The 475,423-nt window shown below is 40.4% G+C and overlaps 2 protein-coding genes across 2 annotated transcripts; one reads left to right on the forward strand and one right to left on the reverse strand.

The window, feature by feature from the left end:
* Positions 1 to 21,236: 21,236 nt before the first annotated feature.
* On the forward strand, positions 21,237 to 23,774 carry LOC126176676 (uncharacterized). The gene is made up of 2 exons (XM_049923836.1): positions 21,237 to 22,670; positions 22,769 to 23,774. The coding sequence occupies exons 1-2, from the start codon at positions 21,476 to 21,478 to the stop codon at positions 22,963 to 22,965; spliced, it is 1,392 nt and encodes a 463-aa protein (XP_049779793.1). The 5' UTR covers positions 21,237 to 21,475; the 3' UTR covers positions 22,966 to 23,774.
* A 101,946-nt stretch (positions 23,775 to 125,720) lies between these two features.
* LOC126174805 (death-associated protein kinase dapk-1-like) lies at positions 125,721 to 412,611 on the reverse strand. The gene is made up of 24 exons (XM_049921178.1): positions 412,246 to 412,611; positions 404,076 to 404,218; positions 398,209 to 398,424; positions 385,014 to 385,152; positions 359,247 to 359,443; positions 347,603 to 347,801; positions 347,285 to 347,371; positions 338,833 to 338,904; positions 314,660 to 314,773; positions 297,713 to 297,910; positions 285,895 to 286,095; positions 278,694 to 278,848; positions 246,682 to 246,802; positions 246,205 to 246,385; positions 224,792 to 224,907; positions 212,649 to 212,862; positions 205,821 to 206,059; positions 187,706 to 187,891; positions 179,382 to 179,540; positions 171,214 to 171,528; positions 165,376 to 165,651; positions 160,541 to 160,750; positions 139,589 to 139,820; positions 125,721 to 133,066 (listed from the first exon to the last, which is right to left on the reverse strand). The coding sequence occupies exons 2-24, from the start codon at positions 404,132 to 404,134 to the stop codon at positions 132,927 to 132,929; spliced, it is 4,026 nt and encodes a 1,341-aa protein (XP_049777135.1). The 5' UTR covers positions 404,135 to 404,218; positions 412,246 to 412,611; the 3' UTR covers positions 125,721 to 132,926.
* Positions 412,612 to 475,423: the final 62,812 nt, after the last annotated feature.

Genomic DNA, 475,423 nt, shown 5'->3' on the forward strand with positions numbered 1-475,423 from the left:
GCCACCACCTGCAGTTGGCTGCACCCAGTACTCTTCATGGCATCCGGAAGCAGCCTTTCCACATCCGGAATGACTCCCCCAGTATGCACACAGAGCGCATGCTGGCTTCCTTCCCCTCCATGGCAGCCATGTTCCTAAGGGGCCCCATTACATGCCTAACGTTGGAGCTCCCGACTACCAGCAAACTCACCCTCTGTGAACGCCCAGTCCTTACGGGCTGAGAAGGTTCCTCTGTAACAGGGTGGATGACTGCATCCGGCTCAGAGACATCGTCAGCCACAGATAACGCCCCAAAACCTGTTCATCGAATGAACCGTAGGGGCCCTACGATCGGCCCCTCAATACGTTTTTCGCTGTCTTCCAGACTTTGGAATGGTCTCCCACTTGACCACAGGTGAGGGTTCAATCGCAGTGCAGTCAGTATGTAACCTCCCCCTCACTTATCGACCTTAATGACAGTGAAAAATTAAACCGCGTGTACCTAATGGAAATTTGGGAAAAGCAATCGTCACCGAGGTTAATTTGTCGGTAAAGAGGGAGGAAAGGGTTACATCTAAATGAAAGGAAAAATGCTAATGAAACTGGTGGAAATTAATTTTGAAATAGGGGTAAATTTAATAAAGAAAGTAAATGTGCGGCCGTTACGTTAACAATCAACTAGCGGTAATTAGATATTTGAGATTTGGGGGAAATTACGGTCGCCAGTCCTAAGGACAATTACTATAGTAACTGAAAAAGAAAGATATTATACATATAATTAGCACTAGAAGCGTGGCAACTGAAGGTTGACAAGTGTAGTGTGAAAACTGAAAGTTTGTCAGAAGTAATAAATTTCGCTGCGCTCTGACTTAATTTAGCAAAAGAATTAATAAAACCGGAAAATCGAAAGTTAATTTAGTGACTGAAGTTAATAGTGAGCTTTCTTTCTGAAGCACATCGAAATTCAGTAAAATACGGTTAGTCTTGGACTACCTCAACAATCATTTCAAAAGCTACTTGAATCTACGCAATTTAGAAATAAGAGATTTAACTTTGAACTTGAATTAAATGATTCTGAACAATTAACTATAGTAAAATTTAGTACGTACCAAGCTGAGCTGCAGTCACAGGTAAGCTAAAATATGGTAACAAAACTAGCACTCTTAATTTGTGCTTGTGTAATCTAAGTATTGTAGCCAGCTATGAATACTTTAACTGAACTTTGAAATTAAAGTAGTGAAATGGAATGATTGTATTTTAATGCTGGCGTCTGAATTTGAACGACACTCGGGTTCATTCCGGAAAAGGAAGGGACCCTGCTTGGTAATGCAATTGGGACAATGAGCAACAAAGGTTCATGCAAAGTTGCTGTAATTATAGTTACGAAAATGGTACAGTTTGAAAAGCTGAGGTCTGCCATACAGTTCTAAAACTTTACGTGCTTCCAGTCTTCCTTGTTGGTTGATTGAAGGTTTGAAGCCGTCGATCGAGGAGGTGGCGACAGTCACTCATTGTCGGCCGTCGCTGTTGCAGAAGCTGGATGTTGGCGCGCCTTCTTCTCGACACGGTCACCAGACGAAACGGGCTCTTGATGTGCGCCAGCTAATGCTTCCCGTCCGCGACACCATGTCAGAAACTATCATCGCAAGTCGAGCGCAATTACATGCTGCCAAACCCCGAAAGCGCGGCAACTCGCGGGAGCTTCACACAACACACCTGCTCCACTCGCTACTCCAGCCAGACTCTCTCTCTCTCTCTCTCTCTCTCTCTCTATATATATATATATATATATATATATATATATATATATATATATATATATATATATATATAGTAAAACAATTACAATATGTAAAGACACAGAAATGTCATATATTCAGGTAACAAAAATAAGGAAAAGAAATTATAGTGCAATAGATGGAAATAGGAGGATATGCATTTCCGGCGTTACAAGTACCCGGGGCGGCCACAGCAGTGGACCAAACGGGGGACACATGGGATGTGCTCGACGACTCTCGCATCCCTCCATCCAACCCTCCCCCCCCCCCCCCTCACAGTGATGCCCCTTGGCAGCAGCCTCAAGGTGTGTGATGGAAGCCAATGCAGCTGTGAGAGAAGGGTCGCCCACTCAGCTCGCATCTGTGCACAGCAGTCACAGTTCCTATCCATTACTGCAGTCGCTCCCGTTTGAAGCTCGTAAAAATTTCCAACAAACGAACTGTATACTCGCCTTCTTAGCAGCAGGAACGAGAGGTGCTCTGTCACTGACGGTCTATCCGACACTGGCGTGAGCTACACTAACCCAAACAAACAAAAGCCTGTACGATCCGAGCAACGGCGGTACGACAAGCTACACTGTTATTAAAATAAAAGTTTGTGTGTAGTAAGCACTCGAACACGCAGGAAACTACAAAAATCGGACGTTTTGTACCCGCTCCAGACGCCTAAAAGTTACATGTATACGTCACATGTGTACCACTCGCTGTTCACGTGATCAACTGCATAATTGGTTTTGTTTGTATCAATTTGGAATTCAGTTTTCTAAAGCTTCTTTTCGTCCTACTTCTGGTGACCCATTACTTGCTCTCCAGTATGCGTCACCTGTCCGGTCACCAACTCCCGCTGCAGGACGCCCCCTAAGAGGTTTTCGTGGTGCCACCTGTGGTGCGGCCTCTGCTTCTGCCCGCGCCTGTTTCCACACAAAACGTTTCCTTGTTTCACCTTCTGCTCATTGACATGCATTATATAGGAGTGGAGTGTTAATACCACCAATTGAGAGTCATCCCTTACATAATTATAGGCGAATCTGCTTATTACCACCAAAGTAAGTTAGGGGTCGTATTCACCTTCCCGTTAAGATGTATAAAACTGTTATGTAAGGTGCGAAATTGACCTTCATTTATTCTGCTACCTTACAAACTGAGTACAAATGATAGCTGTGCCAATGCACTCCCCTTCTGTAACTTGTGTACGTGATGATTTTGCCATCTGTATATGAGTGTATCGCTATCCTATGAATTTGGTCACCTCAGGTAGTGGGAATATTACAAGTGCAACGAGTAAATGAAGATCAAGCATAAAAAAAAATTAGGATAATTTTAGAGGGACACAGAGTGGGGAGTATATTCAGGTGCACACATTATTACATGAATAAAATTGAGAACAATATTCCAGTTGTTGAAAGAATCTCATTGAGAATAGCGGAAGTTATTATAAAAATTAATCCTTTTGAAATCATTCTAGTCTTATGCACCAACGAAACCATTAAAAATCTAAGGCGTGCTCCATGAGTAACGGATAGGGATGCATATTGAAAATCACCTGGAGAGATAGGTAAACACGCAAATGGCCTAGGATGTAGACTGGAATGGAACACGTAATTTACAACTGTAACGAAAAATGGATTAGAAGTTATGGTAACTGTAGCGAGGTGAATGGATGGTAGATGGACCAAGAAAATAATCTGCTGGATTGAAAGACAGAAGGAAAGACCGAGGCGAAGTTCTAATGGGAGCTTAGTGCGTGAAATTAGGAGACATGGATTCGTATAACGGAAACCGCAATACAAAGGACAATTTGAAGGAGGCTTTCATCCAGCAATGGATATAAACATGAATCCCTTTTGTACCCGCGAAATCACTGGCTATAATGTTCCCAGAAAATGAAATAGACTCCTGTTCCTTTTTTATGTAGGGCCTCTAGTTATCAGCGATTAGTTTTATTGGTGTTTCGATTCTGGCGTGATGTGACCGACACATGTCTCACCCATAATAAAAATTCGGAACACAAAAGCACTTCAGACTGCCAGTTATCCAGTGCTCTCACGTGACACTGTACGCTAGTGTCACTGTATAAGCAATTGGGAGAAGTCTGCTGGAAGGGCAACAAGAGGGTGTAGCCGGAAGGCTTGCTGAAGACTGCTGGGCACTGTGGGAGTCGAAAGGTAGTGTGATTCAACTAAAAGCATGCACGTGGATGAACGAAGATGTAAAACGAGCGCTTTTCGTGCTAATCGTTTTACTTCATGCTTACTATGTGAGTCAAGGACTTTTTGCCCAATTGGTTTTACTTCGTGATTGATACATGCCATTCTAGATTGCATCTGTCTAATGATTTATGAATGGGAGCCAAATAACGAGAGTGTGACTTTGGAGACGCGTTGCATTATGTATTCATTGTTTTATTGTTGTCGTATGCTAAATAAATATAATATTTGCTTTTGGTCGGAATTTGCGAAAATTCAGCACTCGTCTTGCCAAGACTTCCTAGTGACCTATCGCTCATGTAAAATGAGCCGTACTCTTTCTTCTGACATCTCTAGGGTCTCAGACTTTTCAAACACTTTGCGAGGATATATGGCGTGTGCATTACTGTTTTTTGAAATACTGTTATTCTACTGTGCTTGCGTATGCGGATTTCGTAACCTGTGGAAACAAGTGGATTTAAATCTGCTATTGACTCTCACCTGTATCTTCGTCACTGTGTCCAGTCGCACAACGGATACCCACACTGTGCTTACAGCATGTGCAACATCAGCAGGATCTGATCAGAACAGTAAGGTCGTCACCGGGTTCCCAACCGGACCAACGGAGCTATGTCAGGATAAGACTTTTTTAGTACTATTATCGCATCCCACCTGTAAAATGTTTTTATTAACTTTGCTGAAACACTCTTTATATCTTATACTACCAATATTTGCACTAGAAAGGCTAGGCAACGAAATGTTCCTGTACCGGGAAAGCAATCGTCAATGGTTCAAGGTAACTGATACGTAACACCTCATCAAAGTAATGCCGACTTGCACAATTCTGCGAATCGACTGGGGTTGTACTACCGATTAGTGTCTAGCGTCATTTTTCTTAGGGAAGGAGCCGCGAGGCGACTTGGCAGATGGAGAAGCAGGCGCTGAGTGACAACAACAGAAAACGTGTTTGCCGCGCTCTCGCGAGTAACGGCAAAATGAGGCAACACGTTCATTTCGCGATGTGAAATAGTGATGATGTGCTGCCGTAAGCCGTTAAGCATCACCGCATGTTCATAGGCTGCAGAATCGAAATTTTATGAAATCACATGATACGTGAATTTTAGAAAAATATTACGAACCTGAATTGGCACTAGCATGGATGTTGTTGGTTCTGGCCAGCGGTATACACGAGTTGTGTCTGACGAGCGTCCTCCTGTCACTTGGTTTTTATAACGTTGTCCAGTGTAGTGGTGCCGAGCAGTCTCTCGGTTTCTGAAGCTCTGCTACACTTTTATCATCTCGGGAATAAACCTGACGCTACGGTCGCAGGTTCGAATCCTGCCTCGGGCATGGATGTTTGTGATGTCCTTAGGTTAGTTAGGTTTAACTAGTTCTAAGTTCTAGGGGACTAATGACCTCAGCAGTTGAGTCCCATAGTGCTCAGAGCCTTTTGAACCAATAAACCTGATGTAAGCAATCACAAACGTGATGATTGGTCGACAGCCGTAACACACGTACACTTGTGTTGTTACGCTCCTGGAAGAATGTCCTACTCATATATTCCATACCTTATTGCTATGTTATGGTAAGCGAAATTTTAAGATATCCTAAAATTCTGAATAGGTATTAAAATCCACGGAGAAGAAATAAAAACTTTGAAGTTCGCCGATGACATTGTAATTCTGTCAGAGACAGAAAAGGACTTGGAAGAGCAGATGAACGGAATGGACAGTGTCTCGAAAGGAGGATATAAGATGAACATCAACAAAAGCAAAACGAGGATAATGGAATGTAGTCGAATTAAGTCGAGTGATGCTGAGGGAATTAGATTACGAAATGAGACGCTTAAAGTAGTAAAGGAGTTTTGTTATTTTGGGAGCAAAATAACTGATGATGGTCGAAGTAGAGAGGATATAAAATGTAGACTGGCAATGGCAAGGAAAGCGTTTCTGAAGAAGAGAAATTTGTTAACATCGAGTACAGATTTAAGTGTCAGGAAGTCGTTTCTGAAAGTATTTGTATGGAGTGTAGCCATGTATGGAAGTGAAACATGGACGATAAATAGTTTGGACAAGAAGAGAATAGAAGCTTCCGAAATGTGGTGCTACAGAAGAATGCTGAAGATTAGATGGGTAGATCACATAACTAATGAGGAGGTATTGAATAGAATTGGGGAGAAGAGGAGTTTGTGGCACAACTTGCCAAGAAGAAGGGACCGGTTGGTAGGACATGTTCTGAGGCATCAAGGGATCACCAATTTAGCATTGGAGGGCAGCGTGGAGGGTAAAAATCGTAGAGGGAAACCAAGAGATGAATACACTAAGCAGATTCAGAAGGGTGCAGGTTGCAGTAAGTACTGGGAGATGAAGAAGCTTGCACAGGATAGAGTAGCATGGAGAGCTGCATCAAACCAGTCTCAGGACTGAAGACCGCAACAGCAACAACACAATGTATAACAGTCATCAACGTCTTTATTGATCATATTTCAGCTATGTAGTTTTTATTTCAAAAATTGTGCACGGTCGCAGTCGCTGTACTGCTGTCCTCTGATCGTCGCGCTGTTAATAGGTAGTGTCAAAATATTTGACGCTGCTGCCTGCTCCCGTAGTGAAACACGCGCGTAAAACACCGTTAGAAAGTGGTAAAAAAACTCGTTGTTATTGTTTTTGACAATAAATCAGCTTTGAATTTTTCCGAGGAACTTTATTTACTAAAGTTGAGGACTTTTTTGTTATAAAGCTTTTTAAATTAAGAAAACACAGCAAATTAATTTTTTGGACAAAAATGAAAATCAAATACTTTTTATGCGGACTAGCGGTACTTCCAGCGTTTTATGTCACAGATATGGTCTCACATAAGTCAGAGTAATAAGGGTCGTGGAAACATTGACAACAATTTTCACAGCATTGAGCGCACCATTCAAATGCTGCAGTTTTTACAGTTGGCACAGAACTAACCTACAGCCAAGTTAATTGATTTGTCGAGAGAAAAAATAAGACATTTAAACTATCAGACGTACTGGAACTAACGTACGAAGGCCTGTCACCCATCACTGGCGGGATACATAACGTTAGGCTACATCAAAGGAAAGAGAAGAAAATGTGGCGCTTGGCTGGCGATGTGGATTCTGTTGTTGATCTACTACTATGTAGCAGATGACAGTTCCAGTACTGAAATATATTTCTCGGATTCGATATGGAAGGAATTGAGAGAATACCAGACGAATGACCATAAGTAATACCTTCAGTGGCTTCAATATTTAACTATACGGTGGAATCCCTGCAATACGCTTTTGCGTCACACGTATCTCGCGCAGTAGAATTACCCTGTGTTTAAGTTAAGAATTTTCATCACTGTTATTTTTAACTGTACTATATTATCTAAGAACGATGCTATGTCATGCTTCCCGTCCCGGAAGCGTGATGTATTGCTGGATTTCGCAGAATATTTTTCTCTTTAAAAATTAAATGGCGTTCGAAGCTGTATTGTTTCTTTGTTCGTCTCTTTAGTTCGAAACTTCAACTTCTCACATCAGTTCAGGATAGTAGCAACAGATTGCCAGCCAATGCTGTCCAAGTTAAATGCACTGGTAAAACTATTGTATTGTCGCTCAGTCGATGTACGCGTAACGCACAGCATAAAATGTATCCTTATTGTCGTACCTGACTGTACTCAGATCAGCCTGCCTTCCGCTCCCCGTGAAATTAAATCCAATGAGACTCCAGCAAACGTGGAAGAATACGTGTTGTAATGGTTATATCAGGTTTGGCTCTGAGCACTATGCGGCTAAACTTCTGAGGTCATCAGTCGTCTAGAACTTAGAACTAATTAAACCTAACTAACCTAAGGACATCACACACATCCATGCCCGAGGCAGGATTCGAATCTGCGACCGTAGCGGTCGGTCGGCTCCAGACTATAGCGCCTAGAACCGCACGGCCACTCCGGCCGGCTATATCAGGTTTATTCTTATGATGAACACAGTATAACAACATTCCAAGAGAGGTGCCATAGTTGACTGCTATATTGAGCACGTGCCGTATGAGTTCTTGTGTACGAATCTTCGATCTACCTTGTTCCAACAGAAAGACGACAGGACAAACATCTCAGCATTACGAGTGAAGGCCCACTGGTTTTTGATCAATTGGATGCATGGCATGTTTGGAAATGTTCTCACTCAGAGACACGGTTGTGGAACTGGTTATGGAATTCTACCGAAAGCACCGTCTCATCAGTAACAGATACGTTGAGTAATTCATGGTCTGTTTTATTGGTTTCTTAAGTATATAGTTGTTACGATTTGTTAACAGATGTTTTAGTAATAGGAAATAAGGTCATTGTTTGTTATTTTACGGCAGAGTCACTTCTGCCAGTTTATTAGTTTTAAGTCGGGGGGGGGGGGGGGTGGGCTTCGGAATTTATAGTATGGAGAAGTTTATATGTTTTTAGTTTTGATGTATTCGATGAGCTGTTCTCAGAAATGCTTGTGTAACATTATTTTGTCCCTTTATGGGCTGTTGAATACTGTGGAAGAACAGACTACATAAAGAGTCAGTATTTGCATGTTATGGTTTCAATTTCAGGGTTCAATGAATTGAATGACTGTCACTATGAACTTTCTTCGTGATCAGTTCAAGAGTACCTTAAATTACCATGGCCTGAAGTTGGGCAATACGAGTACTGAAGCCAAATTATAGCCAAATGTATCCGCCAGCTGATGAGTACTGAGGAAGAAGCCGTGCGCGTCTGCCACTCTTGAGTGCCCAGGGCGAAGTGCTTTTGCATTCAGTATTGTCTTCTGACGAGATCGAACTACTAATTCTGTGTCAGATAATCACTGGTCGGTACCTCCTTTCGTGTTAATTTATCTTTTAATGCTATTTTATATTAACTGTGGATATGAAGAAGTAGTTAATCTTTCCAAGCGACCTCAGGCCAACTGACTTTCTCTACATGTTTTGAATTTAGGCTGCAGTTTTTATATTAAACAGAATACCCGCAATTTAAGTGCTGGGTTGCGATATGTTGTCTTACTTTGTGGTGGACTTGTATTTTTTAGACGCGCAAGGTCGGGTGGAACGTTGTCTCCAACCTCAGCTGGGTGAACAGATTTGCCTGACGCCGGCCTTCCTCTGGCCGAAATTCCACCGAGACACGTAAAAATAGAGGTATTCTTGCTCTCCAAGTGTTTTGTCACTATGGCCTGCCTACTCGCTGCTTTTAACTTCTGCACCAGCACTCACACCATTTTTTTTAGCGTAGCCACAGCAACTAACATTAAACTTGTTTTCTTAGATATGCGTTGCATTCCATTACAATCTTCAATCGCCGGTTGTCCAATACCAGTTGAGCACTGTCTTCAATTTTCCTAAGTCGTCCCAGTTCTGGTGCGTCCTTCGCAGGTATCAATTTCAAGAGAAAATTTGAATTTTGCCAATCATTTAATAATTTCACAAATAAATTAGAAGACTCTAAAATTCTATTGGTGATAAATCGTCCGAAACAAAGAATTATATAACTGCGTGATATTCCATTTTATAAACTTGAGTCAAACAGCTGAGTTACATTAATGTTCAACATGTCCTATCACAGGAAGCAAAATCTCAGTATGCCAGTGGTATCTCCGTGCCACGTGACTGAAATTCTTCTGCATGTAAGACTGAACATTTTGAGCAATTATGGGCTAACAGATTCTTTGTGAGAGAACTGAATTGTTGCACGACACCTTTGAACACTTTTCAACTTTCTTGTTCCATTCTTAAATGATGGCATTCACCTTGGGTTTCCTGCATGCATTCTTTTCTTAAATTAGAAAACTAACTCTGGTAAAGTAAGATTTTTCGAAATGTGAAAACATGTTCTAACAACGTGGCTAGTATTCTATTTAAAACTGTTGCGATTTAGAGAACCTTGTCAGTAGCCTGTGTAATAGTCTATGTGCTACATTGTTACTCTACTACACACCAATAATCACTAAATAAGTGAAACCAAAATGCATAGCAGTATCATCACAACCCAATTACTAGTTAAATACATTTTGAATTACAAGCTACTGGTAATTAACACAAATTTCCATTTAAGGACAGGTAAACTTGTGTAAACATTAAAGAAATTCCGTTCATTACAAATATCACATGTTCCATTGTAGAAAACCTACCGTTTCAAGGTACAAGATGGTACGCAACCGTCCATATGTGATTTGATTAGTTTTAAAAGTATACAGAATTTTGCTCGCGTAATTTTTTTATAATTAGTAACTAAACACTATTATTTCTTTCTTTTGATTAAAATTATGTCCGTGACCTTGAGACTATGTAGAATACTGACACAAATATATAGTCCGTGTATCTATAATGAGGTCACCTCAGAGAAGTTAGCGGAGGAAGGGTAGGACAACTTCCAGGTGAGGATTGACAGTGGGTGCAGGGGACAGCATCTCGTACAGTACTGACAACTCAAATTTTGTGCTGATTGTTTGCTGTGAGAGAAATATCTCACGGAACTAGAATACTTGTGTAAGCGCAATTGAAGTTTAAATGTGGTACAATATGGCAGCAATAGTTCATCGTACCACAGTTACTGGAATGCAGTCACAAAGAGATGGGGCCCCTCCACGCCCGCACCAACGTGGTGACCAAACCAAAAGTTCTACTGTCACCTCCGTAAACATGTTAGTTATCTAGTAGGTGGATCACAGGATGCTGGGCTGTGATGTTGTCCGTGCGTCTGGGTAAGGCTACGCATTAACACGGTCCATCAGGTGATAGATAGTGGACGAAACGCGAGTGAGGGTAGCGATTTGAAGAGCAGAGGGAAAAAAGTGCCATGGCTCTTGCCGTGGGAAAAAAACCTCTGCGACAGTGGGATGGGTAGTAAGAGCAGTAGTGGCTTACTAGCTGCGATAGCTCATGCATGGTTGGATTTGTTAGTATAGGTATCATGCATCATTACCGTGACAGGCGATGGCGATGTGTCCCAGTTGCTGCGGCTGCTACTTTCCTGGAACAATCAAGATCGTTATACAGTAGTGGGAGATCGGCCATAGATCATCTCACTGTGTGGGGAATGTGTGGAGCTTGTTTGCATGCAGTGTACGGTACGGCTTCCCTGTGTGGTGCCAGTTATTCGGCAGTGTATTTCAGCTGGATATCCAGTAAATGCGTCTGATTAACAGGGGCTCGCCTGTGCCGTTATGTTTGCGTAAGCTTGGCCATAGATGTTATGTCCTTGCAAGTATGTCTTTTGGTCTTTTATGTTTCCATCTATGGTTGTGGTCGTAGTTCCCCAGATTCAGAATAAACGGGTTCTGCGAATGTCTGGAGTTTCTGTACAGTCTTGTGGTGAGTTTGTGGATTACCCCCGTGAGAGTCTCAAGTCGGTATTCCCGGTGTAGGTCCGCGATGCGTGTGTATCGTGGAGCATTGCTTATGATTTTGAGTACCTTGTTTTGTATGAGCTGCAGACGGCGCAGGCGTGTAGGCGCAGCGTATCCCCAGACGGGAGCTGCGTACGTCATCAGGGGTCGGTTAAGTGTCATGTACATGGACCTCGACACCCTTCTGTTCAGTGTGCTACGCCTGTTGAGCATAGGATAGAGCTGTTTGAGCCTCGCGCTAGCTCGGTTGGTCATGTGTTGTATGTGGTCCCCCCAGAGTAATTTCCGGTCCAGCCAGACACCGAGGTATTTGACTTTCTCGCGGAAACGTATTGGACGTGCGTGTAGAGTTATTGGTCTGCAGTAGCGGTGTTTGCGCAGTTGCTTCGGTCTTCTCGTGAACAGAACGGCTTCGCACTTGTCGACGTTTACTCTAACACGCCATTTCTCCAACCAAGGCTCGGCCACTCTTGAGTGCAGTCTGTAGGCGTGACGTAATGTTTGATGGTTTCCAATCTTGCGCAAGGATGGCTGTGTCATCCGCGTAGATTGCCATCATTGTGTTGTGTGTGGTTGGGAGATCGTTTTTGTAGAGGTTAAACAGTAGGGGCCCTAGGATACTTCCCTGGGGTACTCCCGCGTGTATACCGTGTCGTGTTGACTGTTTTCCCTGCACGTCAGTGTTGAAATTCCTGTCTGTGAGGTATGAGTGTATTAGACGCAGCAGCCCGTCGGGGAATCCCACGTCGCTGAGTTTGCGGATGAGGCCGTTGTGCCATAGACGGTCGAAAGCCTTTTCGATGTCCAGGAACACTGCCCCTGTAGCTTTGTTTATGTTGAAGCCATGTGTTATGTGTTCAACGACCCGTAGGAGTTGTTGTGTTGTGGAGTGGTGATTTCTGAAGCCGAATTGCTCCGGTCTCAGGATGTCATTTGTTATGCAGTGCCTAGTGATGCGTTTGAGAATCACCTTCTCAACAATCTTACTGAGCGAGCTCAGAAGGCTGATGGGTCGGTAATTTTGTGGGAGGCTGTGGTCTTTCCCCGGCTTCCTGAACATCAGGACCTTGGCCGTCTTCCAAAAGGCGGGGAAGTGTTGGTGTTTTAGTATGGCATTCGTTATGTGTGTTAGGTACTCAGTTGCTTTATCCGTGAACTCCTGGAGGACACGGTTTTGAATGCCATCATGACCAGGGGCTTTCCTAGCAGCGGAATGCATTATAGCCCAGGAGACTTCGGCTGTGCTAGCATGTCGAATGTCGTCGCGCGATGGTTGGGCTAGAATGCGTGTAACCTCTTGGTCAGTAGCAAGTGTGAACGCTGGATCTGATGGTACCAGGTTCGGTGTGAATGACGCTGCGAGTGTTCGGGCCATTAGTTCTGCTTTCTCTTCCGCTGAGTATGCAGGTCCATCGGGCCCTTGAAGCGTTGGGGTGTATATTTTCTCCCTGGTGAAATGTCGGGCTAGTTGCCACACGCCAGGTCGTGTGGTGTCCAGCCTTTCGAGTTTGTGGTTCCACTGTTGTGTTCTGTGTGTTTGTATTTTATCGTGTATGATGCCCTGTAGTCTGTTAATGTGCCGTTTGAAGTACGGACGCCAGGTGCGCTGCCATTGTCTCCTGAGCCAGTCGATGAAGTGGCAATGTGTGGGGTTGTTGCAGTGTTGCACAACTCCCAATAATTTTACACTTCGTATGTACCCTTTTCTTATACATGAGATCTGTTCGAAAAATTACGTAATTTTGTCCCGAAAAATTTTTCTGCTCTTGCCTTTTACTTATTATGCATTTACTTATTATGCATGGTCATGGAAATACTCTCCTCCAGAATTGATACACCGCTCCCAACACCGTTTCCTCTTCCGGAAGCTGTCTTAGTACGCCTCTTGCTGTATCGCGTGAAAGGCCGTCTGCGAATTTTCTTTTATCTGTCTGTCGTTGCAAATTTTCGTTCTTTCAATGGTGTTTTCACTTTAGAAAAAAAAAATCCGAAAGGAGCCAGGTCTGGATAGTGCGTAGGATGAGGCAACACAGTGATTTCGTGTTTTGTGCAATAATCACTCACCAACAGGGATGAATGTGCGGGTGCTTTGTCGTGATGCAAGAGCCATGAATTGTCTCGCCACATTTCAGGGCGTTCCTCCTCACATTTTCTCGCATGCGTCGCAACACGTCGTTATAGTAACATTGATTAACAATTTGTCCCTGTGTCACGAATTCACGATGAACTAATCCTTCAAAGTCAAAAGAAACTATCAACATGGCTTTGACATTTGACCTGACCTGCCAAGGTTTTTTGGTCCTGAAGAACCCTTCCCAACCCACTGTGAAGATTGAATCTTAGTCTCAAATCATCACCGTAGACCAAATGTCAGGGCCCCAGACTACTTAACTATCACAAAGATATAATAAAGCATATTGTAGAGGTTCAGCCAGCAATTCTCAGGCAGCGCCTCGCGTCCGAGCGAGCGCACGGCAAGAGGAAGAGCAGCCAACGAGAAATTGCACGAACGGGTAAACACTAAGGCAGCCACTAGCAGTGAAGCTTCCGGACCTTGGAGGGCGAGTAGGAATATTCCACCGTGGATCTTTATATGAGAGAGGAAACCAGTGTAGATCTAAAGCAAAGAAATATTCTGGAAGAAGGAAAAACAAGCTAGGGGAAAGCGGATGCTAGGTACAGTGTCCGAGAAGGGCATGCCATCAGAGTGTGTATACTGAAACGTGTTCGTAGCTACTTTTAAATAACGTGCGGAAATGTGTTAAGTTCCAACTCTGGCTGTAATAGAATTCTGCCAAACGAAAAAAAAATTAACAGAAAATTAATTCTCGTTCCCCTAATTATAAAGAAGTCAATTCTCAACCACCTGACTGGGAGTTCTAAAATATCGTCTAACGTCTCCTAACAATTTTTCTACAATGCTCCTGTACGCAACAGACAACTTACCTCGTCTTTCCACTGCAACTGCGAGAGCAGCAACATGCTAAAATATTTCAAAAAGCGATACTGCAGTGCATGGACCAGTTGCAATAATTACTGCCATACTTTTACACATAGAAATTATATGATCAGGAGGCGTTTGGTCAACTAACCTTAAACGATGTAAAGAAAAATAAAAGAAACCAATAAAAACTTTTAATTTACTATATTCAGAAAATTTATGATATGAAGGGCTTATTTCAATAGTGGTACAAGTCCATTTTTGTTCATTCTGAGATATAGAGTCCTAAAGTTAAATGAGCGCTGAAAAATCTGCAGTTGAGATACCAGAAATATTCAAGTATATACAGGGTTATTACAAATGATTGAAGCGATTTCACAGCTCTACAATAACTTTATTAGTTGAGATATTTTCACAATGCTTTGCACACACATACAAAAACTCAAAAAGTTTTTTTAGGCGTTCACAAATGTTCGATATGTGCCCCTTTAGTGATTCGGCAGACATCAAGCCGATAATCAAGTTCCTCCCACGCTTGGCGCATCTTGTCCCCATCAATGAGTTCGAAAGCATCGTAGATGCGAGCTCGCAGTTCTGGCACGTTTCTTGGTAGAGGAGGTTTAAACACTGAATCTTTCACATTACCCCACAGAAAGAAATCGCATGGGGTTAAGTCGGGAGAGCGTGGAGGCCATGACATGAATTGCTGATCATGATCTCCACCACGACCGATCCATCGGTTTTCCTATCTCCTGTTTAAGAAATGCCGAACATCATGATGGAAGAGCGGTGGAGCACCATCCTGTTGAAAGATGAAGTCGGCGCTGTCGGTCTCCAGTTGTGGCATGAGCCAATTTTCCAGCATGTCCAGATACACGTGTCCTGTAACGTTTTTTTTCGCAGAAGAAAAAGGGGCTGTAAACTTTAAACCGTGAGATTGCACAAAACACATTAACTTTTGGTGAATTGCGAATTTGCTGCACGAATGCGTGAGGATTCTCTACCACCCAGATTCGCACATTGTGTCTGTTCACTTCACCATTAAGAAAAAATGTTGCTTCATCACTGAAAACAAGTTTCGCACTGAACGCATCCTCTTCCATGAGCTGTTGTAACCGCGCCGAAAATTCAAAGCGTTTGACTTTGTCATCGGGTGTCAGGGCTTGTGCAATTGTAAACGGTAAGGCTTCTGCTTTAGCCTTTTCCGTAAGATTTTCCAAACCGTCGGCTGTGGTACGTTTAGCTCTCTGCTTGCTTTATTCATCGACTTCCGCGGGCTACGCGTGAAACTTGCCCACACGCGTCCAACCGTTTCTTCGCTCACAGCAGGCCGCCCCGTTGATTTCCCCTTACAGAGGCATCCAGAAGCTTTAAACTGCGCATACCATCGCCGAATGGAGTTAGCATTTGGTGGATCTTTGTTGAACTTCGTCCTGAAGTGTCGTTGCACTGTTATGACTGACTGATGTGAGTGCATTTCAAGCACGAATACGCTTTCTCGGCTCCTGTCGCCAATTTGTCTCACTGCGCTCTCGAGCGCTCTGGCGGCAGAAACCTGAAGTGCGGCTTCAGCCGAACAAAACTTTGAGTTTTTCTACGTATCTGTAGTGTGTCGTGACCATATGTCAATGAATGGAGCTACAGTGAATTTATGAAATCGCTTCAATCATTTGTAATTGCCCTGTATTTAACTTTAGGACTCTTTATCTCAGAATGAACAAAAATAGACTTGTACCACTATTGAAATAAGCCCTTCATTTAAATGCTGACAAACATTATAAAGACTTTTAGTTATTCCACAATGTCTATATTCAACAAATACGTTTCTGGCTACAACAAAGATACGAATATTGCTCTGATTGTATCCATGCACCAATTTGACAAAATCCCTCCAGTGCACAAGCAACCAACAACTATGTGGAGCGAAAAGGAAAATTACAAAAAATCCTCAATTAATACCAAAGTCTTCTCTGGCGCTAGTAGCAAGATCATGGCAGGCTCCGAACTCTCATGCCACGCGGCTTCTCTCCACATCCCCCTGCGCCCGACCACTTCCGACTCCCCTTGACAACTGCTCTCTCGCTGCTACTGACGATAATAATATCTCAGACTTAGAGTTTGTATATGCACACAGCAGAATCATAGACGTCCAACTTTCATAACCCCCACCCTAACTTTTAAGAATTTTGTGGGGTGATTCTTGCCCAACATGTTGGCAAGGAGCAAACGCAAAATTCTTACATAACAAAATTGAGGAGAATAGAATCAGATGAAACTTCCTGGCAGATTAAAACTATGTGCCGGACCGAGACTCGAACTCGGGACCTTTGCCTCTCGCGGGCAAGTGCTCTACCAACTGAGCTACCCAAGCACGACTCACGCCCCCTCCTCACAGCTTTACATCTGCCAGTACCTCGTCTCCAACCTTCCAAACTTTACAGAAGCTCTCCTGCGAACCTTGCAGAACTAGCACTCCTGACAGAAAGGATAAGTTTCATATCAGCGTACATTCCGCTGCAGAGTGAAAATCTCATTCTGGAATACAATCAGATGTTTTACAAAAGCTGTAGATTACATAAGCATAATATTACGTAAGTCATGTACATAACAGTAAAGTAATAAGCTGTACAATATAGTCAAGAAAAAATAATATACAACTATCATCTTGTGCATGTTAGCACTCTAACCGCCTGACATTGACAGCACTTTATTTGACAGGATAACAAAACGTTATCTATAGTTCTCCAAGAGTGTGGAAAAAAAGTCTTTCAGTTGCAATATTATGAAAAGGATAGTTGCTACTCACCAATAGCGGAGATGCTGAGTCGCAGATAGGCACAACAAAAAGATTTTCACACTTAAAGCTTTCGGCCAATGGCCTTTGTCAACAATAGACACACATACGCCCACAGACACACACTCACGCAAACGCAACTCACACACACGACTGCAGTCTCAGGCAACTGAAACCACACTTCTTTCAGTTGAGTAGATACACGTCTTTCAGTTAAGTAGATACAAATATTACATAGAATTGCAAACAGTGTAGAGAGGAGAAAATAAATATACAAATATCATTGTGCTGGTGAGCTCTCAAATCTACCTAACATTGGCGGTAGTTCATTTGGCAAGACAGCAAAATGTTATATAAAGTACTTCAACTGAATAAAAATCATCTGGCAACTCAAAGCCAGGTAAAGAAACACGTTATAGGTGCAGCAGACTCAGGGAGTCTATGTCCACTGACAACCACACCAAAAATGATAATATTTTCGTTTGACGACACACAAGTTTGAGGTGTAAGCAGACTCAGGGAAGCGTTATACACATTATGTCCACTGACAACCACACCAAAAATATTTTAGTGTGTCACTCCTTTTCTTATTCATTTAGAGATGTAGTACAGAATCAGTAGTAATAGCATAAGGCACAAGTATACCTTGTTGAGTACCAAAGAATTCATGATGATCATAAAAGTATAGACGTCGTATCGCTTTGAGGAAACAGGTTCTCATAATTGACATAGGAGATCAAAATTCTCATATATGACACAATAACAGAAACAAATCATTTTGAATAAATCAATGTTGTTGTTGTTGTGGTCTTCAGTCCTGAGACTGGTTTGATGCAGCCCTCCATGCTACTCTATCCTGTGCTAGCTTCTTCATCTCCCAGTACCTACTGCAACCTACATCCTTCTGAATCTGCTTAGTGTATTCATCTCTTGGTCTCCCCCTACGATTTTTACCCTCCGCGCTGCCCTCCAATATTAAATTGGTGATCCCTTGATGCCTCAGAACATGTCCTACCAACCGATCCCTTCTTCTGGTCAAGTTGTGCCACAAACTTCTCTTCTCCCCAATCCTATTCAATACTTCCTCATTAGTTATCTGATCTACCCATCTAATCTTCAGCATTCTTCTGTAGCACCACATTTCGAAAGCTTCTATTCTCTTCTTGTCCAAACTATTTACCGTCCATGTTTCACTTCCATACATGGCTACACTCCACACAAATACTTTCAGAAATGACTTCCTGACACTTAAATCTATACTCGATGTTAACAAATTTCTCTTCTTCAGAAACGCTTTCCTTGCCATTGCCAGTCTACATTTTATATCCTCTCTACTTCGACCATCATCAGTTATTTTGCTCCCCAAATAGCAAAACTCCTTTACTACTTTAAGTGTCTCATTTCCTAATCTAATTCCCTCAGCATCACCCGACTTAATTCGACTACATTCCATTATCCTCGTTTTGCTTTTGTTGATGTTCATCTTATATCCTCCTTTCAAGACACTGTCCATTCCGTTCAACTGCTCTTCCAGGTCCTTTGCTGTCTCTGACAGAATTACAATGTCATCGGCGAACCTCAACGTTTTTATTTCTTCTCCATGGATTTTAATACCTACTCCGAATTTTTCTTTTGTTTCCTTTACTGCTTGCTCAATATACAGATTGAATAACATCGGGGAGAGGCTACAACCCTGTCTCACTCCCTTCCCAACCACTGCTTCCCTTTCATGTCCCTCGACTCTTATAACTGCCACCTGGTTTCTGTACAAATTATAAATAGCCTTTCGCTCCCTGTATTTTACCCCTGCCACCTTTAGAATTTGAAAGAGAGTATTCCAGTTATCTATGTCAAAAGCTTTCTCTAAGTCTACAAATGCTAGAAACGTAGGTTTGCCTTTCCTTAATCTTTCTTCTAAGATAAGTCGTAAGGTCAGTATTGCCTCACGTGTTCCAGTATTTCTACGGAATCCAAACTGATCTTCCCCGAGGTCGGCTTCTACTAGTTTTTCCATTCGTCTGTAAAGAATTCGTGTTAGTATTTTGCAGCTGTGGCTTATTAAACTGATTGTTCGGTAATTTTCACATCTGTCAACACCTGCTTTCTTTGGGATTGGAATTATTATACTCTTCTTGAAGTCTGAGGGTATTTCGCCTGTTTCATACATCTTGCTCACCAGATGGTAGAGTTTTGTCAGAACTGGCTCTCCCAATGCCGTCAGTAGTTCCAATGGAATGTTGTCTACTCCGGGGGCCTTGTTTCGACTCAGGTCTTTCAGTGCTCTGTCAAACTCTTCACGCAGTATCGTATCTCCCATTTCATCTTCATCTACATCCTCTTCCATTTCCATAATATTATCCTCAAGTACATCGCCCTTGTATAGACCCTCTATATACTCCTTCCACCTTTCTGCTTTCCCTTCTTTGCTTAGAACTGGGTTTCCATCTGAGCTCTTGATGTTCATACAAGTGGTTCTCTTATCTCCAAAGGTCTCTTTAATTTTCCTGTAGGCAGTATCTATCTTACCCCTAGTGAGATAAGCCTCTACATCCTTACATTTGTCCTCTAGCCATCCCTGCTTAGCCATTTTGCACTTCCTGTCGATCTCATTTTTGAGACGTTTGTATTCCTTTTTGCCTGCTTCATTAACTGCATTTTTATATTTTCTCCTTTCATCAATTAAATTCAATATTTCTTCTGTTACCCAAGGATTTCTACTAGGCCTCGTCTTTTTACCTACTTGATCCTCTGCTGCCTTCACTACTTCATCCCTCAAAGCTACCCATTCTTCTTCTACTGTATTTCTTTCCCCCATTCCTGTCAATTGTTCCCTTATTTTCTCGCTGAAACTCTGTACAACTTCTGGTTTAGTCGGTTTATCCAGGTCCCATCTCCTTAAATTCCCACCTTTTTGCATTTTCTTCAGTTTTAATCTACAGTTCATAACCCATAGATTGTGGTCAGAGTCCACATCTGCCCCTGGAAATGTCTTACAATTTAAAACCTGGTTCCTAAATCTCTGTCTTACCATTATATAATCTATCTGATACCTTTTAGTACCTCCAGGGTTCTTCCATGTATACAACCTTCTATCATGATTCTTAAACCAAGTGTTAGCTATAATTAAGTTGTGCTCTGTGCAAAATTCTACCAGACGGCTTCCTCTTTCATTTCTTAGCCCCAATCCATATTCACCTACTACGTTTCCTTCTCTCCCTTTTCCTACACTCGAATTCCAGTCACCCATGACTATTAAATTTTCGTCTCCCTTCACTATCTGAATAATTTGTTTTATTTCATCATACATTTCTTCAATTTCTTCGTCATCTGCAGAGCTAGTTGGCATATAAACTTGTATTACTGTAGTAGGCGTGGGCTTCGTGTCTATCTTGGCCACAATAATGCGTTCACTATGCTGTTTGTAGTAGCTTACCAGCATTCCTATTTTCCTATTCATTATTAAACCTACTCCTGCATTACCCCTATTTGACTTTGTGTTTATAACCCTGTAGTCAACTGACCAGAAGTCTTGTTCCTCCTGCCACCGAACTTCACTAATTCCCACTATATCTAACTTTAACCTATCCATTTCCCTTTTTAAATTTTCTAACCTACCTTCCCGATTAAGGGATCTGACATTCCACGCACCGATCCGTAGGACGCCAGTTTTCTTTCTTCTGATAACGACATCCTCTTGAGTAGTCCCCGCCCGGAGATCCGAATGGGGGACTATTTTACCTCCGGAATATTTTACCCAAGAGGACGCCATCATCATTTAATCATACAGTAAAGCTGCATGCCCTCGGGAAAAATTACGGCCGTAGTTTCCCCTTGCTTTCAGCCGTTCGCAGTACCAGCACAGCAATGCCGTTTTGGTTATTGTTACAAGGCCAGATCAGTCAATCCTCCAGACTGTTGCCCTTGCAACTACTGAAAAGGCTGCTGCCCCTCTTCAGGAACCACACGTTTGTCTGGCCTCTCAACAGATACCCCTCCGTTGTGGTTGTACCTACGGTACGGCCATCTGTATCGCTGAGGCACGCAAGCCTCCCCACCAACGGCAAGGTCCATGGTTCATGGGGGGGGGGGGGGGGACGATTTATGCAGTTATGCAGTTATTCAGTGATGTTATGAGTCATGTATTTTGTATATTCTGGATCAAAACATATACTTTGTGGTATAGTCTGTCTGTAAACTGAAGAGCGAGCAGCGCCTTTGGTGGGGGAAGTGGCCTTTCCCGGAAGAACGCTGCCACTGGCCTACAGGGCCACCCAAAATCAGTTGCCCTGTTACCCGTCTAGCGGTGTAGTTCAGCGTGCAGTGATATACTGATATACGTCGTTTCTGTTTGTGGAATCTTTGTTGCCAGCGTCAGTCAGTTGACTTTGTGTACTCACTGATATACTTCAGTATCCCGAAGTGATGGATAATCGCCCTGCATTGCAAGAAAATGTGCGGAATACGAAGAAGAGGAGGTATTTGCGGAGTAACGAGCGTTCGATCGTCTCTAACGTTATTACAGCGTGTGTTAAGGAGGCAACACAAAAAGAACTGTTGGTTAACATTAACAGCCCCAATCAAAGGGCTGCAGTTTATGCAAACGTCAGCCTCGCCACTATAGGACGCATAAGGAAGGAACGTGAAAACAAGCCGCATGGTTTACTGGAATCGCCGCGAAGGAAAACTGATAATTTAGGGAGGAAACCCATCGTCATAGACAGTTTCACAAAATCAGTCATTCGACAAACGATGGAGGACTTTTACATAAACCAAAAAATAGTGCCGACATTACGGAAATTGCTTAATGCCGTGAAACAAAAAATACATTTTCCTTGGCAGAAAGATGTTTTACACAAGACATTGCGTGAAATGGGATTTACCTGGAAAAGATCTGTAAGTAAACGAAAGATTCTCGTAGAAAGAACGGATATAATTGACTGGCGATGTAAGTATCTGATCCAAGTGAGGAAATTAAGGGAGCTAGGCAGAAAATTCTTTTATATCGATGAAACTTGGGTGGACAATAACATTACTTACAGAAAATGTTGGCAGGGCCCTGGCGTTGAGGGCATTATGGACAATGTTAGCGGAAGCAATAGGATTATAGTGGTGAATATTGGATCAAAAGATGGGTTCTTACCCAACGCACAGTTGGTTTATAAAGCGGGTTGTGCAACAGGAGACTACCATGGGCAAATGAACTACGAAAATTTTTCTAATTGGATATCGAATAAAGTGATTCCGAATCTGCCACCGAACTGTGTTATTGTTATGGACAACGCTTCATATCACAACAAGGAACACAACAAAGCTCCAACTAGGTCCTCGAATAAAAGCGAAATGATTGAATGGTTATTAAAAAATAAGGTGGAAGCTGAGTTGACAATGAGAAAAACAAAATTATTTGATTTAATTAAACAACATAAGCCGGAAGACAAAGTATTTGAAATTAATAAAATACTTGAAGCCCATGGACACACTGTGCTGCGACTTCCACCATACAACTGTGACTTAAATCCAATTGAAATGGCGTGGGCAAAGCTCAAGAATTTCGTCAGAGGAAGAAATATTCTTGGAGATATTTGCATGACGAAGTTGCTGCAGTTGGTGAAAGAAGGTATGTAGACATTTTCTGAGCTTCCATGTTTTATTCCGAACTAAATTTTGCCGTAACCGAAAGAGAGCGTATACAAAAACTTGTCCCAATTGTTACAGGTTTTGAAACGATAAGTCAAGATGACTGGAGTGCATACTGCCTCCATGTGGAGAAACTTGAAAGAGAATATTGGGTTAAGGATGGGGTTATGGAAGACATAATAGACGCTATAGTTATTAATTTAGAAAGTGATGACGACGAGGACGACGACGACGACGACAGTAATGATAGTGACAATGTTGATGATGACCTCTAAAATACGATGTATGTAAACAGGCAATGAATATTTTTTTGAAAAATATGTTGTGTGTTCTTTCAAGCCTGACTCTGCTCATACACTATGAAATTTCTTTTGGTAGAAATGTAGTACATGGTAGTAAAAGATTTTCCAAGATAAATACAGTCAAATGTTGTCCAAAGCAATAAATACCATTATCACTTGTTGTACAAAACCAGGAATAACTTGAGAGCTTCATGGTAAAATCAATTAACGTTTCGCTAGCAGAACGTGATTCAATCACGTAATACATTTAATGCCTAGAGAACAGCAGCATTTGAATATACTCTGTCACTAAAACTCTATCTCGGTTACTATTCACATGATTCTAAGGAATATTGCTTAAAACATGTGTGCAATAGCTAATCTAAACACTACTGAAATTTCTTTCGAGACACGTATACCGATTCTGGACTTCTATGTAAAAAGCTTGACATACAAGGTGCGTTCACATATTAATTTTTATTTTTTGGTAAGAACTTTACTTGTTAATCTACAACAATGTTATCCTATTCAAAATATTCCCCAGTACATGCTATACACTTATGCCAGTGCTTTTTCCAATTCCCAAAACACTTTAGGAATTATTTCCTCGGGATAGTTCATAGGCCTTTTGACTGCATTTTTAATCTCACCCATTCTTGTAAAACTGCTGTCCTTTAAGGCCTGCTTTGAAATGTTTATACCACTTGTGTGTTCTGGGTTTACTCATAAGAGACTCACCAAAAGCAATATTTAACATTCCTAAAAATTTGATACACTTTATTCCATTCTTATAACAAAATTTAGTACAGATTCTCTAATCTATTTTTATACAAAACAAACAATAGTTGATGCTACCAAAACACATATAACTTTTTTGACAACTGAGAGCCGGCCGCGGTGGTCTAGCGGTTCTGGCGCTGCAGTTCGGAACCGCGGGACTGCTACGGTCGCAGGTTCGAATCCTGCCTCGGGCATGGGTGTGTGTGATGTCCTTAGGTTGGTTAGGTTTAAGTGGTTCTAAGTTCTAGGGGACTTATGACCTAAGATGCTGAGTCCCATAGTGCTCAGAGCCATTTGAACCATTTGACAACTGAGAACTGGGTAAATACCCAATATGCAAAACATTGCACAGATACTTTTCAGACATGTTTACGAAGAGAGTGGCAAAAAAAGCAGTGCAAACCGAACTAATACAAAACACGGAATTATAAATTTCTGCTTACTTTTTAAACACTCTTCGTGTTGCAAGAATTGTTAAGTTCCAATGCAGACCCTTTAAAGAAAACTTCTACATTTTAGTAGAAACACAAAGTAAGAACAAGCCTTAAATTCTACAGATTGATTGCACTATATCTGGTTCGTCTTACGAATAGAGGAACATACATTCACATGAAGAGGCATTCGGTTCTATGTTTGTAGTAGAATACTGACTTCCGTTCTTATGTTAATATTATTTACTCTATAATGTTTTGTTTCGAAGAAGCTATCGTCTTTTGTTTTCCTTATACTCTTAATGCATTTGTCTAAAAATAAACACAGCCGGGACGTATCTGTACGCGGCGTCGCCACAGATATGAAGCGCGCACCGCCGCAGGGCCGGTACTACGTTGTGAAACAGCCTGTAGAAGCGCCCTGTGACGTAGCAGGGTAGGCAGAGTGGGGACTCGCTTGCTCGCTCTTCAGTTTACAGACAGACTATAGGCTGAGTACTGTGTCATTAGAAAATGAATTTGTATAGAACTAGTTTGCCACTATGTGATTGGCCTAAAATTCATACCTGCAACTGTATTTCAAGGATTGCCACACTTGTGGTCATGCACGTTTGAGTCACTTACTGAGCACTGAGCCTATGTGCCTATTTATGTAATGTTGATTTTTATATTCAAGTACGATCATCGAACAGACAAGAGCGGGTTGCAACACAATGTCAATATCGTCATGTTTCAAATGCAACTTGTCTGTGTGTGAAGTCAGAATTGTACAGCTATATGCACTTAGTCACAACAGCAAAATAAATACGACATTCAAAATACATATTTTATAAAGTAACTAATTATGACATAACTTACTCTAAGGTGAAACACAAAAAAGATTTATCCTCGAACTGTTCAATAGTAGCTGAAAGACATGGTTTATTAACTGAAAATGAAGTAAATTCTCTCTCTTGAGCTTCAGTATTGCTTAATGACAAGAGAAAAAAGTCATCATCTTACAATCATTAACATAGCGTGACAGAATCGGCACTGCATCACTGCTGTAACAGAGTCATAAGAGAAAGCCTGGAATAAAATTGTTTAAATAGAAAGACACTAATGTAATGGAGTAACTTATTTTACGCAATTATTTACAACATGAATAAAAATGTGGCTGATCAACTTTCATCACGGCGTAAAAATGCTACACGCTGAAAAGAAAAGGGTGTCAAAATGCATAACATATTTACATACACGTCACGAACCAATGTTTTTAGCACGACTGGGTACTTCTGGAATGTCTAGTTCTCTGTAACAGACCACTGCAACATTCGTATTGTTAGAATGTAACTCGCACGCTACGTACTTTATACTCTGAACTGAAAAATATTTTTAGTTCCTACAAATACATAGAGCTCTGTGTTCTTTCTACTACTTAATTAATAAAGAATAATTCATTATAGTCATGCCACACACAAAAAAATACAATGAGTGTAAACAGTAATGACTATAAAAACAAATTTTTCTTACCGAGACAATTTCATTCCAAAACTTCGCAAAGCTAGAAAATTCATTTCACGCATACCTCACATAATTCAGCAGTAGATAAAAAATCTATGTAAAAGTATCGATGCTCATTACTCGACGGACACAGCCACACATGCACTATTATCTCCAAATAGGTCCATATAGGTGAAAAGTAATCTGTCATCTGCAAGCGCTGGCGTTTTATACAGGTAAACGTTTCGTGTTTCCTAGAGTTTACAGTGTTTATAGGCGGTATGATTGGTATCTGTAATTCGTTTTCTTTCTATAATCGGTAACTCTTAACGCCATAATACATCTCGTTAGAAGCAACAAAACTTTAATAGTAATGTCCTCTCAGAAATCCTTTCATGACAAAATAAATCTCATGTGAAGATATCGCTCTGACTCTATCTTCGAATAATATAAAGTGTGCACAAACAGAACCTCCATGTACCTAAAACAGCTGTGGGCTGCTTCGTTTAAAGAGTGTAGGCCTACTTTCCTTTCGTTGTCTTGTTCCGCAAATAGCTGCAAAAATTGCTTCCTCACTAAGTCACATATAATGTCTCGCTTGTCTTCCTGTGAACAACATATTTAATTAACCTTCAGCATAATATCCTACGATTCATAGTCCACTTTACGTAATATACCATAACTCCACCAAAAATATGCAATACTTGCACCATAATAACCCATATTAACATCATAAGCCTCACATGGCAATCCTAAAGCAAAATTCCTCATCATATTCCATGTCTATATCGCACAATATTCCCTAGATTCATCATGTGTTTGCATACAACTCTGAAATTATCATTCTTCAAAAATACTTCATAAATAGTAGAACATCATCAGTCAGAAATGTTCGTATTTAAACTACTGCCCATCAGAAACACCTTCCTCAATTCAGAAACAATGATACACAGTTTCTCGTTCAAAATAAAGTCAGCAGTTATAACTCTACAATTCATGGCCTATTTCACAAAATATGTACCTACAGAAAAAGTCATCTCATGCACTTTCCTCAAAGATAACACATTATTCTGTCTGGTAAAGGTTATGGAAAAATGTACACCACAAGTTACCACAAGACAGAAAAAACTTCATTATATGTGCAAACTATCTTCCTGAAGAAAAAAATGAATATCTCAGAACAACACAACGAAGTCTACTCTACTATACCAAGATCTCAAAAGAAAAATTCCAAACGCAAGAAATATGACAGTAAGAGATACATTTACAAATACGCAGCTTAGTTGAAGAGTACGAAACAGTGCTGAAAGCTGAAGTACGAAAATGCACTGTAATAGCTGGGGCACGTATGCTCGCCACTGTATGTTTACCGAAGTGCAGTATACCACCTAGCGTACTATTCTTTGTACACTTTGCTATTCGCTACATGATAAAGACATCTTGATTTATGTCTGCTTATCGTTTCAAGTTCCACAGTATTGTATGTGCTTTTCAGATGCGGAAAAGACCTTCATACAGCAAGAAAAACTTGCTACTTAAAGACTTTCCTTTGTGAGATAAACGATGCTATTTGAGCAACACTTTCTGACCTATCTGTAAACTCTTGATGTTCACTCGTGGATTCTGTAGCTTCTTCCTTTTCTCTGGCTTTGTTGATGTTTTTCAATGTTAAATTAATTATTTCATGGTATCTTAAACGTCGTTGTTTCGTGAAGGCTACTGCTTTATACGATCTGGTGGTGGTGTATTCTGTAGTATAAGGAATGGAGGTTACTCTTGTAGAATCATTCTGTAGTTCGTTAATGATATTTTGAAAATCGACTGCATGTGAATCCCTACTTCTGTGTTGACAATAGCAATGCAATCTGCAAAGTTTACCTAATTCTTTCATAACGCATTCTGAAGACTTACAAGATAGCATAAAACGTGATATAAACATTGATCTAATTCTCCTACGTCTCAAAGATTTTAGCCATATGTTAGAACGAAACTGTGGGCCACTATCAGAAATTGCTTTGTCAACATGCCCCACTTCTTTCAGAAAATTCTTTACGAATGCTGTAGAAACAGATTTTGCAGTGGCTTTCTGGAAATGGAAATTCTGTGATCAGCTCAACAGCCACAATAAAAAAATGAATGACCACATTTAGCTCTCGTAAGATGACCGAGAACATCAACAGCAGATAATTCTCTTAGTTTCACAGAAGTCGTTGAAAATAGTGGTGTTCTACGCGTAATTATAGATGGGTTCGCCTTTAAGTACGGTTTGAATTTCGCTGAGATAGTACTAATTCGCTTTTCTATATTGTTTAGCTGCGAGAAAATGTTTGTGATTAAAACCATCATTTTTCTGAATGGATGAGTTTTCTCTCATACCGTACTCTCCAGTCACTGCGTGCTGCAAACATATCACGTTCACGAGAGAAGTGATTAGCATTTTCAAAATGAGAATGATTGAATCAATCTACTGGTATCGTTATCGCAACTGATCTTTTCTTCGATACTGGCACGCTGTTCCTGTATCTGATTACTAGTCATGTGCCCTTCCATAAAACGTTGCACAGACTGACATGCTTCGGCATCAGAGAATGAAACCGGCTGAGTGTCGTTTCACCTTTTTACCTGAATTATTGTTCATTTGCGTCACTCTCTCTGCTCATTCTTCGACTCGTTTTGCGAACCGGGACCAATTGATTTTACGTGTTTGAAATTTAGCAGTTACTTTGTAACCATAATGACTCTAACTTTTGTGCTAATTTCTCTATTTGCAATTCCTGTTATGACGTCTTTTGTCTTGTCTCAACAATACCAACAGACTGTACATAATCAAGTCTAGACTTAAGATATTAATACCTGACTTGAGTTCCTCACGTACCTGAATTTTCAACCGTTCTGACATTTCCTCGAATCACAATTTAAACTGTCACTAATCTCATCCCGAAACAATTTGAAGTTATCTTCCTATTACTTGAAATTTTGTTCATGTTTGCTACTAGATTCGTTGATTTTGTCATTTATCTCGTCACTGGATTTTTTTTAATCTCACCAAGCTAGTATTAATTGCATAACATTACTACTGAAAGAAGGGAAGAAAAAATTATTTTGCTAAGTAGCAGCAATACCTCAGTCTCTCATAACAAAATCGGACTGTGTTACGATATTCTGACCACCTGAATTGCATGTAGTTCGCTGCAGTTCATCACGCATGATCGGCATATTATAGCCTATACTCAGATTATTCACATCACTGTTTTAATTCCCCTGACTTCATTATCCTGAGAAGAATTTTCTACACCATATCTCAAATTTTCCAAATCTTCATTTGAAGCTACTGTACTTCTACTATCTTAGCCATTCCTGTCTGTGTTCTAGGTTTAATTGTCGTTGTAGCAATACAGAAAATGGCACAAAATTGCAAAACAACTAACTTAACACAAAACTGTTAACTTCACTGTTACAAAATAAATACTGAACTACAGAATTTCTGAAATAAAAGTTTTGAATTAATGCAAAGCAGCGCGCAAGCAACAGAAAATGCTATGCTACGACTACTGCCTAAATACTATTGCATAAAATTTTTCAAATGCAGTAGCAAGTCGAAGCATCTCTAAATGCGAAATCGTCCAACGAAACGAAATCCTGGTAGGCAGGTCGACAGGTGAAACACGTTCGGAAATGTGGAAACGAGGAGAGAGAGAAATTTGAACAGAAAATTAATATTCGTTTCCCAAATCATAAAGAAGCCAAGAGGATTCAATAGTGGCGGAGCTACTGAAGGTGGCAAATAATGGAACTCTAGATGCACTAGTCCAACTTTTTGAGTAGATCTGGGATCATACCAACCGAATGGCAGTCAACTTTAATACATCCTCTGCACAAAAAAGCCGATAAAAGGAATGTTAATAGCTATAGGAGCATTTCATTAGTATCTGTTCCATACAAGATTATCTCCAAACCAATACAAAGCAGAACAGAAGGTCATCTTGACCAACTGACTGGGGAGTATCAAGCTGGTTTCCGAAAGGGCCGTTCTTGCCCAGAATGGATCTTTAACCAGAAGAACATCATCAGGTACAAAAAAGCTGGAGGAAATAACTATGTGGCAGTGTTTGTTAACTTTCAGAAGGCGTATAAGTCCATCGACCGAAAAGCGTTAATGAATATGTTAGAAGAGTTTGGATGATGCATCAAGAACGGTGATCAAACAAACTCTCACTAACGCAGTGTCAAAAATAAATTTTATGGGTGAGATCTCAGAACATGAACAAGACTTAGACACTAAAATGAAATTGATTTCTACCACGCGGTCCATAGAGGCTGAACTCGATATTTCTTTTTAGAAAAAATCAATTCTGAACCATCTGACTGCGAGTTTTAAAATATCGCATAAACGTCTCCTAACAACTGTTCTGCAATGCTCCTGTACGCAAGAGACAACTTACCTTGTCTTGCCGCTGCAACTGTGTGAGCAGCAACATGCTGAAATATTTCAAAAAGCAATACTGCGATACATGCAGAGTTCAATGCAAGGTCCAATTACAATAATTACTGCCATACTTTTATACATAGAAATTAAATGATCAGGAGGCGTTTGGTCAATAAACCCTAAACGATGTAATGAAAAATAAAAGAAACCAATAAAAACTTTTAATTTGCTATATTCAGAAAACTGATGATGTAAATACTGATGAGTTTTATACAGACTTTTAATTATTCCACAATGTCTATACTCAATAAACACGTTTCTGGCCACAATAATGATACGAATATTGTTCTGAATGTATCCATACAAAAATCTGACAAAATCTCTCCAGTGCACAACCAACAACTACGTGCGAAAAGGCAAATTACCAAAAATCCTCAATTAATACCAAAGTCTCCTGTGGCGCTACTAGCACGATCATGGCAGGCTGCGACCTCTCACGTCGCGCGGCTTCTCTCCACCGCACCCTGCGTTCGACTCCCCTCGACAACTGCTCGCTCGCCACTACTCGCGATAATAATATCTCACAGCTTTTGTATGCACACAGCAGAATCACAGACGTCCAACTTTCAATACGAAGGGCATCCAGGAGCAGCGAAAAGAGAGTCGGCGCAGAAGTTAAAAAAAGCACGAGTGGGTGCAACACCGAGCAGCCTCGAGAGGGTAGCAGCCGCTACGGATGAGACGATAAAGACTTCGGCCACGAGAAGACGGTGGTACTCAGGTAGACACAATTGCAACTGTTAGATAAGCAGCAACTTCTCCTTTTCATTTGAATAGTACTGAACAGTGACAGCCAAAGGACCAGTGATTGATTATTTAGGTCAAGGAGACAGTGACTGAATAGTTAGGCCAAAGGACCAGTCATTAATTATTTAGGCCAGGTGGCCAATGATCCAGTAGTTCACAGAAAAGTGATAGCAAAGACACTTTTCTCTGTCGATATTGTGTGTGCTCAAATGTGTGTGAAATCTTAAGGGACTTAACTGCTAAGGTCATCAGTCCCTAAGCTTACACACTACTTAACCTAAATTATCCTAAGGACAAACACACACCCATGCCCGAGGGAGGATTCGAACCTCCACCGGGACCAGCCGCACAGTCCATGACTGCAGCGCCTGAGACCGCTCGGCTAATCTCGCGCGGCTGTCGATAGTGATAAAGCACAAGAAGCACCCTGAGGAAACAGCTGGCTGATCCTGAAGGGACTTGTGAGAAACTGTATATACAAGAAAGGGAAAGGGCCTGACATCTCACATATTTTTTTATGTTAATCGTCAAATTAACTGGTTTAAGGGAAAAGTTGTAACTCACTACTTTGGTAGACCAGCACTGCCTGTATCCTATCTTATGCCCCTTCTGACAAGAAATTCTCAATTGCACCTAGACTGCCTATACCGCTTTAAGTAGCCAAGGAGATTCTATTCCCCCTCATCTCCGTTATAAAGATTCATTGAGGCAATCACGGACTCACAGTGTCGTTAACGTCCTGATTACGCCACGCAGGCCGTACCAACACTATATTGGCAACCTGGATCTGTGCCGGGACGCGACACCACATCTCATCGTCAGTATGGTTCTTGAGAGAACATTTCGTTCTCATTTGCGCGATCCAAAACCTCTTCACAGACTGCAAGGCGAAGGTCTTCCCGGTCTTGACTCATGAGCCGTGGGACAAAGTTAGCGGCAACACGATGCGTTCCAAGATGCTGTGTGAAGATTTCATGACGTGATCCAACTGAAATTTTACATTCTTCTGCATTCTCTCGGACAGTCATTCTACAATTGGCACGCACAATTTCGCTGACGTTCCTGAAATTAGCGTCGTCGGTAGACGTTGAAGGTCGTCTGGAACGAGGGTCACATTTAACTTTCGTCCGGCCATTTTTAAATCGTGTGAACCGTTTGTAACACCGAGTACTGCTTAAGCACTCATCACCGTAGGGTTCCTGCATCACCTGGTGTGTCTTTTAAAGGTTTTCTTGACTTTCACGCAAAATGTAATGCATACGCGTTGCTCCTCTAACTCTGCCATCTCGAAATTCGCAAACTGTGCGACACAACGTTCTACAGCAGCACTCAACAATAGCCAACAAACATCTAACAATGAAATTTCCGGTAGTTACACATTAAACACAGGTGTGTGCAGGGATACCAACCGCATTTCGCTCCAACACACCATTGGCACGAAATTACGAATGTTCTGGAATTGTTTGAACAAACATATACAGAGTGATTCGCGTAAGACGTAACACCCCCTTTATTCCAGGGGCGATTGGCGATTGCACGTATCGACTAACGGTCTTCGGCGAATCATAAGCCGCTATGGGGCACATACTTTGGTACATGCACAATAACCACAAAGTTTATATTGACCGAGATAATTAGGCAAGACTATTTTTACCATCATTCGAACGCTCTGGAAAAGACGCTTTTAGTGACGTAACTCATGTTGCTATTGTGATTCAAACTTTGCTTAAAAGACGCTGGGAAATATTGTACGATTGAAGGTCGAGGCGGTCGGAAGCGGCTGCAGACTGTAAACACGCCTCGCGCGACCCGCAGGCCGAGTTGCCGTGCTCTGTGCAGCATGCACGGGCCTACGCTGCGTAGGTAAATCCTCATCCGACCTCTTCACGATACACCATAGGTACAAGGGTGGCACATGCTAGCTAATTGCATATCAAAAGGGGATCATGACAACTATGACAAATGCATGGACATTCCCAGGCTGAAATGAATAGTTATTGTGTGAACATAGCAACCGCTTTGTCACGCAGTTTCTTATTTAAGCTTTGCCCCATTCCTGCTTACGTGTTACACCTGACGCACAGTAAACCGCTGATAATAGTATTGATGGATGCTTCGTGGGAAACTCTTCACAGGGTGACGTCTGAGTGTGTCCGTGGGGTAACAAAGTGTCTGCTGTGAAACTACTGTTTCCACAGATAGTATTGGACATTATAATTAGAGAGAATACATATTTGATGGGATAATCATTTTATTCACATTCATATGCTGACCACCTCCCACCAAACAATACTACAGAAGGACAACCTACGTGGTATACACAATGTCCACTCACGTTACATTTATACTTCAAGGATGTTACTGGTCGTTGACACATATCGTTCGATAATACATTAGTACCTACTGATAACCTTCACAATTCATAGTGTTCTTAACAAAACATGACGTTGTACTTTACGTAAGCATGTACTCAAACGGTTTAACCTCGACTGCAAGACGCATCTGTAATCGACGTTCAAGAGAATGGGTAACAGATGAAAAGTCAGTGAATGATACGGTGGAGCAAGCAGTGACGATTCGGCTGTGCATGTCAACTGGCGTTGTTGGGGCTTCGCGGTAGACCGCATATTTCAGTGTTCCCCACAAAAAGAAATCAAGTTGAATCAAATCGGGGGACCTGGCAGGCCATTGTTGTGCAGCATTCCGTCCAATCCAGCGGTCAGGAAATGTCTCGTTCAATATTTGACTTGCAACACGCGGGGAGTGAGCTGGGCAGCCGTCGTGTTGGAACCACATACACAGGCGCTCATTGAGTGGTATCTCCTCTAGCAGAACAGGTAGAATGTTCCTAAGAAAGTCTCCACAGTTATTTCCATACTCCTGCAGCGAAATAAGGTCCTACTATGTAACTTCCTACAATGCCGCACCACACGTTGACGCGCCATGGCCTTTGGTGCTGTACCTGATGCAGCCAGTTCTCAGCTGCCTAGTAGTGCATGATACGTAAATTTACATTCCCGTGATTAGTGAATGTTGCTTCGTCGGTGAAGAGCACACGTTTGAAGAATGTATTATCATCTAGCAGGCGTCGCAAAGCAAACCGAGAATATTCCATACGACGTTCGAAATTGCCTCCTTCGAGTGCCTGATGGAGTGAAAGGTGATATGGGTGGAACTTATGCCGGTGTAGAATGCGCATGACACTCGTCTGACAAACCGCGGCAATACGTCTCGTGCCATAATGAGGATCGATAAACGTCATGGCCAGAACAGCCTCTTTAAGTCTCTGTGTCTTCTTCCTCCTCCTTTGTTTGCTGTTGAAGCTGCCTGTTCACACTAGCGTACTAATCATTCTTGAAATGGCCTGGCGAGTAGGACACCGACGATCAGGATACATATCCCTGTGCCGCCGTACGGTTTCAACAGCATTCCTACGACATTCGCCATACAGAAGTAACATGTCTAACTTCTCCTGATTTGTGTACATATCTGGACGTAATATTCCAGCAGCAACTACGTCTGGATAGGAGACCCACGTCCTACTGGTTCAACGTCGCACGACCTGCTAGTTGCACGACGCGGCCTGGTTTCCGGGTCGCGCGAGGCGTGTTTACAGTCTGCAGCGCTTCCGACCGCCTCGACCTTCAATTTCCCAGCGTCTTTTAAGCAAAGTTTGAATCACAATAGCAACATGCGTTACATCACTATACACGTCTTTTCCAGAGTTTTCCAATGATGGTAAAAATAGTACAGCGTCCCATTTATAAAACATGTACTTGCCTCTTTATCTCGGTCAGTATAAAAAAATGGCTCTGAGCACTATGGGACTTAACATCTATGGTCATCAGTCCTCTAGAACTTAGAACTACTTAAACCTAACTAACCTAAGGACATCACACAACACCCAGTCATCACGAGGTCGGTCAGTATAAACGTTGTGATTATTGTGCCTGTACCAACGTATGTGCCCCATAGTCCGCTATGATTCGCCGAAAACCGCATGCCGATACTTTCAATAGGCCCCCGAATACCGGGGTTGTTACGTCTTAGTAAGAAGCTGTGGTCTAAGGGTAGCGTCTTTGATAAATAAACCCGCCACAGCTTACATTTTGATTAATAATCAGCATTGGCGAACACTTCCGGCGTAAGAGGTTACCCTCATTCTGCCAACGGCCTTGTCAAAGATGACGGAGGAGCGGACAGAGGTTCAGGGCACTGCCTTTTCTTTAAGGTGGGAAAGTGCCCCTAAAGGCAGAAGAATCAGCAATGGTCAACGGCTTGAGGATGCAGAAGGGAACGGAAACAACTGCATTAAAGACACATAACGTGCATCAGCAGGACATGTGGCCTGTAATTGAAAAATTGTTATGATGGTCTCTCCATTGGCAAAAGATTCCGTAATAGTCCCCCATTCGGAACTCCAGGTGCCAAGGGGAAGGTGACCATGAGAAAAAGGTTGAATAACTAACGAAAGGATAACATTCTATGAGTCGGGGCGTGAAATATCAGAAACTTAAACGTCGTAGGAAAGCTAGAAAATCTGAAAAGGGAAATGCAAAGGCTAAATCTAGATATAGTAGGTCAGTGAAGCCAAATGCAAAGAAGGCAAGGATTCCGAGTCAGAAGAGTATAGGGTAATATCAACAGCAGCAGAAAATGGTATAACGGAGTAGCATTCGTTATGAGTAGGATGGTAGGACAGAGAGTATGTTACTGTAAATAGTTCAGTGATAGGGTTATTCTAATCAGGACCGACAGCAATTCAACACAGATAACGATAGTTCAAATATACATGGGCGATGTCGCATGCTGAAGAGGAAGAGAGAGACAAAGTATACGAGGATATTGAAAGGATAAGGATAATACAGTATGTAAGGGGAGAAGAAAATCTAATAGTCGTGGGGGACTGGAATGCAGTTGTAATGGAAGGATTAGAAGAAGCAGTTACAAGAGAATGTGAGCTTGGGACAAGGAATGAGACGGGAGAAAGACTATTTGAGTTCTGTAATCAATTTCAATTAGTAATACCGAATACACTGTTCAAGAATCACAAGAGGAGGAGGTATACTTGAAAAAGGCCGGGTGATAAGGGAAGATTTCAGTCAGGTTACATCATGGTCAGGCAGAGATTAAGAAATCAGATACTGGACTGTAAGGCGTATCCAGAAGCAGACCACATTTTAGTAGTTATGAAAAGTAGGGTGAAGTTTAAGAGATTAGTCAGGAAGAATCGATAAACAAAGAAGTGGGATACGGAAGTATCAAGGAATAACGAGATACGTCAGGAGATCTCTAAGGTTATAGATACAGCAACAAGGAATAGTTCAACAGCCAATACAATCGAAGAGGAATGGTCATCTCTAACAAGGCTATCACAGAAGTTGAAGGGAAAACATAGGTACAAAGAAGGTAACAGTGAAGAAATCATGGGTAACAGAAGAAATACTTCAGTCGATGGATGAAAGAAGGACGCACAAAAATATTAAGGGAAATTCAAGAATACAGAAATACAAGTCGCTGACGAATGAAACAATAACAGAGAGAGCAGGGAAGCTAAGACGAAATTGCTACATGAAAAATGTGATTAAATTGAAAAAGAAGTGATTATTGGAAGGAAATACTCAGAATACAGAAAAGTTAAAACAACCTTCGGTGAAAATAAAATTGAGGATGGTAACTTTAAGAGCGCAACGGGAATTCCACTGCTAAATGCAGAGGAGAGAGCGGATAGTTGAAAAGAGAACACTGAAGGCCCATATGAGGGGGAAGATTTATCTGATGTGACAGAAGAAGAAACAGGAGTTGATTTGGAGGAGATATTAGAATTTAAGAGAGCTTTGGGGGACTGAAGAACAAATAAGACAAAAGGGCTCGATAACATGCCATCAGAATTTCTAAAATATTTGGGGGAAGTGGCAACAAAACAGCTATTCACGTTGGTGTGTCGAATATATGAATCTTGCGAGATACCATCTGACTTCGGAAAAATATCATTCACTCAATTCCGAAGACTGCAAGAGCTAACAAGTGCGAGAATTATCTCACAATCAGCTTAACAGCTCATGCATCCAAGTTGCTGACAAGAATGATGTACTGAAGAATGGAAAAAGGAAATTGAGGATGTGTTAGATGGCTATCAGTTTGGATTTAGGAAAGGTAAAGGCACCAGAGAGGCGTCCGCCTGCTTAGCTTAGTAACGTGCTCGCCACCCATGCAAGCAGGCCCGGGTTCAATGGAGATTTTCTCCGCTCGTGGACTGGGTGTTGTGTTGTCCTCATCATCATTTCATCCTCATCACTGGCACTCAAGTCGCCCAATGTGGCGTCGACTAAAATAAGACTTGCACTTGGCAGCCGAACTTCCCCGGATGGGGCCTCCCGGCCAGCAATGCCACACGCTCATTTCCATTTCTAACAAAGAGGCAATTCTGACTTTGCAGTTGATAGTGGAAACAATACTAAAGAAAACTCAAGATACGTTCACAGGACTTGTCGACGAGTAACAAGGGTTCGACAATGTAAAATGCTGCAAGACGTTCGAAGTTCCGAGAAAAATAGGGGTAAGCTATGGGGAGGGACGGGTAATATACAGATGAAGTTAAGGATTTCTACCTCGCAGGCAGCTAAATAACCGACGATGGACGGAACAAGGAGGACATCAAAAGCAGACCAGCACCGGCGGAAAAGGCATTCCTGGCCAAGAGCAGTCTACTAGCATCAAATATCTACATCTCTACATCTACATCCATACTCCGCAAGCCACCTGACGGCGTGTGGCGGAGGGTACTTTGAGTACCTCTATCGGTTCTCCCTTCTATTCCAGTCTCGTATTGTTCGTGGAAAGAAAGATTGTCCGTATGCCTCTGTGTGGGCTCCAATCTCTCTGATTTTATCCTCATGGTCTCTTCGCGAGATATATGTAGGAGGGGCAATATACCGCTTGACTCCTCGGTGAAAGTATGTTCTCGAAACTTCAACAAAAGCCCATACCGAGACCTTCATTTGAGGAAGTGAGAATGTTCGTTTGGAGCACAGCATTGTATGGTAGTGAAACATGCACTGTGGGGAAACCGAACAGAAGAGAAGGCATATGAGATGTAATGCTACAGAGAATGTTGAAAATTGGGTGGACTGATGAGGTAAGGAATGAGGAAGTTCTGCGCAGAATCGGAGAGGAAAGTAATATGCGGAAAACACTGACAAGAAGAAGGGACAGGATATTAGGAGATCTGTTAAGACATGAGGGCATGACTTCCATGATACTAAACGAAGCTGTAGAGGGGAAAAACGGTAGAGGAAGACAGATATTGGAATACATCCAGCAAGTAATTGAGGACGTAGGTTGCAAGTGCTACTTTGAGATGAAAAGGTTGGCACAGGAGACGAATTCCTTGGGGGCCGCATCATCAAACCAGTCAGAAGACTGGTGATTCAAAAAAAAAAAAAAAAAAAAAAGAAGGAAAGAAGCCTAAAACGTACCGTGAAATATATCATCTTCGGTCGCCCAATGCTCTATTGCCTCGTAACGGACTCAAAAACGCAGCTGGTCTTGAAGCAAATTCAAGGGGCCTGCCGTTCCACGGTGTCTCTCTGGCAGACTGCGCGGTCCATTTAACTGGAATAGGATCGAATACAGGCCTGTTTGCAGCACCTGGTAGCTCTGAGGCGAATCTACTGGGTGTTGTAGTAGACTAGAAACAGTTCGAAATGCTCCGCGCAGCAGCTTTCTCTCCTCCCGCAACGTTAATATGTTATACTAGCCGCTAAGGTATGCCACCCAGAGTACGACCGATATTGATATCTCAGCAACAATCACAAATCTTTTGCTTCATTTGCATATTTATTTTTACTGTAAAAATTCGGAGTAAATATATTCTCATCAGCATAAGTGCATTTTATATTTTTCTCGGTCGTGAATAAAGAAAGTCGGGACCCAGGTGCCGAGATAGGGAATTTTCTCCGTTGATACTTAATTGCAACACCTAACATTAAATGCCATCGGACGCCACTGTTGGAATAGATTACAGTAACCGAGCATCCTACCAAACAGTAAATCGTTAGGATTGGTAGTTGTGTCAGAAGGCATGAAATACAGCGACTTCTACGAAGTTCAGCTTCAGCGTTTCAGCTACTATGGACTGGACAGACTGTTTTAGACCCGTCTTCTGTCGTTTGTATTCTCATAGCTCGCCGTTGCTTGTCGGCTGTGTCATTTCTCGTTTATTTCGTGTTGTGAACTCTGATTGGCGTGAAGTGAATCTTCCTTATTTCTAAAGTGTGTTATAAAAGTGCTGACAAGGTATCTTGTGAAAAAACTAAAATCAAAATAAATGGAAATAGCATAGTTTAATAACTTGTAACAACGTATATCACTATTGTGGAGATGATTGCCATCACCACAGGAACTGTGATAGGAACTGTGATATAATTCAGGCTGAAAAATACAGCCACCAGTTGTGTTTCGAAGGGAATTTATTTTTGGTTGCTTTCGGTTAGCATAAGTCATCATTGCATCAGAAATATTTCTGACATGCTTGAGTGCGGGCAGCATGTCACATACACAAATCGTAACAGAAGTGGTAATAATCACTTGCCAATTAATCATAGTGCTGTCAGTTCGTTCCCGCAGGCAGTACCAGTTCTGTTAAGATTTATATAAGCGGTTTATGTAAGCGACTTACGCTATCCAAGCGCAAACATGTCATAAATCATCCCATGTAACTTTAGAAAATGGACAGCTTATGCTAACCGAAACTGGTTGTAACATTGCTGTACCGCAAGTCTCTAGAGGAGTGGAAGGTTCCAAATGATTGGAAAAGAGCACAAGTAGTCCCAGTCTTCAAGAAGGGTCGTCGAGCAGATGCGCAAAACTATAGACCTATATCTCTGACATCGATCTGTTGTAGAATTTTAGAACATGTTTTTTGCTCGAGTATCATGTCGTTTTTGGAAACCCAGAATCTACTCTGTAGGAATCAACATGGATTCCGGAAACAGCGATCGTGTGAGACCCAACTCGCTTTATTTGTTCATGAGACCCAGAAAATATTAGATACAGGCTCCCAGGTAGATACTATTTTCCTTGACTTCCGGAAGGCGTTCGATACAGTTCCGCACTGTCGCCTGATAAACAAAGTAAGAGTCTACGGAATATCAGACCAACTGTGTGGCTGGATTGAAGAATTTTTAGGAAACAGAAAACAGCATGTTGTTATCAATGGAGAGACGTCTACAGACGTTAAAGTAACCTCTGGCGGGCAACAGGGGAGTATTATTGGACCATTACTTTTCACAATATATATAAATGACCTAGTAGATAGTGTTAGAAGTTCCATGCGGCTTTTCGCGGATGATGCAGTAGTATACAGAGAAGTTGCAGCATTAGAAAATTGTAGCGAAATGCAGGAAGATCTGCAGCGGATAGGCACTTGGTGCAGGGAGTGGCAACTGACCCTTAGCATAGACAAATGTAATGTATTGCGAATACATAGAAATAAGGATCCTTTACTGTATGATTACATGATAGCGGAACAAACACTGGTAGCAGTTACTTCTGTAAAATATCTGGGAGTATGCGTGCGGAACGATTTGAAGTGGAATGATCATGTAAAATTAATTGTTGGTAAGGTGGGTACCAGGTTGAGATTCATGGGAGAGTCCTTAGAAAATGTAGTCCATCAACAAAGGCGGTGGCTTACAAAACACTCGTTCGACCTATACTTGAGTATTGATCATCAGTGTGGGATCCGTACCAGATCGGGTTGACGGAAGAGATAGAGAAGATCCAAAGAAGAGCGGCGCGTTTCGTCACAGGGTTATTTGGTAAGCGTGATAGCGTTACGGAGATGTTTAGCAAACTCAAGTGGCAGACTCTATAAGAGAGGCGCTCTGCATCGCAGTGTAGCCAGCTGTCCAGGTTTCGAGAGGGTGCGTTTCTGGCTGAGGTATCGAATATATTGCTTTCCCCTACTTATACCTCCCGAGGAGATCACGAATGTAAAATTAGAGAGATTCGAGCGCGCACGGAGACTTTCAGACAGTCGTTCTTCCCGCGAACCATACGCGACTGGAACAGAAAAGGGAGGTAATGACAGTGGCACGTAAAGTGCCCTCCGCCACACACCGTTGGGTGGCTTGCGGAGTATAAATGTAGATGAAGATGTAGATGTACTATTTTTAGTAAATAATATTAAGCTTTGCAAACATGCGTAGCAAGGAATATTTCATTGCTGGACTAACTACAGAAGGGCGTCGATTATCCGAGCCAATTAGGCGAAATCGGTGTTCGAAAACTAGTTTATGCGGACAGTTTAACTGTATACGGTAGAACCTCGTTTATGCATGTTTGAAGGTGGAGGAAAAAATAAACGTACAAGTGAGGTTAACGTTAAAATGAAACTACTTAATACATTCGTATTAACTTAAAATGCATACAAACCCAAGATACATAGACTTTGCAATAGTAGATACACTATGCGATCAAAAGTATCCGAACACACACAAAAATATACGTTTTTTTTATATTAGGTGCATTGTGCTGCCACCTACTCCCAGGTACTCCATATCAGCGACCTCAGTGTTCATTAGACATCGTGAGAGAGCAGTACGGGGCGCTCCGCGGAACTCACGGACTTAGAACGTGGTCAGGTGATTGGGTGTCGCTTGTGTCATACGTCTGTACGCGAGATTTCCACACTCCTAAAACTCCCTAGATCCACTATTTCCGATGTGATAGTGAAGTGGAAATGTGAAGGGAGATGTACAGCGCAAAAGACTACAGGCCGACCTCGTCTGTTGACTGACAGAGACCGTCGACAGTTGAAGAGGGTCGTAATGTATAATAGGCAGACATCTCTCCAGACCATCACACAGGAATTCCAAACTGCATCCGGATCCACTGCAAGTACTATTAAGGTTAGGCGGGAGTTGAGAAAACGGATTTCATGGTCGAGTGGCTGCTAATAAGCCACACATCACGCCAGAAAATGCCAAACGACGCCTCGCTTGTGGTAAGGAGCGTAAACACTGGACGATTGAACAGTGGAAAAACATTGTGTGGGGTGACGAATCACGGTACGCAATGTGGAGATCCGATGGTAGGGTGTGGGTCTGGCGAATGTCCGCTGAACGACATCTTCCAGCGTGTGTAGTGCCAACAGTAAAATTCGGAGGCGGTGGTGTTATGGTGTGGTCGTGTTTTTCATGCAGAGGATTTGCACCCCTTGTTGTTTTGCGTGGCAATATCACAGCACAGGCATACAGTGATGTTTTAAGCACCTTCTTGCTTCCCACTGTTGAAGAGCAATTCGCAGATGGCGACTGCATCTTTCAACACGATCGAGCACCTGTTCATAATGCACGGCCTGTGGCCGAATCCTATAGAAAACGTTTGGGATGTTTTGGAACGCCGACATCGTGCCAGGCCTCATCGACCGACATCGATACGTCTCCTCAGTGCAGCACTCCGTGAAGAACTGGCTGCCACTCCCCAAGAAACCTTCCAGCGCCTGACTGAACGTATGTCTGCGAGAGTAGAAGCTGTCATCAAGGCTAAAGGTGGACCAACACAGTACTGAATTCCAGCGTTACTGATGGAGGGCGCCACGAACTTGTAAGGCATTTTCAGCCAGATGTCCGGATACTTTTGATCATATAGTGTAGGTAGTTCTCAGGAGAGGTCATAGTCCAGCAGTTAGGAAACTTTGATCATGCACCACGCAAATAATTTTCTTGAAACTAAATAACATTAAATAGTATCTGTCTGTCACTGCCTTTAAGCACTTTTTTTCACAAAATAACATAAACATGAGGTCGGCTATACTAAATGACAATACTTTTTTATGTACCTGTACCAAAGAGCTAACAAAAAATAAATATGCCTCGAGGAGTTCATACATCTAAAAGAAAATGTGAATTTCAGCAAAAAAAAAAGAAAAAAACATACAGGCTAAAACTGACGCACCTCAGAGCATGTTTGGCACCATATTCAGGTATGTTACAAATACTGATGATAGCCAAATTTCACCAAAAGAAACTGATTCTCACGTTGACATAATATGAGCTCATAGTCAAAAGGTAACTGCGACAATACAGATATAATGATAACCCGAGAATCAGAAAAAATATTGAAAATGACTGTGATAGTACTGATAATGTTATTAGTATGAAAGACTGTAATAACATAAATGAATCACTGTAGGACTTGAGAGATATCTCCCATTGGAGCATACCTGATGCTGATAATGTTCGCATTGCGATCATAAAAAAATAATTAAACATTTCCAACACAGAGAAGGGCCATTTGGCACAGTATCTAGGCATGGATCAAAAACAAAAGGTGATATGCGGTATCTTTCAAAGGAATGGTTTTATAAGGCGATGCCTACTGGTGAAAAACTTCTGCGGTTTTGGATGGTTTACTCTCCATGAACTTCTAGTGTTTCTGCTGTCGTTTGTTTACTATTACCAGTAGTACAAATGCAAGATATACATTTGTGACTGCATTTCAGAAAACTGAATCCTAAAGTGGGCGACAGTGAAAGTACAAACAAACATCTGGAAGATCATTGTAAATGAGACTAAAACTGCATAAAACACTACAATATGCAGCCTTGGAATTAATGGATACTGAAAAACTGAAATGGAAGTATCTTTTATTAAGGCTGTTGAATAGAACTTCGTTTCTGGCTAAACAAAACCTAGCATTTCGTGGGCACTATGAAGGACAAGGCTGTTGCGGGTGTCGCGAAGCTCGAATCCGTGACTCCAGATGGCCGAGCTGAAGTCGGGACCCACCGCGCCGCTTTTCGTCAGGAGGCCGAGCAAGTTCAATAGCGTCAAGAGGCAGTGCAGAGTGATACAGCGGTATTTGGAGGCATTACTTTATTTTCATAATTTACAATGTTTCGGAGAGTGCAGCGGAGCGTCGGTGTGTTGCCCGCCCGCGAGTCCAGACATCTCAGCAGCTCCTGGTGTGCCGACACCGCTGCTGCCGTCAGCAAGGCCGCTCAGCTCGAACTCAGCCGCGCTCGCCCGGTCGTCGCGTCGCCTGCCGAGGTGTAGCGGCTGGCGCCGTGTAGCTGCCGCATTTCCGGAGACTGCTACAGTCCCTGGTCCTCGCCGCCCTCCACCCCGTTTGGCCTACTCTATCCGACCATGGGACGAATGTGGATGTACTGGTCACCCGTGGCCCTCGGCTGCTGCTGCTCCCAGGACAGGACCGGACTCGAATCCGTGCCCTCCTGGACGCTGTGCCGCAGCTTGCCGCTAGTGGTGGTTGCCGGATTGCAACACCTGCTGCCGTCTCTGATGCTGCTCCAGCGCCGTTGCGCCTCCTGCAGCGTACGCCTCGCCCGGACCACGGTATGCCAGGTGGGAAGCGAACGTGGCCCGTCCTGGACCCGCTGCAGATCGCTGTCACTGCCGTCCTTCAGGCAGACCGTGCAATCTCCAAGTACCCGGCTGCCGTTCCGTCCCGCCTCGGTGTTGTGTCCCTGGAGACAGAATACAGCTCGAACAACTACATGGAAACAAAGTACAGATTTACACAGAATATTTACAACATCGCTACCAGACTGGCCCCTATAAGCGTAGACCAGCACAGTCCCGACTCTCGACTGACCTGTCACACACTCTCCCAAGGTAAAAGTAGCTCACTATTTAAACTGCCTTTCCCCTCGCCTCCGACGTAGTGTCAGAGAGAGACAGAAACTATGCTGTGATAAATTCCCAAACGTGAGCCATCTACAAGTTCGACTTGGCTCTGGCCTAGTTCCTCGCCTCATATCGCAATAACTTCGAGCAACGCTGCGGTTTGCTACCTCGTTGTTGCTTCACACAAATCAATTGGTGCGCGCCATAGCGCCATCGCAGCACAGCGTTCGTGAGTGCCATGTTTGCATTTCCTGGCCTACTAGCTGTCGACTGTTTCAACACTCTGCCAGCGGCCCCAGATTCCATCGTCGAACCGCGCGTTCATTGACTTGTAATAAAATTTCCTCTTTCCTACGACTAAGACTAATACTAGCGCGGCAAGGCTCTACAAAGGAAGATAGTTTCTTCCAACCAGTGAAACTGCAGTCAGAGTATGATGTGGTGTTAAAGAACGCATGTTGAACTTGGAACATGGTAAATCTCAAAAAATGGTAAGCTTGTCAATAAAATTAAATGACCTAAATGTTTTGGTATTATGTTTGATAGCATATCTGATATTTCGCATATTGATCAGGTGCCTGAAGTGATTTGTTCCGTGAAAACCGATAACAGATAGTGGAAGTAAATGAAGTAGTCTTCTGGAAGGAAAAAAAGCCTCTGATCTAAGTGACGAAATTATTAAGAAGCTTGTAACCTCCCCACAAAATTTTACAAGGAAATACTTAATAAAATATGGAGCCAAGTGTAACCTCCCGTAATGAAATTTACTGACAATGACAATTAAACAAAAATTAGCAATCTGACTCACAAATAAAAAATGAAAAACAATTCAGTGCTAATGAAATCAGTGGCAGTGAAAATTCAATTAAACCGAAATATCGGTCTTTGGCCCTGTGCATAAATCAGAATTAAACTCTTACCTCATTGTAACTGCTAATCACATTTCTGCTGTTATTGTTCCGCACTGCTTGGAGGAACTGCATTGCAAATAATAATATTCCTTTTTTTTTTTGTAATTTAACTGAAATTTGTCTTTAAGGGAAGTGGAATGAATTTTTTTTGTAAAATGCTTTGAAATCAAAATTATTATTGCGGCGCTTGTTGGAAATTAATTACAATAAATAAACTTTACATTATCTGATGATTACCTTAATTAGCAATGTACCTCATTCAGCATCTTGACCAGTGTTGCCGACAGACCACATCACACAACCGCACTGGGCTGCTACTACTGACCGACCGCTCTGCATGACGACTACTCCATAACTCCTCTCAACGACAACTAACTGAGTACTGCTCTCAACTAGACAGAGCTGCAGACTCGCAACGACTTACTGACAGACTGAGAACCGCTCGCAACACTCGCGCGGTCAAGCGCATACTCTCTGGTCACAGATGCTACAATGCCTCGCCATCGCTGCTATGTTACATACGTGTTTCATAACCCTCCACTGGGGGGGGAAAAATTTGGCAGCGATGGTGAGTCATTTGGACTTGCCATCGCAAGAAATTTTTTTACAATTTACAGAATATTCAAATGTAGTACATAAATTAAATTTTGTGCACATGCACTGAGTACAAGATATATCAGAGAAAGACAAAATGTGAATACAAAACATAGTAGCAAATCAGAAAACTGTATATACAAATTATTTAACAGAAACAAAGTGCACACGCACTGAAAAAATTCTTTAGCATATTCAGAACAAATAAACAGACTGGCAAAAAATATTATGTTGACAAGTGGCATGAGTGCACATGCACTGCAGTTGAGAACATATCAGTAACAAATGACATAAGTGCATACGCACTGAAGTATTGAATATACAGAATGAGTACAAATCATATTGAAAAATGGGAAAAGTGCACAGGCACTGAAGTTCAGTAGAAAACATATCAACACACAACATAAGTGCACATGCACTGTAATTCAGAACATATCATTAAAATAAAATACTAAAAAAAATGTATATACAATATAAAAGACAAAAGTGCACATACTGTACTTGAGAACAAATCGAAAAAATGTCTTAGGTATTTTTGCAATAAATAAACATAATGGCAAAAATCATATCGACAAGTGACATAACTGTACTCGCACTGGAGTTCAGCGAATCAAAAATATGTATAGTCATGAACATAAATAATGTTAGCAAAAAATTATTTTCACAATGTGACAAGAATTAGGATAGGAAAGGGAAGGATTGCATCATGGTTGTAGCACTTTAGATTGCACACAGCTGTTCTGAAAGTCCATATCTTTCCACAGAAGTACAACACCAAGTGACACAATTTGCAGTTCTTTTCCCATCAGAATTCATCAGTGTACCCAAGACACTGAACTCTCGTAGTAATATTTCATGTTCTCATTTTGGCAGTACATTAGGTACACCAAACAGTGGGACCATAATAACGTCTTCATCGCTCATGGTGGTGGACAGCATGTCGTGTCAACACCACGCTTTACAAGGCACACCAACGTAGAAGTAGTGCAAACCCAAAGGTAGTGCTCCATGATCACTAGGATGGACAGGACAAATGGACATTGCAGTAATTCAGGGTAGTTGGCTCATGAGGTGAAGGACATTAAGTCACATAATATTGATAATTACAGTTTGCATTTGGGGCATGCATAGCCCCGTGTTGAACATTTCTGTACCATGAATGTAGTATTACAGAAAAATGTTCACAAAATTAAATTATTGGCATCATGGGTAATCGTATTACAATAAACAGTGGCAGTCCTTGGCCGGTTACAAAGCATATTTAGTATGACAGAATAATGTTAATTATTGGCACTCAGTGGCCAGCAAGTATTGAATAGTACACAACATTACACTAATTCTTGGCACTCAGTGGCCAGCAAGTACTGAGTAGTACAAAACATTACACTCATCATTGGCACTCAGTGGCCAGCTATTAAAACATGAAAAGTCATAATTGAAAACAGAAGCTAATTAATGGCATAATTAATAACCTAATTCATTGAGTGACATTAATTATTGGCACTCAGTGGCCATCAAGTATCGAATAGTATAAAACATTGTTCCTCATTCAGTGTTATTCAGATCATTAAGAAGTAATAACAATTCATTGAGTGACATTCAGATCATTATGAAGTCATTATTAAAAATCAGCTAATTACAGTCATAGCATTAATAATCATACACATTATAAGTAGTCTCATTACAATAAACAGTGGCAGTTATTAGCCAGTTACAAAGCATTATTTTATACATATATTTTTTTTTATCTTTACGAAGTCATTACTGAAGTGACATACTATTCAGAGTTGATCAGTATTATTCAGAACTTTCTCAAACTGGTATCACTATTTGGGACTGGTAATACATTTTTTTTTTTTTTTAGTAATGCATTGCGTTTGGTAATTATAAGAGAAAGCAAGAAGAGAAAAAGAGAGAAAAAAAAATAATTGGTAGTGGGTTGTTCCTGTAAATGAAAAATGTGTAACGTCATTCGTCATGAGTCAGCTGTAGCAAGATTGTGAAACAAGGCAGTAATGTGATCACATGTATAAATGATAGACACAAATGGGTAAAAAAATAAATGCAAGTACTAGAACAGGTATAATAAGTAATAGGTTTAGTATGTATCATGAAAAACTTCTCCTGGAAAAAATACAAAATGGATTATTGACCTGAAAGAAGAAACGCACACTATGCTGAAAAGTAGTGAACTTCGAATTAACAAGTAGTGAAATGTGTATAAAATGTGCTCCATAGCTGTCCTTTCCAAAACTTTCCGTCATCCTACTATGCAATATAACACCTGCTGTCAAAACAAACTGCAACAAATACTTAAATAACTACGTAGCATAAATACATAACTTCAACATTATCCTCATCTGTAAAGAAAAAAACTTCATTATCCATCACTTCATTAATCATAACTCCATCATTATCATCACCTGTAAAGAAAAACTTCATTATCCATAGTAGCATATTCTTCATCATTATTCATCAGTATTCATTATCATCTGCAAAAATATCACTTCATTACTCATTATACAACTATTCCTTATCTCTAGCATATTTCATCACTAAAACTAAGACGTGTAGTTCAGTCTGACAGCCTGCATCAATCACCTTGTATTCTGAAAGAAAAAATTAGTTAAGACTGCTATTCTACGATGAGTATAGTATATTCTTGTTAATGCTTGTTAATCCTGATCCATTTACTCTTCCTCATAAAGTTATTGCATCTTCTATCGTTTATTCCGTAGGTGAAATTCCCATTTCTGTTTAATTTATTTTCTTTACACGTTATTTCTTTCTGAAAATGATGAACAAAGATTAATCATATACCCACTAAATAATTACTGATTAACGATAACAGAATCAAGCATACAGCATAACATAACAGAAAACGTAATATGTCAAAAGCATAGACAGTGTTCAAAGACAAAATGTACACGGAATATCACAATGCAGCAGCAAAAAAAAAAAAAGGAAAAGAAAAACGTAAAATAGTCACGATGTTGAGACATCATAGGGCAAAAATGTCAAAGTCAACTGGTGTTTGCTATATCTTAACTAATTCATAGTGCATACAAACAAAACAGGAAAACAATCATACACACAAAAAAATGGAAAATGTGCACGGTCTGACGTGTAACGACAAGAAAAGCGACCTGCTAACCTTACCTTGCCGGGCACTTGCCAAGAAAAAATACGATAATCATCAGTAAGTATTCATGAGAGTATAATTGCATACGTGATCATAAAATTAGCAAATGGCATTATAGCTTGTTAAATCATAAAGTGATTTCATTCAATAAACGGTTTAATGTTTGAGATATGGTGGTTGCCTTTCGATTTTCTGGTTCTCAAAGTTTCGACGTGTACAACATTGGGGTGAGGGATGCTGCGAATCCGATATGGACCTGCGTATAGAAGTTCAAATTTACTGCACTTACCTTTTAATTTGCTGGATAAATAGTGTGTACGTACTAATATTTTCTGTCCAACGTGAAAGTCTCGGCGTGTACAAACCTGTTTTTGCTGTCTTCTCCGGCGCTCTGCGGCACGTTTGATGTTGTTCAGTGCAATGTCAATTATTTCGTGGTGTCGTAAGCGACGAGATGTAGGGAAATTTATTAATTCTTTAATTTTGTTTGGTGGTTCAACGTTTTTCAGTATAACAGACGGAGATAGCATAGTGGATTCATTTGGAATGGAATTAATTACATCTTGGAATGAGAGTATGTGTGTATCCCAATCAATATGTCTTTTGTGGCAGTATATTCGGCACAGCTTACCAATTTCTTTCATTAACCGTTCACAGGGGTTCGAAGAAGCGTGGTACTTGGATATATAGATCGGAGAAATGTTTCTGGCTCGTAACATGCGTGTCCATATGCTACTACGAAATTGAGATCCATTGTCAGAAATTACTTTCATCACATGCCCTACATGAAATAGAAAATGTTTTACAAATGCTTTCGAAACAGTTTTAGCAGTAGCTTTGCGTAACGGAGTGAAAGTAACAAATTTTGAAGTGAGCTCAACAGCGACAAAGATGTAGCAAAAACCTCTGTTAGTTCTGGGAATCGGACCAAAAATATCTACTGCGGCCATGTGTCTTAATTTAACAGGTACAATGGGATATAAAGGAGGAATATGTGAAGTGGTGTCTGATTTAGCTTTCTGGCAAATTTTACAAGACGCTAAAACTCGTCGTATACGTTTCTCCATGTTGTTAAAATAACAGTTCTGTCTCAGTATAAGAAAACATTTTCGTGCTCCGTAATGTGCGTAACTTAAATGAGTGTACCAGATTAATTTGTTAACAAGTTCGTCAGGGATGCATAATAACCAATTGTTGCTGTCAGGATGAGAGCGGCGAAACAGAATGTCATTGCGTACAGTGTAGTGATTCCTAATCGTAACATTATTCCTATCTTGCCAAAGCTGTTTAATTTCTTTCCACACATTGTCTTTATTTTGTTCTTGTGCTATGTCCTGTAATGACGATGAAATAAAATTTTCAAATGCAACTTGCTGAATGTACATGACACTGAAATTTGTTTTGCAGAAGTTGGTTGCTACGTCTTGCTGATTGTTGCCGAGAGAACGCGATAGTGCGTCTGCTATAACATTTTGCGTACCGGTAATGTGAACTATTGTAAAATTAAATTCCTGTAAATATAGTTTCCATCTACTTAATCTGTCGTGCGTGAATTTAGCTGAAAGTAAAAATTGTATCGCTCTGTGGTCTGTGTACACGGTGGTATGTCTGCCATAAAGAAAGTGCCGAAATCTCGTAAAAGCCCATACAACACATAATGTTTCCAATTCTGTAACGGAATAATTTCGTTCAGCAGGTGACAAAATGCGGCTTGCAAATGCGATGTTTTTAATTACTGTAGAACCATCTTCTTCAATTTCCTGAAAAATATGTACGCCTAAAGCTGTGTTGGAACTGTCGGTGGCAATGGAAAAATTTTTGGTAAGATCTGGGTGCGATAAAAGTGGAGCATTCAACAAGGCTTCTCTCAGTTTCACAAATTCAGAATGTGCTTGCTTATCCCAAGACCAAATAGAGTTTTTACCTGTCAGTTGACATAATCTAGGTGTGTCTAAAGCGGAGTGATGAATAAATTTACGAAAAAAGTTAATTAAACCCAAAAAGCTGCGTAATTGTTTCTTCGTCGTAGGAACAGTAATGTCACGTAAAGCTTGAAGTTTTTCCGGATCAGGCGCAATGCCTTCTGCTGAAATTACGTGTCCAAGAAATTTTATAGAAGTTTTGCCAAAGTGCGATTTACTTAGGTTAACTGTGAGTCCTTGCGCATGAAAAGTTTGCAACAGTCGTTCTAAAATCAGATTGTGTTCAGACCAGTTAGCTTCTGCGATAAGAATGTCGTCTACATACGTCGTAATTCTGTCCTTAAGTTCTGTCGGAAGTATAGTGTTCAAACCGCGAATAAAAGCTGCAGAAGAAATAGTTAAGCCGAATGGTAATTTACAAAATTGATAACAGTCGCCGAAACAGAGAAAAGCTGTATATTTTCTGCAATTTGGATGAAGTTGAATTTGCCAAAATCCCGATTTCAAATCTAATGTAGAATAAATTGCAGTACCGTGAAATTTCTGTAAAAGTTCCTCTAGTGTCTGTGGTCGATCTGTTTCATTAATAATAATGTCATTAATGTGACGTGAATCAAGTACGAGGCGAAGTGAGCCATCTTTTTTCTTAACAATATGTAGCGGGTTTATGTACGGACTAACTGCTGGTTCTATAATTCCTTGGTCGAGCATATCCTGCAATTCTTTTTTAACTTGTTCTCTGTGGAGCCAGGGACAGAGACTCTTGTGACATTATCCTGACTGCCTTGTCCGAGAATTACTTCGAGCAGATAGTTAGAGAACCAACTCGTGAAGCTAACGTTTTAGACCTCATAGCAACAAATAGACCGGAACTTTTCGACTCCGTGAATGTAGAAGAGGGTATCAGTGATCATAAGTCAGTGGTTGCATCAATGACTACAAGTGTAATAAGAAATGCCAAGAAAGGAAGGAAAATATATTTGCTTAACAAGAGTGATAGGGCACAAATCGCAGAATATCTGAGTGACCACCATCAAACGTTCATTTCTGAGGAAGAGGATGTGGAACAAAAATGGAAAAAATTCAGAAACATCGTCCAGTACGCCTTAGATAAGTTCGTACCGACTAAGGTCCAAAGCGAGGGGAAAGATCCATCGTGGTATAACAATCATGTACGAAAGGTACTACGGAAACAAAGAAAGCTTCATCATAGGTTTAAGAGTAGTCGAATCATAGCTGATAAGGAAAAGCTGAACGAAGCGAAAAAGAGCGTAAAGAGAGCAATGAGAGAAGCATTCAACGAATTCGAACATAAAACATTGGCAAACAATCTAAACAAGAACCCTAAAAAGTTTTGGTCATATGTAAAATCGGTAAGCGGATCTAAATCCCCTATTCAGTCACTCGTTGACCACGATGGCACCGAAACAGAAGACGACCGAAGAAAGGCAGAAATACTGAATTCAGTGTTCCGAAACTGTTTCACTGCGGAAAATCGTAACACGGTCCCTGACTTCAGCCGTCGCACGGACGCCAAAATGGAAAATATTGAAATAAACGATATCGGAATTGAAAAACAACTGCTATCACTTAGTAGCGGAAAAGCATCCGGACCAGACGAGATACCCTTAAGATTCTACAGTGATTATGCTAAAGAACTTGCCCCCTTTCTATCAGCAATTTATCGTAGATCGCTGGAAGAACGTAAAGTACCTAGCGACTGGAAGAAAGCGCAGGTCGTTCCCATTTTCAAGAAGGGTCATAAATCAGATGCGAATAATTATAGGCCTATTTCGCTTACGTCAATCTGTTGTAGAATAATGGAACATGTTTTGTGTTCTCGTATTATGACGTTCTTAGATAATACAAATCTCCTTCATCATAACCAACATGGATTCCGCAAACAGAGATCATGTGAAACTCAGCTCGCCCTATTTGCCCAAGAAATTCACAGTGCCGTAGACACTGGCGAGCAGATTGATGCCGTATTCCTGGACTTCAGGAAGGCATTTGATACGGTTCCGCACTTACGTTTAGTGAAAAAAAATACGAGCTTACGGAATATCGGACTAGGTTTGTGATTGGATTCAGGATTTCCTAGAAGAAAGAACACAACATGTCATTCTTAACGGTTCAAAATCTGCAGATGTAGAGGTAATTTCGGGAGTACCGCAAGGAAGCGTGATAGGACCTTTATTGTTTACAATATACATAAATGACTTAGTTGACAACATCGGTAGCTCCGTGAGGCTATTTGCAGATGACACGGTTGTCTACAAGAAAGTAGCAACATCAGAAGACTCGTACGTACTCCAGGAAGACCTGCAGAGGATTAATGCATGGTGCGACAGCTGGCAGCTTTCCCTAAACGTAGATAAATGTAATATAATGCGCATACATAGGGGCAGAAATCCATTCCAGTACGATTATGCCATAGGTGGTAAATCATTGGAAGCGGTAACGACCGTAAAATACTTAGGAGTTACTATCCGGAGCGATCTGAAGTGGAATGATCACATAAAACAAATAGTGGGAAAAGCAGGCGCCAGGTTGAGATTCATAGGAAGAATTCTAAGAAAATGTGACTCATCGACGAAAGAAGTAGCTTACAAAACGCTTGTTCGTCCGATTCTTGAGTATTGCTCATCAGTATGGGACCCTTACCAGGTTGGATTAATAGAAGAGATAGACATGATCCAGCGAAAAGCAGCGCGATTCGTCATGGGGACATTTAGTCAGCGCGAGAGCGTTACGGAGATGCTGAACAAGCTCCAGTGGCGGACACTTCAAGAAAGGCGTTACGCAATACGGAGAGGTTTATTATCGAAATTACGAGAGAGCACGTTCCGGGAAGAGATGGGCAACATATTACTACCGCCCACATATATCTCGCGTAATGATCACAACGAAAAGATCCGAGAAATTAGAGCAAATACGGAGACTTACAAGCAGTCGTTCTTCCCACGCACAATTCGTGAATGGAACAGGGAAGGGGGGATCAGATAGTGGTACAATAAGTACCCTCCGCCACACACCGTAAGGTGGCTCGCGGAGTATAGATGTAGATGTAGATGAATATATGGAATGGGATAATGCTTTGCTTTAAATGTGTCGTGCTGTTTCACTTGAAATTCATACATAAATCCGGACATAGTACCAGGAATGTTGTCAAAAACTGGAGCTTGCTGTAAAAGAATTTTGTGTAATTGCGTACGTTCGTCGTCTGTAGTTGCACTGCTTTGTCTAACTTTATCGGAAATCATTTGCATTACGTCGTAGTCAGCTTCGTCTGGAGTATTATCGTTGTGTACGTACGTATTCGTGAACAATGTGGGATTACAGTCTATGTTACGTGTTGCGGAAATGACCTCTGTGCGGTTAATTGTTTGTTCTTCCGCAGATAAAGAGTGCTGAAATTCTAAAGCAAGTTGTACATTTTCATCCTTTAGCATTAAATAAGAATTTTGAAAATCGATAACTGCGTCGTGTTGTACCAGAAAATTCGTACCTAAAATTACGTCTGTTGTCAATAAAGGAACAATCCAAAAATTAGAGTGGAAAGTATGACCTCCAATACAAAATGATAAATGCGTCTGTAATTTAACGTCTACTCCTTTACTCGAGACTGCTCCTTTCACTTTTGTTTTGCCTAAAGGTAATGTCGGATAAGTATTCTCTTTGTTGCACACGTTAAAAGTCTCCTCATTTATTACTGATATAGGTGATCCAGAATCAATTACTGCTGAGAATTTCGATGAACCAATTTTAATTTCGATGACAGGATGTGAAATAGTTTTCTGAACAAATGGTCTTTCCTGCAAGAGAGTGTCTCTGATGTCGTCAAAAGTAATTACATTTTCGTGGACAACATTTTGCGTGTCTGAAGTAGTGCTTGTATTATTGGAAGATGCGATCTGTACAGTATCTAGTCAGATTCTATCTGACGTGTTATTATTATTAGGAGGATTCTGTGGCATTTCTACTATTTGAACTGTTCTACTACTTCTTCCAGACGTGTTACGCTCTGGATGGTACCTACTGTCGGGTTCATTCATGAGAATAGGTTCTTGTGTAAAACTTTGCTGTTGGTATGTCCGACTGTTATTATATGTACGCTGATAATTGTGCTCATCGTTTTTACGTTTGTCGTGATAGTCATTCCTATACGGTGCATTGCGATAGGAATTGAAATATTGTCTTCTTTGTACATAGTTGTTTCCTTGCTGTCGTGCGTTACTATTTGTTGGATCTGTGACTATATGTGTACGCGGCGGAACATTAAAGCCTGGTTGACCTTGTGCATTACATTGTTGGTTACGTATACTAACCGGTTGACTTTCATGCTGTTGCGGTGGAAAACTTCTATTGTTACCAAAATGTCGTTCCTGTTGCTGATAATTTTGACGATATTGATAATCAGAATTCTGTCTGTGATTTAAGTTCTGGTGATTGCCGTTCCTAAAGCGTCTGTTACTTTTCCTATTGAAATTACGTCCCTGATCATAATTACTGTAAGTTTGTTGACCTTGGTTATTATACGAAAAGTTTTTATTCACAAATGAATAATCAGATTGCTGTACTTCTAAAAGCTGCAAAAGATCCCTAAATGCTGAAATGTTTTCTTTTTGCTGACCAGTTAAAAGTGACACTCGTAATGACCTTGGTAATTTAGAGATGCATAATTGAATAAGTGCTGATTCACTGTACGGTTCACTTAGGTACTGGTTTTGTTGCACCATGTGTTCAAAAAATTGCGTGACACTGGGAAAATTTGTGTTCTCATAATTTGGTAAGCTAATTAACTGATCTTTAATTCCACGCTGTGTCGTCTTCGACCAGTACGCTGACAGAAAAGCATTCTGGAATTCTTCTACCGAGTAACATTGCCTCGCGATCGGTCTCATACGAGTTGCCGGCTCGCCTTCCAAAAAACTACAAATAAATTCAAGTTTGTGCGTAACAGGCCAACTCGGTGGAAGAGCAAAGCTAAATTGTTGAATCCAATCCAGTGGGTGAATCTGCGTTCTATCGTTTTTAAATACTTTAAACTTTCTCACTGACAGAAAATGTTTGTAATCGAAATTATCATCTCTGTGTGATGGAACATGTTCAGGATCGTAAGAGAATCTGTTGAACTGTGGTTGTTCGGAATCTAAGTCCCGTACTCTCTGTAGATTACCCAAATTAAACGCGTTGCGTGAGTCTGGCAAATGTTCGAAAAGTGGCGCCTGCTGTGATGTGTTATTAACTGAAATATTTTTAATCTCTGTTACTTCTTGCTGTAAACTCGACAGTTTTCTACGCAACGTGTTGTTAGACGAGTCGATCTCATTAATTGTCTGCTGCAAATTTTGAAATTCAGGTGTTTGGTTAAATGAAATCGGTGAAGTATCGTCTGATTTATTGTCATTAGCACTTTCGATAGCATCAATACGACTGGCCAATTCATCATATTTTTCAGTCAGTATTTTTGCCTGATCATCGGTTTTAGAATCGGATGCATTAATCTGTTTTTGCAACTTACGCGTAGTTTCGCTCAGTTTTTTAACATCAGCTTTGATGACATCGCAATCCTGTGTCAGTTCTAATTGTTCGAATCTGTCTGTTACTGTTTGAATATCTACTGTGTGTGTATCTGTTTTTGATTTAAGATCAGAGATTTCATCCCGTAATTCCGCGTTCAACTGTTCTAAGGTATTAATTTTGTCGGACACTGTAGTAATATTATTGTCTACATACGTCTTCGCTTTCGCGAACATTTTACGTTTGTCTTCTTGTCTTTGTGCAGTGATTGTTTCCATGACCTGACGTTTGACTTTATTTTGATCCTGAATAAATTTGCGGAAACGCGTATTATTGTTTTCTATGTGCTGATTAAAGCGCTCGTTAATCTGAGTGTTCTGCTGTTCGAATTTCGCGTCTATCTTTTCATCCATTGTGCGCGAAAGTTCTGCTGTCATTGCTTTAAACTCGTCGCGTAATTGTGTAGCCTTATCAGAGCATTGTTTAGCGACTCCGCTAATTTCGTTTCTGAGTGTTTCTGTTGCGGCTGTTTGCATTTCCCTTAATTCTTGCGCAACAGACTTAATTTCTTCGCTATTTTTACGTGAACAAGCCTCAATTTCCACGCGCAACTGTTCCTTAGTGTCATGGCACTGCGCGGCAACGGCTCTAATTTGTTCACTAAGCTGTCTGGAATTGTCGTCTAATTTTTCATTTAACTGTCTGGAATTGTCCTCTAATTTTTTATTTAACTGTCTGGAATTGTCGTCTAATTTTTCATTTAACTGTCTGGAATTGTCGTCTAATTTTTCATTCTGTTGTCTGACCTGTTCACTAAGTTGTTTGAGATTTTCGTCATTATTGTCAAGTTTTTCATTTAAGTGTTTGTTATCTTCCCTCTGTTGTTTAAAATTTTCATTAAACTGTTTGAAATTTTGCTGCAAAAATGCCATAATTGGATCCGATTCAAAATTAGCATTTCTATTCTCTGTGCTATTCAATGGTCGATCTGGAATTGTCTCGTTTTGCGTGACCATTTGGTCATTCTGTATTTTACAAAAAGGTTTGCCAGTTAAACATACACTGTCAGTCCCTATTTCGGAATTAAATAAATCCGTCGTACTTTCAGTATCCTGTTCATTTTCATTAGACAAATTTGTCTGTACGTTACTTGAATTTTCCAAATCGGGTATGTTAGGCTGGGCATCGCTCATTACAATAGAGCGTTCCGCATCATCGATTGTCGTCAAATCAACAGAAGACACAATCGAGTTCGTTCGTTCATCATTAAGACAAAAGTCATCATTACTGTTTGGAATGCACTCATTGTTAGTGAACGCAGGACTGTCATCATTACACTGCGTGTCACAATTTCTATCGGTTAAGTTGTTTGAGTCAGTAATTTCGTTCACAATACCTCGCGATACACTATTCACAGTCTTTCGCGGCATTTTTGCAATAGTCACAATTATTCACAAAACAATAAACAAATGCAAAAACAACACACAAATACAACAGAGCAACGAATTGCCGTTGACCTGTAGAAAGAAAGTCACAAGATTAGTAAAAGCGTAGCGCCAAATCCTAATTATATCTAAGCAAATAAGAGCAGATATCTGACTGTTTTTCGGAAGACTCCCACGAAATACGATCCTGGACTGGGTGTCGCCAAGTGTAACCTCCCCACAAAATTTTACAAGGAAATACTTAATAAAATATGGAGCCAAGTGTAACCTCCCGTAATGAAATTTACTGACAATGACAATTAAACAAAAATTAGCAATCTGACTCACAAATAAAAAATGAAAAACAATTCAGTGCTAATGAAATCAGTGGCAGTGAAAATTCAATTAAACCGAAATATCGGTCTTTGGCCCTGTGCATAAATCAGAATTAAACTCTTACCTCATTGTAACTGCTAATCACATTTCTGCTGTTATTGTTCCGCACTGCTTGGAGGAACTGCATTGCAAATAATAATATTCCTTTTTTTTTTGTAATTTAACTGAAATTTGTCTTTAAGGGAAGTGGAATGAATTTTTTTTGTAAAATGCTTTGAAATCAAAATTATTATTGCGGCGCTTGTTGGAAATTAATTACAATAAATAAACTTTACATTATCTGATGATTACCTTAATTAGCAATGTACCTCATTCAGCATCTTGACCAGTGTTGCCGACAGACCACATCACACAACCGCACTGGGCTGCTACTACTGACCGACCGCTCTGCATGACGACTACTCCATAACTCCTCTCAACGACAACTAACTGAGTACTGCTCTCAACTAGACAGAGCTGCAGACTCGCAACGACTTACTGACAGACTGAGAACCGCTCGCAACACTCGCGCGGTCAAGCGCATACTCTCTGGTCACAGATGCTACAATGCCTCGCCATCGCTGCTATGTTACATACGTGTTTCAAGCTTTAAAATGACGGTTTAGACGTTTTAATGTGTCATTCCCAAGGTTATAAGAAAGCAGCTATTATGAGCGGCGTATATGGAGTACAAGCTATTACTAAAGCAAAAGACAGTAAAGTTGTTTTTGTTGGATGTATTGATCATTCAATTAACTTATGTGGCCAACATTCCTTTGTACAAAATGTATCGTGCTTCGACTAGATGCTGGGATGTTCTACATCTACATCTACATCTACATTTACACTCCGCAAGCCACCCAACGGTGTGTGCGGAGGGCACTTTACGTGCCACTGTCATTACCTCCCTTTCCTGTTCCAGTCGCGTATGGTTCGCGGGAAGAACGACTGCCGGAAAGCCTCCGTGCGCGCTCGAATCTCTCGAATTTTACATTCGTGATCTCCTCGGGAGGTATAAGTAGGGGAAAGCAATATATTCGATACCTCATCCAGAAACTCACTCTCTCGAAACCTGGACAGCTGGCTACACCGCGATGCAGAGCGCCTCTCTTGCAGAGTCTGCCACTTGAGTTTGCTAAACATCTCCGTAACGCTATCACGCTTACCAAATAACCCTGTGACGAAACGCGCCGCTCTTCTTTGGATCTTCTCTATCTCTTCCGTCAACCCGATCTGGTACGGATCCCACACTGGTGATCAATACTCAAGTATAGGTCGAACGAGTGTTTTGTAAGCCACCTCCTTTGTTGATGGACTACATTTTCTAAGGACTCTCCCAATTAATCTCAACCTGGCACCCGCCTTACCAACAATTAATTTTATATGATCATTCCACTTCAAATCGTTCCGTACGCATATTCCCAGATATTTTACAGAAGTAACTGCTACCAGTGTTTGTTCCGCCATCATATAATCATACAATAAAGGATCCTTCTTTCTATGTATTCGCAATACATTACATTTGTCTATGTTAAGGGTCAGTTGCCACTCCCTGCACCAAGTGCCTATCCGCTGCGGATCTTCCTGCATTTCGCTGCAATTTTCTAATGCTGCAACTTCTCAGTATACTACAGTATAATCCGCGAAAAGTAGCATGGAACTTCCGTCACTATCTACTAGGTCATTTAGACACTACTGACTGTTAAAATTGCCACACCTCTAAGATGACGTGCTACAGACGCGAAACTTAACCGACAGGAAGAAAATGCTGTGATATGCAAATGATTAGCTTTTCAGAGCATTCCCACAAAGTTGGCGCCGGTGGCGACACCTACAACGTGCTGACATGAGGAAAGTTTCCAACCGATTTCTCATACACAAACAGCAGGTGACCGGCGTTGCCTGGTGAAACGTTGTTGTGATGCCTCGTGTAAGGAGGAGAAATGCGTACCATCACGTTTCCGACTTTGATAAAGGTCGGATTGTAGCCTATCGCGACTGCGGTTTATCGTGGCGCAGCATCGCTGCTTGCGTTGGTCGAGATCCAATGACTGTTAGCTGAATATGGAATCGGTGGGTTCAGGAGGGTAATACGTAACGCCGTGCTCGATCCCAACGGCCTCGTATCACTAGCAGTCGAGATGACAGGCATCTTATCCACATGGCTGTAACGGATGGTGCAGCCACGACTCGATCCCTGAGTCAACAGATGGGGACGTTTGCTAGACAACAACCATCTGCACGAACAGTTCGACGACCTTTGCAGCAGCATGGACTATCAGCTCGGAGACCGTGGCTGCGGTTATCCTTGGCGCTGCATCACAGAAAGGAGCGCCTGTGATGGTGTACTCAACGACGAACCTGGGTGAACGAATGGTAAAACGTCATTTATTCGGATGAATCCAGGTTCTGTTTACAGCATCATGTTTTCTCAGGATCTATGCACCCAAATTGTGTGAAAATGTAATCACATGTCAGTTCTAGTATAATATATTTTTCCATTGAATACCCGTTTATCATCTGCATTTCTTCTTGGTGTAGCAATTTTAATGGCCAGTAGTGTATATATTGTGAAAAGCAATGGTCCCATAACACTCCCCTGTGGCTCGCCGGAGGTTACTTTAACGTCTGTAGACGTCTCACCGTTGAGAACAACATGCTGTGTTCTGTTTGCTAAAAACTCTTCAATCCAGCCATATAGCTGGCCTGATATTCCGTAGGCTCTTACTTTGTTTATCAGGCGACTGTGCGGAACTGTATCGAACGCCTTCCGGAAGTCAAGGAAAATGGCATCTACCTGGGAGCCTGTATCTAATATTTTCTGGGTCCCATCAACAAATGAAGCGAGTTGGGTCTCACACGATCGCTGTTTCCGGAATCCATGTTGATTCCTACAGAGTAGATTCTGTGTTTCCAGAAATGACATGATGCGCGAGCAAAAAACATGTCCTAAAATTCTACAACAGATCGACGTCAGAGATATAGGCCTATAGTTTTGCGCATATGCTTGACGACCCTTCTTGGAAACAGGAACCACCTGTGCTCTTTTCCAATCATTTGGAACCTTCCGTTCCTCTAGAGACTTGCGGTACACGGCTGTTCGAAGGGGGGCAAGTTCTTTCGCGTACTCTGTGTAGAATCTAATTGATATCCCGTCAGGTCCAGTGGACTTTCCTCTGTTGAGTGATTTCAGTTGCTTTTCTATTCCTTTGACACTTATTTCGATGTCAGCCATTTTTTCGTTCGTGCGAGTATTTAGAAAAGGAACTGCAGTGCGGTCTTCCTCTGTGAAACAGCTTGGGAAAAAGGTGTTTAGTATTTCAGCTTTACGCGTGTCATCCTCTGTTTCAATGCCATTATCATCCCAGAGTGTCTGGATATGCTGTTTCGATTCACTTACTGATTTAACGTAAGACCAGAACTTCCTAGGATTTTCTGTCAAGTCGGTACATAGAATTTTACTTTATAATTCACTGAACGCTTCACGCATAACCCTCCTTACGCTAACTTTGACATCGTTTAGCTTCTGTTTGTCTGAGAGGTTTTGGCTGCGTTTAAATTTGCAGTGAAGCTCTCTTTGCTTTCGCAGTAGTTTCCTAACTTTGTTGTTGAACCACGGTGGGTTTTTCCCGTCCCTCACAGTTTTACTCGACACGTACCTGTCTAAAACGCATTTTACGATTGCCTTGAACTTTTTCCATAAACCCTCAACATTGTCAGTGTGAGAACAGAAATTTTCGTTTTGATCTGTTAGGTAGTCTGAAATCTGCCTCCTATTACTCTTGCTAAACAGATAAACCTTCCTCCCTTTTTTATATTCCTATTTACTTCCATATTCAGGGATGCTGCAACGGCCTTATGATCACTGATTCCCTGTTCTGCGCTTACAGAGTCGAAAAGTTGGGGTCTGTTTGTTATCAGTATTTTCCACATGTTATCTCCACGAGTCGGTTTTCTGTTTAATTGCTCGAGAGAATTTTCGTGTGCATTCAGTATAATGTCACTCGATGCTCTGCCCCTACCATCCGTCCTAAACATCTGAGTGTCCCAGTCTATATCTATAAATTTATGTGAAATGTATTTCAGATTTTCTCTCAGTTGTTCCGCCACTAATGCAGCTGAGTCGGGAGGTCGATAGAAGGAGCCAATTATTAACCTAGCTCGTTTGTTGAGTATGACCTCCACCCATAATAATTGACAGGAACTATCCACTTCTATTTCACTACAGGATAAACTACTACTAACAGCGACAAACACGCCACCACCGGTTGCATGCAATCTATCCTTTCTAAACACCGCCTGTGCCTTTGTAAAAATTTCTGCAGAATTTATCTCTGGGTTCAGCCATCTTTCCGTACCTATAACGATTTCAGCTAATTACTGTTGCACTTCAGAATGATATTTGACCTCAAGGTAAAACGTATCCTATAAATGCAGCTGCTATAACTAAGAATAGAATTACTGTACCAATTATTCAGGTGTGCATATGCATATAAGATCCATAGTAAATTCCTCGTCCTACATGCAAATAAATGCAAATAAAAAATATAGATGCTTATCCATCACAGCAAAGCATCTGTTAAATGACTCTCAACAACGCGTTTCAGTGTTTATTATGCTGCAGTAGAAGTACTGGCAGAAATTGTTAGGTTTGTCGCTGCAAATGTCGAATTATGTGATGACGAATAAAATTTGACATCAGAGGTGCTATACAAAATCTTATGCCTGCTCCTTGTAATTCCACATTTCTGTGCTTTCTTCACTTGTGGAATGATGTACTGAGACAAGTAAATTGTACTCAGGTTGCATTGCAAAGTAGAACCTTGAGTCTGTTAGTATAAAAATAGAGCCACTTCGTTTTCATACCGAACAAAAACGAGGTCATATTGTAGAAGAGGCAATGCGCTTTGCTGTGATGAAATCGGAGGAATAAGACCTTCCAATAGAAAAAAGAATTGGTTGTGAAAAACGAATAACTGGTGAACTGACCACCGATACAGGGCTCACACTGAGAGCTGAGCATCAAAAGGATGTATCGAAATGTCTTTAGCGATCCAGTACTGAACTCCGAACCAGATCAAAGTCCATTCAAGATGTTGCCTTACTGTTTGAGGTTGTGCAGCCAAATTCCTTGCTTTTGGCAAACAATGAGGAGTTGAAATTGGCTGTTTCAAAATTCACTGGTTTTTATGACGAAGTATCAGAAGGAGAACTCCTCTACGAGATTCCAAGGCTGAGTAGACATTTAAAAGCGGCAAATGTTACAGTTTCTGACGGGGCATGTCATAATTTTTTGAAATTCATCCTGAAACGGGATTTTTGAAACGTCCCCTTTGAACATTTATACATGACTGTACTTAAACTGACACACAATATTTTTTAGCGCAACGCAATCTGACTTTCAAAAATCCCTACAAAAGAATGGCCCTGAGTAACATTAACCTATACCTTTCACAAATCACTTACCTCACCAAAATCTTCGTTACTCGAACTACTGCAATACAGCGAGCGCCACTACTGCCAGCTAAATAAAAGATTCAAACTACGGAAGGCACTAACTACTAGTAGGCATAGTTAGCAAATGAAAGATTTTAATAGAGAACAAACAATGTATTTACCTTAACAGTCATAATGTATACAGCAGTTCATGACATCCATTTTTACAAATATCAAACCTCCGCCATTTCTCTCCCCACATCCACCACTGCTGGCGGCTCACCTCCAACTGCGCAACGCTACGCGCTGTTCACATCCAGCTGCCGCTGCCCAACACTACAATGGCAGACAACAATGCAAACTAGCCACAGACTGCACACAGCACAGCCAGTGATTTTCATACAGAGCGCTACGTGGCATTACCAATATAAAAATCTAAACAGCCTACTTACATAGCCCCCATGCTCCCCACAAAAAATTTTACAAATTGTTTTGGCCAGTGGCCAATAATGATTTGATAAAATTTTTCATAATTACAATAACAAAGAAATCAAATGCACACACTTATTGATACAATGTTGGTCAAAAGCTAAAATTTTCTCACAGTCCATAAAGACAGTCCTGATCATTCATCACAGTAAAACTGCCGTTTCTTTTATCAAAGTATGAGCAGTAAAAGACAATGCACATGGAAGTAGTGGATTTCCATGCAGTCTTGAAGAAGTAGTGTTGTCCTTCCAACTGAAAGACAGTCTGACTTTCAAAAATCCCTACAAAAGAATGGCCCTGACTAACATTAACCTATACCTTTCACAAATCACTTACCTCACCAAAATCTTCGTTACTCGAACTACTGCAATACAGCGAGCGCCACTACTGCCAGCTAAATAAAAGATTCAAACTACGGAAGGCACTAACTACTAGTAGGCATAGTTAGCAAATGAAAGATTTTAATAGAGAACAAACAATGTATTTACCTTAACAGTCATAATGTATACAGCAGTTCATGACATCCATTTTTACAAATATCAAACTTCCGCCATTTCTCTCCCCACATCCACCACTGCTGGCGGCTCACCTCCAACTGCGCAACGCTACGCGCTGTTCACATCCAGCTGCCGCTGCCCAACACTACAATGGCAGACAACAATGCAAACTAGCCACAGACTGCACACAGCACAGCCAGTGGTTTTCATACAGAGCGCTACGTGGCATTACCAATATAAAAATCTAAACAGCCTACTTACATTTTGAAGACTTCTCCAAACCTTATGCTCTCTCTAAAGTTATTTATGACGATTCGCGTGTGCTTCATGTGAGAGGAGCTTTAGTAAATTAAAATTAATTAAAAATTACGTACGATCAACAATGAGAAACACAAGGCTAAATGACTAACTATCGAACGTGAGGCAACATAAAATATTAATTTTGAAGATGTGATATTGGAGTTTGCGGCTGTTGGAGCTAGAAAGGAACTTCAAGGGTTTGTATCAGTGTCTGTATCTCGCTTTAGGCCGCCACCGTAGCTGAGTGGACACTCGCTGGCTTGTCATGCGGGGAGGGGGGGGGGGTTAGATTCCCCGGCTGGGTTGGCGGTTTTCTCCCCTCAGGGACTGGCTGGATGTCTGTGTCGTTTTCATCATAATCATTTCATCCTCATCGACGCGAAAGTCGTCGAAGTGGCGTTGCATCAAAAGACTTGCACCAGACGACCAGGTATACCCGCCGGGAGGCATTCTCCACGTGACATTTCATTTCATTTCGTTTTAGCAAATAGTTTTATGAAAAATGTATGTTAATATACAAGTATAATACTATCTACTAATGTATAGTGTATAATGACATGTACTAATGTACAATGCGTAATAAAAGAATACTCTTATGTATTGCACTTTCATGATATGTGTTTTTTAAATTAAGAACTGACACGTATCCAGTTTTATTGATTTCAAGAGTTTTTATTAGTGGGGTGACACCACCGATATCCACCCCGGCTGCCACCCTAGCTAGCTACGCCACTGCGTCGACACATTCCCAGTTGTGAGCCCTCATTCGCCACTCCCATCCTTCTGAGATATTTGGCGAAAAGATCAAGATTCTACAACAGCCCCAGCCCTCCCCCCCCCCCCCCCCAAAAAAAAAAAAAAATTTGTGAGTAGACTCTCAAGTATGTTAAAAAATAAGTAAAGTAACTATCTGAAATAACTACTAGGACTTATTACCTTCATCCACGCCTAAATCACTGAAGTTTCAACCAACTTTAAATCTGATTACAACGTTACTATTTAAGGACAGCAGTCACAAATTGATCTAACACAAGGTTTTTTAGGTCTTAAGAGTGTGATTTGCCTGTGTTGTTGACTCCTTTGGTTACTGCTTAATACACAAGAAAACCTTATGATTGGATACGTATTGTCTTCCGAAGTACTTGAGTTATTTTGTGATGCTTTACTCCAATGCTGAATGGAAGACTTTGCCGATGGTTCTTTTCTACGCCCTATTTTAAAAGGACGCTACACCACAGAAACAGAAATCTGTTTTTGTAAATTAAACCAACAGAAGGCTCTTTTCATCTGGTCAGTAACAGTCATGCTCCATTTCCAATAATGGTACTGACGTAAACCTGACATCACGAAGACAAGTATTTTTTTTTTCTGTATAACAATGCAAATATTTCCCGATGTACCAAAACGTATAGTTTGAAAAGTGTTTTAAATTCATGTTTGTAGTCAGCTGACTTTTTATTTGAGCCCATTCTTATACAAAGTGGCAAGCCCTGTTGTTTGCAACACTTTGAAGGACATCATTGACATAAGGGATGAATACGTCAACGGGTCAGTGATTTTACTCATCTTTCGCATCATTGTAGCACATAAACAGATCAAACAAACGTTGTCCTAGTACGTAGCGCGTCTCAAGGGTTTTCAAAGCACTGGACTACACAAAGTTTTATAAACATATCCAATACCAGAGGTCCAGGCGTCGGTCTGCGGCATTAGTGCAACTGGTTAAGTTGGGAGAGTGGATGCGTTTTGTTGGTGCTTTCGAGTCACACCACTTTTTTTCTTCCTTCTCGGTTTGCCCCTTCTGCAGTCATACTCCGAACACTTCTTCTAGCCATAATGAATCATTATCAAGAATAATAACAACAATAATAATAATAATAATAACTATAATCACTATGGTACATTCGTGGTGAGGTATAATCGAGATATAAAAACGAAATGTACGTTAATTAATCGATGTATTTATGCGCGTATCGCAATGAAGTCATTTCGAGCTATACCAGATTTGAATAATGTACGCATACCAACAATGTATATTGATTATCATCACTGTCATTAATGCTATGCCTCTTTCCGAAGAAAAATGAGTTGTAGCGATACGAGAGTTTGGTGGAAGATTAGAAAAAATACGATAGTGATGTGACAAATGCAGCACAGAACGACGTCTAGTCTGCCGTCCTCAGGTGTTGCGCCTAAATCCGATACTGGACGGCTGGCGCTATCGTGCGGTATTCAACAAGCTCATAAATCTTTTGAGTCACAACATTCTGAAAAATATAATAATTTTAAATTTTTTTCACGAAATTGACCTTTATTGTCATCGTAAGCTACGAATACAATTAGAAATTTTCAGAACTTAAACAACCAACTGATTTATGGAAGTGGTTTCAGTTTAGAACCACTGGAGCGTACAGTTATCAACCTTTCATAATTTCCTGTAGAAAAAGCTCAGAAATACCTCCGCGGGTGATTGACGGCTTACATCAACGTTTGTTCCGACCTCTTCAGAGATGTTATGCACAGCAGCTAACTTTTACGACGTGAGCAATGTTACTTTTGAGTTTATCGTGGCCGGACGGTCTGAGGCGCCACGCATGGATTGAGCGGCCCCTCCCGTCGGAGGTTCGAGTCCTCCCTCGGGCATGGGTGTGTGAGTTGTTCTTAGCGTAAGTTAGTTTAAGTAGTGTGTAAGTCTAGGAACCGATGACCTCAGCAGTTTGGTACCTTAGGGATTCATACACATTTGGACATTTGAGTTTGTCGTGGCAGGCTCATCTTCATTGTCGTCATCAACAGCGTCATGAACAGCATTTCCAATGAGTAGGTCAGGACCTGGCAAAGGAGTTGAAGTTCTTGACGCACTTACCTGATGGAGAATATCCACAGAAGCATCCTCAGGGTCACTTTCTACCTCAGATGTCTCTGTGTCCAAATCACTCTGTATATCTTCTTCTAAGAGACGGACGTTTAGATGACGGGTGACGTCTCGACACTTCGATGAACACATAAAGCCTACACCAAATTATAGTCCTAAATAACAAAGAGTAAACGTGTCTGAAATTTAATAAATTTACATTAAATTAAAAAATTAGTTACGAAAGTACATGCAACAGTGGTGGTTTCCAAACGAAACCACTCGTAAAAACTGTATTACAAACTCAAATTTATGTTACATTGAATTTAGATATGCTTGGTTTATGATCTCCTAAATGTGATCACTATGCAAAAACCACACGACAGCTCAATTATGTAACGAAAATGTACAGACACAAATCTCCTACAACCACGCAGCAAAACCTACGCGCCGACTGCTGCTTTTGAACGCTGTAAACGACTTCTACAATTTACTACATTGTTAGGGGTACGCTAACGACATAAACTGCGACATGGTAGCGGATTAAAACAGTGATCCTGGAGGTGTAGAATAAATTTCTTTTTCGGTCAGTGATCACAGAACTTTTGATCGTTAGATTACAGCTTTCGGTCAGCTTCTGCAGCGAACCGTAGGAAATGAAATTCAAGTAAGGGACAGATTACATCTTAAAAGAATAAAGTACGCCTTACCGAAAAATTATTACGTTCATGGATGGGGAAACATGCGCTTAGAATACGACGAAGCGTAGCTGTTTTATAACGTGTCCTAATATAACGAAGCCATATTGTAATTGTTACAAAACATTCACAAAATCAGCTTAAAATCGTCCAAAACAAAATGGTTCAAATGGCTCTGAGCGCTATGGGACTCAACTGCTGAGGTCATAAGTCCCCTAGAACTTGAGAACTACTTAAACCTAACTAACCTAAGGACATCACACACATCCATGCCCGAGGCAGGATTCGAACCTGGGACCGTAGCGGTCGCGCGGATAGCTGGCCACGGTGGCCGAGCGGTTCTAGGCGCTCAGTCCGGAACCGCGCGACTGCTGCGGTCGCAGGTTCGAATCCTGCCTTGGGCATGGATGTGTGTGATGTCCTTAGGTTAGTTCGGTTTAAGTAGTTCTAAGTTCTAGGGGACTGATGACCACAAATGTTAGGTCCCATAGTGCTCAGAGCCATTTGAACCATTTTTTCGGTCGCGCGGTTCCAGGCTGTAGCGTCTAGAACCGCTCAGCCAACCCGTCCGGCAAATCGTCCCACATATTTAAAATATGGTGTAAATAAGAGCACAGTGCCGTCGGAGTCAAACTGTCAATAGTGCTACTGTTAATACGAACCTGCAGTACAGTAGCCACATCGTATGCGTGTACCGTTAATATTCGTCTCTTATAAAACTGTACGCCCCGTGAAAAGGGGGCGGGGGGGGCGGGGGTTCCGGTCGCCCGCTGCCGCCACCGAAACCGCCACCTACCACCGCGAACGACTCTTGGAAACTCATCTGCTGGTAGTTCAGCTACGCGCGCGCTTTCCCTAAGTTAAGCATAAACAACGTTGCCATCTGATTAACTTAATCTTACCTTTATTTACAGTAGGTGCCCAAAATGATGTCGCTCTGTGTAAGAGCAGCCTGACATCTCCTGAATAGATTAGCAAACACTCTACGAATTTCGGCTGCCGAAATCTGGGAAATGACTAGCCGAACCCTGTCTTCCAACTCTTCGAGCGAGTGGGGACTGGTTGGCTACACATTGTCTTTAAACGGTCCCAAAAGAAAAAAATTCACATGGATTTAGATCTGGAGAACAAGGAGGCCAGTGAAATATCCCGTCACCAAAAACACTTCGTATTACTGTCAGAGAAGCATTGGTGATGTGTGGTTTGTTCTGCATGAAATAATCGTACATCTTTTCGTTAGGTTTTAGTTCTCGAAACAAGGATGCAGTGTATCGTTCACATACTTGTCAGAACGTATTGTTTTGTGGAAAAAGATTGGTCAAATAATTCGTCTTGCACTAACTGCACACCACACTCCTGTTTTCACATCATGCAGATGTTGTTGATGTAATTCATGAAGATTTTCGGAGATCCAACGTCGATTGCTCTGATAATTTACCTACGCTGGCAAATGCAGCCATGCTTCATCAGAAAAAAATCTCAGGATCTACTTCCCCGCCGTGCACAAACTGTAAAGGCCAGTCGCAATAACGAGGCGAGCAACAGTATCTAATTTCCTCAGCTGATGCACCATCGTTATATTGTATGGTTTCCATTTCAGTTAGTGCACAGCTCTGTGAGCAGATGCTCTTGACACACCTGTCTGAAGTGCCAAGCGGCGCAGAGATTTTCTCGGATTCCTTTCCAAGGCCTCCCCCATCTCCACTAGTTTATTTTCGGTTAAAACACTAGGTTCTCTAGGCTTTCCTTTGTGTAACATAGTTACAGTTTCTTGAAATTTCTCCACTAATTTGCGTATCGTGGAATCATTTGGAACATGCACAATAGGAAAATTTCGTATGAATTCATGCCGACAACTATATACACTTCTATTTTTGCATAGTTCAACACATGAAACACCTTGTTATCCTTCGTGTATACCATGCCGAATAGAAACTCAGCAGGAAACTAAAAACAAAACAAAAAAACAAAAAAAACAAAAAACAAAAAAAAACACTTTAACAGCCAGTCGCACAGTACTGAAGACACACGGACTGTTGTTTCCGTCTGAGGACCAGGCCCAGCGACATACGGGCAGAGAAAGCAATAATGACGTCCAGCAACAATATCTGAAGTGATTTAACTTGACGAACTGAAAAGAAAACGCCAGTACGCTCAGTAGTACAGTGTAGGGGACACGCGCGAAATATTGGTGTCCAAGAACTACGCATAGCAACAAGTGGCAGACGCAGTGGTAACAGCCAGCAAACGCGCCGCTCGACCCGCGGACCCATCCCGGGCGTCTTTCGAGACTCGCCCTGCTTTCTAATTCCAGATTCTGCTGTGTATCAGAAAATGGTCAAGTGCAGGGACCAGAGGTTATGTGACTATTCACGGAAGTAGAAGAAATTTATTACGTACCTCAGTTTACCGCTTTGAATCTCTCGGTGTTTTCACGCTAAAGTCACTGGTACTTCAAAAACACATTATTAAAATGGTGGTTAGACGTAAAAAGCTCTGGGACTCAAAGGTTTAAAGCTAGCACCTCGATTTCTGGGAAAAGATAAAGAAACGCGTCGTACCTGGTCGAGCAAATAAAACTGCGTGTAATCATACACCCTGACAGGCCCATCACGTGTACGCCCGGCACGTGATCCACACCAGCTCAGAGCGTAGTGCGGGCTGTGTCAGTGTGAGGGCATGATGGAGCTCATAGAGGAGCAACGGGTGTGTTCTGGAAAGTTACGTGACAGCAAAGTCGTGGAAACGGTGTGGTCACTTGTTTGCTGAGAAGTTTAATGGGGTCAAAGTGCCAACAAAGACTGCCATGCAACGCTTAGTTCGAAAATGGCGTCAGACACGCTCTGTTTTGAACAAATCAAAAGAAAAAAAAAACATTCCGAACGTGCCCACTCACCAGTAAACGTGGCTGCAGTTCACCAGAAAATGCTTCAGAGTCCTACCAAATCAACCCGATGCCTGTCGCAAGAGACTGCCATCTCACTTCGATCATATGAATGGACACTCCACCTGGACCTGTACAGGCATCCCTACCAAGTGTCCGTTGTTCATGCTTTCAATTCAACAAATGCTCCTTACCGCCTCCAGTTTTCTGAGTGGCTGTTCTCTGAGATGACAATGAATGGCTTGCACATGGATCCGTTCTTTAAGTTTGACGAAGCATGGTTCACCTGAGTAGTTATGTCAACTCAAAGAATCACTGGATCCCGGCAGTGGGGAATCCGCATAACTTCACGAGACACCATTGGATGATGAAAAGGTTGCTGTTTGGCGTGCAGTGTCTGCACGCCGCGTTATTGGTCCGATCTTCTTTCGTCACACACTGAGTTCGGCGAGTTACATTGCCAACATTTTGAAATCATTTCTGGCAGCATTGACGGCGAAGGAAAAGACCAGCTACTTCCAGTGGGATGGAGCATTTGCCCATAAAGACAGCCGAACCTTGCAGCAATTTACGCTATCTTCACGCCCGACAGAGTTGTTAACAGAGGCCAGTCTGGTTGCGGCCATAGCTGGCCACCCAAAAAAAAATGGCTCTGAGCGCTATGGGACTTAACATCTTAGGTCATCAGTCCCCTAGAACTTAGAACTACTTAAACCTAAGGACATCACACAACACCCAGCCATCACGAGGCAGAGAAAATCCCTGACCCCGCCGGGAATCGAACCCGGGGACCCGGGCGTGGGAAGCGAGAACGCTACCGCACGACCACGAGATGCGTGCCTGGCCACCCAGGTCACCTGATCTGTCAGTGTGCGATAACCTCGTGTGGGGAGCGCTCAAGTCTAAGGTGTATCGCAAAAACCCTCTTAGCCTTCAAGAACTGCAGCAGAACATTTCGGACGAGACTGCGGCTATTCCAGCAGTCCAGCTTCGATCCGCCTTCAGCAACTTGCTGACCAGGACCCAAAACTGTACCAAGAGATGAATGGTGGTCATTTTCAACACCTGCTACTTTCAGGTTAGTACTGTATTTCCTTTCCTCCGCTGCGTTTCTGTGTAGCCTGGGACTCTGTTCTCTGTGCCACTTTTATTTGTCCCACTCTGTACTAGAGGGTCATTAGCTACATCTAAGTGAGTACTACAATCGCGCGAAAGGTGAGCAGATCGATGACCTTCTGGCTGCAAACTTCCCTGGTCACAGCTCCCCCCTACAGTAGCGGCGCCCCTGCGGCGGCGGTGGCGGCCGCGCCCACTGAGCGCGCCGTAGGTAAGCCGACAGGGGGCCGGTGTCGCCGGCCGCATGTCAACAAACACTGACGCGCCCGCCGTGCCGGGGACCAAACAGAGGCCGGACGGCTGCACCCGCGGCGGTCGCAGCGACGCCCGCGGCCCGCAACGTTAACGTCAGCGCAGCGCGGCGTCCAAACCCCTGCGGGCGTCCACTCTGCTGACGCCAAACACGGCACGGCGCCGTCTCGCCTACAAAGCCCCAAATTAAACTCGGAGCACAAACAAGCGTGATCCCCACCTCGGATCAAGGACCGTTCGTAGCCTCTGGCTAACCGCACTTCACCCAACAGAGTACGAAATGAGCACAAATAGCTCTAATTTCTTGCAAATAACAGAAGTCGCCAAAACGAAGGGCTTATGACATTGGCTTGTGTCTGCTGCGGAAACCTCAGGCGCATCCTACCGTGGAAATTCGGAAATATTATTTAGAAGAAAAAAGTCTGTCTAAACACCAGCACGACTTAAAATATAAAGAAATTTGCGCCGATGTTTCAAGAAAGCTGTCGCTATTGTAAAGCGTGGCATGTCATGTGAGTGATAAAGTGGATTCTGGTGTGCGTACTGTAAGACTTTCGGTACACACACCATCAGATTATTTGACTAGTCGCTCTAGCGAAGTAGGCTAGTGTCAGCAATATGTCTCGTGGTCTTATCGTGGCGTGTTTATATTCTGCCGTTAGGTCAGACGATAGAAATGCCACTTGCATGCTTAGAGTAGCAGATTGACAGTGATCAACATTAAACAGAACTTGATTAATTTGTCACACACATTTATTAAAATAATAACAATTATAAACCTTACTTAACTTGATTCTCTATGCTATTTACAATTGACAATCTGCAGTTCCTTTGGTCTTGGTACGTTAATCTTATTCTCACATATCTCTGATACTTGACAAAGTGTCTATACATTTATCTTCATGGATATGTACAGGAACATGATAATCTTATTAGGCGCAGTCTGAAACTTGACTACAGACTGATGCACACTAATGCAGACTAATGCAGACTGACTAATCGGAGGTCTGTACACTCGTTATAATACATCGAGCGTTCAGGTATCACTGCGCGAGTGTGATCCGCGAGGAGAAAAGGTTCTACGTTAGCAGCAATCTCATTGGCTGCGTTACATATTAATATGCGGATCGGCGGAAGCAGAATTTGGGCCGTCTCTAAGACAGCGCCATCTCATAGTGCGGAGACAGATGAGTGCTGCGCCTGCGCTGTTGTGCTTAGCGGGGCGCGCTCTAGTTGGAAAGTTGTGTACGCGCTGACTACGCGGAACTATGTACACAACATGGATTAAATTTAATTTTAAGATTTTTTCATATCTACGATGTCAATTTATTTGTTTATTTATTACTCTCCTGCTTCATCGAACCATGGAATATTCATAGACTTCTTATCTATATAAAAATCCAGATAGGCGCGAGTAGTACTCATGCACCGTCGGTTCCATAAAACTTAAATTATGCATGTAGATAGTTCATCCATGCAAAGCCTATAGAATCTCGACGATTTTTGCCTATTATCAATATCGATACATGCGAGATATGTATGCCCATTCCTGAGAAAAGGGGATTTTAACAGAAGGACAATAGACATCACAAAAAAATTATTTTTTGGTGTGATATACTCTTAATCACAGATTAAGAATTTTCGGATTTTTTCCTTTACATGTATTGTGAAACCTCGTTTCTTGTCAAATTTTGTGATTCTAGGTCAATGGAAAGTACTCTACTGGTTTTGATGAGTCAGTTTCTGAGTATCAAATTATATGAGATAAACTGCCGTACTTTTGATTGCATTGACTTAGAAGCTCACATTTATTACATCGCCAAGAACTTTAGACTTCAGGATTCGACACAAGTTTAAACTTGACACGTCAACCCGTTCGTGAGAGCAAGTGGTTTTAACAGGCACAAGGACAGACAGATAGATAACAAATCACTAAAAGATATTTTTCGTGTGTCATAATTACATATTAACGATGTTCGGATTTGTTTTCCTTTTGTTGTGCTGTGAAACCTTGGTTCTTGCCGGATTTCATGATCTAGGTTAATGGGAAGTGCCCTATAGATTTTGACAAGTGAACTTGCAAGTATTAAAAGATGTGCCTTAAATGGCCCTATCTTTCGAGTACATTAATTTAGAAGCTTCAAACTTTTTAGCCTGCCAAAGACCATACACCTTAATATGCGACATAAATTTCAAGTTGATGTGTTAAGCTTTTCCTGAGAAAAAAGGTTTTTAACAGACGGAGGAACAGCGAGGTGATCTTCCACTCTTAGATATTTTTAGCGTTTTTACCGACTGAAATATGGAACCCTAAAAAGACTTGTTTTTCTCCAGAATGAGGGAGGGGCGTGAGTCGTGCTTGGGTAGCTCAGTTGGTAGAGCACTTGCCCGCGAAAGGCAAAGGTCCCGAGTTCGAGTCTCGGTCCGTCACACAGTTTTAATCTACCAGGAAGTTTTACTGGTTTTTCTGTTTTACAGAATGATCGTCATTGTCTGGAGAAGGTTTATAGCCATGTAGTTTTCCAGCAACAGTGCACTCGTTTACCGTTAAAACCGACTGCGAGAAAGACAATGCTGCAATTCTTTTATACGTTGCGATTTCACTAAGCTCTCGCTTGTTAGTAGTCCTGGATAACAGTTTGTGCAGCAGAAATGAGCAGCCTATTCTGAATGGCAAATCAGACTGAGAAGATGTGCTCCTGCCGAGTATTCCTAACATTCCCACTGACACGGTATTTCCTGTCAAAGGACTACAGTTCACCATTCGCCTATCGTTCTCAACGGCCATCAGCAAGCGCAATGACAATCGCTTCAAGTGTATCGATTAAATCTGTAAAATCTATGCTTTTCAGTTGGCCATTTATATCGGGTATTTTACAGATCCCTGTTAAAGGCTTCTAGTGGTTGTAGAGTAGACATAGCAAACAAAGTTTTGGTAAGCGATTCAGGTACGACAATATACCGTTTGGAAGTAAAATAAATCTGAACATGAAATCCCTTGCAAATCTCATGTTTATGCACGCAGCAGAGACAATGAACTGGAATTGATAGTAGTTTGCCTATACATGCACTATGTACAGAGCGATTTCACTATTTGAAGTTGATAGATCGAGGAAAATGACGTGATGATATTACGTTGAAGCAGGGCCTTTGATATGTTCATAGGAGAAGAATTGTGATGATCATGCTGTTGAGGTTGGTGATGGTGCAGAGATGAAGTTAGGACAAGGTAACTTTATTTTGTATAGTAGTGATGTCTTTGACTAGGGCGAAGAGTATATCTTGAAAGCTCATTAAATGATTCCTATGGTTCTCATAGCTGAAAGAAACGCATGAAAATAACATAGAGTAATTATCACGATAAATCTTGGGACAATAGAAAGGATGGAAGTGATAGAAGAACTGAGTGTGGGAAATATTTGTACTATCATGATGCTGCTGACCATTTGATAATACAAAAATATTGAAACAACTCTGACATAAGAATACTATTATCAATATTATTTGAAAGAGAGTTAGGTTTCATTTTGAAAAAGTAATGTTTTGTAATGTGTCAACCTACAGGATGATTTTATTTTATATGACGACGACAGGGTTAATTTTTCAGTCTGAGATTTTAATAATATGTGTGAGTTTCGATCTACATCTACATGGATACTCCGCAAATCACATATAAGTGCCTGGCAGAGGGTTCATCGAACCACCTTCACAATTCTCTATTATTCCAATCTCGTATAGCGCACGGAAGGAACGAACACCTCTATCTTTCCGTACGAGCACTGATTTCCCTCATTTTATCGTGGTGATCGTTGGTAGGACGGTGTCAATTTTCGCATTAGGAGGAGAAAGTTGGTGATTGGAATTTCGTGAAAAGATTCCGTCGCAACGAAAAACGCCTTTCTTTTAATGATGTCTAGCCCAAATCCTGTATCATTTCTGTGACATCCTCTCCCATATTTCGCGATAATACAAAACGTGCTGCCCTTCTTTGAACTTTTTCGATGTACTCCATCAGTCCTATCTGGTAAGGATCCCACGCGGCGCAGCAGTATTCTAAGAGAGGACGGACAAGGGTAGTGTAGGCAATCTCCTTAGTATATCTGTTACATTTTCTAAGCGTCCTGCCAATAAAACGCAGTCTTTGGTTAGCCTTCCCCACAACATTTTATGTGTGTTCCTTCCAATTTAACTTGTTTGTAATTGTAATACCTAGGTATTTAGTTGAATTTACGGCTTTTAGGTTAGACTGATTTATCGCGTAACCGAAGTTTAACGCGTTCCTTTTAGCACTCATGTGGATGACCTCACACTTTTCGTTATTTAGTGTAAACTGACAATTTTCGCACCATTCAGATAGCTTTTCTAAATCGTTTTGATCTTCTGATGACTTTATTAGGCGATAAACGACAGCGTCATCTGCAAACAACCTAAGACGGCTGCTCAGATTGTCTCCCAAATCGTTTATATAGATAAGGAACAGCAAAAGAAACGCCAGAAATCACTTCTGTTTTACTCTATGACATCCGTCAGTTACCACGAACTGTGACCTCTCTGACAGGAAATCACAAATCCAGTCACATATCTGAGACGATATTCCATAAGCACTCAATTTCACTACAAGCTGCTTGTGTGGTACAGGTTCGATAATCGCATACTGCTTACATTTTTGGATTCGTATGTTGCGAGATTAAGGATTCTGTGTAAATATTTATGTTTACTGCAATTTTATCTTTGATTTATTCTTTCTGGCTGCATATTCACTCAGAAAACGTTCACATTAATCTATTCTCTCAAATAATAAGGCAACCCCTGGAATTTAAACATGATAGCCATTTACTTCTGTATGTCTTTTAATGTAACGAAAAACTAATTCGAGGGCGTATTTTGTAGATCATGTCCAGTTGATGTAAAAGAAGTATACAAGGAAAATGTAAATTCAGCATGGAAAATGTGAAAGAAAATTTTATTTATCCTACACGGAAAGTAATAATTGACCAAGTGAAGACACTATTAAATTTGAAAGTGGTCAACAACTGGTACTGAACATTGAAGTGCAAGTGAAAAAAGAATCTTTTGTGAAAAGTTCAAAGCGAGTTGTATTTTTAATGAACACTAAAGCATTGTATGTCAAATACAAGTACAGTTATCATAAAAATTCCTTTTGTGAAAGATTCTGTTGTATATATTTTTGTATTTAGTAGATTATTCAACCAGTTCGTCTTTTCTTGTGAACAAGTAATATGTGTAAGTTTTGACACGAGTCAGCTGTAGCAGAGTTGATCTCCTAAGTTGTAAGTTAGATGTAGTATGGATTTGGAAGGACTGTGCTGTAATGAAATATGCAATAAACGTGTTTTGTAAAAAATGTACAATCCCGCAACGACTCATTGTTAAATTGATGTATGGAATTAGAAAAACCTGGAGATCTTTTTTGTAGCCATTGCAGAAAGGAATCGTTAGCTAAGACTACTGTGGCACAAACAAGAATAAAAAATACATATTTTTCAAACTTTCATACAGTAAAATCCAGATATTATTATGGGTAAAACTATTAACATATAGCTGAATGAAAGTTCGTTGATCCACTGTAACTGTATTTATTGAAATCCTCACAGACTCTCACTACATGTTTTGCAACATTTTAGTAGCATCTTCTGCTGCACCTCTGTATAAAAATTAGCAATACCATTGTAACAGCGAATAAATAATTACATAGTCGAGATAAATACAGCTATAGCGGTTTAATGAGCTTGAATTCAGCTCCATGATCATCAGTTTTACTCATTTCAACCTCTGGGTTTTACTGTTTGAAAGTTTCATAAACTAGGTAAAAGTATTTTAGCTGTGGTTGCCGTTGGTTTACAATTATCTGCGAGAATTAAAAAAAATCTACAATTATCGTCAATAAATAAGCTGAGTTGTCCAAATTTTTACTAAAATTGCTTAAGACAATTAACTGTCCTGCTCACTCCTGCGCATGTCATGCTCGTCATAGATGATCATCTTCTGATTACAGCCTAAACGCAACTTGTAGGTTAGAAGAACTGCCACTAATAATAATTATCTAACATTATTTGTAATAGTTCAATGAGAGTGAGTGGTCAAAACATGCAGCAATCGCCATCCAGCAGTTACAAGTTGTGCTGTTGGAGGAACCGAGCACCCTAGCACAAGTAATGCTTATCAACCTCGTGGTCGGCATGGGAGCACGTCGCAGAGCATGCTTTGCCACCTGTGATGTTGACATACCCTATTAAAAACCATGCTCCACTTTTTGTAATGCCCCAGCGGCCATCACATATCGCGGTGGCTTTAGTGTAATTATTGTCTTTGAATAAAAGTGTCATTTCTGTTGGACTAATTGCATACTTGTGTCATTTCTGCTGGACTCATTGCATATTTCTTTCAGTTACCTTCTGTACTCTACTGCAGCAGTTCTTTCTGTGTACAGTCCAAGTTTGAGTGACCTTTACTACTTGTCAGTAACAAGTCGTAAAGTTTCTTTCGTCTTCTAAGTTTCCCGCACCATTGTATTAGTAGATAGGTGTAACACCACTGCATTTCAAGTATGATCAAGTGAAAAGACACTTTTATAAAACTGAAATTGACCGTATATCTTTGTTACAATCTCATGACAATGTTCAAAACCCATTAAGAAATTTCATCCACAGAAGGCTAAAGAACAGAAAACGTTTAAAAAGAAAGTTTTAATACATCACGTTTTAAATAGAAGTAAAGAGTAGAAAATAATTGAGGTACTGAGAACTATAAGGACCCAAAACACAGACACGAAGTTTCTAGAAAAATAGATATTTCTGAAAATTTAGTTTGTAGGCAAACCAGTCTCAAAGGTTTGACTTGTTTTTTAACCAAACCTCAATATCCTAGATTTCCCATATCAAAATAATATACCCACTTCACGTCATGAAATTTTAATTAATGTTTATAATTATTATTACTGTTAATTCACACAGTTTTCAAATGTAGGCTAGTGAGAACAGTGACTTTTTGACAGCTGTAAAGATTGTCAATAAAGTGAAACTGGAATAAGAACGTAAAGAATAGACCAAATGTACAACACACAATAATGACCTATTCCAACACATCATGGTCATTATTACCATAATGTCCATTATGCACATTCTGTGGCTTAAGTTTCAGACAAAACTATCTGTCCACTTCAGGCATGAAGACTAGCAGTTTTGTTAAGTCTTTATGTTTAAGATTGGTATTTGCCTTCCACCTACGTATATGGGCACTAGATTTTGCAAGGCATCTGCAGACTGTTGGGAAATGACAAATTGTGGTCTCCCTCGATGTAACTGGCAACTCCCGGACGTTTGTCGGATTTTCTTCGATAAAAAGTCCAGGGAACCTGTATCTTTACAGCTAGTGCTTGAGTAGTAGACATATACTATATACGTGATGTACACACTAAATTATGTAGGCAACTGTAGATAACAACGAAGCAGCGCAGAGCAACAAAATTATGCTTTGTAATTTGGGCCAATATGGAAGAGAATACCAAAGAAATCGCTGAGACAGCTTTACGTGAATGTTCATGTATACAATATGGGCCTGTAGCGATAAAACAGGTCCACAATAAGATAAACAAATGTCAGGAACACGCCTTTCAAAATCGATGACGATGTGTTTTATGTCGTTATGGTTCTCAGTATCTCAATTTCTCCTAGCCTCACACAGATTACTAATCCTATACTAACAGTTCTGAAAATCAGTGAATTTTTAATAACTATGAAAATACTTGTAAGATTTATAATGAAAATCGTGAGGTGCAAGCAGTATACGGTTGATTCATATATAGTTTACCTCCTCACTACTATCTGCTGCATGCATCCCATGCTTTACGTTATAAATCTTACAAATATTTTCATAGCTATTAAATTTCACCGTCACCACTTTCCAGAGCTATATGTATGGGGTTAGGAAGCTGTATGAAGCTGGAGAAATTATTCTGTACGTTTTAGTCCGATTTAAAAACATATTATATTAAAAATTTATTTTTATTTAAAAAATTGTTTCGTGTTTCTCTTTAGAAGTGAATAGTAACTGTAAATTTGTGTGTGTTGAGTAGTTTCTGTTAACTTGTTTTTAATTTTTTGCATACTTGGTGAGCGTTAGTGTGCATGAGCAGACTGTGAAGTATAGTTTCAGGTCGCCAAAAGAGGTGCGCTTACACGTGTGCGCTTTGCACCTAGTCGCCATATGCCTGTGTTTACCCTATGCAAGTGGAAGCGTGCATGTAGGTGTGACCTCATTCATACCAGAATGTTCACACCAGACGCCTGGAGGGCGAGGGGGGGGGGGGGGGTTGTGCGACCGCTTGAAGAAGTGGAAAACACCGTTTTTCGAATTTTCAAGCCGAAAAACATTTAAAGTTGTGTAAGACTACGTCACACCGTTTTTTGGAATTATTTTTCCATCGAAAGCTCTATTTTTCTCATGAAAAAGAAAGGAACTACTTTTTTTTCAGGGGTTATTTTGGTTGTGTGATGTTTCTCAATCGAGTTTGAAGAAAGTATTCGGTTTAAAAATCAGATTTTTTCACATGTGGTAGTGTGAGGTTTTCGGTTCTTAACATGTCATTTACCTTTCCTTAACGTGTAACAATCATTGTGAAATGACCCTGTTTGTCAAGCAAGTATACTTGATTTAAAAATGTTGTATTGAAAAGATTTGGTTGTGTGTAGCTTCCCATTTGCTACATTTTAGACCATACACTGTTTCGAGTGAAATGTAGCTAAAAGAACAAAAAAGTTTTTGAAATGGTGGTGATACTGGTGTCTATCTTTTTTGACAAGTAAATGCCAGTTGTTGAATGGCGTCAATGTTGCGAATGAAAGGCGATGGAGTTCACGTGAGATAGAATGACTAGCGTCAATTCAAGCCTAGTGTCGGAGGCTCATATGATTTTAATTATCTATATTCAGAAAACTCCGAATGGATAACAATTTTTCTCTTGGCGATGAGCGACTACACAAGACAGCCATCTAGCCCATACATTGCATTGCAATTAAGTCCTGTACATATCTTATCATTAACTAGAATGTATATCTCGTATATAAAATTAGAAGAGGAAAAGAAATTAATATAAGGTGAGACTTTGCTATGGATTCACTATAGTAAAAGCTTTTGACATTCTATTTAATTGCGTTGCAGTGGGAAATGAAAAACGGCGGATGGATAAATAGTAGATTTATATATGTTTCTACGTCTAAAGTGATTAATACACAAAATGTTCCTATCTGAAATTTTAGCTTTCGTATCTCTGGTAGAATGCAGTACTACAAACTGTAAATAATTATCTTATTTCTACTTCAAAGAACTGCGAACAGCTCTTAGCAATATCATTTCTTTCGGGAAATTCGTGTGATGGAACCAGTGCCAAATGGAACTTCGTTTCAATGGATTCTTCCTTGGATAACCTGATTTACACCTGGCCATTTTTTTTAGTTTTGCTCTCTGTCTCTAAGTTGGAGGATGGTCTGCTACTACATATTGGGTGCTACCAGCTGCAAATAGTGAATAATGTTAGCTCAATTATGCCTGTCGCCTGCTTTCAGAGGTCACCGAAGCTTTTTCAGTGGCTGGATGAAGGGATTGGCTCAATGGGTGAAATCACAGAGTACAATGTGCAGCATCGCCTCCAGTATCGATTCTAGTCCTGTGATTCGAAACCATGTTGCGGGATTAAACCAGAGGCTCCATCGATTTTGCAGTGATCTAAAGTGCAGATTCCTTGACCTGCACTATGGGCCGGAGTACTGCAGGGTCCCCTTTAACACGTCAGGGAAGCGCTACACTCCAGAGGCAGCTACTTGGACAGCAGAGTTAAGTGTGGCGTGCGTATTTAATCACGTTACAAAGCACCAGACGGGTAGTTAGCTTCAGAATAAAGAGGAACCATGCGAAAGACACATGAAGTTGTTATTAAAGAGAATAAACACGATTGTGGATCAAGACAGAAAAATGTAAACCTAATATTAAGTAACCACAGATGCATTCAGAATAAGGTCCACGTGTACTGTTGTTCATAACGGTAATAACACACCTATAATACCTGTTACTGAAAGTTTGTTGTCTACAGAAGTGAATAATAATTAAATATTAAATTCATGATGGAATGTACGCCGAAATAATAGAAAGAAAGCCAATGATAATGGTGTATTTATTGCGATAAAGAACTCCGTAATCTGTAGCGAGACAAAAAAAGACGAGTAAGCATGTAAGATAATGTGGATGAAAATAATCGCCAAAGGTGCCATGGATTGACTGGATGTTACTGTCGAACACTGCATCATGTATCAAAGAGGTGAAATGTTTCAGCGAAAGCTCGCTAACTACAGCGCTTAAATACCCCGACTATGCCACAGTAATAGGAGCCATTTATAGACATATAGAACAGTTGGTGAGACAGCCCATCCACGAGGAAAACATTGTGGGTCATCCGTCAACGGAGATGTCAGAACTTTTCGTCTAAGTGAACAAAAATACAGCGTAAGAAGGATGAAATTTACTTGGTACTAAAAAAAAAATTAAGTCTAGATTGGCATGCCATATAGCAGAGGCTGTACTGAAAAGCTTATATTCATTTTCTTGGACCAAAATCGACAATTCTTTCTTTCACGTAGCAGTAATTTTCTGTCCATGTCATATTCATCGTCTAACACGCCTGTATCATTCCAAAAAAATTTGTAGAATTGAATATGGCTAATAAAACGGTAATGATGTGGGTTACAGGTAAGTTCAGTGGATTAAGATGAGCAAGTAGTGGATGGCAACGTGGTATATATTTAAGCTTTGAGTCCGCTTTAATCAAATATTTTCGTTTCCTCCGTCAGAATACACTGATTTAAGTTTTCGTCGATGATTTGGGGCTACCGTATGAAACTGGATTGGAAACATGTGGTATAAAAGAAAAAGAAAGGTTTCATTAGGATAAAGATTGGTAGTTTATTTGATAAAGATTTGGAATTGCCACAGATATTTACAAACAAGGATACTAACTTTTTACAACGTATTCATACAATTCGTAAGGTACAGGAATTCAATTTGAAATCCTCTCACATAAAATCATCTAAATAGAGGGATGTATATTACACTTAAAAAAACAAGAAACAATTAATTCAATGGTATCATAAGCAGCGCTAGACTCATGTGTTGGATATGGGAGTAGATGGGCATGGTAGGATTAAGATGAAGCGGTTTCCACGCACGTATTTACGACATCAAACAAACACGGATGCTACGAATGGTATTTATCTCATAAACCACTCCAAACAAAGCCATCAAAGACCAAGCAGGGGCGATGAGGGTAAGTATCACACCTAGATACGTGATAGCAAAACAAGTTGAATTCTATAAACAGAAACCGAACATAAATTCATGACACACATAAGTAGTCATTCCACAGGTAGTTATGCGTTTTACAAGATGAGTTGCAGTATTAGCGGATTGGTCTCGAACGAGGAAGAAGTGTCGGGATCTGTAACTCAGGACTAAGTTTAAATCTATCAAAATATCGCAATTCGCCTGTAGAAATATGAATCGGGCTTAAGTAATCAGTAAAGACGGATCGCTGAAGGTTTTTGTCCTACACATTCAATTAGGTTGGAGTGAATTTAATTTTACTTAGAAACCACGTTGAGGTCTAACAAACAAAAGATCAAACACTCGATACACCGGCTACTGGGAAAATCCAGCAGACTAATCACCTTTAAATTTCGCGAGAAAATACGTGATTGAATTACTAATTAAACTGTCCATGAAAACTGAAGCTCGAAAAGTTGACGGCCCTCGTGGCTGCACTTCTGAATCAGCAGAACCCTAAATGCCAAGTCACTCTCTGTAAATGAAAATAAATAGCAAAAACTAGAAATCTGACAGTGAATCGTTTTCTACAACATAACACTGTTGAAACATGTGTATTAAGAGGCATTATGGGTTAAGATTATTCATTCAAATACCAGACTCCAACACGTATTAGGTAAGCTCAACGCTCTCGAAGACAAGAGCTGCCCGATTTCGCACGTAGAGTCCTAACAGGGAAGGAGAAGAGAAACTATACTCGTCATCTGCAGAGTTCACCAAACCTACCCAAAGGCGTCCGGTTGAAACGGTACATCCCTAACACTGACCTCACTCTCTACTATCCTCGTCCATATGATAAACTGTTAAGTAGGCAAAACTTAGTCCGTATACTGTTAACTCTAGTTCCCCGTGGAACATTGAGAACAGCTCACTCACGTAATCATCCATTCAAAATCGTTCATAGGAAACAATAGGAAACAAATGGAGGTACATAAACACAATAAATATATATGAAGGGCTTATTTCAATAGTGGTATAAGTCCATTACCTCAACTTTTCTGTTTATTTTGCTTCTGAAATTAATGAGCCAAACAGACAGAAAGAAAGGTTCGTCTCTAGCAAGAAGCCATATGCTTGAATATTTCTGGAATCTCAACTGCAGATTTTTCAGCGCTCATTAAACTTTAGGACTCTGTATCTCAATATGAACAAAAATGGACTCGTACCACTATTGTAATAAGCCCTTCATATATTCCTAGACATATTTCCTCCTCAGGAATGTTACTAACGTACGGCATGAATTGTGTCGTGAACACACTCGGAAATTTTATGAAACGGAACTTATTAACCTGTTTCAACTGCAATCAGTACCGTGGATCATTGGCATTGAACAAAAAATTAAGAAAGATAGAAAGATATTGCTGCTTCACAAGTGTGATACAAAAATCAAAAATTACTAGAAATCACCAGACCAGTAAACAGGCAACATTATCTCTGGAGAAGAGATTGTGGAGTATCTCTAGCAGAAATTCTGACTTATTGTAGGCCATTTGCTGAGTAAATAAATGCTACTGAAGAAAGTAATGCACGGGAACAACTCATCATAGTTCAGTAATGCCTTTAGGAATCTGCTACGAACGCTGTGGGAACTGAAGAACAGATATGTAGGAGAACCGTTGCTGACAAATCAAAGGTAAAAGAAAGTAGAAAAAGTACAAAGACAGCTATGCAAGAAGCATTTAATTAATTCTAAACTAAGAACTTGCCTGCTGAAGCGTCAAGAAACACTACAAAGTTTTGGGCCTATTTAAAATTTCTCAGTGGAACAAAATCGTACGCCCATGTGTCCGTTGACCTTAACGTCAACGAAACGAAATATTATGATGAAAGCCGAAATACTAAATTTTGCCTTCTGAAACTAGTCCACTGAAGAAGACCACAGCACGTATCCTACTTTCGACGGTCACACGGATGCAAGAATACTGACGTAGAAAAGCGGGAAATCGAGAAACATCTCAGAATTTTGGATAGAATAGAGGCCACAGGACCAGACAGCACGCCCGTTAGACTCTATTTTGAATATGCGGAGGAACTGGCCCTCTACTAGTAAGTACCACACCTGCGTCACGTGATCAATGCAGCTTACCACGTGACTGAAAAAAAAAAAAGGCGCAGATGGTTCCAACGCATAAGAATGGTTATAAGACCGACGCACAGAAATATAGGCCTACATTAATGACGTCATTTTCATGCAAAGGTACAGGTAGGGTGCGAATAAACTACCGACTCAAAATTGTAGACTGTGTAGAGAACATAAAAAATACTTTTTATGCTACAAAAATGTCACAGGTAAACTGCTTCAACTCTAGGGGACAAGAAAGTTTTGTCCATAGTGATTTTCAGCGACGGTGTTAAAACTGCAGTGTGATGAATATTGTACGAGAAAAGTTGCTGTAACTGTCGCTCGCTTACATTATTTTACAACTAGCATTTGCGTGCTAACTGCTAAAAATTGTATAAAACACTCAAAAAATCAGTTTTTTCACTAATAATGGCTGCAGCATCAGCCAAATGAGCAACCAGCTTTTCTGGAGTGTGTCTCAGCGTCTCATACAGCAACTGAAATTCCTCGTGAGCTCCCGAGGCCGACCGCACGGCGTCCATGGAGACGAGGCGCACGCCAGAGCTTAAGTCTTGGTGTTGATGTAGTACCTATGTACCGCATTTTTAAAATGTGAATACGCCTATTCAGGCGCCTATTTCAGACGCCTATTTCTAGACCATGCCCACTTAGACAAATTATAGATTCAGGTATATCTTCTGAAGAAGGCTCAATTATTTGGGCTGAAACCTAGGTAAAGGTTGGTTACACTACCGCAATCGAGGCTGATAATTTCTTGTATATTAGATTATCACGATTGCTGACTGTGCTGCAATGCTGAAAGTACAGTGTGATGAAGTTTTGTATGCTGCGTGGGTGCGCAGATTTCTGTGAGGCCTCGCGCTTTCATGGTGAAGGAGAACCTCGTCTGCATTTTTGTGACAATAATCTCGAATGGGAGCGTCCTTCTTTCTAACACTGCAGGGATCTCAAGCGTGTGCGGTCGGCCGGCACGCGGAAAATAGGACAGGTCTGTGCGATCCTGTTGCAGAGATCGCAGACACCTCACCCAAAGACTCGCCATGCTTTTGTTCACTGCCAGGCCTCCGTAGACATTCTGCAAACGCCTATGAATATCTGCGATGTTCCGGTTTACGTCTCTCTGTTTGGAATGCACCCCCTTTGCAGATGCCATTTTGAGCGCCGCCTCCTATCGGAACATTATGAAACCATAGGGGCTGAAGCGCGAGTATTCTCTGATGCCCCACACCAAATTCCGCATTTTTCGACACAAAGTGGTCGAACAAAAAGAGTGTTACATTACTTATTGAACATCCCTCGTGGTCATCGGTCTCATCGGATTAGGGAAGGATTGGGAAGGAAGTCGGCCGTGCCCTTTCAGATGAACCATCCCGGCATTTGCCTGGAGTGATTTAGGGAACTCACGGAAAACCTAAATCAGGATGGCCGGACGCGGGATTGAACCGTCGTCCTCCCGAATGCGAGTCCAGTGTCTAACCACTGCGCCACCCCGCTCGGTCTTTCTACTAAGGAGAATGATATTTGGGGATCCTGGAAATAGTGTACTGCTTTGAGACAATGTAAGAAACCGAGTAAATAAAGTTATTCTTGTTCCTACGTTCATTCGATGCTGTGTCTGAAGAGACTCTTTTTGATTTTACGTTAGATGTCTTTTAAAAAAATGTAATTCCTTTCATTCTAGCAGTCAGTATAATATTTGTACTTGGCATCAAAGCAAAGAGTATGACTTCTCTTTTCATTCACTGCACGAAAATGTGCTGGTGGCGTCGAATGTCCGATCAGATTATTAGGCATGTACACTGAAAGGAAGCAACATCATTCAATAGGTAAATACTCTGTATAAGAGAACTGGAGGACATCTTTTCTCTTAACAGTTCTTGGATTTGATGGGAGACACGGAAATACGGTGGACAGAGTGGCATCTTCTTTTTATTTGCTGCTGCTTCTCCACGCTACTGCGAGCCACTTGTTTTCTGTCAGGCATCCGCAACGGGACGACGCCACAGCCACTGATATGACTGGCCCTTCGTTTGAAGCGCAAGACGTCCACCCTATCTAGCGCAGCCAGATCGCACGCTGCTGTACTGCGAATATGGTCGATGGACCACAGCACGACTCGGATAAGACGTGAGAAGTATGGTGGCTATTTTCTACGGAAGACATATGGGGAAGCTCAGCGGCGTGCTGATAAGGAGATACCTTTTATTCCGTCCCATTGGTACTCTCTCAGCACCAGTATTTCAGCCATAGCTGCCTTAGAGTTCACATTTGATGCAACGAGCAGTGTCTTTGTGGTCTTGTTGGCAAGGGGAGGTGTGCAACATCCCAGCATTTATGGCTTAGCGGTCTGAAGTGGAATGCGTCCAACATTTTCAAATGCAGTGAGCAAGAAATTAATCGAAAATATGTACTGCATAGATCAGGAAACGGAAATAAATCAGACAGCTTTCAGCATTTTGCCACAATGATCTCTCTTGTGCTCTTGTGAAAGCACAGCTACCTGTGGCTGTTACTTCGTCAATAATATGCGGCAGGTAGCTGGAAAGTTTTATAAAGAAGAGTAAATAACATATTTTGCGAAAGAAACACAAAAATATTTCTCGAAATACTCTTCCAGTAAAACTCCGAGGAGATTTCTTCGCTCCAGTCTGTTTCTTGGGGGGGGGGGGGGGGGGGAATAGGAAACAGAAAAAGTTTTCTTTGGAAAATATCTGGCGAATATTGTGAAAATCTGATTGTTTTGAAATGAAATTCGTGCGCATTTAACATCGCAACGCCCAGCAGGGATACTTTTTGACGCAAGACTTTGTTTTTGCACGTTAATGTTAGTTCCTTGTGCTTTAACTCACTAGGCAAACGGCCCAGTAAATATGAGTCGGTCGCTGTATTATCTTTTTCCAGATATCGAATCACGGTGATACCATGGCAGCCCTAAATATCAGTCGCCAACACTTTCTTCGCCGACGTAACGCTGTTTGCTTTTTAGGTGAAACTGCTGCTTCAGCAACTCACTTTTGTGACTTTACTTTTCTTTCCGATGTATAATGGTGGAGACACGTTTCGTCTCAAGCCATGTAACGACGCCGGAAGTACACGTTATATTCCTACACAGCAATTAGACCCGCTTTGCTGTTTTCCCAAGCATGATTTTAAAATATGCTTGCTCGACCCATTTTCGCCTGTAGTGAAAACTCGTTAGGCCCTTCGCGAATTCTGCTTCGTATGCAGAACCTCATTTGCGACATTATAAATCCGTTGAAATGTGAGAGCTACGACTTAAAAGAAATCATATGATCTTGACACGACGGTTGTCTATTAAAGTAAATGAAAAATTATTTTTTATAAGAATTCTCAGGCGAGCGGACGGTAAATATTATTTCACCGACTGTTAACGTAAGTGATTGTCCCGGAGAATATGATATGATACCGTTACCAGTGAATAACCCCTGGTTAATGGCAGAATGCGTCCTGCAATAACTGAAAGTGACAACTAATAACAATGCTACCTCTTCACAGTCTGTAATAAATATATGATCAAAACATAACGCGCTGTTGCAGATGTTTGATACATATGTACTCTGCAATGCTACAGTTGAACTGTTTGAACTGGACCTTATCTCAAAATGATGCTTCCATAATCTGCCTCAGTCTCACCGAAACATAAATAAGAATGGCTAGAGTATTTGCAACTACCTAGAAGTTCCACTGTTTTCTCTCGAGAGTGTTGTTGCGGGTAAGCGTTTTTATTATGCCTTAAGTGGTGTGAAGCTAAGAGAATGTAAACACGTGAGAACTGTTGACTTATCCTGAGTGATCAGTCAATTGTTAGACATTCTGAATTCAGTAAATAATAAGCATTGTCTCTTAAAATACTGATTGCACACAGATGTGCACAACTGTTGAAAAGCTAAGCTACCGAAGAATACATTGACACCTCCTCATCGGTCAGTATATTGTGAGACATTCTAAATTAAGTAAATAACAAGCATTGGCTCTTTCAATGCTGGTTGCTTACACGGTACGTTGCTTAACATTCTAAATTGTCTCTAAAAAGTCTGATTTTACTACAGTCGTGTCTAAATTTAGGAGAACTAAACCATCGAAGGGTATGTAGCAACTGCTACACACTGAAACCGCAGTAAGCGCTTTCGATAGTCACTCGGTCGAAGTTGGCACGCGAGTGCGAAATGAAGGCAGTAGAACGCCGTCCTTACGCTGACACAGCAGTCGGCGCGTTCGATAATCACTCGTGTCGAAGTTCGCGCGCGCGTGCGGAATGAGGGCAGTAGAGTGCCGTCCTTACGCCGAGCGATTTCGCCGCTAGGGGCGCGGTGATTCGCCTGCAGCTACGTGCCGTAGAGATTCTGTGACCCTTGTTATACACTCCTGGAAATGGAAAAAAGAATACGTTGACACCGGTGTGTCAGACCCACCATACTTGCTCCGGACACTGCGAGAGGGCTGTACAAGCAATGATCACACGCACGGCACAGCGGACACACCAGGAACCGCGCTGTTGGCCGTCGAATGGCGCTAGCTGCGCAGCATTTGTGCACCGCCGCCGTCAGTGTCAGCCAGTTTGCCGTGGCATACGGAGCTCCATCGCAGTCTTTAACACTGGTAGCATGCCGCGACAGCGTGGACGTGAACCGTATGTGCAGTTGACGGACTTTGAGCGAGGGCGTATAGTGGGCATGCGGAAGGCCGGGTGGACGTACCGCCGAATTGCTCAACACGTGGGGCGTGAGGTCTCCACAGTACATCGATGTTGTCGCCAGTGGTCGGCGGAAGGTGCACGTGCCCGTCGACCTGGGACCGGACCGCAGCGACGCACGGATGCACGCCAAGACCGTAGGATCCTACGCAGTGCCGTAGGGGACCGCACCGCCACTTCCCAGCAAATTAGGGACACTGTTGCTCCTGGGGTATCGGCGAGGATCATTCGCAACCGTCTCCATGAAGCTGGGCTACGGTCCCGCACACCGTTAGGCCGTCTTCCGCTCACGCCCCAACATCGTGCAGCCCGCCTCCAGTGGTGTCGCGACAGGCGTGAATGGAGGGACGAATGGAGACGTGTCGTCTTCAGCGATGAGAGTCGCTTCTGCCTTGGTGCCAATGATGGTCGTATGCGTGTTTGGCGCCGTGCAGGTGAGCGCCACAATCAGGACTGCATACGACCGAGGCACACAGGGCCAACACCCGGCATCATGGTGTGGGGAGCGATCTCCTACACTGGCCGTACACCACTGGTGATCGTCGAGGGGACACTGAATAGTGCACGGTACATCCAAACCGTCATCGAACCCATCGTTCTACCATTCCTAGACCGGCAAGGGAACTTGCTGTTCCAACAGGACAATGCACGTCCGTATGTATCCCGTGCCACCCAACGTGCTCTAGAAGGTGTAAGTCAACTACCCTGGCCAGCAATATCTCCGGATCTGTCCCCCATTGAGCATGTTTGGGACTGGATGAAGCGTCGTCTCACGCGGTCTGCACGTCCAGCACGAACGCTGGTCCAACTGAGGCGCCAGGTGGAAATGGCATGGCAAGCCGTTCCACAGGACTACATCCAGCATCTCTACGATCGTCTCCATGGGAGAATAGCAGCCTGCATTGCTGCGAAAGGTGGATATACACTGTACTAGTGCCGACATTGTGCATGCTCTGTTGCCTGTGTCTATGTGCCTGTGGTTCTGTCAGTGTGATCATGTGATGTATCTGACCCCAGGAATGTGTCAATAAAGTTTCCCCTTCGTGGGACAATGAATTAACGGTGTTCTTATTTCAATTTCCAGGAGTGTAGTAACACTTGTGCGTAGCTGTGAATATGGAGAGTTAATAAGCCTGTTTGAAATCCCATTTCGTCTTTGATGTTCTGGAAGTTCAAGTTCCCGTCAGACAGATAGACACCAGCCCTCTCAACTGGTACAATAGAAGTTTCTAGCTGCGAAATGGTTTTGAGGTGATAGTAAAATAAGGTGTAATAGAACCCCGAGCATTTATTTACTTAATAAATTAGAATTTGCTGTTCTCGGGAGTTTATAAATATCTACATGATAGCCGCGCTGGATTAGCCGAGCGGTCTGAGACGCTGCAGTCATGGACTGTGCGGCCGGTCCCGGCGGAGGTTCGAGTCCTCCCTCGGGCATGGGTGTGCGTGTTTGTCCATAGGATAATTTAGGTTAAGTAGTGTGTAAGCTTAGGGACTGATGACCTTAGCAGTAAGTCCCATTAGATTTGACACACATTTGAACATTTTTATCTACATGACAGTCTTTGATGATGTGTTCACTTGATGCAAAACAATGCTTGGTGTTGTGAACAAATCGCTGGAGAATTCTCACTGGGTCGGATAATCTGTGGTGCCGATGTGCCGCAGATATCTGACGATCGCTGTACCACGACAATATGGGAGGTGCTGTCTGTCGATGACAGAATTAATTTTCAAAAGATACAAAATAAATTCCTGGCACTGTTCTGCTACTCCGTTCCGTTGTGTTGCTCACTGTTACAAGCCTTAGGTAGAATGAGCGACTGGCCTGATCTGAGATGATATGCACATACAGTCCTCTGAGCGTTCAGGGATCGACGACTGTTGAGTGATGTCTAAGTAGCGTATCATCATTTTAGTAACGTGTCACTTATAAATCAAGTCCACTTTTCTCCTCACACTAATCAGATTAACTTTTGTAAACCTCCTCACAGTTCAGTACACGAAAATACTTGATAACAGTCTTTGTAATACAATCTTTAATGCTGGCATAATTCAAACTCTCTTTTATCAAAGTAAGGCAGAAAAACTGATCAGTACACTGACAAAGTGAGACCACAATCTACTAGCATTTAGTTGATGAAACGGCTTCTGGTTCTACGCTTCTTCACATGTGATTAGTTCTGATTTCCCATTGTAGTGGTAAAACTTCTCTCTTAAAAATCATATATCTTTCTTTTCTTCTCTCTTCTAAATCTTTGCATCTTGTGATTCCTCTTCTTCATCGAATTTCAGAATTATGACTCTTCTCGAAAATTTAGCGTTTTACTGAAACAGTATCAGTGTAGTAGTTTTCTGGAAACTTCTGTCTGCCCATCTTCACACATGAATTCCTTCGTCTCAATACAGTGCTTGTCTTTTCTTCTTGAACTCATCCAGCTTCCACCACAACGAAAACCTATTCTCCTTCGGTGAATTTATTACTTTTCGATTAATCAAAGCACTTCTGAGTCCCAGCTTAGACTTTCTTCTCTCATTTGCCGTTCCACATTAACAAAATTTATCACATATGAGGATCTTCCCTACCGGAACAAAATGTGTTTACATATAGATGGCACAAAAACTACATACATTTACATACTACTTACATTTACAAATAAGAAAACAAATTCATACAATGTATTACTTTTCACCCATACTAAAACTTCAAACAAGTAAAAGGAATTGAAATGAATGACTAGCACAATTTTGTTACACATTTTAGCTAAACATTTAAGTGTTGTTACGTTGCCCTACGATAAAAGAAGAACCGAAAATATGCCCGTTACACCCGTCGCCAAGATTCTAAAAATATGTAATCATCATTGTCAGAATACCCTCTACTTATAGCGATATACAAGGTGTTCCCGTAAGAACGTGTAAAAATTTAACAGCAAATAGAGGATGGTCCACTGAACAATTTGAGGGACGAAATATGGGGTCGGAGAAGCCAGATGAAGGATATAAAAGGAATAAAAACACGTTACTGTGTACTTTTTTTATTTACGTTAGTTACAGATAACTGCAAATACCCTCAGTGACGCAATGAACGTGTCCTACCAAACGTGCTGAAACTGATGGCCATCAGCCTCAATGCAAGCATGACATCGGCGAATACGACTCTGACGCATCCTGACAAATATCCGTGATGTGTTTCGAATCACATCACAGGCAGTACAATTCTGACAACTAATTCCATCTCTGTATCCACTGGGGTCTCGTACGCAAGTGACTTTAGGGATCCCCATAGGACAGGTCAGGTGACCATGCAAGCCATGGAACAGGACGCTTCCTTCCAATACAGCGACCCGGAAATACAGCATTGAGATAGTTGCGAACATCCACAGTGAAGCGGGGCGGCGCACCGTCATGTTATATCTACATCCTCTCACGAACAGCCAAGGGAGCGTTCTCAAATAATTCAGGTAGAACTCTTTTGCGCGAACCTCATGTGGCCATTCAGACGGCCTACTACATCATGACTTCCTGGTAATCAGGCTCGTCTTCCCTGTTTCCTTATAGGAAATAAGGAATGTATATGTAAATAAACAGCACAGTAAACTTGTACGAATGGTAGTGGTAAATAAGCTGGAAAACAGTAATGCTGGACAAAGCGGTAGACAAGTTTACTTCCATATCTCCTTAAGCTAGCTTCTCCGACACCAGGTTCCCTATCTCAAATTGTTCAGTGGAGCATTCCCTCTGTCCTGTTACATTTTTGCACGCTCTTAAGGGAGCACCCTGTATAGCTGTCAGATTTGTTTGTTCTATAGATGTAAAGAGTTAAATTAAGTTACACAAATTCGCAGAATCACTCTTCCATTCATTCACATCGCAGTGAAGGCCAGAACGCCATGCCAATTCACTCGTCTGCTGCCTTGTTCAGTGTTTATAAACACCATGTTACGAACTACCTTCTGTTATCCTTGTCAAGCAGTAGCACGTGCTTCACAGTCCGCATCTCTGTGCTTATCAACATTCCCCAGTAGCTGATTTTGGCATTTCAGCACACCGATAAACCGCTCTGTCAATTTCGACACTTGCATTTGGCACTTCCAACAATTACTGATATTCGTCGTCGGGCTGACTGTTTTAACTGCAATACTAGCCCTAAGCTCACTAGATTTCATTCACTCTCTCGCTAAAATGTTGATCTGATAAAATAACATTGTAAAGCTCTTTCTCTTAGACAGATTCTTTTAATAAAAAGTTTTTCTTCGTAAATTGCCCTTCTTAATTGAACTTTCATGCTTGCTATTTATCTGGTGGTTTCTTGATTGTTGGTTTCGGTACACCCATCGGCATCTTGCCTTGTCTGTGTGCTGTTTTTTGCTCTTTTATCTCCTACTTCTTCCCGATTATTTAACAAAATAATTCCGGAACCTGCAGCTGGTACACAAATCCTGAAAACGCACAAGTTTTATTAGAAAACTCTGATTTACTCGTAAGGCTGTACTTCTATGATGTCCAGTCTTCTCTTTCGCTGTATGTTGTTAGATCTTCTATTAGTGTTAATCTCTTCACTAGAACCTTTGCTTCACTCCACCTGCCGGCGAGCCTTGTTCTTCAGACGTCCATGCTCACTGATCAAATCACCTACTGCATCCGGATCTTCACTACAACGTCTCTTTCTTCACCCTGCCTCCCAGTGTTCAGCATTTCTATCAGATCTTGTTTCTTCATGTGTGTAGGTTCAATAAATAAACATTCCGCTGATTCTAGTTTCCTCACTGCAGCGTCTCTTGCTTCGTCTTCGTTCTCCCAGCCATCCTTATCTGCCTCCTCTTCTGCTCTTCCTTTTCTTCCCTCTTCCTCCGTTTCCTCTTCTTACAAGTCACCAAAGTTTTCTACTGTTCAGTTGTTAGCATCTTCTTCCTTCTCATCCACATCATCTTCCATCCTTTCTTCCTGACCTATTGCGTCTGTCTCTTCTCCCTGTATTTCTTTCTCATTTTACCTTTCTTCATTAGTAACTTTTTCTCATACACTTTCTTCATGTCTTATGAACGTTGGAATTAACACCTTGCTGACCTCTTCTATCGCTTATATCCAGGTGCTGAACCTCCACTCTCTTTGAGACACCTCTGTACGCATCTACTAAGAAGGACAAGTAAGGCCTGGGAAAACGGGGAGTGATCAGCAATCGCTAACGCACATTTGAACTACAATTTATAAAAATTTACAGAAAGTCAAATACATCACCAAATCAGAAAACTTAGAAGGATAGGCCCCAAAACCAAAGGGTATTTCCAAACTGAAAGCAGTGCAACGCAAAGATTTAGGTGTAATGAAATTTACGAAACATTTTTACACCAAGGAGCGTTTGAGAGTAAAATTACATAAGCTTGACGGTGTAGGCCTTTAAACAAAATCAAACAATAATTAAAAGCTTTAGTAGTGCGTGAAATAATTTACATAAATTCACACGAACACCCAGCTGAACCTTAACTGTACACATCCTGTAACATTTAAATCAATCTAAAGAACGTTTTAAGAAAACTGTAATAAGAAATCTGAAGTTGAAACTTTTACAAAATACTCTGAGCAATCTTCTTATTTTGTAAGCGGTTCGCACAGGGCGGTAGAACGCGTGACACTCCACAAAAAACACGGCTTAGTAACCTATATTAACTGGTTCCAAGACATACACAATACTATTATTACAAACACAATAAAATTAATATACGCAACATAGCGTGGCAACAAATATCTGAATGTCGCACTCTGGGGATTAGATTTAGGGATTAGCTGCTCCCCTTCCTTCAGTACTACTCTGTTTTACAGTATAAGAACGGACAAGTAAAAATTCTTGGTACCAGGAATGGCTTACGGGGGGCCCAGGCTGGGCCAACCCCATAAGGAGCACCCGCAAGTAAATCAAGTGGAGCGTTAAAAGTCACAACAAAACGTTACACTGTTTCCAGTGGGAAAATTTAATGAATATAAGGCCGTATGTCCTTATCCACTCCTTTCACCAAAGAACCAGCACAATAGGCAATAAGCAAGTAATTAGGAGACAGCTTCACAACGAGAGGCTGAAACTTGTCGAACAGATCAAGTGATTTAAATGGTTAGATGATAATTAATGGTTATCAGATTCTCTCAGAGGTCCGCTCAGTTAACGAGTATTAGCGAAGTTAGCGCATATTACAAGACACTCGGTAGTTAGATCATCGCTGCTGCACTGCTAAATGTAAGCAACAACTTCAGAAGCTTCTCACCGAGTGTTAATGGAGAGACGTAAACATGCAGCTTGCGGCCCCATTGCGACACGTATAGTAGAACTCAGGCACAGACCGCAATTTCCCTACATCTGGATCAGAACGACAAAGAGCTGGACGTATATCTGTTTAAAAGGCTGTTACCACAGCAACAGCCAATCAGAGAATGCCCTTGGCCACGCCTCCTGTTCGCTTCATCATTGTCAAATCTCTTGTGTTACTGCAGGTAACGGCGACTGTGGTCAGTTGTAGACGACGCTCGCGGCCGGTAACATAAACTATCGTGGTACGTTTTGTTGTATGCTTTGTTTCTCTGTGCGACAAGTTTATTTTGCGCTACGGAATGTCTGAAGCTTGAAGTGGAAGTACGCAAAAGTGTGGCAGCTAAACGGAAAGTCCAGCGATCCACTCATATTTTGCGTGGTCTGCAGTCTGTGGCTAGTTTGCATTGTTGTCTGCCATTGTAGTGGTGGGCGGCGACAGCTGGATGTGAACAGCGCGTAGCGTTGCGCAGTTAAGAGGTGAGCCGCCAGCAGTGGTGGATGTGAGGAGAGAGATGGCGGAGTTTTGAAATTACATATATTATGACTTGTGATGATATTAAGGTAAATACATTGTTTTTTCTCCACTAAAATCTTTCATTTGCTATCCCTATCAGTAGTTAGTGCCTTCCGTAGTTTGAATCTTTTATTTAGCTGGCAGTAGTGGCGCTCGCTGTATTGCAGTAGTTCGAGTAAGGAAGATTTTTGGTGAGGTAAGTGATTTGTGAAACGTATAGGTTAATGTTAGTCAGGGCCATTCTTTTGTAGGGATTTTTGAAAGTCAGATTGCGTTGCGCTAAAAAATATTGTGTCAGTTTAAGCACAGTTTCGTATACAATTCTTCTAAGGGGACGTTTCATATGGCAACATGAGTTTGTGTGCTCAGTGCGAGAATATTTATAGAAAGAAAGAGGCATTGGTGCGTGCAACGCTATTGTCTCTAACGAAGGTAATCGAAGGAACTGCAGACGCCTTGAATATATACAAAAGTACCGTCGTCAAAATTTGTAAGGAGAAATATTGTGCAGAACTGGAAGAGCCTGGTTCATACAAACTGCGTGTACCCGGATAGAACGACAGAACCACGTGTAACAAGTTTGGACTCTTTTTTTTTACAACATGCTGCTTGTCGCCATACATATGGATATTACGAGAGGAAAGAACATCCAACTATTGAGGGAAGTCTTCGCGAGGGAGAGCTATTCAGTAGCAGCAAAACGTCTTTGTTGCTGGTTATCAGAGGCCTCGGTTTTCGGTGTAAAAAAATTAATGGACGGAAAATTATAAAGGAGGGAGGCTACAACGTAGCGTGGCGTTGTCGATTTTTAAGAACTGTTGTAAAAGTGTTGTTTGAAGATATAGTGTGGCTCGACGAAACCCAGATAAACGCCGGTCATTTTGTCAGGAAAGACTAGGCAGATGACACCATATGTGGAACTTTTGCTGTTCTGGTGGGAAAGGATTCAAAAATTATAATATTGCATGCTGGAACTGCAAGTGGTTACTTGCCTAACTGTCTCCTCGTTTACAGATCGAGCAAAACAATTACCATGAGGAGACGAACCATGATAGTTTTGTGAAGTGGTTCAAGAGACAACTACTGGAAAACTTAAAATCAGCCGTTAGTCATTGTAATGGTTAATACCGCATACCATTCCGTTATTAAAGCTCCAACGGTGGCAACGAAAAAAGCCGACATTGTTGAACGGTTTGAATGCCACAACGTGAAAATTCAGGACGATCTATGTAAGGCAGTCCGCCTGATTAGCTGAGTGGTAACGTGCTCGCCTCCCATGCAAACGGGCCCGGGTTTTATTCCCTGCTGGGTTGGAGATTTTCTCCGCTCGGGGACTGGATGTTGTGTTACCCTCGTTATCATTTCATCCTCATCACCGGCACGCAACTCGCTCGATGTGGCGTCGAGTGAAATATGCCTTGTGTAAGGCAGGGCTCATGGAAATAGTAAAGAAAAAATAGGCCACACTTTCAGCAGTGCGTTGTGGACAAGGTAGCTAAAGAACATGGCCAGGGTTCGCGGGCTTCCTCCATACCACAGCAACATAATGCCATCGAAATGATTTGGGCACAAATTAAAAATTATGAGGCAACAAATAACAAACGTTTCACTGTGGCAGAAATTTAAAGACTGTTAGAGGAAACAGTGGCACAAATACCGCCAGAGAAGTAGAGAAATTTGTACGCCACAAGGAAACGACTGTTAAAGGAGCGGGGGAAAGTGAAGTGAGTGTCGAGGGTAATATAGAAAACATAATTATATCCTTGGAAAATTCCAGAGGCTCTTCCTCGGATCAGAGTTCAGATAACGACTGTATCGAGGAAGAAAGTCATTCTGAACTAAGTGGCATTTACGCTTTGCCTTAATTCATCTTTATTTTTGTGTTTATATTTCGTATTTTTGACTGAATGGTGTGTACTGCAGTTGGGCAATAAATTTCATGCCATTGTTAAGGAATATTCCTCTGCACAAGAACGACACTGCGTGCACACTACAGTGATTGGTAAGTACGCAAGCAGTTTATGTTATTTTACTGTTGTTGGTTGTTATATTTGCACGAACGATGCAGATCCATTTTAACACACCGTACGTATCGAATAGAAAAACTGAACGTAATTCATTCCGATTTTTGTAAAAACAGTGCTCTTCCTGTTGCTTTTGTTGAGATACACAAATGATAGGAACACGGTATCATTTTATACACGGGAATGCGTTTGCTAAGCCACAAGGATATAACGAGAAGGTAGTCCAGTAAGGAACCGCACAGATGTTGCTGCTACAGCCATAATGCGCGCGCACGCACCGGCAAACAGACATCGCCCCTTTCCGCGTTCAACTATGCTTCGCTGTCAATCACTTTGTTATTCTGATCCGGTTACAGTCCGCGGTGGAAAAGGCGCCTCTCCCCGCTATAACATCAGTTACGGCGGAGTGCGGCCTGCTTGCCCGTCGTCAAAAGCACAGACGACAGTCCGGGGCTTCCAGGTGCCCCGCACATCCCACGAGCTTTCCTACTAGCCCACTGCCGCCACCTCGGCGGCTGTCTGCAAGAGAGCGAGCTCGCCAGAGACCTCTTAAAAGCTGCCTCTGGACACCTTACATCCACATCTACATCTACATACATACTCCGCAATCCACCATACGGTGCGTGGCGGAGGGTACCTCGTACTACAACTAGCATCTTCTCTCCCTGTTCCGCTCCCAAACAGAACGAGGGAAAAATGACTGCCTAATACCTCTGTACGAGCCCTAATCTCTCTTATCTTATCTTTGTGGTCTTTCCGTGAAATGTAAGTTGGCGGCAGTAAAACTGAACTGCAGTCAGCCTCAAATGCTGGTTCTCTAAATTTTCTCAGTAGCGATTCACGAAAAGAACGTCTCCTTTCCTCCGGAGACTCCCATCCGAGTTTCTGAAGCATTTCCATAACACTCGCGTGATGATCAAACCTACCAGTAACAAATCTAGCAGCCCGCCTCTGAATTGCTTCTATGTCCTCCCTCAATCCGACCTGATAGGGATCCCAAACGCTCGAGCAGTACTCAAGAATAGGTCGTATTAGTGTTTTATAAGCGGTCTCCTTTACAGATGAACCACATATTTCCCAAAATTCTACCAGTGAACAGAAGACGACTACCCGCCTTCCCCACAACTGCCATTACATGCTTCTCCCACTTCATATCGCTCTGTAATGTTACGCCCAAATATTTAATCGACGTGACTGTGTCAAGCGCTACACTACTAATGGAGTATTCAGACATTACAGGATTCTTTTTCCTATTCATCTGCATTAATTTACATTTATCTATATTTAGAGTTAGCTGTCATTCTTTGCACCAATCACAAATCCTGTCCAAGTCATCTTGTATCCTCCTTCAGTCACTCAACGACGACACCTTCCCGTACACCATAGCATCATCAGCAAACAACCGCACATTGCTATCCACCCTATCCAAAAGATCATTTATGTAGATAGAAAACAACAGCGGACCTACCACACTTCCCTGGGGCACTCCAGATGATACCCTCACCATCACTCACCATCGAGGACAACGTACTGGGTTCTATTACTTAAGAAGTCTTCGAGTCACTCACATATTTGGGAACCAATCCCATATGCTCGTACCTTAGTTAGGAGTCTGCAGTGGGGCACCGAGTCAAACGCTTTCCGGAAGTCAAGGAATATGGCATCCGTCTGATACCCTTTATCCATGGTTCGCAAGATATCATGGCGAGTTGCGTTTCGCAGGAGCAATGCTTTCTAAAGCCGTGCTGATGCATGGACAGCAACTTCTCTGTCTCAAGGAAATTCATTATATTCGAACTGAGAATATGTTCGAGAATTCTGCAACAAACCGATGTTAAGGATATTGGTCTGTAATTTTGAGGATCCGTCCTTCTACCCTTCTTATATACAGGCGTCACCTGCGCTTTTTTCCAGTCGCTCGGGACTTTACGTTGGGCAAGAGATTCGCGATGAATGCAAGCTAAGTAAGGAGCCAATGCAGTAGAGTACTCTCTGTAAAACCGAATTGGAATCCCATCAGGACCTGGCGATTTATTTAATTTCAACCCATTCAGCTGCTTCACAACCCCAGGGATGTCTATCACTATGTCCTCCATATGGGAATCTGTTCGAGACTCAAACGGCGGTATGTTTGTACGATCCTCCTGCGTGAAAGATTTCTCAAATGCTAAATTTAAAATTTCAGCTTTCGTTTTGCTGTATTCCGTTACCACGCCAGACTGATCAGTGACTGACTGGATGGAAGCCTTCGACCCACTTACCGATTTTACGTAAGACCAGAATTTCCTTGGGTTTTCAGCAAGATCTTTTGCTAAGGTATGACGGTGGTCGTGGTTGAATGCCTCGCGCATCGCTCTTTTTACAGCAGCACGAATCTCTACTAACTTTTGCCTGTCCTTATTCTCCCGATCTTTCTTGTACCACGAGTGCAACTGCCTTTGTTTCCTGAGCATTCTCCGAATTGCGCTGTTAAACCACGGTGGGTCGTTTCCGTCCGTAACCCACTTTTTCGGCACATACTTTTCCAATGCGTGATTTACAATGTGTTTAAAATTTGCCCATAATTCTTCCACGTCCATCGTCGGTAAGTAAATGAAGTCGATTCATTTGCTAAGTTGGATGCTGACAACTGCTTATCTGCTCTTTCTAGTAAGAATACTCTCCTCGCCTTCTTGACCGACTTTTTAACTTTCATAACCATATGTAATGGCAACATCATGATAACTAATCCCTGTCTCAACACTGACACCGTCGATGAGGTCTGGTCTGTTCGTGGCTACCAGATCTAAAATATTTCCATTACACGTTGGCTGTCGATTTAGCTGCTCAAGACAGTTTTCGGATAATGTGTTCAAAAGTAATTCACACGACGGCTTGTCTGTACCACCTGTAATGAATCCATAAACATCGCAATCTATACTAGGTAGGTTGAAGTCGCCTCCGACTAATATAGCATGATCCGGGTACTTCTGCGATACATAATATATACTCCCTTTGAATGATTCTAGAACTGTCGCGGTGGAACCTGGTGGCCGGTAATAACACCCCACAATTAACTTTATTTCCCATAGCCCTGGTAAACGTGTCCAGATAACTTCACAATCACACTCTACTTCGACCTCAGTAGACACAATATTTTTGTCAACTGCAATGAAGACACCACCTCCTACGGTGTCTAATCTGTCTTTCCGATACACGTTCCAACCCTCACTAAATATTTCAAAACTTCCTATCTCAGGGTTCAGCCAGGTCTCAGCCCCGAGAATAATTTGCGCACCACACGCTTCCTGGAGGACAGTAATTTCAGGAACTTTATTCCGAACACTCTGAAAATTTGACCCTGGGTGGGCTGATGAAGGGCGGAGGCCTCTGCCTTGTGCTGCTGGGCCGGCACCTCTCACTGCTGAGGCCAGCAACGTCTGTGGCCACAGGTGTTGACGTCAGTGGTGCGTCGTGTTGCGCTGCGATGGCCTCCCACTCGGAAGACGGCCCCTCGCCCCATTCGTGTCACCGCGACGGAACGGGAAGACGGCTAACACGCTGGCGCTGAGGCGTCGAGTCCCACTAGGAACCCAGCGTCGGAGTCGGCAGGCGCAGACAGCAGATCGGCAGAGTTGAGACACCCAATCTGGTGACCGTCTTAATGAAGACGGCAGGCGCAGTTCGGTCTCGAACCCACGGCTGCAGCTGCCGGAGCCCAGTCGTCTCACTGTCCGGCGTCCCTCTGGCGTCATGGCGGTACTGCTGGCTAGTGGCGATGACAAGTGATCCCTGCTTTAAAATTCAGATGTAATTATATGCCTCCAGTACAAATTTGTTTCCCTAAATTCCGGCACCTAGTCACGTTGCCAAAACAAGTGTTTGCCTTGGTGTGGTGACACTGTTCCATATGCTGCGTAGTTACGGCTGTGCAGCACCGGTTACCACTGAGCTCGGTTATTCTCGGTGCGCAGTCCACTGGCGTGTCAGTTATTGTGTTGCACATGCCGTAACACTGCGGCTGTTAACGCAGCGCTCTACAGCGCTTCCGTGCTACTTTTCCTTACTTTTGTTGAAGAATAATAGTTTTCCTGTAAGACTAGTTCGCAGCATTACATAAGCCTTGATTTACAATGAATTTGCGCTCCACAGATGGCACCGTTTCTCCGCATCTGTCCAGTTCCATGCGTTACGTGTTCATACATTGCCAAGTGTCAGCTTTGGTTTCTTCACTGGCTGTTTCATCTGGCACATGCACGTGACGTCAGCACTTGTGAGCCTCGCGCCAGTGGTTCCATCTCCTCTGTTTGTCACTCCTCGATCTACTTTGCTGCCATGAAATCGTCCCGTCTGTTTACATCGTTGCTGTACTCCTTACTCCTGCTATCGCTATGTGTTGTCATGAATGTTTTTTAACGATTACCCCTGCTTGCTTTCCACCTGTAACGTTTGTGTCTTCCTTTGGTTCCATTGTATTCTTTACGTTGTCCTTGCTGTATGTACCAAATGGTTGACTTTGGCTCTCACTTGACGTGGGTGCGGCCCTTCACATATGTGTTTTCGTATCTCTTGCTCTTCTTTCCTTCTGCTGTTCTCCTGTTGCTCCCCTAGCGATTAGGTCTCCCTTGGCCACTTCGGCCTCATCCTCCTTGTGAACTTTCATCATTGTTCCGAGTTGAGAATTCCATTTAGTTTACCTGCAGCGTTCGTATGTGGCCCATTCAGGGGTGTAGGCAGATATCTGCGAACGGTCCATATTCCGTATGTTGTTGTCAAGCTACAGCTGTAACGAGATCGTATACATAAAAATGTGGTCTTTTAAGGATGGCTTTGCACACCTAATGTTTTACGTACATGGTATATGCCACTGATTTATTCTGTTCCGTCTCTTGTATGAGATATTATTATGATGCAGACTTTATGCCTTTGTCTTACGCTGAGATGACAAAAGTCACGGGATAGCAATATGCACATATAAAGATGGCGATAGTATCGCGTTCATAAGGTTGGTTGGTTGGTTTGGGGAAGGAGACCAGACAGCGTGGTCATCGGTCTCATCGGATTAGGGAAGGATGGGGTAGGAAGCCGGCCGTGCCCTTTCAGAGGAACCATCCCGGCATTTGCCTGGAGAGATTTAGGGAAATCACGGAAAACCTAAATCAGGATGGTCGGACGCGGGATTGAACCGTCGTCCTTCCGAATGCCGTTCACAAGGCATGAAAGGGTAGTGCATTGGCAGAGCTGACATTTGTTCTCAGATGATATATATGAAAAGATTTCCGACTTCATTATGCCGGACGACGGGAATTAACAGACTTTGAACGCGGAATGGTAGTTTCCATTTCGGAAACCGTAGCGACTTCAATATTCCGAGATCTACAGTATCTAAAGTATGTCGGGAATACCAAATTTCAGGCATTACCTCTTACCACGGACAACGCAGTGGCCGACGGCCTTCATTTAACGACCGGGAGCAGAGGTGTTTGCTTAGAGTTGTCAGTGTTAACAGACAAGCAACACTGCTTGAAGTAACCGCAGAAATCAATGTGGGTCTTACGACGAACGTATCAGGTAGGACAGTGCTGCGACATTTGGCGTTAATGGGGTATGGCAGCATATGATCGACGCCAGTGCCTTTGCTAACAGCACCACATAACCTGTAGCGCCTCTCCTGGCCTCGTGACCATATCAGTTGGACCCTAGAAGACTTGGAAACCGTGGCCTGGTCACATGAGCCCCGATTTCAGTTGGTAAGAGCTTATGGTCGGGCTCCAGTATGACTCAGATGCCACGAACCTATGGACGCAAGTGTCAATAAGGCACTATGGACTTAACATCTGAGGTCATCAGTACCCTAGAATTTAGAAGTATTTAAATCTAACTAACCTAAGGACATCACACCATGACACACATCCATGCCCGAGGCAGGATTCGAACCTGCGACAGTAGCGCTCGCGCAGTTCCAGACTGAAGCGCCTAGAACCACTCGGCCACGACGGTCGGCCCAAGCAGCTTGAGTGTAGTAAAAGAGATAACAGTATTAATTAGAACTGGAGTTGATCTGCTTAAAGGATTCGATGAGGTTCTTACCTTCGCTAAAATGAGTATCATTAGTGAATAACTTACATATGACGTAGTAATACTTCAGGTGATGATGGGCTTTTCCTTATTTGCAACAGGGAAGCAAATTTTATATTACAACTTTGACGTCACGGTGACTAGTGAGTTCTTAAGAGGTTTAATAAAAGGAAAGGAAGGAGCTGGACTACACAATGTAGCTTTTGCTTGCAACTAAGAAATCAATCATTTGAGAATATGGAAGGAACTTGTGTTAGCCACAAATAAAACGAATTTCTCAGACCCTGCGTGTCGTGACAGGATAGTAGGGATACTCTATAATCTACTTGTTGATGGAACTGTTAAGAAACCATTTATGAAACTAGGGACTCGTTTTGCCAGCAGTCATGACCGTGACAAAGAAATCAATACAAGATCTGAGGTACATCATAAGGCAGGTCCTTCAATTACGTTTCATATTTCAGAGAACTATCTGAATGTTACTGGAAGAGCACACCGAAGTGTGAGAATAGCTGCACAACCATAGTTACTTTTACATCGCACTGCGCAAGCTGTGAAATATGTGCTGAAGAAAATTAAGTCATTTTGATTGAAATACTAAACAACAAGTCTTAAAGTCAAGATATAAAAAAGATAAGAATACTCCTCTGAGAAGTGCATAATATTTTAGTTTAAAAAACTGGAATGATATCTGAATAATATTTTTCTAAGTTTCTTTGACTGAGTTTTTAACAATAGGAGCAACTCTTCTAGCAGTTTAAAAAGATAATTTGACGTGCGATTGCAATTTGGAGACTTTTGCTAGAAAATGATTAATTCTCGAAACTGGAGTTCCAATAAATAAATATTTCAGACAACCATTAGCGGTATTTACCATTTTTAACGAATGAAGAGGTCAGAGTGATTCAAGCCTAAGTCACAAGGCGTAAATTTTACAGGAGAGTAAAATAAAGATATGGAACTATCTATACACCAACTTAATAAGTTTTAGCGATTTAAAATGTGCTTACATTATTGCACCAGCTGTTGAAAAATCAACAAACCTCTTCACCAGTAGAAGCACTCAGTCGATACATAGTCAAATCTCATTTTTCGAGACAGTGAGGCATAGGCTTGAATCATTCGACCCCTTCAAATGTAAACTGGTTAAGGTATTTTTTTCTTACAGATCTCAGATCCAAGTGATGCTCACTTTCTCTGATGCCCTACAAGTAAAACACATCTGACGACAAAAAAAGAGAAATTTAACCTAGGAAAGTGTGTGTTAACGCCAATTTAACTTATGTAAGAAATTAAGTGTAGGTTGAATTTAAGGGAATAATCAATGTGGAAAGAAGTGGGATATTGAACTACTGTGCAATGGTGACGTGCTTTCCGAGTTGCCGGCCGAAGTGGCCGAGCGGTTCTGGGCGCTACAGTCTGGGACCGCGCGACCGCTACGGTCGCAGGTTCGAATCCTGCCTCGGGCATGGCTGTGTGTGATGTCCTTAGGTTAGTTAGGTTTAAGTAGTTCTAAGTTATAGGGGACTGACGACCTCAGAAGTTGAGTCCCATAGTGCTCAGAGCCATTTGAACCATTTGAACCTTTCCGAGTTATCTAAGGCTGTAGACATTTAAGTAGTGAATACCACAATAGGTGGTTAACCTGATGAGGAATGGACATCGGCAGAAAGGGCACTCACATAAGCTGGCCATAAAAATATATGTACGAGGAAGGTAACTACTAACAAGGCAACCTCCCCATCGCACCCCCCTCAGATTTAGTTATAAGATGGTACAGTGGATAGGGCTTGAAAAACTGAACACAGATCAATCGAGAAAACAGGAAGAAGTTGTGTGGAACTGTGAAAAAAATTAGAAAAATATACAAACTGAGTAGTCCATGCGAAGATAGGCAACATTAAGGACGCGGGGAGTCCAGGAGCGCCGTGGTCCCGTGGTTAGCGAGGGCAGCTACGGAGCAAGAGGTCCTAGGTTCAAGTCTTCACTCGAGTGAAAAGTTTAAATTTTTATTTTCAGTTTATGTGACAAACTCTTATGTGTTCATCACTTTTTTGGGAGTGATTATCACATCCACAAGAAAACCTAAATCGGGCAAGCTAGAAGAATCTTTTTACCCATTCGCTAAGTGTACGAGTTAGGTGGGTCGACAACATATTCCTGTCATGTGACGCACATGCAGTCACCAGTGTCGTACAGAATATAGCAGACGTGTTTTCCTGTGGAGGAATCGGTTGACCTATGACCTTCCGATCAAACGTTTTCGGTTCCCATTGGAGAGGCACGTCCTTTCGTCTACTAATCGCACGGTTTTGCGGTGCGGTCGCAAAACACAGACACTGAACTTATTACAGTGAACAGAGACGTCAATGAACGAACTGACGGATCATAACTTTGCGAAAATAAAGAAAGTAAAATTCTCACTCGTGGGAAGACTTGAACCAAGGACCTTTCGTTCCGGAGCTACTCACGCTAACCACGAGACCACGGCGCTCCTGAGCACGGAGTCTCCTTGATGTTGCCTATCTTGCGCATGGAATACTCAGTTTGCATATTTTAGTAATTTTTTTCATAGTTCCACACAACTTCTTCCTGTTTTCTCGATTGATCTGTGTTCAGTTTTTCAAGGCCTATCCGCTGTGCCAACTTATAACTAAATCTGAGGGGGGTGCGTTGGGAAGGTTCCCTTGTAAGTATGACTTCGCCTGAGCAATGAAAGAAAGAAGCACAGTTCAGGAAATGTTGAAATTCAGCAATATAAGTAACTTAGGAAATAGGAAGTGCAATGAAGCCTAGGTAAAATAGCTGTAGGAAGCAGGTGAAGATCTCGAGAAAGAAATGATTGTCAGAAGAACTGACTGACCATATAGAAACATCAAACCTTCGGTTTAATTAAAAGCAAAGACGTCAACATTATGAGTGCAAGACAATGGTGTCGAATTGCAACCTCATATATCAGTTTGTTCATACAGTAACATCGTATATCAGTCTGCTCATACAGCAACGTCGCAATTGGTATTTAATGTATGGCTTGAAAATTATTTTCCAGTGTTTTTTATCTAATAGTCTATTAATGAAATGTATTATGATTATACTAATTGTACATTTCTTTGACATCGAGATAACAATAACTCTTTTTCCACTCTCCTGCAAAACTGAATTTTTGGCCAGACAAGGTTGCTTTTCAACACCATCGAGCGGCGTTCCACTGATAAACGCAAAGGAAAGAGCACATAAGCGGAAAGAGTACAGTGAAAGTCTGTATGAGATGAAGGAACTGCCTGATGACGTGATAGAAGGAGAAATGAAAGGCCATATAAATCATATAGAGGTTTCAGTACTGGAGTCAGACTTTAACAGAGTTACGGAGGACTTGAGGTAAGATAAGGCTGAAGGCATAAATAACGTTCCTTCGGATTCCTTGAATAATTGGCGGAAGTGGAAACCGAAATGCTTTCTGAGACTGATTTTGCAATCTATGGGACAGGAAAAATATCACCCACATCATCGCGAAGAAAGCAAGGGCAGATAAGTTCGAAAACTGTCGTACAATCAGCTTAACAGTTCGTGCACCAAAGTTGCGGGCATGGAAGAAGAATGGAAAAGAAAGTTGAGGATCTGTTATATGATGTACAGTTTGGTTTTGGGAACGGAAAGGGCACGACAGAGGCGATGCTGATGTTGTGCTTGATACTGGAAGCAAGACGAGAAAAATAAGACACCTTCAAAGAATTTGTTGAACTAGAAAAAGCATTGTAAAGTGATGCAAGATATTCAAAATTCTCAGAAAAATATAAGGAAAGGAGGATAATATGCAGTATGTACAAGAACCAAATGGGGCAATAAGAGTGGAAGGCCAAGACCGAAGTGCTCGGATTAAAAAGGTTGTAAGAGATGAATGCAATCTTTCGCCCTTACTGTTTAGTCTATACATAGAAGAAGCAATGACGGAAATAAAAGTGACGTTCAAGAGTGGGATTAAAATTTAGGATGAAGTGATACTAATGATAAAATTCGCTGATGACATTGCAATACTTAGTGAAATTGAAAAAGAATCACACGGCCCGTTGAATGGAACAGTCTAGTGTGTACAGAAAATGGATTGAGAGTAAATCGGAGAAAGACGAAATTAATGAGGAGCAGCACATATGAGATTTGCGATAAACATCAAAATTGTTGAACACGAAATAGGCGAATTTAAGGAATCCTGCTACCTTGAAAACAAAATAACGCATGACGGACAAAGCAGGAAAACATAAAAAGCAGATTGGCACAGGCAAGAGGGCATACCTAGCCAAGAGGAGTCTATTGGTAGCCAACATCGTCCTTAACGTACGTTTGGGGCAGAGTATTGTGTGGTAGTGAATTATGGACTGTGCTAAACCGTAAAAGAAGAGAGTTTAAGCATTTGAAGTGTAGTTCTATAGAAGACTGTTGAAACTTAGGTGGGCTTGCGAGGGGCCGGGGCTAGCAGTGTATTTAACACTAAATTCTTCTAGAATCTACATATTGTAAATGATGCTCTAAGCCTCCCCCCCCCCCCCCTATTCTAACTCCGACTTTTCCTGTTGCACATGGATTAAAAAGATACGCGAACTGACTGTAATCAACCCTGCAAGTGGAGTAGAAAAGAGTTTGGCACCTGCAATAATTTAATTTGATAAATAAGTTAAATAAAGAAAGGTTTCATTAACGTAGTGAGAAATGATAGGGTTGCTCTACCGATTAACAGAATGAAAGTTCTGTCCAAAATAACAATATGATTTATTAAGACTAAACACAAAATAATAAACAAAAACACATGAAACATTTACAATACATCAAATTGGCTCAAATTGGATACTCAAATAAACACTGTGAAGGTGAAGTTGTCCCTAAACTAGATTGTGACGTTTATGACGAAGTGGTATGTGGAGCCAATTCCTTGCAACTCAAATCTTAAGAGAGACACACAGCTAACCCAACATTCATTGCTGCTACATTAGTGAGAACTCAGACAATGAACACCCAAGATAGAACAAAGTTAGAAAAGACGAACAGGGGCGCTCTGCTGAGCTCTGATTATCGCCTAGCAAAAATGCCTGCTTTTCTGGTGCTGCGGACATACATTACCAAGCTGTCTTCTTAGCTGCAAGGACACGATCTGGCGTACTGGAAGCGATGGCGCCCGCATCTCGTGGTCGTGCGGAAGCGTTCTCGCTTCCCACGCCTGGGTTCCCGGGTTCGATTCCTGGCAGGGTCAGGGATTTTCTCTGCCTCGTGATGGCTGGGTGTTGTATGCTGTCCTTAGGTTAGTTAGGTTTAAGTAGTTCTAAGTTCTAGGGGACTGATGACCATAGCTGTTAAGTCCCATAGTGCTCAGAGCCATTTGAACCATTTTTGAAGCGATGGCTGGTTGCTTCGACGTCCCATCGTGGTGATGATAATGTTACGAGTATAGCCCAAAACAAATTGTCCTGGTCTGGTTGTTCCAGACTAAAGACTTCCTATCAATACAAATGCGCCTCTGAGGGAGACGAAGAAGGCTCGCCACACCATCACTGACGGTACAGCGATTGATTTTCATAAGCGAAGTCACACAGTAACTCCGATACAGTCAACTTTAGCCAAAACTACCCAAGACAGACAACATAGGCCGCTTGTATGCAGAACGCTCAATTGCCAACTGTACTCGGAAAGTTATGTTGAAGTCGAAACTTCAGCAACTTCGTTAAACAGTTACAATCAAATAAAAGTACACTCCTGGAAATTGAAATAAGAACACCGTGAATTCATTGTCCCACGAAGGGGAAACTTTATTGACACATTCCTGGGGTCAGATACATCACATGATCACACTGACAGAACCACAGGCACATAGACACAGGCAACAGAGCATGCACAATGTCGGCACTAGTACAGTGTATATCCACCTTTCGCAGCAATGCAGGCTGCTATTCTCCCATGGAGACGATCGTAGAGACGCTGGATGTAGTCCTGTGGAACGGCTTGCCATGTCATTTCCACCTGGCGCCTCAGTTGGACCAGCGTTCGTGCTGGACGTGCAGACCGCGTGAGACGACGCTTCATCCAGTCCCAAACATGCTCAATGGGGGACAGATCCGGAGATCTTGCTGGCCAGGGTAGTTGACTTACACCTTCTAGAGCACGTTGGGTGGCATGGGATACATGCGGACGTGCATTGTCCAGTTGGAACAGCAAGTTCCCTTGCCGGTCTAGGAATGGTAGAGCGATGGGTTCGATGACGGTTTGGATGTACCGTGCACTATTCAGTGTCCCCTCGACGATCACCAGTGGTGTACGGCCAGTGTAGGAGATCGCTCCCCACACCATGATGCCGGGTGTTGGCCCTGTGTGCCTCGGTCGTATGCAGTCCTGATTGTGGCGCTCACCTGCACGGCGCCAAACACGCATACGACCATCATTGGCACCAAGGCAGAAGCGACTCTCATCGCTGAAGACGACACGTCTCCATTCGTCCCTCCATTCACGCCTGTCGCGACACCACTGGAGGCGGGCTGCACGATGTTGGGGCGTGAGCGGAAGACGGCCTAACGGTGTGCGGGACCGTAGCCCAGCTTCATGGAGACGGTTGCGAATGGTCCTCGCCGATACCCCAGGAGCAACAGTGTCCCTAATTTGCTGGGAAGTGGCGGTGCGGTCCCCTACGGCACTGCGTAGGATCCTACGGTCTTGGCGTGCATCCGTGCGTCGCTGCGGTCCGGTCCCAGGTCGATGGGCACGTGCACCTCCCGCCGACCACTGGCGACAACATCGATGTACTGTGGAGACCTCATGCCCCACGTGTTGAGCAATTCGGCGTTATGTCCACCCGGCCTCCCGCATGCCCACTATACGCCCTCGCTCAAAGTCCGTCAACTGCACATACGGTTCACGTCCACGCTGTCACGGCATGCTACCAGTGTTAAAGACTGCGATGGAGCTCCGTATGCCACGGCAAACTGGCTGACACAGACGGCGGCGGTGCACAAATGCTGCGCAGCTAGCGCCATTCGACGGCCAACACCGCGGTTCCTGGTGTGTCCGCTGTGCCGTGCGTGTGATCATTGCTTGTACAGCCCTCTCGCAGTGTCCGGAGCAAGTATGGTGGGTCTGACACACCGGTGTCAATGTGTTCTTTTTTCCATTTCCAGGAGTGTATATTAGACAGCCAATGGAAGGCAGGCTGTCCAGAGCAGCGAGAGCTCAGTGTTGTAACCTACTCCGACTGAAAGGCGAGAGCCGACTACTCCACAAGAGCACCCGTACAAACCGAACACAGAACATTCCCGCCCCCACGACAGTGGCCGTGGTTAACTGTTCCAATCAGCAACTCGAAAACCGGCGGAAAATTCCACTCTATTGCCGAAGCACTATCATTCCACCAATGGAGATTCTTGGCGCCAATTTCTGCGCCGATTTTGCTACGTCACGGAGCTATGGCCTGAGCAAACCAATCACAGTTACGATTTTTCAGAAAACGCGGGAACTGCCTGGGAACACAAGTCATTCCCACGCCTCGCTGGTAGCCCGCCATAAAGTGTTTTTGCTAAGTTTCTGCAAAGTAACGGAATCTCTAGCCCAGCCGCTCCTTTAGGCCCCTGCGGGCGTGTCTTTTGACAATGTCGGCGTCTGGAAAGCATTCACTCGACTCCCTCACACCTGTCAGCTTAACCCTTTCAAGATCAGCAGAGCCCGCCTGTCACCGGACCACCCGGGTGATGAGAGATGCTGTGTGGGAAGTCCGCGTGTGAAGGAATAGCGACTTTTCACCACATGCAATTAGAGAGGAAAATCGTAAGACAGAAATATGAGAGGGGGCTCATGCCACCTCTCAGGCTGATAAGATAAGAAATGAGATGTTCTCCACAGAATTGGCGAAGAAAGGTATATGTTGAGAGAACACTGACATGAAGAAGCAGTAGGATGATATGACATGTGTTCAGATTTTAGGGAATAACTTCCAGGGTACTAGAGGGAAGGTCAAAACTAAGGCGGAAAATACAGATTGGAATATATCCAACAAAAAATTGAGAGCGCTGGATATAAGTGCTATTCTGGGATGAAGATGATGGTATAGAAGGGTAAGTCACGGCAGGGCGCATCAAACCAGTCAGTCTGATGACTCAAAGAAAAAAGCTTGTTACAGATATGGAAGTTTTATTTATAACGGAAATGATTTCTGAACCCAGTTATGACCGATTCTAATTTCCTTCATTTCATGTTGCCGATCGTTTCCTTCTACAGGTTGTTCTGTTGACACCCATTAAGATGATTGATAATGTTCTGAGTCATTTCCGTCATTACCTTCTCTTCTGCTCCACATACCCAAAAGTACTTCATAATTTCTTAGATCATGACCAGTTCAGTTTTCTTTTTCCTCTCTCATTCTTCTAGTTCCTTTATATCCTGCACTGCTACAGTATTTACAGCATTCTGAGTGTTATCTTCCAATTACATATTTTCTGCGAAAGCGTAGTTCTCAGTTTGTCTTACTTAGAGGCAGACCTAAGACCTCATTTTTCTGATTCAGCACATAATCCCCAGAGACGTAATGTTCTGAGCATATCCTTGCATTACGAACTTCCACTTTACCCACTCGTTTGCTGCAAGATACTCACGTGCGCTGAATGAAAACGTTTTTCGGTAAACGAAGATACGTAATATGTCGGATTTTACAGGACTGTCGTTATAATGACTGCGTCTCCTCTTATCTATCCCACTGGCAATTCGGTACTTACTACAAAGATAATAATTGATCGCAACACAAATCATAGCACTACCTCGACACGAAGTCAATACTATTATTTCTATCTCACTGGCAGTTCTTTACTTATTACAAAGGTAATAAATGACAGCAACACAAAATCATAGCACTATGGACACACGAAGTCAATACTTCTTCGAGGATACAGCAAGTGAGGGCCAACCACTGTGGCCGAGCCGTTCTAGGCGCTTCAGTCCGGAACCACGCGGCTGCTACGGCGCAGGTTCGAATCCTGCCTCGGGCATGGATGTGTGTGATGTCCTTAGGTTAGTTAGGTTTACGTAATTCTAAGTCTAGGGGACTCATGACATCAGATGTTAAGTTCCATAGTGCTTAGAGCCATTTGAACTATTTTTTACAGCAAGCTACAGTGGCCGGTTTGCCGCCGTGTCTCCCTATAGACGTCGCAGCAAGTAGCCCTGGCTGACAGATTTAGCGCGGGAAGTCGCAGTACATCCACTGTTAGCAGCCAGTGAGACTGAACACGCTGTTTCTCTTGTATCACAAACAGCGGCGGCTCCTCGGTGGGCGAAATTGGTGCGCCCCCTGAGGACCATCTCGTAGGGTGGGACACAACTACTGATTTCGCACTAATTCAGACGTAAGGGTCGCTTTAAATTTTTCATTGTGGTGAGATATGTGGTAAGTTTGGAAAACAGGAAGCAAGAAAAGTATGACGTTTGTATCTTCATATTAGTATTTCTGTAAAACTTTAACGTTTTAGTTCAGATGCATTATTTGACTCGCACCCAATTTTCATGAAAAACAAATTAATGTTTTGAAAAGTGCTGGGAAAGCAGAATATAGTTATGCATGCTTTCCTGTACGTTTCAGGGATATTCTTTCACTATCTGGAAGGTTCTCTCGTATCTTTTTTGTCTATTTGGAACTACTGCTTCTTTCCCACGTACTGTTTTATACTACCTCAATCTGTTATAGTACCACCAAAATGTGGACGTAAATAATGGTCCCAGAATAATCGGGACCGTCTATCCCTTTCCTTTTTACAGATTTAACCTGTAGCGTGTAATGCAGGTTACTCCCTGTGTCACTGTCATTTCCTCCTGCTCCTATTTCAGCTGATCTCGCATTGCAACACTAACCAAAACGGCCTTGCTGTGCTGCTACGACGAACGGCTGAAAGCAAGGGGAAACTACAGCCGTAATTTTTCCCGAGGGCATGCAGCTTTACTGTATGGTTGATTGATTATGGCGTCCTCTTCGGTAAAATATTCAGGAGGTAAAATAGTCCCCCATTCGGATCTTCGGGCGGGGACTACTCAAGAGGACGTCGTTAAGGGGAGAAAGAAAACTGGCGTTCTACGGATCGGAGCGTGGAATGTCAGATCCCTTAATCGGGCAGGTAGGTTAGAAAATTTAAAAAACGAAATGGATAGGTTGAAGTTAGATATAGTGGACATTAGTGAAGTTCGGTGGTAGGAGGAACAAGACTTTTGGTCAGGTGAATACAGGGTTATAAATACAAAATCAAATAGGGGTAATGCAGGAGTCGATTTAATAATGAATTAAAAAAATAGGAGTGCCAGTAGGCTACTACAAACGGCATAGTGAACGCATTATTGTGGCCAAGATAGACACGAAGCCCACGCCTACTACAGTAGTACAAGTTTATATGCCAACTAGCTCTGCAGATAACGAAGAAATTGAAGAAATGTATGAGGAAATAAAAGAAATTATTCAGATAGTGAAGGGAGACGAAAATTTAATAGTGATGGGTGACTGGAAATTCGAGTGTAGGAAAAGGGAGAGAAGGAAACATAGTGGGTGAATATGGATTGGGGGAGAGAAATGAAAGAGAAAGCCGTCTGGTAGAATTTTGCACAGAACATAACTTAATCATAGCTAACACGTGGTTCAAGAATCATAAAAGAAGGTTGTATACATGGAAGAATCCTGGAGATACTAGAAGGTATCAGATAGATTATATAATGGTAATACAGAGATTTAGGAACCAGGTTTTAAATTGTAAGACATTTCCATGGGCAGATATGGACTCTGACCATGATGTATTGATTATGAACTGTAGATTAAAACTGAAGAAACAGCAAAAAGGTGGGAATTTAAGAAGATGGGACCTGGATAAACTGACTAAACCAGAGTTTGTACAGAGTTTCAGGGAGAGCATAAGGCAACAATTGACAGGAATGGGGGAAAGAAATACAGTAGAAGAAGAATGGGTAGCTCTGAGGGTTGAAGTAGTGAAGGCAGCAGAGGATCAAGTAGGTAAAAAGACGAGGGCTAGTAGAAATCCTTGGGTAACAGAAGAAGTATTTAATTTAATTGATGAAAGGAGAAAATATAAAAACGCAGTAAATGAAGCAGGCAAAAAGGAATACCAACGTCTCAAAAACGAGATCGACAGGAAGTGTAAAATGGCTAAGCAGGGATGGCTAGAGGACAAATGTAGGGATGTAGAGGCTTATCTCACTAGGGGTAAGATAGATATTGCCTACAGGAAAATTAAAGAGACCTTTGGAGAAAAGAGAGCCACTTGTATGAATATCAAGAGCTCAGATGGAAATCCAGTTCTAAGCAAAGAAGGGAAAGCAGAAAGGTGGAAGGAGTATATAGAAGGTCTATACAAGGGCGATGTACTTGAGGACAATATTATGGATATGGAAGAGGATGTGGATGAAGATCAAATGGGAGATGCGACACTGCGTGAAGAGTTTGACAGAGCAATGAAAGATCTAAGTCGAAACAAGGCCCCGGGAGTAGACAACATTCCATTAGAACTACTGACGGCCTTGGGAGAGCCAGTCCTGACAAAACCCTACCATCTGGTGAGCAAGATGTATGAGCCAGGCGAAATACCCTCAGACTTCAAGAAGAATATAATAATTCCAATCCCACAGAAAGCAGGTGTTGACAGATGTGAAAATTACCGAACTATCAGTTTAATAAGTCACAGCTGCAAAATACTACCGCGAATTCTTTACAGACGAATGGAAAAACTGGTAGAAGCCGACCTCGGCGAAGATCAGCTTGGATTCCGCAGAAATGTTGGAACACGTGAGGCAATACTGACACTACGACTTATCTTAGAAAATAGATTAAGGAAAGGCAAACCTACATTTCTAGCATTTGTCGACTTAGAGAAAGCTTTTGACAATGTTGACTGGAATACTCTCTTTCAAGTTCTAAAGGTGGCAGGGGTAAAATACAGGGAGCGAAACGCTATTTACAATTTGTATAGAAACAAGATGGCAGTTATAAGAGTCGAGGGACATGAAAGGGAAGCAGCGGTTGGGAAGGGAGTGAGACAGGGTTGTGGCCTGTCCCCGATGTTATTCAATCTGTATATTGAGCAAGCAGTAAGGGAAACAAAAGAAAAATTCGGAGTAGGTATTAAAATCCATGGAGACGAAATAAAAACGTTGAGGTTCGCCGATGACATTATAATTCTGTCAGCGACAGAAAAGGACTTGGAAGAGTTATTGAACGGAAAGGACGGTGTCTTCAAAGAAGGGTACAAGATGAACATCAACCAAAGCAAAACGAGGATAATGGAATGTAGTCGAATTAAGTCGGGTAATGCTGAGGGAATTAGATTAGGAAACGAGACACTTAAAGTAGTAAAGGAGTTCTGCTATTTGGGGAGAAAAATAACTGATGATGGTCGAAGTAGAGAGGATATAAAATGTAGACTGGCTATGGCGAAGAAAGCGTTTCTGAAAAAGAGAAATTTGTTAACATCGAGTATAGATTTCAGTGTCAGGAAGTCGTTTCTGAAAGTATTTGTATGGTGTGCAGCCATGTATGGAAGTGAAACATCGACGATAAATAGTTTGGACAAGAAGAGAATAGAAGCTTTCGAAATGTGGTGCTACAGAAGAATGCTGAAGATTAGATGGTTAGATCACATAACTAATGAGGAGGTATTGAATAGAATTGGGGAGAAGAGGAGTTTGTGGCACAACTTGACAAGAAGAAGGGACCGGTTGGTAGGACATGTTCTGAGGCATCAAGCGATTACAAATTTAGCATTGGAGGGCAGCGTGGAGGCTAAAAATAGTAGAGGGAGACCAAGAGATGTATACACTAAGCAGATTCAGAAGGATGTAGGTTGCAGTAAGTACTGGGAGATGAAGAAGCTTGCACAGGATCGAGTAGCATGGAGAGCTGCATCAAACCAGTCTCAGGACTGAAGACGACAACAACAACAACAACATATTAAATTACAGGCCGAAATGTGCATTCCACACACAAAAACATGAATTTTCACCTAAATAAGAATTAAACATTGAAAGCAGAGACAGCATTACGAGGTAAATATAGATAGGGACGTATGAATATACTTGATTTTAATTACTAGCAATAAAACAGCGTAAAGCAGTCTTTACCTTGACAAAATCTTCAATTTCCTACAAACCATTTAACTTATGAAAAATAACGAGAACAACAATGGAAATCTGCGGATATTTACATGCAAACTATGTATGAGACGTATGTATAACATTAAACTATAATTTTAAGTATATTTCGGAAGTCGTAAATGTGTGCACTTGACTCACGAGAAAGCTAGAGCTTAAAACAGTTGGCAACAATCTTCTGTAGGGCATTCACCATTTCGTTCAGTATTCGTGGAGCGGTTGGCGAGTGCTTAATTTCTAAAATTTTTGGTGCAGAACGCACTTCTTCAAACATGCAATCCCTCCCCCACCTCTCCCCTTCAGCCTTATAAATCACAATTTCCGATTTTTGAAATCACGTGATTAAACTTAATGAGGATTCCTGTTTTATAAAATATTGTGAAGTTCAAGTTTTAATTCATGATTTCTTATAATCAAAATGACAAAACCACGAGATTTGACATAAGAAACAGGAGATACCACCTGCCCCCACAACAGTGCGTCTCTGCTTGTTACGTACGTGCGCTTCTTCAAATCTTTAGTGTCGACTTGTTCGTGATAGGTGCCGCAAAAAGTGATTAAACGCCGTTTTGTTAGATCTTAAAAACACATTTTTTCACCACAAAGTTTTGTTTGTATATATTTTAAACTAGTTCACTAGATTTTTAGGGTAAATGTGACAAATACATTGGTTGATCATGAGCCTTAAGCGTAGCCAATTCTTAGAAATTCAAACTCGCCTTCGGAGGCCCCGTGAACAGTGACTTGCAGCTTAATTTCAGTTTGTTACTCGTGCAGGTGCACATGGGGCTCACGTGCTAAAATTTCCAGAACAAAAATTTCTTGGCAATAAAAATTTGTGCCCAGGCAACAAATTAGCAGCATTTGTTGCAAATACACATTCATTACAGTCGGACATGTTGCTCTCGTCCGATATCAGTAAGCTGCTACCCTTATTTTGCCAAACAAACATTCCATGAAGTCGCAGTGTCATCGAGATGGTGAAGAAACTGAACTAGCAGATACTTGAAGATAGACGCAAACTGTCCCGAGAAAGCCCACTTATAAACGTTCATAAAAGTATGTTTTCACGGCCGGTACTGACTTCACTTTAAACTTCTGGGCTAATAGGCCGTGGTCAATGTGTAAAACTTTCTCCTAACATTTCAGCTTCGACAGCAGGAGACATCTTCAGAGATAACGCGGTGAACTGCAACTAGAACTCGAGGGAGCACCGGATATACAGGGTGGTCCATGGGTCGTGACCGGGCCAAATATCTCACGAAATAAGCGTCAAACGAAAAAACTACAAAGAACGAAACTTGTCTAGCTTGAAGGGGGAAACCAGATGGCGCTATGGTCGGCCCGCTATATGGCGCTGCCGTAGGTCAAACGGATATCAACTGCGTTTTTTTTTTTTTAAATAGGAACCCCCATTTTTATTACATATTCGTGTAGTACGTAAAGAAATACGAATGTTTTAGTTGGACCAGTTTTTTCTCTTTGTGATAGATGGCGCTGTAATAGTCACAAACGTATAGGTACGTGGTATCACGTAACATTCCGCCAGTGCGGACGGGATTTGGTTGGTGATACACAACCCGTGTTACAATGGACCGTTTTCCAATTGCGGAAAAGGTCAATATCGTGTTGATGTATGGCTATTGTGTTCAAAATGCCCAACGGACGTGTGCTACGTATGCTGCTCGGCATCCTGGGAGACATCATCCAAGTGTCCGGACCGTTCGCGGGTAGTTATGTTATTTAAGGAAACAGAAGTGTTCAGCCACATGCGGAACGTCAACCACGACCTGCTACAAATGATGCCCAAGTAGGTGTTTTAGCTGCTGTCGCGGCTAATCCGCACATCAGTAGCAGATAAATTGCGCGAGGATCGAGAATCTCAAAAACGTCGGTGTTGAGAATGCTACATCAACATCGATTGCACTCGTACCATATTTCTATGCACCAGGAATTGCATGGCGACGACTTTGAACGTCGTGTACAGTTCTGCCACTGGGACGGTGACAGATTTTTTGCACGTGTTCTATTTAGCGACGAAGCGTCATTCACCAACAGCGGTAACGTAAACCAGCATAATATGCACTACTGGGCAACGGAAAATCCACAATGGCTGCGGCAAGTAAACATCAACGACCTTGGCGGGTTAATGTATGGTGCGGCATTATGGGAGGAAGGATAATTGGCCCCCATTTTATCTATGGCAATCTATATGGTACAATGTATGCTGATTTCCTACGTAATGTTCTACCGATGTTACTACAAGATGTTTCACTGCATGACAGAATGACTAGGTACTTCCAACATGATGGATGTCCGGCACATAGCTCGCGTGCGGTTGAAGCGGTATTGAATAGCAGATAGGCCTCATTAGTTAGGACACTGTATATTATTTTACGTACTAAATAAGTGTGCAGCTGTTGCCGAAGAGTAAACAGAAACACATGCCTGAAGAAAGGTCAAAATCGGTAAAATAGTTTGTCACAGAGGAGACCAATTTCCACGACTGTTGCTTCACAAGAGCCAGAAACAGAGCTACGACGTCAGCACTCTCAACACGCAAGTCTTCTGAATATGAAACAATTAGCTTAAATAAAAATATCCGTGTGTTGGAAAATCGAGCAAAGTGTAAGAATGTGCAAATCATTAGACTCCGAGCAGAATTATTGCCTTAGAAGGGAAGTGTGTATCATAATAAGAATACACAACAGAACCGTCAAAGAAACCAAGAAAAGAAAGACAAGCACGTAAAAAAATAAACACAGGGCCCGGAACTTACAAAAAGATGAATCAGGCTCATTTTTGCTGCTGAATAATTAGTCGAATCTCTAATTTATTTCTGTTACTACATTCTTTCATGCTTAACAGATGAGTCTCGGCTAGTTTTTGCTGGTCGTTATGCAATGGCTGCGAATCATGGTATAGTTATCAGTGTCGCATCTGGAGTGCTGCTAATTCAAACCCGACCTCCAGAAAATATTCATTTTTTAATTAGTTATCAGTTCTTGAAATAGGTTTTGTCTGCAATGTTATTATATTCTGGTATATTCGAAGTGTTTATAAATACCAGCATTACGGATATTCGAAGTTTGTATACACTGATACGCCAAGAAGTTATGACCACTGCCCACCGCGAGATTGGATGCTGCCTAGTGGCGTTGTGGGCACGTATGTAAGCGGAACAAACGTGGACGGGAGATCACCCTAGCGATGATATGGGCTGAAAATGGGGAAGTTCAAAATGGCTCTGAGCACTATGAGACTTAACATCTACGGTCATCAGTCCCCTAGAACTTAGAACTACTTAAACCTAACTAACCAACACCCAGTCATCACGAGGCAAAATGGGGAAGTGCATTGAGATCAGAGACTCTGACAAAGAGCAGATTATTATTACGCACGGCCTGTAAACGAGTATCTCGAAAATGGCGAAGCTGGTCAAATGTTCACGTGCTTCTGTCACGAGCATCTATGGAATGACGTAGAAGGGCAGTGAAACTACCACTAGTCGCTAAATGTTTCGACGTCCACGACTCTTCACAGAACGCGGGGTTCCCTCTCTGCCGAAAGAGCACAATGCTGGTGCACACACGTGTTTCGGAGCACACTGTTCATTGCACATTGTTGAACATGGAGCTCCACTGCAGATCAACCCTACGTGTTCACATACTGACCTAATGACATCGTCAATTATGACTGCAGTGGGCATGGGACCATCAGGATTCGACTGTCGATCAATGGAAACGTGCCAGCTCTTAGGGTGAATCACTTTTTCACTACACTAGGTCGATGATCGTCTCCACAAACACCGTCATCGAGATGGATGGCAGCTTGAAAAGAAATCGCTCTTTTATCAGGTACTATTCTTCCAATTCCATGCAAGCCTATGTACAACCAAAATAGATCATGTGAGGCACACATTCACCAACAAACAGCTCGTGATGGAAATCAGAGATTTCTTGTCCCATTTGGTAAATTGTGACAAGCCACTCAAAGACTGGAACATCGGACATTTAATAGGGAACCTGCTTTGTGCCTGTCCTAAACCCTCTATCTTTGAGATTGCCGCGAACAGGGCAAACAGTTGGCAACTTGTATAAGAGTTGCATCAGCTCTTTTGGAAGAAATTGTCCACAGAGTACCTGCAGCAACAAAGTAAATGGACATCGGAAGGAGCATGGTAGCCCCAGATCGGTGACAATGTGCTTATCAAGGAGGGCAACTTGCCTCCTTTAGTGTGGAGGGTGCATGTCATCGAGTGGGTGGGTGGGTGGGTGGGTAGGCGGGTGCGTGCATGCACACCTGTAGTGATGCTAAAAACTGCCACTGGTACAATAAAAAGATCTATTAATGAAATTGAACCCCCTGCCTGAGCAGTGAACCAGTGATGTGTTCCATCTCATTTATGGTATATGATAAAACGTCTTAGCTAAATTTCTATTTACAGCAACAAAATCTTAATTCATAATCTCATTTTGAGAAGCTGTATGTGTTTCCTTGTGGACTGACTGCTATCAGCATTGATTTCCTAGGGTTCACATGCAGTGTAACCGTAATATGTTTATTGCTTCTTTGCCTTGAACGTTATTACATTTCATGTCTCTTATGCAGTGTGACATTAATATTTCTTGTTTTAAAAACGTCTCGCATATTAGTTCACTTCATGTTTCATGGGCAGTGTGACAGTAACATTTTGTTGGTTTTGTGTTTCTAAATGTTAGTGTATTTCAATTTTATATGCACTAATATTGTGTCTAGGTATACTTTTATTATTTTCCTTGTTTGGAATTCACATTTTCATTGTATCGCTTGTTAGCTTTATGTTTACCTTTAAAATGTGAAGACTCATATTAGAGGAGAAGTAGGCTGACCTTGGTAACTCCTTTGCCACTCTGTCATCTAGTGGCATTCAGCAAATTGGACAAGTCTGTCCCATATAATTGACTCCCTGTCAGCAAATATTGTAACTTTGTGTGTGCAGAACTGAACTTTTTGGGTCCTTTGTGCAAGCAGTACTGCTGAGTGCCATTGAGGGCAGATGCCTCACGCAGACATTGCAACAAGCAGACGTATGTCTTGACCAGCCAAGGGCTGCAGTTTGCGGGCACCTTGTAAAGTAATATGAAATAAAGTGTTTTTATGCAGTACAACAAACTGTGTTCCATCTGATTGTAGAGTGGAAATGAGGGGAGGGCAGTGAGTCCTCTTGTACTACACACACCAAATTTACATGTACCAATACAGGACCAGAGGCCTACAAGTGAACTGTGTACAACATTTAAATGCATTTTCGATAGCTGTGACAGGAGTACCACCAAAAATGCAATGTTAGCTTTTTGCAAATGATTTGGTCATTTTCTGTATCTTTCCAGCATAATAACAATGACTTATCAGCTTTCGCTGGTGATTAACAAGTTGAAGGAACAGTCGTCCAAGTATCATTAGAAAAACTGCTTGTGTTAGCCTTAATCATTCTTGTGACATTTTCAAGTCATGTGAACAGTTCTCAAATTTAAAAAGTTCAGCCAGGTATCTGGGCCTAGTTGTAAATAAAAAATTGATGTTTTCCACACCTGAGACATCTGAAAGCAAAAGTATAACAATGCACTAAACATATTTGTGAGTGTGTCTGACACATACCAGATGGGAGAAAAGTGGCTGTCTGAGTGTGTTTAATGTTTCACTTCAAGGCTGATGAACCACCTCACTTGGATTACAGAAGCTCAGTATGTGTGTGAGATGAACAATCATGCCTAAAATTTGTCAGTACTATTCACCACGAGGGGATCATGATGGAAACAGCCTATTACCAGTGTTGAATCTGAAGACCTGCTACTTGCAATCAGGCAACCTCACCTCATGTGTGCTAAGAACGGAGTAATCTGTAATTTCCCAGTCATGAGCCTTCCACATTTTGCTCACCTTCCAATGCAGCATCTTTTTGTGAGTCACTCACAAGCAAAAAGGCTAATAAAAATACGTGGAATCGATGAATTGGTGGCATTGTGGTTTGGATAAACTATTTGTACTAAGCAAGGGTGGAACCATTCACCACTTTGGATGTTGAGGATGCTCACACTTGTGTTGAAGTTTACGAGCACATGAAGAAGAATACTCTTGAATATGTTTTTAGGTCTCTGTTCATCTAAATTTTAAGAACTGAAATCCTGTTATTGCATACACTGAGGAACTAAACTGCCTGATGCCATTAGCTATTCAGATGTATTACCTAAGGCTGAAACACTGAGATACAAAATTTCTCATGTTTTAAATTCCATGGAGCCTTACATCTACATCTACCACCACCACTACCACCACCACCACCACCACCACCACCACCAACAACAACAACAACAACAAATCATAAGTTGATTGTTCTAATCTATTGGTTGTACAAATTAAAAAATTAGTGGTGATTCATTTTCTTCTCAAGAGTAATAATTTAAAATTTTGTCTCAACTACTCCGTAATGGTTTATTATAAAACTTGACTAAGAATGTCGTGAATCAAGAATGTTGTTTATATTCAATAACTTTAACAAGCAATGTAAAAACATACATATTTATATGATCATTGTAAGTACAAAAAAAAATCTCAAAGACAGACAACATATTTTTGTATGTACAATGTGCGAGGTACAGAACTCTGTCTTTTAAGATGCAGCGAAAATACTTGTTAATATGTAACATGAGAAAAGGCAGAAGCACTTACAAAACAAATGAATAAATATAATCATATCACAGAGTGCATTTAAGCATGAGAGCTCAATTAAAATAGTATCATACTGTTTATCTCCTTACAAGTTTACATAAGTAATCAGTGGTCCAACTCACGTTCACTCAACATTTGAATGTTCACCCAGTCATTTACATGCTTCATCACATTTCTATAAATATATAATAAGGACATCAACAAACACTCTTCATATTTTTAGTCATCTTGTAGGTGACATATTCATGTTTGTATTACTCAAATGCAATAGCACATTCACACATCACATTAATGACAGTCATCATTTTCAACAAGTCATTTTGGTAACTTTCACATTTCTCAATACAAGAAAACTTAAGTAAAAACTGTAATCAGTGCTACACAATGTAAACAGTAAACTTTATGATATGTTTATCGCAAGAGAATGATTTTTAAATGTTTCCTCAATTTATTAGACCAAACGTCCAACAAGAATTACTACAATAAATAACAGACTTTGTCACATCAAAATGTTTGAGCATCAACAATTAGAATTTTGTGACAGTTTATGCCCCACAGAGGTGAAACACACAGGAAACTGGAATTTTTCGATGTGTGCGAGGAATATTGAACACAGAACTCACTGCCTACAGAATTCCATATACAGTCTTTGAGGAAAAAAAGATCTGCACTGCCAGTTTCAGTGACTAAGTCCATAATGACATTAAATGTGAACTGTCTTCCCAATTCAGGAGTTAAAACAGCTAGCAGAACTGCAGTTTTCTGTATACACACACAGTGAAGTGGACAGTTGGGCAGAATAGAAACATGATGGCTAGCATATGAGGTCATTCATGGTATAATTTTTTTATACTACATAATAAAGATGTATGTTTAAAGTAAGTTCAGCCACAGTGAAATGTTATTTCATTTTATAACAGGTCAGTAAGAGCAGATTTATCCAGAAATATTTTCACAATGGAGCTGTGTCTGGTCATTCACGTATGAACATCTCATGCTCGGGAGATTACCTCTTACACAGTGCCTTGACAATCACCCATGTATTCTCCTCATAAAGCAGCAACTTCCATGGCCTACATGGCATGCTACTGCTTTCACTTAGGAAATCATAATGTTAGTTATTGTTCATATGCGAGTTTTCACAGAAAATGTCTGTGATATACGTAGCAAACTTCATGCAGTTTACATTTTATGGAAAAACACAGGCCATCTCATTTCATTTTTCTTAATGCAGTCGTGAAGATATTAAGATGACCATATGTGATTTAATAGATGTATGACTAGTGTCACCATTATCTTCACAAAGAAAAATAAAAAACTTACAAAATCATCTTGGTGTTTTCAAGCATTTGTAACCCGCACATTAAGTTTCTATTCCCATGGGTAGCTTCTGCACAAAATCATGGAACATATTAGAGGTAGTGCTATATGTATGTACTGTTTAATTTTTACCTTACGAAAATTACTACAATTATATTTTTAGGCATTTATCATGATGGGTTATATTGATCTATGTATCTATGTATGTCCTTATTCTTCTGTTTTGCTTTTTAGTTTTCCGATTTATTACTGTGTAATAAGCTGCTAGCTTCATGCTAAATGCCAACAAAAATATAAAATCTGTGTTTTGTCAAAACCTGCTTGTTTTGGGAGGAGAGGAAACTTTGTGGTCAGAAAATTTCAACACAGGGATGAAAATGTAATTAGTGTACCATGAATTTTTATTTTAATGATAGAAAAAGTTACTGCTAAATGAGCTTGCTTAAAGTGTTACAGAGCAGAAACATGTAGGAACTTTTTATTCTGAAATAGATAATGTATATGTGCAGTCTTCCATCACATATGAGTAGAATTTCACGAACACTATGAAAATGTTGAAATATTGCAGTGATGGTAGGCAGAAGTAAACCCAAGTTACAAATAATTTGATGGTGCACAGTAATGAATAAAACTGAGTATATGGAGGCTGATACAAAAACAAAAATACAGATAAGAAAACATCTATAATTATACTCTCTTGTACATTTTAGATCTCCAGATTTATCACAGAGGCATAAAAATAAACAGTTTGTTTCTCTTTTTACATTTTCCCCAAGGTGACTGCTCCTCTATAATGACAAAAATCACAATCAATGTAATTATCAGTATCGTATAATCTTTAGAGGGACTTTTCCTTTTGAAACTCATAAAGCAGGCATCTGTAAAGGTACTAAATAAATGTTACAAGAAGATCAGCAGCAGAGAGGTTTTCTTAAATGCAGTAATTTAAAGTTTGATTAAAGATTTTTTTATGGGGGAAGGGGGCAAATAACAGTCAAGGCCACCATTCCTTTCACAACATGGTGCCAGGCCCAGCTTCCAGTTTTTGGAGTTACACTTTCTTTCACTACATCCATTGTAGATGGTGAAATGCAACTGTGATTTAATCCGGCAATTTATTTGGATATCATGTAACTAGACACTTTTTGAATTTTTGATACTATTTATTTTGTGTACCATTAATAGTTTTCAAGCCACTGCAAGTTCATCATCAGGTGGAGGTGTTATCGGAACATTACCTGGACCATGTGGTGGGGGTGGGGGTGGGGGTGGTTGTGGTGGTGGTGGACATAATGGAATTTTAGCTACAGGTAACAAAAAGTTTATGAAACAAAACTTTCATAAACTTTTTGTTATTGGTAACTAAATGTCTATTAATTCCAACAGCAGTATTATCACAGTGTCTAAATGCACATGGTCCACATGATGTTCCTGTAAAATGTCCATCTAATGGTGAGCCTGCAGTGACTTGAAAACTAGTTGCTGGAACACAAAATAAATAGTATCAAAAATTCAAAAAAACTATTGGTTGCGTATTATACCCAAATAAATCACCAACACTTTCTTTATATCTTTCAAATAAACCTTCGATATAGGCTCATCATGGTAAGTATGTAATTAATTTTTATTTGTGGGTAAATTTTACTACGGACAGCATTCCTTGTGTCGTTCTCTACATGGGTGGTCGCCACTGTACTAATTTTGCCATTTGTATGTCAAAAGACGTTAAACCTGCTTTAGCAGCCACTGACTCGCACCCAACTGCACCATGAAGCTTTTTTTAAGGCAGTTTTAAAACACTTATTACATTATTTTTAATCAGATTAATATCTCCAGAATTCCATCAATCAGAATCAGACAGTGTATATGCTTTTCTGTCCAGCTGGTGTATAGTAAACATTTTACAGTGAGACTCACAGCACTGAATAACTTTATGTTTGCCAGCAGCAGCTGCAGCCATTGACCGTCAGCTGGCACCCATTGTGTTGTGGGTGAACACAGGCACACAATGTTTCAGGATTGACAACTAGCCAAGAACTTTGTTATGAAAATGTTTTTGGATATATCTGCAACAGCTGAAATTTCAGAAAGTGAGATAAATAGTCAGTGAGCTTAAATGGGATATTTAATTTCAGTATAAACACAAAATGCAGAATCAAAATAATACACCATAAGTGGACTCTGTATTCCACTTCACTGGGATTTACCATAGACCATGTTCACTTACAGCAAAGGGCAACTCAAGTGGAAAATAACAGAAAAAGGTTGAGTACAGTGTAGCATGGGGCACTCTTCAATTTGAGTCTAAGTCATCACACCAGTTGCCACTTTCGGCAATTTTAAAGATTCTACATATTAACTTCATCTGGCATTCAATTGTAGCTTGTACTCTGAAGCAGCTGAATCATATAACTAATGCCAACATGAATCTAGTTTTTCATACTTGTTAAACTGTGCCACCAATACGTGTTACACTGCCCTGCAGTGGGATACACAGAAAAAAGTTTTCACTCATACTTAATAGTCTCAATAAATATGCCAATTTCAAAGGCATAATGAGTCTGTGAGCCTTAAATGATTGTTGAATATTCCTTAAAGAAAAATAGATAAAAAGAACAATATCTTCACAAACTTGATTTTCAAAATTTAAGATAGCAAATTTTCAGTTACACTGTGCTCCACCTTCCCTATTTGTTCCACAAACTGCAGCATCTCACAGTTGCTAGCTGGACTTTGAATTCTGAAAGCAGTCAAATTTATCTCACATTAAACAGTCGACTTTGACTTGGTCACTTTGGTTATTGCCCAGCAGACAGTTTTCTATCACAGACTCTACCTACACAAATATTACAAAGCAAAAAGTAAAAATTCTATATTACAAACCTAAAAATAAAAATTCTATATCACAAATCTGAAAATAAAAATTAAATTCATCATATACAATATGGACATGAAAAATATAAATCTGAAAGAATTAAGACTTATCCCCTCGCAGAAAGAAAATAAGATGGTAATAATCTGCAGAAATACTGCTACTGCTGAAGAGATTTGTCTACAGTTACACTGCTTGCTATCTACTGCTATGTTTACATACATAGTTTTGTTGAAATTTTGATCAGCAACTGTCGGAACTGCTACTATCAACCGATTGAAATTTACAGTATATTTATAACTTACGCTTTGTGACTCATGTTTACAGGTTTGTAACATACCTATCAACAATAGACCAAAAAAATTTACTTGTTATGAATTATGGACCAAAACATAAATTAATGATTTAATAATGAAGAGTTAATTTATTATTCATATCACCCCAAAACATCATTAAATATAGAAGAACTATCAAAAAACTGTGTAAATTCCAATGGATCTAACTGCAAACCACCAGTAACAAAATTTTAGTAGATACATGAGATTAGCGAAAGTGTCTAAGTTTGGCACTATTTACAGGACTAAAATGTTGATTTCCCAAGTATGTTAGCATCTGCAAACAAGGATTGGAATATTTTAACAGCAGAAAATTTTGTCTCTATGAAACCATTGTTAATAAAAGAATTATTTAAGATCCATAAAATGGAAAGCATATCATCAGTCATGGAGTCATCCAATATGGTGACTATGTCTCAGACATCAGACTTGCCCCTTAATGTCCACTGGAGATCTTAAGTAGTGGTTGATCATGTAATTGCTTATGTTGCTGCATATTACTAGAAATTCTTACTTGCATGTCAGTATTTTTAATGATAAAACTACATGCTGACTAAAATAGAATTAATCAAGTAACCTGTGCTATCCAAATTTGTTTTCATGCTGATAGTAGCACCCATACAAAGAAATGCTGGTCCAACCTTTGCAAGAGATATAATATTTTATATCAAATACATTGTACTTTGACTTAATAGCAAAAAAACAAAAATACTTTTTTATAGAATGACTGAATTGATAAGGCAACCTTACAGTACATGTTTCATAAATGTAAATTTAACAAATACTCACAATATACATACATTTAACATAATACAATTTAACAGTGTCATATACACAGATATCACTGCAACAGTCAAAATTAAGTATTTCCCTGAGTTCCATAAACTTAGTTTTCTCCCATGGGATGAGTATGAAAAGATGAGAGACAGTAAAGGGCTGAAGAGTCAGAGAGAGTGGTAGGTCAAAGTTAGCGGACAGTGTGTCAGTAAGATGAAGAAAGTATTGCACTAGGTGCAACGGAACCATTCTACTGAGAGTAAAGTATGCAGTATCGTTTGAATGGAACAGGAGAAAATGAAATCAAGTTAAAAAAATATAATGTAGTAAATGGAAAGAGTACTGTGTGTAATTTAACAAAGGTATTTAAGACATGAGATGATGTTATAGAATAAAGTACTGCACAAAATCAGTGCCAGAATGAAGTATGTGTAAGTTTTCATCCTCTCTTTACTACCTTTCACCTATTGCTCATCTTAGTTCCATTCTTCTACATCATCCATGGTATTCCATGTTTCCATCCAAAAAATTACACCAATTGTCTGATACAAAGCTGTAGCTTCTAAAACTAATATTGCAAAAACTCTTGCTGACCAAAAAACAATTTGTGACTTTTAGTCAGTCCTACAGGTAGCCAATGCCTCACTGGAGGAACTTTATAATTTGTATTGACTGTTTAAGTGGTTTTGTTGAAAAATCTAGAAACTTATTCACTTAGTACATTTATAGAAACAGAGAATAGTTTCAATACTTGCACAAGATTATTTTAAATACCACAGTCGACAAAATTAGTCACTAAAAATAAAGCACTGAAATAAGAGTTTATACAACAAAAATAGGTAATATATTGGCAGATGACATTTCTTACAATGTGTACACCTATTTTATAAAATACAGATGCTATCCTCATTATGCAACCATATCAGCATACAAGAATAATGATGCAAATAAAAATGATTACTTATAAAGGAAAAAATACTGTTTCCACATAGATCATTGAGCAGATAGCAGCACACAACAATACTGACAGTAAATGAACACTAAAACAAAGAGAACAGGGGAGAAGAGAACAGGGAGCATGCCAGAAAAGGCAAGAAAATGTATTATTAACTCAGACAGAAAGCTATCTCTTACAGCAAAAAGGTTTACTTGTCTATAAATGCACATGCAGGAATGCTTGTATGTAAATGAAATCGTAATGAGTCCTACAAGCATAAATATGCAATATGTCAAAGATCACAGCAACACAAATTATAATATAAATGATGCTGTTTCATTATCATTCAGCTTCATGATCTGCTGGTCTTTGTCCTATATTCTACCTTGGTCTGTTTCTCAATCTCAGTAGACTAACAAAAGTCTAATAACTTAAGTTGACTGACTTCTAAATTCTCATTTTCTTCTTCTAGAAAAATTTATGTTGTTCGGTATAACAGTCAAGGACTGTGATCTATGCATTTTCCAAATACCAATACTTATATTTCCAGAAGAAAGAAAAACAAAGTGACTTCAATGAACAGCACTGTACAACATCACACAATTTATCCACAACAGAGTGTGTACATCTCCAAACCCTGCCTCACTGAGTGCAGTGCAGTAAATCAACAATACTTCTTACAAGCCCTTACAATTCCTTAGGGCTGATGCAACATTACTGTTGTGATATCATATATAACTGATTTAGGTAGCAGCTGTGGTCAGCGAGACAGTCGTGAACTAGAGTCAGAAGATGCTGGTGACTGACATGACAAAGTAATGCGGTACAAAGGCGCATTCTTTAGCAATACTGCAACTGCATCTTGACGTCCGAGTTCTTCCAGTGTAGTTATCAACTGGCCTACAACAGATGGAAATTCAAAATGCACAACATTAAAACACAAATAACCTCTTCTATATAATGTGTAAAATAAAATGTGTAGTATTTATTTGGTGATATAAGGTCAGTGGGGAATTAATTGTATTTGAAACTCTTAACTACAAAAGTATTAAAAAGTGCTACTCATCATATACAGGAGATGCTGAGTCAGAGACAGGCACAATGAAAAGACTGCTATACAATTGAGGTTTTGGGCAAAAGACCTTCTTCTGAACTAGAAAACACACTCATATTAACATATGCACAACTCACATACACAAGACCATGGTCTCTGGCCACTGAGGCTGAATTATGAGCAACTGCACCTGATGGGGGAAGCACTCTGTGGGTGGTGGTGGTAAGGAGGAGGCTGGGGCAGGGAGGCAGAGGGATACCAGTTTAGCGGTGGGGTAGGGTGTAGTGCTGCTTGTGGTGATATAGTGAGGACAGTGTAAGGCTCCAGGTTTGAGTGTTTTGGGGGGGGGGGGGGGGGGGGGAAATTGGGAAGGAGAGCGGAAAAGGAGAGAGGTAGAGGAGGGGGAAAATGACTAATGGGTATGTTGGTGGAATAGAAAGCTGCGTAGTGCTGGAGTGGAAGAAGTGAACGGGGCAGGTGGGTGGAGGTGAGGCCTGGAATGTTATGGGAATGTAGGATATATTGCTGAAAGTGTTCCAACCTGCACAGTTCAGAAACACAGTGTTGGCATGAAGGGTCCAGATGGCACAGGCCATGAAGCAGTTACTGATATGAAGGGCATGTTGTGTTTGGCAGCATGTTCAGCAACTGGATGGTCCAACTGTGTTTTGGCCACAGTGTCAGTAGCAATTCATGCGAACAGACAGCTTGTTTGTTATCATGCCCACAAAGAAAGCAGCATAGTGGTTGCTGCTTGGTCTGTAGATCACATGACTGCTTTTTCAGGTATCCCTGCTCTTGATGGGGTAGGTGATAATTTTGACCAGACTGGAGTAGGTGGTGGTGGAAGAACTATTGCAGGAATATGAGTCATGAGGCAAGGGGTTGGGAGAAGGGGTGGAGTAGGGATGGACAAGGATATTGCTTGGGTTCAGTGGGCAGTGGAATACCACTGTGGGAGGGGTATGGAGGACAGTGGGTAGGATATTCCTCATTTCAAGGCACAACATGAGGTAATCGAAACCCAGGTGGAGAATGTTATTCAGCGGCTCCAGTCCTGGATCATGAGTCACAAGAGGAGTGCTCCTTTGTGGCTAGAGTTGTGCTTGCTCGAGTGTGGTGCATTTTATACTTTGGAAGAAGGCCATTCAGCTGAAAGCTCAAATGTATTGCACTCTTTTCACTGTGACTCAACATCTTTTCTATATAGTGAGTCTCATTATTCCGTCCTTGATGATTCATTGCTTGAAAATCTTAACTATCATGGTCATATTTTTAATTTTGTGTTTTTGAAGGGATGTCACACAGCAGCAAAGAGAAGAGTGTCTACCCCCCCCCCCCCCCCCCCCCCCCCCCTCCAATTCTACAGAGAATCTAAATATGATGTGACTTCTGAAATTTTCCCGGCGTATTTCTTCTTCTAATAATTTCCGGGTATGCAGCCGGATCCCGTCGACATTCTGCCACGATATTTCGGCCCAGAGACGTCCGGCCATCATCAGGTGAGTACTCACCTGATGATGGCCGGACGTCTCTGGGCCGAAATATCGTGGCAGAATGTTGACGGGATCCGGCTACATACCCGGAAATTATTAGAAGAATCTAAATATGGATGACTGGATAGTGATTCGAAACATTGTACTCTAAAATATGAGTCCATTGTCTTCTCACTGTGCCACCTTGCTTGACTCAGGGCTTGGAAGCTAAGGGGTAAAGGAAAGTTATATGCTTACTACAAACTTCAGAAAACTTAAGTGGTCAGCTACACAAAATTATTAGTTACATAGACTAAAAGTCTTCTACACTGCTTCAGCTTACGATATTTATCCTGAAGTTTCTCCAGTTTAAAAAATAATGGGTGGCAGCTGACATCTAAATTCTTGATGAAACAAGAGAAAAGCCTGACAGAGGCATCCCAGTGGCTGGCACCTACCCAGAGTAGGTGCCCAATAGGAAACATGCTGTGAAAATTGTACAGAAGGAAGATGAAGGATTTTGAGTTACAGAATAAGATCAGGAAAGGAAGATCAAGGTGTGTTAAGGTGGAACAGAATAGTAGAAGTTCAAGAAGAAAATTTTGTTGGCCTGGCAGAAACATGTTTGTTATGCAGGATGAACATTAATAAAATTGACAAACTGCAGGGATGGATTCCTGACTGGAAATGGAGGAAAAAAGATCCTGTGAACATGTGTCTGGAAATGCATATTTGTGACAGTAGATGGCATTCACGAATGACAGTTCATCTTACCATGTGCTGTGTGTTCCTTGTGTGTTGCAGGCTCTGCAACTGATGCAGTGTACTGTAAGCAGCAGAATGGTTCAGTATTCATGTTCAGAACAAGCCAAGATGGTTTTTGTGTATGGCCAAGCAGATGGGAACAGTCAAGAGGCAGCACCACTATACCAAAACAAGTACCCTCACAGGCACCAACCACATCACACAACAATTCTAGCCCTTTGGGTGTTTGTGTAATCATGGGTCATTTCAGATAGACAAATGTGCAGGGAGGTGGCAGACTGTGTGTACACCATATTTCGAGGACCAGGTTCTACAGGATATTGGGACGAACCATGATACAAGCTCCTGGCAAGTGGTCCACCAACATGATGTAAGCCAAAGTACAATTATGTGTATCCTGCATGACAACTGCTTCTATCCCTATCACTTGCAATCCCATTTGGGTCACTTTGAACATCTATTGTGACGTGGATGCGATACAGCTCTGTCCTGTGTTCCAGGATGATTTGTTGTCATTGTAGACCAGGCATTCACTTCCAGACACATTTTCAGAGGACCCTTTTTCTCTCCATTTCCAATCAGGAATCTGTCCCTGCAGCTTGTCAGTTTTATGAACATTCACTCTGTACAAGAAAAATTGTTTTTCTGTTGACGTGGGACACGTATCATTTTATCAATTTGATCAGAGGAATAATTCTGTTTGTACAGCTTTTTAAATTATTGTCATGTTTCATCAAATGGAGAAACTGGAATAATGTCTGTAATGGATTATCCACAGCAGAAAGCAATTCAATCTTCATGAACGATTATAAGAAGTCGGCTGCTTTATTTTTACTGTTAACAAATGGGCATCTGAACTCAAATCCAGCCATACTTCTCTTGAATATACATGAAGGACTTATTCAGAAAAGTGCAACTGTAAAACAAAACATTGAAAAATTGCACAATATAGGATTGGATGAATAGAAATTAAAGATGTATGAAATAGCTGCTAGCCAGGGAAAACTGGAAAAAAGTTTTGCATGTATTACTGATTTTTTACTGTGGTTGAGACATGGGTGTAAGAAAGGCCATAGAGTTGGATACAAGAAATCCATGACCAGAAACTGAGAAATTTAAAGTATGAATTACTGAAAGATCAATCCTGTTCATCAGATATGGCATCCTCTGGCTCCCACTTGTTCTTCAAATCAAAATAAATTTGCACATAGCAGAATTTTTAGGCTGATTAAATTATGATGTATTTTGCAGGTCTTCCAGAATTACAGCTCAGAAATGGAATATACTCTCTGGAAAGTCGTTGGGCAAAGCCCATTAAGCTAAAAGTGGGCTATGTAAAAAAAATAAGGGCATTTTTTCACTGTCAAGCCATACATTTTTGTTTCCTAGATCACTTAATACGTCAGCAAGATGATGTGGGATTGGCGATAAAAAATTCCTTCCCTGCATTCCTCCCAAGTGACAATATTCTCACAACCACAGAAACTGGCACTATCCACTGCCTCAAAACAGGCTCTTATCAGATAATTCTCATCTTATAAGACACTACTCCTAAGGCTATGAACTATAGTGATTACTTGGAAGAGGTCCTCTGACAATTTTCAGATTCAGCACCTAGAAGCTCTGCTGCTGTTTTCTTATCCCAGAAGTTTCCAGTCATCTCCAATCCCTTTGCAAGTCCCTTGTCACTTCCCACAATTTCTTTCCACAGTTCACACCCTTCCTCACACCAACCATTCCCAGACCCCAATTTTTAGAGGCTTCCCAAGATCCATATAATCAACCAAATAGGACACCTCACTATCACTAAAAGGATCTCTCCCCTTATGGACCAAAACCTTCAACCTATCGACAACAACCTACATTCCTATATCCAGGACATAAAACATTTATTCCATGATTTCTGCACAGTTTCTGTCCCTTTGTCACATGACTTTCCTTGCCACTGTCTGTTCCCCCACCCTCTACCCTTCTATTTTTAAGTCATCAGTTTTACAACTGATTTGAAACTCTCTTGTTTTTCATCTCCAAATAATTTTTACATCAAACATCATCACAATTTGTTTTGCATATGCTAGTCCTTGTCTGCTCCTTCCAGTGCAAAATTAACTGCTCTTGGATGCAGTAGTACATGTCCCACAAATGTGTCATTTATTTTGGTAAGGGTCTTCCATAGACTTCTTTCCTATTCAATTTAGAGTTTTTTTTCATTTTGCACTTTACACACCTATTTAATTTTTAACATTCTTTAATAGCATCACATTTTTAGTACTTCCTGTTTGTTCTTCAAATTTTTGATGGTCCACATTTCACTTTCATTCAATGCTGTCTCAGACATATATTCCAAGGAAGTTCTTCCTCAGTTCTGTATCACTATCTGATGTTATTTGTTTGCACCTCCTCTGCAACTCTGTGTAATGCATAAGCAACACAAGTGATATACACCATACTTCAATAAAGAATCGGGAGCCCCTTGGCTGCTTTAGCCATGTATGAAGTACTATCTGTTACTAGCAGCAAAATGTTATCTCTGCTCACACCATCCAGCCACAGTAGCTTCATAGAGTTGTCAAAGTGGCAGTTGTCATGTTGTTTACTTTCCTGAGAGCTTCACACATTAGGAGGAACATTTCTCCAGGCCTGTCAACTTTAAGAACACCAGCAACAACATTTGCAACATGACGCCCACGTACATTGGTTTCATCTATGGATATCCAAGACCTTTTGATCAGTAATACTAATTCATAAGTTGTTGAGTACCTCACCATAGCACATGGATAAATAGTTCTTTCTTAACAAAGTTTCATCTGGAAATGGATGTATTGCATACTTCTGCAAGAACTGTCTGAAATGTGGATTCTTCAGCTTCTCCAATGGGATGTTGCACAATGCCATCATTTCACACAAGTCCTGAAAGAATGATGATGGACCTGACTGTTCAAATAACATTGTTTGTCTGCTGTCGTTTTCACCACTTCTCTTCACATAGCTGCTGTGTTTCGAGATATTACGATGTCATTGCACATTAAAGTGCTTTTCTGCATTAACTTTAACTTTATATAGCCTACAAAATAATAATTTCCCAACAGTCCTGAAGAACTTCTCTCCCAAATCAAGAACAAAACCTCACAACAACATGCTGTTGGAGCATTTTAGTTGAATCAGACTAAGTTTGTACTCAAACATGTGCAATGTTTATTACATCAGAAGCCAGCTTTGTTGGCTTCAAGAGAGTTTTGTTGACCCCATGCAACAATGTCTTACGTCAGCGAACCAACTAGTATGTTATGCCTCTTGTGTACTATACTTATAATAAATAAAGCTTTGTAGTAACTGTCGAGTTTATTTGTGACATCACACCTGAAATATTGTCCTCTGAGTAACATCTTCATGTTTTTATTAAAGTTGGCTGAAATATCACTTATTATGGCAAAATTTGGCCAAAATATATTATTAAAAAACGGTGTAAATATGACATTATATGCACAATAAAAATACATTTTTTTACACTACAATATCAGGATTCATGCATAAATTGTTGTAAAATTCACTGTAAAGTTCACATGACTTGTCATTACGATCTGGGCCCTACATATCACTATTATAAAATAACAATGAATAAACTGAACAGCAACAGCAACCTAAAATACTAATTTTGGTTATGGTCTTTTGTCGTTGCCATTCTAACATTCACTTATAATGTTTTGGGAAGAAACAAATCAGGAAGGCTAAATCTGGAAACAATCCCTAGACATCATTTACAAAAACTAGACTAAAAATATTTTTGAGAAACTAAATGTCTTGTGTTCTGTTGAAATGAAGAGTTAGCTTATTACTTTCAACAAGGAACTAATTTTAGGGTACTTTATTTGAATTATAATCGAGTTTCCTATTGTAATCTGTAGCAATTATGCTATATAATGTTTCCATAGACCTCAAATGTAACCGTTCTAAAAAAGAAGAAGAAGAAGAAGAAGAAGAAGAAGAAGATACCATATAAATATATTTACTTCATGGGAATGCAACTGGTTACTTATCCTCACAAAATGATTCTTCTTGTTTCAATATTTATTTTGTATCAATGGTTTCACAAAGTTAGTGCAAGAGTAAAATAAAACTAAATAATACCTATTGTTCCTCCCCATGCATCAAGAAGAGCCGCTGTGCGTGACACAGAGGCAGCGGAGGCAGATCCATCAATATGAGCAAGTTCATCAAGTAGACCTAAACGGACAGCCAGGAGACACCAGTCACGTCCAAGAGGATCAGGTGGATCTAACAGAAGACACAGACGCTGGCGACACAATGTTGAAAGTGCTGATACTGATAATCTGTCTGCTGTCACAAGCAGCTGCAAGACCTAGAAAAAAATGTTCAAGTATTGGTGATACATTGGTTTTATGTTTAGTCGACTGGATACTCATAAAATTATTGGAAAGAGAAACATAACATGCATTTGAATGTGTTAGTTACATTCAAAAGTCACACAAAAAATTATCTCTATAGAACATTTTAAGTGCAATCACAAACCCTTTCAGTTACGTACACATGAAAGGAAGAACTCCCTGTGGGAGACAATGTTCAGTACAGATATTCAGATAAGTCTCTCTCTCTCTCTCTCTCTCTCTCTCTCTCTCTCTCTCACACACACACACACACACACACACACTATCCAAACACTTCAGCTCAACTCAGAAGCTATTGATCAATATGGTTCCAGAACGAAAGCTGTACCAGGTGATATTGTATGAGCTGTATAAATATTGATACTGAAATGTACAACGTGGTATAGACATTGGCTTAATACCAATGAGTATAAATTTTCAAAAAAATAATTGTTCCTATGTGGTGTCCAAGTGGTGCTTTGGTGCTTGAAGAGCAGGGTACTTCCTCTGGAACCTAAACATAAACTTTTCTTCCATTGCAGAATTCTCTCACATACGTAGATATAGTTGCCTGAGATTTTACAACACTGCAAGTAAGTTGTTTTCCGATGTTACACTACTTAATGCGATCAGGAATACTTCAGTCTTCACAATATCCATAATATCTATACAATTTCTTTTTTTTGTTAATATGGTATGTGAGGTACATTATGCCATTCCTTTTGTCTCGGTGGTCATAGCATCATCCTATAATGAAGATAGATGCAAACTATCACAGTAAGTAAGTGAAGTCCTGACACTTTCTTCTGTCACATCCTTGTATACACACTCATAGAATTCCAGAAATGGACCAATCCAAGACACCGGAACATGCAGTCATTCTCTGCTTCCATACAACACCAAACAAACATGCCTGTAGTATACTTGGCAGACACCTGTCACAATTCCCAGTAGAACACTCCTACCCCTGATCCCTGCAGAATTTAGCAGCCCAGCAGTACACATGTTGTCTATGCACAACCTTCATCTGGGGTGGCTTTTTGAGACTATATTGAGTTTTATGTACCAGAGCAATTGTAGTAAAAGCTGAAGGACAATGCCATTTTATACAGTAGGTTTGCTTTCTACGTTCCATCTACTAATCCAAATGCATCAGCTGCAAATAGATGAGCCATTTTCTATGCTAGAAGTGAAAAACAAAACTGCTTGAAACTTTCATCACTAGGTATTCCTTAGCAACAGACCTTCTTCCAGCAGTGCTAGTCCTGGAAGAATGTGGAAGAACTTCTGTGAAATTTGGAAGGTAGGAGATGAAGTACTGGCAGAAGTAAAGCTTTGAGATGTTTTCTTTGAGTAAAGTTTCGAAGTCTTGAACATGCCCAGATAGCTCAGTCAGTAGTCCAATTGCCCAAAAAATGCAAAAGTCTCAGGTTCGAGTCCCAGTTAGGCACACAGTTTTAATCAGAAGGAAGTTTCAAGTCACAGTGTACACTCCACTGCAGAGTGGAAATTCATTCTAGATACACGTATACACTTGATGGACCATGGATTTCCATAAACTTTCCAACATTCCTGGATTGTGACAAATGTTTTTACAAGTTCCCAAGACACTTTGATGAAGGGTCTCTGCATTAGAAATTAATTCCGCATATACTAATTGCCCTAAATAGCTTAACAGATAATAATCCAAACAACTGAAGTCAGGAAGACCTGCAGGTCATGAAACTGTCCTCCCCTACGTATCCCTGTGTCATCAGAGATATCATCCAGTGCATTTCCATCATCTTGTTTGCTGGAGCACACACTGTCACAAACTGGGAAGTGATGGCAAGCATTTCTTCAAATAACTGTCTCTCGTTTCCTCATGGCTATTCCTTGTTATCAATATTAGTGTTTTGTACAATTTTGTCAGTAGTCTTCTGTCCTTCAAGTCTACACCAATGTTTTTCAAGGTGAAACTGCCTGGCAGATTAAAACTGTGTGCCGGACCGAGACTCGAACTCGGGACCTTTGCCTTTCGCAGGCAAGTGCTCTAAACTGCCAGGAAGTTTCATATCAGCCCACACTCCGCTGCACAGTGAAAATCTCATTCTGGTCTTTCAAGGTCTTCAGGAGGATAGTCCACTGAACTGTGCCGAACACCTTTTCCCACTTAACAAAACAGCTGTACATATACCTGTATTCTTTGTAGCATCATTCTCAAAACTTTCAATAATATCTCCTGGTCTTTTTCCTTTCCTGAATACAAATTGATCCTCTCCTATGCGGTACTTTCCTTGATTTTTCTTTTAAACTTTCTGAGAACATGGATATACATGCCTTTTATTATGTGGCATATGAAACTAATTGTACTACAAATATTTTAGTGGAAGTCCTGGCAGAAAGAAAATAATTTAAGAGTAAAGGTAACAATTCACCAAACAGAAGAGGCACTCATATACACAAAAACATGTCTGAAAATTTTGCTAGTTTTCAGGTGAATCATTTTTTAGCAGGACGACACACACACACACACACACACACACACACACACACACACACACACACACATGTATGGATACATACTGCAGCTGAATACACTATGCCAGGGCTGTAATTCTGTACTTTATGTGGCTGGGAGAATGCGTGGGTGTAGGGTGACTTGACTAAGGGCGCTGGACATGGTGAAGGTAGGTGTGGGACGGGGATAGTGGCTGTTGAGGGCAGGAGGATTACAGTGACAAAGGTTCCGATGCAAGGACCATACATCCATCCACAACATCCAATTCCAGTTGGGTCATAGGCTTGCCCTATCTCATCAAAAGAAGGGCCACCTGTGGAAGCTGTCATATCATAAACCATCTTGTTATGTGTGCATGATTACAACCAGCTGTCACCTCAATAAATGGCCACTGTGGCCAAGAACAAAGTTGACTACCCAGTTGCGGAACATGCTGCTGACACACAACATGCTTGATTTCAATGGATGCCTCACAGTCCATATCATCTAGACACTCCCCTCGAACACCAGTTTCCAGTTTCTCTGGACCATGTAGATGAGCATACATCCTTCGTTTCTGAACAGCTACTGCTTTCCTCCCCACCATCAGCTATACTTCTCCAGCCTCCCTATTTCTCCCTGCTTCCTTTCTCCCCTCGCCCGCTCCACCTGACATAAGCCCTGACCCCAGTTAAGCTGCAGAACTGCAATCGCAGGACAGTATATTCAGCAGGCACAATGTTGTACACATACAGATGTGTGTGTGTGTGTGTGTGTGTGTGTGTGTGTGTGTGTGTGTGCACATGAGTGCATCTGTGTGTGCACACACACTCTAACTCAAAAACGATTTTGTTCAAAGGCTAGAAACATTTTCAGTCTCGTTTACATGTTTGTCAACAACTCAACATCTACACTATTTGTAAAATTGTTATCTTTACTCCTACACAATTTAACTGTCCTACAGTTGTGCATTCTTTTGTATTGTGTTTCATAAAAAAAGTGTCTAGAAGGGTGCAGACCAAATGCCACCACCATAATATATTTTATTGGTAAAGTTCGTTAATCTAAAGATGGCTTCATTTATGAAGGTTTCATTGCCTCATTATGAAGGTTTTATTGCCTCAGCAGACATTTTTTCACAATCAACTTAATTCCTCTTCTTGAAAACCTGAATAGTTTTCTCCATGTTCCATCTCGATATCTTTGTTCCATGGTCCATTTTTTCACATTCCTATTGATGCCCCAATCTTAGTAAATCATGTATATTACCGTTGAGCTTCAAATAAAACTTCAACATATTCCCTCCCTAACTGTCTGTCCTCTTCCATGCATGCTGTCATCTTTCCATTTTTATTGGGTATGCCTTGGTTGTTTATATTTGTTGTATGTTTATTTTTAACTGTTCTACACATTTCTTCTAAATTATTTTGCTTTTCCAGATCTTCAGAAACTCAAGTGGAGTTTTCATTTATTCCTTTCTAACCTGATGAGTTAATCTTCTTAATTTATTATTCAGCTTTATGTACGTTAAGTGGAAGGTAATCAACCAGCATAAGAAATAGGAATGGGATAAAATTTGATCCTTGTGGGACTACATCTACATTTAAGCTCTGCACGCCACATTCCAATGTGTGGCCAAGGGTACTTTTTGTACCACTATCACTTCTCCCTCTTTCTTGTTCCAGTTGTGAATGGTTTGCAGGAAGAATAGTGATTAGTAGCCCTACATGCAAGCTCAAATATCTTTAATTTAACTTTAATGATTTTTTTTTCTTGAGGCAGTCATACAAGGAAGCAATATATAGGCTAACTCTTCCACAAATTTATGCTCCTGGAACTTTAACAGTAAACCTCATCTTGATGCAAAACTCCTCTCTTTCGGGGTCTGCCACTGGAATTGAACATGCCTCTCCATGACACATGAATATGCACAACTCTTCTTTGGATCTTCTTTATTTCTTCTAACTATCCTACCTGGTGTGGATCGCACACTGACAAGTAATGCCATATATACCCGAATAATCCGCGCATGTTTTTTCTCAAATTTAAGGACAAAAAACTGGGGTACGTGGATATTCGAAACGAGATTGGTACTGCTCCACCTCCAACAACAGATCCCATTATACTATTTCATTGATGTGGCCTCAATATGTGACGCATCAGTAGCACGTTAGAGGTGAAGTATTAACATCATCTTCATCTTCAGAGTTGTTAATTACGAGTATCACCATCTAAAGAAAAACTGAAAATTATTGAAGAAGCTGAGAGCATTGGAAACCATGCAGCAGGAAGAAAGTATGATGCGAGTGAGAAGTGTACTCATGACTGGTGAAAAGAAAAACACGGCTTCAAGAAAATAGCAGTAATAGTCGGGCATTTCGCAGCCAAAAAGTGAAGCATCCGCGCCTCGAAAAAAAAATCTCTACGATAATGTAGATGAGAAATGACAAAAGATGCATGGTCATGAGTGAAATGTGCCAATTTAAAGCACTGGCTTTAGCCAAAGAACTACGAATTACCAGTTTCAAAACTAGCAGGAGCTCGCTATCAAGATTTCTCAACCAAAATGGACTAGAATTCCAGAGGAAAAGTACCATCGCTCAGTGGCTTCCAGGTGATTAGGAGGAAAAAAACAGTGTATTTTCATCGTTACTTGATAAATCTGCAACGTGAACAGTCTTATATATTATCGCAAATTGGTAACGTGGATCAAACATCAGTCTATTTTGAGATGCTGCGTGCCAACACCTTGAGCAGGAAAGGAGTATCCAGTATCATGATACGAACTGGCGGCAATGAGAAACAAAGTTGTACAGTGATGATGTGTGTAACCAGCAATGGGTAAAAGCTACCACTTTACGTGATATTTAAAAGGAAAACTTTCCAAAAATATCAGTGAAAGGCATATTAGTAAGAGCAAATCTGAAAGGGTGGTTGGACAATGACCTCATGATTGACTGGGTGACACATGTTTTGCAATATCATCCTGGTGTGTTACTGAATTTATGTAACGTGTTGGTCCTGGATAGTTTCTGCAGACATACAACTAAGGAACTGCAAGACAAATTACAAAAAGGGAAAACTGACTTGGTCATTATCTCTAGAGGCCTAACATATGTCCTACAACCACTAGATGTGTGTATAAATCCGCCATTAAAAGCTGCACTTACACAGTGATATATGCAATATGCAATGGAGCACTTACACAGTGATATATGCAATGGATGGCTGATGAAAACCACAAGTTCACACTGAGTGGAAAAATCAAACAGCCGGATTTGTCCCAGAGTGCAGTGAAAGGTGCATGGGACTCCAATGTGGTATCACAAATTCACTGGATGGAACAGAGGACAACACTTGATGGAAAGATGGTTATGACAACAATTATACTCCCGCTAGTGGTGATGATGAAAGTGACGATGAATAGAGAGATTAGGGAGCTTATGTACTGACTAAAATATTTTACTGCATATATTAACATTAAATTCTTAAATATGGTAATTCGCAATTCTTTTTTTTTGCTATTGTAGATAGGCCTAGAGTCCCAGCTGGCGAGGATAATGTTCCCCGGCTGGCCACCTGACTAAAATTACATATAATATCAGTTGGTTTGAGGAAACATGTCACAATCTTCACATGCTGTTGTACAGGTTGATAAATAAATCATTAAAATGCAACCGATTCAGTGGCGTGCAGCTGGCAGGCCGGCAGGCCTGTTGGCTGGCCACCTGACTAATGGGCCTTTGCTCTGTTGAGTGATTTCAAATGCTTTTCTATTCTGTGATCACTAATTTTGATATATGGTCATTTTGACATTTGTGATGATCTAAAGCAGGAACCACTATAAAAACTTCTGCAGTGAACCAGTTTCTGAAAAATGGCATTTAGTATTTAAGTCTTTTCTCTGTCATCCTCCGTTGTAATGCCATTGTGTCTGGACAAAAGGTTTCGATCCCTTTACTCATTTAATAATAATACCAAAACTTTTTAGGACTATCTGTCTAGATAGAATTATACTTTTGAACCTGCTGAACACTTCACACATGGTCCTCCTTACCCTAAGTTTGGTTTCATTCAGTTTGTCCATGAGGCTTTGGCTACATTTAAATTTACAGTAAAGCTCTCTTTGCTTTTGTAGCAGCTTTCTAACATGGTTGTAGAACCACAGTGGGTCTTTCCCATATCTCACAACTTTGCTCAACACGTAATTGTTCAAGGCATACTATACAATACTCTTCAACCTTGTCTAATGATGATGCTCAAGATTTTCCATCCTGGACATAAATTTTTAATGTTGACTACCCAGATAATTTGATTTTTTGTTGCTGATCTTGCTCGCCTGTTGTTCTTGCTCACCAGAAATATCTATCTCCCTTTCTTTAGGTTTCTATTTACAGTTGTATTCAGTGATGCTCTAATGGCCTCATCATCACTAATTTCTTGTTCCGCATTAACTGAGTTGAAAAGTTTGGGCCTGTTGGTAACCAGCAGATCTAATATGTCACCTTCAGAAGTTGGTTTTCTGATTAGCTGCTCAAGGTAATTTTTGGGTAAGTCATTTAGAACAATGTAAAATGATTTCCCTTCTCTACTATCCACCCTAATCACTTGAGTCTCTGAAGTTACAGTTGCTGAGCTGAAATCTTCACCCAATACAATATCACAACTTATAAATTTATAAGGACTAACAAAAAAAAAAAATGAAGGAACCACAACCATTCACCCACAGCTGGCTGATGTGTGGCACATAGAAACATGCAACAGGTAACAGTATTTACAGTAGCTTTGAAGCTCTTGCTGTTCCTCACATTCACTCACAAACACATAGACATCAAAATGCACATAACTGCGGCAAGAGTGGAAGTTACCTTGGCTGATGGATGTGGGGAGGGGGTAGGGAAAGATGACTGAGGCAAGGAGAAGAAAATGGGATAGTGTGAGGCAGGTCTTTTGACATGGCTCCACAAGATGAAGAGAGTTCAGAGAGCATAGAAAATATAAGAGGTAGAGAGAGGGAGAGGTGGGAATGGGGAGGGAAGAAAGGAATGAAAGGTGAACATGAAGGAGGAGACAGGAAGGGAAGAAAGAAAGGCAGAGGGGTGGAAAAGGGAGGGAGAGAAGGAGGTATAGAGATAGATGAACCCTTTGTCTGCAGGAAAGATGATAAGTTCTGGACTGATTTTCAGCTTGTGGATAGCTATGTGTTCCACTGACATGTTGCTAGACTCATTGGGGAGAGATTTAGGAAAGGAATGTAAGGCCAGGTTAGCAGAAAGAGAAATTCCTAAAGGGTTACCAAGAGATTACTGGGTGGAAGAGGAAGAAGATCACTATTGGAGGGAGATTGGCACTATTTTAAACCAGGTTATATGTGGAGGTTTTGGTTGGCTGTTGTCAGGGAGGTATGTGGTGAAATCTTCTCCAAGCTTCCCCTCAAATATTCTGCCACTACTGGTCTTGAGGGCACAGGTCTACAAAGCATCTGTTGGCCATGTTCACTAGATAGCACTAGATAGCATATCCAGCTTCAACTAGCTTTGCTACTATGTGGGCATTTAGTTCTGGAACCTTTCCACAAATGCTCCAGCAGTTAACTAATACCACATCAAAGTTTTCTTCCTTCTATCTGCAATGACAAATGCTACTTTCTTTAATTAATGGGGTTAATATTCTTCCCTATCCAAAATCAGAATGCATTTATTGGGGCTGTGGAGGGATTTGTTTATCATAAAGGAACCAAAATGTGCATGCTGCACCTACTCTGGTACCCTAGTACCCCTTCCTGCATTTAATACATGCCCAACCTATTAAGGGGGGTGGATCCAACAATCTTCCATCCGACAGTGGAGGCTGAGAAATCCACATCCAAGATCATCACAGTATCATCTCAGCCACTGGTTTAAGCCTCCCAATTGGCTTCAAACCAGAGGGCTGCAATCAGTTCTGACAACAATGCTGCAAAACACTAGCTCCACTTCCACTCCATGCATGAGGCTAGCTGTCTTTAGCAAAGCAGTCAGTTGCCTGTAGGAACTGATGATGTTCTCTGAATTCAGGCAGGAGGCTTTATTTGTGATTCCACGCCAGTCACTAATTTTTTTTTCCTTTTGCAGCATAATTTGAATTATTCACCATCGCTTTTGGATTTAGTTTGTTAAGTATAATCCAAAACAGTTGTTTGTAACTTCACTCATTCCAGAGACTGTTTTAAGCACCTAAATTCTGAATGTATCCTTACCATAAGGTAAGCTGGTGCTAAATTTCAGTTGCAGTTATAGGTAATGTTGTCAAAAAAAAACTTCTTTTAAAGAATAAAAAGGACTTGCGGTGACCAAACAGTGGTGTCTGTTTTAAGATTTTTTCTTTTATGTAGCCCTTTCATTGCTACAGATGTGATTTCTGCATTCTGTGCTGAGAGTGGCTTTGTTGTGGCTGTACTGCTCACAAAATGCTGAAACCAGTGCTGAGAGATGGCGTTCCAGCTGTTATGAAATACTTACCATCTGATTTTAATAAAACTATTTGCTGAAAAAATTGACTTTTGCACAACTTATGGTTTGATAACTTCACTCGATTTCTGAATTTCTTTTCATTATACATCATAGTTATTGTGCTGCATCAAAAGTAGTAAAACATTGCATGAAATTTTGAAGACTGCAGACGAAAAAAATGCAATGCATAAAATTTGCATACGGTTGAGTTCAGCTCATACGTTGCAGTACATAAATGTAGGTAAGATATTGAAATTTTATTTAAAATTGAGAGTAGAATGACATATCATTCTCAAATTATTGGTTTTTATACCCAATGGGCAGTCCCATGCAACTCGCTCATTCCTATTCCTGCACATCAGTAATTATATGGTCATAACAACCGTCATATTTCATAAATCATTCATTCAAGATATCAAAATGAGGCTTTTTGAAAAGAGGCACATGTGTTATGTTATAAATACCAGAAACCTTTTTATTCACCTAGATATGGAAGTAGCTTGTCTGCAGCAGTGAGAGGTCAGTGGCTCAGGAAGCATACAAAAGTCAATATCACTGTAGGAAAACCCAAGCAGCGTGCATATACATGTCCACAGCACCTGGGGAACAGCAGAACAGCGCATAGGGCATGTATACATGTCCACAGCAGCAAAAGGGTTAAGATCAAAGAAATCCAATGAACACCATGTTGTTTGCAGACAACAGCATGGTGATATGGGATGAGCACAAAATGAATTGCAAAAGCAAGTAGAAATATGAAACCAAGAGGGAGAAACAATTTGGAGGAGAATAGGCACAGAAAAGATAAAAACAACAGTGATGGCAATTGGAAGGAAGGAAGTGGAGATGGAGAAAGTCAAAAATCAATAGAAAATTTTTGTAAGAGATCAAAAGTTTCAAGTAATTAGGAAGTCAAGTCACCTGTTATGAACCTGCAGAGCAGCAAGTTACGTATTGAGCTCTATCTGTGTTTTCTTAGTAGTTTAATTCTTCAATTCCATGAGCGTTTTGTAACTTGTGTTTTGTAACTGTGAAGTGTAAATTCAGGCAGTCTCTAGCATAGTTGTCATTTATTTCCAAGAAATAGCTACACCTCAATAAGGCAGCCTCAAACAACGACATGCCAGGAGAGTATTAAGTTGGTAATTTAGGTATCTTTGTATGCTTTTATAGTTTACTCCTGAAGTCAGTTATGCTGGATCCTGTGTGCAGACACAGGAGGAGGTGACAGCAGTTCACAATCAACTGAAACTTTTGGCTACAGTCAATTGTCTGTAGGCTGCTGCCTTGGGAAGTAGTGGTGGTGGAGAATCTGGCATGTCACATGGGACATTGATTTTGTTGCTTGTTTCACCAACGGGCTCTGCTACTGGGGCAGCTTCCAAGGTACCCAATGTGATGGATCCAATCTCACTGCAGGGTGAGTGATAACTTGTTTGTGTCTTTTGACGTGGAAGGCCAATGTGGAGGCTGGCCTTATGGCTTCACCCACTAACATTTTCAGTGACAGGTGGATGTTTCTTCTGCAGGGTCTGAGCAGGCATACGGAGGAGGGGTTTGCTACTTATCAGGAGCTCCAATGTTAGGAACAAGAGCATGGGCTGGAAAGAAAGCCAATGTGCACTTGATATGTCTGCCGGCAGGCCTTACCTGCCTTGCGCTGCCTGCATCTACTGAGCATGCGGGGTGCAGTTGTCTGCAAGCTGTGGCACACATCAGCACAAATAATGCCTGTCACTTGGGTTCTGAATGCCTCTACTTGGGTTCTGAGGCAATCCTCAATTCATATGATTGGCTCGTGGAAGAAATGGCTAGACAGTAGTTTGAGGTACTCTAATGAACACTCACCAGTCGACACGCATAGAGTGAAATCAGACCATCTTCACTCAGAGTCATAATTTTATCAGTAAACTGTAGAAGTATTCATAACAAAGTTCCAAAATTTACTGCCCTCCAGGTAATTTGCCATGTTCAAATTATTATGGGGACCAAAAGCTGGCAGAAACCTGAAGTAGAAAGCTCTGAAATATTTAGTGAGCCAAGGAATGTACATCAGAAAGACAGATTAGACACCATAGGAGGGGGGAGTGTTTGTTGCACTTGCAAAAATATTATCTACTGAGATTGAATTTGAGTGTGACTGCAAAGTTATCTGTATACATGTAACTGATCTGGTTGAAATCAAGTTAACTGTTCAATTTTTACCAGCCACTCCATTCTGCTGCGACAGTTTTAGAGGCATTCAAAGAAAGTCTACACTCAGTGGTGTGGAAATATGCAGATCATATTCAATATTGTAGAACAAAAGCAAACTGGTGCTTTTCATTTATTTTAACCCATCAGGTATAGACTGGGACATCTATGGATACATTGCATGAGGTATAGATAGGCAGTCTGTGAAATACTTCTAAATACGAAACTTCCTGGCAGATTAAAACTGTGTGCTGGACCGAGACTCGAACTCGGGACCTTTACCTTTCACAGGCAAGTGCTCTACCAACTGAGCTACCCAAGCATGACTCACGCCCCGTCCTCACAGCTTTACTTCTGCCAGTACCTTGTCTCCTACCTTCCAAAATTTACAGAAGCTTTCCTGAGAACCTGGTTCGCAGGAGAGCTTCTGTAAAGTACATGAGCAGGGGCTGCATCATTATCATCGATGGAATATTCTACATCTGCATACAGGAGATGATGCCATATGAAAGGAATTCTGTCAATGGGCCATTGCCAATGAATGCTGTATTCTACATATTCAGTTCACTGATGAGTTAATGATTACCCACAGCGATACAATTCTCACATGTGGGAGATGAAAATCTGCACACTGTTTTGGAAACAAATTTTCAGTGAATGTGTGATGTGATGATGATGATGACTAACTCATCAGTGCAGTTGTCTTACATAACTGTCTTAATGGAGCATGATATCTTGATTTCCTTCAAAATGTGTTAACAGAGTAATTAGAGAGTATTCCTTGGTTGTCGTATGCACTTTCACCACAATGGAGCTACTGGACATTCCATATGGCCAGGGACACAGTACCTCACTGATATGTATCCTGTGCATTGGATTGGTCACTGTGGAGTCATTTTTTGGCCACTGAAGTCACCTAATCTCACTCCATTATATTACTGTTTGTGGGTTTGGCTTAAGAGCAAAGTCTATAAGCACAGTGTGGATACAAAGGAGGAACTTCTCACTTGTATTTTACATGTGTGTGCTCAAGTATAGGACCATACAAATAAGCTCAGATCAGTAACTTAGCAGCAGTCTACAAGAGCTGGGAAATGCACTGCAGTTGACGGTGGACTTTTTGAACATCTTTTGTAAGGATACATTCACAATTAAACTAAACATTAGATCACAACGTTTCATTTACTATCACCTGCATTTCTCCAGTTCCCCACTGTCTTCATCCGTTTCCTTGTAAACAGTAAAGAACCGGACATATGTTCACATACATTTTTTTGTTACAATCAAAGCATGTACCTTTCCTCCCGACTCACACAGCACAGATGATAATAATAATAAATAATAATAATAATAATAATAATAATCCCCGTGGAGGCCCCGGGAAAAGAATAGGCCTCCGGTATGTTCTGCCAGTAGTAAAAGGCGATGAAAAGAACAAACCACTAACAGGGCTAACCCCCCTTTTAGTGTGATTACTTGGTTCAGGACAGAACTAAAGAAGCCTTGGACAAGCGCCATCATGGTCAGGGACGACGCTTGAACCCTATGCCCGCCCACAATGGTAACAACACTGCTAGCCAACTGGAAAATGATTTAAATCCAAATAGAGGTGTTTTGCAGGATATGCTTCCTGCAACCACCCTAGAAGGAAAACAAAGACAGAGGATGAGATGGTCAGATGAAGTTAATCGACACCTCATGTTCTGTTATTACCAAGCAACAAACCTAGGAACCAACACAACTGGATACAGATCACAAGTATGCACAACATTTATTACCAGATACCCAGAATTAAAATTTTTAACAGAACAATGACTAGCTGATCAGATCCGTGTAATAATCAAAAATAACAGGATACCCCAGTCAGAATTAGAAAACATCAAACAACAAGTACAACAAATACTGGAACAAAATAATGTGCAATCAGAAGAAGAAGAAAATACAGTAATGGGCTCAAACATCCCAGAGCAAACAAGCAAAGAACAACACGCATCAATTAAACAATCAGAGGAAAACGAAATCTTAAGACAGCCACCAGAACAAGCACAAATAGAACACGAAGTGACACACATGTTAGATATAAAAGAAAAATTTCAGCTGACATATATAGAATACAAAGACACAAATACAGACATTAGACCATTCCTGCATAGACTGCCAAATAACCCACAAGTCGAAACAACAATAAAAACTATCAGCACAATCATACACAACAAAACAAAATGAAAACACAACTATGGAAGAGTTACAACTACTGGTTTATATAGGAGTGCTCACTACACTAAATATACATACTAGGCAGAGATCAGAACCAACCAACACACAGAAGAAACCCACAAAACCAGAATGGCAACACAGGCTACAGATCAGAATAGAAAAACTGAGAAAAGACATTGGACAGCTAACACAATTTATAAGAAATGAAATGCCAGAAAAAAAAAAAAAAAAGAAAAAGATTAGGTAAAATCTCACAACAAAAAGCGATAGTGCAATTAGGTGAAAAGAAGCAGAAATTACAAGCATTGGCCAAACGACTTAGAAGATACAAAAAAAGTGAAAATAGAAGGAAACAAAACCAAACATTCAACACAAACCAAAAGAAATTTTACCAGACAATAGATAACACACACATTAAAGTAGACAATCCACCAAGCATAACAGACATGGAACACTTCTGGAGCAACATATGGTCAAACCCGGTACAACATAACAGGCATGCATGGTGGATACAAGCAGAAACAGACACATACAAGATGATACCGCGGATGCCTGAAGTGATAATTTTGCAACATGAAGTCACGCAAGCAATTAATTCTACTCACAAGTGGAAAGCCCCTGGAAAAGATAAAATACCAAATTTCTGGCTAAAGAAGTTCACCTCAACACATTCACATCTAACTAAATTATTTAACAGTTACATTGCAGACCCATACACATTCCCTGATACACTTACACATGGAATAATTTATCTGAAACCTAAAGATCAAGCAGACACAGCAAACCCAGCTAAATATCGCCCCATAACATGCCTACCAACAATATACAAAATATTAACTTCAGTCATTACACAGAAATTAACACCACATATACCACAGAACAAAATTATAAATGAAGAACAAAAAGACTGTTGCAAAGGAGCACGAGGATGTAAAGAGCAACTGATAATAGATGCAGAGGTGACATATCAAGCTAAAACTAAACAAAGGTCACTACACTACGCATACATTGATTACCAAAAAGCTTTTGATAGTGTACCCCACTCGTGGTTACTACAAATATTGGAAATATACAAAGTAGATCCTAAATTGATACAGTTCCTAAACATAGTAATGAAAAATTGGAAAACCACACTTAATATACAAACCAATTCAAATAATATCACATCACAGCCAATACAGATTAAGCATGGAATATACCAAGGAGACTCATTAAGTCCTTTCTGGTTCTGCCTTGCTCTGAACCCACTATCCGACATACTAAATAATACAAATTATGGATACAATATTACTGGAACATACCAACACAAAATCACACATTTGCTATACATGGATGATTTAAAACTACTGGCAGCAACAAATCAACAACTCAACCAATTACTAAAGATAACAGAAGTATTCAGCAATGATATAAATATGGCTTTTGGAACAGACAAATATAAGAAAAATAGCATAGTGAAGGGAAAAAACACTAAATAAGAAGATTAAATATTTGGATGACCACAGCGACTGCATAGAAGCGATGGAAAAAACAGATGCCTATAAATATCTAGGATACAGACAAAAAATAGGAATAGATAATACAAATATTAAAGAAGAACTAAAAGAAAAATATAGACAAAGACTAACAAAAATACTGAAAATAGAATTGACAGCAAGAAACAAGACAAAAGCTATAAATACTTATGTTATACCAATATTGACCTACTCATTTGGAGTAGTGAAATGGAGTAACACAGACCTAGAAGAACTCAATACACTTACACGTCACAATGCCACAAATATAGAATACATCACATACATTCAGCAACAGAAAGATTCACATTAAGCAGAAAGGAAGGAGGAAGGGGATTTATCGACATAAAAAACCTACATTTTGGACAGGTAGACAATTTAAGAAAATTCTTTCTAGAACGAGCAGAAACTAGCAAAATACACAAAGCAATCACTCATATAAATATATCGGCTACACCACTGCAATTTCATAACCACTTCTACAACCCTCTAGATCACATAACATCAACAGATACGAAGAAAGTAAATTGGAAAAAGAAAACACTACATGGCAAGCACCCGTATCATCTAACACAGCCACACATCGATCAAGACGCATCCAACACACGGCTAAGAAAAGGCAATATATACAGTGAGACGGAAGGATTCATGATTGCAATACAGGATCAAACAATAAACACCAGATATTACAGCAAGCATATTATTAGAGATCCCAATACCACAACAAATAAATGTAGACTTTGCAAACAACAAATAGAAACAGTAGATCACATCACAAGCGGATGTACAATACTAGCAAATACAGAATAACCCAGAAGACATGACAATGTAGCAAAAATAATACATCAACAGCTTGCCTTACAACATAAACTTATAAAACAACATGTTCCCACATACAAGTATGCACCACAAAATGTACTGGAGAATGATGAATACAAATTATACTGGAACAGAACCATTATAACAGATAAAACAACACCACATAACAAACCTGATATCATACTCACCAATAAAAAGTAGAAATTAACACAACTAATCGAAATATCCATACCCAATACGACAAATATACAAAAGAAAACAGGAGAAAAAATTGAAAAATACATCCGACTGGCTGAGGAAGTGATGTGGCATCACGATAAAGTTGACATTATACCAATTATACTATCAACTACAGGAGTCATACCACACAATATCCACCAGTACATCAATGCAATACAGCTACATCCAAACTTATATATACAACTACAGAAATCTGTAATTATTGATACATGTTCAATCACCCAAAAGTTCCTAAATGCAGTATAACATATACCGTACAGTTAAAAGGAAGTCACGCTTGATCAAGGTCCGCGTCACTTTCCATTTTTGACCAGACGTAACGTCTGAGAAATGAAAGAAATAATAATAATAATAATAATATTGTTATTATTATTATTTGTGTGGTTGAATGATCTGGTGCAAACCTTTTCATTGGATGCCAGCCTGACAAGTAATGTGTCCCTAACTGAGGTGGTAGGGAGCTGGTTGGAGAGTGGTAGGGTGCTGGGCCAGCTAAACTGTATATTTTAAAGGTAGCATACTATTGAAAAGAAGTGAACACTTTACAATTAGCAAAACACATAACTTAATAGCGGGAGCACTGATGAGTAGTAAATAACGCAGTTCAACCCAAGGCTTACCACGTCACTAAATACAATTCTTAAAATGCACGGGTGCAAGATGTAACTAACAAAAATCAAAATAATTTAAACTAAGCAGTTGCAGCCAGAATTATTAGTTGCCATACATCATTTCTCATTAAGAGGCAATTACAGGTCAAGAACTTCAACTGACCAAACAAATAGCAACACTTAGCAACTCAACTAACAGCTTAAGGCTCAATGCTAAATGCCTACCACAGTGAACCCCTTTCCAGTAACTAAATGTGACACACAAATTTCTCTGAGGGACAAGATGCCTCACCCCTAAGGACCAGGTTACAGCAACACTGAACAATCTTAAGTGAACAGAATTTCACCACACAAATACTTCAATAGCATCTAAGACAGATACAAGATAATAGAATCAATTGCCAATGGCCATGCAAATTAGCTTTATTCTGGATGAAGGTGCTTTAGAGTGCACACAGAATATAGTTAAGAATATGAGATGCCAACAAGTAATTATTTTGACGGACCTTAAGTGTACATCCAAACATGTATCCACAATGGGACAGGCAGGCTATCAGACTTGTAAACACTGTGAGCCTTATGGCAGAAAGTGTGATCCAAAAAACAGCTGGACAGCAAACTTCCTAGAGCACACAGGCTGTTGCAAATGGCTGAACCATGCTTACACTACAAGGCACCTCTAGACTGTGTTGCTTACATTTACTTAAAAGGGATTTAGGAGTCAGCTGTAGTAAATCATAAGCACACCTAATTGTAAATATAAAGGCTACCTGGCCAGTATCATATAAAACTGAAATACAGAAAGTCAAAGTTAGGCAAAATGGCCTTGCCACAGTGGTAACACACCAGTTCCCATCAGATCACCAAAGTTACGTATTGTCAGGCTTAGTTAGCACTTGGGTGTGTGACCACATGGGTCTGTTGAAAGCTGTCCGCAAGTGGGCTGCACTCAGCCCTTGCCAGGCCAATTGAGGAGCTACTTTATTGAGAAGTAGCAGCTCCCATAATGAAAATTGACTATGGCTGGGAGAGCAATGTGTATGCCCTTTCACATCAGCAACCAGATAGCCTATCAGATGAAGAAGATATGGCAGTTGGTCAGTATCGTTTAGCCATCTGAGGCCTGTTTGAATGGAGAAAGTTAAGCAAACACTTAATCTCACAGGATTACGGGCCAGTGGATAACAGCTGCAGCTGATCAAATACACAGAAAGAAGTAGCTAAGCCAAGCAAACAGAAATGGCAAACAAACAAATTACAGTATAATTATTACATGGCACACTAACCTACACATTATCCAAAAGGGGAAAAGAGGCCTATAGTTTAACACGGAATATACACCATATGATCTTTCTGGCAACTTCCCACATCACTGAGAGGTAAAGGATAGGTTGAAAAGAAAACTAAAAGTCCGTGGTCTGACCAAAATTCAATTCTCCGACCTCTTGGTTTCCTGGTATGCACTTTACCACTAGATCAACTTCACATATATTTTTTGGCTTCTTTATCTGATCACTTTCATCATTCTTTTATCAACAGTGGTTCTGTGTGGCTGTCGCAGGACACCTTTCGACTATGGTCACAGGTTCGAATCCTGCCTCGGGCAGGGATGTGGGTGATGTCCTTAGGTTAGTTAGGTTTAAGTAGTTCTAAGTTTTAGGGGACTGATGACCTCAGAAGTTAAGTCTCATAGTGCTCAGAACCATTTGAACATCTTTCAAATTCCATTGATGAGAATTTCTCTCAGCTTTTTATTACCAGGCTCGATATGTGTATAGATAGTTCATCTACATGTTTTGGTGAGCGAGTTAATGAGTATCAAAATAAGTGACATAAATGGCCATATTGGACAGAATCTGGCACAATATCCCTCAGCAGGACATGCAACATCTCTCTCAATAAATATCAAGCCGAATAATTGCTTGTGTAACGACCAGAGGTGGACCAACACATTATTGTGAAGCTCTTTCTTGAATAAATCATCAGTTTTTTGATGAAATTGTAATCATTTGCTGTTTGTATATCACATCTCTGGATTTCACTCCCATTTAGAAAATTGCTTTGTGATGAATTTTCTTTGTCTTAGACTGTATAAAGTAGTGCTTCATCTGATTGAAGATGTGATCATATTGCTACGGGAATTTCCTTTAAATATTTGTCTGCCATTGTCACACCATATGAGGACTGATATCTCTGGTTGTCATCAAGTCTTTTTCATTACTGTCTGTTGCTCCATGCAGTCATTTTTGTTTACTGATTGCTATAGCATATTTGATGGTACAGACTGCATTATTTGAATATTGATGGCATCAATGTCTCACCAAGAGCTATTTGGTTTGGAAACAGAATTATTTCATCACATTTGCCTCATACCTATGATGGCGAATTTCTTTGATGAACCACCACAATGTAACATTAAATACAATAAGGGCTGCTGACACTTCTGACACAGCTTGAAAACATCCTCCATTTCAAGACAGTACCTGAACAAAGAAGAATTTTCAGCTGTTTGTTGAATAAATGAGAGAGACAATATTTCTTGTTTTCCTTGCACTAGAAGTAACGATTCTCAAAAGAGCTACCTTTATAACTGCTTTTCACAAAGTAAGGTGCAGGACAAGATAATGCTGTACTGAACACTGTCACGAACATGTCAGAGAACTCAAGAGTTTCTAAGTAAATGTTTCTTGAGATGCATGGACTGCAAAAAAAGCACAGAAAGAGTGAAAATTTTGGGAAGGCAGATAGCATAACATACTAGCTCATGATATGTAAATAAAATGGATTCTTGGAGAATGTGAGAAAGGTGGTAACTGATCAGCAAGAGTTTTTTCTTCAACATCTCAGTAAAATATAAAAATTTCAGAACATTACAGTCCATATTATGATACAAAAAAGGTGTACCTTCACCAAATACATAATATGAGGAACATCAATGAGAATTATAAGAATAATTTCTGCACCTGAAAATCATGAAGCACAGATAATAGCTGAATATTACTGAAATAAGCAAAGTGCTGAGTTCTTATGACATTTAGATAACTGTCTGAGGATGAAGATGATGCAGAAGAAGAAGAAGAAGAAGAAGAAGAAGAATTTCCTCAGTCCTGTCCTGACTTATCCAGTGAGTTTCATGAGGAATTCAAACCATAATAGAGTCTGTCATTTTAACGTACATACAACATAGTTGATAGTGGAAAGAATTAAGAAGATCAGAAAAAGTTCTATAACTAAACAAAAATACCAATGTATGTTTCTGGGAGAAGTGCAAAAGCAGACCAGAAAAGACAGTAAAATTGGTGGTGTTCAGCGACAATCATTAATGGCCAAGAGTTTACCAAATCCACCATGGATAAAATAAGACAGTACAATGCCTCAAGAAACATTTTTAGCCACTAGTTTTGACTTATATAAGACAAATAATGACACCTGTTATCTACTGATGGGAAAGCAAAAATTGATCTGTTGTTTATTTTTTGATTTATCTGTAAAAGGGCTGTCAGTTTCTAGTGATGTCAGACAAGGAGCCTATGTATGAAAGATCTCTGTCTCAAACACATATTTCTCTCCATTATTCATTAATCTTAAATCATCAACAACTAAACAGTCCTTGTCTGCACCTTACTCATCTTCCTTTGCATGCTTATCTATTTCCCATTTCTTTATGGCTCTCGTTTCTTTCTCTGTATCTCTTTTTCATTTATCAGCACATTTTCTCTCTCTTCTATGTACCATCTTGACCAACCTCGTAGCCCTGGTACATGTGTTTCACATCTTCCATTTTACTACATCAAGAACATATCCCTCTTTTGCTTCATTCTATCTTGTCACAGCCTCCATTAAACTGCAAATGCTTCCTCCTTGTTCCCAACCACCACTTTATATGACTACAGCTAAACTTTTCTTGTGAACACGCACTCAGATACAGAGTCAATTATTTTTATATTTTGTTTGAGAAAATGTATCCACAAAGCAGTGAGCATGGAAGTGTCATGAACAGATGACACGAAATCTATACCGAACAAAGTTCATTTCCATTGCTGCCATAGACTTCATGCATGATGTAAATAAAATTTATTAATTTATGGTAGCACAAGAATCAACTTTTGGACTTAAATAATGTGTACTTACTTCTGGTTCTCCAAAACCAATAATGTCAAGCAATGATTCACTTCCCCCAGTTCGTGGATTGCGCAATGAAGCACTGAGACCAGATTTCAGTATAGCCTTCATGAGCTGTTCTGGGGCCCAGCAATAGGGGTCACTGGTATGACAACGGAGTTGGGCAGGGCTTAATGCATGCTTCTCCAGTGCCATTCCAGGGCTAACTTCACTCACAACCTAGCACAAAATAATTACTAATATGGCATAATATCATGCAAAGCTCCACACACATTTGTTAACACATATATTTGATGCTTACAAAGGTTTGTACTTTAAAATATCTGCAGGAAAATGAGCAAGAATCTTCAACACCAATGAAGTTTTATACTAGCAGATGTGAAAATTGTCAAATGCCGGATAGCTTCATTAAAGCCTTACAGTATGGCAGAAGGGTGCAAGTTTACACCTCCGGTAAAAATTTTATTTGTCACTGTTATTTTACGTCTAGTGGAGAAGGGGTTGCATAGACTTGGCAAACTGCTGTCAAGCTGTTGTGAGCCGATGTAGACTATGCATGTGGAAAAGGAAGGGGTGTAGGAGGAGATGGACAGAGAGATGGGGAGGAGGAGATGGATGGACAGACAGACAGACAGCAGGAGGATGAGGCAGACAGAGAGATGGGGAAGAAGAGGTGGACAGAGAGACAGGGATAGGAACACATGGACACAGAGAGGAAGTAGGAGGAGATGTGTGGAATATGTGTGCTGAACATGCAGATGAGCGAAGCAGCGGGTAAAATGCTAGAGAGAGAGAGAGAGAGAGAGAGAGAGAGAGAGAGAGAGTGTGTGTGTGTGTGTGTGTGTGTGTGTGTGTGTGTGTGTGTGTGTGTGTGTGCTCCTGTGTATATATATATTGGGGATCTCCATCCAAACAACTGGATCGATGTAAACCACATCTGGCACACAACCAGAGAACTTCACCAGTATCAGCACTGTGGGTTTTATGACCTCCTAGCTCCAATAGTAGGGGAGGTATGGGCAAGAATGTGCTTTTTCAGGCCCTGCCATTTAGGCTGTCCTGCATGACAGGTGTGTTGTGTGGAAATTGTAGTGGCCTGCCTTATCAACCTCCTCTGCAGGGCAACCTCCATGTGCAAGAAATGGTTTTCCAGCTCCCAGAGTATAAGCTGTACTGCACTACCAAAATGTTTGAGAAGTATCAGCTTGGACAGAGAGAGTGTGGAGGAGGATTTGTATGTCAGGATGGTGTGAAGAAGACGTACAGAATGGTTGGGAGAAATAGACACAGAGAGGGTTGAGGATGGGGTGGACATACGGAAAGACAGGTTGTACAGAGAGGGGGAAGCAGAAGATGGGCATACATAAAGAAGCAAGTTTGCGTGTCTAGGATTTCCTCCCAAACAACTGGATTGATTTCATCCAAATATGGCACACACACAACAAACTTCACAGGATGGGCAGAGAGAGGAGTGAAGGAGGTAATGGAAAAATATACTGGGGTGGAACAGATGGAGAAGGGATGGGATATATGAAAACAGAGAGTGGGAGAAGGACAGAGAGTGGGAGAAGGAGATGAACACAAATATGATGGAAGAGGAGTAGATGGGCAAAGAGGGGAGAGGAGAAGAGGTGGGGAGGGAAGAGCACATGGGCAGAAATGGACAGAGAGAGGGAAAGGAGGAAATGGCCACAGAGAGTGGGAGGAGAAGTGAGGTAGAGAGAAAGAAGGAGATGGGCAGAAAGGGGGTGAGGAGATGATGTGCAGACAGGGGGGAGAAGAATTTGGACAGAGAGAGGGGGAGGTGGAGATGGACCAAGAGAGGGGGAAGGATGAGTTGTGTGCAATATATCTGTCAAATGCCTACATGAGTGAAGCTGTGGGAAGGGGCTAGTCTATTTATATACAAAGCAACATGTATGTATATATGTACATTCGTCCGTGATCTTCTCTCAAACCCCTTGATCGATTTAAACCAATTTTGGCACACAAAGAGCAAACTTATGAGTATCAGCACTATGGGTTTTATAGCCTCCTAGCTCCAATTGGAGTGGAGATATGGGCAGGAACCCATTTTTCTGCCTCTGCCATACAGGCTGCCCTACACAATAGGCATGTAGTATGTGAATATCATCAGCATGCCTTCATGAACTCCTTTGCACAGCAGTCTGCGTGTCAATGGCAATAAACTTTTTTCCAGACCCTGACATGTAGGCTGACCTTCAAGACAAGTTTATCGTGCTGGGGTAGTATTGGCCTGTGTTATTGACCTACTTGGTAGTGCAACCTACACATCAGAAGCTCTTATGTGTAGGTTGCCTTCCATGACAAATGTTTTGTGTGGTAGTAGTATCAGCTTGACGTATCAGCCTCCTTCACAGGGCAGCCTAAGCATCAGGGGTAAGAAACAGTTTTTCAGTCACTGACATGTAGGCTGTCCTGCACAATAGGCATGTTGTCTTGGAGCAGTATCAGCCTGCTTTATTATCAAGCTTCAGATGGCAGCCTGTATGTCAGGGGCAAAAAAGGTTTTCAAACTGATGACACATAGCTGCCATAGATGACAAGCTTTTGTGGTAGTAGTAATGGCCTGTTTTATCAACCTGAGCTACAAATGTGGATGGGCATGGCTGGGGAAGGTAGGGAGGGACGGAGGAGGAGATGAACTGAGAGGGGGGGGGGGGCAAGAGAGAGAGGATAGGAGCTAGGAGCTAGAGAAGATGGGCGTAGGGAGAGGTGGCAGAAGGAGAGAGGACTAGTGGGGAGGATGTGTTGGACAGATAGAGGTGGGAGGATGAGGTGGACAGAGAGATGGGGGAGAAAGAGGTGGTCACAAAGAGGATGATGGAGGAGATATGTGGAATATATATGTCGAACCACACATGGGCAAAGCTGCACAGGAAATGCCAGTATATACAGCATACACAAAACAGAATGGTGTAGGGTTGTATGTATGTATGTATGTATGTATGTATGTATGCAGGTAACTGTGTCCAGGATATCCTCCAAAACATCTAGATTTATTTCACACAAATGTGACACATAAACAGCAAATTTCACGATTAAACTCCTAAATTTATAAACTCCTAGCTCCAATAGGAGCAGAGACACAGGTAAAAGCATGTTTTTTCAGCCCCTGCAAGACTGGTGTGTTGGCCACCCTCTACTGTTTTTGTATAGTAGCCTATATGCCAGGGGCAAAACAAGCTTTTTAATCCCCTGCCCTGTACAGCAGGCGTGTTGTAGAATTAGTACTGGCCTGCTTTATCGAACTGCTTTGCAGGGGCTACATGTGGCAATGGGCATGGCTGGGTGATGTAAAGATGTATAGAGGGGGAAACAGACAGAGAGCAAGGGCAAGAGTGGATGGATAGAGAAAGACTGGTGAAGAAGAGAATGGACAGAGAGAGGGGAGAAGGAGTGGAGAGACAGAGAGGAGGAGTAGGGAATGAGCAGAGAGAGAGAGAGAGTGGGGGGGGTGAGGGGAGAAGAGGAGGAGATGGACAGAGAGAGGGGGAGGGATATGAACAGAAGGGGGTAGGAGATGAACGTAGAGAGAGAAGGGGCAGAGAAGGAGATGGACAGAGACAGGGTGAAGAGGGGTAGGGTGTATAGAGGGGAGACGAGAAGGTGGAAAGACAGAGGGAGGAAGAGGAGGTGGACAGATGCAAGGGATAGCTGGCTGGAGAGAGTGGGGAAAGGAGGAGGAGAAGGAGGCATTTGTGCAATGTGTGCGACTTACAGGTATGCTAGCAGACTCCGAGGAAAAGACATTTAGTTAGATAAAGAACTGGAAGGCAGTAAATAAAATTCACAATGGTTCATTTCAACAAATATTAACACTGTTGAACAATGGGCTTTCACATACTATAAGCTTCTTGCACCATCTTAGTACTGACTATAGCCCAAAATTCACTAGTTGAGGTATGTAAGTTAAAGTACAAGTTGTGTCATTCAAAGCAACAGTGAGAGACTGCACTTGAGCTGTGAATCGACTGATCATCAGTCAGTCTCTAAGTTCTGCCCCACTGAAAATATTCTATTAACATAGCAGTAATTTAATTACCCAAACCAGACAGGGAGTGAGCAAGTGGACAGACCAGACAGGGAGTGGGCAAGTGGACAGACAAGACAGGGGGCGGGCGGGCAGTGGCGGGCGAGCGGACAAGTGGGGCAGGTGGGCGAACGGACAGGGAGCGGGCATGCGGACAGGGAGGGGGCATGCGGAGAGTGAGTGGGCAAGTGGATAGGGACTGGTCAAAAGGTGGGTATGCATTGTAAAATTTGGGTGGTGTGGAGGAGGAAGTGTGTGGGGTGCAGGAAATCGGGTGGTGATGGGGCAAGCAAGTGAGGAGGGGACAAAGCAGGTTGGCGGAGTTTTAAGAGTGAGAAGAGTGCTAGAGAAGTGCCTTCAAATACGGTGACTAATGGAGGTGGAGACTAGGATGGCAAAAACGCAACAGGACCTAAATATTCCTCCAGAACACCTTATATTTGTCCCTGCACTTTCTAAACCTCTGATTGTTCCATCTCTGAAACTATCTTATGTCCCTCATCATCTCCTTTTCCTGTCATTTTCCTCCTAACTGCTGTATGTACATGTACCACTCTATAGTCTTGTAACAGATATCCCTTTCAACATACATTTCATCACTGCTGTTGAACAACATCTTTCTATCTCTTTCCTTCCTCACATTCTCCAATTACCAAATATGTCCTCCTGCTCCCCCTTTTTGCTGTCTCACTAGTATCCCATCCTCTCCCTCTAACTTAATAATGCTAATCAGTGTTACATGTACATCTGTGTGTTCAAAATTTGATATACTTCAACACTTGACAGTTACCTGATCAATAACTGCCAGCAGCTCTTCTAGCAAACAGAAACAAGCCAGAGCTGACCCTGGAGGTCCCCGCACCTTCAGTTCAAGCCATTCATCTTGACCCAAGCCACTCTTGCTGTCACTATCATCATCTTCATCACTGTCATCATCAATTTCCATCTCATCAATTAGGACTGCTTGAGACTCTACTGCTCCTGTGCATAGTTTTGAGCCATTCATCCACTGGTAGAGGTCTGTGTCTGGATCACTTAACTGCTGTGTGCAGCGCCTCAGTTGAACCTATAAATACAATGAAAAAACATGGCCTTTTTTTATACAACAGAATGAGGGAAGTTAACAGTGTTTTTACATGTGAATAACAGTTCTGGTGAATGCAGTTGAAATGCACAGAACATTTTTAGTTCAAAAAAGTGCCATTTGAACCAGATGCAGTGTTATATCATGAATCACTGTTGAAGATCTTTAAATTGAATGCATAGTAAAATCTACCACCATATAGTATCTGCCATTGACAAAATTCTGTTGTTCAAAAGGAACAGTGCATCAATTTAATGAGCACATGAATATGTGGCAAACAAGTTCTATTCAATTCTAAAACCCATGTGGTTGTGCTTAAGTGTACATTTTCAATAGGTTTTAGATTGAATGCAATGAGTTTTGAAGTGCATATCTGCAAAGGCAAGCTGAAGTTTTTCTCTCCATGAATTACTTCTCTTTCCCCACAAGAATATGTAATATTGACTTAAATGTGATTTTCGTAGTCTTACTAAAGTGAATGGAACTTAAGAAATTCAGCCACAATAGTACAATTAGGACTGCTACTAACTGAATCATCCTGATTTGGGTTTCCCATGGCTTTCCCTATTATTTCAGGAAAATGCCTTTATCATTCCTGGGTTTCTCAAATTATTTCAGACAAATACCATGATCATTCCTAGCAACATGCCTTGGTCATTATACTTACCGTTTCATACCCATTATTAGAAATAAAAACTTACACAAAATCATTATCATCACCATTAATGTTATTCAATCCATTTAATTCTTGGTTCATGTAATGCAGAGAAACTTTACATATTTGTCTTTGATACTGTGGATCAATGGCACAAAGAATAAAATAAATGTACCTGTCAATATTTCTGCTTTAAAGAATAGTGGGGGTGGGGGTGGGGGTGGAAGGGACAGGCAAAGAGAGGAATTCAGGTGTTGGTAGTGTAGATGTAAGACACAATGAAGATAATTTGAATAGAAACCACTAAACAATACATCAGATGTGATCCACAAACACACAAATCCTGTGACTTCCTGTCTATAGTTTTCAATATACTTTTAACAGTTATTATCAGAAAAATACTACATATACACTATTTCCACTTTCACTGACTTGTAAGGGTTGGACGATTTTAGGAAGATATAGGTAGAGTTGAGCAATTTAGCTCTATTCTAAATTTGTTGACTATGGGAATTTAGTTAGTTTGTTTGTCTCATGTTCCATGGATTATTTGCACAATAAACCGTATTATTTTGTACATACGCTGATCTATTACATTTTTTTAGACATACAGATGCAAGTCAGCAGTTCCTGCCCACCACCTTTTACACATTACAACAACAAAAATTCTTCTATGGAATACAAGGAGTTGTTTTGAAGAAACCTTTGTAATTTATTTTCAACTTCACTTTACTCTCATTGCACAATTCATATCACTGGGCAAGAGATCAAAAATTTTGTTTGCAGCATTTAAGTGTTTGGTCCACTTCCACTAGTAATGACAATGTAAGTAATGTTTTATAAATTGTAAATGGCATTCAGAGCTAACGAACAGTTAAGTCTAACATCATTTACTTTTGTACACAATACTTCTACACAACAGCTGACCACAGCATGCCAGACTTCACGTGTGTCTGGTGTGCAGGCCACATCTTGGACTATCTCAGCTTTGCTCATAATTTGCCAGAAGTCACATTTCATTTAGTACTGTGGTGTGGCATTTTTCGATTGGCACAACTCTCTTTACTTCAGCAGAATTGTGGCGTCAGTGCCGTTTACCCTTCACTATTTGTTTGTAGCATGAAGGATGTTCACAGGTTCAGTGGATGTTTGCACAAAAGGAGGCAGTTTAGCACTCTGTTGCCATGAATATTTAAAAATGAATGGGAATAACAGAAGAAAGGATTAGAATTATCAATATCTATTATGCAATCACATAGGCGGTGGGTATTGCAAATTTGTTGTGAAACGATATTAAAAGACCACACAGAAAGAATTTAAAGATTTAGACAATGAAAGAGCAAAAAATTACAATCAACAGATGAGATTTATGGCTCATTATGTCAAGAAGCACTTTATGCTAAATTTGCAGCTTTGCAGTAAGTGAGGAAAATGGTGGTATGAATAATAAAACTTATGAAGTCACACACACTATTCCATCATCAGCTGCGACCGTCTTCAGTGGAATTAAACAAAGAGTATGGAGAGTTTATACACTCCTGGAAATGGAAAAAAGAACACATTGACACCGGTGTGTCAGACCCACCATACTTGCTCCGGACACTGCGAGAGGGCTGTACAAGCAATGATCACACGCACGGCACAGCGGACACATCAGGAACCGCGGTGTTGGCCGTCGAATGGCGCTAGCTGCGCAGCATTTGTGCACCGCCGCCGTCAGTGTCAGCCAGTTTGCCATGGCATACGGACCTCCATCGCAGTCTTTAACACTGGTAGCATGCCGCGACAGCGTGGACGTGAACCGTATGTGCAGTTGACGGACTTTGAGCGAGGGTGTATAGTGGGCATGCGGGAGGCCGGGTGGACGTACCGCCGAATTGCTCAACACGTGGGGCGTGAGGTCTCCACAGTACATCAATGTTGTCGTCAGTGGTCGGCGGAAGGTGCACGTGCCCGTCGACCTGGGACCGGACCGCAGCGACGCACGGATGCACACCAAGTCCGTAGGATCCTACGCAGTGCCGTAGGGGACCGCACCGCCACTTCCCAGCAAATTAGGGACACTGTTGCTCCTGGGGTATCGGCGAGGACCATTCGCAACCGTCTCCATGAAGCTGGGCTACGGTCCCGCACACCGTTAGGCCGTCTTCCGCTCACGCCCCAACATCGTGCAGCCCGCCTCCAGTGGTGTCGCGACAGGCGTGAATGGAGGGACGAATGGAGACGTGTCGTCTTCAGCGATGAGAGTCGCTTCTGCCTTGGTGCCAATGATGGTCGTATGCGTGTTTGGCGCCGTGCAGGTGAGCGCCACAATCAGGACTGCATACGACCGAGGCACACAGGGCCAACACCCGGCATCATGGTGTGGGGAGCGATCTCCTACACTGGCCGTACACCACTGGTGATCGTCGAGGGGACACTGAATAGTGCACGGTACATCCAAACCGTCATCGAACCCATCGTTCTACCATTCCTAGACCGGCAAGGGAACTTGCTGTTCCAACAGGACAATGCACGTCCGCATGTATCCCGTGCCACCCAACGTGCTCTAGAAGGTGTAAGTCAACTACCCTGGCCAGCAACTGAGGCGCCAGGTGGAAATGGCATGGCAAGCCGTTCCACAGGACTACATCCAGCATCTCTACGATCGTCTCCATGGGAGAATAGCAGCCTGCATTGCTGCGAAAGGTGGATATACACTGTACTAGTGCCGACATTGTGCATGCTCTGTTGCCTGTGTCTATGTGCCTGTGGTTCTGTCAGTGTGATCATGTGATGTATCTGACCCCAGGAATGTGTCAATAAAGTTTCCCCTTCCTGGGACAATGAATTCACGGTGTTCTTATTTCAATTTCCAGGAGTGTATATTACTGTGAAGTATGTTGGTTAAGTAAAAGTGCATTCCCACAATGATTTTTCAATTTAAAACTCACTATTGTTGAATGTATGAAGGAAAAAGGAGAGAAGGAATGAAAATTAAAACATCTAGAATGGACTGCCAACCTCGCATTTTAAGTGAACTTCAATGCACAGTGCGCATAGTAAGACACTACGTTTGAAAAGAAAATAGTGTTATGAGAGAGAATGCCTTCTAATAAACACAGTCCAGTTCCCTAAGATCACTGCCTTTAAAGAAAATGTGAGGTTTGAAGAATTCATTGTGGCCTTGAAAGAATTACAAAGCACAGTCTCCTTAACGTTTTAACAACACTGTCAGTCTTACACATGTTTTCAATACAATTTCCCATTTCAGTTGGAAGCACCCCTGTGCATGTGTAGATGTAATTGACTGACCTGCAACATAATTATCCATTTTAATAACAAATCCTTTTTGCATTAAAACTGTCCAGGATGTCTATACTGCTTACCTCAGGTATAGTCTCCACATCTCCATAATGATTGAGATATTTGTGAGAAAGACCTTTTTCTGATAATGAAAGTAAATAAGTCATGATTATATAGCAACTTGAGCATGAAAATCTATTACATTTTCTGTGTATGTCTATATGTCAACAATATGTACTAGATAAAAGTATACTATGTCTGCAGCATGCCAAAAATAATTAAATAATACTGAAAATCTCCTTCTCATCTCGTCTGGTAAGTTTTCACTGGCCCGGGGTTCTGGGTGGCTTTTCTGAACTGTACTCATTTCCCTAAACCTCTCTAGTCCTTTTCCTTTATCCCTCTTCCTTTTGCTTCAACTCTTCACCAGAAGGAGGAGCCACTGGCTCCAAAAGCTTGTAAACATTAAATCCTCTCGCGCGCGTGTGTGTGTTCCCCTGCCACCGCATGGTGAGATTTTTTTATCTATTCATTTACATCATATTAGCAATAATTGATTATGTTCATTGAAAATTTGTTTTGTTTCTGATCTATGTTGGTGATAAATGTGAAATATAAAACAAAGTAAGGTGCAGGGTGTCTGCAATGCCAAACAAATGTGGCATGTTCGCAGATTACCCTCATCTCCCTCCTCACTCTCATAGAGTGTAGAGTGAGGGAAATGCATAGCAAACGCTGAGCACTATGGTAGTCGTGCCCGGGCATGGCCTGTGAGCTGAAATCTTGGCTGCTCCTGTTACACACGAAAGCAAAACAAGCAATGACCTTCGATGGGCTTGCAGTAGTCTTTGATTTCAAATTTGGCAAGAGCCAAAGAAAATTTTTTTCTGCAAAAATTTTTCTCATTTCTGTTAAGTCACAACCCTGCAATTAAGGGAAAAAGTGAAATGGGTGGCCAGTAAATATCTGTCACTGGAATTAACTGCTCGCAGCATGGCTTCAGCTGCCAGAGACTGCAATCATGTGTGTGTGAGTTGCGTTTGTGTGAGCGTCCACGCGTGTGTGCGCGTGTCAGTGCATGTGTGATTGTGTGCATGCGTATGTCGTCTGTTTTCAACACTGGCCTCAATGGCTGAAAGCTTATTTGTAACAGACTTTTTGTTGTGCCTACCTACGAGTCAGCATCTCCGCTATATGGTTAATAGCAACTTTCTTTTCATAAAATTGTTACTGAAAGTAAGATACATGACCAAAAGTGGTCAAACATCATAGAAAATAAACTGAATAAAGCTCTGTATGAAGAAATATGTTAAATTTTTGAGATATAAAGAATGGAATAAGGGTGACAACTGCAACAGGAGGAAGGGGGAAGTGTATGGTTGTAGACTGAACAGAGCTGTTCACAGGGAGGAGGGGGGGGGGGGGGGGGGGGTAGCTTAGGCAACCAGCCATTCAAATGCAGATTGACAACCACTATAAGAAATATTTTATACCTGGTTAACTTTACAGTCATTATACAATAATGAGAAAGTTACTGACAATGCAACACAAAGATACTTCAATATAACATTAAAATTATTGAAACTAATTAGGATGTAACTAACCTGGAAACGGGGAAACAGACAGCGTAGCAGACATGATGAAGGAGCAGGTGCACGAAGGCGTAAGCCTCCATAGCAAGTGGCATGGTAGCGAGCATCCCACAAACCATCTAAAGTCTCAACAAAATTGAAACATGGAAATTCAAATTCTGGTTCTGGTTCTATGTAAGTGGCACAGCTGGACTTCACAGTAGGATCTTCACATTCACTTCCACTACAATCACAATCTTCAAATTCACCAGCAATGTCTTCATCTTCGTAACACCGAGCGCAAAGCCCTAGGGCCTCCAGTACTGGCAGTACATCTGACGCAGGTAGCTAGGAACAGCATTATTTCTGTTCAGAAAGCACACTTGTAGCTGAAGATATAAACATAAGTTGACCCAAAAGATAGCCTAGATATAACAGCTTACTACTAAAAACTGAGAGATAACAGGAAATTGGGGATACAGTTTTCAATGCTAACTTACACAGATTGCATTATTGTACTGACTACGTGCAGTAGTCACCAATAACTCAAACATACATGGATAATAATGTATACATCAATGCAGTAAAAGGAGTTAGCTATCAATAAATTCCTTAGTTGCTTCTTAAACTGTGCATTATTGATAGCTAAACACTTTTAAGGTTGACATGAAAATTTGTGTTCAATATTAAGAAGACATCTTTCTGGACCATAGTGACTGATTTCGGATCTTTCCCCATGCCAAAGAAATTTAAAAACAAATGATCAGAGGCTAGAAAATAGGGATTTTCATCATTGCAGATGATATGCACAACACTACCGTATTTACTCGAATCTAAGCCGCACTTTTTTTCCGGTTTTTGTAATCCAAAAAACCGCCTGCGGCTTAGAATCGAGTGCAAAGCAAGCGGAAGTTCTGAAAAATGTTGGTAGGTGCCGCCACAACTAACTTCTGCCGTCGAATATATGTAGCGCTACAAGGGCATGCTTTGTAGGCACAGAGATAAATACTGGCGCCAAAATCTCTGCGTCAGTAAATAAATTAAAAAAAAAAAGGTGGAAGATGAGCTTTTTTCTCCGCCCCGAGTTTCGACCACTGCATTTTCGTACATTATCCAACGAAGTAAATACAAATTCCGTATTGTTCATCTTCGAATGTAGCAGAATTTCAATGTACTACGAAAATCCGACTGGCAAGACTGTTTGGGATGTTTGTCAATATGGCCAACTCTACGTGTTGAATTTTTTACTACCTGTGAGAAGAGGTGGTTGCTAATAGGAACCTGACGAAATGTGAATCACATGCAGTATTCTCTTCACCATAAGAATAATATGAATGTAAACATTATGCCACGTATTCTTTCGTGTTTGCTGCTATTTCATTTAAATCCTATCTGCCTAATAAACTACGAAACTAGAGTGAGACAACAGCAAACGCGGAAGAATATACATATCGTGTCATGTTTACATTCGTATTTTTCTTATGCCTAATAGTGATACAGTCAGAAATTAAGCACGGCAACTGATTAGATTTTTAAATCTAAGATGACTAATTCCTGTGCAGAATTTGTCGTACTAGAGAAGCGGCCGCAAAGATTTTCAAACGGAGAAAAATTTTCGCCTAACTCTCGTTCAGAACATATTCTATCATATGCAGTCTATTATTTGTTTCTTGTTGATCATTATCAAAGAAAGCAGTGTAAGTAAAAACAAATAGCAGTCTCTTGCCATTGTTTCGCTAGTGAGACGATTCCTCTCTTTTCTTTTTTTTAAATTGTAAGCGGCGGTAGCGCGCACAAAAGCAAGCCATGCCGCGCACGGCGACAGGCCGTAAACACGCACTATCAGAATGAGACAAACAATGCATGATAATGCATCTTCAGCTCAGAGTGACGTTAACACCTATAACAAAGAAAACGGCACTTATCAGATCAAAGCAAAATAAGCAATCGATTCAAACCAGACGAAGCACGTGAAAAGGAAGGGTACCCGTATAAATACGGACGGAGCGCCTGACGTATAGCAATGGCTACCTGGTAAAACTTAACTGTTAAGCTTACGACTCGAACCAAACTCCTGTAGCTGTATCGTCATTCATTCGACCTAAATTGTGTCTCGTATTACAATGGACCAACTTTGTTTTGATTTGGAGGTGCGGCCTAAAACTTTTCTCTCCCCTTGAATTTCGAGTCTCAAATTTCAGGTGCGGCTTAGATTCGGGAAAATTTTTTTCCTCGATTTCGAGTCTCATTTTTCGGGTGCGGCTTAGATTCGAGTGCGTCTTAGATTCAAGTAAATACGGTATTCATGGAAAATTTAAAACGAAAAAGCACACATTGTATTTCATGGAAAGTTTGGTATGGCCCACACCCTGTTATTTCTCTGTAACGCAACTGATGTATGTGAGACAGAAAGTGAAAAGGGATATCTTGTCGGAGATGTAAAATATCTACTTTCTTTATATTTATTTTTATTTTTATTTTTTTTGTGATAGTTTACTTCATTCTGTGCATGCTTGTATCAATTTAATTTTTTTTTTAATCCAGCAGGACTCAATAATATTATTAAAAGCAATCAATGTCAGTCTTATCAATTATCAGCAAATGGTCTGACAAGAGGCCCCTTTTCTAAATCTCACAAATGTCTATGCAATGTTTCACAAAATAGTACCTTCTAAATTTTATACACATTTTAAGTATCTCAGAATAGCTTAGCATAAAAGAAGAACGTTTTGCAATGACAAACAGAAGTGCTCCCTTTTATATGAGAGTTACAAATACTGACAGCTGACAGCTAATGCTACTGTAGCAACAAAAATCTACACCTACAACATATGTTAACTCTGCTACTGCTGCCAGAAATGAAATGGGTTGTGCTCAGAAGCAGAACACAGCAGAAAGGAGTTAATGTTGAAACAGTTTCATGGAGATCACGAAATTATAGTTAGTGAGCAGCCCTCACAAGCATGGGAGGCAAGCTGTGGGCCCTCTGAAGACAAGGTGATGGATTAACTTTGGAGAAGTGATCCTCAGTAAACAACAAAGTTGTTCTGCCAGTATGAAAAGCTCTCAAAGAGTCTGCAAGTGTGTGCTTCTGCACGGGCATTAAATTCTGCTTAGTCTGCCTGTTTTTTAGGCATGCGTCACAGTTCAATGAATATGGAGGTTGAGAAGGTACCACCTATGGGGGTGTGGAGTCATTAGCTACCTGAAGGTGGTATTTAATCAACCAGGTATATTTTATGAGGTCCAATTGAAAGTAATAAATGTCATTTGTTGCCATGGAAACTCGAAGTTTGGTTTTCTGGTGTATCTTTAACTCCCTTTTACTTTGAACTTCACCCAGTTTTGTTTTTAGGAAGTTATAGGTGGAAGTCATTTGAAATCAGACGGATGCAGTGTATTGACCAGTTGAGGTGTACATTTGCCAATCTGTTGGTCAGATCTGAGAGTCTTTCTGAAAGATTGCTACTGAGAATTTATTAAAGATATAGGGGTAGTGACAATTTTAATCATGTCTCGTAGGTCAAAGTGAAGCTGTTGACTTTTATTTACACTGTGTGAATAGTGCAGCGGTGCCGATAAAAATTCAGGTCTGCCGACAAATGTTTCGGAATAAATTTGCAGAGTTAATCGTCACATCATTTGTCTCACATGCTGAATTTCACTGAAAGATTGTGTGGATGTCTCAAGTGGAATTTCGCACAATGCCATGGGACCTCCAAGGATGAAGCAACAGGAACATTTTGAATGGACAGTTTTAATTATACAAAGAAAGTGCTACTTGCAAACTTTCTTTCCTCATGTAGAAATGCTCACTTTCTTAGTGATCTTCCTGACACTGGGATCCACATGTGCAACATCTTTATATTACCTTAAAATCATTCCCAAAGAAAATATGGAAAGAATGCACAAGACAATAATTGAAAGTTTATGTAGAGCAGAACTGTTGTATGACTACATGGTAGTTCTTGTGGGGTGACCAATAGCACAAAACCTAGTATGGAAGCAATCAAAGAAAATAATGGTTACCTGATAGTTTCTGACAGGCATCACAAAATAAAGTCCTCACATTGTAGGTTTAAAAATATACAACATACATCTCCATTCCCCCCTTCCCAAGAACCATGGACCTTGCCACTGGTGGGGAGGCTTGCGTGCCTCAGTGATACAGATAGCTGTACCATAGGTGCAACCACAACAGAGGGGAATCTGTTGAGAGGCCAGACAAATGTGTGGTTCCTGAAGAGGGGCAGCATCCTTTTCAGTAGTTGCAGGGGCAACAGTCTGGATGATTGACTGAACTGGCCTTGTAACACTAACCAAAACGGCCTTGCTGTCCTGGTACAGCGAACGGCTGAAAGCAAGGGGAAACTACAGCCGTAATTTTTCCGAGGGCATGCAGCTTTACTGTATGGTTAAATGATGACGGCGTCCTCGTGGGTAAAATATTCTGGAGGTAAAATAGTCCCCCATTTGGATCTCCGGGCGGGGACTACTCAGGAGGACGTCATTATCAGGAGAAAGAAAACTGGCGTTCTATGGATCGGAGTGTGGAATGTCAGATCCCTTAATCGAGCAGGTAGGTTAGAAAATTTAAAAAGGGAAATGGATAGGTTAAAGTTAGATATAGTCGGAATTAGTGAAGTTCAGTGGCAGGAGGAACAAGACTTCTGGACAGGTGAATACAGGGTTATAAATACAAAATCAAATAGGGGTAATGCAGGAGTCAGTTTAATAATGAATAAAAAAATAGGAGTGCGGGTAAGCGACTACAAACAGCATAGTGAACGCCTTATTGTGGCCAAGATAGACATGAAGCCCACGCCTATGACAGTAGTACGAGTTTATATGCCAACTAGCTCTGCAGATGATGAAGAACATGGAAGAAATGTATGAGGGAATAAAAGAAATTATTCAGATAGTGAAGGGAGATGAAAATTTAATAGTCATGGGTGACTGGAATTCAAGAGTAGGAAAAGGGAGAGAAGGAAACATAGTAGGTGAATATGGATTGGGGCTAAGAAATGAAAGAGGAAGCCGCCTGGTAGAATTTTGCACAGAGCATAACTTAATCATAGCTAACACTTGGTTCAAGAATCATGAAGGAAGGTTGTATACATGGAAGAAGGCTGGGGATAGTGACAGGTTTCAGATAGATTATATAATGGTAAGACAGAGATTTAGGAACCAGGTTTTAAATTGTAAGACATTTCCAGGGGCAGATGTGGACTCTGACCACAATCTATGGGTTATGAACTGTAGATTAAAACTGAAGAAAATGCAAAAAGGTGGGAATTTAAGGAGATGGGACCTGGATAAACCAACTAAGCCAGAAGTTGTACAGAGTTTCAGCGAGAAAATAAGGGAACAATTGACAGGAATGGGGGAAAGAAATACAGTAGAAGAAGAATGGGTAGCTATGAGAGATGAAGTAGTGAAGGCAGCAGAGGATCATGTAAGTAAAAAGACGAGGATTAGTAGAAATCCTTGGGTAGCAGAAGAAATACTGAATTTAATTGATGAAAGGAGCAAAAATAAAAATGCAGTAAATGAAGCAGGCAAAAAGGAATACAAACGTCTCAAAAACAAGATCGACAGGAAGTGCAAAATGGCTAAGCAGGGATGGCTAGAGGACAAATCTAAGGACGTAGAGGCTTTTCTCACTAGGGGTAAGATGGATACTGCCTACAGGAAAATTAAAGAGACCTTTGGAGAAAAGAGAACCACTTATATGAATATCAAGAGCTCAGATGGAAACCCAGTTCTAAGCAAAGAAGGGAAAGCAGAAAGGTGGAAGGAGTATACAGAGGGTCTATACAAGGGCGATGCTCTTTAGGACAATATTATGGAAATGGAAGAGGATGTAGATCAAGATGAAATGGGAGATACGATACTGCCTGAAGAGTTTGACAGAGCACTGAAAGACCTGAGTCAAAACAAGGCTCCGGGAGTAGACAACATTCCATTAGAACTACTGACCGCCTTGGGAGAGCCAGTCCTGACAAAACTCTTCCATCCGGTGAGCAAGATGTATGAGACAGGCGAAATACCCTCAGACTTCAAGAAGAATATAATAATTCCAATCCCAAAGAAAGCAGGTGCCGACAGATGTGAAAATTACCGAACTATCAGTTTAATAAGTCACAGCTGCAAAATACTAACGCGAATTCTTTACAGACGAATGGAAAAACTGGTAGAAGCCGACCTCGGGGAAGATCAATTTGGATTCCGTAGAAATATTGGAACACATGAGGCAATACTGAACCTACGGCTTATCTTAGAAGTGTTAGGAAGTCGTTTGTGAAAGTATTTGTATGGAGTGTAGCCATGTATGAAAGTGAAACGTGGACAATAAATAGTTTAGACAAGAAGAGATTAGAAGCTTTCGAAATGTGGTGCTACAGAAGAATGCTGGAGATTAGATGGGTAGATCATATAACTAATGAGGAGGTATTGAATAGGATTGGGGAGAAGAGAAGTTTGTGGCAAAACTTGACTAGAAGAAGGGATCGGTTGGTAGGACATGTTCTGAGGCATCAAGGGATCACCAATTTAGTATTGAATAAGCTTGCACACGATAGAGTAGCATGGAGAGCTGCATCAAACCAGTCTCAGGACTGAAGACCACAACAACAACAACACATCTCCATTTATCACTGAAGTGAAAATGTATATGATGTGTGAACAATGAAGTTGCACTAATAATAATGAATAATTAACATATTTGTAAATTTTATAGAATTGTAAATACAGGGGTGGTACATCATGTAATTACACATGACAATTCCCTAACATTTAATCTGAAACAACCAGCACATTATCCAACTTGTGCTGTGTCACAGCCTTCCACAATTTAAACATGTGAGCAGAAGCTGATCTTTATCTTTTACCATTTTTACATGGCTTTGCCACTTTGAATTATTATATAATGTTACTTCCTTAATGCAACCCTTTACATAAACAATTACAATCACTGTGTTTATTTGAGCATATAAAGTGCTGGTCTCAATGGAGCCTACCTCTTATTAGCCAAAATCAAAAACCTGTGACAAAGAAAGGTGGGATATTTTTTTCCCCTCTAGTTTTGCCATCTGCCTCCTTAAAATTCATTTTTTTCATGTCTGCCTAATTACCATTAACATACATGTGTATAATCTGCATTTTCGTAAAAGAAAAAGGTTGGCCCCCAGTTTTAAAGAATATAACACCAGATCTAATTTTGTGCTTAGTTTTACGTACGTAATTGATTTTCTAATTTATTTTGACTATTCCTAGTTAGTATATTTTGTTATAGCGTGAAATCAGTAATTGTTTCATAACTTAAATTCTGTTGTTGACTTATAAACAAATATAAATATGGTACTAATTGTAAACATTTGGAGGAACAACTAATAGTATTCTTAAAGGATCTATTTGGCTCTATTCGAAAATATGTTAGGAAAGCCAGCTCTTAATTCCAAAGTAATTTCCAGTTTCGTCAAAAGTATTGTTCGTGTAACTATATTTGTTAATTTCATAATTTAAACAAATAACGGCTTAACCCTTGTAGTAGAAGAAACTGTTAAAAAGAACCAATTTTTTGATTTATGCAGTTAATTGAAGGAGTTAAGTTTCACTTGTAATTTCTGTAAATTAAACATTGAACAATGTGTGATTACATATAAGGGCATGATGTTTGATCCTGAGACAGTCAGTCCATAGTCGAGTTTCAGACAAGAAACCTGTGTTGGTCAGAACAGCAGCAATGCATCAACTTAACTGTGAAATAAGTGTAACACAATTAAGTCATGTGTTAAAACAATGACAGTGTCTGTTCAATTTATTTGAAAGACTGTGAAATCTGTGGTTAGGCTTTTACTGCTCATGGATGTTCAACAGTATACTATTGTAGCAGTATGTGGATGTTTACCTGCAACCTATTTATGAGGCTTATCGAAAGTTGGACAATAGCGTGCTGGTCATATAACTGTGTATTATTGGGGGGTGGGGGGAGAGGGTGAAAACACTGAAAGTAAAGAACTGTGAAATGAAAATGTGCACCTGTTGGCTACATCCTTTAAAGTAGTCAGTGTTGAATTCCCCCCCCCCCCCTTCCCATTTTTCAGTAAGCATAGCAACACAGTACGTCGACATCGAGGACAATCAACGATGAAATAAAGCAGGAGAACATCACAAACCTAAGTACAAAAGTTACATCTTACCTGTGGAACAGCTGCTTGGAAGTCATGAGAGGAATAGCACCCTGTTGTACGAGCTTTCACAAGGAAGTCTGGCGAAAGTAACTGGCCTATTAACTGACCCAGCCAGCGAGGGCTCAAAACCACCAATTCGTCTTGAGCAGGAGTACGGAGCTGGACAATCTGCAAGAAATGAAACCGGTTTTCTTTGTAGTCAGTCTCTCTCTCTCTCTCTCTCTCTCTCTCTCTCTCTCTCTCTCTCTCTCTCTCTCTCTCTCTCCCGCCCCCTCCCTCTCAGCCTTTATATCAACCTCTCTCTTCATTTTCATCATTTTCATAAATTTTCTTTAAATTTTATGTTCTCTCTCCCCGCTCTCCTTTTCCCTCCAGAGCCCATGCATGCTTCATGCAACTTCTCCTATCCTCCACCACCAAAGTGAGCTATTTGTCAAAAATCACTGTTTCCATTTCCACGCGTCATAAAATTTCGAATCTCCAAACTTCAGAAACTAGTACTCACTTGAACTCTTTTTTTTCTCATCAGTCATTTGTGACTCACATATTTAGAATATAAAGTTTTGGAAAAAGAAATTAGCATTTACAATTACACCCTACAGTTAGAACTTTAGAGCAAAACATAATATGTCTGTGATTACACAAAGAAAGCAGCAACTATAGCTGCAAAGCTTGATAAAACGTATAGACTGAAATAAGGTTTTTTTAGATGTTTATGTTTAATTGCGTGTTAAACACAGAACTCGAAGTTTTGACAAAAACTGAGGAAAAGTGAACCTAGCTAAGGAACTGTTTGAATATTTCCCTTAAAAACTTCAAGGAAACAGTGCCACAGCTATTTTTTAATCCTTTTGCAGGTGAGATTTTTGTAGCAACTCAGTGAAGTTAATTTTCTTGGTATCATATTAGAATTGTGGTCTTAACATTTCCAGTGCCTCTCCCCTGTGTGCTGCGATCAGTATTCTGCTGACAGATACAGGCTGCACAGCTCACAATGATTCTTACAACTGATGAACGAGCTTTTGTAGTTGGGGACTTTTTTGGATAAGCCAATAGAAACAGCAGTCTATCAGCTCTCTCAGAATTTCCCAATATATCTCCTGCTCAGCCCACAGCAAATCTTTAATATTTCTATTAAATATACATTTATAAATAAGTTATTTTATCATGAACCTTTCAATATTATCACTTGTATTATATGGTAGACCATTGCAATTTAAGGAATGTTAGTTGTACCACATGCTCAGGAGGGAATGGAGAGGGGATTATTGGTGTACAGTCATGGACAGAATTCATGAGACCCCTCACCTTTTTGCTAAATTGAACTGAAAATAGGCAACGAGCTATGGGAAAGGTGGAAGTGACCCAGATGTTTTCCTAATAGCAATCTTGCAGCAGAGCTCTGATTATGAGTTTTCAAATTGGTAACATAATTTGTATTATTGGGGTTCTGACAATTTGTTACAGCAGTATAATTTAATTATACTTTTTCACTTCTTCATTTCATAGAAAATATAACATACTTCACAATAAAGTATGAATGGATTTTACTGAACATAAAAAGCCACCATTAACTGGAGACATTTGTTCATTCTTCTTGCAAAGAAGGCAAAGAAAAAGCACTCAGTGTTATTGTATAAAAGTTGCTCTAAATGTAGACACCAATATTAAACAGGAAATTTGCATCATGGACTATGGACAGGTACAGATTTAATGCACTAAATAGTACTAAGAGATTGTTCTGGGAGTGTGATACATATTTAGCATTGTACAATGGTCTATATTTGCGCTGATATTCCTTGCAGATAGTTGTTGGAGCATGAAATGGGCAATTACATTTCTGTTGCCCTAACTAACTGCAGACAAAGATAGTCAGCCACAAAGGGACTCTAGCTTTGGATGGGAGACAGTGAACATGAACATCATATGGGCTGTGGAAGGTTAGAAACATAAAAATGGAGAAATTATAATTGCTGGTAGTTATGTAGTAACAGATAAGGCATTAAGACAAACACAGTGTACTCATGATGAAGAACAATGGAGCTGCAAGAAACACACAGATCAGCAATGTTAACATGACATGGACGAGAAGCATTGAAAATCCAAGATTTGATACATAAAGTTAGTATGTGAATTGAAAAAAGTAAACTATTGCATTATCAGTAACTGGCACTTAGTTGCCCATCCAAGACAGTATGCAAGGTTTCTTCTTCACTTGGTAGCAGATCTCAAGCCTTAGCATCTTTCTCCCTTCTTCCTTCACTCCTGTGTAGGAGTTGTCGACCACAGCCTTCATAATTTGTCAGTAAAAATAATCAATTTTAAAAAAATACACTCACAGAAAAAAATTAGGACCCCATTTTAGAGATTTCAAACTCTCTCAAGGTTTATTGTTGCGACGGTGCATATGGCATACATGAAATGATAACATTTACACATCACCAGACTCACATGAACCCATATTAGTACATTGTGTAGCATCCACTGGTGACAATGCAGGTGCTGACTCTGGCAATTAATCGATTGAACAGATGACAAATACTATCCTAGGATACAATATGACATGCCTGCTTGACCTGTTCATGTAGCTCTGTAAGAGTTGTTGGTTGAAAGGTTCCCTGAGTTACTTGTTGTCTCACAATATCCCACATGTGCTCGACTGGGGACAGGTCCATAGATCATGCAGGCCAGGGAATTTGCTACATGCTTACAGAACACATTGAGGTTCATGGGCAATGTGTGAGTGACCATTATCGTGTTGGAACAACACATCACCCTCCTGTTGCACGAATGGCAAGGGAAAGGTCTAACAACATTCTGCATCTACTGAGCACTGGTTAGCATTCCTCCAGAAACACCAGATGTGTAGCTTATCATACCTCAGACCATAAGGCCTGGGATAGGGCCAGTGTGTCACGGACAAACGTACTCTGTGAGACAACACTCACCAGGTCTACACCCGTACACACAATCAATTATCCCTTGCAAGCATGCAGAATCTGCTTTCTTTGCTGACGACAGTGCGCCATTCTATCTTCCATGTGATCCTCTGTCAAGCCATGCACGCCAATGCTGTGGCACGAGAGATAGCTGTACAAGTTGCCACTAATGCCCTTACAATACGGGTATCCTGGTGGGCATCTGTGATGTGTGGACATCCAGAACCTCATCTACAGGCATTAGAATGTTCATGTGATCACCAATACCAGCAGCATTGTGTGACTGACACAGCACATCCAACTTGTGTGGCAGTTGCTCAAAAGGACCATCCTGCCACTTGGAAAGTCGCAATTCCACCGCTCTCAAACTCGCTTATATGGCTGTAGCAAGTGTGGATGTGTCTCCACGGCATGGTTGACTGCTTGCTTCATACATCTGTACCACACTGAGCCTTCTGGCTGTGAGCATTCCCTAATAAAGGGTAAACACAGTCTGGTAGCTATGACATGATGCTGTCTGTTGGTGGACGATGTTGAAACCATTATCAGTACATCTACTATCCTGCAGGTGGCACATGCCATCATCAGATCAAAACTGACATCATCTTTCCAGGTGTATTATTTTTTCCAGCAGTCTTACAGTGAGGATGATCACAGGAGTAGGAGACATAGGGGAGGGAAATGGGTGCACAAGGAGCACAGGGCCTGGCCTCTGCAATATTGTGATGGTTGGGAGGGGGCGGGGGAGGAGGGGGGAGGGGGGATGAAAAGCTATTCTAGGTATGATGGGAAAAATGTCAGACAGAATGGAGCTCATTTCAGGGCATGATTTAATGAAATTACAGCCTACTCAAAGTAGCTAAATAATACATTGAAGACCAGAATAATACTTAGTGACAAGAGGTGGTACTCCTAAGCTAGTTTTTGGAGGCATCAACAGTACCAGGATTGGATTGATGGACTGGGAAATATGGTTTTCAATGAGGCTGGTAGGATAATTATGCCCAGTGAATGCTGAGGTGGTGTATTGATGTAGAGTCCAGCACACGGGGGTCCCGGGTTCGATTCCCGGCGGGGGCAGGGATTTTCTCTGCCTCGAGATGACTGGGTGTTGTGTGTCCGTCATCATCATTTCATCATCATTGACTCGCAAGTTGCTGAAGTGGCGTCAACTAAAAAGAACTTGCAATACAGCAGCCGAACTCCCCTGCATGGGGCCTCCCAGCCAACAATGCCATTTGATCATTTCATTTTTTCTGTATCTGAACAAATACATTTATGTTGAATGCTAAGGCCGTATGACAAGGAACATTTAACATGGAAAGGATGGAAACTGTCAAAATGAAGCCACATATACAATGGATATTCAGCAGCATCAAAATAGTGACATCATGATCATGTCTACAAATCACTTTACATCCATAGGCACACCGTAACAGTGTCTTTATGGACATAACTTTGCATCATAGTAGAGAGGGTTCTTGACAGTTGACTAAGTTCAGCAGAAAGGACAACATAGCTTTGTAATCGGGTGGCCATTAGTCAAGTTAATATTCAGCAGCAGATAGACCATATACAGAAGGGAGTTGGCGTAGAGGGAGGTGACATCAATAGAGATAAATAAGGTATGTGATGGGAGCAGAAAAGGCTCAGATTTCAGATGATCTAGGAAGTGGTTGGTGTCTTTAATATAGGATGGATCAACTAAGGCAGATATACATTCGATGGGTTCTTTGAAGCCAGCAACTATGGGGCAGGTGATTGGATTTTGTGGACCTTAGGAAGAAGTTCTATGGGTTGAGGTGTTAGTGCCTATGAGCAGACTGAGGTTTTAAGGAGTGAATGTAGTTCATTTTGCATCACAGGGATGGGGTCGTCATGGCAGATGCTGTATATAGAGGTGTCAGACAGTTGGTGTGGATCGTCATTTACATACATCCATCTGTCAAGTATCAGAGTGGTGGATCCCTTGTCTTCTGGGAGAATAATAACGGAGTCATCACCTTTTTGGGAATGAAGATCCTGGAGTTCTGCAGAGGACAGGTTAGGGTTATGTTGCAGGGACCGGAGAAAGGGTTGTGAAGCAATGCTAGATGTTAGGAGTTCTTGAAAGGCCTGTAAGACGTGATTTTGAGGTAGAGGGATAGTGGTTGTAACTGTTCAAGGCATGACTAAATGATGGTTTAGAACTGAAAGTGAAACCCTTGGTTAATACAGATAATTCAGGAGGGGAGAGTGCTTTGGATGAAAAGTTGAGAGCACAGTACTTTTGTGACTGGTTCTTGTAATTATGAGTTATTACTGGTCTGGGAAGCAGGTTGGTGAAGGCTATGCGATGTTAAGGAAGTTGGCCAAGCTCGATTTGTGGGAGAGGGGTGGTGGTTGATGACATGACTCTTTGGGGTGCTGCAGAGGGACAGGAAGGGAGTTTTGGAGAAGGTGGGATAGCTTTTTGAGGTGAAGTCTGGCATGTTATATTGCAGTCTGAAGTTGGCCTGGTGGATGATACTATCCAAGGAACATATCCTATTACATTGTCCTATATAATTTGATTGATGAACTTCAGTCATAGTCTTCCTGTAGTTCTATTTTCATTGAAATATCCATTTCTAATTGTTTTTAGGAGCCTTAATGTCTCAACAGATAAACAAGCAAATATTCCTTATCTCAGACATTTGATTATTCAATCCCCCCCGAAACCAAGCTGATAAGCTGATTTTCTGAGCATGAGCATTCACTTCTTCCATGAGGTGAAGTTGTTATTTCTGATGCATGGACAACTAGGGTAAGTGTTTGGTAATTTTCCTACTTTAATCCTTTCTTCTTTTTACGAGTGGAAATTAAAATGTTTGTGCGAAGATCTGTGAACAATTTCCTCTGTTCATATATGAATGTGTAAAAGTATAACTGGTATGGCACAACCATTCACCCAACTTTTTTTTCCCCGAGACATCAGCAGAAGCCAGAATTAATATACAGGGGCAGAATACATTCAGTACCATCAGTGTGTGTTTCCCAGAATACACATATGATCTACTTTCGCCAATCACATAGGTTGTGCTTTTCTCTCAGTTATAAAGGGTACTGGGCAGTCTTTGTCTGTTAAGGATGAGAAACCGTCTATCAATTGTTTTGCAAGATGTAATTGACACTTCAACTGATTTTGGTATCCTTCTTGTCCTTTATTTATTTTTTACAATATAAAGGTATTTACAGTTGCCACATCTAGTAGAAAGTAAAGAACCCAAAGTCACCTCTTACGAAAATATCAAAAAAATGTGTTATGTTCTCTTAACTGATTGATGTGATTACACCTCCAATTATGTTACTGTATGTTGCTACAACAGTTCGACAACTATTACTGCTGATAGTACCATCCCTAGTCTTCCTTGAGATACGTGTGGTATCACTAGTATTCTCTGCAGTTGTCAAAATAGTTATAGGTTTGTTGTCCATCCATTTTATAGCAGCACTATCACTTCTGCATTGGAGCTGAAATTCTCCTCATTTAAAGGTAGATTACTTTGTCACTACTGAAGGCAGTACTTTCACATTTGCTCTCATAGTGCCTACAGAACAGATACCATTGCTCAACAACATTTGCATCAGATTCACAGTGGGAGGAAGTTGCCAAATGCTACAACACTGCCACTATGTTTCAGGTCTTGGGCCAGACTCTGCCAGAGAATTTTCTGATTTTCCAGTGTACATATAAATTTTGTGACATAACATGTCTGAGTCAGCTAAACACCACACTATGTATCCTCATTTGACTGTTTCATGGGTATATACCAGTTGAGTGATGTCCATCTCTTGAAAGGAATAATGCTTTCATCAACAGCCAACACCTTACTAGCAGTATATGGCTTACAAAGTGTGTTGTTCAGAAAGATTATATGAGGTGTGACCTTATGAAATTCATCATGATTTGGATGCCCTCTGGGATGATTCATCCTATGGCCATTCATGAGAATAGTTTGATATGTGTTTTTGAAACTATTTCATGTCATATGCTTCAATATATGAGGCTGACAGAGAGCAGGTACTGTACTACAGTAGTGCGCTCCTTGTGGTAATGCAATGATATCAATCAACACATTTATACCAATCCAGGTATAAGTTGGATACAGATAATTTTTCCAGTTGTTTGTCATCTCACTGACAGTCTGACAATTTTTTGTCTCAATTGCTCTGCATAAGAATTTGTCCCCAGAACCACACGTTCTAGCATCTCAGTGGTAAATAAAGAAAGGAAGTAGTGTTTTTCTCCATTGTATTCTGTCAATGAGCAACTGACAACTGTTTCTCCTACTGAATCAAACAAGTTGAAAACATATGCCTCATTCCTTTTTTGTCAACCTCCCTTCTTTACTTAAAGTACAATCACTAGAAATCTCAAGATCCACAGCACAGACACTGTTTCGACTGTTACTGTTACTAGGCTGTGGAACCAAGCATCAATTGGGGTCCTGTATAATGTCTGAAACGGATTCATCATTTTTTCATCAATTTCTGTTTCAGAATCCTCAGAACTGGCAGGAAGTGAAAATATGAACTCTGATGACTTTACTGGCATGTATTTCTTTGTACAGACTTGCTTCTTTGAAGTAAGGGTTTAATAGCAAGTCAGATTTGTAACTATTGTGATGCATCAACTATAGGGTACCCTAAACCTTTAGGGTCAAAATTATACAAGTGGAAGAGGGTGCTAAACTGAGTACTTTGAGATAAGACACTATGGTCAGAAATTAATATTTAGTTTTTTAAATGAAATAAACAACCCACACCTTACAGGAACCATTAACAGTCGTGACTACCAGTTTCAATACACACACTGCAACAGTGCACACACTTCTGCCATCCTCTCATAAATATCATCGATGACCGTCGTACAACGTATGAGGCAGCTAGGATCCTAGTAACCAGCTCATTTCCACTTTAATGCAACATAACTGGAAAAAGTCAAACAGGGACATATCACTGTCTCCAGATAGTGTCAATGACTATCAATGCAGAAAGACAAGCAGTTAACAAACTCATGTGTCACACACATTGCTCTTTTAACCTCACAGTGCCTGAAATATTCATTTTTTACCATGGCTTCCTGGTTCCAAAACCTTTACTGTCACGTAAGTCTGATGCTTGTGGTTTGGGATACCAAGTATATAATAATTTTCCTCAGAGCAACATAATGAAATAAATTAAGAAGTGTTTCTATTATTACACTGCAGCAGAAGAAAGGCAATTTTTCATAAAAAATGAATCATTTCAATAGTTTATGGAATATTTACACTACAATAACACTGAAAGAGTGAAGTTACACAAGGAAGTAGATTTGAATTATGAAGAGAATGTAAAGAGCAAATGTTTTTACAATAATTGGTGATGGCAAACCTCTCCAGTAACTTCTAGTTGGTGTGCTAGCTCACGCAAATGTTCTTCTCCAGCCAAGGGATTGACACGATCACGGACAGCAGCAACAAACTGAGACCAAGTCATCACTGGAAAGGGCAGCAGGCGACGAGCTTGTGATAACCATGACAGGGATGCCTCGAGGAATCCTGTCCAGCGTGGAACCTCCTGTAAGTTACCAAATTTAAACATGTTTATTTGACTGCAACTACATATTCTTCATGCACATGTTTTCTCTTCTGTTTGCCTGGTTTCCCAATATTGTAGCTGATCTGAACCTGATGCAAGATATCTGGGATGCTATGGGGAACCAGCTCCATGCCTATAAACAACTGATCCATAATCTGTAGGTTTTGCGTGACCTGTGCATTGACATCTGGTGCCATATACCTGCAGAAAACTCCCAAGGGTTTATCAAATCCACGGCATGCAGAATCACTGCATTATGTTCCTAAGGTGAATCGACAACAAAGAACAATATTCACAATAGGGCTGGGCCATGGCTGCTGCAATGTTTTTCTTAACAATAAACAAATCACTTTAAATTAACCTCACTGTTTCTCTTTTAATTTCAGGATTTGTTATGCTATAATGAAGAACTGAAGCTAGAATGTCCAGTAAAGTGATTTATCTTACAACAAGGGAAAAATCTGGGAATAATATTACAAATTCTCTTAAGATAACTGTGTCTTCAACTTCTTCTTTGTGTTTTGCTCACGAAGAGATATGGGTAAGAAACTGAAAAACATTGTAATTTTTGACAAACATGGGTAATATACAGAATTTTTGATGAGAAAAACTAAATGGAACAAGTCAAGGCAGTTCTAATATGTGCAAAACATAATCTTAGGCCACAGCAATTGACCTTGCTAGAGTTATGTTTATACTATGAATATAATTAAACATACAGTGAATTATCGCAAACAGGTCAATGAGAGGAAAAAAGGGTAACAGTTTTATCAATGACGAATCACTCAACCTGGTTAAATAAGAAGACTATTTGCTTCAATGGCCAAAAGCTGAATTTGGACATACATCAACTTTTTACCACACTTTCATTAATAAGCGTATCCAGTCCAGCTTTTTCTGAATTGTATCCTAATTCCACCTACAGTCAACATTAAATTTATTTCACTGAATATTTTCATTCACTTTGGAAGACTCATTTAGTGTCACTATGGACAGCTATTACTTAAATCTGTTTTATGACACCACATCAAAATATCATTTTACAGCAGTTTTATATGTTACAAGAATCCGATATAGTTTCATTTATTAACACAGACAAAACTTTATTCTATGCAGTATCACGTTTGTTTTCACACTGTAATTATTATTGAGCCGTTTTACTGAGATAACACTGTTAAAACTTAAAACTTGTTCAACTATGAGCAGCCTTGTTAAAGAAAAAGCACTTAGCGTATATGCCTGGGGGCATCATTCAACATGTTGAAGAGGCTATTCCAGTAGCCATTTAGCGAACAGGGTGCAACCAAATGCAGACTGTGGCACAAATTGGAACAAACGATGCCTGTTGTCTGAGCTCTGATGTGGTACTTGGATGATTGCAGTGAATGGTAGAAAAGGCTGAGAAGACCAGCTTTGCACATAAAGTTTCAACAAAGCTAACAATTTGTAGTACTGTCCCAGAACTGATCATGAACCCCTAGTTCTGAGTGGAGTGGAAGGACTGAATCAGAGACTTCAAAGGTTCTGTGAGAATCTAGGCAGCCACTTCCTGGACTTGCACCATGAGCTGATAACTGTAGGGACCCCTTAAAGGAATCACTTGTGTACTACACATGAGAGACTATTACCCAGGTAGCTGACTGCTGTGTGTAGGGAGACATGGGAGTATTAGTATATGATCCTAAGGAGGGATCGCACCCCCCTCCCCCCCCCCCAAACCCCCACCCCCACCCCCGGCAAGGATCTTAAATTCCTAGTAGTTAACTGCTGAAGCATTTGCAACAAAGCACCAGATTTTGAAGCACTCCTGAAAAGTGGTTAAGCTCACATAATACTTGATAAAGAAAGTTGGTTGAAACCTGAAGCTGACAGTCATAAGATCTTTAGAGTAAAATTTAAGAGTATGTCGAACGGATAGGCTACTGGGCAATGCAGGTGACCTATTTGTCACAATAGACAAGGCACTCAAATCCATCAAGAGAGAAATTAAAGCTGCACACGAGATCGATTGGGCTAAGACTCAGTATCAGAGGTGGGCATAAAATTTTAATTGGATCCTTCTATTGAACACAAGATTCATCTTCTGATGCAACAGAAAACTTTTTTCAGTTCACTTGTACTTAAGTTCCCCAAACGCACTGTAACCACCAGTGGAGATTTTAATCACTCAACAAAAACTGGGGAAATTAAAGTTTTGTTAGTGGTGGGCATGCAAGACTTCCTGTGAACATTACTAAACATTCGGAACCCCACTAATGATAGAAATGTATGAGATCTAATGGCGACAAATACACCTGACCTCTTTGAGGATGTCTATCAAATTTTGTATCGAAGACCGTGGGGTGGTAGTGGGAATAATGATTACCAAAGCACAAAGGTAAACCAAAAAAGTAGAAGAATGTATATGTTCATTAAACTGGATAAAAACACAATATATCATATATAAATGAGGAACTTGAAATTTTAGTGCAGGAAAGGAGCATGTAGAGGAGTTATGGCTGAAGTTCAAAAGAATAGTCGACCATGCAATGGATACATATGTATCCAGTAGAACAGTTCATAAAGTGAAGGGAACTCTCCATCATACACAGTCACTGCAAAGTAACTTCTTAAGAAACACACACGACTGCTAATAGGTGTAACAAAAAAGTGACAGGACTATAAACAGAGAAACACTGAATGAAACGTGTTTGGCTGTCAAGAAAGCAATGCGTGAAGCCTTTGATGATTGCCATAGCAGAATTTTGTCAAATGATTTTTATGGAACCCAAAGTAATTCTTATCATATGTAAATGCCGTCCGCAACATGTAAGTAAATCACGCGCAAATGAGACAGAAACTGAAATTGATGGTAGCAAAGGAAAGCAGAAACGGCTTAACTCCATTTTCAAATTTTCCTTTCCAAACAAAATCCCAGGAGAGTTGCCCCTATTTAACCCTCATACCACTGAAATCATTAAAACTGAACATAGCTCCAGGGACTGATGGCGTTTCTATCAGATTGTATACTGAATTTGTGGATGATTTAGCCCTTCTTTCAGTTATATCGTGCCTCCTGATCTGACTCTGAGGACAGCCGCCAGAGACAGCAGGTGAAGCCAACTGCAGAGTACACTGAAACTGGAGAAAATACTGTATATCACACAGCAGTCATGTGAAAACAAGATCACTTGAAGCAACCACTGGACCCACACTGCCACAATAAAAATGCACTTCAAGAACAATCATCTCACTTGTTCACACACTTCTGATTTGTGTAAGTATTGTAGAGACTACTACAACCTATTTCTATTGTGTTTAGTACAAATGTCTGGATGTTTTTGGACTCTTGAATACTCTTGTTGCTGGCAGTATACACTGATCAGCCAAAACATTATGAGGGTGGGTGGGTGGTTTTGGGGGAGGAGACCAGACAGCAAGGTCATCGTTCTCATCGGATTAGGGAAGGAAGGCAGCCGTGCCCTTTGAAAGGAGCATCCCGGCATTTGCCTGGAGCAATTTAGGGAAATCACGGAAAACCTAAATCAGGATGGCAAAACATTATGAGCACAACCTACTATCGATATAAGCCTGTCCACGTGATAGCAGCATCATCTGGCAAGGAACGACTGCTAGTCAGACACATGCATGGTGCACGTAGTATCACTGAGTGTGCTATCCATGTGTAGACTGGGGGAGCTGCATGATCTGTCTGAGTTTGACTGAGGGCAGATTATGATGGCCCAGAGGCTTGGCAAGAGCATCTCAGAAACTGCATGACTTGTTGGGTGTTCCAGGAGTGCTGTGTTGAGTGTCTTCAGCACATGGCAAAAGCAAGGTGAAACCATATCCAGACATCATGGGGTTGTGTGGCCACCCCTAATTACAGAAGTCACACATAGCTGGGCAGACTGGTAAAAAACACCAGGCAGCAAACTGTGGCAGAACTAACATCAGATGTTAATGCTGGGCAGAGTACAAGTGTATCTGAAAACACAGTGTGCCAAATTGGCATTGGACACTGGCACAGTGATGGAGCGATACATGGTCTGGAGAATCCCGATGCCTTCCTCATCATGCCAATGGGAGGGCACAAATCCATTGTCTAATGGGGGAACGGCTCCTTGACATCTGTACTGAGAGGTGGAGACAAGCTGGCGGTGGCTCCATTATGCTCTAGGGAACATTCATGTGAGCATTCAAGGGACCAGTGGAGCTCATGCAAGGCACGACGACAGCTGAGCAGAATTGTACCCTATCTGCAGACCACGTATACCCTTCACAACAATCATGTTTCCCGACAGCAGTGGCTTTTTCAGCAAGATAATGCACCATCTCACAATGCCAGGAGTGTGATGGAGTGATTCAAGAAGCACTGTAGTGAGTTCCAATTGACATGCTGGCCCCCAACTCATCAAATCAGAACCCAATCAAACACATCTGGGATATCATCATTGTTTCCATGCCACAATGTGGCACTGCTGTTACCTGAGCCAAATGTGGGCAACTAGCTATTAGGTAGGTGGTTATAATATTCTGGCTGATCAGTGTATGGTTATGGGCTGGGATTCGACCTGGTTGATTCTACTGGCCTCTTGTGTGCACTTTTTCATAAGAATTGTCTCTCAGTTTTAACCATTTACAATATGCAGTGTGTCTGTAAACTGAAGTGTGAACAGAACTTGTGGTGGGGTAAGCTGTCTTTCACAGAAGAAACTCTTACCTGCTGCATAGGATGACTAATAATCAGTTTCTCATATAGCAATGCCATGTGATGCACAGTGATCAGATTCTGTGTATTTTGTGCGAGTTATATTACTACTAATTTCTGTATTCTGTATATCATTAACACATTTATAGGAAAATACCCACTCCTATGGTTGTCTGAACATTGCATTACCACTCATTTAAAAGGCTTGCTGCAGAAGAGATTATATAACATTGGGAAACAGCCTATAGTTGCTCCTTGTAACATAGTAGAGAAGGTAGAATGGCGATCTGCTTAATCGCTCTTCAGTTAACAGATGGACTATATCATGTTCAGGCCTTGTCTCAACACAATCTGACTTGAAATACTTCTGCCAAGAATGGACAGCTTTTACTCTGATACAGGAATTAAACAACATAAGCACATTGGCAAAATGGAACTGCTATATTTGAGTACGCACTCTCCACAAAGGATGATCTAGGCAAAAAATGGAGAGAACTTGAGATCTAAGTAGATCTGACAAAGGTATCCGACATCATACGACATCAGAGACATCCCTCTAAACTGGTTCAGCTCATATCTCATGAACAGGGAAAAAAGTAACAATAAAACACAATGATCAAGGACATATTGATATGTATTGTTCCCATTATGGTGATTTTGCATAAGGTGTGCACGAAGGTTCAGTGCTTCGATCAATTCAGTTTCTTCTTTACATAAACGACTTACTGTTCAAAATCAGTGGCACTACAAGCACATTCTCTGCAGATGATGCAGTATCCCTCTTACTGGCAGAAATGGTTATGAGACCATAACTGGAAGTACAGCTGTATTGTGTGGTTGGTTTGACAGAAGTAACCTGACAGTCAAGGTGGGGAAAAAAAGAAACCTTCCTGAACTTTCTCTGAGAGCCAAGAAATTTACACTGTCATGAAATTACATGGCCCCAAAATATCTCCCTCATCACAAACAAGATCTATGACAGTTTAAAATGGCAAACACACATCAGTAAAACTAACAGTAAGGTGAACAAAGTGTGAGATGCTTTACACATCCTCACATACCACACAGAGAATTCCCTGCTTACTATGCACAATAGAGCTCAGATATTTTCCTCACACAGAAGAGAACTGTGAGAGTAAGGAACAGGGCACAGCCAACTGATTGCAGAATGCTCTTCCAAAAATCACTCATTCTACCTTTAGGCAGTCTTCACATATCAGAAATGTACAACTTTGTTAAAAATAATATTGCAAAATTCAGCAAACATGTGAATGTCCATGGTCACGGTAAAAGACAGAAAGTGAAACTGCATGTTCAAAAAACGTGTACCTCTGCCTTTACAAATTCAGCATTTAACCAAGACATTCAACTTTACAACAGTCAACGCCATCCGATATATAAAACAGGAATTCTCTGATATTGTTTCACAAGAATCTGAAAATGTTCCTTCTTGATCATTGGTTTTACACTGTATCAAAAGTTTTGGTCCATATTTGTGCGAATAATGTGAAATCGATTGTTGTAATCCGTAACTATGCCAACCAGATAGTTGTTTTGAACCTGTGTGACAGCAACATGAAAATAAAATAAAACTCTAACAATAATAATGAAAATCATATTTTGAAAATTCTAATCACATCACCTCATATCATCAAACCCTCACTCCATACTATAAGTTGTCCAATACCAAAGGTATGTTTTGGGCATTACCATGTGCATGTCTTGTACACAACATGATTCAAAGGATTATGTAAACAAATTTTATTGCGTACTAAGCCAAATCCCCTACATTCTTACCATTATGTGGTTTACTGAGTGCTTGGAGTCTAACCATAGTATACTGACTGTAGCAGGATACATTAAGTAGTTAATCTTTTTCTTCTGTTGATCGAACACATAATAGCTGTTTTATATTTTAACTATGTTGCACTTCATATGTATTTCAGATCATTTCTCAAAAATGGTATCACAGCCAAAAAGTGCAGTAATGGAAGCAAAACAGAGTTATTTAAATCCACATGTGCCGCCAGTGTGACAGAATGTTATTCTGACATTCATCATACCAACAACTGAAATAACAGGATAATAATATTCAGTATCAAAACAACAACAACACACTGTAAGCTTTGAATCAAATAAAATGAAAATTTTAAAATGAGGAATAATGCAATAGAGGTGCAGCAGCTGTGCAAAAGTGAGCATAATTTTCTGAATACATACCATAGGCGAAAAGTGTAAAATATTTTTAAAACTGAACAGTGGACAGCCTATGCTCGCGGAAGGCTATTTTTTTAGAGTGATATTGTACATTTTTGTGTAGTAGTACGACAACAGTGACAACAGAAAAACAATTTTTCAAAACTACAAATAGTAAGGTGTTGTCAACAAGGATACACATCTAATGTTGGTGAAATGATAACAACAACAAAATTTTACGGTCTTGCTATTTTGCTTGGTGATTCCCACATAAAGCAGTACCATGATTGATTTATATGGTAACGCCATCTGCATTGCCAACCTGTCAGTCATGGCAGCATGTCAGATGGCTGAAACCAATGCATCCATTTAAATATTTAAATAAAAATGATGAGTAAAAAAGTGTGACCATCGAAATTTCATTCACAGCATGTTCTTTGTTGTGCAACAAGATACTACTTAACTGCAGCACCCTGCGTTCAGCAGCAGGAGACTCTATAAGCAGCGCATAACGCCCACAACTTCGTGGACGTAGGTGTGATACTGATGTCCCTTTGCCCTGCAAAATTATGCTAGTACTACCTGACACATTCAATAACTTTCTGTTTTTCTTAATGTCTATCCCCTTTAGGAACAAAATTCTAAATACATTTATGATTCAAGGGTAAACATATAATATTTCATAGAACTGTGGCTAACAGATGTGAAAATATAACAACAGCTTCATGTAAAAATCATCATTATTTGACAATAGTACGCACAATCAGATTCCACAATAATGAATGAAAAACAAATGAGAGAGATTCAAAATCTCAGGTTGTACAAATTTACTAAACAAGAAACATTTACAATAAATTTACATTTACATTGCACAGACTATACATATAAAGACGTTCATTCTGAGCACTTCATTATACAGTGTGAACAGAACTCCTTGACAAACATTCACAGGTGGTAGTTTGGGCCAAAGCAAGACAGAAGTGGCTAATAACATAGGCCCTGAGCACTTGTTCATCTTTGGTACTGTGAAACACACCTCTTCTACTGCATGCTCTTTGCTTTCCATATTTTGAGAGAAGGTAGTATAGACCAAAACATGAAAAAAATGTCCAGTAAACATGGTCTTTAAAATAACCTTAAGAATTATGAGTAATTATTCAGTAGAAGAGATGTGTTTCACAACAGCAAAGATGAACAAGTGCTCACAGCTCGTAAGTTACGGTATGCATTTTAGAGCCCACGTTACTAGATATCCTTTTACTGTTTTGATCAATACTGGCACCTCTGAAAGTTTGTTGGTGGAGTTATGGTTCACTACACAGCAGAATACTGAATACGGTAGTTTGATGTTTCTGCTCCATTAAAATACAAGCCACATGATTAGATTTCCTCCCACACCCCTCATAAAAAATGTAATTATAGTTACCTGTGATTATCAGACGACACTTTTTTTTGACAGAGAAATAAAGACCATCCCACAGGATAATCAACAATAGCAGTAAAATGCTTGGTGTAAAGTGAAATTAAAAAAAAATAATTACTTTTAAGTCGCTAAACAAGAGTAACTTGGGCGCAATGCACATTCAAAATAATGTGTTGTTGTGTAAGACAATTAGAACAATAATCATAAATGAGAAACAGCAGTTTTTAATTCATTCTACATGAGGAGGTGGAAAGAATGCGAAAAAGGAGAGGAGATGCAAGGTTGGGAAAAACTGGGAAAAGGAAGAATATATCAATCAGAACTTAGTTGGAGAGGGCTAAACAGCTGCTAAGTGGACTGACTGTAAACAACTGATTGCAGCTGGCAATATTTTACATCCTAAAAATCTCATTAAGACTTTGCTCGAGAGAATACATGATAAGCTAGAGAAAATACTTGAAGGAATTGCAGGTTGTATTGAGAAAAGAAACTGAAGTGTGTTAATAAGTAATTTATCAAAGAAAAGAAGTAGAGTACAAACAGTGGTATAAGTAAACATAAAGTCATAATGTAATGGAGAAAAAAATGATAAGACAGGAGAGAAGAATCAAAGAAAAGAGAAAGGGACAATAAAGTCTTATCTAGCAAAAATTCTTTCCTATGCAATCCTTTGGTATTTTGCATCTACAATGATGAGCAATCTCAACCAATATGTTCAAGTAGGAATGGGAAGATGACACACAACAGCATGTCAAGAATTTCACCTTTCTGACTGGGCTGAAGGAACTTTGATTTGCCATAGAGGATTGCATTTGTTATCAGTACTTAATGTTATGGCTCTGAACAGTTTTCTCACAAAAGTTTTGGCTGAAGTACAAGTTAATAGTCAGCAGAATGGTACATTAGTAGAGAGTACAGATAATGAAAAAAGTGATCAATTGTTCTTACATGGTTATAAGAAAATGATAGAACAATATAACTGATTTAAATATTGAGATTTATATCAATTTGTTCTCTATGTATATATTTTTTTGAGTGTGTAGTTCTGCAAACTGGTGCAATCCAGATATCACATGACAGAGAGATTTCCAGATTATTAGAGGAAATAATTAAAAGTAACATACCATTACCTCCATTCTGACTTTTCATTTCGTTATGGCACTGAATATAAAAGTGTTTTGACAACATTTCAATTCAGTGATCCTAATCATACAAAGGTCACATGGAAATGAAATAAACAGAACTGGCAATACTTTGCAGATGATGCAGATAATGTCACACAACATGTTTAGAATTACTATTAAAAACAAAAGAGGTGTGATTACACAATGTACTAAGTAATCAAACGTCATCATACATAGATATAGGAACACACTCCTCCAGTGATGCATATCCGGCAAACTTTCGAAATATATATTTTTTGAACAAGGAATACCTTGCAAGATGAAATTCTGACTAAATTTTGTTTCTCCTCACACACACACACACACACACACACACACACACACACACACACACACACAAAGGTCTTAGGTCTCGCTTTCAAAAACTCAGATGCTACAATTATCAACAGTTGAGAATAAGTATATTTTTTTCATCACTGTGATGAGGGCATTAAAACTATGATTTATGTGTGTATGGAGTCAGATAATAATGTACATACATGATAAGCTAGAGAAAATACTTGAAGGAATTGCAGGTTGTATTGAGAAAAGAAACTGAAGTGTGTTAATAAGTAATTTATCAAAGAAAAGAAGTAGAGTACAAACAGTGGTATAAGTAAACATAAAGTCATAATGTAATGGAGAAAAAAATGATAAGACAGGAGAGAAGAATCAAAGAAAAGAGAAAGGGACAATAAAGTCTTATCTAGCAAAAATTCTTTCCTATGCAATCCTTTGGTATTTTGCATCTACAATGATGAGCAATCTCAACCAATATGTTCAAGTAGGAATGGGAAGATGACACACAACAGCATGTCAAGAATTTCACCTTTCTGACTGGGCTGAAGGAACTTTGATTTGCCATAGAGGATTGCATTTGTTATCAGTACTTAATGTTATGGCTCTGAACAGTTTTCTCACAAAAGTTTTGGCTGAAGTACAAGTTAATAGTCAGCAGAATGGTACATTAGTAGAGAGTACAGATAATGAAAAAAGTGATCAATTGTTCTTACATGGTTATAAGAAAATGATAGAACAATATAACTGATTTAAATATTGAGATTTATATCAATTTGTTCTCTATGTATATATTTTTTTGAGTGTGTAGTTCTGCAAACTGGTGCAATCCAGATATCACATGACAGAGAGATTTCCAGATTATTAGAGGAAATAATTAAAAGTAACATACCATTACCTCCATTCTGACTTTTCATTTCGTTATGGCACTGAATATAAAAGTGTTTTGACAACATTTCAATTCAGTGATCCTAATCATACAAAGGTCACATGGAAATGAAATAAACAGAACTGGCAATACTTTGCAGATGATGCAGATAATGTCACACAACATGTTTAGAATTACTATTAAAAACAAAAGAGGTGTGATTACACAATGTACTAAGTAATCAAACGTCATCATACATAGATATAGGAACACACTCCTCCAGTGATGCATATCCGGCAAACTTTCGAAATATATATTTTTTGAACAAGGAATACCTTGCAAGATGAAATTCTGACTAAATTTTGTTTCTCCTCACACACACACACACACACACACACACACACACACACACACACACACAAAGGTCTTAGGTCTCGCTTTCAAAAACTCAGATGCTACAATTATCAACAGTTGAGAATAAGTATATTTTTTTCATCACTGTGATGAGGGCATTAAAACTATGATTTATGTGTGTATGGAGTCAGATAATAAACATCTAATTCTGGGTGGCAAAAAGAACAAACTTTGTGTCTATCACTGGATAGCACATTAAGTCACAAAAATATTACTAAATTGTGTGCATATTGCCAGAAGTCTCCAAAAACTTCCATTCAAAGCATAGCCTTTAAGTAGTGCTTAAAGGGATATTACTGATCCCCGATGATATAACGGGAGTAAGATTCATTAGGATTAGGGAGATAGGGCAGAGAGTGTGTTACTGTGAACAATTCAGCTATAGGGTTGTTCTCTTCAGGATTCACAGCAAACCAACACAGACAACAATAGTTCAGTATACACGCTGACATTGCAAGCTGACGATGAAGAGAGAGAGAAAGTATATGAGGATACTGAAATGGCAATACAGTATGTAAAGGGAGAGATGAAAATCTAATAGTCATGGGGGACTAGAATGCAACTGTAGGGGAAAAAGTAAAAGAAGAGGTTACAGGAGAATATGGGCTTGGGACAAGGAATGAGAGAGGAGAAAGATTAATTGAGTTCTGTAATAAATTTGAGATAGTAATAGCAAATACTCTGTTCAAGAACCAGAAGAGGAGGAGATATACTTAGAGATGGCCGGTTGATATGGGAAGATTTCAGTTAGATTACATCACAGTCGGACAGAGATTTCGAAATCATATATTAGATTGTAAGGCATGCCCAGGAGCAGATATAGACTCAGATCACAATATAGTTGTGATGAAGAGTAGGCTGAAGTTTAAGAGATTAGTTAGGAAGAATCAATATGCACAGAAGTGGGATACGGAAGTACTAAGGAATGACGAGATATGCTCGAAGTTCTCTAAGGCTGTAGATACAGCAATAAGGAATAGCTCAGTAGGCAGTACAGTTGAAGAGGAATGGACGTCCCTAAAAAGGGCATTCACAGAATTTGGAAAGAAACACATGGGTACAAAGAAGGTAACTGCGAAGAAACTATAGGTAACAGAAGAAATACTTCAGTTGATCGATGAAAGAAGGAAGTACAAAAACACAGAAATGCAAGTCACTGAGAAATGAAATAAATGGGGAGTGCAGGGAAGCTAAGATGAAAAGGCTGCATGGAAAATGTGAAGAAATCGAACAAGAAATGGTTGTTGGAAGGACTGACTCAGCATATAGGAAAGTCAAAACAACCTTCGGTGAAACTAAAAGCAAGGGTGGTAGGGGTATTTGACTGTTAAATGCAGAGGAGATAATGGATAGGTGGAAAGAGTACACTGAAGGCCTCTGCGGGGTGGGGGGGGGGGGGGGGAGATTTGTCAGATGTGACAGAAGAAGAAACAGGAGTTGCTTTAGAGGAGAAAGGGGATCCAGTATTAGAATCAAAAGTTAAGAGAGCTTTGGAGGACTTAAGAACAAATAAGACAGAAGGGATAGATAACATTCCATCAGAATTGCTGAAGTCATTAGGGGAAGTGGCAACAAAACAACTATTCACATTGGTGTGTAGAATGTATGAGTGTGGCGACATACCAACTGACTTTCGGAAAAATATCATCAACACAATTCCGAAGATTGCAAGAACTTATAAGTGCGAGAATTATCGCACAATCAGATTAACAGCTCATGCATCCAAGTTGCTGACAAGAATAATATACATGTGAATGGAAAAGAAAATTGAGGGCGTGTTAGATGACGAACAGTTTGGATTTAGGAAAGGTAAAGCCACCAGAGGGGCATTTTTAATGTTACAGTTGATAATGGAAGCAAAATTAAAGAAAAATCAAGACATGTTCATAGGATTTGTTGGCCTGGAAAAAGTATTTGTAAAAGGGTGCAAAATGTTTGAAATTCTGAGAAAAATAGGGGTAAGCTATAGGGAGAAATGGGTAATATACAATATTTGTAAGAGCCAGGAGGGAATAATAAGAGTGGCCAACCAAGAATAAAGTTCTCGGATTAAAAAGAGTATAAGACAAGGATGTAGTCTTTCACCCCTACGGTTCAATCTGTACACTGAAGAGGCAATGATGGAAATAAAAGAAAGGTTCACAGTGGAATTAAAATTCAAGGTGAAGGGATATCCATGATATGATTTGCTGATGACACTGCTATCCTTAGTGAAACTGAAGAAGAATTGCATGACCCGCTGAACAGAATGAACAGTCTAATGAGTACAGAATATGGACTGATAGAAAACCAAAGAAAGACAAAAGTATTGAGCAGTATCAGAAATGAGAACAGCGAGAAACTTAATATCAGGATTGATTGTCATGAAGCATGTAAAGTTAAGGAATCTGCTACCTAGGCAGCAAAATAATCTGTGACAGATGCAGCAAGGACGACTCAGAATCAGACAAGCACTGCCAGAAATGTATTCCTGGCCAAGAGAAGTCTACTAGTATCAAACATAGGTCTTAATTTGAGGAAGAAATTCCTGAGAATGTATGTTGGAGCACAGCACTGTACGGTAGTAAAATGTGCACTGTGGGAAAACTGGAACAGAATAGAATCGAAGCATCTGAGATGTGGTGCTACAGATGAATGTTGAAAATTAGGTGGACTGATAGGGTAAGGAATGAAGAGGTTCTGCACAGAATCGGAGAGGAAAAGAATATCTGGAAAAAACGACAAGGAAAAGCAACAGGATGATAGGACGTCTGTTACGACATAAGGGAATGACTTCTGTGGTACTAGAGGGAGCTGTAGAGGGCAAAAACGGTAGAGGAAGACAGAGATTGGAATACATACAGCAAATAGTTGAGGATGTAGGTTGCAAGTGGTACTCTGAGATGAAGAGGTTGGCACAAGAGAGGAATTTGTGGCAGGCCACATCAAAAGTCAGAAGACTGATTGGGGGAGGAACAAAATTCCTCTTCAAGATGCTCTCAATCGTAAACTTGAAAGAATTGCCATTCACAGACATTAAAGTGTGTTTCTTTTGCTTATGAGTCACCAGTCTTCTGGCTGGTCGGATGCAGCCCATTACAAATTACTCTCCTGTGCTAACCTTTTGAACACAGAGCAGCACTTGCAACCAATCCTCAATTACCTATTGGATGTATTTCAACCTCTGTCTGCCTCTACAATTTTTACCATCTATAGCTCTCTCTAGTACTATGGAAATTATTCCCAGATATTGTAACAGATGGCCTATCATTCTGTTCGTTCTTCTAGTCAGTGTTTTGCATATATTCCCTTCCCCAGCAAATCTGCAAGGAACCCTCTCATTCCTTACTTTGTCAGTCCACCCACTTTTCAACACTTTTCTGTAGCATCACATCTCAGATGCTTTGATTCACTTCTGTTCTGGTTTTCCCATGGTCCATGCCCCAGTACTATACAATGCTGTGCTGCAAATGTATATTGTCAGAAATTTCTTCCTCAAATTACAACATATGTCTGATACTAGCAGACGTTTCTTGGCCAGGAATTCCCTTGTTTCCACTGCTAGTCTGCTTTTTATGCTATCTTTTCTCTGTCTGTCATGGATTATTTTGCTGCCTAGGTAGCAGAATTCCTTAATGTCAGCTATTTCATGGTCACCAATTGTGATGTTAAGTTTTTCACTATTTCACTACTTCATTGCTGCTACATCTCATTAATTTCATCTTTCTTCAATTTACTCTCAATCCATATTCTGTATTCATTAGACTGTTCATTCCATTCAACAGATCCTCACTTTCACTGAGAGTAGCAATGTTGTCAGCAAATCGTATCACTGACATACCTTGAGTTTTAATCCCACTCTTAAACCTGTCTTTTATTTCAGTCATTGCTTCTTCGATGTATAGATTGAACATTAGCAGTGAAATACTACATCCTCATCTTCCACACTTTTTAATCCATGCGCTTCGTTGTTGGTTACCCACTCTTCTTGTTTCCTCTTGGTTCTTGTACACATTGTATATTACCTGTCTTTCCCAACAGGTTACCCCTATTTTTCTCAGACTTTAAAACATCCTGCACCATTTTACATTGTCAAACACATATTCCACGTTGACAAATTTTTTGAGTGTGTCTTGATTTTTCTTCAGCTTGCTTCCATAATCAGCTGCGATGTCAGAACTGCCTCTCTGGTGCCTTTATATTTCCTAAAGCTAAACTGATGGTCATTTAAAAGATCCTCAATTTCTTTTCCATTCTTCTGTATACTATTCTAGTCAGCAACTTGGATGCATGAGCTATTACGCAAATTGTGCGATAATTCTTGCATTTTCCAGTTCTTGTAATCTTTCGAATTGTGTGGATGACATCCTTCCCGGAAGTCTGGCGCTACATTGCTAGTCTCATATATTCTACACACCAATGTGAATACTTGTTTTATTGCAACTGATTGCACTGTTAACGAGTTGTAAATGATTGCACTGCAATATGCTCTGCTGTGTAGTTCTCTAATGCAAATGTTTAAACAGGTTATCAATGTCAATGTTTGGTAGAGAATTTTTAGAAAACAATTCACATCTTTTGAATAAATCCTGTCCCTATTCTGAAAGTCTCACCAAGGTCTTAACGGACGTGCACCTCTGCAAGCCAGGATCACAAACATATCAGAGCCTCTCTAGTGAGGAACAAGACATTAACCGCCTGTATTTCCTTTCTTCAAACAGAAATATCGACTGGTACACCACACAATTTACTTCAGCTGACCTGTACTATGAGCACAACAATGATAACGCTGTGATTGACATTTTCGATACGATTTAGAGCAAAGTTGACAATTGTGAAGCCACCTCTGATTTTCATTAACAGCAACTACAGGAAATCTTACAAACTCATGCTCACATTTTTGATAATGTACCTGGCTGGCACTATTCATGGTTTTCATTATGAATTTCAAGTTAAGCCACACAATACTTTTGTTAGACGACACTACACCATTCCTTTTGTTTATCATCAGAAAGTTAAAAAAGAAATTAATTACATGCTTCAGCAAGGTATTGGTGAGGCGGCAGTCCACTTCATACTGTGAAGAAGAAATATGGTTTACTGAGGCTTGTTCTTGATTCGAGACAGATTAACAACATAATTATTCCGGAAACCGATAGACCTCAAATCTTGGAAGAGATTCTTCAGAAATTTCCTGGCGTCACAGTTTTCACCTTTCTTGTTTTAAAATCTTGTGCATTACATTATCTACTGGTCCCAACAGTCCACACACATCCATTAACCAGTTGCAAAGGAGAACCTCATTTATTACACAATATCACTGCCGATTGGAACCACATCCTCTGCCAAGACTTTGAGTATATGTAATGGTACTCTAGAATGAAGAATTTTCCCTCCAAAATCATTTAGACGTTTCACAAAGTAGTATTCTGCTATTCAACCTATTCACTGTGCTCATCTGTCCTTACCTATAACCCTACTGCCACATGTGTCATGCATGACTGAGTAAAAGACCCATCTAACACATTGTGTTCCAAATTGATCAAGAATATGGCAGGAACACTTATGCAAGAACCCACATCATGCATCAATTTCATTGTGACTACTGCACAAGTCTGTCATGTAGATGTGACTACTAATACACTATCAACTTAGATAACTGGCTAAGGTCAAATTCGGAGTAGGTATTAAAATCCATGGAGAAGAAATAAAAACTTTGAGGTTTGCCGATGACATTGTAATTCTGTCAGAGACGGCAAAGGACTTGGAAGATCAGTTGAACGGAATGGACAGTGTCTTGAAAGGAGGATATAAGATGAACATCAACAAAAGCAAAACGAGGGTAATGGAATGTAGTCGAATTAAGTCGGGTGTCAGGAAGTCATTTCTGAAAGTATTTGTATGGACTGTAGCCATGTATGGAAGTGAAACATGGATGATAAATAGTTTGGACAAGAAGAGAATAGAAGCTTTTGAAATGTGGTGCTACAGAAGAATGCTGAAGATTAGATGGGTAGATCACATAACTAATGAGGAAGTATTGAATAGGATTGGGGAGAAGAGAAGTTTGTGGCACAACTTGACTAGAAGAAGGGATCGGTTGGTAGGACATGTTCTGAGGCATCAAGGGATCACCAATTTAGTATTGGAGGGCAGCGTGGAGGGTAAAAATTGTAGAGGGAGACCAAGAGATGAATACACTAAGCAGATTCAGAAGGATGTAGGTTGCGGTAGGTACTGGGAGATGAAGAGGCTTGCACAGGATAGAGTAGCATGGAGAGCTGCATCAAACCAATCTCAGGACTGAAGACCACAACAACAACAAGGTCAAACTGCACCCAAAGGGAAAGTTGACCATCAACTGGGCAGAAATGACTCTGAGCAACAATGGTCAATTTCAATGGCTGCTTCACAACTAGGATCATTTGGGTCCTTGTTCCATCCCAACATAAACTTTGCTGAAAGGAAGGAACATAAGCAACAAAAGGTTATTAGAGACAGGGCCCAGGATGAAATTAGGGAAAGAAATTGGCTGAAACCTTTTCAACATAGCCATCCTGCCATTTGTTTCAACTGATTAAGAGAAAGCAAGAAAATCCTAAAACTGGATGGATGGATGGATGGATGGATGGATGGATGGATGAAGGATGATCTGTCTACAGTTAAATGCCTCTACTTCACGACACAGTTATCGTTATGCATTCTACTGCTTATCTGCATTTCTCATCTCTCTATTCATCTATGTGATGGGAAGACCATCTTCTTCATACTGTCTGTTAATTATGAAAGAATAACGGATAGTCCTTGTGCTGGGTAAAATGATCCCATTTTCAAACAATACTTGTGCCACAAAAATAACAAAATGTAGTCCCACTCACCAGTAACAGTCGCTGTCTCACTCCTGCTATGGCTGCCTCTAGTTGACGTATTCCTGGGCTACCAGGAATGCGAGCATCTAACACAATTGTCTGAGGCAGCAAGTCTAGCTGCAGTCGGAACCTTGTGCGAAGCTGCGTAATTAAACGTCTTGCAGCTGAATCCGCATATCGCCCAGCCATGTCTGCATGTGTGCCAACAAGAAGTACTAGGGGAAGTCTTCCAGCTACACCCCCTTCACCTGTACAGAGTATAACTGAAATAAATATGCTGGAGGAAGAGTACTGTAGTAGTATCTTGAGTACAATGTTTAAATATGCAATATTCAAGCCAGACAGATTCATTATTTCACACACACACACACACACACACACACACACACAGCTGAATGCATCGATCATGAAAAATGTTCACCAGCTTATCTATATACACAAAAATTAATTGCTGCATGTATGAAAGATCATCACCTGAGAACAGTGTGAGTGAATTTGTTATAAAAGTCAGAAATGAACATCAATTGCTGCTTGTATGAAACATCATAAATTAAGACTGGCTTGGCAGATTTGGTTGATTTTGTCTTTGTTGTGTTCATAATTGTCAGGGCACGGTTTGTATGAAAGAAAATCTTTGAAAAATGCACTGAAAAAGTTAGAAATTTAAATCAGCTGTGAAAGATTAACACTTGAGAATGGCTCTACTGATTTGATCAGTTATTTCTTTTGTGTTCAGTTTGACAATTCTGCTCACACGTTTTCATAAGGACAAATCAGTTTAACATTAATATACATAATATATAAATGCTATGTACTATAAAAATTAAATATGTTGTTACCGAAAATCTCAAAAAGTTCTCTAGTGAGTTACTTCTAATTTTTACACAACACTCTAATGAACTTTCAGATGGACACACAATATATATTTTTGTAATATATTACATATATAAATACATATGTAACATATAAAGGGAAAACACTGTTGCCAAAAATCTCTGGTAGATCTTGATGGATTTACTTCAAATTTTTATGTGATACTCTAATGAACATTCAGATGAAAATGGACATAAGGAGGGTGAGAGGGAGATGCCCACAGAGATGGGAGGAGCAGGAGACGTGTGAAGCTACTGAATATTCAGATGAAACATAGAGTGGAGGAGGAGACAGTTAGAGAGAGGGGGGAGGAGGAGATGTACAGAGAGAGAGAGAGAGAGAGAGAGAGAGAGAGAGAGAGAGGGGAGGGGGGGATGAAAAGATAGGCAGAGTGAGGTAGGGATAAGGAACGTAGGATGTATATGCAATTTCCATACATGTTTAGCAATTGTGAAGTATTTGCGGATTTACTGTTTTAAAAATAAAATTATTTAAGCTCAGAAATATACTATTACATAACAACATTGAAATCTCTTGGACAAATATTTAGTAGAGAGTAAACTATATACTATGGAATACAGTAAACTACTGAAGTTTCAGACCAATACATCCTATACATTGACAATATTATGAAAAGGATAGTCGCTACTCACCATATAATGGAGATGCGGAGTCCCAGATAGGCACAACAAGAGACTGGCAGCAAGCAAACCTTTAGCCAAAAAGGCCTTCATCAGAATTAGACCACAGTCTCTAGCTGCCGAAGCCACGTGTGTGTGTGTGTGTGTGTGTGTGTGTGTGTGTGTGTGTGTGTGGGTGGTCACCTGTGGCCAAAAGCTTACCGTACTTGCTGACAGTCTTTTTGTTGTTCCTATCTGCGACTCAACATTTCCACTATATGGTGAGTAGCAACAACACTTTTCATAATATTGTCATTATTTCATCCTGGTTTTTCCATGTTTGACATCCTATACATTGGTCAAAACACAATGTTTTGTGAAGACAGCATATGCAGAAATGAGGTTTTACTCATCAGATCAGATTACTGTTGCTTTTGATGTACTTTACAGCTATTATTGCTAGTCTGCTTTAACCCCAAACCACATTTCACTAGTACTTATTGCTGATGCAGGTAGTCACCAAGTGATTATATAAGTCATTTCTCTTCAGTGGCCAGTATGTCTGGCAAAAACACAGGTTGAAAAGGAAACACGTGTTACTGAATTGCAGATATTATTGGTATTATATGGATGAAAATAATCTTGTTGGTATTTATTTTTGAAACACTGCTGAACAGAGGTTATGATTCCAAATTTTACAACCTTCTGAGAGGATTCTTTCTGTTGAGAGTAACCTAAGTTTGTAGCAGTTGTGATTAGCAGTGACAACCCATGGCAACCAGTAGAGTAACATTTCCTCATTTTCATTTATAACACTAAATGTGTGTGCTGCAACATAAAGTTGTAAGATAGGTTCTTCATATCTCCTTAGAGACAAGAATACAATCAATAATCTTCTTGTAAAAATAGTAAACAGCCAATCAGTTGCAAACTGGAAGCTTTATTAAAACCCCTTTACCATAGTTGCAACGCTTATAAAAACATCTTCTTCAGGAGGAAATATAGACAATGTAAGCAAGTTAACAGTGCAAATACATTAAGAGGTAAATAAACACACAGGTACAATCACATTTTGTTAACCAATATAAATCATATCTTGTTAACAAATATAAAAATGAAAACGTAAATTTAAAACAAAAACTTATTCAGACTTACTAGATTACATTCTGTGGCAGAGGTATGTTAAAATACAGCCAAAGGACATCAGCCAAATACAAAATTTCTTTAGCACGATGAGATTTCTTTCACTGTTATGCATCCTTCTTGTATATACTATTAATGCCCACTCTTGCTAGAGGCTTTCCTTAGTGCAAGCATTGGGTATGTGATGTTAGTGCACTAGTTGAACACTGGAGTGGAAATACAAAATGCCAACAACCATGTTGTGCATGTTTTAATTTATTATGGAGTTAAAATTTTATATTTCACTGATACCTTTCAACTATATTTTAATGTGCCTCTGCCAGAACATGTAATCTTATAAGTCTGAATAAGTTTTTGTTTTTGTATTCGTTAATGAGACATGACTGAAACACGCACAAATATCTTAACAGATTTTCACTGTTAACTTGCTTAGGTTGTCTATATTTCCTTCTGCAGAAGACTTTTTATGAACGTTGAAACCGTGGTAAACGGGTTTTAATAAACATTCCAATTTGCAACTGATTGGCTGTTTACAATTTCTACAAGAAGATTTCATTCTACGGTTGTTGCTCCAGCTGTGTACAAAATTTTCAAATAAATAATGCAAGTTTTAGCAATGAATCACAATGTCAAAATATTTTCAAGATAGGATAAAAATAAAATCTGTCTATACATTTGGTGTATGCTACAGTTCTACTCTTGAGAATAACATTGGGTGAATTATATGCATGATGGTGCAGGTACATCACAAGTCACTGTCACTCTACATTATTAAAAATTGAAAATTGCGGAGGACAAAGGTACGCCATTTCTTCAGTGCTTCTTGGCCCTATATTTATACCAGATAATCCCATACTATACTACTACTATAATAAGACAGAGGAAGCATTCTTAAGGAGAAGAAGGTAGAGAAGGCATGGAATGATGGATGCCCTGGGAATGAACCGATGGTAATTGACAATTTTACCCAAGAAAGCCTGCAATTTGTGCAATGAAAAGGGACACAGCAGGTTGTAACAGCCTTGTCCAGACTCGCCAGAGGTTGGTCACACTGATGCTGTGATGGTGTGGTACAGTTACTAAAGAGAGGGTTGGAAAAATTTAGACTCCTGTAGGCTGCAACACAAACCCACGATCTAAAATTTTTCGGAAAGGGACTAGATATTGTGCAGGTGGTTATTCGTCGGATGTCCGGTAATGAAAATGTTGTCCAGGTAGTTGAAACATCACAGAACAGTGGACATAACCAGCTTCACATAGAACTGAAAAATTGCAGAGGCACTTGTTACGCCAAACGTTAACTACTGGTATTGATATAGGCCAAGAGGCATATTAAGAACCATGATATGCTTGGTCTCCTCACCCAAGGGTAACTTGTGATATGTTTCAAAATGATCAAGTTTGGAGAAGAATTTACCCCCACTAAGTGTGTAAACATCTCTTCCAGACATGGCAATGGGTATGTGTTGACCACGGACTGTGAATTTACAGTGACCTTAAAATCATCTCAAAGTCACAGTTTATCAGGGAATTTAATCACTACAAAAAGAAGTGCGCCCCATTCACTAGACAAAATGGGAACTATACCCTCAAGAGATGCAAGCTGGTCCAACTCTGCCCTGACTGGGGAACTGAGGTCTATCACAACCTGCCAAGCATGAAAAAAGCTAGGATGAGCTGACTGCTTCAATGTTATGTGGGCTTTAAAGTCTGTGCTGGTCCCTACGACTTCCACAAATAAATCCTGGAATTTGGAACACAGAGATTCCAATGATTGATAGGGGATAGCAGCAGGTAGCAATTGCATGGAGCCTGTTACTGAAAAGTCAAAGGTCTGAAAGGCACCAAACCTGAAAAGGTTTGCTGAACTAGGATTGCGAACAACAATAAAAGTAATAGGCTGAGTTTGATCTGTAGGTGACCAAGCAAAGGGATTTGCCGCTTACCATATACTCGTAGGTGTAGCAGAGGAGAGCCGAGATCTTAATATGTTTGGGCATTAAGAGGAAAACTGTCGCACCATTGTCCACCTGGAGGTGCAGCTGTTGAGAGAGAACCAAATAATCAATGAAACGCTTGTTGGACACCTGATTGGGTACCGAACTGGATGATGACACTTCCGTGTATCCATATCCATGTACTCTCATACAGTGTTTTGTGCCGTTGACTGGCAGACTACTGCAATGTGGCCTTTTTTCTGACACTTATGACAGACAGCTCTATCATGTTGGGAGTAACAAGACTCACATGAGAGCAAGAGGGAGCAGCATCCACCATGCATCACCTGAAGAGCTCAACTGGATCAACAGATTGGACTTAGAAATCTAAGAACTTGTGTAATGGGTACATAATTAAGTATAATACTTGGGACATTTGATTCTGTACCTCTATTTTGCTTGTCATTTCTTACATTGTATACTCTTAAAATTATGTATTTGATACAAGCTCTATATCATCTTAGAATAAATAAATAAAACCGCTGCTACGTCATCCACCCCAGTTGCAGTGGACATAGCCAGGCCATCTTGCACCAGCACAATGTCGCACCATGCTTCCAGCTGCTGAGCAGCGGTATGTGAGACCTCATATAACTGGGCAATGGACAACATTTCACCAAGGAAAGGGTTTTTTAATTGGAGGAGCCATTGCCAGGCTTCCTTATCCGGGGTGAAGCAGATTATAACATCGCAAACCAAGACATCCACACATGTCTCTTTTTAACTTGGAAATGACAAAATGGCACTTGTAACTAAGGCTGTGAACAGTTACGGCCCAGACGCAATAAGACTGATGGGTCTGTTTCTTGTACAGGTAGAATTCAACCCTAGCAGCCACAACGTGTGTGTGTGACAGTGATAAAAGGAAAACAACACTGAGCATATATTGTCAAAAGACAACAAAAGAGGTTACTGTAATGGGGTCAATATTTGCAATACCTGATACAAGGTGACAAGATGACAAAAACAGTGCACAGCATAAGAGGTATGCTGTGCACTGTCATATGGAAGGCATGGGAACATTGCCATAAGCAGTGTTCATATGCATCCCAATTTTCCACTGCCTTGTCAAACGATAAATGGAGGAGGAAACATAGCCGGAGACAAGATGGAGACAGCAATGCCATCACAGCCTGTTGTACGACTATAAGAGGTTCCGGCTGCTGTTGCACCAACATTTGAAACAGAGCTTCCATGTCACAACAAGAGAAATGTCACAACACAATGCGAAAATCAAACACACAATGTAAGACATGAAAAATGACCATACTCATCACCAATGTGTCCTGTCTACAAGAACACACAGGTAATAACAAACACAACACTTTATTACTTCACAAATATATATACAGAAAAAAGACCTGCTATGGAGTGGCTGCCCTGCTAGTCCTAATCATCCTGTGGCTGAAGTAAACATCTGACTGAGAGTGAGGCTGGCCAGCTCCAACTCTATAAGCTGTCGGCCAGCCAGTAGAGTGCACTACAGATAGGATGCATGTGCATCCAAGATTGGGGGGGCTCTGCCAGTGCTCGTGTCTTGTGACTTCTGTGGCATGCTGTACAGCTGTGAGCTCGGGTTGCGGGTTTGGAATCTCATGTGGGTCACTACACCAATTCAGTATTATCCTTAATTAACACTAAAAAATCTATAAATGTGTACACCTAAACAAAGCCCTACTACCACTCCAACAACCAGTTAGAGAAAAAACATGACAAGGATCTCCTGAACTACTCAATATATCATCAGTTCTAATATAATATAATATAATAAAAGCAGGATTATGTCACGAAGTATGAAATAATTAGAAACTCTCAGTTTAAAAAAGGGATAGGTTTGGGAAAGTTTAAAACTAATGGCAGGTCACCCACACCCAAGGTTGAGAGGAATCTACCTGTTGTGAGAACAAGGGTACTTCATTACACACACAGCTGGAACGATCTGAGTCTTTGTCTTTGGTCTGAACGAAATGCCCCTAGTTTTCAATCTTCCCCCATACATCCCTCATTCTTTGCTAAGGAAGGAATTAACTGTATCAAAAGCTAGGACAGCTGGATGTTCCTTTTGAGGGAAAAAAAAGAAATGAAAAAAACATTAAGAAAATGTCTAAAAATGTGAAATTAAAGAATAAATCTAAAATGCTCTGTTGCTTGGAGAACTGTTGATGGGATATACAAGATTAAGACATACTGACCAAACATCTTACCAAGTGGTTCAAGTGGTGGTACTGTGCGTGCCTGGAGAAAGGTAAGCCAGAAGAGACACTGCTCAAGCTGAGCGCTTGGTGGGTCAGCCAGACTATAAACTACAACATGAAGACAAGCTGTTGACCCTAGAAAATGATGGTATATCAGAAAATAGGTCTCTTGTCCAGAAAGTTCCCATAACGTCAAATCACCACCACAACCAGAGACTGAGACCTTAAACAGAAATAAAACATAAAATACAACATACTTTTATATTTACTCAAATCTTACTCTACACATAAGATTAGACACAAAAATTTACAAAATGTGAATATGTAATGTCATATTGTCAAATGAATCGAGTTGAATGGGTCAAATGATAATTATCACCTTACTATTCAAATTTAATAAGGAGTAAAAAGAGGAGTTACCAAGAATCAAAAGAAACCCAATTAATAACTACATGAAACACACACACACACACACACACACACACACACACACACACACACACACAAAGGATAGTTTCAGCGCAACCGCACCCACAAAATGAAAGAATAACATAATTACAAGAAAAAAACACACTGGACAAGTGCAAGTAGAAGGTCGCAGTTCATACTAATTGACGGAAAGGCATCGAGTAAAATGGAAGGAATTTCTGGTGATCCCTGAGGTACTGTTACAGGCCCTTTGCTGTTCCTTATCTATATAAACAATTTGGGAGTCAATCCGAGCAGCCGTCTTAGGTTGGTTGCAGATGACGCTGTCGTTTATCGACTAATAAAGTCATCAGATGATCAAAACAAACTGCAAAACGATTTAGAAAAGATATCTGAATGGTGCAAAAATTGGCTGTTGACACTTAATAACGAAAAGTGTGAGGTCATCCACATGAGACATTAGTGCTAAAAGGAATTTGTTAAACTTCGATTACACAATAAATCAATCTAATTTAAAAACCATAAATTCAACTAAATACCTTGGTATTACAATTATGAACAACTTAAATTGGAAGGAACACATAGAAAACGTTGTGGGGAAGGCTAACCAAAGACTGCATTTTATTGGCAGGACACTTAGAAAATGTAACAGATCTACTAAGGAGACTGCCTACACTATGCTTGTCCGTCCTCTTTTAGAATACTGCTGTGCAGTGTGGGATCCTTACCAGATAGGACTGATGGAGTACATCGAAAAAGTTCAAAGAAGGGCAGCACGTTTTGTATTATCGCGAAATATGGGAGAAAGTGTCACAGAAATGATACAGGATTTGGGTTGGACATCATTAAAGAAAGGCATTTCTCGTTGCGATGGAATCTTCTCACGAAATTCCAATCACCAACTTTCTCCTCCGAATGCGAAAATATTTTGTTGACACCAACCTACGTAGGGAGAAATGATCACCATGATAAAATAAGGGAAATCAGAGCTTGTACGGAAACATATAGGTGTTTGTTCTTTCCATGCACTATACGAGATTGGAATAAAAGAGAATTGTGAAGGTGGTTCGATGAACCCTCTGCCAGGCACTTAAATGTGATTTGCAGAGTATCCATGTAGATGTAGATGTAGATGAAATGTAGACTCCTGTAACTTATGTGCATATATAACAATAAGCATTTCGTGTGGCTCAAGGACCTAGTGTAAGTCTTTAAATCGGATGCCACTTCAGTGACTTATGTATCCGTAATTTCTGGTGACTACTCACATAGGTCAGAGGTGAATGCTAGGCTTGCAACTTCTTCATTTCCAGGCGTGCACTTTACCACTTGATTGCCAGGCCTGACATGATTATACGCAACTCATCCATACGTTTTGATAAGTGAATTTGTGACTATCAAAATATGTGTCATGAATGGGCATATCTTTTGACTGCATCCACTTTGAAGCTTAAATTTATTACACCACAAAGGGAGCCTAGACATTAGCATTTGACATAAATTTCAACTTGATACATCTCCCCATTGCTGACAAAAAGGGGACAGTCAGACAGTCGGGCAGACAAACAAAGTAATCCTATAAAGGATACCTTTTTACTCACTGGGGTTTGGATCCCTAAAAATGAGAATATAAACCAAGTAAAGAATTACTTATTTAGAAAAGAGCTCAGGTGTCACATATCTATACAATTCACTCTAAATTTTCTCATCTCACTCGTAAAACAAACTTCTCAACAAACAAAGGAGTCCTATTTAAATTTTAGTACACCGAAACACACTTATGTCAAGTAATACACACCAATTCATCTTATTAATGAGGGAAGCAATATTCCAGTGGACATTATTTTTCTGAGTGAGTGAAACAAGATTATCATGTGGGTTTAAAAGGTCAAACAACTTGCAACTTAGTGTGTTCAGTTGTAACCAACAGCTCATTGCCAAAGAATATTATTTTTGAGATCAATAAGAAAACAGCCAGCACAGACATCAAACAGTGAATCGTAGTGTACAATTACTGACCTCACTGATAAGTAATTTCCTTTAATTCCAATGTCTCCTGGTACTATTTGTGTTACAGACTAGTCTTCTTCCTTTGCAGACGAGGGTATCCTCACTGTAGATGTACCGGATTATCAAAAAGTGAATATAAATTTGAAAACTGAATAAATCATGGAATAATGTAGATAGAGAGGTACAAATTGATACATGTTTGGAATGACATGGGGTTTTATTAGAACCAAAAAAATACAGTTTCAAAAAATGTCTGACAGATGGCGCTTCATCTGATCAGAATAGCAATAATTAGCATAACAAAGTAAGACAAAGCAAAGATGATGTTCTTTACAGGAAATGCTCAATACGTCCACCATCATTCCTCAACAATAGCTGTAGTCGAGGAATAATGTTGTGAACAGCACTGTAAAGCATGTCCGGAGTTATGGTGAGGCATTGGCGTCGGATGTTGTCTTTCAGCATCCCTAGAGATGTCGGTTGATCATGATACACTTGCAACTTAAGGTAAACCCAAAGCCAATAATTGCACGGACTGAGGTCTGGGGACCTGGGAGGCCAAGCATGACGAAAGTGTGGCTGAGCACACAATCACCACCAAACAACACACACAAGAGATCTTTCACACGTCTAGCAATATGGGGTGGAGCACCACCCTGCATAAACATCGTACGATCCAGCAGGTGTTTATCAGCCAGGCTGGGGATGATGCGATTCTGTAACATATCGGCGTACCTCTCACCCATCACGGTAGCAGTTACAAAACCAGAATCATGCATTTCCTCGAAGCAAAAAGGCCTGATAACATTAGATGTGGTAAATCCAACCCATACCATGACTTTCTCATCATGCAATGGAGTTTCCACGACAGTTCTAGGATTTTCGGTAGCCCCTATTCTGCAGCTCCTTTTATTTGTTCTAATAAAACCCCATCTCATTCCAAGCATGTGTGTCAATTTTTACCTCTCTATCTACATTATTCCATGGTTTATTAAGTTTTCAAATTTATACTGACTTCTTGATCACCCAGTACTTTCATCTGACAGGTATTTAGGGCTAAACAACAATATATCAAAATACTGTGCACTATTATAACCATTTAGAATGAGATTCATCTCAATAAACAACATGCGTGAGAAGGGTGCCTGGAAAGTTGATACTTCAGGGGTCTTATTAATAAAATTTAATTGATTTCTTCATGTAGTTTGTGTTATTGTAAAGCGTAAAATTTAGAGAGTAGGAGAAATAAGGTGGTAAGGTACCAATACATGTTGAAACTTTATGATTTTGGCTGTGGCAACTGCAGATTTAAGATAGGTTACAATTCTAGTAAGAGATACTATTTGTTTTCACCAAATATGACTTTCTTTGTCAACTCCGTGCACGATGCAACCCTTATCAAGGCACAATATGACCTTGTCAACATTCTCATTCCATTGTGGTCAATAAATAATGTCCAAAATGTGAATATTCATGTTTTCACAACTCATTGACTGATTAATTAGACTTCAGCCATGCAGCCAAAGAAACTCCATTTCTTCCACTGATATTTCTTCAACTTGAGCTTCAGCTGAAGCAACAGCACATGTAAGAGTCATTTAAACCTAAGGTCCATACCACGGTAAATGATGCTAGAGGTACTGATGATCCAGATACATCTGCTGCACATCAACGAAGGTAATACAGAATTCTTGTAACTGGGCAAGGCATGGAATCCAGAATTAGATGCTAGATATTGATCATAATTTTTAGTGGTACTCTAAAATCATCTTGGTGAACTTGTGATGTGTTAAGAACTTGGGACTCTTTTGTGAAGGAAGTAATTGCAATTTACAAGGTGAAGGATTTAACTAACCATGATAGTGGTTTGAGCATGAACAAATCATGGAATTCTACTCTTGCTTGGATTGGCTGGTTATGATAACTATCTTCAGCTTCATCACATGCAAACACTTAGGCAGAGTACTAAAAAGCTCTTCACTTGAGATTTTTCTAATATGATACCTGAAAGATTTTCATTCGATATTCATCCTACACTATATCATGAATTTTGCTGATCATCTAACAGTTACAACCTTCTCTGAAGGCCAAAGCCATTATGAACCACCCACAGTTGTATCATCATAATTATAGATTAGCGAACTGTTTGTAGATTAAGAAACTTCCTGGCAGATTAAAACTGTGTGCCCGACTGAGATTCGAACTCGGGACCTTTGCCTTTCGCGGGCAAGTGCTCTACCAACTGAGCTACCGAAGCACGACTCACGCCCGGTACTCACAGCTTTACTTCTGCCAGTACCTCGTCTCCTACCTTCCAAACTTAATCTGCCAGGAAGTTTCATATCAGTGCACACTCCGCTGCAGAGTGAAAATCTCATTCTGGAAACATCCCCCACGCTGTGGCTAAGCCATGTCTCCGCAATATCCTTTCTTTCAGGAGTGCTAGTTCTGCAAGGTTCGCAGGAGAGCTTCTGTAAAGTTTGGAAGGTAGGAGACGAGGTACTGGCAGAAGTAAAGCTGTCAGTACCGGGCGGTCGTGCTTCGGTAGCTCAGTGGTAGAGCACTTGCCCGCGAAAGGCAAAGGTCTCGAGTTCGAGTCTCAGTCAGGCACACAGTTTTAATCTGCCAGGAAGTTTCATATCAGCGCACACTCCGCTGCAGAGTGAAAATCTCATTCTGTTTGTAGATTACATCACTCAAGAGAATGGTCTCTGTTCATCTTTATGGACTTTCTTCGGTTTTCTAGATTACTGTAGTATTTAAATCAACACTCAAAATGAATCTCTCTTCATTACACCAAAGTAATACACACACCTGCTTTCAAATATTTAAAAACCAGATTAAGCAAAATTTATCCAAATATATGCAAAGACAATGTCCAGCATTGGGGATAATCACATGAAATATGTTATCTTTAATACTCATACTGAAGCCAGTGACTTAGCCATCTTCTTTCGTTATCAGACATCTGAACCATCAGCATGATGATCTTTCAGACAACATTCTCCACACACTTCCTCAGTCAGATAAAGGCAGTCCTATGAATTTTTGTTACCATTTCAGATATGGAGCTAAAAGCACTGGTGAAATGCCATATCATAGTGAATGCACATCAACCCATTCTAAGTTTTGTAAAATTGTTTTTTGGCCACAAAGACAACAGTAATGTCAAAAACAAGCACTGTCAACTTTTTTTTTTCATTCAGTATACAGAAAACCATTAAGATATTAGTGGAAAATGGGTTGTATGAGAGTTAAGATTATGCTAGTCTTTCTGTACTTCATCAACATACAAATTCTGCAAGCTACTGTATAGTGTCACACATTACTTTTGAATATGCAAGATATGAGATGGAAGCAGCAGAATTGCTGCACAACATGATTTCATGAGAACCATGCCAGAGTTCTTACAATGATTCTCTGAACAGCTCTGTTATTATTTCTTGTGACTATACAAATTTGTTAAGACCCTACCAGAGTATCCCAAAATTCCTTTCACATTTAGTGACAGATTTACTTCATAAAGACCCAACATTCTGGAGAAGAGCTCTTGGACAGTTTTCACTAGCATATTGTATGCTTCCTCCACAACAGATGCACTAAACTTTCCTATAATCCTCCCAACATTTAAACACAACAGTTACTCAGTTCAAACAATGGAAAGTCCAAGCTGGAATACCAACAATATTGTGAAAAGGATCATTGATGATATTTTCATGATCTGGTCTCAGGGCCAAGACATCCTAACTTCACTGCTTCGCAACCTCAACATCTCCTATCCCATCCACTTCACCTTGTCCTCCTCAACCACAGTGTCACATTCTTGGGATGTTGACCTCCTCCTCTCTGATGGCTTCATCCACACCACTGTACAAGCATTTTGACAGTTGCTGTACCTTCCACACCAAAAAACCCTTCCCATACAGCATGGCCAGCCGGGGATGGTATGTCTACAATGACAAGGACTTCCTTGCCCAGTATGTTGAAGGTCTCTCAAAGGCCTTCACAGACAGGCATTATCTCCTCCCATGTGATTTCCACATGCACCCCACAATCCTCCCACCACCTTAAAGAACTAGCTACAAAGAAGTGTCCCCTTCATCACCCAATAGCTCCCCGGACTGGAACAAGTGATGTACATCCTTTGTCAGGGCTTTGGTTACCTATAATCATAATGCTCTGAAATATGGGACATCATGCCCAAGATCTTTCCCAAACCACCTAAAGCTGGGTTCCAACCTCCACAACATCCCTGTCCACCCCTATGCCACCTCCAATTCCAGCCCCTTGTCACAAGGCTCCTAGCACAGTGGAGCATCGAGGGCAAGACATGCTCAATCCACCCACCCAGCACTTCCTATTCCAGTTCTGTCAGGGCTTATCCTATGCCATCAGAGGCCAGATCACTTGTTACAGCAGCAATGCCATGTACGAGCTCTACTGCAATTACTGCTCAGCTTTTTATATTGGTATGAATACCAACCAGCAGTCCACCAGATGAATGGCAACCACCATATTATGACCAAGAGCCAAGTAGACAACCCTATAGTACAACATGCAGCTAATATAACATTCTTCGCTTCAATGGCTACTTCACAGTCCAGGCCACCTAGATCCTCCTCTCCACCATCTGCTTTTCTGAACTGCACAGATGTGAGTTATCCTTACAACATATTTTCATTTCCAAAATCATTCCAGCCTCAACATATGGTAACATATTGTCCCCCACCCTCTAACTAACAGTTTCTGCCCCTTTGTTCTATCACCTCCTCCCAGTTCATGTCCACTCACCCCAACTGTGCGCCACTCTCTTTCAAGATACCCACCAGTCTTTTCCCTTTCCCTGCCTCTCTCCTTTTCTGCTTCACGCCCCCTCCCTTTGCTCCCCCCCACAGCCCCCAAAGCTGTACCTGGCAGCCTTGTCCTGCCACCATCAAGCCCATGCATACTCCATCAGGTAGCGTTCACTTCTCCCCCCTCCCCTCCCCGCCAGTATCACGCCACCCCTATCCCTTCCCTGCCCCACTCCGCATTGCTGCTTTTTCCCAACACAGCATTCTGGCTGGAGTAGTTGGAGATAGTGCTGACGATACTATCAGACAAATTCATTTATGTATACTGAGAACACAAATGGCCCTATTGCACTTTCTTGCACCACACATGATGTGACTTATGTTTCTGATGGATATTTGATAGTCGGTGTAACACACAGGGGTCTATCTGAAAAATTAAATATTCCAGAAAATACTCTGTGTGATTATATCCCAGTTACTAGCTGACTATGTGGAAAAGTGTTTAATGGATTTGAACTCCACAAAATGGCTTCTAAATGTTCATACGCTTTTGCTACTTGCAAGAAACTGTGTGACAAAAGCAAGCTATGACTCCTGACAGCGTTATCCTGAACTAGTGCTGGCTTTCAATATCTGTATTGTTTAAGAAGTAGATTGCCATACATAATGACCATTATAAAAAAAAGCACACAAAACATTTATATAAATTAATGAACACGTACGTGACTCTATAATAACTGTTAAAATATTATGTGTCATAACCTGTACACAGAATTAATTATTTAAATAAAAATAAATTTTAATGCAACACATTTTTATATTGGATTAAAAGGTATGACATAATTTCTAACACCATACACATTGTTCTGAAAATTTGTGACTGTGAATTATTAATAGCTATGAAAATACTCTAATAAGATTTATAATCAAAAACATTGGGGTACATGCAATTGATAATATTTTGGAGGTGAACTATTCATGCACCAATTACGTATAGTATGTATTTTCATAGCTATTAAAAATTTACAATAACAAATTTTCAAAACAATCTGAGTTTAGGAATGTATATGGGACTAGGACAAATTATTTTATACTTTCAAGTCCGATTTGAAAACGCACTATATTTTAAAAAACACTTTTATTTAAACAATTATTTTCTGCTTTCTAATCTTGTGTGTGTGTGTGTGTGAAATTTTTCAGTCGATTTTAAACATCTTGATGAGGTTACAACAGATACATATGACACAATGTCAGGTTTACTACAGTTCTTTTTACCTGAGTGACCTAAAATATTACTTCCTCCTATTTATAACTCGTAAAAAGTCTGATAAGGTAAAAATGAGAGAGATTCTAGTATACACAGAGATTTACTATTTACCAGCATCCATTCTTCCTGCGAACCATTCATGACTGGAACATGAGAAGGGGGAAATGGCAGTGTTACACAAAGTACCATCCACCACACACCAGACAAAATGATTGTTAACATTGTGTTGTCATACAGTTCTGAGTTATGTTGAAAGTTTCAAGTCTCTAGCTCATCGGGAAGTTAGTTCAAAATCAACTACAAACTTGTACCGAACAGACAGAGAGACAAGGCTCTGAGCACTATGGGACTTAACTGCTGTAGTCATCAGTCCCCTAGAACTTAGAACTACTCAAAACTAACTAACCTAAGGACACCACACACATCCATGCCCGAGGCAGGATTCGAACCTGCAACTGTAGCGGTCGCGCGGTTCCCGAGTGTAGCGTCTAGAACTGCCTGGCCACTCCGGCCAGCAGAGAGACAAGAGAACAAGTTAATAAAAAAACAATAAAATCAGTCATGTATACATAAATTTGCAACCACATGTGCTGTATGGGTGGTGGTGGTGGTGGTTAAAGCCACAGTTTTTTTTTCCTAGGTTGCAAGTGATTTGTGTGCTCAGTTTAGCAGAAATTACTTCAGGCATCACAAATGGTCGACCATAAACCGAATGAGGCGTTGCTCACTGTCTGCATCTAGTACCAGTAATTTACATACATAGTGCCCTCTGTAGTGACTGTGATGGAATTTTTTAAGCACAACCACTGTGCAGGAACTCCAACTGGACAAGTGAGACTCTGTGTTATGCTCCTTTATTACCCAATTTCAACTTCTCCCCTATTAAAGGTGGGTGGTTCTTATTCCCACACTACTGCACTATCATCTAGTTCTGAGCCATGTTTAAAATTTAAAGTCTCTAGCTCACTGGTAAGTTAGTTTAAAATTAATTGCAAAATTTTTACCATACTGGAGGAGAGACAGACATGAAAGCATACTAATTAGAATGTGTTTGAAAAAATTAGGCTTCATCATGTATCTGTCAATAATGTCACAGTAACTGTTAGAGGTTTTGCATTTATCATAGCCTCTCTAAATGAAATACGCAATATGTAGAAAGCAATATAAGATAAATTTGTAATGCAACCCAATATCACAGACATAATACTACATAAAAAAGAACGAAATTACATGAAACAAAATTTTCTGGAAAATTAAAATTGTGTGCTGGACCAGGACTCAATCATGGAACTTTTGCCTTTCACCTGCAAGTGCTCTACTGAGTGAGCTTTCGAGGCATAGTTCATGGCCTGATCTCATAGCTTTACTTCCAACACTACTAGTACCTCTCTCCTACCTTCTAAATTTCACGTAACTTGCAGGATTAGCACTCTTGGATGAAAGTACATTGCAGAGAAGTGACTTAGCCATAGCTTAGGGTATTGTTTCCTCTATGAATTTCCACTCTGCAGTGGCGTGTTTCCTCTCAGATGTGTGTTATCATGCTGTAACCACATGAATAAAAGACAAGCAAACTGTGTTTATGATGTATTGTGCTCATATTATATAGTTACAATTAAGAAATGTGAGGAAAAAATGTGATTGTTAAGCACAAAATCAAGAGATGCTATTTGTTTTATGTAATAAGCTAAAAATGACCTCCTGTGAAAACACCCAAAACTGATAAAATATAATAAAGTTGATGGCATAAACACAGACTGGTTGCTACAATTCCTTTTACAGTAATATACAAGACAGGGTGTTCTTTCACCCATTGTGGAAAAAAATCATCTCAACATCTGCAGAGAGACATTAAATGCTTAAAAAAACTGCATACCAAAAGCCAAGTATATAAGAAGTGATACAACAGTATATCTAACAAGAACCAATGATGTTAACAACTTGGAAACAGAAAATAATTACACACCTCTAAACAAATATACTGTAACAGAGTACATACTGCAATATCGCATTTTAATAACCAGAATCCATATAACTGGAAGTATGAATAAAAGCTTTAGTCAGTGAAAACACTGATTTCAGACCTGCTGATTAGTGGCAGAAAGAAACAATACTCGGCAATGATTTGTCTTCTCAAAATTTTTGTACAAAAAAAAAAGAAGAAAGAAGAGGAAGAAGGAGAAGGAGAAAGAGGAAAAGAAGAAATTATATAATGCTGATTTTCATACTTTTACATGATGTTGTATAAGTAAAATTTAAATCAATGTCTGTGTACAACGCCTACTTTATTAACTACAAGGCATTTTCAAAAAGTAAGGGTCATTTAATCATTAAAAAAATAGAATAAGCTTTTACTAGTGGTTTTAATTTATAACTTCACTTTTCTACTTCTAAGCAATTTTCATGATATTACATGGGCTTCTTTAGCCCCTCTGCAAAGAAGCTCTCAGGAAGGGAATTGAACCAGTAGATGACAGCAGTCTTGAATCCCTTGTCATCTTCAAACAGATGTTCACCAAACCATTATTTCAAGTGCACTCTTGGGTAACTCCCAATCTAAATGAAGATGATGTATATGTAGATGTACATAAATTATGAATCTTATTCTTGGTGTGGCCTGCAGTGTAAGGAAGCACATTATTGTAGTGAAGGCTACTCCAGTCTACCAGTTTCTGCACTGCTAATTTTTGATGGCACATCTGTTCGATGAACATCTGATAGTACACATCAAATGTAACTGTTCATCCAAATTCCATGAATTCAGCCAGAAAATGGTAGTTTATCTTCCTTCACAACTAGCATGACCAATAATTTTCAAATTCATTATTGTCTGCTTTCACTGACAGAGAAATGACTGCTGAATCAAAACCTTGACTTCAGTGGCTTCATAAACAATTAACAGATGGAGCTTCATCTGTGCAACTTTGTTCCAAAATGTTAAAATATAAATACAAGCTAACTTTAGTAATCCCTACAGACGTACTGATGGTGTTGCCCATGTTTGGCGAGGGAACCTGTAGTAGGAGCACAGTCCAATATCACTGGCTGGTCTCTCAAAATTTCATTAGCAGACAGATATAAGGCTGGCTGGTGGCCGTCTCTCCTCAGTTGTCTTATCCACCTTGTTTCTACCAGTGATCTCCAACTACTGCAACTGTTTACCAGAACCATTATAAATCTGCATGCCTAGTTGTATGACTTAGGGACATGCGGTTTCTACCACCGAAAGGGTTAATGGAGCTTTGTTTAATATCAACCTTACTGAATGCATGTGTAACAGCTAAGTAGTGGTTGGATTTTATTGAAACATAATCAGCGACTCTCTCTCATATTAACTTTTACTATGGTTTACACAAATTTCCAACAAGGACTATTCCTGTTTGGTTTCATTATGAGTCTTGCCACGTAACTGTCTGCTAAATATACAACACATGCACATCTCAAAATAAAAACAATCTTAATCCATCACATGATGGCATCATGAAGTTGTGTTCACAATAAAAACAACTGGAGGAGAAAACTGATTATCTTTTTCTCAATTACATAATTAGCTGTAGCCCTTCATTAATAGTGTGTGAGTCCATTATGGACAAAGTACTTACAAGAAGCCCATGAGAACAATTTTTCTACAAAGAGAACAGAGCGTTACAAACCTCTTGTACATCAATTCCTCTTGTATAATGTTCATTGTAGACATCGAAGACAGGCTGACCACGGCAGGAAGTTACATCCATTTCTATTTGCATTTTGCTTCCTGGTGATGTCGAACCTGCCATAAGATTGCACGAAATATAATATGTTGTATTACACATATCTTTAAGTCAATTACATTGTCAGATAAAATATTATGGAAACAATGATACTTTCACAAGAAATAATTTTCATATAGAAGTCAGTACAAAACACAGTTTGTTCAGAAACAAAACATAGTTTGTTGAGAAACAGGTTTCTTTTTTTTTTTTCACACGCAGACTTGAATATAAAAATACGATAATGAAATACAGAAAATATGTTTGAGGATAAATGGGTTAAATAAGTTACTCAGACTGCGTTAAACACACACACACACACACACACACACACACACACACACATACACACACACACACAGAGAGAGAGAGAGAGAGAGAGAGAGAGAGAGAGGTGGGGGGGGGGGGGGGGGAAGAGAGAACTGGAATGAAAAGAATATACTATATGCTACTATGCTATATGTGACATAAGCTGCATTTGCACAATTCAGAGTTCAAAGAACAAATATTACACAATAATTATAAGACTAAGTGTATGGAAAGTGGATATTCATCTCTTACCAACTTATGTAGATCTAGAGCTTATTTTGTTATGCAGAATTGCAGAATTATGTGTAACTGCAAGTTTCTTTAAGTATTCTATTCTCGTGCTTGAATGTAAACATTTACTTTGCTTTGTAAGACAAATGGAGATGCCATAAAACAGTAAGTTCCATGTATTAATTTGCACAATATATAATAATGATGTGAAACAAACCATTTTGCAAAACATTTATTTAATTGGTATTTAAAAACAGATCCACACTGACAGTTTACAGATGTGTTCACACAAAAAAACAATTAAAACTCCTGGCTGGAAATCAACAATATTAGGAAAATAGTAGATTGCCACTCACCGTAAAGATGATATATTGAGTGGTACACATTTAGCTTTCGGTCACAGCCTTCTTAAAAAAAGAGAACACACACACATTCACACAAGCAAGCACACCTCAAGCACATATGACTGCCATCTTTGGCAGGTTGGACCAGAATGCAACTGTCACGTTGAACAAAAGTATCAATCTTGATTGGGGCAGGGAAGGGGGAGGGATACCAGGGTATAGGTAGGGAGGGAGAAGAAAGCTGTCTGACAGAGCATGCACAGACTAGATGAAGACATGACAAGACTGCTGCCCATTGATAACCTTCCAGGAATTCCTTATCTCCAACTTGACCTCACCATCATTCCCCAGGTCCCTTCCTAGAAAGACTAGCCTTTCATCAGAAGAAAGGACAGCCATATACAACCTCAAAACAAATCCTGACCTGATCACCCTGGCTCCAGACAAAGGTTGCACCACTGTCTTTATGAAACACAGTGACTACCTGGTGAAAGGCGTCTGCCAATTACCTAACTCCTACACCCATAAACTCTGCCAGAGTGATCCCATTCCAGAGATCAAACATAGCCCCCAATCCCTGTTTAAGGCCTTAGTCCCTCTCCAGAACCTCTCCCCTAAATTCATTCCCTTCCTCACCCTATGACACCTCACAAACACGTACCTTTTACGTGCTCTCCAAAATCCACAAACACAACAATCTTGTAAGCCCCATTCTAGCTGCTTATTGAACCCTCACTGAAAGAATTTTGGCCCCCATTGACCAGTACCTCCAACCAATTGCCTAAAATCTAGCCTCCCACATCAAGAATACCTACCATTTCCTTCACTGACTCTCCACCATCCCCACCCCTTTACTCCTGGATCCCCACTTCTCACTGTTGATGCCATTTCCCTATACACCAACATCCCTAATTCCCGTTGTCTTGCCACTTTTGAGCAGTCCCTTCCCCCAACATACCTCGGACGCCAAACTCACTACCTCATTTCTCATACTCCTTACCAACTTTATCCTAACACAAAACTACTACTCCTTTGAAGGGAAGGTTGTTGTTGTTGTCGTCTTCAGTCCTGAGACTGGTTTGATGCAGCTCTCCATGCTACTCTATCCTGTGCAAGCTTCTTCATCTCCCAGTATCTACTGCAACCTACATCCTTCTGAATCTGCTTAGTGTATTCATCTCTTGGTCTCCCCCTACGATTTTTACCCTCCACACAGCCCTCCAATGCTAGATTTGTGATCCCTTGATGCCTCAGAACATGTCCTACCAACCGATCCCTTCTTCTAGTCAAGTTGTGCCACAAACTTCTCTTCTCCCCAATCCTATTCAATACCTCCTCATTAGTTATGTGATCTACCCACCTAAAGGGAAGGTATATGAACAAATCTGTGGCCCCATCAGAGGCCAGGCTACCTGCAAAAGCAGCCAGATCATACCAGCTCTGCCGCAATCATTGCACAGCTTTTTATATTGGTATAGCTACCAACCAGCTGTCCTCCGGGATGAACAGCTACTGCCAAACTGTGGCCAAGAGCACGGTAGACCACACACACTACCCTCAGACCTGGTGTGCAGACAGATATGCAGTGTCATTCCCCCCCAAACCTCCCACTGTCTTGGGCACCTGCATGGCATCCTCACATGACAACCTGTTTATGGACCATCCAGAAGAAACAATCCTAGCCTACCAAAACACTAAAACCCTTGTCTGGTTCAGGTTCACTGATGGTATCTTCTTGATCTGCACCTCAACATCTCTCCCATCTGCTTTCCTGATCCTCCCCAACCTGGCATGCCCCCTTCCCTGAAGTTGACCTCCTCCTCTTTGATGGCTCCAACTGCACCTCCATCTACATTAAACCCACCAACCACTACCAGTACCAGCATTTCGACAGCTACCTTCTACAGAGCCTGGCCACCCAGGGCTGGAGAATCTGCAGTGACGAGAACTCCCTTGCCCTTTATGCTGAAGGCCTTCAAAGATGTTTGTTAATGTTGTTTATTTGTGGGGCGCTCAACTGTGCAGTCATCAGCACCCCAATTTTTACACATTCCAATTCTTTACACAGTCCAATCGAGCCACTGCCACGAATGATGATGATGATGATGATGATGATGATGATGAAGAAATGATGGGGACAACACAAACAGCCAGTCAGTCCCTAGGCAGAGAAAATACCTAACCCATCCGGGAATCGAACCAAGGACCCCATGAGCCTTGGAAGACACACACTACCCCAGACTAGTCTGCAAACAGATCTCCCATACCATTCCTCCACACACCCACAAGTCACCCACCACTCCCATGAACCAGCTACAAAAGAGTGTCCCCTTCGTCACCCAATACCAACCCAGACTGGAACAACTGAAACCACATCCTTAGTGAAGACTTTGATAACCTATAATCTTGCCCTGAAATGAGGGACATCTGATATCAGATCCTTCTACACCCTTCTAAAATGGTGTTCTCATTGTCCATTAACCCCAACAACATCCTAGTCCAGCCCTATGCCACTCCCAGTCCTAATCCCTTGCCACAGGGACCATGTCCTTATGGAAGAGGAGGAGGAGGAGATTAGTGTTTAACGTCCCGTCGACAACGAGGTGATTAGAGACAGAGCGCAAGCTCGGGTAAGGGAAGGATGGGGAAGGAAATCGGCCGTGCCCTTTCAAAGGAACCATCCCGGCATTTGCCTGAAGCGATTTAGGGAAATCACGGAAAACCTAAATCAGGATGGCCGGAGACGGGATTGAACCGTCGTCCTCACGAATGCGAGTCCAGTGTGCTAACCACTCCTTATGGAAGATCCAGGTGCAAGACCTGCCCAATCCACACACCCAGCACTACCTATTGCAGTACTGTCACAAGCTTATCCTGCCCCATCAGAGGCTGGGCCACCTGTGAAAGCAACCATGTCATACTAGCTCTGCTGCAATCATTGCACAGCTTCTTATATTTGTATGACATCCAACCAGCTGTCCGCTAGGATGGCCAAGAGCATGGTAGACCACCCTATAGCATGACATGCAGCTGAACATAACATGCTTGATTTAAATGACTGCTTCTCCTCCACCAACAGCTTTTTCAAAATGCAAAATGTGTAGTTGGGAATTATCCTTACAACACATTCTCTGCCCTCAAAATTATGCCTGCTTCAACCTATGGTATCTTATTGTCCCTATCACCGCCTCCCTATTCACATCCGCTCAACATCATTGTGTGCCTTCTGTGCCAATGCATCTGCCTGTTTTTCCCCTTCCTTGCTCTGCCCTCCCTCCCCTCCCCCCTCTTCCCAGTGCCTCAAAGCATCGCGACACTGCACCTGGCAGTCTTGTAATGCCTCCACTAGTCCCTAAATGATCCACCAGATAGTGTTCTCTCTCCTCTCACCTGAATCCAGCTATCCCTCCCCCTTCCCCACCCCACTCCACATTACTGCCTTCATTCGATGTGACAGCTGCATTCTACTCTGAGCTGCCACAAATGGTGGTCATTGTCTGTGAGGTGTGCTTGCTTGTATGAATATACAGGGTGTGATTCAAAAGTTTCAGGACTTAACTCAGAACTAGAAATTTATTAGAGATTTAAGTACAGCAGACTAAAATTCTTCAAAATATGCTCCTTCGGCATCAACACAGTGCTGCCAGCACATCTTCCACTGTTCATAGCCCATCTGGAAGGCCTTGGGCGTCATGCTGTCAAGGGCTCTCGTCGAAGCCTACTAGATGGCGTCGATGGAGTAGATTTGATTTGTTTTAGGCCTGTCTCGAGTCGGGGGAAGAGGAAAAAGTCACTTGGAGCCAAGTTGGGGCTGTAGGGTGGCTGTGGCAGAGTTGTCACATTGAAATTGATGTGTGAGGGTCACATTGTCGTGGTGGAGAATCCAATCGCCCTTGATTGCCAGGTGGACACAGCAAACTCGATCCCTCAAGCGACAGAGCAATCCAGCATAAAAGTCACATGTGACAGTCTGTCCACGAGCTACAAACTCCTTGTGAATCATTCCTTTACCATAAAAAAAAAAAATCAATCAGCATGCACTTCACACATGACTTCCTCATGCGAGCTTTCTTGGGCTTCGGCGAGGAAGCTTTGACACTTCGACTCAGGATCATACTTATAGACCCAGGTCTTATCACTATTAACCACTTTCTCCAGAAGGTTTGGATCAACATTCAACCGTTGGAGCATTTCCTGGAAAACAGTCATGCGCTGTTTCTTCTGATCCACCGACAAAACAAATGATCATTGTAAAAGAGGAAAGTGGTGCTAAATCCGAGCAGGATTGTGGAAATTTGTTAGTCTTTGGGGACGTAGACATGCCAATAAAAACAGAAGATGAGTCACTCAAAGAACTGGATCTAAGTCTTCATTCATGAGAATGTGAGATGTTGGACAATGAATCACTGTTACAAATGATGGAAGAATCGTTAGCTTTAAATCAAACAGCTGCAGCATGCTTACAAGCTAATGAAGAACAATTACAAAACATGATTCAGACAGTTGCGGACAGTTTTCGGGTCATAAACAGAAAATACCACATCTAGAGGGAATGATGAACAAAAAAATTGATAATGTCTTACTTTGGGGTAATAAAACTTTGCAACAATATAACCAAGACAGACAAAAAACTTAGCAGGGCAGAAACAAAGATTTTGGCAATAGAATCTAAAGTGGGAGAAGTAAATCTAGTCTGAGTAACAAAATTCAGTCTGTAAAAAATGAACTGGTCACAGATAGAGAGAAAAATGCTAAGTGTTTTGTTAATGTTAATAGTCAAATAGATACAGTATGTGTGAATGTAAAAGCTATGGTGACAGATCTTGAAAGTAGAGTAGATTCAAAACTAACTGTTGTGAATGATAAAGTGGAAACCATCAGTAACACACTAAAACTGAAACTAAGACAAATGTTAGTGAACTAAAGAGTACAGTATTAGAGTTGAACCAGAAGTTTGAAATATTTAGAAATGATGTAGCTAGCAAAAATTTTTCTATGAACAGATGTACCTTATTATCCAATATCCCAGTTAAAAACTTTTCTAATGAGTGTAGTTTGCACACTGTCGACTTTCTGCAGAGTTGTCTCTACAACTTTTTGCCCAATATGAGTGAAAGTTTCAAAATTAAGTTTGTAAAAAAAAATTTTGGAGGGGGAATCTTTGTCATGGGCCAATCAAAATTTTTCCATGGACATGTCTTATGCAGAATTTGAAATGGAGTTCTTAAAACGATTCTGGCCTAAAACTGAACAAGCCAAGATAAAGACCAAGTTCTTGACTGGACAAAATTATAGGGAAACACAGGGGACTATGAAACAGTTTTGTAAATATCAATTGAAGAAACTTGTACATTTGAGTAAACCCTTTGATGAGCTCACACAGATAGATGTTTTAAAGAGAAGGTTGCCAACAGATGTGCAATGGGACCTAGTTTATGGACCAGATGACAACATTGAACAGTTTCTAAACTACGTGGACAAACTAGACATGATTATAGACAAAGTGGGGAAACCAAAAAAACTATTTCAATTACACACAGAGAATTGGGGATCATAGTTGGGGAAACACTAATTTTAACAGAAGGGAAAACAGTAGGTCTAACAACCATGGTTTTCATCATTGGGAACAAAATAGTCACAATAATAATATTAATTTCCATTCAAGGGAAAACTATAATTTCCATTCAAGAGGACAATCTGGGAACAATTGGAACAGAATTAATCACCGGGAGTCTGAAAACAGGAATTGGTGTGAACATAGTGACACCAGGAGTCAAAATGCCATGGGAAGTCATGAAGTAAAAAACTAGCATGCGCTCCATTGTCGGTCCACAAGGTATGGGCAAAAAGCATAGATAATAGATGGACCAATAACAGTGACTACACTGTACCAAAAGATACATCTGAAGTAATGAGTAGTTATCTTATGAATGTGTACTACCCCCTAAACACAGTACCTGTTTGTAATAAAGAGCCAGAGGAAGTAATTGACTTAGCTGAATTTTATGTATAGGCAGAAACTTGTAGTTTGTCAGAGGACCTGCAGGTTAACGATTTACATGATTTAGGAATTGAAGCACTGTTGAGGGAACCAGGTGAGCAAATTGTTGACATTGATTTAACAAGCAAAGAATTAAATACACTTGGGTGTGAAAGCAACATTTTAAGTTTTCAGGAGAGAGAGGTAGTATTTGGGAAAATGAAGATTTAATAATATATGATAATGGTGAGGTATATATTGTTTGCTAGAAAGAAGAAATGGAAGCATTAGGCGTGGGAAAAAATGATATGCATGTTGTAGATGTACCCAAGGATGTTGTTAACAATTTAAGTGCTGTTAATATCAGTGTCACAACCAACAGGTTCTGTAATCCAACATCTTATGAAGGAACCTGGGTAGATGATAAAGATTCCCTGAACAGTAAAATTGACTGTGAACGTAGTCTACCATTTGCAATGAACAAAGGTGAATTATTTCTTTATAATATGTGGCTAAATAGTGATGCAATTAGAAATGATAGCAATTTTAGAAAAATGATTCTTAGTATGTCTCAAATTTTATATCCTGATTGGTGGCAAAATACTAAACATATTATTGTTGAACAACTGTGCCTTAGTGATGAACAATGTTATACAGATGAAAATGTTTGGATTATTGAAATTATCAATGAAAGTGACAGTGCTAATGATGTGTATGTTAATGTAATGACCATAAGTAATAAAGGTGACAGTAATATAGGTAATTGTAAGTCAGGAAGTTATTGTTTTAGTGAAATTGAAAATGATTTGTTGTATGAATATGTTCAACCTGAAAAAGGTGATTACATATTTAGTCCATTCATTAGAGTAAAAGTTGGTACCTGGGAAGGCAAGTGCCTTATAGACATGGAGTCAAGTGTCGAGAATATCTGAAATACTAAGCAAAAAGCTGAAGTGCGAGAAAGATTACTTTGAAATGCCAGTCATTGGGGTGAAAATAAGAGGTGCTACAGAAAAACATAGAAAAACTGTGAAAAGTCAAACTTCGTTATCTTTTACAATTGAGGGAGTCACATTTACACTTGGATGCCTAATTATACCAGGACTCAGTGAGGACTGTATTCTTGGGATGTCATGGATTCGGAGTGTAGATGCAAGATTTGACTGGGGAGAACAAAAACTTGTCATAACAACACCAAATGGGGGTTTTATCTCCACCAAGTTTGTCATATCAAATACAGTTTTGTGTAATGATAAATGTAATACTCTTGTAAAAGAGAAAAGATATGTTGACAAACACATAACATGGTTAGACTTAAGTGAAGTAGATTTCAAAACACTTGTAAACACCAAGATTTCAGAAACTAGTGGTCTAAACGATGGGCAAAAAAAGGAACTAGAGTCTTTGTTATGGGAATACAGTGATGTCTTTAGCACCATTCCAAGGAAAGTTGGCGGTTACCAATGTACTTTGCTAGTAAGACGCCATGACCCATTTTTCATAAAACTGTATGGTCTTCCCACAGCAAAATGTACATCAGTTGAGAAAGAATTACATAAGATGGAAGTGTGTGGCAATTTTAAAGGAGTATCAGCTCTTATAATAACCGACTGGTAGTTGTGACAAAGAGAGACCCGCCAGGGTAGCCGAGAGCGCTAACGCGCTGCTTCCTGGACTCGGGTAGACGCGCCAACCCCTGGATCGAATCTGCCCAGTGGATTACCGAGGAGATCCAGTGTGTTGGTCAGCCTGGATGTGGTTTTTAGGTGGTTTTCCACATCCCGCTAGGTGAATACCAGGCTGGTCCCCACATTCTGCCTCAGTTACACAGCTCATTGACATCTGAACACATTCACATTATTTACGGATTCCACTAGACACAGACAGTTGGGGTACACTATTTCCGTCTTGGGGGGTACGGGGTGGCAGCAGGAAGGGCATCCAGCCACCCCTTAAAATTAACATGCCAAATCCGATTAACCTTAGCCAACCCTGCGTAACCGTGGGACATGGGGCACGCGACAGAATAGTTGTGTCAAATGGAGATGGGGGAGTGAGAATAATTCCTGACTCCAGGCCTTTAAACAAGATCTTATACGGGGAAACAGACCACCCTGAAAATATCAATGAGCTGTTGCACAAGTTCAAGGATATAAAATTAATATATAGTCTAGACTTAACCTCAGGCTTTCACCAAGTACCCCTGGCACCCAACTCTAGGAAATACACCGCCTTTCTATACAATGACCGTTGCTATCAGTATTCTGTAGTCCCTTTTGGCCTGAACTCATCGGTAACAGAATTCATTAGAGCTTTAGACCATGTGCTTGGGCAGGAACTAGTATCCAAATTAGTGATTTATGTAGATGACATTTTAGTAACTGGACAAGATTGGAATGAGCATGTTAGGCTTTTAAGACAGGTGTGTGAGAAACTTAGAAGAGAGGGCACGACACTAAAACTAGAAAATCAAATTTGCAGTACTTGAGTTAAAATTTTTGTGACATGTCATAACAGAAAAAGAAATTTTGGCAGATCCAGATAAAATTAAAGCTATTGTAGAGTTTCTTATACCCCATAACAGAAAACAACTGAAATCATTTTATGGGCTATGTGGCTTCTACAGAAAATTTGTATGCAAACAAAGCAAACAAAGCTTAAACACACCCTGCCTAAGTAACTTGTTAAAGAAGGACACTGTTTGGATATGGAGTAAAGATTGTCAAGAGGCTTTTGACAGAATAAAAAGGAACTGAATAACCAGAACCTGTTACAGAGACCAGATTTCAATTTACCTTTCTGTTTACATACTCACAGTAGTGATTATGGGCTAGGTGCTGAATTATTTCAAGTAAAAGAAGTCAATGGGGAGACACTTCATTCTACAATTGCATTTGCAAGCAGAATGTTATTGAAGCATGAAAAGAACTGTACAGTCACAGAAAGAGAGTTATCAGCCATACAGTGGTCATTTTCAAGTAGTTACTTGGACACAAGGTAATAGTGTACTCCCATCATAAAGCCTTAAGCTATTTAGAGGAATGCAAGCTCTATAATGATAGGCTTACAAGATGGGCATTGTATTTACAACAATTCAACTTTGAAATTAAGTACATTAAAGGCACTGTCAACATAGTTGCAGATGCTCTATCAAGGCTACCAGTAGGAGGGAAAACAGAAATTTTTGATCAGAATGAAGAAAAACAGTTTAAAATGAGGTATATTAAAGGGGTCACAGATGAAAAAGTTGTTAGATCATTGTTTGATAAAATCATGAGGAGACAGAACTGGGATACAAATTGGAAATTAATAAAGAGCTGTTTAGGGAAAAAGAACTATGAAAAATTAGACAATTACTATAAGGTGTTTAAAGGTACTCTATTTAGGAGAACTGATGAAGACTCTGACAATTGTAAACTATGCTGGCCTGAGGATGAAGCTGAGAGGTTAATTAGGTGTACTCATGAGAGCTATGGTCATTGTGTCGTTCAGAAGTGTATGCAGAAATTAAAAGAAAACATATACTTCTACAATATGGCCAAGAAAGTTAGAAAAGAATTGACAACTTGTGATAAGTGCCATCGAGTTAAAGTAAGTAACAGAAAATGTCAAGGTGAAATGCAAAACATTACCCCTGCACAACCTCTAGACTTAGTTGCTGTTGATTTCTATGGGCCTCTTCCAGAGAGTAGGAGTGGCCACTGCTACATTTTTGTCATGGTGGATGTATTTTCTAAGCTAATCAAGTTGTATCCTATCAGAAAAGCCACATGTAAAGAGATAGTTACAAAAGTTGAGAAAGACTATTTCTTAAATGTGGGGAAACCAAAAGCAATCTTGTCGGATAACGGTTCTCAGTTTTTGTCAAAAGTTTGGAAAGCCTTTGTTGATAAATTGGGAATCAAATGTGTTCAAATATCTGTATATAATCCGTCATCGAACCCAGCTGAGAGGTATATGCACGTGATTGGTCATTTATGTTGTGCATATTGCAGTCATAAACATCCTACATGGTACAACCATGTATGAGACTTTGAAGATGTCATGAACAGTTTGCAACACACTTCCACACGATTTTCACCTTATGAAATTATGTTTCATCTAAAACCAGACAACATTAGCACTGATCTTGTAGAATTTCCACCATGCACAATGATGACTATGCATGAACGTGAAGCCATAGTCAAAGAAACCATTATAAAACAGGGGGAAATTAGAAAGAGATGACATGATGGCAAGATCAAAGCAACCAAGTTTAAAGTTGGAATTATGTTTTAGTAAAATCACATGAGAAATCAAAAATTCTAACTTCTGAAATAAAGAAATTCTTTGATATATACATTGGTCCATTTGAGATTGTAGAACATCCATATCCTAACGCATACCGGTTGGCGTATCAGGAAAGTTCTCGGGCTAAGGAATATTGTTTCATTCAATTTGTATAAACAAAAGGGGTAAAACTATTCTGAGAAAGTTAAAAGGTGACTCAACAAAAGCTTTTCACTGGAAATTATGAAATGTTATGAAAAATTGTCTGATTTTGATACAGTTTTGTGTCCTTGAAAATGTTTATTACTTGTTTAAAATGTATTCACTGTCTGAAGTGTTTGCAATGAATTTTCTCTGTGTAATATGCTTAATGTGTTAGTTCTTGATATTTCAATATGTTTATGCAATTTGAATGATAGTTTGTGTAACCTTCTCACACCACACTCATTGAGACATCATTTAAAATGCAAACCACTAATCAGCATGAAATCTGTATCGCAACAATTAAGTTTTCTTTTCATTTTTTTTAATCTTAAGGGCAGAGTCCTAATTACTACACACCTAAGTATTTGAAATGTCCAACTACACTAGGAGAGAATCGTTTTTAATAAACCACATGAACTACTGTATACTTGTTTCTCAACCACTGCAAAGCATAGGCAGTAATATTTTTTCTGATTTTTATATATACATAATATACATACCATTCTAAAACTTTCATCCAGGATTCTACCCTTGCACTTTTACTGTGAATATGAACCCTTGTAACAGACTGACTGTAACTTTACTTTTGAAAACAATTTAATTTTTTATTTATCCTTGGAGTATGTGTTATAGTTTGTGATAAGACATTTTACACCCCAATATGTTAATGTGTTTGTATTACATGTTTATTGAATTTATTATTATTTAAAGGATCCTCTTTGGACCAGTCCATACCTGTGTAGTATCACTCTGACAGATTGCATAAACTTCTCCTACTAGACAAACATTACCAGAAGGATAAATATGTAACCCAGCCATGTACTTCCATATAAACATTATGTAACCAAAAGGTGATCTCTGTATGTGATTTTTAGATAACATGGCATTATAATCAATGAAGCAATACAAAGAGCTAAGCTGTGGAAATGGACATACTGTAGGACGAGCACAAATCGGACCTATTAATGGAAGTCACCTAAGTGCAGATGAACGCTGTGGGACATTACTGTGAGTAGTGAGAAAAGTGGTCAACAAAAGAAAATAAAACAAACCAGTAGTTAAAAGTTACAATTTTTAAATGGTTTAATGTGAAGTGCTACAGCATTAGGGACTCTTCTAAGTGAGCATTGTAAATCTTCTTTTGTATTTCATTTACCTTAAGATTAACTGTATTTTTTCCTTTACTTTGTATAACAATTTCAGTGTTAAACCAAATGTCATGCCAATCGCTATCCGTGGAAAGTTAGCGTAATTCAAAGAAAATAGACCTATTAAGAATTTTAATTTATTTAAAATAATATTCTTGGCAGTTCCATTATTCTGGTGTCATGTTCATACTTACAAAATTCTTGGGGGGCTATTGTAATGAAACTGACAAATAGACCTCATTTTGTTATATTATACACTATAGTAGCATTAAAAAGCAATTTTTAATATAATACTAGGTTAGGTGTTGTGATCAATAATTGATGCTGAAACTGTACATTCTTTGTAGCTTATGACCGTGACCTTTGGTCTACAACGGGTTTTCAGCCACTTGAGTTTTGGCCACGGTTGAGTGTAGTCGTTTTCGAGTTTTGGCAATAAATATGTGTTTTTGTTACAAATAAACCATGGAATACTGCGTCATGATTTCGTGAGTCCAGTGATAATTAAAAAACCCACACCTTTTCTTGCACCCAGAGCAGCAAAGGAATCATTGCCTAGACAACAAGAAGTCACATGGACAATGCAGACTCCAAGTGCTATACAGCCATTATCCACACCGTAACAGTGTCCTTATGGAGATAACTTTTCCAGCATAGTAGAGTGGGGTCATGACAATGGGGAAAAAGCAGCAACTGCTCATACTAGTGCTGGATTTGGGAGGTCTTGCACCACCACAAACACATCTGAATAAACTGTAAGGTAAATTGATTAACATTAAATTTTGAGAGGCCTCAGTGCTTGTCATAGATCTCCAGACACTGTCACCATTTTCTCCACAAACAATTAAAGACAAGTGGATTCTGGGACTACAGATACCTCACAGTCTGCAATTGGAAACTCCCACTTTAATATCAATATAGTTCCTTTGTTCAGGAACATTTGTAGCATGCATGATTACAGGAATAGGCGATTTAAGAATGACAAAATCAGCTTATTCTGCACATTTTAATTCACTAGTAAGTTTTGGAATTATTTTTTGGGGAAACTCTTGAACTTTCACAGCCTACAGAAGTGTGTTACAATAATTAGTTGAAGAACACTCTGCCGAATCACCCCCCCCCCCCCCCCACACACCCAAAAAAAATGTACTATTTTCACAAACTTTCCTGAGTTGAATCTCACTCTCACCACATTTTCTGAAATTAAAGAAATGACACACACTCTCAAAAATTAAAGCTCCCCTGGAGCTGATTTTTCAAATAAAGTACTAACGAGCTGTTCTCACCTAATATGCACCACCCTTTCAATTTCCCACATAGGCTGGAAAAAGAGAGAGACAGAGAGAGGGATGCCGTTGTTAGATTGCTCTATAAGAAAAGTGAAGTGAGAGATGCCAGTTTGACTGCTGACAAAATTCTGGAGAAGATAATGTGCTATTGGAGAAAATAATACTTTATTCTTAGAAACGTAAGTAGTAATTGTGCTAATGCTATTTTTACTACAGAAACTGAGTTCAGTCACTATTTCACTTTGTAAAAATACAAGAGGCAAATCAGTAACTTAACTTAGTTTGCTTATTTTCCACAGTAGGACACTGTTCCAATAATAAGTAAGACAGTACCCTGCTTGATATTTTATTTTTGCATGTAAGCTAGCTTTGGCTTTATTGCCTTCATCAGTACATCTGCAAACAATCATATTTATTTAAATTTTACATACTATGTAATTTATAAAGGCTTTTTACATTGGATATTGTACTCACATCCTGACATGTAGAGGGGCATATACGAAATTTGAGTAAACTATTACTGCTGTCTGTAGTTATTGGATGTATAATTTTTTCAGTAGCATTTTAAAGTTGTTCAATGATTTGATGTTGCATGTATATTATAAAATACTTTTTATTTTTTTGACAGTCATAGAAATTCAAGTTTGGCAGCTAGTTGTTTACTCAAAGTTATTTGTGTGTTGTGGGCCGTTTATCTACGGAAATGTTATTGGGGGAAGACAAAAAAAAGAAAGAGAGAGAGAGAGAGAGAGAGAGAGAGAGAGAGAGAGTGCACCACAGAGAAAAAAAAGAAAGAGAGAGAGAGAGAGAGAGAGAGAGAGAGAGAGAGAGAGAGAGAGAGTGCACCACATGAAGAAAGGAGAAATTAAAGGTAACTTATGATTAATGTGAAAGACAATAATATGAATGGTCAGTATGTTCTCATATGTCTTACTGATAAACTGTGCTATACTTTTAAACTAACTGACTTCTTCCATTTTATATTGAGAAATCACAATTACGATCCATGGAAGATTCAAATAATGCAATGAAACTAAACTCAGCATTATATATTATGGGAAAGGTAAGTGACTCATAGTACACACAACTTGCTAACCAATTAAATAACTGAGCAGTCAGTAGGGACAGAGATAATTTGTTTTATATCATGGCCAACTGCAGTGCTTTTTTCCCATTTTTGGTGTTATTTTCTGCCTATTTTGGTATTATTTTCACCAAATTTAACTTTGTTTTTGCCAATTTTGGTATTATGAGGATTGTTCAATAAATAGTGCCCAAATAGGTTTTTCTTTTGTTAACAATTCCAATAGATGGCGGAGCCATAGTGTACCATCAAAATGATGTCTATGCAAGACACTCATTACAAGCAATGTGCTGTTCTTAGTTGTGGAAAAAGAAACCATCGTGAACATCCATAAACATTAGTGCACAGTGTAGATAGTAAATGTTTGTGTGAATTGTATGGTAATGACGCAGTTGACAGGAATGCTCTTGGGCAATGGGTACAGACATTCAAGCACCAGGAAGTGCAGAAACTGAGCTCTGTGACTGGCCATGTTCAGGACATCCGGTCACAGCCACTGCTCTCAATACATGCATCACAATTAGACACCTGGTTCTACAGCAATCGGTGAGCATTGGAAGTGTGTGTACAAATGACAAACTCTTGGATATGCAAGCTCAAGGTGGGTTCCAAGAATGTTCACAACAGACCACCAGATTCAAAGAAGAGCTATTTCTGCTGAACTGTTGGAGCGGATTGAGGCCAATGGAGAGGCTTTCCTGCCATAGGTCACTACAGATGATGAAGCCTGGGTACATACTTTATGCTGGAAACAAAAGGGCAATCTCTTGAGTGACACCACCTGCAATCACCCGAAAAGAAGTAATTCAAGCCAGTTCCCTCTGCTGACAAAATCATGACGACAGTCTTTTAGGATAGTGATAGTATCGTTCTCATGGATTTATTGCCAAAAGAGTCCACTATTAATTCAGAGTCTGTGTGAAGACTCTGAACAAACTCAAGAACCATTTCAAATGTATTCGGTCTAACAAGAATCCAAGAGAAATCTTGCCCGAACATGACAATGCACACTCACACACAAGTGTCAAGACTTAGGTGCACAACACATAATTGGGTTTGACATCAATGCCTCATTCACCCTATAGCCCAGACATGGTGCCATCAGACTTCCACATGTTTGGAACACTTACAGTTTCTCTAAGTCAGACACACTTTGTGATGATGAGAACATAATTCAAGTAGTGAAAACATGATTATGAGTGCAGAACAAGAGCTTTTACCAACAGGCAATACAACTCTTACAAAATTAAGGCACAATGCCATAGAACATGCTGGAAACTGCGCAGGAAAATAATACATGTGAAACAAATGTTGGCTGACATTGTCATCAAATTCTAACACCGAAGAATAAATATATTCCGAGAAAAAAATTGTGGGGCACTACGTATTGAGCTACTCTCACAGTTATTAATGGCTTATTTTTGAAGTACTGTATGTTCCTTATTTTTTTTTATTTCAATGTTTTTCTGTGTTATGTTGAGAATGAAAATATACCTAAAATTACATTATATTTATTGACATCACAGACACAATTTGTACATTATTAAGAATAATTTATTTACTGTGTATTAAACCCATCAAATCTAACCAACTAAAGAAAGAAAAAGTGATTTTGGAACCATACACCATTGAGTTTTTTTTTAATTTTCTTTTTAAGCATTGTTATAACTACAAAGTTTTCTTCTGATTGTGAAACATTATGTTGCTGATCCATCAACACTTCACTATAGTGTCAGAACAGCTACCCAGAGTGTAAAGTTGATCACAAAAAACAGTCCCTCCATCACAACAACTGACATTTGGCAATGTCCTCATATTCTGCTGAGATGGAAAGTTACTTTTCCATTAAATTGTGAACTGAAACAAATCCCTTCAGAATATCTTACAAGGCTGAGACCTGCCATTCTACTTGCATGTAACAGACTCTTTGCTATTTCAGTGTTAACAGAGTTCATTATCATTCCATGGTAGAAGCAAGAACCTAGAGATTTTTAACACAAACTTACATGGATTGGTGGCCATAAATGTTGATAGCCCAATTTAAAGGTACAGGCCAGTGCATTTCAGTGTTTCCTTCACTTCTGCCTGAAGTAATCATTACTGTACATATTTCAAAATCTTGATGGTTTAATTGTCAAACATTAATTTTCCAACAACTATGAAGCAATATCCACTTTTAACTTGGAATACAGGTTATGGTCTTATCTGGAGGCATTAGATTTTCTGATATTTTTGCAAAACAAATGTTACCAAATACATTGAGGTCTGGGGAGATCATTAACACAATATATAAACTAAACTGCATATTTTTCTAGCTCACAAGTACTACAAATCACCAAAAATGGGACTTTAGCTACAGTAATATGTTAATCAACTTGGCACCTGTTTGACACATGACATCATGACAATGTATCTATGACATTAAAACGGAACACTGAGCTTGTTTATTTCAATATTTGTTCAATATTATTTTTACTGTTTTGTGAATGATATGTGTGGTGACAATGTAACCTGTTGCATAGCCCATGGTCTAGGTTAAGTAGAAAGCTGATTAGATTGATTTACGTGTGTGCAAAACTAACTTGCTGTATTTGGCGTTCTTCACATTTATAACTGAATGGAAATTGATGCACCACATCAAAGGTCTCTCACAAGAATTATCATTTTTTGTACAACAATAAAATTCAATTTGATCATAAAAAACAAAGTGAATGCATGAGTTTCTACATCTGCATTCATACTTCACAAATCACTGTAAAGTGCATCGCAGAGGGCACATCCTGTTGTACCACGTATCAGTGTTTCTTCTATGGTGCAACATGTCAATCCTACAGAATAAGATGTGCTGCTACTAAGCACTTGTGCCAATGAAAGATTTTGTGGAAACCCAACACATTGTTTAGGTAGTCTTTAAGTACAGAACATCCAACTGTGTACACTTTGTTTTAATATATGGGCAGATGAGATGTGAAAGCTGTCAGCTCAGGACACTGACAAGGAGCAACGGCGAATGTGCATCTCCACCTGCTGCGGAGGACCACATATGCTTTGGCACATATCACACAACATGATCTACATCTGAATGTATCTGGTAAGAGGCCACTTGCATTACTAATTTCCAAAAATGTGCAACAAAGCTAGGCAGGCCACTGTTTGTTCAATCCCTGTGATTTCCAATATTTTCACTAGGCCTGTTTTGCAGAAAGTATTTCTGAAAGACAGAGCTGGCAAATAACTTGAGACACCATTACAAAAACCAGTGGAGAAACTGATCAAAATATAAGAAATTAGTTAAATAAGGAAGAACTTTTTGTATCATTGTAAGAAATTGGAAACCACCAGGGGACGGCATATCTGTAGTGACAAGAACTCCCTAGGCCTTTATGCTGAAGGTATACCAAGGCTTTCAAAGACACACACTACCCCCAGACTAGTCCACAAACAGATCTCCCATACCATTCCTCCATATGCCCCTAAGCCTCCAACCACTCCCAAGAACAAGATACAAAAGAGTGCCCCCTTCGTTACCCAATACCACCCCAGACTGGAACAACTGAAGCCACATCCTTCATGTGGACTTTGATTACTTATCATCATGCCCTGAAATGTGAGACAGGATAATGTCCCTGTGGAAGACCTAGGTGCAAAACCTGCCCAATCCACCCATACAGCACTTCCTATTCCGGTCTTGTCACAGGTTTATCCTTCCCCTTCAGGGGCTGGGCCATATGTGAAAGCAGCCTTGCTATTTACCAGCTCTGCTGCAATCATTGCACAGCTTTTTATATTGGTATGACTACCAACCAGCTGTTCACCAGGATTGACGGCTGCCGCCAAACTGGCAAAAGCAAAGTAGACCACCCTGTGGCACAACATGCAGCTTAACATAACACACTTGATGTCAATGACTGCTCCACTACCCAAGCCATCTGGATCCTTCTCTCCACCACCAGATTTTCAGAACTGCACAGACAAGAGTTATCCTTACAACACATTCTCCACTCCCGTTATTATCCTGGACTCAACCTATGGCAATATATTGTACCTACGCTCTCCACAGAATAGTTTCCACCCCCTCTGTCCTATCATCTCCTCCATATTACAATCTCCCACTCTGTTTATTTGCAGCCCCCTGTCAAACCACCTGCCCATCTTTCCCTACTCCTCTCCTTTTTTGCTCCTTCTTTCCCCACCTACCTGCCCCACAGACTCTTGACACTGCACCTGTTGGCAGTCTAGTCCCTGCTTGCTCCACCAGACAGTGTTCATCTCTCTCCCCATACATGCACTTCTATCCTTTCCCCTTCCCTGCTCCCTCCAGACTGCTACTTGCATCACATGTTATAGCTGCATTCCGGTCCGAGATGCTGGAGTTGGTGATCGTGTGTGTGAGGTGTACTTATGTGTGTGTGTGTGTGTGTGTGTGTGTGTGTGTGTGTGTGTGTCTTTTATTGACAGATTCTGTGGCCAAAAGCTTTGTGTAAGTGTCTTATAATTGTGCCTGTCTGTAACTTGACATGTCTTCTTTACAGTAAGCAGCAATCTGTCTTTTCCTACATTGTTGATATTCCTACCTGGAGTTTTCATTGTTTGATTTTCCACACTATTAAAACTCTCACTTAAGAACACCATGGATCTTCACCGCTGAACATGTACATTTTAAGTTTAAACATTTGTCTACCTAGAAATTTGTTATTTAAATATGCTCCTTTGAGACCCTTAAATAAACTTAATATTAGTAATAAAAATATTTCAGTTAAAATTATAACTTTTGGCTGTGTACTTTTATTATTTTAAGAAAACATGAGACATGTACTACAGCTTCACAGTCTACATAATATGCTTTAAAAGCCCTTCTGAACAATGTTACAGATACTTTAACATATAAATGAAAATTCTATATCTGTCAGACAACAGTGTTTCTTGTTTTTAATCACATCTTATTTCAGTTCCAATTAAAAAAACTGCCCTGGTTAACAGCTCCGTCTAAAATTATTTTGAATGTTTCAGAAATCATTGTTCGAGCCATAACAACTTAAGCTGATTTTCTATACTGTTACAAGTCAAGCAGTTATTAAATATTTTCCCCCATAAAGATACAGTCTCTTTCTAGTATCTCAAAAATTGTTGAAAATTAACTAATTTTTTTTCTCCTCCCCCTCTCCCCCAAATGTAATGCAATCCAAATGGGAAGCTTCAGACAAAGCGTAAGCTTTTTGAAAACTTATGCAACTCGGCAACCAGCAACTCTTACAGAACTACGTGAACACGTCAACCATATGTAGTATAATGTATCCCAGGACAGTATTAGCCACCTATACGTTCAATGGCATGTATGAGTCAGTGTCTGCATTGCCACCTGTGGCTGCCACACCACATACTAATATGGGTATTTCTGCATGTGTCGATACCTCGTACCCAGAACTGCTTTTGCTACTGATCTGTAGATGTAACCATTTCATGTACTCCATATGCCATGTTGCAACAATAAATCTTGAGTGAATTGGAAATCTCTAATATGGTGTACTAATTTTTTTCTGGCAGTGTATAATGATCTGTCTCTGAATGAATTAATCTTTGTTGGAAACTGATGGCAAGGTATCAAACCATTTTGCATGATATGGAACATTAAGTAAATGGCCAAAAGTTGGAAAATATTTTGATGGGGACAATATTTCTGCCTCCAAACATTTTATTTAGAAAATAAAACAATTTGACCAATTATATTAGGCAAGGGAGATTATTAATCATGACCAATAAGCAAGTGTTAAAAGTCAGATCACTAACAGGGTGGAATTCCAGTGTCAAATATTCTCTATGAGAATTTAAATCGTGCAATTCACACTCTCAAGTCAATGTGTCATTGGAATGGGACATCAATTTCAGCCATGCCAATATCCTCAGACAGAATATTATGATGTTAATAGTCATGTGACCCTTTCCACTCAACTTGTTGCCATTTATTTTTATCACTGCTCTGTCACAACACCTACATCTGTTGTTGGATTTTGATATTTGTTTCTCATTATTCTTTCTTGACGCTTCCTTTCCTTATTAGATAAAGAACTTTAGTCATCTGAGCATTTTCTGATGAAAAACACAAAACTAAAGCAATGCATACATCTGCACTGTCTAGGAAGCATTCCACATTCAATATCTTTTATGTTAACACACACAAAAAATGGTAATGGATGAAGAAAAGTCAGCTGCATCAGTATCAAGTCCCAGTGTTTACAGATACTTGTTTGCAAGGACTTGCTATAAAGAAATCTGACACACATAATGCAAATGATAAGTAAATAGTTTCTTCAGATGCTGAAAATCAATAAAGTAAGACAAAAATCAAAGAACAAAGAGGAGAAAAAAATAACACTAAAATCTGCAAAAAATAACAGCAGTTAGTAACAAAATACAATGAGTTTTACCTCGTCAGTAACAATGACAAAGACAAATGTTCACCTGTACGAGATGGTGCTGAAGAAGGAGACAGTCTGGCTTTTCGAAGAAGGCCTGTGATGAGACCAGCTGTCAGAGAACTGATGATTGTTGTCTTGCCTGAGCCGGTGCGTCCTAGAAACTTTACACTAAGTCGAGATGGCGGCTTTGATGTTGGAATCAACTGCCGTATCAGTTCATCCCTCTAAATATTGAAATAAACAAGAAAAAAGGCATTCAATACCAATAAAATGGATGCTCTGACAATCATTACATACTGTAGTTACAACTTAGTTTTGTCATATCATAAAATCTTATGAAAAGATGTGTTTTAAAACAAAATTCGTTCTGAAAATAGTTATATGTTGCTAAAGGTCACTGATGCAGTTACAACACACTAAAAAAGAAACTCCCATGATTGATTACGTTTAATTTATATTAGGAGACAAAACTTTGGTACTGCAAAGTTTTTTACTTAATGAATTAATATTTGTAACTTACATTTTTAAGTTTAGCAAGAAGGTTAGCAACATCATTGAAACCATGTTTTAAAGCTGTTATTTCAGCTCGTATTCCATCAGTATTCTTCTGATCAGTATTACATCCAGCAAGGCACAAACATCTGAAAAAGGAAAGAATGAAAGAAAGTTAAAGCAAGGTATACGGAAAAGGCACCAAAGAAAATTTAGATGGGGCTAGAGTGAACCATTTTGGACAACTTTATGAAACAAATGAGAAAATGTAAATGCGCTGCATTCAGTTATATTAAGATCTGTATACAATACTATTTTCATTGAAATGGTCTACTTTCCTTATTTCCAAAATGAATATAATTTACAGAAATGCTTCTAAAAATATATAGCATAATTGTTGATACTTGATTTTTGTGTATGGCTTGCATGCTATCTCTTTATTATTCTGTGTTTTATTCCCCTGCAGTTCTCAAAGATTTTGGCTTTGTCATTCTATTGATCTTAAAAATCTTAAGCGTTCCTATTCTTGTCAAGAAGTTTGCATCTGTGGCGTCCTCTCCCTGACTCTGCTTTACCTTAGCAGTGTTAGTGCACAAAATCTTTAAATATTTATTTCACAATAAATCATACTTCCCTTTACAGAAGCAGTCTGTAAATCTATGACAGTCACCAAGAAATAATTAATAACTATTACAGTTACAAAAGTGTATTACATTTACATGTATTTGTCAAACATTACTTTTTCACGTGTGTCTACGATTTTCAGATAATTGCTCTAGTGTACAGTCGAAATGGCATAAGAAGATTCCTGACAGCCTGCAGTGCTGTTGCCTGCTTCCTATGTGAAGCATTAATGGCTGCAGGCAAAAACAGTAGCCAGCTACAAAGATACTTCTACATATATACTCTGCAAACCACTGTGAGGGTATGCCCCACTATAGCAGTTATTATGGTTTCTTCCCATTCTATTCACTTACTGAGTGTGGGAAGAATGATTGTCTGAATTCTGCTGAGCGTGCAGTAATTATTCTAATCTTACCCTCACAATCTCTCTATGAGCGACACACAGGGGGTTATGTATATCCCTAGAGTAATCATTTAAAGTTAGTTCTTAAAACGTTTTTAATAGACTTTCTTGGGATAGTTTATGCCTGTCTTCAAGAGTCTGCCATTTCAGTTCACTGTACCTTTGGGACATTCTCCCATACATTAAATAAACATGTGACAATTCATGCTGCCATTCTTTGTATGCATTCAGTATCCCCTGTTAGTCCTACCTGGTAAGAATGGGTTGCACGAATGATCTGTAAGTAATCTCCTTAATAGACCGATTGCATTTCCCCAGTATTCTACTAATAAATTGAAGTCTACCACCTACTTTAACCCGACTGAACCTATGTGATCATTCCATTTCATATCCCCACAAATCATTACACACAGGTATTTGTATGAGCTGGCTGATTCCAACAGTGACTCAATGATATTATAGTCATAGGATACTACATTTTGTGAAGTGCACAGTTTTACATTTCTGAACATTTAGAGCAAGTTACCAATCTCTGCACCATGCTGAAATCTTATCAAGATCTGACTAAATATTTACACAGCTTATCTCAGATAGTACTTCATTGCAGATAACTGCATCATCTGCAAAAAGCCTCATTTTTCTATTGTCTGCAAGGTCATTAATATACAACATGAAAAGCAAGGGTCTCAACATACTTCCCTGGGGCTCATCTGAAGTTACTTCTACACCTGACGGTGACTCTCCATCCAAGATAACAAGCTGTGTCCTCCCTACCTAAAAGTCCTCAATCCAGTCAAAAATTTAACTTGATACCACATATGATTGTACTTTGGACAATAAGTGTAGGTGTGGTGCTCAGTCAAATGCTTTTCAGAAATCAAGAAACACTGTATCTAGCTGGTTGCTTGATCCAAAGCTTTCAGTATGTCATGTGAGAAAAATGTGAGTAGGGTTTCACATGATTGATGTTTCCAAAAACCATGCTGGTTGGCTTTGAGGAGGTCATTCTGTTCAAGATACCTCATTATGTTTGAGCTCAAAATATGTTGTAACTTTCTACAACAAATCAATGTCAAGGATATTCGGCAGTAATTTTGTGGATCACTTCTACTACTCTTCTTGTAAATGGGTATGACCTGTGCCTGTGACAACACTGAGGCATTGTCATAGAGACATTTACATAATTGTGTTATGTTATTTGTTGAGGTAAATCTGTGAATCTGCTGTGCCCAACACACTGAAACTGTCAGGGATTAACTTGTGCCAACTCAACTATAGGATCAGTTTTGTAAGCCCTTTTCATAGAAATTTGCCACTGCTGAAAATAATAAGCAGACACTAGTTGCTTACACTTCCAACATTATCGTTGAGGCTTGAGGATCATTATCACGGAACACTAGTTCTAACTGTTACATCAGTTGAATTAATGCCTCTCCCGTCTTGACTATCTCCAACTTTACTCTTCATCACATGAACCACTAATTCATTCACTGTCTAAATCGGTGAGATTTGATTGTAAATACCTGGTGTTCTTACATTTCCTAAATATATATTTTATAGTGGTTCCTTAAAACCCCAACATATGTATTCTGCTGCAGATGAAAAAGGGTGGTCATATTTATAAACATATGTAATGATTATTAGACAGCTTACAATTATGTGCAGATGTTGCATATCACTAGCCAAAACAACCTCTGCATGGTACACACAATGCAGAGTTACAAGGAGTCCTCAACAGAACTTAAAGTAAATTCTGCAATCTGAATGCTTCTGAATTCCCAGACAACATCAGTGAGCTTCACCTCAGCAATGGTTGTTAAACATCATTATAATTAATAACTTCAAATGCCATATATTAAGAAAAAATAGGATCTGCTTTTAACAGCTATTTCATCTTTGTTATCAGTTCTCATCAAGGACATGCTTGTTTATGCTCATCATTCATGAAATCCTAAAAATTTGCCTGTATTTTCCATTTTTTAAGATTATTAATAAATTCTCATTTCTTTATTTATTTCTTCACAAGACTTTGCTCCTGCATGTTTACACAGCTAACATACAGAAAAACTTCATTCATTGAAAAGTGGAATATATACTGGAACTCTCCAATGAAAAACGAATAGTATTATATGGTTTGATTATAAATGTTATTTCAATACAGACATGTAAATATACAGGGTGTCACAGAAAAACAGGAATGTTTGAAATGAGTAGTGGCAGCCATGGGCAGGTGGCAGCACTGCGGCTTCGTAGAAGTTACCGAGTAAACAGTCCACCATTTCAGTAATTGTGGATCAGTGAAACAGACAACAGTGTGCGTTAGTCACAAAAATGTTTTATAAAAACAATTATAGTTTGGTAGCAGCGCAGAGGGAGTTTCGATGTTTTTACAATTTAGGACTGGATCTGCCCTCAAGAAGAAACCAACAGGATGACCAAGAAGTGTGCATTCTCCAGCAAAAATTGATGTTTTGCATGAATCTGTCTTACTGAGCCCACAGCATTCAATTCGTAAGCAAGCAGCAGTGGTTGGAATGTTCCGGGAGAGTGTTTCCAGGATTCTTCATCTTGATTTAAAATTTCACCCGTACAGACTACAGATTGTGCAACAATTGAAGGACGATTACCGGTTATGATTAGATTCTGTCATCAAATGATAACAAAAATAAACAATGATGACAAATTTCTAAATAAGTTGTGGATGTCAGATGAGGCACATTTTCATCTCCCAGGTTATGTGAATAAACAGAACTACTGTTACTGGACAAACACAAATCCTAATGACATTCATGAGCTCCCTATAAACATTAGTAAAGTGACAGTATGGTGTGGTGTTTCATCACAGGAGATTAACGTACTTTTTTTTTTCACAAATGAACCAGAAAACACAATAACTGTCAATGCCGATCATTACATGGAGATGTTATGAACATTCATTACACTTGCATTGGACAATGTTCCAAACAGTCAAGAAGCTTGGTATCAACAGGGTGGAGCGACATCACACACTGCTTGGCAGTCAATGGCATATGTGTGAGAATTGTTTGACAACTGTTTCATCTCAGGATTTGGTAATATTTCCTCACCCCCCTAGATCGCCAGATTTATCCGTTTGTGATTTTTTCTTGTGGGGCTACTTCAAGAACAAAGGCTACACGACTCGACAAAGAACCCTGGATGAGTTAAGACTGAGAATTCAGGATGCAATTCACAGTACCCCAACTGAGATGTTGCAGCGGTCAATGAGGAATCTCAACACAAATTTCACATATGTATTCATGCAGGAGGAAGCCATCTACAGAACGTGATTTTTTAAAAATGATAAATGCCATCAATGTTTCATAAATGGCAAAGTTGTAAGGTCTCAATTACTATGAATGCAATTTCTTTCTTTCATCACTTCTAGTTTTATTGAATTGTGGAAATGTTTTCGTTTTTCTGTGTCACTTTGTACATCATTCTGATGCAGGAGGGAACATGAGGAGTTGGCTGTGTGAGGAGCATCTTGCACTGAGATCTACAATCATGATGCACTGTATCTGTCCAGCACTTTTATAAAGCAGCATGGTAAAATCGGTCCTTAGTGGTTATGACTTAAGCTTCCAAAACTGGAAGTTTTGTGATCTAAGGATACAATCAGTCTAAGACACCCCATCTGAAACTTCTATCTCCATTCACTCTATTGTAGAACAATAAGTTGGATGTTTTAACATAGTGTTGATGGGCTTGCAGAAAAACAACTATCATGCCAAGCTAACAGTTAATTATGTGTGGTGGTAGGCCTTCAGCATCCGTCTATGACAAATTCATTGGATACAGTGTAAAAGTTTGGACTTAAGAAGGATTGAGGAGAAAATTGGTCATGCTACTTCATATGAACCACCCTGGAATCACTAACATCTTAAATTTGGATAGCTAAATGGAGATTTGAACCTTACTTCTACTAAATTTAGTCCACTGCCTTTAGCACTACGTCACCTTGCCTAATAGTTGAGAAAAAATAACTGAAGGGCAGTTACTAGAATAAACATTAGTACCAACTTGCCCCACAATCAAACTATAAAAACTGTACTGTAATCCTTTGGAGAGGTATTTGCTGTCACTGAAGGGGATATGAATGCAAAAGCAGGATAAAAACTAAAGACCAATTAACTAGGGAAAATTTAGGGTACCATACCAGAGTTGATAAAGGCTATATTTGACTACATTATGAGACAGAATTGCTAGCCATTATTTACCATCAGGGGCAAAACTTTTAACAATGTCAATAGATCGACATAAAATAAAGCTGATTATTTTATGCTACCTTCAGGAATTATTAGTTGCTTCCTTGGTGAGGATAGAGGGGCAAGTTGGGGACGGTCATAAATGAATGGCAGGTCACTCAAATCACAGGAGGAGCAGAACCCATCAGTAGTGAGGACAATGGTTGATTGCTGAGAACAACAGGTGATCCAGCTACGGCAAGACCACTCATCAGTTCACAGAAGTCAAACTGTTCATCAATGAAACATCCTGGCAGATTAAAACTGTGTGCCCGACCGAGACTCGAACTCGGGACCTTTGCCTTTCGCGGGCAAGTGCTCTACCAACTGAGCTACCGAAGCACGACTCACGCCCGGTACTCACAGCTTTACTTCTGCCAGTATCTCATCTCCTACCTTCCAAACTTTACAGAAGCTCTCCTGCGAACCTTGCAGAACTAGCACTCCTGAAAGAAAGGATATTGCGGAGACATGGCTTAGCCACAGCCTGGGGGAGGTTCGCAGGAGAGCTTCTGTAAAGTTTGGAAGGTAGGAGACGAGATACTGGCAGAAGTAAAGCTGTGAGTACTGGGCGTGAGTCGTGCTTCAGTAGCTCAGTTGGTAGAGCACTTGCCCGCGAAAGGCAAAGGTCCCGAGTTCGAGTCTCGGTCGGGCACACAGTTTTAATCTGCCAGGAAGTTTCATATCAGCGCACACTCCGCTGCAGAGTGAAAATCTCATTCTGGAAACCTCCCCCAGGCTGTGGCTAAGCCATGTCTCCGCAATATCCTTTCTTTCAGGAGTGCTAGTTCTGCAAGGTTCGCAGGAGAGCTTCTGTAAAGTTTGGAAGGTAGGAGACGAGATACTGGCAGAAGTAAAGCTGTGAGTACCGGGCGTGAGTCGTGCTTCGGTAGCTCAGTTGGTAGAGCACTTGCCCGCGAAAGGCAAAGGTCCCGAGTTCGAGTCTCGGTCGGGCACACAGTTTTAATCTGCCAGGAAGTTTCATATCAGCGCACACTCCGCTGCAGAGTGAAAATCTCATTCTGTTCATCAATGGTTTCTTCAACAGGCTGACATCAACCTGATCAACTGGCCTATTCAAGCTCAGGACTTGGCCTATTCAAGCTCCGGACTTTAATTCCACTCCAAATTTGTGGGCCAAAAATGAAGTGTCACATGAACTTACACTGGCCGAAACCTGCCCCTCAGACATGAATACATGGGCAAGTCTCATGAATGATGAGACATATTTCCAGAGGCTGACTGCCTCTGTGCCTCCTTGGATGAGGCAGGTAACTGATTCCAACTATGGGTGAACCTCATACTACCTTCATTGCTGATATGAAACTTCCTTCGTCTCACACCACTTCACATTACAACATTTGATACAACTTCATCTTTCTTAATTAGAAATTTAAGTGAAATTACTGTACTTTAAATTTTATTTATTGAATTCATCCTACTTAATACAAGGAAATTTGCAAAATGCTCGAACAAACATTGTGGTGCATGTTATTTAATATGTCTCACTTCTTCCTGCTATACTGCTATGCTGGACTGAGATTTGAACTCAGGACTGTAATCTTTCATGGCCAAATGCTCTGCAGACTGAGCTACCCAAGCATGACTCATGAACCAGGCGAAGAGATCACCTTACTTCATGCGGAAAGAAATCTTGTATAGCAGAAGGACAAGTGTGGATAATCAATTAACATTTATAGTAGGTCTGGATACGTTAAATGGAGAAAGTGGAGATTTTAATCAGGGAAAACTTTCTATGCAGAAAACACACACACAGAAAACAGTAAAGGTAATCATTATCTGCCAAAATTTACAAGTAGAAAAGAAAGTAATTTCTGTTGCACAGATAGGAGGCACAACACTGGAACTAACAGAATGAGAAATAATAAAGTAAATATTAACTCACAAGTATTCACAGCTAGTAACACAGGCACTGTTGACAATAGAGTAAAGCATAATGTATTGTGCTCTTACAGCCCTTGACCTGCTGCAGTTCGAAATGAAATACCATGTTATCATTAGTGGTATGGCATAGCAGGACTACTGCATCGAGAATCAGCGAACTGTACCACTTCACAAGTCAATCTGACTAGAAATAGAAATGGTGTCCTAATATGAGACAGTCAGAGAAAACATTAGTATCAACCAATATACGAAAAGGTAAACACTAAAATAATTCTATTGTCTTCCTTATTGCCTCTTCAACATTTTCTGCATTTATTGTGCAACAGAAGTGTAGTCAGGTAATACGAAAGCTTTTTTCATACACTGTGCCCATTTCTCTTGTTAGTGTCTTCACAGAATATACATTCAGTGTCTCCATCTTCTACAGATTGCACGTTTGATATATTTTCCTCAACTGAATTTGTGTGACACAAGGATGACTGCAAGATTGTTTCCTGTGTTTTTCTCTTTTTAAAAAACAAAAATTTTGTTTCTGTCTCCTTTGATTCCACTACAGCTTTCATCTCTTTGTATTGTTTCAAATGTTCCCAGTATGGTGACAATGTTAGCTACTTAACAGCTTCAGAAAGCATTGATTTTACTAGATCAGGTGGCTCTTGATGTGGCTAGATGATTTTGGGAGCTCGATGGATACCAATTGGACTAAACATTAACTCCATTGTATGCATCTTGTATGCCAAACTCCTAGTGTACAGCATTGTCATTATTTCTATGTATATGCCTGTTTCATGGGAAAAGTCTCGATTTCCAAAGGCCATTTGTAGCATTTTCCATTGTTACTGCTCACAAGCAAGCCTCTCCAAATAGCCTCCTGATCGAAAATGAGGTCGCTACTTGAGCTGGGTTACTTGCTGTTGTGACTCGCCGACTATTCAAAGTGCCGCCGCGCAATTACGCACGTCCTCTACGTGCGGCGCTGTCTGCCAGTCATGCAGCAGCTGTGCCACCTAAGCGGCCAGCCGAGCAGCGGCCACTAGACTGAGACTCAGTGTTTAATCAAATGCCGACTTGTACACAGGTCCACTTACTCAGTGACTTATATGTGTTGTTGTGTTGTCCGAAATATATGTGTTAAATTTGAAGATTTAACAATTGGCGACGAGGTAGTGGATTTTTCCTTTTCACCATTGACTCACAGGGTTCCATGGCTACTGTCGAGCAGCTCTTGCAAAATCTCCTTGAACAGCAAACGCTTCTAACAGCGGCGATTCGCGATTTCGTCGCGGCGTCAAATGCGGGGCGTTTCTCGTCGTTGGCTGTACCTCCTTTTCCACCTTACGACGAGACGGCAGAAGACTGGTCTGATTATGAAAAACGTCTTCGACAGCATTTCTAGGCATTTCATGTCACGGACAAACGACCATGTAAGTCTCTGTTCCTTTCCTGGATTTCACCTCAAATGTATCAGTTGTTGTCGCAATTGGCTCCTTTGAAGGATCCTGCATCTTTGTCCTTTGCTGAAATGTGCTCCCTTCTGTCTGTCTATTTTCAAAAGCAAACGCATGTGGTAGCCTCTCTTGTTGCCTTTTACTGTTGTCAAAAACAACCAAATCAGTCCTATCGCACTTGGGCTGCTGAACTTCACGGCCTCAGTCGAAAGTGTCAAAGGATGCTATTATCCGGTCGGCGCCCGACAAAGAAGTTTGGCAACGTGCCTTTCAGTTGGCGAATCTGACTCTAGATGAAGTTCTCTCCATTGTGCAGTCTTTTGAAATTTCTCGCGCCGCTGGGGCGCAAATAGAAGCGTGGGGTGACGGCGGGGAAATACAACCTCTGTGCGCTGTTGACGACGCGTGCGGCGCGTCCCCGCCGGCCGACGTGGCCGCAGTACGCTCCCACGCGCAGCCTCGGCCTAGCCGTAAACAACCCACTAAGAAACTGCAGCAAAATCCCCGGCAACTTCCTTCATGTCCGGGGTGTTTTACGAAACATTCACGCGAGGATTGTCCCCAACGTTGGGCTGTGTGTCACAATTGCAAAAAGAAAGGTCATGTGTCTTCCGTTTGTAAATCCGACCGCATACACGATGTTCATGAACATGACGCTGATTCTGATTCTGTGTTGTCTGTCAATTGCACTTCTTCCCTTTCAGGGAAGTTATTCCTCACTGTCCAAATCCTTGGTCGAGATGTTCGCATGCAAGTGGATACCGGTTCTGCTGCCACTATAATTAATTCTCAGACGTATCTTCAGCTGGGTTCTCCACTCCTGTTCCCTGTCACTCGGCAATTACGGATGTACAATAAACAGAAGATTTCTCTCTTGGGGCAGTTTAATGCTGAGGTATCTTACAAATCCGTCGTTCACACTGTTCCCATATTTGTGGTCAACCAGAGCAACGCAGAAAATCTTTTTGGTTTCCATGCCTTTCGCGTTTTTGGGTTCTCCATAGATGACTCTGTCAATACTGTCTCTGACGCTATTCCTTAGGCTCAACTGGATTCCTTGTCGACGACATTTTCGTCCCTTTTTTCTCCTGGGTTAGGCCGTGCAAACGACTTTGAAGCTCATATCACGCTCAAACCTACTGCTCGGCCTAAGTTTTTTCGGGCTCGGCCCATTCCTGTGGCCCTTCATGATCGGGTAAAATGGGAGTTGGATCGTCTCACTGCTTCAGGGTTCTTGCTTCCTGTCACTTCCAGTGAGTGGTCCTCTCCTGTCGTTGTAGTTGCTAAGCCCAATGGTGATATTCGTCTCTGTGGCGATTTCAAAGCCACTGTAAATGCTCAATGCCTCATCGACACTTACCCTATGCCCCGTCCTGAAGAACTGTTCACTAAATTCGCTGGAGGACAGTATTTTTCTAAAATTGACCTGTCGGAAGCTTATCATCAACTTCCTCTCGACGCTGCTTCCCAGCAGTTTCTGGTCCTTAACACGCCTTTCAGCCTCTATCAATACCAACGCTTGCCATTCGGGGTTGCTAGCGCCCCTGCTCTTTTTCAGCGATTCTTGGAACAATTATTGCTCCCTGTCCCGGGGTATATCAATTCCACGGACGACATAGTTGTCACTGGCTCCACCACTGAAGAACATCTTCAAAATCTCCGCACACTTTTTAATGTCTTACAGACTGCCGGTCTTAAGTGTAATCTTCAGAAATCACAATTTTTTCAGGCATCTATCACGTACTTGGGGTTTCAACTCTCTCGGGATGGTATTCGTCCGCTTCAACACATTGTTGCTGCGATCGATGCCCTTCCTAGCCCTACATCTGTTAAGGAACTGCGGGCCTTCTTGGGGAAAATAGCATACTATCACAAGTTTTACAGTCTGCGGCGTCAGTGGCTCAGCTGTTGCATCGCCTGTTGCATAAAAACGTGCCTTTTCACTGGTCCGCGTCATGTGACGCGGCTTTCCGGAAATTAAAGACAATGGTGAAACAGGCCCCGTGCCTGGCTACTTATCGACCTGGCCAACATCTTGTTCTTGCCACAGACGCCTCTCAATACGGGGTCGGTGCTGTCCTTGCGCACTGTTTTTCTGATGGTTCGGAACAACCCATCGCTTATGCCTCCAAAACGCTCATGGATGCCCAACAAAAGTATTCTCAAATTGAGAAAAAAGCTTTGGCCATCATTTATGCTCTTCATAAGTTTGGTGTTTTTCTCTATGGCTCAAAATTTCATCTTGTTACAGATCACAAACCACTTGTTTCCTTGTTTCATCCATCAACGTCACTTCCCGACAAGGCTGCACACCGCCTCCAGTGTTGGGCTCTTTACTTGTCCCGTTTCAATTATGAGATTCATTTCCGGCCAACGGCTCAACATGCGAATGCTGATGCTTTGTCTCGCCTTCCCATGGGTCCTGATCAGGCATTCGATAGGGACGAACTTTTGTGTTTCTACCTAGATGTTGCCGAGCAGCGGGTTGTGGACGGGTTCCCCATCACTGGGGACAGGCTGGCGGCTGCTACGGGTTCTGACCCTACCCTCTCCCGGGTTTTATGCTGTATTCATAAGGGTTGGCCAGATCGCCCGTCCGCTAAGACTTCTGGTCTGTTGCGGAACTACTACACTTTGCGCTACCACCTCTCGGCTCGGGATGGTGTTATCCTCCTCTCCAGTGACAATGCTTCGCCGCGTGTTGTGGTACCTGCGTCTTTGCGTGCTTCGGTCTTGCGCCTCCTTCACCAGGGGCACTGGGGTGTGTCTCGCACAAAATCTCTGGCGCGCCGTCATGTGTACTGGCTTGGCATCGACTCTGAAATCGCACACATGGTCGCTGCCTGCGGCCCTTGTGTGTCACAGGCCGCTGCCCCGAAGTCATCTTTGTCACCGTGGCCTTCGCCTGAGAAGCCCTGGGAGCGCATTAATACTGACTTTGCGGGACCCTTTTTAGGTACTTATTGGCTCCTCGTAATTGACGCCTACTCTAACTTTCCTTTCATTGTCCGTTGCACGTCACCTACCACCGCGGCAACCACCAGTGCTCTCGCCCGCATTTTCTCTTTGGAAGGCCTCCCCTCTACTCTTGTTACTGATAATGGTCCGCAATTTGCCTCTTCCGACTTTGCGGATTTTTGTGCTCGTCACGGCGTTATGCATGTCACGGCCCCGCCGTTCCATCCACAATCCAACGGTGAGGCTGAACATCGGGTCCGCACATTTAAGGCTCAGATGCGGAAACTTCTGACTTCTTCTGCTGCTGATGATGATGCACTTCTCCAGTTCCTGGCGTCTTACCGTTTCACCCCCATGGGCGATCACAGCCTGACTGAACTCTTACATGGCTGACAGCCCCGCACGCTACTTCATCTTCTGCGGCCTCCCACCTCACGGCCGCGGGTGCCTTCACTTGGCCGGTTCACCGCCGACGACCTCGTCTGGGTACGGGGATATGGCAGGGGGCCAAAATGGAGCCCGGGCCGCATCTTACGACACCGTGGCAGACGCCTGTATGAAATCCAGACGGACACGGGTGTTGCAGTGCATCATTCGGACCAGCTTCGGCCTCGGGTGCCAGCAACGCCTGTTCCAAATGCCGCCACACCACCTTTGGCTCTACCTGATGCTCGGGATCTTGGCATCTCTCAATACTCACAACGCAGCCCTCTCACCGTCATCGCGATGCCAGCACCAGAACGGACGCCACCAGGAGACGTGCCCATGCAGGAACCGGAGGACCATCCTCTGTCAGAGTACATCTACTCGCCTCCTCCTCCAACAGACACCGTCACATCGCCCATGTCTCCTGTCATATCAACTGGACTTGCGCCAACGGGCGGATTGGTGCATGGGGCCCCAGCAGATTCGACCCCTACGTCTCCTGTCATCTCGACCCGTTATCATCGGGGACACTTCCGTCCATACAGGAAGCCTCCTCCTCGAGACTTTACGGTGAGTCAAACAACGCTTATGGATGTTAGCCATCTCCAGGACACCTCCATCAAGACCAGTGCAACAATTTCAAAGGGGGGAAAAGTGTTGTGACTCGCCAACTATTCAAAGTGCTGCCGCACAATTACGCACGTCCTCTACGTGCAGCGCTGTCTGCCAGCCATGCAGCAGCTGCGCCACCTGAGCGGCCAGCCGAGCAGCGGCCGCTAGACTGAGACTCAGTGTTTAATCGAATGCCGACTTGTACACAGGTCCACTTACTCAGTGACTTATATGTGTTGTTGTGTTGTCCGAAATATATGTGTTAAATTTGAAGATTTAACACTTGCCCTTCAGGTGTCTGTTTTTTTGCGGATCAACATCATCAGTTTTCTGCTATATTAGCAGGTCCTGTGCATTTCTATTTTCTTTGATCCATTGCTTCCTTCATAGTATTGCTATATGTACTGCCATCCAACACTTGCAGATAATGCATTTTAAAAGGTCTCATGAATTCTACAAAGGAGGCTGTATTTTATGTGTAGAATGAGGTGATAAACAGATGCCCTTGACACATTTATCTCTTGCTTTGTATATCAAACAAATTTTATATGATGTCCATCAAGTATTGGCACAACAGGGTCATCACCTGATGTCTTCACAAAGTTCACAAAATTGTCAAAACACTTATTAAAAATATGAGTCTTAATTCAGTTACAAAGTTGCCATAGTACTGGATACTGTCACATATCAGTACATAGTCTATCCCATGTTAGTAATAAGTCATCTTATACTAGAAACCTAGCCTCCTAGTTATGCTGCTCAGTTTGAAGAACAATTCGTTATAGCAAATGAAAGATTACTTTGTGAAGAGTAGCATCAAATGAATATTGTTGCAACAGCTACTCAACTTCAGATATTAAGGCAGTGACAGTACATTTTAGGTACATTAAAAACTGTGTCAAATCAGAACATGAATAGGTATTTTCTCAAATTAAAGTGTAATTGCAGTAAGGCAGAGAGCAGCGCATTTCATCATTCTGTCATCTGAAGTTTCATACCCACAGACTACCAACATTATTACACTCAATTTTTCTCACAAACTATGGAGAAATAAACCACACTTTATGTTGGAAAACCATATTCTATGCTTGTCCTGTCAATTGGAAGGTTGTGCTATTTCTTACCTGATTACCTCTTTTGGATCATTATACATGTTCCATTGGATTTTAATAAATACTGCCTGACAGAATGTAAGCATCTCATTCAGACCCATTACGTTGAATAGTTGAACTTATTTTTCCCAGATCATTTGTAATTTTAATTTGAGATGAAATTTCATGAGCTCATCGTCAAACAAGTATTCTATCTTACTTGATTTAATTTAATGATTTTTTCTGTTGCACCTGCTTTTTCATTCTGCTTGCTACTTCTATAAATAGTTTTACGCAGACAGACACAACTTTATCTTTGGCAACTTAATTTGAACCTGATTGTTTTTGATATCGAGAGTGCTAGTAAGCTTTAGTGTTACCGGATAAAAGGGTATAAGGTTTGCTGTTGAGCTTGGTGCTTACATTTGAGTGTTTAATTTAATAAAAAATATATCACCACCTGTTTCATTTGTTCAAAGAACTGAATAATAATTCAATTATAAATTTGAAATATGAGCCTCGTAGAAAGACAAAAATTTGCTAGAAGTCTGACTAATCTAAAATAACTTACTCCTCTCCACACAATAGTATTTTCTCTCACTCCTGTAAAATGAATGCCCTTAAAATAACTTGGATGAACTTTGTTTAAAATTTTGGGAGGTTTTTTTTTTATATACTGCTTTCAGCTCATACTATAAAAGTTCTCTTAAGGCTACATATAATATACACCAGTTTTGTACTTTTTAAAGCAAGAGAAACTACCACAGAAAGGCATTGGCACCTACCGTGATGGGGCGCATAGTAGTATTGAGCAGATGGTGGAACCTAACTCTCATTCTACGGGTGATGATCAGACACTCTAATCATGAGCTAATTGCACAGTAATGCTAACACCACCTTTAGATCACACCTAGCTCTGTCGTTCAAACAACTACATATTTTGCAATCACTGTCAGTATCCTACACTTCCAGTATTGTGTACAGTGTGTTTCACTGACACAGTAATATGTTGCCGCTATAATCTAACATGCGCATCAATGGGGCACAAATGTTTACACAAATTGTGTTGTGGCTGTATAAGCAAACAATTTCCCGTGTGGGACTTAGTGATACTTCATGGGAACAGTTTTGTTTTGTCGACTGTACTGTACTCGAAAGAAACCAACTAATCAGGCATGAAGTCAAGAGATGCAAATGCTGAGAATTCAATTAACCCTATCCAACCCAATTTTTCTACTCACTGCATTCTCTGCAAACCTTATTTACTTTATGCGGTTAACAATGGCAGGGCTTATGGATTATTACGCTACTATTTTAAGAAAATAAAATACAATACGAGGTCACCTCACAACTATATTTTCTTTTATGTTAGTTTTTGCAACTACATATTGTGTTTTTATTTATGGTTGTTTATAGCTTTTCTGTGTGGTACATCTTGAAACATTCTTGTGCGTGAGTCCACACTTGCTCTTTCGTGTTTCGCACTAGAAAATTGTTTCTCTTCTTCCTCTTTCTCCTTGTGTTTGCTGCAAACTATGCAGTCCATCATTGATTTTTTTTCTTTTCATTTTGCATTATAAGTCTCTCCTTGATGTCAGGCAATGATGGTCTTCCTCTCTTCTTTGAAACTGTATTTCTCGCTTTAGACGACTAGCTAGCTGACTGTATTTATCCTTTAGGAAAAGTGAATCTGCAGTTGTTCTCCACATTTGTTTTTGTCTTTTGAGTAAAGAATATAACTGTTCACTACATCAACTTCAATCAGACAGAAGAATAATTTTCCCCCCACTTGTATGATCATCTTGTAAAACCATATTAACTACAGTACTGATCAGCCCTCTCCACTGCTCCAATAAATTTAGTGTATTCCAAAATAACAGTGGGTTTCAGCAACCACACAAGCTCTTTCTTTCTATAACCAGGGATCAGTTGGGTCTGAGAACCAAAGAATGTACTCAACATTAATCTCTGTGATGGAATGAAGGACATCACTCCAGTTCAGAAGAAAAAAAAAAGCAAAACACCTTGAACAATTAGAGATAGGACCATCATACTCACAGGACATGTACATTAATATGTTCTGCAGACATGATTAACATTTGAATCATGTCGGCCCGCGGGTTCAAGGTCAACGTCGATACCATGGCCCAACACCACCTACCTATAAAATGTGCCTGTGGCTCTCGTTGTCACTACAAACTACAGGTAATGGGTCAGTGTGATTTGAGCAGAGGTACAGGATGCCTATCAGATGTATAAATGAAACAAACTGTACCATCAAATCAGTGGGTTTGAAAGAGGGTGCATTACTGGCATGTGAGAATGCGATGCATCCATCCAGAAAATTGTTGGTCATGGGGATAAAGTGTTTCAGCAGTGCAACAGATGTGTGGATAATGGCTCATGAAAGGCTGTAGAACATGATGACAGGTTAGGTTACACCACCCAGACCACCCCCCACCCCCACCAAGAAGATCAATACCTCATCCGAGTGGCATTGCAGTACAGATCTGCATCCTTCTCAGCTCTGGCACAACAATGGAACAGTTTAACACATCATACACTATCGGGGATGACAGTCCATCAGTGTTTATTAAGGCACAGATTATGTGCACGTCATCCACTTCCCCACCTACCTTTCACGAATGTGCAGGAACATGGCAGATGATAATGGTGTATGGAACAATGCCACTGTGGACAGGAATGGCATCAGATAGTGTTTTCAGATGAATCCAGGTTTGTTTGAAAATGATGGCCACATTATGCTTCACCTCAGACAGGGAGAGCAGCATCACAGAGACTGAATTTGCACAAGACATCAGCACCAACTCAATATGATGAGGGGTCCCATTGAGTACAACCACAAATCACAGTTGGTGTGTGTCCAGTGCACTGTGATTAGTGTGGTCAACGTGAATGACATCATGTGACCCATAGCTATAGCCTTTCTGTACAACACCCCATACGCATTTTTTCACCACGACAATGCATGACCAAATATTGCTGCATGAACACGTCTTCTTGGGGTCATGGGATGTCAGTCTTTTGTCCTGGCCCACCTGATATTCAGACTTATCGCCAACTGAAGACGTGTGGGATATGGTGAAACAATGGGTGCAGTGCTGTGACCCAATCTCAACCACCACAGATGAAATTTGGAACCAGGTGAATGCATCGTGGATGGCTGTACCACAAGACACCATTCACTCCCAGAAGTCAATTTGAAAAACCGGTAACATTAAATAATTTACACCAACACAGAGTTTGCATTCTGTGTTAATGTTTATATTGTCCCAGGATGTTCATACAGTGCAAAGCTCACAGAAACTGACAACTGACTTTACAAGATCATGTACTCAAACTAACTGAAAACTACTGCTACCCCCACCCCGAGCTCTTACGCTCACTGATTGTATAGTTTCTTAACAATACAAGTTCTTTGAAACTATTGTTCAACAAAGTCACATTAATTATGTATGGTTTCAGTTGCCTGGGACTGCAGTCATTTGCAGTCATTTGTGTGTGTGTGTGTGTGAGCACGTATGTGTGTCTATTGTTCACAAAGGCCATTGGTCGAAAGCTTTAAGTGTGAATATCTTTTTGTTGTGCCTATCTGTGACTCAGCATCTCCGCTATATGGTGAGTAGTAACTTTCCTTCTCATAATATTGTCACATTAATTGAGTTACAATTAAAATCAGTTGTTTCACACAAAATTACAGTTACAATTTTGAAGATAATAAATGACTGATAATAACAAATTTGATCTCTCAAATCGCTTTTCAGATTTATTGTCAACATTCTGCTTGAGATATTTGACTAAAAATAATTGATACAAAATAATTAATACCTCATTAATTACAGTAGGGATTCTGATGCTAACATATTTTGGAATACTTTACATAATGTAGAAATAGATTTTGAGGTTCAAATTTTACATAATAATTTTGTTTTGATCAAATGTTGAAAATTAAAGTTCTAGAACTCATAATTATAAAATTAATTACAAAGAATCTGATTTGAGATTTTATAGATACATAATCTCATGAGAGTGTGTAACTTTCAGTGCATCAGTTAGCCAGAAATCTACCCAAAACATTAATTTTCACATTTCATTAAATAACTGAATTTTCCATTTAATGAGTGAACTGATTTTAACACTAACATTTCTATGTGATTATTGTCTGATAGTTACACAAATGAAATAATTAGTTTCTCTGTAAATTTTGTATAATTGATGATTACAATAACATACTTTTCCATTAATTAAAGATTTCTGGTAATTGTATTTCAATGAGCTGTAATTGAATAAAGCCTATGTTAAATTTTATATATCTCATGTGCAATGCTACCTGGGCTGTAGTTGAATAAATGCCTGTGTTAAATTTTATATATCTCGTGTGCAATGCTACCTGAAACAATACACAGCACCAAAGTTGTATGTTAACATTTGCTATACTGTGTAATGCGTATTGCATAATAAGTAAAACGTGAAAGTGTGGTAAGAAATACTTCATATAAGGGTCCCCACAGTATGTCCTATCACAAGTTGATTCTAGCCAGTCTTTCGTAGAACAGTCAACTAATTCTGCCTTCAAATTTAAGACCATGTTCAATACTACACCAAGAGAAGCCTTCAGTTGTTCTAATGAAACATCCCTCCATGACTGCCACATTGAAAGTTTTGTAAGTGGAGTGACTTTCTGTATCTTTTCTGTAGCATACATATTTGTAGCATTCACAGTTTTGCTAATAACATCACCAGTGAAGAAGAGTTTGCAATATTCAAGTTTGGATTTTGATCAAACACCACGAGGATTGGTGAAACATTCTTGCTTGACAGAAAAATGAAACTTCAGAAGATCACCCTCGCCATCGTGATTAACTTTCCAGGTATATGCTACAGGGTGTCTCTCTTCATCACTTTCCACTCCATTGATAGATTGTCTTCGAGAAGCCACCTGACAATATCATCAGCACTTACATGTTTTCTACCAGTAATTATCCTATTAGAATTCTGTGAATACAATATGCTTTGTGTTTTCACCTTTTCGTACTGTGTGCTGCCACGTGTCTAGCGAATCCCAACACTGGATCAGATGGAGAGCACAATAATGGAAATGATTCAGGCATCATCTGACATCGGAGCCGTAGCGGAAAATTGTAATGTCGGATGTAGTCTGACAGCGGATCAGAAACAGCTAAGAATATGAAGGTACACAACAGTAAATCAAGCAGCAATTTCTGCGTCTTAGAAACTAAAGACTTTACAGATATAGACAAAAGAAGTAACTATGTAACAACATTACTTATGCAAATAGCAAAGGTATTTGCAGACACAAAGAAAGCAAAAGAAAAGAATCTCCAACTGAATAAAGCAACTGTCAAACAGGAGGAGAGAGATTCAAGCAAATGATAACATTAATTACAAAATACTATTTGGAAATGTCTTACAGAGGCTGTAATGAAATACAATGAAAATCTGGTAGAAGAAACAACTGAAAACAGCAAGGGCATCAGAAAAACAAAGTAAAATTCAATATTGGGTAAACACCGCATTTCATCAGTTCAAAAGCCAGATAGCACACTAACCAACAAAAGAGAGAAAATTGTTCTAGCATTTTTTTAAATATTTATATAACTGACGAGATGAATCAGAAACATGGATGGTTAACCAAAATAACAACATTCTGTAAGTAAATGAAGATGAGCTGTATACAGTCATTAGAGCTATAGAGAAAGGAAAAGAATGTGGAAATAATGTGTTTCAACAGAAACAGATGAAGTTGGAGGTAAAGTAATATGAACGGAATTTGCAAAATTGTTTAAAGAATGTCTGCAGAGGAAGTGTCCTCAGAAACTGAAATAATGCTCTAATTATTCAACTTCGCTAGGGTATATTGAGAGATTATTTTTCCTTTGCTATAGCTATTTTATTTGGCCATGAGTAGAAACTGTGAGAGTTGCCATAGGAAAATAAATAATGGGATGCATTGTGGGAACTGTACCAAATAGCATCATTCGAGGAGAGTGGAAGGAGGGAGGATGTAGTGGGGAGAACTCTGGGGAGGTCACTGAAGCCCTCTCTTGAAACTGCAAAATATGCAGCAGTTACAGGTTAATAGAGGAGCTGCAAAGGCAGATCTCGGCTCTTCGGGTACGTCTCGATGATACTGGGAGAGAGCTAATGAAGGCGAAAAAGGCATTAGTGGGGCGGGGGGGGGGGGGGGGCTGGGAACTGGCAGTTGCAGTTGGCATAAGTCTAGGAGATGGCAGTTACTATGATAGTTCTGTTGAGTCTACCAGTAACAGGTTCCAGTTGTCAGAGATGAAAGAAGAGGAGATTCAGTATTGTGTAACAGTAGATGTGCAGTAGACTCTGCCTATGAGTAAGAAGGTTAGGAATAACATTAACATTAGGGAAAAGAGCATATTTCTGCTAGGTAGCAACCCTCAGTTGCCGGAGGTGTTAGGAGACGAGTATCAGATCACCAGCATTTTCAGTCTAAGTGCTGTGTTGTATCAGATGGTGGGTTTAGGGTCTTTGCAGAAGAATTTCATGAAAGATGATTTGATAGTGACAAACGGGTGGGGCTGGGAACAGCTTGGATAGAGATTGAAAATACTTCATAGATTGTGAGCCAACTAAACAGTAGCAGAAACGTGAGCACGGTTGGGCTGTCCTAGCATCATGACTTGGCAGTGCTTTATGGTGAATAAATGTGTTGCTGGAGATGGCACTGATGACTGTTGACTGGGCACTCACTGCAATGTGCCAGTAAGGACTATCTAGAGATGGGCCTACACTAGGTACAGTCTGCACGTCAACAGGACTGGGAAAGGGAGGTTGGTGGCATTAATTAGTGAGAGTATAGCAGGTAAGTGTGGGGCCACACGTGGACAGATAACTGTTGTCATGGGCTGGATTACAGTCCCCCCCCCCCCCCCACCTCCCCCCCCACCCCCAGGGATAAATCATGATAACAGGAACTCATTCCTTGAAAATATCTGAACCAGTTTAGACATTTCTTTCACAGGTACACGAAAGGTAGAATGTACCACACTGGTGAGCACAAGATCAACTAACAAAGCTGGGCATCCACAAGAAGTTACTAATTCTGTAACTGTTTGTCTGGCAGTAATGTGGACACTTTCTTCAACAAATTAACTGGAGTCCTTGAAAAAGTTGACATGAATATTAGCATAGGTTTAATGAGAAATTAGTAATAACTTCTTACACATTTTGATCATTTTTGGCATGACAATAATGGCAAACAATACTGCAACTAGAGTATCAATAAGTTCAGCATCAATCTTAAACTATGTACTTACAGATATCAACACAGATAATTGTAAAGTATGTGTAAGGGGTCTTGGTCTTCACAATCCTTATTATCAGATAATAAAGCTAAAGACAGTCTTGGTAAAACCCACAGAACTTCTCAGAAAAGAAAATACATACTGTTTCTATGGTATTGGCAAATCAAACCTGGGATGTAGTGTATATGGAAAACAAGGTGCATGCAAAGTCTGCACAATGTTCAAATTAATTTTTGAGAGACATTTTAAAATGTAGCTACTTCAACAACAGCAACTAAGGAAACTAGAGGGACAACTGTCAGTGTTATAAAGTACTCTCAGACACTTAAATTTCTCAGTCTTTACAAAAGCATTACTATTCTACAGCTCCTAGATTACTATCAAAGGTAAAGAAATGGAAAAAAATTACCGGAGGGTACTGCTTGCTGCGAAAAATAGTTCAATGATAAAGTAATATAAAGCATATCATAAAACATACTTTGGAATACTCTCTTTCAAATTCTAAAGGTGGCAGGGGTAAAATACAGGGAGCGAAAGGCTATTTACAATTTGTACAGAAACCAGATGGCAGTTATAAGAGTCGAGGGACATGAAAGGGAAGCAGTGGTTGGGAAGGGAGTAAGACAGGGTTGTAGCCTCTCCCCGATGTTATTCAATCTGTATATTGAGCAAGCAGTAAAGGAAACAAAAGAAAAATTCGGAGTAGGTATTAAAATCCATGGAGAAGAAATAAAAACTTTGAGGTTCGCCGATGACATTGTAATTCTGTCAGAGACAGCAAAGGACTTGGAAGAGCAGTTGAACGGAATGGATGGTGTCTTGAAGGGAGGATATAAGATGAACATCAACAAAAGCAAAACAAGGATAATGGAATGTAGTCGAATTAAGTCGGGCGATGTTGAGGGTATTAGATTAGGAAATGAGACACTTAAAGTAGTAAAGGAGTTTTGCTATTTGGGGAGCAAAATAACTGGGGATGGTTGAAGTAGAGAGGATATAAAACATAGACTGGTGATGGCAAGGAAAGCATTTCTGAAGAAGAGAAATTTGTTAACATCGATTATAGATCTAAGTGTCAGGAAGTCTTGTCTAAAAGTATTTCTATGGATTGTAGCCATATATGGATGTGAAACATGGAGGATAAACAGTTTAGAGAAAAAGAGAATAGAAGCTTTTGAAATGTCCTGCTACTGAAGAATGCTGAAGATTAGATGGATAGATCACATAACTAATGAGGAGGTATTGAACACAATTGGGGAGAAGAGGAGTTTGTGGCACAACTTGACTAGAAGAAGGGATCGGTTGGTAGGACATGTTCTGAGGCATCAAGGGATCACCAATTTAGTATTAGAGGGAAGCATGGAGGGTAAAAACTGTAGAGGGACCAAGAGATAAATTCACTAAGCAGATTCAGAAGTATGTAGTTGCAGTAGTTACTCGGAGATGAAGAGGCTTACACAGGATAGAGCAACATGTCTGCTTGTGTCTGTGTATATGCGGATGGATATGTGTGTGTGTGCGAGTGTATACCTGTCCTTTTTTCCCCCTAAGGTAAGTCTTTCCGCTCCTGGGATTGGAATGACTCCTTACCCTCTCCCTTAAAACCCATATCCTTTTGTCTTTCCCTCTCCTTCCCTCTTTCCTGATGAGGCAACCGTTGGTTGCGAAAGCTAGAATTTTGTGTGTATGTTTGTGTTTGTTTGTGTGTCTATCGACCTGCCAGCGCTTTTGTTTGATACATAATAGTTGATACATAATGGTCCTGCAGTCAGTTTCCCAACAAACTGGAATTAGTGCAAAGGGCAGAGCAGCATGATTAAGTGCCAGAAGTAACCAGAGGTTGTCTTTAGGGTGTGCAGCAATGAAGTGCAAAACTATGTCGCATATTTGAAGTTATCTTGACCAAATTGTGTAACAGGGACCAATCAATTGAGTCACTGAAGTTGTTAAAACACTTATATTGATAAGCATGTTTGCTCTGTCTGGCAATCCCAATTTAGTTTTTCCATTATTTTTCAGGCAAATACTGGGATGGTTCCTTCATCAAGACCACAGCCGACAACTTATACTATCCTCATAAAACCATACTAATATATTCTGTATGTGTTATTTATTTTCATTTCATTATGGTTTAATGGTTCAAATGGTTCTGAGCACTATGGGACTTAACATCTGAGGTCATCAGTCCCCTAGAATTTAGAACTACTTGAACCTAACTAACCTAAGGACATCACACACACCCATGCCAGAGGCAGGATTCGAACCTGTGACCATAGCGGCCGTGCAGATCCAGACTGAAACGCCTAGAACCGCTCGGCCACACCGGCCGGCATTTCATTATGATGGCGAATCTTATATCATTGTGAGATAATTCCCGTATGAATAATCAAATTGATCAGTAAATAAATAAACAATAAATGAAAAACTACAGTCAAGTAATTCTCCTTTCCATAATTTACAAGTTATTAACTAAGCTTGGTACCTGCTGCAGAGGAAAATTTATTTTGTTTTAAGCAAGCAAGCGAACAAACAAAAAATATGTAACAATGAAAATAATCAATTATTGATAATATAATGTAAATGGACAGATAACTTTTACAAGCTTTCGGAGCCAGTGGCTCCCTCTGGCGGAAGAACTGAAGGTGAAGAAAGAGGGGTGAAGGAAACTGAATGGAGAAGTTTAGGGAAAGGGGTACAGTTTAGATGGATGGACGAGAAGGAATGACTGATTTTAAGGAAAGGAAGGAAAGACTGGTTTTAAGCAAGCACAAAAAAACAACAAAAAAATGTGTTTTTAAAGGAACATACAGCACAATGGAACATCTGCAAGTAATGAATGAAAATATAGAATTGAACGATGAGTATGAATAAGCACACTGTTTGGGACTCGCAGATCATGAGAAATATTTTTACTCAGTTTTGGCAGAATATATACTTTCGGCCCTTGAGAAACAAGGCACAGATTTATCTTATGTTACATCTAATGAAAAAGATACATCTCAATGCTACAATTTCCATTAGTTTTTATCAGGTTAGTGATAAATTAAGCACTTAAAATGGAGTCAGGCAGATATATTCTAGTTTCAGAAAAATATTCTAAACAGTCCTAGAAAAAGGTTTCAGATTTTTAACCTTGGAAAACAAAGAAATATGTTATATTATAACTACATTCATTTTGTTCCTGACAATGTACTTTTCGGTTCTAATGGAGACAAACTTCAACAATGTATGAAAGAAATTAATGGAGCAAGTTGTAAGTAGGCTGAAAATGAATTATAACAAAACTAATGTAATGTATAAGGAACACATCAAAACAGAAAAGCTAGAACAAACCAAACGAATGATGTGAGTGAATCAGGTGATTAGCTTTTGTGTTTACGGCAATGAAGGACAACGATGGGAAAAACAAGAAAATAAATAAACAGGAGAATACAAACGACCAAGTACTCTTGATAAACTAAATATGTTTTTCAAAATTAACCTTTTCATATGTCAAAAAACAACTTCACAATCAGTATATATTCCCAGGTTTGATTTGCAGCAATGAAACATAGACTTTTAATGTGAACAAGTCTTGCCATGGCCACGGGAGTATACATTTGAATATCTGTGTGGTTGTGCATGTGTATGTGTGCACATTTGCTACAAAAAGAGCTAGTGTGAATTCTATTTTCTATGGTGTGTTTCTGTGTTCCAGGCATCAATCCACTATAGATGAGTGGCTGCCTTTTCCTTGTTTTACACATTGCTCCATCAGGAATTTCCATTATTGCTATACACGTCAACAAGAGTTGGGCAACATAGTACTTCTTCCCGCAAATGCCTCACAAAATGACTATGATGAAAAAAACACAGAAATTAAAGCTCATACGGATATAAATTGACAGTTGTTCTCCCATCTTCCCATTTGTGAATGGAACAAAAAAGTTCAAAATGTGTGTGAAATCTTATGGGACTTAACTGCTAAGGTCACCAGTGCCTAAGCTTACACACTACTTAACCTAAATTATCCTAAGGACAAAAACACACACCCATGCCCGAGGGAGGACTCAAACCTCTGCCAGGACTGAACGGAACAGGAAAAAGAGGAAATGATAGTCCTAGCAAAACTATTTCAGCCACACACCTTAAGGAGACCTGCCAAGTATGAATCAAGACATAGATATACGTCAAACAAAGAACAAATCACTCTAAAAACTCCACGATCAGCAAAAAAATAATCTGCAGCTGCTGCACCAGCACCGCCACCACTACATCTATATATATAAAACAAAGTCGGGTTTGTTACAACACTTATAACTCGAGATCTGCGGGACCAATTTTCATGGTTTTTGATTTGTTGGATTTGTCTCCGCTCCGAATAGCAGAATACATCTTAAAAATAATGAAAAATTGACAAATAAAAATTTTCATGGTTTTTGATTTGTTGGATTTGTCTCCGTCCCGAATAGCAGAATGCATCTTAAAAATAATGACAAATTGACAAATACTTGAAAAATGCGTTATTTTCCCTAAAAGTTCTTTAGTTTCAGAGCTGTCAAATTTTTTTGTCAAAATCTGTAAGTAATGATTGACATTTATGCATGAGTTCATAAACTATTTAAAATGGATGAATAAACTATTATGTGTATTTTTTTTTAAGAAAAGATTGAAAAATATTATGCGTGCGTTCAGAAATGTGTAATGAATACTTAATCATTTCAATAAATGCTCATTTGTTTATTACAGGTCAAACATTTGTTGTCCAATCCTGTCAAATACTGTAACAACTATTTATGTGTGCGTTCAGAAATTTATTTTGTGTAAAATGTCTCGAAAGTTCAGGTAGGTACTGTTATATTTGTTTGTTTTAGACATTAATTTGTGTAAACTATTTATTAAATTAATTAAAGATTTATTCTACAGGTTAACAAAAGTGTAAATGTCTTTTCATAGGTTGTCTATGATTTTTCTCGATAAGCTATTGTCTATGTCTCGATTGTCTTATGTGGTTTTGTGCAAGTGCATATTCAGTATTACTATTAATAAAAATGCCGCGTCCTAGAAGATCTAGTCTTTCCCAGCGGAGCCGTAATGCAATTAGGCAACGGAATATAGCGAGTCAATTATCTGACGAAGAACGAGAAATTGCCCGAGAAGAGCGCCGCGTTAGGATGGAGCAAAGAAGGGCCTTAATTCGTGCTTCTCAAACACAAGAGCAAAGAGAGGCAGCCCGTGAAACGGCTAGATTAGAAACGAGAAATCGTCGAGCTTATCGTACAGATGAACAGAGGAATAATCTTCGAAGTGCAAGAAGAAATGGTTCAAGTATTGATTTGAATCGAGCAGCGTTTCGATATGATTGCACCATCGACTACAGCTTGCATCGTTTAGTTTGCATTGGTCCAATGGACGGTGTTTGTCAGCATTGTGGCGCATTGAAGTTTGCTGGTGAAATGCCTGGTTTGTGCTGCCTTAGTGGTAAAGTGACATTGCCATTAGTGGTCCCGCCACCAGAGCCATTGCGTTCCCTGCTTTATGGCGAAACACTAGAATCACGAAATTTTCTAGCGAACACTCAAAAATACAATGTCTGTTTCCAAATGACTTCATTTGGGGCGGAAATTATCAAAGAAAGAGATAGAGGGGCTGGCCAGTACTTACCTCAGCTCAGTACAGCCGATAGATACACATAAAACAGAACCGAAAATTACATTCCTAGCTTTCGGAACAGATGTTCCTTCATCAGGGAGGAGAGAGGGGAAAGAAAGGGAAGAAGGGAAAGGAGATTCAGTTACTCACAACCCAGGCTATGAAGCAACAGGGAAAGGAAAATAGGGATGGTAGCAAGGATGGAGGCATGGTTGTCAGAGGGAAGCCAAAGATATTCTACTGTAAGTACTGTGCCAGCTTCAAGCTGGCACAGTACTTACAGTAGAATATCTTTGGCTTCCCTCTGACAACCATGCCTCCATCCTTGCTACCATCCCTATTTTCCTTTCCCTGTTGCTTCATAGCCTGGGTTGTGAGTAACTGAATCTCCTTTCCCTTCTTCCCTTTCTTTCCCCTCTCTCCTCCCTGATGAAGGAACATCTGTTCCGAAAGCTAGGAATGTAATTTTCGGTTCTGTTTTATGTGTATCTATCGGCTGTACTGAGCTGAGGTAAGTACTGGCCAGCCCCTCTATCTCTTTGTTAGTATTTGTTTCACATCTTTATATGAGATTTTCCATTAATTATTTAAATTATCAAAGAACACGGATATAATCCGACATTTAAGGTAATTTACGTTAAAAACTTTATTTTCTATGATTGTAAAAAAAAATTGGAATGTAGTTTGTTAGATTTCTGTATTTGTCTCTAAAATAAAAATGGTATGTTATTATTTGAAAAAAAAAGTGTTTGTAAATCTAACTATAACTATGGCTTTGAATTTACAGATTCAAGGCCAGATTTGCCATCGCATTGGATCATTGCAACCTATTGAAGGTGCACAGCACAAATTCTTACAAATATACTTCATGGGCAATATGGAAGAACAACTTGACTGGCGTCAATGGATCAACACAGCTACGAAAAGAGCAATTCTCCAAGATTTGCAGCAAATGCTTCATGAACATCATGCATTGGTCAGGCTGTTCAAGACTGCTTTAGAGCGCATGCCAAGTGATGACTATAAAGTTGTAATCAGAGCAGATAAAAGACCAGCTGGAACACATGAACGCACATTTAATGCTCCAACAATCGATGAAGTGGCAATCCTGATTGTTGGTGAAAACTTGGAAACACGTGAATTTGTGCTTACACGACGCAATACTGGGCAACTACAAAGAATATATGAAACACACCATTCATATGACGCGTTACAATACCCGCTGATGTTTTGGCAAGGAGACGATGGATATCACTTTAATATCAAAATGATTAATCCATTGAATGGTAAGATCAATATCATTGTTTTCATTTTAACTTGATATACATTTTATTCTGTTTGCTTTTGGTACACAAAAAATGTTGTCACTCCTAATTTAGTAGAGAGTAGCTGTAAGAGTCGTTAACCTATTAGGGGATCTAAAATACAATTTTTACTGTATTTGTTTCAGGTGAGGAAACTACCAAGAAGGTTAGTTCGATGAATTATTACGCATATCGTTTGATGATTCGTGAAAATTCTGACAATTATTTGTTGCGATTTCGTCGACTGCTTCAACAATACTGCGTTGACATGTACGTTAAAATCGAAACGGAGCGCCTGACTTTCATCCGGTTGAATCAAGCTAAATTGCGTTCGGAAGAGTATATTCATTTACGCGATGCAATAAGCACAGAAGGAGATTCAGAAAATGTTGGTCGACTGACTATTTTACCAGCGACGTACACAGGTAGCCCGCGTCATATGCATGAATATGCGCAAGATGCAATGACATATGTTCGTCATTATGGTCGGCCAGATCTATTCATTACATTTACATGTAATTCGAAATGGATGGAAATTATTCAATTGCTGCTTCCCGGACAAACATCAAGTGATCGACACGACATCACCGCACGGGTTTTCAAGCAAAAAATTCGGTCACTAATAAATTACATTGTTAAGCAACACGTCTTTGGAATTACTCGATGCTGGATGTATTCAGTCGAATGGCAAAATCGAGGCCTACCGCATGCTCACATTCTAATTTGGTTAGTAGACAGAATTCGGCCAGATCAAATAGATGACATCATATGTGGGGAGATTCCTGCTCCTGAAACCGATCCAAACCTACATGATGTTGTAATCACGAATATGATTCATGGACCATGTGGCACTATCAACCGCCAATCACCGTGCATGGTCGACGGCAAGTGTTCCAAACGGTATCCGCGAAAATTCACGGCAGAGACCATTACAGGCAACGATGGTTATCCACTGTATCGGTGTCGATCGCCCGATGATAATGGTAGAACTATCACAACTAAAGTGAAAGGAAACGATTTCATAGTTAACAACAGTTGGATTGTTCCATATTCGCCACTTCTTTCCAAAACATTCAAGGCACATTGTAATGTTGAGTATTGCAATTTGGTCAAATCTATTAAATACATTTGCAAATATGTCATGAAAGGGAGCGACATGGCGGTTTTTGGTATCCAAACATCCAATATCAACGATGAAATCACGCGCTATCAAGTTGGTAGATATGTGAACTGGAGTGAAGCAATTTGGCGTATATTCTCATTCCCTATTCACGAACGTTATCCCACTGTTGTACATTTGGTGGTGCATCTAGAGAACGGTCAGAGAGTATATTTCACAGCGTCGAATGCTGCTCAATGTGCCGAAAAACCTCCAGCGACAACACTGACCAGTTTCTTTGCGATTTGTCAAAACGATCCGTCCGCACGAACGTTGCTTTACTCGGAAATGCCACGTTATTACACTTGGAACGCTACATCGAAGAAATTTCAACGTCGGAAGCAAGGCGATGCAGTTCCTGGTCATCCAGATATGCGTTCTGCTGATGCTCTTGGTCATATTTACACAGTTCATCCGAAGAATGATGAATGTTTCTATTTGTGGTTGTTGCTGGTACATGTTCGAGGGCCAACATCATTTGAATCACTACGAACTGTTAATGGTATAGTGTGCCCCACATTTCGTGCAGCATGTCAAGAGCTGAATTTGCTTGAAAACGATACTCATTGGGACACGAAAATCGCTGAAGCAATTATTTCTGCATCTCCAAGTCAGATATGCACATTATTTGCTATCATCATTTCGACATGCTTCCCATCGAACCCATGTGACCTGTGGAACAAATACAAAGATAACATGTCAGAAGACATTTTATATTGAATTCGTGTCAGCTCAAGAAATCCCGATCTTGAGGCGAATGAGGAGATGCATAACCAAGCTTTGCTCTTGATCAAAGATATGTGTTACCTCATGTGCGGCAGTTTGTTAGTTAGGTTAGGAATGCCAGTGCCAGATCGCGGAATGAATGACACATTTAATAGAGAATTGGAACGTGAACGTGAATATGATCCACATGAACTAATCCAATCAGTTCAAACGAATGTACCACTGTTGAATCCTAAGCAGAAGGAAGTCTATGATACACTGATTAATTTCTATTGATGATGGAAATGGTGGCTTATTTTTTTTGGATGCCCCCGGTGGAACTGGGAAGACATTCCTCATGTCATTGATTTTGGCCACTGTACGTGCGAGATCCGAAATTGCAGTAGCAATTGCTTCTTCTGGAATAGCTGCCACATTGTTAGACGGATGCTGTACGGCTCACTCAGCGTTAAAATTGCCATTAAACCTTCAAACTACTGAACAACCAACATGTAACATTTCGAAACACTCCGCAATGGCCAAAGTTTTAGTAGCATCAAAAATCATCATATGGGATGAATGCACAATGGCGCACAAACGCGCATTGGAAGCACTAGACCGAACATTAAAAGATCTGCGCAATGACTCGAGATGTTTTGGTGGTTCAATGATTTTATTATCTGGCGATTTCCGACAAACACTGCCAGTAATTCCAAGATCTACTGCTGCCGACGAAATAAACGCTTGCCTCAAAGCATCAAATCTGTGGCGATATGTAAACAAACTTCAACTGTCTGTAAATATGAGAGTTGCATTCGTGAACGATCTACCTGCTGATGATTTCTCGAAGCAATTGCTGACTATCGGTAATGGCCGTGTTCCTGTTGACGAATCGAGCGGTTTGATTTCATTTCCTCCAAATTTTTGCAATTTCGTCTCATCAAAAGACGAGCTTATCAACAAAGTATTTCCGAATATCATTGCTAACCACAAAAATACTAAATGGTTAAGTGAGCGAGCAATTTTGGCGGCTAAAAATAAAGATGTAGATGACCTCAATTTTATAATTCAAAATCAAATCGTAGGTACTCTCTATTCATTCAAATCTATCGACTGTGTAACAAACAAAGAAGAAGCCACTAATTATCCAACTGAATTTTTGAACTCCTTGGATGTGCCTGGTTTACCACCGCACAATTTACAACTGAAGGTTGGCTCGGTAGTCATCATGCTTAGAAATTTAAACCAACCAAAACTGTGCAATGGAACGCGTTTGGTGATAAGAAAACTGATGAGCAAAGTGATTCACGCGTTGATACTTAAAGGAAAATTTAAAGATGAGGAAGTTCTTATTCCAAGGATTCCGATGATCCCAACAGATATGCCCTTTGAGTTTAAACGAATTCAATTCCCGATTCGTCTTGCCTTCGCCATGACGATCAACAAATCACAGGGCCAATCCTTGACTATTTGTGGCCTCAATATAGAAAATGCGTGTTTTTCTCATGGTCAATTGTACGTGGCATGCTCACGTGTAGGCAAACCATCCGCATTATTTGTTCTTGCGCCTGACCAAAAAACAAAGAATGTCGTTTACCACAAGGTGCTTGAATGAAAATCCGATTAATGAATTAATCAGAGTGTATCCCAACCTGCATAACATAGTTTTCAATGATTTTTTTCTGACATGTGTTTGAAATACTTAATTATTATTATTTTTTTAATTTTTATTCTCATTCTGTATGTATTCACCATCATTCATGAAAATAAAATACTTTTATATTCCTATCTATATTAATATTATTTTGTATCATTGTATTACGTTCATCAAAGCCTAAATTAGTTCAGCTAAAAGGTAACACGACATTCATTGGCTGTTAGGCGGTACGAAGTTCGCCGGGTCAGCTAGTTATAATAATAAATGAAAAGCACCAGTTTGCTTTTGTTCTACAATATTACTTTTATTGCTAACCGGTTTTCGGCTTATCGGGCCTGGTAAGCTGAAAACCGGTTAGCAATAAAAGTAATATTGTAGAACAAAAGCAAACTGGTGCTTTTCATTTATTATTATAATGTTGTTCTACCAAGAACCGATGGAAGATTCTGTTAATACCACTACATTATCATAACCTTAATTATTACAATGAATTTTAAATTCTTATTAATTCTTGTACTAAAATATGCTCTTACCTAACGACTTCTCCATGGCCATAGCGTGCAGCTAAATGAATAGGATACAGGCCATCTGCATCTGCAATGTCAACCGTACAACCAAAAGCACACAGAGTTTGAGCAGCAGTCAGCAGGCCAGTCCGTGAAGCGAGATGAATAGGTGCATCACCCTCCTATAAACACAGTGTTTCGAATGTAATTAGAAGGGTCATTATCAATTTCTGCAGTCCCTATACCAAAGGTCAGAAATTACTGAACAACAGTACATGTTTATGCAAGATTTCTCCAGGGTAATTTGCAATATTCTTGGAGAAGATAATATTGCTCTTAATAAATAAAACACTTAATACAAGTGAGAGTCTACTTTCACCATGATTCTATTTTTCACTGTTTTATAGTTAACTGTACCATGATTCTGATCAGTTCATTCATATTTGAGATTCAGTGAATTTATATTGTGTCCACATCTGAAAACCAGGAAACCAAGAATCCATACAATAGTCACCCATTTCTGTCATTTATCATTATTTTTGCTATCAAAGATTTCATCATATGTGAACACAATCATTCAGTGACTTTCGAGCATATACTAAGGGAATTTGTCACTTGTAGTGAATAATATGTGTGTTACACAGTGGTGCTATTCCATAGTACATGTGGAACTACATGAATCTGTAAACAGCTACCATGGATATATATTATGTTCTTAGGTAGGTGTATCAAATATTATCCATTATGTCATTAAACTATTCCAGTAGTTCACTATAGCATTCCCAGTCACAATCCACATCACTGATCTCTGTAAAATACATTTCAATAGCGAAACACTCGTGTTAACATGCTTCCACGGCCATACATCACTACCAATGTAATGATAATGAAATCTGCTGATGTAAAACAAAAATATTTTGTTTTGAAGCAGATCTCTTTCACCTCAGAGAGAAACAGAAAACAGTTCAGTTACTTTACATTCAAACAGTTATGGTTCAACAAATGCACAGAACACATGCTGATATTAGGTTTCCGTCGCCCTAGTAAAATCGTCTCATAAAACGCTGTACATTCCTCATACAGCATCCTTTACAATTAGCGAACATTCAACTTCTTTTACTGACCCAGTTTACAAATATTTACAATGTTACATAAAGTAACTCTTCGGCCATAAAGATTATCCTACTGACAATGTTCGAAAAGATAGATTGCTACTTACTATAAAGAATACACGTTAAGTTGCTGGCAGGCACTATTAAAAGACATCTGCATAAAGCTTTCAGCCACAGCCTTCATCAGTAAAAGAGAAACACACACCACTCATACACACAAGCCAGCACACCTCACGCATACACAACTGCTAACTACGGCAGGTCGCACCTTCTGGCACTGTGGCCAGAGTTGCTGGAGGTGGCAGTCATGTGTGTGGAGGAGGAGATTAGTGTTTAAAATCCCATCAACAATGAGGTCATTAGAGACGGAGCGCAAGCTCTGATTAGTGAAGGATGGGGGAGGAAATCAGCTGTGCCCTTTCAAAGGAACCATCCCGGCATTTGCGTGAAGCAATTTAGGGAAATCATGGAAAACCTAAATCAGGATGGCCGGACGTGTGTTTGAACTATTGTACTTCTGAATGCGAGTCCAGTGTGCTAACCACTAGACCACCTCGCTCAAATGTGTGTATGTGAGATGTGCTAGCATGTGTGTATGAATGGTGTGTGTTTCTCTTTTGCTGATGAAGGCTGTGAGCCAAAGGATTGGTAAGTGTCTTAATCGTGCCTGTCTGCAACTTAACATATATTCTTCACCACAAGTAGCAATCTATCTTTTCCTACATGGTTGATATTCCTGCCTGGAGTTTTCATTGTTAGGTTATCATATTGGCATGAAAATAAATATATTTTAAATACAACAGGACTAGTCAAGTTATCTCTATTGCAATGAATACTTTACCTAAAATTTTTCCCTTTGATTACATTTTATGTTGCACACACCTGCTGTTCAGTATGAGTCCTTCAGCACCAAATACTAAACAGGAACACTGTTTCAATGTAGTATTAGAAGTACAGGAACTAGAATATGATGACTGTCAGATAAGGTACACAGTCATGATGAACTGTATGCGAGACAGCTGCTGTGTTTGACAGTTTGCGCTACTGTGAAGATGGCAACAGAGTAGGTTGGTATGTTATGTGAATGGGGTGTCATATCTTGCACTGGTCAGCATTGGGACAGTCAACTGCAAGATGGGAAAGACCCACAATATCAGTACATTTGATTATGATCACATTATGAGTGCCAGACACGTGGAGAACTCTATCCCTATTGTTTGGCAGCCACTGGGTTTTTCAGATGCCATTGCCGTTACACATGTAATGTAAACATCTCTATTTTGGGGAAACCGCTGTAGACAAAGTCAACTGCTGGTGACAGAGATTGTTGTTATTGTTATGGTCTTCAGTCCTGAGACTGGTTTGATGCAGCTCTCCATGCTACTCTACCCTGTGCAAGCTTCTTCATCTCCCAGTACCTACTGCAACCTACATCCTTCTGAATCTGCTTAGTGTATTCATCTCTTGGTCTCCCCCTACAATTTTTACCCTCCACGCTGCCCTCCAATACTAAATTGGTGATCCCTTGATGCCTCAGAACATGTCCTACCAACCGATCCCTTCTTCTGGTCAAGTTGTGCCACAAACTTCTCTTCTCCCCAATCCTATTCAATACTTAGTTATGTGATCTACCCATCTAATCTTCAGCATTCTTCTGTAGCACCACATTTCGAAAGCTTCTATTCTCTTCTTGTCCAAACTATTTACCGTCCATGTTTCACTTCCATACATGGCTACACTCCATACAAATACTTTCAGAAATGACTTCCTGACACTTAAATCTATACTCGATGTTAACAAATTTCTCTTCTTCAGAAACGCTTTCCTTGCCATTGCCAGTCTACATTTTATATCCTCTCTACTTCCACCATCATCAGTTATTTTGCTCCCCAAATAGCAAAACTCCTTTACTACTTTAAGTGTCTCATTTCCTAATCTAATACCCTCAACATCACCCGACTTAATTCGACTACATTCAATTATCCTCGTTTTGCTTTTGTTGATGTTCATCTTATATCCTCCCTTCAAGACACCATCCATTCCATTCAACTGCTCTTCCAAGTCCTTTGCTGTCTCTGACAGAATTACAATGTCATCGGCGAACCTCAAAGTTTTTATTTCTTCTCCATGGATTTTAATACCTACTCCGAATTTTTCTTTTGTTTCCTTTACTGCTTGCTCAATATACAGATTGAATAACATCGGGGAGAGCTACAACCCTGTCTTACTCCCTTCTTAACAACTGCTTCCCTTTCATGTCCCTCGACTCTTATAACTGCCATCTGGTTTCAGTACAAATTGTAAATAGCCTTTCGCTCCCTGTATTTTACCCCTGCCACTTTTAGAATTTGAAAGAGAGTATTCCAGTCAACATTGTCAAAAGCTTTCTCTAAGTCTACTAATGCTAGAAACGTAGGTTTGCCTTTCCTTAATCTTTCTTCTAAGATAAGTCGTAAGGTCAGTATTGCCTCACGTGTTCCAACATTTCCACGGAATCCAAACTGATCTTCCCCGAGGTTGGCTTCTACCAGTTTTTCCATTCGTGTTAGTATTTTGCAGCTGTGGCTTATTAAACTGATTGTTCGGTAATTTTCACATCTGTCAACACCTGCTTTCTTTGGGATTGGAATTATTATATTCTTCTTGAAGTCTGAGGGTATTTCGCCTGTTTCATACATCTTGCTCACCAGATGGTAGAGTTTTGTCAGGACTGGCTCTCCCAAGGCCGTCAGTAGTTCCAATGGAATGTTGTCTACTCCGGGGGCCTTGTTTCGACTCAGGTCTTTCAGTGCTCTGTCAAACTCTTCACGCAGTATCGTATCTCCCATTTCGTCTTCATCTACATCCTCTTCCATTTCCATAATATTGTCCTCAAGTTCATCGCCCTTGTATAGACCCTCTATATACTCCTTCCACCTTTCTGCTTTCCCTTCTTTGCTTAGAACTGGGTTTCCATCTGAGCTCTTGATGTTCATACAAGTGGTTCTCTTTTCTCCAAAGGTCTCTTTAATTTTCCTGTAGGCATTATCTATCTTACCCCTAGTGAGATAAGCCTCTACATCCTTACATTCGTCCTCTAGCCATCCCTGCTTAGCCATTTTGCACTTCCTGTCGATCTCATTTTTGAGACGTTTGTATTCCTTTTTGCCTGCTTCACTTACTGCATTTTTATATTTTCTCCTTTCATCAATTAAATTCAATATTTCTTCTGTCACCCAAGGATTTCTACTAGCCCTCATCTTTTTACCTACTTGATCCTCCGCTGCCTTCATTACTTCATCCCTCAAAGCTACCCATTCTTCTTTTACTGTATTTCTCTCCCCCATTCCTGTCAATTGTTCCCTTATGCTCTCCCTGAAACTCTGTACAACCTCTGGTTCTTTCAGTTTATCCAGGTCCCATCTCCTTAAATTCCCACCTTTTTGCAGTTTCTTCAGTTTTAATCTGCAGGTCATAACCAATAGATTGTGGTCAGAGTCCACATCTGCCCCTGGAAATGTCTTACAATTTAAAACCTGGTTCCTAAATCTCTGTCTTACCATTATGTAATCTATCTGATACCTTTCAGTATCTCCAGGGTTCTTCCATGTATACAACCTTCTATCATGATTCTTAAACCAAGTGTTAGCTATGATTAAGTTGTGCTCTGTGCAAAATTCTACCAGGCGGCTCCCTCTTTCATTTCTTAGCCCCAATCCATATTCACCTACTACGTTTCCTTCTCTCCCTTTTCATCATCAACTATTACAGAGTAACAGCAGATAAACAGGCCACAATACAGTGTAACCCCTGCCCTCCCCCAAATTCAATGCTTAACAGTAATAACAAGTGAGCAGCGACACCATCCAGAATCATATTCTCACTAGTGGGTGCTGAAGCCACTGCACCACATGTACTCTTCTCACAATGCTCACTGCATGTCGCAGAAATAAGTATGGATGCAGGAACATTTCCATTAGCTGCTTGAACACTGGAAAAGGTCATCTGGACCGATGAGTTCCAGTAGAAGTTGATGCACACCATTGGCAGGAGAAACATTTGTCACATGAGACAATGAATCCAGCTTGTCAACAGAACATTCCTAAGGCAACAGTGATACATGTTCTTATACAAAGGACTTCTGTACGAGACGAGAGGAATGGTGCATGATACACCTGACATCAGCTCTCTATGGTAAATGATACATAAATGATACAGCAAGCTACAGTCTGACTATGTGCACCTGTTTGCTGTTTGCTTGCATACAAAAGAACCACAGGTGAGTTGCGGCTCCAACAAGAATTGTAACACTCTGATGTTATTACGATGTGTCAGCACAATTTGAAGAACATTCCACAAACATTAGGATTCTTATGTAGTCTCCCACCAGCACAAGATCTAAATCCTAACTGGGATGCCATCATGCCATGGAAACAATTTATACTGTTTTTAATGAGTTATGAGTTGAACTAGCAGAACTTGGCCATCATTTTCCTGTTTCATAAGAAGAGGGACAAAGCAATATGTGAAAATTATCACTGCATCACTTTACTCGTTGTTGTATACAAAGTCTTGGACAAAGTCACTGCTATGGGATCGCTCCACTTGCTGAAAAGGTGATAGTTTTCTACAGGGTAATCAACAACTGATCGTATCTTCACTGTAAAGCTAATAATGAAAAATTTCTATGGATATAATGTGGATGTGCATCAGCTCTTTGTAGATTGTACACAGGCTCACGACAGCATCAAAAGGAAAGGTCTGTATCAGACCCAAATGGACATGGAATTTCCATGTAAACTAATCAGATTGGTGCAAATGACACGCACTGGCATGAAATGAACGAAAACCTAGCATACACCAATGATGATTCTAAGCTGTATTGAAGACTTAAAGAGCTGGAAGAAGGATTTTGCAATTGTGAAAAAGGGCAGACGTCTTGGGACTCCAATTAAACAACACTAAAGCTCAATTTCTTTTCGCTCCCAGAAGTAACACTGCTGTTACAGACAAATGCCAGTTGAATGGATTCAACTTTGAGAGATGTGAGAATTTCCAGAATTTTGGAGTGCTGCTAAGTGATGATAACAGCACGTGTGAAGAAATGAAAGCAAGGATTGCCATAGGAATCAAGCTTACTGGACCCCAACTAAGATCATTCAGTCACATAGCCTGAGTAGAAAATCGGAGGTGACTATATATCAAACACTTATAAGGCTGATGGTAATGAATGGCTCGAAATGTGGATGACTGTGGCAAAAGAGAAGTTCCTGACAAACTGGAGAGGAAAGCAACAAGAATGATTTTTGAAGCAATGGGTGAGGCAGGGCAATGGACAATATGCAAAAACAAGGAATTAGAAGAACTATATGGCTATAATGACCTAGTTTCGGAAATCAAGAGCAACAGATTAAGATGGTTCGACCATGTAGATTGAATGTCAGAGGAGAAATCTGTCATGAAGGTCTACAGAGGAAATACAGGTGGCAGATGGAAGGTGCAAAGGAAGACCATGGAAACAATGGCTGGATGATGTACAGAATGATCTGAGAAAGACATGGCAAGCAGAAGATCCTTAAGACTGAGTTGCGACTGTTGGAGAGGCTAAGGCTCTACATGGGCTGAAGCACAAATGAGTAAGTAATCAATCATGTTTCACTGAAGAATCAACAATGAAGAGTATATGACTATTAGAAAATCAATTCCTTTAATGGTCTGATGTATCTGATGATGATTTATTATTTTTTATAGGTAAGGAAGTTGGAAAATCCACGCCATTTTGTGCTAAAAGGACTCTTAAGTTTGATGCCATTGTACATAAAAACAACCACAGCACCATTCGATTTAAAATATATTTGATTCATTTAGGAATAGTAATAAAGAACAATACTAAAATTATGTTATCAAGAGATTTGTTACATAAAAGAAGTACTTTCATTAAAGTCAGCTTAAGCCAATTATACTGTTTATCCACTGCAATTTTAATCAATCGACATACTCTTTATCTATCTTTGGTAATAAGTGTTACAGTAATGATATTTCCACAAAATGGCTTACTGTTTCTTTATAATTTATGTAATATCTGCTCAAAATTACATGCAATTAAAAAAATATTACCTTAGTAGCAGATGTCTTACCATATCACACATATCAACGTCAGCTCCAGCATGCAAGAGCAGTAATGCACAGTCCTCACGAACAGTGGCCAAAGCCACATGAAGAGGTGTTCGGCCATTACAGTCTGGAATATCAAGTGAAATGTCAGGGCACGCAATCAGTCGACGTACACACGTTGTACGACCATGTAATGCTGCTTCATGTAATGCTGTTCCGCCATCCTGTGGATGAGAGAATACACACATAATAAAACTCATGTCATGCTGTAGATTGTTCCAGTTCCCAATACAGATATAAGGAAATCTGAGAGTAAACATTTATCACTCTGTCTGGCAAATGACAGACACAAAAGGACAAGTGGCATGACAAGAACTGTCATACAGAAAGTAAGTTTAAATAAGGAGAATACAATGGTTTGCATTACATCCTAAATGACAGAAAATGTTTCTTTGAGTTTAATAAGTAAATAATAATTCAAATTTATTTTGTATTGTAAATAATCATAATCTTTCTTATATTTCCCCCTTCTGTGTGCAACAATACAGGATGAAACTTCCTGGCAGATTAAAACTGTGTGGCAGACCGAGACTCGAACTCGGGACCTTTGCCTTTCATGGGCAAGTGCTCTACGAACTGAGCTACCCAAGCACGACTCGCGCCCCGTCCTCACAGTTTTACTTCTGCACACAGTTTTAATCTGCCAGGAAGTTTTATATCAGCGCACACTCCGCTGCAGAGTGAAAATCTCATTCTGGAATACAGGATGAGACAGAGCAGTACCTCCCATTTCCTAAACCTTGCCAGTCGTTCTCCTTCATCCCTCTTCCTTCGCCTTCAATCCTTCTCAAAGAAGCAGCAGCCCACTGGCTCCAAAAGCTTGCATATTTCTTTAACCTTTACATATATTTTCTCCTGCCACTGCTTGATGAGGATATTTCCTTATCTATCTAGTCATTTAGCAATTTTTCTGATTTACCTATGGTGTCAGCTATCCATACACTTTTAATAACTGATTCTCCTACATCTACATCTATGTGATTACTCTGCTATTCACAATAAAGTGCCTGGTAGAGGGCTCAGTGAAACATCTTCAAGCTGTCTCTCTACTGTTCCACTCTCAAACAGCGCATGGGAAAAACGAACACTTAAATTTTTCTGTGCGAGCCCTGTTTTCTCTTATTTTATCGTGATCACCATTTCTCCCTATGTAGGTGGGTGCCATCAGAATTTTTTTGCAATTGGAGGAGAAAACTGGTGATTGAAATTTCATAATAAGATCTCGTCACAATGAAAAATGCCTTTGTTTTAATGATTGCCACTCCAATTCACATATCATGTCTGTGGCACTATCTCCTCTACTTTGTGATAATACAAAATGATCTATCCTTCTTTGTACTTTTTTGACATCATCCATCAGTCCCATCTGATGTGGATCCCACACCACACAGCAATACTCCAGAACAGGGCAGACAAGCGTGGTATCCGTTGCACCTTCTAAATGTTCTGCCAATAAATCACAGTCTTTGGTTTGCTCTACTCACATTATCTATGTGATCATTTCAATTTAGGGTATTTGTAACTGTAACCCCCAAGTATTTAGTTGAACTTACAGCCTTAAGATTAGTGTGACTTATCGCGTAAATGAAATTCAGTGAATTTCTTTTAGTACTCATGTGAATAACTTCAAACTTTTCTTTATTCAGGGGCAACTGCCACTTTTTGCAGCATGCAGGTATCTTATCTAAATCATTTTGCAATTAATTTTGGTCATCTGATGACTTTACAAGATGGTAAATAACAGCATCATCTGCAAACAATCCAAGACGGCTACTGAGGTCTTCTCCCACATCGTTAATATAGATCAGGAACAATAGAGGGTCTATAACACTTCATTGAAGCCTGATATTACTTCTGTTTTACTTGATGGCTTTTTTACTTGATGGCTTTCCGTCCATTACTACGAACTGTGACCTTTCTGACAGGAAATCACGAATCCAGTCGCACAACTGAGGTAAAACGATCCAATTAATAGTTTAGTCCAATTGTCAAGTATAACTTCTACTCACACTATTTCAGAGGAACTATCTACTTCAATTTCACTACAAGGCAAACTACTTCTGACAGCAATAAATACTCCATCACTAATTGTACTGAATCTATCCTTTCTGAACACTGTTAGATCATTTGAAAAAAATTCGCTGAACTTATTTCTGGCTTTAGTCAGCTTTCTGTACCTCTAACTATTTGAGCTTCAGTACATTCTATTAGGGTTTGGAGCTCTGGTTCTTTTCCAACAAAGCTACGACAATTTACAACAACAATACCGATCATTTCTAAAAGTAACTTACTGTGTTTTACCTGCCCTCTTTCAGGCGGACACCGTTTCTGTGTGAGGCCCTCTAACATAAAAAATCGCCCAGTCTCTTCCACATTGCCCCACTACCCGTGTAACTGCTTCCTGTGTGTAGTGGACTCCTGGCCTATTAAGTAGAACCTAGAAACCCACCACCCAATGGCGCAAGTAAAGGAATCTGCAGCCTATATGGTCACGGAACCGCCTGAGCCTCCGATTCAGACCCTCCACTCGGCTCTGCACCAAAGGAACACAGTTGCTTCTATTGATGATGGGGCAGATGGTGAGCTCAACCTCAATCTCGCAAGCAAGACTGACAGTCTTTACCATTTCTGCTAGCCACCCAAAACCAGAGAGAATATCCTCCGATCCAAAGTGATGTATGTCATTGGTACCAACATGAGCCACCACCTGCAGTTGGCTACACCCTGTACTCTTCACGGCATCCGGAAGCAGCCTTTCCACATCCGGAATGACTCCCCCCCTGGTAGGCACACGGAGTGTACAATGGCTTCCTTCCCCTCCTTGGCAGCCATGTTCCTAAGGGGTTCCATTACACGCCTAACGTTGCAGCTCCCAACTACCAGCAAACCCACCCTCTGTGAATGCCCAGACCTGGCAGGCCGAGAAGCTTCCTCTGGAACAGGGTGGACGACTGCATCCAGCTCAGACACATCGTCAGCCACAGATAATGCCCAAAACCTGTTCATCAAAGGAACTGGGAAGGCCCTACTATCAGCCCCTCAGGAAGCTTTTCACTGCCTGCTAGACTTTGGAATGATCTCGCACTCGACCAGGCCAGCCAGTCCCCGGGGCAGCCACAGTTGTGGACCGACCAGGGAACACATGGGACGTGCTCGACATCCCTTGCATACCCGCATCCGACTCCCCACAGTGATGCCCTAGGCAGCAGCCTCAAGCTGTGTGGTGGAAGCCAATGCAGCCTGGAGCTGTGAGTGAAGGGTCGACAACTCAGCTACAATACTTTACTGCACGTTTTTCCAAGTGTTTACATCCGTGGCTGAAGTTTTGCAGTGTACTTCTGAACTGTTAACAATAAAAAAGCACATTTCACCACATCTGGTAAGATGTGGAACACATACTGTATTATGAAATGGTAACTCAAAGTTAATTGTTCGTGTAAAATGTATTGCACTCCCTCTATTCATAAGCTTATTATGTGAGCTACTAAATATCCCTTCAAGTGGTTACTATCTTAGTAATGTGATGTGCACTTTCGTGATGTTTACAACTGTGATGGCAGTTTAGTGAATTATTTAACACACATGATCTTCAGTACTAGTACAGGCCTGTTGAAATCAGTTGCTCATCCCGTAACGTCGAACTTTGAGAAGACGACTACTTGGAAACCTTAATCAACACAGTAACTCAAATATACACAACAAAAACACACAAAGCAATTGCTTTAAAAATCTATCTGAACAACATATAACTACATGAGGTGTGACCAAAAAGTAATGGGAATTTTTTAATTCAATGGGCTTTTTACATCCGATTTTCAGATTTTTTTATCTTGTTAGTACACATGTTCTTGATTTCTGTTTGCATTTTCAGCTTTTTTGAATATTTAGTTTCTTTATGTGAGACTGCGTGCTTCTTCCATGTCAATTGTCACTGAAGCTAAAATCTTCTGAATTGTTTGGCTTCATCATATTTCTTCACACAATCGATGTTTCAACATCTCTGCTGGAATTTTCTTCAGGATCTTGTGGTGGCCACTGTAGAATGGGCCTAATCTACAGTGGATCATCCTGTGGTGTCCACTGTAGATTGGGCCCTATCTACTGTGTGTCGACACCACAAGACCCTGAAGAAGGTCCCAGAAGAAGGCTCAAAACTATTTCAAGAAATATGATGCAGCTTAACAACCAAGAAGATTTTTAACTTTATTTAGTTTATTGCTGACAGTAGAAAAGGATACAAGTGTTTTCGACGATCAGAAAAATTTTACTTTCAAAGAAAGCGGGTCGAAGAATTGGCATTAAATTTTGCATAAACAATGGAATAATGTGCACCACTGCATTCAAAATGATGACTGTGGCTTTTGATTAATCTACTATGAGTAAGACAAGAGTTTACAAGTGACAAACATTTAAAAGATGGTTGAGAAGATGTTGAAAATGACGACCAGGCTGGGTGACCTAGCACATCAATTACTGACAACAATGTGGAAGAAGTAAAGAATAACCATCAGAGAGGTTCCATGTCCTTTGGCTCATGCCAAGCAATTTTTTCAGATGTTTTGGGATTAAAACATGTAGCAGCAAATTCCGTTCCAAAATTGTTGAATTTCAACCAAAAACGACATCATATATATGTTGCTCAGGAATTGCTGAATGAGCTGACAACTATGCACAAATTCTAAAGAAAGTTACAACAGGAGACGAAACATGGGTATATTAGTATGATACTGAAACCAAGTCCCAATAATCCCAATGGAAAACGCATGAAGAGCCAAGACCAAAAAAAATTCAACAAGTTTAATTACATGTGAAGGTCCTTCTCACTGTTTTCTTCAATAGTGATGGGACAATGCATCATGAATTCCTATCTTATGGTTGTATGGTCAATAAGGAATACTACCTGTAAGTTATGCACCATTTGCATGAAGCAATCCAAAGAAAACTACTACAATTGTGGCAAAATCACTCACGAAAACTGCATCACGATAATGCTCCCGTTCAAATCTCAATGCTCGTTTGCGATTTTTGGGCAAAAAATAAAACTGTTATCTTGCCTTGGCCACTGTATTCACTGGACATGGCCCACTGTGACTTCTGTCTATTCTTGAGGCTTCAAGAGAACAATGAAAGGACACCATTTTGCCACCATCGATGAGATAAAAACCAAATCTCTGAAGAATATGAACACCGTAACGAAAAAGGAGTTAAAGAAGTGCTTCCCAGACCAAAAAAAGGGCTGGCAAAAGTGTTTTACATCGGAGGGGGATTGCTTTGAATGGAAAAAGGTTGATGCTGACAAATAAATAAATATTCTTTACAAAAAAAAAAAAAAAAATTCCTATTAGTTCTTGATCGCACCTCACGTTGTTGTTGTTGCTGTTGTTGCTGTTGTTATGGTCTTCAGTCGAAAGACTGGTTTGGTGCAGCTGTCCATGTTGCTCTATCCTGTGTAAGCCTCTTCATCTCCGAGTAACTACTGCAACTACATACTTCTGAATCTGCTTAGTGAATTTATCTCTTGGTCCCTCTACAGTTTTTACCCTCCATGCTTCCCTCTAATACTAAATTGGTGATCCCTTGATGCCTCAGAACATGTCCTACCAACCGATCCCTTCTTCTAGTCAAGTTGTGCCACAAACTCCTCTTCTCCCCAATTCTGTTCAATACCGCCTCATTAGTTATGTGATCTATCCATCTAATCTTCAGCATTCTTCAGTAGCAGGACATTTCAAAAGCTTCTATTCTCTTTTTCTCTAAACTGTTTATCCTCCATGTTTCACATCCATATATGGCTACAATCCATAGAAATACTTTTAGACAAGACTTCCTGACACTTAGATCTATAATCGATGTTAACAAATTTCTCTTCTTCAGAAATGCTTTCCTTGCCATCACCAGTCTATGTTTTATATCCTCTCTACTTCAACCATCCCCAGTTATTTTGCTGCCCAAATAGCAAAACTCATCTACTACTTTAAGCGTCTCATTTCATAATCTAATTCCCCCACATCACCTGATTTAATTTGAATACATTCCTTATTCTTGTTTTGCTTTTGTTGTTGTTCATCTTATACCCTCCTTTTAAGACACTGTCCATTCTGTTGAATTGCTCTTCCATGTCCTTTACTGTCTCTAACAGAATTACAATGTCATTGGCAAAACTCAAAGTTTTCATTTCTTCTACATGGATATTAATTCCTACTCCTAATTTTTCTTTTGTTTCCTTTACTGCTTGCTCAATATACAGATTAAATAACATCGGGGATAGGCTACAACCCTGTCTCACTGCCTTCCCGACCACTTCTTCCCTTTTATGCCCCTCAACTTTTGTAACTGCCATCTAGTACGTGTACAGATTGTAAATAGCCTTTCGTTCCCTGTATTTGATGCCTGCCACCTTCAGAATTTGAAATAGATTATTTCAGTCAACACTGTCAAAAGCTTTCTCTAAGTCTACAAACGCTACAAACATAGATTTGCCTTTCCTTAATCTATCTTCCAAGATAAGTCGTAGGGCCGGTATTGCCTCACGTGTTCCAACATTTCTATGGAATCCAAAAGGATCTTTCCTGAGGCTGGCTTCTACCAGTTTTTCCACTTGTCTGTAAAGAATTCGTGTTAGTGTTTTGCAGCTGTGACTTATTAAACTGATAGTTCAGTAATTTTCACACCTGTCGCCACCTTTCTTTGGGATTGAAATTATATTCTTCTTGAAGTCTGAGGGTATTTCGCCTGTCTCATACATCTTGCTCACCAGGTGGTAGAGTTTTGTCAGGGCTGGCTCTCCCAAGGCTATCAGTAGTTCTAACAGAATGTTGTCTACTCCTGGGACCTTGTTTCGACTCATGCCTTTCAGTGCAATGTCAAACTTTTCACACAGTATCATATTTCCCATTTCATCTTCACCTTTTGTCCTCTTCCATTTCCATAATATTTTCCTCAAGTACATCGCTCTTGTATAGACCCTCTATATACTCCTTCCACCTTTATGCTTTCCCTTCCTTGCTTAGAACTGGATTTACATCTGAGCTCTTGATATTCATAGAAGTGGTTCTTGTTTCTCCAAAGGTTTCTTTAATTTTCCTGTAGACAGTATCTATCTTACCCCCAGCAATTCATGCCTCTACATCCTTACATTTGTCCTCTAGCCATCCCTACTCAGCCATTTTGCACTTCCTGACAATCTCATTTTTGAGACATTTGTATTTCTTTTTGCCTGCTTCATTTACTGCATTTTTATATTTTCTCCTTTCATCAATTAAATTCAATAACTCTCCTGTTACCCAAGGATTTCTACTAGCCTTCATCCTCTTACCTACTTGATCCTCTATTGCCTTCACTACTTCATCTCTCATAGCTACCCATTCTTCTCCTACCAAATTTCTTTCCCCCATTCATGTCAGTTGTTCCCTAACGATCTCTCTGAAACTCTCTACAACTTCAGGTTCTTTCAGATTATCCAGGTCCCATATCTATTAATTCTTACCTTTTTGCAGTTTCTTCAGTTTTAATCTACAGTTCATAACTAATAGACTGTGGTCAGAGTTCACATCTGCCCCTGGAAATTTCTTACAATTTAAAACCTGGTTCCTAAATCTCTGTCTTACCATTACACAATCTATCTGAAACCTTCCAGTGTCTGCAGGCCTCTTCCACATATACAACCTTCTTTCATGATTCTTAAACCAAGTGTTAACTATGATTAAGTTATGCATGATGAAAATTATACCATGCGGCTTCCTCTTTCATTCCTTACCCCCATTCCATATTCACCTGCTACTTTTCCTTTTCCTACAATTGAATTCCAGTCCCCAATTACTATTAAATTTTTGTCTCCCTTCACAATCTGAATGATTTCTTTAATCTCATCACATTTATTCACTCTCTTTGTCATCTGCAGAGCTAGTTGGCATATAAACTTGTACTACTGTAGTAGGCGTGGGCTTTGTATTTATCTTGGCTACAATAATGCATTCACTATGCTGTTCACAGTAGCTTACCCATGCTCCTATATATATATATTTTTTTTCATTATTAAACCTACTCCTGCATTACCCCTATCTGAGTTTGTATTTATATCCCTGTATTCACCTGACCAGAAGTCGTCTTCCCCCTGCCACCTAACCTCACTAATTCCCACTATACCTAAGTTTAACCTATCCATTTCCCTTTTTAAATTTTCTAACCTATTTGCCCAATTAAGGGATCTGACAATCCACGCTCCAATCCATAGAATGCCAGTTTTGTTTCTCCTGATAACGATGTCCTCCTGAGTAGTCCACACCCAGAGATCTGAATGGGGGACTATTTTACCTCCGCAATATTTTACCCAAGAGGACACCATCATCATTTAACAATACAGTAAAGCTGCATGCCCTTGGGAAAAATGATGGCCGTACTTTCCCCTTGCTTTCAGTGTTTTGCAGTACCAGCACAACAAGGCCATTTTGGTTAATGTTACAAGTCCAGATCAGTCAATCATCCAGACTATTGCCCCTGCAACTACTGAAAATGCTGCTGCCTCTCTTCAGGAACTACACATTTGTCTGGCTTCTCAACAGATACCCTCCATTATGGTTGCACCTACGGCTACCTGTATCGCTGAGGCATGCAAGCCTCCCCACCAATGGCAGGGTCCATGGTTCATGGGGGGGGGGGGGGGGGGGGGGGGGGGGGGGGGGGGTGGATTATTTAATTATAGATAAAAAAAATCTACTCACCAAGTGTCAGTGGAACACACACATAAAAGACTGTTGTGATTGGTAAGCTTTTGGAACCAGTGGCTCCTTCTTCAGGCAGAAGGGTTGAAGGGGAAGGAAGAAGGGTGAAGGAAAAGTAGTGGTGAGGTCTAGGAAAAGGGGTAGATATCAGGAAGTCACCCAGAACCTCAGGTCAGGGGAGACTTATTGTAAAGGATAAGAAGGAAAGACTGATTGTTGGGGACTGCATCGGTGAGATTTGACAACACACATCCAGCATTGCTTCATAACCCTTCCTCAAGTCCCTATAACATGACCCTAACCTGTCCTCTCCAGAACTTCAGGCCCTACGTTCCCTAAAAGCTGTCAGCAGATAATCCCATCATTATCCTCCCAGCAGACGAAGGACCTACCACTGTGGTACTTGACTGAAATGAATATGGTAGTGAAGGTCTACGCCAGCTGTCTAACACCACTACATTCATCGTCTGCCATCAAGATCCCATCCCTGTGATTCATACTGACCTGCAGTCGTTCCTTAAAACCTCAGGCCCCTCAAAAGAACTAACCACTCAATTCATAGAACTTCTCATCCCACCCAAACCATGCGCCCCCCCCCCCCCCCCCTTTTACCTTCTCCCTAAGATACAAAAACCCAATCATTGTGGCTGTCCTATAGTTAATCACTTCAAATACAATGGTTGGTATCTTTGATAGCAACCACTTACTACATTGTCTGTAATTTGTGCCCATCCTTCTCCCATTCCAACCACAAACCTTGCTTGTCGCCATTGATGCCACCCCTCTATGCCAACAACCCCCACATCCATGGTCTGTCAGCTCCTGAACATTTCCTCAGTCAGTGCCCACTTTATTCCAAACCTATGACATACTTCCTAATCACCTTAATCAACTTTATACTTGCCAACAACTACTTCACCTTTGAGGGGCAGACAGGGGGATGGCCATGGGAATCAGGGTGGCTCCTTCCTATGCCAACCTTTCCATGGTACAATTGGAGGGGGCTTTCCTGGGATCCATAAGTCTTCAGCCCCTGGTTTGGTTTAGATACATTGATGACATCTTTACCACATGGCTCATGGTGAGGCTGACCTGTTAAAATTCCTGGAATCTCTGAGTACCTTCTCCTAATTAAATTCCAAATCCCATGCCACTTTCCATGATGTTGATCTCGTCCTCCTCCAGCTACACACTTCTATTCACATAAAACCTACTAACAAATAACAGTACTTACATTTTGACAGCTGCCATCCTTTCCATGTCAAACATTCCCTCCCATACAGCCTTGTAATTCAAGGCAAAGTTGTTTCAGAAACTTTGCACTGTTGTTTTTGTTGACACACAGTTGCGTATAGGCCAAATTTGTGGAACCATATTTTTGTGTTTATCTGTAATTTAACTAACTTATTCTTAATAAACTATCACATTTATCATGAGTGAAAAGTGCTTGACTTGCCGTAGTTAGGTCGAGGCTTTGGTGTGATGGGTGCTGTAGTTTTTTCCATGTGGGTGACTGTAGTGGTGTGGGAATAGGGGAAGTAAATGAGACTCATCAGTGGTTTTGTAGGATTTGTAGTAGAGATAGGAAGATACTAGAACAGGAGGGGAAAATTGCTGCCCTTCAGGCTGAGTTACACAAGGCCGAGGGAGATCTTGACAGGTTAAGGAGGGAGGAGGGTAAAGAGAGGTAGAAAGTGGCAACAGGCAACAAGAGGAACAGGCCTAGAACTTTGTCTGACAGTTTTGCGGTGAATGTGGAAAATAGATTTGACCTGTTGCTTCAGTTAGAAGCTGGTGGGCCTCAAGCAGTTGCAAGTGTAGACAGGGCACAACACACTTTCAGCAGGAAATTGAAAAGTAAGAATTTAGGGAAATCAGTAAAGAAAAAGAAAGTGTTGCTGTTAGGTAGTTCCCATGGCAGAGGTGTTGGCCAACTTTTGCAGGATGACTAGGATCAGAATACCAGGTCACCAATTTTTTTAAACCTAGTGCTGGTCTGGAGCAGGTGACAGAGGATTTAGGAACACTTTGCAAAGATTTCACTAAGGAAGACACCGTGGTTATAGTGGGTGGGGCAGGTAATAGTATTGACAGAGATCCTGGGTACAGTATAGTGTGTGACCTGGCAAAGGTTGCATCGGCATCGAAGCATACTAGTGTTGAGTTTGTATCTGTTCTTGGGCCCCATGAGCGACATCATTTTCTTCTGTCAAGAGAGTTAATTTGGAGTTGGAATGGTTGCTTATGTTGGGTGCAGGGTCACACATTGGTGTGGTTCCTGTTGATTCTCTCAACAGGTGGGATTATACTAGGCATGGCCTTCACCTCAACAGGAAGAGGAAGGGAAAACTGGCTGGGAAAATAGCAGGAAAGTTAAAGGGGGGAGGCACTGTCCAGTTGCCTTATATTAAAAGGATATATTGATACTCGCCACACAGATCACAGTTTTCAAGAGACTGGTGATAAAACAATTCATTTATGATGCCGAGTTAATATAAGGGGATACACAGAAAAGTTCTAGGCCTGGGACAAGGCCTTAGCACCTGGAGATAAAATTGGCCATGTGTGTGTCAGTTCTGCTCTTGTAATTGTGTAATGGTTTTGCTTTCTATGTGTGACAAAGAATTTGGTCTATAGCTGAATAATATCTAATAGTCTTTTTCACTGTGACTGCCTGTCACTCAATGCCTCCTCCAGACAATTGTACAATATTACTGACATCAATACCATCTCTGCCCCAGGCCAAGAACTCTTCACAGTATCCTCCCATATTACGTGTACACAAAGTAACTCAACTCAGCTTCTTACATGAGTTATTACATCACCAATCTCTTGAGAACTGTTATCTAAGTACAGAGTATATATTCACAGAAGAAATCATTTTTGTCTGACAATGTTTCCAGTTAATGTAACTGGATAGCAGTGGCTTGGCGAGTAGATTTTCTATCTATCCAATTACATTATAGTTTCAAAAATTGACTACTTTCGTTGATATAATGTCTCCAGGTACCAAGTAACATGCTTGCTTAATATGCACAGTAATATTCCAACATTAACTCACTAAGTTTTGTGTTGAGACATTGACTCCAGCATTGACAAGAAAGCTGAGAGCATCTTCTTGTCCATGACGAGCTGCCCAAATCAGTGGTGTGTCACCTGAGTCATCTTTGGCCTGTAGATTTGCTCCAGATGTGTTTAGTAACTCCAGAACATTTACTTGTCCACAGCCTGCTGCCACATGTGCAGGACTGACTCTCTCCTGTAACACAAAAGATGTAAGACTGCGGCAATCTTTTGTGTAGGTTTCACACATTATTGCGTGCTATGTACAGAGTGTTTATGTTGAATGCTTTGAGTTGTGGTAGTACTTATCGAAACACAAAAAATAAGTCCAATAAACATGGGTACAGAAACGGATACTTTCCGAGATAACCATGTGTTTATAGGAAGGGTTGCATGATGCTGGGTTGCGCGTGTTAACACAATCATTGGACTGGCACACTGTCAAATTTGTCGGCAGGATGTTATGATGTCTTACTCGCAGTACTCTACCTACCATTAGGTGGGCTGCAGTCAGTTGTGTGGTTTGAGTCCTGTTGTAGGCTACATTAGTTTTCGTCATATCAGTCTGCATTATTGTACAGAACTGTCAATCCTGGATATGTATTATGATATTTTACCTTCTTCCAAATCTGGATTCTCAAATTCACTTATGTGTTTACTGTTATTGCGCTATTTATATACACAAAGGGTATAGTACACTTACATTGTCTCTCTTTGACCACTTATTAGCAATGGAAGCTTACTACTCAAAAAGTGAAACGGTGGACATGATATTCTGCTATGGTTTAGCAAATGTATGTAGCCTATGAGCCTGTGCCCTCTATGCTGCAAAATATCCACAGTGCAGAGTGCCCTCTGATAAACTGTTCAGGAAACTTTTCCAGCATCTGAGGGACACAGGTACCCTTGCAACTTGGAAGACTGAAAATGGAAGGCTCCAAACAAGCCACACATCCAACATAGTCATCTGGAACAAAGTGTGCAACTAGTGTGTGACAATTAGCAGCAGCAGCAGCTGCTGCTGCTGCTGCTGCTGCAGAAGGCATGTCTCACTCAATTATCAGGGCAGGGGGTTCTTCATGAACAACTGCTGTACTCATATAATCTGCAAAGTGTTCCAGCCCCAAGGCCACAGGATCATCATGGCAGATGGCAGTTCTGTCAATGGCTGTTGCAGATGTATAGAGCAGATCCACTGTTCACGTCCAAGATTTTATTTACTGATGTGATGGGAATCACAAGAGATGGTGTTACGAATTTCCACAACCAGCTTGTGTGAGCAGATGTAAAGCCCGAAGCATTTCAGGAAAGAGGACATCAACATTGATTCTCAATCAACGTATGGGCAAGTGTACTTGCAGATAGAGTAATAGGACTGTACAAGATATCACAAAGGTTAACCGGGGCACCTTATCTGGACTTCAAGCATGTAGTTCAAGCATGATGGTGCACCACCACACTTTCGTCACAATGTGCTTGAACATCTGATGCAGACATTTCAGGACCACTGGAGTAGTTGAGGAGGCCACACATCTTGGCCTGCTCATAGCCCACACCTCAATTCCCTAGACATTTGGTTATGGGGGCACTTGAAGGAATTGGTCTATGCAATGCCTATCAAAGATGTGTGGACACTTACAGGGTTGCATCTTCAATGCATGCCAGCAGGTACAATAACAACCAAGTGTACTCCAAATACTCCAAAGGGTGTGTCATTCCTTATGCCGGAGGGCAGAGGGATGCACTGTCATGAACAGTTGCCACATTTAATACCTCCTGTAAACATGTGTTTATTGCAGAAATTATGCATTTCTGGACTCATAATTACTGGACTCATTTTTCTTGTTTCAATCAGTACTACCACCTCTCAAAGTATACGACACTATTTTTAACAGACTGTACACTCATTTTGTTCTCTTGGTAGAGGAGTCTATCAGGAATCACAGAGTTATGCATCATACCTACAGTAGCTGGCTTATGATCACCACCTTCTATTATGGGATAGAAAGGGAGTTTATCTTTGTCACTTAAATGAACACTGTATTAGACACAGCTTCCTCCTCACTTATAGCCATTCATCATGTGATGACGGATTTTTTTCTTCGGTGAAAAATTCAAAGGAAAATTGCTTTGTGCCCAGAGTGGTTACTTACCTTGCATAACTTACACTAGTTTGTTATTAAAAATTATAGTGTTTTGGACCATTAACTGTGTGGGACACATCAGATGAAATACTTGAAGATCACTAAATGCATCTGAGTCCATGAGAGCTGCTCTTCAAAGGAGGGGCATATTAATCATCAGTAGCACAGACAATCATGATGATAGGTTTTCTGATCAGATTACATAAAGGTCTTTGTTGTCTCTTTTTCTAAACTGGTGTGGTATGAGATGAATATGGTTAAAACTGGATGAGCCAACCAATCCACATGACAACAAATTATCCAGCCTAAATGCTTACACTGGAAACAAAAGATGGATAAAGAAGGAAGAAAGATAGCATTTTAACATCCCATCAATGCAGAGGTCATTAGAGACAGAGCACAAGCTTGGAATATTTCAAGTGTGGGAAGTAAATTGGCTGTGCCCTTTCAAAGGGACCATCCTCGTATTTGCCTGGAATGCTTTAGGAAAATCATGGAAAACCTTAATTTGGAGGACCAGACAGATTTGAACCGTCATCATCCTGAACATGAATCATTTGTTACATAGTTTAATTCTTAATTTCTTTGCTTGTTTTTGGTACTTGCATTGTTTAATTCATAAATTTCGGGCGTATTATAGTATTTGAGAGTTGTAGCATCGCGTTTTAGTACCTGAATAGTGTAAAATCGCGTAGTCTCCTTCCGCCGCCGCCGAGCAGTGTGTCAGCAGTGCACAAGTGGCAGCATTACTGCATTTACTAGGCAATCTTGTATTGTAATAACCGTTTAAATTTTGTGTCGATTTGTTTGCGCTCTCTGTAGATTAGTTCAGACGTTCTTTGCACAACAGTTTTTAGCATGGATAGGGACTGCAACTGCTGTGTTCGGATGCAGGCTGAGTTGGCGTCCCTTCGCTCCCAGCTTCGGGCAGTGTTGGCTTCGGTCACACAGCTTGAGGCTGTTGCCAATGGGTATCACTGTGGGGGTCCGGATGGGGGTTTGTCGGGGACGGCCAGCTCGTCCCACGCATCCCCTGATCGGACTACGACTGTAGTTGCCCGGGATACTGCCCGCATTGAGGCTGATCCCTCACCTGTGGTAGTGTGGGAGGTCGTCTCAAGGTCTGGCAGGGGGCGAAAGACATTCCGGAGGGCTGAACGGAAGGCTTCTCCAGTTTGTCTGACGAACCGGTTTCAGGCTCTATCTCAGGCTGATACTGATCTTCGGCCTGACATGGCTGCTTGTCCTGTTCCAGAGGTTGCCCCTCAGTCTGCAAGATCCGGGCGGTCGCAGAGGGTGGGCTTACTGGTAGTTGGGAGCTACAACGTCAGGCGCGTAATGGGGCCCCTTAGGGATATGGCAGCAAGGGAGGGGAAGAAAACCAAAGTGCACTCCGTGTGCATACCGGGGGGAGTCATTCCAGATGTGGAAAGGGTCCTTCTGGATGCCATGAAGGGTACAGGGTGCACCCATCTGCAGGTGGTCGCTCATGTTGGCACCAATGATGTGTGTCGCTATGGATCGGAGGAAATCCTCTCTGGCTTCCGGCGGCTATCTGATTTGGTGAAGACTGCCAGTCTCGCTAGCGGGATGAAAGCAGAGCTCACCATCTGCAGCATCGTCGACAGGACTGACTGCGGACCTTTGGTACAGAGCCGAGTGGAGGGTCTGAATCAAAGGCTGAGACGGTTCTGCGACCGTGTGGGCTGCAGATTCCTCGACTTGCGCCATAGGGTGGTGGGGTTTCGGGTTCCGCTGGATAGGTCAGGAGTCCACTACACGCAACAAGCAGCTACACGGGTAGCAGGGGTTGTGTGGCGTGGGCTGGGTGGTTTTTTAGGTTAGATGGCCTCGGGCAAGTACAGAAAGGGCAACAGCCTCAACGGGTGCGGGCCAAAGTCAGGACATGCGGGGACCAAGCAGCAATCAGTATTGTAATTGTAAACTGTCGAAGCTGCGTTGGTAAAGTACCAGAACTTCAAGCGCTGATAGAAAGCACCGAAGCTGAAATCATTATAGGTACAGAAAGCTGGCTGAAGCCAGAGATAAATTCTGCCAAAATTTTTACAATGGTACAGACAGTGTTTAGAAAGGATAGATTGCATGCAACCGGTGGTGGAGTGTTCGTCGCTGTTAGCAGTAGTTTATCCTGTAGTGAAGTAGAAGTGGATAGTTCCTGTGAATTATTATGGGTGGAGGTTACACTCAAGTAGAAGTGGATAGTTCCTGTGAATTATTATGGGTGGAGGTTACACTCAACAACCAACCTAGGTTAATAATTGGCTCCTTTTACTGACCCCCCGACTCAGCAGCATTAGTGGCAGAACAACTGAGAGAAAATTTGGAATACATTTCACATAAATTTTTTCAGCATGTTATAGTCTTAGGTGGAGATTTCAATTTACCAGATATAGACTGGGACACTCAGATGTTTAGGACGGGTGGTAGGGACAGAGCATTGAGTGACATTATACTGAGTGCACTATCCGAAAATTACCTCGAACAATTAAACAGACAACCGACTTGTGGACATATCATCTTGGACCTACTGATAACAAACAGATCCGAACTTTTCGACTCTGTAAGTGCAGAACAGGCAATCAGTGATCATAAGACCATTGCAGCATCCCTGAATATGGAAGTTAATAGGAATATAAAAAAAGGGAGGAAGGTTTATCTGTTTAGCAAGAGTAATGGAAGGCAGATTTCAGACTACCTAACAGATCAAAACGAAAATTTCTGTTCCGACACTGACAATGTTGAGTGTTTATGGAAAAAGTTCAAGGCAATCGTAAAATGCGTTTTAGACAGGTACGTGCCGAGTAAAACTGTGAGGGACGGGAAAAACCCACCGTGGTACAACAACAAAGTTAGGAAACTACTGCGAAAGCAAAGAGAGCTTCACTCCAAGTTTAAACGCAGCCAAAACCTCTCAGACAAACAGAAGCTAAACGATGTCAAAGTTAGCGTAAGGAGGGCTGTGCGTGAAGCGTTCAGTGAATTCGAAAGTAAAATACTAGGTACCGCCTTGACAGAAAATCCTAGGAAGTTCTGGTCTTACGTTAAATCAGTAAGTGGCTCGAAACAGCATGTCCAGACACTCCGGGATGATGATGGCATTGAAACATAGGATGACAAGCGTAAAGCTGAAATACTAAACACCTTTTTCCAAAGCTGTTTCACGGAGGAAGACCGCACTGCAGTTCCTTCTCTAAATCCTCGCACAAACGAAAAAATGGCTGACATCGAAATAAGTGTCCAAGGAATAGAAAAGCAACTGAAATCACTCAACAGAGGAAAATACACTGGACCTGACGGGATAACAATTCGATTATACACAGAGTACGCGAAAGAACTTGCCCCCCTTCTAACAGCCGTGTACCGCAAGTCTCTAGAGAAACGGAAGGTTCCAAATGATTGGAAAAGAGCACAGGTAGTCCCAGTCTTCAAGAAGGGTCGTCAAGCAGATGCGCAAAACTATAGACCTATATCTCTGACGTCGATCTGTTGTAGAATTTTAGAACATGTTTTTTGCTCGAGTATCATGTCGTTTTTGGAAACTCAGAATCTACTATGAAGGAATCAACATGGATTCCGGAAACAGCGCTCGTGTGAGACCCAACTCGCTTTATTTGTTCATGAGACCCAGAAAATATTAGATACAGACTCCCGGGTAGATGCTATTTTTCTTGACTTCCGGAAGGCGTTCGATACAGTTCCGCACTGTCGCCTGATAAACAAAGTAAGAGCCTACGGAATATCAGACCAGCTGTGTGGCTGGATTGAAGAGTTTTTAGCAAACAGAACACAGCATGTTGTTATCAACGGAGAGACGTCTACAGACGTTAAAGTAGCCTCTGGCGTGCCACAGGGGAGTGTTATGGGACCATTGCTTTTCACAATATACATAAATGACCTAGTAGATAGTGTCGGAAGTTCCATGCGGCTTTTCACGGATGATGCTGTAGTATACAGAGAAGTTGCAGCATTAGAAAATTGTAGCGAAATGCAGGAAGGTCTGCAGTGAATAGGCACTTGGTGCAGCGAGTGGCAACTGACCCTTAACATAGACAAATGTAATGTATTGCGAATACATAGAAAGTAGGATCCTTTATTGTATGATTATATGATAGCGGAACAAACACTGGTAGCAGTTACTTCTGTAAAATATCTGGGAGTATGCGTGCGGAACGATTTGAAGTGGAATGATCATATAAAATTAATTGTTGGTAAGGCGGGTACCAGGTTGAGATTCATTTTGAGAGTCCTTAGAAAATGTAGTCCATCAACAAAGGAGGTGGCTTACAAAACACTTGTTCGACCTATACTTGAGTATTGCGCATCAGTGTGGGATCCGTACCAGATCGGGTCGACGGAGGAGATAGAGAAGATCCAAAGAAGAGCGGCGCGTTTCGTCACAGGGTTATTTGGTAACCGTGATAGCGTTACGGAGATGTTTAACAAACTCAAGTGGCAGACTCTGCAAGAGAGGCGCTCTGCATCGCGGTGTAGCTTGCTCGCCAGGTTTCGAGAGGGTGCGTTTCTGGATGAGGTATCGAATATATTGCTTCCCCCTACTTATACCTCTCGAGGAGATCACGAATGTAAAATTAGAGAGATTAGAGCGCGCACAGAGGCTTTCAGACAGTCGTTCTTCCCGCGAACCATACGCGACTGGAACAGGAAAGGGAGGTAATGACAGTGGCACGTAAAGTGCCCTCCGCCACACACCGTTGGGTGGCTTGCGAAGTATAAATGAAGATGTAGATGTAGAATCCAGTGTGCTAACCATTGCACCACCTCACTCGGGAGGAAGAACCAAGCTTAGGGTGTAACATCCAGTTGCCAACAAAGTCATAACAAATGGAGTTCAAGCTTGAATCGGGGAAGGATGGGGAAAGAAATTGACAATCATTTTAAATGAATAATACCAGCATTTGCCTTAAGCAATTTAGGTATAATAATAATAATAGTATTATTATTATTATTATTATTATTATTATTATTATTATTATACCTAAATTGCTCAAGGCAAATGCTGGTATTATAATATAAGTAGTAGTCCCGTGTGGGGTTGTTGGTACCGCCATCGGGCGCCTCCCCGGGTGGCGGATAGGGGAAAACTTCCTAGATATAGGTGGTACTGGGGAAATGAAATACCCAGGGTGGACCAAAAACCAATAAACCCAGTGGTGTCTGTTCAGCATCTGGCGGCCAGTGGTCAGCGTCTGTTCCTCTAGTTGAGGCGGCTGCACAAAATCTTCTCGAACTCAAAAATCGAGTCGTATACCTGTGGTCTCAAGAGAGATCACCACAAAAACTAAAATTCAACTTGAACGCATGATGGAAAAGATGACCACAGAGTAACTACCCCAGGCACCAGTCGATAGACTGGATTCACCTGATCATTGGATTCTGGGGGATCTGGGACACCATGCGGAGAAGAATCGGAGCTTCTCAAAAACACCTCATACTCTCAAAACGAAACATAAAAATTTTACTGGTGCAATTAATGTGAACACCCTCACTAAAACAGGCAAATTAAAGCAACTTACCAACGCAATGGGAAAATTTAACCTGAAAATCACTGCACTGCAAGAGACAAGATTCACAGATGAAGGATACTTTAACACAGAGAATTACAGGATCTACAAGGGCAAACCTGCCATAAAAGTAAGAGACAAACTACCACTTTTCAGAACAGGATTCGCCGTACACACTTCCGTACACAACTCAGTTATTGACTTCATGTCTCCCAATGAAAGAGTCTCCCTGTTATCAGTAAAATCAGCTAATAAAGCATACACTCTGATCAATGTGCACACCCCCACAATCACCACAATAAAATCTACCCTGAAACAGTGGACAATTTCTGGGAAACACTAGAAAAAACAACAAATAAAGTACCGAGGCACCATGTGAAAATCTTAGTAGGCGATTTTAATGCACAATTAGGGAAGGAAAAAAAATTCAGAGATACCACTGGACCCCACACCAAACACAAACGTACCAACAAGAATGGTGAAAAACTAATCGACTTCTGCAGAAACTTTGGACTTAAAATAATGAGTACCCAGTTTCAAAAACCTGCACATAAATTAACCACATGGAGATCACCCAGTCTTAGATAGGGTGAATACCAAACAGACCATGTCACAATTTCCAAAGAAAACATAAAAGAAATTCAAAACATCAGAACCCGCAAAGGTGTCTTTGAATCAAATCATCATCTTCTCCAAATAAAAACAAAATTCCAACCCAACAGAATGCTAAAAAGGCTACCCAAAAGTACCAAACCAGATCCGGAATATCTGCAACTCAACAAAGAAAAAATCATCATGCAAATTAATCAGGAAAAACCAACAGACTGGAAGAAACTAACAGAGAAAATTCAGGAAGCCCTCAAATTAAGACAACCCCCTCGCAACAGGAAACATCGCTGGTGGAATGCAACCTGTGATGAGGCAGTCGACAACCGAATAACTGCATGGAAAAAATTTAGCAGTCGCAAAACTGAAGAAAACTGGGAGAACTTTCTTAAAACCCAAAAACAGACCTCAAAAATAATTAGAAAAGAAAAACGGGGATATGACAACAATAGACTCTCTGAAATCCAGCAGGATTTCATCAAAAATAATACAAGAAATTTTTATAAGACTTTCAGAGAAAACTTACAGGGATACCAAGCGCCTAGCTTGTGCTTCAAGAAACCCGATGGCTCTTTAGAAACCAACACGAAAAATAACTGCAAAATCTTAGCCCAATATTTCAGTTCCCTCCTCAACTGCGAACCACCCCAAGAAAAACTTGTCTTCTCTTCTCCAGTATTCACACACCCAGACTCACATGCCCCGGATCTTGAAGAAATTATGGAGATAGTCAAGCAGTTGAAAAATAACAAAGCACTAGGAGAAAATGGGTTCATTGCTGAGTTCTGGAAACTAAACGATCCTATACTTATGCAGAAATTACATCATATAATGTCAGACATATGGATAATGGAGCAGACACCAGAGGACCGGAAATGCGCTCTAATTCACCCGCTACACAAAAAGGGTGACAAGACAGACATGAACAATTACAGAGGAATTTCCCTGCTCCCAGTCGCTCACAAAATCCTTTCCAAAGCACTTTTAAACAGGATAGAATCCCAAGCAGATACACTAATTGGTGAATACCAGGCCGGATTCAGAAAAGGACGCTCATGTGCAGAACAGATCTGGTGCTTAAAGACAATATTACAAATGAGGAAATGCAGAAACACAGTAGTTACATTCATCGACTTCAGGAAAGCATATGATTCAGTGGACCGTGGAACCCTGTCTAAAATCATGGAAGAATGTGGGATCGACCAAAAGACACGAAAAATCACAGAACAGACACTTACAGGAGCAACGGCCAAAGTGAAATTCATGGGCGAAGTATCAGAACCCTTCGAAATCAAATCTCGAGTCTGACAGGGGGACGGACTATCCCCAATCCTTTTCAATATTGTTCTAGAAAAGATAATCAGGGAATGGGAACCTCACGTAAAGGGTATCCAAATTGGTATCAAGAAAGAGAACCGAATTAAAGTCAAATGCCTTGCTTTCGCTGACGATATTGCAATTATCACCAATAACAGAACAGAAGTGATTCAGGCAATGGAAAAACTACATGAAATTTCGCAAAAAACCATACTACAGATATCTTATGAAAAAACCCAATATATGGAAAGGCAGCCAGAAAATAAATCCCCTTTAATAACAAAATATGGTAAAATTGCACAAGTCTGCCATTTTAAATACCTAGGTGAAACTATACAGTCCTCAGGATTAAACCGAATTGCCAATGAACAAAGAATCACCAAGCTCCAGAAGGCCTACAAGCTAACATGGATGCATTACAACAAGAAGTGCATTTCGACAGACGCAAAATTAAGGCACTATACAACAGTGATTCTTCCAGAAGCAATCTATGCAGCTGAAACAATGGTGATTGATGGTCATTCAAAAATTAAGGAAATACAAAAGCGGGAAAGAAAAATTCTCAGGAAGATTTATGGTCCAATCAACAAAAATGGCATTTGGATGAAGAGACCACAAAACGAACTCTATAGAAAGATCAACATAGTAACAGATGAAATCAGAAAGCGCCGAGCCAAATTTTATACACACATCTACAGGACGGAAGACTCCAGAACAGCAAAGAAATTATTCAATATTATAACAAGGAGTAAATGTGGCACAGAATGGCTGAAAGAGGTCCAGAGGGATCTACAGCAGATCAACATAAAAAATCTCGAAGATCGCACCGAGTGCCGGCATAAGATCACAAGTGTGAAGTTTGGGGAAAGAACATCGCGTCAGCCTGGTAAAAAATGGACAGAGGAACGGAGGAAGGAGCATTCTGAGAGGATGAGGAGGTTTTGGGAAGCAAAGAAGAAAAACATCCGAAGATGAAATTATGAATTCAAGTTCAATCACTCTCCTAAAGGGGAACAATCGTTATAATAATAATAGTAGTAGTAGTAGTAGTAGTAGCAGTAGTAGTAATCTGCAGAAAGTAAATCAATTTTGGGATGTTTTACAACATGAAATCTCCAACTTGTCTAAAAACAATGTTAAGATACTTCTTGGTGACCAGTGCACAAGCTAGGAAAAAAAAAAATTGTACATGCTTAAGAATGAACAAAATGGTGAAAGAGCATTCAATATGTGTAAAATGTTCCCATTAAAACTTATGTCCACACACTTTCACAAACTACCAAGAAAAGCCGAAACTGGATATCTACAAATCCAAATCTTGGGGAATTCAGCTGGATCACATAGCCATATCTAAAAAGAGTGTTACAGAAATTATGAATGTTAAAGCGATCAGAAATGGGGAATCTAATTCAGATCATTATCTCTGTATGATTAAATATGATTTCCCCACCTAAAACAAAAAATACAACCGAGAAAGTAATGAGATACAACTCCACTACAGTTAATATTAAGGCAGAAAATGCAGAAAAAATCAGAGAAGAAATTGAGACAACAAAAAATGGGTTTGGCATGAACTCCATGTACAAATTGGTAAAGCAGTAGAGAAAACTTTAGGATTGGTCAGGAATTAAAAAGAAGACATGGTGGGACAAAGAGAATGAATAATTACTGGAAAAAAGTTCTCAAAAATTGAGAAGATAGAATTGTCCAAAAAAAAAAAGAACATTTAGAAGATCTGAGACAACAAAGAAAAGAAACATCAAAAAATCCAGAAAAATCTCATCTTTTTTATCAAAAATAATATTAGAAATTTTTAACAAATTTTTAAACATATAATAATAATAATAATAATAATAATAAAGATTTTATTGTCTTTAGGCCATTACAGCAATTGACAACGTCAAATGAAGTTACAATTTATAATACAGTGTGATAAGGTATTGACTACTGAAATATTTTATCTTATATTACAATAAATGTACAGTGGGTCATCTGTTGGATTACTGTTTTTTACAGTTGAAGAATTCATTGATATCATAGAATGGGTGGGCAATAAACCATTCATGCAGTCTTTCTTTGAATGTATGTTCAGGAAGATCCTGTATGGCATGTGGCAGCTTATTAAATAGTTTGTGCCCTGTGACTTCATAGCTATTCATTGATTTTGATAGCCTGTGGTAAGGCATGTATATGTGTTTGATGCTTCTTGTGTTGTAACAATGTACATTTTCTCTATGTTTCACATCTTGTAGGTTCTTCTTCGTAAAGATTAAGACATTGTATGCATAGAGGTTTATTACAGTCATAATTTTTTGTTTGGTAAATAAGGGTTTGCAGTGAGCCTTATGTGAAGAATTTGTAATTATCCTAATGGCTTTCTTCTGCAATAATAGGATGACATGTATATGACTACAGTTACCCCACAAGATAATGCCATAGGATATTATACTTTGGAAAAATGCAAAATAAGATGATCTGATCTATGTTTCAGGTACACAATTTCTGAGTTGTCTTAATAAATAAATTACTCTAGATAGCATACTACTAATATAGTTTACATGTTGGCCCCAGGATAACTTTTCGTCTAAATAAACTCCCAGGAATTTAACAGAACTAGGGTCATCAGATAGTGGCTTGTCTCTTAGAGTGAAGATTATCTGCTGAGTTTTATTTTCATTTAGCAGGAAACCATTTGCTCTGAACCAATATGCTGCATTATTGAGTGTATTTTCAGCACAGGTTTTAAGATCATCAAGATTGTTACTGCCATGAAGAAAAGTCGTATCATCTGCATACAATACAGTGGTGGATCTAATAAACGAGGGGAGGTCATTGATCATTATCAGAAACAGGAAGGGCCCCAGTACAGATCCCTGAGGCACACCTACTTTAACATTTTCTATGTTTGACATTTCCTTACCAACACAAACTACCTGTTTATGGTTGTTGAGGTAAGCTTTTAATAGTCTGAGACTGTTTCCTTTGATGCCGTAGAATTCTAGTTTCTCTAGTAGTGGCGTGTGCTCAACACAGTCGAAGGCCTTGCTTAGGTCACAGAATGAGACCTGAGCAAAGCCTTTGTTCTCAAAAACTTTGAGGATGTAACTGACTACCGTGTTGATTGCATCAATGGTTGACAGATTCTTCCTAAACCTGTATTGTGTAGCATTAATTATCCCTAGATTCTCAAAGGTAAGTGTGTGTGAGTGTGTGTGTGTGTGTGTGTGTGTGTGTTTCTGTTGCCTATTGTTGACAAAGGCCTTAATGGCCAAAGGCTTTAATTGAGAGTCTTTTTGTTGTGCCTATCTGTGACTCAGCATCTCTGCTATATGGTGAGTAGCAACTTTCCTTTTCATAATATTATTACATTCCATCCTGGATTTTCCATTGTTTGATAATGATTTAAAAGTTTAACACATTCATCTCATCATCACATAAAATACATGTCAACTCCCCACTTAAATTTACAGGTGTCTTTTATCTGACCACCAAACACACTCAATTATACCTGGGAATATGATTACCCATAAGCCGGATCACCGTAATCTGGGGCATCCTCCATCCAGATTATGAAGGCATTTGTCAATACAGATATAAGAGATAATTTATGATTTTTCCCATCCCTCAAAGCGTTGCTTGACACATTCCTGTCTAAGGCATATTATACAATACTCTTGAACACTGTCCTATGTTGCTCTACACTTTCAGTCCTGGAGAGGAATTTTTTATGTTGGCCACTCAGGTAATCTGAAATCTGTTTTTGTCTCTCTTGCTTAGCAGAAATATCCTCCTACTTTTCTTTACATCCTAAGTTACAACTGTACTCAGTGATGCTGTAATGGCCTTATGAGCACTGATTCCCTGTTCCACATTGAGTCATAAACTTCAGGCCCATCAGTGACGAGGAGAGCTAATATGTGGCCTTCACAAGTTGTTTCTCTGATTAGCAGCTCAAACTTTTGTGTCAGAGGGGAGAACAATTTAACATGATTCCCTGTCTGTACTACTTACCTTAATCACTTTAGTCTCAATCTATATAAGGTACATTGAAATCTTCACTTAATATAATGACATAACAAGGAAATTTACACAAAATATTCTCCAAGTTTCCCCTCAAACGTTCCACCACAACTCCTTCTGAGGCAGGGGGTCTATCAAACCTCACTAAATACGATAATACTTTTTACAGCTAAAATCATCCTCCAACACTGGTGTTCAACCTATCTTTGAGATACACGTTCCAGTCAGAATTTAAAATTTCATTGATATTAACATCAGGCTTCAAGCATATTTCTGCATCTAGTACTACATGGGCATTGTTACTGTTTATAAGCAAGATTAGTACTGGGACTTTTCCAGAGACATTCCTGCCATTAACTGATACTATATTGATGTTTCCTACCCTTGATATGCCATGACAAATGCTATTCTCTTTAATTAATGAGCATACTATTCTTCCCTGTCTCAAACCAGAATGTGTCTTATCAGGCCTGTGGAGTGATTTCTGTACTATCAAAAAAATTATGTGTGCATAATGTAGCACACACCTGATCTATTTTCTCCCAGACAGCAGAGGTCAGGGCCTGCATCCAAGATTGCAACAAAATTGTCTGAGCCTCTGGTTTAAACCTTGCATTTGTCTCCAAATCAGAGTACCTTGGATGATTGTGCATGATTTAATTACACAAGGGGCTAACAGAAGTTAAATTGGTATAACTGAATACACTGTTATAAAACACTGTTAAGAATTTTTATTAAGGCCTATCTTTCAGCAGAAGTCTTATAGCCTTAAAACAGATATTCATAGAGATATTGATATTCCTGTGATCATAGCTGTGGCTAATCTTTAGCTGGTCATGTCACACTTAACTCTTGAATTCTGGTAGACTTAATCTTCTTATAGATATTTTTATCTTATTCTCTAAAACTCTGACTTTTTAACAATTCCAAAGGCCAAGAAATTGCTGCTGTCTGCTGCTGCTATCCCATCGGGGATTATCTATTCCACTATATGGCGCATCCCAGGTGACTGATTTTTTTTGGGGGGGGGGGGGGGCAGAGGCTGAGTGGATTTTTTCAGAGGATTTGAGGGAAATAGGGAAATAAAATACCTCTCAAGGACCAAAAACAGGTTCCTTGCCAGGGTTATGGTGATGTCCTTAATGGCAACTTTGGCAGAAAACAGTACCTTTGGTAAGGCATAGTTGGTGGAGAAGGTACGCTCTCCTTTATGAGGGCTAATGAGGAGAGGAACCACGACCTGGGGGCAAAAAGGGTCTTCAAAGGCTACAGGAGTTAGCCCAGAAAGAAAATCCTCAGCTGTGTTAGGCTTAGTAGGCCAGCACAGGACTAAAACATGTTATTGCTTTCAATGTCTTCACATCATATGGTGCACAAAGTCCCTACCTGACTCGCTGGAAGGAAATCCTGATGGTGATACTATTGCTATATGTGAATTGGTGGCTGAGAACGTAAGTGTCAGACATTGAATCCAAAAATTTGTGGTTCAATCCTCAATGGTCCCAGTTTTTTTCTTCATCTGTGAGACTGATTTGTGTCAGTGAATGATGCCAAGTTACAGCATGGTTCTTTGCCCACATTAAAATGGAAGTCCCCTTATAACTGGCTGTCTGTATCATTTCAGAGCTATGAGGAGCATAAGGGCATACCCCCTTCAATAGGATGAAGCTTAGTGAGGCAGTAGGATGCTCAGCTTTACATTATGCAAGACACTTTTTTTTTAAACAAAAAAAAGAAAGAAAGAAACCTAACTTCACTGGTTTGTGTATACATCAATTTTTGTGAAAATTGTAAGAGTCAGGGAGAATGAGACAATGAAGTCAAACTCAGATGATGTGTTGAGCTGTGTATCGTAAGTAAGTGATTAAGGGTGCAAAAGAACTGGTGTACACATAGAAATAGCAAAGACCTCCACAGATTTTTTTCAGAAATGTCAATGTTACACTAAGTTTGTTCATTTATTAGCTTTCAAACACAGTGAAAAGGGGGAAGGGGAAGCAAGTGTCACCATGCCTAAAGTTCAAACAGAAGCACTATCAGTATGAGGCCAAGTTTGAATGGGACAGAATGATTGACCTCCAGGAAATGGCTATGTCATCCTGTGACATTTGTGTTTATACATGGCACACTTCTACAACAGTGATACAAGTACAGTGGCAGCAGAAGGAATAAGCTTATATACATCAATGAGTGAAAGCCTAACCATGACTAATCATCATGAGAGATCTTCACCTATTATCTGCAACACAGTAACTCCATCTATAGTATTGGTTTCATTCTAAAACACTGTAAAAAGTGTATGCTGTCTGCACTGACTGTTTTGTATAATCTGTTGTGAGCTGGATATATACCAACATCAACTGCCAATGTCTAGAAATAACACATGCCCTGGACTGTAACAGACAGGGGAATATGATTGCTGTGAAATTAAGTGACAAAATGTCTGCTTTTTGTATGTGTTACTTTAATCTGTATGATGATGATGACCACAAATGTGTACGAAGCTACTGTGATGAACTACATTCTGGTGGCTTTCACTTTTTTGTGGGCTTTGAGCATATGCTGAGAGCAACAGTTTGTGGCACTATTGTCTTCACTTCTACACATTGTATGTAATCTCATCAGCAACTAACTCTATATGAAATGCTTCAGAGCCGAAAGAAATCCAGTTTCTTCAACCACATCCACAAACTGTACTTCAGAACAACAATGCTCCTCTTCCACAGAATGACAGCTAGCCTACCACTTTCTCCTTGAGCTATATGTTTGCCAGACATTTTGCCCATCAGTCATATCTTGTATATGATTGGATGGAAATTTATTTATCACAATTCTCCAGCACCCAATGGTGATTACAAACATCATGGAGTGATATTTTCCAAGAACACCAGTGATTTTCTTTGATTCCATACCATGATGTTCAGAGACTCACATTCCAATAAACACGGACTAAACAAAGTATTCATTTCTCAAAGTAAGAGATCGGTTGCAGTTCTATAATCTTGATCACATGTTCATCACCTGCACATGTTGCAGCTTTCACAAATGTTTTTGTACACATGGACAAGTCAATAGTTGCGCTATCCTGAAAATATAAATTGCATTAACCTATCTGAATAACTGATCTACAATTGGTAAAAAAACAGTTAACTGTGAACATACACTTTACACTGTGATTTTGTGTGTGTGTGTGTGTTTGTTTGTTGGAGGGACAGGGACAGGGACAGGGAGAGGGAGAGCACAATTTACTTGACAAAATTAAAATTAAAATACAGTAGAGAACAACACAATGTAAAGGTTTATCAGAGTTCATACCTTATTGGAGACATTTAAACTGATTTTTGTAAGACTCATTAATTTCTGAAGACCTTCCACATTACCAGAGGCTGCAGCACTGTTCAGTGCAGACACAACAAAATTATCGCCATCCTGTTTGGAAAGAAAATAATTACATAAATATTTTTTTATACTTGGTATTAAACTTTTTTTGATGGATTAAGAAATTTACTTTACATGCTGGGAACAGCTTCTTGTCAGATAAATGTAACAGCATGAGGCCAGTTTTAAAGGAGACTGAGGCCAGTAATTGTGAGTCATGGATTTGGAAGAAAGTCTAAATGTATTTCCGTCACTGGAAGGGGTTTGGGAGGAATAAAGGGATGACAACTGTTTCACACACTATAGATGTCAAGAAAATGAAGTTTACTGAGTCACTCAAACCCTAATAATTGCAACTGATTGGCAAGTGGATTTGGTAGGTGTGTGCTGAAGTCTCCATACTAAAAATCTGCAGAATCAGACTGAAGCTTATACAAATTTTCACAAAACTTTTCTTTGTTCATTTAATGTGGAAAAATCATGCATATTAACAAAATTCACATATTTATTTCACTAGCAGTTAATATTTATTTCATTCTGTACGGTACTATATTTTATAATAAATTTACACTGGCATATTGTAAAAATCCAAACTGTTTAAAATTTTAAAAAAGGAGAATATTTCTGACTTATAAAAGATACAATTCATTTCTTTTTCTTTTATCCACATGCATATTCCTGCCTTTATGTGCTTAAGTGTTACTGATAGTGTTATTATAAACATATAGGCTGCTAGAGGATCACACAAAGTGCTAACTTGACATGAAATTTTCTCAGGTGCCACACTTCTTTCATCTTTTCACCATGCACTATCTTTCTTTCTCCTGACCAAGTTCTTCCAATCTGGAATTTCTCGACCTCTTGCCTCACATTCTACTTCAGTACTTTGTGGCTGAATGTGTGGCTATCCTGTATATCTGAGTCTGTTATGCTGGCATCCTTCAGGTCTTCCCTGGCTTCTGTGACCCACTTCATTTTCTTAACGCATTTTGTGTAATCCAAGATTTGTTTAATACGTTTGGTGTCCTGGCATTCTCTCGATATACCCATAAAATTTCAGTTAATGTTTTTTTCAAGTCATGTACTATTTTAGATATCTGTCCATCTCTCATCTACTCCACAATCTGTAGCCGCCTCCTGTCTTCTTGAGCTCTAGGATTTGTCTGATGATTCTTCTCTCTAGTTTCTTGTATTTTCTAGTGTACCTTTCCAATCCATGACATTTCTGATGCATATGAGGTTACTGGTTTGACGGTAGTGTTGTAATGTCTCACTTTACATTATACAATAGCCATGATTTATTTTAGATGTTTCCAATCTTCCAGAATGCTTTATTTATCTTTCAATTTATCTGTCCTTGAGATTCTTTCCCTATCCCATCTGCCTGCATCATCTCCCACTGATACTTGAATTTGTGAACTCTTTTAATCTCAGCATATTTTGTCTTATTCTTTTGTTGTGCATCATTTTGGTTTGGTATGCATCCTGTTTTCTTGAAAGATACCTGTAGTATCATCTTTTGACATTCTCTTTAAGGACCTTGATTTGCTTTACTGCAGTTTCTGTGAGCATAGCAAGATTATCAACAAATGCCAGACGCCCAATATCTTTATTGATTTTCCTTCTGTGACGAAGCAAGCTGGGATATTTTTACTTCACCTCTTGTTTTGCCATCTGCCTCCTTAAAATTCATTTTCTCATTTTTGAATTAATTGCCATTAACATAGGTGAGTATAATCTGCATTTTCATAAAAGAGAAAGAGTGACCCTCAGATTTAAAGAATATAACACCAGATCTAATTTTGTGCTTAGATTTATGAACGTAATTGATTTTCTAATTTATTTTGACTATTCCTAGTTAGTATCTTATATTACAGGGAGAAATCAGTAATTGTTTCGTGATTTAAATTCTACTGTTGACTTATAAACAAATATAAATTATATAATAATTATAAACATTTGGAAGATGAAACACTAGCAATCTTTAAGTATTTATTTGGCTCTATTCAAAACCATGTTAGCAGAGCCAGCCCTTAATTAATTCGAAAGTAATTAACATATCTAAAAAGAAAGATGATGAGACTTACCAAACAAAAGTGCTGGCAGGTCGATAGACACACAAACACACACAAACATACACACAAAATTCTAGCTTTTGCAACCAACGGTTGCCTCGTCAGGAAAGAGGGAAGGAGAGGGAAAGACAAAAGGATTTGGGTTTTAAGGGAGAGGGTAAGGAGTCATTCCAATCCCGGGAGCGGAAAGACTTACCTTAGGGGGAAAAAAGGACAGGTATACACTCGCACACACACACACACACATATCCATCCGCATATACCCAGACACAAGCAGACATTTGTAAAGGCAAAGAGTTTGGGCAGAGATGTCAGTCAGGGCGGAAGTACAGAGGCAAAGATGATGTTGAAAGACAGGTGAGGTATGAGCGGCGGCAAATTGAAATTAGAAATTAGCGGAGATTGAGGCCTGGCGGATAGCGAGAAGAGAGGATATGCTGAAGGGCAAGTTCCCATCTCCGGAGTTCTGACAGGTTGGTGTTAGTGGGAAGTATCCAGATAACCCGGACGGTGTAACACTGTGCCAAGATGTGCTGGCCGTGCACCAAGGCATGTTTAGCCACAGGGTGATCCTCATTACCAACAAACACTGTCTGCCTGTGTCCATTCATGCGAATGGACAGTTTGTTGCTGGTCATTCCCACATAGAACGCTTCACAGTGTAGGCAGGTCAGTTGGTAAATCACGTGGGTGCTTTCACACGTGGCTCTGCCTTTGATCGTGTACACCTTCCGGGTTACAGGACTGGAATAGGTGGTGGTGAGAGGGTGCATGGGACAGGTTTTACACCGGGAGCGGTTACAGGGGTAGGAGCCAGATTGGTGTTTTAGGGCGCACAACAGCGAGGTTATCAGCGCTAGGAGCCAGAGGGTAGGGAAGGTGGTTTGGGGATTTCATAGGGATGAACGAAGAGGTTACGAAGGTTAGGTGGACGGCGGAAAGACACTCTTGGTGGAGTGGGGAGGATTTCATGAAGGATGGATCTCATTTCAGGGCAGGATTTGAGGAAGTCGTATCCCTGCTGGAGAGCCACATTCAGAATCTGATCCAGTCCCGGAAAGTATCCTGTCACAAGTGGGGCACTTTTGGGGTTCTTCTGTGGAAGGTTCCGGGTTTGAGGAGACGAGGAAGTGGCTCTGGTTATTTGCTTCTGTACCAGGTCGGGAGGGTAGTTACGGGATGCAAAAGCTGTTTTCAGGTTGTTGGTGTAATGGTTCAAGGATTCCGGACTGGAGCAGATTCGTTTGCCACGAAGACCTAGGCTGTAGGGAAGGGACCGTTTGATGTGGAATGGGTGGCAGCTGTCATAATGGAGGTACTGTTGCTTGTTGGTGGGTTTGATGTGGACGGACGTGTGAAGCTGGCCATTGGACAGGTGGAGGTCAACGTCAAGGAAAGTGGCATGGGATTTAGAGTAGGACCAGGTGAATCTGATGGAACCAAAGGAGTTGAGGTTGGAGAGGAAATTCCGGAGTTCTTCTTCACTGTGAGTCCAGATCATGAAAATGTCATCAATAAATCTGTACCAAACTTTGGTTTGGCAGGCCTGGGTAACCAAGAAGGCTTCCTCTAAGCGACCCATGAATAGGTTGGCGTACAAGGGGTCCATCCTGGTACCCATGGCTGTTCCCTTTAATTGTTGGTATGTCTGGCCTTCAAAAGTGAAGAAGTTGTGGGTCAGGATGAAGCTGGCTAAGGTAATGAGGAAAGAGGTTTTAGGTAGGGCAGCAGGTGATCGGCGTGAAAGGAAGTGCTCCATCGCAGCGAGGCCCCGGACATGCGGAATATTTGTGTATAATGAAGTGGCATCAATGGTTACAAGGATGGTTTCCGGGGGTAACAGACTGGGTAGGGATTCCAGGCGTTCGAGAAAGTGGTTGGTGTCTTTGATGAAGGATGGGAGACTGCATGTAATGGGTTGAAGGTGTTGATCTACGTAGGCAGAGATGCGTTCTGTGGGGGCTTGGTAACCAGCTACAATGGGACGGCCGGGATGATTGGGTTTGTGAATTTTGGGAAGAAGGTAGAAGGTAGGGGTGCGGGGTGTTGGTGGGGTCAGGAGGTTGATGGAGTCAGGTGAAAGGTTTTGTAGGGGGCCTAAGGTTCTGAGGATTCCTTGAAGCTCTGCCTGGACATCAGGAATGGGATTACCTTGGCAAACTTTGTAAGTAGTGTTGTCTGAAAGTTGACGCAGTCCCTCAGCCACATACTCCCAACGATCAAGTACCACAGTCGTGGAACCCTTGTCCGCCGGAAGAATGACGATGGATTGGTCAGCCTTCAGATCACGGATAGCCTGGGCTTCAGCAGTGGTGATGTTGGGAGTAGGATTAAGGTTTTTTAAGAAGGATTGAGAGGCAAGGCTGGAAGTCAGAAATTCCTGGAAGGTTTGGAGAGGGTGATTTTGAGGAAGAGGAGGTGGGTCCCGCTGTGACGGAGGACAGAACTGTTCCAGGCATGGTTCAATTTGGATAGTGTCTTGGGGAGTTGGATCATTAGGAGTAGGATTAGGATCATTTTTCTTCGTGGCAAAGTGATATTTCCAGCAGAGAGTACGGGTAGGACAGTAAATCTTTGACGAGGGCTGTTTGGTTAAATCTGGGAGTGGGGCTGAAGGTGAGGCCTTTGGATAGGACAGAGGTTTCGGATTGGGAGAGAGGTTTGGAGGAAAGGTTAACTACTGAATTGGGGTGTTGTGGTTCCAGATTGTGTTGATTGGAATTTTGAGGTTTTGGAGGGAGTGGAGCTGGAAGTGGGAGATTGAGTAGATGGGAGAGACTGGGTTTGTGTGCAATGAGAGGAGGTTGAGGTTTGCTGGAAAGGTTGTGAAGGGTGAGTGAGTTGCCTTTCCGGAGGTGGGAAACCAGGAGATTGGATAGTTTTTTTAAGGTGGAGTGTGGCATGCTGTTCTAATTTGCGGTTGGCCTGTAGGAGGATGCTCTGAACAACCGGTGTGGATGTGGGAGAGGAAAGATTGAGGACTTTTATTAAGGATAGGAGTTGATGGGTGTGTTGATTGGCTGAGTGGATGTGTAGGTGAAGGATTAGGTGGGTTAGGGCAATGGATTGTTCGGTTTGGAACTGGTATAGGGACTGATGGAAAGAAGGGTTGCAGCCAGAGATGGGAACTTTAAGTGTGAGGCCTTTGGGGGTGACGCCAAATGTCAGACAAGCCTGAGAAAATAAAATATGGGAGTGTAATCTGGCTAGGGCGAAGGCATGTTTGCGGAGGGAATGTAAATAAAACTTAATGGGGTCATTGTGGAGGTGTTGTGAGGGTGACATGGTACTAGAAGGTGGAAAGTGGAACACGAGGCTGAAATGAAAATGAAAATAAATATAAAAATATATGGGGAGAGATAAAGGTAAAACTAGAAAGCAAATGGAGATCTGGTGTGAAAAAAGGCGAAAAAGGGTTGGTTAGAGCTGGGCTATGTTGATCCTGTGGTGAACTTGTGTAGGTAGATAATGATGTGCATAAAGGTTAGGTGGTTGTGTTGCCGCCAAAACACGTTAAAGGGTGGAGAAATATGGGAAAAATTTCGAAAAAACTACGTGAGGATGTATTAAAAGGAGTGGTTTGGTGGTGGCAGATTATGGAAATGAAGCTAACAATTGTCTGATGAAGAAACAATGACGTTAAAACCTGTGGGAAGCGGCTAAAAATGATCGGTGATGTGAGAAAAACGGAAATGGAAATAAAGCAAAAGTTATTAAAACTAGCCGAAAAGGTTGTTTAATAGCTGAAAGGAACTGTTTGTGAATTGGAAACGGTGGATTTTATAGCAGTAATTAACAGTTTTGTTAAAAGTATTGTTTGCATAACTATATATGTTAACTTCATGATTTAAGCAAATAATTCGGCTTAACCCCTGTAGTAGAAGAAACTGTTAAAAAGAACCAATTTTTCTATTTATTCAGTTAATTTATTGAGTTAAGTTTTAATTGTAATTTCTGTAAATTTAACTTCGAACAATGTGTAGTTTCAGCATCTATTATTGTGAGGATAAAGAAGGACACAATTTTTAGTCCCGAGACAGTCAGTCCATGCCCGACTTTCAGACAAGAACCTGTGTTGGTTAGAACAACAACAATGCATCAAATTAACTGTGAAATACGCGTAACACAACTAGGCTGTGTGTTATAACAATGACGGTGTCTGTTCAATACATACCGCAATATTCTGCAAGACTTGTGAACTGTGTGGTTTGGTTTTTACTGCTCGTAAATGTACAACAGTAAACTATTGAAGCAGAATGTGGATCTTCACTTGCAATCTATTAATGAGACTTAACGAAAACTAAAAAATAGTGCACTGGCCATATAACTGTGTATTATTGGGGGGTTGTGAACAGTGAAAGTAAACATCTGTGAAATGCAAATGTGCACCTGTCGGCTACATCATTTAAAGTAGTCCGTGTTTGACTTCCACTTCCACCCCCCTCCCCTTCCACCCCCCACCCCCCCCCAGCCCAATTTTTCAGCCAGTATAGCAATGCAGTACATTGACACCGATGTATGCACAATACTGATGAATTACCATTGCCGTGTTACACCATTTTCTTATCTCAAAGGACTCTGATAACTCTCCCACAAATTTAATTTAGGATTTGGTGTTCATTAGTTTCTTTCTCATAAAGTTCACTGTCTTCTTGCTGAGGTCTGTCTGTTCCAATCCTTGGATTAATGATGGTCTATCTATATAGTTATATGCCTTCTTGAATTCTACAAAGGTACATACGGTCTCTCTGCTTATAATGCTTGGTGTCTCAGGAATATTTCAGCACAGAATCCTTCCACACTGAATACTACAAGATACTCTCCTACTTTGTTTTACAGTTGGAGCTGTGTCCTACTGGGCAGGCACTGTGATGGAATTTTGTATCTGATGGGCAGTAAAGATATCTCTCTGTAACTGTTAACAACAGTCCTACCCCTTTATTATGTAGAGACATTTCCAGTCTTCTGGTATTACATCAGTCTCCCATATGTCTTCTATGATATTTGTTATTTCTCTGGTGGCGTTTAGCCCAGCTTTGAAAGTACTTCAGCTATGATGTCATCTTCTTCTGCTGTTCTACCATTTTTCTTGACTTGTCATCTGATCTCCAATTCATCTGAACGTTTTGACATACCATTTCTCTTTTTCTCTCAGCTTCTTGGGAATCTCTCTACCTGTTCAACTCAATTCAATAGTCCACCAACGTACTTCACCACTGTCTCAAATTTCTCTTTGTCATTCAGTGCCAGTTCTCCACCCTTTAATCTGAAACACAGATTTTGTGGTTGGTGTCCTGTGATCTTGGTTTCAAATGTTGTTATTGTTCTTTCATTATTCCAGCCAACTATAGGAACATGTCAATTCAACTGTCTCTTTTCCCAAACTTTGACAATGTGCAATGCTCCTCCATTCATTTCCGATGTAGTTCTTTTCTCTCCTGGGTCCACACTTTAACTGTCTCCACCTTGGGCTTTTCAGGTAACATTCATGTGTTCACAATTTTTCAATCTGGCATACCCCTGTACATGGTACTATTATGCTTAGGTCACCACTTCCAAAGGCAAAGCTACTGCCAATACACCCCCACCCCCTCCCTCCCCCCTCCTCCGCTCTACCCAGGAAGAAGGATCTGTGTACCCTTTCTTTCTTTTTGTGTCTAATTTAATCGCACAATCAAATGTCACATCATTTTTGAAAGTGTTTGGGCATTGTGTATTGAGACAGGACATGTAACCAACTGGGCATGGAACACTGTGTAAAACCACATCCTGACTAGTTGGCATGCCAGCCCCCTTTGTGTTAGACTCAATACAGGGTCAGCGGTTCCCCCTTCCCCGGAGGTGGGCACTTCAATGCACTCGGCTATCCAGGCAAATCTAAAACAGACCTGCCAGACAGCACTCCTCCCCCCCCCCCCCCCACCCAAACACTGCTCTCTCTTCCTCTTCCCCACCCACTGCTACCATCCCATGTGATAATTGCATTCTGGCCCAAGCTGCAGAGTTGGTGGTCATGTGTGTGTGAGATGTGCTTTCTTGTGCATGCGATTGGTGTGTGTTTCTCTTTTTCTGATGAAGGCTGTGGCTGTAATTTTTCTGTAAGTGTCTTATAATTGTAACTGTCTTCAACTTAATGTGTCATCTTTATGGTAAGTGGCAAGCTATCTTCCCTAACTTTTATATAAATATGACAAAAACTCTACAGATCTGAAATAAAAAATGCTAAGTGGAGTGCAGATGATGAGTAAATTTTACGTTGCAAAAGTAAAAGTAAAGCAGCCTACAATGTAATCAAAATGAAAATTGATAATATCCGTAAAGATAACAGTATCCCCATTGACTGTGATACACTCAATAAATATTTTCTAAATATTATCAGCACGACCACTCAATATCTCTCCATTAGGTTCAGAAGCCCTGCCAGCTCATGCAAAACAAACAAGTGAGAAATTTATGTGGACCCTAATCATTTTAAATGACATTGATAAATCGATACACAAACTAAGCAATTCCACAACAGAAGACCATTTTGTTCAAATGGCTCTGAGCACTATGGGACTTAACATCTGAGGTCATCAGTCCCCTAGAACTTAGAACTACTTAAACCTAACTAACCTAAGGACATCACACACATCCATGCCCGAGGGAGGATTCAAACCTACGACCATAGCAGTCACGCGGTTCCAGACTGAAGTGCCTAGAATCGCTCAGCCACAACGGCCAGCAGACCATTTTGGACTCAGTAATTTTGTCATAAAGTGTATAGCAAAGGAAATTAAAATAATGCTTCTTTTCTTTCACAGCCCAACAGTACTAGGTGAAGGAACTTTCCCAGAATGTCTTAAGCTCATAGTTACATTACCTATGTATAAAAAAGATGAGAAAAACCTTGCCAATAACTACAGGCCCTTTTAAATAGTACCAATCATATCCTAGATGATAGAAAAATTTATGCATAAACAGATATATAGCTATTTGCAAAGCAACAAAATATTAAATTTGCAACAATTCGGATTCAGGTCTCATCTGTCAGCTGTAAAAGCAGTTGAAGCTTTGGTGAATAACGTTTATGAAGAGCACAGAAAAAGGCTATCTATTTCTGGGACACTTACTGATTTAAGCAAAGCATTTGAATCAGTGTTACATGAAATAATCTGCAAAAAGTCAGAATATTATGGCATAGGAGGTAAATCATTCAATTTATTCAAATCTTATTTAAGCAATAGGTTACAGCTTTTGTATGAAAATAAGCAGATATCAGCAATACTCCCAATAGAAAGAGAAATACCACAAGGCTCTGTTCTTAGGTGTTTCCTGTTTATTGCCTACATTAATGACTTTTAAAATTATATACAAAGTAGGAATATAGTATATGATGATTACATGACATTAATAACCACATGTGAGAATTTACAAAGTGTACTAGCTAACAACAGAGAAATTATGCAAATTACTGATCACTGGTGATATGCCAATTAGCTGTGTATAAAAAAACACAAAAAATAAAGGTAACCAAAAATAAAACAGTAAAACTTCTTGGACTGTTTATAGACGAAAAACACTCTTGGGAAGAGCACCCAAATTGTCTGTACAGCAAAGGCAATTTCCCAGGAGCTAAATATATTTTCAGATGGCAGAGGAAGACAATTAGATGTCTAGTAGGATTACCAGTCAGAGTCCTGCAGAACTTCCTGCTAACCCTTGTATTTATACCTACTTGATACACAGCTGTGTTCACTATTTCATCTCTGAAAGCTACCCATTCTTCTTCTACTGCATTCCTTTCCCCTATTCTTGTCAATCATTGCCTAATGCTCCCTCTGAAACTCAACAATTTTTGGCCATTTCAGTCTCTCCAGGTCCCATCTCCTTAATTGCCTACCTTTTTGGAATTTCTTCAGTTTTAATCTACAGTTCATAACTGATAAATTGTGGTAAGAGTCCACATCTGCCCCTGAAAATGTCTTACAGTTTAAAATCTGGTTCTGAAATCTCTGTCTAGCCATTATATAATCAATCTGAAATTTTCCGTGGTCTTCATATCTCTTCCATGTACACAAACTTCTTTCATCATTTTTAAACCAAGTGTCAACGGTGATTAAATTATGCTCCGTGCAGAATTCTACCAGGCAGCTTCCTCTTTCATTCCTTCCTCCCAGTCCATATTCACCTACTATTTTTCCTTCTCTTCCCTTTCCTACTATCAAATTCCAGTCCCTCATGACTATTAAATTTTTGTCTCATTTAACAATCTGAATAATTTCCTTTTCCTCATCATAAATATCTTTGATCTCCTCATCATCTGTGGAGCTAGTTGGTGTATAAACTTGTACTACTGTGGTGGGTGAGGGCTTTGTGTCTATCGTGGCTACAATAATGTGTTCACCATAGTAGCTTATCTGTCTCTCTATTTCCTTATTCATTATTGAACCTATTCCTGGATTACCCATACACTGTATTTCCTACCTGTGAGGACAAGCTTACTCTGAGAATAATGCGACTGAAGTATCTTCGATTTTGGCAGGCAATTCACCACTATTCCAAAGGGAGGGGGGGAGGGAGGGGGGGGGGAAGGTTCCTCCAACCTAAAAACCTCCCATGTAGCGTGCCACCCACCCACCACATGTACTCCACTATCCCAGCAGCTGTGTGCTGCATGTAGTGCTTGCCTGACCCATTAACGGAAACCCTATGATTCTCCGTCTGGTAGCAGAGATTGAGAAATTTGCATCTGATGTAGACACAGAATCATCCGAGCCCCTGGTTCAGACCTTCCACTCTGTTCTGAACTTGAGGACTGCAATTGATTATGAGTATAATGTTACAGACAGTGAGTTTAGAGTGTATCCCATGTGCAGGGCTGACTATCTTGCAAACAGTTGTACCCAGTGTGCTTGATAGATGCTGACAGAGCCTCCTACACATCTCGAACGAGACCTTCTGGCAAACTTACTGAGCTGACATTTGACATTGGCATTTTTTCTCAACCTGTCTCCTAATATCCTTTGGGGGAGGGGGGGGGGGGGTCCATAACCTGCCTAACAATGGAGCTCCCAAAGATAAGAATATGTGCCTTCTGCACTTGTCCAGACTGGGCAGGAAAATCAGTCACTGGCCTGACATGTGAGCATACCATGCCGGCTTAGAAGTTTTACCAACACTGGATAGCACATCGTACCTCTTGCTAAGTTTTCAGGAGTTAGCTGTGTGGCCTGTTCCTGCTTTCGTCTTCTGCCCAGAGACATGCAAACTCACCACTGTTCACCACTCCCTCTCAATTGAAGACAGACCAGTCAGATGTTGCTTATCGGAAGTCAGAGCAACAACATGGTTACCGTAGGTTTCCAACCTCACCAAAAGTATCACAGAGCTTGTCACTAGTGCCCTGATGTCGCTGTGACTTTGGGCAGAAGTGTGAAGCCTGTTGGCCATGGTCAACATGGTCTACACAGCTTCCAGCTGTTTATGGACAGCAGCCAGTTCTCCTTGTTTATGCACACAAGAAGCACTGTCCCTATCCATTTCATACTGTTATTGTTGTTGCTCTTTTTTTAACACTTCATAAAACATCAAAAATACAACAATGAAGTCATGACTAAATCAGAGGAGGAGAGAAAGTTACTCAACTATGGCACCACTGAGTGAGATGTACACAAACATAAACGAACATAAAAATCTGCTCTGCAGTGGTCTCCTAAACACTAAGTTTGCAGATAGAATTCAGACTTTTATCTTTTATCGCCATCAGGTAAAAAAAACTGGCATTCTAAGGATCAGAACGTGGAATGTTAGATCCCTTAATCTGGCAGGTAGGTTAGAAAATTTAAAAAAGGAAATGGATAGGTTAAAGTTAGATGTAGTGGGAATTAGTGAAGTTGAGTGGCAGGAAGAACTGGACTTCTGGTCAGGTGAATACAGTGTTATAAATATAAAATCAGATTGGAGTACTTGTGGTAGGTGGCACGCAACATGGGAGGTTTTTGTTGGAGGAACCCCCTAGGGTTCAAGATAAATTGCTTGACAAAATCAAAGATGCATCAGTCACATTATAATCAAAGCAAGCTTGTCCTCACAGGGAGGAAATACAATATCGGTAAACTGCAGGAGCACCATTGGTAAGGCCCCAGAATTAACATTGTTTATTAAAGGTAATAGCACCCCAATAGTATTAGGAACAGAGAGTTGGTTGAAAGCTTAAGTGAACAGCAACAACATCCTAAATTCAAATTGGAATATGATTAAGGAGAGGTGGATGCCAAAGGTGGTGGCATATTTAAGGCAGTAAAGAACTCAATAAAACAAGTATTAAAAAAAAAGTTTTGTTACAGCACAATGAACATTTTATTTATGGTCATAACTTTTATAGGAAATTAAAACATGAACTTTAGTTTATTTTTCTATGTAATCACCATTAATGTCTAAAACACTTGTTCAGTCAGGGCACCAAGTTATGGATACTGTTATCATACACTCTGCTGCCTGTTACAGTTCCTTTTGACATGTCACCATTCTCTGACCACTGTCCACCACAAAATACCTTAAGTTTTTGAAAAACATGAAAGTTTGAGAGTGCCAGATCAGGACTGTAGAGCAGGAGATCCGGTAATTCCCACTGAAACTTGTCCAGTTGCACCCTTGTCCTTGCTGCAATGTGAAGCTGAGCATTGTTGTGAAGCAGAACGATGCCCTTTGAGAATAGTTCCCACTGGCAGTTTTAAATGCTGTACCAAAGTTAATAAGATTATACAAAACCTCTCAGCACTTAATGTCAGTCCTCTTGGCAGGAAGTCTTTCAACACAATACCATTTCAGTCCCAGAAAACTGGCTGTGTCAGACAATTTGAATGATGCCACTGACTGGCTTGTTGTTTAGTCTCTGGAGTCTAGTAAGGAAACCATGTTTCATCACCAGTTGCAAAGTGACTCAAAAACTGATCACCATCCTTGCCTTAGCACTCCAAAAATGACAAAGAACACACCAAAAGCTTTTTTTGGTGTTCATCTGTCAGTATTCTTGGGACCCATCTCGCACATTATTTACTTTTTTATTTTGTTTGTATTAAAGCTTGTCAGTAACAATCGCATATATTACTTTACAAGCTTGGGTAGCTCAGTTGGTAGAGCACTTGCCCGCTAAAGGCAAAGGTCCTGAGTTCGAGTCTCAGTCTGGCACACAGTTTTAATCTGCCAGGAAGTTTCATATCAGCGCACACTCCGCTACAGAGTGAAAATCTCATTCTGGATGCAATGTGTATTTTTCATGAGCAATAAAAAGGGTGGTAATGATGTTTATGTTGATCTCTAAACCAATTTTCTGTACAGGTTACAGAACAATAAATGTAAACTGTTACAATGCCTGTTGTGGTGTGTAATTTGTAGTATTTTGTACACAGTATTTTCAAAAAATGGAAGAAAGGGGTACAAAGTTTCACAGGTTGGCTGTATAGTTATTTATTGACATCCTACGAAAATTTGTTGACATTATGTTAATTTGAACTTGCATAATTCCTATACGTGAAGCATTTACATTGCCCTTAAAGAACATATAAACCAACAAAGTAATAGTGTCCCACATTGGTGAGACATAGAAATGTATGACAAAGTTTGGTTGAAAAATAATTAAGAGCCACAATATATGACAATGAAACCAGGTATCACAGAAATCTTGTATGTATAAAAATTGTTTAATATTTTAATAAAACATAACATAGAAACAGATCACTAATTAACAATTGTCAAGGTAATATATATCCTTAACAGTAGTAGTAAATGCCATACCTACATGTCACTTAAATTCAAACAATGGAAAATCCAGGATGGAATGTAACAATATTGTGAAAAGGAATGTTGCTACTCATCATATAGCGGAGATGCTGAGTCGCAGATAGGCACAACAAAAATACTGTCACAAATTTAGTTTTCGGCCAATGAGGCCTTCGTCAAAATTAGAAGACAAACACACACATACGCACTAATGCAAATGCAACTCTCACACACACACACACACACACACACACACACACGGCAGCAGTCCTGTGTGTGTGTGTGTGTGTGTGTGTGTGTGTGTGTGTGTGTGTGTGTGTGAGAGAGTTGCATTTGCGTGAACGTGTGTGTGTGTGTGTGTGTGTGTGTGTGTGTGTGTGTGTGTGTGTGTGTGTGTGTCGCCTACTTTTCACGAAGGTCTTATTGGCCAAAAGCTATATTTGTGACAGTCTTACTGTTGTGCCTATCTTACACTCAGCATCTCTGCTTATAGTGAGTAGCAACTTTCCTTTTCACAATATTGTTATTTAAATTCAATATGATGAACTTGAAAGAGAAGAGCATCGGATATCAAGAATAAATCAATACTAAAACTTCCAACAGGTTTCAGGTGAAACATACATTGATAGAAGCTTATAAGGACAAAGCAACACTCACAATGAATTGCAAACACTCGTGGTAAGATGATAATAGTGAACAAGCAACTACACATAATAGGCTGCAAGCACAAAAAATGGTGCCCTAAAAAAACTGGAGGATCACTGCTGTTTTGGGAATAGAGCAAAAACAATTTCAAAGGTCATAACAGAAAAAAGGCTCAATACAAAAAGCACACAACAAAACTTGGATTTCACACCACCAGATTAATGCAAAATCAACAGAGCAATGACGAAGTTCAAGAATGATGAAGCATCCAGTGAGGATTCAATATCAACCCAACTATGAAAACATGCAATTCTGCAAGTAGTCAAAAATCTACAACAGTGATACAACATACTGCATTTCCCCAAGTATAAGATGACCCTGAAAATAAGGTCATCCCTTTTTTTAAGAGGTTCCTAGAGGAAAATTTATTTTTTAACATATTCTGACTTACCAAATCACAAATTTTTATCCCTCTTTTTGTTTGCTGTCATCTGTGGTGAATTACCATCACCATCACCATCCTAACAGGACAGCTGTGACACATCTTCATTGTCACACATATTTGGCTATTTCTTCAAAATAAGTTGCTCTTTCTGACGTTATGGTTACGGTGGGGCCTGCAAACACTGCTGTCTTTTTTTCTGAGCACATGGAGCATTTCGCTTCTATACTGACGTGAATGTTAAAATATCCCTTGCTTTCAAACATATCTTCTCCATGCTGCTCTCTCATTGCCTGTGTTGAACCAGCATCTTACACAACCCCCAACTGTTCCCGTCACACCTAATGGTGTGCATCGACAACATTGCAGTATTATATACAGAAGTACACCACTGGACCCAATCTACACTTTTTGCATCATCTGCAGACATGTATGCTACTGTTGACTGTTTGTCCAATTTTAAAGTCAGTTCAATTCCCTGTACAAATGGATTCAGGCAAATTGAAGTTAAACATGGTAGATGTTCATAAAAAGCCAAAATATGCAGTATATAAAGTACTCATTCCTATGGTTGGCAGCACAACAAAATTTGCTGCCCACTCACCACTCCCCTCCTTCCCACACAACGTTGCCAATTTAGCGAGTTTCTCACTAGATTAAGGAACATTTTGACATCAAAAGTGACATTTTACAACTGTTTAGTGACTAAATTTATTCAGCGACTTTTTAAAGTATGTTTCTTCAACTACCACATGCAACTTCTCTAGAATATATACGCCGTAACTCTTAATTCTACAGGGAAACACTAACCAAACTTGAAAAGAACAGCTGTTTGATACTTCAAAAATCCAGAGCAAGGCACTCTCAAGTCAGCATTAATCTCATGCCATGCCACTTCGAAACTCTTCAGGTAGCTTGGAATCTGTAATTGTCTCATGTCATTTCGGAAGTGTTGTATTTTACAACAATGGGATGTAAAATTATAAAAAATTGTTCCACAGTGAAACTACTCCATTCTATGATCAAAAATACAAACAATTTGCTGTACTTAACTTATTTACAAAGTGTTTTAGGTGAAGTTCGAACAGCCATGAAAGCATTTGAGGGTGGAAACTCTGATCCCACATAATTGCTGGACATTTACTTTTCTTTTGCAATCACTTTGTAAAAGAGTGATTTATGAGACTGCTATTACCATGAAAGTCTTAACTACATCTGATCAAGGAAGTCATCCTAATCCTATATTTCACTCAGCTATGCTTTTGAAACCTATGCTAGGAAGTTCAACTTAACTGAGGACAGTGTCAAATTGGTAACAAAACAATGCATTGACTTTAGAGTGAAGCTTATAAAAGAATTATAAAACAAAAATTTTAATCAAGACGAACAAAATTATCTGTAACAAGTACTAATGATGTCATCCATCTATCAAAAGAAATGGGATATGATGATATCAATGCATTGGGAAATATCTACTACTATGGGGTACACAAAACTTGATAAGTATGGCATTAATGGCAGTGCCCTTCAGTAGCTTAAATCCTACCTATCAAACAGAAATCGAAGAGTTAGCATCTCTTTAAATGGCACAAATAATTTCTCTGACTGGAAAAAAAATTTATCTCAGGGTCTTCCACAAGGCTCCACATTAGGCCCTGTCCTATTTCTCTTCTATGTTAATGACGTACCACTAAATATCAGCTCCCCATCAGTTCTGTTCACAGATAATACTTCTGCCTTAGTTGAAGATCTGGATTCGGAAAAAATTCCCAGATCTGTGATCAGTGCCCTTGCTACCTTAGAAACTTGGTTTCAGATAAAAGGGTTGAATCTAAACATATCTAAGACTCACACGATCCAATTCAAAACCAAACAGTCAAAATATGAGCAGATTCAAATTGTTCACAACAACCAAGATATAAATGTAGATAAAAATTTGAGCTGGCAGCCACACGTTAAATACCTAACAAATAATCTGAGCATCTTTGCATTTGCAATGCAAATATTATCAACTGCAACTGACATGGACATACGAAAAGTAGCATATACAAGCTACTTTGAATCCATTATTAGGTATGGCATTGTTTTTTGGGGTAACTCGAGGAACATGGTGTGGATACTAAAAACACAGGAAAAAACATTCAAAATATGTGCACTGCAAATCATAAAGAACCACGTTGCCCATTATTTAGAAAACTTAAAATATTAACTCTGCCATCCCTATTCATATTTGAGATTTATTAAATTTTTGTACATCAGGTATGAATTATTTGAGGAAAACCATTTTGTCCATCCACATGATACTAAAAACAAAGAAATATTTATGCTCCCCACCCTCCACCTCAGACTGTATGCCCAGGGACCTCAATACACAGGAATGAAAATTTGTAATAAATTAACAGGGAACAAGTTGATGCAGATGTATTTACCTCCACTTAAAAGAAAGCTATATGAGGTACTGACACTGAAATGTTATTACTCAGTGGATGAATTCATGCAGGAAAAACTGGAAATTTGAGCTGGTACAATGTGTTACATATTTCAAGAAATATCAAAGATGATAGTGATGCACAGCCATCAACTTAAACTTTGGGGCAACTTCAACACCCTCTAATCTGTCGATTGACAATTCCAAAGATGATGATGAATAAATTGTTTTTATACTCTTTTCTTAATTTCCTTTAAAAGACATTCCTAACTGTTATACATACAAACAAATAATTCCAAAATAATAAAAATATACATAAATATTTTTGTGTTTCAATTCATCAATATTTGGGTTCAGAAACAAGTAAGGGTTTTTGAAGAACAACATTTTCACCTTTGAATGTTAACTGTACTTAAAAACAGCATAAAATGTATGTATATGATATTCATGCATGAATGAAAACTTTTAATGTAAACCTGTTAAATACAAAAAAAAATGTTTGTAAGTTGATAGAATTTGACGCTATTTCCTCCTGTGTTTCACGAAATTGTCAATGTTTTAAGCAGATCATTAGATGGTTGTTGTGGCTGATTCATTCTCATCTATCCCTTGTACTAGTGCTGCAAGTCAAATATCCTGTGACTCTTTGAGCAAGGTTGACACTGTATCAAGTATTTCGGCATATCAGAACGTCTCGAGCCTATTACAATGAAAGTCCTACCCATCAAAATTCTTCAAAATAAATTTGTATGAAACCTCAGAAGCCAAAGCTTCATTTGTAAATCTAAGCAGATCTATTAAACAATGTGTAAAATCATTGATCTCAGCAGCAATAGTTTAATTTGCAAATATAAGACAACCTCGTACTTTTTGAATGAAGAATTTCGGGGAAAAAGCTTCATCTTATAGTTGGATAAATACAGTATACGATACATCCAAGATTCACAATGACTGTAAAATGCACTGATATATATTTGCTACAGTAAGCAGACACTGGCAGCCCAGTTCTACCCAAGAAACACCAGATCTTATTGATGGCACTGCTCCTGTGATTAAAGAAGAACGTGGAGCACATGATTGGTGAATATGAGACTGTTTCTTGAATAGCATAATGTTGTGTGGAATAAATGTGAAATCTCAAAACACTACCAAAGTACATAATTGCCAGAAGCAAGAAATATTTATCAGTATATGTGGACTTTAAGAAAACTTATGATTCAATTAATAAGCAGCAAATTTTATGACATTCTCAAAGAAATTAGGGTGAACAAAAACGTGTTACTCTTAATCATCTAAACAGTTCGAAAGTTAAGTTCATGGGTGAGATTTCAGAACCATTTAAAGCAAAATCCCACATAAGACAAAAGATTGACCTATTTATATTATACCTTTCACCTGTGTCAAGGACAAAGCTGTCAAATACTTGGAAATAACACTTGAATAAGATGGTATTAAAGAATAAATTGTAATAGATCATAAAAAAGGAAACATTCACTCAACTACGTAACATTTGATTATGATCTTTTAGTGTTATCATGGCACACTGGTTCAACCATTAGACAAATTAACACTCCCGAGGAGGTAACAGCAAAACTTATCACATAAATTTCTTTGGAAAGACAAAGTACATGTCCAGCACTAAATAAATGCCTGAAATACATCTCCACAAGGAATGGTAGAATCAATAGGATTGGCCAGATCAAATAAATCAGTCAGATTATATAACAACACAGTTTAGACATGAATGCAAACTATGAAAGAGTCAAGAAAATGGATAAGGAATTCTTTTTCACAAAGAACACCCACATTTCAAAAAGCGATCTCGATGAATGTCAAGCTAACAAATTACCAGTGGCAACAGGAGGATATAGTGAAGAGTGAGCGAGAGAGAGTGAGTGTGAGTGAGGGAGTGAGTGAGTGAGGGAGAGGGAGAGGGAGAGAAAGAGAGAGAGAGAGAGAGAGAGAGAGAGAGAGAGAATTAGGAGCAGAACATATTAAGAGAAAATATTGCACCAAGAAATATCTGTCATAATGAGCGACTCTGCAGCAACCAAGGGATGTAACAGAGCTTCACAGGTGATGCAGAAATGAAAGATGAAATTCTCTGAACACATTTCATGCATGGTTGACACTAGACTCACTAAGATAATCTTTAATCACTTAAAGAACTCACGTAGAAAAGGCAAGTCATATGGACTGAGACAAGAAAAAGCAGAAGTCATAGAAATTAAGTTGTGTTGGCACCAAAGAAAACTGAAATCAATAAAAACAATATGGGAAGGATATATTGTAACTCACCACAAAGAGGTGTTGAGTCACAGACAGGTATAGTGAAAAAGAATGTTAGAAATATTTCATCTTTTGGAGAAAGTCCTTCAAAAGCAGAAGAAGTAGAAACTGTAAAACACACACACACACACACACACACACACACACACACACACACACACACAAAGCACAACCCACACACGCATATGGCTGGCCACTGTCTTCAAGCACTACGAGGCTGGTCCTGTAAGTACCTGGCCTGACTGAGAGATGGCAGTTGTTGTTGAAAAACGTCTCTGGATTAGAAAGTATATGATCTATGAAGCATATGTTTCAAGTTTCAAAAAGAACAGATATCATCTTCATACAGTTAAGGCTAACCAGCCATTGACCTTCTTCTGTGCGGATGCATATGCATTGCCAAAACTCTTATGGGTCTCGGTAAGATTGTCTGCCACGAGTAATGAGTGTAATGGGCAGGGGCACTACGAACATAGTGTGTGGACATTAAGTTGGGAATGTGAGTCTCACGGGGAGCGTGCAAGGGATAAATCCCAGCAGCCGCAGTATCCTCTGTGCCCTTGGTGGCTCAGATGGATAGAGCGTCTGCCATGTAAGCAGGAGATTCCATGTTCGTGTCCCAGTCAGGGCACACATTTTCAACTATCCCTGTTGATGTATACCAATACCTGTCAGCAGCTTTGGGTCTTCATTTAATTATCATTTCACTGTTTAGTATTTGTTTGACAGCCATCAACAGTGAATGTTGTGAGTGAAAATAGAGAAAATTGGTCATCATTATGTGATACAATATTTTTTTTGAAAGGCCTCAGTGCAACCAATATTAAAGATGTGCTAGATTCTACTTTGGGAGAGTCTGCTCCTTCGTTGAGAGCAGTAAAATATTGGGCAGCTGATTTTAAATGAGGCCATTTGATCTGCCAAGACAAGCATCACAGTGGTCGACCAAATGAGTTTACGACTCCAGAAATGCTGAAGAAAATCCACAGAGCGGTACTGAATGATCGTTAACTGAAAGTGCGTGAGCTAGCAGACATAGTAGGCATTTCAAAAAGTGTGGTACATCGCATATTAACTGAAACTTTGGACATGAGAAAACTGTGTGCAAGGTTTGTGCCGCATTTGCTCACACTCTAGCAAAAACAGTGTCGTGAAGATGTTTCAAATGAGTGTTTCGCAAAGTTTCGCAGCAACAGAGCTGATTTTTTGCACCATTCCATAACCATGGATGAAACATGGGTCCACCACTTCACTCCTGAGACAAAAGAACAATCAAAACAATAGACATAAATTGGAGAATCAACTCCAAAGAAGACAAAGACTGTTTCATCTGCCGGCAAGGTCATGGCGTCAGTTTTTTGGGATGCGCGTGGGATAATTTTCATTGACTACCTTGAAAAAGGAAAAACTACGAATGATGAGTATTATGTGAACTTATAGCAATGTTTGGGTGAAGAAATCAAGCAAAAATGACAGTATTTGGCCAAGAAGAAAAAGTTATTTCTTCAGGACAATACACCAGCTCACAAGTCCATTACTGCAATGGCCAAAATTAATGAATTAAAGTTTGAATTGCTACCTCATATGCCCTATTCACCAGATTTAGCCCCCTTGGATTATTTTCTGTTGCCAAACTTGAAAAAATGGCGTAGTGGTCAAAGATCTTCAACAAATGAAGATGTGATGTCAGCAGTTAATGGCTATTTTGAGGAGTTAGACAGTTCTCATTATAAGAAGGGTATTGAACTTATTGAACATCACTGGTAAAATTGTACAGAGATGAAAGGAGATAATATTGAAAAATAAATACATTTTTTCCAAAATTTTTGTGTTTTCTTTGTTGGGTCAGGTACTTATGGGACCATCCTTGTACTGCTTGTAGCTACGGGCTGTAGCATCCGGGAAGATGGTGGCTGTGTGTGTGTTTGTGTGTGTGTGTGTGTGTGTGTGTGTGTGTGTGTGTGTGTGTGTTTGAGTATCAACCTATCCTTTACACACTATGGAATCTCTATTGTTTGACATCATTAAGTGTTAGTTGGGGTGCTCCATAGTATGTTAAAGTCAATTCAAGAAGAAGGAAACTGAAATAAAGGCCCTACTCAAAGAATGAATCAGTTCATATTGGATAAAATGAATAAGTGATATTTATCTCCTGAAGTGAGGAGGTAACATATCAAAAGTAGTCAGCAGGTAGAAATGCAAGTTTTGTTAAGCAGTCAATAGGTAATATGCTCATAAGAAACCTATGAAAAAACAAGCTGATTTTAGCAACCATCTGTCAGTAAGTAAATGAACTAATTATGTTATTTTTCTCATTGTAGCAGCACAGAGTAGCCTATTTACTGAATGGAATAAATGTGCAATGATGAAGAGTATGTGACAGTTTTCACTTATCCATGATTCCCTTGGGAAATATACAGTACAGCGTGTTTCAGAACTTGTTTTACAACCTATGAGAAGGAGGGGGAAGAGATTTGAACAATAAAATGAGAAAAAAGCCTCTGTATAAACACATATCCAAAAATACCTCATCTCTAAGTTATTTTCGCAAGGACAATTTACTAAGATCTAAAGTCAGAAATCTGCAACAAATATTAAAGAATGCCGTCTACTTGTTTCTGCACATACATACATTAATGAGAGTATGAACTGACACACACACTTTATTAACCCCAAACAGTGCCCCTTGGTTTGACAGGGCTCCATGACACACCAATAAAACACCTCTGCTGATGAAACATGACTGCTACATAAAACAACTGTGTTAAGTAGCCCCATAAATAATAACTGAAAGAATAAAAGTAGCCCCATAAATAATAATTGAAAGAGCTAAGTTATGGGGAACAAGCAGGCATGGAATTGGTTCTCCCTGCATGTTTCATGTGTCAAGGTAGATATTACCCTACTACACATAAAAAATTGTCACTGAGAAGTATTCAAGCCTCATCATACAGAATGTTCTGAATAAAATCCTTGTAAATAAACAATATAGTACATTCTGGGAGCTCATATGGGCCTACCACACAGTCAGCCTTCCACACAGTCACCTAGAATTCTGGCCCATATATCAACTGTTAGTGGTGTCTAACTTGAACTGTGCCATGAGGTTCCTCATCTACCCATACATTTTGTGAGGGTGGAAGTGGAAAATTTGCTACTAGTTTCTTAACTGAGAACATTGTAAAATAATGTTCCATTAACAACTAAAAAAATGAAGCTTTTTCAAATATTCGTTTATATTAATTTTTTTTATTTTGTAGTGAGAAGTTATCTCCATGACATTGTAATTCTGTCAGAGACAGCAAAGGACTTGGAAGAGCAGTTGAACGGAATGGATGGCGTCTTGAAGGGAGGATATAAGATGAACATCAACAAATACAAAACGAGAATAATGGAATGTAGTCGAATTAAGTCGGGTGATGTTGAGGGTATTAGATTAGAAAATGAGACACTTAAAGTAGTAAAGGAGTTTTGCTATTTGGGGAGCAAAATAACTGATGATGGTCGAAGTAGAGAGGATATAAAATTTAGACTGGCAATGGCAAGGAAAGCGTTTCTGAAGAAGAGAAATTTGTTAACATCGAGTATAGATTTAAGTGTCAGGAAGTCGTTTCTGAAAGAATTTGTATGGAGTGTAGCCATGTATGGAAGTTAAACATGGACGATAAATAGTTTGGACAAGAAGAGAATAGAAGCTTTCGAAATGTGGTGCTACGAAGGAATGCTGAAGATTAGATGAGTAGATCACATAACTAATGAAGAGGTATTTAATAGAATTGGAGAGAAGAGGAGTTTGTGGCACAACTTGACCAGAAGAAGGGATCGGTTGGTAGGACATGTTCTGAGGCATCAAGGGATCACCAATTTAGTATTGGAGGGCAGCGTGGAGGGTAAAAATCATAGGGGGAGACCAAGAGATGAATACACTAAGCAGATTCAGAAGGATGTAGGTTGCAGTAGGTACTGGGAGATGAAGAAGCTTGCACAGGATAGAGTAGCATGGAGAGCTGCATCAAACCAGTCTCAGGACTGAAGACCACAACAACAACAGTTATCTCCAGCATCCCTAAATTTGTAAAATTATTTCTGGTGTACCCTGTACAGTAGTTTCACAGCAATATGAAGATGACTGTTCATATCATCATTTACCAGTAATATGTAACAATAGTAGCAATTTTAAATGCTGGTTTTTGCAACATTACTGCCTTCTAAAATCTTCTAGACAGCTTTTTGGTGAAACAGTTAACTACTCCTTTAAACAAGAAATTAAAACCATAAAAAATAAGATTAAAATATAAGATTTCATCCAAACTGATTCGTTTTCAGAATATTTGTTTGTAAATTAACAAGTGTTTTCGCATGCACACTTAAAGCAAGTGAAACAATGAAACAATTACCCTCTGAAAGCCATGCTGGAACATATGAATCTACTACTGCAACCAGCAGCACACAAGCACGAGCAACTTACATCAGTATATACACTGCAGTCACCGCCAGTTGCCTGCAGCTGCAGGCAGAGTTGTACAGCACGAAGTGATTGCTGCAACAGATTTTTTATTTACACTTTATAACAATAAAATAGAATAAAATTCTAACTAAACAATAACAAATTGTAAAGTCATTCACACTGGAGCTAAAATGAGATGTTTGTTAACAAAGCATGTGATATTTTAAAGGTCATCTCCAACATAAAGAGATGCTGCTACCACTCTGAGAACAATTTTTAGAATACAATCTAGTTGGCAAATGGAATTCAAGGGTGTATCAATGTGCACAGCATTCAAAATTCCACTACTTTCTTTAAAAGAGTAATATTACCACATGGTTGATTTTGCTGTCATTATTCAACGATAAAGTTACTGAATATTACTTAAATAGAGAATATACTAAGGGACAAGATGCTACTTTTCGATGTTTAAGCTGTATTATGAGAGCCTTATTCATTATATTAAATTTAACATCATTCAAAACATTCCAAGTAATAGCAGAAATCAAAGGACCAACAAATGATTCTACTCTTGTAGTGAACTTTAATGTTTGCATAAAAACAGACAGTATTTTCCAAATTTGTGAGGTAACTGGAGAGTGGATCTACTGGCTAAGATACAATGAGACATGACATTCAATAACAGTCTGATTAAGAATACACAATTCAAAAAAAGGGTTTTGAGTGTGGGGACATCTAGAAAAATCTTACATATGAATTATTAATTCAGGTAGTTAAAGGAGATAAAGAAAGAAAAAAAAGTGGCACATGGACAGGGAAAAAGCAATGAAAGAGGAAGCTACCTGGCAGAAGTTTGCTCATTGCATAATTTAATCAGCACTAACATTTGAAAGTAAGCTGTATAGCCTGCCGAAATGGCCGAGCGGTTCAAGGTGCTACAGTCTGGAAGCGCGCGACCGCTACAGTCGCAGGTTCGAATCCTGCCTTGGGCATGGATGTGCGTGATGTCCTTAGGTTAGTTAGGTTTAAGTAGTTCTAAGTTCTAGGGGACTGATGACCTCAGAAGTTAAGTCCCATAGCGCTCAGAGCCATTTGAACCATTTTTTTAAAGCTGTATATGTGGAAGAGACCTGGGGTAACGGTTGGTTTCAGATTGATTATATAATGGGAAGATGAAAATTTTGAAACCAGATGTAAAAATTAAATGAAATAAAATTCCCTTTGGTAAGTAGGATATATGAGACTCAGAAATACCCTCAGACTACAAGAAGAATGTAATAATTCCAATTCCAAATAAAGCTTGTGCTCTCAAGTGTGAAAAATTACCAGAGCATCAGTTTAATAAGCCAAGGTTGAAAATAATTACAAAAATTATTTCCAGAAGAATGAAAAAGTTGGGAGAGGCTGACCTTGGGAAAGAGCAGTTTGGGCTCCAGAGAAATGTAGGATACATGAGGCAATACTGACCCTACAATTTATCATAAATGATGAGCTGAAGAAAGGCAAACCCACATTCAGATCATTTGTAGACTTAGCAAAAGCTTTTGATAAAGCTGACAGGACAACACTCTTTGAAGTTTTGATGGTATAAGGGATAAAATACAGGGACAGAAAAATTATATAGAACAAACCCGACTCGAGTTGTAAGAGTTGAAGGACATGCAAGTGTAGCACTGACTGAGAAAGGAGTGAGACAGGGTTGTTGGCTATCCCTGATGTTATTCAACCTGTACATTCATTCATTGAGCAAGCAGTAAATGAAACAAAGAAGAAATATGGAAAGAAAATTAAAGTTCTGAGAGAAGAAATAAAAATTTTGAGGTTTTGCCAATGGCACTGTGGAATGTAATCAAATTACATCAGTTGGCTTTGAAGGAATTAGGTTACGAAATCTATATGAGTTTTGCTGTTTCGGTAGAAAATAAACTGATAATGGCTATACTAGAGAGGATATAAAATGCAGATTGGCAACAGCAAGAAAAGCCTTGCTGAAAATGAGGAACTTGTTAATGTCTGATACTAATTTAAGTGTTAGTAAGTCTTTTCTGGAGGTATATGCAGCCTTTTATAGAAGTGAAATGCACACAATAAGCAGTTCAGACAAGAAGGGAATAGAAGCTTTTGAAAAGTGGTACTACAGAAGAATTTTGATGATTAGATGAGTAGATGAAATACCCAATGAGGAAGCACAGCTTAACCAGAAGATGGAGTGTGTGTGTGTGTGTGTGTGTGTGTGTGTGTGTAAATGGTTGTAGGTAGCAGCAGTTATTCAGAGATGAATAGGCCTGCACAGGATAGACTGGAGTGGAGAGGTGCAACAAACCAGTCTATGAACTGAAGCTAAGAAGAAGAAGAAGAAGAAGAAGAAGAAGAAGACGAAAAACAACAACAACAGCCAATTAGTAATGAAAGCAGCTGTCGACATGTAAAGGGAAAAAATATTCAAACTTGCAGTTGATGATTTGAAAATTCAAAAAATAAATCCCTGGTGGTGCACAGCTAGCCTGTATTTAACAGGGAAGTGCAAACAGGATGCAATGCTATGCACATCACTTACAGTTCAAAGGTTGTCATTTCCATCATTTCTGATAGATGTCATCACTGTATGCACAGTTTCCCCTTATCTTTGAGAATAGTGATTTTTACCCTTATTTTTCTCTCAAACCCTTACACAATGTTACCACACTAATATGAAGTGTCACATGACAAAAATATGCATCCACATCCACATTCATAGCTAATAATAAAAAAGGTGAAAGAAAAAGAAAAAATACACTGACAATATGTAGGATCGCACGAGTTAAATTTTCCACAGTTTACACTGTCTTTCTTACACACAAAGGTCTTTCTCCTGAGAAACGTATTTAACAACTAGTTTGGCAACCCACATGCAATGGCAATATTTTAAATCTTGTAGGTACAAACATGCTTGATCTTACTGACAGTGGCAGTATAGAGAGAAGGGTTAGTTGTCGGGACATCATCACGGCGACAGTGGTTACTAAAGTTAATAAATCCCTTAAGAAGGCTAGGAGAGTTTAACTGTTGGAAAGAGCAGATAAGCTGCTGTTAGTATCATACTTAGACAATGAATGGACTTAATTTAGTTCCAATATGATGGAATTAGATGAATTATGGGCAAAGCTGAAACTAATTACAAATAACACTGTGGAGGAATATGTGGTCTAGTAAGTGGATTAAGGACTCAAAAAACCACCATGGTTTATTGACAAAATTTGAAAAATGCTGCAGAAACAGACGTTGTTGCACTCTAGGTTAAAAAAAGAATGCACAAATGTCGACAGACAAAAGTTAGTACAAACTCATGCGTCTATAAAAATGATGATGCATGATACCTACAATAACTTTCACCATCACACATTAGTGAGAGATCTTGTTTAAAACCCATGAAAATTCTGGTCCTATTTAAAATCACTGGGCAGGTCAAAGGCTTCTGTTCAGTTACCTGTCAATCATCTGATGTGCCAATAGACGACAGCAAAAGGAAAGCTGAAGTTTCAAATTTTGCATTTAAAAAAATAATTCATGCAGGAGGATAGGAGGATTGTACAGACATACCATCATTTCATAGTCACATAAATTCCCATATCGAGTACATGACATAGGCATCCCTGGCACTGAGAAGCAACACAAAGGAGTTTAAAACAAACAAGCCGCCAGGTCTGAATTCGGTTTTACGGAGAGTACTCTTTGGCAAAAGCCCCTTACTTAGCTCAAATTTCCCAAGTGACTAGAAAAACACGCAGGTGATCTTGTACATAAAAAGGGTAAAATAACACACCTGCAAAATTACAGACCAATATTGTTAACACTGGTTCAATGCAGTGTCCTTGAGCATATTTTAAGTTCCAATACAATAAATTTATTTGAGGGAGAAAAGCATCGGTCTACAAATCACTACAGATTTAGAAAGCATCAGTCATGTGATACACAGCTTGCCATTTTCTCACACAGTATCTTGCAAACCATGGGTGAAGGGCCACAGGCAGAGTCCGTATTCCTAGATTTCTGAAAAGTGTTTGACACAGTGTCCAGCTGCAGATGTCAATGAAGGTCTGAGCACACGAAATATGTTCTCTAGCATGTGAGTGGCTCAAAAACCTCCTAAGTAATAGGGTAACATCAGGTAATATCCCCCCCCCCCCCCAATGCACATCTTCACTCACTCTCTCTCTCTCTCTTTCACACACACACACACACACACACACACACACACACACACACAGGAAGTGTGATAGTACCACTGTTATTCTCTACATATGTTAACGATCTGATGGGGAGGGTGAGCAACAATCTGCAACTGTTTGCTGATGACACTGCTCTATACCTGAAAATATAAACACTGAGTGGCTATAGGAGGATATAGGATGACTTAGGCTTTCTATCTGGTTTGGTGAATAGCAGCTTGCTTTATATCTGGAAAAATAAAAGTTAAAGCAGATGAGTAGGAACAACAATTACTCTGATGCTCAGTAAAGTATTAGGGGTGTGCTACTAGACAGAATAATGTCAATTAAACATCTAGGCACAATGTTGCAAAGTAATATTATACGGGACAAGCAAGTAGGGTAATTAGTGGGAAAGGTGAATGAATGATTTCATTTATTGGAAGAATTTTAGGAATGCCTAACTCATTTATAAAGCAGACCTTAAATAGAACACTGGTGCATCCCATTTTACAGTATTGCTCTCCAGTGTTTGAGATCCCTCCAGGATGGATTAAAGAAAGACACTAAAGCAATTCAGAGGCATACTGCTAGATTTGTTATCAGCTGGTTTGATCAACATTGGAGTGTTACAGAAATATTTTGTGAAGTCAGGTGAGAATCCCTGGAGGGGAGACAACATTCTTTTCGTGAAATACTACTAAGAAAATTTTGAGAACTGACATCTGTGTGGACTGCAGAATGGCTTTACTGCCATCACAGCACACTTTGCCCAAAAACCATGAACATGTGAGTAATTAAGACTAATATGGAAGCATTAGAGTGTTATTTTTCCCTTGCTGGGATTTGCAAGTGTACAGGAAAGGAAATGACTGGTAGTGGTACAAGGTAACCTCTGCCATTCACCATGTGGTGGCTCGCAGAGTAAATATGTGAATGTAGGCATAAATCTTCTTCTTCTTTATCATCTCAGTCCAGTTTAGATATCAGTTACTGACATGATGTTGTCTGTCATTAATACATCTCGTTCATCTGCCACCAGAGAACCACAACTTCTCATGTGAATAGGGAATGCAGAAAAATTCCTAACTTCTTGCAATACAAAAACTTGCTCTAAACTGCTCAGCCATCTAATGGTGCATTTACACCTCTATGCCTTGTACCTAGTCACTGTGCACCTGTGTAGCCTCACTTGCAAGGAGAGGCATGTGTAAACTGCAGACACTATTACAGTGATCAAGATGTCCGGTTTGTTAGCAGCAACTGACACTCCACTCAGTATATTTTGAGACAAAATCACTATCATAAAAAGAAGTTCAAGTAATGGGATACTTAATACCTTTCATATAATGCAAGCATGAGCATAGTGGAAGAGGTACAAGTGGCAAGAAGTATTCTATTTAATATCTGTTCTTGTGATTTCATCATAATGAGCCATTGATGGTAAAGGTAAAAACAAAATACAGAGATATTGTACCAGTGGTGACGAGGTTTGCTCTGACAGGGACAGTTATCCCTGTTTGAAGTTCCAGTTCAAGGTATCTACCACAACAAAATCTATCAACAACCCAAAACTTGTCCAGGCTCTGGTAATATCCCTGGAGGACTACATTAAGCTATGTTGTTAGCATATAAAGTTTCTTTCTCTGGAACACAAAACAGTTATTTGATGCTTAACATTTACAGTCAGCATTCCAAGAATAAACAAATATTTGTTTATTTCTGACCTTGCAACACTGTAGAGGTATATAGAAAGGTAGAAAGGATAACACATTTTTGTTTAAATGTCCAGCAGTCAAATCTCATCAGCACTGGTGTGTGTGTGTGTGTGTGTGTGTGTGTGTGTGTGTGTGTGTGTGTGTGTGTGTGTCTAGTAACCAAGTAATACACGAAACCGATCCAAGTAACACAATACGGCTTTATTCATAACCCTCTGAACAATAACAGAAATAAGCCTCTCGTGACTCCACACGTAACAAGACAAAAGAATCATACAGGAAGTGCAACATAAGTGACACACAGAACAACTGACGTGAGTGGTACAAACTAGAATAACATAGTGAGGGCTAGTCAAAGCTGCTACATGCATATATAAGCGCAAGTCACTGGTAGACAGCAAGGCGGAGACCGTGCCATGTGCACGCTTCCTACAGGTGGCCTCTCATGGCTGGCCCACGCTGATACAGTTGGTGGTTGATTTAAGTACATACACGCGGCAACTCTACACTGAGCACACTCATGCTAACACACACTAGTAGCAAGATACAGCATACCTCTTTCTCATGCAAAGAGAGTGCTCAGGGGACAGAGGAGATGTCGGAGATCCGACAAGAGACACATCCACTAGATCTCGAGTGGAAGCAGCTGGTGCCGATGGCAGGGGAGGGACTACGTGCCAATCAGACACTGGACTATAGGGATGGAATGCATGGAGATGCAGACATGCCCGAGGTGGTTGGCTCACACGGCGCCCGATGACAGCACTGGGAAGATTGTAGTTTGGTGGACACGGGACTGAACCCACTGGCACTGATGGCTGAGGCAAAGGTGATAACGGGGCCAAAGGAGGTGGCCTGACCAGAACAGCAGGCTGTGGCAATGGACCCCAGGCAGGAGACAGACCGGCACATGGTGCCAGGGAGCTGAAGCCTCAGGGCACCACATGTAGAGAAGGCAGCCAATATGATGGAGCACCTCCACAGCAGTCAATAATGGGCCCGAGGTGGAGAGCAGTGATGTGGGCTGCGGCGATCAGTGACACCCACAATAAGTGGGGGCATCAGCCATTTAGACATCACAAAGATGGCGATTTGCCTTTACAAATGTCTGCTTGTGTCTGTGTATGTGCGGATGGATATGTGTGTGTGTGCGAGTGTATACCTGTCCTTTTTTCCCCCTTTACCCTCTCCCTTAAAACCCACATCCTTTCGTCTTTCCTCTTTCCTGACGAAGCAACTGTTTGTTGCGAAAGCTTGAATTTTGTGTGTATGTTTGTGTTTGTTTGTGTGTCTATCGACCTGCCAGCGCTTTTGTTTGGTAAGTCTCATCATCTGAGAGAGAGAGAGAGAGAGAGAGAGAGAGAGAGAGAGAGAGAGAGAGAGAGAGGGTGCGCACCTCCAAACTCAAGAGACGAGTGGTTGGATGTTGTGCCATATTTTGAATTGCAGTGGAATTTGCTGGACTGTTTGGTGACCTCTGATGAGAAATATATTATTCTCTGCAGTTCACATACAATGGTGGACACAGCTACTTCACTTATAAGCATGATTTTGTAGTTATTTTATTTGCTTTCATTGACATAAATTATTTTTTGATCAAAGTGGCTCATAAAGGACCCAGGATGGCTTCGGCACATCAAAGGCCTCAGAATGTATTCAAAAGGCCTTTTACTTGGTTCAGGCTTGCCTTTGTTTGTTCCAGGTTATTCTTATTTGTGAGGAACCATAGACTGTCATTTTGTATCATTCTGTTTTTGGAAAGGTGTATGTAATTTAATGAACCACAAACAAGGAAACACACAGTAATACTCTTCAAATTCAATGCATTTTTGTTAGACACTGAACCAAAGTGTTAAAGCAAAGGAAAATTTGAATGCATGCAAACAACTGAACTCTTAGCAGTGAGATGTATTATTGCAAAGCACCAAATAGAATTGCAGACAGATGCACAACCATTAGAAGTGTCTCATGATTTGGGATAGAGAGATTCCTGCACCTATGCATGGTGACTCGTGCACAAATCAGTGGCTTGAATAACTTTGCACCAATGCATGCACCCCTTTGCTTCTTTGTGCAATGGCTGCATGTGTTCCACAGCAGTGGCTGGTTGGTTGATTTGGGGGGAGGAGATGAAACAATGAGGTCATCGGTCTCATCGGATTAGGAAAGGATGAGGAAGGAAGTCGACTGTAACCTTTCACAGGCACCATTCTGGGAATTGCTTGAAGTGATTTAGGGAATCAAAGAAATCCTAAATCAGGATGGTTGGATGCAAGTTTAACCATTGTCCTCCTGGATGTAAGTCCAGTATGCTAACAATTCTGACACCACTCAGTCATAGCCCCATCTTCTCACATATCAGGTCTAGGCAATTGTGTGTTATAATATACTAATGATACAACTTAAGTCTGTGTATAATGTAACCGCATCATGCCTCTCATCAGATAACAATTTCATGTTCCACACTAAACATCTAAATAAGGCCAACTTTTTTATCAGTTTGTGTGTCTTCTGGCAAAACATAAAACAATATAATAAAATTATGGCCAAATCATAAGGATGTCTTACCTTCCAATGTTTTTTAGTTTTCAATGTCACTTTCCTTATATTATCTTCTATTTTAGGCTTTACAATTGACAAGCTTAAGCTGCATGCCTGAAAGCACATGAAGGGATGTGAGTATGTCTTTTCCTTTGTACCAAACACACTCATCAATATCAAACACAACATACATCTAGGGCTTTCATCATTTTATTTTGTAGAAACTGGTTGCTGTAAAGAACTCCAGAGCCTACACAGGACTCAGATATAAAAGAAACAAAAACATGTAAGCAAAATGTGATTCAATGAACAAGAATTTACTTTTTTTATTGTTTAATTACATACCTGAATCCAACTATGATCTATACATTGTGTAACAGTTGCTCTTTTCGAAGAATCTTTCAAAAGGAGTTTGGTGATAAAATCTTTGGCAGCTGCCGAGACACGAGAAAAAGCATTTTCCTCAAACGTATATGACACAGCAGCTATATTAGAGTAAGTCTCCTGCTTGTCTTCTCCCAAAAATGGAGATATTCCACTCAGCCTGTTGCAAAATTGAAATAAAAGTAAATTACAACAAAAATCTAAAACAATAATAAAGATATAATTTTCATCTACCCTTTCCTCTGTCCATTGTTAGAAAAAGTAGGAGTTTATTAAGGATATTAATGATTTGCCACATACTTCGTCAAACAGAAACACATGATTTCAATACAGAAAAAAAAATTATGACACACATTACCTGCAACTGTAATTGTTTCTTACAATTTGAAATTAGTATTAGTATGAGCAACAGCAAGAACCTCTAATTGATGTCACTGATGAAGTTTATAATGAGAAGATAAATGATAAGCATGCAGTTAATGCACTGTCTGATCGTGATTCTGAAATGTATTTCATTTGCAACTGATCATATACCCCCACTTAGACTTCCCTTTGACGCCAATGAACCAGCTACACACATAGTGCCATAACTTCCAGTGATTCGTGTGAGTTTGTTTACATCCACACAGGTCTTAAGCATGTATTAAAATTTAGTGGTAAACCTTGCATTGAACTATTGCTATTTCCAATAAAATAATTTTTACTATAATTTTGGTGCTTCTTATATTCTTTCCTCCACTGAAATATTCATGAATCATTCATATATCAATGTAGTCTACATTTGTTTTACAAACAGCACATTAATTGTGAAGTTGAGTCCTTTCCAAACTAATGACTATACAACTTCTCTAATATTTTGGTACTATTAATTCTTTGTGTTTATTTATCCTTTGTAATATATAGGTTATACTGTTTGATGATGCTGAAATAAAATAAATATTTTGCCTGTTTTTTCCCCACAAGTCTTCACAACTAACATTAAATATACTAGATTTATATTAAGCATATTATCATTTTAGCAAGTGGAGTCCACATTGAAAAATCTAAATGGCACTGCAAGTTATAAATCTAACATGAAATCACTGCTCTTCGACAACTACTTCTATTTCAAGGATGAGTTTTTTAATTAGAATACTGGTAGCCTGAAGAAAAGAGAGTTGCTTTCTTGTGTAGCTGCATTTATAAGTCTAGAAAATATTGTTTTTATTAATGTTACTGTAAACTGACTTGTTCTTGTCATTTCAATACAAAAATTGTTCAAATGACCTATGGAACATACACAGTTCTATGTGGCTAAATTATATTGTCACTGACCTATATACCTCACACAACAACCTCCAAACAAGTTCCTCAGTTTCATGTTGTTTTTTCTTTTTTTTTTCAGATAATTATCTACAATACATAGGAATAAGCGACGAGTAATCAACAGCCACACACAAAAAAAAGAAAAAATGATTGGTCTCCTTCACTTGTAAATTATTTACATTCCACTAGAACTTTCCTAGTTTACAGGTTGATTTTATGAACATTTAAAACCTCTGAAGCAACATAGATGGCACTGAGACAAGTAATTTATTACACGATACACGGGGCCGCAAATGTCGGGAAATATTCCAAAAGTGTATGACAAATCTCAAACATGTGACATTGGCAGATGACGCATGATACCGCCCGTGCAGCAGCTGAGCCTATCAGCGTGCTGCACCTGGTCACCTCAACCCACGTTAAGGATGCACATTGGTGAGGCTCCAGGTCTATGCGCACGACTTTACTGTTTGGGGCTCAGGGTTTCAGTTTTGCATCTGGCAGGCAGTATTTTCTTGCATTGCATTTGAAAATCATGTGTTTATGCTGCAGTAAGAGTTATTATTTTGTTTACCGATCTCGCTGTCTCCGCAAGTTTATTGCAAAGTACAGTACCGAAAACCTACCCTATCGCGTCACGTGTAAATGAGTATAAGTTTCCAAATTTCACCATTACCAGTAACTGATCTATGTTTTATTTACTAAATAACGTCTGTACACAAAAAAAGAAAGGACAATAGGACGGAAACACAAAATAAGAATAGCTTTTACTTGGTTACAGCAAGGGCAATAATTTTGTAACATCTATGCTTACTACAGATAACGTTTACAAAAGGTGTTTGAAATTTGCACCGTCTTGCAGTGATATCTAGCAACCCCCCTGCTCTCGGCAAGTGTAGGATCAATAAGCCCAACAGACACACGTATGGTGAGGTTTGTCATCTGTTGATGTCACATGTTCAACATTTGTCATCCACTTTTGGGGTATTTCCTGACATTTGTGACGCCCTTGTGTCTCATGTTACATTACTTCCCACAGTGGCATCTACATCACTTCGGGTGCTTTTAAACATTAATAAGAATCACCACGTATATATGTAAGGTGGAATTTGCAGGAATGTTTGTACACAAAGTAAAAATATCTTACAATGCTACCAATTTGATTAGGAACATCAGTGTATACACCTGCCACTGCAAGAAAACGCTATTCTTGACGTTAACACCAATGGCAAGGTGAAAACTACATTGCCTGACAAGGAGAGGAGGAAATGAAATAAAACTTTTTAAGATGAGAGGAGATGTGATGTTATTTCAGGGACGTTATTTCAGTGATTACAAAATCAAGTAAAATTTGCACAGAACTTGGCAGTGTGAGCCCACCTATCAGTATTATGAAGTACCCCTGTGACATGGATGAATGCACTGATTCATATGGGTATTAAGGGTGTCAAAGCTGTTCTATCCTTTCTGAGGCAGGCCGGCCCACAAGTGTTGTAACAGGTCCTTGATATACTGGTTACTGGCACTGGGATAGAATTCCAAACATGTTCTATCATGTATAGATATCAGGATCTTACAGGCCACAGGAGTACCTCAACATTACACAGACAGTTCATAGAGACACATGTCATGTGTTGACAAGCACGGTCATGAGAGGTAACAAATGAGGCACAGGATCTTTCTGTCGTACTGTTGTGCCACCACAGTTTATCAGTCACTACCAATTGCGACGTGATATCATAACCGATGCCTCGCCATACTGTGACACCAGGAGTAATACTGCTGTACACCTCCAAAACTGTGGAAGAACTAGCCTTTCCATAAGCTTGCCACCATACTTGCCAATGATGGTCTTCCAGCTTAATGTAGAATTGTAATTCATCAATGAAGACAATGTGATGCCTTGCATCAGCAGTCCATGCTTCACAGTCACAGCACTGCTCCAAACACAGTCCCATGGCTTTTACAGACGTCTATTCATGGGATGTTAATTCACTAGTGTGGCTCCCGCTGTATCCAACCCATGGTGCAAGATGATACAGAATGCTGCAGTGGGTCCATTACTCATTTTTTGGTAGCACATGCAGGGGGATGTTTTAAAATGTGCTTGATGCACAATACGGTTATCCTCCCTTATGGTGATCAGAATGGTTGACTGGGACATTGATGACGAGTATGCCAGAGCTCATATTCCCATGCAGTACAACAGTGGACCACTATCACATCTGAATGCCCCAAAAATCTGGACATTGTGTGATTCAATCTGCTGGCCACATGCAGAACCACAATAATGCCTCTTTCAAACTCTATCACGAACTGATAACACTGTATCATACAAGTATGTGGCACCTCTGTGTCCTCTGCAGTGGCCACTCAGTATCTGACACTGTTCATAACCCTTATACAGCATATCAGGTCTAGTAACAACAATGAACATGAACAACACTTATGCACACTGATGGTGGCCATTCTGTCTCAGACAACTCTAATCAGTTACTTACCAACTGTGGTATCCACAACTATTAAATCTCCGCACCGAGCAGTGGTGCTCTCCATTACATGCGGCCGAGAAATGCATAGTTGGTTGCACTTCTCTGTGCACAGCCCGCTGCTAACATCACAAGCTGCCTTCATGCGTGCATGTTTCGAAACACAGCAATTGGCCTCTCATAACGCTCAGCAATTAGCCACTCAGAATATACAGCAACCCCAGTTGCCAGCTCAATTAACTACGGAGCCTTATTTAACACTGCTCCTGATATCTACAAGCCAGTCTTCATCAAGCTTTGTTTCTACCCCTCAACTTTGAAGTGCTACGCTCCGATGGACCTGTTGTTCGAAGTTGATTCAGCTGCGCTCTGGACTTAGAATCTGAATGCTAACCTCAAACTTGGACTTCAATGTTCACTAGGCTTAGTGTGTCAATGGACTTGTGATTTCTGCCAAATTTCAGTTGCACTTCTTGGACATTGGTATAACCACCATCAATTTATATAATTTTCCATAAATTGTTCACCTACAACTTGGCACTTGGTAACAGAATTGTTTGTATCAGTGTTGTGTCAATAAACCATAGAATGGTGATAATGTTTTATTCCTACGTATAACACAATAAAATGGAGATGAGCCAGCAATCATCTACATTGGAATTTCTACTCACACAATTTATTCATCAGCTGGAAGTTGCTACTGAATACCCTCCAACCACTTCTTCAAAGCTCACTGCAGGTGCAAGCAACACAACAAGTGCTGCCTTTTCCTTCCTTTGATGAGACTTTAGGGGACTGGGAAGCCTATGAATCAAGATTACTGGAGCATTTCCATGTATTCAGGGTAACTGATGCCAGCCTCATGAAATCTTTATTTTCGTCATAGTCAAAACCTGAGACTGACTTGCTACTGTGCAAATTAGCTCCCTTATCTAAGCCTTCAGACCTCATCTTTCCAAATATTCATTCGTTGCAGACTAAATATTACCAGTGGCATACCCATGTTATTTCCTCCTGGGTAGCATTCTACCAGTGCAAGAAACAGCCAAACCTGACTCTTAGAGAATGGGCCATGGAGTTGCAAGTTTTAGGGAAAAAATGTCATTTTGTTACCCCTAAAAGTATGGAGTCATGTGCAGAAGAAATGATCGGGGACATGATCACCCGGGGTACTCCAGACAGGGATTTCCAGCACAAGGCACTTCAACTCGAAGACCTGTCATTTGACAAAGTTTTGAACTTAGCACAAAGCTTTGAAGTGACCTGAGCAGCAAGCAAGAAACTGGAGTCATGGATTGACATAGTAGCTATTAATGTAAACTCATTCAAGCCAGCAACCAATGGCCATACTAATGGTGATTTGGAAGTAGCAACTTTACAGGCAGGACACCGTACCATTAACCAACAACGCCCTCCACCCCACTCGAGTCAATCAAACCAGTCTTGGGTACCGAAATGATTGTCATAATGTCCTGATCGTTTTAGAAAACATCAACGCAAAGACTGCCCTGACATATGGGCCTATTCCAAAACCTGTTCTACCAATGGCAATTTAACTTCTGTATGTCGTAACTCCCGTCAGGCAAGACAACCTCCTGCCAAACAGATGACTGTTAATCTGGTAGCCACTATTGACCATCAAGAGATCTCCAATAAGCTTTTAACAGAAGTGCAAATTGCAGAGAAACCATTTATATTACAAGTAGACACTGGTGCAGCTGTGAGCATTCTGAATTATTGTACCTATTTGAAACTTGGACCTCCTCCCTTGCAAAAAACAAAGAGACTTCTAATGGTTTATAATGAACATACCATCCCAGTACATAGCCAAGTTGAACTGCTGATGACATTTCATAACATCACCCACCAAATTACCCTCTAAGTCGTTAACAGTGAGAACTTGTTTGGACTTCACTCTTTCCAGAAATTTGGATTTTCAATAGGAGATTCTGTGAATTTGGTATCCAAAGATGTTCCAACCTCAGACACTTTGCTAGGATTATGAGGACCTGTTCACCCCAGAACTCAGCACCACAAAGGATTTTGAGGTGCATATCGCTCTGAAACACAATGCACAGCCTTGGTACTTTCGAGCCCATGCTGTTAGGTTTGCTCTCACAGACCAAGTAAAGGAAGAATTGTATTGTCTAATTGCAATTAGAGGTCTAGAGTTTATTCCTTCTAGTCAATGGGCTCCCCAATTAGTCATAGTGTGAAAGCCATCAGGGAAGATCCGCCTGTGCGGTAATTTTAAAATAACTGTCAATGCCCAGTCAGACATTGAGACATATCTTATTCGGAAGCCGTAAGAATTACTGTCAAAATTAAAAGGTGGAAACTTCTTCTCTAAGACAGACCTAGAGGATGTATACCACTAACTTCCCCTTGATGCAGAATCTCAATAGTTTCTTACACTTAAAATGCCGCATGGGCTTCATCGTTTGAAATGCCTAATGTTTGGTATAACAAGTACTCCTGCCATTTTTAAATGATTCTTGGAACAATTAGTACTTAATGAAGATGAATGCATTAACTATTTAGATGACATCACTGGAACAGGGAGAACCACAGAGGAACACGTTCACAATCTGAAATCTTTATTCAGATCTTAAGGGCGACTGGCCTAAAATGCAGGAAAGAAAAATGTTGTTTTTCCAGCCTGAGACTGAGTACCTTAGCCACATAATCTTCATCTTGGGCATTTGTCGAAGCCAGAATCAAACTTCCCAGACCAATATCACTTAAGCAACTTCATTCCTTTCTGGGGATGATATTGTATTATCAAAAGTTCTTACCTGCAGCAGCAACAGAAACTGTGTCCTTGTCCCAGTTATGCAAAAAAGGTTTGCCTTTCCGGTGAACATCAGCTTGTGAGCATGCCTCCCACAGGATGAAATCCCAGTTTTTGACGATCCTGTGCCTTGCACGTTTTGATCCAGAAAGCAGATAGTTATTGCAACAGACGCACCTGATACAGGTGTCGGGGTGGTCCTGGCACACAGGGAGGTGCATCGAAAACATTGACTGACACCCAACACAGGTACTCCCAAATAGAAAAAGAAATGCTGGCCATCATCTTCGTATTATAGAAATACCACATTTTGGTTTGGCACAAAGTTTCACCTCATCACAGACCATAAACTGCTGATCATCTTATTCAATCCAGCAGTGAAGATTCCAGACAGGACTGTTCACTAACTCCAGCACTGGGTTTTATTTCTGGCATGCTACCAGTATGAGATTCACTTCTGCAACACGACTGAGCATGCGAACATTGATGTCCTCTCCCGTCTTCCATGGCGACCCGATACAGAGTTCAAAAAAGAAGAAATTCTGTGTTTTCACACTGATGAAGAAGCAGAAGCCACCATAGATTCTTTTCCCATTACCAGCTCCCGGGTCACAGACGCAACCGGTAGTGATGAGGTATTCTCAACAAGTCTGGAGTCACATACTTCATGGATGGCCAGAACGACAATCTCCCAAGGCTTCTGCAGCATTCCGTCAGTTCTTTTAATGCCTGCCATCAGCTCACGTTGATCAAGGGAGTAATTCTACTTGTTTCCAACAAGGGACACCCATGAATAGTCATTCCTTATTCTTTACGTCCTGCACTATTGCACCAACATCACTGAGGGGGTATCCTGAACTAAACTGCTGGCTCACAGGTTCACTTACTGGCCGGGCATGAACCAGGAGACTGAAAGACTCACCCCAACATGTTCATCCTGCCAAAGCCAGCAGGCACCCCCACAACATTCATTTGCTTCTTGGCCACCATATGCTCATCCTTGGGAGCTGGTACACACTGAGTTTGCCGGTGCAGTGTTTAACATTATGTTCTTGATAGTGGGTGATGCTTACTCGCAATTTCTGTACATTGTCCAATGCAATGCCAACACCATCATGACCTTAGAAAAAAAAAATTGTGTTTGAAGATCTGCCGGAAGTGCTCGTAACTGGCAATGGTCCACAATTCCATAGTGAGGAGTTTTGTGGTTTCTGTGACCAGCATGGCATTCGCCACATTCCAACACCCCCTTCCATCCACAATCGAATGGAGAACCTGAGAGGATGGTATGCAATTTCAAAACTCAGATGAAGAAATACCTCCAGGATCACTCCAATGATGCATCACTAACTTTCTTTTGAGCAGTTACATGTCCACACCCATCAGATACAAGTCTTGTGGAACTTCTACACAGATTGCAGCCCTCTTAAGCCTGATCAAGCCAATGCCAAGGCCAGCACCACCATTGCCTGCTTCCAAGTTCCATCCTGAGACTTTACTGTGGACAAAAGGATCTGGCTGGCAACCACCCTGGATTCCGGTAACAACTGTCCAGCACCAGGGCCAGAAGGTCTTTGGAGTGCAGCTTCTGGACCAGGAGGCTCTGCGACATGCCAATCAATTTCACCCCCAAATAGTTTCCCAACAGTTTTTCCGTCCCCGTCTCAGAACCACCATTACCAATCACCTGGTTCCCATCCTACCCAAAGACACACATCCAGAGTAACACCAGACTTATACATGCCTTTTGTCCACATCCAGCTGATCAACACCACACCCCTAAAAGAGCACCTTATCCCAGACATCTCCCAGCCCCTCAGGCTGCACTTTCCAGCCTATGAGATGTTGTCCTGTCACCAACAATGAGTAATTCTAAATGAAGATGAAGACATGCCACTGGTTGCTCCTTCTCCACTGGCTCTGCTGCTGAGGTCCACACGGTACAACCTTCACTCCCGGCCGGGGCGTTTTCGTCCATATGCTCCTGTGCTCTGAGTCACCAACACTGCTGCATTTACAGCAGGTGCTTCCCTGCTTCCCCTAGGGGGAAGGTGTGTGGCATCCACCACTATTAAATCTCCACACCGAGCAGTGTGTGCTCCATGCCACAAAATGCATCATTCACTGCACTTCTCCCTGCGCGGCCCACTGCTAACATCACAGGCTGCCTTAGCATATGCGCGCTTCAAAACACAGCCTCCCATAACACACAGCGATTGACCCCCCAGAATATACAGGGACCCCAGCCACTGGCTCCATTAAATAAGGAGCCTTATTTAACATTGCTCCTGAAGTCTACAAGTCAGTTCTCATCATGCTATGTTTCCACTCCACAACTTGGAAGTGCTATGCTGCGGTAGATCTGCTGTTCGATGTTGATTTGATTGCGCTATGGATTTAGAATCCAAATGCCATACTGGAACTTGGACTTCAATGTTCATAAGGCTTAGCATGAAATGGACTTGTGATTTCCGCCGGAATTCTGCATTTCACTTGCACTTCCTTGACACTGATATAACCACCATCAATTTCTATAATTTTCCATAAAGTGTTCGTCTACAACTTTGTGCCTGGTAACAGAAGCATTTGTATCAGTGCTGTGAAAATAAACCTTGGAATGGTGATATATTTATTGTGTTATTCCTAGTTATAACACCAGCTGATGTGTACATTACGAAGTTGCATTGATGTGTACATCACAGTTGTTTGCAGAGTATAGATACAGATGTAGATGTAGACATCGTCTCACTTTCTTTTTTTAGGCCGTGTATATTCAGGCTATTCAACAGATTATATGGTGGCCTGGCTGCTGAGTCAGTCTGAGCTGAATTTTTGTACATTAATTTGTGACCTTAAAACTGGTGGTTTTGTAGGAAGACTAATTAGATCTATTATTAACTGTAGCTACACTACTGAAGATAAATAGTTTTCATGTTCACTTTAATACATCTTCATAAAATCTGTGGGAGATGATGTATCATTTGGGTAATTTATAGTGCTCAAAGAATTCCTGTGCTGCTTCTTTCTACTTGCCTATACTGTGAAGCTACTTTTTCTTTCATTTGAGATTAGCAGGTGCCACTTCTTTAATAGAATTTATATGATACATCAAGGCACAGTATTCCAACAAAATCTGGAGGTAATCACATAGCATTCAAAAATGGTTAAGAGAACAATAAAAGGGACAGTTAATTTCTTTAATATTTTGTTTAACTTTAAAATCTTAAACAATTCTTCTTATTCCAAAGATACCTTTTCTACTTTCTGTACTTCTTTCAAAGTTGTTTATTATCATGCTTTTTCAAGTTTAGAGATTTGTGTCCATTTCTATGTTTGCTTAAACCATTTCCTTAGTTCTAGGGCAGCACTAGTTTATCAGCCTATTAATTATCCCTACTTAGTTTACCAGTTCATTTGATTCCCACCACATTTTCCGTACTAAGTAGTTCTCTAGCAGAGTGAATGACCAAAGAAATGTTTCAAAAAAATATCAATTCATTTTTTGTAAATGGTCTATAGATTAACTTAGAAAATAATCAGTGAAATAAATTCAATAAAATGCAAGACATAACACAACTGATAACAATAATGTGTGAAATGTACATAAAACTGAATATTAAAACATTCTGGGAGTACATATTTGTAAGAACCTTAATTGGTAATGCTGTATTATAGATGTTATCAAACACTAATTCAACAACCTATGCTCTATGTGCATGCTGATTTCAATGATGAAAGTGGGCAAAAGGTTACCTTACTTTGCATATTTTCATTCACTACTGTCATAAAGAATACTGTAATGTTCTGTGGCAAATCTACAAATATATAGTATTCACTGCACAGAAATAAGTTGTAAGGATAATATTTGATGGCCTACCTCAAAACTCACATTGGCCATTGTTTATCTATATCTATCATCATTGCCCAGCCCAAAACACCATGGATAGAAACTTGAAATTTGTAGAGGGAGTGGATCTTATACTGCAGGTGTTTACAAATGGATTGTTCAAATTCAGCTCCAAGGGGTTAAATAGGGAATGAAAGGATTTTTGAAGGTCCGTCACTATTAAGCCAATTTTGAACCTATAACTACAAATACTGGTATTTGAATACTGACAGAACTTTAAAAAAAAAATTGTGTTCAGCATTTTTGGAAATTCAACTATTAAGGGGGTAAAACTGTGGGTGAAAAATATTTTTAGAAGTAAATGATAACTAAACAAATATTAAAGCATTTTGAAAGCTACCTCTATGAAAATCAATATTTGACTTCTCAGTTAAAAATAACAATAAAAATATGAGTTTCAGTATTTTTGGAAATTCAACCCCTAAGGTGGTGAAGTAAGGAATGCAAATTTTTAGGAAAATGTTTCATAAAATTAAAACATTTTTAAACTTTGAAAACTGGTATTTCCCTGCTCAGTTATATGTAAATAAATATGTGTTAGGTAATGAAAGTTTCTATAGAAATATCACCACAAGAATGCAAAAGCATCATTAACAAGAGACTTTGACTCCAGCTGCCAGAATCACATTTTAGTCAGATGTAAATTCGGAAAAGACCATGCCTCTACGCCCTTCATTAGGGTGAAAACTTTAGAAGGTGTTGCAATTTGTGAACAACATAAAAACTCGATTAAACAGAAACAGAAAAAGTCTGTTCAGACCATGCAGTATATGTGAATGAAGCAGTGAGGCACTACACTACTTGAATATAAATAAGATAAATGTTAAAGCCAGTAATGGAAATTGTCAGCAAGCAGCTTTATTTTCATTACAAAAATTTATCATACATGTAAAATGACTGACATGTTCCACATCATAACAAGGTATCACAGATATGATACTGAAACACACAACTGAAGCAACTAAATAAATTAAATAAAAATCTTATACTGTTGCTCTTCCTTGTTAGAAGATTCATTCACCAATGTGGGAGGAAGAACAAAAATTTTTTTTTGTCTCCTAAATTTGCATTATTTCTAAACTTTCTTAAGAAACTGCAACACCTGCAACTTACATGAGGTATGTGATGACACCAAGTGCCCACATATCAGTAGCTAAGGAGAGAGGCTCGTAACCGACAATCTCAGGTGCTGCGAATTCTGGGGTTGCCAGAGTGGTTCGTAGATGTGTACCAGGCTCAAGTTCCTGTGAAAGTCCTAAGTCCACCAACTTCAGCTGTAGTCCTCCACCAACAAGAAGTATATTTTCAGGCTGTAAATAAATTCTGTCATGTTAACGGATTTTTTGGTCTGTACCTGGCAGAACAATTTAATATTGCAGGGTGAAAAGCAAACAGACTGTGCTTTGATCAACTATTTTTTTTTTAATTTTTTCAGCAAGAAGTTGACTAGGCAATCATCAGATAAGGTCTAGTATTCACAAAGACTTTAATGTGCAAGAAACTAAACCTTGGAAACTGAAGATAAAAACCAACTGCTTAGAATCTTTGCTTGTGAGATCATATACAAAGTGTTACACTGAGTGCTCATTTTTTGTGTTATCTGTCAAATACAGTACATCACAATGGTTAACAGATTTTACTTTCTATACTGTGGCATAAGTGTATAAATAAAGAAGTTGAAAATTTATAAATGACAATGTAAATAGTGGCCACCGTATGAGAGAATCACTTAAATACAAATATCACATGAACTGTAATTTTTACCAAACCATAGACATTAACATAGTTTTTTTAGTGTAATAATGGTAGAAAAGCATAAAACTTATTAAATTACCATTTAGAGAGCGATTATTATGAAAACTGTACAAAAAAAACCACACATTATATTACAGCATACATGCAGTGTGAATGCAGTATGGTGAAACCTCTTAACACACACCCATGTAAAACACTCCTTTGCTTTAGTGCTGCAAAAATTTCCACATGACACCCCTTCTCCATGTCCCACACATCTTCCTGTACCACCTACTCCAGTCCTGTCACGGGCATCTCCTACCACATCAAGGCAGGACCACCTGTGAAAGCAAACATCTGATCTACCATTATCTACCAAATTGTACCCAAGAGACAGCTGGACTAGCCAGTTGTTGAGCATGCCTCCCAACACGATGTGTGTTACTTTAACAACTGATTCACAACCTGTGCCATGATTCCCAACCTGTGCCATCTGGATTATTCCACCAGCCTGAGATTTTTTGAACTGCACATGTGGGAACTCCCTCTGAGAAATATCTTTCATTACCACAACCCCCTTAGCCTCAGTATTCACAAGTCCCCGTCCTCCATCTGCTTATCCCTCTTTCCTGATCTCACTGCATAGTCCTTATCCCTTCTCAATTTCTCTAATCTTCTCTTCTGTTTCCCCCCACTCCAAGCACCGCCTCCCCACACTGTATATAACAGACCTTTCTTGTCCCTGCAACACTAGCTTCTGCCTCACACCACCCCTATCCTGCTATACTTCTGCCTCCCTGCCCCATGCATTGCCCATACCTCTGCCATCCCAGCTAGATTGTTAACCATCTCAGACAAAGTTGCAGTCAAGCCTTAGCTACCAGAGATGACAGTGGCCAGGTGGTAGACTTCAGTTTATTGGGGAAGTGCAATCAGTCTACAAAGGAGATTGCTTACAAATCACTCGTGGGACCTATCCTAGAATAATGCTCAAGTGCGTGGGACCCGTACCAAGTATAATTAACAAGGGATACTGAATGGATACAGAGAAGGGCAGCGCAAATGGTCACAGGTTTCTTTAACCTATGGGAGAGTGTTACAGAGATACTGAAGGACCTGAACTGGAAGACTGTTGAAGATAGACATAAACCATCCTGAGAAAGTCTATTAACAAAGTTTCCAGAACCGGCTTTAAATGATGACTCTAGGAATACAATACAACCCCTACGTATCACTCACATAGGAATTGTGGGAAAAGATTAGAATAATTACTGCATGTACAGAGGCATTCAAACAATCATTCTTCCCTAGCTCCATACATAAATGGAACATGAAGAAATGAGTGGTATAATAGGATGTACCCTTTGCCATGCAACTCACGGTGGTTTGCAGAATTTAGATTTAGATGTAAATGTACGTGTGAGTTGTGCCTGTGCACATATATGTGAGGTTTCTATGTCTGATGAAGGAGTTACTCCAAACGCTTAGAATCTCTAGCATTCTTTTCCACTGTGCCCATCTCCAACTCAGAACCTCCTCTATGTGGAGAGCAGCAATCTTTCCTTTCAATACTGCTATCATTTTATTACTTTTGTATTTTGTGACTGTATAGTATAATGGCAACAGAGTATGACATCAAAAATACATAATGAAGCCACCCTAGATTTGTTTGGTGTTGTGCAGTAAGTCAAGCAAAGGCTATAGACATTGTGAGCAAGATGAAAACAGAAAATTTTACTAGAACTACGGGGTGGCTCCACATAGGTTTGGAGGACATCCTGGAACTGTACACCATAAAATCTGTGGTGAGGTTGGATCTGTTTACAAAGATAAAGTATCTGCCACGAAAATAGTGTCTTATTAGGTCTGACAGTACAATACAAATATGTGACATATTTAATGCTGACAAAGTTGGACTGTTTTTCAAACTCATGCCTAACCAATCTTACACTGAAGTAAATCTACTGTATCTACAGCCCTGGAATACATTGTCCTTAAATAGCAGACATACTACCTTAAAAATTATAAAACCTATGATAAATACCAGTTGATGAGGCTGTGGAGGCTCTCACAACCGCCGTCCAAGATGTAATGACTGACGCCATTCCATATAGAACACCAAAAAACACTTGACGGCCCTGCCCCAGGAGATCCCGGGCCTTATCTCAATGAGGAACCACCTCAGGAGATACTGGCAGCGTACCAGGCACCCATTCTATAAACTGCTTGTCAACAGACCCCAGGGCATAATACGGAATAAAATACAAAGATACAAAAACGAAAAATGGGGACAGAAACTCGCTAGGCTAGATACCACACATCCTGGCATGTGGAAGCTAGCCAAACACTTCACCAGGGAGAAACATTACATTCCCACACTGCAAGGACCAGACAGCCCAGCTTACTCTGCAATGGAGAAGCCAGAGCTTACGGCCGCAACACTTCCAGTGTCCTTCATGCCGAATCTGCCTCCCTCAGATCCAGTATTCACACTTGAAACGGACAAAGAGGTTACACAACTTGTAGCCCAGCCCTCGCACAACAAAATTAGACGCACTAGCACAAATGAAATCACATGGGCTATCAAGCACACCAACACTAGGAAAGCCCCTGGGCCTGATGGCATTCAAAACCGTGTCCTCCAGGAGTTCATGGATAAAGCCGTAGAATACCTTACACACTTAACGAATGCCATCCTAAAACACCAACACTTCCCTAACTTTTGGAAGGCGGCCAAGGCCCTGACGTTCAGGAAGCCTGGGAAAGACCACTCCCTCCCACAAAATTACTGACCCATCAGTCTGCTGTGTTCGCTCAGCAAGATTTTTGAGAAGGTAATGTTAAAACGTATCACTAGGCACTGCATCGCCAATGACGCCCTAAGACTGGAGGAATTCGGCTTTAGGAATCACCACTCGACAAGACAACAACTCCTCCGCATAGTCGAACATATAACACAAGGCTACAACATGAACAAAGCCACAGGGGACATGTTCCTGGACATCGAAAAAGCTTTCAACCGTCTCTGGCACAATGGCCTCATACGCAAACTAAGCAAAGCTGGTTTCCCAGACGAACTCGTACATCTCATACACTCATATCTCACAAACAGATGTTTCAACACTAACATGTAGGATAAACAATCAACACAACATGGTATCCAAACTGGAGTACCCCAAGGAAGCATCCTAGGGCCCATCTTGTTCAACCTGTACATTTATGACTTCCCAGCAACACAAAACACGACGTTAGCCATCTGCACGAATGACACCACCATCATCGCGCAAGACTGGAAACCGTCAAACATTAATTCACGAATACAGACATCACTCAGAACAGCCGAGCCTTGGTTGGAGCAATGGCATATTAAAGTAAATGTCGACAAGTGCGAAGCAGTTCTGTTTACACACAGACTGAAACTACTGCGCAAACATCAATACAGCAAACCGATAACAATACATACACACCCAATACGTTTCCGAGAGAAAGTCAGATACCTAGGTGTCTGGCTGGACCGGAAACTTATATGGGGGGACCACATCGAGTACGTTGCCAACAGAGCACACGCGAGGCTCAAACAGCTCTACCCAATGCTCAACAGAGAAAGCACACTAAATAGGAGGGTGTCAAGGTCCATATACATGACACTGATTAGACCTCTGATAACATACGCAGCTCCCGTCTGGGGATATGCAGCTCCTACACTACTGCGCTGCCTGCAGATCATACAGAACAAAGTGCTACGAATCATTAGCAATGCTCCACGCTACACACACACCGTGGTTCTGCACTGAGAATACCGCATTGAAACCCTCAAGGAAGTATTCAAGAAACATGCCACATGAGTATACAGGAACTCGAGACACTCGAACAATCCTTTCATTCTCACTCTGGGAAACTATGATCACAACCACAGGTAGAAGCACAAGCAGCCAGAGACACTACTAGCTAGGGCATAGCCACCTAAGGTAAGCTAACATACACTAACAAGCGACAAATGTCGGCAAGCCCCTGAATATCAGCAACACTGACTGGTAATTACCAGCTGCTATTGCAGCCAACTAACAGGCCACAGCAGGGACACAGACAAGCTCGCCCACTGACGCACAAACAATTTGTCAACATCACCCTACACTGTGCATCCGATATATGACCTATTGGACACAAAAACGATAATAAACTTAACCACTGCAGGTTGCTGACGAGAGCTCAACACCGGCACCCAGCGGCAGCCGCCGAGAAACACCACCGCACAACGTCAAAGGTATCAACATGCATGATACCCACTACTAACAAATCCTAGCTTTGCATGACCTATCACATGCAGCAAGACATCTGTTACTGCTCTTACCACCCAACCTAACTATCACAGAGGTTTTTTTCCCCTTGGCTCTTGCCTTACCACTTTTTTTCCCCTGCCCTTCAAATTGCTACCCCTTGTTCGACTTACCGCATTAACTCGAATCTAAGCCGCACTTTTTTTCCGGTTTTTGTAATCCAAAAAACCACCTGCGGCTTAGAATCGAGTGCAAAGTAAGCGAAAGTTCTGAAAAATGTTGGTAGGTGCCGCCACACCTAAGTTCTGCCGTCGAATATATGTAGTGCTACACAGGCATGCTTTTGCAGGCACAAAGATAAATACTGACGCCAAAACCTCTGCGTCAGTAAATAAATTATAAAAAAGGGTGGAAGACGAGCTTTTTTCTCTGCCCCGAGTTTCGACCACCGCATTTTCATACATAATCCAACGAAGTAATTACAAATTCCGTATTGTTCATCTTCGAATGTAGCAGCATTTCAATGTACTACAAAAATCCGACTGGCAAGACTGTTGGGATGTTTGTCAATATGGCCAACTCTACGTTCTGAATTTTTTCCTACCTGTGAGAAGAGGTGGTTGCCAATAGGAACTTTTATGTATTGTGAATCACATGCAGTATTCTCTTCACCATAAGAGTAACACGAATATAAACATTTTGCCATGTACCGTATTTACTCGAATTTAAGCCGCACTCGAATCTAAGCCGCACCTGAAAAACGAGACTCGAAATTAAGGAAAAAAAATTTTCCCGAATCTAAGCCGCACCTGAAATTTGAGACTCGAAATTCAAGGGGAGAGAAGTTTTAGGCTGCACCTCCAAAGCGAAACAAAGTTGGTCCATTGTAATGTGAGACACAATTTAGGTCGAATGAATGACGATACAGCTACAGTAGTTTGGTTCGAGCTGTAAGCTTAGCAGTTAAGCTTTACCAGGTAACCATTGCTATGCGTCAGGCGCTCCGTCCGTATTTATACAGGTACCCTTCGTTTTTCACGTTTGAATTGATTGCTTATTTTTCTTTGATCTGATAAGTGCTGTTCTCTTTGTTATAGGTGTTTACGTCACTCAGAGCTGAAAATGCATTACTGTACTGTGTCATGCATTGTTTGTCGCATTCTGATAATGAATGTTTACGACCTGTCGCCGCTCGCGGCATGGTTTGCTTTTGTGCGTGCTACCGCCGCTTACAATAAAAAAAAAAAAGAGAGGAATTGTCTCAGTAGCGAAACAATGGCAAGAGACTGCTATTTGTTGTTATTTACACTGCTGCTTTCTTTGTTAATGATCAACAACAACCACGTAATAAACTGCGTATGATAGAATATGTTCTGAACGAGAGTTTAGCGAAAATTTTTCTCCGTTTGAAAATCTTTGCAGACGCCTCTTTAGTACATTACTTTCTGCACAGAAATTAGTCATCTTAGATTCAAAAATCTAGTCAATTGCCGTGCTTCATTTCTGACTGTATCCCTATTAGGCATAAGAATATAAACATGATATGTGTATACTTCCGCGTTTGCTGTTGTCTCACTCTAGTTTCGTAGTCTATTAGCCAGACAGGATTTAAATGAGATAGCAGCAAACACGAAAGAATACATGGCAAAATTTTTATATTCGTATTATTCTTACGGTGAAGACAATACTGCATGTGATTCACAAAAGTTCCCATTAGCAACCATCTCTTCTCACAGGTAGGAAAAAATTCAGAACGTAGAATTGGCCATACTGACAAACATCGCAAACAGTCTTGCCAGTCAGACTTTCGTAGTACATTGAAAAGCTGCTACACTCGAAGATGAACAATACGGAATTTGTATTTACTTCGTTGGATAATGTATGAATATGCAGTGGTCGAAATTCGGGGCGGAGAAAAAAGCTCGTCTTCCGCCTTTTTTAAATTTATTTACTGACGCAGAGGTTTTGGCGCCAGTATTTATCTTTGTGCCTGCAAAGCATGCTTGTGTAGCGCTACATATATTCGACGGCAGAAGTTAGTTGTGGCGGCACCTACCAACATATTTCAGAACTTCCGCTTACTTTGAACTCGATTCTAAGCCGCAGACGGTTTTTTGGATTACAAAAATTGGAAAAAAAGTGCGGCTTAGATTCGCGTAAATACGGTATTCTTTCGTGTTTGCTGCTATCTCATTTAAATCCTGTCTGCCTAATAAACTACGAAACTTGAGTGAGACAACAGCAAACGTGGAAGAATATACATATCATGTCATATTTATATTCGTATTATTCTTATGCCTAATAGTGGTACAGTCAGAAATGAAGCACGGCAATTGACTAGATTTTTAAATCTAAGATGACTCTAATTTCTGTGCAGAATGTAATGTACTAAAGAGGCGTCTGCAAAGATTTTCAAACGGAGAAAAATTTTCGCTAAACTCTCGTTCAGAACATCTTCTATCATACGCAGTCTATTATTTGGTTCTTGTTGATCATTATCGAAGAAAGCAGCAGTGTAAGTAACAACAAATAGCAGTCTCTTGCCATTGTTTCGCTAATGAGACGATTCCTCTCTTTTGTTTTTTAATTGTAGGCGGCGGTAGCGTGCACAAAAGCAAGCCATGCCGCGAGCGGCGACAGGTCATTAACACAAATTATCAGAATGCGACAAACAATGCATGACACAGTACAGTAATGCATTTTCAGCTTAAGAGTGACGTAACACCTAAAGCAAAGAGAACGGCACTTATCAGATCAAAGAAGAATAAGCAATCAATTCAAACCAGACAAAGCACATGAAAAGGGAAGGGTACCCGTATAAATGCGCCTGACGCATAGCAATGGCTACCTGGTAAAGCTTAACTGCTAAGCTTACGACTCGAACCAAATTACTGTAGCTGTATTGTCATTCATTCGACCTAAATTGTGTCTCATATTACAATGCACCAACTTTGTTTCGATTTATAGGTGCGGCCTAAAACTTTTCTCTCCCCTTGAATTTCGAGACTCAAATTTCAGGTGCGGCTTAGATTCGGGAATTTTTTTGTTTTTTTCCTTGATTTCGAGTCTCATTTTTCAGGTGTGGCTTAGATTCGAGTGCGGCTTAGCTTCGAGTAAATACGGTCGGCCAAATCTATCTCCAGATGAGCGCGTATTAATGGTTACCCTTAACCAGACGTACGCAAACATCGCAGTACCCACATCCTGCGACACCTCACTTTCGTGAAAACTAACCCTTATGCAGAGTTGGGTGCTTTGCATGCCATTGTGCTCCAGAGAGAAAATATTTTAACTGAGAAATATTCAGAAGGAAATAAAGACAATACAAGCTGGAAATTGCATTAGAGCTTATAGCACAAGTACTTACAGTGGCTGTGTCCTCATTGCTTTTCATTATTTTACATGTAACACACATTATCATCATGATAAACATATCCCAGTGTTACAAACACAATCACAAAAACACAGCATCAAAGGTGGATTACCGTCACCAGTTTTCCATTGAACACTTCGATTACACAATGACTTGACATGTTCAAATACACTGACAGCTTACAATGATGCTACAAAACAAAGATGTGCATTGTTTACATTAAGTATCAGGGATGAGATGAAAGATATGACATTAACACGGATATGTTTTTGGCAATAACAAGTAAATAAGGCAGTGTGTAGCTACATTTGTCTGATAGTGCAATACTGTGGCCTAACAGGTACCTCAAGACAAAGGTTTGCAGAGAAAACAATGTAAGGCATAAAAGACACTTACATCATGGTACCAGGTATATATGAATGATCATAAAGGATGATAACCACTAGTTACAGTAGACCTACAAAATGTATGAAAACTGAATTCTAGAAAAGAAAGTCTGGACATTCCAAATGAGCAAAGGCACAATAAGCACATAATAATATGATGAGAGACTGAATGGAAAACAAAACAAAACCTAAATGACACAACTTTGTAGTATCAGTTTGTGGTATGTGGGGATGAATATAGACCAGTGTACGTGAAGTCATGAGTGGGTGACTGGTTTATTAGGTCATGTCAAGCTGAAGAGTGGGTATGTGCTCAGTTAGAAATTGATCATTATGAATGAGGTGAGAGTTTTGTGTCATTTTCTTACTGACTTGAAGTGTTAGGAAACTCATATGTTCTACATTAGACAACACAGGAAAGAAAACTATGCCTGGACACATTTGTAACAAATAAGCTTTTAGCATAAAACCATCTCTTGGTTCTAATTGATCAGATACTGCTGACCACATCCTCACTCTGAAGTTTTACACGATTCAGTAAATCAGTCACATACATAAAGCTGGATCTCAACTTCAATGTTGCATATTCACAACAGAATTTATACATTTTGGACTCTCCCTCCAGATAGCATAATAAATTCATACAGTCTTCATTCATTTTGTACCGTTTAGGTGTCATTAATTCTGTAAACCATAATTTAATATTCTTTTATCCGTACCATCATCCAGCACAGTATATAGTTACTTGTGTCCACATAGTGCACAAAATCATAGCAAAAATACTGTGTCAGTATTAAGTTGTATTAGAATCCATGTGTTTTTCGCACTGAAATGTGTCACATGTATAGTGCCCACCATTTACACTGTAATTTGTCCACTTCCAAATTATTTCTCTAAGCTATTGTACCACAGCAGACTAACTAAAAGCCGCTAACTGTCTTAACACATATGGCACACTTCGTGATTGATGAGTACTCGATTTTACATTTGCTAAACAATTTCATGGCTAAAGATTCCATGCAGTTAATTTATATCTTCTGTTTTCAAGGTTTGTTTTTTTGCATGCTAGTGACTTTGTGGACACTGGTCAGTTGCTTCCTAATGATGACCTCATAAGTCAAAAGCCTGGTAGCAATAAACAAATATCAGTGAAACAAAAAGTAATTTACTTGCTTCTTAAATAAACATCATATTCTCTGTAAACTAACACTCACAACTAAAAGATAAGTTACAAATATAAATGTTATGAATAGTGTAATATAAACATTTTTTATGTAAAGTGCAACAACAAGCAGGATACATGTGACTGATATGAACTTTGTACAATAGATAAAGTACATAACAATACATGTACGATTGTTATTCCAAAACAGTACATGATTTTGTACTCAGGACTGACTATGCTCTGAGATGAAGTTCCAGATGCCACTGTCAGAACTTCTAAGGCCCATGACACAGAATCATGTGTTCCTAGTTGTAAAAGAGAAAAGTGGGGCTATACTACTTGCTCCTACAATACTTCTGATGCCAATAATGTTTTTTCCTTGTCTGGTAAATATATAATAGTTACACTAATTATTCAATTTCTTATTCAAGCAAGGTCTCATAAAATGTTATTATTCACTGTATAATTTTTCCATCACTGATAGCTGCTGCAACATACTGTAGTTATTTTGACTCAAAATATTTTATTTAAACAAATATTTGTCATTGAATATGCTTGCAGATCATGAGAAGGTGAAAGCCCTCATTCACCTCTTTCCAACAAACTAATATTTTCCAAAAACTTCATATTTCAGAAGCTACGCACATTTAAAATTTTCGTGTTCTATAATGTTACCATCTTAATATGTAATTACACTGACTGGAGAGAAAAAAAAAAATTAAAAAAAAAAAACTAAGCACCCAGAAGACAGTGTAACTTCATACTTGTACACAACATCAGTAGGTATGTAAATGGTTAGAGTTGCAATGCTCTGCGACAGACACAACAGCCTCCAGAACGCACTAGTGTTGTTACCAGACCTGGTAGGATACACAAGGGACATGAACAGCATCAGATCTTGGGGGATCATAGTGGACAACATGGAAATTCTGCATACTCATGTTAGATAGTGTTATCAGCACCTGACACGAGTTTCACCTTATTGTGCATCTTCATTTGGACAGCGATCAAATTATGCAATATCCAGATTGGTGGGGCATTTGGATGTGACAGTGGCCCAATGTTGGACTGTATGGGCACACGAGTGCAGATGTACTCGTCAAGGTTTCAGTCGACCACGTCTGACCACCACAAGAGAGGATCACCATACTGAGCATCAAGCACATCATAAACCATACACGTCTATGCCTGGCATCCAAGAACTAGTAACTCCCTGCAGCATTCTGTGTCATTTCATATCATTAGTCAGAGATTAGCAGTGGGACTAGGGAATTACTATCCCAGTTCATTAGCACCACAATGCAAACAGCTGCATCTGGAGAGGTCTGCTTATTAATGATTTCACGTTGTGTTCAATGATGAAGTGTGGTTCCCACGTGACTATCATCAACAAGTATGGTAGCGACTTGAGGAGATGTCCCATACTTCCAATGTTTTGGAGGGTCACAGTGGTATTATTTCTTGCAACATGGTGTGGGGAGCCACAGAATATGAATTCAGATCATAGTTGTGATTGATGGAACTCTGATGGCATAACAGTATGTTGTCATCTTCAAGTGGCCCTACTGCAGTGCCATTTCTCAACAGGACAATGCTTGTCCACACATAACACATGTCTCTATGAACTGTCTGTGTAAAGATGAGGTACTCCTGTGGTCAACAAGATCTCCAAATCTCTCTCCGATAGAGCATATGGGACCAGAACATCACCTCCATCCCAGAGCCACCATCAACGATAGAAATGACTAGTTACAACAGTTGTACATCCTCTTGCCTCAGGAGGGGATACAACACTTTTATGACACCCTTCCCAACTGAATCAGTGTGTAAATCCAGGCATGATGGGGTGCAACATCACACTTATGAGTGATCCACATTGCCAGGGGGTTTATGTTGCTTCAACGTCTGTGGGTGCAAACCTGAAATTTGCCTCACACGTAACCCCTGGGTGGTGCTAAGGAGGCAACAAAACTGGCAGTTGATAATCTTTCTAGATCTCCTTGCTATTTGAGAAGTATATAACTGAGAGGAAATGGCTCATAATCACATCAAAAGCCAATTGAACATTGAGGGTATTAGTAAAACTAAATGCCAAATTCTTCAAAAGTTATTGACTAAGCACAACATTGATGTGGTTGCCCTACAGGAAACCCACACAAAAAACGCAGAGAACACTCACCTGATATCCACTTCCACAAATGACAAAATCTACTCTGTGGTAACCAAAATTGGTGAACTGGCCATAAGTAACAGATGTTCTCTAATCACACCACCATCCCATGGTCTTTGTGGGAGACTTTAACAGCCACCACAAGCAATGGCGATACAGAATAACCGAAACAAATGGTGAAGCCTTAGCAAACTGGGCAGAGGAAAACAACATCCACCTCATTTTCAATTCTAAAGGTCACGGTTGCTTTAGATCAGCAGCTTGGAAACATGAGTATGACCCAGACCTATGCTTTGTCACAGCTGATGAAAATCACTGGCTGGTCAACACAAGCCAAAATGTTTTGCCAGATTTCCGTCATAGTCAACACCGTCCAGTCCTAGTAGAAATCGGCACAAGTATTCCATTGATAACCTTAGCTCCTCGACCTAGATGGAACCTACAAAAAGCAGATTGGAAAGCTTACTCTGAAGACCTCGATAAATGCCTGGGATGGATCTGTCCATCTGCTGATAGCTATAAAAGATTTGTGGGAGCAGTCATCAGAACAGCAAAAAAGCAATTACCTAGGGGATACCGCAAAGAATACATTCCAGTCTGGGATGAGAAATGTGAGGAACTGTATAATGAGTACCAAAGCAGTGGTGACAGAGAAATAGCAGATAAACTCATACACAGCCTTGATACTGCACAACAGAAGTAGATGGAAATTACTCGGGCTATGGACTTTAAAGCATCCACCAGAAAAGCAAGATTCCCGCTTTGAAAACTAGGAGCGAGCGGTATCACTCAAGAAGAAAACCCCACAACACCTAACAAAATTGCTCTGCACACTGTTAAAACATCTAAAGGGGTAAACCACCGAGAGGCAACAATACGCATTAAACGTGAACTTAGAAAGCTAAAAGCAACAGCCAGTGTTGACACAAAATATTCATGCGACATCACTCCCGAAGAGATCTCGGCAGCAATAAAGAACACAACACCAGGTAAAGCCCCCGGCTCAGATGACATCCTCCCAGAGTTTCTTATCGAATATGGCAAATATACGAAAATATGGTTAGCAAAGTTCTTCACATCACTACTGCAGACAGGAAACGTACCACAAGAACTTAAATGTGTGAAGATAATCTCCCTCCTAAAGTCAGGTAAACCGGGAAATCTTCCACAAAACTACCGGCCCATAGCACTGCTTAGCATGGTGTACAAACTTCTGGAATGAGTACTACTTAGCAGGATTGGTCAGACAATACTCAAGGCCATCCCAGTCGAACAAGCCGGCTTTCATCCCAACCAAAGCTGTGCAGACCAAGTCCTGGCCCTTACAACACATATTGAAGCAGGATTCCAAAAGAAATTAAAAACATCTGTGGCCTTCACTGACTTGTCAGCAGCCTATGATACCACCTGGAGGCAAGGCCTACTCTATAAACTGATGAAAATAATTCCCTGTCAAAAAGTAACAAAGCTTATTGGTAATATGATTAGTAACAGAGGATTGCAAGTCATCATGGGAAACAAAGTCAGGAGCCAGAAATTCCTTCAAAATGGCTTACCTCAAGGCTCAGTATTAGCCCCACTGCTTTTCAGTCTATACATTGCTGACATGCCAGAAACAGCTTGTGGGAAATTTGGCTACACTGATGACTGGGGCATTGCAACAAAGCACACCAATTCTGATTCAATGGAAGAAACCGTGACATTCAATCTGTCTGCCCTGGCAGCATACTTCTGTAATTGGAGGCTTAGGTGTAATGCCACAAAGACAGAGGTAACTTGCTTCCATCTCAATAACAGAGAAACCGACAGAGTTATGGAAGTACACTTTGGCGACACACACCTCAACCACATCAAGGAGCCACAGTACTTAGGGGTCACGTAAGACAGAATCTTGTCATTTAAATCACACCTTACAAAAGCAGCTCCCAAGGTGAAAACAAGAAACAACCTCATCCATAAACTCTATGGAACCACCTGGAGATCAACAGCAACAACTCTGAGGATGTCTGCGCTGAGCCTAGTATACTCTGAGGCGGAGTACTGCGCACCAGCACGGCTAAACAGTAGCCATGTGAACAAATTCAATGTTGAACTTCACAACACCATGCGCATTATTTCAAGAACTGTTGGGTCTACACCTAACATATGGCTACCTGTCCTGAGTCATATACCACCCCCAAAAATATGACGAGATCCTGCTTTGGTCAGGGAATACAGCAAGATTGAAGCAAACCCTGAACTACCGGTACACATTGATATACCTGATCTGAGTATCAAGAGGTTTCATTCAAGACGTCCTCCTCTTGCTCTCAACAACCTCATTGGGACTGACATCAACTCGGAGAAAAGAATGGCTCCAAAATGCTCCAACAACTTGCCGCCTAATGCCTTGTATTACTGAGGCAGTTCCTGGGTTTGATCAGCCCTGCAAGATCTGGTCAACTCTGAACTGACTAAGAACTGGCCATGGAAGATGTGCTGACCCACTCTTCAAATGGGGGCTGCTGTCTTCTCCAGCCTGTGACTGTTGTGTGCATAAGCAGACCATCCAACACATCAGAGATGAATGCAGTGCTACAATGTTCAGTGGGAACTTTGAAGAATTCTACATGTCATCCTAAAAATTAATTGAAGATATACAAAAACAAGATGTTTGTCTGTGAATATATGTAATGTTATGTAATGTAGATTAACTGATCAAATACTGAAATGTACTTAAATGCCATAAGCTAAATAAAATAAATAAAAATGCCAAGTTCTTTGTAAATTGGACTTGAGTTTATAATTACTTAAATAACACACATACCTTCTCATTTGGTGAAGTTTTATTTCATTTCCTTCTCCCCTTCAGGGTGCTCATTTTTTGTGTTACACAGTTTATTTCCAAAATCTGTTTCCAAAAATTCATAATTTCACTAAAGTAGTCCATTAGTCTGTTAATTATTCCAATCAGAGTATTTCATTTCCTTGATATTTTTACGTAAACTCAGGGAATCCTTTTTCACAGTGAACTGCTCTCCTATAAAATAGTAATGATACTTCTGCCATTTCATAATTGTAAAGCTATTAGTTATACAACCTTAAGTCACTGCTCATTTTATCTTGTTTGTTGTTGTGGTCTTCACTCCTAAGACTGGTTTGATGTAGCTCTCCAAGCTACTATATCCTGTGCAAACATCTTCATCTATGAATAAGTACTGCAACATAGTACTCCTTTTAAACCTGCTTCCTGTATTCATCTCTACGTCCCCCTCTATGATTTTTACCCTCCACGCTTCCCTCCAACACTAAACTGGTGATACATTGCTGTCTCAGGATGTGTTCCATCAACTTATCCCTTCTTTTGGCCAAGTTATGCCATGTTTCTTTTCTAGCCAGTTCTACTCATACCTCCTATTTCCCACGTGTCATTTGAGAGTGGAAAGGTAGAGAAGTAGTATGAAAATGGTTCGATGAACCCTCTGGCAGGCACTTAAGTGTGAATTGCAGAGTAACCATGTAGATGTAGATTAATTATGCCATTTCCCCATCTAATCTTCAGTGTTCTTCTGTAGCACCACATTTAAGCTTCTATACTCTTTTTATCTGGATTGCTTATTGTCCATGTTTCAACTTCTATACGTGGCTGCACACCAGATGAACATCTTCGAGAAGACTTCCTAACATTTAAATATACATTCGATGTTACCAAATTTCTCTTCCTTGGAAATACTTTCCTTGTTATTGCCAGTCTACATTTATATCCTATTTACTTCGTGCGTCATCAGTTATTTTACTGGCCAACCAGCAAAGTTCATGTATTACCTTAAGTGCCTCATTTCCAAATCTAATTCTCTTTTTTCCAAATCTAATTCTCTTTTTTCCAAATCTAATTCTCTCAGCATCACCTGGTTTAATCTGACTACATTTCATGACCCTCATTCTGTTTTTGCTGATGTTCATCTTATAGCCTCATTTCAACTTACTGTTCATTCTGTTCAAATGCTCCTCCCCAGTCCTTTGCTGTAACTGAAGGCCTTACAGTGTTGTAGGCAAAAATTAAGCTTTTTATTTCTTCTCTCTGAACTTTAATTACCTCTTAAAATTTTTCTTTGGTTTCTTTTACTTCTTCCTCAATGTACAGATTGAATGATGTCAGGAACAGGCTACAGCCCTGTCTCACTCCCTTTGTGACAATCACCTGCTTTATTTCTTCACTGTTAGTCCTCAGTGTCGATGTACTGTGTTGTTATACTGGCTAAAAAATGGGGGTTGAAAGTTCAACACTGATTACTGTAAATGATGTAGCCAACAGTTGCACAGTGGCGTTCCACAGTTCTTTACTTTCACTGTTCACAACCCTCAATTTTACACAGTTATATGGCCAGTCAACTATTGTCAAATTTTGATAAGCCCCATTAATAGGTTGCAGGCAAACATTAGCATACTGCTACAACAGTTTACTATTGAATATCTATGAGCAGTAAAAACCTAGCCACACAGTTCACAGTTCTTGCAGAATAATACAGTATGTATTGAACAGACACTGGCAGGTTCAAGATGGCGGCGTGTGTAGATATCCGCAATTTTACTCCAAAAATAAGTTACAGTGAAGCCGTTAAAAATTCGTGTGTAAGTTGCAAAAGTGAATTATTAAAGTATAATGAGCGTATTGCTAGTTTACAATGTGTAATCAGCAGTCTAAGAATAGAAATCGACAGCCTGAAGTCCGAAAATATGGAACTGAAGTCGAAGCGAAACATGGATCCATTGCTTCAAAACAGACAGAAGGACAAAAACTTTCGCGAGAACATGGCTACATTGGTGCAAAATGACGCTGATAAATCATCAGAATGGAAGGTAGTACACAACAAGCGTCAAACAATCGGCACTAAAAATTCGTGTACAGCAAATGTTTCGAGGTTCGAGTATGTAAACAATTTTGATGTACTTTGTTCTAGTAATAGTCTCACTGAAAGTGAAAACAATCGTAAGAAGAGTGTGTCGATAAGCTATCGGAAAAAGGTTAGGTTTGATCTTCCAAAGCCACAACGTTCAGTTAACAGCAATGAAAGTGGCAGTGGTGTGATCCAGTCTGCTGTGAGTGAAACATCAACAAATCGTTTTCACATTTTCGCTGATAGTCATGGTAGAGGCATGGCTGATATAGTGAAAAGCAGTTTTAATGCTGCCGATGTTTGTGGAATTGTGAAGCCAGGTGCTAAACTTCAAGAAGTTGTCGCGGGGTGTGATCCTGAAAAAGTAAAAAACGAGTGTGTGTTCTTAATAGGTGGCTCAAACAACGTTGCCTGCAACGAAGGGAATGATGCCATACAGTCGCCCAGGAAGAAAATATCGGCGCTTCATCAGTCTAAGGTATTTGTTGTGAACATTCCAAAGAGACATGACTTAATTCCACAGTCCTGTGTAAATGAGACTATCTCACAAACGAACTCTAAGTTAAAAAAGTTGTGTAAGCATTTTAAAAATACTTGTGTTGTAGATGTAAGCAGTTTTGGACGAGAATTATTTACAAGACACGGTATGCACCTGAACAGATCAGGAAAAAAAGCATTAGGTACCCTCTTAAAAACAAAAATATTGGAAGAAGTCCACAAATGTACCCCAAAGTTGGAACCAATCGCACTTGAATGGCTCCAACCATCAAGTCAGACTCGGTTTCAAACTCAAATGTTTCAGGAAATTGTTAGTAATGAACGTACTGTGTCTGTAGCTACCGATAATTTTTTAGGCAAAAGTTTAGATCTGTCTCTAATTCCAAAGAAATGACGATTTTTCACCAAAATGTGGGAGGACTTGGTAATAAAGTAAATGACATTACTGTTCTGTTAGAGGAACCACAAGGAATAAAAGATACTGATGTAATATGTTTTAGTGAACACCATGTGAAAGATATTGAAAGGTTACAGCTAAGTGGTTACTGTCAGGCAGCGCATTACTCTAGAACCATCATGGAAAAAGGTGGAGTGGTAATTTATGTAAAAAACAACATGTCTTACAATGCATTAGATTTAAAGAGCCATTGTATAGAGCAACAAATTGAAGTATGTGGTGTTGAGATTACTGTAAATGACTTCATGGCTGTAGTGTTAGCACTGTATATCTCTCCCTCAGGGAATTTGAATGTATTTCTTAAGCACTTAGATTCTTTATTATCCATACTGTACTCAAAGTCCAAGAACTTGATAATTACTGGTGACTTTAATGTTGATTTCCTAAATGAGAGCAATAGTAAAGCTGATTTAGTACATTTAATGGAGTCTTATAATCTGATGGCAATAGTAGATTTCCCAACTAGGATTACTGTTAACAGTAAAAGTCTGATAGATAATATATTTATAGATAAGTCTAAATACAATGAGATCACTGTACATCCAATCCTTGGCCTTTCTGATCATGGTGGTCAATTGCTTAGGCTCAATTACGCCAGTGTGTGCAACAGTTCCGAGCATTCTTGGAAATCTTTTAGGATAATAAATGAACAGGGCCTTAAAAAATTCAATGATAGCCTAAAAGAGATAGACTGGAGCCGAGTTTATAGGGAAACAGATGTAAACAAAAAGTACAATTCATTTTTAAATGAATTCATGTCTGTATTTGAGTCCATCTTTCCCAAAAAAGTAGTTAGAAATAGTCATATAGGCAATGCCAAGAAGTCTTGGATCACTACAGGGATAATAACATCTTGTAGAACAAAGAGGATGTTATACAGTTCTCTCAGGACTTGTAATGATCCAAAGAAACAACAACACTACAAACTTTACTGTAGCATTCTCAAGAAGGTTATAAATAAATCTAAAAGTATGTGCATAAAATCAGAAATTGAAAGCTCAGAAAATAAAATTAAAACAATATGGAATGTAATAAAGAGGGAAACTGGCAGGACAACAGGGAACATGTCTCAGGTAGAGATTAATACAGGGGACAGTATCATAAAGAAACCTGAGTTGGTTGCAGAAATATTTAATAACCACTTTTTGAGAGCAGCAGAGAAGACAGGCTGTAATGGTTCTATGGAAGAATCATTGTCCCTCCTACAGAAAGCTATTAGCAACAGAATCCCACAGTTATCCTTACCTCCAGTTACTCTAAGCGAAGTCATAAGAGTAATTAGATCATTAAAAAATAAAAATTCTGCTGGTGTGGACAATATTTCTAGTAAAATACTGAAACACTGTTATAAATTTGTTAGTCCCGTCTTATGCAACATATACAACGCATCCCTACAAGATGGGATTGTCCCTGACAGACTTAAGTTGGCTGTAGTGATTCCTCTCTTTAAAAAAGGGGATAAAAGCATTGTTACAAACTATCGTCCAATATCCCTGTTAACTACCTTCTCGAAAATTCTAGAAAAACTCATGCACAGGAGGATTGTAGACCATCTCAACTTCCACAGTATCTTAAGCAAAAATCAGTTTGGTTTTCGAGCCGGTCTTTGTAATGAACAGGCAATATTCTCTTTCAGCAACCAAGTTTTGGAAGCCATTAACAAAAAAAGTCTCCAGTGGGTATTTTTTATGATCTTACGAAAGCCTTTGACTGTGTAAACCACCAAATTCTTTGGAAAAAGGCAGAATACTATGGTACTGTTGGCTTGTGGCTACAGTCATATCTACAGGATCGGAAGCAGACTGTAATGCTAAATGGCTCTTCTGGAGAACCTGCCTCGTCTGAATGGGGCACGATAACGTGTGGTGTGTCTCAAGGCTCCGTTTTGAGCCCACTGCTTTTCCTCATCTTTATTAATGATCTTCCTCTTTGTTCTGAGACAAACAGCAAATTTACCCTGTTTGCCGATGATACCACAATTCTAATTGATGATTTGATTGATCATGATCTTGAAAAAACTACAAATACTGTTTTTAATGACATCTTAAATTGGTTCTCCTCAAATGGTCTCTCGCTCAATGCAGATAAAACTCATTATATGAGGTTCCATACATCACAAAGTAATCCCGATGAAATTAACATAAAATGTAGAGATCAACCAATACAGAAAGTTGAAGACACAAAATTCCTGGGTGCTTACATAGACAGTAAATGTAATTGGTCAGTTCACATTCTTCATCTATGTAAAAAACTTAGCTCGGCAACATTTGCATTACGGGTAATTTCTTCAGTGGCTGAAGTTGACACTATTAAGGTTGCCTACTTTGGCTACTTCCACTCATTGATGTCATATGCTATCATATTCTGGGGGAACCAACCACTTGCAAAAAAAGTTTTCACCATCCAAAAAAAAAAAAGCAATCAGAATAATGTGTGGGGTCCATCAAAGACACTCTTGCAGGCACTTGTTTCGGAAGATAGGTATCCTAACAACTGCCTCACAGTATATTTTTTCCTTGGTCACCTTTGTGTGCAAAAATTATTCCATCTACCAAGACAACAGTAAATTCCATGGTTATAACACGAGAAACAAAAACAATCTACATTTAGAAATGAAACGTCTCACTCTGGTACAAAAAGGAGTTTACTACTGCAGCATTAAGCTGTTCAATGCTCTACCACTACATATCAAATGTGTTCATACAGAACTGCCAAAATTTAAACAAGTTCTCAAAGATTACCTGACAGAGAAATCTTATTATACTGTGGATGAATACCTGAAAGAAAATGTATACCATCACTAAACTTATTGTGTCTAGAAGTAGTTCAATTGATTTTATTGTGCATTTGGGCATTAGCGCACTTTTTGTAACAACAGATTGGCTGTACATGTATTTACTCTTGTACGCCTAATATCTGATTTAACTTTGTGCTCTTATCTTTAACCTTTATTTGAAACTCCTTTTTCTATCTAATGGTAATTATGTTATCTATCTGACATTGTATCTGTTACTGTATTTATAGTATGTCTTACTTAAACTATGTACAATTTGCCATTGAATTGCCCTTGTATTTATTGTAAGTTTAAATTGAAACCTGTACAATTTGACACGTTCCATATCCTTGTGATTGACTCACTAACTGGATCTACGGAACAAGAAATAAATAAATAAATAAATAAATGTCATTGTTTTAACACATGGCCTATTTGTGTTACACTTATTCCACTGTTAAGTTGATACATAGTAGTTGTTCTAACCAGCACAGACTCATCAGAAAATCGGCAGTGGACTGACTGTCTCGGGACCAAAAATTGGGCCTTTATATATCATCACAATAATAGGTACTGGAACTATACATTGTTTGATGTTTAATTTACAGAAATTACAATTAAAACATAACTCATTAAATTAACTTAATAAATTGAAAAATTGGTTCTTTAACAACTTCTTCTACCATGAGGATTAAGCCAAATTATTTATTTAAATGATGAAGTTAACAGATATAGTTATGCAAACAATACTTTTGACAAAACTGGAATATGTTTTCGAATAGAGCCAAATAAATACTTACAGACTGCCAGTGTTTCGTCTTCCAAATGTTTATAATTAGTACAGAATTTATATTTGTTTATAAGTCAATAACAGAATTTAAGTTACGAAACAATTATTGATTTCACCCTATAACGAAAGATATTAACTAAGAATAGTCAAAATAAATCAGTAAATTAATTACACACACAAAACTAAGCACAAAATTAAGATATGGTGTTATATTCTTTAAAACTGAGGGCCAACCTTTCCCTTTTATGACAATGCAGATTATACTTATGTATGTTAATGGTAATTAGTTAAAAGCGAAAAAATGAATTTAAGGAGGCAGATGGCAAAACAAGAGAGGAAAAAGAAGATCCCAGCTTTCTTTTTCACACCTTCTCAACCACTGCTTTCCTTTCATGCCCCTAGACTCATAACTGTGTGTGTGTGTGTGTGTGTGTGTGTGTGTGTGTGTGTGTGTGTGTGTTTTGGGGCTTATGGGCGCTCAACGTCGAGGTCATCAGTGCCCCTCTTATAATTGCCTTCTCGTTTGTGTCCAAGTTGAAAATAGCCTCTCACTCCCTGTATTTTACCCCTTCTACATTTAGAATTTCAAAGAGTGTATTCCAGATAATAGTGTCAAAATCTTTCTCAAAGTCCACAAATGCCATAAATTTAAGTTTGCCTTTCTTTAACCCTTCTTCTAAAGAAGTTGTAGCATCTGTAATGCCTTGCAGGTTCCTGCACTCATCCAGAATCCCAACTGATCTTCACTGAGATCAGCTTCTACCAGTTTTTCCATTCTTCTTTAAATAATTCGTGTCAGCATTTTGCATCAGTTATTTATTAAACTGACAGTTTGGTAATATTCATACCTCTTGTCAGCAGCTGCTTTCTTTGTAACTGGAATTATTACATTCTTCTCCAAGTCTGAGGGTATTTTGCCTCTCATCATCTCGGACACTAGATGGAATAGTTCTGTCATGTCTGGCTCTCTAAAGGATATCACTAGTTATGACAGAATGTTGTCTACACCATGGCCTGGTATCGACTTAGATCAGTCAGGGAGTTGTTAAATTATTCTTGCAGTATAATATCTCCCACCTCATTTTCAACTACATCCTCTTCTTTTCTATAATAATGCCTTCTAGTTTATTTCCACTGTGTAACCCCTCTACATACTGTACACCCTTCCACCTTTCAGCTTTCTCTTCTTTGCTCAATACTGATTTTCCATCTGAGCTCTTCATCTCCATACAGCAGTTTTTCTTTTCTCCATATGTCTCTTTAATTTTTCTTTATGAAGTTTGTATCTTTCCCCTAGTTATATATGTTTCTACAGACTTGAATTTGTCTTCTAAGTATTCCTGCTTAGCCATTTTGCTCTTACTGTCAAACTAATTTTTTAGACATTTGTATTCTCTTTTGCCTGCTTAATTTATTGCACTTTTATATTTCTCATTTCATCAATTAAATCCAATATCTCCTGTGATATCTCTCACTTTCCACTAGGTCTTGTCTTTTTACCTATTTGGTCCTCTGCTGCCTTCACTATTTCATTTCTCAAAGTTACCTATTTGCCATTTACTGTATTCCTGTCCCCTGTTTCAGTCACTTGTTGCCTAATGCTCCCTATAAAGCTCTCAGCAACCTCTGGTTCTTTCAACTTACCTGGGTTCCATCTTCTTAATTTCTTACCTTCTAGCTATTTCTTAAGTTTTACCTGTTCACAACCAATAAATTGTGGCTGGAGTCCACATCTGCCCCTGAAATGTCTTACGTCTTAAAAATCTGATTCTTATGTGTCTGTCTTACCATTATATAATCAATCTGAAAACTTCCAGTGTCTCAAGGTCTCTTCCACATGTACAACCCTCTTTAATGATTCTTAAATCAAGTGTTAGTGATAATTAAATAACGCTCTGGGCAGAATTCTACCAGGCAGCTTCCTCTTTTATTCCTTTCTTCTAGTCATATTCTTCCTTCTCTTCCTTTTCCTACTATCGAATTCCAGCCCCCCACCACAATTAAATTTTCCTGTCCCTCTTCAAGTATCTGAATAATCTCATCATATTTTTTTTTTTTTATCTCTTCATCATCTGCAAAGCTAGTCGGCATATAAACCTGTACTACTGTGGTGGGTGTTGACTTTGCGTCAATATGGGCTGTGATAATGTAGTCACTATGCAGTTCATAGTAGGTTACTCAAATTTCTATTTTCTTATTTATTACTGGAATCACTCATTTATAACCATGCACTCAACTGACCAAAAGCCCTTCTCCTCTTGCCACAGAACTTCACTAATTTCCACCATATCTAGCTTCAACCTATCAATTTCACTTTTTATATTTGCTAACTAATCTGCCCAATTAAGAGATCTAACATTCCTCACTCTTGCCTGTGTAATGCTGGTTTTGCTTTCTGTGATGACGGCATCCTCATGAGTGGCCCCACCCACTAATCCAAATATTTTATGCAACATTTAACCATATAGTAAAGCTGCATGCTCTCTGGAAAATGAAAGCTGTAGTGTCCCCTTACTTTCAGTCATTTGCTGTACCAGCGCAGCAAAGCTGTGTTCATTTATCTTACAGGACCAGATCAGTCAATCATGCAGACTACTGCAATTTTAATTAGTGAAAACGCTGCTGTCCCTCTTCAGGAACCACCCATTTGTCAAGCTTCTCCATGGATACCCCTCCATTGCAGTTACACCTTCATCCACAGTATGGCAACTATATCACCAAGGCACACAAGCCACCACATCAAGGGAAAGTTCATGGTTCACAGTTCATGGGTACACTGCCTTAGTCACTTGTAATTCTCTTGTTTTTTATGTTAATAAGTGCACACATTACCATTTTGTGATTCCTGTAGTATGTACATCACACATAAGGCCACAATTAGTTCATGTTCCATAATAAAAATCTGACCTCCTATGTTATTCATTTTATTAATTCTTTAGGAGGCCCTACCATATATTTGCTATCCAGTTAAAGTGTACGTTTCCTTCGAGGCAGGTTGTGGGAGTGGAACTGTGAATATTACCAGTGATTTGCACACTGTCTGTGTTTATGCAGTATCTGTATGTTACATTACAGTGTCCTTCATGAAGGAATAGACACAGCTTAATGATTCACAGCTGTTGTAAATCTTACAAAATGGATTCACAAACTGTGAGTACATTTTGATGTCAGCTGTACATATTAGTGGTGGTGGTGGTGGTGGTGGTGGTGGTGGTGGTGGTTAGTGTTTAACGTCCCGTCGACAATGAGGTCATTAGAGACGGAGCACAAGCTCGGGTTAGGGAAGGATTGGGAAGGAAATCGGCCGTGCCCTTTCAAAGGAACCATCCCGGCATTTGTGTACATATTAGTGACGCATGAAAATTTGTGCTGGACTGCGACACAAACCCGGATTTCCTGCTTATCACGAGCAGTCACCTTAACCACTCTGGCTATCCATATACAACTCCCGGTCTGGCATAACTTTGTCACTACTAAAATGTACAATTGGCATCAAAACATATTCACTATTTGTAAATCCATTTAGTAAAATTTACAACAACTGTGAATTATCAAACAGTGTCCGTTTCTTCAGACATGCATGAACACTGTAATATAACATACAGGCACTGTGTAGACACAGACATTGTGGAAATCAGTGGTATAGATGCCTCGACAGGCTAAAATGATGATGACAAAAAACTTTCTCTCTCCCTGTGTGGGAATCACAAAGTAGAACATAGGGGATATGGACAACATGACACATGGAATTCTGAGTCAGTGTGGGAGGCATACACGGGCAGCCGAAGTGGTAAAGGCAACCTCTTGCAAAAAGCAGGAAATTGAGGTTCAAGTGGTCTGGCACAAATTTTCATGTGACACAAATAAAATGTACAGCTGATGTTAAAATATATTTACAATTTGTGAATCAATTTTATAATGTAAACAGTATGTGCTTCTCATTCAGTCAAAAGCTGGCAATCATTACGAAAACAATCTATGTTTCATTGTTTCATTGCTGTTCTGTGTCAACTACTGAGGCTGTTGTAGGTTACAAAGCTGATCATATAAAAGATAACTTTGAGCGTCAATAAACATGAAGAGATCAAAAATCAACTCGTGCAGTGTTGTGTACTTTAATAAATGTTCATCAATTCCATTAATAGTAGGAAAACAATAAAAGAAGGTATGTTATGAGGTGTCAAAGGCATAATTCCAGGTCAGTAAAGCTACGTGGGGGATCTCTGTCCACGCAGTTTGTATGTGAGACTATGTCTTAAACACTGAAAATGAAGAACCATACTTCATATAAACTTACTAACCTTGATGATTTCATGTTAGAAATAATTCAAACCAAAATTTTATCACAGTGTTTCGGAAGTATTGCTATTTCTCACATACCTTGAGGTCAAGATGAGCGATATTTTGACTGTGCATGTGTTGTAATGCAAGTAGTATTTGATGAGCACAATAAGCTGATTCAGTTTCCTCCAAATGACCACGAGATTCTAGGAGAGAGGACAGTTCTCCACCCTCCAGCCTGTTAGAATTCAAACAATACACATTAAATATATAAACACTTGAAGCAGCTCTATTCTATTAGCACAGTATTTATTACTTTGCTAAATGTGTGACAGAAGGAAAAAACTATAACAAATGTACAAAAAATATTTCAACCAATTATATTTACTTAAGATGAAGACATATCTTTGTATCTGTAAAAGGGTGGCATGAACTCTGCCAAGTGTCCATTCAATATAACATTGTAATGCCAACTTATAGCAATATTGTCCCCCTCAAAATTTTTGCCCCTTCTTACACAATTCATGCAGTTTTGTTAATATAAATGTGGAATAACAAATGAGAAATTAAAATCATTAGAGTTAAGCAAGACATATAAGACAGGCAAAATACCTTCAGACTTCAAGAGGAATATAATAATTCCAGTTCCAAAGAAAGCAGGTGCTGACAGATGTAAAAATTTCCGAACTATCAGTTTAATAAGTCACAATTGCAAAATACTACCACAAATTCTTTACAGAAGAATGGAAAAACTGGTAGAAGCTGATCTCGGGGAACATCTGTTCGGATTCTGGAGAAATATAGGAACATGCAAGACAACACTGACCCTACAACTTATCTTAGAAGTTAGGTAAAGGAAAGGCAAACCAATGGTTATAGCATTTGTAGATTTAGAAAAAGATTTTGACAATATTGACTGAAATATTCTCTTTCAAATTCTAAAGATGGCAGGGATAAAAAAACAGGGAGCAAAAGGTTATTTACAACTTGTACAGAAGTGAGATGGCCTTTACAAGAGTTGAGGGTCACGAAATGGAAGCAGTGGTTGAGAAGGGAGTAAGACAGGGTTGTAGCCTACCCCTGATGTTATTTAATCTGTATAATGAGCAAGCTGTAAAGGAAACAAGAGAAAAATTTAGAGAAGGAATTAAAGTCCAGTGAGAAGAAATAAAAATTTTGAAGTTTGTCGATTACATTGTAATTCTGTCAGAGACAGCAAAGGATTGGAAGAGCAGCTGAATGGAATGGATAGTGTCTTGAAAAAGAGGGCATAAGATGTGCAGCAACAAAACCACAACAAGGATAACGGAACATAGTCGAATTAAATCAGGTGGTGATGAGGGAATTAGATTAGGAAATGAGACACTTCAAGTAGTAGACGAGTTCCACCATTTGGGCAGCAAAATAAATTATGATTGTCAAAGTACAGACGATATAAAATGTAGGATAGCAATAACAATAAAAGTGTTTCTGATGAAAAAGAGAAATTTGTTAACGTTTAGTATAGATTTACATGTCAGGAAGCCTTTTCTGAAAGTATTTATATGGAGTGTAGTCATGTTCGGAAGTGAAACATAGATAATAAATAGTTTGACAAGAAGAGAATAGAAGCTCTTGAAATGTGGTGCTACAAAACAATGCCGAAGATTAAATGGGTAGACCACATAACTATTGAGGAGGTACTGAATACAACCGAGGAGAAAAAACTGTGGCACATCCTGACTAGAAGAAGGGATCACCTGGTAGGACACATTCTGAGGCATTAAGGGATCACAAATTTATTACTATAGGGAAGCACGGGGCGTAAAAATCATAGAGGGAGACCAAGAGATGAATACAGTAAGCAGATTCAGAAGGATGTAGATTGCAGTAGTTACTCCGAGATGAAGAGGCTTGCACAGGACAGAGTGGCATGGAGAGCTGCATCAAACCAGTCTCTGGACTAAAGACCACAACAACAACATCTTCGGACAGAACACAGGCAGCAAAACTTGTGAAATTATGTAACAATCGAAAGAAATGATGAGTGTTGCACCATCACCACGACCACCACCAATAACAACAACAACATACCACAATATTCAACTTAGAGCAATAAAACTGCTTTATAACACCAGAACCTAAAACAATTACATCTTGTATTTGGCAACACAATAAAGGGTAGCATGTACTGGGTTTTTCAAGTAGAATTATTGCAATCTATAAAGACGAATATCACACAGTTAAAAGCATTGAGCAGTAGTTAAATGGTAGTTGAAAACACAGTTTTCAACATTTATCAGTTCTGAGTAATGAAAAATATCTTATGCATATTAAAAATGCTGAAATGGTGAAAGAAGGTGACTACCACAAGTAGTCTGCAAGGCGCTTAAGACCTGCAATGAAAGTGTAAATGTGATTCAAATTCTAATTCAAATGGAATGGAATAAAAGTTTCTAATTCTAATTCATAGATGAAATGAAGTGCAGACATCAAGAACCATAAAATCTAAAGGAGAAAAAAAGTTTACAATCAGAAGTTCACTTCAGAATACAATCAACAATACAAGAGAAGGAAAGTTGCTACTCACCATATAGCGGAGATGCTGAGTCGCGATACGCATAATAAAAAGATATTGTGCCTATCGCGGCTCAGCATCTCCTCTATATGGTGAGTAGCAACTTTCCTTCTCTCGTATTGTTACATTCCATTCAGAATACAATCCAATTTTTCCCACTAGAATGTTTAGACTTTCGTCACACTATACAGCATATTGAAAATTATGTGGTTTATTTATTCATTTACATTAAACTACAGTGCATGGCATAAAAATTCTTTTCACAAAATGTTCCATGTTTCAGGAAAATAAATGCCATAGACAGTTTCCAACAATGTATTAATGAAGAAGGCAACAGTTCTAAGATAAAATAAGGAGAAAAATGGAAATCTGCTCTTCCCCCTTTTCTCTCTCTTTGCATTGATAGGAAATCCACATGAAGATGTTCTGATCAAACCTATTAACCACTTTCACTGCTATTGTCAATCCCACATAAAAATGTCCCTCTTATGCAGGACAGCCACCTATGGGGAAGGTACTCGAAGTGGCAAGTATGGTTAGGTTTTCCCAAGAACTTTGAAGACAAAATTACCTTCCCAATCTTGTCAAGAAACAGATCATCTATGGCCTATGGCCGTACTTCTACTGGCCAAGCACAAAAGTATGCCTCTTCATCACTCAATATCATCAAAAACTGGAATGACTAAATGAGATACTGCTCCAGAATTCTGGTTACACCCCATTGTGAATATTTCCCCACAGACTTTGTCCATACATCTCAGGGTATTCCACTTCTGAACCAAATTATGCAATATCCTTGTCCATATCTAAGCCCCATGCAGCCTCACTGTTCCTAGTATTTTGCTAAACAGGTCTTATTCCCATGGAGGAGACAGTGTATTTCCTATCCCTACCAAAGGTAAAGCCACCCTCAAAATCAGTCACATAAAATGCCAAATTCACTGCAACCACAGCCCAGTGTTCTACACCGATCAGAGCACAAATTATCCAAGTAGACAAATGACCACAACCAAACAGACCATGCTGCAGAATGAAATATTCGTTCTGGAAATAATGTCACTGACTTCAGCAGATGCATTACAAGCTATAATATTTTAAGTCTCCCCCCCAACAACAATTTTACTGAATTGCAAAGTGGGAACTCTTCTCACACATATCTATCACTCCAAGAACACCCTCATCTTAATATCTGCTAATCCCTAACCTTCATCTGCCTTTACCCACTCTCCTGTTTTCCACTTCAGCACCCAGACCAGTGACTCAATCTTCCAGGTATTTTCTTATTCAACACAACTCACTCAACACAGCTCACACAATGTAAAAACTTCCCATAAAAAACAACAACAACAGCATCGTACAGTCGCTCTCTCTCTCTCTCTCTCTCTCTCTCTCTCTCTCTCTCTCTCTCTCTGTGTGTGTGTGTGTGTGTGTGTGGGGTGGGGAGGGGGGGGGTTTAAAGGGGTGGGAGGGGGTTTAATCAGTTCAAACACAGATTAAACAATGAAAAACATGGTATGGAATAACAATATTAAGAATGGGCAGATGCTACACATCACATACAGGAGACGTTGAGTGGCAGACGGACAGAATGAAAAAAAGACTCCTAGTTGCTATTCACCCATTGGACTAGGTCCTTCATCAGATATAGAAAACACACATACATGGTCACTGTTGTCTCTTGGTGTTAGGCCCAAATGTGACTGTATCTGAGGTGAGTAGCAATCTAGCTGGAGGGGATAGTGGGGATACTAAAGAAGCATGGCAGGGATGGGGAGGGATATTGGATAAGGGTGAGGGAAGGCATAAGTGCTGCCTGTGGGGGCCTATAGGGATAATATGGGACAGGTTAGTGGGCTGCTAAGTGCAGCATCAGGAGGCTATGATAGGAGAGGGGAAAGGGAGAAGAGAAGATCAGAGAAGTAGAGAAGGGGAAAGGTCTGTGCCGGTGTGTTGATGGGATAGAAGGCTTGTATAATACTGGAGCGGGATTAAGGAAGAGGACAGGCAGATGAAGGACAGGGACAAGTGAAGGTTGTAGCAAGAAGATTATGGGAATGAAGGGCATGCTGCAGGGAGAGTTCCCACCTGTGCAATTCAGAAAAGCTGGAATTGGTGGGAAGACTATCTATGTCACAGACTGTGCAGCTTTCATTAAACCCAAATTGTGCAATATGTGAATGTAGCTTACAACCAATTATGTAAATAATAATAATTTTACCACACATTCACTTTTGTAAGCCAATTACATTCTACATCATAGAAAGTTATTGCAAATACAGTAAATGAAACATGAAAACTAATTATTGTGTGTCAGCTATGCTTCTGTGATTGACTAGAACATGTTTCATGTTCGGGAGCATATGCGTTGTCAGGCGTCTGAATGAATATATTTCCAAGGTGTTTGTCTAGTCTTTTCACTGAAGCAGTTTCAATTCCTGCAATGTATAGCTGGTGATTTACTGTGTATGCAGTTTCATTTGTGTCTGGCCCATGGAACTGGTTTTACTGTTATTATATTGTCGTCGTTGTCGTTGTTAGTAAACAAACCACTACCACAAATAATAAAAACTATTCTAATTAATGATATGAATATAATAGAGGGAAACATTCCACGTGGGAAAAATATATTTAAAAATAAAGATGATGAGACTTACCAAACAAAAGCGCTGGCAGGTCGATAGACACACAAACAATCACAAACATACACACTAAATTCAAGCTTTCGCAACCAACGGTTGCCTCATCAGGAAAGAGGGAAAGAGAGGGAAAGACAAAAGGATTTGGGTTTTAAGGGAGAGGGTAAGGAGTCATTCCAATCCCGGGAGCGGAAAGACTTACCTTAGGGGGAAAAAAGGACAGGTATAAACTCGCGCACACACACACATATCCATCCGCATATACACAGACACAAGCAGACATTTGTAAACAATCCGTTCGTCTTTCCCTTTCCTTCCCTCTTTCCTGATGAGGCAACCGTTGGTTGCGAAAGCTTGAATTTAGTGTGTATGTTTGTGTTTGTTTGTGTTTGTTTGTGTGTCTATCGACCTGCCAGCACTTTTGTTTGGTAAGTCTCATCATCTTTCTTTTTAAATATAAAAACTCTTCTAATGACTACAAAAACCATAAACATTTGACATCTGTTGCTTGATGAAGACCTCCTATAGAACTAGTTGCATGTTTCCTAAAGTCATCTGGCCACCTTCCATTAGGTGCTTCTACTTTATTTGAGTAAAAGAGTACCTATTTGCCCAATCCTTCTGCATGTTACCAGAATGGTTGAATTCGGGAATGAAAGTTTCAGTTAATGCTACATTGCCAACACCATGAAGGTGTGTTTCTACATCTGAAAGATATCTACTCAATTTTCACACCAGTTGCAGAAGAATGGTGCTTGTAGTGCCAATATGAGGAAGCAAATCAGGTTTGCTTTAAATACATTCTGGACGTGGTGAATTGATGTTGGTCAAGAATGCTTTTAAGGCGACAAAGACCCCATTGACCACATCTCACAGGGTTTGAACAAGGTTGTGTAGTTGGGCGACAAGAAGCTGGATTCCTTCTGTGATGTTGTAGAAAAACTTGTCAGGAATGTAGCCACTGTACATGATTACTTGCAGCAGTGGTCACTGGAATGTACAGTTGCAAGACAGGGCTCCCGATGGCCATATGGCACTACAAAGAGGGAAGACCACTGTGTTTGGCAAATGGCACTGGTGCGGCATACTGCATCTGCAGCAGCAATCTGAGCCGCAGTTGACACCACAGTAACACAAAACTGTTGCAAATCGGTTACTTCAAGGACAGCTTCGAGCCAGACGCCCTGTAGAGTAAATTCCATTGACCCCAAACCACCACTATTTTGCAACTTCAGTGATGTCAAGTGCGAGCTCGTTGGAGGGCAGGATGGAGGTATGTTGTGTTTTCTGATGAAAGCTGGTTCTGCCTCGGTGCCTGTGATGGCCGTGTATTGATTAGAAGGAGGCCAGTTGTTGTTGATGATGATGATGATGATGATGATGATGATGATTGGTTTGTGGGATGCTCAACTGTGCAGTTATCAGCGCCCGTACAAATTCCCAACCTCCATTCAGTCCAATCTCGGCACTTTCATGAATGATGATGAAATGATGAGGACAACACAAACACCCAGTCATCTCGAGCCAGGTGAAAACCTCTGTCCCCATCGGGAATCAAACCTGGGACCCCATGCTCGGGAAGCAAGAACGCGACCACAAGACCACGAGCTGCAGACAAGAGGCAAGTTGCGGACATGCCACCAACCTGTCGGAGTGGTAGACACACTGGACCTACACCTGGAATTATTGTCTGGGATGCGATTTCGTATGACATCAGGAGCACTCTTGCGGCTATCCCATGCATCCTGCATTTTTTTTAAGGCAGCTGCACTGCAAATCTGTATCTCAATCTGGTGATTCAACATATTGTGCTACCATTCATGAACAGCATTCCAAGGGGTGTTTTCTAACAGGGTAACACTCGCCCACGTGCTCTATAGAGTCTCGACACGATTCCTTGGCCTTCTTGAGCACCACATTTGTCTTCAATTGTGCATATACAGGACATCATTGGATGACAAATCCAGCATCATCCACCAACCAAGTGCAACAAACATTGAACTCCATCCCAAAAACTGACATCTGGCATCTTTACAACACAACGCATGCACATTTGCATGTTTGCATTCAACATTCTAGCAGTTACACCAGATATTAACATACTGGCATTTCAATTGGATATGGCTTATCTCACATTTACATTAACCTGTGATCTTGCAATGTTAATAATGTAGATATATTACCTTGACAAATGTATTCCTGAAATTTCACTACTCTACATTAATCAATTTTTGGTGTTGCAATTATTTTTACATCACAGTATTTTTTGCATTAAACAGGCTTTAATTTTACCAATATATAGACAGCTGACAGCTTGGTGTGAAACTTTAGATAAGAATAGCAGCTGAGAAGTGAAAGACGAAGAACTGTGGCCTCTTTTTTAAGTAGCTGCTTTTCAATCTAAAAGAGTAATTAAGAGTTAATTCCCACACTTATCAAAGTGACTAGATCAGCAATAAGTGAAACTGGTTGTTAGTACACTTTACAGAAGTGTGCAATGGCTGATTCTGCCAATTAATGTATATCTTGACTCCTTACAAATTGCTGAAGGCTCTTCTCCTTCTTTAAGGAATGTATACAATACAATGTGTGTAAGAATGAATGAACAAAATGTCATTTTTATCGCTTTTTGAATCCAGCAAAAAAATATCCTCTATCCATCTGCCATCCATTCACCTGGCTTCACCAATCTCCACTACATTTTAATTATAGTCATAACTGTCTTCCATTCTAGTCCGTTCAGGATCCATTTGTTTGCTTTCCCGTTGCTCCTAATAATTCCTAACATGGATATCTCCAATGCTCACTGAGCAACACTCAGTTACAGAAAGGTTTTCTTAAGTACTATTAGTCAAAACTGTTAATTAACAATGATTACTTTGTGTTTCAGACATAGTGTAAGCTTAGTTTTGGAAGCTATTTAGTTAACCAAAAGTACTGCAAGACATTTTAATCTTCTGACTTCTTTCGTCACCCAGCTAATCCCTGTCTTCAGTTTTTCTAAATAGAAACACTCATTAATTGGCTTTGCAGCTTCGTTGCAAATATATAATATTTTCTTTTCAGTGTATTCATTCTACACCACTTTAGTCAAGTTACAGTTTGATTTTAGATCTACAGTAATAAGTCCTTCCCGTAATTGTTGAAGTTTATCTGCATTAAGGTCATGTAATTTATAAATCTCAGCTTTAAACTTCCCAAAGACGTCCGCAACTTCCTTTTGGTTTCCTTTCTTTAAGCAGTAAGCTGCTGCCTTCTTAAATGCGTATAGATCTAATCGTTTGTTGACAGGTGAGGTTGCTCTCATCCTGGGGTCTGAATGAACTGGCCTTTCTTTTTATTTTTCCCCACCCTACCCCCCTTCTATTCTTGAGAAAGGAACTATTAGTTCCAAAAGATAGTATAGCGTACATACTGTATATGTGTCTATCAGCAGTACTGTAATTTCTCATATAGGCAAGCACTGCCCAACAATTCTGTGACATAATTTCATGACTTAAACTGACTAGGGTTACTGCAGCTTGAGATAGATGTTTAGGCCTATACGACATACAGAATAAATTAATGTTGTACAATTAGTTCTCTTACATGACCATGCTGTCTACCAGTTTGCATACTATGTCTTCACAGCAGCAATTTCTTCTTGTACATCTCTTTGATGGTAGCATGTCTTTAGCAGTCTTGTCTTGGGTCTGTCTTCCTTTTGCTAATGGTTGCTGTCCAATTCCTACTTGCTGATGTGAACAGCATAGTCTTTGAGGTCCCCAACAGTCTCAAAGAATATTTATTATCCATTTCCTTCAACTCTCTTCATAGTACTTAATTTCTTCTAATGTTATACACAGTGCCTCCTTGGAAGATGCTTGTTTCTATGTCATTTGGCTCTGATGGAATTCTTACTTTGGCATTTCAACTTACCCCACATTTACTGAATGCTGTGTCTGTTCTCTTCCTTCATCCAAAATACACGGCCCAATTACATTAATGTGACCACTGTTCGAGCGTAACAACAAGAAGATGAAGAACGCAAGAGCAGAGAAGGCTGCGAGATGGCATCAGTCAATAGCTCACTAACTAGGACTGCACCATGACAGGAGCGACCTCTATATGGAGAGAATACAAGTGCCACTCCTACTAGCCTCAGTGGAGAGTAGAAGACAGACACTAATAGAAACCACGCCTTAGTCTAGATCACCACAACAGCCATTATTAGTGATCCACAAACTGTGTGACAAACTTGCATGGACATTGCATATAGCAAACGACACTGAATGTTTGCATGTCGCCCATCACTTACAACAACTCGCTGTACATCCAAAGTTAAGTATTGTCAATCTTCTTTATTGTCATAAAAAACTACTAATGTGTTTTGCTTAAATTGTTGTTAGCTATCTGAGAATGCAGCATCCTTTAGGCACCCAATAAGAGACGAGTGGGCAGGACCCCACAACCACCACCTATGTTCGACATCAATGTGCAATAACTATTCACAGACAACAGGTAGCAGTAGTAGTAGTGGAGGGTATACAAAGCATGTTGGGGCATGTAGAAAACAGTGCAGTTGTCATAGTATGGAAATGGAGCGGTTTATCTAACACCTAGAAAGACATGATCATTGGATTTTGGAATAAGTGTGAAAGCATTTCCGAAATGGCTAAGTTTGTAAACTGTTCATATGGTTAGAATATACCGTGCATAGCAAAATGGTGCTTTCCAAAGCCAAGCCGAGGCAACTGTGGTGTACCACAGGCTGTAAATGACAGGGGCAAATGACGGCTGTGGAAAAGTGTACAGGCAAATAGGTATGCAACTGTTAAACAACTTGCTGCCCAGATGAACCAAGAGACTACCAACAGCATCTCCTTAATGAGCGTCCAGTGAACAGTGCTGTGTATGCCTGCTTCGGACACCCATGCTAGCTACTGTTCATCAGTGACAAAACTGGAATTTGTGTGCCATTACCACAATTGGATGTGGAGCAACAGAAGTATGCATCTATCCTTGGGGACCATGTCCAGCCTACATACCGTTTGATTTTCATCAGCAAAATAATGGCACTATAGTAATGCAACATGTCAAACATCTCACAGTGCGCATGTGTGGTTTGAGGAGCATCAGGATGAATTTTCCATATGTCCCTGACCACCAACTGTCTGGATTTAAACCTTACATAGAAAGTGTGGAACCATCTCAGTCAGGCTGTTCACATTACGGAACCCCAGCCAAGAAACTCAGCACAGCTGGCCATGGCACTGGAGTCAGCATGGCTTCACAGTCCTTTTGGTACCTTCCAGAACCTGACTGACACTCTTCCTACACATCTTGCAGAGGTCTGCACTTCAAAAGATGATCATTTAGGCTTCTGACAGGTGGGCACACTGGTGTGACCAGACAGTGCAAAAGGAGAACGAATCATGTTCAGACAGAAAGTGTATCAAGCTTTTTGTCAAATTAATGTGGTCTGACTTTCTTGTATCTTTGACTGGTGCTAATGGGGTGTTCATTCTAATGTCTGCTGCCAAGCATTTATAAATATCAGCTTTTGATGTTACCAACTTCCCAAAGATGTTATCTACTTTCTTTTGGTTCCCTTTATTTAAACAGTAAGCTGCTGCCATCTTAAGCACATATAAGGCTATGCGTTGAATGCAAGCATTCTCAGCAGAATTTTAATTCATATTGTCTTGCATGGCACAGGATGAACAGAAAGTTACTGTGCAGTTACAACATATGTTGGAAATGACATCTGTGGATGGATACATAGGTTTGAGCAGCTGAATTTTATTGGAAAACACCTTCAGTAGATCTGACACTTCTTACGTAAACAGTTATTTCATGTTTTCAATCACAAACTGTGCATGGGAGATTGTGACATACTACAGATTTCTGGTGGAGTAAAGCCCAGGGAGTGAAGGGGCCATAGGTTTTTTTGAGATGACACGTCCTGCAAAAAGCTCTTCCAGAAGACACATAGCAGTAGTTGTGCGCACAGTAGTGGAATCTTGATGAAACCATGAGTAGTTGATTTCATTTTCCTCTAGTTGGCCAATGAAACATGAATCAATAAACAGTAATGTCGCTGCCCACAGTTTCTTCACAAAATACAGGTCCAATATTGCACCATTTGGATAATGCTATTGATTCTCCAATTTTCTGATTATGAAATGGCATTTCAAGCACTACACAAGGATTCTTCATTGACCATAATTGTGTGTTAACATTGCCTGACCAGTGAAATCGAGGTTCAACTGCACAGAAGATCACATAAAGAATACTAAATAATATTAATGGTTTTTCTCTCAGTAAAAGATGTAAACCATCTGCAGTAACCAATTTTCTTTCCATTATTGGCATCTTGCAATTCTTGCACGGCTATCACTTTCAAAGGGAACAATCTCAATGTTTGCCTAACTGCTTTATGTGTGCTTGTAAGCTCAACATCTTTATCTTGTGCCAACACGCACATGATTTTGCTGGGCTCTGCTGCATATAGTCAACAATATCCATCAACATCTGTTCATTTGGTTTAGATGGTCTTCCAGTTCATTCGTCATTTAACACTGAGTCTGTCTCTCAAAATTTCTCAATAAGATGACTGACTGAACAGCAATAAGATACAACTGTTTCCAAGAATCTTTCCGCAAACATCTCCTGCACTAAATGTGATGTTTATTGCGCACTACACATTGCATTCAGTAGCTTTCATCTACTGGACCAAACAGTTAAATGACAAGCAAATGCAAAATTAATTCAAAAAACATTTGTGTATCTAAAAAAAAAAAAATGGCACTCTCTTTTTATTCAATACTGGGGCGATATGGGTTTTATCAGTTTTTACTTTTTCAGATGTGCATGCTCCAAAAGTGACAAAAGTCGAAAATTATGCTTCATGATATTTCAGTTTTAGCCAGAAGTTTTTTACACTGATATTTGCAAGTTTTTCATTATTTTAGTTCCTTTCTCACTTTCTCATGTAAGGACCTGAAATTTTTGTTTCTTGTACAGAATAATGTCAAGGTATTGGCACAATCCCATGCAAGAGACAATTTCTTTGTTCATTTGTAATGCGAATTTTCTGTGTTTTGGAAAACCTTCTCTTCAGCAAGACATGTGTAGTTTCATTAGTAGTTACTTTTAGTTTATTCTCAAAGCATTACTTACTATATTTAGTGCCAGATTACTAATATTCAATTCTTAAGTATCCTGCAGCTGTAATTAAAGACACTGTCTATGAAGCCTTAAAAACTGGTGCTGTTTGTTCAAATCTTTACAGACGCAACACCTTACTTATATCTCGGAAGTTTGGTTCATGAGTAGAATCCTATGGTTAACCTTTTGTTATACTTATTCTTCTGCAGATGGGTGTAAGGAATGGATCACTTCAGTGTTCAGTCTTTGCAGTAGTCCATGAAGCTACAACAGAAACTTGCATGAGCTTGGTTTTGTCAACTTTTCTTGGATTTTGCCCAATATGTTCAGTAAGCATATATGCCATTATGACTTAGCTGTGTTCAGTCTCAGTCTTCCTGTTTCCTCGGAATTACAGCTTCTCACATTTTCCATGTTCATGGGGTAAGATGTTGTTTCATTTTTTGTCATGTAGGGAGTGATTTCTTTGCTAATGATTTTATTCCTTATTTCTTTATATCCTGAAAGATTTCTATTTTTATCCCACCTATTTATCAAACTATTCACTGTTTCAAATGTTTGATGGACATGCACACTTCCTCTTAAATAAAAAGAAATTCTGCACTGTAATTTTGTTGTAGTCTTTCATATTTTTCCTTAATGTTCTAGGTTTCTCTGATCTTTTTAAGCCAGAGTTATCATCAGGCAGCAATGTCATTAAGAACTCTGCAGAGTCCTGCAAGCTCAATGTCAAGGATCAATTATCTTCTCTCAGCATGGATAGGACAAAATAAAACTTAACTTTCTACAACGTGTATAGCATGTCTTAAATACTTGTTCCAAGTAGTTCTTTTATAAATTTTCTCATGCATGCACACACAAGTGATACCACTGACAATTATTTTTGTTACAGAAATAAAAGCAGCTTTGAATTTGACTTCTGTAGTTGGGTTTTTTGAATATTCATGCTTACATCTCAAGAACCAGGACAGCATGTCGAGGACTGTCAAAAGCTTGGTGCAATGTCACAAGGTGTGGATGGCCAGCCAGGCGACGCAAGAGGTGCACTTCACGTCGTATGTCTTCCTGGGATACTCCTCGACATACTCGACGTTTTCTGACGAACTTGGCAGCAAACTGCCGTCCTGTTGACCTCTCTTGACAGCGTCGCACCACTGCAAATTGGCCTCTAAGGAAGAACACATGTACACAGCTGTAAGTTTATCAGAACACAAAACAATGGTACTTATACTTAAATAGTATCAATTCATACATCAGAAGTCTAACATCAGTTGTAGATTTTAGGATAGGAAAAAACTAAAAACACAGTTTAAAAATACAATGGAAGATGAAATGTGCTAAGGAAATATGCTAATTAAACAGACAGCAAAGACAAAAATAATAAAAAATAAAAAGTGTATACTTCTACCTTTGTGCTGTACCTACTAAAAATGCGTATTTATTTCATCCCAAGCATTTAGTTTTATTCATTTAAAACTTCATCCGTGGGTGCATTTTTGTCTCATTTCTTCTAATGTCTCAAAGTGTCAACTGCAAGCATATTTTTTAGGTATTCCTACATTTGTCACAGTTATGGTGTGAATGCTTGCATTGGGTAGAATGGGAGGAGGTGGTTAAGGGAAGAGAGAGTTGGAGGGGCACGGGGGGAAGCTGATGTCTGGGAGCAAGAGGCAGCAAGAATATGGATAAGGTACATGACACTAGTGTACTTGCCCTGGCAGAGAACGAGGAAGATGTGTGCAGCACACGATGATGTGAAGGAGTGGGTTGGGGGGGGAGGGGGGGGAGGTATACGACAGAGGAAGAGAAAGACAGCAGAATTTATTCTGTGGGAGGAGATTCACAGAGAAAAGTTGATGTCACGAGGATAAGGATGAAGATCAACGTGGCACCAGAGTTACTGAAAATTGAGACATTTCCCATCTAAGTAATTCGGAAAATAAAAGCTGGTATTGTGGGACAGCTGCAGGAGGGAAGGAGTAGGGGGATGGCATTTAAATGGCACAAATTGTGTAGCAGACATTTAAATAGAGCACATTGTGCTCAGTGCCACATTTTTCCACGGACTGCCTTGATTAGTGCTGATGCATGAGATACAGCAGATTTGGTATGAGAGGACTAGAGTGGGATGTTCTTGGTGAGTGCGGAGAACAGGTCTTGCAACATGGTCTTCCACAGTGATATACTACATGCAACAAGGGGTTGTGTGCAGGCGTGGCACATGGAAGGACCTGGATATTCCACAGAATTAGACTTTGGGGGAGGTGGGGAGAATTTTGGTAAGGTGCTCTTCACTTCAGGGCACAATGAAAAGTGGTAAAAGTCCTGGCAAAATACATGTTGCTGCTGTTCAGCCTTGGGAGTGGTCCTCCGCAGCTGGTTTGTTAGGATGGTTGGGCGCATGTTATGGCACAGGAGATCTGTTTGTGGACTAAATTTGGAGTTTTTTTGAAGACTATCACAACATATGTGCAATGGACTGCTTGGCACTGCAGATGTTCTGTCATGTTTGGCTAGACTTTTTTTATGAGGGATGTTTTAATGCGAAAGGGATGACATCTGACATAGTGGAGATACTGTTGATAATTGGTGGGGTTTACAAGGATGGAGATTTTCATAAGGCTATCTGAAAGTTGGAGGTCAACTTCTAGGAATGTAGTACACTGAGGTTTGACAGAGCACTGAAAGACCTGAGTCGAAACAAGGCCCCGGGAGTAGACAACATTCCATTTGAACTACTAATGGCCTCGGGAGAGCCAGTCATGAAAAAACTCTACCATCTGGTGAGCACGATGTATGAGACAGGCGAAATACCCTCAGACTTCAAGAAGAATATAATAATTCCAATCCCAAAGAAAGCAGGTGTTGACAGATGTGAAAATTACCGAACTATCAGTTTAATAAGTCACAGCTGCAAAATACTTACGCGAATTCTTTACAGACGAATGGAAAAACTGGTAGAAGCCGACCTCGGGGAAGATCAGTTTGGATTCCGTAGAAATGTTGGAACACGTGAGGCAATACTGACCTTACGACTTATCTTAGAAGAAAGATTAAGAAAAGGCAAACCTACGTTTCTAGCATTTGTAGACTTAGAGAAAGCTTTTGACAATGTTAACTGGAATACCCTCTTTCAAATTCTGAAGGTGGCAGGGGTAAAATACAGGGAGCGAAAGGCTATTTACAGTTTGTACAGAAACCAGATGGCAGTTATAAGAGTCGAGGGGCATGAAAGGGAAGCAGTGGTTAGGAAAGGAGTAAGACAGGGTTGTAGCCTCTCCCCGATGTTATTCAATCTGTATATTGAGCAAGCAGTAAAGGAAACAAAAGAAAAATTCGGAGTAGGTATTAAAATTCATGGAGAAGAAGTAAAAACTTTGAGGTTTGCCGATGACATTGTAATTCTGTCAGAGACAGCAAAGGACTTGGAAGAGCAGTTGAACGGAATGGACAGTGTCTTGAAAGGAGGATATAAGATGAACATCAACAAAAGCAAAACGAGGATAATGGAATGTAGTCAAATTAAGTTGGGTGATGTTGAGGGAATTAGATTAGGAAATGAGACACTTAAAGTAGTAAAGGAGTTTTGCTATTTAGGGAGTAAAATAACCGATGATGGTCGAAGTAGAGAGGATATAAAATGTAGACTGGCAATGGCAAGGAAGGCGTTTCTCAAGAAGAGGAATTTGTTAACATCGAGCATAGATTTAGGTGTCAGGAAGTCGTTTCTGAAAGTATTTGTATGGAGTGTAGCCATGTATGGAAGTGAAACATGGACGATAACTAGTTTGGACAAGAAGAGAATAGAAGCTTTCGAAATGTGGTGCTACAGAAGAATGCTGAAGATAAGGTGGGTAGATCACGTAACTAATGAGGAGGTATTGAACAGGATTGGGGAGAAGAGAAGTTTGTGGCACAACTTGACTAGAAGAAGGGATCGGTTGGTAGGACATGTTTTGAGGCATCAAGGGATCACAAATTTAGCATTGGAGGGCAGTGTGGAGGGTAAAAATCGTAGAGGGAGACCAAGAGATGAATACACTAAGCAGATTCAGAAGGATGTAGGTTGCAGTAGATACTGGGAGATGAAGAAGCTTGCACAGGATAGAGTAGCATGGAGAGCTGCATCAAACCAGTCTCAGGACTGAAGACCACAACAACAACAGTACACTGAGTCAAAGATGATCTGGTGAAATGGACAGAGAACATGTTGACACTATGAAGGATTGAGGATAGAGTATCTTGTCCCTTATGTCAGAAATGAACCTGAACCAGATAATGGGTTTAAGATATTGAGTAGCTAGGAAAGTTTCCTCTAAACAGCCCATAAACAGATTGACACAAGAGGGTGCCATACGGCTGCCCATTGCCATGTCACAGATTTTTACATACTTTCTCATCAAAGGAGAAATAGTTATAGGTAACAACATAGCTATTCAGGTGTATAAAGAAGAAGGCAGTATGTCTGGAGCCAGCAGGATACTGCAAGAAGTAATGCTTAATGACAGTAAAGCACTGGATATGGGGATGTTGTGTTATGAGGAAGTTACATTGGCAGTGACAAACAAGAATCCAGGTGGAAATGGAGTGAGAGTGATGGAGAGGCAATGAGGGAAATGGTTTGTGTTCTCGATATTTGAAATTAGGATGTACTCATATTTAGTGGGTTGGAGGTGCTGGTAAACTTGTCGAGATAGTTATTGTGATAACGAAGTAACAAGCTACAATGGGGGATACAGGGTGTCTAGGTTTATCGATTTTAGGAATGTTATACATGACAGGTATGCCGAGGGATGGTGGAGAGGAGAAGAGAGATGGGCTTGGGCAGACGTTCTGTGACGGGACTAGAAAGGACTGGTTTTCTTGAAAGGATCACTGTGGCAGGGCTTGTGTGGAGAGTCAGTTTGCAAATACCTACTGTCACGTAATCGGTGCTGTTCATCACAATAGTGATGGGTACTTCTCTGCAGGGAGAATGATCAAATCGGTGTCTGAGTTAAGATTTTGGACAGCTTCTATTTTGTCCACAAGAAAGTTTGTGGGTTTGTGTTCTTTTGAAGAGACATGTGGCCAGGCTGCAGGTAAGGTATTCCTGGAAAGTCACTGGTAGAGTGGATGGCAGGGGGTATGGGGGAGGGGGGAGAGGGAGGGGGGAAGGGAGGGGGAGGTAAGAAATGGGAGTGTCAAGGTTCAATGTTAGCTGTTAGTCAGGTTTTGTCAAAGGAATTATTGCAATTAAGTGTTTCCAATACATGGGTTAGGTGATCGTAGATGTTTGATTAGTCCAACATGATTGAATTTGGGCATGTCATTGACAGTGACTGAATCCTCTGTGGGACTGAAGTTCTTGGTTAGTAGTTTGACAACAGACTACTGGGCTTGTTTGGATTCTGGGATTTGTGTGATGTTGGGAGAGCATTTTGGAGGATTTTGCAGATGGAAGAGGTCAGCAAGACTGGCTCAGGTTGTACGTGAGGTTGAAAAGGAGGTCTCATTGGGGTAGGATACATCCTGTTGGGCAGTGCTTTTCTGAGACAGGAAATAAATGACAGAAAATTAGATAACTTTAAGAAATGGTCTTTGGAGTGGTCTTCCAGTTATTAGAGAGCAATAATTTCAATGTGGAAGATAGGGTGCAAAGAATTGGGAGTGCATAACTGAATTCAGTGCAGAGATAATTCAGGGGCAACTTTCCCAAGGAATTTTTTTCTGAGGGATATGGATTGTTGTACTCCAAAGACATGGAGATCATTGTGAAAAGAGGGGTGGTACATGAGGAAAAGAGATTTTTTGATTATGACATTTTACTTGTGGGGTTGGGGGGAGGCGATTTTGACTGATGAGGCTGCATTCCATAAACATTATATGGTACTATGTTTTACACAAGATAAAAGAAATTAGAACTCATACAGAGACATACTGAGTTGTTTTTTCCTTGCTCCATTTGCGACTGGAATAGGAATGGAAATCACTAGTAGTGACAGGTGGTACACTTTGATTGGGGGTGTGGGTATTAAGCACTACATGATAACACTGGAAATAGATCCTAAAAGACACTTGCTAAATGGAAACAAACTAAATAAACCCAGGAAGATCAACAAATAAAGACCTGAGATGTAAAAATAGTTGTGGAAAACTATTTGTGGTGTTGGGAAATGAATACATCAAAGGAAATTACATTGGGGGACCTGTTACACAGTCTTACAGTATGAGAATATTTTGTTGTGTGACGATTGTCACACATGTAAAAAGAATTGCCTAGGAGATGGTATTGATCCATGCATATTACATGAGTTAACAGTAAGAAAAGCATGTGCAAGAGGGGTAGACAAACTGGATGGGCTGGTGTAAAACATGTTCAGGCTGATGGAAAACATGTTCTATCATCAAAGCAACTGCAATCAATGATAACGAGTGTCACACAAGTTTGGTACAACTGCGTTTGTTCACATCTTTTCTCAGGCATGGCAACATATGCTTCAGAAAGTCTGTTATCAGATCAAGAGCAGGGAGATACACTGCAGGCAATCAGAAGCTGTCCTCACTGTTAAATTTTTGCTTCGTGAAGATGATTTCCATAATGAAATGTTCGGTCATGTATCATATGTTCAATAACAAATTTCATGTCAATATTTCATTAGTTGCTTAGGAAAGGAAGGTATAGAAATGACTTTAAAAAAAGACCTATTCTGTCTTTTTTTTTTTATTTGTATATCCACAAATCTGTACTGAAGGAGGCTTCATAGAAATCTAGTATTTGTATGTCAAAGTAAATGAATGTTACTAGGTGCAAGATGTAAGATTGCACAGAAAACTTACTTTCCAATATCCTCAAACACATCGTAGAAATTTTCAAAAGGTTCTGTTATGAAGTCCATAAGTGACTCCTCAATGTGAAAGACGAGCAATCAGGCCTCCATGGCATTCAACAATTTTCAGTTCACGAATACTGTCTTGCTACCCTGGAATAAAAAAACAAAATGCAGAAACAACTAAATGGCAGTTTTGTTTCTGTGCTAAAAAGGATTCTGAACAAGTAAAGGAACTGACCTTCATAAAATGAGAAAACGCATGCCCAAACAAACAAACACCCTTCCATTAACATTATTCTGATAGCTTAGCAAAGCTATTTTTTATGGCCAAAAACTCAGCTTTTTCATCAGTTAGCAGGGTAACTCTTTCACATTATGCCTGTGATCTTGCAGCCATGTCGCAACCTCATACCAGAGGCTGAGTGTGTTGCACAGTTTAAAAATGATAAGAGTGTCATCCAGTTTCCTTTATGACAGTAATTTTGCAGCTTTCTCACCTGTAGCACTATTTGAGTATTACATGATATCTTCTAACCAGTATCACTGTAACAAGGAGAATTTCTCAAAACTTATTTTCTCTCCTTCACACCACCAAATGATATTGATTACAGTGGTGACCAGTTACTGTATTTTAGCTTTATTCTGTTTGAGGATGTATAAGAACTCTGTTGCTTGGATGAATAGGACTCAAGCAGTCCATCCATGAAACAAGAAATTTTAAAAGACTGAGAACTGGCATTCATGGAATTCCAATGAGCAGTGAGGAAAATACACGTCAGCATCTAAAGTCTCACTTACACGAACAAGTCTAGTACAACAGTCACCCACTAACAAGGGTGTCTTTTTATACAAAATATTCCTGCCCCCCTCTCCACCCACTTTGGCAAGTAGCACACCTTCAGCATAAATAGTTCCTATGGAGATCTGTACTGGTACAATTAAAGAAGGCCATTTTTAATATGACACATAGTGTTTCACCACCACAGACCAATTATGTTAATAACGTAGACAGGTTGAGTATTTTCTACCAGCATTGATAAATGTCAGAAATAACGTAGTCAAGGCCACACTAAAACTTATGGTATTGGTCGTTTGGACCAAATGACAGCGAGAGTTAGAAATAATATTCTCTTGCCTCATTACTAGTAACGAATAATCACAGACAACAGTTACATTAGTATCTGTAATTTATGTTCTAAATATAATAAGAATTAAATCAGTATTTGCTTTTAAACATCTGTTCTGATGTAATTTAATACAATTTGCCCCAAGTTCCAAATATGATATCAACAAATTGTTACTGAGGTAGTATATGATATACACAAATTGAGTGAGGTTTATTATTCAAGACAATAACTTACTGTCGAGTTACGGGTGGTGAAAATTATAGCATGTTCATTTGGATTTGATGTTTACTTTCTTTCTTAAGAAAAATATTATTTACCTTAGATAGCATGAGCTACCAACTAAATACCGCTACAGTCATGTGTGATAAGATATAGGCCTATCACCATTATCATGTGCTGTGAAATACTTATCACAGTACTTTTGACAAGCACGAATACCAGGAAAGAATAAGATGAGAAGATGACAAATTATGTGACTGGATGGCACAGGTGAAACAAACGGCATGCTAATTCTTCAATTTATTCTAAAGAACAAGTATGTTTAGTCGGTTACCTTGCAACTGTTCTCTTGTGTTTGTTTCTTCTTACCCCACCCAGTAACACAAAAGCTAACTCGCGCGTTTCCCAAATAACGTCCTGAAAGCCCTGGATCAAGGCAGTCTTTCAGATATAGTATTTGACTCAGTTCCACAACAATGGTTATTAACAAAAGTAGCATGACATGGAGTATCAAAGAAGTTTATGACTGGATTGAAAAGAATGATGCAGAACATTATCTTAAATGGGGAGATTAATGGGGGATTAACAGGTGTTGAAGTAACTTCCGGTGTCTCCTAATGGTTCAAATGGCTCTGAGCACTATGGGACTTAACACCTGAGGTCATCAGTCCCCTAGAACTTAGAACTACCTAAACCTAACTAACCTAAGGACATCACACACATCCATGTCCGAAGCAGGATTCGAACCTCGACCCTAGCGGTCGAGTGGTTCCAGACTGTAGCGCCTAGAACCGCTCGGCCACACTGGCCAGCGGTGTCTCCTAAAGAAGTATGTTGTGACCATGGCTGTCCATCTTGTATACTAATGGCCTGATTTACAATGTTGGTAGTAAACTCTGACTTACTGTAGATCTCGAAAATAGTTGAAAATGATGTAAAGCTTAGCAACTTGCTTTGGATGTTCAACAAAGTACATTTACATCACATACATACTCCAAAGCCACCTTACAGTATGTGGCAGAGGGTGGTAAAATGTACTACTACTACTACTACTAGACATTTTATTTCCTGTTCCACTTGCAATGGGAGGAAAAAGATTATCCAAATGCCTCCAAATGAGCTCTACTTCCTCTTATCTTGTCTTCATTACCCTTGTGTGAAATGTATGTTGGTGGCAGTAGAACTGTTCTAATCACCCAAAAATACTAGTTCTCTAAATTTTCTCAGTAATGTTTCACAGAAAGAATGTCACATTTTTCCTACAGCGAATGTCTGTAACACTTGTGTGTGTTGATCGAATCTACTGGTAAAAAATCTAGCAGTACGCTTCTCTATTGCTTCGATGCCTTCCTTTAATTTTACTTGGTGATCCAAAACACTCTAACAATACTCGAGAATGGGTTGCACTAGTGTTCCGTACATGGTCTCCTTTGTACATAATTTACACTTTCCTCAGACTCTCCCAATAAGCCAAAGCTGGCCACTTGCCTTCCCTACTACTGTCCTTATATACTCGTTCCATTTCAAACTGCTTTGCAATGTTACACCTTACTATTTAATTAATGTGACTTTGTCAGGTAGCGTACCACTAATATTGTTATTCCAACATTAAGGATTGCCTTTTCTATGAATCTGCATTAACTTAAATTTTTCTACATGTAGAGCAAGCTGCCATTCATCACACCAAACTGACATTCTTTCTAAGTAATCCTCCATCCTTCTACAGTCAGTCAACAATGATACCTTCCCATATAATGCAGTGTCACCAGCAAGCTGTCACAAACAGCTGCTCACTCTACCCTTTCACACTTCCCTGCAGCACTCCCGATGACACCCTTGTCTCTCATGAACACTCTTCAAACCATTCACACATACTGAGAGCAAAACGATCCCAACACCAAGAACGAATTGTGTGACATAAACTGAAGGAGGTAGGCATGTTTCTATATCTGAAAGATGATGTCTATTCAAATTTACCACCAGTCCCTTAAGAGTGGGAGTACAGGTTTGCTTTAAATACACACTGTAATGGTTGTGAGCATTAGCTGCCTTTGAGATTGGCCTTGGTGAGTTGATGTTAGTCAAGAATGCCATTAAGGCGACTAAGACCTCATTATCAGCACCTCACTGAGTTTGAATGAGGTTGTGCAATATGGCTACAAGAAGCTGGATGTTCCTTCAGCAACACTGCAGTTCAAAGACTTGGCAGGAATGTAGCCACTGCACGTGGTTGCTGAAGACAGTGGTCACGAGAATGTACGGTCCCCAGAAGACAGGGCTCCAGACACCTATGTGGCACTACCAAGAGTGAAGACCATCGTGTTTGGCTTATGGCTCAAGTGCATCATACGGCATCCACAGCAGCAATCTGAGCAGCAGTTGTCTCCACAGTGACTAGATGAACTGTTACAAATGGTTACTTCAAGGATCTCCAAGCCAAGTCCCTGCAAGTGCATTCCAGTATCTCAAACCACCTACTTTTGTGAACTGAGTGCTGTCAACTGAGAACTCATTGAAGGCCGGGATGAAGGTCTGTTGTGTTTTCAGATGAGAGCTGGTTCTGCCTAGATGCCAGTGACGGATGTGTGTTGATTTAGAGGAGGCCAGTTGCGGGCCTTCAACCAACCTATTGCAGCGCTGGACACACTAGACCTACACCCGACACCCGGAACTATAGTCTGGGATGCAAGTTTGTACGGCAGCAGGAGTACTCTTATTGTTATCTCATGCAGCCTAACTGCAAATTTTTGTGTCAATTTGGTGATTCAATCTGTTGTGCTGCCATTCATGAACAGCATTCCATGGGGTCTTTTCCAACAGAATAATGTCCACCCACATGCTCCTGTTGTAACCCAACATGCTGTACAGTGTGTCATCATGTTGCCCTGGCCTGCTCTATCACCAGATCTGTCTCCAATGAAGCATATGTGGGACATCATTGGACGATAACCCAGCATCATTCACAAACAGCAGTAATCATCCCTGTATTGACCAAACAAGTGCAACAGGCTTGAAACTCTATCCCGCAAACTGACATCTGACACCTGTACAACACAATGCATGCAATTTGCATTCAACATTCTGGCAGTTGCACCAGTTATTAATGTATCAGCATTTCACATTGCAACAGCTTATCCGACATGTACATTAACCTTTGATCTTGTATGTTAATCACTTAACTATGTTACCTAAACAAATGTATTCCTGAAATTTCATTACCCTTCATTAATTATTTTTTGGCATTGCAATTTTTTTCCCCATCAATGTATCTGGAAACCTATTAAGTATGCTTGGATAAAGAGGGTTTAGCTTCTGGATTACTGTTTTCTCATAGACTACTAATTGCTGTATTTCCCATTTACTTGTTCCTTCCTCTGACAAGATGCTACCCAAACACTTAAATTCTTGACATCCCTTGATGTGCTGATCATCTACTATTCTGTTTCTTTCATTTTGTCCACTGCATATGTAGTCTGTTTAAAATTTACTTTCAATGGTGATCTATCATATTCTTCTAATACTTTTCTTAGAATAAAGGAGATATCACCCTTTTCACTAGTGACCACAAAATGAACATCTGTGAAGAATAAGGCATACATACAGTGATCCATTGCTATCTGCATGCCCATTCATGCAGTTTTCCTACTCCACAAGTCTAAGGCTTCCTCCGTGTATATTTTGAACAATGCAGGAGACAAAAAAAAAAAAAAAAAAAAAAAAAAACTCCCTGCTTCAATCCTTATGAAATATTAAAAGGCTATGATGAAATCTTATTCCCCATTTTGATTACACACTCTGCAAATGTGTTTAGGTTGTATATACTTCTAACAAATGTCTCTCCACACGCACTCCCCCTCAAGACTCCGAGCTGTTTCTTCAGGAGTCCAGTGTCTTTCACCTTCTCGAGATCTATGAACACCAAATGGCTAGTGTTTTATCCATCTGCAGCAACTGTAGTTGTAATTACTGAAATAATCAGGAACCAGTTGCATAAAAGGATTCTATTTCCTTAACCAGTTGTACAGCCACTACAATCACACGATCACAGCAATGTGCTGCATGCATGCATGTTACTGCTGACACTCGCAAATAATGTGGTAGTTATAACATTTTGAAGGGCACTAAATGCCTGAAATTGGCTATGGAAATAAAATTTCCTTTATGTAACTAGTTGCTGGTTATTCTGAGAAAAACTAAATGACTACTCAGATTCCTTTCCTGTCTCTTTGCCTTTAGTTATTTTAAAGTAAAAATATTGTCATGATCAGATTGTTCCTTCCAAAATCCACTTTGCTCTTCAATATCCATAAACATCCTCTTTATCCTTTTAGGCTCAACCATAGAATCTACCAACAGAGTTTGTAACACTGACTCCTTGATAATTTCTTCATAGCTTCTACGACCTTTCTTATAAACATGACTCAGACTCCATACCTTGAGCATTTTCTCTCCCTTTAACAAGCATGGGTTAAACAACTTACAAAACAAGGCACACATAAATGGCAGAGTGAAAATCTCATTCTGGAAGGCACCCATAGACCATGTATCACTAATTCTACTAGTATGTTTTCTGGTCCAGGAGATTTTCCACATTCAATTTCTTTCACAGATCTCCCTACTACTGCTTTGCTTATTGGTCCCACATTTCCACATAATTCATTGCCCAAACCCAGGTCTATGCCTTATCACTGTTTCTCTCTTTCACAAGCTGTGCCTTGAAATGATTTTCCCCATTCTGTAATGGCAATAATTATTATATTTGTCCCTTCTTTCACATTTCTTCTTAAATTCTTCATTGTTTTCCAGGCTTCTCCCACCTTTGTGCCCCCATACATCCTTCTCCTCATATCTCCTTCCTCCCTGTCTCATTCTTCCTATTAATAGTTTTTTTAACCTCCTTTGTATTCACAAAGGCCTACCTTTTTCTATTCTCTGGGTCTCTTGTTTTCTCCCATGTTTTGCATTTACTTCTCTACTTTTGTCTTTTTTTTCTATGTACTCCGGCCAATGCTCTGGGCTTTATTTCCTTTCTTCGCTTTGTTGACCCAGTGCTTCATCTACTGCCTCATAAATGCATCTTTTAATTGCTTGATATTTTTTTCAGCATTCCTCCATTGAAAATTGGCAGGTTTCTAATTCATCTTGGTTTATAAAGAAATTTAACACTTTCATCCCTGAGGGCATTACATTATATTTGGCTGATCCAAGAAATAAAATATGCAGATACAGTTCTTAAGTCAAATAGAAAGTAGAGTCTATAAACAGCTTAGAGGAATTCCTCAGGAAGAGAAACATACAGAAATGTTTATGGATTTATTAGTAAATGTCACCAATTTCACAGTAATTTTAAGAACTCACTTGAAATTAACTGAGTATTTTTTGTGGTTGTATTTGTATACTAACTTAACAGAAACAAGTTGTTCAGTATAGTTTTAAACTGATTCATGTTGTTTTTTTAACTATAAAACATGTACGTTATCATACTATTTCTAAATTAGTTTCTCCTATATCTGTATCCAGCACAACATATGAATAAAGAGGAACAACAAAGTACAATATAGGATGCAATGGCAATATGAAAGATGCCCTGAAAACTGTGTTGCAATATACTACTTGCGAACATCAAACTGAGAAATCAACAGGGTAGGTGAATTGGGTTGACCCACAGGATTTTGACAGAACTAGAGACACATAGCTAAGAGCAAACCTAAAAGAGCTAAATATCAGTTGCCAAACAACATAATGATATCATAATTATAAATGAAATGTGATAAATTACAAGTTTTAATCAGTTCCAAAAGCATGACTAAACTACTTTTAGTGCACAACTGATGTTCACTCCTACAGCTTCTTATAATGTGCTTGCTACTAATCGTTTGCAGTGTAGTACTACAGGATGAAACGTAGGAAACTTATTGGAATACTGTAAACAGATGCACCTGTTGTTTGGAGGTATTCATCAGAGCATCTCGCTGGTGAATGGCTTGTCTTTTAATACAGCATAATTTCCAAAATTACTGTAAGCCCATTTTGCATCAGTAACTAGTATTTAAATTTTACTAATGGTATGTATGAAAAATTGCTTTGCAACAAACAAAGATTGCAGTGTCAGTCACTTTCAATCAGCCTGCATGAGAATACTCATTTTCCAATGTTCCCTGAAGTATTTTTGACAGCAGACTTCGACTGTTATAAAATGTGTGTGCGATTATTCACAGCAAACATGAAATATCAAAATCAGATACTGGTACGTAGGCTAAAAATTTTATTAACCTACCGAAAATCGATTTAAACTGTCTGTTGTTACCCTGCTTTGCTCTGAGGTGTGTAATCCATTAAATCTACACTGATTTCGCTTTTGTCGGATACGTACTATCAATATATGACTCGAGCAAATTGCAATTTCAATTTCCAACTGGTACAACGTTCATTTCTCTGAATATAGCTATTGTGTTAGATTTTCGTAATCATTTTGCCCTGTACCGCTTTCTTACCCTTCGAAGCAGTTCTAAACATAAAGTAAAATAAAGTTGTTTCGTTCTACAGATTTGATGTGACAGAAATTACCGAAGTTCTAGTCTTTATTATTAAGTAAACGCAGCATCGTGATTTCAAAATTTACTTCCGCGCATTCAACAAACAAATAAAACGTGTTTAAAGTATGGGTTTATACATATTTCGAAGAACGTTAACATATTTTAAAACGTACAGCAACTTATGTTAAGAGCAACAGTTTTAACAACAAGTTCATAAAAATCGTGACAACGTGTGGTAAGCATAACGCTAGTATCTGAGAATGCCTTTTATTGACAAAGTTATGAAAATGCTTACTTGCAAGGCGCAGTCAGCCGTGACGTATTGTATCCAAAACCATTCACGGGGAGTAACACTTTAACAGATACAGAAATACAACGACGGAAACTGGAATGGTTCTACTGAAGGTGCGATAAAGGCCCATATCTACACTGACGATACGGACGAGTGTCCTTCCATATTTGCCACGTACACTTCAGTACACCGGCCCTAACAACTACTGTACCATATTCTGAACAGTCATTCACAGCACACTTCCATTCTCCACAAAACATAAAAATCTAACTTTTGGTATGTGATGTGACAGTAGAGAGCTTCTTGTCAGCGCAACCCGCGCAACAGTCAGCTGTTTCATGTTTACGGAATGTGGCTACCGCAGGCGAACAGTGGAGGTAACAATGCATCGTCTGCTACTGACACCGCTCAGTACGATGTTACGAAATCACATTCTTCGGCCTTGTTTGTGTTGTGATAGTTAACCACAAATGTATGAAGATAAACCTAAAACTTTTGCAGTACGCATACTATTCCATCTTCCATCACGATAACAATTATGAGGTTAGTGCAGATAAGAGTACATTCCAAAGTCGATTGGCCCTAAATTACACACGGAAGTATTTTTGGTAACTCGTTATACAAGTAACACCAAGTATATTGTCCATGGTGAAGGGAGTAATCATCGAGATGTAAAATTCAACGATTTGTTTCTATTGGCGACAAATATGCAACGCAACTGAAAACTGAAACACAGCCTGTCGTTATTTGCGCGTTCTTTTTCGAACCAAGAGTGTAATGGCCTTTGCTTCCTTAGCATTTTTAGAATTTTGTCGTTAAACCATAGTGGGTCTTTGTCGTCCTTAATCCACTTACTCAGCACATACTTCTCCAGAGTATTAATTACAGTACGTTTAAACTTTGCCCACAATTACTCTACGTCCATCGTACTGCAGCTAAATGATGTCAATTAATTGTCTAAGTGGGATGCTAACAACTGTCTGTATTAGTGGGACGAAGTTCATGTCGCCCCACATTATGGGTTACCTGTATCGGGGACAGGGCCAAGTACACATTCAGGGGTAAAGCTATTGCTCGCTTTTGATTGAAAGGTCCTCAACCTGTTATTCTGCTAAGAGGATTATAGCCCCCTGGAGATAATCCATCCTTTTGACTGACAGGTCCTTAACCTATTGTTTGGTGAAGTGGTTTCCCATGTCACTCCTATCCGTCCCACCCACATGGGAACCTGGTATCACTTATAAAATCAAATTAATTGAATTGATTAAAAATGGTAAGAAATAGCCCAGTTGTGTCACTTTCCGTATTCACGAGTTGCCTCAGGCTATTCGAATTGCCCCCTCCCCCACCCTTCCACTCTATCAATTTGACTAACTACTGGTAATTAATTAAATATTTAATCGATATTCTTCAGTTTTCCTTGCCTCCCGATCCCTTCTGTAAATAGTGATTGATGGATTGCATTGTATGGAATATTGTTCAGTCAACTTAGGCAATGTGTAGAATATCGTTTATTTAAAAAATTAATGGGATACAAGGCGGTATATGGAATATAATTTATGTAAAGAATTTACCGGGAAATCGATTGCAGTGTGTGGAATATTTAAACAATTGCGACGTTTTTTTTTATTCCGATCACGTATGGAAACACGTATTTACACCATCACAGATCGCTTAAACATATCTGAAAAACTTGCTCGCGTCTCGCCACCCGCGCAGGCTGCCCAAAGCGCGTACCTCAGGGCCCACGTTGGCTGCCGGGGACGCGCCATACTTCATGTCGGCACCACAGCCATCTCAAGTGGTCTGTATGCATGAACGAACATGTCGGATGCCGGCACACGAGAGACGCCTTCCTTCCAAATCAAATACATGACAGGGAATCGATCCAAAAATACTACTGAATTTAGTAAATAGTTAACTTCCGGTTATATGATCGTGATGTGGGGGATATAATGCGGATTTGGTAGCTATTTCACACACACTGATTAACGATATCATAAAAGTAGTAGCAGGCTGACTCGAAATACACTTTAGAAATGATCGTTGTATAAAGAGAGAGAGAAATAGAGAGAGAGAGAGAGCTGTAGTTTGCTCTGCAGATGACATAGGAACTAGCGTGAGATATTTCATTTCGCCATGGACTCTAAACTGCCCCAGCCTTCCAGGTGCACTTTTCTTGTGGTACACTTCCCGAACTGCTTCAGGAGTTATTAGATCTGCTTCGGAAATATCACATCTTTAAGATGTCACACATGGTTCAGAAGGTGTGTCACAGGAAATATTAATTAAATCGTTAATATAGGTGTTTTAAACAATTTGCTTCACACAGTTTAAAACTACTTGAAATAAAAAAATCGACACTGCACAGTAGTTTGCATGCATAAACAGCAGTACTATGTTTAGCATGAGAAATTTCATTAAATAATCTAAACCCATTATTATTTGATGTTGTTGTTGTTGTGGTCTTCAGTCCAGAGACTGGTTTGATACACCTCTCCATGCTACCCTATCCTGTGCAAGCTTCTTCATCTCCCAGTACCTACTGCAACCTACATCCTTCTGAATCTGCTTAGTGTATTCATCTCTTGGTCTCCCTCCACGATTTTTATCCTCCATGCTACCCTCCAATACTAAACTGATGATCCCTTGATGTCTCAGAACATGTCCTACCAACCGATCCCTTCTTCTACTCAAGTTATGCCACAAATTTCTCTTCTCCACAATTCCCTTCAATACCTCCTCATTAGTTACATGATCAACCCATTTAATCTTCAGCATTCTTCTATAGCACCACATTTCGAAAGCTTCTATTCTCTTCTTGTCCAATCTATTTCTCATCCATGTTTCACTTCCATACATGACTACACTCCATACAAATACTTTCAGAAACTTCCAGACACTTACATCTATACTCGATGTTAACAAATTTCTCTTCTTCAGAAATGCTTTCCTTGCCATTTCCAGTTTACATTTTATATCCTCTCTACTTCGATCATCATCAGTTATTTTGCTCCCAAAATAGCAAAACTCATTTACTACTTTAAGTGTCTCATTTCCTCATCTAATTCCCTCAGCATCACCCAACTTAATTCGACTACATTCTATTATCCTCGTTTTGCTTTTGTTGATGTTCATCTTATATCCTCCTTTCAAGACACTGTCCATGCCTTTCAAATGCTCTTCCAAGTCCTTTGCTGTCTCTGACAGAATTACAATTTCATCGGCGAACCTCAAAGTCTTTATTTCTTCTCCATGGATTTTAATACCTTCTCCGAATTTTTCATTTCTTTTGTTTTTGTTTTTCTTTTGTTTGCTCAATTTACAGATTGAATAGCATTGGCGAGAGGCTACAACCCTGTCTCACTCCCTTCCTAACCACTGCATCCCTTTCACGCCCCTCGACTCTTATAACTGCCATCTGGTTTCTGTACAAATTATAAATAGCCTTTTGCTCCCCGTATTTTATCCATGCCACCTTTAGAATTTGAAGGAGAGTATTCCAGTCATCATTGTCAAAAGCTTTCTCTAAGTCTACAAATGCTAGAAACGTAGGTTTGCCTATCCTTAATCTATCTTCTAAGAGAAATCGTAGGGTCAGTATTGCCTCATATGTTCCAATATTTCTACGGAACCCAAACTGATCTTCTCCAAGGTCTGCTTCTACCAGTTTTTTCCATTCGTCTATAAAGAATTAGCGTTAGTATTTTGCAGCCATGGCTTATTAAACTGCTAGTTTGGTAATTTTCACATCTGTCAACACCTGCTTCCTTTGGGATTGGAATTATTGAATTCTTCTTGAAGTCTGAGGGTATTTCGCCTGTCTCATACGTCTTGCTCACCAGATGGTAGAGTTTTGTCAGGGCTGGCTCTCCCAAGGCTGTCAGTAGTTCTAACGGAATGTTGTCTACTCCCGGGGCCTTGTTTCGACTTAGGTCTTTCCGTGCTCTGTCAAACTCTTCACACAGTATCATATCTCCCATTTCATCTTCATCTACATCCTCTTCCGTTTCCATAATGTTATCCTCAAGTACATCACCCTTGTTAAGACCCTCTATATACTCCTTCCACCGTTCTGCTTTCCCTTCTTTGCTTATAACTGGGTTTCCATCTGAGCTCTTGATATTCCTACAAGTGGTTCTCTTTTCTCCAAAGGTCTCTTTAATTTTCCTGTAGGCACTATCTATCATACCACTAGTGAGATATGCTCCTACATCTTTACATTTGTCCTGCAGCCATCCTTGCTTAGCCATTTTGCACTTCCGGTCGATCTCATTTTTGAGACGTTTGTATTCCTTTTTGCCTCCTTCATTTACTGCATTTTTATATTTTTTCCTTTCATCAATTAAATTCAATATATCTTCTGTTACCCAAGGATTTCTAATAGCCCTTGTCTTTTTACCTACCTGATCCTCTGCTGGCTTCACTATTTCATCCCTCAAAGCTACCCATTTTTCTTCTACTGTATTTCTCCCCCCACATTCCTGTCAATCGTTCCCTTATGCTCTCCTGGAAACTCTCTACAACCTCTGGTTCTGTCAGTTTATCCAGGTCCCATCTCATATTCCCACCTTTTTGCAGTTTATTCAGCTTTAATCTACAGTTCATAACCAATAGATTGTGGTCAGAGTCCACACCTCCCCCTGGAAATGTCTTACAATTTAAAACCTGGTTCCTAAATCTCTGTCTTAACATTATATAATTTATCTGAAACCTTCCAGCATCTCCATGCGTCTTCAATGTATACAAACTTGTTTCATGATTCTTGAAGCAAGTGTTAGCTATGATTAAGTTCTGTTCTGTGCAAAATTCTAAATTATCTGATAAACTTATAAAATGATAGTTTGAATTTCAAATTTCGCCACGAATTTATACCATCACAGTTATAAAGCTTCCAATCACTATGGGTCTGCTAAGTGTATTTTCTTTTTTAAAAGTACTATAGAATTCCAAAGTTGACTGTTTCTCTCAGCTGCACAAGGATGAAGACGGAAGGATAAAGGTATACTGCATGATAGGATGGAGACAACAGCAAATACCACTGCAAGACAGAGTCCACTGCGATTTATTGAGAAGCACTAAACATGACACCCTTACACCACGATCCAGTCTGTAGCACTAGTTGCCACGACCAGATGTTGGAGATCGTTGAAAACACCACACATTCCATGTACTCAAGTCCTGAGGTCCACACGCTGCATGCCAACCCCCTCATACACCCCCAGCACTGACGTTCAGAGGTCGGTGAAAACTAACACTGTGGCCTCAGCCACAGTCATGAATGGGTGTGTATGCCAGAGTGCACTACGTCCGGCCGTCGTGGGCGTCCAAAGATGACTGGAGTGGTAGGAACTCAGATGTTATCAATATGCCCAGCACAAACATGTGTCGCGTGCATCTTCTCTCTGGAAACACACACACGTCTGCTTCTGTTGCACTCACCCAGAACACTGGTTGCTTCGCCAGCCCACACTGCTGTAGGCAAGACCAGACAAGTTGGCACATTCTTTGTACCCATCACAGGCTCAGCTAATCCGTAACTTCCTGTTGCCAACTCCTACTGACTGCCGCTGTAGCCAGCTATGGTGCACTGCAAAACAAGCAGCTGCAGCTTGGGTGTATACAGTAGTTCTAACCAACCACCCCAGCTTAGACCCCCTCCAGTTTAAAATAATCCACATTAGCCAACTTGAGACAGTGATGTTGTTGACCATATCCCTCGAATTTCTCACTTGAAATCTAGATTTCCCACCTTTTATACAAGTCATTTTCGAAGACAGAAGAAATCGAGGCATACACGCGTTTTCACATCACTGAAGTATCGTTACTTGTTGTGACGTTCTAGAAAATTATTTGATTTTTGAGTCTCCCTGTCAGCGCTTCTGGAAGGTGCTGCATCCTGCCAAGACTCTCTCAAACAAGTGTTGTAAAGCACAGGCATCCAGCACTATGTGATAATCAACAGTGCTCCCACGGACAAAAGGGTTGGAAAGCCATCACCAATATGGGTTCGTGCACTGTAATCAACATCGCAGTCAATAGTGCAACAAAGAAAACGTGAGAGTATGTTTAAGGGAGCCGATGAGGGGACACACTGTGTACCTATTTTCTTATGACTGCATTGCCTGTCCTCTTTGTACACTGTAGCAGATCCAGTTGAACCCTCACATTGCTAACTGTGCAGCTGTTTACGAAATGAATCTATCGCCCCTTACGTTTGGATATAGGGAAGAGTTAGACAGAACTGAGTACCATAACTTAAAATTGTTATAAAAATATATCTATTAGCAATAGATCAAAAACCATAGTTTTTTAGGTTTCTGACTTATTTGTTATCAACATATTATTATGTTTTTACTTTAAAATTAACACACGATTTTTTACAATTCTTTTGTTCAGTAGGTTAAAAAACCCATGTTTACCCCATGGGTTTGGTAAGATTGGGTACCCCATTAAATCAATACAAAACAATGTACACTATTGTAAAACTTTTATTGAAAACCTTTTAACTCAATACAAACTTCGAAATTGTCAATAAATGTGATAGTTTAGACTCCCACAAGTTACTTTATTAAATATTTAAGCCTAAAATACTTAAAAATGAATGTTATTAGGCAAATTTAACTATATAAGGTAAATTGTCAGTTTATAATATTATAAAACAAACATAATTGGTGTATTTTTAAAAATCTTTAAATTTAGTTATTAATTTTGAAGAACTGAACAAGTTTTGCAAACAAAAATTAGCCCTAATCAACTAAGAACAGAAGTCACAAACAAATGTGTCATCCTCTTCTTTGGCATTGGAGCTCACCTCATGTGCCAAAACATGACAGGAAATGCACTGAATTCATCCTTCTTCCGAAAGAGACTGTGCATACAACTCGTTGCAAAATATACAAGCTTCCTTACGGTTGTCTTCGTCTGAAGAGCTAGAACTCTCATCAGACATCTTCCTTGATTTTTTCACCAGGCTACATGTTGTTGAGATTGATTGCTTCTCCACAGATTTTATCATTTTGGAACATTCGCCTTTCTAGAATTTTGTTTTAGGTCTACTAATACATATAGTGTTCTTTTCAAACTTTTTTTTCTTCTCACTCTTGTTTATTTTTTAAAACATCTTGAAAATCATTTTTGTATGGTGAAGAAGTGAGTATCGCTGTTTTACCTTTTTTCCTATTGCTTTCATTGATCTGTTGGTTCTCGCCTCCAAATTTACTTTTGGAGGAGGCATTAACAGCTTAGGAGAGATGGATGGAAACGATGACACTCGTGAAGGTCCAGCAACTTGTATATTCTTTGAGTTTTGCTGGGAAATTTCCAGTTTGCCGTCATCAGCCTCTACTACCGTTAGCTGTTCAGTGGGTGCTTCTTCTAGAATATCTTCTGCTTCTAGGGACTGAGGTGCTTTCGGCGTTTCTACCTCAGTTTCGCCAGCTTCTACAGAGGTTTGCAAAAGTTGGTGAGGCACATCTTGAAGAGGTGCAGGCCGATCAGTGATATCTGCCGGCGCAAACAGATGATCTGGGAAAACATGTCTGGTAAAGAGCTGGATACTAGTCTTTTCAAAGCCTTTCTGACCTGTTTGCATTACAGCTGCACCTGTAAAAGCACCTTTGAATAGTTTTCGGTTTTAAATTATCCACTGTCTGACCTCTTGCTCGTAGTAGTGTTCAAGGGGGCCATGAAAGAAACATCGAGGGGTCGAAGACGGTGGGTTGTTTGGGGGGGTGAAGCAAAAAAGAATTACGTTATGTTGCGTTGCTAATTCAATTAAATCGATACTCTTAGCATGAGAGCTGTGACCATGCAATATTAGGAGGACAGATTTTTCTTTTGAAGGATTTGCAAAATCTACAAACCTCTGAAACCATATCAAAAACAAATCTTTGTTTTATCCAGCCACACTCATGATAAGCTGCGAACACTCAAGGTGGTGCGTCGTCCATCAGAAGAGGGTTTCCCTTTTTCTGGGGAAGTGTGCGTTGATATGAAACCTCCTAGCAGATTAAAAGTGAGTGCCGGACCGAGACTCGAACTTGGATCTTCTACCTTTGGCGGGCAAGTACTTTATAACTGAGGTACCCAGGCACGACTCAGTACGCGTCCTGACAACTTTACTTTAGCCATTACCCAGTCTCCTACCTTCCAAACTTCACAGAAGTTCTCGTACTCCTACATATCAGCGCACACTTCGTGCAGGGGGAAAATTTCATAGTGTGCTCACAAAACCATTTTTCCCAAATTCCGTGCAACTATGCAGTTACATAAAAAGGAAGTTACAGGGTGAAACACCAAATACTTGCACTGTAAATACTGCAGAAATGGAAAGTCCTTTTGATGTGCGGTTTTCACTTAATGGATTGGAAGTCAGAGGCTCCTACTGGTAGCCAATAAACAGATTGTAATAACACTTAGAAAGTGTATTTTTTGTGCAAACATACCCTTTTTAAATGGAACAATGCCTATTGACACTAACAGGCTAAACGTAGGATAAATTAGAATGTCAGTGGCGGATTTTGCAGGATTGCTGTGTGAGTCATTTACGAAGTATTGTATTTTGAAAAGTTTCTTCACCATTCAGCCTGTGTAGTTGCTAGATATGACGCTGTTATGTTTGCTCACAGAGTGCTTGTGTGTTCCTTGAGTGCATTGCGACTTGCTAGTCAGTTAGTGTGTGACAGTCCAAGCAGTAGGCTGTGAGTGAAAAAACAAATGGAAAAAATTCGACATGCTCATGACCTATAGAGAGTGTAGGAAGAATGCAGTTCGTTTTTGTACAGTGTATACGGCAAGATATATCAATAGACGTTAACTATCTCGGCAATTATTTATCAACCTCTTCATCCATGTACGTGAAAGTGGTAGTGTAGCACCTAGACAATGTAACAGAAGGAAACAAGTGACTACAGAAGAGGGGGAAATTAATGTTCTTGCTGCTGTTGCAGTTGATCCGCACGTTAGCTTCCGCGCAATCGCACGAGGAAGGGGCAGAGTCGGGCTAGTGCCCTCCGCATTCTTCATCGATATAGATTCCATCACTAGCTCATCTCTCTCCATTAAGAACTGCTTGGCAACAATGATGAGAATTTTGTTAGCTTCTGTACATGGGCATTAAGACAGGATACACCAGATGTATCATGTAACTTGCTTAGTGATGAAGCCACGTTTACCAATCATGGTCAGGTAATACGCCAAAACATGCACTATTGGTCTGTTGACAATCCTCGTTGGTTTCGTCAGATGGAACTTCAGCGTCCATGGAGTGTAAACGTGTGGTGTCGGATAGTGAAGCATCGGCTCATAAGCCAGTTTTTGTAGACGGAACACTGAATGTGCACGAGTACTGCAGCCGCCCAACAGACCATCTTCCAGGGATACTAGAAGACATTCCTCTGTGATACCGACATGACGGCTGTCCAGGCCATTGTGAACGAAGTTCTGCAGTATGTCTTCACAAATTGCTTCAAAATCATTGGACTGGTCACAGTGTGTCCGTGCCTTGGCCGGCCCGTTCCCCAGATTTGACACCTGAAGACTGTTTTCTGTGGGGAATGCTGAAAGACGCTTCTTCAAGAATATACTAACTATAACTGATGATATGCAACGACCTACTACAGTCTGCTCGAACATCTCCTCTGAAATGGTATCACATGTGCAGTGGTCATACCATATCAGACTGGGAGCATGCATTGCTGCTGTCAGTGGTCATTTTGAACAAACCTGTAATGGTCAATATTCATGTTACTGGTCAGATCCAACATAACTTGTGTTATGTCTAGAATACTGCATACTCAGTTCGCTAGACTAACAACCAGACAACTCGTATTAATGAGTTTTATTACAACAAGATAACATATAATTACTTAACTTTAACAGATGTGACGCAAGCAAAGGGCGACTTACAAAATAGTGTTCTTCAGAATAGACAAACATAAGACTGTGCTACATAGACATTGCTAATGCTAGCGGCTATGATGTCTCGGCTACCGAAGTGTCTAACGTTGAAGCTGCTATCGAAATGGTCTGCCACCATTTTTTTTTCCTTTATTGTGATTTCATTCCCCTGCCCCATATAGGCAGGGGAGGGCTGTCAGCGGCACAATCCGCCGCTCTTCAGCTGAGTGATATGACAACTTAAAAGAAGAATAAAATGTTACATACATAAGGCGATAAAGGGGAACTTAAAACAGAATAATGGGAGAAAATGGAGGTAAAAAATAGTCTAACATGGAGAAGTTCATGGGTTCATGGAGGACAGTTAAAAAAATTCACCAGAAAGTTAAAAACAAAACACAGTTCGCGATTCTTCAAAACTCAGAGAAGACACTGAATGGACATGCACAGGTTAAAAGTCAGCCACAGTAATAAAAACACTCTGGAACAACACACTTAAAACCCACTTGGAGCACACATGACGAAGAATAAAACTGCCAGGCAGGACCTGCCGAGGGAAAGGGCAGAGTGGATGGAAAAGGAGGGGAGAGCAAGGGGCAGCAGGGGAAGCAGTGAGATGAAGAGAGGAGGGGCATCAGTGGGTACACAAAGAGGCAGGAGACACGTGGGGCAGGAGATGAAGAGGGAAGACAGGGCAGGAGGGAGTGCAGAGACACTGAAAGGAGGCACAAGAGATGGAGGGGGAGTAGGAGGGGGAAGCCGCTCAGGAGGAGGGAGGGGAGGAGAGGGAGCCCTGAGGAGGAGGCAGGAAGATGGGGTTAGAGTTGGTAGGAAGGGTAGATGTCAGGGCGAAGCTCATCATCCGGGAGGGGTAGAAGGTGGAAGTTGCGTTGGGAAAGGAGATGGAGGGTGTGGAGATGGAGAAAGGATGGGACACAACGGTAAAGGCATGACAACTGGTTGGGGGTGGAGAGGAAGGGAGACACCAGGGGTGAGGGATATCAAGGCGGCGGACAATATATAGTGTGCGGATGTGTTCAAGGAAAAGGAGAAGGTGGGGGAAGGGGATGAGGTCGTAGAGGATGCGCGTGGGGGACGGAAGGTGGATGCGGAAGGCGAGGTGGAGCGCATGGCATTCGAGGATTTGGAGGGCTTTATAGAACTGGGGAAGGGTGGAAATCCAAGCTATGCTGGCATAACAGAGGATGGGGCAGATCAAGGATTTGTGGGTGTGAAGGATGGTGGAAGGATGCAGACCCGACGTCCGGCCGGACAGGAGTTTGAGGAGGCGGAGGCGGTTGTGAGCTTTGTTTTGGATGGTAAGGAGATGGGGAGTCCAGGTGAGGTGGCGGTCGAGTGTGAGGTCAAGGTATTTGAGGGTAGGAGTGAGGTGGATAGGACGGCCGTAAATGGTGAGGTGGAAATCATGGAGGCGTAAGGAGTGGGTGGTGCGGCCTATGATGATCGCCTGGGTCTTGGAGGGATGCTGCCACCAATCGGGCGCGGCGCTTATGTCCTCTTCAGCTAGGGGCCACTCCTGTCACGTTGTCGTCCTCGAGGGAGGTCGGTCAGTGTGCGATTGGCTGATCTATTCTCACAGCTGTCTCTTCTCTGTCGTTCCCGACTGGCGTGCCGGCGCTGACTTTACGCCGTAACAACTTGTGTTGTTCTTTAGTGTGTGCTACCACAGGGGTTGTACAAGTGTCAGGAGGGAACTTTTCAAAATATGGTATCCAGTAAACGACTCCTATTAGAATCCTGCAGCACACACCAATGACATTCTAATTTATCCTGCTTTTAGTTTTCTAACGTCAATGCGCATTGTTCCATTTAAAAAGTATATGTTTGCACAAAAATTACTCTTTCTAAATGCTGTTACAATCTGTTGATTGTCTAACAATATGAGCCCCTGACTACCAATCCATTCAGTGAAAACCAAACATCAATAGCATTTTCCATCCCCGCCGTATTTGCGGTGCAAGTTTACGGTGATTCACCCCGTGTTCATAAAAAAAATTACCGAAATAATCCGGAGATCACAGTAATGAAGGGCAGATAAACGAAGTTGTCTAGCAGTTTGTATTTACCCGAAAGAGAATAATACTTGTCATTCCGTGAAACGCGATTTTGTTACGTCCATAACACTTCCTGTTGATTTGTTTAGTGGCAAATCAACACAACTCACATCCTTAGAACTACGATGTATATAGTGTCATATTGAAGTATTTCAGTTTCTTTATTTGTGTGTTAATAATTCGGGGTAAATTGTACAAATTTACACCCGTGACTATGAAACGACCCTTGGATAAGTGTGTCAAACTACTACAAGGCTCACGAAGAGGCAGAAATGTTTAATGTTATAGTGTAAAAAATATGCCAGGCCAACTAACTTATGCAAAAAGATACTATATTAGAACATGGATAAAACTTCCGACAATAGTATTCTATGGGAATATTAATAACAGGTGAAAACTAAAGGCAGGTGAAACGAGCCCTGAAGAAAATTACAACATATATCATCTTTAGTTTCGCATTACATCACAGAACTGTGACAATTCTTGCAAACAGCACAACTTACGCGGTAACAAACTGTAATACTGAGGATATTTCGCAATTTAGTGGCTGGCGTCCACTACTGAATTACTGAAGTGACGGTATAAAAGCGACCACCGGGTACGGAGAGAAGTCGTGATCGCGGAAGACGGGAACAGCACGCACGGTGCGAGTCGATGAGGAAAGCGCATTGCAGGCGACGCAGCGGCTCTGGGCATGCGCAGACGTCGGCGGACAACGCACATGCGGGCCTGCTGAATGGCGAAAGCAGCTCCGACAACCACACGAGATTTGAGACAGTTCAGAGATGGTGTACACGTACGCCCCCCTCCACTCCTTCAATCGTGCTCTCTTCTGTGTTACCAAAGAAGTCAATGCCATGGCGATCTCAGCCAGCAATGAGCCACATCAGAACATGTGAAAACGTGAAAGTTAACACTTTTACTCATTAATGATCTCCAAAAATGGAGTAAGAGGCGTAGCGGCTATGCAATACTCAAAATTTTCAAATTATCTTAGCCACACTGGTTATTAACTGGAACTGACTTACGCTTATTAAAAACACTGCATAAACGTTTAGGTACGCTGTATCTAGTCATGTGTTGTGAGCAACTTGTTACTTTACACAGGCTGTTGCTCACTACAAATGAGTAGATACTACGTAGGCCTACACATTCGTTCAGTGTACGCAGTTCTTATATATATATATATATATGAAGGCTTTCATATGTTGATGTTGTAATACCTTTCCCTAGATGTTTCAGTTCTGTTGAAGATTCAATGTAATCGTTTATTCACTGATGACATTATGTATATATTTTCCATTTAGGCTGCCGGCCATTGTGCCCGAGCGGTCCAAGGCGCTTAAGTCTGGAACCGCGTGACCGCTACGGTCGCAGGTTCGAATCCTGCCTCGAGTATGGATGTTTATGATGTCCTTAGGTTAGTTAGGTTTAAGTGGTTCTAAGTTCTAGGGGACTGATGACGTCAGAAGTTAAGTCCCATAGTGCTCAGAGCCTTTTGAACCATTCCATTTAACCTTTGGAAATGATATATAATCGAAACGCGTAAGGCGGTTCCTATCAATAAACGGTGTGGCAAGAGACAAAATGAAAATTTTGACTGTTACACATATTTGATATGTGGGTGCAGTATTCAGCAAGTCAGTGAATTCAAACGGTTCGTAATTATCGGTATCTGGCAAATGGGACTGAGATACTGCGACATTTCTCTCGTACAGAACCGACTGGTGAGACAGTGATTCGCTTTTTGAATGAGCGGGTTCAAGAAAATCGTATGCAATGAAAACAGACGTGCTGGACATGGTGACATGACAAGAGCATTAGACTCTCTCCAACTTACGGTACTACATCATTCTTGTTAACAACACAGGCACTGCGATATCGTATTTATCTGCCAATGACAGGCATCGACTTTCAATTGAAATGTCCTCCCCTGTACGGGAATTACTTAATGTGTGCACGTGCACAAGGTACGATGCAGGAACGACGACATATGAAAGTCTGGGGCCTGCGGTTAGTCGCGTACGGATAGCTAAATGGTTAAGGCGACCGGTAGCGTAAAGCGGGAAATCCAGGTTCGAGTCCCGCTCCGGAACAAATTTTCGCTGTCGTCATTCCCTCATGAAACTGGTGGTTGTTCGTTTTCGTAACTGCGAATACATTTCATGTATCTCCGAGCTGCCCGCATGTCAGTAATGGACAGCACAGCACAGCACGGTGGTGGGTCGATATTAGAGCAATTTAACGATAGTCTGCATCTACATCTACATGATTAATCTGCAGCTCACAATTAAGTACCTGACAAAAGGGTTCATCTAATGCCGGTGAATTTCTGTCCTGTAGTTTGTACGCTAGACCACTGAATATCAGTAAGGTTTGCTGGATATCTCGGACTTGTTCGATAGGCACATGTGAAGCTATTTCTGTACCGCTCCACTCTCGAAAGGCGTGCGTGTGCACCTGTCAGTGTCGACGCTGAGACACCGTCAGCTGCTGATTGGACTGGCGACACGTATGCATCAAATTTCTTTTTGCAGAAACTACAAAAACTTCAGGCTGAAACTGGTGGATGAATTCTGTATCTGTTACTGTTGTTGTTGTGGTCTTCAGTCCTTAGACTGGTTTGATGCAGCTCTCCATGCTACTCTATCCTGTGCAAGCTTCTTCATCTCCCATTACTTACTGCAACCTACATCCTTCTGAATCTGCTTAGTGTATTCATCGCTTTGTCTCCCTCTACGATTTTTACCCTCCACGCTGCCCTCCAATTCTAAATTTGTGATCCCTTGATGCCTCAGAACATGTCCTACCAACCGGTCCCTTCTTCTTGTCAAGTTGTGCCACAAACTTCTCTTCTCCCCAATCCTATTCAATACCTCCTGTTTAGTTATGTGATCTACCCATCTAATCTTCAGCATTCTTCTGTAGCACCGCATTTCGAAAGCTTCTATGCTCTTCTTGTCCAAACTATTTATCGTCCATGTTTCACTTCCATACATGGCTACACTCCATACAAATATCTTCTGAAACGACTTCCTGACCCTTAAGTCGATACTCGATGTTAACAAATTTCTTTTCATCAGAAGCGCTTTCCTTGCCATTTCCAGCCTACATTTTATATCCTCTCTACTTCGACCATCATCAGTTATTTTGCTCCCCAAATAGCAAAACTCATTTACTACTTTAAGTGTCTCATTTCCTAATCTAATTCCCTCAGCATCACCCGATTTAATTCGACTACATTCCATTCTCCTCGGTTTGCATTTGTTGATGTTCATCTTATATCCCCCTTTCAAGACACTGTCCATTCCGTTCATCTGCTCTTCCAGGTCCTTTGCTGTCTTTGACAGAATTACAATGTCATCGGCGAACCCCAAAGTTTTTATTTCTTCTCCTTGGATTTTAATACCTACTCCGAATTTTTCTTTTGTTTCCTTTACTGCTTGCTCAATATAGAGACTGAATAACATTGGCGAGAGGCTACAGCCCTGTCTCACTCCCTTCCCAACCACTGCTTCCCTTTCATGTCCCTCGACTCTTATAACTGCCATCTGGTTTATGTACAAATTGTAAATAGCCTTTCGCTCCCTGTATTTTACCCCTGCCACCTTCAGAATTTGAAAGAGAGTATTCCAGTCAACATTGTCAAAATCTTTCTCTAAGTCTACAAATGCTAGAAACGTAGGTCTGCTTTCACTTAATCTATCTTCTAAGATAAGTGGTAGGGTCAGTATTGCCTCACGCGTACCAACATTTCTATGGAATCCAAATTGATCTTCTCCGAGGTCTGCTTCTACCAGTTTTTCCATTCATCTGTAAAGAATTCGCGATAGTACTTTGCAGCCATGACATATTAAACTGATAGTTTAATAATTTTCACATCTGTCAACACCTCCTTTCTTTGGGATTGGAATTATTATATTCTTCTTTAAGTCTAAGGGTATTTCGCCTGTCTAAGTCTGAGGGTATTTCGCCTGTCTCAAACATCTTGCTCACCATATGGTAGAGTTTTGTCAGGACTGGCTCTTCCAAGGCCGTCAGTAGTTCTAATGGAATGTTGTCTACTCCCGGGGCCTTGTTTCGACTCAGGTCTTACAGTGCTCTGTCAAACTCTTCACGCAGTATAATAGCTCTCATTTCATCTTCATCTACATCCTCTTACATTTCCATTATATTGTCATCAAGTACATCGCCCTTGTATAGACCCTCTATATACTCCTTCCACCTTTCTGCTTTCCCTTCTTTGCTTAGAATTGGGTTTCCATCTGAGCTCTTGATATTCATACAAGTGGTTCTCTTTTCTCCAAAGGTCTCTTTAATTTTTCTGTAGGCAGTATCTATCTTACCACTAGTGAGATAAGCCTCTACAGCCTTACATTTGTCCTCTAGCCATCCCTGCGTAGTCATTTTGCACTTCCTGTCGATCTCATTTTTGAGACGTTTGTATTCCTTTTTGCCTGCTTTATTTACTGCATTTTTATATTTTCTCCTTTCATCAATTAAATTCAATATTTCTTCTGTTACCCAAGGATTTCTATTAGCCCTCGTCTTTTTACCTTCTTGATCCTCTGCTGCCTTCACTACGTCATCCCTCAAAGCTGCCCATTCTTCTTCTACTGTATTTCTTTCCTCCATTCCTGTCAATTGTTCCCTTATGCTCTCCCTGAAACTCTGTACAACCTCTGGTTTAGTCATATTATCCAGGTCCCATCTCCTTAAATTCCCACCTTTTTGCAGTTTCTTTAGTTTTAATCTACAGTTCATAACCAATACATTGTGGGCAGAGTTCACATCTGCCCCTGGAAATGTTTTCCAATTTAAAACCTGGTTCCTACATCTCTGTCTTACCATTATATAATCTATCTGATACCTTCTAGTATCTCCAGGATTCTTCCATGTATACAACCTTCTTTTATGATTCTTGAACCAAGTGTTAGCTATGATTAAGTTATGCTCTGTGCAAAATTCTACCAGATGGCTTCCTCTTTCATTTCTTACCCCCCAATCCATATTCACCGACTATGTTTCCTTCTCTCCCTTTTCCTACTCTCGAATTCCAGTCACCCATGACTATTAAATTTTCGTCTCCCTTACTACCTGAATAATTTCTTTTATCTCATCATACATTTCATCAATTTCTTCATCGTCTGCAGACCTAGTTGGCATATAAACTTGTAATACTGTAGTAGGCATGGGCTTCGTCTCTGTCTTAGCCACAATAAGGCGTTCACTATGCTGTTTATAGTCGCTTACCCGCATTTCTATTTTCCTATTCATTATTAAAGCTACTCCTGCATTATCCCTATTTGATTTTGTATTTATAACCCTGTAGGCACCTGACCAAAAGTCTTGTTCCCCCTGCCACCGAACTTCACTAATTCCCACTATATCTAACTTTAACCTATCCATTTCCCTTTTTAAATTTTCTAACCTACCTGCCTGATTAAGGGATCTGACATTCCACGCTCCGATCCGTAGAACGCCAGTTTTATTTCTCCTGATAACGACGTCCTCTTGAGTATTCCCCGCCCGGAGATCCGAATGGGGTGACTATTTTACCTCTTGATTATTTTACCCAAGAGGACGCCATCATCATTTAACCATACAGTAAAGCTGCATGCCTTCGGGAAAAATTATGGCTGTAGTTTCCCCTTGCTTTCAGCCGTTCGCAGTACCAGCACAGCAAGGCCGTTTTGGTTAGTGTTACAAGGCCAGATCAGTCAATCATCCAGACTGTTGCCCCTGCAACTACTGAAAAGGCTGCTGCCCCTTTTCAGGAACCACACGTTTGTCTGGCCTCTCAACAGATACCCCTCCATTGTGGTTGCACCTACGGTACGGCCATCTGTATCGCTGAGGCACGCCAGCCTCCCCACCAACGGCAAGGTCCATGGCTTATGGGGGGTATCTGGTACTATGACTGACGAAATGTGTTTTTACGCAGGTCTCGCTTCTACTTGTCCCACGTGTTAGTTGCTACAGTGGTGACTGTAATCTCGAAACCCGGATTTTTCGAAGAGTGTAACGCCCAAACGTGTACACTGATGGTTTAGTGTGTCCCTGGATATAATATGCAGTATCGTCTCTTACGTATTGAGAGTAATCTGAACAGCAACTGGTACATCACGTATGGTTTGAAGCTTGAGGTGTTGCTTCTTTTTCAAGCTGCTCCACATTCTGCATTTCAGCAGAACATTGCCTAGTATGATTGGTTTCCTGCCTTTCACTTTTTCTGACATGGTGATCCCAGAGGACTCGGAGGCACAGGTATAGATGAGGTACCTATACGACTTTCGATGTTGGAAGAACCTTGCGAGAAGATTTTCAGATCTAGTTCTACTGAATGATTTTGATGTCATCTCCACTTGAGAAACAATACAATTCAGCTGCAGTCGCTAGTACATAACCAATTCTTTTCGCCAAAACTAACCAATGAACTGAAATATGTCTGATACAAATCAAGATATTTAGAGGATACCCGCAACAATTTGAAGTCCTGCTGAATACTGTTTTATATTGTGTTCTCTGTCGTCTACATTATGTGTAGAAATTTCGATCATTTTATGTGTATGGAATAACAAAACGTTATGTTTTAAGCATTTATTTACAGATTACCATTATTGTAATGATTTTGTTTCATAATCAGTTACTTATTATTTTCAATTAACATAATACACTTATGTGAAATGCTAAAATAAAAAAAACGAAAACGTGAAACTGAAAATAACAATTGAAAACATAAAACAAATATAAGTAAAATTAACAACTATACTAATAATTAATTTTTACATATTTTAATTAACTATATTGAAAATACTCTGACTGCACATTGTACACTCCTGGAAATGGAAAAAAGAACACATTGACACCGGTGTGTCAGACCCACCATACTTGCTCCGGACACTGCGAGGGGGCTGTACAAGCAATGATCACACGCACGGCACAGCGGACACACCAGGAACCGCGGTGTTGGCCGTCGAATGGCGCTAGCTGCGCAGCATTTGTGCACCGCCGCCGTCAGTGTCAGCCAGTTTGCCGTGGCATACGGAGATCCATCGCAGTCTTTAACACTGGTAGCATGCCGCGACAGCGTGGACGTGAACCGTATGTGCAGTTGACGGACTTTGAGCGAGGGCGTATAGTGGGCATGCGGGAGGCCGGGTGGACGTACCGCCGAATTGCTCAACACGTGGGGCGTGAGGTCTCCACAGTACATCGATGTTGTCGCCAGTGGTCGGCGGAAGGTGCACGTGCCCGTCGACCTGGGACCGGACCGCAGCGACGCACGGATGCACGCCAAGACCGTAGGATCCTACGCAGTGCCGTAGGGGACCGCACCGCCACTTCCCAGCAAATTAGGGACACTGTTGCTCCTGGGGTATCGGCGAGGACCATTCGCAACCGTCTCCATGAAGCTGGAGCACACCGTTAGGCCGTCTTCCGCTCACGCCCCAACATCGTGCAGCCCGCCTCCAGTGGTGTCGCGACAGGCGTGAATGGAGGGACGAATGGAGACGTGTCGTCTTCAGCGATGAGAGTCGCTTCTGCCTTGGTGCCAATGATGGTCGTATGCGTGTTTGGCGCCGTGCAGGTGAGCGCCACAATCAGGACTGCATACGACCGAGGCACACAGGGCCAACACCCGGCATCATGGTGTGGGGAGCGATCTCCTACACTGGCCGTACACCACTGGTGATTGTCGAGGGGACACTGAATAGTGCACGGTACATCCAAACCGTCATCGAACCCATCGTTCTACCATTCCTAGACCGGCAAGGGAACTTGCTGTTCCAACAGGACAATGCACGTCCGCATGTATCCCGTGCCACCCAACGTGCTCTAGAAGGTGTAAGTCAACTACCCTGGCCAGCAAGATCTCCGGATCTGTCCCCCATTGAGCATGTTTGGGACTGGATGAAGCGTCGTCTCACGCGGTCTGCACGTCCAGCACGAACGCTGGTCCAACTAAGGCGCCAGGTGGAAATGGCATGGCAAGCCGTTCCACAGGACTACATCCAGCATCTCTACGATCGTCTCCATGGGAGAATAGCAGCCTGCATTGCTGCGAAAGGTGGATATACACTGTACTAGTGCCGACATTGTGCATGCTCTGTTGCCTGTGTCTATGTGCCTGTGGTTCTGTCAGTGTGATCATGTGATGTATCTGACCCCAGGAATGTGTCAATAAAGTTTCCCCTTCCTGGGACAATGAATTCACGGTGTTCTTATTTCAATTTCCAGGAGTGTATATATCCCCATTTCATTGTGACCCACCCTTTTATTTTAAATGAACAGAGTCTGAACACTCTGCACTCTTTTTGTTTGTTCTACAGGACAAACCAGATAATGGCAGCCTGGTAGTTGCGTGAAAGCGTGGAGTGACTTGGACACCACTCATAGTGACCTCTCCCCTTTCCCCATGTAAGTTAGAGTGGACGTGAAGGACGCACACCATAGCAACTTCCCCTCCTCTGCCCTTGTGAATGGAAGTGAAGAACGCTAGCCAAAGCGGCTACAACCACGTGTGTAAAAATGAAATTGTCATGATTTGTGAAATTTTCTTTCAGGTTTAGAAAAGACTGCTAAGATATAATTATCTGCTTATGTATCATGAATAACTGTGTTATTTTCTTTGAATTTGTGTATGTAAAAATATTTACAGACAATTTAATGCATTTAAGATTTTCATAATTTTACATATTTTTATGTGTTTGTCTGTCTAAGGCAATATGTATGCCAAAGTGTTTCATTGATTTTGCTTAAATTTTGAGCGATAATGTTGCTTAAGAGGCAGTGAACGTGCCAGCAATTTAAACAATTGAAGTAGGTAATAAGTTTTCTTTTAATATTTCTTTAATTTTCATAGGGAGTTAAGCTGTACTCTTGCTTCTCTTTCTGCAATTGATTTTTTTTTCATTTACATTCAAAAATTAAGTAGAGGGTGATGTAGGGAAGCAGCATACTCACGCCTTATAAAATTCACATTAGTCTTTCCATTGTGTGCCAGCCTAGTCCGCTGTAACTAGCTCTGACGTCATAAATATTGCGGAATACTTTAAAATGAAGTAAATAACCTGAAACGTTTCTAGCATGTCAGGAGTAATACTAAATCAATATGTGTTGAATATCAGTTCAATAACTTTAACCAGTTTCGAAATTTGGACGTTTTTCTGTAAAAATCATTGGCGCAACAGAAAAGAGCTAGAAAGTTAAAAATTTATATTTAGATTCCTTTTACATAATAATTTAGTAGAAACAGTATTCTGGATCTCACAAATTAAAATTTTAGTTGAAATTCATGATTTTCTGGTTTTTGTCTTAGAAATTAAGGAAGCAAGATAATTAAGTAGGCGAATAAATAAAGCTAGGATGTTTAAATTTAAGTAGAAGGGAGATCCGCTATAATCATAAAGATGTGAGAAGTTTCAACTGAATAACTATAAAACTATAGCGATAGCGTATCTCCAAAGGGCAAGTTCAGAGCTCGTCTACTGCGTGTAGTGTAATTAAATTAATTCTCTCGCCCAAAATATTTGACTTAGCCACCTCAGACTTTTATTATGATTACTTACCTGTGTGCTGATTGCACATTTAAATTGAGAGCTTCATCGGCCATCAGCAAAGGAAGCATGATTTATTCGATAACTTAAAGTGGTGCATTACTAGCCCAGCAGCTAGTCGGGAGAGCAGATTTGATCAGGCGTTCCCTTAGCCCAGGGGCCGGAAAACGTTGCACGCGGCTCATGAGCGCACAGCGCTGCACGTGTGCTGCTCGCGTGCAATCGTTGACTGGGGCACTGGCGACAGCCGGCTGGTTGCGGCTGTGTAGTGCCAGGCTAAGCTGCGGACGTTGATGTGTAGTGACCACTACGTAGTGAACGTTGTATTTCAAGAACCGGAAAATGCAGAGTGAAACAAGGAAACGGAGAAGTGGAGATTTGCTATCTTTTAAAAAGTAATGGGAGGATCATTTTTTCTTTGTGCAAAAACGTGAAAATTCGAAATGTTTAATATGTGGCAGTATTCTCGCTGGTCAGTGGAAGTTTAGTATTTAAGGCCATTATAACAAATTTCACAAGGACGAGTACCATTTATTGTTGGATTCTGAGCGTATGGGGAAATTGACTGAGCTTAAGAAGAGCGATCTGACGATACTAGATGAATCTGTTGTAGTTGCTGTGGTCACGAGAGATCTGCAACTTCCTTTCGTCATGTCTCTCGTCTAACTGATTTAACATTTTATGGAGTACTGTTTTCAATTTTTCAGGACAACAACAATAATAGCCCAGCGGTACATGCAAGTTATAAGATTGCGCTTAATATAGCGAGAGCTGGAAAACCATTTGCTGAATTAGTAAGTGTCGGTTAAGAGCAAACATCAGTGATGAAAATTTAAGTAACTGTTTGTGTTTGTCTGTGTGTAGAAATTTTGTTCCATTCCACCTGTGATAATTAAATAAAATGTATCGTAGGTAATAGGTACTCTTTCAAAACACGACATCTTTTAAGCACTCCTACTAACCTTATTTTGTTTCACTCCACCTGTGATAATTAAATACGATGTATCGTAGGAAATAGGTACTCTTTCAAACCACGATATCTTTCAAGCACTCCTACTAATCTTATTCCTTCATCAATAAAGCAAGCTAGGAAACAAAACGCATTAGAGGAAGGAGCGGACTGAAGGTATGGTGGGGAGGGGAGATACGCGGGTGGCCAGCTTGCCCCTGTGTGCACGCAGAACACCTGTTAACTGCACGCGTGCAAGTGCACAAGTGCACCGCACACCTGCAGGATTCCTGCCCGTCCCTGCCTTAGCCGTCCGCACCGCGGCTTTATATGTAAGAACGCTGCGCGAGAAGAGGAAGGTCCCAGTTCTCTCCAGACGCTGATTAGCGCACCACCTGTGCCGGGAGTCGCGTCGCGTCGGTATCGTTGATATAAACAGCCTTGGATGCAGTAATAAGTTACTCGGGATACGCGTAACCATGTAATCGTTTTCGAGTGAAGTGTTAATTTTTGGATGACGTTAATGATCTATCTTTAGTTTGCGTATGTCGTATTTTCACATGCCGCCGCAGACAGACATTCTACCATTATTAGCATGGCGTCTGATGAACATTATCATCAAATTATGGCGAGCATTCACTTAAACATTTAATTTGAACAGTTATAGTTGCATCAGTGCATTAGACTCTGAACTGCTCTGGTAGATGGATTGTGTGGATCCTTTTTGGTCTGTGACTTTCAGGATATAGTGAACATTTGAGAGAGAATGGTTTTTGATTATGAATCCCAGACAATCTCCTAATTCCTCAGAGCTATAAGCTGTAGCTATAAATGTATTTCTCAGATGAAGTGGGCACTAGGAATTCTAATTGCAGGCTTCACGTTTTGCTAATCACTTTCTGGTTGCCAATATTGTAGTTAGAGAGCCAGTGTTGAGAATGGCAAACAACAGCATTAAATAAATAATAGGAACATTTATTCTATTATTCCACCCGCCGCCCCACATAATGAAAGGAGGAACTGTTGTTAACGGCGTTGAAACCCTTCCTAATAGTAGAGGGGTTGGTTGCACATTCTATAACACGAGAATCATCACTATTTAGGGACCGTCAGGAAGCAGCAATCGATGCAATAGAGCAGAGTTTTTCAAACAAGAAATTGCTCCACTGTTTGGTGTCCGCCATGGCAATATCACAAGTGCGGAGGACTTTAACTGTGTTTTAAATCCCAAAGATCGAGTCCCCAATTTTACCCCGTCCATAGTATTAGCATACATAGTGAAAGAGTTTAGACTATCTAACACATGGAAGCTTAAAACCGGTGAAGCGCCTGGCTTTACTTTCATTACGAACACTTCAGCAAGCTGCTTAGACAGGATCTACAAACGCATATACATACTCTAATAATAAACAACCAGTCTTTCAAGCGTCTTTACAGATGAATTTACGATAACCTCTAATCGCCGCTGTACAACACCCACTAACGAGCTCACATCTGCAACTGAGACGGCCACAGTGACTGAGTGCCGCGCTTGCGAACCGCACAATGCATCGCTCATAAAGGACAAATGGTTGCACTCATTGCATTCGAACAAACTACAAAATTAAATTCAAACCTTTCTGAAATTTTTCTCGCTTACACCCCCACAAAAAAATTTAAAGGGGAAAAGTTTGTCGCTTACTATATTTCGGATGATGATTTGGTAAAAGTTCTGCATCAGACGTGAGATTTTAATTTATTATTTCACTATTACTGACTCTATTGGGCAGAAAATTTGCAGACGTCATCAACATATAGTACTGAAGGCAATTATAAAATTATTTTGCTGTGCGACACACAGTTTAGGAGATATGGCGTGGTAAATATAGGGTAACGCGAAAAAACAACTTTTCCTGAAAGCTTAAATATTTCTCTTTTTCAGTGACAGTAAATTTTAATGTAATGTAAAAAAGGTGTCGGAAGGTAGTTCTCGGATCACTTTATCATGTTCAGGTGCCAAATTATAAAAAACACGACTTTCATTTTTTAATTTCTGTCGCCCCTGCCTTGTACACCCCTCGACGGCACCGCTGTGATCACGCGCCTTGCCGTGTTTACAGTACGTCTCTTGTTTCGGTGAATGGAGTATAAATCTTTAGCAACTTGAAAAACCGAGTACTGCAGATAGAACTGTGGCCTACAAGCTTTCCCGACCATGCTGCATATTTAATCACATTAAATATGAAACGTCAGAAAACCCATCGAGCTGCGGTACAATGTGAGAGGAAGTTTACTACTTATAAATCTGCTTTGTTATTGTGGCTTCAATATTCCAAACCGAAACTATGGAAAGTGTTAATGAATTATTCGCGCGAAAAAAGTTTCAGGTATAAGAGAGCTGTTGAAATTTATTAGCAGTGTCTGAAGGATCTCCATAAGCCAGATGCATCGGCAGTTGGGAATTATATCCAGATCGAGAAAAATAAAAGCAAAAATATTGTCTTGAAGCGCAGTCAATTAGAAGGACACAAGTTCTTTCGAGAAGGCAGGACGCGGTTTTCGAAACATCAGTTTTTCATGTTTCACGCGAAAAGAAGAGGGGGCAAGCGAAAATTTTTGTGGAACTCAAAACGAATGAAGGAGCCATTTTAATCAACCAACTGGAAATTAAAAAAGGGATATACAGACATTTTGCACAACTTATGCCCCCCAGTGCTACTGATAACAAGGCACCAGCAGAACTGTTAACCAATATTCAAAGGAAACTCAGTATTTTAGCATCTCACGGTATTATAGAGATCTACGAAGACGACATACATGCTGCAATATCATTTAGTCCGAAAACCAAATCGCTTGGTCCAGGTGGCGTGCCTTTAGAGTTTTACCAGGTTTTCCACACACAATTGACACCTAAATTATTACAAATATGAAAGGAACGGTTGTACTCATTTTGAAAAACCCACACAGTGGGTCTCCCGGAAGCTGCGACCCATCACACTGCTTAACAGTGACTACAAAATAATGGCCCGCATCCTTGCAGAAAGGACGAAGAGGGTATGACGTCACCGGAACCTAACAAACTGGTATGGACAAGGACAAATCAATCCTCCACATCGTGTGTAATTATAGAGACACTATAGCTACAGCAAGCGTCCTTGACCTTAGATGTGCAAAAATGTCATTCTGAAAACGCTTTTGACATGATCAACTGTCAGTACCTCCTAGAGACAATTAGTACCATGGGCTTTCTACTATGATTTCTCAAGGTGAGACATTGACTATTAAAGAACGGGTCATCAAGAATTATGGTCAACGGTCAGATATCGAGGAGTTTTGATTTCAATAGTTAGGTGAGGCTGTCCAATGTCGCTGGCCTTGTTTTCCATCGCTATTGATCCATTGCTCGTCACACTGCATCAAAAGCTTCGAGGATTACACATACATCGCCAAAACATTGTCTGCAAGGCATACGCCGACGGTGTAGGTCTTGTGGTAATAAACAGAGACGACATACAGCTCGCACTACAAATTATACGCCGACACAAGAACTGGCATCAGGTGCAAAACTGAACCAAATAAAATCAGGTATAATGAATGTAGGACGAGGATTTCCCACGCAAAACACCGGGAAAGTAAAAGTGATCTCCCACATGCAAACTTTTTCCGTTGAGTATAGGTATAACAAACTGTGGACAAAGTTGCCCAGTAGTTTAACGACCCATTTACTGTATGAGATCACTCCTGTTAATCTGTACCTGCCCATATATGTGCAGCACATTCCAAACGGTTTTTATCATTTTAAGGTTTTTTAATAGAATTTAGTTATATTCAACTGAAACTCACCGCTAAAAGTATGACAACAGTTAACGATATACATCAGAAATTAAGAGAAGGTAAGAACAGAAATATGACAGAACTGAAAATTCCACTTACCTTCGGATGTGAAAGCGATATGTACAAGGGTGTCAACAGAAAACTACCTACCAACTCTAAACTTCACGCCATCCACGAAAAAAGAGTCCCCACTGATCGCATCTCGAGGGGTAATGAATACTGAGGAGCACAGATTAGTGTGCGTTAAAGTACAGGGCATGTGGCAAACAATTAGGCAGTAATTAGCTTGCACGTGCAGGGTAACACCAGACAGTATCACCTGAGTGGACTTTTTTATACCCAGAAGGAGTGGCATATCCGAACACGGAAAGAAATGGCTCTGAGCACTATGGGACTCAACTGCTGTGGTCATAAGTCCCCTAGAACTTAGAACTACTTAAACCTAACTAACCTAAGGACAGCACACAACACCCAGCCATCACGAGGCAGGGAAAATCCCTGACCCCGCCGGGAATCGAACCCGGGAACCCGGGCGTGGGAAGCGAGAAACGGAAAGAAATGCCGTCAATTGGCTCAAGGGACATTCAGTTCATTACATCCTGACAGAAGATACCAAATGTAAGGAAGAATTTTGGCTATATCATACCACGCAGCATCACAAATAATTCAAGACAAAAACATGTAGAGAGACATAAGAAATTTTTTTGCAATATGCAGTTATGTAAGGTTTAATCACCATTTGTGTCGCAGTATGGAACAGTGTGTTTTTCGTTTATTTGTTATTTATTTTTCCCCATTGATTCAGACAGTAATAATATTCAGACACTACAGAAAACTTTCTTCGAAGGCGTATTCCTTTTGTCGCAGAGCAGATAACAGTATCATCTTATTCGCTATCGCTTACATCGCTTGCTGTGCTATAACAGAATTCCGGATGGTATTTGCCGTAGAAGCAACCAAAACACAAATTCGTAGAGAAATACGCATATGAAAGCTACTGCATTGCTGGCACACGAATTTTTCAGAAGCGACAATGGGAAACACAGTTCGTTTGGATTCTAAAAGATTGTTCTTTCGTCGGTTGGCTTCGACACAAACCACGCATGGATCATTCCTGTGAAAACAGACGCACCGAACGGATGCAGAATTAAATAATGTATTTTTTATGAAATGTCCTCCCGAAGTGGTTTCTCTATCAGCTTTTAGAAAGTTGGGAACATTTTGAATATTTTTCGTAAATATTTTAACCTTCCCGTAAAAACAAACATCACGGGATTGGCAAAATGGAATACATTTGGATGAGAATTTTTACGGTAAAGATACATGCTTTCCTGTCATATACAAAGATTTGATGGTAAAGTGTCTGATCAGTCTAACCTCCCTATCAATCAAGCGAACAATATCCAAATTGCGAAACACAAACGGAATACACATCTGAAGAAAATTTGATATAATGATCGATATATTAATGCAATTACTACAGGGAAAATGAATAATTTTGCCTGATATACACCATTTAATGATAATTTGAACGATGAAAATGAAAAAAAAGTCACAAACACGGGTAGTATTTGAACCTGTACCGTCAGCCTGAGAGCAGTGAGTCTCAGCCGCTGAGCTACTTTCGCTTGTTTGAAAACATGATGCATGATGACATTAAAGGTATAGCAGGAACACATAAGATTTCAACATCAATTTTCACAGAAACTACCAGCCGTCGTATGAAAAACAGCTAGCCAGAGACTCGAATAGGTGCCTCCGCAACATACCTAAGACTCATCAAAATCTGTGATTAACACGTCGATCATGTGTGAAAGACAGAAGACAGTGCGAAGAGTCCATACCACATCGCGTTATACAAAAACATGGAGAATCTATAATAGGCCTGTTGTTTATTTAAAAGATTTGTGAATCCCCACATATTTCTCTGCGATTATATGATGTCGAAGGAATAGTGTGCGAGTACTGTTCTCAAGCAAAAGTGCCGATCAACGTTTAAATGTCACTAGACCAACAAGTGACAGTCGGGACGCAGTTGCCATTCTGGACAATACTTTTGGTCGCCATGTGGAGGCTAACAAGCACGAAACACATTTCGTCAGCAGGCAAGGAGAAATATATTTCACTATGTCCTACTATGTCTGTGACCGCGTCTTAACAATATGATAAAACTACCGACGTTTCTTCCACTATTGCAAGCAGCCTTAATCAGAGTGGCTGCAAAAGTAACCGAAATGTCGGTATTTTTATCGTATTATAATGACGCGCTCACAGACACAGTAGAACCTTATGGAAATGAACTCCGGACGTGTAAAGCGTACATTCATATTAGAAAGCCGGCCGGAGTGGCCGAGCGGTTCTAGGCGCTACAGTCTGGAGCCGCGCGACCACTACGGTCGCAGGTTCGAATCCTGCCTCGGGCATGGATGTGTGTGTTGTCCTTAGGTTAGTTAGGTTTAAGTAGTTCTAAGTTCTAGGGGACTGATGACCAGAGCAGTTAAGTCCCATAGTGCTCAGAGCCATTTGAACCATTTGAACCATATTAGAAGAAAAACAATGCGGATAATTGGGAATCAACACCTTGGAGATAACAAGGCCACTAAAGGTGGAGGATAGATCAAGGACACGGAAAAAATGCGTTTTCCTGAAATTCACGCTAAACAGCTGTGGAACGGCAATTGTAAATAAATACTTATCGAGTTCGTTTACCACAGCCCTTCCCCGCTAGGCAACAGCCAAGATGGCGCGATCATGGCAGAATGGGATTCTGGCGTAACACGTATCAAAGCGAGAACGTGGCATTGGAAGCTGCGTCGTATGACGTCGTAGAGCCGCTTGCATGCTGAAGAACATACGCAGTACGTTGGAATACACGCCGCAGTTAATCGCTGTTATGACGTGAAGACCTCGGCGAGAAACCCCGAGCTATATTGCGGCCCTGGAGCGTAGCTAGACTGCAAGCGCTGGAGCTATATCGCAGATACATCTTACCTGTAAGTGTTGGGCGTTCTTTCTGTTTAGCGTAATTGGACAGGAGACACTAACTAATTGAAAGAAAAAACCTCTGACAATATTGTCTGCGTGTGAATCCGTTCCAGCAAGATTGAATTGTGTTAGAGATTTGTTAAGTAAACAAAATAGTTTTTCTTATATTTGTGTCTCATGTTGGCCACTTTTCGATGCAGGGTGTAATATTTAATGTTTGAAGTTTATTCTGCTTGTATATCTGCACTTTGCAAAATATTTGCCATAGGATTGTTTCGAAACTGAAGCAAATATTTAACTTCCGTTGCCTTCAAAAAGGGAGAGTGGAAAAAAATTACTGTTCGTATTACCATATGGGCATCATTCATCATCTGTCCACCTGCCAAGACAGCTTGTGCAACACTGATGTTACTTTCCCGTCGGTCAAATAAGTCTTTAGCATTACCAGTCTTACTAAAACTCTTGATCTTCCGTGGTGGTTAAGTAGTGTAACTTGTACGGACCCTAAACACGCGATCAGAATTCTGACGCTGTACTGTGCAGGAGTGTTATTGCGTACGTTAGTATGAGTAAGGTAGTTTCGTACCAAGGGGTGGGGGGGAGGGGGCGGCAAACCCATCGTAAATTTTACTAGTCCATATTTTATTAAGGGTCGTCATAATTTATAGTTTATGCACTATAACAATTGTAAGTTCTTCAGTGGTATGTTACATAGAAAAAAGTGCATAAGTCCTGTTTTACACTTTATACGAGTGGTTCTCAAACTTTTTGAGCTTCGGGTGCTGTTAAAAGGCCGCAAATAATTTTGGGCGCATTATATACACATTACTAAGGAATATTTTACAACAGCCCATACAGGAAACAAATACTGTGATAATATAAAAATTATGTCATTTTATTTTGAATTTCGGGTCCAGACTACAGAAAATGCAACTTATATTAAAAGAAACACGTTATTACAATGTGAACAAGTAATTTTTGTGTAAAAAAATGTGATTCATGAAGCTCGATTGTCACCTAAATGTGACGGGCGAGCGCCATGTTGCCTCCTACCCTGCCAAGACCAAAGGAAAGAGAAACTATTAAACGAAACGTATTGAAATGAAATAATGCAATAAAGCTAACGATTAATTCAAGTTATAGAAAAAAGTAATAATGCAATACAAATGAAACGTACCTTACGTCTACTCTTTCTCGTGTTTATGAGAAAAATGAGCCTGATGTTTCCTCGCCATTTCTTCAATATTTGGAGATATATCTGAAAGACAAATTCTCATTTCCTCGTCAATAGATTAAAGAATTCCTCTCTTTTTACATTTAATTGTGTTGAGGGCAGAAAATCCTAACTCACATAAATATGACGTCGAAAATTGAAGTAAAATGCTCACAGACGTTTTAGATATCGACAAATATTCTTCTTTTATAGAAATTCAAAAGACTTCAAGAGAATTTCTTATGCTTAATCGTCAATCTACGATCAGTAGATATAGCTGCCAGTTCTTCTTCTTCTGTTAATGTTAGCCCAAATCACCTGAAGCTTCCATGAATGGGTTCCGAATCCAGTCGTACTGTTCAGCGTTGAGGGATGGAAAATATGAACTCAGTTTCTCTTCTAAACTTATTAAATGATCTACTACTATTGTAAGTATTTCATTTATGCTCGTGCTCCCTACCAACGGGAACATGTCGAAGTTACCTTGAACAACTTTTCTTTTCCATGGTTCTAGTTTTCTTTGAAACGGTTTAATTTTGTTGGTTAATGTGAGCATATTTTCTTCTTTCCCTTACAAGCTAGGCTTCAAAATATTAAACTGCTGAAATATATCGGCCAAATACTGCAATGTGGCAATCAAAAATTCACTCCGAAGGAAGTTGCAAAATGTAAATGCTTCATTTCCACGAAAAACACGAAAAGTTCTCGTCGTAGCTCATGCACACGGGTAAGAACTTCCCCCTCGACAACCACCTAACTTCTGTGCGTAAAAGCAACCGTCTGTGCTCTGACTTCATATCGATGCAAAGTTTTTCGAATAAACGGATTTTGACAGGTCTTTATTTAGTAAAATTTACCATCTGAACAACTTGCTCTAAGACTCCTTTCAATTTTTCTCCCAATGATTTTGCTGTTAAGGCCTCCCCATGAAGAAAGCAGTGAGTTACGATAGCATCTTTATTTTTTTTATTTTTTTAAAAAAAGAAGTGTGGTCTTTAACACAGCCTACCACTGACGGGGCGCCATCTGTACAAATGCCTACACACGACTTCCATGTTAACTGCCATTTATTAAGATAATCATTTAAAATGTCGAAAACATCCTCACTTTTAGTACACACAGTTATTCTTTGCAAAAAAGAAACTGATTTACTATTTGATCTTGGTTAATGAAACGGACAAATGCTAAGAGTTTAGATTGGTTGGTAATGTCTGTCGATTCATCAACTTGCAATGCAAAGTCTGAGTGCTTGAGTTCATTACTGCATACATTTTCTCAATATCAGTAGACATTTCAATAGCGCTCCTGTGAACTGTATCAGTCGATAAAGGAATCTTGCTTATTTTCATAGCTGCTTCATTTCGTAGCATCGTCATGATCATTTTTTTAAGCATGTAAAATAAGTGACTCACCAATAGTATGAGCTTTCATATTCTTTGCTATTAGTTCAGAGACTTGGTAGGAAGCAGTTAGACCTTTATCAGAAACAGACATTACACTTTTAAAAGAATTTGCTGCCCTTGTTTGCTGTTCAGCTGATCTCTTGAAATAGGTTACAGGTTTATCTCGAAAATGTGACTGCATTGATTTACAACGTTGCTCAGTTTACTAGGAAGCAGAGATTCATTTGCCATTTTATCCCTACATACTAAGCATAGTGGGGAGGGATAATATTCACTCCCAGTCCAAGTGAAACCATAGCTTAAGTAGCTGTCACTGTACTTACGAATAGACCGCTGTTCAGCTTTTTTACTTGCACTTAGCTGTTGTTCACTTCCAAAATCGGTTTCTTCGATGGCATGCTGAATTTTCATATCTCTGCCCATTTTATTCGATTGTATTTTGCGTGTAAGAGTCACTTCTAGCGCTTTGAAAATAAGCAGTACGCTGTACACAAAACACAAGCCCCATGTGCGCTAACACCCCCTCACTGACATATCACCTGAAAGCTCTGCGATAACGTCAAGCGGACAACAATGGAAACGCGTTTTCATTCTGGGCCTGGATTCTTGTGCCTCCATGGGTTAACTGGGCTGCCAACGACAATATTAAAGTTCCGTTAACATTGCTGGAAATTCTATCATGAATCCACTGGATCACTAAACTGCTGTGGAAATGACGCTCAGAAGTAGCAAGGCTTCATGAATGACGACGATCATGTTCACATGTGCTACTCATCTCTAGCAAAGAACATGGAGTGAAGTTCTTTTAGTCACGGACAGTTCGATGTCAAACAATAAGCAGCTCTCGTAGATAATTTCCTCTCCCAGTTTCTCTTTTCAATAATATTTTATTGACAATAGAAAGGTATGCATTTTCAACAAAATATTATTAAAAAGTGTCTGGTTGCGGATGTTATTTATAATTTTTTGATACCCTTAATAGGTCATCATGGCCAATAATAATAATAATAATAATAATAATAATAATAATATGCAATTCACTTCCTACGTCCTGTTGCAGCGCCACTCGAAGTTGGATGGAATAGGTTCGCAAACATCGGGAACGACACGAAACCTTCCGAATTCTATAGACAAGTTGTAATCACATGCGTAGCTGACAAGGCTCAATTTCAGCACGGCTACCATCATGAAAGAAAAACGTCCATAGGCAAATCAACTGCGAAACAAAAGCACGACACGACCAGGTACTATCCGCAAGAGTTTCAATCGGAAAAATCCGTCAGCCATCAAACATTTTTTCACCGTTTTATCCTGATACTGAACGTTTGGATCTGACGTTTGACAACACTGTGAATTAACTCTGTTTATTTTACAAACTTTAAGAGCGACCCAAGTGTCGTACTGTTTGGTTACGGAAGGAAGGCACAGAACGAGGCGTGCGAAAATAATTTTCACGGTGCCTACAGGGCGAAGGGTGGTGAGAGGGGGATGGTTAGGAAAATGTCACGATCAATGCTGGTCATCCACGGATGCCTGTGCGCCTGGTACCGACCAGCGACTAAGATAGTTATATTTTACACACAAAAGTAAAAAGGGTTCGCTAAAAGCACATTATTTCTGTCAAAAATTGTGAAATTAAGGTAAGACTGTTGTAATACAGTTCTAATGCAAGGAGTTGCAGAAGCATTTGAGACATTTATTAATTATGAATGACCATGAAGTATTACGTTGTAAGAAATTTGCAGTCCATGGTTGCAGTCTTGGACTGCAAGTTTCTTACAACACATCAAATAAGTTCCTGTGTCGGCCACACCAGACTTTATATGGACAAAGTGTTACATTTATAAATACAGTTACATTGATTATCAAATGAATTAATCACTCCCATCACTGCATATTGTTATGATTGTAGCAATGTGACAATTATCTGACAATCCTTTTTCTCCAGATCGCAGCATTCTGCCATCCGAATACTTATTTTTCTCGCCCCTCTGCGAATTACATTTTCCCTAGAATTCCTTACACTTCTCGGTGATGCAAGGGATGATTCAAATGGCTCTGAGCACTATGGGACTTAACATCTGTGCTCATCAGCCCCCTAGAACTTAGAACTATTTAAACCTAACTAACCTAAGGACATCACACACATCCATGCCCGAGGCAGGATTCGAACCTGCGACCGTAGCGGTCATGCAAGGGATGACCTCGATAGGCCAACAATGGCTTTATCATCACTCATTATTTTGAAATATCTTTGGCCAAACAGCCGCTACTGTTAGATAGCTAAAATAAGCAGCAATGGAACAGAGAATGCAGTCGGCATGAAACGTTCCGAATACTGTCGACACTACAAGCAGAGTAAGCCACCCTGTTTCCTTAACCAAACTGAACTATTCGACAAAACTTAAGGACTCGTTCCGTATTATACCTGTCATGAAATGGATAAAATTGAGTAGCTATATGTTCTTTTATATTTGGCCACATGGTTTCCTAAAATACTTCAGGGCGCAACCGTGAGTGTTCTAGGGCGCACCGATGCGCCCTGGCGCACACTTTGAGAACCACTGCCTTATACTGACAATACCAGATTGGGGGGAACCGCGAATATGTACTATCTGCAATAAATCTTAAATTTTACAGGGTGTTAGTAAACAGATTGCCCGCAATAATCGAGTGATCATAGTTTTAGTCCCGGTCTGGCGCAACACATTCATAAAAATATGTAGCAGTCCTAGCGAAGTGATGTTCCTGCCTATGTTAGTTGCGTAGTGACGCCCTGTGTGTTGATGGAAAACGGAACGCAAAATAGGACTTTGTACGGAGAACAGTCACTACAGAATAAGACGCTTTAGGTCTTAGGCACTATTAAAGCCCCTCACCGCGGTCGTCTTTCTAGGCTTTTAGGCGCGCGCTATTTAGGTCGATGGGTTTTTAAAATGGCACACGCATGCTGGTCTAAAGTAAGGAGAAAAACTGAAATAATTTGATAAGCAGATTGCAATACGCATATGCTCGTAACAGGTCAGATTGCGTTTTCATCAGACAATTTAAGCAATATATTCCACAGAAGTAATATTCAAATAGGTCAGAGCCAGTGGCTACTCGCGATTATGCATTCTGGATGTTAATAAATTTTTCACATTCAGTTAAATTTGACAGTGAACTTAACAGCATCTGCTGTATAACAGTTATGCTTATCAAGAAGTTTATATAACTACAGCCACTCCCAATAATAATAATAATAATAATAATAATAATATTCATAACCTGTCTGACAAAAGAAAGAATTGTTTTGTGGAATTTTGTTGTTTTGTACGTACAGTTTAAGGCAATAACGAAATAATGTGTAATATTTCGCAACTCTCCGTTTCGCATTTTTGTTTAAGTAGCAGTTTTCGTGCTACTGCTCTTCTTTTTTCTCAAATGTGCAGGATCCCTAACAGATGGGCTGAAAACGAGATATTCTTGCGCGGCACCCTCGCAACAACTTGGGCTAACTGTATACTTCCTTATTGTATGTTCGCTTGTAGCCACGATTATTTGATTTCTTCACTCCCTCAAGGATTTGTTCTCGGAGGCTCTAGTTCCTTTGAGAATAACTTCTTCTGATAATTTACTTTTCTGTTTCCAGCATGCAATTTTCACTCTGCACCGGAGTGTGCGCCGATGTGAAACTTCCTGGCTAATTAAAGCTGTGTGCTGAACCCTGCTCCGAACGCGGGACCTTTGCTTTTTGCGGGCAGGTGCCCAACCGACTGAGCTACCCAAGCACAACTCATGACACGTCCTCGTAACTTTTGTTTCCTGGTAGCATTTAAAATAGATTTAACATAGTTCATGTTGACACTGCACACGAAAGCCGATAGGTGCACAGTATAACACCCAACTCCAAACACAAAGTGCCGTTTGGGGGGGGGGGGGGGAGGGGGGTAAATGATTAAACTCAAGTAGTAATTTCTACTAACATGGTCACTTGACTAGAATACAAATGATGCATTGAGGTCCATAAAGGCCTAAAGCACTAAAGCACACCGCCGTCGATCCTACGTTTAAGTGAATATCAGAGAAACCAGTGATACAGTTTTTCGTGAATTATTTCAGAAGCGTGAATAAATGCTACAATCTCATAGTCGACGATGATGTGCCTTAGGTCGATATGATTCTCAGCGCCTCAAACGGATTACTGTATGATAAAATTCGTGACTTAATGTACTGTAACTCATTCAGAAACCCACAAAATAGGTTTACTGTCTGTACAACTTTAACATATAATGACGAACGATCTAATATTACCACAGTATATAGTGAGTGAATTAGCATATCTGAGGAGTATGCTATCATCTAGCAGGATTTATGATGGGGATAAAAACCTGCTGCAGTGTGCTACCACCTGGTGGCACTGAAGTAAACTTCTAGTTGAGTGGCAAGGGCTACCTGTGCACATCGTGAATTGTGCACGTTATCAAATCCGTATAGAGGTTAGTTTGATATGGGAAGGAAGCCAAACAGCCAGGTCATCGGTCTCGTGGATTAGGGAAGGATGGTAAAGGAAGTCGGCCGTGCCCTTTCAAAGGAACCATCCCGGCATTTGGCATTTGGGATCCGTACCAGATAGGGTTGATAGAAGATATAGAGAAGATCCAACGGAGAGCAGCGCGCTTCGTTACAGGATCATTTAGTAATCGCGAAAGCGTTACGGAGATGATAGATAAACTCCAGTGGAAGACTCTGCGGGAGAGACGCTCAGTAGCTCGGTACGGGCTTTTGTCAAAGTTTCGAGAACATACCTTCACCGAAGAGTCAAGCAGTATATTGCTCCCTCCTACGTATATCTCGCGAAGAGACCATGAGGATAAAATCAGAGAGATTAGTGCCCACACAGAGGCATACCGACAATCCTTCTTTCCACGAACAATACAAGACTGGAATAGAAGGGAGAACCGATAGAGGTACTCAAGGTACCCTCCGCCCCATACCGTCAGGTGGCTTGCGGAGTATGGATGTAGATGTAGATGTAGATGAAGTGATTAAGGGAAATCACGGAACACCTAAATCAGGATGGCCCGACGTGTCATTGAATCGTAGTCTTCCCGAATGCGAATCCAGTGTGCTAACCACTGCGCCACCTCGCTCGGTACATATCCATATGGATTTGGCCGTAAGGCAATTACTTCAGACGAATCGCGCATGCGCAAAAGCTCCTTTAAACGTGGACAACTGAAGGTGTGCTCGCGACCCTGATGCCAAGTTTCACGGAGTCTAGAGGAGCAGTACCGCGGTAGGTTTAAGTGCCGTATCTTTCAGATTGCAGCATCTGTGTTACATTTAACAGCATTCAAAGAGAAATAACCAATAAATCCTCTAGGTGTCGAAAGTTAGTGTGATCGTGTGCTCTTACAGAGCAGCTGCCACTGGTCAGAGCGCGTCAGGATATGTGCTACTATACCTCTGAAAAGTGTTCCTGCGACGCGCAGTGTTCTGTGGCAACGATGACTACATAGACTCAATCTAACCACTCATCTGTTTACATCTACTGACTGTAGACGCCGCTGAGACATCACTTGTATTGAGAAAGAGCGGAATTCAAATCCAAGTGCAGTCGTCCACATTTAGATATAGAGTGGTTTATGTACAATACTACAGATTAATGCGGGGATATTTTCTGCGAATAGACAACTTTAAATTGTCCTCTATAACTCTTGTACAAGTGAGCAAGTCGTCTGTCCGTTCTACCCACGCCGTTTACGGGAAGTTGCGCTCTAATTCCCTCTCTTCCTCCGGCTGTTTCTTGCTGCTTCACCACCACTTCAGCACCTGTGACGTCACGTGCAGAAATATCACTTCCCCAAAGAAAATCTAGCAGTGGTTTCACAGATTTCTTGCATATACTCGAGGTCAACTTTTCGGATAATTATACGCTAAAAATTATTCAGTTCAAACGGCTACAAAACACATAGCAAAAAATAAACACTTTGAAGTACAAAGAGGTTTGCTGTTTTGTCACTTGTCAGCAAACGCTTAAGATAAAAGTTATTAATCGTTACATGATATTTTTTTATTTTCTCATCTACCTGTAAACGCTAAGGAGCGTAACTGAGCATATGTCTTGGAAAATTAATCTTTTGGATATTGCTAGTATTACCGTTATACTTACAGCCTTTGTTAATTTCATTACTTTGTGCAACGAACAATCTTGTCATTTTTCCGTCATTCCTTAGTAGCTTCAGATTCATGGAGGTATGTTCCGTCTATGCACGTAAATGAACGGCAGTTTGTTTTCTGCTACACGCGTTACGCTTCTTTTACTTATGAAGCATCTTCAGTGGCCTGTGATGTGTTTCTTTTTGTACATATAGTAAACGTACTACGTAGTAGTAACAATATGTTAAAATTTGTCATGTTTTTTCCCCTTGTTTTTCAGATTAGAAGCAACTTCCACAGCACAAATTTCGTGAGGTTAAGTCCGTATGTGTGGGTGTGGTCCTGGAGATGTGTTCATTCAGTTCCCTTGCTCCAGCCGATTTTCGACGTTTTTCAAATGGTTCAAATGGCTCTGAGCACTATGGGACTCAACTGCTGAGGTCATTAGTCCCCTAGAACTTAGAACTAGTTAAACCTAACTAACCTAAGGACATCACAAATATCCATGCCCGAGGCAGGATTCGAACCTGCGACCGTAGCGGTCTTGCGGTTCCAGACTGCAGCGCCTTTAACCGCACGGCCACTTCGGCCGGCTCGACGTTTTTCACCCACTTTTATCACAGCACGTCACTTGCACTTTTAATTTTGTGTTCGACGTGTGTGTGTTTACAGTGAGTGTTGTGTATATATGTATATATATATAAAATGAGAGAGATTCATTAATTATTTTCTTTGGTTATGTTTCAGATTTCTGTTTGTTATTGTTTTAGTGGCTAACATGATCAGTGAGTTATTGTTGTATTGATTTGATCGTTAATTACTTTCTTTCTCATTCCAAGGGCTCTTTGTACGTGAAAGTTTTACTGTAATGTCAGGAGTTTTCTGCTGTGACTGTTCGCTCTAGTAATTTTCATGTCTTGTTCCATGTCTCGCCAGGTGTTCGACATTCTACCTCTACTAAACGATAATTTAACTTCACGTAATTTGTGCTACAGAAGTTCTTTCAAATCTGAAAAACAAGAGGAAAAACATGACAGAATGTAACACAGTAACGTACTGGAACTACTACATAGTACATCTGTTATATGTATAAAAAGAAATATGTATTAGAGGCCACTGAAGATGCTTCATAAATAAAAGCGAAATGTGTATGGTAGAAAACAAAATGCCTTTCATTCAGCTGCGTAGACGGAACATACCTCCATGAACATTTTCGTTTGGCAGTTATTTTGGCCCTGTTTATTGGTAGTGCTTCTAAATTATTGCGTATTCATATTGACTTTTCGTATGAAATTATGCTTTTTCACTCCTTTGATTTGTACTTTCATCCTTTCAGATGTAGTTACCACAACATGGAGAAATTAGGGATGCCATTAACACGACGATTGTTTCAGGCGTCTGAGCTTCCCTAGTCCTGGTCCTACTGCAGGTAGTGCGCTATTGCCCTCTTTCGAACTATCTATTGACTTAATAAGGTGCAATGGGACATACAATAAATCATAGGCTCTAGGTTCGGGTAACACATGGCCTTAAACGCACATTAGTCTTGGATGTAGACCATCTTTTTCCAACAATATTTTTTTTTTATCTCGACACAGCTGCGACTAGCACACGTGGCAACTGCTACACATTTATATTCGGTTTGTTGTATGAAACATTTTTGAACAGCTCATGCGTGTACAATAATTTTTTAATGTACTATCATGGCAGTAATTTCATCTGAACATAGTTTCTGTGGCAATCAAAACAGGTTATACAGCGCAGTCATTGTGATTTCATGGGTTAAATTAAAATTTATATTGTAGAGAACCAAATCGGGATACACTTCTCAATGATGACATAATGTCGCTGTTTCCAAAGATAAAGTTGGTCGTCGAACATAAATTAAAGTATACTTTTCTTCTGAATGCAGCAGGCCATTAGGAATATGCACAGAAAATGCAATAGCGGGCATTGGTAAGAAATAGGCTCCAGTTTTGAGTCATCAAGCATAGGAACAGGTATAGTTTCGCACAATGTCACGTTAGCGAGGACCCCCCAAAGTAGTGGAAATATTTGGTTGTTGCCGAAAGAGGCCAAAGAAAGGATCATAGTAATTTTGCGTGATTACTTACGTTACAGTAAATGTGTTATATTTCGTTTATCACTACCTTATTTCGGTCGATCATTTTATCATCGAAGTGTCTCCAAGAACTCACTTGACCGTGTGAACGGCAAGCTGCGGAAGCTGGCCAATCTGCAAACGTTCTCAAAAGATTTTTAAAGAAATTATTCGGTATAAACATCGATTTTAACACCTCTTATAGCTTAATGCGTCAGCTTCATGATGAAGTGCCTTTTATTTCGTTAATGACTGCGATATTCTGATACTTCGTAAACTACTCCAAGAAATTCTTAAAGTTTGCAGTGAAAAATGGGGATCGCTATGAATTCGCACATCCATATGTTGCTGCGTATAAAATTTAAATAAAATATTGAATTATTCCTTAAATTTGGAAGGATATCGCTATCTGCCTCCAATGTCAAGGAAATGGAATGCAAGTAAGGCACTCCGTCACAAACGCAAACGCCAGTGGAAAAGCCAGAATGAAATATTCATAAAACCCTCGTGTCTCATAAACTGAGATATCAAAAAAAGATTTTGCAAATGATAGCACGCGAAAAGGAGAGTATTTTGCCATATGATTAAAAAGCAAAACTTCCATGTCTACCGCGATATTCAAGCAAGTACAATTTTTTCAGTGAAATGATGAAATTTTTAAATACCATCAATAGTTGGTGAAATCTGAGGTGCTGTGGGTTTTACAACAAAATAAGTGAAATTATACGTCTATTTATATACTGACAATAGGCTTTTTCGTAACGATTGACCTGTCTTACCCTCAGTTGCTTGTTTAATAGTACTGTTTCAGGATTCTGTTCAAATGGCTCTGAGCACTATGGGACTTAATTTCAAAGGTCATCAGTCCCCTAGAACTTAGAACTACTTAAACCTAACTAACCTAAGGACATCACACACATCCATGCCCGAGGCAGGATTTGAACCTGCGACCGTAGCGGTCGCGCGATTCCAGACTGTAGCACCTAGAATCTCTCGGTCACTCTGGCCGGCTCAGGATTCTGTCACAGTTTCAACTGCATTAGAATGTTAGTGAGATAAATATTTGTAAACTCTGCTGTGTTTCGGCAAAAGAAGCAGTTCTTTAATATGACAACAACAAAATTACGTATTACTCAAAACTCGTCAGTCCTTCATGACTCAACTAGTTTTGTGGTATGTCTGACAACTCGAGACCAGCTCTGTAGTGTAATATCTGCAGTGGCTTTTTTGTCAACATTTCAACCTCGCGGAGCGTCAATTTCTTGTTTTTTGCCACATTACTTTCCACCTGGGCCCATATATTTTCAGGTGGATTTAAGTGAGCATGATACAGAGGAAGCCTGATTAAGCTATGCCCTTCAGCGTTAGCCAGTCCGTCGACATGGTAGCGTAGAGCTTTTGGCTTGTACAGTACTACAAATTGCATTAACTCTGCATTACACATTCTAGGTTTAACTTTATCTAGTGGAACATTTCTTTGTACCCAGATGTCAACTTTCTCAAAATGGTTCAAATGGCTCTGAGCACTATGGGACTTAACTGCTGAGGTCATCAGTCCTCTAGAACTTAGAAGTACTTAAACCTAACTAACCTAAGGACATCACACACATCCATGCCCGGGGCAGGATTCGAACCTGCGTCCGTAGCGGTCGCGCGGTTCCAGACTGTAGCACCTAGAACCGCTCGGCCACTCCGGCCGGCCAATTTTCTCCATTGCATTGTTGGGGATTTATCCATCACAACGGAGTGGTATGGCGCATTGTCCGTTACTTTTGTCGAATTCGGAGGAATATTTTGCAGCAGAACATTATCTTCAGAGCAGCCGAACGTGTTCTTGGACAATCACTTTTATTGCGAATCTCTTGTTCATACGCGCTGCACTGTTATTAACGCAAAGCCAACACAAAATACTTGTTCGCCCAGCACATGACGACAGCAAAGTACTTCAACGTCAGAAAAATACCTCTTCACAGCGAGAGCTAGCGACTGTAGATGCATCTCTTGCGTGACACCGCGTCGTACTGTTTATCCACGGCGCGGCAACATGGGCGCGTTACCAACCAAACTGCTGTCAGCGTGGTAGGGGAAAAACGATGTTACGTGGGCAATGGCGTCTTGTGCTCTCGGGTAAGCCAATCGTCAAAAGTAGCAAGAAATTTTAAACGCACTACAAACGACAGTGGTAGCTGTATGAACATGTTATACTAAACTTTATTCATGGCGTATAATGAAGCCAACAATTGAAGATGACGTACACCTGAACTGTATCAGTCTCTTAGTGTACATTTAGTTTGACTAGGATTCATGAAGTGACCCAGTTGAGGGTGGCGGCCTCAGATGTTTCGGTGCCATGCAATAACAAGATCAAGGTATAAAGTAGTGTATGGCATCGAAGGAATACATTTTAGTTTCTGGTACTTTGCCTGTTCATGGAAATACTGTTCAGGCGTCGTCTCAAACTGAGTGATTTGCTTGTTGATAAATGTATAACTTTTTGACGCACCTAAACAGATAATGCAACTAGCGAGGTGTTTCTGTTACCTTGAACAGGCCATAAAACAGGCCCACACAAACTACAGAGCTAAAGATTAACGACACACAAAATCGAGTTTAAGGAACCCCGCACCAACGATATCAAACGATGATAAGCAGCTTTCGTCGTACATTCCACATACGGTAAGTCTCAATAACTGCGTAAAAACGAGTCAGACCTGCTATAGGTGTGACGATTCTTCACTCTGCGTTGTGCTTCACAGTGTGTAGCCACGTGAACCACTTCCAGTGGGTTGCCGTGTGATGGCTGCTAGTCGTGGCACTGGCCCCAGGCGCTGTACACTCAGGATCTGACGGTTTAGTCGATTCTTCATCAGTCAGATAGGTGCATGATACGTTTTGTAACTCGATCCTTCTCGTATCAGTAATGAAGTCTCAATAAAAACCGTGTCTGTTATATCCGAGACCGTCCCATTTACCTGATTACAGTTCTTTGTTTCTTAAGCGATCGCTGAAGCATAGAAGTCATCCACGTTATACAGGGTGTTACAAAAAGGTACGGCCAAACTTTCAGAAAGCATTCCTCACACACAAATAAAGAAAAGATGTTATGTGGACATGTGTCCGGAAACGCTTAATTTCCATATTAGAGCTCATTTTGGTTTCGTCAGTATGTACTGTACTTCCTCGATTCACCGCCAGTTGGCCCAATTGAAGGAAGGTAATGTTGACTTTGGTGCTTGTGTTGACATGCGACTCATTGCTCTACAGTACTAGCATCAAGCACATCAGTACGTAGCATCAACAGCTGAGTGTTCATCACGAAGGTTGTTTTGCAGTCAGTGCAATGTTTACAAATGCGGAGTTGGCAGATGCCCATTTGATGTATGGATTAGCACGGGGCAATAGCCGTGGCGCGGTACGTTTGTATCGAGACAGATTTCCAGAACGAAGGTGTCCCGACAGGAAGACGTTCGAAGCAATTGATCGGCGTCTTAGGGAGCACGGAACATTCTAGCCTATGAATCGCGACTGGGGAAGACCTAGAACGACGAGGACACCTGCAATGGACGAGGCAATTCTTCGTGCAGTTGACGATAACCCTAATGTCAGCGTCAGAGAAGTTGCTGCTGTACAAGGTAACGTTGACCATGTCACTGTATGGAGAGTGCTACGGGAGGACCAGTTGTTTCCGTACCATGTACAGCGTGTGCAGGCACTATCAGCAGCTGATTGGCCTCCACGAGTACACTTCTACGAATGGTTCATCCAACAATGTGTCAATCCTCATTTCAGTGCAAATGTTCTCTCTACGAATGAGGCTTCATTCCAACGTGATCAAATCGTAAATTTTCACAATCAACATGTGTGGGCTGACGAGAATCCGCACGCAATTGTGCAATCACGTCATCAACACAGATTTTCTGTGAACGTTTGGGCAGGCATTGTTGGTGATGTCTTGATTGGGCCCCATGTTCTTCCACCTACGCTCAATGGAGCACGTTATCATGATTTCATACGGGATACTCTACCTGTGCTGCTAGAACATGTGCCTTTACAAGTACTACACAACATGTGGTTCTGCACGATGGAGCTCATACACATTTCAGTCGAAGTGTTCGTACGCTTCTCATCAACAGATTCGGTGCCCGATGGTGCTCGTATTGTGGACGGCTGTGATACAATACGCCATTCTCCAGGGCTGCATCAGCGCATCAGGGATTCCATGCGACGGAGGGTGGATGCATGTATCCTCGCTAACGGAGGACATTTTGAACATTTCCTGTATCAAAGTGTTTGAAGTCACGCTGGTACGTTCTGTTGCTGTGTGTTTCCATTCCATGATTAATGTGATTTGAAGAGAAGTAATAAAATGAGCTCTAACATGGAAAGTAAGCGTTTCCGGACACATGTCCACATAACATATTTTCTTTCTTTGTGTGTGAGAAATGTTTCCTGAAAGTTTGGCCGTACCTTTTTGTAACACCCTGTATGTGAGAAATAGCTCAGTGTAGCCGAACAAAAATATCATTGCGGAGAGTTAGTTTTGAGTCCCATTAATTAACTTGGCGTAAAATATCTTGGTAATACTTAAGGAAGGTGTGGAAATCAGAGCAATTATAAATTACTTTAAAACATTACTTGCCCGCTCTATAACATTGCCTTATTCACGGTTGTGCTGATCATCCCACATCTCTGTTCGTGCATCCGTCAGGTCAGATACTTGTTTTTATTAATTGCTAGCCAACTTAGTCATGGAAGTATCGCAGTGGTCCTATGCATTTCATAATTTTTATAGAAAAAGAAAAAAAAGTAGCTCAATTATTTCGTTGTACGTCAGTAATCTTGTGCCATTTGAATTAAAATCCTAATCTTTTGTTCATTACTGCTAAATGTTCTAATTTTTAAAGTATGTCAAAAATATTAATCTCCACTATGCATTGCAAATATTCCCTGAATACTTATTTGCTTATCTTCTTGAGCATAGATTGATATTATTGCAGCACTATCTATTCAATTTCTATCCGATTAAATTTATTTATTTACCTTTTTTATGCTTTAATCGTTTGGCGGTCTGATGCAATAACAGCCAGTGGAATACTATTACGTGCACTACCGATTCCGTAACGTACTTCGATCCATGTAACTATTGTTGTGAACTGGAGGAAATTAGGATTCCATGAGTTATTTACAGTGATGCTACAGACGAACGTAGTTGGCGTATCTCCGCTCACCGTCCATATGAGACAGTGTTTATCCTTTAGTCCGCGATCCAGATGTATGGCAGATGTGCCGGTGGGCAGAATTGTGCAGGCTGTAACCCTGAGATGAACTGGTTTGTCATGGACATAAACACACATTCGAGTTCACGGACAACGGAACAGGAGGTTTCTCAATAGTGATATTGCCGAACCGTCTTCGTGGTGAGCGGTTACGCTTTCTTACACCTCGTCACTACAATGAACAATCTTAGATAGCAAATACTGTATGATGAAATTAATGGACTGACAGGTTAGTGTAGCGAAAAGATAAAGGAATTAAATTTGTGCATTTATGTGGGCAATTTGGGAAGTTGCTTCCATTTGCATACTGCATGGGATATGTGGATATGTAGCGATATACACTGTATGGAGCTAGGATCACCACGCATTCAGAAGTGTGACAGAAGATACTACGTTATGTCTTGTCTCTTCAGCGATTGAAATGGCCAGTTCTGTAACTTGTTAGTCAGCATCTCCTGTCCAGCCAGCAGCAGTTGAGAGTACAGTTTGGTTTGTGAGTTATAATGAGCTTCAAATAAAAAGCAGTGACTTAGTTTTATTTACTGTTATATTTCTGTTTAAAATCGTAAGTTTCTTGCGTATTTGTGTTGCTAGTAGCCGCAGTTTCGCTTTTTAAGTACTGCGTAGTGTACATTTGTGTCGGGAGTTTTTCACTTTACTAGTCAGTTACAACTGTAGGACTTGTTAGTTGGTCAGCAGCTCCCATCCAGGCAGCAGCACTTTGGAGCATAGAGTTACGTTTGAGAGTTCTGCGTTTTAATTATACTTTATATTCTACAGTTCCTCTACTTTCCGTATGGATGGTGAATGTGATTGTTGTGTTCAGATGCGAGCTGAGTTGGTGCCCCTTTTCTCCCAGCTCCAGGCTGTGCTGACTTTGGTCAAGCAGACTGAGGCTGTTGCCAATGGGCGTCGCTGTAGAGGGCCGATATGGGGATAGAAGGTATTTCCAGCATCTCACTCGTTTCCACCCCTGCCCATTCCCAACTGATCCACTACTGTGACAGTCCTGGGTACTGCCTGCATTGAGCATGACCCGGGAGATTGTTTCAAGGTGAGGCAGGTAGTGAAAGAAATTCTGGGGGGCCATTTGAAGACCCACCTCCCCCAGTTCGTATGATGGTTTCGGGTACTGTGTGACTGACGAAAACCATGAGCCAGATGCAGTCACTCACCCTGTTTCAGCGGAAGCTTCTCGGTCCTCAAGATCTGGGTATACACCAGTAGTGGTCTTACTAGTGGTTGGGAGCTCCCATTTCATGCACGTAATTGTGCTCCTTAGAAATATGGCTGATAAGACGTGGAGAAAATTCAGTGTGCCCATCTCTGTGCATACTGGGAGGAGTCATTCCAGATGCAGAACGAGTGCTTCCAGATCTGATGAAGAGCACAGGGTGCAGCCAACTGCAGGTGGTGGCTGATGTCGGTACTAACGATGTGTGTCGTTTTGGATCAGAAGAGATACTTCCTGGTTTTGGGAGGACAGCTGAAGCGGTAAAGGCTGCCAGTCTTACTTGCAAGATTAAGGCAGATCTCACCATTTGTAGCACTGTTGACAAAACAGACTGCAGACTTTTGCTTTTGAGCTGAGTGGAGGGTCTGAATCAGAGGGTCTGACGGTTCTGTGAATGTGGTAGCAGGGGCTGTGTGGAATAGATTGGACGGTTCTGTGGATTAAAGGGTGCCGGGAAAGTGCAAAAAGGGCTTCATTTCAAAGGGTGCAGGACGAACACAGGAAGAGGATGGACACAGAAACAATCAATATTGTAGTTTTGTCGCAGCTTTGTTGGGGAAGAACCAGAGCTCCAAGCACTAAGCACAAATCGTTGTTGGTACCGAACGATGGCTGAAACCGCAGATAAGCTCAACCGAAATTAATTCAAAGGACGTAACAGTGTTAAGAAGGGGAAGATTAAGTACTGTTGGTGAAGGCGGCTTTGTTGCTGTTAGAAGTAATTTATCTAGTAGTGAATTTGAAGCAGATAATTCCTGTGAGGTAGTGTCGGTACAGGTTGTACTTGACACCCGGAATAAATTAATCATTGGTTCCTTTTACTGATCCCCTGTCACTGGCATCCACAAGACTCAGATGATACAGTTGCTGAACAGTTCAAAGAAAACTTGTCTCATCACAAATAGGTACCCCCCTCTTACAGTAATAATTTAGTGGTGCTTTCAGTCTACACTCGATCTATTGGCGGAAATACGTATCCAAAACCGATGGTAGGTATATAACATCGTCAGAAATTGTACTAAATGCTTTCTCTAAAAATTACTTTGAGCAATTCATTCAGGAACCCACTCAAAGTGTAAATGGTTGCCAAAACAAACTTCTTAGCAACAAGTAATCCTGAGCACAAAGGGAGGATCGTGACGGATACAGGAGTTAGTGACCACGAGATCGCTGTAGTGAGACTGACTACAATACCATCCAAATCTACCAAAAGTAAACGCAAATGCATCTATTCAATAAAGCAGATAAAAATCAGTTTGACGCCTTCCTAAGAGACAGCCTCCACTCCTTTCCAACTAACGATGTAAGTGTGGACAAGATGTTGCTTAAATTCAAAGAAATAATATCTGAGGCATTTGAAGACTTACATCAAATAAATTAATAAAACATGGCGCTGGTCCCCCTTGGTACACAAATCAGGTCGGAACACTGTTGCAGAAGCAACAAAATAAAGCTTGCCTAATTTAAAATAACATAAAATGACCAAGACTTGGCAATGTTTTACTGAAGCTCGAAAGTTAGAGCGGCTTCAGAGGGATACGTTCCTAATAGCTCCCACAATGAAACTATGTCACGAAACATTACAGAGAATCCAAAGAAATTCTGGTTGTATGTAAAGCACACCAGCAGCAATGCCCAAGAAATAATTCACTACGTGATACCGATGATAATACTGCCGATGGCAGCGCCGCTAAAGCGGAGTTAGTAAACACAGATTCCCGAAAGTCCTTCACCACAGATGATAAAGGAAATGCTACAGAATTCCAATCGAGAACAACTGAAGACTTGCTCTGCGTAGCGAAGCAGCTTAAAGCACTTGATAAAGGCAAGTCTTCTGGCCCATATAGTATACCAGCAGCCGTCTTAGATTGTTTGCAGATGCTGCTGTCATTTACCGTCTAGTTAAGTCATCAGAAGATCAAAGCCATTTCGAAGGTGACGTATACGCGATATCTGAATGGTACGAAAAGTGGCAATTGTCTCTCAGTAACGGAAAGTGTTCAACCACACAAATTTAAAGCCTGTCAATTCGACGAAATACCCAGGAATTAAAATTACGAGCAACTTACGTTGCAACGAACACACAAATAATGTTATGGGGAAGGCAAAATAAAGCTTGTTTTATTGGCAGAACACTTAGAAGAGGAAATAGGTCTGCTAGCCGGCCGGTGTGGCCGTGCGGTTCTAGGCGCTTCAGTCTGGAACCCCGTGACCGCTACGGTCGCAGGTTCGAATCCTGCCTCGGGCATGGATATGTGTGATGTCCTTAGGTTAGTTAGGTTTAAGTAGTTCTAGGGGACTGATGACCATAGATGTTAAGTCCCATAGTACTCAGAGCCATTTTAACCAAAGGTCTACTAATATGATTGCCTACGAATCCCCTGTTATTTCTCTGCTACATTATTGTTGTGCTGTGTGGGGTCCTTAGCAAATAGGACTGACGAAGTACACCGAAAAAGTTCGTTTTGTGTTATCACTAAAAGGGGGAGAGCTTGTCGCAGATATGATAAGCGCATTGGGATACCAGTCATTAAAACAAAGACGTTTTTCATTGCAGCGAGATCTTTCCACGAAATTTCAGTCGACAACTTTCTCCACTAAATGTGAAAAATATTTTATTGCCGCCAACCTGCATAGGTTGAAATGATCATAATAAAATAAGAAAAACCAGAGCTCGTACAAAAATATTTAAGTGTTCATTTTTTCACGCTATGTTAGAGAGTGCAGTGGAGAAATATTCTGAAGGAGGTTCGGAGAACCTTCTACTAGGTAGTTAAGTGTGAACTGCTGGGTAGTGGCGTAGATGTAGGAAATCGTGCCGATTGTGAAGTTCTTGCAGTTCTTAGTTTCCTCTGGGACCAAAAATCTTAGATACTATAAAAATTGTCTTTTTATGGAACGAGCTCGTGAGTGGCAGTTCGGTGAGACAAAGGTTTCACATGTATGAGTTGATGTGCACGGCAAGGGAAGGAGGATGTTGGATGGATACGTTAGTGGCCGAGCTCATACAATGCATTGTTGCATTTTAAAATGAAATCATGTATTTTAGTCAGAATGATTCCAAATACTCTATTTTTTAAAAGTTTTTATTACAGACGAAAGGGTTTCTATGACGGAGTAACTGACAGATTAGACCACCGAAAAGTCTTGCTCGTTGGGTCTGAAGTGTTCCATCCGCCCGTCCTCGCAGCTTTTGTGGCCCCTCACGAAGGTTCACTTCTAGCCCTGGCTAGGAACCACGCACTCTTAGTGATGCTCGGCGCGTGACAGAAATTACGCGACTAGCTACTCTATAGGTTTAATCAGAAACGTTTGTTAGCGCACCTGGATTAATCTTCTGAACTCCTACAAAATCACTCATAATATGCGGCACTAGCTTCGTTATGACCAACGAGACACAATTCAACATGTCACGTCTACAAAATCAATAATTAATGCTCCCTAGTGACCTAACTACTTTCAGAAAGATGCAGAGATTAGACCTCGGACTGTAAACTTGTAAGTGTACAGTACCCTTACGTAGTATCGATTATGCACTATGCAGAGATCATACCTGGTTTAAGCAAAGACTGCAGTGTAGTCAACAATGTTCGAGTGGGTAAGCAGTAGTCGAGTGTTGGAGTCCGTGGGTGGAAGTAGGGTGTGAGTGGCTACAGGGACAAGTTGCTCGGTAGCGAGGCCGGAGATGAGTGGCAGAATGGCACACAGTGTTTGTTGTTCATAAATGTTTATAAATTGAGTGATTTAATTCATAAATTACAGCAATTAAGAAAGGAGATGTTATCATTTAGTAGTTTTCACAATAACGGAAGTGGACAATAATGAGTCTCATGACAAGGAGGAAAGATATATATTATGCTAAAATAATTAAAATATAACTTCACCTACAGCGTATGCGAAAAATATAGTTCGGTGCGAAACTGGGGGGGGGGGGGGGAGGTTACATTTGGCGACGCGCACAGCAGCGCTTCGAAATTAAGTGAACTCAACGTTGTGTAGGAATGAACAGGAATAGGAATAATCAATAGTGTTACTGACTTTTAAGTTGCGAGTGAACTTTTCAATTTAGAGCAAGCATAAGTTATAACGAACAGTGATTGTTGTGAACAGTGTTAATATGGCTAATTCGGAACAAAACGGTAGTGTTACTAAAGACGAGGGAGGACAATTTAATAACGTGGTTGACGGAGAACAAATTAATGTGGTGGAAAACACTACAGTTAATTCGACAGAGGGCAGTGGTATTCTTAGTTTTGATTTGCCTAACAGAAGTTCATCACCGATGGTTATCCAGCAAACAGAAACTGCTATTGTCAGTAAAGATTGTATATCTCAATTGTTAGAACCAATCAAAAATGTTCATGAGGAAAATAGACAGACGTGTGTAGAAATAAAAGCTTTTCATGAAGAAAATAGACAGGCGCGTGTAGAAACAAGAGCGTTTCATGAGGAACATAAAAAGGTGCGTGAGGAAATAGCAAAATTTTATGAGGAAACAAGAAAGTTCCATCAGGAAATCAAAAAGATTAACAGACACTAACTAATGCGATTAGCAATTTGCGAACGGAACTCACCAGCTCATTTGAACAAAAGCATGATGAGCTCCGAAAAGAATGTCAATACAAACATGAGGCCATTGGCAGCGAAATTACATATTTTAAAATTCAAGTTAACGGACGGTGTAGGCAAACGGAAGATTATATTTGCAAAGTTAATGACAAAGTTAAGGCTCAAGATGACGAAATCGTCAAAATTAAAAATTCTTGTAAAGCCAACAAGGAGCCGATAATTAAGATGGTTAACGGCGTAGATACGCGATGTGATGAACTAAGTGATGAAGTACATGAAGGTAACGAACAACGACACAATGTGAAATGGAAGTAATAAAGAAATTTTGCACAATGAAATTAACGCAGTATTACGTGAACCAGATAACAATATTGTTGGTTTGCCGCAAGTAATTGTTGACAATGGACTGAGTGGTCGAAAATTTCATGAATATGAACCGAAACAAGGCATCCACGCAGTTGCGTTCATTAGACAATTCAAACATGCGTGTCCGAAGCATTATACGGAACGTGCTAAAATTAATACTTGCGTCAGTCACATGAAGGGTGAGACATATTTGGGGTATAAGTGTATCTGACAATTACACGAAGTATGAAGAATTTGAAACAGCATTTAAAAAAAAAATTAGGTCGAAAGAAAAACAGTCGGACGTAAAATAAAAAATTCTCAAACCGCCAAATTATGCAAGACATCACGGTACAATTCGTGAGTTTATGCAAAGGTACTGGAACGACAATGCATACTTGGACGATCTGGTTAAAGAAGAGCTAATGCTTATATTAATCAAGAAATTACCATTTTTGGTGCGTGAGAAGTTAGCACTCACATCACAGTTGGCAATGGAGCAGATGTGTTTGCTAATTGACCGAATGGAATTGCTCAGTACCGAACGCGATCAACGTGAGCGTCACAGTAATAAAAATTACCCGAAGTGTCATAACGGCCCAGCGCGGGAAGGAATGCCAAGTTACGAACGACCGAAAGTATTTGATCGCCGAGGCGATGATAGACACAGGAGAAACGAATACAATGTAAAAGACGGATTCAGCTCAAATCATCCGCCGAACCGGCCACACAATGACAGAGACAGAGGACAGTATCGATCGCCAGAACGTGCAAGAAGCCGCGATCGCAATCGGCGAGATTCTGAACAGTTAAACTAAGCGAAGTTTCGGAGACGACCCGCTCTGGAACTCTGTCACAGGGACAAGGGTCGGATATTATGATAAATGCCATAAAGTGTGAACATGTAAATGATGTCAACGAAGATTTGTGTCGAGAAAATGAAGAAACTAATAAAGAAATTCTGATGCCATTTGTGGAAGTCGAAGTATGTGGTATTGTTATGGATGCATTAATTGAGTCAGCTAGCGAGGCAAATGCTATTTTTGAAAATCTATTTTCGCAATTAAACAATCTTGTCGCTATTCCCACATTTCCTGTTAACGGCGTACGTATTCTCAGTGCAGTTGGAAACCGAATCAAACCAATTAAAGGACAAGCATTACTAAGATTTCGTATTCAAGGGGACGAATACGAGGAGAGTGTGTTAATCGTTGATTCTCTCAATGTTGGGCTAGTTCTCGGAGTTGATTGGTTGTCAGAGATGAGATCCTGTGTCAATTTTGAGGAGAATTGTCTGCGGACGTGGAGAGATAATAAAGAAAGAAGAATTGTATTCAAAGGGTTTATTATGGATAATAAGGGCGCTGCGGGCGTGAAAATAAGGATGATGCGTTATAGAGGAGAATATGAAGCTGTTACTTTAAACAATTCAGAGAACTGCGCTAAGCTGCAAGAGAGGAACGAGGAGGATACTCTTAATTGTATTCAAACCAAGTGGACTTGACTGAAGCAGAACGAGAAGAACTAAGGGAACTACTGAGATGCTACGTAAATATATTTTCAAAGATACCACGATTAATTAAAGGATATATTTGTAAAATTAAAGTACAGGACCATGAACCATTTCGCAGTAAGTCATACGCAATAGCATTGGCAAAAAGGAAATCTGTTAACAAGGAAATACAGAGGATGTTGAATAATCAAATACTTGAGCTCTCAAATAGCGAATATTCAAACCAAATACATGCTGTAGCAAAGAAGGATGGCACAGTTCACATTGTACTTGACGCCCGTGCAAGAATCGCATAATTTTACCACAGCGTGATCAGCCAGGAAACCTGAAGTTTTTGTTACAAAGATTCAAAGGAGTCATTATCTAAGTAGCCTTGATTTGACTAGTAGTTACTGGCAGTTACTGCTAGAAGATAATAGCAGAAAGTATACAGCATTTCTTTATAATGGTAGAAGTTACCAATTTCAGAGAATGCCTTTTGTTCTCTCGATTTCTTCAGCGGCTTTTATGAGAGCACTGGATAAAGTTTTAGGCGAAGATTTGTTGAAACATGTAACGCTTTATGTTGACGATGTCCTGATTAGCACAGCTTCATGGGAAGAACATTTGGAAATTATTAATCGGATACTTGAAGCATTTAGGAAAGCTGGAGTGACTGTTAACCTGGAAAAATCGGAATTCGCCAAGTCGCAAATTAAATTCCTTGGGCATATTATTTAGTCGCGAGGGGTTGAACCGGATCCAACAAAAATGGACACAGTAAGAAATTTTCCATCACTTAAGTGCCGTAAGCAACTTAAAGTCGTTTTTTGGTTTCTGTAATTTTTATCGTCGGTTTGTTTCTGGATGCTGCCTATCTTCTCCTGTTTTAAAGGACTTGCTGAAAAAGGATGCTATATGGAAATGGACTCGTGAACATCAGGAAGCGTTTGATTCAATAAAAAAACCAGCTGTGTGAAGCATCTATCCTTCACCTCCCTGATTTAAGTGAAAAGTTTTACCTTGGTACCGATTCCAGTGATTATGAGCTTCGGGCAGAATTATATCAATTAATTGAAGTCGATGGAGTTATTGAACATCATACTATCGCATTTGCGAGCTGCGCACTCACAATCTGGGAGCGAAAATATACTTTACGTAAAGAGAAGCATTTGCCATCGTTTGGAGCTTCGAAAAGTTTCGTTTCTATCTATTTGGAAGGCATACTGTTGTAGTGACAGAGCACAAAGCATTATCATTCTTGATGAATTGCAGATTGATGCACAATAGGTTTGTAGCGATCGTACAGTAATAACCTGTACTTCCATGCATACCCATGTATATGTCTTTGCTACATTTACTATTTTTGGGTCTGCTTCGCCTAGAGAGTTGGAAGCAGTCGAGTGTTTACTTTTGTACTGTGATGTTAACCTGTGAACGTTTCCGAATAAATCGTTATTGTCCTGTAAGAAGTTGGTTTATGGGACTCAATACCTACCAAAACTCTACATTGGTGACCCCAGACAAGTTAATTCCGCGTAACGCGAGTTATTGCCGCTCAGTTACGGAATTTTCGAACAAACTATGTTACCGACAATGCATCCGAACAACGATACCGTGCCAAGTGCCGGATTGTCGGTTCCGCCTTCTACGGACGTTTTAATTGACTTAGAATCAGGTTTTCTTTCCACAGTGCTTCCGCATAATAGTGCTCCGAATGTGTGTTTACCCACATGGAATTTCACGCCTCGTGTGACTGTTAACCGTTACAGTGTTTACAGTGCTACAGACAGTGCTTTCGACTCAGGCATGTCACAATCGCCGTTCCGCGGTTTTCCGGACTCCACGGCACAACATTTTTCGCCATTTGAACCGAATTGTGATATATCGCTAAATGTTGCACAACGTGCTCAACGGACCAATTTCTGTGTACCACCGATCGTGGACAGTGCACTACCTTCACTGGACTCAACGCCAAACCAGTTCTGTATGGCTCAGAAGGCTATTCAAAACCAAACTTTCCCGCCGCAACCTCCAACCACGGTTTCTGCCGTGCGTGCCGCGCCGCGTGTTCGGGGAACGATTCCGACCGCTAACATGACAACCGCGACGGTTGCAACCGCGCCGCGCTTCGATGGCGACGTTTCAGTGTATTTTGTGCCTGACTCGAGTACTTTTCATGCATCCCCACCGCCACCCACAATTCCGGTGCAATCGGTCACCGCTGCCGTGTCGGACTCGAACCTGGCTACGTGGGACAACATCGCCTCAACGGCTCTTCCTGCACCGCAGCAACGTCTCAAGTGGCTCTACGACCAAGCTGCGTCGCACGTCTCCGCGCCGTTGAGTACAGGTCAGTCATTGCCCACCGCTAACGCGGGTTCTGACCCCGTTTCCTCGGCCCAGTTTATGGTACCCCCATCCTGTGGCCCACCCTCGTCTGCCGCCGCACTGTACTACCCACCAGCTCACAAGCCTGACTTACCGCCGTTTAATCAGGCTAACCCACGCATCTGGTTCGCCATTGTGGACAGTATTTTTCATTTTCTCCGAATTCACGAGGATGACACAAAATTTGCTCTCCTCATCAGTCACCTCCATAATTTCACGGAGTTATTTTCTGATATTATACTTGATCCACCTGCACATGACAAATATGTTGCACTTAAACAAGCTATTATCGAGCGTGCTTCACGCTCCGAAACTGAATTGTTACGCCAAGCAATTTATCACGAACCACCCAGAGACCAGTCTCCGTCCCAGTACTGGGGATACTTACGAGCTATGGTTCCTAAGGAAGCCCTGCCAGACGACTCCCTTTGGACTATTTGGTTGGATAAATGCCCTTTAACCTTGCAGTTAACGCTCTTGCCACAGAGACACCTTCCCCTAGATGCTAAGCTGCGCCTAGCAGACGAAGCTTATACCCTATTCAAACCCCATCAACCAGTTGCTGGTTCCAACAGAGTTTCATCGTACAATATTACGCCTTCCTACATCGCCCGGCGACCACGCAGGACGTGACGCACTCTTCGCCAACCGAGGTTGGCAGCTCCGCACAGCTCTCGTCCAGCTCGATTTCAATACTGGTACTACACTCCCACGGTCCTTCTGCGTAGCTTCAGTTGATGAACCCGTCATTGGTATAGACAGGGCCGGCCTTAGCCATCCAGGTGCCCCGGGCGAGTCGTCCAGTTGGCGCCCTTTATTGTATAAATAGCGAACCTGGCAGTGCTTTGCAACACGGTATTTGACTGTTTTCTAGAAATCGTCTTAAGTGGTTAATGGCGTCATCTTATGATCATAACATGGTTTTTTCCATCGTAAATTTGAGTATTTTATTTTTTTAAATGGAAATGAAATCCAAATAATCTGAAAGCCCGCTAAGACGCTCCATGTGAGTCTTGTGTAGCCTGTGACGTCAGTCCAGCATGCTGCTGTCGCTGCCGTAACAGTCAGTATAGCAGTGATATATTGTTTGGGCATTCACGTTTTGGGAAATTGTCTAAAAATATTGCGTAGTACTGCACTGTACATCTACAAAAACTCCAGAAAATTGTTTTTGCGTGTTCCAAACAAAGAAAAGATTAAAATGTGGTTGAAACAGGCTCGTATATCCCAAATATTTCTTTTCTTTTCTGAAGCACCCCTGTACTAAAGCGAACAAAACAAAAATTATTCAAATTGGTCAAGCCATTTCTTTGTTTTGGTGAGACTAACACACAACAATTGATTTTTATATATAGGAGGTAATATGTATAACGAAAAAACACTAATTTTGAATTGGGTACCATATTTTTATTGAATTTAATATAACTGTAAGCCATAAACCTATATTTTCAGTCAGTCATCTGAACACAAAACATATTACGCCTAATGAAAAACAATTATAAACAACTAAAATTTTACTTTTCTCGCTTTTCTGTCGGCAAATTCTCTGATCAGATTAGCAAAGTCCAGGTTTTCTGCAACTTCATTTTCAATGGACAGTGAGGCCAAACTGGTTAGTCTTGTTTGAGACATTGTAGACCGCAAGTACGTTTTTATCAACTTCAGTTTGGAAAAACTGCGTTCGCCGCTTGCGACAGTCACTGGTATTGTTAGCAAAATACGTAACGTTATCCAGATGTTGGGATATAACTCTTGAAGATTATGCTTTTTTATGAAGTTTAAGGCTTCAATAGGCGTTGCCTGGCTGTCTTCGAGATAGTGTTGCAGGCCTAAAATTTCGTCGCACAGCAAATTTCCATCAATATCTGACTTCATGTTGACAGTTAACTTTTCTTGTAATTTAGAGCAGCATTGTATTAGTTCTTCTTTATTTTGATTTTTTTTAATGTCAAACAAGAAACTCCACGTCGCAGAAAATTCTTGCATCTGTTCAAATCTTTCTTTCATGGATATGTGCACGGTGTCCAACAGTGCATTGAAAAACTCTACTTTAAACTTCATTTTTGGGTCAGTTATTTGATCATCAACAGCCTCTTCACGCGTTCAGTATGTGGCGCCCCTTGGGCCCCGGCGCCCTGGGCGACCGCCCGGGTCGCCCCACCCTAAAGCCGGCGCTGGGTATAGACTTCCTCCGTCACTACAAGCTATCAGTGGACATCGACGATTCTTCTTTACTCTCAAAATCAGGCATTCGCATTCCATTGTCGACACGCACCACCGACACCTCATCCTCTATCATCGAGGAACGTCGCCGTTGTGCGGCACTCTCCGTCGATTTGGCTACAATCACGTCTTCTCTCATCCGCCCCCAACGTGAATCCTCAGCCCTCATCGTTGACAACAGAGCACTTCGGCGCCGTCTTAGTAAATTACAGGCTGAAATCGACTCCTGCGACCGCACAATTGCGTCTCTTACTCCGCCCCACAACGTTGTTTTGCCGCCGGACCGCTACTTTTCTGGTCGCCGTGTTGAACACGACGCCGGGGCTACCGATGCCACGGACGCAGCGCCCGTGGCTGACACCTCGCCGACCCGGCATGACGCCGCGGTGCCGAGGGTTATCGAGCGGCGCCCGGTTGCCACCCAGATCTCACCACACCGCCACAACACCGGGCATGCCTTACGCGTGCCCTCGTCGCCTGTAGCTGTCACCACGACGCCTCCACCACTGACCTACGAGGCGCCGGTTGCAGTAACTACGCCCGTTCCGAGCTCTGCCGCCATACATGCCGCCCCCACCGCCGCCACATCCACACCGACGCCCTCGAGGCGGCCCATACAGGTCAGTCCGGCGTCTCCCTGTGTTGCCCCGCTAGGACAGTCAGGTCGACGACTCCACACGTCAGTTTGCGCAGTAACAACGGGTACTGTACATCATATTCCCACGACACCGGGACCGCCGATCAGACACAAAGCCCGCAGGCTTAATCCGGAAAAACTCCTGAGTGCACGGGCCATCATATCCGAACTCTTAGAAGCCAACATCATCAGACGCTCTAGTAGCAGTTGGTCGTCTCCTATTCATTTAGTAGATAAACCCAATGGCACGAACAGACTTTGCGGCGACTACCACGCTTTGAATTCCTACCCGGTAACACATATTCAGGAATTCACACAGTGGTTACATGGCTCTCAGGTTTTCTCAATGATAGACTGTAAAAAAGCGTATCATCAGATACCGACGGCACCAGACGATATCGAAAAGACGGCAATTATCACACCCATCGGGCTCTTTGAATGCTTATACATGCCTTTCGGGTTAAAAAACGCCGCTCAAACCTGGCAGAGATTTATTGACGAGGTGTTACGACCTTTCCCTTTTGGGTATGCTTATAAGATGACATTTTAATCTTCTCACCCTCTAGCAAGGATCATCAAGCCCATGTACGTGCTGTCACAGACGCTTTGTCAAGCGCAGTTGTTGAAATCAACCAGGACAAATCGTAACTTGCGCTTTCACAAGTAACTTTCCTCGGACACGTGGTTTCCGCTGCAGGTATCGCTCCACCACCCCCTCGCGTGGAGGTAATTGCGAACATCCAACGACCGAACGACTTTCAAGGGTTGCGACGGTTCCTCGGCGTGGTTAATTTTTATAGAACACACATTCCCCATGCCGCGGCATTACAACTTCCACTTACCGATGCGCTTCGCGGGAAGAATACTTCAGGCATGCGCAAAGTTCAATGGACAGATGAAATGACGACGGCTTTCGACAAACTCAAAACGGCCGTTCAGACAGCAGTGACTCTTTCACATCCTATGCCAGACGCACAGCTTTCGCTTCCGACAGATGCAAGTGACTCAGCAGTCGGCGCCGTGCTCCACCAACATTTAGGCAGTTCTGTCGAACCGCTACACTTCTTTTCGCAAAAACTGTCACCTGCTCACACTAAACGGTCAGCTTTTGATAGAGAACTTTTCGCGGTTTACGCCGCCATTCGCCACTTTCAGGATGACCTCGAGGGACATGCCTTTGGCATTTACACCGACCACAAACCCCTCGCGGAGGCGATCCGCAATCCGATCGCCAACGCACCCCCTCGCAGACTTCGCCATTTGGAATACATTTCACAGTTTTCAACCGACGCACGACATGTTCGCGGTTCCGATAATGTGGTCGCTGATTTTTGGTCGAGGATCGCAGTGGTCTCAGCTGACATATCCCTCACCGAACTTGCACGCCGCCAGCGGACTGAACATGAAACTCATGCTGAGTTTGATAGCTCAACCTCAACTCTTCGATTTGAAGTCCGTCCGCTTCCGGACTCAGACCTTACACTAGGGTGTGACATTTCAACCGGACGACCTCGACCATGGGTCCCGCCGTCCATGCGACAACCCATTTTCCATGCACACCGTGATTTAGCACACCCGGGCGTCCGGGCCACGATCCGCCTTGTGACTGAACGTTTTGTGTGGCCTGGCGTACGTCAGGACTGCAAACGGTGGGCACAAGCGTGTGTGGCGTGCCAACGTAGCAAGGTTTCCCGTCACACTCACCCTCCTCTCGTCCCCTTTGATGTACGTACCGGACGTTTTCGCCACGTCCACATTGACATCGTGGGACCTCTACCCCTTGCGGGCCCATTTAACTACTTATTCACAATGATAGACAGAGCGACCCGCTGGGTCGAGACCACGCCCATCACCGACGCTTCCGCCACAACGATAGTCCGCACCTTTATCGAGTCGTGGATCTCACGTTCTGGCTGTCCCTCCTCTATAACAACGGACCAGGGGCGCCAGTTGGAAGCGAACCTCTTCGCACGGCTCTGTTAACTGTGCGGTGTAGACAGATTCCGTATGACAGCTTACCTCCCTCAGAGCAACGGCCTGGTGGAGAGGTTCCACCGCACCTTAAAAGCAGCAATCACAGCACATGGTGGCCAGTGGACAGACGCCCTCCCGTGGGTTTTACTGGGCTTGCGAATTGCAGTCAAGGAGGATCTAAATGCTTCACTCACAGAGGTGTTGTACAGGGAACCCCTTGTCAAAAAAAATGGCTCTGAGCACTATGGGACTTAACATCTATGGTCATCAGTCCCCTAGAACTTAGAACTACTTAAACCTAACTAACCTAAGGACAGCACACAACACCCAGTCATCACGAGGCAGAGAAAATCCCTGACCCCGCCGGGAATCGAACCCGGGAACCCGGGCGTGGGAAGCGAGAACGCTACCGCACGACCACGAGCTGCGGACAGGAACCCCTTGTCCTCCCCACCGAATACGTCGACGACTCACCTCCGTTGCCAACTGTTGACTTGCCCCCTTTATGGAGCGAGTACGATCCGTTATCTCGAAACTCCGCGCGCCAGCTCCCAAGACGCACTCGGCGCCACGAGTTTTCGTCCACAGACAGTTGGCAACCTGCACACATGTCATGTTACGCGACGACACAATTCGCGGAGCTTTACAACCACCTTATTCAGGCGCACACTGGGTGGTCCAACCGGGTGTAAATACCATGGTCATTGATATTAATCAAAAAACAGTTACTGTTTAGACACATCCCGTGAAACCAGCCTGGAGGCTCTGCGAACAATCGGATGAAACTGTGCCAGCCGCCGCCCCGCCCACTCCGTCTGTTGTTCACACTGACACGACCTACGATGATGCGTGTGACGAGTATTCAGGTGATGATACTGCGTGTGACAATGATGATGCGTGTGACGATTATTCGGGAGGCCATACTGCCTGTGCCGATGTCCCCCCCCACCCTCCCTAGTGCACGACGCCGAACGACGATCGCGGTCTAGCCGCCTCCTCGTTCCCCCGCGCTACCTGGATGATTATGACTGCGATTAGACAGTTTTTTGTGTATATTTCTTGTACTTTCCTTTTCAGCATTACTTGACACTCAGTGACTGTGCATTGATAGCACTAATTTTGACATTTTTCACAATGTACCGATGTGTACCTTTTGCTTTTTAACGTTCATGTATTTTTTTTCTCTTGTTTGTTCTGTAGGTCTCTCTCCTGCATTCCTCTCAGTCCGTGCTGGAAGGGGTGGGGGGCTCCGTAGCGATCGTACAATAATAAGCTGTACTTCATTGCATACCCATGTTATATGTGTTTGCTATATTTACTATCTTTGGGTCTGCTTCGCCTAGAGAGTTGGAAGCAGTCGAGTGTTTACTCTTGCACTGTGATGTTAACCTGTGAACGTTATCCGAATAAATCGTTATTGTGCTGTAAGAAGTTGGTTTATGGGACTCAATACCTATCAAAACTCTACAGGTTAACCCGGTGATCGTTAATGCTTCAGCAATACAGTTTTGAGATTCAGTACATACCAGGAAAGCAGAACGTCGTACGGGATGCGCTGTCAAGGCTATCAGAAGGACAAGATTCAGTTAATGTTGCGCATCCACACCAGAAAGATATAAGGATTCATTTTATGCGAGGTGTCGAAGGCGAGCGTCATATACGCAAGATTCTGCGGAACATCAAACAGGAACAGGACGCAGACGAAATATTGAGGATGGTTAAAGAAAAATATGATGATCCGAATGCCGAGAATAGTGGCAAGATACGTCAATATTATTTAAAACAAGATGGTGTCCTTTATCGGCGAAGCAACTTGAATTCTGATCATTGGAGGCTATGTATACCCAAACATGTAGTGGATGAATTAATAAGATACGTTCACGTGAGCTATGCTCACTTTGGGCCAGGTAAATGTATACTAAAATTGCAAGAGAACGTCATCTTCGATAACATGGCATGAAAAGTACGATCAATTCTAAAGTCTTGCTATCTCTGTCAAAAAACTAAAGTGTCTACGATTCAGCACAAAGGTTTCTTGCAAAGCATTATACCTCAAAATCTGGGTGAAATTTCAACTCTCGATCTCTATGGACCGCTACCCAGATCAAAAGGGAGTTTTACTCAAATTTTGGTTGTGATGGAAGTCTTTTCGAAATTTGTACGCCTTTACCCACTCAGGAAAGCAAACAGTAAGATCATAATCAAGAAACTCAGGGAAGAATACTTCGTAAATACTGTCAAGCCAGAGTGCATTTTATCGGACAATGGTCCACAGTTTCGGTCACACTTATGGAAAGATTTTATTAATGATGAAGGTATTCGGCACATTGGAATTTTGTCTTTCAGACCCGCGTCCAACCCGACTGAACGTCAAATGCGTGAACTCGGACGTTTATTTCGTGCACATTGTGGGAAGAAACATAAAAGATGGATAGAACGATTGACAGATTTTGAAACAGTAATTAATAGTTTGTCGCATGATTCAACGGGATTGCCGCCTCTTTGGAAAGAAACCTGACAGCATCTTTCATGAATACATTTCCTTTCCGCAAGAAAAGGAAATTACGCAAGAGGAGCGCTTTAAAATCGCGTTGGAGACGATGAAGAAACGAACAGAAGAACGGAAGCTGGCACATGACAAGATAGTGAAGCCCATTACGTACAAAGTTGGTGATTTAGTACTTATTCGAACTCATACGAAATCATCAAGTGCAAATGAAAAGATAAAAAAGTTTCATCACTACTACAGAGGACCATTCAAAATTAGAAAACTTGTTCACCCTAATTCAGTTGAAATTGAAATGGTGCAGTCCGGTCGGTATCATAGCCTATAACATGTAGAAAACATTAAACCGTATCATCTATAAGAAGTGTTGCAAGACAAGAGATGCTCTGTAAAA

This window comes from Schistocerca cancellata, chromosome 3, assembly GCF_023864275.1.
Source record: "Schistocerca cancellata isolate TAMUIC-IGC-003103 chromosome 3, iqSchCanc2.1, whole genome shotgun sequence".
Taxonomy (NCBI): Eukaryota; Metazoa; Arthropoda; class Insecta; order Orthoptera; family Acrididae; genus Schistocerca; species Schistocerca cancellata.

Coding starts and splice junctions, on each gene's coding strand:
- LOC126176676 (XM_049923836.1), top strand. CDS start 21,476: ATGGATAATCGCCCTGCATTGCAAGAAAATGTGCGGAATACGAAGAAG. Junction 22,671..22,768: donor GCTGCAGTTGGTGAAAGAAG/GTATGTAGACAT, acceptor CAATTGTTACAG/GTTTTGAAACGATAAGTCAA.
- LOC126174805 (XM_049921178.1), bottom strand. CDS start 404,134: ATGGACTTCATAACAGAACCTTTTGAAAATTTCTACGATGTGTTTGAG. Junction 347,372..347,602: donor TAGATCATAGTTGGATTCAG/GTATGTAATTAA, acceptor ATGTGCTTTCAG/GCATGCAGCTTAAGCTTGTC. Junction 278,849..285,894: donor ACGTTGATATGTGTGATATG/GTAAGACATCTG, acceptor CTGTGTTTATAG/GAGGGTGATGCACCTATTCA.